Source organism: Perissodus microlepis, chromosome 23 (genome assembly GCF_051167445.1).
Source record: "Perissodus microlepis isolate ML-2025 ecotype Zambia chromosome 23, ASM5116744v1, whole genome shotgun sequence".
NCBI lineage: Eukaryota > Metazoa > Chordata > Actinopteri > Cichliformes > Cichlidae > Perissodus > Perissodus microlepis.
In genome coordinates, this window is record NC_140482.1 from 7,586,506 (window position 1) to 8,163,221 (window position 576,716).

General features: G+C 40.4%; 3 protein-coding genes across 5 annotated transcripts; all 3 read right to left on the reverse strand.

Moving 5' to 3' along the window:
- Nucleotides 1–11,902: 11,902 nt before the first annotated feature.
- LOC146360913 (interleukin-1 receptor accessory protein-like 1-B) lies at nucleotides 11,903–346,773 on the reverse strand. 2 transcript variants are annotated; one of them, XM_084920834.1, is made up of 12 exons: nucleotides 346,221–346,773; nucleotides 322,487–322,585; nucleotides 214,634–214,913; nucleotides 186,104–186,290; nucleotides 181,182–181,335; nucleotides 132,511–132,585; nucleotides 52,106–52,238; nucleotides 36,331–36,476; nucleotides 31,277–31,423; nucleotides 21,499–21,669; nucleotides 18,751–18,795; nucleotides 11,903–13,212 (listed from the first exon to the last, which is right to left on the reverse strand). In XM_084920834.1, exons 2-12 carry the CDS (start codon nucleotides 322,566–322,568, stop codon nucleotides 12,485–12,487), a joined length of 2,148 nt encoding a protein of 715 aa, XP_084776960.1. In that variant the 5' UTR covers nucleotides 322,569–322,585; nucleotides 346,221–346,773; the 3' UTR covers nucleotides 11,903–12,484. The 2 variants fall into 2 exon arrangements, with proteins under 2 accessions (XP_084776960.1, XP_084776961.1); XM_084920835.1 differs by lacking the exon at nucleotides 18,751–18,795.
- A 110,618-nt stretch (nucleotides 346,774–457,391) lies between these two features.
- Nucleotides 457,392–460,636, reverse strand: LOC146360914 (uncharacterized). The gene is made up of 6 exons (XM_084920793.1): nucleotides 460,037–460,636; nucleotides 459,701–459,811; nucleotides 459,400–459,530; nucleotides 459,127–459,288; nucleotides 458,755–458,981; nucleotides 457,392–458,151 (listed from the first exon to the last, which is right to left on the reverse strand). The coding sequence occupies exons 1-6, from the start codon at nucleotides 460,101–460,103 to the stop codon at nucleotides 458,049–458,051; spliced, it is 801 nt and encodes a 266-aa protein (XP_084776919.1). The 5' UTR covers nucleotides 460,104–460,636; the 3' UTR covers nucleotides 457,392–458,048.
- Nucleotides 460,637–462,335: 1,699 nt separating this feature from the next.
- Nucleotides 462,336–559,341, reverse strand: LOC146360915 (FERM and PDZ domain-containing protein 4-like). 2 transcript variants are annotated; one of them, XM_084920792.1, is made up of 16 exons: nucleotides 502,537–503,331; nucleotides 501,346–501,468; nucleotides 492,834–492,985; nucleotides 491,521–491,623; nucleotides 489,703–489,748; nucleotides 481,930–482,034; nucleotides 481,601–481,708; nucleotides 479,334–479,465; nucleotides 477,155–477,274; nucleotides 476,489–476,625; nucleotides 474,118–474,244; nucleotides 471,754–471,843; nucleotides 471,463–471,645; nucleotides 471,183–471,321; nucleotides 468,983–469,957; nucleotides 462,336–467,141 (listed from the first exon to the last, which is right to left on the reverse strand). In XM_084920792.1, exons 1-16 carry the CDS (start codon nucleotides 502,608–502,610, stop codon nucleotides 463,789–463,791), a joined length of 5,967 nt encoding a protein of 1,988 aa, XP_084776918.1. In that variant the 5' UTR covers nucleotides 502,611–503,331; the 3' UTR covers nucleotides 462,336–463,788. The 2 variants fall into 2 exon arrangements, with proteins under 2 accessions (XP_084776918.1, XP_084776917.1); XM_084920791.1 differs by lacking the exon at nucleotides 502,537–503,331 and adding an exon at nucleotides 559,268–559,341 and having other exon boundaries at nucleotides 462,338–467,141.
- Between the last annotated feature and the right edge of the window lie 17,375 nt (nucleotides 559,342–576,716).

Consider the following 576,716-nt stretch of genomic DNA (forward strand, 5'->3'; position numbering starts at 1 on the left):
AGATCCAACAAGAGAGAGAAACAACTAATGACAGCAGACAAACACTGCAAACCTCTGCCACAGCTGACAGTTCACTCCACCTCCAGGTGGTTTTCTGAATTGCTTCCTGTTCCTTGAAAACACCAACATGATGGCTCCCAAATGTTCCTATTCTAATTTCATTTCGGCAAAATCTTCATGCAGATCTGTCAGTATCTTTTTAGAGTAACTGAAAGAGGCAGCCTAATCACATAACTGTTTTTAGAACATATAGCTGCTTCACTCAGACACAAAGTTAAAGCAAAAGGATAGGACCAATATTTCTATCCTCCAAGTCTGGCATGTAGCCCACTGAATTGTGTTAAGTTATTTTCTTGGAATGAAAAAATATATACTGAATATTAGGGCTGTGCGATATGACCAAAATCTCATATCCCGATATAAGACATCTATCGTCCCGATAACGATATAAATCACAAAAATGTAACATTTTCTGTAAATTCTGTGAATCTCGGGCAGCTCGTCTTGCGGGAAGTGTTTCCAGCTGCGTGTCATGTAGCTGGAGTCGAGTGTTTTAACCGATGCATGAAACGATACATTTTTAGACATAAGTTGTAAAGGCCGCCGTTTTCTTTGTGAGTATTTATTACACGGCGTGCTGCGGGGAAAAGCCTGTTCTAACGTTTGAGTCTAAGGTTTATTTTTTAGCACCTGGCGGCTCTTTTTTAATTCTCACCCGTAAATAATCTGCTCTTTCACGTGATTCAGTTTATTTTGAAAAGTCTCAACAGGATCTTGAGCTTTATTGTGAAAGGTTTATGTGGAACATAAACAAGCGGACACAATGCATAAAAACAGGCGCTTTTGTCCGTCGGTAGTGTGGTAATATAAGATAAGAGAAAGAGAGAACTTTAAGAAATTAATATAGCCACTACAGTGACCATCAAAACAATGAAAAAATATTGCCGTAAACAGTTTATTTTGCGACACCACGAAACAAACGATAGCGTAAAATGAAAAGATAGACGTTTTTATATCATCATCCGATATATATCGTTATATCGAACAGCCCTACTGAATATGCTACTATACTAAATGGAAAAAAAAAAAAAAAATTCTAAAAAATACACGACCATCACACCATTTTTTTTAAATGCTCTGTAGCACATTTAAACAACAGAAGTAACCCAAAGTGCTTTTATATTCCAGGTCTCCAAAACACATCCAGTTTCAAAATAAAAGCTGAAATGTGCATTTTATTGTGGAAAGTAAAAATGACAGTGATTTAGTAGTTATTAAAATGTGTTTAGAGTTTGCAATTGATGACGATTCATGTCGTAAACCGTGATCGTCCCTACAAGCTGCATTTATAAGTTAGTAGTATTTGTATCGGCATCAGTAATACTGGCCCTATATTTACTTGGTATCAGACCTATTGCATAATTTACAGTATTGAACAGCACTAATAATCACCCATGACTTTCTGACATAAATATTTCACTATTTAAAGATTGTCTACGTAAACCAAAGTGTATCTATAATTAGAATTACAGAGTAGCTTGATGCAATGTTTTTCCCAAACTCATGAACTCCTATTATCATATCCGAATTCACACATACGCGGCCCATCATCAACAAAAGGTACGGGTGTCAATTAAAACAGCTGTCAGCTTAGAAAGTAACACACCGGTGGTTTGGGCTCCATCTCTCTCCTCCGACAGCTTTGGTAAACACGTCTCCGCTCAGCGAGAAGCCGCTTGATGCCTTGTTTTTATTAATAGGAACCGGTGCCGAGCGGCTTCTCGTCTCCCTCCTGCTCCCAGGTGTCACGGGATGCTGCTACCTGAGAAAAAAACCCAGCTGGAATTAAAGCGCACATAATGATGCTGCAGATTCTCCCTCCTGAGGCACTGCACACTCTGTGTTCATAATGTGAATTAACATTTCCTGTTGAATCATCTCCCCCGGTGTGCACTTAATTCCCATTTTTGCCTCAGCTGGAAGATGAGTTCTGTGTTATTTCAAATCCCAGGACTGGGTGTGATTATGACATGATGGCCTGTATTGAACCAGCCGGCTACCATGTCACATTGTAAAACTGGAGGGGGGGGAAGGTTATCGATCCAACTTGATGTGATAGCTTAAGCTGGCTATGATGCATAGAAGTTTCCTAATGGGCTATTTTTGCAGTTATTTTCATTGTGGATTTATCTCACAGTCAGAGCCACTCGTCACCATATCCAGGGATCAAAGAAAAAAAACAACTTTGATGTTTAGGATGATAACTTGACTGATAGCCGATGCCTGCACATTTTTCTAAAGCTTATTTTTGTTGGCATTTATTCCTAATTTTGTGGCCTATAAACCAAAGCTCTTCATCACAACACTATCAAATCTCAAAGGGCAGATAAATATTGGCCACGGTATTGGTAATCCGCTGATCAGTAAGCCTGATATTGGCTGATAGTGATATATCATTCAACCCCTAGCTGAAAATTCTGTTTTGAGATAAACTTCAGAAAGGGGCTTTTAAAAACTTTTTTTTGGTTAGAGAGCAAGATGTAAAAATATTGGCCTGACCTTGTCCAGGTATAGGCAACTCCAAAAAAAGTAAGAGCCAGGCTCTTGTGGTTAAATGAATACAGTTTGAGTTACACAAGATGCAGACAGTCCTTAGAAAAACAGATCTGTATATCTGCACTTTATGAAACTAAAGAGCCTCTTGAACTACTCCCCCTTATTTTGACCACAGTGATCGTTCGACATTTCAGGGAGTTCATGACTAGAAGCTTTTCCATCTTCAAGGCTGCCGGCTCTGCATTATTAAGAGTCAGGTATCAAAGTCTACAAGCTACCAACTTCACATTTCAGCTCCCACGACAATGAGCGTATGCTGAGCACGCGCTTCTGAGCATGTTCTCCCGGGTCTTTTCTTTCCTTCAGATACATCCTTTCAAGGCAGCAATAGACATTTTAAGCCTGGCCCTGAGTATCAGCACCACATTGTTCCAAGCATTTGCATCAACAGCCTTTTCTCCTCTCAGCTACCGAGTCTAACACCGGCTAAGCTCGCCTGAGATCACTGCCCTCTCCTTTCGATGCACGATCTCACACCAGAAACAACACAGCCTGTGGGCGTCTGCGTTAAGCCTCAGAAAAACAAACCACTGTCACAGATAATAAGCCGATGCATGTGGACTCCACACAGATTAGACTTTCATGACACACATAACTTACAAATCAATGATCTGATCGAGGGAAACTCATTCAAAATTAGTGTGATATTAATCAAATCTACAAATCCATCTCGTGCAACCTATTAAATACAGATGCATATCTTATTGTGGTTTTAGGAGCTTGCTGAGCATCTAAAGAATACATGAATACACAGTGCCAGGGAGTACCCCGCCTCTCATCCTACAGTACGACAGCCGGGGCAAGGAATAAAATACATGGATGGACACTGAATGTGTCCAAGCTGCTGATTATCTAGATTCCAACAGAGGTCCTTCTTCTTAGGCACACCAACGTTTTCAGTGATGAACTACAGTGCGCCCTCAAAAGGAGTACATCAGAGGCACAGCTAAAGTTGAGCAAGCAAGTTAGAGAGGCGAGGCTGTGATGTGTAGCAGAGGAACAAAAGGATGCTGAATGTAGTGAAGGAGGACACGCAGAGGGTTGCAGATGATTCACACAACAGAAGTGCTCCAGAATGCTAGGAGCAGTGTTGAGCTTTTGTTACCTGGTGGCTACACAAGCCAGGAAGTACCAACGACCGGATTTGGTGTGTGGTAATAACAGGTAAATGAACTTTTTTTTTTTTTTTTTTTTTTAATTATTTGAATATATATGAGTGCTTGTGTATAAATACACAAACCATACACATATGCTTTCAATTGTGTAATTTAAGTGATCTAGGTAGCTCTGTTGTGGAAGTTCAGTTAATGCTAGAAATGTGTTTTGGAGTTTGTACGTGCTTTGTCTCTAGGGGCCACCGCATATATTTATATATAAACATATATAAATAAAACCACTGTTTTTTTTTTTTACATTAGTAATTCCTTTTGTGCATAATTTTATATTATTGTTAATAATAAATTAATTAAAGCAACAAAACAACCTGAAGAGCCGGATCTTTTTAGTGAGTCGAGCCGAAAGAGCCGGTTCTCTAAAAAGAGCCGGAAATCCCATCACTAATAACTAAGCTGTGTTAATTCAGTTTATTTGTTTGCCAAAATATGGTTTTGAGTCTGAATAACAGTGCTACGTAAATGCAGAGCAGCCTCTCTGCTCTCTGTTTCCAAACTTCGACTAACTTCAAATAAAAACAAAAAGAGATATTTATTAGCTCAAATACCTGCTGCTATCCGCCATTTGTCAGCAGGAGCGTCAGCTCATAGAAGGCAGCAGCATTGACGCACCTGACGCTCTTCTCCTGATTACGTAAGTTCGTCTTTAACACGCTTAACGGAGTTTAATGCATAATTAGCATAATGGTTGTTAGCTTCTTTCTACCGTGATTTAAATTGAAAACAATAATAAAAAAGTTATACGTTGTTTTTTCTAGTTTTATTTATTTCATATTTATTTATTTTTAGTTTGGTATTTTTTTTCTAAAAATATTTGGTTCATTTTCAGGTGCTTCCCTGTTTAGATTACATTTTCTTAAATCCAATGACCCTCCCTCCGCCCCCCCAAAAACTCTCAAAACTTAATTATTTTTTTTATTTTTTATTTATTTAAATATATGTATGGTCTACTTCCATGCTGTCACATTATCTGATTTTAGCTTTGCTCACAAAGTATCATCTGTCTTAATTCATGCTTTAATTCGGGTAATTTGATGCAGCACAAATAAAGCTGACGCAGCCCATCCTTCGTGATGAATTGACCCGGTGCCGGGTCTGTTATGCGGATCATCCCCATAATAAAAATCATTTCTCGTTTGGGACAAATTAAAAGGGCGTTTTTTTCCCCCCTCGCGTGTAACCGCAGTAGTTTATCTAACAGCAGCGCCTCACAGGGAAATGTGCAGCCCTCCATTCATCACAATTATAGCTTTCAAACGGCGAAAAGATTTCAGCTGGAGCAATTTACTGAAGATGTGTGCGATTTTTATCATGACTCAATGATCTAACCCATCACTCCACTTTTCCCTCATAATGGCTCAAATTGGTTCCTTTGCTCCCGGCATGCCTTGCGAGGATGGGTCTCTGCTAAGGGTGCAGGGCGACAAACGACCAGCAGATGGCAGCGTTTCACTTTGAATGTCCTAAGGTGGCCACTTTACTGCCTGCAGCTGCTAGTTGTGAAACAGATGGATAGAAATTGGCTCAAAATCAGTGTTGCAACGTTTGTATTTATATATATATATTTATGATTCTTATAAGTGGGCATGGTTTCACATACTATTTCTGCTGCCTTCCTTTAAGACATGAAAACAACAGCTTCCTTTGATAAGCCAGCCGCATCCAGAGCTGATCGATACCTAGCACTCACCTCGCAGCGCAGACATCCACACTGCTGCAAAAGTAATAAATAATTAAAGAAAGAGCCACTGTTGCAGGGAACAGCAGTGAGCTGAAGCCATCAGTGATCCATGACTGGCATCCCACACACACACACACACACACACACACACACACACACATGTGCCATCCTGAACCATGGTGAGTTCAGTATGACTCCAAAACTGGGTTAACAGCTGCCTGTATGTACTCTCCCAATGCTTTCAGCTCCGTCTCTCTCTCTCAAACAGACACACGCACACACACACACACACACACACCGCCTCCACCGCCACCTTTCCGCACAGACAATTGGCCCGGTTCTTCGAGTGGAAGGTATGTCACACAGGGCACAGAGCACCAAGCTCGGAGTAACAAGGCCCTGTGGGACACGAGGGGGGGTTGGTATACCTGCCAGAGTGAGTAATACTCTTCACCAGAGTGTGTGTGTGTGTGGAGAGGAGGAAACAAAACATCTGTGCATGAACAGTATGTACATGATCTGCTCTCTATCCCGACCATGTTTTGTTCAGGGATCCTGTTATTGCTGTGACACTGTAACGAAGTGAAAATGATTTCATTTGTGCTTGTGTTTGGGGGGGTGAGGCCCCCCCCATCCCCTTTTTTTCCCACAGACACACACCATATGGCAACATGTCAGCTCGGATAAAAACATCTGGCTCCTTTCGGTGTTCACATATGCACAGATGATTAGAGTGTGGTTCAATGCTATAGACGTGAAGGCCACGGGGAACGTATTATTTCTCTAGTTTGGCACCAGCCCCGTGTGCGTGTGTCTGTGTGAGTGTGTGTCTGTGTGTGTGAGTGCATGACGCAGGATGCAGCTGGCTCCACACGGGGGGAAAAAAGGCACTGACTCATCCAGTCCAGCTACTCTCACCTTCTTCTTCTCCATCTTCTCCAGCTTTTCTTTTCCATTCTGGGAAAAAAAGAAGTTCACACAGCCGATCTGTCAGAGAAAAAGATTAGATTTAACCATCAATCCTGAAAGTGGTTGTGTTTAAGGCTGGAGATTGATGTGTTTCGATGATTTAGGCGCACACTGATGTCATTTCAGTTTTTTTAAATGTTAAGTGATGTTGTGCTTTAGGTTAAAGTCAGACAAAGGTTTCCGCCTCCACACAGAACTGTGGTGGGATTTAGCAGCAGAGCTAAGACGCCTGCGTTTTAGAGACATGGGAGACGGTGAGTGGTGTCAGGAAACAGCACAAGGTGCAGCAGCACCATCTGAAAACATCTGTGGTTCAATTTCGGGCATCTGCTTTAATCACTGAAGTTGATTGGACGAGACATAACCCAACCCTCTAGGTCCCCAGTGTCTGTCATCCTCTCTCTCGCATGTTGAACATAACAGCAGACAGTCTGGTTCCAGTCCTGTGCAAAAGATTTGAACAACCACTTATTTCTTTATATTTTGCTTCCAAGGAGCCGGGCTTTCTTTGTACATTGGCTGCTTTTTCACTTGTTTCACTGCATCATTTTGGAGGGATTTGTTTTAAGTTTTAGTTCTTTGTTAAGTCACTCAACACTGACTGATCAATCATTCAAACACAACAACAACACCTAAGTCGAGGGATGAACCAGTGTTGTCTATACATAACAGATAATTTAGCAAAGAACACTTTGCTTCTAGCAGCTTGTCAAAAACACATTATTTGTTCTAATTTCTTTAGCTGAATTTATGAAAAATATCAAGGATAAAACAGTCTGACAAACATAAAATGGTATTTTTGCACTATTAAGATGAATCCCAAAGAGCTATTAACTGAAAACCTTTCACATCTCTGCAGGGTGTGCAGCGTGTCCTTAAAAAATATGAGGGAGCTTGACAAAAAAAGAAGTGGCAGATGGACAGAAAGTCAAGTCCTTAAGAAATAAAGCACAGGACCTGAGAGATTAATTCTGATTCATCTGCTGTTCATTGAAGTCTCATCAAAAATATTCTCAGTGCAAGGGTCAAAAATCCATTCTTAATGAAGGCAAACAGGGAGAAAAGGCTGAGGTATCCCAGATTATTCCAGAAATTGAGTGAATTTATTAGGTCTGGTGGAGTGATGAACCCTAACGTGGTTCAGGTCAGGATAGAGTGAGTGTCTGCAGCCCTCTGTAACACACGGTGGAGGCTGTGTCATGGTTTGTGGCTGCATTTCAGCCAGTGGTGTTGGAGACCCACAATGCAATTCCACCTGGACAGCACCTCAACAGCTTCATTTTTCAGCATGATTGCAAACGGTACCTGAGTAGAAAAGCACCTAGTGTTACATTATCAGTCATGGATTGGCCTCTGCAGAGCTCAGACCTCAACATTACTGAAGCAGTGTGGGATCATGTTGACAGAGAACAGAAGAAAAGGCAGAGCTTTGAATGTCCTTCAGGAAGTCTGGAGAACTATTCCTGAAACTCCTTAAAGACATGACAAGTGTGACTGTGCTGGAGAATAAATGTCATCATACCAAATATTGACTTTCAGGCTCATTAAATCTGTACAGTTATTTTTATACACTGTATTTCCATATACATTTTCAGATATTTCAATAAATCACTGTTTTCCTAACAAGATATCAAGAAATGTAAATTGCATCAAAGAGCTGGTTGGTTAAATATCCTGTCTGAATGAGCCTGACATTTGCGCCTCCTTCACATAATGCTCTGAGGAGTAAATGCTCCACTTGCGCTATAACAGCTTTAGAGTGCTCCAGAGGTGCTAGCTTCCTACTCCGACAGAAGCTGGAGATATTCCTAATAAATAACAGCTCAACTTCACTATAACATAAGTCTTTCTATTTCATTTGGCTTACAATTGCTCAACCCGAACCAGCTTCTTTTCATTCAAGACGAGTACGCCGGGGCTGAGTAACGCTGTCTGGCAGAATCTTCGTGATTCTCCTCCCGCCCCATGTGCTTTTGGGTTTTTCTCCTTCTCTCCTCCGCTGTTGCTTTGATCACAGCAAACAAGTAAATGGCTGCACTATGGGCACAACGCTCTGAGGCAGAGGAGAGTGGGAGAAGAATAAAATAGTGTCTGCCTGCCTCGAAGCATGCCGAAAGACAAAGCATCCGATTTTCTTAGAGACATTAAATGTGACAGTTTTACTGAGCAAACTTGCTTGTAGTTTCCAGTGGACTAATTCCCACTGAAAAAAAAAAGATCCACTTACATAAATGAAGCTGCACCTTTGAATCGTTCCTACAAACAGCCTGACACAGTGACATATATTATTCTCGCTGCAAAAATCGCAGTTTGAGTCGAAACAAAAATCCTGAGACGTGTTCAAAAGGTGCTTGATAAATGCGTCTTGTACTTGAGCAACAAATCCATTTCCTGCTCTGCGTGTCTGCTGCCAAAAGTGCATTAAGGTCAAACAACAATCAGGCTATGGAGGGGGGTTAAAGTGTTCCTCAATGCATTGACTTGATTTAGTCTTATTCTAAAATGAGGCCGGTTCTGATTCAGTCTCTGAGTGGAATAAAGAGACTTATTGATTGTTGTTTCAAGGTTTTACGGCAGACGCGAGAGTTATGGCGGTCGGGGCCGTTATCGGCTCTCTGCCAAGAAAAGGGATCCGGGCGCCGTCAGCAAACTATGCCGGCGCTCCATAAACAAAGTGAGCTGGGTGGCATTTTTCTCTTTCTTTCTTCTTTCAGCAAACAAAACCCACTCTGCACACACAGCACACACAACAACTGAGAAGTAACATTACCATAAATGTGGTTTTATTAATAATAACAGTATCTCTTTTAATGAACATTGCAGATACATAATAGAAAATAAATCAGAAAACAGGAAAGACGTCGTCTCACGAGTCGTGAAAGTGCCTGGAATAATTCTGTGCTATATATTGTCGTTGTTATTCATCACCGTTTGTCACCGTGTCACTCGTCAAAACCACGCCAGCCACCAGAAAAGCTCCCAATTCGTCGTTGTGAAACAATAGTGCGTATCATCCCCCCCCCCCCGCTAAGAAAAAGTTTGCATTCCCACAGCTTCCCAAAAGCTGGAGCGCTGAGCATCGGACTCCAGTCGAAATCTCTCTTGGATTGGACGCGTAGCATTTCTACTTTGAGAGGCGTTGTGAATAATGACCACCGGTTTTCATGAATATGGCTAGATTGTCTTCATCTTAATCGTGTTATTGTCTTGATTATATTTACACAATGCCACATCAAAGAGCACAATACACTCTAATCCGTGTTACTTTTGGCAGGAGGGACGGGTGGAGTGGATAAAAGCAGGCCTGGCTCTCAATGATTCGTAGGGTGACTGAAAAAAAGAGTCAAAATGCAAAATTCTCAGCTTACAGAAAAAAATCCAACTCTGAAATATAGTTTTTGAAAATAGATTTGGGGGGGGCAGAACACAAATGTAATTTATTGTTTAAAAATTCATAACATTGCATATTTTATGGCACTAAGTTAAACATCTATGAGATGCTGCAGGTATTTTAGTATGAGGTTAGTTTGTGTGCGTGTCTTTTTTAAAGAGATCAAATATTACGGCACAGCTGCAGGAGGAGTAAGTGCACAGGCTGCCTTCATGGGTCTGAGTCACAGGCTGCATATAGAAGATGGACATAGCCTTTGCGTCTCAAACGTAAGTGCCAGTGCAGAAAAGCATTCCTGCTAATGGCCAGGTGGAGACCACTCCTCTGGCTGTGAAAAGAACTCAGAAAAAAATGACCGTACCTGTCGCATGAGCTGCACTCTCAGGAAACCTTTATGGTCTTGATCGCTGTTTCAAGATGATTAAATGGAATGTGGGTGAAAAAGTGCCAAATTACAACAACAGTCACCTCAAGGCGCTTTTTACTGCGAGGTGCAGACCCAAATTTGGGAGAAACCCCCCAGAAAATGGAAAGCTTCCTGTCGCCTCTTGTGAGCAAGCACTCGGCGGTGGTGGGAAGGAAAAACTCCCTTTTAACAGGAAGAAACCTCTGGCAGTGTGAGCGTTCACGTTCCTCAGTTTCAGATCCATCGCTGGCTTGACTTGCAAAGGTTCGCAACATCAAAATACCGACATTTCAAATCTTACTATGACACCGTGCAATGTTACATCGACTACGTGCATCTTTATGATCTGAGTGGATATGCGAGAACAGATCTGAACTGGATGACACTGTACCAGTTTCGTGACTGAGAATGGTAGGCTTTAGCTTGCTTTGGTCTAATGTAGCATCTCTACTGTAGTTATATATAAACTGGGACTGAATTAGCATTTTTTAAAATAAATTCTTGTCACTGTTAAGCATTAATTATATCGTATTTGGAAGGGATTGATTCTAAAAGGCTATTGGTTTTCAGGTGGTTATTGGTCATTAGCTCAAAAAATATAATCCTCTAAATGTTACTTTCATACTAAGAACTACACATCTCATAAGTTAGCACGTTTCTGCACGGTATCTTCATCCTCATTTTGAAATGAAAGGCTTACCGCCGCTGCCCTCTGAGTGAGATGTGCAAGGCCTGTTTTTATTTATCAGAGAGCGCGCCTCAACTCACTTCCACTGACATGGTGGACGGCAAACGAATAACAGAGCTGTCATCTGAGAGCAAATGAATAACTGAGATTAGCCCTGGACAGCCTTGTTTGGTCCTACAGAGGAAAGCAGGTGGACTTAATGCTTCAGGTGACCGTGGATGTCATGGCTTGCCTCCTCCGTCCGCGCTGACATCATCGATAGCTACTTCCACTGTGAAGCGCCGAGATGAGATCGACAGATGTAACGTAACAAGTCTGCCGTGCTGCTGTGAGCGGTGCGTTTGAAATGCCGAAACTCCCCTCTCCCTCCTTTGTAACGACGAAAACACAAACGTCTTTTTTTTAATATAAGGGTAAGACATTTAGTGAACGACCTATTGATTTTCGTGAGCTATGCAGTTCCACGTAAACGTTTTTCTTATTTTTTTTCTTTTACTAGATATTTCCCCAATTCCTTCTATCAGAAACGTCATAACTTCTCTAAGCAAATATCCCTCAGTTACAAAAATAGACTTTTCTTTTTTCATAAAATAATACACATAATTACTTCTCAGTGATATAATCTTTTTGTTAAGGTAAATAGCAAGGCTGTTTTAAAAGTAAATACTGTGAGAGAAACAGAGATGTGAAGCCTAGCACCATATTCCTCAACCACCCCCTCCCTCCCCACAACCACCCCCCCACCCACCTGCACAGGTACGACTCCTCCGAAAGCATTCGATGAATTAGGGGAAACCCACTACCCCCCCACCCACCCCCCATGTGTTTTCTGGACTCCAAGTTTTGCATATTCTGGTTGAGGCCAGATTCTCAACCCTGAAACTCAAATCCAAATCTTACTCGTCTCCCGAAGGCTGTGACTTGTATTCCCAACCCCATTAAAAATAAAAAGAATTAACCCCCCCCCCCAAAAAAAAAACTTTAGAAACTACACCAGCAAAACAAATGAAAAAAATAAAGGTAACAACGGTTTAACCGACACGTCTCACAGGCCTTCACTGCTTCACTTTTTGTACAAACTGAAAGAAAATAATAAAAAAAAGAAAATAATAAAATGAGTCCCAAAGAAAGAAGAAACAAGTCCCAAAACACTGTTGCTACAAAGAATTAGAAAAACGTATGTACAGGACCCTGTATTCCTCGACTCTCGGGGTAAATGATCATAGGTGTTGGCTTGTGTTACGTGAGTGTTTATACAGGCATACAAAAAAAGTTCTCCTTGCTTCTTCTTCTTCTTTTTTTGTTGATGTTCAGTTTCAATAAAAGCTCGTATTGGACAAAAAACTAACAAACAAACAAAAAAGAAAACATTGCCACCACCTTCTCCAGCAGTTTGAAGCCCCTCCCCTCCTTCGGTTGTTTCCTGGTGCAAAATTCAACAGCAGCAAGTAGCTTAGTGCCATTTAGGTTCACCTGGCTCCTTTCAGGGTCTGAGTGCCAGTGGTTAGTCCTCCCTGTGACAGACATCATAAAGATCCACAGTCTACCCCGCCCGGCTCTGTCACCATATAACACTAGATATACTGGTCTCTCTGGGAAGCAGCGGCAGCATGGCGTTGTTGCCGTGGGCCTCCTCCAGGCTCTGCTGCCGGGGTGACTTGGACTGCGGCCGCTGTCCGTTGATGAGCGTCATGGGGATGTTGCAGTAGGTGTGCTGGTTGCCTAGCGAGGACAGCGGCGGGAGCGTGCCGCCTTGTGGCAGGTCGTAGTCGTAGCTACGGTAATAGTGTTTCTGCCTCATCTGGGTGTGGCAAGAGTTGTGAAAGGTCGAGCGTAAGTCCGGGTGCGCCGTCGCCATGGCGGTGGAGGTGGCCGCCGCCATGGAGATGGCCGAGACGGTCTGGAGCTCCCCGAAGGGGCCCTGCTCGCTGACGTCCAGCACCTGCTCGTGGGAGATGCTCAGGGGCTCCATGCGCTTGAAGGGCATTTCATATAGCAGCTGCTTCCAGAACTTGGAGTTGAGCTTGTTGCTGGACGGTCCGCGCCACTTGATGACCGTGAGCATCTTGATGGTGTGTTTGAGAGCCTCCACTTCCTGGTAGTTCATGATGCCGCGCAGCTCGGCACACTCGATCAGGATTACTTTGATCTCGCCGGTCACCAGCATGTTGCGCAGCCGCGTCTCCAGCTCAAAGATGCTCCACCCCCTCCGCACCACATAGCTGGGGGTCATGACGATGATGAGCCGCTTGCTCTGGTCCACGCAGCGTGCTACGTCCTCGATGTAGGCTGGATTCACAGACAGAGAGACAGAAAAGTATATCTTTTGATGAATCGGTACGATCATATATAGATATTATTTGTTTCTGTTAGCCAGAGACTGTATATAAAAGATGAATGTAACCTCCTGCTCTAAAAACTGAAGCCTGTGCACAAGTCATCTGCAAACTCATCAGCTAGTCTAGAGCTTTTGGTTTTTGGTGCTTACAGTGTAGCAGATAATGGCTCATTCTTCTACTTTATGCAACAGGCATAATTTATAAATGCAAGTAAATATAAATGATTTAAAGACCTGAGTTATTTTCAAATTGTAGCCTTTAATTTCTAGATTCCATCTCAACAAAACTGTTCTATTTTCCACACAGACCTCAAATCTTTGCTAAAACATGATTGGTCAATAGAACGCGGCCTGCATGTGGACTACAACTGGAAATGAGGATACTTCTGACACTAAAAATCTCATTCCTTGCCTACAGATTATATACATTCATACACTGTTCAGTTTAAGGAACATTTTGAAATCAAATTAGATCTCAGTCAACCTACAGAGGGCAGAATTCAAAGACAGCTTGAAAATGAAAGGGAAAAAATTATCCCTAAGTCTAGTACATTTTGTTGAAATTTCATTGCAGCAACACAAAATTGTACTCAGTAGTTTGTATGACCCCCATGTGCTTGAATGCATGGCTGACAGCATTGGGGCATGCACCCTAATGAGACCAAACATAGTGTCCTGGGGATCTCCTCTCAGATCTGGACCAGGGCATCACTAAACTCCTCGACAGTCTGAGGTACAAACTAGTAGCGTGGGATGGACCAAAACATAGGCTACGTTCACACTGCAGGCGAAAGCGCATCAAATCCAACTTTTTTGACCCTATGCGACCCATATCCGATCATGGTATGACAGTGTGAACGGCACAAATCCGATATTTTCAAATCCGATCTGGGTCACTTTCGTATGTGGTACTGAATCCGATACATATCCGATGTTTTAGAAAGCGACTGCTGTTTGAAGGGTCATGTCGCATTAAATCCGTCTTTTACGTCACTGACACAAGACAGACGCCAATTATCAGCTCTGGAGAAGCGCCCGAGAAGACATCGTGAACGCTTCCTGGCCATCCAGTGTAGATGTCAGTGAAACTGTTGGGAAGACAACGTTGGAGAAACGTGAACATTTTATTTGTACTGTATAATCTGCAGATTCTGACAGAAATCTGCAACTATCATTTGAAGCACCGCTCCTCTCTAAAACAGCAATAAGGATAATTATTAGGTTATTTACATTATTATGTAAATAACAAAATAACTTAAAGCAAAAATTGGGAAACGTAAAGTCCGAAGTCTTTATATTAAGGGCCATCAGTCAAACACTACTGTTTGCTCTGGGTCTAAACACAGCGCGTTGTGTGTGACGTCTTGTTTTGCGCATGCGGGCCACTTTGAGGGTTCACACTAGAGCGCGTTTGCTGTCGCATTTTATTTGTAGTGTGAACAAGCAGACAAAAAAATCAGATTTGATCAAAAAATCGGAATTGAGCATTAAGACCTGCAGTGTGAACGTAGCCATAATGTCCCAGAGGTTTCGGCTATTGGATGTGAGCATGGAGACCAGTCAATGGAATCAATTCCTTCATACTCCAGGAACTGCCTTATTACTCTTGCCACATGTGTCCGGGCATTGTCATGCACTGGGAGGAACCCAGGGCCCACTGTAAACAGTAAATGAACTGGTTCTTATTTAGCGCTTTTCTACTCTGTACTCAAACCTGCTCTACCACCTGAGCTACAGTCACTCTACCAGCGTAGGGTCTGACAATGGATCCAAAGATTTCATCCCGTTGACTAATGGCAATCAGAGTGCCGTTACCTCACCTGTAGAGGTCAGTGCATGACGCAGTACTGACCCACTACCAAAACAGTCTATCTGGATGATGTTACAGGCAGCATAACATTCTCAAAGGCTTCTGTAGACCCTTTCACGTCTCTCACATCTTCTCAGGGTGAACTTGCTGACATCTGTGAAAAGCACAAATTGCCAATGATGGACCTGCCAATTCTGCTATTCTATGGCAAATACCAGTCAGGTATGATGGTGGGCAGTGAGCACACGGCCCACTAGAAGATGTCAGGCTCTCAGACTGCCCTCATGAAGTCTGTTTCTGATTGTTTGGTCAGACACATTCACACCAGTGGCTCTGGCAGTGCTCATCCTGTACTCCCTTGCACAAAAGAGACGATACCAATCCTGTTGATGGGTTAATGGCCTTCTATGGTCCTGTTCAGCTCTCCTAGAGTAACTTTCCATCTCCTGGAATTTCTTCCAGGAGAAACTGTGTTGGGAGACAAAGCAAACTCTCTGGAAGTGACACGTATTCATGGCCCACCCTGGAGGAGTTGGACTACCTGTGTAACCTCTGTGGGGTCCAGGTATCACCTCATACTACCACCAGTGACACTGACCCTAATCAAATGCAAAGCTAGTGAAAAACACAGTCAGAGAAAGTTAGGAGAGCAAAAAATGTCAGTGACCTCCACCTGTAAAACCCTTCCTGTTTTGGGGGTTGTCTCATTGTTGCTCCTCTAGCGCACTTGTTAATTTCATTAACACCGAAGCAAAGAAACAACCAGGAACAACTATGTTTAACTGACTCGACGCTATACTTTGTTTAAAAAGTGTTCCTTTAATTTTTTTGAACAGTGCATTTATGTAGACCTTTGTTTAACGAGATCAATGCAAAAATGTATTAAACTCATCAATTCAAACAGCCTGCAGGGGGCAGAAGCCTGATTGTTTCGAAGTCGACAAAATACAATAATAAAATAAACATATTTTTATGGTCTCAGGCACTGCTCTTATTTAATTGATTTGATTTGATTGAAATAACAACACAGCGACACCCAAAGCAGTCAACTGCAGCTTTTAAAGCAAGTCTTTGCTATCCAGCAGTGGCTACATCCATCTTTTACACACAGTCCAAATATTAAATCCATTTCTATTTTTAATTGTGCTCATTTATTCAATCGAAACAAACTGTAATTGTACATGAAACTACAGAGAGCTAATATGTGATGAAAATACGCTGAAACACATTACACAGGCTATTTGAAGAACTCTCTTGGCCTCATAGCGGCTTCTTACCCAACAGCTTCCTTTTTATCAAAATTTCAAACAAACAAGTCCAATTACCAGACGAAAAAGTGTGACGTTTAGGGGGAAAAAACAAAAAAGACCGAAAGCTGAGGACGTGAAACAAACATCACACATCTGACAGATTCTAAAATGTATCGCCGCTAAATTATTCCACCATCTGGCGTCAGGATACTGAGGCATAAAATGAAGATAAAATAGATTTGTGATTATAGATCCTCACTTAAATAAACAGCTATAGTCTATGCCGCATTTATAAGAAGATGTACTTGTAGTAACAAGAGGCTTTAGATTTAGAGCTAAGCGAGACACCGCTGTCAGCTTAGACTCATATCTATCATATACAGTAAATACAGTATTGTGTTTAATTAGCTGTTTGTGTTGTGATGAATGGGAAGAAGTGTTTCCACAGACCTGTCCTCTATGTGTGTGTGTGTGTGCAGCTAATGCTTCTTTTTAGCCTTTCTTGGCCGAGACAAAGACCAAGCGTCTCCTCACTGGAAGTTAGACGGGATTAACTGGGCTTTACCTCCCAATCAAAGCCCATGACCCTTGTGTGTGTGTGTGTGTGTGTGTGTGTGTGTGTGGGAGAAGAGAAATTGTGAGAGTATCTCGGCATGTCTGCTGGTCTTTAAGAGACCAGCAGACATGAGAATGAGCTGCTCCTTTCAAGTTGCTCTGCCCGAGGCTTCGCGACGTGAGCGATCTGATTAGAGTAAACTTAGATTTGAAGTCGCTCTTTTCATTGACACAACAAGTTGGTGTTTTTACTGTTTGGTAATTGGTCCTCATGGGCTAATTTGCCACAATGTGTCCCTGAAGCTTAAAGTCTTCACTTTGGGTTTATTCAGTTTAGGTTAAACTAAGTTTTCCCATCTTATCGTGACTAAAACAAACATGAAGGGATAAATAAATGGATACAGTATCATTAGCTAATGAGTAGAAGATTCATTTTAATGTTTTGAATTGATTAAAGTGAAAGTAAATCTGCCCTCTCGAGGGTTGCGGCGTGGTAAAACTTTATAGCTTTATAGATTAAATCCCCCCTTTCAGAGATTTTACAAGCTTTACAATCAAACTGTTGCATGAGCAATAATTGATTCACATCTGCATAAAACCTAAATTACACGGGGCAGGAAATCACAGTGGCTCTGCTCTCGATTGTTTGTCTCTGAAAGAAAACAATAATAATGTTAAAAAAGTCTAAAGTGCAAATAGCCCAGATCAATAAGAACAGCTATGTGGGAAATAAATGTCTTCCTACTTTGAGTGTTTTGCAGCAGATGTCCCTCCCACTGCCCCCTAACCAAAATACACAATTTCTGTAGAAAATTACATCTCAATTTCACTTCTTTTTACTGCAGTCGGATATTTTGAGCTTGAATACAATTTTTGAAAACATTTTGTGACTGACAACCTCAGTCCTGCCCATCTAATTTAAAAAAAACACAATAAAGAAACATGCACAGGAAATGAGCTATGTTTATTCTTATGCATTGGTAACGCTTTATACTAATGGACACAGTTACTTACACTTAGGACGAGTCTGGTAGCTAATACGTTTATCAGCTGTTCCAGAATAAGTACTGATCCAGAACTTAAAAATGAAACAATAAGTAAGAGGGAATAATAAGGATATGAACGGTACCGTTACCGATATTTGATGACTTAGAAATTTGAAACGCTACTATTGGAAGATTTTTTTTTCTCTCTGAGACACATATAACATAAACAGATTATTTATTTTCTCATTCATACCCAACTTGGCTCTGATTAGTTGGCTGCTGTGTTTGTGGTGTTACAAACACACATTAGTTACAGGAAATTTACAGAGCGGTGGACAAACTATGCAATGTCAGCACTCCTGAGAAGGATGAAGGGTGTTTCTAACATCTCCTTTCCTTTTATAATTGTTGCCAGTCGCTATAAATACAGATACTGATAGACTGAAAGATAGCCAATATCAACCAATGATATTGGCCTGTTAATAAATTGGTCAGCTCAACTGATGACGCGCTAACGTGTAGTATTTCTCAGCTCAATGCTTATTATCTATAGTGAAATTGTGGACCATAGTGATTATAAAAACTTTGAAAAATACTAATTAATGATTAACAAGATGTCAGGCTTCTGATTCCTCATGTTTATGTCCTTTATTGTAAAGTGTTACCAAAGACTGTATAAGCTGCACTCAATGGCTACTACATAACTTTTGAATGCTCTCAAAGATCAAAGATTTATCTAAAAACAAACATTTTTTTCAGTCAGAACAATCATGTCAAAACCTTTTAATACAAAGTGCAGCCACAATCACTTTCTACATTACTGATCTGATCAGAAAGTCTTTGTCGGAGTGTGTCGGCACGAGCGTTAAAGATCTGGGGAAGAAGTACCTCTAAGTAGTCTTGTGTCATCCTGGAAATGATCATTGGTGAAACCTAAACATAGATATTTACATTCAAAGGTCGATTAAAAGATTCGCAGAACATTTGTTTACATTAAAAACAATTGTGTGAATGCGGGGACAAGGCTCTGGCATAAACTGTGTTTCTCCACTGATGGGCTGGTAGCGATTGTGAAACGATAAGCGGGCTGATCAGTTTATTCCAGTTTAATATGGGACACGTAGCATAAAAAAGCAAAGGACTTGGACATAGTTCAGCCAAGACTTGTTACTTCTGGTATATGTTAAAAAAATACTCAGTGTGCACTAGATGAGTATGTCAGAAACGTATAACAGTGGTATAATACGTTCACCCAGCATACTGTGGCATTACATGTTACAATCAGCAGCTCAGGAGAAAGATTGTTGACACACGCTGACGTCCCAAATGGCCAAACTGTGTTTATCTATAGCTGTGGATTACACTTTATTATATCAGCTGTTGAGATGCTAATACATTCCCAATGGGAGCTAAATGTTTATACATAGACATGATAAACCAGCAAGCTGTGCCACCGAGCTGCAACTGTGGCAGATGTACTTCAGATTTCTCTCTATCCTTGCATTTTTATGCCATTTTTCCCATATTACAACAGTCCCCCTGTATGGAGCATGTAATCACAGCAAGGGATTTGGTTTACAACCTTTGCACAATTCCACTGAAGAAGAGCATAATTAGTAATGGTGCTATGTGCAGGAAAGACAGGCAGTTGCAAGTATTCAAACGGATGCTAATAACATCATGATACCGAGCTCATCTTTGCGATCAGTTAATCAAAGATAAGCACAGGGCACGGTGAGAGGCTCCATTAGAAATATACTGTGGTAAAACATGCATTAATATCCATGCATAAAGAGATTTTTGATTGTACGGCTGACATCGTTACATAGCAGCATGCAGAGGCACACTTTGTATTGAGCTGGATTAGAAACATGGACCGTAATAACAGGGTTGGCTCCTCCTGATAATTATGTTGCATATGTGATATAGGTTATTATGCCTCCCACAGGCTTAAAAATGGTGCAGATCATGCACTTTAAATGCTAAAGCAGATAAATAATTAACCAGTATGTACAGCCCTTGTCTAGCATTTCAGTGTTTTATGTTGCCTACTTGAAGTTATAATTTATATACTGTACCTTAATCTACTTATTAAATCAAGAATATACATAAAGTAGAAATATGAAGTGGAATAAAATTGAAGCAAAGTACATGTACTTTCATATATCCTGTTGACAACTGGTTGGATACTCACATTAAAAGTGGCTCAAAACAATTTATGTGAGCCAAAAACTCGGGCTTCAGACAACGTTAAACACGTGATTTCAAAGGTTTGGTCCTGCTTTGTTCTGTCGTAACAGACAGGTCTGTATAACAAGGCAGAGCTTACAAGCACTGACTGCGGAAGCCAGTCGAGGGGCAGCCTATCAGAAGACAGCTTGTTTTGGATTGAAATGTGGAATAAATAACGATAAATAAATAAAAGTTGAGATAAATAAGAATTCATTTTTCTGTTTAAATAATCAACAACTGTACAACCAGTTTTTCACTGATCAGTTTTTGTATTGGATTCATTAAAATGTTATGAAAATGTTTAACAGGGGTGGACCCCTCAGGCTAGCCAAGCTAAACTGCAGTCGTTTTTTCAGAGGCACTTGTAACATTGCTGGCAAACTTTAAAAGGTTCACGGAATTGTGCTTAAAAATCCTCATAAGTCGAACCCTCGTTCTAAGGTGCCTTTCCAAGATCACCCCCTAAAATAATCACATCGCATCGTATCAAATATTGCACATCCTTTCATATTGTATCATATATGCAACCCAAAGATACTGCACACAGGATTAATGGATACAATTAAATGCCTTTTTTATTTTTTATAAATAGTGCAAATGGTCCCTGCCTTAGATACAGCTTTTAATACTGGAACACAATTTTCTGACTATGAGCGAAATATTTTGAAGATAACTTAATCCATGGTCCCCTTATAAATAATAAAAAAATAGTATTATTTTAGAATTCTTGTAATAAAATTTTGATCCAGCAGGTTTTTAAAGTGGGTTTGGTTGAGTTTCCCTTCGGGTGGAAGCAGTTAAATAGTCAACCATTTATCCCTTAATTTTCATATGTCACAATCTTGATTCACTATTTTATCCATCTATTCCATTAGCAATCCATTTCATATTCCCATTTTTGGCGCCCTTTTATTGACTACATGTAGTGCTCAGACATTACACGAGGAAGTGGTTTCTTTTAGGAGTATAATACTTAAAGAGGTTGTTCAGAACTGAATTGGTACTAGCATAATTAGTTTCTTGCTTACGTGAGGTTGGGCTAGCTGTGTCCCATGATTTAATACTTAGCCATATATTCTCTCTTATAAATGTTGCCTTTAAGGGAAACTAAAGACTAAAACTGAAATTAAATGAATAAATAACACTAAACAAACTCTAAGCTATAACACTTTTAGCATACTCATCAACTTTTGCTCAGCCTTTGGTTATAAAAGCTAACTTTATAAAGATCATATGAAGCAATGACGGCCTTGCTAGTCTTTGTTATGCCACAACACAAACGCATAACAGAAAATAACAACAAACAAGGCATCACCACTGCAGTGACAACAGCAACACGAGCAACACCAAGCGACAAGAAAACATTCGACACAACGTGACATCGCCGTGAGAGAGAGAGCTTACTTCCTGTGGGGATCAAGTCCCTGTCTGGAATGAAGAGTTTATACCCATAATGCTTCTCCAGCACGTCGGGGAGGATCTCCAGGGCAAAGCGCTCCTCCTCTCGGGTCTCCTGGCTCCACTGGTCCGGGTCCACTTTGGTGTAGGACAAGTAGGCGTCGTAGTCCTTGTTATCTGCAGGTAGAGCAGGGGGTTTGGGGGGGGGGGGGGGGGGGGCAGACACTGACATGGGTGAAACGCGCCGGCTCGTGTTACACCTGGCTATTCAGTGATGCATTCGTTGCCTTCATATCCTTTAAACTAGAACCTTTCATTTAGTTTAATAAAACCTGCAATCAAGCAGAAGCAGAGACAGAAAAATGAAGCCTCGGTCTCAGCACTATGAATACTTGCAATAAAAAGCTCCCAAAACCACTTTGCTTCAATTAAATGTGTATACATTTTATGATTTCAACATAATGTTTCCTACTGTGGTCAGCAAAATTATGCGCTGTTATACCCCCAGATGCTCAAAATCTATTTTCACACTGGTATGCAGGGGAGCTATTCATTCACTGAGAGACTTCACCGAGACAGGACGCCTCCATTACACTGACCTCTGGGCACCTCTGCCCATCTGAGTGCTTTTCATTACTGCTCCGTCCCCACTGACGAATAATGTTGCCTTGATAGCTACTTTGCCCACTGCAGGCAAAACAAATTAGACTCCAGCCTGAGCTAAATGCCCGACGCGGCCTGCTAGGCCGGCACATGGCACGGATCCATCACCTACATGAAAGCTCTGATTGATGACGGATTTGAAAGGACTGAGAAGAGGAAAGACTTAACGTTTAATCTTCTTAAACAGGAGCAGTACTGTACGGTGAGTCAGGAGAATGAAGGACATGTCAGCCACTTTTTTACTCTGAACCTGATCAGTCATTTCAAAAGAGGTCAACAGGTTTTTAACCATTAAGTATGAAAACATAATAGCTTTTTATGTACTTCGCAGTTAGCAAAAACACATGAGCCGGTTTGAGCTGGTGAACTTAATCCCAGCCGAGATACACTGATATTTGCAACTTTGTGGCAATGGTTTGACAATAATCTTTTTTTCTTCCACTCCCACTGTGCTACACGTGGAAATGAAAGCCTGTTTGGTACGGAAGAACTTCAGCGACCCGGGTTTTGTGCAAGACAGACCACGCTCTGTCTCCTTCCCAACATTTTATAATAGTAGACATTTTCACAGTTCAAATGTAGAAATTAAATGTTTTTGTGCAGGTCGGAGTAAAGTCCTTCTCATTTTATCCACAACCTTTGGGGACGAAAATGTAAGAGAAAACATCAGAGAATGCAGTTCCTCTAATGACCACTTGAGGGTGCAAAAATGCACCACTCCTCATAGACTCGAGTATTAAAATGACCAACTTTAGAGCAGAAATAAATGGTGACAAATGACTGTTTGACACAGGGTAAAACTTTAAAGTTGGATTTGGGATATTTGGTTTATTTAAAAGGAACGCCGGCTTTTAAGACGCTAAAATATGCACTGTGCTTTCAATAATATATATGTGGTATTAAAAAACCCCCAAATGTTTTCCTTTTAAGCACATTTTATATAAAAGCGATTTACCAGTAGGCCGCCATTGTTATTTTCTTCTCAATGCACTCTGGGTAGTGACGTCATACGGTTGCATCGCATTGAGTTCACAGTTAGCAACGCACTGGAAATGGCTTCTGTTCAACCTTTCCAGTACTTAGTTTACATGAAGATGAAAACAATCCGTCACACGAGGACGCGAGAGTGGGGGAAAACTACTGGTGTCTATGCGGCTACTGAGAGCTTTTGTTGTAAAGAGCTCAATTTTATGGCAGCAGCTATCCATGGTATCGCATAACCGCATGATAAAACCATTAATAGAATTCAAATTTTTATTATACAGTGAAATTACAATATCGTTATTTTTACAGATTCTCCAAAACAGTGCACCAAAACTTTTAAGCCGTATGTCTTAATCCAGATGTTCTTTGGGCAGCCCTTGTTAGCCTCCATGACCGGTATAGTGCTGGTCTACCAAGTCATAACCAGGTCACTAATAGGCAAGTTAATTAATACGGTTGCTACACTATAGAAAACAAAACGGGTTAGCTGAACAAAAGCGCCTATACTGCCGACAACCAATGCACGTCATCGTCCCAGAATACATTGTGTGCACAAAAACATGGCCGCTCCCACGGCTCCAAAAATGAATTAATGAATAACGGAAACTTCTCAAGTATGTTTTTATGTAGTGGAGATAATTTGTAACATATTTAGAGTAACTTGTCATAATAGTCGGGGTTCCTTTTAACTATTCACAAGGTACCGGTGTCTGAGCACCTATGTGCGCTTCATATTATCCCAACTCCACCTCTCTTAAATCCTCTGGGTATAAAATAGAAACCATCTGTCCTGACCCCCAACAAGTTTTGACTGGTGAACTTTTGTGACCTTTGGTGTTTACTCTGATAAAGATCAGCTCCAGTGCACGCCATATTTTTGGGCTTATGAAAATAAAATAAAAACATTAGATTTTATATGCTTTTTTATTCACTAAAAAGCATCACATCCGCGCCACAATAGGAGGAAAGCACCGTAACTGGGACACTCTGCTCGCGTCTCTAATGAGTTTACCTCAAAGGCTGCGTTCACGCTGCGGCTCAGAGTTTTTGGAACGGCGAGTTCCTGTCTTAATTATGACTCGGCTCCCTCTGCTTTATAGTGGCCACCTGCAGCGTAGCAGCCATGTGGCGATGATGTTTAGTGTGTTGGAGAAGACAGGAGCAGAGAACGAGAGGGTTCAAGAGGAGGCAGTTTGGGATCAATTCTCAGCAGAGCATCACATTTTTTTATCCTTTAATATCCTCTCCATCCCACACTCCTGCTTCTCTCTGGACTGAGAGACTGTCAACAAGATTCACTTGCATCCCAGCGGGTAATCTCGATATTTGGGCTGGCGCGCACAACTCTTAGGTGACACCTCGTAATTAATCCAACTTGGTTTTTTTTGGTTTTTTATAACATGCAATTCATTTTACAGCGTCAGGGACATGTAAAAATAATTGAAATGTAACCTCATAATCACTCAGTATAACTAACTCTGAGGTTTATGTTCTGCTTCACAGAGACATAAATCTGCTTGTTTTTCTCTAGTAGCTTTTAAATGAAAGCTGTGTAGGCAGATCAAGGGCTATTTTAGTGGAGATGATTCATGCATCTGTTGTGAGAAAGAGAAAGCAGGGGAAGGACGAAAGCACGGGGTGAATCTAGGAGGTGCACTGATCCCCTTGCTTGCGTTTCGATAGCTCGCTTATAGGAGGCTAGTGCTGTTCATCTGAGGTGTGCAACATATTTAAAAAAATATATCATCAAACAAACAAACAAAAAAACGCATCAGAGTCTTTGCTTCCTTGTCCCACATGCTGACTAACTTCGGCACGTGTGCTCTCTGTGTGCGTGGAGTCGGGGGGGTGCGTACGGGCACGGGGGCTCACAGTGAACTCTTGAACTCGCCATGGAGAGTGCCAAGAGAGTTGGAGGCGTAATCTCTGGGATATCTTTTGGCTCCATTACATTTAATGGAGAGTAGATTGGAACGTAACACACACACTTAACTCTGTGCTTGAGGAGACACATGGCCTGGACTGCTAATGAGAAGATGACTCTTTGTTTTTAAGTAATGCTTTGTTTTTCATAATTCAGTATTCACTGAAATACTGCAATTCAATTTTTCTCAAAAATATGCCTTTGCCCTTGGTGTTTGGCTTGCATGCATTGCCATATTCTGGGTCTTGATCATCCTCACACATTTTATCATGTAGTCACATAAAAAATAGAGTTTCAATAGACTCTATGGAGTCCTGCTAATCAATGCAGTTGATGAATAGACGTTTTGGTAGTTTGCTGGTTTGGAGTGTGTGGGTGTGGGTGTGTGTTAACACAATGTCACAATCTTCCCAGGAGTGGACGTTCCACAGTGATGAGACCATGTAACCCTAACACACTGCAAAAAAACCCAAGAGCTACATCTCAGACTCTGACGGTCTCGGTTAGCATTTTGTATGTTAAAGTTCACAACAGCATCTGAACAATCTGATCTCCTTTGGACTTAAGAGACCAAAGTGGAGATGTTTGGCCATGATGCACAGCACAATGTTTGATAAAAACCAAATGCAGCACAAACACCTCACACTAACTGTGAAGCACGGTGGTGGTGGGGTGATGATTTGGGCTTGTTTTGCAGTCACAGGACCTGGGCACCTTGCAGTCATTGAGTCGACCCTAAACTCCTCTGAATACCAAAGTATTCTAGAGTCAAATGTGTGGACATCTATCTGACAGCTAAAGTTTGTTCTTTTTGCATCGCTAAGTTTTGGCCAATGAGCAAATGTACAACAGAACGGCTGGAAATAGAATAAAAGAAAAAAATCAAGGCATTGCAATGGGCCAGCTGAAGTCCAGACCTCAACTTAATTAAAATGCTGTGGGGAGACCTTAAGAGAGCTGTGCATAAGAGACTGATACAGTCATTCAGAAAATGATTACCTCAAGTAATTGATGATGAAGCCTCTTCTACAAGGTACTGAATAATGAAATCTTCCCTTTTCTTAAGAGTGTACAGAGTCTGCTCTCATTCAGATAATAAGGTGAGTCAGTACAATATATGTATGTATGTACAACGGTGGACACAAAAAAACAGCCTCTAATCAGAATCAGAGAAACTCTTACATTTGATAATTAACTGTTGGCCATCTGCTGGCATTAACTCTCTCTCTCTGTCAGATGTATTTTTTCTGTTTATTGAATAAAGAAAAATCTGATGTTTTAAGTCAAATCAACAAATTACAACCAACAGCTGTACGTAACTTTACTGCCACAATGGGAACTATGGGTCATTTGAAAATCACAGGAAATTTTTCTATTTGAAAAGAAAAACGTACTGAAAAAAGTCTCATAGTTGGAGATCTAACATTGCAATAATAAATGAATCCATCCATTCTTCCACTTCAGCTCACAGGAGCTACAGTCTTAGCAGAAGCTGTACAGACCTCCTCCTCCCCTGCCACGGCCTCCACCTCTAACCCAGCCAGCTGAGCAATACCCCATTTTATGGGTTTGTGCATCCTTAAATCCTAATTTCACCCCCTTTCCTCATATTTAGTGCCTTCCGTCAGAGTGGAGAAGGGGAGAGGGGTGCAGCCAACTCACCTTCTGACCCACAAAGCATCCTAAACAGATGCCCGAACATCCTAACGGGCTCCTTTTGAATCAGAGGATCAGTATTGACATCTTGAGGGCCAAAGGGGAAATCCTCTTACCGACTGTCCTGTTTGTTCTTAGTTTCTCGCAATTTCCCTCTTTGAGAAGAAGGAAACAATAGTAACTGTTTAAGCATTACAAATTGCCATTTCTTAACACAAACTCCTCATACAAAGAGTATTTATTACAAAGCTCTCTCATTTCTACTTGACTTTGTCATCACAGATGAGCTACTTAATGCTGACCTCTGTTAGACACACTACTTCAAACAGGATGCATTACAGCCCCCTGTGGAAAAAACCCTGATATTCAGTATCGCCAAACTGCGCCGAACGCAGACGGAGACTCATAATTCCGCGGCACGCTGACAACGCTGACATTGGTATTTATGGCAGAGTGTTGATGAGCTCCCACCTCTTTGTCAAGCCCGCTCGGCTGTTGTCATCATGAAGCCTATTATTGATTCCACTGACACCCACACAATGTGACAAGCGAGTGGTCTTTAACTAAATTGCGCCGCTGACAAATAGCCGACGGTCCGTCCTATTGTTGCGTAAAGCTTACAATTTTGCATCTGGCAGAAGAGGGAGGCAGGCGTTCAATTAGTACTTCGAGTGGCCGCCGAGAAACACATACAAGTTCTTGGCAGCGTGTGCAGCTACGCCGGGGGAAACATAAAATAGATATAAAATATAAATATTTATCTGTGCATTGGAGACACTGGCTTAAGCGCTTTATTGATGAAAAGTGCAGCTATATCGCCCTGTCAGTGCAGCAGTTACCATAGTGATGAGATCTCGGTTAACCACCTTCTGACTGTTTTTTCTTCATTTCCAGCCTGTTTAATGCCTTACCCCCTATTTTACGTACGTGCCTTGTTAGATGCAGATGCGATTGAATGCCAAGAGGTGGCGGTGAAGAGATCTAATAGACCGCGGCGTGCTGGGAAGTATCGGGGGTGGGGGGGGGGTCTCCTGAGAGCTCCAGAGGCAGAGTGCTGTGTCTTATTGAACCTGATCCCCTTCTAGTGGAGAGCAAATTGAAAATCTGTTTCTCTCTCCCAGCATTCACTCAGGTGGCGCAATTAAACGAGACAATTGCTGTTTGGCATTAAGTTCAAGGCGCGCCTTTTTTTCCCCTCCCGTCACCCTTTCTTTTTTGTTTTTTGCTTTTTTCTCCCCCCAACACAAACGCCTCTGGGCCATCCATTACGGCAAAGATCCAGGGCCGGAAGCCTGACATAGCCAGAGGTAATGGCTTTCATTGAAACGTCTGATGTAGCAACCATCACAGTTAAGCAGAGCCGGGAGGGTACGAGGAGAGCAGCGGGCTACAGAATCCCTCCTTTTTTTACCTTTACCGCACATAACTCTGTCTCTTGCTGACTCTGTTTCCACCGCGTGCAGTCCCTCAGCCTCTCTGAAGTAATCTCATTCTCCCTGAATTCATTGCAGGGCTGGTACTTCAGAGACTCATTACAGGGGAATCAAATTAAAACTTCCTCCTTGTCTCAGTTTGATGCATTCTCAAGCCAAGACTCATCTACCAGGCCCGATTTTTTTCCTGTTTTTTTCCCTGTGTACTATTGGTAATGGGGCCTCAGAGTTTATGTTTTTGTCTGGCACGCGGGCGATGTGTTTTGATTCGCTTTATGGCGAATGTGCGGCTGAATATATTACCCTTTAGCTCACACGCTTTCTCACATTTGGTTTGCATTCATGAGGAATAGAAATGGACATCAGAAATCACAAGACTCTATTGACTTAGAAATTAAAAAAATGCATGTTGCGCTAATATCATCAAACTGCGGCAACAATTTGCACTTGGGCTGAAAGGCTAACTGACTAAAATGCATTGCATTAAAAAATAAACGTGGCCTAAGTTTATTTTTCCCACTCGGTCATCTACTGAAATAACAAATTGCTGCTGTCGTGAGAATCAGGCTGCAAAATCCTGTTGCGTTTAAGCTGCTGTGTGTCTGATAAACTTTTAGACGGTTAAATAAGACTGTTGTCACCAGGAAATCAAAAGGTATGTCTGCCTTTTCTGTAATGGACTTCTCTATTGTGACTGAAGCTACTGCGGCTGCAGTTAGAGAGGCAGTTGTGATCTTTGTAGTTTCCCTGGGTTTCTATTGTACTCTAACCTTCTGCCTGTGGCTTCCATGTCATCCCTTTGTGAATGTCAGGAAAACAAAACCTAGCTTTTAAATAGATACAGCCACCATGATTTTCGCCACTGGTTTTCAAATTTGGATTTTAGCATTTTGTTCACCCCCATGTCGGGTCTTTACCTTACAATATAAAGCACCTTCAGATAACTGTTGTTATGATTTGACACTTCAATATTAATAAAGTTGAATTGAATTGGATTTCTGGAGCTAGACGGGATGTCATTGGCTAATGCTAATGCTAGGTTAGTAAGCTACTGTTTAGCACTTAACTGAGTTTAAAATGCTCCAAAAGGGAGAAAGGTAATAAAGATGTACGAGAGGTTTAATTCATTGACTTAAATTAGGTGTGACCACCCTCCTAGTAAAGCTCAACTTTGAGGCTTAACATAGTTCACAAAGGTTGGTTCAGTGAACATTTAGCCTGTTTATAGCTAGCTTATAGTTAGCTGTTAAAAAATTTATTAATTTGCTATAGGCGTGTATGTTCTCAGTCATCAGGGTCATGGTATTCTAAGGAGCTTGGGAAGAAAAGCTACTTAACTTCTTAATTGCTATAGAACCAAAACAGTTTCTTTGTTGAGCATTTTAACATGGGCGTCTGTGAGGACTGACTAATTTTAGAGGCGGCCTCAAGTGGCCGCATAAGGAATTGCACTTTTCATTGACTTCATTTTCTGATCTAGAACTGGCCTCTTGCTGCTTTATTTTGACATGTATTTATTTTCTTTGTTTGGCTTGCTGTGGTTTTTACTTTCTGACTTTGTTCTTTCTTCAGCTTCATTATTGTATGATTGTGACATCTCTGTATATATTTATCTGTGTGCTTTCCTTAGACATTGTCAGTTTGTCAGGTTCCTTACTCCATTGCCTTTTCTGACATTTACAAAACCCAATGCAAAGACTTTGAATAGCTCATCATCTACAGATCATAATGTAATTAAATAATTCAGAGAATCTGGACAAATCTTTGTGTGCAAGAGACAAGGCTAAAAATCTGTTTTGGATGCCAGTGATCTTCGAGCCGTCGGAAAGCACATCGTTCTGTCGTGGAAATCACTGCATGGACTCAGGAATCCCATATGAGCATAATCCAGAAATAACAGCATCTTCTCTTAGCTGAAGCTTGTTCAAAATGGAATGAGGCAAAGTGGAAAACTGTTCTTTGATCAGACGATTCATAATTTGAAGGTCTTTGTGATAAACATGGACACCACATTTTTCAGACTAAAGAGGAGAGGAACCATCAACGCTCAGTTTGAAAGCCTGCGTCAGTGGTGGCATAAGAGTAGACTCCAACGATTTAAATGGGCTGTCTGCAGTCCAGACTTTTCACCAACTGAAAACATCTGGAGTGTCACGAAATGAAAATTTCAACCTGAGCTAATATGCTTTATGAAACACAAAAATGTTTACATTTAATGTTTAAATGTTGAAAGTGGGCGCCCAGAGGTTGAGCAGCAACTACTTGTGATTGGTGAAAAAATTCAGTGCAATCAACTGCTGTTTATTCCTCGTGACAAAGTGGTTATTGCCCTATATTTTACTCTTGTGAGCCGCTGAGAACTGTGAATAGATCGATGCCATATAATCCCACAAAACAGCAGCTGCTTCAGTATAACCAAAAAAAAAGTTTACAAGATAAGCAGCTCTGAATAAAGTGACAGTGACACGTTGGGTAACATGGTGAAAGCAGCATATGTGAACTACAAGCGTTCGCATTACTGGGTGAGTGGGTGTTAGTTACCCCATCTGCAACAGAATAATAATGGGACAAAAAATACACACAGTGACTAAATGTCCCCTAAAATAGAAAGTACATCAGCAGCTGCTGCTGCCGCTGCGCTCACAGCGCTTAAGTGATCAAGGCCGCACTGTCCCCTTAAAGCTAAACTGTGCAGCTTTGCCTGTTGGAGGCTCTGAAACGCAACCAGTGAAAACTGTTTGAACAATCCAGTCTCCGTTACCCAGAGGTTGTGCTTTGTTATATAAGGAAACAGCACTCTCAGCGTGAACCTTTTTTTTTTTGTTAACAAAGACGACAAGAAAAGGAGCCACATCAAGGACGGTGATGCTGTTTCGGGGACAGTCTACTGCATATGGATTGAAAAGATTTGTGAATGAGAAACTATCGTTTGCTCCTCTCTGTGTTATTTATACTTAGAAAAGATGCATACATTTACATAAAACCGTGCCACGTGCAGCTTTAAGATATGAAAAATGGCTCCGGTGTTTTCTTAGGTGATATCGGTTCAGGTCTGGAAATTTGATTCACACTGAGGGAAAGGACTCGTCGCCAAATATTATTAAAATGAATAACAACATCTTACCTCCATCTATATCCTCGCTGCCGAAGTGGTTCCTGTAGAAGAGCATGAGCTCGATCCGGTAGCACTTGTACAGCGTCACGAGGCAGATGAGCAGCATCAGGATGGCTCCCAGACCTCCGGCAAGCTCCACAGTGTACATCAGCTCCGCTAGTAAGCCAAAACATAGGGTGGAGTGGGGATGGGGGGTAAAAAACAGAGAGGAGTGAGAGGAAAAAACAAGCAGGATATCCAGTCTTCCAAAAAGTGCCAAAAATCAAACCCTGCAAGCTGAAAAATTTCTCTGATTTCCAGTAAATGTGGATAACACGGGTGCTTCTCATTAGCATTTTTCATGCCTTCCCTCCTTTGCAAATTGATCAGCGGTGCAATCAATTTCCCTTATTTCACCAGAAAGCGACTGCTTAGACCGACTTGTTTCCAACCATCAATTAACCATCCTCCTTCTTTTATAATCCGTGGCTACTTTCAAGCTTTTTGTAATTTTCAGAAAAAAGTTAAACAGGTTTTTAAGATTTGAGGATTTTGTAATCACAATAGTCATTACGAGGTTCTTGTTTTCCTTAAAAAAACAAAAAAATCATTTTACTGCAGACATTTGACTCTGCAAGACTACCTTTATTTTATCACAAATTCTTAGTCCTTTGCTTTTCTAATTCCCTTGTATTTCTTTTCTTTTACACTGTGGTGCACTGGAGCAGGTTTGTATCCAGTAACGGAACAGCAGTAAATAATCAATCAAGAAGTAATGCGTGACGCGGTCACGATGGTTAAAAAAAAGCTATTTATTATTAAAGACTCTGTGAAATGGCTTTGTTGCACCTCCACATTTGTTTGCAAAAAAAGGCTTTATGAGTCTCCCGTGGCTGCATTCATTCAGCGTGTGTTTGTGTCACTTTTTCTCGCTTTTCCTCTCCATCTTTTGTGTGTCGCTTATTGTGGCTGGACCGGATCCAGATGACACATAACTCAAAGCAGAATGAAAGTACAGCCAGTTCTATACCTGTCATTAAACGCCTCCTGGCTTGACTGGATAATAATAATAAAAAAAAGAAAACTCACACTGAGGCAACTAGTGCGACAATAGCATGTGACAGATCTGAGCACCGCGCTTATGAAGATCAGTTACATGAGAGCGGCTGCTGAGAGGTGAAGCTCCTGGCTGTTAGCTGAACTGCCCGGTACACAAACAGATCGAAGCAGCCTGCGCTTCCTGCCATCTGTCATCACTGCAGCCCGCCATTATCTCATGAAAACATGAAGGATCAGCGGACGCTAAATTCTAGGAACTTCACTGGTGATAATTCAGTTTTACGGTGATGTGCAAAAGTCTTGAGTCACCCCTCATTTCTTCATATTTTGCCAAGAAAATGAGAAATATGTGCAGTGATTTACTGTAATGTGAACGAACATGCATGGAAACGCAGGCAAAAACACTTTTTATACAATTCTAACAAGCTTGAAAGTGAATATTTGGTATGACCCCGTTTATTCTTGATCACAGCCAGAACATTCATAGGCAGCTTTCTTGTCATTTCTTTAGTTAATCTTCAGGAATAGTTCCCCAGGCTTGTTAAAGGACATTCAGGGCTCTTCTTTGGATGTTGGCTGCCTTTTCTTCTGTTCTCTGACAAGGTGATCCCACACTGCTTCAGTAATGTTGAGGTTCGAGCTCTGGGGAGGCCAATCCATAATTGGTATTATGGTCATGCTGAAAAATGAAGATGTTACCAATCGGATGATTTCCAGATGGTATTTCATGGTGAACCAAAATCAGACGGTACTTTTCTGAGTTCAGAACTCCATCAGTTTTTATAGAATCTCCAACACCACTGTCTGAAGTGCTCCTCAAACCATGACATAGCCTCCACTGTGTTTCACAGATGACTATGGACACTCACTGTTGTACCTCCTCATAGACTTTTCATTTCATCACTTCATCAGACTTGTTTCCACTGATTTTCAGTCCAGTTCTTGTGCAATATGGCATACCTCACTCTTTTTTCACTGTTTCCATTCCATAAAAATGCCTTCTTCACAGCCACACTTCCATTTTTGAGGCTTCAGCAAACCTGGCTCAACTAAAGGGTCAGATGCATCTCTCATGTCCTGTGTCAGGTCTTTACGGGATTTTTTGTCCTGTTTCTTAAGAACATGACTTGACTCAGACATTGTGTATTTGCTGTAGGTAGTTTTTAAGGCCTGCCACTTTTATCCTCTACTTGTCAAATTTCCTCAAACTTTTTAAGGACACATTGCACACCATGTTGAGATATGGCACGTTTTCTACAAATAACTCTTTCGGAATCACTCTCTTGGTGCAAAAATGCAATTTTATGCCAGTACAAATCAAAAACACTATTTAAAATTGGATCTTTGCAAATTGTCTGTCATGTGTAGACAACACGGCTCATCCCTTGACTTGCGCTTGAATGATTTATATGTCAGTGCTAAGTGGCTCAGCTAACTAAAAATGGTCAGGTACAAGGACTGCACTACAAAGAAAAAAGCAGCTAATGTTCAAAGAAAAACAATGAAAGAGCTTCTGAAAGCCTGGAGAACTACTGCTGAAGTCTGGCTCCTTGGGGGTAAATAAATGAGCCTTAAAACTATTGCACAGAGTGTTTATCTCCTCATGGTATCTTAAAAAAGGTCCATACAATGACATTATTCAGTCAGAGTTTGCCTCGGGCGAATTGAAGGTGATATGTCACACTACTGGACAATGGACTCAACCATTAGGCTGCACGGTCTAGTAAGTTGCCTTGAAATTCAGGTCGTTTGCCTTGTCTTTTCGTGCTCTTGTCTCATTTTCAAGGCTTTTTCTTTGTTACAGTGTTTTCTGTCCATCTTTTGCAGTTTTCTTTTTGGCTACGCCTCACAAAATCTGGGTGGTCAGCCTTCATTGGCTGACTAATGGACAACAGTAAAAAACCTGGATTGACTGCAAAGCTGCGCATACACATAAACACGGACAGAGAGGCCTTGTGTGCATCACCATCCATCACGGACGCACGTTTAACCCCGCTGGACTGCGCGATGCCCGTCCCACTGCAGCGGCCATCAGGCTGACAGCTCGCGTGATGAAGGATGATGTTCTGGAGAGCTAACGAGCACGGCGCGTGTCGCTTCATCACGCCTGTCCCGCGTCGACCTTCAGCCAAACTCACGGACGAACATATGCGCGAACGCAAAAAAAATACTCAAAACAAACGCAGGGAAGCATAAACACAGCTTTACCCCACTGAGCCTCAGACTTTCTCCCTTTGCCTCAGTTTCTGTCACTTTGGCCACCAAGTATCATCCCGACTTAGTTTTCTCTGAGAAAGGTGCCGCAGCTAACAAGCACCACGAGAACCCGGATCCCTCGCTTCTTCTTTACCGTCCTTTCCCCCGCCACCCTCTCACTCTGCCCTCCTGCCGTAGCGCTCACCGCTTCTCCGCTCAGATATCTGGACAGAATAACGAGCCAGCTGCTTCTCAAGCAGCAGAGATTACAGCAGAGGAGGCCAATTCTTCTCTGCCTGGCATCCATATTGTAGCAGCGCTGCAGAGGGACAGATTAAGACAAATTAGCTCCTGACGACTAGAAGGCTGGATTTGATGGAGCCACATGGCATCAGGCAATTCATCATCTCGTTCTCTTGCCCCCATTTCTGCATCTCTCATCATCTAGGGATGTGGATGAAAAGAGGGATGATGAAAAGGCGAAGCACTCATTCAGTAGTAAAATAAAATTTGGAAACCTGAACCTGCTGCTCTTCGCTTTCACAAATGGAGAATCTACACTGAACTTCCAGTGCTGGGAGCAATTTACTGTCAGTGCTGCCGGGGTTGTTAATGCTTGGAGAATTCCAACTTCTCGACAGCAAGAAGAAGAAGTGGAAATAAGGATGCTAAGACTTCATGCTATGCATATTCTGACTGATGTGCCATGATTATCTACAACGAGGGGAAAGAGTAAAGTCATTCCGAGTGCTGTTTTCAGCTCCACGACACAAGTGAGGAGACGCATTTTAGAAAAGCAGTGTTAACACTAACTAGTCCTGCATGGAACCTGCGCTCTACGGACGCAGCACAAAACCCCAAACAACACTGAATTGAGTCAATTTCATGTGGTCTCGCTATCCTGCGAGAGGACAGGGCTAATCTTCCCCTGTTTATTCTGAGATTCGACTTTGCAGCATAAGCCCCTTTAATATAGCAAATGGAGGGGAACTGGGCTGGCATCAAAGCTGGATCCAAAGCAGTAGGCTTAAAAGAGAAGAGAAATATCTTACTATGTTAATGTATTCAATGCTGACAACTTTAAGGATGCAAAGACACCTCCCCCCCTCGCTTCCTCTGGCCTTGCCTAATAAAAAAATATGAAAAAAAAAAAGACTTACATAACCACACTGAAGATGTGCATCTCTCTAAAAAAATCATCATGGAATCAACTTTCAAACAGTCGATCCTCAGTGAGGCGAAATCATAGGGAAATTTAAAAAAAAGTTTGCTTGGATAAAAACCCTGGAAGCGGGGAAGGGGCGGAGGAGACAGTCGCCAGTGATGAAAGATGAGAAAATGAGTGAGAGTTCAGCGATCAAAGGAGGATTTGTGTGTTGGGAGAGGTCACTGCCAGACACTCAAACAGCTTGTCTGGCATCACAACACCGAAGGCTGCCTCTCTCAGTAAGTAATTTCTCTTTCTCTCTCTCCCCCACGCAAACTAATGCTTCCTCAGGCTGAGGTGGATGAATAGGCTTTATGCACTATCCACCAAACTGTCCTATTTTCTTTCCCTGCCCGAGGCAGGAAACAACTGGTCAACTCCCAGGATCCCGCCAGTAGTTCTTCTTATTACTTGGTGAACTGCTGCAGGAGATTCTCTCCACTGTCAGAGTGGAGGCCTGTGGTATTAAATGGTGCTCTTGTCCTGGAAAGCTGTAACATCCTATTATTAAATATAAAGGCTACTCTATTCATCTGCTAGATTTATGTTGAAATGCACTTCCTGATTTAAATACCGATTTTTCTTTTTCCAGCTTGCACGTGAATCTGTGAGCTTGGCTCACCTTTCTTGACGAGTTGGACGTTGGCCTGTCGCCGCCCGTTGCCATTCTCCACGTAGCAGGAGTAGTTGCCCAGGTCGGCCTCCTCCAGAGACTCGATGGTCAGAGAGATCGAAACCTCCTGCTCTCCCAGGTGCTCCCGGATTGTCCTACAGGGGGGAGCAAAGAGCAAATGAACAATAAGCGTGTGCAAGTTGGTGAAAATGAATCTCCTTAGGCTGGTAGCGTGCTTCGCAGTGAGTAACGGAGCAGGGCGGGGGCCGGGTAAACAAATGTTAATATAGTCATTAGTTTAATGACCCAAAAAGCTAGCTAATGGGGACTTCTGCTGAAGACCAGACACTTTATTACCTGAGCAGGACGCTATTTGTTTAATGTTCTTGAATTATTCCCACAAAAAACATCTAAAAGCAGGGTTTGATTATAAAGCAGTCAAAGTAATTGGTTAGTTTATTTAGGTGCTTTATTGAGTAAATGTAGATAACTCCCTGTTTTGGCTTTTATTGGCCATATCTTTAATATTTCGGTTCACTCTCAACACTCTTATCAACTCCACTTTAGTCATTACTTCTGTTCACATTAAAAAAAGCAATAATAAACCCGCTATGCTCTTTTTGGCCTGCAATAAAATGGCATAAAATAGTGTGTTATTGGAGTATTTCGCTGCAGGATGCGGTACAGACCAAAACTAGAACCCAACTAGCAGCATTGCTCTATGCTAGATGCATAAACTGGTATTGCAATGGGGTTATAAGATGTTGCACTGACCCAAGCTGATCAAAAACATCAGTTATTGAAGCTTTAAATGTGGACTGTTTAATTACTTGGTCTCTTGGAGACAATATAACAAGTTAAAAATGCGCTGGGAAAATGTTGGTGAAGAGACGTGCGGATGAAGTATGGCTTCGAGGTTTGTTTTCATCAATTTTATTAATTTGTTGCTGTAACCTCAGCTGTGTAGTTGGCTGGTTCATGGTGGTTCTTTGTATAAGGAGTAAGATTAGCTGTTAAGAGACCTAACCTCAGCATGCTTCATCCAGCAGACAAAGAACAGCTGCAATAATCAACAGCAAAATCCCCATTCACATGCACAACTTCATTAAAAGATTTAAATTGAAATATTCATTCAAATTAAAATAATTCATGATTTTATTAAATATAATTGCATTTTGAATTGGATGACAGCAGCACGTTGAAAAAAAAAGCTGGTAAAATGTTTCTCCATTGTTGTCTGGTAAAGGATTTCAGAGTCATAGTTCAATAATGATTAAGTCCTGTCTTTATTGTTTGTTTGACTCCTACATATTAGCAGGAAAACACTTGACTGCGTAGCTGCCTAATGTTCAAGTGTCCTTAAAAGTCAGCTTCTAACTTGTGTAATTACTGTTTTGAAAACTTTGTCTGTCTAAGGCTAAAAAGAATAAAAAACTTCAAGGCTTACTAACAACTTTTTTACTAGACCAGTGATAAAGCCACTTTGTTATGTACAAAAACTGCTCGTTCATGCAAATATCTAACCAACCAACCAATCAGAGGGCAGCAACTCAGTGCATTTAACCGAGTGGGTATGGTCAAGACGGCCCGTTGAAGTTCAACAAGACCAGATTGCTTCAATAACTCAAATAGCAACTCATTACAACCAATATATGCAGAAGAGCATCTCTGTGCTTTCATGTAGATGGGCTACAGCAGCAGAAGACCACATCTCATTCCCAGTCAACTAAGAACAGGAAACTGAGCCTACAATTTGGAAAAACTTAGCCGGGTCTGATGACGCTTGAATTCTAATGCAGCAGATGGTACAGTCAGACTCCAGCTTTGGCCAAGTGGCAGTGTCATAAATAATTGCCTGATTCCTTCATTTTAAGAAACCGCTACAGAAAGTGTTTGCCTGGTGCGGCGAGGCAGATATTGTAGACTTTTGGAGCTAACTCATTCCAAAGTCTCTCCTCTCTGCTTTGGACCCAAACACATAAGACAGCGTTGGACTTTTGAGGTGCCATCGTGATGATGAAAGGCTGATTTGCTGTTTGAGTCAAAGGCAAGTGTTGAACATGAAATGTCTGATGGTGGACAGATTCTATCAATTAATCAGGAGAGATCGGCTAATGCTTTGCTGTCAAAAGTTTTTGGACTCTTGGTTGGTAAAATGAAGCTAAGATACAGATTGTTTGGTAAAATTTCAGCAACATCATAACTTCAAACACGCTTTCAAGCAGGGATTCTAGCTGCCTCATTACTGACTGTGAGGTGTACATAAAAGTAGCGCCTGAAAGCTTTTAACAAGTTTGTTTGAGACAATGAAACAAAAGGAACAGAAAGAATTCTGACTCAGAACGTGCAGGGCTGAAAGGGTACACGTTTTCTTATTCCAGTGTTTGCAGCTCTGAAAACACAGACTCCAAATACAAACGCTAGATCAGAAAAAAACAAAAACCAAACTAAAGTCAAAAAGTCATAAGAGAGAATATTGACTCTTTAATAAAATATCTTCTTACCAAAAGGTTCACCCCAAGTAAATCTGAATTCTGTCTACAGCGTGCATCTTAAAATCCATAAATCATGACCTTGGAATTACTTCTGTCTGGGAAGAGTGCAATTCTGAGACACTGTCTGAGATAAACTATGCACTTTATACCTATACAGTGTATATCTGCAACTATTTTTCCCGAGTTCTAAGACCAGGCATCTACAATAGACACAACCTCAGCCCAGTTCCAAGTTCTACTTTTTCCTGACATAAAGTATGTGCTAGCAACTTTTTTAGATGGTAGCATTTTAGCGCATCAGTGGAACAAAACTACATGAAGGTAGGAGCTGCCCGCCCGTGACTGCCGATAAGCAAACACCATATGAGTCATGACACATTTCCCCCATGAAAATTACTGCTCTGTTGACTCGCTGAGGCTCTTGACGTTGATTGCTTGTGACACATTGGTATGGGGATAATAGTGTGACTGTCACGATGCACTACAGCACCGACCTATCACACACATTTTGCCAGAAGGTTTAGCGAGATGATGTTTCTGTTACAAAGTACTCCCTTTTCTAGAAATCTATATACTCTCCCACATTACAAACAGCGTGTGCAAAGAGTAGAATCCATTGCTTCGACTATTTGATCACAGTTGGTGTACTGGAGAAACACTCTGATACTTGAAAGCTTATTTTCTTTTTCTCTTGGCAGGATATTGTGTTCATTAGCATAAAATGGATTTTCACAGCCTTCTCTTCATTATCATTGTCTTCCTTGTTTAAGAGAGGAGAAAGAATGGTGTCATACTGTAGCTAAGTGGCTTCAATGAGAGGCACTGACAGGAAGAGTTGACACCAAAACCCTCAAAGTGTCGAGGTATATTCTCATAAATTTGAACAAAGTAAGCACTTTTTCCAACTAAGCTGTTCTGTACAAGAGCCTGGCTCCTATTTAATAATCTCCGGTAAGAGGTAAATCCCTTTTCAGCTTAGAAATCAGACCATGTGGCTTTTCTCAGAAAAATTCAAAGCTTCAGAAAGTGAGAGAAAATAACACTATTAATGCGTGGGTCTATATTTAAGGGTGAAAAATAAAAATAACCTAAAGTTTAACATCAGCCACCAAGAGAAACAGTCTGACATGACGGCCTCATAGGAGACTTCCACGGATCACTAGAGTCATTTCGTAACATCTCACTATCGCACTATGTCAGTGGAAAAAGTCCACCTCCACCATGGACATGGTGCCAGTGTTGGTGAAGAGCGTTTGAACTTTTTGAGGACCAACTCATATTTCAAAAAGTTTGTACGAGCACAGTATGAGATAATAATACCGTCAGATAATCATGGTGGACAAAGGCTAGGCTGCCTCTCCCAGGCACTGGTAAATTCCTTCCTCTCCAATTCCACTAAAGTCAGGTTCCTAGGGAGCCCCACAGGGGACATGGGAGAAAAAAAAAAATTAAGATGGACTTAAGACAAAACTAACTCGGGATCTCGCAAAACTTTTGCGAGATCTCGCAAAACAAACTCGGGATCCCGCAAAACTTTTGCGAGATCTCGCAAAACAAACTCGGGATCCCACAAAACTTTTGCGAGATCTCGCAAAACAAACTCGGGATCTCGCAAAACTAACTCGGGATCTCGCAAAACTTTTGCGAGATCTCCCAAAACTAACTCGGGATCTCGCAAAACAAACTCGGGATCTCGCAAAAGTTTTGCGAGATCTCGCAAAACAAACTCGGGATCTCGCAAAACTTTTGCGAGATCTCGCAAAACAAACTCGGGATCTCGCAAAACTTTTGCGAGATCTCGCAAAACTAACTCGGGATCTCGCAAAACAAACTCGGGATCCCGCAAAACTTTTGCGAGATCTCGCAAAAGTCCGTCTTAATTTTTTTTTCTCCCATGTCCCCTGCGGGGCTCCGTAGGTTCCCACTTTGAGCACCAGCACTTTAATAGTAAATCAGTGCTAAACATTTCTTTGGTGTTAATGCATCAAAATGGTTATAAATGAGGCACTTTGTTGGTGGAGAAGAAATAAAACGAAAGTGAAATGGTAGAAGAAATATCAAAATATCAGGTTTAATTTATTCTTACAGTTCTTCTTAAAGTTTAAGAACTGTTGAATTAAAAAAAAAATTCTACAGCTCATCAGTCATCAAGCATATTTTCAATGTGATAGACATAAAAAAGCAACTGAAAAGCAGTGCGTGTATGTCTGTTCTGTTAATCAATGTCAGTGAACATTTACAAGTTGGATATATTGGGCATAGTAATTTATGGCGACATTACGCCTATGTTACATGTACTGGTATGCTGTTAATATGTTACATGTACGCTATGTCAGTGCTTCCCAACCACTGTGTTGCAGCACATAGGTGTGCCGTGAGAAATGATCAGGTGTGCCATAGAAGATTATCTAGTTTCACCTGATTGGTACTCTAAGCGACCGGCGTGAGAAACAGGCAGAACAATTACATTCTCTTACACTAGAGGGCAGTACCACTTCTTTCTCCAATTAAATGGGTTGCCAACTGCCAGTAAAACAGAAGAAGAAATTACATAGTCATGCTACAAGTGAGACAACGCAGCGCGCAATAGTAACAGGTGAATATTTAAAAAGTAAAAATATTCAGTCTGATCTTGGTCCTAGAATTCTGAGCCAGATGAAGGTCCTAGCATAAGTAGTGGTCAGAGGAAAGAAAAAAAAGGTATACTTGGGACAAGTCGGGCAAATGTCTGGTACACAGGGCTTTTTCTAATGTGAAACATGTGCCGTGGCTCCAAGAGGATGGGAAACACTGCACTATGTGTACGTTATTGTTTGCAAATACATTTTGCCAAACAATTTTTACTGCAGTGACACTTTAGGGTGACTAGAATGTGACACTAATTGTGCCCATAACTGATTACTTTGTCTTACACAATGAATATAAATATAAAGAAAATCAATGTTTTTATTGCCATTTTTTGGTGTTCAGCTATTTCTTACATCTCATCTAACCTTTATCACATCTCACTATATACAGAAGATAAAAAGCAAAACATACACATCTGTGAATCGATATGTCAGCGAAGCAAACAAGTGGCGCAGTCCTGGTAAATAATTTCCATAGTTGTCACTATCCCACTGAGATGCCCCTGTGAGTTCTAAATAACACCCCAGATATTGTCACTAGGTGCCTACATTTTCTTATGTAGTCAAGGCCTTGCATTAACATCCATATTAACAGAATTACGTGTTTAGGAGACCTCAGATTATGTAGCAGCCATGTGAACAGGTGCATCTACAACCGAGCCTGGCTGTAACCAGACAGAGCAGAGACACTGGACCCATTATTTCTGTTCTCCAAGAAGGCACAACCTCAGCTACATGAGGTATGATATGAGGATGTGAGATGGCAGGGGCTAGTGGGTAAAAAGAATGCCTACTGGTAATATGTATGGAAGTGATTACAGATGATAAAAACCATTCAAATGGATTGAGAACATAAAAAATGAGTGTTTTCCATAACAGGACACCTGACCTCCAGTCAGTCCATTTCACAGTTAACCAGAATTAGCATAAAACAGGTACTAAACAAAACGTTGGAAAATAAAGATCAATGTCTACTTATAAAGCCTGTTTCGGAACAACTGTTATAAACGAAAAAACAACAAGAAAACAATGCTCGTTAAAAAAGCAAAATCTGTCCTGCTGTGCTGTTGTGAAAAAACAGGCATGATATACGAGCAGATAATCTTTTTAAGGTTACCAAAATTACAGCTATTTCTAGCCCCTGTTTAATGACGCGTGGGGCTAATAGCACAAAAAGGTGTGAGTGCCACTTGAGCATTTGTCTGCTGCCTGCTGCAGGGTATTTGAATATGAAAACTCATCTAATTCTTGTTGCTCAATGAACAAGCCAAACAAAGCAGACTGGGAAGTGCTGGGAGGATAAAGAATAACTATAATACACCCACTGCTGCCATGGCAATATCTTACATTAGCTTTACAAAGTGCTGCTAATAATTGGTGTCCCACATAGAAATGATCACTCTGCAGTGAAACTTCTTTTATTGACCATGCACAGAGAAGAACTATTAGAGGTAATCATTTTGCAGCTACATGGACATATAGCAGCTTCATAAAACCTAATAATGAAGTTTTACTTTTTAAGCTGGTCTCCAGCAAATATAGCAGGTTAGCTCCTGGGGTAAAGGTTATGTGAGTATATAAGGTAATTCTTTTAGGGTTTTCTCACAGTGCCTGTGAGCTCATCGTTCTCCATTGAGAGGCCAGTCGGGCAGATATGACAGGGGATCACAAGGCTGAGATATAGATCCATGCTGATGGTTTTTTAAAGAGGCGGCACCCATGTGTAACTCGACACAGATTGAAACACTTAAGGTGTTGGCAAAGGAAAAAAATTCATCTTTGTTTACAAAAAACACTCATACCCATCATACTTGTTACTGAAAGTCTTAAGTGGAGGACTAAGTGAGTTCCTGGAAAACAGGAACCGTGAAGTGTGAACACACCCACACATACATCTGCCAGGTCCCTGGCACATATCTCGGGGTCAAAAAAACATCTTGGTGTTTTGTGACTTAATGTTTCAAGGGGTAAATCTACCAAAGACCTGACATCAGTTTCAATGTAAACTGTTTGGAGTAAAAATAAAAACCACAAACTGTTTTCTAACTCAGGTACACTTCGGTAAATTGGGTTCACCTGAAAACAAGGGCAAGGGTCTGTGGCCTATGTGATGGAAAACTACAGCAGAAGTGAAAGCACACGCCACGGTGGCTGGGAGGCAAAATATTGCATCATTATTCATCTCAAATATGAGTAAACATCACATATTAGCCTGAAACACTACATCTGAAAGGTTGATTTGAATTACTGTAGATCAGAGCTGATCTGAAATGTAATATTTTATACAATGACAGATCATCCAATGTGCATACGATTTGTGCTGGCATGCATGTGCAGCGCTGTTGCATCAGTAAGCGGTAGGAGTGCTCCACTTTTCAAACTGTCAGATAATGTTGGCAAAGGACTGTTATTTCTACTCTGCACAGCTGTGAGACTGGATATTCTTATGTACAGAGCAAGATTTGGGAATATATACATTGATGTGCACACTTGAAAATGTACATATGGATGTTTGAAAATTCATTTAACCAAAATCTGAGAACCTTGATACAAATTAGGTTACTTTTTAAGAATATACCCGAAATTGATGGGAAAGGTCTCCCCCAAGAAGAAGCTACTTTGAGTTCAGGAATGGCTCAAGGACTCCAAAAGGTCTCCAAAGTCCCCAGAAGCTGGAAGAAACCTGATCCACCACCACGCAACCTACAGAATACCAAGGATCCAACTACCAATGTACTGGTTTAAGGGCACCTCGATAGCTCAGCTGATAGATTGTGCGAGTTTGAGTCCACCCTTGTGTATTTGTTGCATTTCATCCCTTCTCTGTCAATGTAGCTTTCCCCATCCACATACAATGTGCATAACACTAAAGGACACGCCCACACAAGACCAGATGGTTCAGTTTTAAAGTTGTAACTAAGATTTCTGACGTCGGCATATCTAGTAGAGTTGAAACAACCCAAGCCATGTACCCTAACTGGTATCTGAATAGACTGGAGAGAATATGTCTGCCTGTTTTCTCTTTGAACGCGTGAACATTTCCCAGAGAGGCTTGAGAAGTAATTTCGGATGGAAATCTGGGCTGCTGTACCGATACTGTTGCTTAGTGACAAGCATGGTGAGAATTATTTGTGTTTGTCAAGGTAAAGGTCAACTGGTAGGTGGTAGAAGTGCACAGGTGTTGAAACAGATTTTACAGTAAATCAAGAGACATGTTTAATTCCACGCTTCCTCTCAACATCTGGCAAGGGAACCAAGCATATAATAACTATAATAACTACGATTTTGTTTTTGCCATACTGTTTTATGGGGTATTTTTGGAAGGAATAATTTTATATTGTGCTTAGATGAGAATAATTAATTCTGCACTTGGCTAGCTTATCTCAGGAGAAGTAAACTACCATATGTGTAATTCTTGTCTTTCTGTTAAGCTAAGCTGGTGGTTCCAACCCTAAATTCCCCATTAAACAAGTCAATTAACTACTTGTTAATGCAAATATATCAAATCAGGCATGTGGACATGGTCATAATGACCTACTGAAGTTTAAAAGAAGTATCAGAATGGAGGAGAAAGGTGATTTAGGGGACTTTTAACCTGGCATGGTGGTTGGTGTCAGAGGTTGTTTTACTGGGATTTTCCCACAAAACACAACAATCTCTAAGGTTACAGAGAATGGGCTGGAAAACAGAAAATATCCAGTGAGCAGCAGTTCTCCGGGTGATATTGCTGTGTTGATGCCAGAGGTAAAAGGAGAATGACCAGCCTGCTTTGAGCTGATACTGATGTACTGATAGGTACTGAAAGTACCTCAAAAAAACCACTCTTTAAAACCAGGGTATGAAGAAGAGCATCTCTGAATGCACAACATGCTGAACCTTGTAGCAGAGGGGCTACAGCAGCAGAAGACCACACCAAGTGCCACTCTACATTGTAAATACTCTGACTATACTCACTGATTAACTTAGCAAAGCTAAGACATCTGTTTAGCTTTTGCTAAGCTAACACATCTATACTTTGGGTCTTTCTAAGCAACTAGTTCCACCTTCATATGGAGAATTTAATAATTCTACATATATTAAAGTACTAAATCACATATGCACTGTATACACTTCAACAAAGGTTTGTATTATTAGGCTTTTATTTTCAGACGGTACTGAGCAGTGCTGAGTTTGCAGCACTAATAAGCAGAGACCCTGGACGGTGTAAGTACCCTGATTTCCCATGATATATCCAAGAACGTTAATTATAGTTAGAAAATGAAATGAAATTTTACACTTGAACTGCTACTCAAAAGGGTGCTGTATGCCCTTACACCGGGGGACTGAAACTTCTTCTGGTTTCAAACTTCGGCAGCACGGTCTTTAAGTCTGCAATCTGTGCTGCGTCTTCTCACAGATCCATGAAGTCATGTTCTGCAGCCACAATTTTTTTTTTTTATCAACCCTGAATCTCAGTGGTGAAACATTGTGCCAAAAGCTCCATTTTATGTATTACAGGCGGCCCTTAAGGGAATACTCCTGTGTGATTAATTTCCATTTCAAAGCTAAAAGCTCATGGAATGATGTCAGCGAGTGGGTTTGAAGTGGTGCAAACTCAAATGGGAACAAAAAAAAATGAAATAAATAATAACGCTCAGAGGGAGACAGCATCTCACAGTGGCACACAACAAAAATATGTGTTTTTAAAAACTTGAATGCGTGTATACTCCTCACGTCTGAGCCTGCACACACACACACACCTTCCGGTCACGGTTTTGATTTCTTGCCTTGTTACCTCATTTGACTATCGTATGAAAGCAGGTTTCTAACTGCATGCGGTGAGCCACTCATTATTCCATCTTCTCATCTTTATTATACCACCTACGCAGTGTCGCCACCTGCCAACCCCCCTCCCCCTCCACCTCCACAGTCCCCTTAAATCCTGTAGGCTCTAATTGGCCTGGTGTCCTTCACGACAGAGAGTGGTGCTGAGAGCTGGACGGAGCATGCTAGCAGGCTAATAGAGACATCTCGAAATGCCAGGTCACTGACTGGGCCGCTAACTCTCCTCCCAGCCTTGTCACGCTGCTTATGGTTAACCTTTTCTTTACATAGCATTTGTCGACAGCAAGAATTTTTCTAGTCATACGTGTAGTCCGTGAAAGGGGTGCATCGGGGCAGGATACCAAACACACATGCTATGTGGTTTTTGCAATACAGACACGAGCAAAAACGACAAATATAAGTTTGACAAATAAAAAGAGTGAACTATCTCTTCGCTTTTATTGATTCAAAACCATTAATTTAATTAAATCAATCTATGTTTTTGACACTAGTTTTCAATCTGTAATTGAATTACAGCTAAAGGAATTCAGTGTATTTATACTGTGTCTTCTTGTTACCCTTATCTGAATTCCCCTGTGATGACAGCAAAGCAAAGAAACCCATTCTTAAGGATTAAAAATTTCCTCTTCGCTGCTACAATTACTTCTTGCCTGCAATTTTTTTAACCACACTCGACTGTGACCACAGTCACTGCACAAATACATTATACTCAGCGTGCATTAACTTAGAAGAGCCGTCTCTTCTTCTTTCATTTACTATGTATATTTGATTTTTTTTAAGGTTTTATAATCCTCTTCACAAAATCGGTGTAGTACTGTCTTGAGTAATCCCTCATTTCTTGCTGCAATCACTACTTATTACAATTGTACAAGCTTGAAAGTCAATATTTGGTATGGCCACCTTTATTCTTCATCACAGTCTAAACTCGCTTTCTTTAAGCAGTCTTCAGGAATAGTTCTCCAGGCTTCCTGAAGGACATTCAAAGCATTGGCTGCCTTTTGCTCTGTTCTCTGTTAAGATGATCCCACACTCCATTAATAATGTTTAGGTCTGCGCTCTATGGAGGCCAATACATGACTGATAATGTTCCATTGTTTGTTTTAATGTCAATCAGTTGACACTGATTTTCAGTGAATTTATAGTTTAATGTCCCAGTTTCCCTTCTTAAGAGAAGGGAGAACTTCTTGACAGAAACCTTTCCATTCATACAGTTTCTGATAAGGTTTCAGTGAGCAGTGGATGGATCAAATGCATCTTTCAGATTGTGTGTGAGGTTTCGCTGGATTTTGTTTTTCCCTATTTCTGCAGTTTCCTCATTTTTTTAAGGACACACTGCACACCATACTGAGATATGTCAGGTTTTTAGGTAATAGCTCTTTGGGAATCACCTTGCTGGTGAAACTGCTTCAAACTGTTTTATCTTTGGTACTTTTCATGGGTTCAACTAAAGAAATGGATTGTTTTTAATGTGTTTTTGTGACAGGCTGTTTAGCAAGTACCTAAAGATACAATTGGTTCTGAAGTTGTCTGTTATGTGTAGACAAACCACTGGTTTAGCTCCTGAGTTAGCTGCCTTTGCTAAGCTTGAATGATTCCTAGGTCAAGTTGCAACAAAGAAACAACACAAACATTCCTCTGAAAATGGTCAGGTATAAGGACTGGACTGTAAGTGAGTGGAAAAGCAGCCAGTGTCCAAAGAAAGCCTGGAGAACTATTGCACAAGACCATTTTTTTAAATTACAAGAAAGTCTGGCTCCTTGGAAGCATAATATAAAGAAATAAAGGTTGGCTCATGACTTTTGCACAGCACTGTATATCCCGTGCTCTATCTTTATATTGATCTGAGATGTTTAATTAAACTGTTGCTACGTTCTACTAACTTGATGGTTTCCAGTGTTTCACACGTTATCTTTTAATAGTCTCGGCGGTCGTGTATTGATGATGAGGATTGATTATTCATTTAAGAAGGGTGAGCACTTTGCTCTGGATTTCAATTGACCTTCACCGCTTGAAGATCAGTGCATAATCTTGAACAAAAGTACAGCATTGGTGTAATGGTCTGCCCTTGTTAGTCCATCAAACAAGGAAACTGTGACCTTTTCTCAGGCCTGTGATTAAGCAAAGATCAACCATGCTGCAATTTTGGCAACATCACAGACAATATGAGCCATCTGAGGCTGTAATCCACCCAGCTGACAGTATTTTACATGCCAATTATAAACTGATTTAACTGCACGACATCAACCCACTGGTTAACTGGCCACTTCATTATGTACACTCGTTCAAATGCTCATTAAAGCAAATATCTAATTAGCCAAACATGAGCCACAAACTAAAAATATTTAGGCATGTAGACATGGTCATGAGGGTGTGCTGACTGGTGACTTTGAATGTGACATGTGTTAGTGGCAGACAGGCTGCTTGAGTAGAAACTGCTCATCTGCTAAGACTTTCAAAACCATGTCTAGGTTTTAAAGGGAGAGTGCCAAAAAAGAAAACACCCACTGAGTGAAAATTTAGGAGCAAAATAAATTGCAGATGGGCGAGAGCAGAGAAGCGTGGTCAGACTTGTTTTGAGGTAATAGATCAGTTAAAAAAGTCAACTCTTTACCAGCAAGGTATGACAAAAGAGCATCTTAGTATATCAAACCTAGAAGCAGGATGGATCCATCCTGTCCTGTAGCAATTTAGGCTGCTGGCACAGTAAGCAGTATTTCCAGGCACCCTGTGGGCACCCTTGTACCAGCCGTGAGGCATTAATATGCCAAAGCTTCCTGTGTATCAGTGTTGACCATATCTATCCCCTTTTCAGAAGGATACCATCTCACAAAGCTCATATCGTACACCGATCAGCCATAACATTATGATCACTGGCAATAACACTGATTATCTCTTCATCGTGGCACCTGTTAGTGGGTGGAATAAATCAGGGAGCAAATGAACATTCTGTCCTCAAAGTTGATGTGATTAAGAAATGGGCAAGCGTATCTAAATACGGTCATTTCTAGCTCCAAAAACCCAATACGGTGGTGGCCAAATAGCTTTGAGTTTAAGGGGTTTCCTTAACCTATATGTGATGGTATATTACCTAAATCTATCTTTTATATACAGTCTATAAGTAGAATAGCGGATTTGCATGATGGCAGTGCTGCCCATAAATCTACAGCATTAGGACAGTTATTAAGCTAGAAAAGGGGTTTCTATTCAACAAAAGCAAGGTGTATGTGTATGTGTAGGTATATGTAATAAAGTGACCCTGCAGCTAAAGTAAACAGATCCCATCTTACTGCTGTAATGTTGTAAATGTAGCAGCAAATCTATCAAATTTCCAATCACAGGTGAAAAATAGGCCTAAAGCAGAAGCGATACCATCAGCTACACTTTAGCAATGGCACGAAATGTCTGCTTTGTTTTTTATGGCTGATCCAAAGTGAATCAATAAAAATGATTCTGGACGAGTTCCATATGTCAGTGCCGTCAAGCTAAAACAACACTTTTCACCATGGGTCCAGTTCATCGTTTAAACATGCTGGAAATCCAGCTTCCCCCAGTGAACCTTTCTTTCTCTCCCTGTATAACTGCATTGCTGTCAATCATGGCTGAACATTTATGATTGACAGTATTAGACGCCTACTTATTATAGGCATATAATAAAAAGAAAATCTCATTTTCTGCAAGGTGAAACTTTAAAAGTGCGACAGTTCCTAAAGCTCCATTGTTTACCTCACACGACTTGTCAAAACTAAAGGAAGAAGAGTTTCATTTTTGGATGGTCAACCAGCCTCGGCTGATGCTGATATCAGAGTAAACAGACTTCTGTTTTCATTAATGAGCCAAAAACATGGTGGTCACTCGAATGGAAAAGGAGGCTATTCAGTTGGAGTTTCCATCTGTTGTGCTGCTGCTGCACTTTTGTTTAACTGATGGAGCAGTTCCTGAACTGCGCATATACAGTACATGCTGATAAAGAATGCATAGCTACCTGCATTATTAAACAGCCACATAAGGCATTCATGAATATCAAATGCTCAATATGAATATTTAGATGGTAGCTTGGTAGTGAACGGTTCCCTTCATTGTTTGGTGTGTTGATGGGTGGTCACAGAGTTGTGGCAAATTGAGTTTAAATAGGTGTTTACCAGTTCAGCCGAGGGGTCCTGTGCTGCTTTTGAAGAGATCAGAAGTGACTCATGAATATATTAGTCACTTCTGACTAAGTGATAGGCAGATTATTTCTGCCGCTATAATCGGTTTAACATTGGTCATATGTGCATATTTTTCTTAGATTTGTATCTTTTTTTGACCAATCTGGACACAATTTTTATTATATGCTGTTTGGATTGGAAAGCTCAAATTTCATGAGATCTCACTGTTTTGGGGACGCCTCCGGCTCATGCTTGGTGGTGTGCAATAACCTAACTGTCTTCTGTTTTCCATTTTGCCTTTGCAGAGGTCTCAATATGGCCTGACTGAAAGTAGGCAATGTGAGATCACTAATTGGTTTCCAGACTCTGCATTTTTATACCTTAACATTTTTGTTTTGGCTGCTGTACCACAGGGTAGAGTGGCTGCTTATCAACTAATGCTAGCAGGCTTGGTTAGCAAGCTGCATCCATAAATTGCACTGGTGCCAAGTGCAAACACAGAAACCTGCTATTTAGTGCCAACTACCAAACTAAAACAAAAAACAAAAACTGGAGAACAGAATATTCTGGAGAAGAGAATATTCTAACAAAAGCTGTTTAAAAAAAGAATATTTCAAACAGCTGGCAGCACATCTGGTGGCTAGAATTGTTGCCTCACAGTAAGAAGGTTCTGGTTTGAATCCACCTCTGTGTGGAGTTTGCATGTTCTGCCTTCATGGGTTCTCCCTGGATACTCCCACAGTCCAAAAACATGCACGGAGTTAGGTTAGCTGGTGATTCTAAAGTGACCATAGATGTACATATGAGTGTGAATTATAGTCTCTCTGTGTTAGCCATGCGGCAGACTGGTGAACCCTGCCTCTTGACCTAGCTGGGATAGGCTCCAACCTATGGTGAATTGGATAAGCAGATGAAAATGAATGGATGTTCCAAAAAGGCACAAACACAGTTGAGAGGTCGAGTTCTATGATGGGAATTAACAGAACGGAGGCTGGAGATAGCAAGCAGAGTCTATTAAAGCAGCCACAGCCTTAAATATCAGCTTTAACAGTGTCCAGCCTGGTGAATTATGAAAAACAACCACCCCCATACAACCAGCAAATTAGCTATAGAAACCAAAACTGTTATTCATACAAGACTGCACGCATGCTAATCTAAAGGCTATAGTTGGGCATTTTGACATGAGAGTCTCTGGGAACTGACTCGCTTTTGAAACCAGCCTCGAGTGGCCACAGATGAACTGTCATTTTGGCCACTCTGGCTTCATTTAGCTGCCCTCGAAGTTGTTGCCTGGTCTAGTATGTGAGAGAGTGCAAAACCTCATGGTGTTCACCTGTCGAGAGGGGAGAGAAAAGGTAGGAGGGAGTGTTAAGAAAAATCCCTTACAATAAACTTGTCTTTGGAAATGGCTGCCCCTCCCTGTTCTGGTAGGTTCCTCCTGTTAAAGGAAGTCTTCCCTCCCTACTGTTGCCAAGGTGTCGTCTGATTGTTACTGTCTTTTTATTATTATTGTAGGGTCTTTACCTTACAATATAAAGCCCCTTGAGGCGACTGTTGTTATTTGACAATATATACAAATAAAATGGAAGTGGATATACAGATAATAAGATAATAAATATCTGTATTTTACAGTTTACATTTTCATTTCCCAAAATATTCCCCATTCATAAAATTGAAGCTCTGAAGTTCTTACTTGACTTCACTCTCCTGAATCCTCTCCTCATCCAGGTCCTCGATAAACTTCTCCCCCTTCATCCAGTAGATGAGTGGACTGACGTCTCCGCTGTATCCAAAGAACGCTCTGCACGTCAAGTTAACTGGACTTCCTGTGGAGACAAGAGAAGGAGTCACCTGATAAAAATGTTACAAATGTTAGCCCTGAGATACTGATGACTGTCGAAGGGTCTGCCCTAGACAGTGTCCTCTAAATAAGTAAATAAGTACATAAATAAATAACATCAGAGTGTTCCTTTCCAAATATGGTGGATAGAAATACCCACAAGATATGATATCTGATGCCTGACTTACAGAATCTATTCTCTCTTTTTCACCCTCCGAAACACTCCACGACAGCCTTGCTATCCCATCAGTTCCTAAACTGTTCCTCACTCTCCTGAGGTGCCATCTTAAACCACACTCAACCGTTTTTAAATTCCCCGACACCCTCTTAAACTTATAAACGCGCTCTTGAACCCTCTTTCATGCCAACTTTGTAACACCACTGTACCTTCACAAAAGCTCTTTACCCTCCTCCAAAGCTCCCTTCTCTGTCAGATCCCACTTTTACATTTACATCGCTGTATTTTGCAGGAAGTATTTTGGAAATGTTTAAACACCACAGTGCGGTACGGCTGTTAAGGAGGAGGAGGAGGTGGCTTGTGCTGGTAATGAATGCAAAACTCACAATTCAAACCGCACAGCCTAAGCAGGAGTTCAAATGGCACATTATCGACTCAATTATACTTGTATTGCTGCGATAAGAGGATATGCCCTTATGGGTCTGTGGAAGCAGACTGTGCCTAAGTCAGCCTTCATTCATATTTCATACAACTAACATGCAGCTTTCGGTGTGAATCAGAAAATAAAAGGTGTTTATTCTCTCTGGCAAAAATCCGTGCTACAGCGCAGTGGCTTGATTGCACCCAAATTCCTTTTTAAGTGCTCAGCAGTGCACGGTAATGGTGGTTGTTTCATAACCATTATCACCATTTGGGTGCAAGCAACTTCCAAGAAGTGAAAACTTGTGAATTACTGCCAGACAACTTAACCTATCAAGACTGGAAGAGGTTGGCCCTGTTAGATACCACGGTCAAAAAAGAAAAAACAAACTTGTGCTTTAAAAGATGCCAAAAATCAACTTTGAAAGAGCAAAAGCACCGACTGACAGAGCGAATGTTTGAAGGGGCCTGCACATAAGTTTAGAGATAAAGCTTTACATACAAATAAATGCATGAAGTGGAAGTGGCCTTACTTTTATCACCTACGAACAATAATCTCATTATGAGGGCTGTCAGTGAGCCCGCTGTCATCCCAAGGGCATCAGATGCTTAGTCAAAGCTGCTGGCATCTCAAAGAAACACAGAAGGTGTCCTGTGGTGATGACACTGAAACCTGCCTCACTTCCAGCTCCATATGAATGCTTGGATGAGACACCTTGTCATTACACTGAAACTTGGGTACTCTTAAGCATCTTCTTTCCAGTATGCAATCTTATCGATAACAAGGGTATTTTTGAACTCAAACTATAATTTTTTCCTGAAACTAATCATACATCCAACCTGACCACAGAGGACCACAAGTCAGTTCACTCCTACTGCTGGTTGCAAGATAAATGGAGTAGGGTTGTGTCATGAAGGCCTGGGTTAACGCTGACCACCATTGGTGGTGTTGACTAGCTGGGTGCTGCGCGGGTCATCTTAGGGGGTCATTGTATTGTTGGGGTTTCCTTCTTATTGTTGTAGGGTCTTTTCATTACAATATACTCTTCTTGTGATTTGGCGCTACATTAAAAAACCCTCCTCTACCTTACATGGGCATTCTAACATAACGGCTTAGAGCTTAAGGAGTTAAATATCTTAAAATGCTGACCAACTGGGAAATGAAATAAATCCATATCCATAAGAGCCAAAGCTGTAGAAAGCACAAAAATTGAAGCACATGTAAAAGTTTAACAAGGCTGAAAACAGGAAGTGAAAAAGCTTCCAACACCTCAGGTAATTTTTCTGTACAAACAGGCAGCGTGATATACAGATCGACTTCCTGGGATGATCAGGGTCACGCACAGAAGACTCGTCTTTCACATCAGCAGGAGTTCCTCTCTCTGCATCGCTTCATTTTCTACATCCTCTGTGACTGGAAGCAGATAAACCACTTTAAAACCCGTTTTCTCTTCTCTGCTCGGGATTAGAGACCTCTCACTCTTCTTTCACGCTAATCATATGTATGCCGCAACCGACGGCATATCTGTGAATCAGTGGCCTGTGCTGCGACGGGGTGAGAAAAAAAAGAACCACCTCATCAAAGTCGGAGAATGACTCTAATGCATAAAAAAGTGGCAGATGATCAAGGAGGCTCCACCAGTTGTGTGTCCAGGAAGGCAAAAAGGTGATTCAGCATCTCTCCATTAGCTCTCCGTGCTCATTGGCCTGTGGCGAGGACTCAGAAGTCTGTGAGATGGGAGATAACTGTGGCGTATAATTGGGTACTTGCTAGTTCAAAGATAAAGGGATTTTATTTTACCAAGGCCTGCTCTAATTTGGCCCTCTAGTGCAGTCTAGTGCACTCAGATGATAGCTAAAGCGTTAACAGGGAAAATCTGGCTTGGAGATGCAGAAAAGGCCCTGAATTTGAGGTGTGTGTGTGTGTGCGTGTGTGTGGAGGCTGGAAGGAGGCAGTTTTGCATTTTGTCTCACGGCTCAAAAAAAAAAAAAGAAAAAAAAAAGTTGTCCACAGCTGAAAGATAAGGCTTGTGTGTGCGTGTGTGTGTGTGTGTGTGTGTGTGTGAGAGAGAGAGTGCGAAAATGAAAGAGACAGAGAAAATGAGTTTTGGGGATGGTGGGATCTGTCCTGGACCACACAGACACACACACGCACACACTTTCAGACACATTGCAACGCCTCTCAATTCCACTAGGGGTCTCTGTGGTGTTACAAAGGAGGCGGGCTGGTGTGTGCAGTAGCAGCAAATAAAACAACAACAAAAACAAGAAAAAAAAGACCCTAAACACACCATTTTGACAGGTGCAGAGAACAGTAAAAGGAAACACGGTTCCTCGCTTTCTTTTTTTTTGCCACCTTTGATGTCAAGAGGCTTCACCCATAGATTCGAACAGCATATTGTGTTGTAGCATTGACAGCTAGACTGCTGTGCAGACACCAGTCACAGTGTCATTCTCTAAGACTCACTCCAAGGGAGCTCCTCGTGCATATGGCTGCGTGTTAGTCCCTTAACGATGCCGTGCTAATTTGTGCCGGTGTAGTTGCGAGCAGCTAAAAGCTGCAGAGACAGAAGTAATGTGTTCAGTCTGGGAAATGCACAAACGGCCATGCAGGGATTTAAGCTTACTGATTTTAACATTCAAATCCCAACCTCTGGTCTTGGTCAGGGGGGTAAAGTGAGTCTTAATGCGATTGTCTCTCCTCTCTTATCTCTCTGAGCCTTCAGAGCATCTCTCTCAGTCGCTGTGGCTGCAGGACGGAGATGTCAGCAAAGATTCCCGTGGCAAAGGAGACAGACTTGAAGCTGTGGAAGCGTGAGTCGCCAAAGAAGAATGGAAATACAGGGAAAAGGAGCGGGGATGTATGCATTTCTACATCTCTGACAATAAAGAAAGTGGAAATATGAGGAAAAAAGACAGCTAGAAAAAGTTTGAAAGAGGAATCCCACACATGGGAGAACTGAAAGACTTCCTACACTGAGTGAATAGAGCATTGTACTGCCCTTGTGTGCTGACGATTACACATCACTACATCTGCATGCAGTGCGTGCACCATCCATGTCGACTTAATCTACCAGCGTTTCCCATTCAGATCCTAACAATCAAGCTCTTGAGTAGGGAAGCCTTTGTTTTCTTTATTCCTTCGCTTTTACCAGCCTTGAATAAATTGCAGCTAGCGGTAAAATACTTCAGAGAGGGAAGAGGCTAAGCTTTTCAGTACTCGTGATCTGAACAGCACTGAAGACGCGTACGGCATACAGAAGGTTTAATGTTTGTGGCGAGATGAAAAGCCATTTGGAAGCTTGCAATTTAAGACAACGTTATACATAAACAGCAAATTTTCAAATTACTGCTAATACACGCAAGTTTGCAAAATTGCTTTAATGCAATATTTATGTTAACAGAAATCAGCTGCAGTAGGAAAGACTGATTTGATATGAAGATTTGAAGCTAATTCATGAATTCTGAGTAGCAACAATAACAGTAACTTCTTGCAAAGTGTGCTCAGCAGGTTGATGGTCATAAAGTGGGGCCTTCCTGTGCAGAGTTTACATGTGCCCTCTGTGCCTGAGTGGGCACTCCCACAGTCCAAAGACATGCATGTTAGGCAAACTGCTGACTCTAAACTGGCCATGGATGTGAGTTAGAAAAACGTGCTTGAAGTGAAAACACAAAAGTGCTGCTCGAATGTAAAATATGACTCAGAAGTTAAGTCTAAGACAGACTAGAAAAGCACTAAATGACTGGAAGCACATAACATCACCAACAACATCTTTGCAAAATGTCAGGATGTTATTTTGACTTTAGTGGAAATTTCTTTTCTCCCCGGTTTCTCTGGTTGCTGACTTGTTCTCTCTACTTTGATGAATTCACCTTCAATGCAACTCAACATAAAATAACTTGAAGATTGCCCCGCGGAGGAGAAGGATAGAAGGACAGTTATCTTGACTGAGAAAAAGGCCAGAAATTGAATAAGCTGATAATTGATGGTTTAATGGGGTTTTCCCAGATTCAGCAGGCTGTCTGGGCCCTATGTTCATGAGAATGATCTATCACCGAACTTCCACATTCTAGCATTCCTGGCATCATTTTTTTAAACACACTGGGTACCCGTTATGGTCCAGGCTAATCTGACTTCAATAGAAGCACTGTACCATGACACTGGGTAGGACTTGAGTATGTGGCTACCGAAAAAATGGAGAAGTTTGTTGTGGAGGGGAAACCATGAAAGGGACATAGTGTGTTAAAATTTGGATGCCAAGTGGTCCTGGTCAAACATCCATTTGTGGCCAGTCGGGAGTAGAAGCTCTGAAAACTATAAGCATTGCCTTCATCATCTGCTCGAGTGCTGTGTTCAGGCAGTAAAGGGTTACAGTAGTGACAGAGGCTGGGTACCCACTCACATCAGCGTTGCCAGATGTGGCGGTTTAATTGTCTCTCTGTTCAGCATTCACTTTGCTTTGCTTATTACAGCCTAAGCCTCTCCAATCATGCATTTTAAGGCAGCCATTGACTGTGCTTTATTCAGTAGTCCATTTAGTTATGTTCCCCCTCGCGTATGGTCAATCTCTTGTTATTCATACTTAGCACTGCACCTCATTATCACTAAGCAGGCAAACTGCCGCTGCCGTTTCCACTAATTAATGCAGGTGAAGCAAATATCAAGAGACATAATACAATGTTTGCGCTGTTTTCCTGAACTTTATAAGCATGTTAACATGTGGCAATCGTAATAGGAAATGCTCGGCGATGTGTTGTGAAATTACAATTTTCTCGGATCGGTGTTACTTTTGGCGGGGACGAGCCGTGTCTGGAAATTAAATAAGGTAATATGGCTGAATATTACCGGGGAGTGGGAAACAAACAGGCTGGGGGTTGGGTTAATAACAAGTCCAATTCAAGCCTTGTGGAACACAGCATGACATTTGCAAAGTTCAACACCCACTCTCTGCATTGATGTTCTCATAATACAACGTACTTTAGCACAAAAGCAGCACCTATTATTGCCGCCCAGTCCAGCAGAATCATTACCAACGTTAAACCCTGCGTTGCTTATAATCTTGTGGAGAAGTCACAGTTGAATTCTCTTAATGAAAAGCTCATTAGACATTAATGAAACACTTAAAGGGTACTTCACAAAACATTAGAGAAATGCCATATTGAATGGAGGAAGTGAGGTTTTACAACAATTAGAAAAGCATCAGATGTTGACGGCAGTTGCCATGTCAACTATGAAGCAGATGCTATTTTTGCTAATGGTTATGTGAGGCATTGTGAAGTGTTTTCTTTGAGGCGTAATGGTTTTTCTTTGCTTTGCATCAGTTAGTGCTGTTGTTTCTTTCCTAAACGCCACTTAAGTTTCTGAGTTGGGATGCACCCGCTTTGCTGCTGACTCAAATACATCTCTTTAATCCAAAAGAAAAAAACCAAAACAAACACAGAAACATTAGTTAAAACCCACGTCTTCTTGCCCACCATGATTTTTGGTTGTCAAAATAGATTTTCAAACTCAATACCAACATTTGGGTAAATGCTCAATGTACAATATCATTTTCACAGGAAGAGATTTCTCAAAATTAAGATGACAAAATTACTGGTTGGTGAAAATGTATTCAGCTATACATTTTGTTTATTTCCTTTGTTTCTGGTGACTTGGCGCCATATTTTATCGGTGGTCAAAAAAACTTTTTGTGGACTTTTTTTCAGCTTCATTTTGGGATTTTAAGAGAAAAATAACACTTTTTAAAAACAAATACTTTTGTTTTCCTCCAGCATTACATTTATCATTTTGTAGTTTGCCATAACCAGTAGCCGCTACCTTGAAGACCAGATTACACTTGGACACAACATGAGACCTGAGCTGAGCAGTCATTTCTTATATGTTTCTTTGTTTGCCTTAAGTCCTTGGCGATTAATAGTTATATTAATAGTAATTGCTTCACAATAAAATAAATTATTCACCAATGACTCTTCGCAGTTAGAAACTTAAGCCACCTGTGCCTGAGTGGACCCCAGCGGACTTGCAGACATGAAAAATATAATCCAGGCTTAGTAATAACTCAACAGATGCTAATGTTAACCTGTGTGCTAGCTATGTTAACATTTGTAACTGTTTGATAATACTTCAATAATGTCTGAACGGGAGCTTTCCTAACCCCGTACAATAAATACGAGTGTGTTGGCAACATGGTTGTCCAAGTTTCTTTTAAGGCAGTTGTGGTATTGTTTTGGTGTTCAGCTGCTAGTGAGAGGAGGGGCTGTGTCAGGGGAGAAACAGCACCGTCGTATGAGTGCTGTTGCAAATGAGTAATAGAAATTCTTTGTGTCACTTTGTATCTGAGGATCATTTTTTACCGACAGCCCTACTCAGTGCATTTGTATGATAGCTATCTACTGAAATATCATAGCACTTTAGAATTGATGTTATTGAAACGTAACATAATTGGTTCTGGTGATAATTTGAAGTCCTGAGATTTAAAAACAAAAAACAAAAACGCTTATCTCATGGTGACACAGCAGCGACTGGATAACAACAGGACCTGGATGGTCACTGGGGTTTAGTACAGGGCTACGCAGACTAAAGAGGGACATCTAGAGGAATCCTCAGTGGCTTCATGTATTTATGGCTAAAGAGAGGAATAAAAAAAGTAGAAAGTATGGCTGGGATGGAAGTGAAAGACACAGATACACAATGGAACATAGACTGATAGCACTGAACTGAATGTTCCTCAAGACCTTGTTGGGTCACCTTTCAAGCATGCCCATACCGCAAGCATTCCCATTTCATCAGTGGAGCTCCCCGTGGTTCGATGCTCAGGCTGAATCCACTTTTACCAAAAGCAGTGCTTTCAATGATTTTCTTTTCTTTCCTTAACTATTGTCCCCGGCACCCAGTATGTTCTCTGCCTGCAGTCGGCATGGAGCCTTTCCTGACTGCAAACCAAATCTACTCCTGCTGAAGAGAGGGTCTCTGCTGAAAAAGTCTCAGCCAGCCTCCATCCAGCCTTGCTTATGTACACTTGAATTTGCTTGTTAATAAATGTTATGACTCATGGCAGTTGCATGGCTGACTTTCAGGAGCTGCTGAATCTATCAAATACTATTTCTAGCCCCGGTCTGGCTCATTCCTGACAAATTACAGTGTAGCATGGTGTTACTCACACCTACACACTCTTAAACAAGCCAGTGACACTCCCAGTGAAAGGAGTCTCTCCATGTAAATAAACCTCCAAACTTCAGCTTGCATTCCTTGTGTTGCAGGCGTCTTTAGCACTGCCAATATCATGCTCCTGGGGTGCAATAGGAATAAACAATATCATTCTAGAAATGTCCAGATGATATAAAAATGAGCAGCAGTAATGACAATGTGAAGGATGATTGTTACACTGCTAGAAAGGTTCAACTTGAATCTTAAGCAACAGAGCGTAAGGATAACATTCACAACTATAGTGCAGTTTGAAACGTATTTAGGTTGCCTGTTTTCTTAGTTTTCATGGGCTGTTATTTTATTTTTTAAATTTACAGTGAGTTAACACTAGAGTTACAACATGTTTAGTCCATCCATCCTCATCTGACATTTATAATCTTGGAAATAAAGTTTAAGATCATAGTTACAATTCTGGCTCTTCATGTCACCACAACAGACGTGAAGTGAAACAGAATCAATACGCAACTGAAACACAGAATCTGAGCTTTAATTCAGTGACTGTAATAAAGATATTTTTGCATTAACTACTTATGAATTACAACCATTTTTTCTAACATGATTTTCAAGATACTATGTCAAATAATCTCTAAGGTTGACGTTCAGCAGACAGATCAACAAACTGACTCCAGCAGTAGATACACCAGCCACAATTTTTCTTTGACCAAAAAGGATGGGTATTAACTGCAGTAACAGTGTCCATCTCCTGTGGGGAAGCTTTCAACAAGATTTTGGAACAAGGCTTCAGGGATTTGTTCCCATCCAACCACAAGAGCATTAGTGAGGGAAGGAACTGGTGTTGGGTGATAAGACCTGGTTGGCAGTTGGATTTCTAGTTCATTTAACAGATTTTGGATGAGCTTGTGTAATTCAAAGAATGGTATGTAACTGTGTGCTGGATGAAGATTTTCCTAAATCAAAACCAGGGAAAATTTGCCCTTTTTACTGCATGTTGGGGGTTCACCAAAGCATTTATTGGTTAGACCTTATTGCAGCATAGTCCTTGTCTCCTAAATCATCAGTAAAAAAAAAAAGAAGAATCTAGTCCCTAAATGGTCCAGTGGAGCAAACTCACCAGCAAGATCAAGACAGCTTACTGTGCTCAGTGAGCAGGAGAGAGACTGAGACAGAGAGAGAGAAAGAGTAGTGAGTGGAGAGCAAGGGAGCATAGCTATATCCATACCCTCTCCTGGGTGTCCATGTAATGAGAACAGGACACAGCAGAGTGGTTGGGACTGCAGGTGATTTTCCTAGTGTTACAGGATGAACTGCATTGGATATCTGCAGCACACGTGCGCTGAATGAAAAAGGAAGTCCATGCAGCAACTTAACTAAGGGCCAACGTGAAGCGAAAGAGTGGAACATTTTTAAAAAAGAAAAAAAAAATATCATCAGACGGGGAAGCAGCTGTTAACTTATCGTCCTAAATCAAGCTGCAAAGGTAAGGGGGGGGGGGTTGGAGACAGTGTTGGTGGGTTTGGAAATCATTGCATCACATTTCTCAGGGGAGAGGTGGGAAAAGTAGAGAAGCGGGTTTACACGGTGGGAGTGTTGCGTTAAAGTGGTAGGAATGCATGTACTGAGATGTTCCAGCAAATATACATGTGGAAATGAGATGTCGGCACTGCAGTGCACTTTTCTTCAGTTTTATCACCTATTCTTAGACAAAAGGAGAACATTTTGTTTTCTTTCACGCCAGAAGCCTTAATTTCAAAGGAATATTTTTACAGTTCATTAAAGTGGCGCAAATCATTACTAACAATAATATTTATCAGCCATTGTTTATTAACAATGGCTGATAAATTTATTAATTGGAAATGCATTGCTAATTAAACTTCAGCTACCAGCTATTTCATTGTTAACAATGAAATCGTTATGTCGGCTAATTGTTAGCAATGTTAAAATTTGCAATAATGAAAATAATAGAGTCAACTCGTTAAGTAATTTGATATTGCCCTGTATTTGTACTTAGTAATCTTGCTGAAATCAAACAATATGTCATTAAAGCGCGGACTTTCAGCTTTAATTCAAGGGATCTGAAGAGCTGGATTGGACGACTGACTAAAATAGTCTCACGCCTACGTGACGCCTGTTCCCCTGTTAGCCCATAAAGTTGAGCAGATAAAAGATTTGAGGTTTTTAATTTTATTTTTTTCCTAACCATGTAGTCACCTTTGTCTACTATCTGACCTTTATTCTTTTTCTTGCATCTTGTGGTATGTCTTAGAAATAAGCACATTTCGCTTATGAGTGAAGAATCAGGAGAACAATATGACTGACTGAGGGAGCAGGAAGAACAATCTAATAACCTATGACACAGTTTATAACTCAAAGGTGGCCTTTAATATACTGGCCTGTTATTAAATGCATAAAACAAAATACACAGCAAATAAGCAATAGAAAATGTATTTTCCTAACATACTCTGCAGGAAGAATGTTGAAGGAAAGGTTAAAGCTCTGCTGAGAGCGGGCATCATCTACACAGCATCCTGCTGTTTTCTCCCCGTCCATCATGTTCACAAAAAAAGCACTTTGAGAGAGCTCTGTGCACATTTTGTATTATTTGTATGTTGCTATGTTGCTCTCCTCCCTATTTGCATGAACATATGGAAGGAAACGAATTCATGTTCACCTTGTTCAAAAAGGGCATGTTGGGATTCTGGGCCGCACAGCCACAACTGTCATGCTTGAAACAATGTAAAGCTGATAATGTGTATTAAAAAGCCTCTGCGGATCCATCTGTGTGCATTTCCAAAAGATTGGCGCGAGCATCTGGGGATGACAAAATGTCAGTACGATGGTACAAATGTGCCATGAAAAAAGGCGACAAAAGTTCTCCCTGGGGGCGCTGGTGCGTCTGGTTGAGTGATGCATTTGCAAAATCAAGGATTCTAATGTTTTAAGGTCATGTAGGTCATCTAGCCGTGATTGCTGAATGTCAGATCACCACTGGAATAAAACCAGTCTTGTGAATGAATCGCTCAAACAAATAACCTTTGAGGAGCACTCTCCAATGACCTGGTCTACATGGAAAATAACTTTTAATGCTATTCATACAGAATAGCCTCATACAGTCCATAGTGCTGGTGATTCAGACACACATCTTAGCTCCCACGGTGGATAGTCAAATTGACTTGCTTGTTGTCACCCAGGACTCTTGCTGCTGAATATTTTCTTTATAAAGACATGACCATGCTTTAGCTAGTATTATACTGTAAGGCAGTGGGGCTCAAACATTACCTGTGAGAGTGAGAAACTGTGTCTGTCTGTACTCAATTCAAACTGGATTTCTTTGTTGGTTTTCAGTTTTACTTGTATAAATGCCCACCACCAATAACCATCGGTATGAAAAGGGGGAAAAAAAAAAAAGAACCCTTGGACACTGCTAGCATGGGGCGCCCACACAAACGCAAAGCAGGAGATGAAGCATCGCTGAATATCTTTCCAAACCAACTTCATTCTAAGCCAAAGACTAGAAGATATGGTGAAGCATATCTGCCCTTTGGCTTCACCTGCACAAGTGTGGAGGTAGGTCTCCCCTGCAGTATTGGTTTTCCCTGCGTCGGGAGCAGTGCTGGGCTCTTCAAATCACGGTCAAACAGTATCCCACGTTCTTGATTTTTAGTTCACAAACACTTGTTATAATAACTAACTACTCCTGACATTTTGGAGATGTTAGCTCTTTATACAGTAAAGTTACAGTGGGATACAAATAATATCAGGCTGATCCTGCCACGATTTGTTCCCTTGGTTCAAATCACGGACTAACAGTATCCCACAGTTGTTTATGTTTTTAAACCCATTTTGCACAGAGAGGCATTTTTTGAAATATTTTTCTTCTAAAACAAAGGTCCAAACCTTTTCAGCTTCTCATGAATCTTAAAAGAAATTATAATTGTTAGTTGATGTACTTCAGCTAACCTGGCCATACTAATCATGGCTACTGCAGAGGAAGTCTAGAATACTTGTAGCACTCATTCAGAGTCACTGCTTTGAGAAGTGCACATACGGGTCAGCGCTATGATGTGGACTACAAAAAACCCAGCAAAAAACAGCTAAATGAACTAATTAAAAAAATGTATTTAAAACCAAATATACTCAACAAAATGACCCTAAATTCCCTTTCATTTTACTGCAATGTTGCTTCATAGGACACCGCAGAACATGCGGACAAGTGCTATTTTCTTTGCTGAGAGAAGCAGTGTCGGACGGAGTTTGCTGTGACTCCATTTAATTTAAGTTTCTTCTTTATCAAGGCAAGCATCTCTGTAATCCAAAGCTGTTTCCTCTCTGATCCTCTGTGCCAGACTGGTTCCCGGCTGACTGCTGAAACCATGAATCTGTGGTGTCCCGATGTCTGTGAAGTTTGTATTCACCACTACCCAGGCGTCGCTTTATTATCCACGCTCTTCCCTTCTAAAGGTGACATTTGTCTAACTGTTCAGTCCCTCTAAGACGCAGTTTGGGACCTATTCAGCTTTATAGTCCCGCTTTACAGTAGGTGTGCCCAGAATTTAGAATTCAGATAAGAAATGGCACATCTTGGAACTGCCGGGCACTTAAAGCTTCTTGCCATCCATTTAATTAAAAACAATACAATAAATTACAAGCAACCCTATCAAGATGTGGGAGAGAGAGAAGAGGAAGTTGGTGGAAGCAAGGTAAATTATGACCTTAAGTCGGAAAACATTTTAAAGAGGGATATCATAATGTGTGCATACATTTAAGGGTACGAGTGCTGATCTGCCAGTCATCTGCTCTTTGACCCTCAAATAGATGCATATTTCATGCTGTAAATACCACAGAAATGCAAATATCTGCATGTATGATGGATGAGAAAATCATCTCAACACGTGTGGTCTGGAATAGTGGCGTATTTCACAGTCATAGCATCTGCTGACCCTTTACTTGATGCAGTGACAGTACAGAATAATGACAAAGATGCAGATGTGACAGGAATATTACCCCTGCAGTGCAAAAGATGGCAAAAGCATTTCTGTTTGGCAGTCTTATCCAACACCACAGTTTTGTCATCCACACTTGTCACCAAAAACGCCTTTATCAACGTTTGCAGCCACCAAGTTTCACAAAAAAAAAAATAAAAAATACTGACAAACATCTGCTATAATCTGTAAACAAGCAGGCGCATTTGGGCTTATTCGCCTCATCCACTATCAGACTAGTAGCTTCTCTACTGTAAAGATCTAAGCAGTGCTTGTATAATCCACCGTGTCATCACTGATAATCCACAAAATATCTCAAATACTGTATCAGCAGGATTTCCAATAAAATTAGAAGCAATACAGCACATGACAAGCTCTGCTCAATCCCAAATAATCAGTTCAGATGAGGCATAGAGAGCAAAATAGAAAGAATGTCAGATATTTGTGTTTGAGGAGTGAGTGGTTTTGCTAGTGGGACTGAAGATAACTATTTTATATGTCAAGGTAAATTTAGAAATCATATACATAGATATCACTAACTTCCAGAGTCACTTTTCTGCTGTGGTTATATATAAATATTAAAGACATGAGAATTGGTTTTTGCAGCATTAATCCACAGACGTTGATAAAATCCCAGGATGGGGCTGCACGATTCTGGTAAAGACAATTATTTGTCAGGTTATACGTTAATTTTGAAATTATTGTTTATACTGCACTGTCGTGTAAACAGAATCCTGCTTTCACATCTTTGTTAGGTTCTTTGTTAAACCTGTTTTTTACTAGCAAAAGTTAATATTGCTTTTAGCATTGGAAAGATTGTGCTAACCAAGCTAGCTATCCAACACGTTCTCACTCCCAAAGCGTAACATTTTACGCTAGGTGACAAATCGTCGGTATATTCTGCTTCCGGGCACCCAATACATCCCTGTATTACGAGATCGGAAAGATGAGGAGACATGAGAACCGTTTGGAATGAATCTACACATGTACGTTTATTTGACTTAAATCGCTTTGGAAAACACTAACGTCATTAGAGTGGTGGTTAAGGTTAGGGATAAGGTTATGGTTAGGGCTGGAATACATGATTGGAACGTCTATTACCGCGGGACAGTCGTTCTACTGGATTTCATCCACAACCCGGCGCGTAGCATAGGAACGCGAAAGGTGACCTTCCGCGTTCCCGTGGAACGCCTCGGGACGTGACAAATCGTCGGTATATTACGCCTCGGGAGGGAGAACGGTCTGAGCTATCGCTAAACTAGCATCAGCTGACGGCTCCCCTGGTCTGCCTTCTAATCCAATTATTTTCATGTCTTCAAACACCCAAGATGCCGAGCCAAAATGCCAAACTCAAGGATCCAAAACAGTGGTCTGCAGACCAATGTAGGACATCAAAACGACTCTACCTGTATATTTTCATACAGTTCATTTGTAATGAGATCTGAATAGTTCCCTTTTTGATGTAATAGGCATGGTTTAATTGAGCTTAGGCCTCAGTCACAGAGGCCTAGCCCTTAGCCCTCATGTGGTGCATTTCACTTTCAAATACCTGAATAATGTGCTCAATACACAACTCTTTGAATACACGATGTTTAAATGTTAAATAGGGTTTTACATTTAGACCTAAAACTGGTTAACCGACAAATAAGTAAAGCTATTGTTTTAGAAAAAAGTGAACAGCAACCACTCAGCCTTAAATATGAGTAAAAAGCAAGGGGACACGAGCAAAACTGAGGTTAGTGCACATGCGTGTTTTTGTATGGACTGGAAATGATGAATCTGCGGCACAGTAAGTGTGATGCAGCGTTTACATGACTGCATTAGTCTTATCATCGTCTATCCTGACTGCCATACTTGCGTGCTTATATTCGTCTGTGTGCACGTAGCACGGGTGGGGGTGTATATGAGCAGCATACTGATGAGTTCCCAGCATGGGCAGATCAAATTACACAACCTACTCTCTTTCTTTCTCTTCACTTTCAGTCAATCTTGGCTGCTGCCCCGCCTTTACTCTCTCTGCAGGTAAACAACCAGTTATTCCACAGAGGGATGCGTAGAATTTCTGATGGCCTTAGCGCCGTGCTTTGATGAGAGGATACCTATCAGATGCTCCTGCATATTCCCCTGGCAGACCTTCATTTGCCTAAATACACACTGGAAGTTTTCACCAGGGACTTGAGTTAATCTGACTTTATGAGTCTGGAAACATCAACACAAGTGTAATATTGAATAAAAATGTTACTTATTAAAAATTATAGCGTGTTCAGTTGATAGAGATTTTATGGGAATATTAATTTGAACTAGATGAAACACTGAAGTTAATTTAGGAAACATGGCAGTACATGTTGTTGTTATTAGTTTATTATACCATCTATGAGCACAGAAATACTACGACTAGCAGGGAAGAAGAACTCCCTTTTAACAGGAAGAAACCTCAGGGAGTGCGTGGCTCAGGGAGAGGCAGCCATCTGCTATCTGGTGATGAATATCAAATAATTAAGGCATGATTAAATAATGAATTTATTTGAATAAATCAAAGACAATGTTTTAAATCTAGAGAAAATGTCCTTTTGGTAAAGTTAACAGACGCAGTATATGTTTATGTTGTTGAAAGCGACCCTTCTGTCGCACTGAGTCTGCAAGAGAATATGCTTTATATCCCTGCTGTTAGTGCCACTGGCACAGCTCACTTATATCACTTAGACAAATTGACTCAGAGATAATATATATCAAAACTTTAAGCGAGAGTAGGATAGAGGAAGAAGAAGCAAGAGAGGAAGCAAAAAAGAAAGACTAAGATTCTCTCAGCCACAAATGAATATTGGAGCCAATCCATCTTGTAAATGATGAAATATTTCTCTGGCTAGATAAAAACTTTGACCTGCTGGTGGCAGGAGATGAAAAGTTAGGCGATTGTGGAATTCCATCAAGTAATTTTGGGGATATTTTTTGTTTGAATCAAAGAGACTGAGGGACTGACTTATTGACCGACCAACCTGCAATTCCATCGCTGGGACCAGTGTTGCTAAAATATAGCCTCTGCTCTTTGCTGTAATGTTATTCCAAAATAGAGGTGAAGCACAGAGGGATGGTGCAGGCGAGAGTGAGGTAAAAAAAAATGATCGATAAAGACAGAAGGTGAGAGAAGAAAGAGAATCCATAAAACACAGATTAGGCTTCCTTTACCAAGCTAATACAGAAATCCCACAGAGTCTCTTCCTGCACTGTGACCTGGGATACCAGGAGATTGGTATGGATGCTGGGTACTGACCGGAGAAAATGTTGCCCTGAATGCTGATCGACTTGGTGTGGGGCTGGACACCAGGTCTAGGTCAAATACTTAAAGAGGTGAGGCGCAGCAGGTTTGACTGACCTGCAGTCTGGGGGAAGTGGAGACACAGGTGAGGTGGAGTCAGAGGAGAAAAGTGTGTAGAGCTTTTTTAAGAGGCGTACTGCAGAACTTAGAAACGGAGTAGCATCCAGAGAGATTATGAGTCATGTAGTCTTCAGAGGTTGATAACACTGTGAGCCACAACCATTTTTTTAATCAATAATAAATGTGGGGATACATTTTTTTGGATGAATTACTTTGTCTATAAAGCAGCACAAATGTGTTAAAAAGTCCTAAAATGTGAATTATTTGCCCAAAGCTAACCATGATAACAAAGAAAAGCCAACACCCATCATGTTACTATACCAGCCCTGTATAGTGGCCTCAAGCTAATAAATCACATTGGAAGCACGTTTCCAGAGATCAAAAGGACGATGTATACATATAAGAAATGAAATGAAAGGGCATGAAAGTAGCATAATGTAGCCACGAGCTGCATTGTTATGAAGGCCGGGGATGGGGAGCGGTTGGCTTGGGGTTAATCTGAGCCTGGGTAGTGAGGCAGTAATGCCAAGGCTCATGGGGAATTACTGAGGAGATTTGGAGGAAATCTGCTGGCAGCAATTTCCCTGTCGCTTTTATTAGCCTAGATGTGCAATTTGCCGCTGGCTGTTTTAATATGACAGGCTACGTCTTGCTTGTGTTTTTACCCCCCTCTCTTTATCTCAGCGCTCAGCAGAGTGAGAAAAGAATTTATGTCACTATGCGTTTGTTAGATAATACAATCCGATACTGTACTTGCCCTCATAGAGCAGTTACTCATTTCCCTAGCCTCCTCAAAAAGGGGTCAAGGGTTATGAACAAAGGCTACTGGGGTTAACCGTCTTTCTTAAGAGCACATTACCAGAGTGAAATCTTTAACTTGTTTTGTGTGGTCAAAAGAAAGTCTCCCTTCTTTGTTTCTAGGCTGCCCTGCTGCTGTGTATGTGTGTGTAGTTTCAATCCATATCTGTACCGACAACACCCACATTCTCCCTCATGCTACAGCCACACTAGGGAAAACAGTGGTTAGAGGCCATAGCACAAGCAAAATTATTGCAACTGTGTGCAATTAACTTGTGGTGTCCTTTTATATGGCTGCGTTAAAGGTGAGGACAAGGTCTGTGACCACTCTCCATCAGCTGCTGCCCTAAAAGCAAGGTGATATCAGTCTGCAATCAGTTTGCTATCAATTTGCAATTGAATGAGTTCAAGTTAGTAATGACATGTAATCTGTGTTAATATGGCGATTAACTTTGATAACTCAGATCTGCTACCATTTAATAGAAATTCATCTAAACAGAAACTCAAAATAACTATACCTGCATTCAGAGTCCAGATAGAACTTTACAGATTTGAAACAAAAACTCAGAAACAGAAAATGACGTAGTTGCTTGAGGACAGTGATTTAACTGCAACCTTGCTTTTATACATGCATATAAGCAGAATACAGCCAGGGTCGAGTCTACTGTCCGCTGTCGCAAAGAGATGAGTCATAGATAAGTTGTCCACATTGGTGCCGATTGATTGATTGGAATGTTTTGGCAATCTATAATATTTGCAAATGGTCTCCAACTGGTCTGAGAGCAATTGCAGACAGTCTGAATTGGACCACAATTGCTTGGAGGCAGATTGGCTCCCACCAGGCAACCTGGAAAATCACCTTGATTAAGAGTGGTTACCCAGAGATTGAGGATGTTGCACACTCAAACTCTGGGTAACCAATCACTGGGCAACCACTGTTTTAACCTAGTTGCAAGGATCACCCCATAGCAACAGGCTGCACATACATAAGCACATATTGCGTATCTTGTTCTCACACTATGACTGTGTGAGACTCTGTGACAGATAAAAAGATGACAAACTGAATATGGTCGATGGAGAAGTGGTCCAGCTAATTGCAAAGGACTGTGGTCAAAATGCAGGTAAAGAAAAAAGCATGGAAGACTGGAATCTAGGTATCCCGGTATGAATGTTTCAGAAATTACATTTAGGACCTGCTGATATGTTAAAACAGTACTTGGTAGGGAAGTCAATAATTTCAGATAGAGAACCACGCTGGATCTTAATTACTTACTATTGTGTCTTGCTGAGCACTTGGGTTCAAGTTTGTTTCATTCAAAGCAAATTAGACACAGAGTGCAGTGAATTATTAGTTACGTGCAAAGATTCAAATGCAGGGAGCGCATGTGAGGAGTCTTTGTTCTGACTGCCATCACTGAAGAAAAGGAGCTTTCTCATACATCCTTGAGTCTCATTAGACCAGCAGATAAACAACAACAACGTTTCATTTTCTACAAAAAAAGACACCCCTCGTATTATTACAAAGAGAAACTACACTGTGAGAAGCACTGCAGGGAAACCGAAGGCTCAGCCAGAACTTGAAGGATAATGTGCAGGAGCTGTGCCAAGACAAGTGGGAGTGAAGGTGGGAGGAAGAGGAGCTTATAGCATTGCGGCATTTCAATCAAGAGCAGCTTTGGGTTCTGATCCTCAGCTGGTCTGTGTAAGTAAGTTAAGGGAGAAAAACGATGAGCAATAAGGATGACATTTTTAGGTGAATCGTGTATTTGTATTCTCTCTTCGTGGACGTTCAGGAAGCTACAAAACATGCGCAACTGTTACGATATGAGGCTGTTTTTGGATAATTTGGTCAAATATGTGGTGTGATCAAAAGTTTAGAGAGCTCAGCAAATGAGGTGATTCTACAAATTTGCTGAACAGTTAAACATATAGCAGATTTAAAAACTTACAACAACCACTGAAAGACTGGACTTTAACTCGGCTTTCAACACTGTCAACAAAAACATTTTGCTGAACTACAGATGGATCCGAGGTTTCTCAACAGTCAACGACAATAAATAGCCAATCCTTGTTCTAAACACAGGGGTCCTACAGGGTTGTGTTATATCTCCCATTTTATCTTCTATTTACAGAAATAATATAACCTGTAATATGGACATTATGACACTTCTCAAACATGCAGACTACGTGGTCTTGGTGAGTTTCGGACAAACTCTAACAGCCTGGCATCATATTGTCAGGAAGTAAATTTACTCATCACTCTCATTGGTCAGACCTCCTTAGAGCAGAATGTTTCAAAAACCAAGGAGCTGTGCTGCTATCAGAGAGTAGATCTGGAGATCAAAGGGCAGGTGGAGGAGCAGGTAGATGCCTTTAGGTACTTGGGCCTTGAGACAGACACAACACTATCCTTTTCCTTGCATTGTGACTATGTTACCAAAAAGGCAGCTTCTCTTTCTACTGAGAAAACTTGGACATTTTAATGTAAGCAAAAAGTCTCATTGAATTGGTTCTTACTTAAACAGTCACATCCTGGTACGCCTTTCTTTCTGTCAAAAACAAATCCAAACTGTCACAGGTCATTACACAGGCAAACAAAATAACCAGCGCCACACAGTCGTCACTATCAGATCTTTATATTCAGCCAGTTGGATGTAAAGCTAGCACTATCACTCGTGAATTCCTCAGACCCCTTAACCAACTCATTCAAACTCCTCCCATCAGGCAGGCACTATAGAGTCCCTGCAGTCAGAAATAATATTGTCAAGAAATCACTCATCTCAACTGATGTTAACATGATTAACAATTCATAATGAAGTTTACATGTAAGGATATATGCATGTATGTATGTGTGGATGAGCTTTTATGCTTTTATTCCTGTTGTTTACACTGAGAGCTACTTTTAAGACGCATTTACACTGCTTTGCAATGGACATTAAAGTTTTCTGTTTCTGAAATCATTAAAAAAACATGATTTAAATTTGGTAGCTATTTTTATCTCTAAGTCCTCCAAGTGTAAGTCCTGCTGTGTTTCCTTGTACTCTGTGTCTGTATGATGTCTGCTGGATCGCCTTTATTAATTTCAGAGAGCAATCTACAAACAGCAGCTGCAGTGGAAGCTGTCGGGACACATCTGAGAAGTTGACCTGAATGTGAGATCGTCCAAAGTTAAAATCAGGTAAGGTTGTTGATTTTTAGACAACTTTTTGATCATACGTTGTCTAAAAATGCCCAACAGGCCGGCTACTTCTACTTCTTTACAGCTACACAATAAGACATCTTCAGGAGTTGTTTGTTCAGTTTTTCTTTAAAAAAAATGTCTTTGTTGTCAAACTGTTTTCCACCAAATTAGCATTTCAATTCTGTATTTCACTCATTTATGCTATTTTTTTATTACGTTTAAATGAGCTCTGACTATCATAGCAGTGGATGTGGAACCACAAAACTACTGCTTTTGGAGGAGGCAACATAACAATGCAACAAGCCCAATGTGTGAGTTGGTGATAGAGTCAACTTGAAGTGCCAAAATCATAACTGGCACCCAACATTGGGCCTACAGCTACGGCATTCAGGCCTTAGCGCAGCAGCTCTGGGCTGAGTTCATGCGGACCCTTCCAGCGCCTCGTGATGTGTGTCTGTGGAGCTGCATTCGCATGCATCTCGCCCAAGTCTGGGTTTTTATGAGTCTCTGCTTCTCCCTAGGGTGCCAGATATGTGCAAACCTCACATATTTGGCACTCTGAACAAAACATTCAACAAGCGAGTTGTCTAAATTAGAGGGAACCAATTAAGGGAGCAATGGGGGGTAAACACAATCAAAGGCAAGATGTCAGCTATCTAAAACCATCTTCAAAGCGTCACTGGAAACAATTATTGAACAGCTAGAATATGATTTTCTGTGATCATTTTACTGTGAGAGGAAAGAAAATGGTGACTGCATGAAAAGAAGAAAACAACTGAATGTGAACAGGCTGCAGTTGCTGAGATAATGTTTCCCACTGTGATGCTATTTTTTTGTGTGTTTCACAAACATTTGTTTCTGCACACTGTGAATTATAAGAGAAAGCAAACAGGAATCTAGCAGACTGAAATATGCACAACTGTGTGAGTGAATCCTACTTTTTCCTTTTTCCTTTGCAGACAAGGAATTTGTTAGAATAAAATACATTTTGCTGTTATTTCTGACTCAAGCTATAGATGCAGGGGATAAAATTGCGAGAAAAAAAACAGGAAAGGAAAAAAAAGTCTGTAGTTATATAAAGGAAACATATTTGACTCTCAGTCAAGCGGATCCAGTAGTTCACTCCTCCTAATGGATAGCATTTCTTATTCAGGGCTAAAGTCCCTGAGAGCCATTACACAGAAAACCGTCTGTCTGGCTTTCCATGGTCAAAGTAATGCCACGGAAAATGTAGCGTCAGAGGAAAGATAGAAAATCGCACAAAGGTGGTATACCTTTAGGTACAGAACTAATGAAGCGGGTAATGAATGAAGCCTCTTCCTAAAACATCAGCTAGCACAGCTGGAGCATAATGGACTGCAACAACAAATGAGTCACTTATCAGCTAAGCTGCGTCTAACCCACCGGTGTTGTTGGCGTAAAATACCAGAAACTATTAATGTCCAACTCATTATCAAAGAAGACCAAAGTAACTCTTTGATTAATAGAGGCCTACAGGTTTACAGAGCTTTTCAGGATGCTGCAGTGATGTTCAATGAAAGAGTTGTGCCTCCTTACACTTCATTAAGATCTTATTACCCGCTTGGGTTAATATGTGTTCGCTGACGGTTGACTTCCTCCTCAGCAAGATTTAAGCAGATTTAATTCTTGAGATTTGATGACAATAATGACTGAATACTAATGACTGAATATTTATTTTACATTTTATTTACATTTGGACGGGCGTGTAAGTGGCAGATTTACAGAAGAAGCAGAAGCGGAGTTCTAGACTTATCCTAGGATGGTTGATCCTACACTTTTCATAATTCAACTTAACAGCGACTTTTGTTAAATCTTCATTCCGTATTTTTTAGACTGATTCCGATATTTGGTAAAAATACAAATACGATATATAGGCCGATATGTTTTTGCTTTCAGATTCATGAAACAAACACATCTACAATATTTATAATGTGTACTTTTTATGTGTCCCCTCACTGCCCAATCGGTTGTGATACATGGCGTCCCTCTCCTTCCTGAGCCTGGTCATGCTGGAGGTTTCTTCCTGTTAAAAGGGAGTTTTTCCTTCCCACTGTTGCCAAGTGCTTGCTCATAGGAGTCTGTCTGAATGTTGGGGTTTTCTCTGTACAATTGTAATGTCTTTACCTTACAATACAAAGCCACTGGAGGCAACCGTTAGTGTGATTTGGCACGATATAAAGAACATTTTATTATATATAATTTAGTACCAATGCAGTTTAAAAAAAACTAATGTTTTAATGTCATGTGTATAGCTTGTTTTCGCGTTGCCCATCTCTTTTCCAATCAGCTAGTTGCTGTGTTTGTCGACAAGTAAGCTGTAGCGTGCCCTCTGGTGGACAGACTCTGCAACACCAACATTTATAACATGGTTGAAGGGTGTTTCTAAGGTCTTTGCTTTTTGGCTGCTATACATGTCATTATCGATATATCAGCAAATAGCTAATAACAAATAATAAATTAGCCTCCACAACTCTAGATTCATTAAGATAATAGTTGGATGCATTCACAGATAGTGAGTACTGTGTTCTTCCTACTTTTTTCTACACACTTCATTCAAGCAGCACTACTGGCCAAACCAAAGGGAGTACTTCCAGTTATAAGAACAGATTATGTGAATGAACAACTGCTTCTGACATGGTGAAAACATCCTCTAGATTATCACCAGTGTTGTTTTGTGAGACTTAGAAAAGCCCCTGAAGTGCCACAGAAGACATCATATTATTCATTCTTATGCGCTGGGAAAAAAAAATCACCAGAAAGATGACTAGTGGACACTTTACTTTCCTAAGTAAAGGTTCTGCTTCCTAACAGTTGTCAACAACTGTCAAATTCGAGCTTGGAGTTCCCGACAGAAAGCATAGAAAGTGGAAAAAAAACACACAAAAACAAAAGAAATACAGGCCGATTCATCACGAGTGAAATGGAGTGGCAGGTGGCCCTCCCTACTGGCCCAGTCCCACTGTCCTCTGGTGTCCCGCTGCCCTCCTCCCACCCCGATGTGGCTCACCAGTCTGTTCCCTTCCTAGCCCTTGTTACGCCCCATCAAGCCGGGGAGCCGCAGCCACGAGGCTGGGCCTCGAACACCCCTGCCTGAAGGATATGTGTGTGTGTGTATAGCTTTGGACCTTGAGGGCGTTTCTACCTCTATCAACACAAGCCCTGCTGAGGGTGACACCTGCAAATAACAGTTTAATAGCTGAGTAATGTCTCTGGCCTCCTCCCCAGCTGTGCCAGGGCAGCCTGGTGGGCCATCAGGCAATTGAAAAGCCTTTGCTCTCTTTAGTGTATACATGCAGACACACATGCGCACATAAACTGAATATATTTCTTGCGCCCGCACACACCTACAGCGAAGTGAGCTGATAAAACAGTCAAAAGGCTGTAAAACTGGGGCAGAAGTGCCAGCAGCCGGCCAGCGAACGGACCGATACCTCATATATCTTCATACTCCACCTGCTCCTCATGCTAATGTTTTCCTTCTATTACAGGTATATATGTCTGTTGGGGGAATAGTGCTGCACAGCACAGTGCATTCTCAGACTGTGCAGCTTTATTGTGGCAGCAAACATTCATGTTTGTTTTTTTACCCCCCCCCAAAATTTAATCCATACATTTTGCAGAATAGGAATATTATAGAAAAAGGTTTCTGCTTGCGGCGAGTATTGATTCTGCAATCTCATGAAATACTCCCATTCATAGAGCCTATCAGTGAGAGGATCGAACAGCCCAACTTGACTGTACACAGATTCAAGAGATGCTGAAGAGCATAAATATTTAAAAGTGTAAAATAAAAGGTTTCATTTGGCAACAGTTCTGTTAGGTTTCTTCTTTGCGGGTATGTTGGCCACGTCTCCGTCTCTAACCATCCCAATAAAACTAAATTCACAACCCCTCCCCCCCAAAAAAAACTTTATATCTCATCTCTGTGCACACAGAGTTTAAATTTCCCTTTGTGTCAGCAAGTGTGATTCTGCCGGAGAATTTTCCACCGTGTCCTGACAGACAGAGCAAAACTAAAAAGATATCTGGAACAGCAAACACTCTTTGTAAAAATGGGGCAGAAGTGAAGACGTTGCAGAGAACTTGCCAGGAGGCTGATTGCAAGTAATGAAAAACTAAACTGCAAGTCATGAGATATATAAAACAAGCTTAATAACTGTAACACAAAGATGCAATTTTCATTTCTGCAGAGATAAATGATGTTAAAAAACAATACCCAGGTTTTCCTCCGCCACGTTTCCCTTTTGGGCTTCTGCCTTTAAATAGATATAATGCATTTGCCACCTCCTTACCAGTCAATCTCTTATGTAATATATATTTTATTTGATGGATTCAGTCTCTCTTCTCACATAAATAGATAATATGTGATTTCCCTTCCTTTTCCATTAACTCCAGTGATCCTAAGGTGAAAATTTCCACTTATTTTTAGACTCTGGTCTCATGAACTACGTAGAACTTTCAGCAGAGACCAAATCAAATAAAACTGCAGTGAAGGTGCGCCACTAACAGAAAGCTACCATCCCAAGCACATCATCAAAACATCTGCTTCCATCCAGTGGAGATGAAAATGAAGACAAATAAAGGAGAGACAGAGTCTTTATTTATAATTTGCGCATTAGTCTTTTTCTTTGTGAGGTCCTCGTGGCACAAGTGAAGATAAATGAAGCAATAAGATGCCGTTAAGTGCTGCACAATTTGCTATTGGTCACTGGATTTCACTTCATTTTCCCCAGTCAGGATAGCCTTATTATGAAGTACATGAAGCACAAATATGTCCACTGAATGGGTTACCAATGACGATCCATAAGAGTTTCCAAATGCCTGATTCTTTTGGGAGTCGGAGTGAAGACATTCCTTTATCTATTTTTTGAGTTCTTATGAAGTTAATGTCTAGAAGCAACCCAAGTCCCAACCCTGAGCCAATCAATGACTTTAGGGTAAGGACACCTGGGTGTACTGCAAAGTAAAATTATAGGGTTAGAAAGCCATGTTGAGCACTTCTAACTTCACTAAAACCCACAACTTGATCCAGAGCAGGTTATACTCATTGGTTCAGTTCATGTGCTATGACCAGGGGACAAGTTGCTGCCCCAAGTCAAGGAGTAAATATCTCAGGATCTTGTCTATAAAGCTGGGCATACACTGTGCAATTTTTTCAGTCGCGTTATTCAGCTTCTGCTCAAACTGTACGATTGAATCGCAGGGGTTAGAAGTTTGTAAGTCACAATGCATGTTCTCACACGGCCCGATGCCCTGATGCGACCTGAGTGCTCACACTGTGCGTCCATAACATGAAGCTTATAACACAAAATCTGTCTCTCGCTCTCCCTCTCTGTCTTTCACTCACACAGACACACACACCACTACCATCAACTTTGCTAAATTGCTAAATAAAAACATTGACCAGGCATGTGCATCCAACTCTTTCCACGGTTTTTGTGGTCGTGAAAATTTGTGAGGCCACATTGAAAAGGATGATCTTGTTGGGCCAAGTTGGGCCTCCGTCGCTGCACTGCCAGGTTACTCCGTCCTTTTCACGCCAATTTCTGTGTTTGCGCGTGCGCAGTGTGAGAGGCTGCGTTGATACCCTCACGAGGGGCGACAGGATTTCAGACAGGTTTGATTTTCTTGCGACTATACGATTGATGATCGGGAGCTGGTCATGAGGTGTTAATCGCTTCTTGTTGCCCCATGTATACTACACAATGCACGACACACGATTAAGGAGAAACTCACGCCGATCCCCAAAACGGTTGCACGACTGAAAAATTGTCTCAAAATGGGCCAAATATCGCACAGTGTATGCCCAGCTTAAGAGAGGGGAGATCAACAGATGTATTGGGGCTGAGGCTGCAATGATGAATTATGACGGTGCACCAGTCCATCATGGTGAAGAGAGAACTGGACAATCTACATTCCAATCGTCCCCCTTTGTTCACAAGCTTTGGTTAGTGACTGAAAAACATACAAACATGGTGGAAAAAAGCAGCAGAAATTAGCCTTCTCTGAAGGGCGGCTGGCCTTTTGCTGTGAGAGGAATCTGACTAAGATGCCCCTGGGTTAGGTGTCCTGTGCATATCCTACCAGAAGGAGGCATTGGTGGTATAACCAGGATACGATGGGGACATTATATATACTACACTATAAGGAAGCCGCTGGGGACAGGGAGGTCTGAGTTTGTTTGCTTAGGTTGCTGCCCCCCATGAATGGCTCCAGATAAGTGGAAGAAAATGGATGGATAGATGGATGATCAGTTTAAAATCAGCCGTAACCACACTGACACTAATTCCCCGACAACACGCCTTGACGATGCTAACTATGAGCTGCAGGAGCTGATAAATTCAGACCTGTTGAGCCACACATTAGTAAAGCCATCAAGCGAATCTGTGCAGAAAATCTGCTACTGATTTGCTGAAGTCTGTGTTATTCTGCTGGCATTGAAGCTAAAAGAAGAATATTAGAACATCACAGAGAATATTTTATCATGAAAACTATTTTCTCTTTGATTTGGCCAAAAACTAAAGCGCTTTCCACTCCTCTGTCATCATATCGCAGTGTCAAAGCTGAATGCACTTCTCAAGTATTAAGTGGATCAAGTTTAAAGTTTAAGTTTATGGAGCTGTCACTTATAACAGTGCACTAACCATATTCCCTCACTGGGTTCGGAGCAATCTTAACAGCCCCGTTGCTGTTGCTATTTGCTGTTACATAAATATTTCTCATACTCTTCATATCTCCACGTGACCTGCTCCTCCTGATGGAAGGCGGCAGCGCTTGATTGGTTCATTTTATGTGGAAGGAGGGTGTGACAGTGCAAGTGAATAGTTTCTGACCACGGTTTTAGTTTTTGTTAGTTTTTGCCACCTAACTCAAAGACAGGCTGGGTTTGTCAAACTTTGCTTTGGTTAACAGCCTCCAAAGTTTTTGCCAAAATTCAATCTTGGAACCATCAGTTATTGCCTGACAGTGAGAAGACTTCTCAAATTTGTTCTACACTCGTAAACAGTGACACATGGAATAGGAAATGGATATCTGCTGGCTGTATCAGAAGCCTGAAAATATTGTCCAGCATCACAGAAGGCCAACTCATCAGACTAAAGCTGATGGGTTCCCAGTTTGAGATTGGCTTAATTGAATTGTTTGTGAGGAAATAGCCAATAAAATAATTGATGTTGTAATTATAAAAATGGATTCAACTTCACAGAATACGATCCATTCATTGATCCATCTACCCATTTTCTATAGTTTATAGTTTTATATAGTTATATAGTTCTATAGTTTTAAAAACTATAGATAAACTATAGTTTATCTTGAGCCAGGTGAAGGGGGCGGCAACTTAAGTATAGACTTCCAAGGGAACACAGAGATATAATCTTTCCAGCATGTCCTGAGCTTGCTCCAAGGCATCATTCTGGTAGGACAGAAGGACACATCATTCGGGATTCATCCTAGTCAGGTACCTGAACCACTTTCAACGGTAGGGAGCAGCACCTCTACTCTGATCCCCTCTCGAATTACTGAATTCTTTACCTCACCTCGAAGGAGAGGCCAGCCACCCTTCAATGAAAGCTCATTTCCACTGTTTGCATCTGCAATCTCGCTCTTTCGGTCACTACCCCAGAACTCGTGACCGTAGGCGAGGGTGGGGACGTAAATCAACCGGTAAATCGACAGCTTCGCATTTAGTCTCAGCTCTCTCCACCACGACGTACCGGTGCAGTGTCCGCATCACTGCAGCCGCCGCCCCAATCCATCTGTCATTCTCCCTCTCTGTTCTCTCCCCTTGTAATGCCTACTTTCATATTACACTGAGTGTCTATCATTTGAGTGTGAGGAATGACCCTTGAACTCTCCTGTGTCCTGCCCGTCTCTGCAGCACATATCGATCTATCAGAACTGACCCTGACTTGTGTTACCGTATGCGGGATAATGGACTCTCTGGCATTTGCCTGAGTAATCTGTGCCTTTCCAAACAGCCGAACAAACTTCCACATATGTGAAAGAATCCTGGGTTCACCCATCATTTGCTTAGCACACAAAGGAAAATCTGTCTACCAGCCTAATTATTACTGACAGATGGATGGCAGGGTCACAGCAGATGCACCCACTTAGTACTAAAAACACCGCTGCACCACTTGATCTTGATGTTCTTGTAATGCTAAATCCCTTAGAGAGATGAAATGAGACTGACAGCACTGAATAATATGGCTGAAGGGAGAGGGGAGCAGATAACATTCTGACCGTGCAGACTAATTAGTGAGGAGAGAATGAGTAAACCGTAAACTGAAGACGAGGAACGAAATAGATTTGATAGCTAATCACAAAATTGTGTGATTCCCAGCAAGCGATAATTACCCTCCGCAATTCTGCCAATCCACATGCTCCTTCTGAAGATCACGGTGAAAGAAAAGATGAAGCAGAAGCAGTCAGAGCTCTCCTTTTACATCTCTGACTGTCAGTGAAAGTCGAGTGGCATTCATCCTCCCCTCTACTTTCACTGGCCTGGTCAGTAAATCACCGTGTCTTTCTTTTTTTTGTTGCCTTTCCTGTCTTCTGCTGAGGTCAGCTACAGGCGGGTTCAGACATAAGAAGGAGGCATCCATCACTTTTTTTATACGTCCAAAGCTTCTGCCACTTAATGTAGCCTGAGAAGGAGCAAAAGACAATGCAATCAGCCAGCACAGATTCAATCCTGCCACATTCCCGTGATTCGGCTATTTTGGGACTGAAAAGCGCAGAGAGTTGCAAAAGGGTTGTTTTTTTTTCGAGGGTGAGTGTGGGGATTGATGCAAAGAGGATTGACATTAGGTGTACGCTGCATGAGTTAATACATTTGGGGTAGATGCAGGTTAAGTTGAACACATTTGTCGAGATACACATGATTTCCCGGGAGGCAGCTCTATAAAGGAGAGTGTGATTGGACAACATACGAAGCTGATGTGAGCTCTCATCACGTCAGGTTAAAGAATTCCCCTTGCATCAATCCAGAAGTGGACTAAGATGAATTTGGAAGCTTTTTTCTGCCTCTAGAGATAAATAAGACATTAACAGAGAATTAATGTCCACCTCACTATCCATTTCTTCTTCCTTCATTGTCAAACCAATGATGTCAGTGTAAACTGATTATGCCTACTGGAGACAGTAGTGGATAGCCGTCACACGCCCGAGCTGGAAAGAGGCTATTAAACCTAGGTTTGGCTACCAGATAAACGAGAGATAATCTACTGTTTCAACCTTTTAAAGCCCCTTAAATCCTCAACTGGTTGTTTGCTACCTGACCTCCATTTGGTTGTCCAACACCAGGTTGTGGGGAGCAGTTTCAGGCTGATCCCTCAGATAAGGACAAGATTTGAGAGGATAAACTGGTCCAGGATCTGCTGAAACAAGGCACGCGAGCCAACCCCTCCTCCAAACACTTCCCACAATACCTGGCTATAAAGTTGTTGCCAAGGTATTACCCGGGCTATAAAAGGTTGTTGCCAAGGCAACCTTGCACAGTTTGACTGATGCTTTCCATAAGCCTTGCCATCATCGCCAACGTGAACTACTCCTCAGCTTTAGAGGAAAAAGGCCATCAGGTTTTTTCTTTTAGAATTTAAATATATGTAAGTATAATGTGAATTTGAAATTAATAACTGTACATCTGCCTTAATTTAAAAGCAAATAAGTTCCTATAAACACGACTGTCATATCACTGAAATTAAAAAAAAAAAATATTACAATGTCAAAGATGGAGACTTTACGAAAATAAGACATGCAATGCTTATAATGATATAGTTCCATCTTTACTTTGGATACTTGATTTAGCAGAATTTCAGAAGATTGTTAACATGTCTATTGTAAATAATAATATAGAATTACAAACTAATTTTTCACCCAAAAAGCTAAAACTGCCTTTAGCAGCTTATGAGGTAAAACCCAGGATGAAACACACACTAGTCTGCACTAACATTCTGCTTTTTAACCTCAAGAACTTCCACAAAGTACTTTTTAATGTGTTTACATTCATTTACTCATTCAGCCACACACCAGTGGTGTCAGAGCTGCCTGCCTCCCATCCAGAGGCAACTTAGGGTTCAAGTGTCTTGTCCAAAAACCACTCGGGCATTCCAAACAACTCAAAAGCTTGACCGAACAAGACACAGGCACTCCCCAGGTCAGTCGCCCACATGAGTGACAAGTGGTGATAAGGGGCAGGACCGTGTTAGAATGTTGGAAATTTCTACTTCATTCATCAGTAAATAGATGTGCCAGATCAATGCTTTGCAATTATAATAGATGGACTTAACTACCGTGATGTCACCCAATGGTCTCATTTTGAAGCCTCAAGATGAGCACCTTGGTTGCAACAAGATTTGATGTGATAAGGAGGGGCTGGTCAGTACAGAGCTCTTTGGCTAATGACTTGTGATTGATAGTCACTAGCCAAATGTGTGTCTGGTTTGATAACACAGTATCATAGCTTTTAAACTCAGTAGAAAAGTGTTTACAGAGGTCAAGACTGAAAGCAGTTTTCCTACAGAGTTCAATAGTTGCTGGAAGTCTCCATGGGGCATCAGCAAACCACTTTGCAACCCACCTAAACCCCACCACATCTTTCAATGATGTACCTCATTCAATCACTTAAGCCTTTTCACTTCTTGTGGCGTTCTTGGTGCTTGCTAAAGATCCATCCTGCCAAATATAAATGAGTGCAGACAGAAATAAGAATCATCTTTCGATTATAGTTGCCTTACTGATATGATAACCACACAATTACTGCAGTAATTTTTAGGAAAATCGAACAACAAAAAACAAAAAAACAAAAACCACGCTGCAGTTCTTCCCAGTTATTGTAGACACCTGTTGGTTTGTAGTGGTGGTTGAGGTGTGGTGTGATCTGACACAGTGTCATGGCTGCATGAATCATTTTTTGTTAGTCAGCAATGGTTAGTAAGCAGCATTTTATAAAGTGTTATCCAAGAATAACCTTTCCCGCTGCTCCTCTCGCTGAATCACCATAAATTTACCAGCCCTGGCTTGCGCAGAGTAGGAGTCAAGGAGCATTCGATTTTACATCTATAGCACAAGGATCCAAGTGCATGCATTGAACATCTTATAAGGAAAACTTCATGCTCTCGCTCTCATCTTATAGACCAAACAAAGTTAGGCTCCTTGCAGTTGTTTGTACCAAGCTGCAACGACATATTAAGATTCAAATCATGTCTGCCTCCCATCTTGATAAATGGAAAGAGTCTGCAAAAACTTCCCTAAATGGCCCTCTGGCATGGCTGGGGAATAAATTGAGCTAATCAAGGGTGGCCTCACAATCACTGCATCCACGAAGTAATCAAAGAGTTGAAAAGGAAACACACTGTGCATGTAGATGCAGCAGTGTGTGCGGATGTGTGTCAGCGGCAGTTTCAAGATAACTCCTCTAAAAGCCACTTCGGGGCATTGCGTCCATAATTGGTGCTTTTCCTCCATTCATTGTACGTGTGCATTGTCACGGCGCACGTAAAAGCCTTTCTGTCACAGCCACATGGAAGCAGTAAGCACACCGCCAAGTGTCTACATTAATAACCACCTCATTCGGTTGACAGGCCGCTCAGGGCGACCCCGGAGAAATGTAGATGTACGCACCCTCGGAGAAGACGCATGGTAAACTAAATGTTGACACTCAATAAAAATGAGCTCCTCCACTCAAATGGCTTCTTTATGTCAGGATTCAAACCTCAGTGGATACAAACAAATGACTGAGAGGGGATGACTTTGCAAAGTCATAGTTAGCTTAACCCTCCTCCTCGATCCCCATATGATTTATTCTGTTCAAAATAAAACAAGGCCAAATAACATCTATTCCTCTGGGCCTGATGACCGCGGAATAAATCCTGGGATTTGGGAAAAACAGCGCACCTGGTTTCCTTGCTAATGGGCACCCTCGCACTGCCTCCAAAACGTGTTTCCTGCGGCCAATTTAGTCACTGGCAAGGATATTCTCAGAGGTGGTAATCGTAGCAAACAAACAGTGAGAGTGTGTGTGTGTTTCTCTGACCGTTTCCCCCTGTGGAGATGAAGCTGAAGCATGATGGATAACCACTCTGCCAAGCCGCTGTTCTTTTCTGCAAGCCTGGGTCTGGTCCCTGGGGTTTGGCCACATAAAACTAGGTTGGGAAGGCAAATTCTACACAAATTCAACTTGCTCATTTCATACATTTTCTCACAGGTATGAATGGCGCTTTAGTTCTGAAGACAGATGTTCTGCCTGCCTACAGTTGGCTTTATCTGCAGGGGCAGGCTTACTTTTAACATGGCTTGTGATGGTGTTTAAATGCCATTTTTACCACGGTATCTACTGAAAACATACATTTAGACAATAAAACGCACTAGGAGCAACGGTGCTGATTATGGATGCAAAACAAAGATTTTGCTCTGTTAACGTTCTTGACTGTGTAGAATATTTTTAAGCCTCTATTTTTTATATATATATATAAACCACAACCATTATTTTTTGGTAATTATACTCCAGACTGATATTGCTCAAAACATTTAACTGAGCAAAAGTAGAAAATAATATAGTTAAAATATTTCTTTTCAAAATGCAACATGAGATCACCTTATGGCTCAGTGCTTTTTTTCTCTTCCTGCGGCAGCAAGTACTTGCAACCACATGTTGAGTGTGAACCATCGACCTCTTAATGACCACTTTGATGGCAAGGCGATTGCACAGGTTGCAAGGTGGGAGGCAACCAGACTCGGAGTGACTGCAACCACTCTCAGACAGATTAGCAAAGGTTCACAAATAATTTCTGTCTAATTTCATAAACCTAGAAAGACTATTGCAAAAACATGTTGCACATCATCAGAGTCAGTCCTCACCAATATGGGCATCTGCAACACATCTCTGTGCAACAGGGGGATCAACTCACCTGGTTGCATTCTGGTTATATTCCATATTCCAGAGTGTCCATGTCAGTTTGCAGTTAAATTGCTCTCCTGCAGCAACTATATCACTGTTTTGGGAGAAAGTGCCTACTTTTGCTTTCAAATCTATGAAATTTTTGGCTGGACTCTAAATGCAAGTAATTAACGTGAATTTCTGTGCATCTGGACTGCAGCAGATTTGCAATATTGGTTGCAAATGTGCTGCAAATTATCAAAACAACGAAACAGTGAATAAAATTATTTGCCCTTGGTGTTACAGAAAGTGATGTTATCAATATACATGTTTTTGCAGTAAAAATGCAAAGAGAGGTAGCTTATACTTAAATCACAGATAGTTACTATCGGAGGGAACAGGAAAGAACTTTTAATCCAAGCTGTCTCTTCATAAGCATTCAGAGCTTATGGTGCTTTCAGGGGCCAGCTTGGGTCCAGCATTGTAATTTTGTGCACACGCTCCAAAACATTCCAGTGCCCTTTACTTTACACCATCAAGCATCAACTAAATATGTAAGTCACCTTCTCAACTGTCATCAAAAAACAATCAGTTCCACTAAACCAACAGGCAGTGCTCAGCTGCCGCATAATGAAAATGTGACTTTGAAGTCCGATACAGGAAAAGTCACAGAAATCTGGACCAAATCATATCGTCTAAAAAGAAAGGACAAATGCAAATCGCAAATTTGAAATGGAAAGTATGTTTCACCTACAACCCTCCGCCGACTCAGAGTTTCAATCCCTGAACAAAAGCAAATGTTTAACAGCTTTCTCCTAACCGTTCTTCATCAAATACTTTCAATGTCTCGGCAGGGGACCTTGAGCCTTGTGATTCTGTGCCACCGAAGGGCCCAGATGGATCAAGCTGACATCCTGTGAAACACAAGGACACAAGGCTCTGCAGGTAGCACAAACTCCCCCGTCTTTCTTCTCTCTCATGCTACCCACAGTGGTCTAAGTGCTCTGTCAGTCTGTTGAAAGTGCATGCTGGTGTAATAGCTTGATGATGGGAACATTACTAAGGGGACAGCGAGAGGCTTTTTCAAAAGGCAATGGGCCATAATCCCTCTGTTTGTAACAACAAGAGGGTATATCAAGACTATGTTGGACCTTAAACAACTCTCACGTCCCCTCCCTCTCTCAGTGAAGTGCTCTTGTAAGAGGTTTGCCGAATTGAGGGAAGTGAACCGAGAGGAATAGACTTGCATTTGGAAAGGAATTACACAGATATCCTTTCGGATATCCACTGTTCAGAGGGCAACCAAATCTATGTCGGGATTAAACGCGATGTACCTTTACAAATCTCTTTGAATGTGCAAGTCCTCCAGATACACTTTTTTAAGATAGATGCAGCTGATTAATTTGGAAGGCGTTCACTCTGGATATAACACTATTATGTTTTCAGACTGAAGAGCAATCATCTATGGAACAAAGATTCTTTTTTTTTTTTGCTTAGGCCTGAAAAACGGATGTAGTCTTTGATTTACAATGAACAAACAAGACACCGATCAGCACTGCGCGCACAGAGAAGCTGCACACACCTACAACCCACAGACCGCATTCGATTGTTCGCGTCCCCCGCCTCTCCTCCCCTCTTTTGCTTCATCCTTCCTTCACTGACACTCGGTGCATCTTATCTGTGTCGACCCATGCCTCCCTCGCTCACACACCGCTGCCTCTCCTGTTAAGAGGCGGGACCGCTGCGAGTGAGCAGGCCCTTCCTCTGCGCGGCACTGATAGAGCCTTAATCTGAAGACTGATGCTCAGGAAGAGGCTGATTAAAGGGGAACGATGAGAAAGAGGCAGGGGCTTATCACGCCGAGTGAAAGCATCTCAACTCTCCGGGCTAATTGGCCGGGGAGCGAGTGGCCAGCTGCTGGGCAGAGATTGGGTCACCTGATGGCTTTTCTTTCACACTGTCACCGGGTGTACTTTTACGCACCCTCTCCCACGAGTTTGCTCTCATTTAATGAACTCGACCTTGTGATCCGCCGAGTTCTCTTAAAGCCATCCCACTCAGACCCACGTGAATAGCCCCAGAAGCTTTATGTAATTTTTTTCTTTTTCTAAACCCGCCTCGGAAGGTGGGGTAGCAGTCTCAGAGCTACAACGTTAGGTGAAAGGATTAATCAAAGCTTAACAATAGGGGCTGATGAATCACTCATGGGATCTTTGATACAAATGCCTTGTTTACACAGGAACACTTCCTCGTGACACCCCCTTGATACTTGTGCAAAACTGCTGAGATAATTTCCCTGTAAAACGTGTCCAAACCTTCAGGCCTCATGACGATGCGGGGTTTGGACCAGAACTAGGGCAAGAAATTAATTACTTTTTCTTTTGGTTTCCTCAAAGCTGAGCTATGCGTCCCGCATTCTAGAAGCAAGAAGGCTACGGAGGAGAAAAAACGCATAATCAACTCGGCAGAGAAATAATGATTCATCTTCACAAAAATACAACATTAAAAAGACAAGGATGTCAGAATGCTTCTTTTCCGGTATGCCTGTCATGTAGGCCTCAGAGGAGATTCTGCTTTTGTTCAAAAATCCTGTTTAAATAACATACCTGCCTTGACTAATTTGTTATATTAATTGGTACTTATGGTAATTGGACCCTCCTTTGTACTTAATCTATGTAAATTTCACCAAGATACCAGAGAGAACATTTCTTACAATTTCTTCAACCGCTTGTATGTTACACAGTTAGTCTCTGGCAGCTCGTGCATAATTAGGCCGTAAGAGAAGTGCATTGGACATAAAAGGAAATAGCTTAAAGCTCAAATGACGTGAGGAGCTCTGTTCTACATGCTACCAGTACAAGATGTCTGTTGGACGAATCGCAGTCCCTTGTCACTGCCTTCCCCCATCCCCTCCATCCCTACCCTTCCAAACTGCTTGCATTAGCATAAAACTCTTGTCAGAAAGCGTGGGGGACTCAGCAGAAGTAAGACTGGAGGAAGAGATGGCGAAACACCCCCGCCCCTCCCAAAAGGAAAAAAAAAAAAGTGAAAAGGAAAGAATGCTAGACTAGCATCAGGTCTAGAGAGGAAAAACTCATTTCCACAACCCAGATCTGCACCACAAGCAGAACGGATTCGGAGCCCCTTAAAAGTGCCAAGTTCAAGCTCATTTCAATATTCGCTCTTCAGCAAATCTAATACCTGTGACATTAAAATAAAGCTGCTTTCGCTGGATTTGCGCTCTAGCTTCCCAGATAAGATCAACAGGGCAAGGCAACACTTGAATACTGACAAAGAAAAACTGCCTGTGAGTGCACTTCAAATCCACATGAAAGTGAGACTAGACACCCGGTCCCCTCGAACACACAATTTTGGGCATAAAATCCATGTAAACATCTTGAATAGAAGGACTGATTACTAGGATTTTGTGCTATGAGAGGTAAAATAAAACACTCGCTAGCTTTCCCACAAAGCAATGAGGCACAGGAGTATGAACACAAATGCACAAGTTGACTAACGCAAGAATCATGACTCATCACACAACCGATCCTCTGGGGTACAAAGCCTCACATATTGCATCCAGTAACGGTTAGATCACTCTGTGTCATGCTCAGTGAGAGACTTTTTAATAATCCGCAAGTTTTTGGTGTGTGAATGTTTTACATGATAGCTGCTGAGTTTGAGTATTTTCCTAGTTATTCTGATGATATATTTTAAAGCGAAGCCCAACAATTCCCTGGTCGCAGTTGAAAAGTGCAAATCAGCAGGAAATCCGGAAGAAGATATCAAAGATGTAACTGTCAGATTTCTCCGATTTAACAAGCACGCTGTGGCATGTGTCTTCTCGCTAAACCCGAGTGATAGCTGGTGAATAAAAATAATGAAAGACACAGGGAAGCCCATAGAGGTTTATGTGTCCGTTTTGTATGCACTGAAACACTCGGTGCTCACGTGGAGCCGCATCCTACTGCTTCCACACCACATGGAGAACAGTTTATTTTTACTCACTGTGGCTGCCTGCAAAGCTTCTTTTATGGTGTAGGTAATTGAGTTCATAAAGAGAAATGCATCTGAAAAATAGAACAACATTTCAGTTGATTACCTGCCATGTATTATCCACAAATTCACACACAAGCATCTGTGTTATTTACCCAGAAGTCTGTTGGACGTCTGGGTAAATAACACAGAAGTGTCCTGGTGCAGTTGAACTTCCATCCATGCCTCCATTGCAGCTATCAAAGGGTCAAGAGTCAGGGTACACTATGGATGGGTTTCCTGGTTGATGGGTTCAAACATATTAATTCATAAACCTGGGTTAATTGGAGAATAATAGTACCTTATTCATTTAAAGCCTAGGCTCTAGCTGAAGTGGTGAGAGACACTGGTTAAATATTTCTTTAAACTTGAGATTTCCTGAGGCATACTTAAGCATTATATCAGGAGGGTCATGATGCCAACACATGTAAAAGATTTCTGTTGGATACAACCTTCATATTTTTAAAATGTCACCCTTATCAAGCTTTCAGTAACGAACCCCCCCCCAGCTGATACCAAAGTAGATATAAAATTACTTTGTTAGTTAGATTTAGCTACAATGGAGCAGACAATGCTATAGGGTATGTATGCATTCTCTACCCTTATATTAAATGAACAACAGAGAGCTGAGTGACAACTGATTCAATCACACTGGCTAGTTAGCCTGGCTAGCATCTATGATTCATTGCGATATTAAGGAAAATGCTTCTTTTGACTTGCAAAAATGGGAATTAAAACAAAATTTTTCAACAAAAATTAGAACAGCCAAGATCTTACAGTGTAATTTAGTGCAAATGAACAACAGACTATATAAAAAGATGGACATAGCCACTGTGACGCCACCAACTTGTTTTGCCCCACTTCTGTAGTGTTATGTGCTAATGCTAGCAAAACAAATTAGCAAGACAAGCTCATTTGCTCACGTATGCTAATTTGTACCATATAAAATGCAAGAATTTCACTCACCAAAACAAAAGCTTTTAACCTAAAAGCAATCTATGTTGTGTTCCAGACAATTGCCTTATAATGCCATAGCATAATATAGTATTTACACTACAAGACAAATAAAAAGCTGTGGTTGGATGAGGTCAAGGCTCAGCCCACCTAGTCCAGTCCCCAAGTAGTTGCCATGAACTTAGAAGAGACATGCGAGTCATGTAGATTGATTTGTTTATAAAGAACACTTCAGGTGGCCATTGAAGAAACATTTGGTTACAAAGATAACCTCGGTTCACTGAAAATCAAGCGGTCTTCACTCTTCAGGCCATGAAGTTGTGATCTGGTTTCACATATTAAGCAGGTAAAAGAGATCACAAAAAAAAACATTATTGATAGAAGGATTCATCTATAATTGTATGTACTGAATGCAGCAATGATGGAGCTCTTTTTAATCGACTGAACAGCGGCACCTGCAGCTATAAGCCTGTAACTGTTTATACTAGAGATGGCACGATACCACTTTTTTATGTCCGATACTGATATCATAAATTTGGATATCTGCCGATACCGATATGAATCCGATATAGTGTGTTTTTTAATCAATAAAACTGTTTTTTAAATATCTTGCTGCATTTTGTATAAGTTCATACTCAAGTTTAAATAAACAACAACACTAAAGCTATTCTGTTATACCTGTATGTAAAAAATACACTGCACCCAAAATATTTCAAAGTTCAGCAACACTGATCAATCTAATAAACTTACTCCATCCTTCCTATTCTGGTATTTTAAAGAGTACTTAGAAGAAATATTAAGAAACCTAACTAATAGGGTTCTAAAACTCCCAGCAAAAAAAATAGCGAACCACCCCCCACCCTCCGCCTCATGATGCTTAATCGACGTAATCAACTTTAATTTGATGCAGTGTGAAAAAAATGCACAGAAATAAATTATTTTTCAAGAATAATTAAATAGATTCAACATCTTTCTTCAACAGAATTGCAGACTGCACAGATGGTATCTTCCCAAAGGAAAAAGTAGTATAGCTTACTGGGGTATATTAGACTTAACAGTTACTATATACAGTAATGGACTTCTATATATTTTACATCAGATTAAAACTTTGGGTGTAAGATTCAGATATTTTTTTATTAAAAGCTAGACATTTTAAATGAGAATAAGAAAGAAAAGTATGTCTTTGTGCCCCCCTTTTCCCTGTTAATGCCCTATCGCCCCCCCTGGCTAAACTTTGCTAGATCCGCCCCTGCACAGTTACCAGCCATCAGCTAAGTAGAAAAGGATCCTGGTCTAGAAAGTAATATTAAATAAATTCTAACAACAGCCTATCAAGGTTAAACGTGCTGCTGTTGTTCAGCTGCTGGTTTCCTCTTTCTGGTGCAAAGTGGGCCAAAAACAAAGAAGAGAGACGGACTCGCGACAGAAAAGCCGATCAGCTGATCATTAAGCAGTTTCAGGATTGAAGTAGCAGCAGGAGAGGGAGGGAGAGAGAAGAGGCAGTCGCTCCATATATCGGTTGTTAAGCTTAACGCGGGAATGCTTTACAAACATTCAGAGATGAACTTACACACTTGCTTTACTTCTCTCTGGGATCACTTCCTCGGAGATGAAATGCTGGTTTGGTAGCGAAGCTACAAATACACACAAGTTTTGTGAGGTGCTTTTCTGATATTTAATGGATCGATTACATTTTTTATTTCTCTCTGATATCCGATCCAGTAATTTACGTCAGTATCGGACCGATACCAATACGTAATATCGGATCGGTCCATCTCTCGTTTATACCTAATTTAATTATAATATAACTAACTATAAGCGCTTATGCCTGTTTGCTACTGAAAAATAATATTTTCATTTCTTGTTTAAAGCATTTAAAAATAATTAAAACCACTATTTTTTTAAGTAGTTCATTGTATATGCGTGCTTTCATGGGTGTCGACATGCGTAGTTTTCTCAAATCCAGCAAATTTCTGTTTGTCCTAAAAGATGATAACTTTATTGTTTACACAAGCCTTTGACATCCTGCAGGTTACCAGAGACTCAAACTATTCCCCTTTATTTCAGTGAAAAAAAAACCAAAACGTACAAAGCAAAGTACAATGACATACCAGAGCCTGACACCATAACCAATCACACCGACTGACTGTTAACAAATGACTGAATGACAAGTTGCTGCTTTACTAGGACATTAAATGATGGTTTACGCAGCGGAGAGTGAACCGGGCTCGCTCAAATAAAGGCTTTTCAGCCTTTTCGTTTCAGAAAAGCAAAGCAAAAACAGTGGCAGAGACTAAAAGGGGCAGACGTTAAGAATTAGATGTATACAGAAGCTGAACAAGACAGAAACAGAGAGAAGGGGGGGAGAGACGCTTTGCATGGTGCAAATCACGGTGCATGAAGTATGGTGTCAGGCTTGCCAAACAGCTGTTTGGTATGCAGCGTGGAAAGCCTGTTCTCTATCTGCGCTGACATCCTGGGCAGAGGAATTATGATGAGAGATGATTGTATCATGACTGTAATTGTAAATGTAAATCCTGCTGCGTGGCCATCCTCTTTTTGTGCATAAAGATGAGTTGCCCAAACAAAATTTACTATCCACTTCATATCGTGGGGCGACTGCATTACTTTGACAAACAATAACCACTGACAAATGAATAACATAAAAGGAGATGATTAACTCCAGAAAAGCAATCTGGGCAGATAATTTACACTGTGCTCATGTGCTGGAGCTTCCCAGGGTGGCAATTGTTTTTTTTGTTTTTTTTTCTGTATATGTATGTTTATGGCGATGCCAGGGAGAGCAGGGATTATTTATATTCTGTATAATTAGTGTGCATGGATGCCAACACTGTCACACTTGTTAGAGCACTTCCAGTCTCAAATTAAACAAAACTTTCATCTGCATTATATTGTACGTAGCTGAAAAACTTCTAATGTCTAAGTTCCAGTCCACTTTCATTGCACATGTGGCCATTTCAAAGTGCTATTAATTCCTGTTATTATTGAAACAACAAATATGTGCCACAGTAATTAGTGCACTGTAATCATTGCGCTACGGTGATTAGATACCCAGACAGAGTAGAAGGTATGGCTGATCCCCTCCTGCACAGGACTCCAGAGGCATCCGCCTAGTGCAGGCAGACAAGGAGACTCAACGTTGCATTGATACAACAACCACAATTAGCATACACAAACAGCTGCGTGCTGCTGCTCATTTTTCATTAGCCGCAGAGGTAAAAGAGTTTGCTCAGATTAGCCTAATTAAAGAAGCCAATTGATCCTCGTTTTTTTTGTCTGTGAAGCAACGTATCAAGTTAAGGGTCACATCACTGAAACATGAGATTTGAAACTGTCAAAATCAAGGATTTGTCCTTTTTGGTAGTAAGATTGTCTTTACACAGCCCTTAATGTCAATGAAATAGTGAAGTGTGAATTTTTGATATTTGGAATTCGATTAAAATGCAAAGTTATTCTTGATTAATTGAGTGGAAAAAGCGAGAAAAACATATTCTGGGGTATTTTAATAATTTAATTCAATTTAAACATTAAACAAATGCACCCAAAGTCTCTATGCTATATATTCCATAACAGCTATCAGAACATTTGCAAATCTAAATACAGCTTCAGGCATAACCCACCTGTTTTTGGCTTGATCTACATGGTTACTAGGGTAATCTTTTAATGCTGCAATCAAAAGTGATAAAAAAAAAGAAGGAACTATTCACATTCAGCATCTCCAGACTGGCAGTATCACAGTCAAAGCAAAAAGAGACCCCCATCCATTTCCCCACTTTTTTCCTGTCCACATCCTGTCCTAGTGCAGTGATTGGCAGCTCTTTTTAACTCTCTGACCCAGAGTCCAATTACACGAAAAAGGGTGTGAAGTGTACGAGTCCGATTACGGGCCCATCTTCCCAGAAATAAGGACTCTGTCAGCGGGGAGGCGCGGGCCTCACAGATCCAGCCAAGCATAGCCACAGGCGAGAGCAGTATTCTCTCCTCTGTCGCTTTTCATTGCCGTGAAGTGGCCGCTCCTCGTGTGAGCAAAGCAACCTGCAAAACAGGCAACCTAGCAGAAAATACAAAGACATATACCCCACCATTTACATTCATCAAAACACACAAACACGCACCAACAAATACACAAACATGGGCACCCCCTTTTATTTTTTTAATCCTTTCTTTCTCAAGTGACATACATGATTGCACATGCGTGCATATTTGAAGCGGCCTATTTTTAAACGTTAATAAACTGAATTCCACAGGAGCACAGGCTCACACCCCCGAACACAACATCAAGTGAGCACTAACATTAATAATGCAGATCCCATCACAGTGGTTAGTCTTATCTACTTATAGAAAATGAAGCCCATAGCATACTGCACCAAGAATACTAAAAAGCAATTATTGCTCTCAGCTGTGGTGAGTCCCAAATTAATGAGGGAGAGTTAGACTGTGGAAGTTTGGGCAAGAAAAAAAAATCTGAAGGATAATTTGTTTAGCTTGTTGGGGAAAAACAGTTGTGTGAAAAATATTCCCCTGGTGAAGTTGTTAAGTGCAAAGGTAAGAGTGCTCCCGATAGAAAAGCAGCAAAGGAAATACAGTATATACAGCTCTTTTTAAGTCACAGAAAACATTTGTTCTCCTATAATTTGCATGCTAATGATACTGTTCTAGCAATTTATGCAAAATGTGCCTTGATTTGAGTGATTGCAAAGAGAAAAAAATAACAAGTTTTACTGGAAGCCTAACAACGAGCAAGTTTGCATGTAACGCTGTGGTTTTTGAAAAAACGAAAACAAAACTTCTCTGAATGACATGATAACGATTGCTCGTCCCTTCTTCTTGCTGACACAAGAATCTGCCTCTTGACAGCGAGAGTATCCCTCACACTGGTACGGCTGGGGCCGGAGCAGGTTGACTTTCAAGTAGGGGGCATCGAGTCAGGGCTAAAGCCTGCTCCGAGTCCCCTGGCTCCAAAGCTTAGGGCTGCGCATGCATATCGGTGCGTGAGTGAATGTTTATGTGGGAGGGGTGTGCACCGAAAGGTCAAGATTCAGCCCACATCCTCCCTCAAAAGGAGGAGAGGAGAACAGAGAGCTGGGTGCTGTTTGTGGGTGTGAAACGGTATAAATACAGCAAACAGCATGACAGTATGCCTGCCCTGTTCTCACACTTTAGTTGCAAAGAGCACGTATATGATGTCTTTATTAGCTGTCATAGATTGATGAGTATAAACTGAAACTCCTCGTCCTCCCACTTTCCAAACACGTTGTATTTTAACGAGTGTCACAAGGTGTCAATAACAGCACATGGAAGTCAATACTTACCTTTTATTTCTGATGCAAAATAGACAACAATCATACGTATATGATCTCAAGAGCAATTTAGTAGCTATGTCTAGTGTCTCCGCTTGCACAGCTTTCTACTGCAGATGGAAAATGTCCATTACAAGTGACATTTTTTAAAACCTGACTAAAACGGTCGACAGATAAGTCTTGTGGGGATTCAGTCTTTTCCTTGTCGCGCTCTCACATTCAAAGACCGCAATGAAAAATGCTGAATGTCTTTGTGCTATAAACAAATCAGCAAGTCGCTCTTTTGTGCACTCGGTAGCATAACCCATCATTACAGTGAAAATGTCAAACACGCTGTACTGCTGTTCACAAAAGTCTTAGCTCTAAACAGCTCTGAACATATGTACTCTCCACTTCTGTTTAAGTAAAATTTGCTAGACGCTTCACTGGCAAGCAGAAAATATACCCGTGTGACCTTTTTAAAAAAAATGTATGACAAGCAAGAAAACAGTAAGAAAATAAAGTGTTGGACTTAGTGTTTGAGTCACAATTCTTTAAAAAGCTATCAGGATACAGACCACATCTCATAAGCTGTAATGGAAATATTTCCAAAAACTAAGAAGAAAGACTTCTACAAATAGCTTGAGGTAACAAACTAACTTCAATTCCTGTTACCAAGTTTTCAAGAAATTTGATTTTTATGGTGTGTCTTGGTAACCTAACCTGTCACAGACTGCCTTGGTTCTTGGTTACAGTTAAGACTTTACTGGGAAGTATTTTTTACAATATTTTACTCTGTAATACTATGAAGCTGTCATTCAGAGAACAACCAAACTAACCACCAAACTAAATTCAGCATACATTCACCAGTCAACTGGTTGTCAGAATACATTTCTAATCAATTAATTACATGGCAGGAACTCTAAGGATTCGGGCATGCAGACATGGCCAAGATGACCTGCTGAAGTTCAAACTGAGCATCAGAACAGGGAAGAAAGTGACTCTGAATGTGGCATGGTTGTTGGTATCAGACGTTCTGGTCTAGTTCAGAGTTAACAGAGAATGGATCAAAATAGCGTTGACTAGGAGTTCTTTAGGTGAAAATGCCTTCCTGATAGGAAGGTAATAGTAAGTCAAATAATCATTTATTCTAACTAAGGTATGCAGAAGAGCGTCCCTGATTGCACAGTGTGTTGAAAACTTGCAGCAGATGTGCTACAGCAGCAGAAGAACTATTTTCTTGGCACACCTTGGGTCCCTTAGTACCAATGTTTAAACACCACTTTTAGCATGTTAAAGTATATTTACATGTAAAGACATGTTACATAGTACAACTGCTTTCTCATCTTTCACGGAAAGTGGCCTGGGTGTCATTCAACTATAAAGCCAAAACCCTTTGATGCTGTCAGATTAATGGAAAAGGGTAAATATCAAAGAAGGGGTTAATGACAAGCACAGACTACTCCGAGCTTCACCTTTTTCACAAGTCACAATACACAGATACCACAATCCCAATCCTAAATTTTTATGCCTGTGACTGTCATAAGCTGTCGCTGTAAATTATCTGATGCCACCCAGGTTTTGATTCCAGAGAGATCTACTCGAGTTTAGTGTTCATTAACTATTGTATCGGGGTGATGATAAGGTTGTTAAGAACCTGAACAGTGAGAGTGCAAATAGTAAAATAGTTTTATATTTGTCTGAGTTTAAGATGCCATATTTGCCCTTTTATTTAAGTAGGGTCACTCACATCAGTACTTCCACCTTATAGTAACTGCTGACCTGCTGCTGTGCTTTGCCTCACATCTCCCAGCAAACATTGTCATTACAATGATCAGCTTTCTGATGTGCAACTTTATTTTCTTTGGCTGCGTTTTAATCTCTGTAAACCAGACTCCTATATCAATGCCACCCTGCATTACCCCTAACACTCAACGGTGCTCTGGTAAAACATGAAATATAGACTCATAAAGGTCTTATCAGCCAGACAAGTGGACCTAAGAGTTCCAGACGAGTGCGCTTAAAGGCTCACGGTGAGTTTAAAGGATTTAATGATGTCTGGCTTTAGAACAATTTTAGCTGGATGCATAATACACGACTCTTTGGTAAACAGTTAAACACTTGTCTCGCAGCCCACTTGCCAAGCAACATTTACTGAGTAGTGCGACATGAACATTTGATCATGTTTCAAATGAAGCAACGAGCAGCTGTTAAAATCTCTAGAGTAGGCTTGGACAAAAAAAATGAAAAATTCTAAAAATAAAAAATCATGTTTCCCATTTGCCGTAACGCGTCCATTCAAATCCAAGCATTTCTGACCAAAAGCCTAAGCTGCCATCTCACTTAGCACACGAGACAGCTTTCAGTGGCGTTCACACTGATTAAACAGTGGACGCAGGCCTGCATCCTGCTGTGCAACGGTTTGCTATTTACCCGTCCTCTCAATTCTTGTGGATTTTTCCAATAATCACTAATGTTTGTTTATCCTTTGCCTCACCACCTGCCTCTCCACTCATCAGGCACTATTCATTCAATTCGCCATGGGGCAAATAAAAAAAGAAACACACAATTAGTACTCAACGGGGTGAATTTTTGCTTTGCTGATGGTTACCTTTAATTGTGTATCCGCTCATGGTACTTACAGCAAAAAAAGTCAGGGATATAGAGATTTTCATTTTTCAAATGAAACATAGCTAAAGAGGAATACACTGGCAAAGCACTGGCAATGACATTGAAGTCGCAGGCTGGTATTAAATTGTGAAGAAAATAACAAAAATGCTCTATCATACAGGCTGAGAAGATTATTCAGATTCTCTTCTCTAAAGAGAAAACAAGTCCTGTTATAGCTGTGGCCTAAGCAGCCAATAAACATTCGACTGAAGAACTTGAGGTTGGTATTCAAGACAAAGCATCCCTAAATGAGAACTTGATCAGTTTTTAATGCTGCTGAAATACAGTCAGGCTGAATATGTTCTCATAAAAAACTGATGGACCATGAGTTTGCGGCAATAAATCCAATATTTTCCTACTCAACACACCTCAGTCCTCGCCCCTTAGCAAAGTTAGAAAGATTACCTACTTTATCAAAAACCTAAAATACTCATTTCCAGTCTACTAGAGCAGCTTTGCTTGATTCAACTTTCATTTCCACTGCTGGAATAAGCTGTTTTAACCAAGTTCTCCCTTCCTTTAAGCCAACCTTCATTTGACTGGCTGTACCTTGCAATTAGATGGTTTGAACAGCAGGTGGGTGGAGTGCTCACAAACTGAACTATGTGCCTGAGATGACCATGCTACAGATCTGTGGAGTACAGAGAGAATAAGCTCACTGTACTCAGCCTCCGCTGTGATCATAAATGGATGGACAATTATGTGCAGCAACAATTTTCAGGTAGGCTGTGGCATTTATAAGATGCTGATTTCCATGTGTGAGGTGCCAGAGTAATGAGAGTTACTCTACCATGGCTCAGATTGGTGTGGTGGGTGGGCAGTGGTGGTGTGGTGAGGTGTGGGGGGATAGTGTTTGTTAACAGTTCGAATGGTCCAGCTCTTTGTGAGTCTGGAGGTGAGGGACCTGACTGACTTGAGGCGCTGACCAGGGGGAAGTGGGTCAGCGGGGTGAGCGGGGTGCAAGAAGATGATTGCACTGGTTTTCCTAAGACAGGAGGAGCTGCCAATGGCCTGCAGGGGTGACAGAGAGCAGCCAATGAGTTTTTGGGGTGGTGTTAAGGCACACCCTTCCTGTTCTTAGTTTTGGCCCCTGCGTACCAAACACCCAGGCAGTAGGAGAGCACGCTCTCCACTGAGGAGTAACAGAAGGCCAGCTGCAGCTTCTTATCCAGGTGATTCTTCCTCGGGACACAGAGGAAGTGCAGCCAGGGCTGGGTCTACTTTACCAGGGGGGTTGTGTCGTGGGTCCAGGTGAGATCAGCGGAGATGTGGGTGCCCAGAAACAGATTCCACCCGTTCTCCATTTATAATGAGAGGGAGTGGGCCTGCCAGTACTTATTGAAGACCATTATGAGTTTTTTTGTTTTAAAGATGTTCAGCTTTAGGTTATTTTCTGAGCACCAGTGGGACAAGTTCTCTACCTCCACCCTGTACACTGGTGTCATTGGCATACACTGGGTGAGCAGTCACAGGTGTACAGGGCGTTCAGTAGGGGGCTGAGTATGCAGCCCTCTGGGGATCCGGTGCTGAGTGACAGTGGGGGAGGAGGTGGAAGCCGAGTTGGACTGATTGATGCCGGTTGGTGACGGAGTCTTTGATCCAGGAGCAGGTGGCAGGGGAGATCTGAAGGTGGTGAGTATGTCCAAGGTTATGGTGTTGAAAGCTGAGCGGTAGTCCACATAGCGCATCCCCACTGTATTTTACATAGGTCCTCCTGTTCTCCAGATGGCAGAGGAGTCCTCTATATTATAACGATTGAGTCATGCTGAACTGTAGATGGGGCTCAGAATGTGCCAAGAAACTGTCCTCTACACCGTTACACCACCAGCAGAAGCCCAAACCATTGACATAAGGCAGGACGAATCCATGCTTTCATGGTGTTTAATCTGAATTCCTTCCCTTTGCAGCCTCAATTTCCTGTTCTTAGCTGACAGGAGTTGCACCCGGTGTGGTCGTCTGCTGCTGTAGCTTATCTACTTGAACATTTGATGTGTCCATTCAAAGATGCTCTTCCTTGGTATTAAACAGATGCCGATTTGAGTTTTCCAGCCTTCACGGCTCCAACAACCATTTTCACTTTCCTTCCCATTCTGATGCTCAGTTTGGCCATGCAGACACGGTCTTGACCAGTCCACATGCCTAAATGCACTCAATTGCTGCCATGTGATTGTCTGATTAAATATTTGCATTAACAAGCATTTGAACAGGTGTAGCTAACATCTCGCCGGTGGTATTTAGCAGTACGTTGGAAATGTAGTTTGAATGTAGTCACTAAGGCTATATGAAACTCTTATTTCTTTAACAACATATACACAAGTTTCAGCCACACAATGTTCTAGTTACTGTAAGTTAAGCTAACATGAGCTATCAAACCGCTAAATGCATTCATCTAACTTTGACTTTATTGTACCAATTATGTATTTAAGCCTAAATTTCTTCAAAGCATATTGTCATTAATGATTAATTATTGAAATATAGAGTGTGTAAAATTTTCACCCCAGTAAAATGCAGAGTTCCTACTTAAAATGCGATTAGTCAGAAGGGAGACATCCTTCCCAGCCGATATAGTCAAATATGGTGGGGGAACAAAACTGCAAACCTGCTCCTATATACTTAGAACTGATTTATTATAAGTTTATAAAAATGCATGAATTTGTTGGAAGACATAATTACACACTAATCTAGGTATATTTATGAGTACAATATTCTTTTTTCTAGTAAATAAAAATGACTGAGTGCAGCTTTAAATAAATAAACCTATGATTTTACATATTTCTGTTGCACTTTGCTCTAAAGTATTGCTTCATGTTTATGAGGGTGAAGAATCTTTTATTGTGTATATGTAAAAGTGAAAGAGACCCGTACTTGCACAGAATTATTCCTCGTAAGCAATAAATATCTTTGGATATTTGTTCTCCCGATTCTACTACAGTCTCCCAATTTGGCCATTTTTGCTGATAGTTTACAGTAGTCTGTCATTATGTGTTTACAGCTGAAGTAATGTCCCCAGTGTGTCCTCATATGAGGTTTTCAAACAAACTCCTATCCTCACAAGTGCCTTCTCAAGACTATAGCAACACCTATTTTCTGTTAATTAGAAAAAGCTTTTGTTTGCTCACCATCTCCAAAGAGAGTTATTACAACAAGTGCAGGCTAAATTATTGAACTGGTGGAACTCAGCGAACCCTTTGCACGGCTTTTTTGTTTGAGAAAGCACTCTGTAATCAGCTGCTGTGCAGATACATTCATTTTCTTTTTATCTGCGCCACATAATAAGGACTTTGGTCCAATTCCACTATGCTGCTGCAGCGTTTATGAAGAAGTCAAAAAATGGGGGTATCTGAATAACTAGGTCACTTTGATGTTTCACATTTCTAAAGCACTAACAATCTACTTAGACCATAACTTCACAACATTTCCCCCCAACTACAGTGGTGGATATTAAAGTTTCTCTTTTGCCAGTGCCCGACAGTGAACAGCGTTGGTCAAATGTGCTCGCATCAATATGGATTTTCTTCAAACACTTCATATCTTAAAGTGAGAGAGGAAATCAAAAATGTACAGAGGAGGACCTTCAACCAGGAGACAAAAGTAAAACAAATTCAGGAGCCAAAAGATTCAGTGTGATATTCTATACAATATTTAACAAAGGAACTTGTGGAAACACTGGGCCTTTCATAGTATAGATTTCAGAAATAATAATGGCCCGAAACATCTACTGTATTCACTTAGGACCACAAGCACAGGGTCTTTTAACCGCCTGCCATGTCCCTCAGCTGCTACATTGGAGCTGTTTTCAGTGGCAAACAATGTAGAAGTCTTGTAAAAGTCAGCTCTGAGGTGTGAAAGTGTATCACAATGAATGCGAATCGAGAAGTTGCTAAAGAAAGGACAGGCTCAATGGTCAGGTACAAGCTGGCCTCAAGAATCAATGACACACGTTTGGACTTGCTATTCAAAGGGATATAAGAAATAATAAGAGTACAGAGGAAAAGCTTTCAAAAAGAAACAGTCCCGTCCTTTCTGCTGGTGATACAAGAGACCAGAAAGAACCAGAGTCTTGCCATCGATTTGCCAAACCTGAACAAACACTGGTGAATGAGAAGTTATCAGGTGGAACTGGATAGTTTAAAAATATATTTATTTATTTATTTTTTTGCTTATTGCACTTGTGATGTGATAAGTGTCAAAATGTGACTTTATTTGAAGGAGTCTTTACTTTCACTTCACAAGTAGAGCCCAGAGTGTAAGATCAAATTACACACTATCCAACCTCAGGCATGGCTGCCCCCTTATCATGATGAATTACTGTGTTGTTATACTGTAATGCTGCTCTAAAGTGTAGACAGCATTAGAATGGGAAGCCATGGAGGAAGCATAGCCCCCTGGGCTATAAGATTATAACCCTGCTGCTAAACCCAGGGATAATAGGAGTTTTCTGTCCTTGGGTGTACTACGCCAGATAGAAAAGTCCTTCAAATTCTCTCAGTCTTTACCTGTGGCTACGGATAAGTCAACAGAGTTATCACAGCCCACCATAACTGCTGCCTCTGAACCACACAGAGGCAGCAGTGTTTCTCATGTTGAGGTTTGATGGAAAGAAAGTTCCACTTTCAATGTCCAATTCAAATACGAGGAACAAGAGGAAAATGATTTAAGAGGTTGTTTTTTTTTTGCCACATTCTATAACTGTTGTTAGAACAAAAGGGTATTTAGCATGCTGAACACTGTCACATTTCATTCCTGAGTTGTTGAACAATCAATATTTGACTTTTGTTTGCTAGTTTGACAGTAGTAACAACCTTAGAAATTGTAATTTTCTCACTTTTTGCCTTCCAGCAGCAAAAAATATCGAAGGAAACAAGTATTTCGTCTTGCTAACATATGCACTTTGATGTATGCAAGATTTATAGCAATGAAAATTGATTTGCCTGGAAAATAATGTATTTTGAGCACTATAGATATACAGACATTAGAAGATAATTATTCGAAACTGACCACTGCACTTAACAATGACTGAAAATGATCGCCTAATTGTATCAAATTCAAACAAAACTTTCACAGCCATAAACAATATTCAACAATTTCAATCTTCCTAAGTTACAGGATCTTCTGTCACTGAAATAACTCTCACTGCTCATACTGAGGCTATTGCTTTGAGCTCTGGCTAGCTTAAGCTTTTGCCATATTGATAAATGGCCCTTTAAGTGTATTTGCTTCAACATTACTTGCCATCTGTGTACAGGACTTACTGTATGAGTTAACTGACACTTTTCTCCAACTCTTCAAGGTCTTTGTTGAATGTACCCCTTGTAGTTTAAAATCACTGTTCACCGCTAATCAAACTCCTAAACATATATAACCTCAAAAGAGCACCGAGATCGTCTAGCCAGATGCTCTTAGTACAGCCAAGGTATCAACTAAAGCACAGAGGGGATCGGGCCTTTGCAGTTATTCCAGAGCCCTTAGACTCTGGAATAACTTGCCACTTGATATTCGTACTTCAGAGTCTGTACAGTTTTTTTAATCTCGTCTAAAAACTCACTTCTTTACGTTGGCTTTTAATTTGAGCTCAGTTTGAGTACCATCAGGTTTTTTGTTTTGTGCTTGTCAAGCACTTTGGACAACTTTGTTGCTTTTAAACGTGCTACAGAAATAAAATTGACATTGACACTGACTGACCACCTTCTGCCTTCAGAACTGCATTAGTTTGTTTGTTTGTGACAGACATTAAACAATGGTGTGAAAAAGATATCGGGTTGTGTTGATATGCTAATATCTCGTGGTTGCCCCAGATTCATGATGTCAGTCTCCCATCCAACCACATGCCAAAGGTGCTGGAACTGAGGATCATCTGAGTAAAGTGAGCTTTATGCCACAGTAGGCTATTCGACTGAAAGCATCCATTTAAACGTAGGTTCACAGTGACCATAGCAGACGTAGTTACCAACAATACTCAGGTATTATGTTCAGTTGATGCAAAAAGAGCTCAAAGTGTGCCAAGACAATATCTCTTAAATAGACTGGTTGTCACTATTTATGTTTCACAGCAAGATCATTGCGCTGATCTTTCACTGCCACCAGTTTTGGAGAGCTCGGTGTATCTTAATGAAACAGCCACTGAGTGTTTGTTCTGTACATTATAGCAAGTGAGCCATGACATGTGGCGATGTATAGAGAGGATGAAGTCTGTGCATCGGATGCATCTATGAAAAAACAAACAAACCCCAAAACACACAAAACAAAGAAAGCAAAGAGGACGAAATGGCCTTTGTGTGATGGCATGGAAACATGAGAAAGTTTCTTTCTCCTTTATATAGGAATAGCTAGAGCTATTCATCCCAAGTGGGTGGTTGATTTTCCATTCATACCAGGAACTGACAGCGGAAATCTTGACCTTGCAACATGAAATAGATCCTGCATATGTACCAAGAGGTCCTGGTAAGTTTCATAATAACGCCGATGACCAAATCGATCGGAATCAATACACATAATTAGCCTCCTTAAAGTCCTCTCGTTTATTCACCGCCTTCATTCAACTTCAAAGGAAAACTTTAATCTGGAATTTCCTGTGTTGCCTCTCAATTAATGTGTTACCTCCCCCCCTCCAATCACTGTCTATATCAGTTGCCATTGTGTCCTGTGACGCACGCACCCGCCTGAAACACCTTGAATCGATAACCTTGGCTGTGTTTAAGCTAAAGTCATGGAGGCTGTAATGATGCTTAACAGCCCATTAAGGTGATGGAGACCTCGGGTACGGTGCGGGTGACACGTCAGGGTCAAGCAGTGGCTCCAAACACCTGAGGGAGGCCATGTTCACACATATAAGGCACATCTTTTGCAGCCTGTTATGTAAGTGGGAACACTGCATCTTTGAATAATACCAGAGCGTTAATTAGCTTTAGCCTATTTGTTAAGCAGAACAGAGGATCCTTTTAGTGCTCACACACACACACACACACACACTGGTTAAAATGTACATTTAACTATTCATGAAAGCTCCGTGTGTTTCCCTCGCTGCAGTGCCAAACTACTCCTGGCTAAGTTTCTTTTATCTCCAGCTCTATTGTTTGGTGACCTCGGTTGTATAAGAGGCTTGTTCTCCATTGTTTGCTTCTGCGGTGAAATTGATTAACATTGGGCTATAATTGCGGCAAAGAGTTGAGGACAAACACCGGGCCCCATTATCTTTCACACTGTGTGACAAAATGGAGCTGTAATTACTAGCAACCGTTTTCAGAAGACAACACGTCTAAATGCAGCAAAAAAAAAAAAGACGTGTGGTCCATTAAGTTGTATGCACATGTGCATTTGCACTTAATTGATGATTACCCCTTGCTGATCAAAAGAGACTTAATGTTGCTGCAGATGGCAACAACAAAGGAGGAGGAAGAAAAAGAAGAAGGAGTGTAAGAGTGTGCATGGCCGGATAAAGAGCCAGGGAAAGGGAGCAAATGGAAGGTTAAGTGCAAGCAAGGTCCAAGCTAGAATTCAAGTAAAATAATAAGTTTTGTTCTCCGTGAATGAATGAATTTTATAATTTAAAGGATACAGCTCTCTCGGCTGCTGAAGGATTCTCCTCCTTCACTCGCTGACACTTTCTGAGGAGTACTGCAGCGACGATCCATAAGTCAATCATCCCAATTTAGGTTGCACAGGTGCACGCATGAGCACGCGCATATAGGCACACGCCTACATGTGCATCAACATACACAACGCACAGAGATTACAGAACATGACGCTCAACTGATCCCACATGACTCCAACACATCTGGCAGACAGGCAAATTTCACAGCCTTCAGAATCTTCGGGGTTAAAACTGTGTGGCACAAACCAGAAATTAGACAACTGGGTTCCTGAATTTTCAGCTAATGAAAAAAAAAAGGGGTTGAATGCACGATTACAGCTAAAGTGCACACGCAGTACACTATACGAAGCCAAAGATGCTTGAGCTGCGTACTGTGCTGCTCTTTCCCTTTATGCAGGTTGACACACTCGTTTTGTTGCTTCAGGCGTTGACCGCGTTTCACTACTGGAAAAAAAAGAAAGAATGAAAGAAAGAAAAGGATCTCCATGGCAACAGCTTTTGCAGTTTGTAGGTTCTAATATGTGTGATGACATCATCCAGCACCACTGATCAGAGGTACCCGCTGATGCATATCCCCTTTACCTGTCAGTCAAAATTTCCAGCTTTGAGAAAAAAAGAAAAAAACAAGTCCAGCGGAAAATGAGATATCAGCCCTGTGGAGTTGTACTCGGCACATTTAGAAATTAATATGCTGATAAGGCATTTGATCAAATACATGTAAAAATTCTTTCTTATTAATGTAAGAAAAAAATCTCAGAAATCCATGTTTTAGTCCGAATAACACAGAGAAGCATATCAGACACTTAAACTGAGACATTTTACTGCTACATTTAACTGAATTTGAATTTGATGAAATCCTACGTCGCAAGTTATCGCATTCACGAGATTTTCAGAAAACTCGACCTCTGACCTTGAGGTCAAGGTCACTGAGATTCAAACTTGTCTGGATTTTTAGTAGGTACACCTATGGTATCAATGTGAATATCCTACACCGCTTTGTTCTCGAGCATTCACAAACGTGGGATGTCCATGTTGCCTGTCATCTGGGTTGATGACAAACAGTTGTAAAAAGTTGGGGGCAGCAAAAGTATAGAAAAGTAAACGGTACTAAAGAAACAGCTGAAGGAAAATGTTTGCAAGTAATTTAATTAATTCAAATTAAGGTAATTGACAACAGGTCAGTAACATGACTGCCTCTGTAAGATGTTTTTTTTTTATTATACCCAGAGTTTCTCAGAAGAAAGCTGGGCAGACGTTCTCCAATCTACCAAAAACAAAGTTCAAAGTTTTTGAATAATGTTCCTCAATGTAAAATTGCAACTATTGCAATGACTCTCATCATCTACAGAACCTAACTAAAGAAAATCAAAAGATTCTGAGAATCTGGAGAAATCTCTGTGTGTGGGGAAAACGATTGAAAATGAATACTATATGTCATATATATGCCTGTGACATTTAGGCTTTAGCCTGACCAAAACTTGTGTGCAAGCTGCTGTGTAACCCACCTCCCCCTACAACTCCTTCTTTCAGGCTTTACCTGACTTAATGTCATATCTGCTTTACTGTTGCACCCTCTGCCCTATGCCGGGGTCTGTGCGACTACTCTCTCATCCTCAGGGTTTCCATATAGGCACACAGGGCCTTGTCACCAAATATAAACGAATACAGATGGAAATGTCATTTTTCTTCTGACTAACTATAGATACCGAGTGAAACTAGTTTTAGTTTTCAATTTCACAATGAACAACAATTTACATTTAAGTATTTCACACAAAGCCGACATATTATTCATCTCAAATGTTTAACTAAGTATCAAAAACTTGTGATTTGTTGAAACTATCACATAATATATGAAGTCCAGTCTTGAAGTCACACATATTGTTCACTGTTCAAGCTCCGTGCTTTAGCGCACTCAACCATAACCCCTTAAAAACACATACTGACTTGAAACTGGGGCAATCAATGGCTACCCGAAGTGTTCAATTCATAGAAAGCAGTGAAAGCATATTTTACTCCTTGTAGAGTCTCTCTGCTTTCAGCCTGGTCATGCTCAGTCAGGTGAATTCACGCCTCCATCCGCAATAAGGTTTTTGGTTCTGGCACGAATACATGTTTGCCCCGTAAACTGATCAAATTCTGAGCACACACATGTTCCGACACAGCCCTGCGTTCATCCTGCTGCTTCAGTCAGCCATGAAATCATTAAAAGGTGCCACTGTGCTGGTTCCACTTGCGGGCATACATGCTCAAGCAAGAAGTGCTATGCTTTGGGTTGAGAAGCTGTTGTTTGTCTCTTCACTTTAGTTGCTCTATAATTTCGGTCGATTTTTGCTTAATATGTCAATAGAACACGTTGTTCTCTAACAGCTTCCTCAGGTTGTTTGCGCAGACTGGTAATTGGCCTTGTTATCATTGACGATTTCCTGTCTACTAATCAGAGGGTCGTAGTTCGATCTGCAGCATCTCCAGTCCACTTCTAGCGTGATGATGGTGAAGTTGCTGCATGGGTATTCTAGAAAACACTCTGTGGATGTATGGGTGAAAATAATGACTTGTAGTGTAAAGTGCTCCGAGGGGTCGATAAGGCTCAAAAATGGTCAATCATTGCAAGCCATTTTCTGGGTGTTTGCATGTTGAAGTAAATCGTACTAGGAGGTCTTATATTTGCGTTTCTTGTAAAATACACATGAAGCTGGTTCAAGTAATTGATAGAGCTGTCAAGACGTTAACTACACATAGAAATCCTTTTAACTTGGCAAAAATGACTTACGAGTGCGACAGTGACACCGAAGGGAACTACAGGTCCTTTTGGTGTCAATGAAATGATGGTGAAATGTGACCAAGGGGTAAAATATAAACTATGAATTCCTGTGAGAAAGGAGCCACAAAGCCCTACAATGCTGTGATACAAACACGGGCACGGCAGCTAAAAGAAAGCTACAAAATAGAGGGAGAATGGATAAAATGTTGGGAGAGCCGAGATGAGAGGGAATGAAATATGGCAAGTGAGGGAAGACAAATAGAGAGATGTCACAAGCATGAACAGATGGCTGCGAAGAGACTGGAAAAGAGTGAGATAGTGAGTGAGGCAGATAGAGAGGGAGAGAGGGAGAAGGGGAGGGAAAATCTGGATCAGGCTGAAAAAGGCCTCGAGTTCACTTTGGGGAATGCAGTAAGTAGGACAGGCAAAACTTACATTCCAAAATATGAGACCCAAAAATAGCCCAAAGGAGAATAAACCACTCAGGCCTGGGAGCTATGCTAGATGGTCAGTCGAAACAGCACCATCCACTCTTTAGGAGTCATAATCTACCTGAGGATGGACACAAAGGGCAGCTGAAATCTTAATGGTAATCTATGCAAATTCAGTTATGCAGGGCTGGAAATGGAAAAACAGGGACTTTCCTGATGCAAATCAAGTCTACTAAATGAGGCACTTTCATTAATATGTATGTAAAAAGTGGAGCTATAGCACACACTGTATATAGTGAAAGATTGGAGAAAAGCAGAAATGCCACAAAGTTGCCGTTGTGAGAAACCCTTTTGCCTTCGGAGCTGTGCTCTAACCTCGCCTACCCTACACCTTTATTCATTTAGCCGGTAAAGACAGAGTTCTTTTCTCTGATGCTGGGGGCAACAGCAATATACAGTAAGAGCTGGTCATTAATTCAACAGTTCCCTCATATGTGAGAAGTGCACTTAAAAGTAGGAAATGATGTGTCTCGTTAACGGGGTTGAACCAATACTATTACATTATGCTACGAGACCAACCCCCATGGCTGATATACAATAAATGGAGACCCCGTGCCTCTTCTTGTGGCCTATGTGCGTGCTCTGATTCAATCTCTAACCCAGTTTTCTCATGTGCACACACACGTGCACACATACAAATACAAAGCGCCCCAAGAGGATAACATTCACTGGTACTCTCCACCAGACGTGGGATGAGAGCAGACCAGCTGGCAGATTGACAGCTGTTTGATGATTGTAGATGCACTGCATTATGCTCCCCGGCGAAAAACGACACGGAACTATGAAGACGCCGCAATTACAGAGGGGGGGGGGAACCCCGCAGAACCCTCCGATCCAATCCGATCCAGTGTTTACACTACGTGCCTTTGGGCTCGTATAGCCTCGTATCTCGAGCACGTGCGGGAGCGTTGCCATTGATCTGCATTGATCTCTCCTCGGTTGGTGTTTTACCCGCTAAAAAACTTCACCTCCCTACAGTTGCATGTTAATATTAAGGTAACCTTGATTGTGATGCAACCTGCCTTGAGCTGTGCCCAAAGTCCAGCTTAAAACCGAATCAGCTCAGTCAGTATTAATGAATGGAACTAGCAGTTACCCAAGGCCAAACATTGGAGATCCTGTGCCTGTGTCAAATTTGCATGAGGCTGATGATTCACAGCTACTGAACTGCTGCAGAGATAACTTTTTTCATGCGGTTTTATAGCACTCGCGGATAGGTCTGGCGTTTTAATTTCAAGGATGTGTGTGCAGCGAGCTATTGAGAGTCATGCCTTCACTGCAGCAAAACTTTCCTCCTTTAATGCCAGCCATTTTATTCAGCATGACTGACGTTTAACTGACATTATTACCACCTTTGGAAAATGAGCACTAACACACGCTGGTAAAGGCCAAGTCCAGATGGCAACAATCATGACAAGCCGTCAGAATGTGTCTTGTGGACATCCTGTCTGACAAGAAAAAGTCAATACAGCAAAAGCCATAACCAACTGGCAGGTTCTGTAGAAAGTAGGCTTTTACATATTAGACAGGGTTGCTGCACATTTTTAAAGCAAACTAACACCTTTTTTCTCATTTAATACCAAATGTAGCAATGTCTAAATGCTGTTTTGTTTCTCTCACAGGTGTCTTGACCTTGAGGACTGCATGGATGTTGCTGTTGTATCCTCTTGCACAAGAGATGAGTTGTTTTGTGCCCAATCCAACAAAACCCTCACTGCTGTTATTGTCATGTCCACATTACTAGCAGGTGGCCCAACAGGAGCTGTTGATGTAGCAGCAGCAGACACGCAGGGCTCCATTAGCATTGTTTTTCTGATCTCACATGATTCCTGTTCACAGGTTTGAATAGTTCTTCCCAGTCCCCATCTTAGTAGCTATGTCTTTTTTCTTTTGTCCATTTGCACTTTGTGACACTGCATATAACTCTAAAGTTAAGATAAAAAGCAAAAACTGAATAAGTAAAAAGATTTAAGACCATGTTGATCTTGAGGATAAGGGCTGGCGTCCACGATGGGCTGGAATCAAGTCACTGCCTCCAAGTGGAAGATTCAGGAATCTTGGATTCTCTGAGGACAGATTGACAGATGCTGTACAGGCCTTACATGATGAAGAGAGAGCATGACATGGAAGCTGCTGATTTTCAAGTTGATCTACAATCTGACACTTATATATGGCAATGGGCTGTGGGTTAGCAACCGAGAGAATGAGATACAAGCCAAGGAAATTAGCTTCTCTACAGGGTGTCTGGGCTCTCAGACTCAGATTAGTGCCACTGCTCCTGCACATTGGCTATTTGATAAAGATGCCTCCTGTTTTTGCATCCGTGGTGTGGGGGTTCAGGCATGTCATACTAGGGGGAGGTCCTGCAGAGACCTGGGAGAAACCCTGGAGAGATTGGATATCTTGGCTGGTTTGGGAAAGCCTCAGTGTCCCTCACCAAAAGTCGGAAGTGGCAGCCAAGGTGTCTCTGCTTATACTGATATCCATCTTCTACTGGGTATCCAGGTTTGGGTCTGAGCAAAGAAACCCACACTTCCCTCACCTCCGCCACCTCTTCCAGCTCATCTGTGGGGACACTGAATTGCTCCCAAGCCACCCACGTGATATAATCTCCTCAGCCGGTCCTGGGTCCGAGCAAGAGCCTCCTAGGCATCTAGGAGGCACCCTAGTCAGATGCCCCAGGATAAGTGTCAGAAAATGGATCAATTTTAGAGCTCTGAAGTAAAAGCACAACTTTTCTATCCGGTAACTTCAAGTAGCTTGAAAATGTATCAGTTGAGAAAATCTCAAAAACAGTACAATGTAACAGCGACATTAACTGTCACTGCCACGAGTGATGCATTACTCCCCTGTTCAGGTTCCCTGCCAGTGTATGACACATGCACTCAATTTACAGCTGTGACAGAGGAAATCATGAGTGGCTGCATTAAAAAGGGAGCTTAAGAAGAAGTGTAAGTTTCTGCAAGCGCATCAGATACAGTAGTGAAAGCATTAACACAAACCCCCCATGGTTCACAACCGCTCATTCTTCTTTAAATACACACCACACACACACACACGCTTACAGAAAGCACAGACACACACAGAGTCGAGCAGACATGCTTCTTTCCCTCTGACTCTTTCTCCCTGTTATTAGTTGATGAGTCATAGCGTGGTTCTTCTAAAATGGGACAATCCCCACTCTCAACACACACACAGTCACACACACCTTATACAACAGAGCACCTGAGACACACCTACGCAAACTCATAGAATACTCTCCCAAGTACACACACAGACACACGCACACAGTTGCAATTTGGCAGCACCCCACTCCACAGCCTGGGGACTCTGGAGCTGCCTGGTGTTGATAGGTTAGTGCTGTTTTTCTTTCACACATCCAAAAACATAGTCTGCTGAATATCAGTGCCACCTGCTTCTACCATGAAATGGGCTAATTAAGTTTATCCTGGGAAAACCTCACTTATCTACCCTACCTACAAGTGACTGCAGTCAAATTATCAATTGGGCAAATAGACTCGGCGTTAGAAGTGGTCCTTTCCATTTAAGTATAAATGTCATGCAAAAAAATTAATTTCCCCAGCGGCATCAATACAATCCCAATTTTGCCTGTGATGCTTCTCCTGGAGAATTGATTTATTTATGATAATTTGATGCCACTTTGAAATTATAATATGTTTGTCTGTACAAAAGCGAGACCACAAGAAGACAGCCCGGCCAAGCTGTGTCTCTGCTTGCCAAATAAACTAAACTCAAGATGTTTGTTGGGGAGTTTAGGCGCCAGCTTTCATGCGTTTTTGGTAAAACTGCACTGAACACTTTTGCACTTTGACAGCCCCACACAGCAAACACCGCAATCGTTTTTGGATGGACGGAAAAAAGCTCCCCAAAAAACCCACACACACACAAAATGTCAGGAAGACACAGACTCCTGAAACCTATGTGCGCTTTTTGTGTTTGGCAGCACAGTGAGCCATGGTTTGGACTGAGTTTGATTCCTTTCAGACTGACAGTGGGGTGGAGTTTGTGTCTTGCTTCAGAGTTTTAATCTGTCAAATTGTGGGTGCACAGGGATCGTACTCCACAGCTGAACACGGAGCCAAATACGCAGTTAAAGCAAATATACTTCATCTCTGCTTATGCTGATAAAGACCGGCATATTTTTACCTGAACCAAGAAAAACAAATGTTTCAAGTCAAGAAAAAAACAACAAGCCCCCCCAAAAACCGCACACAGCCACTCAGATAATCAGAGCATACTGACTTGAAAAACAGACTGGATCTCACTGATAATTTCTGAAAAATTGAAGTGTTCTCCTGGTCTTTTATTTGTCTGATTATTGAAAATGAAACAAAAACCAGTAACAGTGAAGAGAGCGGTATCAGTGAGACAGAACGTCTTCCAGTTGTATCTGTTTGGATGCCTATCCTTGGTTATCTCGTTTATCGTGTTATTGCTATTCTGTTTGCATGTGTGCAAGGAAGTGAACCTTCCATAAAAAAGCACAGATCTGATCAGCAAAGTGTGCCAAACAGGGTGCAAGGAATGTAAATGAAGCCTTTACGGCGCAATGTTTAAAGCAGTCAATCATGACGGAGCATTGGCAGCTTTCTCCATGAGGGGGAACAAATACTCAAGCAAATCAAATGGAGCCATTACAATGGAACCGTTGCCACGACAACGACCTTTTTGCCTAACCTTATGCGAGTAGTTTTATTTGCCTAATCTTACCCATACCGCCTTAAGGGGAGCTTAGAAGGCCACATTACTCTCATTGGTTAGTCTTTGTCTTCCTTCTGTACAATTCATGACTTTACAGTAGCTATTAAAAAAAAAAAAAGAAGAAAAACTCCAGATGAGTCCAGTTAGGGACAATTAAGCTCAAAATAAATAAATTAAAAAGAAGATCCTAGAGAATCTTTTGCTGATGCCTTTTCAACTCATTAAACCAGCATCTGGCAACTAATGGACCATGGACCCGATGGAGCACAAGTCTTCTAAAAAACACTTTGTCTAATGACGTGGCTGTCATAATTGAAATCAATATCAATACCATGTCGCTGCATGGAAGGATGCTCAATATCTTCTATCTGCCTTGTGGTCGTCAGGGAGAGTGAATAGTCTGGTGTGTGTATGCCTGCTGAAGAACAGAGACAGGCCCGTGTGCTATGGTTAGCCTGAGTCTCAGAGATTATACCCGAGTGCTGCCAAGGCAGCTGGCACATCGGCTGTGGTTTCTCTCACTAGCATCCAAGAAAAGAAATTGAATCTTTTGACAATAAAACATTTTCTGGGCACTTTGGTTTTATTGTTGTGAACATTTTGGTACATTCCAAAAGCAAGACATTGAACAGCGAAGTAACGATTCTGGATTTTTACACTGGCAGAAGCAGCTCGTGGCTCTCACCCACAGTACTAGGGAAAGTAACTGCCCACTCATAAAGATATGTCCCAAATGTACACTACTGTATGAACTGATCTGGTGAGATTGTGCATTCACAGAGGGGAAAAAAATAACATCAATTGTTGCCAGCTAGGGGATGCCAAAAATGTAAGTGACTTGTAATTTCCAAATTTCTACTGGAAAAATAAAATAATTGCAGTGTTGAACTAAATGGAATATATTTCCTCTGCCTACATGTACTTTTACTTCAAATAAATTTTATATCAGCTGGCCAAAACACAGATTAGTTTATGCAATGGGGAGGTGTCTGTCACTCATTGTTCCACCGGATCCTCCGCTATTAACAAGGATTGCTGCTACTCCTACAGTTTGAGTCAGAAACAATAATTTTCTAATGGTTCTGCACTTAAAGTCAAGATCAAGGCCATATTTCCATTTTCACAAGAATATCTGCTTCTCCTGTTCTACTGGTCAGATCAGACTCCTTCCAGTTTATTGGCAGGCCGATCTAACTAAAAAAAAACTAAAGAAAAGACAGGAGAAACACCCTTTAGCCATGCTGCAAGTGTTGATGTCAGTATGTCCACCAGAGGGCAGTCTGCAACTCCCATGTTGGCAACGCATGCTTGTAGTAACAAACTGATCCAAGAAGAGCTTAAGCAACTAAATAAATAACTACATGTAACAAATGTTAAGCAAATCTGTTCATGTTTTCTGTGCTTAAAAGCCAAAAAATATCAGTCGATGGTTTGGAATATTGGATTAAAAATCACCAAATATTGGTATCGGTGTTAATCGGTTGCCCAGATTTTGTGACTTCAAACGCTCAAACTAAACTTTTTTTTCTGTATATCACAAATTACGCAAAAAAACCCTGACATATCAGCAGTGATGGGAATAACGTTACAAGTAACGGCGTTACTAATGGCGTTACTTTTTTCAGTAACGAGTAATCTAACTAATTACTATTCCTATCGTTACAACGCCGTTACAGTTACTAACAAGAAAATGCGGTCCGTTACTATTTTTCAACAAACAGACGGTTGAAGCTGTGTTCAGCTTACCGCATCTTATATCAGTTGCACGGAAGTAGCTGTAAGTAATCTGGACGCTACAGCTTTAAGCAGCTGCGCGCGCTCCCGCAGACGGTAATCACGATCACTGTCTAGCACAACACCTGGAGCTAAGGGGGCAAAACAATCGCATGAGTGCTGCTGTTTGACTGAGGAAGAATAAAGTAGTCGTGGTAAGACAATCACATGACCACTTAAAGACAAAGCAACAAGGTGATATATACCAGTTTTTAAATTGTGTGTGAGAGAGAGAAAGACAGCAGAAAAAGAGAGAGAGCGAGTTTTGAGATGTGAGAGATTTGTGACGTTTAGCGTGTTTGGAGTGTGTAGTTAATGTGTTGTCTTGTGTAGTTAGTGTGTAGTGTTGTGGATAGTTTTGTGTTCTGTGTCAGAACAATGAGGCGACTGCTGTCTCCAGGTAGAAACAGGAGTGATACACCTGCTGCTGTCAGACCTGCAGGTATCAGGCTGTGATGTTCTCCTTTATAGTGGACAGAAATTATGTTTTTGCAGTGGCACAAATAATTTGTGTGGCATCTTATTGAATGCAGAACAGCTGATTGTTCTGTAAATAGTTTGAAATGGTTATTTAAAAAAATCAAGGTAAAAGGTAAATGGAAGCAAATAACTTTGTTGTTTACAAAACTTGACAATTTATATTTGCATTTAAAGTTATGAAATATGATTCATTAAACATGTTTGTGGTTGAAATAGTAAAAAACATAACTTTTTATACTCAGATTTTATGTTTTTTGTCTGATTTTAGATCAATTGTGTTAATACAGTATGTCAAAATAAAAACATGACTGTAAATTCAGACACGTGAGGTTGTGCTAAAAAGGATGACACCAAACAAGGCAAATAAATAGTTTTTAAAGGTGAAATGTGGAGGGAAAATCAAAAGTAGTTAAAAATGGCCAATTATACCCTGGACCCCAGGGTTTATTTTTTTTAAAGTAATGCAATAGTTACTTTTCAAGTAATTATTTACTTTTAGAATATTGTAACTCAGTTACTAACTCAGTTCCTTTTTTGAAGAAGTAACTAGTAACTATAATTAATTACTTTTTCAAAGTAACTTGCCCAACACTGCATATCAGAAACTGACATATCAACATAACTGAAATATCGACTGAAATATCAACATAAACAGTGTCTTATTTTTTTGTTTTTGAAGTTTTGTCTTTTTTTTTAATGTTACGGTTCTTTTCAAATTCAGCATTAACTATCTAAAGTTTTACTAATAATATACTAAATAGGTAACTAACCATGTAACCAGGTTGGTCACTTACATTAGGGCAATTTTATAGTTTTTTTTATTACAGTATTAGATGTACTTATAAGTTAAGAAATGTGTACCGCAGACCAACTGGTCTGAAATAAGACACAATATGAAATCAAAATGGCAAAAAAAAATATCAAAACTGACCAGTGCATAACACAACAAAACCCAACAAGATTTTACTGGTTGATTTAAAATGATCCTTCCCCCAAAGATCCTTTTTTTAAATTGAATGACAATCAGAGTGGGATTGCAAGGGCAGATGTTTTAAAGGGTAACATCACAGCTGTTTTAACATTTCAACTCAATTTGGGGAAATGCCAACTTTAAACCTACCAGCTCTGATAATGGATGACAACAATGGCAGGCCCGCCACATTTTGCAAATAAAAACAAGTATGTAACTACTCTGTTTCTAAAATTGCTACAAATTAGGATTTTATAGCAAAACACAGCATAACTCATTAGCTAAAGCATCTCTCCCTGTCAGAAAAACCAATTAAAGGCCGTTTTTTCTAATCGCTGTGTATCTATCCTTTATACACTGTTACCAGCTCACTGCTATGACTCATCATAGAGAATAATCTAGTGGAGGATGGGAGGGAAAAAAAGGAAACCACATTAATTTCTACTGAAAAGCTTTAACTAACATTCTAATAAGATGAGAAAATGTATATTGATATAGAAAACAAATGTGGTTAAAAGGTGATAAGGACAGGGTTAAATATAGGAAAAGCATTCCCCACGCTTTTTAAAGGAGAAACACAATACTTGCTAATAAAACAAAGCGCCCAAGAAATGTTGTTATGCTCCATATCGGGAAGCTTTAGACACACTGTGGTAAGAGGACAGTAACTCTCTGTTGTGTAAATTTCTGTTCTATTTTATTCTATTCTATTCTGGTCTGCGCAGAGGTCAGGGGCTATCTGAGCATGTCATAATCCCTCCTACAGCTGAAGAAAAAATATTGTTTCTTTACCCAATGTACAGAAGCAAGGTGTTGCCTGACTCATCGCAGTTATGAGACAAATATCCACAACATTTCATCTGACACATTCTTATTCCCCCAGAGCAGGGCCGCCCACGGCCCAAACAGAGGACCACACTTGTAGATGTAATAGAGCAACACAAAGCAGGCGAATACTGTATGAGAAGGACAAATCTGGCCATATCACATTGCTTAGCACATGCAAATCCCCGGAGGTGACGGCGTGAGACCTTTCCGTGCGTGAGCGTGAATGTGTGCATCATTAGCTCTGAAGAATATTGTGCTTCACCTGCATGTGCGCACGTGCTTCAGAGCAGTTTTGCCATGACATCATATATTGTGCTCGCCAAAGTTTACTGCCATTGCCATCCTGGCCCTGTAGCTCTCTGGCTGGTCACCAGAGGACGCTCTCTCTTTTTCTATCTGTCTCTCACACACACACGCACACAATCAGAAGTTGGCCCAAAAGGCCAATGTGAGACCAAAGAGAGTGCAGCGAGAGCATCGCCCAACCAAGGTCACGCTCCGGGCAGAGAGGAGACGCTGTCATCTCTGTCCAACCTGGACCCACAGCCACATAAATGCAGCCAGAAGGAAACCAATACGGCCACCTGTTTGGCAGGAAATACAGCAAGGCCAATTAGTTCAACCAGGCAACACACACAAATGCACTGCCGAGGCAATGATGATGAGGGAAGAGTTTGCATGGATAGCATTTTGGCTTTGGTTTTCTTTGCTGACAAGGAGGGGGGAAAATAGATCAACAAAAACTGTGGATGAAGTAAAATATTACAGAAAAAATGGCTTCGAACAACCTAAGAAATTTAATGGAAAACGCTTTTCTTCAAGTCACCAAAGAAAATGAATGTCTCCTCCTACTGCTGGCAATTGAAGTTCTTGAATAGCAGAGTACAAGAGAGCAAAGTGAGCTGCCGTGCCAAGGTTAAACTGAGGGCTAATCTAATGGCTGTTAAAAGAAAAAAAAATTGCTGCGCTTAACTGCAACACTAAAAGGTGTGTTTAAATATAAGAAGGGCACCGAGTTGCTGAGCGAGTCTTGCCGCTCGCTGCTGTCGGTAATCCATATGCTGGTGCTTGAATGGGGCTGACTATTGAAGCTAGTGATACATGATAGTACTGGAAGGAGAATGAAGAAGGCAGCAGCAAGGAGGAGGAAGAGGAGGAGGAGAAGCTTTTGAAAATTAAATTCTAGCTTGGATATGAAGAACACAGCTGTTGATGGAACAACAGCTGGGCGGTAACTGTACCGACTGCACTTTGTCAGTCCACGCTCTGTGGAACTGGAAACATGAGTCAGATAAAGACTAACTAAAAACTAAATCCAGGGATAACCCCAAAACAAGATATATGGTATATCCTGCCAGAATAGCAAGACCACAGCTGTTACATGACACTGATAGTTTAATCCAATGACCGCAGTGCTACCTTGCCTATAAACCTGCTGACTAAGTATTTTACCGTCTAAGTCCTTTGTGCAGCTTTTTGCTAAGAAGTGTTCAAAGGATCTTGATCGATGCTACTTCATGAAACAACAACACAAATACAGTTTAAAAAAACCCTGAACATTTTATCCATGGTTTGAGGTTATAAATCATGGTGTTCCTGTAGAAATCATCCTATCTACTCAAAGAAATTGGATGAAGACAATAGAAATATCAATACTTTTATTCACCAATGTAAGGATTTGTGATTAATGTTAATGTGAATGTGCCTATGATGAGATCAAAGGGAAACCACTTGAACTGAAAAATCAAGTGCCAAAAACTGCAGTTCTTCACTGAATTGTGAATTGCTTTGTGTCCGCCAGTTAGAAGACCACATATAATTTCGATGTACGAAAAGAAGGCTTAATTTTTTTTAATTTTGTGTGATCCAAAATTAATGACTGAGCCCATAAACTCAGCGTGAAAGTGTTTACGGAGGTCCCATAGCCAGGAAGTCTTTCTACAACCACAACTATCACCATCTGCTAGCCTTCAGGTAGAATGTAGCTTAAGGTCAGGTCCATGCTAGCTTCATTTTTCCAGCTTGGATGCTACGTCCATGTTTATTCAGTCTGTGGTCCCAACACAGGCAGCTGAAGGTGGTCAGCATTTGCCGGGGCTCACCTCCAATACTTTGAGTTAAAAAAACTGGATCGCTTCACATTATCTGACACCGGTCTTTTTACCCATACCCTTTCATCTTCTCATCAGTGCTAGGTTTGAAAAAAGCTTATATGATGGCAGCCAAAATGCTCTTACTCACACTTCAGGATAGCAGAAACCAATGGCAGAAGTCAGTGTCTACATCCCTCTTTGGTCTATGGGTGAAATCTCAATTTGTCCTAAGGAGCCATGAGTATCAAATCCTACGTATGTTTTGGGAGTGTTGCACATATACTAAATATCAGCACTGACCAGGCACCTCTTATGACCACAGTAGCCTCAAACATAGCAGCAAGTTGCTAGCTAAACTTAACTTCTCTGGCACACATCTGTCCATGGTTTAAGAAATTACCTCCTTCAGGACCTGTACTATCTTCTTCCACCATCAGCTTTATGATGGCATAATCAGTAATGAGATGATATATATAACTAATCATTTCATGCCACTTCTGGCTTGACACCGCATGCAAAAATGTACCATTTGCCATCACACTGTTACATACCTACCAATGAATGACGATGGTATGGTACGGTAGTGGTTGCTTAGGCAATAGGCTAATATTACAGTGACACTAAGGAAAACAGTACTTGGTGACCACATCACAACCAAAATTATTGCAACTGCGTGCAATCTGGTTGTTTCTAAAATGACTCTACTCTTTGAAGTGCGAGTGGTTGTAGACCTGTTCTGCACCTCATTTTAGAGTCAGGCTACTATCAGTTTGTTGGTAAGTAGGGTCAATTATACGCAATCTGTTTGTGATAATATGACAATTAACTGTGCTAAATCAGTGAAAAGGCAAATCTGTTGCCGTCTGTTGCAAATCTCTTGCCAACTACACAAACTACTTATATTCAGAGTCTAGCCAGAACTTCATAGATTTGAAACAGAAATTCCTCCACAACAAAAGTAGTGCTGCAGGATGGCAATTTAACTGCAAAATGACATTGGCGCAAAACAACCTTTCTGACAGCTGGTTGACGAATGGTTGTAGGCTATGCTGGTTATATTCCTAAGTCCCCTACAGCAAAGAAACACATCACAGATCTCAGACTGCAAAGTGTTGGCAATCTGTCTGCATTTATTTCATTAGATAGCAATTATTTGAAGACCTTTATCAACCTGCCTGAGAGTGAGTGCAGTCAATCCAAGTCAGGTTGTGACAGTCTGGAGACAGATTGCCAGTGGTCGCCGCAACTCCTTGCATCTGTCACCTAAACTGAAAAAAATTCAGTATAATCACAGAGCAACCACCAATTTTTCCAGGTCGCATGGATGTTTCTAACTTAAAGACACTTTGTACCAACATGTTGAGAAAAAAAGACCTATTTTTTCATGTATTCAAAGAGTATAACTGAATGCAATCCTTACTATATAGTAAAGAAAGCAATAAAAAAAACCTTTTGGCAGTAGAAATAGAAAATCAGTTGGGATTTGCAGAACCACCAAAACAGCAGCCCAGTTCTGCTCCACCAAATCTTTTCCTAATTCATCTCATCTCGTTCCAGAGTATATTCGTATATTCAATGACTTTTTTCCTCTGATTACAAGTCAGGAAACTCTGCATTTGAAGTCTGTTGATCGATATTACACAGCACTTAAACGTCTCCCCGTGGGTGAAAAATCTTTTCATCTTTAATCAATTTCACATACGTGTGTCGTCATCTACATTTGCTACCTTCATCCATCAGAAGAAAGTCATTAAAACTGTATTTACTGCAGCAACGGTGGCATAAATAAACAAATCAACTGTCGGATTAGTTATAAGTTAAAACAGGACCACATTCTAGTATTCATCAAGACTTTTTGTTCTTACCTGCATTGCTTTACATTGTGTTTTAAAATGTGCTTGAAATGAGAGACCCAGTGATTGTCCCATTGGGTCAGTGCCTCTTATCTGCTGATATAATCAAGCCTGACAAAGGTAGAGGTTTTCTGACCTTCGTGAGTACCTACATGCAGGTGCAATGCAAGAACACTTAAGCCATTAAGCATAAAAATAGAAAACATCATCAAACCAGACTGTCTATAAAATAGATGCCAAAGCTCAATTTATGATTAATAGGTCTACCCAGAGATGGAAAGTATTGCTGGCACAGGCAAGAGGCAGTATATCTTAATACTCAAGTGCTCTGGCCAGTTCGTGATGCTATTTTCTGCTAAGGGGGACAAACGCCTTCAGCCATTTTTCCTGTTTGCTGAGGCAGATATGATGTTGTGGGTGGGAGGAGAAGCAGAGCAGCACATGGTCACTGTGGTAAAATAGATAGTCTTCTAAGGTCAAGCCATGATCTGAAACATGGCTGGTATCAGTGCTGCACTCACTGCTGCTCCGCTGGATCTGTTGACGAAAATTAGCCATCTTTGGTCGATAGAGCCTATCATCTCGTGACTGTCCCTGTCATTACTGTACTTATGTAAAATACTAATGGGAGCATCCCACCGCCAAGTATCCCTACCAATCACCACCAGCGACCCCCACCCCTTTCTAATATGACAGTAAAGATTTATACCTCCACACTGCAGGGCATATTAACCATTTGGGACAGTGTGCCGTTTTGTAACCACTTTCATCTGTAATAACCCAAGGTAAGACACCATCATATTTCATCCCCTCTGTGAATCTTAAATGAACCTGCTCACTTTTCCCCCCCTTCCTCTGATGCTTTGCCCAAACTCCCCCTACCTTCATTTCTCTCTCATTCTCTATCCTCCTCTCTCCCTTTATCTTTATCTCACTCTGTCTTCCTCTCCTCCCGGGCCCTTGACTCATCTGGAGACTTGCCAGGAATGCAGATAGGATCACTCACAGATGTACAATAACTTGAGGGGAATAAATATGCCCTAATTGAGAGAAATGATGTAATATTGATCCCAGGGCCTCTGAACCTTTGGCATCGACGGAGCGTTCTGCCGAGCCCGTGACATTTAGAGGGATGGCTGGTGTGTACGTGAGTGTGAATGTATGTGATATTGGGAATAGGCAGAACTTCCTGCCTCAAATGATAACCCTAGTGTAAGGTAGAAGTGCAAGGATGATGTTTTCCCACCTGAGAATGTACTGAACACAACACTGAGCTGCTCCACTGTATAAAATAATGCTTTTTAAAAAATTCACTCTTAATTCGACCATAATTCACCAAATGAACATCATACTATGATAAATAAAACTTGGAACTAGTTCTTGGAACCATAATCTTGAAGGGAAAATGTTTGCTGAGATGATAGATTAATTGAGAAGGACTAACAGAATTCATGTGTTAGTTTTTGTACGTAATTGGCTAAGCAGACAGACTGGATATCCAGTCTAAGCTTATATGCTTCTCTGCAGTCCTCTAAGACAGCGGTCCCCAACCTTTTTTGCGCCACGGACTGGTTTATGCCCGACAATATTTTCACGGATTGGCCTTTAAGGTGTCGCAGATAAATACAACAAAATAAAACTAGTACCGGTACCGAAAAAAATAAGATTTATTCATAACACATGTGAAAAGACCCAGGAAAACCGAGTTAACGATAAAAACGATAACAAAATAACGCTGAAAACCGATAAAAACCCTGAAAACCATACATTTCACACCTGAGCCTCAACTCTCGCGGCCCGGTATCAAACGACTCACGGACCGGTACGGACCGCTGCTCTAAGAAACCAATGACCCAGCTGTTTTACATGCTGTGACCATAGACAGTATCAAACATGGACTACTATGGGCTCTTCTGACACCGTCCATTGGTTTCTCGAGTCTCTTTTTGAGACCTTGAGACGGGGCGTTTCCGTCCCACTCTTGGTTTAAAAAAAACACGGATGTGACCAGCAAGGGTGGGTCTGGATGTGAAACATCACAGTCATTGCTAAACGACTTGTGATTAGTAAGTCGTTAGCCAATGAGCGTACCAGGGATAGTCCTCATTTTTGAAGCATTGTATGACCAAGATTCATAAATACAGACCCAAGATGAGCAACTGAGACTATAAGCCTGCCAGGAATGTTTTTACAAAGGTCAAGAAAGAAACTCGTTTCCTGGCCTTCAGATAGATTGCTGGTTTAAGGCTGATTCACATAATTGTGACACTGACCCCTGTAGGCTCTGTGTAGGTCCAACAGACACCCATGCCCTTTCCTTTAGGCCATCTTGCTTTTTGATTTTTTTAGAGCATGATAACTTGAATGTCTCCTGGTTGTCATCTTCTGTTCAGCCTTTGGGGAGACCTCAAGCAGAGTCTAGCTACATGTCGTCTTGTTCGGAAGGAATTCTTGCTCATATAAACAAAACTCTTTGTGGACGGATTAAATTCAGAACAGGAATGGTTGTACCTTCCGTAACAGGTCCTTAGCACTTTTTTTGATGTCAGATTTTGGAATAACACATGCATCTTTATTGGAGGCTTCACATTTCCTAAAAGATTAATTTTGCATTCAGAGAACCTGGTCTTAAAAAAAAGTCAATTTCACAGCATAATTTATAGATTTCAAATTGGGGTGAAAAAACCTTCAAGTGATCATTATATCTACCTGACCCTTCAGCATTCACATCCATTCTCCAGGACCTTTGGTATTTACCTTTAAAATGATCTACTACACGTCTCTCTATCTGTTGCATGGTTTACCTTCATTCCACTGTGGACTACCAGTAGAAAACCCAAGACATCAATACTAATCATTAAAATATTGAAAATGGTACCTTAATCAATGGGAGGTGACTCCAACAGCACACCATTAGGATTTCAAATCCATACAACTAAAGGAAGAAACCTGTTTTAGAATAATGGGATGAGGACTCATGATCATAGACTGATCGTCGAGCAACGACTTTACATTTCAAAAGCATCTGCTGTAGCTCCGACTTTCAACCGCATTCTGCCAGCGTGGTGAAAGTTGGCATTTTGTCTGCTGCTAGGTGCAGTTAATCATTTCTTCCTAATGATGCTTTGTTTTGACAGAGGATGCAATAACCCACAAATTCATTATATCTCTCAGTTTAGATTTTAGATTTAATGCGAGGGTAAGTCAGCTTAGAGGAAATGGGAGTCTCACAGCAACCTGACCTGCACAGGAATAACAGCCCAACCTCATCATTACCAAATGATTACAAATTCTAATTTGATGTGGCTACTGACATAAAAGTTAATTCAGGAAAATAATGGTTTTGTTCTGACTGAGGTACCCTCTGTTTATGTCAGTGGACTATGTAACTCCATCCTGTGAGTGACTGAGGACCAATTTCCAGTTGAAGTTGTTATTATGTACGCACCAACGAATAGATTAGAAAGTTCAGCCTCTGAGAGCAGTGCAGACCCGCAGATTGCAATAGAGACTAAAACAAATGGATTTTCACAATCAGTCTTTCTGAGATGATGTGATAAGGTTTTAACTTTTGCAGTGCACACATTAGTGGTTAGAAATCTATTACTCAAAAAAAATGAAAGGAACACTTTTCAATCAGAATATAGCGTCAAGTCAGTTAAACTGCTGGGAAATTGATCTGGTCAGTTAAATAGCAGAGGAGGTTGTTGATCAGTTCCAGTTGCTTTGATGTTAATGAAATTAACAACAGGTGGATCCCCCAAAACAGGAACGGTTTTACATTTTTTTTGACATTTGTTCTCTCATCATCTTTTCTGACTGTTTTGTATTTAGCTATGGTCAGTGTCACTACTGGTAGTGAGGTGATACCTGGGACCCTACAGAGGTTGCACAGGTAGTCCTCCAGGATGGCACATCAATATTGTGGAGACCTCAAGTGTAGCCTAGCTACATATCTTCTGGTTTCTATTAAATTGTTTGCTCATATAAACAAAACTCTTTGTAGAACGATAAAATTCAGAACATGGATGGTTGTACTTGGTGTAACAGGTGATTATCGCTTTCTTTTTGATATCAGATTTCTGAATAATGCATGGATCTTCTAACGTCCTCTGGTGGGCCCTGTGCTCATTGCGCAGCATTATGGAGCCTTACTGGCATTTGCCATAGGACACCAGAAACTGCAGGTCCACCACTGGCACCCTCTGCTTTTCACAAATGGGAGCAGGTTTTCCCTGAACACATGTGACAGATGAGAAAGGGTCTGGAGAAGCTGTGGAGAACGTTATTCTGCCTGTATCCCTGTTCAGCATGGCTGGTTTGGGGGTGGGTCTGAGGAGGCACAGATCTCTAGAGGCTAGCCAACAGGACCTGGATTGCCATTAGTTGGTTAGTTGCCTTAGATCCATTGCCAGACCCTACACTGGTGCAGTGGGCCCCTCCTGGTGCTTGATAATGCCCATTGAGTATGCAGGAAGTTCCTTTAGGATGAAGGAATTGATACCATTGACTGGCCCCACACTGGCCTGACATACATCCAACAGAACACCTCTGGCACATTATGTTTTTGGTCCATCCAAGCCAGTTTGCACCTCTGACTGTCTAGGAGCCCAGTGATGGAGCCCTGGTCTAGATCTGGGAGGAGATCCCCCAGGACACCATCCATTGTCTCATAAGGAGCATGCACTTATGTCAGGCATGCACACAAGAACATGGGGGCCTAGATGTACCATTTTGAGTTGCTGCAATAAAAGTTTTGCAAAAAAAAAAAAAAAAACTAGCCTGCTGCATCATTTTTTGTCTGTGATTTTCAGGGTGTCTGAATTCAGGCCTCTGTAGGTTGATAATTTTCATTTCTGTCGACTGATGTCTGTATCAGTATAGATTTCCAGGACTATTTTTTTCCAGTTGTATATATATTACATCAGAAAAATGCTGGCCAGTACAAACAGGACAAAAAAATACCATAGCATGGGCATGTACCAGCAATAAAAACTTGCAATAGGCTACCACTCACCATCTATACGTATTCTACATCTATAAACACAAAGTGGAATGATGCTACATGACTTGGAAAAGATAAGCACACATGAAGGTTTAATTATACTGGAACCTACGCCTGGCATCGGTACTTCAATTCAATGCTGTGATGTTGGATAAATTGTTTGGTTGCTCATTGTGGGTGTTTTGTGCAGACTCGTCAAGTTCTTCCACAGCAAAGTGAGAAAACATTTCTTTGTAGACCTGGCTTTGTGTACTGTTAATTGGAAGTAAAAGTGTGTTCAGACAGAATGGGAAGCGAATGCTAGATGTGGCATGATGGCTTGTAAGGTCAGTGGAAAAAAACACAAGTGGGCGTGAAAAGATGCAAATTGCTCCTGTTTTGCAAAATGTTAGTTTGAGCAAATGCACATGAATGGTGCCAAACCAAACAATGAAAACACAGTCCAAGACTAAAGCCACTCAATAGTTGCATGGATGGGCGTCTACCTTCCTTTGGCCACAATTTAGTGCAATCAGAGAGTGTAAAAAGATGTCCTGTACACAGAGAGAAAGCCATTCAAAATGTTGCAGACATATCAAGTGGTTTCTGGAGCATCCTAAATGGAGTACAGGGATCAACTTTTACCAGGGTGTATTCTTGACCTTTGACCCTTTCCTGTGTTTACAATTTGTTGTTGCGCTACCCCACATTGTTAACTGAAAACCACAAATTCACTTCCATCTGCCCGGGGACTACCAGAATACACTTTTGGGAAACAAAGAAAATCCAAAACAAAGAAGTTTTGGGAGGAAAAAGCGAACACACCAAAATAATCAATTTAATCACTGAAACAGAAAACAACTCTTGAGATTTGCAAAATATTAGAGACTGATGATGCAGAACAGCTTCTTAAAGTGAAGCACTTGTTTTTAATCTTGAAAGAGTGAATTTAGATAGAATTTGAACAGGAGGCTCAGTTTTTTTTCTCTGCTGCAATTTCAGAAAACTCGCTGTGGAGTGATAATGTCAAGTGTCAGGGGATGAAGTGTGATATCCCGAGGATTGAGGTGAAGGGATTGAAGTTTCAACAGCCAATCAAGATCACAGGGGATCTTTCTGGGTTTTCCCTGAATGAACATCACAGGCGGCGTGCCACAGTGGTCGTAAATTCAATCTAAGCTGAAGTAAAATGTCAGGATAGGTAGGCCGGGAGTGACATGTTAGTTCTGCATAGAAAATAGGATTATAACAAATCAAATCTGGAAGACGCAGCAGCAGAATAAAGGCCCAAAAAAGCTGGTTGGTTAGGGTTCAATCCATGGTTGAGTCCGCTTTACGAACATAGATGAAAAACTGTTTCTTCTGCACGAATTTAGTAAGATTACCAAAAACATATTAATGCATAAAGGAAACGAACCTCCCCCCAACCCTAAATTGTCAAACTGTTTACAAAGCGTACAGATTAGCAGTACAGTAGAAACACTTGTCCTGCAGTAAGTCTGCTTAGCTGTACTCCAGTCGATTATGTGTACAAGACAGAGTGAAAGCAGTGTGCAGTGACATGTCAGACTGAATTACAGAGGCAAACTGTATCTGATCTGTCCCACAGAGAAAGCAGCGGAGAGACATGCCCACTGAGGGCCTGCATGAGAAGAGCATTTACACAACATGTTTTAATCAAGCATTTTAAATTTAATCAGTTATAACTGAGGAAGCACATCCATTAGGAGACAGAGAAGTGGACGGAAAGTGCATGCTGATTAATTGGGACCCCCACTCCACAGATCCCTCTGCTCTCTCCGTTCTTCCCTCGAGTTCCACAGCGAGCGCTTGAAAAGTGTCTCTCCGCATTTGCCTTTTCACATTCTCGTCGCTCTCCCCGTCTCACCTGCCTAATTAACTGTCAGCTGAAGCCATTTGTTCTTCTATATTTTATGGAAGAAAGAATAAAAATAAATAAATAAAATTCCACCCGAGCTGCCATAAACCCTGAAAGGATATGCTGGGTTTGACTGGGCTCTCTGTGGATGATAAAAGCGCACTAGGCCAACACTGAGAAGAAGTGATAGGAGCTTGTACTGGCAGAGAATCAAATAGGTGTTCATATATTATGTACACAGTGCTGCTGACTCTGTGTAGAATATCAAAGGGTGCAGAGGTGGGTGAGGAGCATGAAAAAACCCCTACAGAATTCTGGCTAATCCTTAACCAGTTAAAACCAAAATGCACATTTAAAGGGGATCTTTCATGCTGTTACAGTGGCAGGATTCTCATATGAAACATGGAAAGATTCAAATCATGAAGTCAGAGTATGAATAAGTAATATATATGTGGGGCGATCGTGGCTCAAAGAGTTGGCAGTTCGTCTTGTAACCGGAAGGTTGCCAATGTGGCTACAACTGCCTCCACCAATGTGTGAATGTGAGAGGAATTGTAAAGCGCTTTGAGGGCCCCGAAAAGCGCTATATAAATGCAATCCATTATTCTTATTATTATTATATAAGCCAAAAGCTCAAATTTCATACTGTTTATTCCACTTTTGGCTCTGTATGACATCACTGAGCGCATACATGCCTAATATGGCTATCACAGACACAGAACGGAAGCCACACCCACAAACCGTCTTTTATGAGGGGCAGCCAATCAGAAGAGAGTTAGCTTAAAGGGATAGTTCATGGAGCTTAAAGATGAATTGCTGTACAGATAATAAAAAAGATAGATAATTGTGAATAATGCAATGCTACTTTATTACAGGCATGTGCTCAAAAATGTGCATAATAGGTGCCCTTTAAATGCAGCCTGGTACAATTAGCAGTGAAAATGAAGGGCTCAAAATATTCTTTTGATGAAAAATACAGTAAAAGTACAGTTTAGTAAAAACATATCTTTTCTACCTTTATTGCCTGTTCTCAAAGCTATCAGGTAATGGATTTTGCAAACCATCATTATCCACTAAGAAAACTTAATCAGATGAAGAAAACCAGGGAGACTTTTATCCATCATCAATTTAAGGCTACAATGACTTGCACCTATTTTCCCATTGCCACGTTTTACCTCTGCGAGACCGTTTTGTTCATCGCCCATGACAAATTTACTTCAAAGGAAGCCTCCATCGTGACCCATTTTCTCTTCCACCAACAGCCGAGCTTTTGCCCAATAAGGCACAAAGCGGGAATTTTCCCATGAGCCCCCGTGCATCCAAAGCTGGTAAGGCGAACGAAAGGTACCGAGGCGGCCACATGAGGCGGAATTGGAGGCAATCACTTGGAGTGCTGCTAACATAATACACTGAAGATGACACGAAGAGAGATTATGTACTGACTCATTAAAGATGAACAAACACAAGCTGCATCAGTGTTGCACAAAATAACCAAGATAGATGTGATGAGTGTGAATACAATGAAAAGGCATAGGATTGGAGGAGAAAGAAACACAGCGGACACGGCTTTTATACCAAGTGAATCACTTTCTTTTTCATACACAGATGTGATAAATGACTCATCCTTTTCTATCTTCTATCCTTCCTGATAAAAACTCAAGGTCCATTCACAAAAGGGCAAGGAAAGTAAAAAGACCTAATTGAAATATTGCATATTGAACAGTGCTTGGTAGGGACCTCACCAGAACTGATATTTCCAGTAGCTTTCTATACCACAATTCTGAAAACAAGAGGGCACTTTTCCGATACCATGGGTAATATAGGAGGCAATTATACAGAGTGGGATTTTTACTAAGATAATAATAATTGGTGCTAAAAATTAGATATTCATTTGCAAAGCTGTCTATACCAACAATGACATCTTTCCCTCCTCCTCCTGCAGACACAAACTTCACACAGCAGCTACAGACAGACAGGCACACAGTTCCTCTTATCCCTAGCCCCTCCCACCACTAGCAGCTGAACTCTTGAACAGCAGCAGAACAAACTTGCTAAAGCAACTTAAAGACCGACACCCCTGTCTTTGTGAGAAATTTCTAGGGGCCTGTAAATCTCCTGTTTCAGCAACGACGAAACTGTTATCATTAATATTGACCAAGCTGGTGTTAACATTACCATTTAACTATTAGCTCTGGATAGGGGCTAGCAACTATGGCTAGTGTTAACATTATTGTTGGAGCTAGGCAGTCCTGCCCATCTGAAATGATAACGGACAGCGTTAATTTAACAGGCAGAAATGTGTTATGGTCTGTAAGAGCAACTAGACAAAAACAGTGGCCATCAACAACAAACTTAACAACTATTTTATTAGGGGTGGGGGAAAAAATCGATACTGTGTAGTATCGTGATATTTTGTTTGCTAATAATGTATCAATACAGGGACAGCAGAAATCGATATTTTGTTACAAAAAAGGTTTTTGTGCTCTGACTTCAGAGCATGTTGATCCTTTTTCTGAGCAAGAATCCTGACATTCCTTCACTGTCCAAATGTGTTTAACTTTTTTTTGGCAGCAATAAACATGACAGTTTACTTATTTTAATTAAAGACATGTTTTATTTTAATTAAGTTTAAAACTTTTTTATTTAATGTAAAATTATATTTTGTTTTAATTTAATTTCAAATTCTTCAGTTGCTGAATGGGATGCATAGTTTTCATAAATTGCATAGTTCAGAATAGCTATAATTGTACCAGATGGTTGCATTCAGTTAAGTTGGACTAGACTGTAATACAAACCGTTCAGTTTGTCAACAATAAAACTGACTGAAATGAGAGAAAGACTGAGTGTGAGACTTCGATTTTAGATAAAATGAATATTGATAAAGTTTACCTTTATGTACAGAATCTGAATATCGCAAAATATTTAAAAAAAATTGCAATAATATTGTATCGTGCGTTAAGTATTGTGATAATATCGTATCGTGGGATGTATGGTGATTCCCACCTCTATATTTTATCAGCTATGATCATACTGCCAACTCACCAGGAGCACAGGAAATAATCAAGCCTGCAGGTGAATACACTTGCACCAACGAGTGCTGTTCTAATCTTTATGTATTTATTTTTAATAAAATAAAATGAAATTCTAGCACCATAACAACCCTGCTGCTTGGTTTCTTAAAGTTAAACCTGTGCGACACCAAAACAAAAGGGAAACTTATGATACAGGATTTGAAATCAATATAGTTCAATACCTAAAAAATGGCAATGCTGTTCACGCTATTTAAAGGTGTTGTAGAAATGTGTTGTGACAGATAAAATAAATAAAATGCCACTCAGTTTCGATGTTATGGAGTCCCCACAAAAATCTCAGACAAAGCCACAGAAAGGTGATTAAAACCTTAATGTAGAACATGAAAAAAGCTAATTATATTTAACATTAATTGCCAGATAGATACTGAAGAAAAAAGAACAGAGCAAAAGCAAAGTGGCAATACGTAGAAGTAACTCCTCAATAAAAAATATTGTATCCAAGAGAAACAATGTGGTGTATACTCATAGAGGAAGAGCAGAATATCCCCAGCAACAGCAAGGCAACATTTACCAAGTATTACACGATTACACTACAAATTAAGAAACTACCAATGGGGTTGTTACCTATTAACATCTGACTCTAAAACTTTCATCCTACATGGACAAAATAAGCACATCACTCCAAAAAACCAAAGCTAAAGTAAAGTAGAACAGGACCTACTTTGAAGCGCCAACTGGCTAATCTAGAAATCTGAAGCAATGCCATTGTCTAGCGCAAGCTAGCGCGACACTGTATCCTTATAAAACAAGCGATCACTGTAGGGAATGAAATGAGATTTCTTACCTATTGCCATTTCTATGATGTTCATTTGGCTCTCTGAAGGGAAAAGGATTTTTGGCGGCTTGTCTGTCAGGGGAGCTGTGAAAAGACAAACAGAAAGAAAGAGAGAGCGCATTAAATTCCACATCTTTTCTCCTCGGTGGACTGTGGGAGTATGATTTATTCATTAAAGACCACAATAAAAGCGTCCTTTAAATGGGAGCAAACACATGGAAATATATATATTTAAATAGTGCACAGAAGAAGGAGAAGACAGGATGAATTACCCAGACTTAGAATTACCCAGTCAAAGCTTTAAATATCACTGTGCATGCTTTCAAAGCAGAAGCTACTTCAGTATTAATGCCACTCATTCTTTGAGTAAGTCACGATACGGTGCCAACACGGAATACATTACAAACTGTTTTGTATATACAGGGGCTGTGCAGCTACTCAACCATTTCCAAAAACACAGTGTAATGTCAGGTAGAAAAAAAATAATAAATTTGCAGCTGCAGTGGGCACGGGAAGGTCGAGAGCTGCAGGAAGAGATGCTGTCCTTTCAGCTGTGTACAGCTCATAATGACTGCAACACGGGAGTTTCACAAATGCTTACAGTACAGCAACAGCGGTAATATTAAAATTAACCTAAGAAAAACAAAACCGCCCGAGACCAGCAATGAGATATAAATGATCAATATGTCAGCCACGAGCACGTTGCTGATTTAAAAGCCTATCACATTTGACACGAGAACAGCCTTTGGTCCCAACTCCCTTCGAAATGCACCAACTCCAATTAGACAGCTGCTGAGTAACAAAAGACGTGCACTTAGGGGCTCCTCATTATAATGATTCCCTAATTGGTTCTAGTCTTCAAAGTGGCATCGGAGAGGTTTTCTATCTTTGCACGCTTGGAAATACTCAGAGGGTTGAGGCTTTTTTTTCTTTTTCCTTACAAATGAGTTGCGGTTTGACTGCAGCAGCGATCGTTGAGGTGAACCTGGGAAAAATGAGCCTGGGTTTAGAGAGTCGATCGACAAGATGGAGGCGAGTTTTTTTGAAATTTAAACTGAGCTGAAATCCCACGTAATATAATTCATCACAGCGCGAGATGGTATCATAAAATGTGTTATCCCAACAACCGATCCTTCGTGGGCACTCAGATCTTCATTTGGCCTCCGTGTAGAGCAGCAAATAGCAGCTGGGAGCTTTATGATGCAACTCAAAACCCTTTGAAAATGATTTCTCACTGATGCTGCAGGCAAGATTCTGTCTTGACGAGGCCAGTAAAACACATTATAAAAATTATACTATTTTGGTCGAAGTATTTGGCTCGTTTTTCAAGAAAAGGATAGTTTTACATCACCCATTTTAGCAGGTGATGTAACTGGTACTTATATCACTTGGTACATGGAAGTTTCTTATTAGTATCTATAGCTTTGTAACAAATAGTGCTTACACTTTATTTTAAGGAGCTTGTGGTCAACAGTTGTTGCTAATTAGCATCCACAGTGGTAGCGCATTCCTCCTTTGGCTGTCACTATGAAGTACTTATTTGTAATTTCTGCCTTATTCTGTTATTAAGTAACAGATTTTAATTTTATTAAGGCTTAACGTTAGATTGACCCTGACACAGGGGCTGTAGCTGGCAGCTGTCTGCGTCACTACGTGTTTTTCTGTGTAATCTGACAAATAACATGAATTTTATGTGAACAAACTGACCCTTGAATAAGTCTGCACTCTGGTTTTGGTGAGTGAGATTTAACTACTTAATTTCTATTACTTTGGACTAATTAACAGGTCTGTGTTACGCAGCCTTACTGTATATGCTAACACTCTATCAAATGTCATGGTTTTGACATTTTCTATAACACTCACATCTACTTTCTCCATTTGTTTGTTTTCCCTCTAATTTACTACATGTGTTCAGTTAATGACTATTACTATTACCAGATCATCTATAATCTCCTAATGTTAACCTTTACAGCAATCTCTTGTGGTCCTAGTGATTCTTTTCTCTTCCTAGTTTCCATTTCTTTTCCATTTTTTCTTCATGAAAGACTCTGTCAGTTTTATTTCCTACCACATGCTAACCTAGTTTGGATAGCTTCTGTCTGCATGACCAAAGTCTGGATTTAAAGTTTTAGATTTTGGATTGGTCACTGTGTCCAGCACCTGCACAATGATTGATTTTTTTGTCTCAAACTATTACATCAATAAAAAGGAATTAGGAAGTCATTGACCCCAAACTCTACGTGGCTGTGTAGTGTAGTAGCTTGGTCAAACAGAATAGAATAAGTGGCTTATAATGACCAAAAAAGAGATAATGTTCTGTGATGATTCATGCTATTAAGCCATTATTTCTAATAGTGAACATGTGCACATTAATATAAAATGTCAGCAGACCATATGCAGATTTACAGTTGCAGTGAAAGTTACTAAGGTCACTCAAATAATTACAAAATGTTGCCTCCTGTTCTGCCACATCTATGGATTTGTTTGTTTAGGCCTTACTAACACAGGCCCAGAGACCAGTAAGTGAGCTGCTGGTATCCCGCAGCTGTTACGGAAAAATATGTATTCCCTGACCAGTTGATGAGTGGTTGCTGGATGTTGCAGACAGTGGATGAAAAATATTATGAGATACTGCAAAAATATCTTATTGCTTTGGTCACTAGTAGATTGCCGCTGTCGCCACAGTATGTATAGAAGACTCCAACTTGTCTGCAAACACTGGCCAACTAGTTAGCAAGTGGAAACAGAGACAATTTGCCTTCAAAGCAAAAGTTGCCCTTTTCAGGGTAGGACAACTTTTATTTTTGAAGGAAAACAAAAAGTGTTTGCCGCTCTTTTTTAAATTTCACTACCGCTCAGGTGTCAGAGGCAAGTGTCTCCCATGCAAACTATTATTGATTGTAGCAATCTCCTCATGACCTAAGTAATCATAAAACAGTTTGTGATGCAGCACCATCTTTCACATCGATTTCACGTAACCAATACTAGCAAGCTCCAGTAACCACTTGCCAAAAGGTTGGCAATAAACATTTTCCCCTGGTGACCAGATATTGCAAGTGGGTCACTAACTGATCCTCTAAGCCTGTAGTGACTGACGCCTCACAGAGTTTATCGGGTTAAGGTGGGTTGGTTATGAAATGTCTCCTGTGCTGAAGCCTCATAACTTGTTGCCCTATTCATCCATCCCTGCCTCCTCCCTAAGAGGTTTTTTTAGAAAATAAATACACTACTTAGAAAAGCATTTACAAGGATAGTAGATGTTCTTGCCCAGTAAAGTGTGCACTTTCAACAAAAAAGCAAAAATGACTTGATTGACTCATTTTATTTTTTATATAGTCGATTTAATCTGAAGAGGATGGCTGGACTCTCGGGAGAAAAACATTTTGAAAGCATCATTTTAGAAGGAAAAAAAAGGAATAAGAGTTCCAATGTCACAACAACTGACCGACAAAACCATACTGTGGCCTTAAAAAAAGAAAAGCTCATGCAATGAGTAGCAATATGAAAGCAGGAAAATGCCTCGGAGGTCATTAATTACTGTAAAAAAAGGACCGCAGCAAATTATGCCCGTGCCAGGCATATTTCAATACTGTATAAAAAAAATTAAAAAAAATCTCATTACCTTAATTACCTTTTTCTTGATGAAATATGCTTAGATTATTTTGTTTCATTATGACATGAAAAGAGAAGTGAGTTTTTTCCACTCTGATGGTTTGTCTTCTGTAAGACAATGCTGATTCTGAAGAGAGGAGATGGTGCATAGGAATGTATTTATAGAAACACGAAAAGAGAACTGAGCCGAGGATACAAACATCAAACATGGAGCCACAGCTCACTGCATATGCTGTTACTGTAAGGTGCATTTGTTGTGTAACTTCAGTTGTACACTGTAGTTTGTATATTAAAACCAAAACAATACTTTGTCATAATTACTCAAATCTATAAGATCCAATCTAACCCAAAGACCTGTTCTGTTGCACTGCTGCATGAGCAATTTTGTGTCAAATTAATATTGCAAGCACTTCTTCTTTTCAGCTGCTGGAAATTTCATTGGCCGAGCCTTGCATTATGGAGAAGCAATCCTCGCTACTGCCTCCAGTAACACCTGGAGGTAGGAAACCATGATAGCTACTGAAGTTACACAATCGATTGCCAGGATGCGAAAATTGAAAATGTAGCACAGGGTTGGAGGAATCTGAAAGCTTTAAGAGTCCTGCTGGCACCAGCACCAGGAATACCAAAAATGTTTGCCCTGTGGCGTTCATACAGCTGTACACAGCAAAAAAAAGTGCAAGAATTAATTTCTAATCATTAATTTAAAGTCAAGAAAATGTGCTCTCTACAGCCAATTAGCTTCTGAATATGTTTGTTCAAATATTCTCAAGGTCTACATACTTCTGGAAATATCTGCGTATATACTGACTTGGGGTTTTCTAAGTAGGGACCAAGCTCAAAACTTCATTTTATTTGAAAGATCATATCAGGCATCGAATATTACTGTACAGTATTGTGCACCTTGGCCACCACTCTTTTCTTTACATTTGGTTTCCAAGGAATTCAGATGGTCTCGAGGAAACTTTCTCCTGACTTTTTTTGGACACTTGCTTTTCTTCCTTGCACCTGACCATTTTCAGAGGAATATTGTTGTTTTTTGTTTGGTTTCAAAGTCACTTAACACTGAATCATTCATGAATACAAACAGTACCTAACTCAAGGATAAACCAGCGTGTGTCGACAGATACAACCGCTGCAAAAACACTTAGCTTTTTCCATTTCTTTATCTGAATGTATGAAAAATGCAAAATATAACACATTTTGACAGCATGCAGTATATCCTTAATAAAAAACCCAAAAGGTTAGAGGCCTATAAAATTATCTACAAGAGATGAACAGTGTCTGAAAGTAACATCCTTCAGAAATAAGATCCAGCAAAGACCTGACACAGGACCTGAGAGATACACCTTCATTTGACCTACTGTTCACTGAAGCCTCATCGGAAATGGTTTCAGTGGAAGGGTGGCTGTCAAGAAGCCATTTTTAAGGAAGGGAAACGAGGAGAAAAGACTGAGGTGTGTCAGATTACAGACTTATTAACACTTTCATTTTGTATGTAATTTTACCATTTCACTACTTTTTAGCCGAGGAAGTTTCCTTTGACCTTTGCAGCTTTGAACTTCATGATTACTGGGCAAACAGGATTAGTCCACTCAGTCTCAGTTAAAGGGGCATGACACGTTGTTCACTCACTCAACTTGCACTTAAGTGGTTTGACTTTTTTTCTTTTTTTTAAACGCAGAAAAGTCATGCTTAAATACAAATGTGAAGGCTAGTTTTGATTTGCTGTTTGCACCGAACGAGTTCAAGGTGAAATCCCAAACCTGGAAGGCAATCAAAGTGCCGATGTAATTTTTAACAAGCTCAGAGAACACGGGGTTGATTCTTGGCAAAAGCGGAACCATTTCGAAGCTAAAGTTAACAAAGTAGGAGAAGGCTGTTTAACTGTAGTAGAAATACTGCCCTTCACTGAAATCAAGGGCACGCTGCTACTGATATGCTGTTCGTCAGTGGGATCCCAACATGCTGGAAGGCATGCAAACGCGCATTCACACACAGACACACAAAGTTGAGATGCATTAGTGAAGCTGGCTGGTCTTCAAATACAAAACCATAATTCTGTGGTGGGTTATTATGAGTGGGAGTGGGCAGGCTTTTCACCGGGGGGCTAGAAACACATCCAGGCTGACCTGTTTCCCTGCACACAAACAGATATATTATAAGCACATTACACACAGTCGCACACAGCCATCCGTGCACACATCGACACTAAAAAGCTTGATGCTGGCATTAGGTGAGGAGAAAATGGGTAACCCTTCCTTTTACAGTCTCCTAAATACAAAGACTTATCACGTTCATATAAAGTAAATTATAGTGTTTTGTGGGGTAGAAAAAGCAGGTGAGTACAGAAAAACTACACCTGAAACACCCTTTATGGGAGAATATGGCCACAAACTGCACAAAAATAAGTAATTTATTGGAGCATATTATCCAAATGTCTCACATTACAGCACTATGCAAGTCTTAAGCCAAAGAGGAGACTTCATATTTTAAAAGTGGTCTTGAGCAACAGCTCTCCAGGCATTCTGAAGGTCCAGAGAACCAGAGAAATGTTTTTGTTTGTTTGTTTGTTAAACAACTGTACACTGACTTATGGGTTATTTAAGCATAAAAAAGAAACTTAACTTAAGGAATGAACAACCATCTACACATAACACATCATTTGTTCTTGTTTCTTTAGATGAATCTATGAAAAAAGCCAAAAATAACACAGTTTGACAGACTTAAAATAATATTTTCACACCAACAACTGGATTTCCAAAGAGCTATTACTTGAAAACATGTCTGCATGGCACACAGTGTCCTTGCATAATTAGAGGAAACTGGACAAATGGAGGACAAAAGATGAAATGACAGGACTAAAAATCTCTGTCTGAAGTAAAAAAAAAAATCTTACAAAGAACTGACACGGACCTGAGAGATTTATCTGACCCTCCATCTACTGTTTACCAAAGTCTAATTAGAAATAGTCTGATTAGAAGCGAGGACATCAGGCAGAAAGAGTTCAGGCCAAATTACACAAGCACTGGACTGACAATCAGCAGCAACAGGTCTCATGAATGTTTGGTTAAAATCATGATCAATATGTATAAAGGAGGTCAGGTTGTTATGATTCTGGGCTCCATTTCAGCCAGTGGTGTCAGAGATCCTGTCAAAATTGATTTAATAATAAACCCAGAAAGGTATCAACAGATTGGTATCCACCATGCAAAGTGTATCTTAGGTAAAAACTTTTTCAGCATGACAATGTAGTAAAAACATATGAAAACCACACAGTGAACCCTGTCAGTCATGGATCGGCCTCCCCAGAGCTCAGACCTCAACATTATTGAAGCAGTGCAGGATCAACTTGACGGAGAACAAAAGAAAAGGGAGTCGAACATCTAAAGATCTTTGAATGTCCTTCAAGAATCCTGGAGAACTATTTCTGAAGACTACTTAAAGAAATCACAAGAAAACTTGCCAAAGAGAGTTTAGACTGTGTTGAAGAATAAAGGTGGTCATATCAAATATTGACTTTCAAGCTCCTTAGAATTGCTTCAATAAATCTCTGCACTTATTACTCCTTTACCTAGCAAAATACAAAAAATGAGGGGTAGCACTACACCACAATGTGTCAAACTCCAGGCTCGAGGGCCGGTGTCCTGCAGGTTTTAGATGTGTCCTTGATCCAACACAGCTTATTCAAATGGCTAAATTACCTCCTCAACATATCTTGAAGTTCTCTAGAGGCCTGGCAATGACCTAATCATTTGATTCAGGTGTGTTGACCCGGGGTGATGTCTAAAACCTGCAGGACACCGGCCCTCAAGGCCTGGAAGTTCGACTTTTGCACAGTAGATTCATAAAATAGACCTTAAAGAGGTGATTTTTAAACAAATATGTTTGTTTGGCTCCTCAAGAGTTGTGGAACAAGCCAAATGCCATCAACCTTGGTTAACTACAGTTGCGCTTGATGGATAACAGAACCATCCAGAATTCTTTTTAAAGAATTGGTTGCCTATTTTCCTAGAAAGCACCCAGTACCTACATATTACTTGCTTATTACCACCGGTAATTACCTAATATACTACAAATTATCATGTATTTATAGGGTATGTTGGGTTACCAAAAAGAAAAAAAAATATGCCTCAGAGGCCTTGTGATCTGCTCTCGCTGTGATCACATGATGATGGATGGAGGGATGAAGTAATGAAACAGAAAAAAAGACCTCGTTCTCTCCCATTAACTCCAGCATCACCTTTCTCCCTCCACCCGTCCATGCGTCGCTCGCTCTATGTCTTTGTAGCTCTGTCTGTCTGTGGTAGTCACTCTCAGTGATGAGAGAGAGGGAAGATGAAATAGTGGGAGAGGAGGAGGGAGGAAGGGAGAGGGTTGTGGTCCTCTGTTCACACCTCATTAAAGACCACTTCAGCAGACATAGATTAAGAGGAGAAGCGTGTATGTGTGTGCATCTGTGTGTGTGTTTGTTTGTTAGCTTGAGATCGTTAAAGAAAAGATGCAGCGCGAATTCCACATGAGAAAATAAATGAAAAAGCAACTTGAGAGCAAAACCTTGTTAGTCACACATGTAGAAAAGAAGAAGAAAAAAAGCTTCCCTATCTTGGAGTCTTTATATATCGTAAGCTCGAAGCCTCTCATGCTTCCTCTCAGGTTTCTTCAGATCAGACACAACTAGACTGATGCAAAGATGGTGCATGGAGGCATTTTTAATGTCGATAACAATCGCTGACTTCAAAAGACAGTAGGGTAATGAAATGCTAATGTATTTATGCATTAAGATATTTTAATTATTGTGAATTATGCTGAGTTTTAATAATTATTAAAACCTGCACACATTTTTGGTAATGATAGGAGTTGCTGGACAGTTTTATTTTTAACCCGCCACTTGACAAGCTGCCAACACTATGATGCTACCATGATAAGAGGAAAAGCAGCTGCGTAAATGCTAAATTGGCCATTTGACTACTAAACCAAATTGAAGCACTTTTTATAACTTAATAGATTAATGACATTAAATGATTTAATTACTGCCAAATCGTCGCTATATTAAAAGATGACAGCAGCAGGCTGAGCGTCAAAGTATGTCCTTTTTTTAAACAGAATCTGACATTTCAAAATCAATGTGTGAACCAGCTCAGCTGACACTGATACATTAGCAGATATGTCATTAAAGTGCAGACTGATGGAATTTAAAGTGTTGGATAGGTTGGCAAGAACGTCTTCAAACTGGACTGAAGCCGAAGGGAACTCTGCAGCACTGGGAGGGAGAATAAATTTGTCAGCAGTTGTCAGCGGCTGTTAAAGCTTTGAAAAGGTAACTGACTACCTCAGGGCAGATGGCATGCATGGTGCGAGATTCTAGACAACCATGAGAGAGAACTCTCCCTAAGTCACTTTGTCAAAAATTATTTATGCTAGTAAATAATATCAAACATGAAAACAGTATTTGCTTGTACACTGCTGGACTTAAACAGTACTTATTGCACATTGGCCACCTTGCTAGGTAGAACTGCTCAAAGCAAATATCTAATCAGCCAATCACATGGCAGCAACTCAACGCACTTAGAGATGTAGACTTGGTCACAACAAACTGTAGAAGTTGAGGTGATTGCACAATAATTTTGAATGTCAAAGCAGGTGGGCTACAGCAGCAGAAGGCCACATCAGGTGCCAATCAATTTTATTTATACAGCACCAAATCACAACAACAGTTACCTCAAGGCGCTTTATATTGTAAGGTAGACCCTAGAATAATACATACAGGGAAAACCCCCAAAATCTAATGACGTCCTGTGAGCAAGCCCTTTGGCGACAGTGGGAAGGAAAAATTCCCTTTTAACAGGAAGAAACCTCCGGCAGAACCGGGCTCAGGGAGGGGCGGAGCCATCTGCAGCGACCTTTTGAGGTGAGAGAAGGAAGACAGGATAAAAGACATGCTGTGAAAGAGAGCCAGAGATTAACAGAAAATAAACGCTATAATTCACATGGGCTCACCAAAGTTAGACAATAGAACATTAACTGGTCTGAGGAGTTGATTTCATTTGCGGTGTTAGGAGGGTAGGGTCAGAATTCGGTATAAACAACAAATAAAAACTGTTCCAGTTACTGCTAGTGGTGTAATGGTGTGGAGCACACTTTGGACTCCTTGACACCAAATGAGTATCATTTAAATCCCATAGACTACATAAGTATTGTTGCTGACCATGTCTGTCCCTTTATGACCACCTTCTGATGGCTGCTTCCAGCAAGACAACACACCATGTCACAAAGCTCCAATATTTAACTGGTTTCTTAAGCATAACCAAAACCAACCCAGTACTAACAAGGTGAATCTAATAAAGTGTCCAGCGTGTGGGAATTTCATTGGCTGTCATCAAGTACTTGGTAGGTTTTATTGTGTAGTTTTCATTTTCATGGATGAATAAACAGGTTAATAGACTAGAAAAGGCTACTGTAAATTCTTATTGTGAGCTCAACTGAAGGAAAGGTGTTTTCATCACCACACAAAAGAACTGCTACAATTTTCCTTCATCACAGAGATTTCACGAAAAGCGCTGACGGTACAAAAATGTGACTCGTCAGATATAGTGTACGGTGCTCAGCGGGAGTGAAGACGGTGCGTTGCCTGTGATGTTGTTGTGTGGGAGTCAGATTATATAGTTCAGGCAAAATGATTTTTTATTTTAACGGGAGGACTTAGCAGCTGTTGCCCTGAAACATCTGGCTCAGGGCTGCAGGTTAAATAGAGCAGAGTCAGGATGACGATTATGTTTAACCGCAACAAGAGGAAAACAAGGAACTATGAATAATATATTAGAACAATTGATCTTCACACCCACAATTTGCAACTTTATGAAAAATAAGTGGCATTATTTTATAGAATTACAAAGCTGTGAATTGAGACTTTCTAACAAAAGCTAAAAGATATCTGCTTCTGTCTTCAATCGAAAACTGTAATTTCAATATCGGAGCAGGAACATTTAGATAGACCTGTGCAGCGTGTGCCCCATCACTCAGCCAGTAGCTGCTAGGACACACTGCACACTTATCCAGTTTATCTTATAATGGCCTGAAGTGGATAAGCAGTAAATGGATGAATTTGTAGGTTTAAAATCGTTTTATTTTGTTTACGACGGGCTATTTGACAGATTGATGAGCAAAAGTGGACAATTTCTGAACTACAATACAATGAACTTTATCGCAATCAGCTTTACAAAAAGTGACAAGGACTGACAAGTTGTACAAATCGATCTGGACTGCAAAATTAGAAATGACAAAAAGTATTGCAGGGAGTGGATATATTAGTGAAGACATCTTTGAATAACATGAGTTGGTAGAATTTAAGGAGTCAGTTTTCTACTGAGACCATGATGATGCCAAATTCTACCTCTCTTTTGCAGCTCTCTACAGTAATCATTTAAATGACCACTGTAGTTGTGGGATCGCTACTAATTGGAAAGTAGGTGGCTTGATCCCCAGCTCGCCTAATCCGCAGGTTGAAATGTCCTTGACCAAGACACCCTGAGCCGCCCCAATGTATCCATCCAGATACGGATATCAGCGAATTAGTTATAAGGAACAGACTATTACTTGCCAAAACTGGTTCTTGAATGGGCTTTTAGTATAATTAATGGCATGCTATGCATCAAATAATTGTACAAAGACCACAACCATGACATGGAGGTCCAGTTTGACGAATTAAATTAGTTTCGACTTAGGGTTAGCCTAATCTCTACTGGCCAGGGTCTAGTCTAACTCTAACCCCAAAGCTTAGCAGATAATGACAACCTAAAGCTGTCTGTATAGTTAGTAATGCCCCTTGTAATACAATGGCTAAGCCTCAATAAAAATAGCTAACAGTATCTGTGAGTACCTGAACTGAGGTATCCATTGAGTTGTTGTTAACTGCACCCTTCTGCAAATCTGTTTATTTGTGCTATATATTTGGGAGTTTTAACATAGAAGCCTCTCAGTAATACTGCACTCCTAACATGTGCCTGTAAACAAGGCAGGATGCAGCCATGGTTTTGTTGCTACTCTGTCCAATTACGCATACACCTCAGCACCGTGTTTTCGACTCCTCACCTATCAAATTGTGGCGACGGTGTTCTCACTGTGGCTTCAAATTACTGTTCTTAGCTGACAGGTGTTCCTGTTCTTATCGGCCGATCGATGTTCTTCAGCACATCACTCCCTCGCTGTGCTTTCATGTTTTCACGTCCGGCTTTCGCCTCTGACTTTGTTCATGAATATCACATAGCAAAGTCCTATACGTTTTATTGATGGAAAGCATCACACAGGCAGTCGTTCACCCGCAACTTCCGCCGCCGACAAATCATATCGCGCAGATCAGATGGTGACTCGCTCATTCTTAATATGCAGTTTGAAAAGTAGCTGAACCTCGGCGTTCCTTGTCGAGTTGCAGCCACTTGTTATGATGGATATTTTTGAGGTGCAGAAGATAAATCTCCTATCTGAAAGAAGATGCTGCTTGTTAAAAATAAGCTAGATGCTCCGGGAGAATCCCCGAGCTGAAATGGTGATCTCTGAAAGCAGTGAAAAATAAAATAAACCATTGGAGAGAGAGGGGAGAAAAAAGAGCTCTAAAGAAATGACACTGCCATACTCTCCAAGGGTACTTGTTGAAAAATACCAATATAACAACCCTGCAGGAACAGAATATAATAAGGGTATATTTCCTTATTGAAAAAGGTGTTGTTTTAGAAGATCCATCAAAACAATTGAATATGAGAGGGCTCACAGGATGGGACAATACATTCAGGGGAAATCACATAAATCACATAACTGCAGGCATTGGGAATAGCTGGCGTGAATTCACTCTCCGGTGAACGCTCTGAAAAAGAAGGACACTCCACATAATTACTCACAATGGCCATATATGTTACACACTGAGAGCTTTGCAATAATGAAACCTCTGCTTGAATCTGATGCGGGCTGATGGTAAACATCTGCAATGCCGAAGATGAGAAACTGTGCGCACACAGATCACGTGTGACTGATCACATGCAAACTAAAAGACAGATTTGACTGTTAATTAGCAAGGCCTGTACTCATCGCTCACCTGTTTCCTCAGCAGGGGCCACCAGCTTCAGATATGTGTTATTCATTTGATGATAAGGATAAGAGTGGGAGGTGGGAGAGGAAGGAAGACAGGAGGAGGTGATGCTGCAGGCCGCCTGGCCTAAAATATCCCAGAGGGGAGGAGTTGAGGGTGAGTCAGAAAGGAAGGAGAAGTGGTAGTGGGAAAGCTAGAAAAATCCGAACTAAGCATGCAAAGACGCCTTGCTGTTTTGCCAACGGCGAGGCGTGCGTTTGTGTGCAGAGAGCACTTCGGGTGAAGATGCTTAGCGATGGAGGCTGATGGAGGAAGGCAGGTGGGGTTAACATGTGAACCTGCGTCTCGCTTGCTGACAGCTTCGTAGCTGATCAACCCGCTTTCCTTAAATCTCAAAATGTCTTAGTAGGTTGAGTAGAGATGACAGTTACAGTCAGTTTGATGCAGTTGGCTTGATTCTGCAATATCAAATCCAAACTCTGACAAATATTTGGAGACATTTTATATTTGCAGTGAAAAGTCGTACAAAACACTGATTATTTTTTATTAAAAACCAAACTGATACAGGGAAGCACTGTTCATGAAGCTAGCAGGGCATAAAATAAGATAAATGTGAGGAATCTACAAGATTTCATGCTTTTAAAATGATTTCCTGAAAATAATTCTACAGCACTGGATCAGACAATCTGATGTTCTGTAATAAGACTATAAAGCTATTCAACTGGCACTCCAGAAAGAGCCTCTTCCAATGCTGTTCATTGTGATTTGTCAAGCTAAGCAAGGTAAAAATATTATACAGTATGTCTGGAGCTGTTATGACCAGAGATGGGCAGTAACGCGTTACAAGTAACGCGTTACTGTAATCTGATTACTTTTTTCAGGTAACGAGTAAAGTAAGGGATTACTATTGCAAAAACGGTAATTAGATTACCGTTACTTTCCCGTAGGAACGCTGCGTTACTGCGTTACTAAAACCATGATTTTTTTGCGAGAATGTCTCATGACAGTGACGTAAGCGAGTGTGAAGTTCGTGACAACAGCTGTGTGCAGATCAACAATGAATCATATATCGAGTGCGGGAGAGAGTATGAGCGTGCAGCGTGTAAAGCTTGGAAGTACTGACCTTACTTTGAGTTTGATTCCATAAAAAGTGACAAAAACATTAGCGTCCATTGTGCGTGGGAAGAAAACTTCTTTTTAAAGCGAAAAACCCCCTAAACTTCCAAGCAAGCACCGGGAGTGCGCTACCACGTAATGGGAAACTCACAGAGAAACTCGCGGATTCTTCAACTGACCGCTGCGGCACACCTGCATCAGGGCAAACCTCCGCCTGCCCCACTCCTGCTTTACAGGTGAAAATAGAGCAACAGGACCGCTGAGTCTTTGATGTTATTTATTTTCTGCTGTGTTTCACTTGCATCTATTTGAAAGACTGAGTGTAAACACAAAAAAATATATATATATATATAACTTATGTGCTGGAATGTGCAGAAAATAAGTTTAAATGTTAAACAAATTTCTTCCAGTCAGAGAATGTTGCATATAATTAAATTTTTGCTTGATGCATAAAGTTAAAAGGTTAAAACTAATAAAACAAGTTAAAAAAAAAGAGACTTTTCCATTTGATTACATTTTGTATGATGGATTATGCAGAAAAAGTGGAATTGGGCTGAAAGATCTATCACTTTATCACCTATTCAGGTTGTAAATCGTGTTTTTAAAAAGTAACTAAGTAACTAAGTAATTAATTACTTTTGAAAATAAGTAATCAGTAAAGTAACAGGATTACTTTTTTGGGGAAGTAATCGGTAATTAGTTACTGATTACTTTTTTCAAGTAACTTGACCAACACTGGTTATGACATACATACAGTACTGTGTGAAAGTCTTGAGCCACCTCTTGTTTCTTTACATTCTGTTCAAAAAATTAGAAATACAGAGTTTGTATAATTCTGATGACCTGGAAAGTCAATATATTGGGTATGACCACCTTTATTCTTCAACACAGACTGAACTCTCTTAGCTTTCTTGTCATGTCTTTATGCCGTCTTCAGGAATAGTTCTCCAGGTTTCTTGCAGGACATTCAAAGCTCTTCTTTGGATGTTGTTGCCTTTTGTTCTGTTCTCAAATCAAGATGATCCCACACTGCTTCAATAATGTTGAGGTCCAGTCACCGAGGAGGCCAATCCATGACTATGTTTTTACTGCAGTGGCGGTGTGTTTGGTATCATTGCCGTGCTGAAAAATGAAGCTGCTGCCAATCAGATACCTTCCAGATTATACTGCATGTTGGATCAAAATCTAATATTACTGTCTTGCCTTTTTTTCAATCAATCAATTCATGTGTTTTACAGATGGCTGTAGTAACTCACTGTTGTACCTTTTTCTGACCTCTTCTGCATATACTGAAGAGCCAAAACTTTTAAATTTGGATTCATTACTCCATCACACCTGTTGCCAATGATTTTCAGTGAAGTTCTTGTGTAATCTTTCATACCTCAGCCTTTTCTCCCTGTTTCCCTTCAAGAATGGCTTCTTGACAGCCACCCTTCCACTGAGACCATTTTTGATGAGGCTTCAGTGAACAGTGGATGATCAACTGAACCTCTCAGGTCCTGTGTCAGGTCTTTGGTTGACTTTGTTCATGTTTTTTAAGGACCTGACTTCTCTTTCAGGCCTTGAGCCACACCGCATTTATATTTTGCTTCCAATACTTTGTTATAATTTTGCCACTTGCCAAAAGAAAATGAAATGATCAGGTACAAAAGCTTGACTGAAAATGAGTGGAAAAGCAGCCAAATGAAAAGTTCAGAAATGCAGTTCAGAAAGTTCAGAAAAGTTCTGAATGTAAAACATTCAGAAAGTCTAAAGAACTATTAAAAATGCAAACACAGTCTGGCTTCTTGGAACCAAAATACATATAAATAAGGTGAGGCTCAAGAGTTTTCCACAACACTATATATAGTCAGTCTAAGGGTTATATATAACACACAAACAAGATTATGCAAAGTTTTTGTATTTATAATAGATTTTTGTGCTTAAAATACCCGAAAATGGTAATTGGTTAGTCACTAAAAAGTAATTACATAGAGCTATTAATTATACACTAGCAAAATATATTGCTTAATTAATTATCAGTGTGGAGAAAAAAAACACACTGAGTCAAGTGCTGGTGGCTATACTTGCAGGCATTAAACTACTTTTTTACATCACCATACTGTAACTGATAATGGCTGTGCAGTATAAAAATACCAGGTTTAAATATAATACTGCCAGCTGTTTAGCTGCCATAATCCTCTTACTTAGTGTTCCCACTGTAATCTCCATGAACAGGTTATAACTAACATATACATGCATGAATTCACCCGTGCAACCTGAAACGTCTTTTGTGAATCACACAAAGTCGAGCTTTGTCACTGCATGGTTATGGGAATGCTGCTGTAGAGCTAAATTCAATTCAGCTCAATTTCATTTTATTTATACAGCAGCAAATCACAACAACAGTTGCCTTAAGGCGCTTTATGTTGTAAGGTAGACCTGACAATAATACATCGAGAAACCCTCCCAACAATCAAATGACGCCCTATGAGTGACAGTGGGAAAGAAAAACGCCCTTTTAACAGGAAACAAGTTTTTTACTTCCCACTCAGTACTGGTTCGATTGGATTAGTCTTTATAGAAATCTCAGGTACACTAAAATAATTGCAATAACCATCAAACATCTTCTAAAATGATGATTTTAACTTCACCTTTTACATTCCCATTAGTATCAGCACTATGATTTTATACTTGATCTTGGTCTTTTCATTTGTGTAAAATATTTTACCCAATAATTGTTTCTAAGTATTATTAAAAACTGTTGTGTTGGTGTCTCTTCTACGTCTGCTGTCCCCACGATCAGGACCCAAATAACCCAAATAAGAGGTTACTTGTGCATTTGCATGTGGTGCACATGGCTTTGAATTGTTGCATGGCAACAGATGCTCACGGTTACTCCAAACGTGCCTATGTGTCATACCTGAGTGTCACCGGTTGGGGGTGGTGGGGGGATAGGGAGATAAGAAATTGATTCGGGTCCTTTCAGGGGTCGTCGATCGCATACAATTACACCGCACCTGGCTGAGTGATGCGCTGTACACCGTCAGACGTAAATTGTGAGAACATGTGACTTTTGACTGAGGCGTAAATGCCATCTGGCCTTCGCGGTTGATGACAAGGCCACAGGTGTGATGTTGAACTTTACACGCAGGTTATCAAACATTCCAGATGATTAATGTCTTTTAGATGAAATCCAACATTTCCGCATGACATACATCACATTTGGCCGATAAAGGGGCCGAGTTGCACACGCGTGACACACTGAGAAAAATCCATTTTCACTTTGAAGTGACAAAGAAAGAAAATGTGATTATCAGAATAGTGACACACTGTCCCTAAATCGAAACTTCTCTTTTTGCCATCTCAGCCTTTCAAAGACCCCTAAAGCTCATCTTTAGAGCATTTCTGGTGTGAAACAACGGACTCAAGAGTTAGTCAGCTGAGACTCAGGAGCTTAAACTGCATTAAAGTGCTGGATTCTGCTTTTACACTGCCTCCTGAACGCATTAACCTTTTTTCCTCCCTGCAGGTGAATTGCATTTCTACAAAGTGAAAAAACAAGAAAGAAATACACAGAGAAAGGAAGTGGCTGACGTACAGTAAAGTCAGCATGACACTTGAAAAGAAAAATTTAGGCAAGGCAAAGAAAGAAATAATGGAGTTAAACAACAGGCGGAACGCAGATCTCAGAATGGGTTTAAGAGCCTAATACGGATGACGGCAATTTCCACGAGGCATATTTGAGGAAAAATGTACTATTGATTCATACACTTTCTACCATATACTGCATTCTCAGCAAGCATTGCTCGCTGTTTGTCTTTGCTTTAAATCTAACTACTTGACAGGCAATACCTATGTACTTGCCTGTAATTAAAAAGTGAATTAATCTTGAGCACTGCCTGTCATAAATTCTCCCATTATTTCCCCCAGTCTGCTTTCTGGTTCCCCTCAATAAATATATTCAGAGCGATCAATAAGGGTATTACTATGTATATATCGCAGTGGGAATCAGCTTGGCAGGTTGCCTTTGGCTGTGCTACACTTCTCGCTTTTTTGGCCCATGTTTATCCTCCAAAGCGTCCATCTCCAGTTCTATAGGAGGGCTCGGCTGCTGTTTAGGGGACAGTGGGAGTAACGTATGTGGGCGAGTGTTTGAGCAAAGGGCTGCGTAGCTGGGATTTTATTTAAAAAATGCTGGAGGAAAAACTTGAAGGGAACAAAAGGGCAAAAAATTGACTTCTAGCATCTGCCTGGGCAGGAACACACCAGAGAGAGAAGGGGAAAAGAGAAGAAGCACCGCTAATGTGACAAGTTCTGCTAACTTAAACATTTGAAATGAAGTGAAAGAAACTTGCAATTAGGCAGATGTGTAAACCAGGGCTGTGTGCTGTAATTAATCATGATTGTGTTAATTACACTTTGTTTTTTCCCCATAATGACGACTAAAAAGAGACAAACAGCAGAGGAAAATATCGAAGATGAAGGATCTTATGCCAAATGACACTCTGCAGCCTTGCAGTAGCTATATTGAGATTTCATTGCTGTGGATATTAAAAATGCCAATTCTCTCCCCGCAGCAAATAAGTTCTCTCTCGTTCCAGCTATCCTCGCGTAGTGAATTATTTCTCGGCGCCGTCTGTAAAAATGTGTCTTTTAAGTCCATTATTTCCCTATTTTCCATAAGCAAAGCCATGTCTGATACAATCTTTTAATTAAGATTTTACAAGTTGCTTCCTGCAGCTCAAAAAAATGTTTTTTTCCTTTCTTTTTTTTTCAGTGCTACAGCGCAGTTCCCAAGGACAAATTATAACATCTTTGTTTAGCTTAGCAGATCACTCATCTCGCAGATCTCATCTGCAGGAAGGGCTAAATTTTATTTGTTTAGTGCTGCAGGAAGTTCACATTACACCGACGATAAATTGAGGCGGCCTCAGATACTGGAACATTGCTCCAGTGACGTTTTTACCGGTTTAATCGCACATCTTTGATTAGAGACTCAAGCTTGATTTTCAAATTAACCGAGTATGTCGATACCGATTTGAAACATAATGAACTGTATTCCAAATATCTAAACGCATTACTAATCAACAACTTCCAACTCAAATTTTGCGTTCATTCGCAGCTCAATCAAAGTGATGAGGAGTAATGATAGTTTGATTGTGCTCTTGGAAAAAAAAACTGAGTAATTAGAAGTCACACAAGTTAGTCTTAGTTGGCAGCTCGTGTTCTTCTGGGATGCAATTTTTTTTTAAATATTTTGTTCATTACTGTAATAAGAAACTGGGATAATTGGGATTGTCTTCCCCAGGAAAACGAGTGTCCAACCCTGGTGACCCCAAACTAGATTAGTCCACTGGTGTGTTATTATTAATCAGAAACCAGTAGCCCAATGAGGGAGGAGGAAGCTTTAAATTGGTCACAATTTTCAGCAAAACCAATTATTTCTATTACATTTACCAAGAAATGAAAAAAGAAAGCTATAATACAGTGCAAAAGTCTTCAGCCAGTCCTTTTTAGGGAGCCAAACATTCTTGTGATTGTTTTTGTTTGTTAAGACACTGACTTAAGAATTATCCAGGATTAAAAATCCCGTTCGTGCAACGGCCCAGTGTTGTGTCTACACATTACAGAGAACTTAGCAAAGAACCCCTTTTAGCCACTTTGTTACAAGCAGCCTGGTGCAGAAACACATATCCCTATTCTTTAGTTAAATTGACAAAATACCAATCAAGGCACAGCTGGACAGGATTAAAACAGTATTTTTGCACAAACGAGGTGATTCCCAAAGAGATATGTGCCGTGTGTCCTTAAAAATAAACTGAAGAAACTACACAAGTGGAGGACAAAGTAGTAGCAAGCCTAAAATGTATCTACAGCAGACGAATGCTATCTGAAAGTTGAGTGAAATATTAAAGTTTCTTAGCAAAGCCCTGACACAGGACTGGAGATGCATCTGATCCATCACATGATCAGTCCGCTGTTCACTGAAGCCTTGTCGCGGTCTCAGTGGAAGCCAGAACTACAGTGAAAATCAGCAGCAACAGGGCTAATGGAGTGACGATTCCAAATTTGACAGTTTTGATTCAAATTGTCAATAACATGCACAAGAGGTTCAGGAGAGGTGCAACAGTGAGCATCTACATTTTAACCAGTGGCGTTCATCTTGTCAAAATGGATGGAATTGTATGAATGCAGGGAGATCCCGAAATACCATCTGGAAAGCTTCTGATTGACAATGATCCCAAAGACACTGCGATGCAACATACAATCGATATTTTTTTACCTTGCCTCGACGACAACCTTTTGAAAAGTTTTATAGTCTTGTTAAAGAAGGTCAGATTGTGTGATTGAGACAGTATTGTATCTAAAAAAAAAGTTATAGCACAGTTTAGACTTTGACTGCAGCAAACTATCCACCCCTTGTGTGTCAGTGATCACTGCATAAAATCCATACTGTGCTTCGGGGCATGCTTAACTGTGATGGCAACAGTTTCAGGATGCACATAAATGTTATTGCTCTAATAGCTTGAACAGAGATCTGTAGCAATCTCTGTTTCTCTACAGCCCAGTCTAAGCAAATACCACCAAACTTGACTTGTACAAACATGTTTTCCTCCCAGTGTTCCAGTCAAACAAAATGGGTTGATCAAATATTGGCATTTGACTTTAACCACTGTGGGGCCTGAAATGATTTCAGCCGATGTTTGCGGCGCTATATTCGGCACACAAACATCCTTTGGAATGTACATTGAATATAGCACGTTCCCCATGAATTATTTATCAAAGCTGCCTTCAGCGTACCTTTGGAGAAAGAAGTAATTAAACCAGTAGGCTTATGCACATAAACAAGGATATGAGTGTCTTTAATGTGTTTGATGGGTGCGAAGAGAAATTCTTGGCCAGACAAGCAGTGAAGAAACTTATATTCCAGAGGTGGCATCTACAATGCAATCAGAGCCTCTGTGACTACCTGCTGCACTAACAGATAAAATAAAAGCTTTGTTTTTCAGGCCTGCGTGAGAAGCAAACTGAACCAAAGCTGCTGCACCTTAATCTTCATTGTCAAACAATATGACAAGTAAAAGCGATTGATTCATTTTGAAGTATACAGTGATATTTATACAGATAGTGTCACTACTACTGCTATCCCTTTCTCTAGTTCAGCCCTTCCTTTATGACAAACCTGCACATCTGACCTTCAAGGAGCCCTCTGGCTCAAGACCAACACATGAATCGGGCTGTCACTGACATTTTCTTGCACCATCATGGCAAGTTGGAAATGACACTGTGGCCCATCAGCCACACGGTTATGACAGATGTGCTATAAAGAAGAGGCCTCCCACTTAAAGAACACTTTCTGTAACACCAAAGATGGAGATCCTCCGCAACTGAAGCTGTATCTGCTCATTATCATAGTAAAGGTGTAGTGTATACCTTTCAAAGGCCTTTTACACTGTAAGCCACAGTTCCTCACTTTCATACATCACTATGGTTTAAGCACGTTATCTCTCATGCACACACTCCAATGGATGCATCAGGGCCAATTTGCCACTGAGTATCTTGTCGAAGGACACTTAAACATGTGGACCGGAGGGGGCGGGGATTAAACCACTGACTTCCGATTATCAACGACCCAGCTATCTGAGACATGGCGCTTAAAGGAAGCAGGCATGTCATGAAATATTGTTCTGTAGAAGCTGCAGGGAGACAGGCTTCTTAAAACAACCATGTTTAAGCTTTAATGGAAACAGCAGTTTTGGCTAATTCATATAGGTATGTTCCCCATCTTGTCAGTTCACAGTTACCAAGTTACCACAGTTACCAAGATGGCTGCCATGCAGGGTTTACCTAAAGGAACTTCAGTATGATCAAGAACATCACAAAGTTAGGCTATGACCATGTATAACTAGCACCACCTACTCGGATAGTCCTCTTGTTTTAGGTAAGAAAAGATTAGTTGTAGATTCATGTTAAATGAACAGTGATACCACTCTGGTCGTAGATTTCAAAATCCCTCGTTGCCTTGTTCTTGAGTTATCGCATATTTTGATTCTTAGAAATCTTGACCTCTGACCTTGACCTTGAGGTTCAGGTCGATGAGAGTCAAACTCACCCGAGATACTTTAGTAGATCCACCTGTGGTATGAATTTCAAAGTTATCCTAAGAAGCGACAGAAGAAACACCCTTCAGCCATGTTATGAGTGTTGATGTTGCATAGTTGGCCCACCAGAGGGCACTCTGGAACTTCCCCGTTGGCAACACGCACATTTGGAATGCAACAGTTGCAAAAGCCAGCTGATCCGAGCTGGAGTCGGGAAGGGCTTAAATGAGTAAATGCTTACACATAGCAAATGTTAGGGAAATCTGTTTATGCTTTGTACGTCTGAAAGAAAGAAAAACATGCTTTATTACCGCAGATTGTAGCCTTTAATACTATCTGCATGTGCTGATACATTCTGGTCTGCTAAGAATAAACCGCAGTATCTCTGGCTTTTCTACCACGATGTGACTGCTGAGCATCAAAGCAAAATGCGAGTCTAGAAAGAAGCATTTGCTCTTTTATTCAAACTGACACCACACCTGACATTTAAATATGATACTTTAGATCATCATAGGGAGAAAAAAATATATTAGGCTGTCTTGCTGCAATGCTTTTAAAGACCTGGATATGACATTACATCATAACATTTCCGAACAAAACTTGATCCTGTCAGAATTTAAGCAACTGTGGACATCCATTATAGTGCTCTTTATTGTATTGTTTATCCGCTCAGTGTGCACTCTGGGCTTTCTTAGCTATGGATGGTTAACATTTAACCAAAACATGCATAACTACCAAACACCTCCCTTCCCATCTCCACCCCAACGGTTAAACCCTTGCCACAAGCTGCTAAGTGCTCCCTTTGTGTGAATCAGTAACCTCCCATGCCCCTAACACACAGCCTCAACCCCTCCAAAGCACACAGACTTTTTTTCCTCCCCCTTTTAATGAAAACAAAAAAGTTGGCACGGATGCTTGTCAAGCTATTATTTGTCTTGGTCAACCACTCAATCCATTCGCCAACCAAAGAGAGTGCCCAAACCAGCCGGCCTTCTATCAAATACTGTGCCTATTTGACTTTAACTCAGTTCCAGCCTCCTCCTCCTTAGCTTCTTGCCAGTGGCCTGTTTAATTCGTGCTTGGTGCCATTGCCGCACAGTGGTCCCCTATTGCCGAGCTACGAATCCTTCCTCCCAGCTCCACCGCGATCCCCCCCCACACACATATCCCTTCTTCACACACCTCCCCCTCTTCCTTCCTCTCAACCCCTTTGCCAGTGGCCCTGCAAATCTCCGGAGGCAGGCATTGCCAAACGTTCCAGCTGTTTAAACAGGTCAGCGGTCGGTGCCGGGAGCCAGCAGGGGTAGATTTGCCATTGTGGTGCCCTACATCACTGGCTTGTGCTAACCCCCTCTGAATCCGTTGTCTCCAAGGAAGCCACCGGGGCCAAACTGTACTGGCCCCCGAGCTCAGAGATCCAAGATTACATGCTCTTTTTTTTCCCGTTTCCGTATTGTGGTATTGTTAGGATTTAAAAAAGTTCAAAGATGTGTCACATCGGGATGGAAATGTTACTTTTAAACCAGGCTGATTTTCCCATATACTACAATGGTGTAGATGAAAGCCGTGGACCACTATTGATTTCACCTCTTTGTTCCACAGCAGTAATTTAGCGGAGGTGTGCTGTACATACATGAAGGACAGAGTGACAGAAATTTATGCGAGAATGAAACCTCTGGAAAACTGACATGGATTGTGCAAAGAGTGCTACTCATTGAAAGTAAGCAATTTCTTTTTTATTTCTGTTTTTGTTTGGAAGGCCACATTATTAATCTTTTGAGACGTGTCAGAACAATACGGGTCAGGAGTAGGAGTGACACGTTTCTGCACCTTGTAATTATCTGACTTTCAGTTCCATTTACTTCAGGAGTATAAAAGAAATCTCTCTACAATTTGACAAAACTTTTTTTTTCTTTTGATTTGTGATAAAAAACAAAAACAAATTAAAACTAATTTGATACCCCCACCGAGGTTCTAGACTTAACCCTGTCAGTTTCACCTCATAAATGTGAAAGTAAAGGTCATATATGTTTGGACTGAAAAATTATAGTATTCTTCTATCCATTGTCTTCTGCTTATCCTTATCAGGGTTCAAGAGGGGTTGGAGCCTATCCCAGCTACCATAGGGCGAAGGGCAGGGACAGGTCAACAGTATGACGCAGGGCTAACTCAGCGAGATAGATGACCATTTGCACTCACATTAGTTACCAATTTAAAATTATAAATTAACCTAACCTCACTAATTGCATGTCTTTGGACTGTGGGAGGAAGCATAGAAAAGCTTTTTGCCTGCAGTTCTTGTGCCTCTGCATGCTACTCTGCAAGCCACTTACCCTCTAGCTCCTCCTTTTAATGCTGCGTCTGTCTTGATCATTGCCAGGTTCTCTCTAATGGTTCTCTCTGATGCCTTGGCTGTTCTTGCTCGGGTGTTGTTGCTGGTCTTCCCATGTGACATGTACTTGGAAGGGCAGGGGGATGTCCCGGAGCCTGACTGAAGTGTTTTTAAGATCAGTCCACTGACACGTGCATATATTTCCTCATATTAGAGTAACATTTACTCATTGTGACATTGATGGCCACTGCATTTGACCTTTTTGACCCATTTGTCAAAACAAGCCATCACACTTAGGCAGATTTGTGGAAACAAATTAAAAAAGGCTGCATGATGGTTAAAATACAAATAAAGAATTGCATATTTGTGGCATATAACAGCAGAATATTGTGCAGACAGAGAGAATTCTATTTCTTCACTTCCCTACCCAACGGATAGCCTCTGAGGGAATTCATGAGAGGAGTGTATGTAGGGAATTATGAAACAACTTCTTCAGGCCAATTAGTACATAATAATTTTTATTCATTATGAGGACAAAAGGAAAATCTGTGTTTTGCTCGTAATAACATCACAATAATGGGAGCCTTTCTTGTTATTTTGACACATTTTTCTGATTAGAAGAAGAAGAAATGAAAATCTTTTCTATGCAAGTTTTTTTTTGTCATGTTAAATACCTCAAGAGAATTTCTCACATTCTTTTTGTATTATTTCTACTGCCTCTTTGTTTTTGTTTTTTTAATATGCAGTTGTGTTGAATTAATGTAGCTGTTTACATTTTCTCATTAACAAGAGCTCGTCTGTTGTTATGAAATCTTGGCGCTTGCTGTGTGTTGATAATAACGATAATATAAGTAATCAAATTCATAAGCTACATCAAGAACGAGTCACAGAAATGTATAATGTATGTTAGCAGGACAAATCCGTCAGTGATTTTTCGTGAAGAATGGATGATTCAAGCATCAAAAAGACACAAAACTCAATGGATGAATCACTCGTGTGTCTACACACAGAACAGACTTAGCAAAGAACTAGTAGCCTGCTGCTAAAGCATATAATTTGTCCACATTTCTTTCGTGGAATCCATGAAAAAACCCAAACATAACAGAGTTTGACAGGCATAAAATGTTTGCACCAAGATGGTGATTCCCAAAGATGTAAAATTGGACATTTTTTCACCTTTTTTAAAGTGCATCTTTAAAAAAGTGGCAGTTGATGAACACTATTTTAAAGTCATAGCCTAAAAAAATGGGAAAAGATACCAGACACAGAACCTAGGGAAAACAACTGGCCCTTTAGCCGATCCACTGAAGTCTCATCAAAAATGGTCTCAGTTGCAGAGTGGCTTTGAAGACGCCATTCTTAAGGGGGGGAAACAGGGAGAAAAGGGTGAGGTATGCCAAATTACATAAAAGGTCTGAAAATCAGAGTCATATGGAAAGATGAAACCTAATTAGAATGATAGTGAAAGAAGGGTTGAAAAACAGGGTAGAGGTTGTGTTATGTTTTGCAGATACATTTCAGCCAGTAGTGTTGGAGCTCTTGTCAAAATTGATGGATTTCGAAAGCAGAAAAGTGTAATCAGATTTTTATCCACTATGCAAAACCATCTGAAAAGCTCCTGATTCAGCATGACAGTGATCCCAAACACACTGGCAATACAACACACATAAGAACACGATCATTCATGTAGTTCTCCAGGCTTCTTGAAGGACATTCAAAGCTCTTCTTTGGATGTTTCTGCCTTTTGTTCTGTTCTCTGTCAAGATGATCGCGCACCAGAGTCCGGACCTCAACATTCTTGAAGCAGTGCGCGATCATCCTGACAGAGAACAGAACAAAAGGCAGAAACATCCAAAGAAGAGCTTTGAATGTCCTTCAAGAAGCCTGGAGAACTATTCCTGAAGACTACTTAAAGACAAGACAAGAACGAGAGAACAGGTACGGTACTTCCATGTAGGTTTGCAGATATTTCAATAAATCATTGCCCCCGTTTCCCATTTTCCTAGTAGAATATAATGAAATATACATATATAGAAATGAAGGGTGTTTTAAAACTTAGAGCTTTTAAAAAAAGGGTTGTTTTTTTTAAACTACTTTTGGGTTGTGGAACAAGTTAAAGGATATAAAAGCAAAACAAGCAGCTAAAAGATGTCAAGAAATGCTCAGAGACCAGGAATTCCAGCACCTTCTTGCCAGACTTGTCACTGGGATGGATGGGTGCCATATCAAAGGCCCTCAGCAGATCCACTGTTGATACAAAAACTATGGACTGGGACACCTTTAACCATGCAAATGACTGCTTTTCAAAGAAACCCCAACAACAAAAGAAACAAACTTTCTTCCTTTTTTTGTTGTGCTCTTGTTGACATGATGTTTGCTTGATATAAGGCAGGAATAAAAAGCTGTCAGTTGCCATCATGTCCACTGTGGGTCACTGTAATTGTGCAAAATGGTGGCGCTCCACTCAATGACACCACGAATACACAAACACAAGAAGGCAGACAAATCAAAGCTCTTTCCAAATGCTGCAGAGGAGGGCTCTTAGCTGTGATCACAGGTCTGTCACTGTATGTATGCTAAGAGATAGTTCATTGAAATTACAATGTAATTTAGACATGGTCCAGGTCTGTCACACAGAGAGCTGAGATGTATTAAATCTAGCTCTATAAGCCCACAACTTCATGTGAGCTGAATACGAATTAAGCCTATTTGAAGTATATGAGTGACTCCTAGTTGAATATATGGGGGAGGCTTCTTGCCACCTCTCTCACACGCACTCCTCCTCTCTCATGCTCTCTTTCATATCTCTGCATGTGGCGAACACATTTCGCCCACATACGCAGCTGACCAGCCACCTCTACCCCCCACCCGCCCTGTCGTGGACCTAAGCAGCTCACCCACAGAAATTCCACATCAAAGTTAATTTCCGGACTTGTTCAGATGATCAAGCAGTATGCGAGCGAGGTCTTGGCTCTGCTGACCCGTGTGATGAGGCTTACTGCTGTGCACTGTGGACAGTAACACCAGCACAGGCAATCAGCACGGTGGAGCGTGCGCGAGTGTGCATATGTATATCGTGTTTGCTGCTTGCTCTCAAAATCCGACTTGACACCTTCATCCCCGTTAACCGCGACGGCCCCGCTCCTTCGGGCCAAAGCGCCAAAGATCGTTTTGCAACACCGTAATCAATACTTCGGCCAAAGACTCCGTCCAACCCACACATGTGGTAATGATCACTTGCGGTGGGCGGCGACGGCAGACTTGGCCCCGGCGCTGGATTTTAATTGGCTGCTCTATCCGTCAAGGAGTGCGGGGACCTTTTGATTCGGCCAGACTGTCACGCAGCGAGCCTTAATTGGCCTGCGGACAAAACATGAGGAAAACACATTACTTGAAGTGCTCATGCATGAGCCATCATAATTTATTACAGAGACATTGCCATCTGAAATGCCATTAAACTCAAAATGCCATTAAACTTTAAAATAAATTAGAAACTGATTGTGTTACGAGGCTCTTAAGCGCTCATTTCTGAGGCCTGCGTGTCTTTTGCTTCTAGTATAAAAGACTTTGCTTACTATGAAAGGCGTGCAGGGGGGACGAAGAAAAATAGTGGGATGGCGGCAGAAGTCTGCACAAGTTTGCCCATAGCGAGGAATGGCCAAGTCTCCTCTAATAACACAAACGCACATGTCAGCAAGTCGCACACAACCTCCGCCAAGAGTTACCTGAATGCAACGCGCTGACAGGAAATGACCTCACTGAAGAAGTGCCAGCAGGCTGGAGAGTTAGTCTTTATTATTTCTATTATACTTCAAGTCTAGATGTGGGGGAAGGAAACAAAAAAGTGGAAAAGAAAAAAAAAGAAAATATGGAAAAGTTCTTCCTGTCACAGCTCTCATACTGCAGCCATTACCTGTGTGAGGCCAATAAACTACAGATTTCATCTTGGCTGAAAATTTCCTTCCTCTCTGCATGACAGGTTACTACTGGGATAAATGGCTTGTGTGTGCTATATACTGTTGTGCCTTCGAACTGACACCTGAATGTACAGCAGGTGTCACAAATCAAACCTTTAATTAGATCTTATATGTAAGAGGTGGTTAACCTAGAGCCGTCACCCACCCGCTTACCCGTGATTTTCCTCTCAATCTCTCGCGGAAAAACCCGGGGTCTCGCTGTCTCGAGAACTATTGTGCAGTCTCATAAATAAATAAAATGACTTGCAATGCTGCAAATATGCCCCGAGTCACTGTCACCCCCCACCCAACCACACTCAGCCCTCCCCCTCCTTTTAAACTTCAACATAAGCCTGCTTTAGTGCCATTAAAATAACTTGTCATGACAGTGTAGCCTGGGAGCAGTGCAATCAATTTCCATTACATCAAGGCCCAACTGGGCATCGCCACTGAACTAAGCGCTGGTAAGCAATCTCCCTGACGGAGGGTGGTTTGTGCAGCAGTGTCGGCATGTGTGTGCAAGTGCAGCATTAAGAGCGTGTCTCGCTGCGTGAAAGAGCGAGGATGGGGCGGTAGCAACATGAGAGTATTTAGTTGACTCCACCGACTCATTTTCTTTGCAGGAGTTCCTTCTCTCACCGGCAGAGGGACCAGGAGCGGGGAGATATAAAAAAAAATAAAATAATAAAATCAGTATTCACAGAAACTGTTACATCTTCTAAAAATATTTTGGTCATGTTCCAAGTAAGTAACAAGTCTAATTTTCCATCTTAACATCATGTGAAATTATCAGCAGCTGAACAATCGGGTCTCATCTCAGTGTGGTGAGAGTCTCCCTGAGGTGATTTAGAATGCACCTTTTGTAAAAGACCAATCTGCAACTAATTAACATCGGAGTAATTTATGCCCCAAAATTGATTTTTTGCTCAGTATAAATTATGCAAGAGTGCCATCCGTTGTCCCTTTCCACCTTCTTATCTCTCTGGTTGGAGTCGGTGGATTGACACGTTGCTGAAGTGTCCTTGATGGGTCGTTTCTACAGACTGTCAGTGATGGCGGAGGCAGCAAAAGAGGGAGAGAAGATCTTCGAGAGTTATGTACTCGCGACCTTTAGCGCAGGGCCCGTAAATCTAAAGTCACTCAAAATCAACCCAACACCAGCGCTCATAAAACCCGAGACTTCCACGCGAGTTTCACCAGTTAAGCGAGGCGGATGCGTCTAAAGGTTCTCGAGGAAGGAACTTTTGGTTCCCTGCATCTCCCGCTCTGATCTTTTGCTCCATGCCACTGCGGTGCCGAATCACATTAACACTCGTTTAGCGCTGATTTTCACATCTCAAAAGCTAAAGCACTAAGTGAGCGCTAATTAGCTGAGTGAAGGCATTAATTATGTAACACATCATCTTAATTAGCAATCCCAGATGTATGGTGTGTCAGAGGAGCATTTGTAAGCACAGTTAGCTAATTGATAGATATTGACAAGATGTATGACAGAAGATCGCTGAAAAAGGTGAGGGTCGGTTTGGAGGGGATCCTAAATCAATGGGTACATTTACTGCACACCCTCATGTGTCATTTGTTTAAATATTTGCATAGAAATGTTTATTTGTGACACAAAGATGGATTGAAATGAATACATAGGTGTAGTGGAGAGCAGGTTGGAGCAGCTGGATAATATTTATTATTTTAAACTTACTTGTTCAGTCAAGGTTCATGTAAAGCATCATCATACCTGTCAAAAGATGAAGAATATGTCAAATCGCTTCCCACCATTAGTAATTAGGGGCTATAAGCTCTTGATCCCCCTTTTATGCAGGGGGATTATTGTTCTGTCTTCCTTCTTAAAAAGAACCCAATCAGTGTGCTGCAATAGCAGCACAGGCACAGATCACCTGACCTTTTATGCATTCTTTCGCCATCTGTTCAAATCAGCATCGCATCTGTTGCTCGGGTTCACCTGCTCCGCTTGGGCCTCGTCTCTCGGGCAACAAACTTTCGGCAAACATTCGCTCAAATCAGCTCTGGGTTCAGATTTCAATATAGAGGCTGATTTAATCACACATTAACAAAGAGCAGCACGAGCGAGCTAAGAACACAAACAATAATTTCTGAACAGGTGCACCTGCCATTTAAATTGCCATTTAGGCTGCCCAGCAGCACCAAGTGAAGAAGAGTTGGAGGAGAGTGGAATATAAATAGCTAAGACTGCTCAGCCAGTCAGATGACTGTCTTACTCCCTTTTTAAATCTGCGCTAACTGTTTACGATGGGGGAAAACTGAACAGCTAACTATGTGCTAAAGTAACAAAAGCAGCAGCAGATGAAAATGTCTTCATAAATGGATGTAACATCAAAGGTGCCCCAGTGGTTTTGCTGACATTTAAAAACCAGAAGATGCTACATCATCTCAGAATCCAACATAGTGCTAATTCATATCTGCCAATGGCTAAAGTGGTACTCATGGTACCACATTTGTCTTTGCTTGCCTACACAGAGTGAAGGATTTTGGCTTATGTGTAAACCCAGGGATGGTGCTACGCATAGGTAGAACGGTGGTGTTGACCACAGAGGAAGAAACAGTGGAAGATGACATTTCACCAGCCTCCACTGTAAAGTAGTTCTTTGCACTGCTGTGATTTCTGTCTTCTCCTTGGCAGCAGCTAAGCTACCGAGACAACAACAAAACAAACACAAAGAATAGCTAAAGCCTGGCTGGATTATTGGGGAGGAAGATATTATCAGTCAATATCTGCTGATCCACAAGTATAAACATTTATAATACTTTATAATGCTTATACTGCTATGTAATTTATGAAAAAAACAACAGAAATATTTTATTTCAAAAAACGTCACCAAACATCAGTATTGGTCCTACTGTATATCGTTCAGGTTTGCAACTTTATGTTGTAGAGAATCCCAAACTAGCCAACACACTCAATCCCTAATGTTTGCTCACTTGCAATCTCATGCAGTACATTGCAGTCGATTGTGTGTCTGAAAATGTCAGATTTTTAAATCACCAAATATCTGCATTGGTATCCTTTTTAAAAATCCTACATCAGTTGGGCTCCAAGAATAGCCCAACTGGATACGTTGTTCTGCATGCCATTAAAGCAGCCCCACGGTGACAGCATACAGCTACAACATGAGGAAGTCAGCAGAGCTCTGCCGGTCCCTGAAGCCGTTACCTTTCTATGCCTTCAATCACATTCACAGGGTATATAGTTTGAGCTACTGCTGCATCTGCAAGCAACTCTGCAACCCATTTCCACTGAGGCTACTCTTTTTCATGGTTTGTCTGGCTTCCTGAACGCGAGTTGTCAGTGATGCCTGCTCTGTTTTATATGAGGGGTTCTTGCTACTGTTATCCCTGCCTCAAGCTTTCTACGCATGCAGCTAGAACTGCACAAGGAAAATGCAACCTGTGTGTATGGCTAACAAGGTTTATTCAACATAATGGCAACACTTGATTAATCTTAAGAAATGATAACACGACCTATAACAACAGTGGAAAGAAACGACACTCTCAGATCAAATCTGTTTTTGTCAACAATCCAAAACTCCTTTCTATGAATATACTGCATTTAGCCATGCGTGGTAGTACTATGCGCTGTACGTCACCAAGATATTTAGAAGAAAAATGTATTAAAAACTTCAGTCCACCCTCGGTAACCCTGTGTCTATTGATAAAATGCCAAGAGAGGTAGTCTTTTGTTTGCTTAAAACAGAGCTCATGCCCAGAAAGTGCCACCTCAACAAACAAGGGGACACTGATCAAAGTCATCTCACCTTGTGGAAAGCTTGCCAAGTCAAACTAATTCCTGGAGCTCTCCCTCGCCAGTTTGTTCACGGGGCTCAGATCTGACAGGACGAGCCAAAAACCACAGGCTTCCAGAAAACACGTTGCCAATTACCTGTCAGTGTTTCATAGAATCAAACAATGCAAACAGCAGATCACCTAAGGATATACAGGAATACAAATGCAGCAAGACAGATTTCCCCAAGCTCTGTATCTATGAATGTTTTATCTCTGGGATTCAAAGGATAAAACCACTTTTGCCTGCAAATCCTAAAAGCGACAGGCAGCTACACACTTGCAGTATTTCAGTTAAATTAAAGCCTGTACTCATATACAGTAACCAAGTAACCACTCCACTCTGAGAATGCTCATGAAGCATGCTCTGCACATGCTTCACGCTCTGATATTTTCTCTCCTGTTTCGCCCACATCCTCCCTTGCTGTAAGCTCTGCAATCACATCTCCTGTGTGCTGCTCCTTTGGTGGCACCAGCAGGTGGAAACCCACCGGGATGCTGAGTGCGCACTACAGTATACACACACACACACACACACACACACACACACACACACACACACACACACACAAACACACACACACTGCTGGACTGATCAGAACGCAGGGGTGAGTTGACTTGCTGGGTTGAGTACTGATGGCAGGGGAACGCATAACAAACTGCCTGCCAAACCACAGGGGGATGGGGCATTGCTCAAAACAAGGGAGCTACGGCAAACAGCTGGGCACAGCGGAGAGTCACAGCACCGAGTGGGGGAGGTGCTGCATGTTGTAAATGTACAAAATAGAGCACGAGTACAAAAGAAATAGTTTCCTCTTTAAAGGGACGGTTCATTTCCAAACCAAATACATGTTCTTCCCATGGCCTGTAGTGCTATGTATCCATTTATGCTGTTTTGATGTTGATTATCCATTTAGTTTTTCTTGTCACTAGCATGTGACGAAACATTTATGGCTAAAATCTGAGCATCTTTACATCCTTTTGTACCAACACAGGCTGGAATTCATCTAGATGGCAATTCAAGACCGTCCTTTTTGAACATCCATCTGTTTTCTTCCACTTATCAAATTCAGGGTCACGGTAGGGCCGGAGCCCATCTCAGCTGTCATAAGGCGAGAGGCGGCACAGGGCCCAGAAAAAGAGACACCTATGGAAAACTTCAAATTATGAATAATGTATGCTCGGCAGAAGGACTCAAACCCAGGAACTGCGAGACGCCAGTCCTAACCACTGCACCACTGTGTTGCCTATGAATAAAGTAGCAAAATCATTCATTTACAGATTCTTCTCAACAATAAAGGCCAAATTCAATATACCACATAGAAATTTCTTGTATTGACAATGAACAATACTAAAGTTCTTTAATAACTTGTAATAAAAAATATAAATAAAAAAGGGGAATTTGCCAGGATTATTTTCTACCCCATGCGCTCCCCTATTTAGATATTCTGTAATGTAAGCTAAGCCCCATGGTGCATGGTGCAAGCTAACCCATGTGCATAGTGACATAGTGAGTGGAACAGTGACAAAAAGAAAAGCATTAACATCGAGGTCTGCAAAATTCCATGCAATCACCAGGCAACCATTGTGACATTCAGTGCAACTGACTACACGGTCACGTGGTGAGTGGCAACCTGCCTCCAAACAATTGCAGTCTGACTCAAGCTGACTGCAAATAATTTCTGTGAAATGCATAAACGTAGACTTCCAACAAATCTGTTTGCGTTGGTCCGTAATCAATCCGAGTCCGTCTGCACTGATGAGCGCAACTCAACTCCGACACGTCAGCTGGTTGCCAAGTGGTCGCACAGGATGGTTGAAAAACAGTATATCTAACTCCATATATCTAACTGCCCCTTTAAAAATCAACTTCCTTTAATAGGAATATGACTCAGTGGGGCTACAAGCATTGTACTGAATAGCAATGAAACAAAGTCAGTTAATCAATCTGGCAATTACCAGAAGAATAAAAGACAACCATTATCATAACTGCTACATCATAAGTCATTTGTCAAGCCAAAGATACTAAATGATGACACTCTCATTCAAGCCTCTCAAATGATGTTTTTCTATAGTGGGCCTGCAAGCTCCCCCAGAGAGGACAAAAGCAAACTGAGAAAACAAGCGCAGGAGATGCAACATAACACCTTTGACGCGGATTACGGATACGTTACACTCTATAATATTGCATTATATTATATTTTTGACTGCACCTGCTGTTGCTAATTAATCTCAACCTTACTCTGCCTTTACCTGCTGCCAATACTGCTGGTTAGACAAAATGAAATAAATCACTCGTCTGTTTAGTAACAATCGCAAAAAAGAAAGATATATAGGCCAGTCCATAATAAAATAATCAGTCGCTAAGTATGTTGTTATTATGTGATTATGTTGTAAAAATGATGTTGCATGTGAATTGAGCAAAAAGGCAAAAGTTAATGAACCGCCATGGGAAAGGCAACATTTCACTGATCGCCCTCAAAGCAATTTTGTTAAAGATTTCTCCAGCTGACATGCCTTCTGCAAATTAGAGCTGCACAAGAAAGAAAGAAGAGGAAGACGAAGGGGAAAAAAAAGTATCTCATCAACCTAAATCACAAATAAGGAGCGCAACAGCGAAGATAGCTCACTCTGTGTCACAAATGAGACCCAATTATGTCATGAGCCCAAATTAAATTTTGACATGTGGTATGGTCAGCGGAGGGGCACAGCCAGTAATGAATTGAAGCCAAGCAAAATCTAAAACTTCCTTGTTAATAGTGATGAAGAGGAGTGAGCGTGGAAACAATTTGTTCCTAACCTCCAGCCTTTCCAGTCATTAAGGAATTAAAATGTTGATCGCGAGACTTGGAGGTAATGAATCTGAACATTTTCAAAGGCAACATTTGGTGCCATTTAGGCTCAGTGACGAGCGAAATTTGCCCACAGCGTGTCTCGCCAAGGCTTTTGCCATCTCTTACACTGCTTGTTCCAAATGTTCTTACAAGGTAAAAGTCCTTTTTTATTTATATACCTGACTTCTATGTGTGAGAGGAGGTCAAAATCCAGAGATAGAGACTTTAATGGAAGACTTTAATCCACTATTTAGTCCATAAAACATCACATTTAATGGTTAAAACTGATGATATTTCCATGTTCAAGTTTTAGATTTTCCTCCAAAGCTGCACTGATGTAACTCAGGATTTTGTTTACTGTAGAACCGTAAGATAGACCTCGGGGGGCAAAATGTCACGCTGATTTCTGAATGGCGTTATCGTTACCTGTGTCCTTTTGCAACGTGATGCTCAATTTGGTGCCGCAGTTGACTGCACAATTTAGTGGGTGTCAGTTGAAGAAGAAGATAAAGAAAACTGAAAAAAGCCACTGTCAAAAAAAACAAAAAACAAAACCCCCCCAGACTTTTCCATTACAGGCAGCAAAGAAAAGCCTCTGGTTCTGCCTTTCGCCTCTGATTGATATTTCGGGCTTGACCGGGGGTATGAGATTATGGCAGCAGTGGGACGTGACAAATAGTGGGACAATAGCTGGGGCAGAAAATGAAGGTGATAAAATATATATATATACAGGGAGTGCAGAATTATTAGGCAAATGAGTATTTTGTCCACATCATCCTCTTCATGCATGTTGTCTTACTCCAAGCTGTATAGGCTCGAAAGCCTACTACCAATTAAGCATATTAGGTGATGTGCATCTCTGTAATGAGAAGGGGTGTGGTCTAATGACATCAACACCCTATATCAGGTGTGCATAATTATTAGGCAACGTCCTTTCCTTTGGCAAAATGGGTCAAAAGAAGGACTTGACAGGCTCAGAAAAGTCAAAAATAGTGAGATATCTTGCAGAGGGATGCAGCAGTCTCAAAATTGCAAAGCTTCTGAAGCGTGATCATCGAACAATCAAGCGTTTCATTCAAAATAGTCAACAGGGTCGCAAGAAGCGTGTGGAAAAACCAAGGCGCAAAATAACTGCCCATGAACTGAGAAAAGTCAAGCGTGCAGCTGCCAAGATGCCACTTGCCACCAGTTTGGCCATATTTCAGAGCTGCAACATCACTGGAGTGCCCAAAAGCACAAGGTGTGCAATACTCAGAGACATGGCCAAGGTAAGAAAGGCTGAAAGACGACCACCACTGAACAAGACACACAAGCTGAAACGTCAAGACCGGGCCAAGAAATATCTCAAGACTGGTTTTTCTAAGGTTTTATGGACTGATGAAATGAGAGTGAGTCTTGATGGGCCAGATGGATGGGCCCGTGGCTGGATTGGTAAAGGGCAGAGAGCTCCAGTCCGACTCAGACGCCAGCAAGGTGGAGTACTGGTTTGGGCTGGTATCATCAAAGATGAGCTTGTGGGGCCTTTTCGGGTTGAGGATGGAGTCAAGCTCAACTCCCAGTCCTACTGCCAGTTTCTGGAAGACACCTTCTTCAAGCAGTGGTACAGGAAGAAGTCTGCATCCTTCAAGAAAAACATGATTTTCATGCAGGACAATGCTCCATCACACGCGTCCAAGTACTCCACAGCGTGGCTGGCAAGAAAGGGTATAAAAGAAGAAAAACTAATGACATGGCCTCCTTGTTCACCTGATCTGAACCCCATTGAGAACCTGTGGTCCATCATCAAATGTGAGATTTACAAGGAGGGAAAACAGTACACCTCTCTGAACAGTGTCTGGGAGGCTGTGGTTGCTGCTGCACGCAATGTTGATGGTGAACAGATCAAAACACTGACAGAATCCATGGATGGCAGGCTTTTGAGTGTCCTTGCAAAGAAAGGTGGCTATATTGGTCGCTGATTTGTTTTTGTTTTGTTTTTGAATGTCAGAAATGTATATTTGTGAATGTGGAGATGTTATATTGGTGTCACTGGTAAAAATAAATAATTGAAATGGGTATATATTTGTTTTTTGTTAAGTTGCCTAATAATTATGCACAGTAATAGTCACCTGCACACACAGATATCCCCCTAAAATAGCTAAAACTAAAAACAAACTAAAAACTACTTCCAAAAACATTCAGCTTTGATATTAATGAGTTTTTTGGGTTCATTGAGAACATGGTTGTTGTTCAATAATAAAATTATTCCTCAAAAATACAACTTGCCTAATAATTCTGCACTCCCTGTATATGGTACTGTAAATCATATAATGCTAAACCAATAATAACACAAAAAAGCCTGCCATCTCAGATTTGGTGCTCTGTTCAGAGTTATCCTGCTGTTTGGATACGTCTTTGCGGAGCCTTCTCAGAAATACAAGCATCCTGAAGTTTTTTTGTAACGTCATAAATGTGCATGCGACCCTCCTCCCCCATTCAGATTCTCTGGAGATCCCCTTTTAGTAGTTGGGTTAGGAAAATAACCAGTGGGGCCCATGAAAAAAGATTTCAATTGATAAAAATGACATCCATCATGTTTTAAGAGCTCTTCTCTCCACCTGAAGTGCGTTTCATAACTGCATATGGCTCCCTTCCTGCTCCCAGAGAATCTGCCTAGAGACAACATTAACCACCTAGCCCAACATTTTCCCCATTTCCATCTAGGTCACCCATGTGTCCCTGTATTAATAATTATTTAAATATATGGAACCTTAATGAAACAAGCAAGAATCTTTGTGATATAATAAACAACCCTTTAACGTCATCTTACAGCCCTGTTTTCTGCCTTCTTTTACCCAGACCTGAAAAAATATGTTTCAAATCAAAATATAGCTTTTCTGTCTTGCTAATTACTCTTCTGTATCGTTCGAGACTGTGTCTTTATTACTTTAGAGTTATAAAACTCATTTGTAATGTCTGCATTTCGCTAACAATGAACAAAACAAGCCAAAGATGACCTCATTTTACTGCTGTGCTTACAGGGCGCTTACAGCTGGGTGACCTGCTGTCAGCTAGCAGTATGGCCAGTAAGAATGAAAGGGTTATTTTTGTGAAAATTACTGAGAACAGTTTCACCGCCCACCCTTAATTGGGTCTGCTCGTTCCATACATTTGAAATATTATTAGCCCTTTAAAATGGCTGTAATCGGTCCCATACTGTTATTTCTCCCATACAGCCATCGGACACTTTGTTAGCTACATTGCGATCGTTATCATGCCAGAAGCAGCCATCAGAACACGGTACATTGTCGTTGTAAAGAGATGGACATGGCCATCGACAATACTGGGGTAAGCTGTGACATTTCAACAAAGCTCGGTTGGTACTAAGAGGCCCAGAGTGTGCCAAGAAAATATCCCTCACTCTGTTTCACCAACACCAGCAGCAGCCTGAGCTATTATTACAAGGCAGGATGAATCCATGCTTTTGTGCTGTTTACACCAAATTCTGACCTTACTGTACCTTCTGAATGGCACAGCAGAAATTGAGACTCATCAGACCGGGCAACATTTCTTCTAATCGCCTATTGTCTAATTCTGGTGGAACTCCTAGCCTCCTGTTGCTGGCTGACAGTAGTGCCACCTGTTGTGGTCTTCTGCTGCTCGTCCACCTCAAGGTTTCATGTGTTGCGTGTTCAGAGGTGCTTTTTTGCATATCTCGGTTGCAACAAGTGGTTATGGATGGATGGTTGCCTTCCATCCATCCATCCATTCGCTACCGCTTATCCTTTTCAGGGTCGCGGGGGGTGCTGGAGCCAATGCCAGCTGTCATAGGGCGAGAGGCGGGGTACACCCTGGACAGGTCGCCAGTCTGTCGCAGGGCTAACACACAAGGACAGACAACCATTCACACTCACATTCACTCGCACATTCACACCTAGTGGCAATTTGGATTATCCAATTAACCTATCCCCACAAGCTGCATGTCTTTGGACGGTGGGAGGAAGCCGGAGTACCCAGAGGGAACCCATGCAGACACGGGGAGAACATGCAAACTCCACACAGAATATCTGGATATTGTGGAAATATCCACACTGGATATTTTCTCTTTTTCAGACCATTCTCTGTAAACCCTAGAGATCGCTGTTTCTGAAATAACTAACACCAGCAACCACGCCATCATCTTGATCATGTCTACTTGTTACCGTAATTGATTGTCATTCAGGCCACCTGAATGGAAGTAATAAGCAGTGTGCTGTGTACATGTTATATTAGAAACAGATCCCATGGTTGGAGTCAGATGGAGCCATTACTTTCTTTACCTTCACTTAAGGTTAAGCATCAAAGACACTTGGTTTGGTTTAGGAAAAAAAAGTCATGGGAGGGGGTAGGGGCATTAGGATTTCAAAATGCATCATTTTACCTTGTAAAGGATATGTTATAGCTAGATTAACATATTTACCACAAAGATGCTAAATACACGTCTTCGCACAACCAACACAAGTTTCCAGATAAATAAAAACTATTTATCATTGATTCCGAAAAATAATGAAAGGCTACTGAACCACCTAGAAGGTGGAGGAAAGGGATAATTGGCAATATGAATGACTAACAAAAACTAATAATGGTCATTCAAGGGGCAGGTAACATCCAGATTGTGCACCCATTCACCAGGCTATATTAACTTTCCCCCGAACCCAAGGAAAAGCCAGAAGTTAGGAAAAGGATACATTTTTAGCCCATTTCCACAGCAACCAGATGTTTGAGTGACAATCTTAATTAATCCGCCGCATCCCCACTGTGAAGTGATGTGTGCCGAGAACAGCACACATAAGGACCTGTGCCACTGCTTCAGAGCGGCGTTAGGGTGTGAAGATCATTATTTTCTTGCCAAGGACATGACATAAAAAAGGTAAAAAACCTATAATGAACTAAGTCCTGAGATTCACCATCTGTTTCTATTATTACTATTTTTTTAAACAGGTCTAAAAACTTAAATTTGACTATGCAAGCACAAAAGAACATGACGCACTTTAATTTTGTAACTCAGCATAATGGTGCGTTACAATAAATAACTCACTCTTTAGGCTTCAAAGAGTGTTAACGCACCATCGACCACAGCAGGAGACAATGAATTCATTTCACAGAAGACTCACAAAACAGGGACAAGCTTCATTTGTATTCATAAGTACGTTCTTTAATAAAATGACAAAATATAAAAAGGTAATGACATAAGAAAGATACAACAATTAATAAACCTCATCAAGCACCTGCTGATTACATGGTGTATCCAATTCACCAGAACAAAAGGATTACTTTCTAAATCCACTCAGCTCTGTCTTTTCTTCACTGGCACTTTGACTAAATTTATTATCTTCCATCAATTAAAGGACATATTATATTTCAGCCTTCTTCATATGTTAATGAGTCAACTAAGGGATGGGAGAGATTTGGGTAATAGCACGGGTAGGACAAATGCTCTACTTGGTAGAACAGAAAAGAGGTAGGCGTGTCATACTGGGCTGAGGAGGTAAATAGTTTGAGCGGTTAGAGGCTGTGTTAACATTTTACTGTTCACAAAATTAGTTTAGACTGTAAATGACTGAATGCTGAGTGGATATATGAAGTTACTGCTGCTGCTGTTCTTGTGCCACAAGCTATTTATGTTCCTTTCACCGCCACCACCAAAACAAATGCCACATTTAGTTTTACTCAGATAAAATAAAGTCATCTGGCTCCTCCTGAAGAACAATAGACTGACCGAAGTATTAGAAAGTCAATATGTTTCAGCTGTAGCATTCATCATGGTGACAGAATTGCATATATTATAGGTAATGACATCCAAGATGTGCCGGGCAAGGATGCCCGCCAACCCCCAAAAAAAGAAAGGAAAAAAAAAAGATTTCCCTAAAGCCACAGATGTTTCAGGTGAACGATATAGTTGTGTTACTCTGTGACTCCTTTGCTATATTGTCACTATGGTATTTCATCAGTTTGTTTTATTTAGCTTACCAGAATTCAATTAAACTCTATTTGTTTTATATAGCACCAAATCACAACAACAGTTACCTCAAGGTGCTTTATATTTTAAGCTAAAGACTCTACAGTAATACAGAGAAAACCCCATTAATCACACAACCACCTATCAGCAAGCGCTTAGTGACAGCAGGGAGGAAAAACTCCCTTTTAACAGGAAGAAACCTCCAGTAGCTCATGGAGGAGCAGCCATCTGCGCTGACCGGTTGGGGGTGAGGGGGGGACAGAACAAAAGCAGAACAGTAAGGAGGCAGCCTAATGGCCGTTACACGCCACTGACATCCTGAAATATGTATGAAAGCTGTCATGATACAGCTTCAACTCATGGATCTTTCTTGAGAACTGGATGAACCAGAATCCAGTTTTTCTTGTTTAAGAAGCGATGTGTTTGGTGTGTACATTTGTTACATGACAAGAGAGGAAGAACATTATATATAATATATACATTAGGTGAATGTGCAGTAGTAGCATGTATGCAGCAAGCAGGTGAACTCTGTACAATAAGTGAATTAAATAAGAATAGACAATCTAACATAGACATTCAACATGTTTCATTCACATATATAAGTGCATATAACCTATATGCTTTCTAACTTCTTATGAAAGCACCAGGAGCAATTCAGCAGACTGGAGCAACCAGGGATTGAACTACCAACTAGGGCTGCCACAAACGATTATTTTGATAGTCGACTAGTCACCGATTATTTTTGCGATTAGTCGACTAATCAGATCATCATCCATTGGACGTAAAACGTACAGCTTATTGCACCAGCAGCATCTGCTCTTATATAACTATCATTAGCTTACAGCTTTAAGTGTTTAAGGTATGTGCTAAGTAAAAATAAAGACAAGATGATAGGTTATTAAATTTTAATGAAATCTGCAGATTGTTTCGGTGAAGTTTAATAAACTCCTTGCTATCTAAAATATAACAGGACACCGGAGTATATTCTCGAGCATCTCACACTTCTGATAATCAGCTGTCTGCTTGACGTTTATTCAGCTGTGTAAAAACTATAACTTTAATCTCAGCCAAACCGATTTACTCAGGAACAAATAAAATACTGAAAAAAGCCAAACAATAACATTTTAAAGTTATCTAAGTGACTCATATATCATGTTTAACCTGAGTAGCGAAAGACGGTGGTGGGTTTGAAAACGATTTGCGGGAGTCCGGTGTTCTCACGGCTCTAGTGAGCCTTGCCCCCGGCTAGCTATCGAGCTAGTGGGTAACAGACGTCTCCGAAAACGTCGGAGCGCTTTTGAAAATATGTGGTGTCTTGATAAACTGAGCAGATGTTTGAGGTTTACACAGCTACATTCTCGCCTGAAAATATGTTAAACGTTTATTTTGTGACCCAGAAAGAATAATAAGAGTAATATTAAAACTAACTAGCTGCCGCCATTGTTGACAACTGAGCTGGGCTGCGCTATGAATTCTGGGACAGCTTGCATCTGGCAGCTGGCATCTGCAGCTGGCATCCTTGTACATGCAGTGCTGCCATCTTCTGTTTCAGTCCGTTATTACACTCTTAAATCCTACTACTTATTCCTGCGTCTTTTGTGATCTTACAAAGCTTCAAACGGCGCGTCGACTATTAAATCAGTCGTCGACGATTTTGATAGTCGACGTAATCGTGACTAGTCGACTAATCGTGGCAGCCCTACTACCAACCCTTGTAAATTACCTGCTCCACCTCCTGAGCCACAGCTCCGCCTATAATAAATTTAAAGTAGAAGAAACCAAGAGCTGCTCACAAAGAATAATGTTTGAATAATCCTGTGTTAATTTGATATAAATTCTTAAACAATATGAACGGTCCTCCGAAACACCCAATTCAATCTGAACTTACCCTTTCCAGGTATGAAGCGTTGTTGGACAACCAAATAGATACTCTTGAAGGACCACTACTACGAGAGACAACTAATCTAAGAGTCCCGTACCTATAGGTGGTTTGTGGAAGCTGCCATTATGACCTGTAACTTTGAGAGTGGCAGCCTCTAGAGTTAAGTGCCTAAACAGCAATACCTTATTGGGCAGGCAGGTTGATGTAAAAGGAAGGGGTTGAGTTAGATGACCTTTTACCGTTTGTCTGAGGTCTAATGCTAATCATACAGACAGCTGGAGATGTTGTGGTGTAGTTGGTGTATTGCAGTGTGGGTTCTTTGCAGACGGGGGTGCACAAAAACCAGGCAGGCATGCATCTGTCTGCTTGGACTCTCACTCTCACTGTCTAACGATCACAGAGTGGAATCTAGTGGGCTCGTGGACATGGAAAGTATAATCAAGCCTTAATGCATCACAGATGTAACCTTAACTTAAATGCTATATTTAGGATAAAGGGAAATAAACTTTATTATTATAGACTGATTATTTTTCTGTGCTCAGTGAATGCAAACAAAGGGGAAAAACAATTTAATAAAAACAAAAATTACATATTCGCTGCCTGGAATAACAGTTAGGATTGGAGGGGTTGTGCCATTGCCGAAGATGACTTAGACCTCTGAGGGTTAAAAGAATACAGCCAAACTGCATTTACGGCTGGCTGAGATCTTATCACAGTCCTGCTGTGCCTTTGAATGCATTCAGCTCTGGAATTGTTGGGCAGTTTATCTTGTCCAGATAAGATAAACATTATACAGATAAGATATACACTTATAGAGAGCATGTTGCTACCGTAAAGTCAATGTTTCACATATGCTCAAGAAAACGACAATAGAACTCTAATCATCTGCTGCAATGTCTTTATGATTTCTGAAAATAAATGTTAAACATGAGGAACTTTAGTAAATCTAAAGTATCTCACGGGCGAAAGCAATAAACAGTCATGATCTCCACCTGAAATTCATGTTCTACAGTTATACTGCGCTTGTGTTAGACCTCATAGTCTTCATTTGCAGAAAACAGCCCCCAGCTTATAAATGCATCACAGAGAACACACAAGGAAAGGTTCCCATCACTCAAGAGCAGTGGTCTGGCCCAGGAAACAAAATAATGCCCCTACCCCCTCCCATTTCTAGCCAGTCATGTTGCTATGCAATAATATTCAATAGTAAGCAAGGCCCTGAAATAGCGCGACACTACCCAGCAAGAAAGCATTGTTCACTCAAGAGAAATTGGTTTTGAAAGTGCCAGACTGAAAGACTGTTAAAGAAGTGTTGCATCAAAAATTGCTTTAAGCCACAAAAGCTACCATAGTGTCAGATCTGTCAATTGTCTGTCAATGTTCAGACTTGAAAGACATGTAAAATATGGGGTGAAAGGGATGAGTCGGTGTAAGGAAGAAGGCAGGAACACTTAATGCTGAGAAATATTTTCATGATTGTTTTCAACCTCTCAGGCATTTTGGTTATTTACGGGTGCCGCACACAACCAAATACACTTCATCGCAATGCGGTGCAAAAAGAAGAAGAAAAGCGGGTTAACAGCATCAGTCCCAGCTCATTAGCCACACTGACAGTCTATTTTACACACCAAAGTTGCTGCTCTCCTGTATCTCTGTTTCATCACCGTTTCTTTGTTCTGTGCTGTTTAATCTAAGACATCAAACAGTGCACCTTACAAAGAAGTCATAAAACCACAAATTTCATTTAAAAATGAATGTCGCTTCCAATCACCCGGTGAGGGAGCTCATTATGATTTTAGCTGTGCTCATTATAATCAAATGGAGTCTGACCTTTTGTCCCACTGCACTGCTTTGAGAGCGGCTGTAGGCTGTTGATAAAGAGGGGAGTGACAAGGGTTTTAATAGTGAATTGTAATTTTCTGTCCAAGGTTGAAGATAATATTATATGAAGGTTCATGTATACTTATTCCAGATTAGAAAAGAAAGTATTCAGATGTAAAGTTCAGGTCTGGACAACTATCTAGAGTCCTTGAATCCCTTTTGCAAAGCAGGAATGCAATTAACAGTAAAGACTTGCCATTATCCGATGTTGTTTACCATCTTATACGAAAGTTCCCGGAATTACCCAAGAGCTGCACTTTAGAGGAGCATTATTTGGTCAAGTAGATGTTGCCAACAATGACGACACCCAACACAGCACTAACCCATATTTTACTGCGTCATCTGTATTGATTATCCAGGCTCTCATTAGTATTTTGGGAGAGGACGCCATTTAGAGTGAGTTTGATTGAATGATTGGAAATAAAAGGCCCCGCTAGATTTCTCATGTTTGACAGAAATTGGGGACAAAACGTACTCATGTTGGTGAAGAGCCGAGGAGTCCAGGAGGATATGTGCAAAACACTAAAATTCTACAAATACAGAATTGCAAAGCACACAGCAGCAGCAACAGCGTGATTCTGGACCCCCAACTGACAAAAAAAACAAGTCAAGCAGCTTTGGCAGTAGAAAGAGTCCTTCGTACATTGTAGTGTTACTTGATTTCCTAACCAAACATCACATTTAAAAAAACAGCTATTCCCACTGCTCCCTCTCTGGCGTGTATCCACGATGCTGCAGTTCTTAAAATGCATATAAATGTTTCACATTTTTCTCAAGCCTTCAGGTTGTGTATACAACTCCACACAAACTCCCAACAAAAACAGTAACTCTGAAAGTGACTCAATGATCCAAAAGTCCATGGTTACTAGGTGATTTTTCCAACTTCCTGTGTTGTGATAATTTGACAGCCATGTGGAAAAATGGAAGGACATAGTGATGATTGTAAATAAGCTACTTGCTCAGCCAAATTCACCACAAATCTTGGCACGTCAGCCAGGATTTGTGGTGAAATAGTATGTCTATCAAGAAATATCTTAGATATTTCTGTATCTAACTAAACACTCATTAAGCATATACTCATGCTAGTTAAGTGAAAGGCTCCATGATACAACAGTCATATTGCGAAAAAAACTCTGTTGCTTTTAAAGGCGCTATAGAAATACATTTTTAATTGAATTGAAAATGGTGTTTGGAGACCAACGCGCAACCACAATTACTGTGATTGTGACCAATGGACTTGGTTTCTTCAAAGACGGCGACCAAGTCTGCAACCACTCGCAGTCAAGTCTGCTATCAGTTTGCAACTGCATCAGGTAAAATTAGTAAACTGCAGAATGACATCGACACTTATCAAAGTTGCTTTTATAAAAAACAGATCCAGAATACAAACAGCTGGCAGCCAGATAAGCTGAGTCTCATCTAGTTGTGTTCATTAACAAAGACTCATTCAGACTGATGGCAGCATGTTGGTAATTTATCTGGATTTATAAATGAGACAGCAATTATTTGCAAACCTTCAACAATCTGTCTGAGTCAATGCAGTTGGAGTCAAACTGCAATAGTCTGTAGACAAGTCGCATTCTTTACGATCGAAAGGTGAACATTTAATACCCTCAACTTCTGGGCGACAGTTTGGTCATGGCAAATGGTTGTAATTGATGACTGAAACTGAAAAAATTCAATGCAATCACCAGGCAACCACTCATTCTTGGTTAGTGGTTGCCTGGTGGAGGTGGTCATCCTGTTTTTAATCCAGTGCCACATGGTTAAAAAATGATGTATGAACTGAATTGTAGCCCAAAAATCAAGGCACAGTTAGTTACAAACTCTTATGTCTTCATTTAGAAGAATAGTTTGCGATGCTGTTTTGTTACTTGTAGAATTTCATCCTTTATTTTTCCCATTGGCCTTTTAGATAGAAATACAATGTGGATAAATGGCTGACAATTTCCTAAACAATTGAACTTTAGAACGCTTGTTAACATGATTAATTGAGAAAATTAGACAAACTTGGGTGTTTTTCCCAAACAAACAAACCAAAAAAAAAATTTAATATGAAGCCAGTGGATGCTTTTTTTTAAGCGTTCTTTAGGAATTTTGCAAAGCTTATTTACCGTGATTCCGCCAGAATATGAAAGCTTGTGCAATTGCTGATCTAAAAACCAAGCGCAGGAGCTCTTTCTGAGAACAAAACCCTTTTCCTTAGGACACGATGTGTTTCATGTGTGCAGAAGCACAGACAGCAGACAGAACCAGGAGACACATCAAAACTACAGGCTAGTTAGCATGATCGGTATAGCCACCATGGCAGCGCTGCACAAAAGAAAACCGCTCCGTGCAAAAACTCCAAACTTCTTCAATCAAAACTGGAAAATATATAAATAAATCCAAAACTCTGAGGAAAGCAATTCTGTCTAAAAGGAAAGCAACTGAGCCAAAAGCAGAGTGAACACTGGCGTTGCTTTCCAAAAGATAAAAAGAACTCCAAGTTTCGAGAAATAACAATAGGAACTTGTATTACACTTTTTTGCCTCGAGGCACACAATTGCAACTTAAAACTTACAGCAAAGGTCAGAATGGGTAAAAATTGTTCAGTTTATATCCTAACAGCTCCAGCCAGAGACCTACTGCTGCTGTGGAATTAGACAAAAGTCATTCTAATCACTTCAACAAAAAAGAGACGCATATTCCTCTATTCATCCATTAATTTTCCAGACCATTTAAGGGCTCCAGACCATTGGTGAGAGAACCCAAAAAAAAGTATCCACACCTCTAGCAGACTGCTTGAAGGGTGTATTTCTTTTGAAAAAGTCATAAATGCCTGCTTTACTGCCACGGCCCAATCATCAATCATCTTTTGCTACCTGTTTTGAAATGCTGAATGTCTCTACAGTAGATAGAGAGATTAAGACTGTTGGGATGACATTTTGAGGCTGGTGAGAAAATGATGTATGACTTTGCTCGGCCTTCGCTGGAGTGTCTTAAAAAAAAGAAAAGAAAAGGCACTACAATGTGCAGTCCAGTTTCAGTTAAAAGCCATCGCTCCGTCTGATCGTCACACAACAATGGAGGTGATGATGACGACGGCTGTGCTGAATCCTAACAGTTTCTCCGCCTGTCCCAAACCTCTTCCCTCTGCTCTTCCTCTTTTTCTTCCTGTTTTTTTTTTTTTTTTTTTAATTCTTCCCAGCCGTGCGTCATCTGGCATTTGTTTGTATCCTTGCAGACATGAGCTAGCACAGGGAAGGTGCGCCGAGCCAAATGAGTCACAGAGAGGAGAAGCTGTGGTCGTATGAAGGCAGTCAAAAGAACACGAGCTCCACTTTTACATTAGCATTTTCCACTGGTTCAGATCAGCCATGCAGGGCTGTTTTATATCCAGTAAGCAACCTTATCTCCCTGAAGATTGATTATGTTTAAAGCTTGGTAGTGAGGAAACTTTAGTAGGAGTTCTAGCATAAGATTCAAATAAATAAAGCAGGCAACAATAAAAAAAATTATGACTCTGTTTATTGATCACACACTTTACTCAGGAAAACTCTGTAGCCTGATTCCCTTCACATACTATATGCCTTTAAAAAAAAAAAAAAAGGAAAAAAAGAGAGAGAGAGATAATTAAGCTGTAAATTGTGGGATAGTGCATGGCTTGTCAACCTTGGCTGTGACACTGACAAGAAATCTGTCACCTGCTTTAGGTTCAGACTTAAATATTTCAGCAGCCTTAAGAAAAAAAAGTGCTGAAGTGGCTCTGGGTGAATTCCACTGCTAAGCAATTAAAGCAGCCTGGAAGTCACAGCGATGCTATTGACTGCGACACTTTGGCAAAAGGTGCAGTGATCAGCTTTAAAAAGCTTAATTTTGGGGGTTTTTAAGCGACCCGAAGCAACTGTGGAAAATAATCACCAGGCTCAGAAGCATTGGCAACAAAAAGGATGTTCTGTGGAAGTACATTTGTTTAGAAATTCATTGAATGACAACGGATTTTCCATTGATCTTTCAGCGTGCGGTTCGTGGCACTTATTTTTGCTGGAGTTTCTACTTCACTTCAGTGAAAATCTTTACAAAAGCAGCAGGAGGGAGAAAAATGAGGAAAGGCAGGATACTTCCTTACCTGTGACTGATAGCTCAGTAGTCCTTCGCACCACAAAGTTCCCAAACGGCACTTCACACGTGTAATTCCCAATGTCATCTTCCCGTACTTCCTTGATGGAGAGAATGTCCTTCTTCCTTTCAATGGTTTGTCTCCACTGCTTTGGCTTGCACTCCTGTTTGTTTTTTTTTTCAAAGACAAAACAAGAGGATGGAGATACAACTTGTAAATGCAAAGTATGAACACTGGGGCTACAATAATTTTCACATTTCCAGTATCGACTGGTATGATGACAAACTTGCATTCAAATGTCATATAATCTGTACCCTGGACATCATGAGCCGAACCAATGAAAGACTCCAGTCAGTGTTAAGAACTTTAACTACACATTTAATCCTTCAGATATTTAATATAAGAAAAAGAAGTGCAAAAAGAAGTTTTTTGACACGATAAAGAAATGCTGCTGTAGTAACTGAAAGACATCTGTCAGCACGACTTTTGGCCTTTCAAATCCAAACAAATCCTGAAAACACAGTTAGAAACCAATCGCATATAAGAAATGAATGTGCAAAATGACATATTTGCAAAGTTCTGGTATATCACTGTGCAGACTGTAATTATATTGACAGAATGTCTTATTTTACTTTTTATTCATTATATTTTTGTTTATTGTGAACTCATTGTGGAAAAAAAACACATACAATTCTATAGTAGACAGTAAAAAAACAGGAACTTTCTGTTATTTAATTATTTATTTTGCTGTAGTATAAATGTGGGGAAGTCTTTTGTGGGAGGACAAGCAGCAAAACTTATGAAAATACAGTTAAAAATTCAAAATTTATGCCCATACATTTGTGCTGAGCTGATTTTCTCATTTCTATTGCTCCAAACAACTGAGAACATATAAACTTCACACTAAAATGATTTAGTAACTTTTTCTGCATTCTTAGCTAATTATTAATTATTTTTTATTGAAAGTACTGTGCAAAAGTCTTGAGCCTCCCCTCATTTCCTTATATTTCGTTTATTTCAGAGCCAGACTTTCTTCAGTGATTGCTGTCTAGGCTTTCTGAACGTCTTTGACTGTTTTTCTCTCATTTTCAGGTCAGTGTTTGTACCTGACTATTTTCAGAAGAATGTATTTTTCGTCTGTTTGTTAAGCCACTTAACATTGACCTATGAATAAACTAAACATAAAGAGGTACCTAACGCAAATGATCAACCAGTGTTGTTCTATATATAACAGCAAAGAACCATTTTTTTAATTGTTCGGGCACTTTGTCCTTTTTCATAGATTCAACTAAAGAAATTGAACAAGTTTTTTTTTTTTTTTTTTTTGCTGCAGGCTGCTACTAACAAAGATAAAATAGTTTGACAGGCTAAATAGTATTTTTGCACCAAGAGCTATTAGCTGAAAACAGTGTGTCCTTAATAAATTTAAAGAATTTAGACAAGTAGAGGACAAAAGATGACATATCAGGCCTAAAAATCTATTTGCAGCAGAAGATCAGTATCTGAAAGTCATGTCCTTAAGAAAGAAGAAAAAAATCCAGCAAAAACCTGACACAGGATCTAAGAGATGAATCTGATACTTCAGATAATCCATCTATTGGTCATTGAAGCCTCATCAGAAATGGCATGAGTGGAAGGGTGGTTGTGAAGGAGTCATTCTTAAGGAAAGGAAAAGGCTGCGGTTTGCCAAATTACACAACAACTGGAGTAAAAATCAGAGGCAAAGGACCTGCAGATTGAAGGATCCAAATTTGAAAATTTTTGATTTAAATGATCCCAAAGGTGCACATGTGTGGACATAAACAGATACAATAGTGAGTGTTTACAGCCAAGTGAAGGCTCTGTCATAGTTTGGGGCTGCATCTTGTCAAAACTAATGGAATTATAAATGGAGAAAAGCACCATCAGATTTTGATCCACCATGCAATACATCTGGAAAACGCCTGATTGCCAGTGGCTTTATTATTCAGCATAACAATGATCCCAAAGAAACTGTCAATGCATAAAAACCAGATGGAAAAAACACACAGTGGAACACTATCAGTCATGGATCGGCCTCCCCAGACCCGTACCTCAACATTATTGAATCTGTGTGGGATCATGTTGACAGAGAACAGCATAAAAGGGAAGCTCTGTTTGACTTATTTACTGTATTCCCGTGTATGTTTTCAGCTTTTATATTTCTCATTTTCTTAGCAAAATGAAAAGGAAGTATCAAGATTTTTGCACAGTACTATATATTGCTTGGATTTATTGATCTTTGCCTACTAGATTTGTGGTGTTAAATTTAATACTTGAGATCACAGTTTTATGACCAAATGCTCTCAGTGCTTTTTCTGTATTAATTGTTTTATCTGAATTTACTGTACCTTCACATCGATGCCTGTCAGATTCAGTCTCAGCTTCAAAGTATATCAGATTTTAAAAACAAAACAACTAAATCTGTAGAGAACCTCTATAACTAAACACCGTATCATAAAATACTCCAGCAGCTTTATAGCAGAGAGACCTCATATCATATCACACAGCACACAAACTTTGTTTGATGCCAGATTTCAGACATTAGTTTAGTGAGCTCCTGTTGTCCCGACACAAATACTCTTTTAAACTGTGATGTATGAGACCGGGTGCCTGCGCATTTATCATTCTGAGGCAGGACTGCAGCACCAAATTAAGCTGCACCACCTATTTGTAAAATCATTACTGGGTTTATCTGTAAGTTCCTTCCTAAACTCTTAGTGATTTTAGGATTTACTTCATTGGGTTGCATCATCAGTATTTGCTCGGTTGCTTGGTAACATCTCTGGAGCCAATCAGAGGCAATCAGTGTGAACAGGAAATTATTTCAGCATCAGAAGCTGTAAGAGCCCAAAATAACACACCGAGGCCAAATTATATATTCAATTTATCTGTCAATTGGAAAAAATAAGCACCAGTTTAATAATATATATTAATACACATATAAAAAAATATACATATTTATAGATAAAAATACATATTTTTATCTTGGACTTTACTAGGGTAGCTTTGCATGATTCCAAGTTCAAAATAATTCCTATTTGTTATACACTGTAACAGTCTCTGAAATAAGCTTCTTTTTTTCTTAGCTTCATTTCTTCTTTTATAAGTCAGTTTTCCACTGATTTGCTGCCCCTCGAAATCAGACAATTTGAACAGATGGTGGGTCCCACCCACCCACCTCTATCCAGCATATGAGGGTTCAGTCACACAAGGCTAGAGGCTGGCTGACAAAACCTCCTTGCAGTTGCTTTGATTACTAGCAGACTGTCACAGTCGCCTGTAGTTTGCATGGAAAATTTGTCTGAAAACCATTTACTAACTAACCATGAAACAGTAGTTGAACTTCTAAAAGTGAGATGCAAATTAGAAACAGAGACCAAATTTCCCACGTGTTGGACTAATAAAGGTTATCTTATCTTATCTCATCTCATCTTAAATGTGCTCATTTATATGATAAGAAATAATTTGTACACTGAAGGTAAACAGTCTACATTTCTGGTTAGCATCATGCTCTTCAGAGTTTGCTAGTTGGCAAGTGTTTGCAGCCAAGTTATTATATTATTCTGCAGAAACTATAACAATCTGTTAGCAACCAAAGTAACCACAAGGTCTCCTGGGCAATATGCACTTTTCCGTAGTTACCGGTGGTTATCAGTGGGTCCAGTACAGTCTGTAGGCCTGTGTGTCAGAGAAACCAAGCATTTTATAATATATATTTTGCACAAGACATTTTCATTAAGGTTAATTAAGGTGACTCTGCTACGCAATGTTGGTTCTGGAGTTGAGTTTTAAGCTCTTTTCTCTATACTTTGACCTGCCTCAGTCTTGTGGCGTTTCTTGACTCCTTTGCTCAATTATGAACATCACTGTTGGCACTACTGTGTCATAACATGAGGCTAGGAATCCTTTTTCACTACACACACTTTAAGGAAACCTCCGTTCTCATAGCGACACATGTCAAGAGTTCTAAACATAAGCAAAAAGTGAGGATGACAACATCAGCACGGATAACAAAGTGTACAGAATGTGATAAATGTGAAAATCATTCTGGGTACTGGTTGTTTCCTTTCACATCAAAATCTGGCTCCGTGTGCCCATGTCAAACAAGCAGCAGGGAGCAGATTCCAACAGAGAATGACAGACCTGGCTACTCTATAACTGCACTGGCAAAATACTGTGTATCGTAGGATTGGTTTCTAACTGTGTTTCCAGTATTTGTTTGGATTTGAAAGGACATTTTTCCTATGTGCACATGTGTTAAAAATGGAGTTCAGCTTTTAATGAAGAGACTAGCTTTTAGTTTCAGTCACTGATAATTTACCTGATCAGTTAAAATCTGTGAATAGCTGGTAAACACTACACTGGAGCCAGGTACACACAGAAAACAACCTAAAGTACAACATGAGTCTTATTTTCTATCTCCACAGCCCATGTAGCCACGTAGGTGGCGATCATGAAGTAAGCATGGACTTTTAGAAACAGCCTTTCAACTTTTGGGCCACCTGAGGCAAAAGAAACTAGGGCACTGTGGGAAGCGTCTTGCAGGATTGAATCAGCCCACCAACAAAGTGAGAGCCAATAACTGGAGGCTGTGGATCCCACTGGCATTATCTGCTATTTTAATTTGATTCCGCGGGAAATGGAAGTGGCCACCTAATCAAGCACACTTTCACATTTGATAAATTGGCCCCCGAGCTGCGCCTACGAGCTCTGGCAAAGAGGCCTGTTGGACACAGAAGGCCTGCCAGGTCGGTTCCACTGTGGGCCTCCCAACTCTCCACACAGCAAGCAATATTTTTCTCTTTTTGTTTGACCGCTTGAAAATTTGGTATTTAAAGCTAAGTTTAACCTAAACACGACCCTAACCCTTTGTTGATAGAGTGATAGCTGATGAAAAACTCGAACCGTACCTTGTACCACACGATCTCAGGCTCCATTCCTTGCTGTACATAATCCTCAATGCCTGGGCAGATGATGTCTTTGCTTTTGCTCAGCTCCGCCTTCTCAAAGAACCTCATTTTGGAGTTGTAGCAGAGGTCTGTGTCATTCTCCGCCACCGTGAGGGACATGGACACCTTCATGCAATACGTGGAGTTCCTGCAAAAGATAAAACGTTAACAAATTGGTCAGTGTAACAAATGGACCCGCGTCACTTTTTGAGCTCTTGCCAGCTGATGAGTTTTTGATTGAGCCGCCCAATCAAAAACTCTGCAAGGCTAATTCCTGGGATTGAATGTGAATCATTAAACGCAGCAGAAGGAGATACAGAGAAACCTTGATTTCTTTTAAAGGAAAAGCTGCCTTTAATGCTGAATAACTACTGATTCCAACAATGAACAGCAGTGATGCATAATCAGCTTATCTGTGCATATGAATATATATATTTGTATATATACAGTACATGTGTCCTAATGAAAAACCAATGGGTGTTATTGAAGAGCTAGAGCGCTTACAGTCAACAGCACTCGAAGACTGCCTTTTGTTTTCATGCGTTTCGCAGATACAGTGCGAGCTAGCAGAAAATGACTTGCTACAACTGATGTACTGTAAGTGCTCAGGTCATACACATAAAGAAGAGAATTTATAACGCGAGGGAGAGACGGCGTAAAATGCGAGATTACTCGTGATGTTTGGAGACTCCATGCTCTCCTGGCCTCGCAGATACGGTCGAGTATTTATCCACGCTGGAATAAACATTTCATTTTACTGCTCGGCACTGCGGCGCGCACCTTCAGTGATTTGTGTCTCTAAATGTGAGTCGAGCGCTCGTATGCAGGCACGCACTGCATATGCAGAAGCTCGAGGTATCCTGGATGAGATCTAGGCCTGCCTGAGTGGGTGTCACTTCACGCACAGCCCCGTGAGAAGAAGCGATCCAGCTGCTAAGCACAAGCAGCGATCCTCTTTGTGTCATTAATGTAACAGCGATTTTGAGATCGGATCTGCTGCTCGAGTAATTCTTAACCCAACTTGGGGAATCGATGAAGCCATTGATTCGCTGGGAAAGTTGTGCTATTTAAAGGAGGAGGGGGGTAACAGAAGCAAAGGTCCTTGATGATCAATTTATTCAAATGGGGCACCTTTTCTTTGCCCAAACCGCCTAATAAGACTGTCACAATTGACAAGCACTCTTCAGCCCTACTGCAGCAAATCCCCCTCCTGGTTAAAAGACCAACAAATTGGCAGTGTTTAGGAAAATCTCACAGCTAATTTTCCAACTAAAGCTGGTTACACAAATTGAGCTGAACCAACAAACAATTACAAACATGTTAAATCCTTACATAATTGCGAGGCATTAGCTGCCTCGTGGATTAGCGCGAAAACACACTGGTCTTCACCACAGTGTCTGCAAACAATCCCACGCCCCCCCCCCCTTTCCCACCACCACCCCCCTACACTCGAACTGGACGGCTCCACACGCTCCTCTTACTGTAAAGTGTGCCATTTTTCCTGAAGCCCGGATGCAAATGTGACATGATGTGGAGATTATCCCAGACAACTTCTACCAGATGGACACCTGTGCAAATGAGATCCCACGGGTGCGCTCTCTTCCCTGTTAAATATTCTGGGCAGCGCTGATAAACTCGCAGGCTGGTAGTGAGAGAGAGAGGGAGAGATAGAGAGCGAGAGAGAACTGTGTCATCTGCTCTGCATGAGTGATCGATGGTGCGGGCCAACACTCTGTCCTACGATGTCTTTCCAGCATTTCACATCCATCACTGACGCCTTTTGAGCCTGGAGAAGCTGGACGATCTCTTGACTATCCACTCAGCATGTGTGCAGTCATATTCAAGAAGCTCGCTCAAAGAATAGAGCAGGGAAAATTATCCTCCCGCACCACACTGGAGGACTCGACTGTACGCCATGCAATGTAAACTCCTTGTGGATACAGTGATAACAAGCTAGGTGATACCATGGCATTAATGGGCGCGAGTGCCTGTCAAACGTGTCAGACTGAAGAGGATATGCAATGTCGTGGCAATGATAGATAGCATCCTGCATACATCAACCCGGAGCAGAGTAAGGCTGACAGCTATGGTACACAGCTGGAGGGCAGGCAGAGGACTTGAGATGCAATATGCGGCAAATTCAGTGAAATTATGTGCAATGGTCAGTTCGGAGTTAAGCAGCCTTGAGAAAAGATTATGGCTGTCATACTGGCAAATACTCAGGGGATATGGTAGTGGCTGAAATAAGGGGATAATTAAAAGCTGACTATATACAAACTTTGATACATATATTTTTAATTTCTTTTATTGACTGAGAATAACCACCTGAAGATTAAACCACACTGAACCTGCCCCCTTTTTTTTGCTCAGCAACTCTTCCATCTGATATTAAATAATAGGGCTCGGAATTGATTTGAAAATTCTCCGGAGAATCCGGGGCACCTGTGGGGAAATTAATGAACTAACTTAATGAATCTCTTAATTAAAATAACTCCTCTCCAATATAAATCGCATGATGAAATAATTGACGATTTATTACAGCTGACTTTCGAATAACAATAAGGTTGTTGGGGAATCGTCTGGTGTAAAGCAGACACCGCGAGGCAGAAAAAAGAAAAAAAGTCCAAAGGTTGATTAAAGGTTACCTTGAGACAATATCATTACTGGCAGTGAAATGAACCCACCGCAGGTATTAACCCTAAGAGATTTAATGCAGGCAGCTGATATGCTGTACAGTAACATTAGGGTCTTACCTTAGGCTGCTATTAGCATTTAAATAGAGATGTCTGAGGTTTACCTTGGTACAGGTGTTTTACGTAACAGTTTATGCTGCAATAAAATAACACGCTGCACAAAAATAGTGGGGTTTCTTTTCATATTTTTGCCTCTCAACAACTCTGTGAAACTACTTACAGTCATTTTAAAATGCAATAGCTTGAAAACTGCTGAAAAAAATGAATCTAACAGCAACATCCTATTTAGAAAAATTGTCATTGGAAGTTTTCCAACTATCTCATTAGCATCCAAAGGAAAATTAAATCCAACATCCAGGGTGATGGATGCGCGTCCTTCATCGATGCAGTTTGTATTTCTTTCTTTTAAAATAGTTTTAAAAGGAATTCTTACAGCAACCAGGACAGAGTTTGTCTGTGTGCATTGTACAGAGGGATTGTTACTACTACTAAAAGCGCTATACAAATACAGGCCATTTACCATTTACCATTTACAACCGAGTAAATTCTAATAAAAGTAATTTATTCGAATTTACTTGGGTCCTGATAAATGAGTCCTGATAAATTGATAAAAAAAACCCTAAACAGGAGTCTGAATTGGAAATTGGATGATCAAATCAACACAAAACCATCCTTTTAAAGAGTCCTAATGAGATTGGAGGTTGCGATCTTTCATACAGATGAAAACAGCCTTGAATAGTTTAGCTCCTGTGTGAAAATTAAGCATGAGCAGTCTGAGCAAAAACCAAAACACTGAAGGTCATTTTTGACACGTCTTTTTAGAACCCCATTGTCATATACCAGATTCAGGAACAAGCCTGGCTACATGCTTTGCTTGCCACTTGAAGCTTAAAGTTATGAGAACTCTAGGGTCCATGCTTTTTTTTTTTTTTTTACTTTTTTTTTTGTTATTGGTGAGAGAGGCAAGAAGGCTACGAAGCTAAGGTCTCAGTCACACAGCCATAGACGTTGTTGGCAACTCTGGCTAACTGGGAAAAATGAGAATTCCCACATAGTTTGCAGGTTGTAACTAGATATAATTGGTCCCAAAAAGGGTCCAATCCAACCTTTTTATGTTTCTGTTGGTTGCTAGCAGCCAACCAAACACCATGTAGAAGTGCAACTTGACAAAGTGCAAAACAAACTGAGAATGTCTGATTTCAAAGCAAAGGTTGCGCTTTACTGCTGCAACCGGCTGGCACCTAACAAAAGGTTCAACTTTTACTTTAAAGCCAAGTGGTTTCTTTTACCAGTTTGCATTGCACTTCATTGTTCCACTACCACTTACAGGTGTCTTTCATGCAAACTACTGCCAACCACGGCAATCTGCTAGCAACCATAGCAATTGCAAGGAGAATGTTGTGACAGCGCTACAAACCTCTTTGCAACCTATGTTACCCAATTGTAGCAACCTCTTGTAACCACTTGCCAACTGGACAAGAAATACACACTATTCCCTCACAACCAGTGGTTACTAGTAGTCAAAAGAGTCAAAATGTCACGGTTTTGTGGTTGTGGATTAATTTATATTCCTTAATTATTGTTATTCATGGTTTTGATTCTCATTTTTATGTTTATGTTATATTCTTATGTTATACTATTTGTTCTTAGGCTTTAGGTTCCCGTTTCCTTGCCTTCCCCGTGTTCCACGTTTCTCATCTTGTCTCCTTGTTCCCTCTGTCTCCCCAGTCAGTCGTGTTTCTGTCTCTGTGTCAAATCTCCTTCCCATTATAAAGGAAAGCAGTTCTTTCTTTCTAGTGGCCAACAGGGGTAACTCCTGTGGTTGTAAAAAAGAAGTGGGAAATAAGTCTCTAGAAAAAAAAAAAATCCCTAGGCTCCACTGACCCATGTCCCCAGTCAAACTTTTCTGATGAGTTAATGGGCTCATTTGCTAATTTCACATCTTATTTAATGAAGCATGATGTCACGTTTGCAAGCCAAGAGAGAAATTCTAGATACAAATAGGCTAAAGCAGTGTGGTTACTTTATGACTCAGTGTGTCAGGAACATTTGATTTTTAAAAAGCTAAGATGGTGACAGGTTTATGATTGGCGGCTCATGTTTGGTCACCATAGAGGAGAATCCAGGCTGTGGTTGCATAGGTAACCATCTAATGCATTTACCATGCTTTAATGTAATCAGGTAATAGTGCTCTTTGCCTGAAAGTTATGATACTTTCCCATTCTGTATCCCTAACCATTATTCACCTATCATTGCTACGAGTCACTGAATTTCAGAGACAACCCACAGTCTCACCATAATGTTTAACCTCTCGCCATTAAACATTACAAATTCATGATGTCAGATATATAGACAGAGGTGGAAAGAGTACTAAAATATTTTACTCAAGTAAAAGTACTATTACTTTGCTGAAATTTTACTCAAGTACAAGTAAAATTACCTGTCTAAAAATGTACTCAAGTAAAAGTAAAAAGTAGCTCATTTAAAATGTACTCAGAGTAAAAGTTACATAGTTACTTTTCTGTCAGCAGGAGGACAGCCGCTTATGAGTAGTGCAAAAAAAGACAGTGGGATATAAATCTCAAAGTAGTTCTTTTTTAGTGAAAAGAAAAACTTTACAAATTAAAGTGCAGTGGCAGTTAAACTGCAAGTCTATACATGAAAATGGATAATGGTCACCAAACCAATCAACCAAACTGTCAGGTATCACAGTGTTTTCAATACAAAACCATATCATTCTTTCACATGAGAATGTGTTCTAAACTGTCAAATAAGAGAACAAGTACTGAACTGAACGGCAGCTGCTTTAAAAATGTTTTTTAATTTTTTAAACTTGGCCCTGCCCTACTGTACCTCTAGATTAAAGTTCCTTTGTATCCATCCTAGAGTGTTACTCTCTGAACTTCCTGTTAATTTTGAGGAGCAGTTGATTTTCAAAGTTAGTAGAGTTCATCCTTGCTCACTTTGCAGTGAACAGTAGTCCAGCACAGCTAAAGAGACGCTCGAAGGCAGCTGAGGCAGGCAGGCCAGTGTTAAGTTTGAGAGAAAGTTTTTTGACGTCCCTAATAAGACATCAATGCATTACATAGCTACCGCTGGTAAATTATACCAATATACCTCGTGTTTTTTTTTATTGGACAGTAACAGGCTAGTTAACGGGAGGTTGCAAGTGCTAATTAACAAGTAACAGAAGTCAGCTGTCTTTGACTAATCTAAGGTAAGTGAGCGCTCTGTTATTCTTTTGCCTGCAGTGTGAACATATGTGGGTTAAGTAAGAAAGTAGCCGCTTCTGTCTTTAATTTAACTATTTTTTAAAATAAATTATTATTATTAACAAACAGGAAAAACGTAGGTAAACACATTTTCTTTTGGCAATTTACCAACCCAGTAAAAAAAATGTAAGTTGCGTGGACAACAACGTGCCCGATTACAGCAAGTTGCTAGTACCAACCAACGTTATCTGTGTTCTTCACAGATGTCTTAACGTAATGTGATTAATTTGAACACAGCCTTTTTGCTACCATAACGGTACGAGTTGTATTTAACTTACCTCTACATGCTTGCGCAGGTTTGATGTGGAATTTTTAAAAGCTGCTAACTCGGTCTCTCTGGGCAAACACAGCTTACACTGCATAATAAAGCTGTTGCCTTTCTTGCACTTGAAGCCGAAATGGTCCCTTAAATACGGCCAGGGGTTCACATCCGTTTCTTCGAGTTCAGGGTCAGCAGAATTCGACGGGGCTTCTTTTTTCACTGGATCCGTAACACCGATGTCAGACTCCATCTTTAACGTGACCTTAGCACCAATTTGTTCTACTACCCATCATTCCCTGCAGTATTTCCGAAGCGCAATGTTTTTTTTAATTTTTAATTTACTCAGTAACGGGTGTGATTGAAAACGTAGCGAACTACAATACTTTTTAAAAAATATACTTAAGTAAAAGTAAAATTACAGACTTGAAAAATTACTTTAAAAAGTACAAATACACAAAAAAACTACTCAATTACAGTAACGCAAGTAAATGTAATTCGTTACTTTCCACCTCTGTATATAGAGCAGAAAAAGAAAAAAGCCAACCTCTTTTCAGAGAGCATCTTCTCTCTCTGAACAGTCTATATGCTTATAAGCAGTTATAACAGAGGCGAGGAAGACTATAAGTGACATTGGTAGCAATGGCTTTACAAAAAAAGGCCGATAAACATCAAATAGCGATTCAAAGCAACAGGTACAAAACTGTGAAAAGTAAAGGTCAGAAGATGAACTTGCTACCAAGCAGCACTCAGATGTTGGTATTGTAAATCTGGATATAGGTGTAAACTGTAGCAGGGACACAAAAGTTTCCATGACACACTGTCATCTGTGTCAGCCCCCAGGTGTATTGCACTACCTACCCTGTCCACACCTAGCCAAGATTAACCCAGGCAAAGATGGAGTCGGCCCAGTTACTCTAAATCAGGTTTTTATGGTCTCTGTATTATTTATGGGCAGAGCGAAGGTCACAGTGAGCGGTGGGAAGACTGGGGCTCCTACCTGTAGCGTCTGCTCATAACTCACCTGTCAAATCCAGCACCAAGCCTAGGATGATTAAGCACCGCGGCTACCCAAATCTGACTGTGGGCCAACTTGCTCCTACTTAGCCCCTGTCTAAGAGTGTGGCACTTGTCTGCCATACTGGAACAACAGACTCCTTCCTCAATAACAACCATCCACCTTTTATCTCTCTCTCTCTCTCTCTCTTCCTCTTTCTCTCCTTCCTCTCTGCTTGTGGTTTGTCTCTGTCTCTGCATCCACCCGCCCAGCCGCCCTTTACTCGCCTGTCTTGTAGTACACAATTTCTCAGAGTGGAATGCACACCTCTGCGGATAATTTAGTTTAGCCACGCTGTGAAAAACACACGCCTGCATCCCTCTACACATTTGCATCCACACACACACACACACAAGCATGCACATCCAAAAACACAAAAAACATGGAGCAGCAGTATCTCTGCACTGTGCAATACGCAGTGCTTACAAGACTAACTACAAGGGACCCCACTGAAGTTCAACACAGCTTTAGTCACATTATGTGGCTCATTATGCAGTAGAAATGTGATACCTTATTTTTAATGCCTTTTTTCTTTTTATCTTTAGCAGTAAAGCTGTCCCAACTTGGCTACAGAAAATACATTAAATAATGTAGTGTAAATTTATTGAAAAAAAATGGTCCACTTAGTAAATAAGTAAAGTTTCACGTGAATGTTTTCAGGCAACCTTCTTGGGACTAAGTGATTATTTTGAATTTTAAATTATATTGTTATGTTATATAATTTTGATTATACTGAATTTTGGAAACTGATTGCAAGTAGATTTGCAACATCCACTGAGTTACGTCAGTTGTATTACCGTATTATCACAAATAGATTGTGTGTAATTGTCAACTCTAATCCATTCAATCACAAACTAATTGCAGACTGAAAGCAGACCAAGTCCCACATGATAGACAACACCTGGTTCCTGCCTTCAAGCTGCCATTTCAACTGCAACAAGATTGCAAGTTGATTGCACAAAGTCACTCTAATTTTGGTCGTGCTGTTGTCTCCCTAGTGTGTTTTTTTTTCCTTGCATTTTATGTATTCAATTAAAAATGTAATGGAGCAAAGAGTGTTGTTTACAGTGGAAAAATCCCGACCATTGGAGTGACTTTTTACATTTATTTTTATTTATTTATTTACAAATATTTTGTGATATATTGTAGTTTAATTTTTCACCGTATGGTGACGCTCTTGGTATTGGGCCCTGTAAATCCAGAAAATGTAGAAATTAAAAACAAACAAAAAGAAAAACGCAACTTTTGCTTGAGTTTGTTCAAGTTAATGAAGTGTAAAGTATATATTCAGAATTTAAATATTTTCATTACATGGTATGTGTACTGACTCACTGTGGTTAAATAAAAAAAGCTTTGCTTTCTGAATATCTTTTTGAAAAATCAGTTAATTACACAAAAGCCACGCAGCACTGCAATTCGATTACTTTAGACAAATGTAGCTATACCTTCTGAAACATCGCTATTACTGATAGCTAAATTGGAAAATGACTCATTATTATTGTTTTGCTTTCATTGAGAGTAATGTTCACTCAAAGAAAAAAGAAAAAAATCCTCCACACTAAACAGAGAATCACTCTGCAGCAATGTTTATAACTGTTACCAGTTCAAGTTATCTAAAAATAAAATAATACTTTAATTAACTCAAAAAAGAAGAAAATATCAGAGGAACTGAAGATATTTAATCAAGAAGAATTAATCTGTTCAATTTCATTGTGTATTTGAGCTTCTAGTGTTGGCAATAGATCCTGATAATTTTGGGGAACTGGTTGCTGATTCCTTCCCCTACGTCATGCTCCATCCAATATAACTCATTCTCTAAATATGATAAAAATTTACATGCAAAAACAATCACCTTACCCCAGATACCAACATTCACCAAAGACCTTATTTCTCAACAAGTCGGAGAATTCCTGCAAGCCTTTCCTTAAGTAAGCGTGTCTTAAACTGACAATAGCACTTCTTGTGTGCAAACGCATTACTCAGTCATTTTCTAGTCGATGCCTTTAGGGAGCTCATTTTCTATTCCACAGCACCCTCAACTCATCTTTATGCTAGCAACCTGATTTCATAACAAGCATAAACAATTTGTCTCCGTTGTATTCTTCTTCTAAATCCGTCATGACCTTATTCATTGGTCCCCAGACCCTCTGGGTGCAATGTATGAGCAGCTATACTGCTATGCATATCAAATGCAAACTAACCATCACATACCAGCAATGCTGTTGCCAGAATGGCCTGTTTTACTGAGGGCATGGGTTGTATTGGTGAGAAAATGCAAATTAGTGTTTCCAGGGAGAGGTGTGTACTGTGTAGCTGCTGAATGTCATTACGGTTTTGAACAAACTAGCAGTTTTGTTTGGGAGGTGTAAGCCAGAAATGTTTTCTGCAACTTGCAACAAAGGAAGGCACACGGTGAGACAGCTCTCCAGATGCAACTGGATCTGGAATTTTTTCTGTGCAGTAAAACGGAGGACCAAGTAATTACCTCATTACCTGTAGTTGTACTCATTACCTTAAGCTGGTAATTACATTGCTTTACTAATTATGCAACAGTAGAAGTAATCAACTACATTACGACTTACTTTCCATATGCACATTTCCGTCATATAGTATTGTTTGTTCTTTTTATGCTGTTTGCAAATTAATATATATATTAAAACAGAGGGGAGGGTAGATGTTTAAATGCAAAAAATTGGGCCATTTTAGCTTAGTGAAGGCGTCACGATATATATATATACGATATATATTTGTGGATCTAAATGAGACGTTATTGTGAAATTAAAATCCCAGAATGCTTGTATCAAGTGTTCTAGGTGCATAAACTCTTAGAATGGGTCATGTTGGCCCATTGTAACACCCTCAGCCTTTGGGTGACTTGTTGATTGTTGACACTATCACTTGCAATTGCAATAGTTGGTTACCAGGCAACTATTTTTCATAGTTGCAGGAGGTTTGCACACAGGTACACTTTAGACCCCCAAAGTTTGGTTATTCTAGAAAATGTTCACGGACAAAGAAACAAACACACAGATTCCATGTAGTCAGATTGATTCAATCCTTCAACAAATTTGAAGTTCTTCTACAAATACCACTTTTTGTACAAAAAGCACAACATCCTACATCAATAAATTCGATTTAAAAATGGATTACACATGGCTAGTTAGTCAGCCCGTTAGCTGGTAAATTTAGAACTAATCAAAAGAATATTCAGCAGGAAAGACAAACCAGAAATGTTGGTGTAAAGTTCTTTTACTAGGATTAATGTAGTTTGTGGCTAAGGTCAATGCAGAGTTCATATTCCCTTTGGTGCTATACATGACCTACCAAATTAATACATTTGCTTTTGAAAAATAAATGAATCTTCGACCAAAGGCCAGTTCAACTGCGATACTATCTTGTCAAATGTCTCACAATATGTGGCATAAGTAAAATTCAAATTAGCTCTTTCAGTTTTATGAAATTTTAATGAAGTTTCTGTCCCAGGTCCCAGCCACTTTCCTATTATTCCCTCGCCCTTAGGATTCAGCTGAGCTGTGCGAGTTCTCTTCTATATCACGGTTTGACTGACAGCTGTGGTATTGCAGATGTCTCGCTTGGAGCTCTGCTGTTCACAGTCCGTTGGGGAGGGAGCGAAGGCAGGGAGTGGGGAAGAAAAGTTGGCGGTGGTGCCAAAGCGACTGTGCTTGGGGAATGGTATTTCTGACATTTGTCTGGCAGATAAAAACCACCATCAGATATGAGGAAGAGAAGGTCAGTGTCCCTGCTATCAGATGGCGATGGTTTGGCATGTTGTTTGATGACTTCCTCCTCTCAGTTTGGTCCAGAACAGCCAAGAGGCTGGGCACACGGGGAGACATGCAGACTGGGAGGATGCAACTACATAAAATCCCCCAAAATGTGATGCTTGGGTGCAATTCTGATGTGGAATAAAACTCAACTGCAGTTGAATGAATAAAACATCTAACAGTATGTTGAACACGTTTTGCAGTTCACTATATACATCCTCCTAGATTGCCCTGAACAGTCCTGCGAAGTGTAACAACTGAATGTAGAGCTCTTGTACAACAAATTTACCACAGTGCTTCATTAATCCAGCTGCACTGACCATGCAAAACAACAACCAAAGGGAGACAGCCAGCTCCAGAATGCCCTTTGATTACCAGACTTTCACACAAGGCTTAACACTTCAGACCTCCATTAACCTCGGAATCAGAAAATAACACCAGATGTGACCCCGGCCTTCTTTCTGAATGTAAAACACAGGCTAGCTGTCAGAACAGTGAGGTCTGTACCTGCTGGAGGGGGTCTGAGGGAACCCGTACCTTCCAATAGTAACACAGATTTAAAGCAACATAAAAATATCACCACCTATGTAACTGTAAGACATTCCCATTTTATTTATACGTTTATGCAACTCCTAAATAATTTATATTTATAGGTTATGTCAGGTGCTTCACATGATTTTGACTCCATGTTTGTATTTGAGGCAATAACGTGGCATCCTGGAGGAGAATACCCACCTATCACACTGCTTCTTCTCGACGTCTTTAAAAGTCTGTCACATAAAGCACCATTTGGAATTCCTTTGTAGCCGGAAGGAAAAAAAGGTCTCCTCTGCCCTCCTACTTTGGAACCTCCTCCAACAGAACTCCTTGGCCTAAACTGAACCCATTTACCACCAGACCCAACACTGCAATCACGGCCACTGCTGCATCACCATTACAGTACCACACAAACTTCAACCCTCTCTTAAAAAAATAGACACCCACCAAAGGTGATGTATGCATATTTGAAGCTTGACTGTTTTGCTCATATCTCTATAAATTGTAGCACTTCCTCACGGTGGAATTTTCTCCTAAACTTAGCTCTGGAACTCTCTTTGAGAGTGTATCAATAAGAGATTAACACGCAGGGCGGTAAAGACAATTTTCTCTCACTATATTGCCAGACAAATGGTAGTAGGTTAGATTATGTAATAATTCTGCATAATAATTTCTGAAGCTATTTCAGCACAATTTCCATATAACAGTCAACCTCTCGTTTTGCTCTCTGTAGCCAAGAGCCATTTGAGCTCAGCTTAATCAAATGCAATCGAGTGTGGGACAAATGTCCAATCAGAAGCCGTGTGAAGGGCAGGCAATGAAATGGACTTGAACTGAAATGTTTGCACATGGTGAATTAAACTGATATTCCAATTTTTACAAAAAAACTCAACATACCCAATAAATATATGTAGAGCCAGTTTTTCTTTATTGCTAAGCGAAATAAAGAAAAAAACACTCATCAAGAAAAAAAACGCGGCATCTCAAATCTCCATTTACCAGCCACTCCATCAGGTATTACTATTCAACTGTTAATGCAACTGATAACCCCAAAATGTGGTCAGCCAATCACATGGCAGCAAATCAACTTGGACATGAAGACATGGTCAAGACAACCTGCTGAAGTTCAAACCGAGCATCAGAATGGAGAAGAAAGGTGATTTTAGTGACTTGGCATGGTTGTTGGTGCCAGATGGACTGGTCTGACTATTTCAGAAACTGTTGATCTACTGGGATTTTCCCACACAAATCTAGAGTTTACAGAGAATGGTCTGAAAAAAAGAAAACATCCACTGAGCGCGAGTTCTCTGGGTAAAGATGCCTTGTTGATGTGAGAGGAGAATGACGAGACTACTTCCAGCTGATAGGAAGGCAACAGTAACCTGCTACGAGCAAGGTATGGAGAAGAGCATCTCTGAACACACAACACAGCAGATGGGCCTCACCAGCACATGACCACACCAGGTGCCACTGCTGTCAGTCAAGAACAGGAACCAACGACTACAGTTCACACAGGCTAACCAAAATTGGACAAAAGAAGACTTCGGTCAGTTTCTGCTGCTACATTCATACGGTAGGGTCAGAATTTGGCATAAACCACATGAAAGCATGAATCCATCCTGACTTGTATCAATTGTTCAGGCTGTTGGCAGTGATGTAATGCTGTGGGAGATGTTTTCTTGGCAGATTTTTTGAGTATTGTTGCTGACTATGTCCTATTGGACCACAGGACATTGAGTTCACTGTAACAATCACTAGACATCAATCCAGAGAGAAACTTAGGGATAATGGAGCAAATCTGCGGCAGGCATGCAATGCTATAATGTAAATTATGGACCAATTGTCAATTGAATTCAATCCAATTTTATTTATACAGCACCAAATTACAACAACAGTCACCTCAAGGTGCTTTATATTGTAAGTTAGACCCTACAATAATATATACAGAGAAAAACCCAACAATCATATGACCACCTATGAGCAAGCACTTTGGCGACAGTGGGAAAGAAAAACTCCCTTTTAACAGGAAGAAACCTCCAGCAGAACCAAGTTCAGGGAGGGGCGGCCATCTGCAATTTGTTGGGCTGAGAGAAGGAAGACAGGATAAAAGACATGCTGTGGAAGAGAGTAGTGATGGGATTTCCGGCTCTTTTTAGAGAACCGGCTCTTTCGGCTCCGAACCGGCTCCTCAGGTTGTTTTGTTGCTTTAATTGATTTATTATTTACAAAAATATGAAATTATGCACAAAAGGAATTACTAATGTAAAAAAAGTGGTTTCATTTATATATGTTTATATATAAAGATATGCGGTGGCCCCTAGAGACAAAGCACATGCAAACTCCAAAACACATTTCTAGCGTTAACTGAACTTCCAAAACAGAGCTAAACACTTAAATTACACAATTACACAATTGAAAGCATATGTGTATTGTTTGTGTATTTATACACAAGCACTCATATATATTCAAATAATTAAAAAAAATTTACCTGTTACTACCACACACCAAATCCGGTCGTTGGTACTTCCTGGCTTGTGTAGCCACTACACTGCGCCTAGCATCCTGGAGCACTTCTGTTGTCTTTTGTACGTGTTTTGGAGTTTTTACGCGCTTTGTCTCTAGGGTACCGTAAATATACTTTTATTTATTCACTATTTATGTAATAAATAAATCATATAATACAAAAAACAACTATTTATATTTCAGCTTTTAACTGTTAAATTTTTTAGCTTGTTCCTTTTAAACAAATTTAAAGTGACACAAAACACTACAAACCACAACACAATTAAATATAAATTAAAATATGAAAACAAAAAGAAGTGCACATTCTCTGTCATATGGGCCTGCATGAATAAACTTTCTGAATCCTTTATCATCTGCAACTGAAAATAGTTGTGGATGATTACTATACCTTTCAAATGTGATGTTGTTGTCCCTGGCTCTCTTTCTCTCTCTCTCCCTCCCGCTCTGTTCCTGTGCTACTGAGAGTGTAACTACCGCCCCTCCCCCCTCTTCCCAGCGCAAAGCACAAGGCTCGCATGCAGAGTGAAGCGGAAAAAAAGTGCGAGAAAGAGAGTGAGAGAAAGAAAAAAAACCCCACGGCTCGCGATAAGGGGCCGGCTCGTGTCGTTCACGTCAAAGATCCGGCTCTAAGAGCCGTTTCATTCGCGACCGACACATCACTAGAAGAGACCATGTCCAGTCCATGCGCATTACAATTTACAGACCAGTGAATCTACAAAGATACAAACCCTATGCAGGTACACTATATTGAAAACATAAACAGCAGTTCTGGTTAAAAATTAGAAATATTAATGAATGGTCTACATTGAATTGTTTTCTAGGCCAGTTCTTTTGTCTTGTGTTTGCTGCCCCGATTTAAATACAACCATGCAGTTGCTTTGCTCCAATGGTGGTAAAAGAAAGTGTTAATGGAATTGCTTCACTTTTCTATAGCATGAAACAAACATAAGCATAACCCCAACAAATTACCAAAAACAAGTAATAGCCCAAATGGTTGCTTAACTACTATTACAGTAGAGTAATAAACATGTTTCTCAGCATTCTCTCGAACAAATACATTTGCCAAATGACGATAAGTGGAGGCCTTTTGAGGGGAGTATGTGTGTCAGAGTGTAAAATGATTGAGGTGGAATTTTAAGTTACTAACATTTAAATACATGCAGCAGCAAATAGCCTGATATCTTGAAAAAGTCTAGTCTTACAGAAAGATCTCGAGCCATTGGAGCCATTGGAATCACTGGAGTCAGATAATGTATACATATGAATCAGATTCCTTTTTCTATAGTCTTCCTATGGGTTGATGAAACCATTCGCTGAAAAATTACTAACAAACAATTTCTAAAGCAAGAATCTGAATAGGGATCATTGCAATGAAAAATTATACACCGAAAACTTTTAAACAGTTTTGGGATTTTGAATGCATTTTCTCCATACATGAAAGTCTATTACTAACCAGGCCCTGGCCCCAAAATGGTTTCAAGTGCACACTCCTCTTTGACACTGCCATTGTATCACCAGACAGCCTCAGTGAATACCTGGCAAAGTTCACACAGCCACATCAAGGCTGAATAAAGCACAGTGTGAAAGGTGGCCTGAGCCCAAACAGCAGCCCATACATCATCAGACAATGGCTGTTGGAAAATATCCTCAACTAAACCACATAGAGCCAACTAAAAGGCTGTCCAAGCACTGTCGACAGAGCGGTCTCTCTCTCTCTATACAGGTGTACAAAATAGTGAATATGGGGGAGCATCATCAATAACCCCTGGCTGGTGGATGAAGCAGCTTGGCCAATCCATATCACACAATTAACTAAAACTCCACCTGGGTGCTGAGAATAACTGCTGCCAGAGTTTTGGCGCCAACTCTCTTATAACCTCTCAAAGTTGTAGTTTGGAAGATGCTTTTTTTTTTGTTTGTTTCCATCAGTCACCGCTGTGGTGTGACTGTGCATTTCTTGGATAATTTGTTGATAAAGTTTATCGTAGATCTTGTTCTCATATATTTTTTACTGTGCTAGCAGCTGAAACTGTCTGATGGTTTGCCAAATAGCTCAACTAAAGGTGGGATTTTTATAAAATTCAGTCTTAGAGAAGGAATATGACTTTGGCAATCTTTCATAGAACACCATCTGCAGTTTAGATAAACCTGCAAACCACATTACTTTTCCATAGAGCATTTTGTGTTTTGTGCTATGTTAGCTGTTAGCATTGTAATATTCGCCATCTTCCATTCAAAATACAGATGACAGTGGAAGTCTGTTAACAACCAAAACAATCGCCAACCAGTCTGGGAAGACAACTTTTTTTTTTTCTAACAAGATACAATTACCAGGGAAGATCAATCACTGGTTTCTAGGCCTGTGTGACGAGGTTTTTATCAACTGATTTTAGAGGAACAGCCAGCAACCATTTGCAACTAGTTAGGGAATAATTTTTTTTCCCTAGCAACAGGTGATCACCGGGCAGTTCAGCTTTCATGAATGGACAATGTGTGCTAATTCTACTTTTCTATTTTAGATGGCCAAGAGCAGCAAAACCACGATCAGCTATTAAAAATCAGCTTTGTTATCATGAAAATAACAGCTTTTTCACTACCTTCTCATTTTGACCTACAAATAGCTCCCACTGAATAAAAAAAACCAATGAAGTAAAACCTGTTGTGAAATGAAATCTAGAGCCGTTACACATCTTTTGAAAACTGAATCTAACAACCAGTGGGTGAAGCAGGTATTAATTATCATTAATTATTGTATTTTTTCAGCGTTTGATAACAATTTTAGCAAGATTTAATTGGAACACATATTCATTCGACAGTACGCCATCTCAAATTGAATTCCAAGAATAACGCTTCATCGGGACATCAGTGTTCACGGCTCAGCAAAGATATTCTACAGAGCCAAAGCTAACTGATCGACTCCTGCCAGGTAGGTTATAACACAAACACCATCCTTATATTATACATCACCCATAACCCCTGGCAGTACAAACCGTCCCTGCTGCTTCTTAGTCTAGCGTCTCTCATTGGCTTTGACAGCTGGGCTGGATCAATTGGACAGGCCCTGACTGGGGCTGAATGACAGAGTGTTCCAGACGGCCCATTCTGACTGTCACTTCCCTGAGAGATCACCAGCCACTCCTGCCCACGAATACTAATACAGCCAACATGGCTGCAGCCTGGGACAGTTGGGGAAAGATTTTGAATATGCACAGTGTTGGTAGGTACACAGTTGCTAGGTGTGTGTCTCTCACATGTGCAATTTAGATTTAAACAGGCACATGGAATTATCTTCCCCTCCATTTGCCCTTAGCTGGATACAGCCCAAGACCTGCAGGACATGCAGGAAACCCATTAATAAACCAGACACAGTGGCAGCGTGCCAGAACTGGAGGATAGGGTGAAAGGTGAAACACTGGCCACCTTCTAAAACTGAGCCGAGGCTTTGATGCGGGATAGACTTTATCTCTAAATGAACATAAGTTTAAGTCAGATTGACTTCACTTTGGACACCTTTAAGCCAAGTCCAATTTTAATATAAACTCTGTGACTGAAATGCACCTTCATCCCCTATAACTATTGCATGTGTCCATTTTGACACGTGCAATTCATCATTTTGGATCTTCAAGTCTAATGTGTTGATTTAAAACCAATAAACCTTAATCCTATTTCTTTGACATTGAGGCTGCACCCACACAACCATTTTCCTCGAACTGCCTTCTTTTAAGTATCTGCTGTACCTTAATGTATTTGCTGGCTTATAAACTTGGTAACAAGAAAAGAGTAAATGACACCTGACCCATATCAGTCATGATCATGAAGAATGTATGTGTCTAAATAATGTCTCTAATTATAACTAATTAAATTAATATAATTTTAATTTCTATCATTTAGAATTTATATAATTTACTGACTCTCCATTTTTCATGACTCACTGAAAAGTATTTCCAGTAAACTGATTTGAATAATAAAACATTTAGACTGAGATGTAGGGTTTTACATTCTGTGCCTCACTATATGAAAAACAAACAGAAACAAAACTGCAACTGAATAACTCTACATTAATAAAAAGTATAAAACTTTATATGTGAACAATCACTACCACACATCATTTAAGAAGTTACTTCCTTCTTTGATGTCATGAAAAAGATATGATACCTGAAAGTGAATGAGATAGCATCTTGGGTTATATCCAGTGGTTAAAGTAGGCTGGAACAATCTGGAATTACATGTCAGGACCTTTTCTAGACGAGTAATTAAATCTGATAGGCAGGTAAATACATAAAAGAGTTCATTTTTGTTGTTGTGTGCCTAATCCTCCTGTTCCTTCCAGTCAATGCTGGTGATGCTTGCTCAGTCATAAGATAATGACATCCAATATTCCCGCTTACACCCTTAAAGCGATCCATTTTTCATGTCGTCTCTGTGATGTATTCACGGTGCAAGTGTCAATATTGCATTTACGGTGCTTCAGTGGTAAAGTTTTTCAAGTGACGAGGTAATTTCAAATGCATCTTTTCAAATAGCCTCTTTTCAACACAAGCCTTTATTCTTTCAGGTTTGTTGCACACTGTGTCATGGTACCTAATGCAAAGTTACTGCACTTTCCAGGGAGGAAAATAAATATGTTATTGTGGGTGTAATGACACTCAGAGATGGAGAAAGAAGTAAGAAAGGGAGGACTGGAGATATTCAAAGGCAAGGACTGCACTGTAAAAAAAAAAAAGTAATATAAAAGTATTTTACTGTGTATTTTACAGTTTTGTACTGTTCTTCTAGAATATCATTAAATGTACATAAATAGACTGATTTTACATTTCAAATGTAAATTAACGTAAAATCACTGTAAATGTAATAAAACATAATTTTACTTGTTTTTTAAATGTATTTGTCTGTACATATGCATATTTAGATTGTTAAAATACATTCACAAATGCATCATAATTTCACAAATATTTGTCCGTTATTTGAAAGATTGAACTGTTAAATTCAAATGTAATGCTATGGAAAAATATATAAAATGATTCGTATAAACTTTTTTTTACATCAAATAATTATTATTATTATTGTTATTTAAGAGCGATCGTGGCTCAAGAGTTGGCAGTTCGCCTTGTAATCAGAAGGTTGCCGGTTTGAGCCCCGGCTCGGACACTCTCGGTCGTTGTGTCCTTGGGCAAGACACTTCACCTACCACCTACTGGTGATGGCCAGAGGAGAATTATAAAGTGGAATTGCGCTTTGAGGGTCTCAAAAAGCGCTATATGAATGCAATCCATTGTTATTTAAACCAAATGTTAACTGTATATTTTTGTACATTTAAGTATTATTATTCATATTGCCGCATTCATTGACCTTGTTTATAGGTAATTTCATTGTTTAATCACATTAAAATGTTCCTAATTTAATGTTTAAAAGCACTTGAAAAAGGCAAAATCCCATGTAAAATTAGGGCAACAAACTGTATTGTCATTACTGAAAATAACCGTATTTTCATGAGAAAGTTATTTTCTGTTATTTTATGGTATTATTTTGGCCGGAATATTACTGTTTTTTTTACGGCGTGCCCACCAAGTGAAATTCGACAAACTGGGAATTTACAGCTTACTTTCAATCTCCCAATTAATTTGAGAGTTTTTAAAACAGATATTGGATATATAGCAATGATGAATTGTTTTTTTTGTGAATTATCTTGCAAAACAACTTGACGTAAATGTTTTCTGTTATTAATGGGTTTCCTGAAAAAACTGATGCACTGCAGGATAAGTGGGTTAGTTTGGAGTACTGTGGTGAAGTTCACAGTGCATCACTGAGTTGGACTGTTGCAGAGCAGAGGGTTGTCTTCATGGTCAGTGTGAGGTCAATTTAAATTTCAGGGGATTATGCTGACTAGATTCACTCACCAAATTCTACCTTTAATACTAACTTTATTGTGTCTAGGGTTTGGAAATTACCCATATGACATAACAGCTCTAACATCTGCTTATATCGTGTCAAACTCAGTTAGCTAAATTCAAAAAAGCCCAAATCCACCAAATGCCAAATCCTACTTTAACCACTGATCATACTGGAGAATGACCTATGTATAACTAGAAGAAAAAGAAGAAGAATTTGGAAACTGCAAACATCTCTATTGGACTTTCTTGGCCATTTTCAAGTTGCTTTATTGCTCTTGTTCCTTCTGTTTACACCCTCTTGTATAGCATAAAAAAATACTGTTTCATAACAGGCCAATCCAATACAGTTCAATTCCATTTATATAGTGCCAAATCACAACAGTCACCTCAAGATGCTTTATATTGGGAGGTACCCAGCAGTTAGAGAGAAAACCCCCAACATCTAGACAGCCCCTTATGAGAAAGCACTTGGCGACAGTGAGAAGGAAAAACTCCCTTTTAACAGGAAGAAACGTCCAGCAGAACTAGACTGAGGGAAAAGCAGCCATCTGCCACAGTTGTCTGGGGTCACCAGCCTGCTCTTCTGATGTGTGTCTGAGTGAACAAAAGGCGTTCTTTGGCACTTCTATCTTGGTGCGCTATCATTGGAAAACATATCTATCCAGTGCTGAAATCTAGGTCATAAATGTGATGATCTCACTCGATGCTAAAACACAGAGTAGACATTGGTTCACTAATGATCTCAACCTATGTTTTTCTATCTTCCCGCCATGCTAGCCACAACAGCTTTTACTTTCTCAGCTGTCAGAGCAGCACAAAACAGAAGGAATTAGCAAACTTTGAAATGCTAATAGGCTTAAAGAGACTTGCAGCACTTGCTGGGGAGTCTGTGTCCTTCAAGTTCCCGGACGGCTCATGTGCATGAATTTGTGTGTGCGTGAGTTTGTGTTTTGTGTTATGGTACAGTAAGTAGCACGCCCTGCCGCTGCAGATGTTTTTGCTCTGCACACGACAGAGTTCCTCGGGATGTTACGTCTGAAACAGCTGAGTGCTGACCTCGGTTTCACACACGGCTCCACTCGTCTGCTCCCCTCCACTCCTGCACTGTATGCGTTGTGAGCATGCCTCATCATATTTCCTGTAATGCGTGTAGATATTTGTATGTCCACGCACATAAGTATGAATCCAAGAGAGTGAAAGACACAGGCGTACATGTTTCGAATATATGAGCGAGCACATCTGTTGATGTTGGCCTGCTTTCACATACGCATCGGAGGCATTTTAAGTTCCTGTCAGTGGCAGCTTGTCTCAGGGGAGTGGAGGAGTGACATGTTGTTTTTGTGCGTGGTGTGTGTGTGTGTGTGTGTGCGCGCGCTGGTGTATGATGATGCCCTCTGACACCCTTAAGTGCAGCTGAGCAAATACACAGAAATGTGACGAGCGCAGGCCCGCCGCTAGATGCAGAAAGGCCAGGAATGAGAAGTCACAGGGTATAATATAGCATATGAAATGAGGGTGAAAAGAGCATATATGTAAGAGCGTGTTTGTGCGCCAGCGCACCATAGAGAACGAAAGAAATAAATGATAAATAACTCCAAAATGCCACGAGAACATCCTTCCTACAGGCAATTTTATGTCACATTTAGTCCAATTTTTCAAACAAATGGCAAGTTGTTGTGCTGTGACACTTTGTGGAATTCACACAAGTCTTGAAAGCATGAACAAACAGGAAGATGAAAAACTTCCCAAAACTAGCGAGCAACCTGCCTTTGATTCAAAACGCGATCGAAAGTTGATGATTTGGATTGGAAGTAATTGTGTTTATCTACACCCTGCTAGCACATTTTCTACAGCTGCTTTTCAGACTCAAAACTTCACAAACTGACAAACTTATAAAGATGTTCATGGTTGTTTTTGTTTTTTTTTTTACCCAGTACAGATGTGTCTCTGTCAACGTGTCTATTATGCCACATGGTGTCCAAGCTGCTCGGAAATATATTCCTGCAAGACTTCCCTGGGATTTCTTTCACAGGGGCAATACACTTAGAAGCATCCTTCCTAATATCCTGTGCTCTTAACAGCTGTATTAGCCTTTCACACTCATCTTAGTAGACCAAAGGCACTAAGACATCACCCAATGATTGACTGCCATTTTCACGGTATAGGTTTGTCGCCTTTTAACCAATGCTTTTAGGAGCCAGAAGTAACCTTATTAGAATAAGAGCTAATGCCTCAAAACTTGGCAAGGAAGCTACACTCTTAAACTGTATGAAAATAGAAAAATTCCTGCTAATTAGTACCATGTATGAATAAAATATTAGAATTCACAACTGAGTCATGTATAGAACTGCTTTGACAGTCTTTTTAGTACAATTAACAACACACTAAGTCATAATATTTGGCAAATAATCACATTAAAATGTTCATAAAAAGGTTCTAGCACTACAAACACAACCAAAAGAACCCAGTTTAGTAACTCCAGCTGGCTAACACTACATCCAGCTGGGGAAAACAGTGGCTGGAGACAGAAGAACATTTGGTTCTTGGGTTGTGTTGCCTTTGAACTGGCTACTTCAAAAACGGGGACCAGTTCATAAACTTTGGTGTGTGGAGACAGCGATTTAAACAGCAGTAAGATGGATTCAGTCTAGTGACTGAGGCATAAGTTGAAGTAAGAGTTTTGTAAATGGAGTGGTCCCTATGTAGCGCTTTTCTACTCTGAGCACTCAAAGTGCTTAACATAACTTGCACATTCACCCAAGCACTTTTTTCTACGCTGTTTCTACATTCTTCCTACTCCGATGGATGCATTGGAGGGCAACATGGGGTTAGTATCTTGCCCAAGAATACTTGGCATCAATACTTGGATCAAACCACCAACCTTCCAATTAGTAGGTGACCTGCTCTACCACCTGAGCTACAGCCACCCCCATGGTAGGCGTTGACCTGTAAAAGAAGCCACACAGCTAATAATGCAACTTCAAGTCTATATGCAATTTAAACAGGTGAGAAATGGAAAAAAAATCAGCCTCTATTCAACAATAAAGGCCAAACCTTCGCATTGTAGAAGCCTATAAAAATGCTAACTTCAATTTAAAGCATTTTTAATATAAAACTCAAAAACTTGCTCTCTTAGCTCGCCACAAGTGGGCGTTTAGGCAACTGCACTTTTATCGTTGAATGTTCCTGTTTGCGTTTCTTGTTAACTTTCCAATACATGTAACCCATTTTATTGCCATTCTTTTTTACTAAACTATATGCCATTTCAATTATAGATACTCATAATCAGTCGAACTTTTCATTAATTTTCATGTCAATTAAAAATTTAAACATCTAAAAAAAATCTAAATAAATTAGCAATTTTTAATTTGAAGTAGACTTGACCTCATTAAATCACATTTATTCTCATATAAGAAATAAATTAAATGCAAACATAAGCCCATAAAAAGATTACTTCTGATTCCGTCTACATGAGATCATCTAGAACAATAATGCACATCATTCGTGGACACACTTGTCTCTATCAATACTTGTTCTGAGACAATAACATAGTGAGAGCCCATAGCAGCGGGGATTCAATTGTTGCAATGTGCTCGAGTATGAATTGTATCCAGTGAAAGATGATTTATTGTTATGCTGCGATCCATTCGTTCTACCAGAGTGCTCTAATTCCTTAGGACCCCTCATGCTTCAAACGGTGAGGAACGTCACCTAAAAACACTGCCAAGTGTCTAAACCAAATGTGATATGTTAAACATATGCAAGCGCCGATCATCTATAGGACCCACGCTCCTGACACAAAGCAGAAGCAGATCCCCTGGCTTAGCTGCGGTAATTGGGAACTGAAATTAGTCATACTGACAGAACAGCTCAACAGGCTGTGACGTGGTTCATAAATCTATATCTTTACAACAACAGGAAAAACATGTTTCAGGTATCCTTTAAGGATTCATATATTATAGCTCAGAAACAGAACATTTTGACTTTATGGAAGAGCTGGGAACAACCTCGCTGGTAGCAGGTCTATGACTCCAGCTATATATTTACAAAGGCCAATCACATGACTCTCAAACATGCTTTCAGCATGTCACAATATTAAAATAAAATTATAAAATACCTTTGAACCCTGAAAACACACTATATACATACAATCTCCTAGGCTAATAACAGGAGATGCTCATCTTGACAGCTCCAGAATCAGCTCCAACAAATAATTCCCGCACCTTGTAAATCCCTATAGACATTTCAGGCTCCAGTGATACGAGACATAATATGGCTACGGCTGTTTTTCCCTAATAATTTTGGAGAAATAAGCACAATCTGCATCGAAGCTGCAACATTTACTCTTGAATAATGTATCTCCACTTTAAAGTGTCTCTCCTGGCTTCGGGAATGTGATGCAGTAACGAGGACGTGTTTTTTGGCTATACTGTGGCATCACAGTGTGAACAGCAAGCATCCAACTTTCACTCGATCTGAGGAAAGAAGGGCTGTAATGAAAACATCTGCATCGAATATGCAGTTTTTTTTGCATGTTTTTCTATTTACCCTTTAAAAAAATACACTTTTCCCTCCCAGGACAAAACTATCCACAAATACATAACAATAGACTTAAAGAAGACACTAGATACTTGGTTGAGTTAGTTTACTGCAAGTGCTCTAACTATTTCCTTTTGGCTCGCACATCCATGCACTTTGCAAAATGCTGCATTTCCACTTTGCTGTTGACATCGACTGTATGTCTGCAAATTTTAACATTTCAAACTTTGAGTGGAAAATGATGCGAGTGTGACAAAACCAAGTATGGCTAAAACCTCAGGCTGTTGAGCTCTATGAGTAAACAGCTTAGTCTTTAACAGTTCCTGCTCATGTGTTGTCCCTGTAGAAGCACTTTGAGGTTTCTTTCTTTAATCTCTGACACTAAACGACATGAAGGCAGCACACCGTGTGATATATGTGTGCTGATGAATCACAGTGTTATAACAACTCCTGTGGGCCCTTAGCATGATGCCCCCCTGCCCCGAAGAAATTGACCTGCTGAGACCTGGACTTTAGAAGACCTCTGAAGTTGCCCTGTGGTAACTGGCAGCAAGGAATTAGCAACACAGTCCACAAGTTTCAAGGCCATAGCAATATTGTTGTTGTCAAACTCACTCACATCTGTACAGTTTCCCATTGCTGTTGTATCTAACACAGCAACTATGAGATCCAGCTGATACATGTGCCAGACTTTTATGTGATAATCAACATTATCAGCTTCATCTTTGAGTTGTTATATTAGCTATATTTTCTACCATGTACTGCACAGACAGAAATCTAGTATGAGGAAGCAATGTAAAGCCTCTTCCACAGAATCCACTGCTCCACTATCAGTCCTCTGGGCTTATTATTGCGACTCCAATCACCAGAATTCACAGCATATGCTAACACCACACTATAAATCTTCTTAATTTGATGGTCCCATGTGGTCGATTTTGATGTATTGCTATGTGCCTCAGAACACTGCATGAACCCCAACATGCAAAATACACACACACACACACACACACACACACACACACACACACACACACACACACACAAAGAAGCACACACAGTATCCAATAACATAATCCTCCCAAGCCTTTTTAAAGCAGGCCCTTCCCCCAGTTAAAAGCCACCGTATGTCACTGTATAGAGCTGACTAATGAGCCAGTCAAGAGAAAACGCCCTTTACCTACAAGGTTAATAAGTTATTATTACATAATCAAGCATGTGCAACTCTGCACAGTATTCAGTCTATTCCCTCAATCCGACTGTTTTAAAACTGACAGTAAACACCTTGTGACAAATTACAAGTTGCTCTGTGTATTATATGTTTGGGGAGTTGAATGAAAAGTTATTGATTCATTTCACAAAAGGGAAGCTAACACACTACCATTGATACTGTGACCTCAGAAGAGCGTTCCTAACTTTCTAAGGGAAACATTTTAAGATCATCTTGCCTACAGGGTCAAATAACAGTGAGTTTGTTATGGAAATTATCACCTGGCAAAAAGTCTAATCTCATGTCAAGTTCATGTCATATACGTCATCAGTGGCAGTGAGAAGTCTCCAACTTCATTGGACCACACCAGAATAATTTGGTAAGCAGAGTAAACCAGCCATAACCAACCGCATAAACTTAACTGACCTATATTTAAATGTTGATTATATTCTTTGTTGTGAAGCTCTTTGCAGAGGCATCAGAAAACAAATGCCACATAAAAAGTTATCAGACAGACTAATAATTCATCCTAATCTTTATCTGATGTGGTGATTTGCTACTTTGCTACATCATTGTAAAGTAAACTTCAGTATTTCCTTATTGCAGTTCAGGTCATTACAGTCAAAAGCAGATGTCTCTGACATCTGTAGTAATTTAGATTTGAGGCCAACTTATAAAGGATTTTTAAGAGTAACACCGATATGTGTTGAGTCAAATATCTGATATAGTAATATGTGGCAATATTTTCTGTTTCTTTGAGACACATGAATCAGATTTCCATAACATTAGTTGTCTGTAGTTTATATACTCGCCTACGTTCTGCCTGAATGCTCGGATCAGGCTAGTTGTTGCATTTGTGGCATTTCAAACACGAGTGTTGGCAACAGGGAAGTTGCAGAGTGCCCTCTGGTGGACAAACTATCAAATATCAACCTTCACAACATACTTGAAGGGTGTTTCTCCCTGTAACGTTAATCTATCAATAAATCAAACTTTCAGATTTGCCTTCCAACATTTTCATAATCATACATTGAATGCCAGAGTCAAGGAGAGCGGCAGCAAGACCTAAGCACAGAAATGACAGGTGGAACTGGGTTGCAAAGTGGCTTGGCAATTATGAGGATGTACTTTAAGCATGAATATCACACTTCATATGACATTTAATAATTTGATGTATATAAGGGCATCAGCTAAGCTATCTGCTGATGTGGACTGTCATTAAGATCAGCTGATCTGCTGGGATTTCAGATGACCTCGACAGCCTGCCTGAACTAACGCTGTTCGATTGAAACATAGCTTGCGATCGCAAAAAGCGGTTTAAAAAAATTATTTAATCATGTCTTTACATACAACTAAATCTTATGGGATAGTTGTATTAAGAAACAGTTGTAGTGGGCCAGAGCTAATCAATATTATTTTGAATTCCCCCAACTGGACCTGATCTCAGAGCTGCTTGTAGCACCAAAGCTGGCCTATAAATATTCAATTTCTGTGGCCAAACTTAAAGCTGAAAGTATTACATATTAAAATGAACTGTTTCCCAACTCGACAACAAAACAGTAATAATCCGCAGAAAGCAAAAACGGCCAACAAAAGTCCAAAGAAATGCCCGCCGAGAGAAATCCTCTGTGATGGAAAAGTGCTCGCTATTCAGCACTATTGTTAGTTCTCTCCATGATGGGCAAATAAGTGTTGCCCTTTAATTTGGTTCTGAATGGTGCAGACTGGCGACAAAGCAACAGTACTCGTCCAAATCAAATCTCATGGCTCTACTTTCTGCGTGATTACACAATAACTCAGAGCTGACTGATTGCCTACCTCCTGAAAATGCTGCCAACGTCACTGAATAGAGAATGGCTGGATTGGTGCTGCCCGTTTCTATTCACGGCGGCTGCCACAGCAAAGGGGAGAGTGCTAATGGTGCTGAATAGTAATGGCTAGATACTCTTAGAATTGAGAAACACAAGGAAACCTGTGCTGAATGCAACTGCTCAAGAGCGCATTATCTGTCATTCATAAAATATGAATGTTTCTGTGGATTCGACTAACTTCTAAAAGATTACCCTCCTATCTTTGATATGTTTCAAAGTTTCCCTTGTTCTGTAGGAAAAAAAAGGAAAGAAATGGTTACGGGTGTCTTTCTGACTGACCACCAACAACCTTCATGTTAATGAAAACGTCTAGGAAGCCAGAAATTTTTACCACTTTATGGAACCCATAAATCAAACAGCTGTCTGCCTCCACCATCAGGCATGTGTAAAACGAAGATAGCAAGAGTCCCTTACGTTTCTTTTCTTTTATCTTCACTGCTTTTTCCGCTCGCACTGAATTTCTGTTCGTTCTCCTCGCTCAAAGAAAGACTAGTGAGGGTCGAAGAGTTATGCATTCAACAATTGCCCCTAATAGCTTAAAGTCCCCAAGAGGAGAATAAAGAAACAATTTAACATATAAAGTGAAGCAAAGGGACTTCGTACTGTGAGATGACACTCTGAGGACCAAGGACTAGTGCTCCTTTGGCCAAAGATGATAGACTCCATTAGAAATCAACAGGGGGGGACTTTCACACAGCTTTACTTGTGCCCACAGGGTTCCAGAAAATGTTATTTACCCCATTATTTATTGACACACTGCTGGAAAAATAATCCTGAAATGGAGGGAGGGTTTTCTTTGAATGCCATATTTTGAAGGTTAAAAAAAATAATCCCCAATTTGCTTAAAAAAAACTTACCTTAAGACACAGGAATAGTATCCTACATCGTCCAACTCTGCTGGTCGGAACCATATAGCGTCCTCTTCTTTGCTCATCCTTGTGCCATCGAAACTAATGGGTTCCTCAAAGTCCCCGTGTCCTGCGCTTTTGTACCACATAAGGCTAAGTCCTGTGCTCTGTGCATGGGTGTAGTTGGCCCGAATATATCCATAGAATAAAGCGCATTTAATCCTTACAGGTTCCCCCAGAAGCACTTTGTATTTCAGGTAGTCCACCGACCAGTCTGTGCAGCCTTCCACTGAAAAAGAAGCAAGGAAAAAAAGGGAAATTGAAACATGGATATTTTATGTACCAATTTGCATTATCACCAAGCACAGAAATGGGGATTTGTTCTCGTGGACCATGTGCAAGCAGTCCTCGTATTACAATTAATCATGATGCTTGTTTCCTCCAGGCGGCACAAAATCGTAGCCCCTTTTTTGCCTTTCAAGTACACAGTAATATGAACACAAGTGGATATATATGCATGCCTTTGACACAAGGTGTCCTATATCCTGAAAAAAATGCATTCATGTGCTATTAAAGTGTTTTATTTCCACTGTGCCCCTTTGAATGTTAAAAATAACCCTCAACACAAGTTGTCGGCTCCAATCAGCAGTTCCTACCTTCACCTACGGATATTTCCATATTTATATATTTAACTTGTGTGTCACTAGCGCACATATTGAATTGATTCTACCAGCAATAAACTCTGCATAAACCACCATCAATATATGTTTAAATGGCAGTGATGGCACTAAACTACATTTGACCTGAGAAAATTAGAAGCGGCTGTATGTCTGCATTCATTTCCGAAAGCTATCAGACTTTCCTCTTAATGGAAAAAAGTAACTTGTCTCATATTGTGCCGGATCGCATGCCAGTGCTGAGCAATAGGGGTCTTCCTGTTAAGACATCTAATAAAGCCCACCAACTGTCAGTCAAAAAAAAGTTATGAAGATTAAATAGGAAAAGCATTATTCATGCAGAGCGAGCATTGAGGTGCTTTGGATTCCCAGACTTATTTTCCTTCTTAAGGTGTATATGAGATTCATGAGAAAGTCCAAATATCAAATTGATACTTAATCCTTGCCAAGCTCTTGCATACCAGTGAAAACTCTCTCTCTCTCACACACACACACACACACACACACACACACACACACACACACACACACACACAAACACACACACACATATACAAAAACAGCAGCAGAGTTGCTATTTGAGATTTTAATATGCAGGGAGTTATATAAAAAGACAGAAGTACAGTAAGTACTCATCAGTGTGACAAGCAAGGATTTGGCGAGAAAAATCTCAACACCGATGCTGATGACTTCTCAAAGCCACACCAGTCTTCGAGCTGGGGCTTCATTTTGACACGTGTACTGAATTTCTCATACTTGTTCTGCTACCATGTTGACAACACCGGGTATTTCTATTTGCCTGTTCGCAGACCTGCCAAAGTACTCCCCCAAAAAACTTTGTGGTACTTTGTGCTACAGCTGACATTTAGCATATACAGACTATTAGGTATCTAGTTCAGACATTTGCTCAGAGTTTTCCTGCAAACAAAAAAAAACATGTATATAGTATTTTTTAAAACTTTTTTTAAAAACTGGACTTTAATTTACTTTAGCTGTTTTTGAAAACAGCCAAAAATAGCAATTAAATGACAAAGACTTCAAGCATGCTAACTACATGCTGACCAATCACGATTGCATGCGTGATCACCCCCAAAAGCCTGTTTTAAGCCAGGAAAATCCAAAGACATTTTTTATGTATGTACTTATATATAGAATCACAAATCCATTGCAAATTCAAGAGAACACTGGACAGTTAGTATTGTTGAACTGACAAAAATCAACAGCTATCCAGGTACTCACACAAATACAGACAGACAGGTTTCTCTCTCTGAAAAATAAAAAAGTACCAATTATGCTTTGCAGCTGCATTTTCTGGAGATATGCTCTGTATCACAATGCAAAATTAGGGCAAGGATTGCTAACAAACAGACTTAAAGGCACACTGTGTAAAATCTAACCACTAGATGTCAGTAGATTGTAGTTTTCAGCCAACTAAGTTCTTGATTCAGGTGCATAATCCTAGCTACAGTGGCCACAGTAGGACAAACAACTCTGGCCACTGTTTATCTGTAGTGAGTTTAGGCTGTCAGTCTGCTATTTACCTCTGCTGGTGCCCATATGTATTGGATACCAGCTGAAGAGGCTGTAAAACTTTGTGAAAGAAATCTGATACAACTTGATGAGTCACTGAAGTGGCTGTCTGTCCAGTGACAACGATACTAAGGCGACTTGTTGAGGATATGCTAAACCTTTCACTTGCTAACTGCTTGCCAACAGCTTGCTGCGTTTAGCTGTTGTTAGCTTCTGTTAGCTGTTCAAAGAAAGATTCACTAATATTGGCTATCAGTGTTGGACTCTGACACTTATACGATGTGAGAATGTAAGAAAACTGCTTATCAGAGAGAAAGTGTGATTTTTAAGACACCCGAGCCTAACGTTAGCTGCCATAACAGCTTATAACCAGCTGTTGTTGTTGTAGCCCGTTTGTTGTCAGCTGTCCAAAGACGGGTGGGTCACATGTCTAATCTACTGACAATATGTAATTGTGACAATATCAGGAATAAACAATCATGTTTATATAGTTCCAGTTATATCTGACACAGCAGCTACTCATTATTTTGTTGGTGCATCGGCAAAAAATGCATGTTCATACCAAGACTGCCAATTCCTCTGCAATCTGCTGCAACAAAATGATCAGTTTTCAACTTTCTAAATAAAGCTAAAGCTTTATGAAGACCTATGCTTGTGAGCTACGAACAAACAGTTTTACATGTTTGAAACAAAAAGAGGCCACTCTGATGAAAAACAAGCTTTCACACTACTTCACCTTACCTTCACTATTTTCCCTTCCTGTTCCTGACATTCTCTTTTCTCCTCACTTCACCTTGCAGCAAAGCTCTTTTTTAAAGAAGCAGCTGGTGAGCACAGCTGTCTCATACTCAACAGGCCTCGCTAATTGAGCTTCTACAAATGTTTTATTTACCAAATAAGCAACTCAACCGCCAATCAGCGAGGTGTGCTGTGTGCTGCAGTTATTGGGGGTAAATGTGGGAGGGGTGTTAACAGGGAATTCATTAACCATGCTGATTTATGTTATTGTACTGTACTGTATGGGGCTGGAAGGGTCCTGCTGAGCGTGGAGGAAACAGTGCTTGTGGGTGCTTAATGTGTTGGAGAAAACGAGAAAAAAGGGAAAGAAATTCAAGAGAACAGTACACAAAAAAGATGTCAAGATCGTGGCACACGGAGATGTTCCCAGGATATCAGCAGTGGAACAGCTGAACCTGGCATCCATGTACACCAGGCAGTCACAGTGGTTGGCTGGCAGAATTTCTGAATTTTTCTCTACGACTCACACCCATTGCAGAGTGAGTTTCAGAGTTTTTTCCTTCTAGGCGAAGGTTTCTGAACCTTTTTGTACTATGTGCAAATCCTATGTTAGTAATTGTCTGTTATGGTCATATTGAGAGTTTGCATGTGACGATGAATGACTTGTGACTGCAGTGGGAACAAATAGTAACCTGAATCTGAACCTGTGGAAGTCCATCACAATTACAGAGACTTTGAAGAGGAAGACTTTGCTGTCAGTCTCATGACAGTCTCATGAAATATATACTTTTCCACCTGAAAAAGTGTTGAGTCACCCTTCATTTCTTCATATGTAAATGTACATGGAAATACAGTATATAAGGGGAAAATGGAGTTGGTACAATTCTAACAAGCCTGACAGTAAATATTTGGTATTACCACCTCTATTCTTCAGCACAGCCTGAACTCTCTTAGCTAGCTTTGTCATTACTTTAAGTAGTCTTCAGGAATAGTTCTCCAGAATTCTTGAAGGACATTCAAAACTTTCTTTGGATGTTGGCTGCCTGCTACAATAACTTTGAGGTTTGGGCTCTTGGGAGGCCAATCCATACTGACTGTGTAGCATTGTGTGCTTTTCTGTCAAGGTATACTTTTATACAGTATACAATGGCATTACATTGCAGATCAGAATCTGCCAGTACGTTTCTGTTTTCTATCAGTTTTGATTGATAGAACACTGCTGGTTGAAGTTCAGCCCCAAACCATCACAGCGGTTCCATCATGTTTTACAGATGGTTATAGACGCTCACTGTTGTACCTCTCTCCTCTCACCTTCTCTGCACATATTGACAGCAGAATTTTACCAAAGATTTGAAATTTGGATTGGATGGATGAATCTCTCAGGTCATGTGTCAGGTATTTGCTGGACTTCCTAAGGACATGACTTTCAGATACTGTTGTGGATAGTTTTTAATTTTTCTTTTTTAGTCTGTCATTTTTTCTTTTGTCTTCCACATGTCCAGTTTCCTCATCGTTTTTCAAAGACATACAACACACCATGACAAGATATGCCAAGTTTGATGTTAATAACTCTTTGGGAATGACCTCGTAGGCGATCTTTAATTAAAGACTTCTGCACAGTAATGTAGCATAAGGAACTGTGATAGAAAGACATGGATTTAAGATTCCATCCACACATGTTCAAAGAGACAAAAACATTATATATATATATATATATTTATATATAAAATTTGTGTCATACATGTTTTTCAGTTATTTTTTGTTTTAAATTACATGGTTAGATATTGTTCTGTGTGTTATGACAACATAACTGACAATTTCAGATCAGTCAATTTGCATCTTCACAATTTTTTATTTTCCTACTTTTTTCAAGGATTCAAATCTTTTTCCTTTAATTTGTCTCCTATTTGCACTTATTTTAGCACATCCGATCTATGTGCCTAGGAGTGAGGGGGTGACGCAGGCCCAAATGGTCATTTCTTCCCTGAGCACTTTAGGAATTTAATTTGTCCGTGCTTAATTTGCTTGCATGATAGGTGATTCTTTTCTGTTCGTCACTTAATTGGTATTCAGTTCAGCAATAGTTCACTTCATCTATGTCATACTGAAGTTGTTAGAATAAGACAGGAAACAGGAAATCAGTTAAGCAGATAAAGAAAGAAAGAAAGAAAGCACTTTGTCATAAAACTAACTCTGGAATTCACCTAATCAAAAATGCTCAATTACAACACGCAGCGTTATAGAACTTGGGGCTGAACAATGCCTTTAAATTTCTGTTATTAGTCTTTTATTTTTCACAGTTAGGCAGCTCTGACAGTTCATTTCACCTACAGGCAGCAGCCGTTCCAAATCTGCCTCATCTGACTTGATCATAAATCAGCAACAATAAGTTGCTGCTTTCATTAAACGAGTCTGAGAAGCCCGCATTCAGATGCAACGCTCTGACGCGACCCCCTAAACCTTTCTCTGATTTCCTCAATTAAATGTGTCTCTCTGGTAGCAAGACAATGAAAAATACAACCTAAAATTGTACAAAGAGCATATAACTAGAAACAGAATTAAGCAAATTCAAATGATGGAGAGGGCGGGGTGCGCTCCATGAGCTGCCCAACAGCACAATCCTTTTCCCTGTTATTAAGTCTAACAGTTTCTATGGCAACAACAGGTCTAGCCTCGCTTATCGAGAACTTGCTAATTAGTTTGTGGACGATAATAACTTGAAGGCTTAAGGTAAGACAACCACAGCCAAGATGGTTTCGCTTCTAATCATGTGTCCTAATTGAGACTCTGAAGTGTTTTAATCTCACAACTAATAAAAACATCAGGAGAGTGTAAAAGGTTAGACAAGCAGGCAGCAGCTCCAACAAAGATGAAATACTTTAGCAAAAGCATGCACAAAGTAACAGATTATGTTTCTGATACGTCTCTTAGGTTTTTACTTACATCCACAGATGGTACAGAGATACTGTGAGGCTTCTTCTACTGTTCTTTTCAGGTGTTAGGACCAAAACACAGATATGGATAAACTCACATTCTTACCCAATGAGTCAATGGAAAGTCATTGCAACTCATTGCTCTGGAGACCCTGAACGTCTCCGACAGGAGTCACTCCTACTCATGCAAGACCCGTTCTAACAGTTTAATGACAGATATATGCTCGTCTCCTTTCCAGGATATCAACTTGTGAAGTGCTGCCAGTGTTCCAGTACTCCTGCTAAATTTGGATCTGCTAAATCTGTCTAAGGTGTATAACATTTGTATTAAACTGAGCCAACTTTTATATGGAGGGTGATCATTGCAGATGAGAACTGCATCAAAACACCACCTAGAGCAGGGGTGGGGGAACTCTAGGCCTCAAGGGCCAGTGTCCTGCAAGTCTTAGATGTGTCCTTGATACAACCAGTGTTGGTCAAGTTACTTGAAAAAAGTAATCGTAACTAATTACCGATTACTTCCCCAAAAAACGTAATCCTGTTACTTTACTGATTACTTATTTTCAAAAGTAATTAATTACTTAGTTACTTAGTTACTCAGTTACTTTTTAAAAACACGATTTACAACCTGAATAGGTGATAAAGTGATAGATCTTTCAGCCCAATTCTACTTTTTCTGCATAATCCATCATACAAAATGTAATCAAATGGAAAAGTCTCTTTTTTTTTTTAACTTGTTTTATTAGTTTTAACCTTTTAACTTTATGCATCAAGCAAAAATTTAATTATATGCAACATTCTCTGACTGGAAGAAATTTGTTTAACATTTAAACTTATTTTCTGCACATTCCAGCACATAATTTCTTTTTTTTTGTGTGTTTACACTCACTCTTTCAAATAGATGCAAGTAAAACACAGCAGAAAATAAATAATATCAAAGACTCAGCGGTCCTGTTGCTCTATTTTCACCTGTAAAGCAGGAGTCGGGTAGGCGGAGGTTTGCCCTGGTGCAGCTGTGCCGCAGCGGTCAGTGGAAGAATCCGCGAGTTTCTCTGTGAATTTCCCATTACATGGTAGCGCACTCGGTGCTTGTTTGGAAGTTTAGGGGTTTCTTTCGCTGTAAAAAGACGTTTTCTTCCCACGCACAACGGACACTAATGTTTTTGTCACTTTTTATGGAATCAAACTCAAAACAAGGTCAGTACTTCCACGCTTTAAACGCTGCACGCTCATACTCTCTCCCACACTCGATATATGATCCACTGTTGATCTGCACACAGCTGTTGCCACGAACGTCGCACTCGCTTACGTCACTGTCATGAGACATTCTCGCAAAAAAATCACGGTTTTAGTAACGCAGTAACGCAGCGTTCCTACGGGAAAGTAACGGTAATCTAATTACCGTTTTTGCAATAGTAATCCCTTACTTTACTCGTTACCTGAAAAAAGTAATCAGATTACAGTAACGCATCTCTGGATACAACACAGCTGATTAAAATGGCTAAAATACCTCCTCAACATGTCTTGAAGTCCTCCAGAGGCCAGCTAAAGAACTAATCATTTGACTGAGGTATGTTGACCCAGGGCGATATCTAAAACCTGCAGGACACCAGCCCTTAAGGCCTGAAGTTCCCCACCCCTAGAGACTACACAGCGGTCATCAGTAGAGGAGTTCGTAATGTCTAAATGTAACAGTGGGCTCTGCACAACACAGAACCCTTACATTAACTCTAACAATGCAAGTGGGTCAGAGCAATCTAAAACTGGGCTTTTCAGGAAACCAGGTGATCTCTTGAAGACCACCAGGAGGGGGGATTTTAAAACAGGCATTGTTTTGATTTCTTTGGGATGATTCTCAGAAATTTGTCCAGGAAACCCAGTATATACCCAAGGCAAATTCTAACTATAATGAAATCCTCATGTGGCTTAGTTGCAATTGTTTTGTATACCACGGAAATCAATGCTATTTTTAAATGAAATGGGGAAACTGTATTGTATAGGATCTTTAAGTGAGGGATCTGAACTACTTAGAAATATGAAGGGGAATCTACTACTCTTCTAAGCTCTGCTAACTGACCAATAAATTTGTCTTTCCACCCTCTAACATTTTCTGGCAGCAGAAGAGAAAGAGATAGATTTACTCAGAAGTACTTTTTGGCTGAGCAGACTGGATTTGGTACCAAAAAGAAAAGAAAAGAAAAAAGGCCACAGTAAACGCTTTGCTGTTAAACATCCACCAGCCTGGCTCTGTCACTGCCTTTCCCATCAGGACTGCAAACAAACATTCAGTCCACTCATTTCTTTAAAGCTGCATATTTTCCATTTTATTGAAGAAAAATAATTTCTCTGAGAATGAAAGAGAGGCAGTAGACTAAACTTCTTTAGTTACATAGAAAGAAAAGGTATTTGTAATCAAAGTGACAATTGTCAGACTGAAAAATAATTTTGTACCTATTTGTGGGTGTCTGATAAAAAGGTCCAGTAGTTGAAATACAGCACTAAAGATGTAACACGAGGTCATTTCAACCGTGAAATTACTGTGAGATCAAAGATGTTCTGACCAACCTGGATGGCTTTGAAAATATCTCTAGAAAGAAGAAGTAAAGAGAAAAACATTAATTTCTCTGTAAAGTTGAACTACAGCCCAGCTGTTTAAAGGTCTTGTTGTATTTATCTTCCACCTATCCTCAAATTGTCCGTTTCAGAGTTTTGACAGAGAGTTATCATTCATTTCGGCAAGCCAGGGTAGGGATTCTGCATGATCTGTTGGCAGGAAACAAACATGGTACAAAGCCTAATTGAACTCGATTAACATTTCCCTGCTCACCAGATTTCCGTTCTGCTGGATCACAATTGGTGCGGGAATTGGCCAATCTGCTGAGGGATAATAACTCCGGCAGCACTTCAGCGTCTGGAACACTCGTAATCAATGTCTGCGCCTGTGTCTCATCCTTAAACTCCCATGACGCATACGTTTAAGAAAAGGGGTGGGGGAGTGTTTAGTCTGTCCAAGCTTGCAACGGTCCTGCTTGTCAGCTGGACAAATGGTCACCGCTAAGTGTCAGCTGCCACGTTTTGCCAAATGATCACAGAACAAGTGTTTGAACCTCACTCTGCATCAAAATCAGGATTTTATAGAGCTGCATTCAATGACACATCGAAATAAGGTCTTCCCTTCCTGACTTAACTACACCATTAAGCAAAGACAGGGCCATTTGTCAAGCACACCTTGTTTTTATGTTAGCCATGTTTGTCTCATTTGTCCAACTGTGCAAAAATACACAGGCCTCATTTATAAAAAGGCTACCCTTCATGTTTTATGCTTGTGACAAAACCCAAACCAGGAGGGTGATACAGACCCTCACTGACTACTTTGTTAGGTACATGTGGATGCAAATATCTAATCAGCCAATTATAGGTCAGCAATTCAATGTGGGTTGAGATGACATGTTAAAGAGCAAACCGAGCATCAGGATCAGGAAGAAAGGTGATTTAAGGGATTTTGAACATAGCATGGCATGATCCACCGGGATTTTTCCACATCACCATCTCTGAGGTTTACATGGAATAGTCTGGGGAAATGAGAAAATATCCAGTGAGTTGTCTGGGTAAAAATACCTTTTAGTGGTCAAAGGTCATAGGGGAATGTCCAGATTGCTTTGAACTGCTTTGGAGTGTGCAGAAGAGCATCTCTGAATGCACAACACCTCAAATTTTCAAGCAAACGGGCGACAGTGGCAGAAGACCACACTGACTGCTGCTCCTGTCAGGTAAGAACAGGAAAGTCTGGCTACAGGTCACACAGGCTCACCAAAACACTAGAAGATTGAAAAAATTGAAAAAACTCCACAAAAGGTCTTACGAGTCTCAAATTTCATAGTTCAATAGTTTAACTGTTCAACTCAACAGCCTACCTGAGCATTATTGTTCACCATGTTCTTCCTCACAAAGCACAAATCTTGTCAAACTGGTTTCTTAGCCATGACAGTGACTTCACTGTACTCAAACGACCTCTACAGTCACCAGATCTCCATCCAATAGCGCTCCTTTGGGATGTGGTGGAACACGAGAGTGTTCACTTGTTTCATGGTTGTATAGCCAACAAACTTGCTATCATGTTTGATGCTATCATAATCTCTGAGGAATGTTTCCAGCACCTTTATGAATCTATGCCATGAATAACTAAGGTGGATATTAAGGTGCTCGCTTGAAACCAATTTGATGCTGAAAGTAATCACTTCTACTTGGGTATCTGCAAAGTTTTCAAGGCAAAACAAGAGCATAGTAAAGTTTGAAAGCAAGTTCAAGTCAAAGAAAGACTTCTTTAAAAACTAAAATAAATACACTAAATCGGTGCATGCCACAATTTAAGGAAACACAAATTCTTCTTTTAATTTTACCCACATCTTCAAAACAATCGGGCTGCAAATCAAGCTACAGCTATTTTTCCACTAAACTACTTTTTCTAAATTCCCACTCTTGTGGGAATAGTTTTATAGAAACCAGAAAATGTATTCTAAATGAAATCTCTAAATATTTATGGAAGATCTTGTCCGTAATTGCGTGTTGTAAAGATCTAGCACAGATGTGAAGATGAAACAAGCATTAAAGAACTATGAGCTTGTGTAAAGGGCAACACAATAAAGCTAAACAAATGTCACATGTTCCTTCCACAGTTTTCTGTCACAGGAGAGTGAGAGTGTGCTCCTTCTGGAGATGAGGTGATTGGCTCATAAAGCGGGTTACAGGTCTGCTGAGGGTTAATCGTATGCAGACTGAGTCAGGTCACCACAGAGACTCCTGCGAAGTGTCTGTTCTCTCATAAGCTCTCAAGGAGATGGTTCGGGACTATGTTCCTCCATAAAAGTCCTGGCGTAATTCAATCAGAAAAGTGCGCATATATTAGGCCTGGGCTGATTGAATAAACACACAAGGATCGGCAGTCAAATCTACACGCGCATACAATCTATGAGGTGATGCGACATAAACCTTTACTTGCCCTCGAGAAGTCTGGTGTCTTCGCTGTACTGGCTCCAGGATCCCTGAAGGAACTTATCAACTTCACAGCCACTTTTGCCAAGAGAGGAAGGCGTGGAGGAGAAAGATGTCTTGAAATCTTGACCTGCCATTTTCCACCTTGTGAAAACGCTGTCGCAGCAGAGTGGGTCTCAATTAAGAGGAAAATAGCTCTGATGTGTGGGAAAGGTAACCTCTCGGCTGCCAGTGTGCAGGGGGAGATTACCTGCATGATTGAAGTACCTCCAGCACGTTGAAAAAAAGAGAATGAGTCATCAGCCAATAAAGCAATCAGATCTGCTCCTCTGCATAGAAGAGACCTTTCAGACGTAACCTATATGCATGGACACACCGTAGGATGTCTAGAACAGCGAGCAGGGCTCAGAAATAGTGTATGAAAAGAAGAGAATTCAACAATGCAGAAGGGAAATAAAAGGGTGTCTACTGCAGGTAATGGCACAGCTTCAATGAGGGCCTGCAAAAGCTACAATGACTACAGTTATGGGCCATATGGCAACAATAAGGAGAATCTACAACCACCTGGGTGTGAAGAGGGGTCTGTAAATACACAGAGAGACAGCACAGGGGAGCAAGACAGTTCAAGGAATTGTCTAACATTTTGTCACACAGGAAAACTCAACTTATTCCCAAGAAAAGATTGGTTTTATACATTAACTGAAGCCATAGTTTCTATAGTAATCACACTTTTATGGGCCTTGTTACTGTATTTTTATTTTTCCTTTTTTTCTCATATGAGTCGTTTGGCTCGTCTTTATGCGTTTATTCTGTCCTGTTACTTCCTGTTTTATTTTGAAGGTTATTCCCGCATTTTTTTTTTAAAATTTCCTCCCTTTGTTTTCTTTCCACACTCTGCGTCTGATTGAGGTCAACTGTGCTCATTACAGCTGTCCGTAAGGCTAGAATACACTCCGTTGTGGACAGAAACACAGACAGCTAAAGACCCGATGGCAGAGTAGTCATTCCTGTTATACTTTTTTGAAGGCTGCTGCCTGGGCACATGCATAGTTGACAATTGTAACGTGTAATGTATAATGCTCAAGTAGCGGTAAAAAAAAAATACAGGCAGGCACATGGATGTGGTCACTTCTGTCGGAAAACTAAACAAATAACACAGCAGTGGCCAAAACATTAATGCTGATGGCTTCAAAATGGGGAGTTTAAAACCAGTGAACCTCCATCTTTTATAGAGTATATGTTCTTACCTTGGTTGTTACCAGATATTCGTATTATTGACATTTTATTCCTGATAGCATGTTTCGTCTTCACATCACTAAAATACTTAATTTTTACTATTTTACTACCTAATACCTGCTAATTTAGTCAGTTTCACATTGTGTCCTGTATTTGGGCCCAAAAAACAGAAGATAAACATATGGAGACAGAATTAGGGTGCAATTAGCCTACAGCATAAAGCTGGGTGGTGTTTTTCCAGGAACTTTACCTCAAACGCTGAGCTTAAAATAATTAAGAATCATCTTTAGCAAACAACATGTGGTTTGGCCTCGCAGAACCCCGACCTTAACACCTCTGAGTCAGTCGGGATTACAGAGACAGAAGCAACTGAGGCAGCCTAAATCCCACATCTCTGGTAAGCTTGTCTTACACTGAGGTAACATCAAACCTCCACGACAGTCCAGTGGATTCAAAAGAAAAACCATGCTTCTCTTTTATAAACAGGACCTGAAGATTCCCATGGCACCCACGGAAAGTTAAACAGTTCGTCTGCCTTCAGAATTCAACATAATGTCATTTTGACTTTTTCTAGTAAAATACAAGAAAAATAAGATTTAATCAAGATGAAAAGATTGATTTGCATCGTGACTCCAGCTGGCCAGCTTATTAAATGATTACTGTGACATTTACCTCCCATCCTCCTCCCCCCGTTACTCCCAAGCAGATAAAACCGTTCTCTCTCCCTCCATCTTGCCTGCACTTTACTCTCCTGACACTTCATCTTCATTTGTCTCTCTTCTCAAACCCCTCTCTTCCCTGACAGCCAGCAGGCTGTTATTTATATGCAAATACTCATATGTGATTTTAAAAAAAGAAGCTTTTCTTCCTATCACAAAATAAACATTGCCTACGATCTTGCCTGGCTTTCTCCCTTCTGTATCAGATTCAGTTCTACTGATTGGACATGGCCTCCAGCGAGAGCAGTGCCTGCTATCTCCAATCACGGGTTAAACGCTGATGGGGACAGGAAGCACACAGGGGTAGCTGATGGGAAACGGGACAATGCAGACTTTGCCAGGGCGGACCCTTGCAGTGAAGAGAATAAGGAAAGAGTGCAGGGGAAAATAAACACACACACACACTTATATGTAGGTGAGAAGAGTCTGTTCCTTCTTACTGTTATGGTTTATGCAGCCAGCGTAGCAGGTACAAATCATCCAGGTTCTCATATCTAAAATAAATATGACCTCACCTGTACCATATATAGCTTTGGATCTTATCTTCCAGCATGTCACACTCATGCAACACAACAGAACGTGGGTCCATTCCCAGGTAACAGAAGGACTATGACGTCGTGGCTGAGCTTCATCGGGTTGTGAGCAAGTTAAATAAATAATAGTTTCAGTTTCAAATTGAGATAACGGATACTAAACTCTGAAAAGTTCTGCATATGGGTTGAAGCAGTTAAGGGTGATTTCAATTCAATTCAGTTCAATATCACAAAAGCACTTGGCAACAATGGGAACGAAACGAAAAACTCCTTTTTAACAGGAAGATCTTGGGGTGAGGCATGGGTGGGTTTGGGGGGGGGGGTGCTCTTTCTGCAAAACAATTTATGCAATTTCATTTATCATAGCTGAAGAAGTTAGCACTCCTGAAGGAGCGGTGACCATTACTGTGTAAGCTAACCGTCCAAGTAGAAATGTAAAACATATCAAAATTGGAGTTTCTTAAAGCAGCCTGCTATCAGTCTGAGATTGAATGGGGTCGAGATGTCAATTACAGACAAACTGTTTGTTATAATACACCAATTAACTGTGATACACTGGCAAAAATTGCTTTTGCTGTCTACATATATAGAAATTCACATCAGACAAAAATTCACATCAACTACTTGAATTTAGAGTTTTAACCAGAACCTCATAAATTTGAACCAGAAATTCAAAAATAATGCAAACAGTCACATAGTTGCTGCAGGACAGTGATTATCTAAAAAATGACATAAGCATCCTAGCTAGTATATAGGAGTATAACCAGAATACAAACAGCTGGCAACCAGCCGAGCCGAGTTTCCTGTTCCACAGACATGCTCTTACTGACGAGTTGTGCTCACTGCCAACAAACTGCAATAAATCTGTGTTTATATACAACAATTATTTGCAAACCTTCGCCAACCTATCTGAGAGTGATTGCAGTCTGTTTGAGTCAGGCTGCGGCTGTTTGGAGACAGGTTGCCTCCCACATGGTAAATGGTCTGTATTTGTATAGTGCTTTACTTAGTCCCTATGGACCCCAAAGCGCTTTACACTACATTCAGTCATCCACCCATTCACACACACATTGGTGATGGAAGTTACAGTGCCCTAGGGTGCACTGACAGAGGCAAGGCTGCCGGACACTGGCGCCACCGGGCCCTCTGACCACCACCAGTAGGCAACGGGTGAAGTGTCTTACCCAAGGACACAACGACCGAGACTGTTGGAGCTGGGGCTTGAACCAGCAACCTTCCAATTACAAGACGAACTCCCAACTCTTGAGCCACAATCGCCCCATGGTGACTTTGGATTGAAAGTGGTCGCCCAGAGATTGCAGTTGTTCCGCACTCAACCTCTGGACATCTAGTTGGTCGTAACTACTTGCAAACAGTTGCTGAAGGCAAAAAAATTCAGCACAATCTGTGGACAACCACCGATTTTTCCCTGTCACAAGGAGATTTTTTACTCTACTGTGACTGAACCACTTTAGATCACATTACCATGACTGCAGCTGTCAGGGAAGGAGAAATTAGCAATACAAATCAAAAGCGATTCTCTGTACCAGGCTAAAAACTTGTCAATTTCTGCTTTAAATTGGCCAATTTTAGCATGGGAGTCTATTTGTCTTCACTTTCCAGCCCAAGAGGTTGCTGCTCATTGAATCCCTTAACAGAGTAGCAAGTATCCTCTAAATGTGAAATGACAAAAAAATTGCTTATAAATATTGCACTACTTTTCTTTCATTAAATGCACTTGGAGGATACAGTACACTAACTCCTTAAGAAGTAGAACTGCACTCAGCTGCATAGAAACGGGCACATTACTCTTCAAAGCAGTATGTAAATCAGTCCGTTTCACTCATATATAGGTGATTATGCCTGTTTTGCCTTTCATGCTCAATAGTACACACATCTGTTTATGAGCGAGAGAGAGAGAAAGAGAAACAAAACATCACTGTCCAAAGCTCATCTAGATCTAAATGTGTCCTATCATCCCATCAGATCATCTCAGCACGAGAATCGAAGGTTGACTTTGTCTCTCACAGGGGTGATTATGTCTCCCGTACAGCATTTTGATTCTCTTGGGCGATCGAACTGTGAAAATTGACTTGTATCCATATGTTTACTCCCGGTTTGTGCCTATTTCAGGGGAACATTTGACAAGGAGCAGATGTAAAAGTGATCCTGTAATGGCTGGGGTGTCTGCACTATATAATCAGAAAATCATCCTTCTGCTCCCCATGGCGTCAGTAATCCTCTCATCTAACAAAACAGCCTTGGGAGGTGTTGAGACAACACAATATAAACAATACTGACTCCTGGAAAAAAAAAAAATAATCCTAGTGCTGCATTGCAGACATGACTGCGCACATAGGACAAGAGTGTGGATAAGACTTTTTTTCCCTAAACATTCTCACCCACCCACACAGGTACAAAATACACAGAGTGAACACACACACACACAAATACACAAAGAACGGGCCACACAATCCACACTGCCTCCGCCAGGCAGCCCTGTCAGGCTGTTATTCTATGCTGTATCATGGCAGTGTGGGTGCGCTAAGCCGGTGACTCAGACCCTCGCTGGTCCACTACAGACACCGACACACCATTTGGGCGTTGTGCTCCGGTGCCCCCGTGAAATGAGCGTTGGTGAAAATAGAGCGTGCCCAGATGGATAGAGAGCCTTGTCACATCAGCCTCTTGCGCCAGCCGTCTGTGAAATGATAAGATGGCAAGAATATGTAACAAAAGCAAGCGAGCGGGTACCGTCCTGATGGGCGATGGTGTCAGCTCTCATATGTCAACTCTGACCTTATTTTTTTTTTTGTTAACTACCAGAGCATTATCACTTTCTCTCTTTTTTTATGCCTTTTGTACTCGCTCTCTCCTCCTCTGTCTCGCTGTTTTACTCTTCCTCTATCTCTGAGCTATTCAATTCTTCAACACAAGAGTGGGAGGGTGAGGGGAGGGTTGTGCTGGCAGTTCAAAGAGAAGGGAAGAAAATTATGATTGAGAGATGATTCAAGCTCCAGGACAGTAAGGTTCCCAAAAGCCACGCCAGTAAGGGCATCCGTGCTGCAAATCACTCGGGGCAATCGCCAATAATTCAGCAGCAGAGGACGGTCACTCGATTTCCTGATAGATGTGACTTCAAGGTCGAGTGTATGCCCCCCCAAAAAAGAAAATTGGGAATATTGAGAGGAATTCAGAGGTTAGCACCAAATGAACCATTTGTGCCAGGCGTGCACAACCTGCACATTTTCTAGGCACACAAATATGATAGCACACTTACATTCAGCAAAGAACACACAGACACACACACAAGCACAGGCAGACGGGGATCCAGGGGAACCTAGTGGCCTGGAACAAGAGCAGAGCCAGAGCTTCCCATTAGAGGACATTACTGTCAAATACTGAAACGAAAACTACCTGCTGTACACTGATTACCAACCTACCTCCCGCTACAATTCAATTACAAACTGGATAATATGATGCACTGCAATCATTTGCCTTGACAGCGTTCAGCCGGTGACATAGGGATGTGATGACAGCTGTGGAGATGTTTCCTGAAAATGCAGATGCCTTTCTTTTTCTTTTTTTTCTTTCACATTTCTGTGCTTGATGTGGTATTTTTGGCTCTGTTTAACTGGCACATCCACTATTTTCATTGCACTTTTGTGGGGAAGGACAGCACAATCTCACAGCCCAAGGGGGTGAGTAAATTTATATCATTAGCAGAGCCGGCATTAAAATTTCTCGCTTTTCTTGACATTAAAAGCTGGAATGGGATCAGGTTTTGGCATTAAATGGTACAGTCACTAATAGTTTTACAACCTTTGGACTTTAAAACTCAACTTTTCTGTCCTGTGTTTTATAATTTCAGAGTTATTGAAATTACTGAGACACAGTTTTCCAAAAAAATCAAAAGTGCTAAGGTAACTTTGATGAGTACTTTACTTGAAATCAAGCACGGTTCCCTGCTGATGCTGAATAGTGTAAAAGCATTCTTCAGGCATTTTACTGTGAATTACATTTTTCCTATAAAAGACCAAAAATGACAACATTTAAAAAAAAAAAATGCAAATGAACTACTCATGTAAAGAAAAAAACAGTGGGAAAACAAACAAAAAAATTGAAAAAAAATATATGAATTTTTCATTTTATTTATTACTAGAAATAATCATTTTGGCATTTAAAAAAAATCATTCAAGTCTGTTAAAATAAAACTCCCAAATGTCTTGATGCATGCTCAATCATCCAGGAAAGTAAATCTCCAAAAGTTGATTCTGTTCATCTGGACGTAGCGTTTTGTGGGAGAAACGTTTCGTCACTCATCCAAGTGACTTCTTCAGTCTCAGCTGGCTGCAGGTTTCCCCAATCTTATAAACAGTACATTTGCACAATGACTGAAACCAGCCCAGTGAAGGAACAATGGGCTGGGAGGTCAGTTCCTTAGTCTTAATTATGCAAATTGATCAACAACTGTATAATTAAGATTAAGGAACTGACCAGAATGTCAGGAAAGAATGTCAGGAAAGAGAGGAACACTGTCTCTCCCACTTACACTCAGGCTAAGACTGAGCTACGATTGACAAAGGTGACTAATGAATCTGTAATAACGGAGAATGAAAAAAAACACTAATGGACAGAAAATGCTGGCCATCAGCAGATACTACCACACTGTGTCCATTTCCCGTTTTCTCTCTGGCTTGAACATGACTAACAGTCTCAAACAAGCCTTTTTAAATCAATTTTACCTCTGGGAGGAGATTCTCCTGACATTACAACTCCAATTATAGCGAAGACTGTGGAAGAGAGCAGGTCTGCAAATCACACATTAACTTATTCATACTGTAAATCTTCAAAGGCAAGTGAGTCATTTATTGCACCACTCATGCTGCAAGCCTTCAGATACTGAATTATTAAAAAGCTGGTTTAGGTGTAAGATGCTCCAAAAAATGTCTCCGAAACATTTGACCATCCCAAAGTCCGGCAGTATCGAATAGCTTTAGCGTTTTTTTCCCCCCCCGAAGATAAATAAATACAGAATAATGCAAATTCTACACAAATTGTTTTGAAACGCTGTGAACGGGAAGGAATACTTGTATTTGGGTCACAAATACTTTCAACTGTGAAAGTAATTAAATAAGAGATGAACATAAACCCAATCTGGTCATTTTGAGCTACTTTCTTTTTTAGTTACATAATCATGCAGGCGTACTTTAAGCCACATACAGATGCACAAAAATGGAGCTATACACTGTACTCATTACACACAAGAAACAAGGCTCTCAGCACACAAACTGAAAGTCCCTTATCCCTCAGCTAACCCACTGATAAAAAGCGGTTCATTTTCCTGATTCAAAATAAGCCATCCTGTTTTTCCAATTAGAAGCTGAGTATAGGATTTCCATTACCGCGTGCTACATCTTCGCTTCCACCCACCCTCCAAATGTACCCACGGTTCAGGCAGAGATGGCGGGGAGGGGCACGCAATTGTCTGTGCCGAGCTGCATAACAGTTTAAAAAATGTATGCGTGCACAGTGTCAGCAAATTAGAACCTTAATGCAAATTGAATTTACAATCAATCCACCTGGAGCTGCCACAGAAAGACAGGGAAAAAAGAAAAAAGAAGAAGCAGCACAGGTGGGAAAAAAGCCAAGAAAATGAAAATGGAGATCCTGGCACTATGAGGCCACATTTGCATACACATAATTAATTAAACCGGGCTTCACTGCTGTAGATGGATGACCATTTGAGGGGAAACCAGGAAGCTACTGAAAGCAGAGAAGCTGAAGGAAGGTTAAAGGACAGATTATTCTTATTTAAGGGAAGACAAGAGCTGACTTAATGTATTTTTTATAGATACATACCATATTATGTGGATTTCATGTTAAAAGAAAATGAAAAAAAACAACAATAAATTAAAGGGATGATTGCCAATTAGCACCACCAACTCAGTTAGTATTACAATGGCAAAGAAAAACTCAAAAGTAATATGCATCACCCCCGCGGGAAACGAGTAGGGCTTGTTAGTGAGACGCGGCCTAGCTAACAACGGGTAATCCACTGTAAACAAATTACCTGCAGAGGTGGGTGAGTCGACTAAATTAATGCAATTGTTCCTGGGCTGTTCAGACTGACTCTCTCATTTTATAAGTGCTCCCACTGTAGTTGCTCAACATAGGCACGCTGAGAAGTGAGGCCACTGAAGGTGTCACCGGCTTCCAAAAGAAATAAAATAGGACTATTATTCATACTTCCTTCCAAATGCTGCATACCTTTTTACAGTGTTGTGGATAGGGATTTGTAGTTGACTCTAGGACTCATCCTAGCATGCTACAATACATGTAAAATTCATTATTGCATTTTGCTTTCCAAGCAAATATCAAGACAAGCAACGCAATCTCACCTCAACCTATCATATGCTGATGCTTAGTCAGGACCCCGTCTCGTCACATTTTAATGTACTGAACACTGTTTTCCAGGATAGTGGAAAACAGTTTTGCCAGATGAGTAATTTAAAATCCTCTTCACATGTTCAGTTCAATTCAGTTTTATTTATATCGTGCCAAATCACAGCAACAGTCGCCTCGAGGAGCTTTATATTGCAAACTAAAGACCTTACAATAATACAGCGAAAACCCAGACAATCAGACAACCCGGTCTGAGCAAACACTTTGTGGCAGTGGGAAGAAAAAACTCCCTTTTAAGGAAGAAAGATCCATAAGGTTCAAGGCTCAGGGAGGTGCAGCCATCTGCTCTGACCTGTTGGTGGTGAGGGGAGGGAGACTGGACAAAAGAAACGCTGTGGAGGAGAGCCAGAGATTAAATGCGAAAACAAGGTGAATGAAGAATAAATGCTTAGTGCATCACGGGGAAGCCCTCAGCAGTCTCAACCTACTGCAACAAATCTAAAGGATGATTCAGGGTCATCTGATCCACAGAAGAGGGCCTGAAAGCTGAAGGCTCTGCCTCCCATTCAATTTAGAATATCCTAGAAACTATAAGTAAGAAAGCAGTATAGGTCACTCAACACAATTTGGATTAGACTTCCTATGTATCTGCCATTTTGATAGATAGAATTGCAATGCATCGTCACTTTAGTAATACATCAACCCTAACTGGGTATCCAGTTCACTAAGAGGAGGATTGGAACCGATCCTAGCTATCACGTGGGGAAAGAGCAAGATGAAGAAAACATGCAAACACCACGAAAAGGGGTTGTAGTCGGCCGGTACATTTAAACCAGGAATGCTCTCGCTATCAACTGCCCGACTGTGCCACCCAAAATAATTCCGACCATTTTAAATGTGACATTTAATATCATTTCATTAAAAACAACAACAACAACCTTTACATTAACAACTGTTACACAAACGCAGCATGTATTTATGGCATGACTGTAGACACCTACTGTGATTCATTTCTCAGGCCAAATCTAATGCATTTCAACGCAAGGGAGTAATATAGCGTAGATCCCTGTTGTGCCTGTACATGGTGTCCTTTGGCATGGGTGATTCAAACGTTGCAGTGCTATCTGGCATCGTGAATCAGTCCCATTTTAGAGTCCTATAAAGGCCCGATAGGACTGTTGGAGGGCTGGTGGTGGCAGAAGTTGCAGGTTTGCCAGCCAAGAGTCAATGGTTTGCATCCCTTTTGGAAGGGAGATTTCTACGGTTTCTTTCTGAGATTTCTGGGTTTTATTACCCTGGAGCATGTCTCCAAGCGCAGTATAAAATTTCTTCCAAAACCTGACAGTGAAAATTCCCAATCCTGCAAGTGCTTACTTTACCTAGAACAAGTCCTTCAGCATGTACTCATTCTGTACTAAAAACAACTGTATCCCCCTGTGACCATCTAGACCATGATGGATGATTCTAAAATGTATAATGTTTAATGTTATGTTAAATAAAATGGACCATCAGTACCGAAAGCACTGTTCTTGAAGGTGTTGCATGTGAATTATTTAATATTACAGTAGATCGCCACTGGTGTTCTACTCTGTCAAAATGATGGACTGCCTTCAAATGATTCACAACAAAGAAAAAAAGTCAACATGGACGGCAGGACACAAGGTTTCCCAGCATATCAGTGCCCAAAGCATCACTCTGCTGGTTGCCCTCTACCCATGGTGCACCCTGGTGACAGGTAAGGTAAGTGATGCACACACACCCGGCCATTGACATGGTATAAAAGAAAATATGATTCATCAGACCAGGACACCTTCTTCTATTGCTCCAATACCTATGCTTTCTTCGGTTGACAGTGGTCACCACGGACACCCTGACTGGTCTGCGGCAATGCAGCCCTATAAACAACAATCTGTAATGCAATGTGCATTCTGACACCTTTCTGACAGAGCTAGCATTACATTTTTCTGCAATGTGAGCAATAATTTGAACCATGCAGGAGAACCTTCACTCCCCACATACATCAGTGAACCTTGGCAGCCCATGACCCTCTAAACCAGACACTCTAAACCAAGGCACAATGTACATTCCAAATTCCTTTAATTGTAAATATGTTTATATTGTCTATTCTGTAAAATAGTCAGATGTCTATTCATATTAATGCACAGAATTCACCTGCTTGCTGCTACTACTGCACATTCACCCAATGTATATACTATTTATATATATATATATATATATATATATATATATATATATATATATATATATATATATATATATATATATATATATATATATATATATATATATATATATAATGTTCTTCCTCTACCCCCCCCCCCCCCCATTTTTGCACATGTCGAGGAGCGTGTCCGGCTACATTTCACTGTGTGTTATACTTGTATAACTATGCATGTGACAAATAAAGAACCTTGAACCTTGAACCTTGAACCCTGTCGCTGGTTCACCACTGTTCCTTCCTTGGATCACTTTTGAAAGATACTGACCACGGTAGACCGAGATGATGGAGATTTTGTACTCACTCGTGTGTAGTGTACTTTGCTGTGGTCTGCTGAGGGAGCAACATTGGAGCTGGTTCCACCAACAGACTGTTGGTTAAGTAAGTTACCCAGTAAGTTCAAATATGATCTCAGTGGACAGCTGATATTAATGGGATGAGAGCACAGAATCAATATGAAACAGATACTGCTATTATGATTAAAAATAGCTTTTAAAAATCATTTAAATCACATTTTTTGACCATTGACCACCACCCTTTATCACAAAGCTTGTAATGATTGACGTTTTGGTGTTTAATCACATCTTCCATATTATATACATATATGATTATTCTTTAAAAGACTTTGATGAGTTCTTATTTCAGTCCATGTTTTACAAAACTGCACAATGACATTAAATGTTGAAATGACTATTTGCCACATAGCTGTTTATCTATAAAAAAATAAAATTAAAAAAAGGTTACCTTCAGTCTGCGGGGAGTTTTTCATTCACTTTGAAAAAGGTTACATTTCAAGTCTTCAGGTATTTTTTTTTTCCAGACAGTCTTTTTTCTTTCCTTTCTTCTTTTTGAAGAAATTTCCCACATCTTTGAAACGCTAAAACCGAGCAATGATGACAAGGCTGTTTGGCACTGAAAACCATATACTAGAAGGCTCCGTCGACATCCGACCATCTGACCTCGCTAAACAAAGCAGCATAGCTATCTACAAAAGCAATGTGGGAGTGAAAGAAAAAAAAAAGAAGACACATGTCATCTGCGCCTATTAAAGAAAAATTCTAAACTGCTGCACAGACCTGCCCGGAGCTCTCCCTCCTATTACCTCCCGCCAAACCCGCCCCCTCCAGGCTACTTCAGCAGATACCGGCGGAAAGGTCCAGAAGGTCAGAGTGAAACAACTCCAGCTACAGTGCGTTCTGTGAGGCAGCAGCACTGGATGAAAAGCAGTGGCTCTGATATTGATCAGATCCTAAGACTGGTGCCCTGGAACATCAATCAAACCAAACCAGCTCTGCTGCTCAGCCATCAACAGTATAGCATGCCTGCACGAGTTGCAAATGCACATTTCTTTATTTTTTTGGACTAGAGCTGGAAACATCAAGAGTCTCTTTTTTTTCCTTATTTGAATCAGCTTCTGTCTCATTTATCCTCCCTTGGCTTTCTCATGAAAAGGTAATCAAAGAAGATCAAGGAGGCAGTGCCCTTGGTTGGACTAAAGAGAAAAAAAAACACAATAGAAACTTTGGGTTGTAAAACAGCTATGAAAAAAACAACCAAAAAACCCTTCTAATTCATCCTGAGATGATTAGGTCGTTGTAAAGAAAATGAATTGGATTTTCTTGAACACTAAAACGGTCTAATGTAATGAAAAGAGACAGCCATTGTTTGGTTTTAACGACAAAGTTAGACAAAGAAACCAATCACCTCATAGGCTGCGCTGTGGTTGAGCGTCTGGATAGGGCCTCCATGCCTTAAATACGCCTCGACAAATAAAGCAACCGAGAGAACGATTCTCAGGAACTCTGGGACCTTTAAGGGATAAAAACCTAATCAGGTTTTATGCATGGGCCTGAACTTTAAGTTTACCTCACGTGTCAGTTGCACCCTCATTGTTCCTTCCTCCCGTCAGTTCTGCCCGTCTGAGTTTTAAGTCGGTGCAAATGATACGCGGTAGACAAGTTGTCATTTCCCCTTTTTTCGTTCTGCAGAGAAAATTACAATGTGAAATGCACCACTGGTATTTTAATAGGTACTGACTTCTTCTTCCCTCCACTGTGCCAGACACTTTCAAACCTGCTGTCATACCTGTCTGAAAGTCACCCTTTTCCCGCTGCATAATGCAGAACTGAGCAAAAAAAGAAGAACCCCCCCCCCCCCCCCCCCCCCCCCCACTGTATTTCAACCTAACCATTCCCAGCCTCTGCCTTGCCTGTCCTTGATCAAGATACATAGCTGATGCTCAGGAGTCAACCCTGACCTCTGACCTCTCTAAAAGGAAGGAAGCAAATCAAGAACTTCATTGCTGTGATATATGGAACGGCGATCCATGTCGTGTAAGAGGAAGAGTAAAGCAAATATCAGAGTTTTGCTATTTATCAAAAAAAAAGACCTGCCATTTCTGTCATTCCCCCTCCTCCTCTTCTCCCTCTCTCTCCGTCTCGGGCAGTCTTCCTCAGGCTGCGCATTATCTAATAAAGCAGAAATGCCATAAAAATAACCTTAAAAACCCTTCAGCCTGCCAAATTCTGACACAGGCCCCAATTGAGATGCCATCATAAATTCTGAAGTCTGTGATTCCTTTATAGACAGTATGGGAAGAGGTGAGCTAAATGGATGAGAGGGAGACGGTTGCCAGTAATGTATTAAGGAGGGGAAAGAGAGGTAGAGACGACGGGTGGAGCGTGTGTGTGTGTGTGAGAGAGAGACACAGATGAGTACAAAGGCTCAAAGACAGCCCATCTCCTAAACTACGTGCATATTAATGCAGCACTGCGGAAATCCAGCCAGGCAGCAACCAAGGTCACCAGAGATTACTAGAACCATGACTAAACAGGATGGCCAGTGATTACTGAGACATCCTCCTCTCATCTTCCATCAGCCTAGCCATAGCGTACGATCAGCTACATTCACCCTCACGCTCACCCATGCAACCACCGGCCTCAATCCGACTGGTGATCGCTAACGAAACAAGTTGCCTCTTACTCTGCGAGAGTGGGAGGGCGGGCTGAATGTGTCAATTCTGAACAGCGTGCACAAAACACTCAGGGTTGCGATGATGTAACAAGACAGAGTTTCTTGCCTTTCTCTCTCTTTTCTTGCTCTTCCCAGCAGAGTGGGTGGGGATGACAGAAAGGGAGAAGGGGATTAAAGACACCGCCCCCCACCAAAACACCTCCATTAAACAAGCTGTGTCATTAATGGACTATTTTAGGCCAATACATTACATTAGCATTTGTTGTGCTCGCTCATCAGAGCTAGCAGGTTAGATTGAAGCACATACGGTGTGTGTCGTAAAGCATCCTGGGGACAAACTGCTGGCGACGGGAGGCAGGCAGGCAGAGCTGTTTGTGAGTTTACCAAGAGACTTTGGGAAACACAGTTACAGATGTACTTGGAAGCACCTTGCTCACCAAGCTGATCTACTCACACCCAGATGCAGTGATTGGAGTGCTGCTATAAAAAAGCTGCAGCTACACAATGACTCTGACCCACACACACACCGGCAGAGTTCCTTTAGACATCCCCCGGCACACGACTCCCTTTCGATTAACAACCAAAGTTTCCTGCTGAGTCTGAATATACGGCTCCTCGCTGAGAAACTACTACACAATCGATGCCACACTTTGATGATCTCCTAATGAAGGCAGTAAACATGCAGATTAGAGACTGTCAGTAGGCTTTTTTAAATGGCCTTTCCTCCTCCCACTTTATCTACCATCCACTATTTAAGGAACCACCAGGAATAATAGATCCCCAGATAAATGGCACCATTTATCAAAGAAGCCAAATTGAATTTTTGGCTTATTTATCTTGTTAATATCATGCAGGAAATGACAAAAAACCCACAAAAACCCATGGCAAACTAGTTACACAGTATCGATATATACCTGTATGCTGGCTCAGGAGAACCTTTCCTTTCCTACACAGGGATCCTGCAACAATATTCCAATCAAATGACCATCTGAGAGGATCCATTAATGATATTGATGTGTGACCAGTACCCTGGAGTAGCCTGGAGTTTGACATTGTACTCACACTACACACAGTTGGTTTGTCTCCACTCTTCAAGTCTTCACTCAGGTCTTTTTGCAGAGGCCAGTCAGTCAGGAACCACTGCAGATCCCTGCTGGGTTGCAGGTAGGGATCAGAGTACAATGCCTACTTCCGCCCAATTCCACCTTTTCAAACAGGGAAGCACATTGTGAACAAAGTGGAATTTTGGTGTCAAATGCAAATTATCGGTCGCCATCAGCGATTGCTCCATCTGTAGGTATCATAAGAAACACCTTTCAACTGTGTTATGAGAATTGACGTTGCACATTTTGTCCACAAGTGGTCACTCTAATATTTCCTTGTTGGCAAGGCACATGTTTTGGCAAGTATACTACATTGCCATAACCCAAGTTGCCATGACCCTCCTGTGCTTATAGAAATGTAACTAAACGTCAGTCAATTCAACAACCGCTGTCATTGGCCTGTTTAGTTGACTTCTTCTGTGCATTTCCGGTTATTATTTTTCCATAGTTTTAAAAAAATGTATCAGTGAGAGATTACCTTCTTAATATAATAAATAATAATCACAGCACTACAATGTCAGCTTCACAAATATCAGCCAATTCCTGGAGAGAGATTGCTGAAAGTATCGGGCTTGACATGTGGGAACGTACAATGAAAACTTGCGTACATTACATCGTAGGCTTAAAAAAGATTGACTGCAAAAGTCTAAATCAGGCCTTAGGCCTGTGACAGACAGGTTAGGTCTAGAGAGTACAACCCCAATCTTGGATAGGCTCCAAACTGATGGATGGATTTATGCAAAGCCTGATTGTTTCAAGACCTTGTGATTGGGATGAAGAATAATGACTTTTTGCCAAAACACCATGCAAAGTTGTTGATTTCACTGCTCAGTTGTGTTTATTACAGGTGTTGAGAGCATAACTGGATTATATAGATGAAGAAAGACCATGACCTAACGATCCTTTTCATTTCTTTAAAAAAAAAAAAAAAAACATAAATAAAGCTCCCAACAATCGATTACTTGCTAGAGTTTGGTTCTATATTTTGGAGCAGTGAACATGTTACAGCAGGGGGTAAAGGTTCATTTATTGGCTGAAAGGAAAGGTCTCAGTGACAAGAGAGGTATTTAATCAGCAGTTGTCAAAATTTAAGCCCAGGTGCCTGTGTCGGGTTGACCTTTTTGAGGCTACTAGCAGGCTGCAGGGATCCATTTGTTACATCTGTGCACAGCAGTAGGTGCTTAAATAGAAACCACTGCTATACAACATTACTATCGTACCGCCTACACCTCCCATGGTCAAGATACACATTTTCAGACCAAACTCTGTTGGGGGAGATTTCTAGTGAAACATGATAATTTTATTGAATTTAAATTTAGCACCATACCTTTTTCCCCAAATAAGTTTCCTACAGGGGGGTGATAACTGTAATGAGGTCCTGCAGTACATTTCAATTTAATTTCTTATCCTATGAACCTTGTAAACAGCTTCTCAGATCAACACATTGACAAGTCGAGTCGGCTGTAATGACTTTTCTTTTTTTTATTGGAATTAATCTGTCTCGCAGAATGTTGGAGGAGATAATTAACTAGTTCTTTCATCTTCATTTTAACTGGCATGTTCATTAACGGATTTGCCGTATCCAGTACGAAAAGACACCTAATGTTTCTGTTAATGAAAATAAACAAATAAATTAGTTGGACCAGAGGCAATCGAGCCGAGGCAGGGCTTTGGCAGGGTTGCTGGTTTTCAAGGCACATGGAGGCAGATTCATTAGCTGGAATATGACAATCACGTAAGGATCATGAAGGGAGCACGGCCATAATGACCATGATAATGCAAGCTGATCCGTAATTCAAAGCTATCACCGAGGTATCAAACCTTATTTTTCTTACTTCCTGCAATTATAGTGATAAATTTATGCTTTTCACATTTCACTATAAAAGGATGGATGGATGGTTTTAGGAAAAAGGAGACTGCTTTTGTGCATTGAATATTCCTCAGAGAAGATATGCAATTGCAGAAGCAAACCTTAAAAAAGGGCAAACTGCTCTGTGTCACACCTCCTCAGATGACTTATCTACCTTTGGTTCTTGCCCAAAACTCAATATTGGTTAATGGGGCCCAGCTGTCAGAGACGCTTAATCTTTCTGTCATGAAAGCGGATGTATTCTAAGAAGAGAGAGCATATTTCCCACATCTATCCTCAGAGAAGATTCAATATCTCACTTCAGACAGCGATAATGGTATCTGAAATATCACATTAAAACAATATGGAGACTTGCATAGCAGGACAGAGAAGCTTGAAGACTGGCAAAAATAGAACACAGTCTGGAAATCTTAAGAAGTGGTATTTTTGTACACATTTCTTTTATACTCACACACATTTAAATGTGACAGGATGCTTTTCACTACAATTTACAGCAAACGGGGTTGCAGAGCCTCTGCTCAAATCAAGACTGTGCTTGTGGTTTTTAAAACCTTTGGCTTTTATTAAATTTGTTGCACATTTTTATACTTACTTTTTTTGTTTCCTGTTATGCTGTTAACCCAAAGGGTTTTTTCATAAATGCAATTGTATTTAATTTATTTGTTATCGTCACTTGCCTTTATTCCATTTTGATCCAACAAAATCCAAAACATGGTAACCACAACAAATAAAAATATAATAAAAGAAAAATGTTTTTTTTTTAAATACAAAAACACGATGAGAAATTGAACAAGAGGCAGGAAACTCTGGTTTTCCATAGTTACCATGTGTCTATTGTTATTTTAAAAAAATAATGTTTTGTGGTTCCCATCTTTCCCATGTTGTTCATTTCCTTTGGGAGTACATATGCAATATTGTCACTCTCTATACCTGTACACTGTATACATTTTTTTGCATACTGGCGATGTTAACACATTTGCTTCCATTGGAACATTTTTACATCAGGTATTTCCAGTGCTTTGCTTTGGACATACAGACATATGAAGGATGGGTGTAACATGGAGAAAGCAACTTCTAATCAACCTGATGAAACCTTATAAAAAGAGTCCAAAGAGCTCGTACAAACAAAAGTGGAATGAAGAAGGAAGAAACAGGTGGGACAACAAATGGAGTGAAGACAGAAGGGCCCATTATGTTCGCCACTTTGTTTGTGTCACGAGCCGCCATTTAAACTAACGCTGCGGGCATGCCAGACTTGCTGTTGCATTCTCCAGAAAAAAATCCTAAAAAACTCAGAACAAGTATAAGAAGTATAAAAAGTCAAAAGAAGATGCAATGCAATATCAGTGAGCTTTCACATCTTTTGAAGATGTTGCACAAACTCCCTCTGTGCAATTTGGAAGTCTTTGAGTTCCTTTACTGATGCATCATTCAGAAATGGTGTTAAAAACCGACACAATTCACCTTTGCATCTCTTTGCTACTGCAGTAGCAGGTATAATGGGTCTATGGGGGTCAGACAAGACTATACACGAGGGAATTTTGGTGGAAGTAATGAATGCAGGTAAAACAAACAGGGCAACAAAAGACTGCTAATTAGTGCATTACGTACCAGACTAATAAAACACTAGAATTTTCCTCAACAAAACTGAAGCACAGACTTTTTGATGTTTGGTACCACACATCAAACCATAATACGAGTCACATTATCCTATTAAAAATGCTGCAAAAGCAACCGACAGCACAAAATCAGTGTGTAAGTCCGGTTCAGTGACTCTGATTAGTGCATACGTGACTTATCAGACAATTTATCTCTGCCTTATCAATCAAAGTGGCCACACCCCTAACTCACCTTTACAATCCCATGCGACAGGAAAGGATATTACCGAAACAGCAACAACAAGCGACTTAACATATTTGTCGCACTGTTTAACAGCAATAGCAACTGTTTGCTGTCATGACGCTGTTGTACATTTAATCACTGTTGGACAACAACAGAACTCTGTGGCACAGAGGAATAAGCAGAATACGCAGTAAACGGCAGCAGCGAGGGATTTGAGCATATACAGTAGCACGAAATCCCTCGCCTGGAAACTTCTCTACAGCAGATCTTAAACCTAAACGCTCTAAAGTCAAAGTCTCATACGCCAACTATTCTCAATGCATCATGCGTCACACACTGTTCTTGCTGTGCGTACAATCAGAGTTACATTAAACGCTGTATTTGCATATTACCTTGTTCAACCTGTGAAAGATCTTAAACAAGAAAGAAAGGGGGAGAAAAATGTTTGTGTACTGCTTGGTAGGTTTCTGTGTCACAGTTTTAGCTTTTCATACAAAGGCATGCTGGGATACTGGCTTATCGCCTCCCGTCTCATCCCCTCTCCTCCTCTTCCTCTTTCACTCCCTTCCCCTTCAATCCCTCTCCGCTTTTGACTCCCCGTGCGTGCCTCCCTCCTCTCCTCGCTATAGCGGCACACGGTATTTGCATATCAGTCGCCGAGGAGCTGTTTCTCTGGTGGCAGTGGTTGTCGCCCTAGAGTATTCTTGTCTGGCATCACAACACAACTCCGAGATCAGAGAGCCCGAGCACTGTGCCTCTTAATGGGAAGATCTCCCCCCACAGGCTCCTCTACCCCATGCATTCTCCCCTGCTTTCATTTAATCCTCTCCCCTCTTATTTTTCCCCTCCGACATGCTTTTCCCTTTTCCTTCCGCTCTCTCCTTCTGCAATCCTCCCTGTCTTTTCTTATCCTTCGCTTCTCTAGTGCTCTCCATCTCTCTGAATACTCTCTTAACTTTTATCCCCCCTCCACCCCATTTCTCTCTCTCTCTCTCTTTTTGCTCTCTCCCTCTCGTGTGCTTGTTTTGAACACACCAGAACCAGGACATGGGTCTCTTGGGGTGCAGGGGGCTTCTTATATAACGTAATAAAAAATTCACATTTTGCATGTTCTTATTATGGAGAGAAGAAGAAGAGAGGGATGGGGGCTAGAACCTCAAATTAAAAATAGCTAAAGACTGTGGCAAAAGAGGGGATGGGGGTGGGTTGAGGGGGCAAATACAACTACATGTGCCATGAGCGCACAACAAGCTTGGCGCCTCGCACTCGCCTCTGAAATGTAGTACAGGCGAGACAAAGTGCTTCACAATTCCTTTTCATATCCACCACTACATCTACATAATGTGTACTGCTTTGCGCGGCGCAAACTCATTTCTTCCTGATATTACTTCTCAAATGGAAGTTTCCTCATGAAAAAACAATGCAATTACCATTAAATTGATGCCTGTCATGCCGTGCCCCCATTTCTACATTATCAGTCATCAAAGGAGAGGGGAGGTGGGGTGGATATTGTGGAACTAGGAAAGGATTCGGCTGCCTAATGGTGCACCGCTTACAATATTCCCCTCGTTCGACGGATATGAAAGTCGTCCCGAGCAAATATCATAACAAAGTTGGGCTTCTTATTCATGGGGGCTCTCTTTCCTTTTTTTTCCTTCTTCTTTTTTGTTTGAGTTGAATTGAATTGAAATTGCACCATGATGGACTCATTGGTCATTTTCAGTTTTTTTTTCTGCTGGCGTGTAATGTAGCTGATTTAAAAGCCATAAAAGCCTGTTTACCACTGCTATTCGCAGATCATCTGCAAAGCATGAATTATTAATCCACCAGAGTGTCTCTTTCTCGTTTCGCCCTCTTCCTTTCTAGCTGTAAAAAAACCAAACAAGAAATAAACCACAACCCATAATGCCGTGCGAATGCATTAGTCATTACTCAACTATCTGCTAGGCAATGCAGGGCTGCGAGGTAGAGACGCGCACCGGGATTAGCTGTTGCAAAGATGGTTGGGTCCTAATGAACGCGTGCGAGGTCATGTCACATAAGATGGAAAGAAGAAAAACAGACAACCAATTTTTGCTTATTTTTCCTCCCCTTCTTTGTCCCCATCAAGGCATCAGCGTTTCAATTCAAGCTCAACAAAACCCAAAAACAACATCCTCCACCTCCTCTCAGTATTTGTCTGTCCGTGGTTTTTCTTTTCCTGTCTCTTGGGTAGAGTTAAGGCTTGCTGTTGCTTCAAATGTGGCCCGCCATGATTGTTCGTCAGCAACGGAGCCCCTGAGTCTGCAGTGTTAATGAGGAATTATCAGAAATTAATTAAGATTAAAAAAGGTCCCGAGGTGAAGGACTTGCTTATTGCAGTGTGTATGTAAATCTGCTGTAATCCGCTAGCACGAGCACCAGCCAAACACTGCAGAAACAGTGGAAAAAACAAAAAACACTATAGGGCTACTCAGACTATTATTGTCAGGAAGGCCCGGGACTGTGACGTGTGCAGCGAGAGGCAGGTGTAGACCGATGTGACGAGCCTCCTCCTCCTCCTTCCTCTTCTGCTGCTGAACAGGTGAGGAAAACAGTGGCGGCGGCGGATTACACGGTGTCATGCAGGGCCACAAATCCCGCATTAGTGATCCATCCTGTGCCGTGCACTGATTTGTTGACTAATGGAAAAATGCCAATGACACATTTTCCAGTTGCCTTCCTGCCTGTGTCCTTTCCTGCTTCTGCTGCTGCTCATTTCAACACGCTAAAAAAACCAGCAACACACAAAACAAAAAAAAGGTCACAGCTTAACAGCCAGACTGACGATGTCCTCGTGCAGTGCTTTTTAACTACAGAAACTCACGCTGGGCTTCATGTCAGGGGAAGGGTTTCCATCCAAGGTGGCTTCATCATTACTTAAAGGTGAACAAAGCCCTCTGCGCCGCCCCGACGGGCCAACAGCTCAAGGTTAATCAGTGCACGAGGAAAGAAAAAGTGGTTTTCCCCTTGTAATGAGGGCTGCTCTTGTTTCTTTCCCAAATGGTGGCACATTATGTGGTAGACACCAGTGGGGAGATATGACAGTTTACATCAAACATCTCTGTCTCACCCATCATGCATCGCTGGTGTACAGGCCAAGTCCCGTTGAGATCTGGATGCCCGACATGGAGTCGACAGCAGCTCGCGCTCCAATAGCACAACAGAGACATCCCTCACAGATGCAGGAACACACTGATGCAGCAGTATTTGCCGTAATAAATCGGAAACGAAAGCATGAACCGCTGGCTGGCCGGCCTCTAAAAAGTTTAGCATCAAAGTCATCTGCTTCTGCTTTTTGTCCTCCTTCTCTTTTGGGAGGAAGATGTCTCAGTTAAGCTAGCAACAAGCTACAGTGCAGCAGGAGATCTGAGGCAAGGCAGCGATGCCTAAAAATCTTGTCTTGTCATAAACAGTTCAGATTAAATGTAGCACACCTTTCTTGGATTAAATATGAACATGTGGCCATCAAGATAAATGAAGATAATGTAGAAAGTTTGAAAAACAAGACATTAATCCAGCTGTAGTTCCTGCAGTGGCCACTTGAGGCTGGCTACAATGGTGAGCCATAGTTTTGGACTCTCACGTTAAATGCCCATCATAATGTAACAGCATTAAAAACTAAGTCTGGAACAGAAAAGGTGTGCAACAACTGTATGATGGGCACTTCCACAAATTCAAGCCACTCAAGTGGAAACGTTTATTAGTCTGTTGCTTAGCAACAATTTGTATCTCCAATGGTGTAGTGCAGGCATTCCCAAAGTCATGAATGCTGGGCCCCGCTTAAAAACCAGAAAATCCCATAGAGCCCGGCCAATCTTAAATCTTCACTCTAATCAAAATACAGTGTGATGCATATCCTTTTCATATAAATAAATACATTTATTTGGATATGTAACCATACATACTTGTGAGCAATATCAAACTGAATTTCTGTTATTACTGTGGTCCATCTGCAGTACCTTGGTGGCTCACCAGGGGAAGTCACTAGGGTAGTAGTTATGACATTCATCTAGCAACCAAAGGGCTTCTGCTTGGTTTTGTGGTTCGATTCTGGAAAGGTATTCTGTGTAAAACAAACTGAGGTGGCGAGGGACCTTCCACGGGGAAACTTCTTACTTTGCATCTTAGCGAGTCTGTGTGTTGATCCTGTGCAGTTCCGAATGCAGTTTGCTAATCAAACGTGCAAGCATTAGCTGATAACCTAGCAGTCCAAACATCATCTCTTCTGACTCCAAAATACATTTTGGCAATGACCAAATTGATGAAGTTTACAAACATAAAAATCCCAAAAATAGTGGGTGACATCATAGAGCCCACATTCATCCTTTATGTACAGGCTGCGTTGACTGTAAATAGACTTAAGAGTGTTTTCAGCTGACTAATATCAGTAGTATTATGCTGTGTGTAGTACAAATACTAAATTATCCCACAGTCCATGTGGTTCAGATTTTTTTCACTTCAACATATTTGACCTTCTTGGAGCTCGTTTTAGACTAGATGTCCTGCATAACTTTGTAATGATATCAAAATTTAACAAACAGGAGATTGTGCAACTTCACTGCACTGCAACTCGCGACAAACAGCTTGTGAAAATTTTCCACATACTAACCCGCTACTCTGACGCCCCAACGCCAATAAGGCTCGCATTATGAAGGGGATGCATTCTCTAAGTGGGGAATACCAGAGCGAGGCGTGTTAAGCCTGTTTCTAAAATGGCTGAAAGGATTTTTTTTTCGCTCCTCTTCCCCTCAGTACTGTTTTAGGAAGCAATCAAGTGTTTGGAAATTTGCATTTCTTTGCAGGAGAGACTCATTAATTTGGAATTATTGTGAAAACTGTGCCATTTGTTCCACTCTTGTGACTTTTAATGCACCAGAGAGGCAGGGTTGTCACACAGGGGGATGATAATCAGAAAGCATACTGTAATTCTCTGGTTTGGCCCACAGATTCAACTTACTGCACTCTAACAGATGTAGACATACAATATGCATGAATGCATATCAGGACTAACACTGCTCACTGACGCATTTAAATCATCAATTGTCCATTTATTCTTTATACCAATAATTTCCCTGCTTTTTAAGCTCCTGCTCTGGCACTTGTTTGTAGGAATTAATATTGTAACAGACAAAAAAGGGATGATAACAGGGAAAATTTTTTAAATGACCTACAGCCATGAGCTTTGGACGGTGACCAAAACAATTAGCATGCAAATAAAAGCCAATTGGCACCTCTGCTGCTGAAAGAGCTTAAATGCCCCAAAAAATACAAAAATAAAATGCAATTCCTCCTGTGGCCACTTGAGGTTGGTTTCAAGTGATTGAAATTATTTAAAACTAGGCACTGAAATAATTTAGCGTTTTTATAGCTAATTTGACCCCTTTATAACAACTCTATCCGTTTGGATTTTGTTAAGGAATAAATCTGATTGACAGTCATGCCAAAACTGCCAATGACTGTGAATCCTGCTAAATAAGCTCTCTACAGCCTTAGCTCATAACTTCTGCTGTACCCTCTCGTCCCAATATTTCTGACACCCAGAAAAAATATGGTGTCTGCCAAAATGCTACCAGCAAGGCTTTAAATGGGTAACAAGATTGTGGCTCTGTCCATCTTTTATATACTGTCTATGATACAAGCAGCCAAAATCACCCTTAGAGCTCGGACATCTGGAGCCCGTCCCGGTTGCTATGCTGTGGAGGTTTTTCAGTCTGACTGGTGGGAGACCTCAAGGGGATTTTTTTTAACACTCTTAAATTGAAGTTAATTCAAATAAACAGCAATCCCTTCTTTTTTTGAAATTGGACTAGCATGCCACCAGTACTGTGGTCAAGTGTAATGAAACAGGGAGTTTAAAACATGTGATAGTTTAATAACATTCATATTTGCATAATTAGTCAAGTAATTTCATCATTTTCATCATTAATCAAACTACAAATAAATTAGGTTCATAAAAGGAAGCGGTTTTATTTTCTTTCTAAACCTACCATTACCACAATTGCCTACTGTATTTAATCCTTCTTGACTCCCTTTTTTCATCCTGCCTGCTGTGAAAGTGTGCCCAGGGAATCTGTTTGTCAGCCATTAGCTGCCTGACATTTGTATATAAAACATTTGTAATATAAAAGAGCGATTCTTGCTTACAATAGCAACTTAACTATCTCCTCTGAAAAAACCTTTGTTAGCGTTTGACGTTAACATCATTACTTAGTTACTCACTTAGATCAGTTAAACTGACTACATTAGCTTATGGCCCAGTTGATGTCTGTTTTGGACCGCTAATTATCACATCTCATATATTCTCATATGAGATGCTATTTAAGCTGTTTCAGCCTACATAAGACATGCAAACCTTTCGTCTCTGGACAGCTTAAAAGACAACAAAATCTAATGTTAGGCTCGAGTATCCTAAAAGTCACACTTTCTCTTCCACGAACAGTTTCAAGTGTCAGAGTTCAACAAGGCTACAACAGCTAACAACAACAGCTAACAACAGTTAACAGAGGCTAACAGCAGCTAACAGAGGCTAACAGCAGCGTTTACCAAGAGAAAAGTTCTGTCAGGGTCCTGGGTCTCCTGACCCAGCGTTTTTAGTTCTTTGTGATTTTTGTATTATTGTACTTGTGTGTGATTTATTCTAGGGTTTCTAGTTTTGATCCCTTGCCCTTCATGTCTCTCTGTGTCCCCTCTGTTCTGTGTAAGTCTGTGTCTGCAGGTTTGAGTTTCCCTCTGTGTCTTTTGGTTCATCGAGTCCTCTGCCTTACTGGTTATGTCTCTGTGTTTCTTAGTTGCTGTCTCCACCGTGTCAAGTTCGCGTCTCTGTGTCATACTTCCTGTTTTACTTTGAAGGTCCATGTCTTATGTGAATGTGTTCAGTTTACGCTTCCTTGTTTCGTCAGTTCTTATTTCCCCCGGCTGTGCTCTCCTTCTGTGTCTCATTCCCCTCGTTACTTCCCAGTGTATTTAAACCCTGTGTTTCTCTGAGTCAGTGTCGCGTCGTACCCTCAACAAGCTGTGTGTTTTGCCTCCGTGTTTCCAGTGTTTTGTCTCCAGCTCCAGTTTAGTATTTCTGCTACAGTGTTTTAGTCCACCAGCGTTTTTGTTTGTCTTTTGGTGAGTTTAGTTTAGTAAGAGGTTTTTCCCAGCAATAAAGCTGCGCTTTAAGTTGTACTTCTGTGTCTGAGTCCTGCATTTTGGATCCACCACTCCTGCTTGCCTGCCTGCCACACAGCCAACCATGACAAGTTCAGGATATCCTCAACAACTCATCTTAGTATCGCTGTCATCAAACAGAACTGAGCTTCACAAACTCATCGACTTATATTGAACTCCTTTCACAAAGTTTAACAGCCTCCCCCTCGCTGTTCGAGAATTGCACATATAAGGCACCCACCACACTGTGGAGTCATACCATCAAAATTACATTACAGTAGTTGGGATAAAAATCCTATTTTGACTAAGCGGTCTTGACAGAACTACCAAATCAAACTAGTTTTCACAATAATGCATACAACAAAGCACAACACACTAATTTTCGCATTCTACACAATGTGGTCATTGAGTTGTGTGGCAGTGACATATTTTGTATATTGTATTGTCCCTGTCCTCAAATGTTTATTTACAGCTTCTTCTGTTAGCTCCGAGGCTGTCTTGACACAATCGTCCTAAGAATATGCATCGCTTCCTTTGCATGTGACACAAATATATTGACAAGAACACCACCTTTTGTTACAATCAAACGAAATTACTGAAAGTGACCAGGTTAGTAACTGAAACTTAACATTGCGATTCTTACCTTGCAACTTCAATGCACAAAGACAGGTCCAGTCTCAACAGAGACTTACTGTAGGTTTCCTTTTTTGCACATTCAGGTTTTGAAAAGTACAGAAAAACTAAGTGGGCTATTTTGCCTCATTTTCATTGTTTCATTACGAATTCAATCTGGAACAGATAACCAAAATAATGGCAGCACTGTCCTAACACTTGATTTTTCCTGTGGATAGTGTCTCATAATATGAGCACAAAACCAGAAGAACTTTAGCCAAAAAGCAAAAACAATGTACTGTGTGCACTGCATAGTCCAAAACTGCAGAGCTTTTAATTTGAGCCAACAGAAACCATTTAATCTTAGGTGTCATCAAAGCAAGGCAAGGAAGCGTAGAGGCCACACAGCATCTGTATCAAACCAATTTACACACAATCCTGCCTGAGCTGAAAATAGCCCAGTGAAGCACATTTTGCTGCTTAACTACACAAAATAGAATATTCAACATATCAGGTTTTGATACAGGTGGCAAGCTATCAAATTACCTTGGCAGCCTCACTGTATTTTAAGTCGCTTAATATTATACAGAAAGGCAAATTGAATAATTCAATTCAATTCAATTTTATTTATATAGCGCCAAATCACAACAAAAGTCGCCTCAAGGCGCTTCATAGATACAGAGAAAAACCCAACAATCATATGACCCCCTATGAGCAAGCACTTTGGCGACAGTGGGAAGGAAAAACTCCCTTTTAACAGGAAGAAACCTCCGGCAGAACCAGGCTCAGGGAGGGGCGGGGCCATCTGCTGCGACCGGTTGGGGTGAGAGAAGGAAGACAGGATAAAAGACATGCTGTGGAAGAGAGACAGAGATTAATAACAGATATGATTCAATGCAGAGAGGTCTATTAATACATAGTGAGTGAGAAAGGTGACTGGAAAGGAAAAACTCAATGCATCTTGGGAATCCCCCGGCAGCCTACGTCTATTGCAGCATAACTAAGGGAGGATTCAGGGTCACCTGGTCCAGCCCTAACTATATGCTTTAGCAAAAAGGAAAGTTTTAAGCCTAATCTTAAAAGTAGAGATAGTTTCTGTCTCCCGAATCCAAACTGGAAGCTGGTTCCACAGAAGAGGGGCCTGAAAACTGAAGGCTCTGCCTCCCATTCTACTTTTAAATACTCTAGGAACAACAAGTAGGCCTGCAGAGCGAGAGCGAAGTGCTCTAATAGGGTGATATGGTACTACAAGGTCATTAAGATAAGATGGGGCCTGATTATTTAAGACCTTGTATGTGAGGAGCAGGATTTTGAATTCAATTCTGGATTTAACAGGAAGCCAATGAAGGGAAGCCAAAACAGGAGAAATATGCTCTCTCCTTCTAGTCCCTGTCAGTACTCTTGCTGCAGCATTTTGGATTAGCTGAAGGCTTTTCAGTGAGTTTTTTGGACATCCTGATAATAATGAATTACAGTAGTCCAGCCTGGAAGTAATAAATGCATGAACTAGTTTTTCAGCGTCACTCTGAGACAGGATATTTCTAATTTCAGAGATGTTGCGCAAATGGAAGAAAGCAGTCTTACATATTTGTTTAATATGTGCGTTGAAGGACATGTCCTGGTCAAAAATGACTCCAAGGTTCCTCACAGCGTTACTGGAGGCCAAGGTAATGCCATCCAGAGTAAGAATCTGGTTAGATACCATATTTCTAAGATTTTCAGGGCCGAGTACAATAACCTCAGTTTTATCTGAATTAAGAAGCAGAAAGTTAGGGGCCATCCAGGTCTTTATGTCTTTAAGACATTCCTGCAGTTTAACTAATTGGTGTGTGTTATCTGGCTTCATGGACAGATAGAGCTGGGTGTCATCTGCATAGCAGTGAAAATGTATGCTATGTCTTCTAATGATGCTGCCTAAGGGAAGCATGTATAATGTAAACAGAATTGGTCCTAGCACTGAACCCTGTGGAACTCCATAATTAACCTCAGTGTGTGAAGAGGACTCTCCATTTACATGCACATATAATGTGTCCATTTATATTTTGCTCAAGGGAAGCAAAAGCAATTTATCCACACTGCATAAAAGCAACTCTCTTTGAATACAGTGGATGTTCATGCATTGGGCCTTTTTCTGAAAGCTGTACAACCATCCCAGCCTTCTCCACTACAATAGATGTATATTCTAGGTTAGGCATCCAGCCCCTCGTGCTTGAACACAATGAAGCAATTTCCCTTCAGATATAGCTGGTAGTCACTGAACTACCTTTATTTTGAAACAGATAGCACTCTTTGACACAGTGACTGGAATAAAATGGCCAAAAGCGAGGCTGAAAGCCAGCACAGATGTAAATAAAGAAAAAGCAATGAAGTCAGTCACGAGTCCACGAGCATTCAGTTCTTAAATCTCTGCCCGGTTTCCTCATTCAGTACGTTTAGTATTTCAGCACTTATTTTGGCCCTGATCCATAATTTAACCAAGAGCTGATGCAGAGCACAACTTACTCGGTATAAACTTGCGTTATTGGTACACAGCACAGGGCGGTGGGGTTTTTTCCCCCCTTATTTTTGAAAATGCTGAATAAAGTTCTGCTTGGTCATTAAAATTCTGTTTTGTGGAGTAAACAAAACGACTTAGGTCCATAAACAACCTGCCAGCCATTGCTAGTTGAGAGCTGCTACTAGAGTAAAAAAAAAAAGAGAGAGACTCTGTGGGTGACAGTAAGGAACTGTATATATTCATCACTGTCAAATGTATATAAAACCCCACCAAAGAAATAAAGGGACACATTTAAATGGTAAACAAACGTTTGCACCATCTCGAGATAAAACTGCTGATTCAATACGGCCCTCCTGAATTGTTTTCTGCTAACTCTGCAGGTGTGTGAAAGAGTCGTTTTTTGGGGGGGGGTTTTGCCGGGCCATTTAAATGAATCAGTGTCATGCATGGCCGGCGCCATCAAGACTCGATGAATACTTCTGCACATGAAAAGCAAAGGTGGGGAAGAGGTGGCGGTGAATCCATTAGCCTCGCTATGTCTCACTGACTCCATTGTTTTACTCGGTTTCCCGGCAGCAGAGGATTCACCTCTGCGATGCCGCTGCGCAGAGGAGAGAGGCAGGCGATGAAAAGAGTGAGCCCGGACCACACACAGATTTGAATGCGAGAGCAGTCAACAAAGAAAGGAAATGAGTGCTTGTTGTGATTGTGTGGGCGAGCAGGTTGAGAGGGTCTGGGGGTGGTATGTACTGTAAATTGTAATTCACTATGAAGGACTGAGGTCACTGTGATCCAAAAGTGTGCACAAGACACACTAAAAACGATGTTGCTTCGGGATAACAGAAGCCTCGGTGCCTATCAAAACACAGACATCCTAACATCCTAGCCTATGAGGACTCCGTAATCATTGCTTACAATATTACAATATTGTTCTATACCACGAGTTATTACATAGATCACACCCTTCCCCAACCCTGCCATAATCCTCTGATTTCATGTTTAATCTATTGAAGTTTCATGACGGTAGTTTCATGGTTTGATATTTTATTGGACCAAAATTTGTCTCATGACAGGCGGATTACTAATACCACCTTATTTGCCAGTGACTGCGAGTCATTAGTACATTTTCTTTTGTGGATGTAAGAATAATTTTGAGCCTCATCCTTCAATACAGCTTAAACAAAAAGTATCTAACACAATGGCAACACACAGTCACTTGGAACATCATTCATATTGGATGATTTTGCAGTGGATAATTAAGTGCCAATACCTGACACACTGTGTACTCAGTATAAAACCTAGTGCGAAAGAAGAAAGTCGGGGTGATTAATGGGTATGTCGGTCATTTAATTTAAATAAGGGTAAGCAAGGTTTATGTCCTGTCAAAATAGATCATAGAGCAATAGCTGAAGGATGTCATCATTGCCCTTTTTTCTTGGCTTGTTAACTAAAACCTTCCAAGCAGAGCAAGAGCTCATTACATTTTTGGTGTGGATTCATGTGTTCTTTGAGTGCTCTAGTTTTTAACCTAACCAGAAGCAACTTCTGTCGCACGCTCTGATCGTTCTGCAAACCAATGGCATTGTCAGCAGAGCAAACATGGCACAGCCAACCTTCATGTAATTTCAAAAAATTGGTGGTCACTCTGTAACTGCATCGAATCTGGTGGGAAGCAACCTGTTTCCAAACGATCGTTGTCCAACTTGGACTGACTGTAGTCACTCTGAAACACATTGGGAAAAGTTAATTGTCTAAATAATAAAGGCAGACTTCCAACTTTGCTGATGAGTGCAACGCGTCTGCAATGCGGCTCTTCACAACTTCACCCAACTGGTTGGCAACTGGTTGCATTCTGGTCATAATACTGTATGAAAGCAGGGTTTCTGAGCAAGCACCTATGTCAAGTTGAAGTTAAATCTCCATCCAGCAACAAGTAGAGGAATTTGAATTTTTTTTTGTCAAATCACCGAGGTTCTGCCTGGACTCTGAATATAAGTAGGTAATGTGAATTTTTCTGTTTTATACACAGCAACAGCTTTGCAAGACACAATAACAAATGTTCAGTTTTCTATGATGTAATACAATTAATTACTTTGTAGGGCAGCACGGTGGCATGGTGGTTAGCACTGTTGCCTCACAGCAAGAAGGTCCTGAGTACAATTCCACCATCAGGCCGGGGTCTTTCTGTGTGGAGTTTGCATGTTCTCCCTGTGTTTGCATGGGTTCTCCCCCAGTACTCTGTCTTCCTCCCGCTGTCCAAAGACATGCAGTTTGTGGGGACAGGTTAATTGAAAAATCTAAACTGGTGTGAATGCGGGAGTGAATGTGAGTGCGAATGGTTTCTGTCTTTGTGTGTTAGCCCTGCGACAGACTGGTGACCTGTCCAGGGTGTACCCCGCCTCTCGCCCTATGACAGCTGGGATAGGCTCCAGCGCCCCCCCGCGACCCTGAAAAGGATAAACGGAAGCGAATGGATGGATGATTACTGTATAATCAGAAACTGATTGCAACTTGACCCCATTCAATCGCAGACTGATTTTGTCTCATTGTTCTTTTACTGCCATTTTGATGCACCAAAGTCGCTTTGAAGGTGGCATCTGGCTGTGAGGGGTTGCAAACCCAGTCCAACCACATAAGATCATTTTGGCTGTGCCACCTTCTCCAACCACTGTTTGCCTTAGTGCTACTGTAGGATAATGTGATATTGTAATATGTTTTAAAGAAAGAAAGTGAACATCAAATAATCAGAAAATAGAACCCTGGAACTTCCCAACGCTCATATCGCCAGCGTTTAATTTAAATGGAAACCTGTGAAGGTGTTGGAAGCTCAGTTGTTGTGCTCAACTAAAAGTAAACTGTTTGCAAATCTTTACAGCAGAGGGAGGTGAAAAACAAACCAATTAAAACATAGCAGTATTCCAACTCTACTGAGGTACAGTTCAGGTACAGCTGAGGCTCCACTACATGCTTTAAGTAGACTTACCTTAGGCATATGTTGGATCTAAAGTGTAGCTCCTTTCTATTCCCCAATTTTTCATGGCTTAGTCATGATATCTGATTGACATGCAACCTCCTGAAGACTTCCTGCTCTGTTAACCCAACACTGTTTATGAATCCATATGAATTTACAAAAACCAATAAAAGGTGAAAATGTCATAACACAACAGTTAAAGGTTACAAAATTGCCTTTGGTTGACGTGTGGACTATTTTTCTGGAAAGCCTGGTCAAATGTGGTTGCTCGGTTGAGCTGAGACTACGAACACAAACCAGAAAGCTTGTGGTGCTGAAAACCAGAAGCTTGCCTACAGATTCTGCATATTAATATGCAAATTTCTTCTTATAGGGATTAAGCTATTATTAAATGCAAAATACAATTAAGCAATCACGCTGGGTATAATCAGATACTCACCACTGAGGGACTTGCACTGAGATTTTATTATTCCCGGTTTAAACTAATTTATTTTTGTTCATAGCTGAACATATGCGTCAAACTTTTTTTTTCTGTTTCTAATGCAATGATAGTGCCCACTCACAGGTGTGAAAAGGCCTCCAATCCACCACAGCCACTGTGGCTCTCAGGGTATGTGTTTCTTAATGCTTTCCACACATTTATATCTTACCCTCCATTGGTGATTGCGGTCATTAAGAGCAAATTGCTAAGAAAACTCCAGATTGTGACACTGGGGAGTCTTTGTTCTAGCACCAGCTGAGCTGAGCTTTAAGGGATGCTCTTGACATTTCTGTTCAGCTGAAGCGCTGATTGCAAATAATGGCGTTGGAGCCACACACAGATGAGAGATGGACAAAGTTAATGATAGCAGTGTGGGACAGAGTATGTTAGAGACACATTCAGGACTTCAAAATGTCAGGGTTATCAGGGAACAAAGAGGGTGGTTGATAAATATCTGATAAAAATTCAAAAGAGATGATGAGAAATATTTAAATGAACAGATTTGAACAAAAAAAGGAAACTTGTAATGATTAATTTGATTATGAAGACTATGAAAGACAGGGAGACAAAAGCCATTCGACATTAAAGACTAAATTAATTTAGTTTCTCACGAGCTGTGCAAGGAGCGACGGTGGCGTGTAGCTCTGGATTTGAGCGATGTTCTTCCGCAGCCATTTGCAGTGGACAGGTGTAACAAAATGAAGGCCTGATGGGAATGAACAGGCGAGGAGTGGAACTTGCAGAGTGCGGGAAAGGTCAGGCAGAGTGATAAACTCTTTAGGTCAGATCTCATCAAACAGAGCACTGATCACTCTGCTGTAGGGATCTGTCGAAACAAACCTGTATCTTTGCTTAGTACACCTGTTTGTCTACACAACGTTGCTAAAATCTATAAAAACTAGGGGGGTAGCTTTCCAAAGTAATAAGCTGTTCTATAATGTGTGCACACAAACACACACCCATGTGTGCCGGCCATTGTCCAATCTCAAATGAGGCCTGCGATCTGACACACTAGGTTTTACTGCTAAAGACTACAGCTACAGGATGGGTGTCGCAGTCCTAAATGAGTCCAAGTGTCCAAATGGGAAAACTGTGGTTCCTAAATGAGGCATTACTAAAAGAATTTGGATTCCTCCCACTGCACACAGAGAGGCTAGAAAATAATATTTTATTTAGAGTTTAATTGCAGCTTCTGGCCCCGAGTGCCCCATCAGACAAACCATAATGGAATCTAATATGATCGAAATGGTAACTGTCTTCACTCTGCTTCTCTGCGTGATCCTCGAGCATATGGCACTACACGCATTTGTCCTTTTCTCTTACAGAAAAAAAACAACTTACACGTGTGACACTGAGTGCCGCACTAACAAGACAGATATATTAAGTCTGCCCGATTATCACAGACTGGGAAAAGAAGCAAAGATTAAAATACCAGTTTTATTGCAGTGCAGCTCTAAAGGCTCAAAGAGCCAAAACAAGAACATGATGTCCGTGAAAGTGGAAGTATTCACAGGAATGCAAATTAAAGGGGTAAATGAACATGAAACAGGCTGCTGAGCTTACTCCTGTACAGTTTTAGACCATATTTTCTATATTTGAGGAAAAAACAAAGGCATTAAGTTGTATCTTATAAATAGTCCAACATGATGTAACTGGTTGGGGTTACTTTTAAAAAGTGACAGAGAGACAAATAAAATCCATCCATCCATTCTCTTCCACTTATCCAATTCAGGTTTGTTATATTATTACTGTTGCTGTGAACGGTCTAGTGGTTAAACATATGCTTGGTAAGTAAAATGCTGCTGGTTTGCTTCCAGCTGGAGAAACAAATCTGCGTTGGGGTTGTGTCAGGAAGGGCATCTGGTGTGCAAAACCTCTACCAAATAAAACTTGAGGTGCTACTGTTATAACCCCTCATGGGAGGTAAAAGTAGCATATTGCCACTGTTTTAAAATACACGCACTAGATTGTTCAATGCCGTCCTTTTTGCTTAATGTTCCAAAGTTTGCGGCAGGAATTAGTTCAACTAAAACTCCTTAAAAATTAGCCTTTAGTATGTTAGCAATCGCTATGTTTCTTGTTTGTTTGTTTTTTTAGGTTTGCCTGCTAATGCTAGCTAGATAAACTGTACAGGTGCAACTCCCAAACACACATCAGTGGGATTGACTAATAAAACTAGAATTTCACTCTTTTGCTTCAGTTTTGGTGAGTGAAATTCTAGTATTTTGTTCATCTCTGTTTGTCTGCAAACTGCTAGTGAACCATCAAGAGTTGAGGAACCAAAACTGGCAAACAAGCACATCTTGGTACTTAAAGTTCTTATCTACATCAGATGTTATAATGTTATCATGTTGCCTAGCAAACACCTACGAATGGGCTGAAATAATTTATTTGTAGTGTTTACAGGTGTCTACAACACCTCAAAAAGGCATCAAACATATTTCAAACAATAATATTTCATTTATATTCACAAAATGTAATTATACAAAATATATGCTGACATCATCAGGTTGCCTACCAATCCCCTAACCATGGCCTAAAATCACACAACAAATAATACTGAGGCATAGGAAGTAAATTTTAATGATTGTGGCTAATGTGGCTAATTGTTTGATCTAATAATAATAAGAGGAGGAGTTTCATGAGGAATGAAATATTTCCTGTATCTATCTTTGTGGCACTAGAGCTGAATCAGCCCATATAGAAAAGATATATATAATTCTTATAAAGTTTGTATCTGTCTTGTGTGAAACTTGTATGAAAAGCATATAAGAGTGAAAACAGATATAAGATCCCTTGAAAAATTATATAATGAAACTTGTATGTTTTGGATACTTACTAAAACAATATATGAAAGTAATGAGAAAGTGGCCACTTTCATGAGTAATCACATATAAGTTTTTACTATTTCTTTTCCATATGGGAGGCTACGTCCACACTGCAGGTCTTAATGCTCAATTCCGATTTTTTGATCAAATCCGATTTTTTTTGTCTAGTTGTTCACACTACAAATAAAATGTGACAGCAAACACACTCTAGTGTGAATGGTTCACGGCCCTCAAAGTGGCCCGCATGCGCAAAAGAAGACGTCACACACAACGCGCTCTGTTTACGGAAGTAAAAATGGCGGCTACAGAGCCAGTAGTGTTGTTGCAGCAGTCTATCAATTTCTCCCCATATGCTAATCAAGTCCAAAACCTCAGTTTCTGTCCATTGACTCGCCCCGTCTCCAGTTTCCGCCGCCATGCTTTCTTGTGTGTCTTCTCCGGCGCTGAAAATTGGCGTCTGTCTTGTGTCAGTGACATAAAAGACAGATTTAATGCGACATGACCATTCAAAGAGCGGTCGCTTTCTAAACATCAGATATGTATCGGATTCAGTACCACATACGAAAGTGACCTAGGTCGGATTTGAAAATATTGGACTTGTGCTGTTCAAACTGTCATACCATGATCGGATATGGGTCGCACAGGGTCAAAGAAGTCAGATTTGATGCGCTTTCGCCTGCAGTGTGAACGTAGCCTTACCAGATGTAAGAAGGGTATGTAGTTAATAAGAGTGCCCTTTAAACATACTGCTGTATTTTTAACAGATTCAAAAAGATTGTATGTGGTGAAATGAAAATGAATTTTAAATTGATATGGGGAAAAAAAAACATGCTCTTACAATTTCATTTAATTTCCAAACTGCAGTAAGGTACCATTTGACCATTTGTACTCACATTTGTGTCCCCTGATAATTGGTACAACTGACTGCCTGTGAGAACCATGAGCCTCCGGTGAAGTCTATGCTGCAAATAAATGGGAAAAATTGCTCCGGCACCAGGAAAAACAGGAAAAACCATGTGACTTCTCTGCTCATTATAGCATGCCTCACTGTGAAGCCTCAAGTTTCACCCACAGCCAGGATTTATCATGGAGGCTGGTGTCCGTTTGCTTCACTTCCAGCTGCAGCTGTGATGAATTCCTCACAAGAGTAGCCTTTGACTTCAACCCTTAGTGCAAAAGGAGTCCAGATAAAAAGGATAAAATGGAAAGCACACCCAGCAACGCGGAGGCCCGGCCGGGATCTCAACAAAAGGATAGTGAACTCATCAAAAGGTCAACACTACAAAAGTAACATAAAAAGAGTGTTGTTTTGACATCACTCTTTTTAAAGTCAGTCTCATCCATTTTATTCATAAAGGAGAAGATAACAATACGAGGAGACAAGACCGCCCGAGAAGTGATTGTCAGGAGGAGGGAGGCATGTGGCAAATGATATGACACACTTCCAAAGGCATGCTGGCGGAGACAACAAATCCACCCACATCTTTATCTGTGATCAAAGGAAAGATTTATGATTCTCTGCATTTGTAGTCAACTCTCCTTCCCCCTATCTCCCAGACTTCTCACACATTATCTCTCTGAGTTAGGGCTATCAGAATGAATTTGCCAGCCGACATTTTTGACCCTCCACCAACGCATCGTTGAAATTTCCCCAGAGTGACACTTTCATCAGGCCACTTACTGTCTTGACCTTCTGCAACTTGTGCCCTTACTGTGGTATAAACACAGCTAATGCGCTATGCCTAAGAGTCTTGAGGCTTTCTGTCTCACCCGCTTCTTTGGACTGACAGGTTGCAAGTTGGATGGATGGAAGTAGTGTCTGAGACACTGATGGTTGTACTAGATGGGGAAAACTAGATGGTATATTGAGCTAGATGACTTTGTTAATAGGTCCAAGTTGTCTGACTATAGTGATGGATGAGAGTCTGTGATTGAGCAATTATCAGAAACCCTAAACAGTGTCTAGAAAACACAAATATAAATGTCATATTTTATGAGTCAGTCCCTTAAAGAATACAATGACTAACCTTAAACCCTGTGTCAGGGATGCAATGTGATAATTCAAGCCAAAGGATAGCGTTCGCAAACTTTTTTATTTGGCCATCAGAGGACTTAAAAAAGATGCATCAAAAAAAAAAAAAAGGATATGTGAGCTAAATATTTGCCACATGAATCATCAACTGAGTTATTTCATGAACTCAAAAACAAACTATAAAAAACAATGAGCCTTTATGAAAACCCAGCAAGGGTGATTCATTTCATAGTCTCCATATTCTCTCCTTTAACTTCCCTGTTCCATCTGCCCCAAAAGACATTCGATTCTCAAATTCATACATCATGAAATCTGGACAAACAGTCTCTCCATTAAGACCTACTGAGAACTACTGAGCAGTCCGCAACCTTCTTCATTACCACTATGAGCTTCAGGATGTTAGATTTAACAGATTTAACATCTTTCATAAGTGGCTCTACAGAGGGTTAGGTACATGCTATGTGCTACACAATAGTGCATGCGCCTGTATTCAATTGAATTGAATTGAATTTTATTTATATAGCGCCAAATCACAGCAACAGTCGTTTTATACTGTAAGATAAAGACTCTACAATGATACAAAGAAAACAGAGAAAACCCCCCAAAATCATATGACACCCTATGAGTAGGCGCTTTGGTGACAGTGGTAAGGAAAAACTCCCTTTTAACAGGAAGTTTTACTTCCTGACAAAATTAAGGTTAAAACAGTAAGACTTATACAGCACTAGCAATAAAAGAACTTCAGATTTAGATATTAAAAATAGAAATAACACTGATAATACTTAATTAATGGTAAATGATAAGTAAAGAGGAAGTATTTAGGTATTTTACTCCTGCTAACTGAATAATCAGCTAACGTGGATGAAGTTGTGTGGACTATTTGCCTATGTACAGCATGGCTAAAGGGAGCAACACAATGACCCAAGCTGTGTGCACTAATCTAAAAGTCAGAAAACGTTAAGTGTGTGGATAATACAAGCAATGCTAGCACCAGCAGTCTTGTTTTCCTTTAGGTTAGCATCCCAATGCTTGTGCAGTAAGTGTTTTTACACAGCTTTAGCTGAATAGTTATTTGTCTGTTTATTCTTACACAGTCTATACAACCATTTATTTTCTACATCAAAATACAGCCAAACCGCACTGATTACATGAGATGTCATCTGTCCCACTTTCCACCCTGCTTGTTTACTGCATCCATTATGGCCATTAACACAGGGGGAGTGGGGCTGCCAAGGCTGGTAGTGACCGGTGGCTAGGTAATCTAACAGTGAACCAATATCATGCAGCAGTGATATTAATGACAAACCAGTATTTCTCTCGAGCAAAACACGAATAGCTGTATTAAATGGTTTAGTTGACTACTCCCTTAGCTCCATGGCTTCTCGCACAAGCACCTCAGCTTTTATTTATTTATTTTGTTTTTTGGAATCCTCATGCTTGGTATTAAAGCATGAAAATACAGATATGGCCCAGCCAATAATCAATATTTCAGGATCCATGCACCAGTATTTTTTGTGGGCAATAATCAAAAATATCTAGAACTATGTCTTTATTTTCCATCTGCAGTTGTCTTGATAACTGTTAAATGCTCTCTGTCGAAATCTCTCCTCTCTCAGAAATTATGTTCACACAAAGATTACAAGGACAAGAGTTAAAAACATACATTCATAAGCAGCTCTTTGTCATCGTCGCAGTTCTTTAAACCCATTTCAGCAGATCCTCTCACCAAAAAGTAGACCATATTGTAATAGACCATGTTGTCTGAGAGCTACCCCTTTCATTCATGGAAAGAATAGCTTACCAGCAAGAAATGCATTAGCACAGCTAACTACTCAGACGGAAGAAAATTAGAGTGACAGTGCACTATCATTATGTAAAGTTTATTTGGGCGGGCAGGTTGACTCACAGCACACTTTCATCCACAGTGACAGCCTGGCAGAGTTTCTGCAGAGAGAGGAAGAAGCAAGGCAACATCTCGGGATACACCAATTGTGAAATTCTGGGCTGCTGCCGATACTTTTTTGTTGTTTTGTTTTATTTTTCAAGGTATTTATTCAGCCTGGAGGTATTTATATAATTTTTCCTCACATGAATATACTTTTGCAACTTGAGCCACAACCTTCCTACACAGCCACTTGTGTTAATCATAGGGATGCACCCACATATTGGCTGAATATCCGTATATGGGCAGATATTTCCCTGTTGCCTCAAGTCATCAGATAAGATGGCAGATATTTATATGTTGTGTGATATTAATTTAGTGGAGGCTAAAAACAGGAAGTCTTTAAAAGACTTCACCTACTCCGTATAAAATTCCTTTTATTCTTACAATACTGTTTAAAAACCTTATGCCACACCTCACGTTTTGCTAGGATTATGAAAAATAGGTGCATCGATTTACTGAAACACGTAAACATAATAGGAAATACAATAAGGTAACTATAGCACATATTTTGTATTTGAACACCTTTATTCTTTCACCCAGTCTGAACACAGATTTCTTGTCATTTCTTTAAGTAGACTTGAGGAATAGTTCTCCAGTCTTCTTGAAGGACATTCAAAGTTCTTCTTTGGATGTTGGCTGCCTTTTGTTCTTTTCTGTGTCTCGATGATCCCACATTGCTTTAATAATGTTGAGGTTCAGGCTCTGGGGAGGCCAATCCATGACTGTCTGTGTTCGCTGTGTGTTTTTCTATTCAGATATGCTTTTACGGAATTGGTAGTGTGCTTGGGATCATTGCGATGTTGAAAAGGGAAGCTGCTGCCAATCAGATGGTACTGCATGGTGGATGCCAGTCTGAAAGTACTCTCTCTAATTCATAATTCCATTCATTTTGACAAGATTTCCAAAGCAACTGGCTAAAATGTTCCCCCAAATCATGACAAAGCCTTCACCGTGTTATACAGGAGGCTGCACACACTCACTGTAGTACCTCTTTTTTTTTTATTTTTTTTTTTATCTCTGTTCAAACTGATGACCAAAAATTTGAAATTTGGGTTCTTTACTAAATAAGACCAGTTGTCACTGATTTCCAGTTCAGTTCTTGTGTAATCTGGCACACCTCAGCTTGCTAACTGTTTTTTGCCATAAACAATGTCTTCTTGACAGCCAGCCTTCCACTGAGTCCATTACTGATGAGGCTTCAGTGAACAGAAGGACCAGATGCATCTCTCAGGCCCTGTGTCAGGTCTTTGCTGTATGTTTTCTTATTTTATAAAGACATGACTTTCAGCTACTGATCATCTGCTGGAAATTTCTTTTAGCCTCGATACTTCTTTTATCCTCCACTGTTCAGTTTCCTCAATTTTTTATGGAAACACTGCATAGCATGCCAAGCTGTGTCAAATAGTTGGCTAATAGCTCTTTGGGAATCACCTCTTTGGTGCCAAATATTATTTTCTGCCTGTTACACTGTGTTATCTTTTGAACTTTTCACAGATTTAACTACAGAAATGGGAACAAAGATGTTTCTTTGTGACATGCTGCTAGGAAGTGGCTAAAGAAAAAGTTGGTTCTTTGCTAAGCTATATGTTATGAGTAGACACAATACTGGTTTATCACTTACGTTATGTGCCTTTTTTGTGCTTGAATGATTCATAGGTCAGTGTTAAAAAAAACATTCCTCAGTAAATGGTCAGGTACAAGAACCGGACTGAAAATCACTGGAAAAAGCAGTCAATGTCCAAAGAAACACATTGAAAGACCTTCAGAAAGCCTGGAAACTATTGCTCAAGAGCACTAAAAAATTTTCCACAGTACTGTATTTGCCTGGAATGAGTTAAAACAACAAAATAAAATTGAGGGAAAATAATGTACTAGCATCAGGTAAAGGCCAAACTTATTTTAAACACGGGCATCAACCAAGAATTTCATAATAGGTGTATCCAAGATAACTGCCTCGCCCAAGAGCAGTTAGGATGCATAATTGAACTAAGAAGTAAACATGCTCTATGAGTTGCTTTCAGGTCTCACGTGCAGAATGTCCCTCCCGCTTTGGGGATTTAAAAACTCTTTTAACCACATATAGCCATCCTTTTCCATTAGCTATCACTGCCCTAAAACTTCATATTGGTTTTCTAGCAGACTGGAACCAATCTGCAAAGCAGGAAGTCTTCCCCAAAGCCAGCGCCAGACTATCTCTGTCTCACAAACAGCTCAACAACCCTTTATTTGTGCTTCCATTCCTATACTGCTGTTGCAATAGCGTGTCCTTGCAAGAGAGGAATACACAATGTATATACACAAGGCAAATATGATCATAATACCCTGCTGCAGACATGACTATATATATCTAATCATGAAAATGTAAAAAGTCCATTCAGTTTTGTTAAAAATAACAACTAAGAGTAAAAAGGTTCTTAGAACTGCAAGATGGCCTCAGCTGTTGAATAAAACTGGCCTTTTTACTCTGTTTAGTTTTTCTTTTTGCCCACACTGTAGCTTTTACCTCTGGGTTAAAAACCATTTAAGACATCCATGACAGGTTAAACCTGATTCGAACCTGAGCGGGTTTGTTCAAGAGGAACGCTGGCCTCAATTTTTACAGGATTATTGTCTGAAAATCGAGTAAACCCAGGGTTAATTGTTACCAATGTGAACCAAGGGTTAGGGTTCAAAATGACAACTGAATCACATTTGCATTATTCAGTCAAACCTGCTAAATTAATTTCCTCATTCTGCTTGCTCTTTTTGTAGCACAAGCCATCACAAAGGCCTTGTAGTGAAAGCTTGCCTCCTGTCCTTCAGTTAAGTCATGGTTAATTTGAGTAATTCAGTTTACTTGTTGTCCATTTCCATTACAATTCAGCACAGCCATGACATATACCTTAATAAATCAGTAAGTAATTTGGATGCACTTTAGTTTAGACAATGCTGAAAAGGAAATATAAAAAGGCTAAAAGAAAGGGAGACCAATATAGATGTATGATGCATATGTCAGCAGCTTAGAGACATCTCTCGTATCAAATAACAAAAAACAGAATTTAGGATAACAAGCATAAACGCGACGGAGCCAGATAAGAAACTGTCAAAAACTCGAGAACACAAGATGATGCTATAAAGAACAATCAAATCAAAAAGTGAACAATAACCCCTAAAAACCCCAAAATTAAATAAATAAATAAAATAAGTCTGAAGATGAAAGCGGGAAGGACATTTTTGTGTATATGTGTTTGCAAGATGCTGAGTTAGCTGGATGTGCTGGCTGCGTTGACAAAATGATTCCCCAGCTGAGCTATACTGCACAAATCTCTTGTAGAGAAAGAAGAGTGCGTTACTTTAAATCAGCACTGCAGATTGTCAGCACGCCTGGCGCTCAAAGGATGAACATGCGAACAGAGAGAAACTAAACTTTTTTGACAGATTGGAGTTGAAATTATTTAAGCATTTCTCAGAGGTAGAGTTGGTGGATCAACTGATTTAATTAAAAGCTTGCTGAGGCACAGAAGCAAACTTTAGACAGGTGTTTTCACAATTAATGTTGTAGGTTTCTGTGGCGGGTTTAAATTCTTTGTTGCAGTATTGCAAACAAAAAAGGTGATGTTGCCATTTCTACCTAAAATGCTCATCCGGTGAGAAAAGAAGCAGCAAATTAGTTGAGATTTACCACTAAAAACAAAAGTTACTCAGGCGATAAAATGAAGGAAAGAGAGGTTACTAACAGACAACATATTTCCGCTTCCCATGCCTTTATTGTGATTTAATGTGACAACCTTGCACAGCTGACTTCCTGTGACATCTTCATGTAGCATATTTATGAAACTGCAACTCGAGACACACACACACGAGCTGAAGTATGGAAATGTACATCATCAGGCTTAGCATTAGTTCAGTCAGGCTAGCTCAACCACAATCAGTTCATCTCAGTCCATATAGCAGCTGATGGTTCAATTGATTCCGATTCAGCCTGGGCAGGTTGTCGATCTAATACACAGAGACCGACAACCATTCACATGTTTACATTCACACCTACAGCCAACTGAGAATCACCAGTTAACCTATCTCTGCGCATTTACACCATTTAATGTTTACTGTGGCCCTACAGTGTAGTTGTTAGCACGTTAGCAAGAGCAAACATAAATTTGTGGGACTGTTACATCAGGAAGGTGTAAAAAAAAAAAAAGAATCTGCCATCTTAAACAGGTGTATCCATCTGCTCTACTGACCCCTTGTGAATAAGTGAGCAGTTGAAAGAACCCTTTGTTTACCCTGTCCAGAGCATCACTGCAAGCCGCTTTGCAACCCTCCTCTACTCCTGGTGTTTCTTAATTATTTAGTCCCAGAATGCCTGCTCTGTTATATAGGGCTGTCCTTCAAACAGCAATAGGATTACTTGATATTTTTTGGGTGTGTGTAAATGTTGCATGCACAACAAAAACCCCTAAAGGTATGGATTACAACATCAGAGATTTCATTAGAGGCTGCAGATATGCTTGACCAGAGTACAAATAAAGTCAGTCAGCATAAAAACAGACCTTTGCATACCGCATTAGCCTGTCAGGCTGCGTTGACTGGTTTGTAAAAACACCTTAAGTAAGTAAATATAAAGTATTACACTATTCCCAGAAGAAAACAGCAGCAAACACAAACACGTCAATAGCTTTCACTCTGGAATTGCCAAATAAATGTTGAGCCTGTGAGAGCAGCTGGAGTCTGGGGTTACACGTATGTTTTTGTGACAAATTTCAGTTTCTCCTGATGTTAATCAAACTTCTTTTTGGGAATTGGAGGTTAAAGAAATATGTGTGTGTACAAGGTGTGTGATAAAAAGGTTAGCCTGACTAAGAGAAGTGGGTTAGTTGTGGTTTAAACACAGTGTGGTTGTGTAAAGTGGCCTATAGAGACTTAAGTGCAGACGCGTAGTTCAAGCATATCAGGCCTAGATGGGTAAGTGAGACTGTCAGCGGCGTGACTGCGCATGTTCTGTCTGTGCGCATGGATGCATCAGTGTTATTCTGAATGCGTTAAGCGTGTGACTGTCACAGCAAAGTGAATGTGTGACTGTCATTTGGACAGCTGAGACCTGCCGCGTCCTGATGTTTGCACAGCCGCCCACTCCAATATGTCTGCAGAGCCATGAGAAAGCTCAAAGCAAAGAGAAAAATATTCAAGCAAAATGTTTTCCACAGGCAATGATCCCTGTCTGTTTGATAGCTCAAAAGCTTAGAGAGACACACACTTATAAATAACTACAAATATGTGCTTTTAGAAGGACATGTAGATGTACAAACAGATATATCTATTGGCACACGAGTACCAAGCACCAACACAAATTGGCACACAAGTACAGATAGATATACGTACTCAGAAAACAGCAATTGAAAACAAGAGAGCCTTACCTCACCTATCTATGATTTTGAATCAATTGTGGCCAGTTTTGGAGAGGTTATACTTTTCGTCCATGATGCTCCAAGCAAAACAAGCCTGTGTTTTCTCTACTCTGGTCTTATCTGACATCTATACACTTTATTATCTGACACCTGCAGCTGTACGCTGCCGTTAAGAAAGTGAGATGTTCAAGAAAATGAACATTTCTGACTTAAGGCCATTTTGGAAGCAATCACAGCAAGGATAAATGAGCCACTGACCCCTTTGGCTTAATCCAAAGAGGTTAATGCTTTAAAGATGGAAGACTTCCAAGCAATAAAACTGGAGAATATTCGGTTGAAGTTTCACTTAACATTTAAATGCACAACCCTTAACACCTGAACACTCATACTGACATTTAAATACAACTGCTGCCATAATCATGTGAAAACTTTCAATTAAAATGAGCTTTTAATGGCTCCTATAACACAAAACGTGCATCTACACATTATATTATATGCAATATAACATTGCATATAATATAATGTGTGAATGTTATATGACATTTACCTTTCAGACTTGGGGAAAAAAACATTACCTTCATCAGTCAGCCTCGTGTTGGGACAATGAACAGCTATCTCAGTCAGGCCAAGTTGCCAATAAGAACTTTGTAGAAAGCTGTCATATCTAAAAACATCCACTATTATGGAAGCCCGTTTCTGCCACTAAATAAAAACAAAAAAGCTAGTATCCATAACTCGAAATTTCGAGTTATTTTCTCGAAATTTTGACTTATTAACTCGAAATTTCGAGAACAGTAACTCGAAATTTCGAGAAATATAACTCAAAATTTCGAGTTACTTTTCTCAAAATTTCGAGTTAGCTCTGCCAATCAAAAATATACGTGAATGAGGTCGCTTTCTTGTTACCCGGAAGCATATGGCGCAGAGGAACGCGCACTCAAAAACGGATCCCAACAAATTGGCGCTTTCGCGAGTACGTTTGCTGATAGTAACACCATGTGATTCAGCTAATAACACAGGGATTTCATCATTTGTGAAGCCAGGCTGAAAACAATCAGCAATCTGTGCATTCACGACTGGATGTAATACCGGTAGCTTACCTGTAGCATTTGTAGCTGAGGGCTTCAGCTTCCGGGTAACAAGGAAATGACGTCATTCACGTAGATTACTGATTGGCAGCGCTAACTCGAAATTCCGAGTTATGGATCCTTTTTGTTTTTTTAGTGGCGGAAACGGGCTTCCATACACTATGGCCAACTTTCTTTTAAAAAAAAAATTCTGTTGAAAAACATGATTAACCCCTCCAACTACTCCCAGAGGAGCCAAAAACACCATACTACTGTCACCATGCCATTTGCTACCAGTTGGTTTTACCGACACATAACAAAACTCTAATTGTTCCTTTTTTCTTAATGGAGTTCAAGAGACATGGGCATTAAGGGGCTTGATAATTATATATTCGACCAGTTCTAAATGGAGTTGATTTAATAAACTTCAGGGTCATCTCCTTGGACAGTGATGGAAGGCAGTGCAGTAAATGTATGTTTCCTTCACGCTCCTCCACACCCAGAGCACTTGTTCTGGAGCAGTTGGCACCACGTGCAGTGGATCACCTCCATTGCATTTAGACAATGACCCTTCAGGAAGAGTCAGGAAGAGGACTGTCAGGAACCAGGCAGTATGTGTGAATAGTACATTTTGGATTCCAATTAAACAAAATTGACAAAATTTACCACAAAACCCAAAATAGCATAAAGGAATTGAGAAAAGTAGCTACTAAACTGGACCCAAGTCAAAATGAGGCAAACTAACCTAACAGATAAGACCATATAAAGATAGCCCATCCTACGAGACACATAAAAGGGGGACACACTAACACAAATACTAACAATAAATAATGTAATACAGCAAGTCACCAACTAAGTTTTGCAAACCAAAATTAAATGATCACTCCATGTATGATCACATTTCAAAAAAGCTAAATTATGTAAATTTCCCTATTCTATGTGTCCTACCATTGGATTCTTCCATTTCCTGTTTGTTTTGTACAATAAGACCTCTCACCCTGCTCCCACTTCTTCACACAAAATGTAAGTATTAGTACCAAATAAAAGAAACATTAGAAAACAATGATCCAACATAGAGGTGGTGTTTGAAAGTATTAGATTTAGACGGGAAATCTACATCCTAACTTACGACATAACTGGAAACCCCTCTTAACACTACAGGGAGTGCAGAATTATTAGGCAAGTTGTATTTTTGAGGAATAATTTTATTATTGAACAACAACCATGTTCTCAATGAACGCAAAAAACTAAAAAAAGTAGTTTTTAGTTTGTTTTTAGTTTTAGCTATTTTAGGGGGATATCTGTGTGTGCAGGTGACTATTACTGTGCATAATTATTAGGCAACTTAACAAAAAACAAATATATACCCATTTCAATTATTTATTTTTACCAGTGAAACCAATATAACATCTCCACATTCACAAATATACATTTCTGACATTCAAAAACAAAACAAAAACAAATCAGCGACCAATATAGCCACCTTTCTTTGCAAGGACACTCAAAAGCCTGCCATCCATGGATTCTGTCAGTGTTTTGATCTGTTCACCATCAACATTGCGTGCAGCAGCAACCACAGCCTCCCAGACACTGTTCAGAGAGGTGTACTGTTTTCCCTCCTTGTAAATCTCACATTTGATGATGGACCACAGGTTCTCAATGGGGTTCAGATCAGGTGAACAAGGTGGCCATGTCATTAGTTTTTCTTCTTTTATACCCTTTCTTGCCAGCCACGCTGTGGAGTACTTGGACGCGTGTGATGGAGCATTGTCCTGCATGAAAATCATGTTTTTCTTGAAGGATGCAGACTTCTTCCTGTACCACTGCTTGAAGAAGGTGTCTTCCAGAAACTGGCAGTAGGACTGGGAGTTGAGCTTGACTCCATCCTCAACCCGAAAAGGCCCCACTAGCTCATCTTTGATGATACCAGCCCAAACCAGTACTCCACCTCCACCTTGCTGGCGTCTGAGTCGGACTGGAGCTCTCTGCCCTTTACCAATCCAGCCACGGGCCCATCCATCTGGCCCATCAAGACTCACTCTCATTTCATCAGTCCATAAAACCTTAGAAAAACCAGTCTTGAGATATTTCTTGGCCCAGTCTTGACGTTTCAGCTTGTGTGTCTTGTTCAGTGGTGGTCGTCTTTCAGCCTTTCTTACCTTGGCCATGTCTCTGAGTATTGCACACCTTGTGCTTTTGGGCACTCCAGTGATGTTGCAGCTCTGAAATATGGCCAAACTGGTGGCAAGTGGCATCTTGGCAGCTGCACGCTTGACTTTTCTCAGTTCATGCGCAGTTATTTTGCGCCTTGGTTTTTCCACACGCTTCTTGCGACCCTGTTGACTATTTTGAATGAAACGCTTGATTGTTCGATGATCACGCTTCAGAAGCTTTGCAATTTTGAGACTGCTGCATCCCTCTGCAAGATATCTCACTATTTTTGACTTTTCTGAGCCTGTCAAGTCCTTCTTTTGACCCATTTTGCCAAAGGAAAGGACGTTGCCTAATAATTATGCACACCTGATATAGGGTGTTGATGTCATTAGACCACACCCCTTCTCATTACAGAGATGCACATCACCTAATATGCTTAATTGGTAGTAGGCTTTCGAGCCTATACAGCTTGGAGTAAGACAACATGCATGAAGAGGATGATGTGGACAAAATACTCATTTGCCTAATAATTCTGCACTCCCTGTACACCACAAGCTTCCACAGCATTCAAGTTGTTACAGGCTGTGTCAACCTGACGAGTGAGGTATACGCAGGGGCGGATCTAGAGAAATTTTCTTGGGGTGGCATAGAAATCAGATGGGGTGGCAAAAATCAACATTATGCAATATTTTCAATTTTAGAATTTATATTCAGTGTTAATTGTGGCTAGGCTCAAAGTGTTAATGCTAGGTTATTTTAATAAATACTGTCATATGCAAATCTAGGGTGGCCCTAGGGGTAGCAAGAGATTATTCTAGGCTGGCATATGCCACTACTGTAGATCCGCCCCTGGGTATATGTTAGGTTGCATGGAAGATTAAGGCGTACTATTGAAAGGGGTTTCTAGCCATGTTATAAGCTGCGAGTTAGTTTTAAGTGGGATTCATGCTTAAGCGGGAAATCTATGTGCAAAGTTAGAAATATCAACACTGAAAGCTGGATGACTGGTTGCGTGGCGATGTCCTTGTGATAACGAGCAGATAAGTGGTAGGGAAAGGCGTGATCGTCGATGCAAATTTCAAGTCTGTTTGAAAGATAAGTTGGTGTTTGACCACTGCAATTGCAAACGATCAGATTGGATATTCCAACAAGCGGATGTTGGCCCAGGATTTCCTTGACTTTTCATAAGTATGATTAAAAATGAACTCTTAACCTGTTGCCATTCACCATATAATCACTACCCTTGGGGTAGGGTTACTTTAGGATCATTTAAATAAAATTTTTGCCTATTATATTACACACGGAAAAGCTCACGACAAAAATGCAAGGTAGAGATGGATATATGAGACTTCATTTTAAAAATTTACTGCTTTTATAATTGCTTGTTTAGCATGTAGCTAGATCACAATTTAGTTGGTGACCTGGTGGATCTTAACAAGGTTACATAAAAACTGAAACATCGATGTTGTGTTTCAGAAGCAATTATATATTTCAGATTCAAAGAACTAAACAAACCAACACTGATGCGGTGGTCATCTCGTGCAGATAAAAAGAACAAAAAGAGAGGTTCAAAACAAAATAGAATAAAAAAAAAAAAAAGAACAGTTGTTGACAGCCTGCAAGTCGACAACCCTACTTCATTTTCTGACATATCGAGAGCACATTCACAGTGAGTTTAAGCCTCCATCCACAGTGGGCCTTGGAAGCCCACTCAAGAAACATTTCCATTACTGGAGAGACCAGCGGGGCACACTTGAGGGGAATCGCTGAAGCAGGAATGAATATTGAATCAAAAGAGGTCTGCACAGTGCAGCAATGCCAAACATACAGTAGAGCTCTGCAGGATGTACAACAGGCAGCAAGCACATGACCGCAGTGGTCTCTAATGTTTAAGCTGTAGGAACACGGGAGAGATGAAGGACGTAGTCAGACGGAAAAGCACGAGCGAGAGTAAGAACCGGGTCACTGACAAGTCCAGATGGCGCAAGCTGGACAAGAAGCATATGTGTGGAACCCAAAAGATATACAGGACAGAGCAGAAACCGGGGAGGCAAAGGATGATGCCTGGCTGCGATTGGTTTAGAAATGAACAAACGTGTGCCCTGTCCTTGGGATCTGTGTGGCTCTGGTGACAGGAGCATCCATGCCAGCAGCAACAGATGAGGGAGCAGGGGGTGCTAGAGTTGTCAGGCACCCCGACACCCACACATACAGCTCTTTGTGTGGTTGGGAAAGGCCTATTTGTCGCCGCAACAAGCGGTTTTAAATTTTACAAACTACACACAGAAAGCACTATATTAGAGCTCTGAAAAGGGTTTCTTTTTTAAAGCAAAGCTTTTTCCTTTCAATCTAGTGTTTATTTTACTGGCAGATGTCAAGGAGATATTGCCCTCTTTGTCTCCAGATTCACTGGCGTTTCTTTATGGGAAAAATGTCAAATATTATCTTTCACCGTGAGGGGATTATTTGAGTTGTGCGTGCAATGAGTCACATCGATGCACAGTGTTATGCTTACATAATTTAGGGTATTCAAATATTCGGTTTATTGACAACAATCCTTACAAGTTTATATCCATATTCTGAAAGACCCAAATATGATGAGCTGTGCTATGCTGATTTTAGCAAAAATGTTGAGGCATGTCATCACATTTTCTACTGATCCTGCAGCTGAAGCATATCTGTTTTTTTCTGCATTTCAAATATTTTTTTTTGTCTATCTTTAGCACACAGTTGACACGGTGAGATATCAGTTATGTAACACATTCTACCATTGGCTCAGAACTTACGTTTTCCAACTTCACCTGCATCTACCGCTAACTTTCCCTTATGATGACGCTGGCCTACACCTAGAGATTTGGTTTTAATCTCTGGTGTTCGGCTGTGGGTTATACTTAAAGCGTGGGTGGACAAAGCAGCAGCGGTAGAAAAAAGTGGAGGAGGTTTTTTTTTTTTTTTTTTTTATCTGCAGAAGAAGAGGTTAGAGCCAGCTATGCTGTATTCTCTGCTTTCTGAGACGGCTGTTGGTAAAGAAATTGGTATCTTTGCCACTGAATGATGGCTGAATGTTGGTGCAAAATGTTGAGAAGAAAGAAGCGTCTGCACTCCAATTCGACGCTGGAAGCTTTTGTGCCGCTGCTATTGTAACTGTGGTGGAAACGTCTGGATATAATATTGGGTTTTATGTTTGGGAACTTATACACCTGAAGAAATATACACAAACCAAAAAAATACAAAATAACTGGAAACACAACGAACGAACTGCGCATCACTAACAGCTACTTGGTTACAGTAGAGCTATTTGGCTCTCTTGTTCACTGAATTAAATCGTTTCATCAAAACTTTGAAGAACTTACAGTAGCTCCTCAAAATTTCATGCAATCAATCCAGCCACCACGTCTTCTTACAATTCATTATTCCACAACTTATGGCCAAAAACCCCCACAAAGCAATATTATTAATCTTGAGGAGGAGGGTAATTTATTTTCTCTGGCATGTAAAGATAATTAAACATGGGGGTGGACAGGATTTTGAACGCGCTCACTTATTGGTTGCTTCACGTCTTGGCATCTTTCCCAACACTTTAAGTCAACAAACATGTGCTCAACCAATAAAACACCTTCTGCTTATGTGGGAAGACCTAATTAGCATTTTTTGCAGTGTCACGGCTAAAAAGCGTTTAAATGAGCACAGCATGTATAGTTGTGTGTAGCGCGTGCCTTACACACAAATTGTCTCCTGTTTTGGTCTACAGTATATTGAGTTTTCCTATGAATCTGTCTGTCCGTGCTAAGCTTTCCTTTAATTCCACTTCAGCTGATTCAGTTACCTTTAAATTTTCTTTGAAGTTGTTGAAATACCCTTTTACAGAAAAAAACCCAAGAAAAATCGAACCTGTTCCTTCAACAATCCAAGCTAGCCACACAGACTGAAAAAGAGGGCGCTCTCAAAAAGTTTGCCATAATGGGATCAATGTGATTTAGGTCAACTAGTTGAGCACCAGAGTGCCCTGACAAATAGCTGCATAACTGGAGAATTTTAAACATTTGACAAGCTGGTACATTTTCTCCCTGTGAGGCGTGAAAAATGAAATGGTACCTATTGCAATGATAAGTAGCAATAAACAGTAGGGTATAACTGGACTGAGGGAAACTCTTCTTTGATGGCAAGTTGATATTTTGCATTTTTATTTGCCAGAAATTAGTCAGATATCAGTTAATTTTTTTCCTATTTGTGCACATTAGACGGGACCTATTATGCTAATTTCCAACACCATGTTTTGAAACCGGCACGCTGTAGTTACAGTAACTGTCTATTATTCACACTTCACTACCACTGGGTAATGATAGATCTGATCTGCTGACTGGTCAATATCAACTCTGTTGACTGATCTATTGGTAAATAAGATGACATTTACAGGTGAGTGATGTTTATCTGCTGTTTCAGATAAATATCAGCTGGTTAAATTAGCAATTTTTTGCTGGGAAAATCTTCAAAGCTAACCTTGAGAAGAGCTAAAAACGTAATTTAATTAACTATCTAATTTTATTATTATGAAGATTTTTTTTTTCTCAGGTACTAAACGGGAACAACCAACAAACCCATGAGCCATATTCATGCTTTAAGCATCAGTACTGGCCTAGAATTTCTAAATCAGCCGATTTCTTTGCAGCGCTTTGCAGTTCACTTAAATAATAGCAGAGAAAACATACTGGGACAATATTTTGTCCCAGTATGTTTTTTTTATAGCAATACCAGGATAAATCATAGCATGACAAATAAATGAATGTGACATGTGTTTTACTGCAATTCCAAATCCAGCTAGTTGATGATGTATTCTATGAACGATGGCAAGACTGTGGATGACCTTTGCTGACGAATGTAAAATAATGGTCTTATTCTGCATTAATATGCAATCATAGTAAAGAATAGAAAGTATATTGTCTTTAACTTCTAAGCTACATAATGAAAATCACTGGGTCTATAGCAGGTATCACAACAAGAGAATAGGTTGCAGCCAGGTGCTGCTAATCAAACACATCTTAATCCAAGCAGGATATGAAAGTCGCATATCTTTGTTTTCACATTATTAACTCCAGTTTCTGGTCCCTTAATGCCCAATTTTATACATTTCAGTTTAATACTGCTCAGCTAACCTAGATTGACACAAGTTATTATTTGCTTATTACTTGGATATTACTTTGGTAATAACTAAGCTGACATTTATAGTGCAACCTCTACGGTAGGAAATAAGGATTGGACAACCAAGCAAGTTCACTCCAAGGTCACATTGCACAATGCTCAAAGAAGCAGAAAAAAACCCCAAGAGCTACATGTCAGACTCTACAGGCCTCAGTTAGTGCGTTAATTGTTAAAGTTAATGTCAGTACAATTAAAAAAAAAACCAATACTGTCGACCACCATTGCTACCCCTCAGTCTCCTAGTAGATGCAGATATATTGTAGGTAGTATACCACACATACATCTGTGGTAATCTGAAAATCCTTCCTCATCACATTCACAATATTTTTAGAAAACTTGATCTCTGACCTTGAAGTTGAGATCACTTAGATTAGAATTTGTCCGAGATTTTCTCAGTACCCGTGGTATCAGTTTGAAAGTCTTACATTAAGGACCAGATCATTTTTTATGACATTTGGGTGTGGGTGTGCCTTCTTTTACCACTGACAAAACAAATGTTCTTTATACAAAGTTTAACCTAAAAAGAAAAAGAATCCCTGGATTTTTTTTTTTTTTACTACAAGTTACAAATGCTTCATGCATCCTTGCTTTGATTTTAGCCTGAGAAATAAGATTCCCATGAGAAAACATGGACTAATTTTTTTCTCAATATAGACAGTGAGTGGGCAAGTAAACACAGCACAGCACAGTTCAATATGATCTGATTATAGTGTCTGCTGAGAAAACACCGCCAACATATCCTTCACAACAGCTTTAAGGTTTCCATTGTGCCTTTGTTTTTCCATACTGCGGTATCACAGGGTTCCTATCACCGTCAGTGGACATGCTGGCAGAATGTCGGGCGCACTGTGGTCTGCCTGGGGGGACAGTGACTTCCCCACAGCCGTTCCCTGTCACAGTAGCCCATAATTGGCCCCCTGCTTCTCACTAGAGAGTGCACTCGTGTGTGTGTGTGTGTGTCAGTGCGCGAACGTGTGGGCGCCTGCACACTTGCCTGTCAAACTATCGGATGACGCACAGATCCATGGGTACCGAGGAGCCCTGAACTGCTATGAAGACATTCTGTCAGCTTAGACATGCTGGGAACTGCTGAGATAGTTCAATCTGCAAGCTTTTTCACAAGGTTAAAGTTGGGGATTTTCGGGAAGGCTGCGCCATATCTGATCGCAGTGCAGAAATAATAGATGTATGCTGTGAAAATGCACTGCAGGGAGTGAGATTTGGCCACAATGGTAGAAATGTGATACAGAAGAACAATTCCTTGTTATCAGTTAGGGACGTGGGCTGTAATGCTGAATGAAGCAGTTCACACCAAAGTCGTGACTTTAATTTGTGGCACCTTTTAGAGCGGAATATCGCGGGGATATGAACAGAGAGAGATTTGCTTCCATGTAAACAGGGTTGTATGAGAGCTTGTACCAAACACAGGAGATAAGAAACGGCAGCGAGCGAAAGTCAGGCTGGATTCGAGAATGTGTTTTCTGGGCACAAAATACAAACAGCCCATTAAGCTCCAACCAAGGAAAACACTCTGGCACATTAAGTCTCCGAAGAGGCTGAGAAAGTCTGCAATAAATCCACAGAACGACACAAGTACACAACACTAACCAAGCTACACTTGGACAACGGGGGTGGAATCAGAGGGCACCTCACCATATGATGTTTATGGCTACAAGTTGCCCAAATTATCTTTGGCATTAGCATACAGTTGATTCTGCACTGTATTGCATTGGACACTGTAAACAGATAATGACAGATGTAAACTAATTTTAAAGGATTACAAGTTTATTTTTGAAACACTGTACGAGAAGCTATCACCAGAGCTAGTTTGCTAGTTCACCAAAGCCAACCGCTATAAGCCTCAAAATGAAAAACGCTGGGATATAACCAGTGAAAATAGGAACAGTGCAAAAAAAAAAAAAGTAAGTAAAAAGTAGGTCAATTAAAATGTAATCATAGAAAAACAATTTTTTTTTTAAAAGGGTACTGGGAGAGAGCCTCTAAATGGGATATATTAATAATGTCCTATGATGAAAATAAAAAAAGGATACCTTTACGAAATAAACCGCATTCAAATGTGAGTACATATTTGCAGACCTTCATCACTACAGCTACACGGAGCCTAAAACAACAGTAAATCTCTTCTCAGTTGACAAGCCTTTTGTTGCCTGTGTAAACTACTGATTATCATATATGAATACATAACTGCTGTCGTTAGTGGAGCCTTCCAAGTATTAATCATAGAAAAGCACAAAACCAACACAACCGCAGCCACATAGTGTGTAATACGGGGTACTATTATGCTGCAAAAAACAGCAACTCTTATAGAAGAAAGTGCAGAAAAACAGGATAGGGAATGCTGTTTTTGAACTTCTCTGGACAGTGAAGTAACACAATCTGTTGTTCTCATCTCATTTAATATCATTTGTTAGTTATTAAGTCATTCAAATATTTATTTCCCTCTTAGTCTCAAAGAGTACACTTTTCATAGGTCATAGGTTAAATAAATCCTACGTAAAGCTACCATTAACTGTGCCAGGAGCCTTCTAGTCCAGTATGCGTACACAAGATACTCCATGAGGCAACATCAGCAAAGCTACTGGCTGACTGGCGAACCTATTACCATAGATGCATTCAGGCTTCAGTGGCTATAGTTAATTAATGACCCTGCACGTGTGTGTGTAGGTTGAATAGTGAGTTTTTGCCAGTTTTGTCAGTGCCTATCTACACAGGCCAACACTGCATGAAGAATTAATTCTTTAAATCAAGCCATAGTTTATATTCATGATCAACATTAGCATCAGCTAAAAGTGTGTATCTTTTTTGTTTTAATTTTATGATTGTACAGGAGATTTCATCGTAGTATGGCAGATACCTACATTTCACTTTAGAGGCAGTCCTGCCTTTATTCATGCTGGTTAAACAAGGTGGATTCCAGGGGCTCTTAACAGAACTGAGTCATCATTAACTGCACCATGCAACCTTAAAGGCCTCTAAGTCCAGTCAAGTTTATTTATAGCACATTTAAGCACAACAGAATCTGACTAAAGTAGCAGCACCACAAGCATTAAAAAAAGAAACAGGAAAACAACATTACAAAATAGTGAAAGAATATAATTAAATATATTAAAATATAGTATCCCATATGTCTGTGAAGGTTCTCAGTCATCCAGGTCATCGTAGTCAAAGGAGCTTGCAAAGAAAAGCGTCTGGACTTCTTTAAGTTTACTTGAAGACGTTTCACCTCTCATCCGAGAAGCTTCTTCAGTTCTAAGGTCAAATGGTGGAGAGTCCCAGATATAAACCTAGTGGGAGTATCCCCCCACAGAGGGACAAAAGGACCCCCTGATGATCTTCTAATCGCCTGAGCCAAGGTGTGAAACTGGGTGTGGGTCCCAATCAGCCAGAGTTTCGGGTCAAAAAAACCTGGGTCAAAATCAAGACACAAGAAGTGGAATCCTTCACTGCGCACATTAACGCTGTGGATAAAAACATCAAGTTCACCAGGGAAGACACAAAGGACAACTGTTTGCCTTTCCTGGACTGCGCTGTGCACATTGAAGAGAACGGCAAACTCAACATCGAAGTTTACCGGAAGCCCACACACACGGACCAGTACCTCCTCTTTGACTCCCATCACCCTTTGGAACACAAACTTGGAGTAATTAGGACCCTACACCACCGGGCAGAACATGTTCCCTCTAAGCCTGAAGGAAAAAAGAAGGAACACACACATGTAAAGGAAGCACTCAAAACGTGCAGCTATCCTAAATGGGCGTTCTTAAAGTCAGCAAAGAGGCACAGAAAAGAAGACCAGACACCAACGAGGGAGGATAAGAAGGACAGACGCAACAACATTGTCATCCCCTATGTAGCCGGTGTATCAGAAAAACTTAGGAGAGTTTTCTCCAAGCATGACATCCCGGTGCATTTCAGACCCAGCAACACGCTCAGACAAAAACTGGTTCACCCGAAAGACAAAACGCCAAAACACAGACTTAACAATGTGGTGTATGCTGTACAGTGCAGCGAGGAATGCCCAGACCTCTACATTGGAGAGACCAAACAGCCACTTCACAAGCGCATGGCACAACACAGAAGAGCCACCTCCACAGGACAAGACTCAGCTGTCCATCTGCATCTTAAGGATAAAGGACACTCTTTCGAGGATGCCAATGTTCACATTTTGGACAGAGAGGACAGATGGTTTGAAAGAGGAGTGAAAGAAGCCATCTATGTCCACTGTGAGCGACCATCTTTGAACAGAGGCGGGGGTTTACGACACCAACTCTCTACCATCTATAATCCAGTTTTGAGATCCCTTCCCAGACGCCTTAACGCCCACTCACATCCTGGGCCATCTGACCTCAGGAATTCGCATGATAAGGTGGGGCCAGGTTTCACAATGAACACACCCGAAACTCTGGCTAATTGGGACCCACACCCAGTTTCACACCTTGGCTCAGGCGATTAGAAGATCATCAGGGGGTCCTTTTGTCCCTCTGTGGGGGGATACTCCCACTAGGTTTATATCTGGGACTCTCCACCATTTGACCTTAGAACTGAAGAAGCTTCTCGGATGAGAGGTGAAACGTCTTCAAGTAAACTTAAAGAAGTCCAGACGCTTTTCTTTGCAAGCTCCTTTGAATAGTATCCCATAATTTAAATAAAATATGAATTACTGCAATCGTCATGACAGCAAGCAACCCAATCCAGTGTACAAAGAATTGCTTGGAGTGCTTATTAAAAACAATCATAAAGCTAGTTTGACAACTAAAAATATAATTTCAGAGCAGAGTCGAAAAAACTGCACCAGTGTTCTTTACACGACGGTTACAGAATGAACACAATGAGTCAAAATCATTTATGAATTGAGCTGCCTGAGCTGAGTGACATTAAATATAAGGATTTCAGTTTAATTCTAATTGTGAGTGAGGACAGCTTGCAAAAGCTAAGTTTTAATTTTAACAAAGCAGTATTTTAAGGAGCTGACTGAGGAGTCGGTGGCTGGGTTCAAGCGTAGCTATATTTGAGTGTTATTAGCATGTAACAAGCAATATTTAATTTTTAATTTATACCCAAGAGGCAGCATATATAGTGAAAATAGGAAGGGGCCCAAACTACACCCCTTTGGGTACCTCACAGATCAAAGTGGCCGCTTGAGAAAATATCCACCAATACCTGAACCAAGTTTGTGCAGGGCCACGGTTACCGATGTACTAATGAAGCCCTGTTAAATCTCTGAGCTTGAGCTGGCTTTGAATGAGCAAATGACCTGCTAGCTAGCTGAAATTTTAGAAAAACAAACTATAAATAATACAAACTTGATTTAGTTTTTTTAGAGCTTACAGATACAAACGTGACTGTCAATTTGAGTTTCCTTCAAGCAGTTAAACTTAGCCTGCTAATTAATTTGCTAGCTAACTTGCTACATAAAAACGTTTTAGAAAAGCATTCTGTCCTTTGCCTATTATAATTTAATTCAATTAATGAATAGTCATGCCTTTGCAGCAGCTATTATACATACTAAAATGCTAACCTATTAAATATACCACCTATAGTATGAGTGATAGTAACTTTTTTTAAGTATAGCATGACACTTTTGATAAAAAGGATCATCAAAATAAACGGTATAAAAGTTTCTACTTAAAATTTTTTCCCTTTCACCACGTGTCTATCCACACTTATCAGAGTAATGTGTTTGCCTTCTCCTCTTCCTGCTCCTCTGAGGTCAAACATTGGAGGTGCTGTTTCTGTTGACAAGTGAGCCCCAGGGGAGTCGGTGGTAGCGGGGTGGGGTGGGGAGGGGGGAGACGACGACTCTTGTTGGAGACACCTGTGATGTGTCCATCCTCTCGAGAGGCGAGACTGACAGTGAGAAGACCTATAAGCGAAGGTGCTGTCAGATTATGCACTTGCCCTGAGGAGGAGGGCTCTAAAAAGAGCTTGCCTGTATGTATTCTGTGATAGCTGCTCAGTAACAAAAGAGATCTCATAGGTCATATGGATCATTGGTTCCTTCCTAACATGTAAAAAGGGAATGCTTTGAGGTAAAAATGATATTTGCTTTTAAAAAGGACACTTCTGATTCCAGCAATGAATACACAAAGTTGAACCTCACCCATTTATTTCAAAAGCATGCTAACATTTCAGTCTAGTGGCCTTCATTTGAGCTTCTTTGGAATAAACTGAAGGAGCTGGGATCAGCCAGCCTTTCCTCTTTTACATTTATGATGTGGCACCATTAACTAATATAGCGGAAAAGCACTTTCTTTAAAGATCTAATTAGAAAGTCTTTAGGTAGTAAAGTTCACAACAAGACTGTCCGCGCGCACGCACACACACACACACACACACGGGTGTTTAACAAGGACACATAAGGACAACAGGAAACCTGGAGAAGGTACGAGGGAGAGAAAGGTAGAAGCAGGATAAAAACAGAGTGAGTCATCACAACACAAAAATTTTACAATACCTCAATCTGTACTGGTAAGTGCACCGGGCAATAATTTTAACGGGACTGTCAGCACGGTGGCACCAGTTCAGTGAGGTCGATACAAAATTTAATTAAGAAGTGTGTCACAGTTAGGAAGAGCAAGGCTCCGTTTAGTGTCAAAGGGCTGCAAAATGTGAACTGTAATCTGTTTTGATAGACGCGATTCACATTATGATAATGCTCAGAGACAGGCAGTGACAACACAACAGGGGCACAGGATTGCTTTTCTCAGTTAAAGATGTTAGCAGGAATGATAGCTTTCAGTTACTGAACATGACTCTCTATATACTGTAAAGCCTATAATAAAGTACTAGCTTAAAAAAAGGGTAAAGAATTTGCAGTTATATAAACGTCAGCAGCACCATGACCTGGGGCGCACAGTAGCTGCGCTTGCTTTAGTGATTCATTTGAAATTTGCAGCATGAACACAAACTGCCATTAAACAATCGCTTTTGTGAACCAACAAACTGTAGCACTTTGATGCAGAAATAATTAATGCAAACAATATTCAGAACCACTAATTCCAAGACAAATTATCAATAATTCACTGATCACTCATTCCCATTCCTGAGCTTCAAAGTTTTTGGATCCCGCTGCTGACCTTATTTGGATGCCTGGCACTTTTCAGTGTGTGTGTGTGTGTGTGTGTGGGGGGGTGGGGGGTGGGGGGATTTCTAAAGGGATGAAAAGTTTTATTGATGTGTTTTTATGTTTTATCAGCAGCAGCCATAGCCATTGCCTGCTGGTACTAGCCAGTGGGTGGCTCCTTAGGGTTCACAGGCTAATCTCGCTTATCCAAAAGTGCCACTGCAGCGCCAAAGCTGTCGCTGAGAACTCCTGCACCACTCCAATCACGCAGTATGGAGACATGGTGTTCGGTGAAAGCAAACCACACCTGATTACTTTTATGATTAAACCTGAAACTCTTCTTGCGAAAGCAAAATTAGAAAGCTTTCTAATTAGCTAATGCAAGCTCGGAGGAATGATTCACGTTTTTGTGGAATGCGCCGTCAATCATTGGCGATAGCGTTAGGGGTGCGCGGAAGGAGACAGACGGAAATGTACGAGACGCGAGTGGTGGTGGTGGGGGGGTGAGTCGTCGGCCAGAGGGGACAGGAGCAACTTGGGAACAGACAGAGCAGTGCATAAAAATAAGATGAGAAACGACAAAGAGTGGTAGGTAGAGATGTCAGAAAGAGAGGCGCTCTGTGAGGCCAAACGGAGAGTGGAAGCGAAGGGACGAGCGGGGGACGGGGACAGAGAAGACACAGCAGAGATTACAGATTTGCACGCAACCCTTCTTTTCAGCTGACACAGGAGAAAAAGCTACACTGTAGACTCACATATCGAGACCACTGGACCATCATTAAAATCCAGGGCCAGCAAGACAAACCAAGCCTGCACCTGACTGTTGGCTGCTGTTGCACCCCAGAGAAAAGCGCCTTGTTGAACCTGCTCCTCTTCTGTCAGCACTTTCATAAATAATTCACCGAGCACTCTAGGGCAAGAGAGCCAAAGAGTGTACAGTTATTCTCCCCCGTCTTTCTCTGCATTATTTTATTGCCCCGCTATTTGCATCATAGAAACGAGATGCGCTCGTTTGCATAAGAGGGCACCTCGGGGTGCCGGTCAACAGAGGCGCCCATTACGTGGGGGAATATAAACAGTGCCCTGTTTTTAGGGGGGGCACATTGTTGTGTGCTGCAGGAAGTTGATGACAGCTTATTTTCACGGGTATTTACTGCAGTAATGCAAATGCAGAGCTTCTAAAATTCCCCGAATATTTTTAAGAGAGGAAAAAAATGAATAACTGAGCAGAAAGGTGAACATAGGCACCAGAGCAATGGAGCAAATGGTTGAATATATTCCCATTATTCAATTAGAGGAGGCAAACTTCCACTTTTTGTCTTTTTTTTAAAATAAGTGTATCATTATTAGGGATGGGTATCGTTTAGGTTTTATCTGATACCAGTACCAAACCGGTACTTTTGAAACGGTGCCGGTGCTTAAACGGTGCTCGAACCGGTGCTTAAAGAATGGAGAACACAAAATTGGTCCAAAAACCTCTCATGTTCAGCTGTTTTTTTGTAAAAAGGTAACAATGTTAGCCTTTCCTGCAGCTATAGGGGATTTATGGTATCACTCTTGGCTGGAAGCAGTGCTTAAACAATGGAAAAACTTTGTCCAAAAACCTCTCATGTTTAGCTGTTTCCCACTTTTTCTTTGGTCATTTTAGCCTTTTTGGCCAGGGTGAAGGGAGCAAGAAGACAGCTGCATGTAACTACGACGGTGTTTGCTAGTTCACCTTACATGCATTAATGTAATAACGTGGTTAGCCTACTCAACGAAAATTACACACAAACAACATTAAGCTATTGACCCAGAGAAGAACGGCTGCTGCTGCCATCATCATCCGTCACCCTGCTACACTGGCAGGGCTAGGGGCCAGGACTCTACTCTTCGGGTTTTTGGGGGATGTTGCTAACTCTGTGTCCGATAACAGGCAACCCACCCGCAGTAGATGTGCACGGTGTGAGGTCTCGCAGCAAGCTATCAAATACGGTGCATTTCTCGGCTTTTAACAAAATGCTATACGTCGCCAGGTGTTTCATCAGATTCGAGGAGTTACCTCCTTTGCACAGTATCACCTTAAAACACTTGTTGCAGGCTGCTGAGTTTGCATCTTTTGCTGTGAAGTACAGCCAGACTTTGACCGCCTCGCCTTGGGCATTTTTAATCTGTAGCTCTGCTCTAAAAGAACCTACGTACCTGGGCCCGCCTACTGTCCTTGGAAACGTAAAATGATTGGCTAGAATCTAAAGTGTATCACATCTCAGGAAAAAAAAGCACTGAAATAAAGCACCAAAATGTGCGCTGATTTTCGGTCTGGTTACTACCGTTTATGTCAGAACCGATACCGGTACCCATCCCTAATCATTATACAGTCCCTACCATCAGGTGATCACATTTAAGCAAAGTACAGTAGCCCTGAGGCACAAAACACAACAACACAAAAACACTATCACTTATGGAAATGTAAAGTTAACATCTTCAAGAACATGGCTGTGCCAACCCTGCATGGTATAATTTAGGGCTGTGCGATATGACCAAAATCTCATATCCCGATATAAAACATCTATCGTCCGATAACGACATAAATCACAAAAATTTAACATTTTCTGTAAATTCTGTGAATCTCGGGCAGCTGAAGTGTTTCCAGCTGGGCGTCGTGTATCTGGAGTCGAGTGTTTTACCGATGCATGAAACTACACATTTTTAGACATAGGTTGTAACGGCCGCCGTTTTCTTTGTGCTGCAGGGAAAAGCCTGTTCTAACGTTTGAGTCTAAGGTTTATTTATTAACACGCTCTTTTTTGCTTCTCATCGGTAAACACTGCATACTATTTCACGCGATTCAGTTTATTTTGAAAAGTCTCAACAGGATCTTGAGCTTTATTGTGAAAGGTTTATGTGGAAAATAAACAAGCGGACACGTGATGGTTTTACCATCGTTGTTGCTAACCACAACGCATAAAAACAGCCGCTTGTCCGTCCATAGTGTGGTTATATTAAATATAAGAGAAAAAGAGAACTTTAAGAAATTAATTTAGCCACTACAGTGACCATCAAAACGATGAAAAAATATTGCCGTAAACAGTTTATTTTGCGGCACCACAAAACAAACGATAGCGTAAAATGAAACGATAGACGTTTTTATATCGTCATCCGATATATATTGTTATATCGAACAGACCTAGTATAATTTGTTGCGTTCTTAGAAGCTGTTAGGATTTGCACCATAATACCACGGTCAAGCAACCGGCATCAGTGATTTTTTCCCCATCAAAGTTTAGCAATAAGTCGTTTTTAAAAAACACGTATTCTCTGGCTCCCCTTTCAGCTGGTTTAGTCAGACCTGTCGCTGATCATTTGCCACATCAGGCTTTAGCTGTCAGTGGCATCCTGACAATCTACCCTGGAGTCTGACTGTTTACAAAGGTGAGAATTACACCATTTAGCTTAACTGTGATCACTGATTAAAAATAGAACAAAGGGAAAGGTACGCTAGCTTGTGTTAAATGAACCTGCTTGACTCATTGACTCCAGCTAAGGTTTACACGAGCTAAAAGGAGAATATGGAATTCAGTGGGATATAAAATCAGTGGGAGCTCTCTTAAGTGTAATGTAATAAGAGGGCTTAAAAACTCTCACTCAGACAATTGACACTACAGAATTACACAATCATTTAAAATCTTCATTTGACTTCACACAGGATGGCGGTGCAGTAGTTACCACTGTTGCCTAATTGGCTCACTGCTGTGAGAGGACTGTTGTCTGTTTCACTCTGTTCTGGCTAAATCACACTAGAGTGAAAACAGGATGGCAGCCTTCTTGTGACGAGGAAAGATTGGTGGTTGCCCATTAAATCCTCTAAAATTGTTCATATATGGCAACTGATTGCAAGTAGTTGCGGTGACCAAATGGTCATCCTGAAGTTAAACAACAGCGTCAGTCACGTTAACCACTTTCCACTGCACGGGTCTGTAGGAGGCAACCTGTCTCCAAACAATCGCAGACTGATTGCAGACAGATTGTTAACATGTTACAATCAATTGGAGTCTATCTGTGAAAGAGCACTTGTGTGCAACATGTCTGTTTATGACAGGATATTTGACTCAACTAGATGCAAACTGGTTATATTCTAGATATATTTCTATATAAAGGCAATGTTGTCAAGTACCTATGTTTGCAGTTAAATTACCATCCTGCAGAAATACAAGTTCAATGTACACGATTACAATAAGTGCTGTTATGGTCTCCAACTACTATTTGCCCTAGTGTGACTACACTGTACCATTAGTCCTTGTCCAGTTCAGACCTTCCCTCCCATCTAATGTCAGCTGCCAGAGGCTGATAACCAGTTAAGAAAAGAGATGGATGGGTTATTAATTGGAAATTTACAGGAAATCAATCTCACCTGCCGTCACACACACTTCTATATGTCCAACTCGCAAATCTCATTTATTGCACGCTATTTAAGCTGTCTACTTTTGCTGCACAACTACAAGCTGCTTTGCAACCCGCCTGCTCCGCAGCTCCTCCTTTCAGTCTGTGTCTGACATAATCAGTTTCATATGCGTTATCATTAATGTCTCCTCTGGTCGATGTAGGGTCTTGTTGCTGCTCTCCATTGCTTCAACTTTTGATGGATGCATACATAAGAGAGGCGAAAGGTCTCGGAGAAAAGGGCGCTGAATATAAATTCCTGCAAATGGAAATGACAATTTTCTTTTGACTATAGGGGTCCTAGTTGCCTTGCATTTTTTTAGTCTGTGGTAGACTGCCAGACCCACTTCCACTTCCCAAGTTTGTGCTCTAATTTTAAAAATTGAACCAGGTACTCATTTGGGAGAAGGTCTTGTTAGAAAAAAATAATCACCAACAGTAGGTCTGAAACACCCATGAGTACTCCTCACCATTACCCATCTCCTCGCAGACTGCACAGAGGTCCCTGCTCACTGCCTTATCTACATAATCAGCCCTTAACACTGGCATCAGACACTTGCTAAAGTGACACTGAAGCAGTTTCGACAACCTTCCTGCTTTCAGTTACATGGAGCCCTTGTTAAATGAAAAGAACTTGGTATTAACAACACTAATGATACATTTTTATCCGTTCTAGAACTCGTGACATTTTAAAAAGCTGATTAAAATTATAGGTCACTATGATAAATTTACAGAGTAAACAGTTTAGGCCCATTATACACTCATTTTTGTGCCATGACAAGACAACATAAAGTCATCATGATGCTTTTTGTAATTTATTGTCTTGCAACTTGTGATGCATCAGTCTAGACACGCAGAGGTGGAAAGCATGACTGAAAACTCCACAAAGGAAAACCCGCCTAATTCTGAGGGAATTTTTGTTTTTTTATTTCACTGAAAGTTAAAGAATACGTTTTTGTTTTTTTTAGTTTTTTTTAACCACCTCTGTCTTGCATGCATTGTTTTGCAACCCCTCTCTGTTTTGAAGCCAGTTGGAAGGTCCCCCATACCGCTGCTGTTTAAATGCCAAAAAGATTAAATGGCGTTTCTATACTGGGCTGATGGGAACAGCAACCAGCGATTGTTTGCATCTGAATGAATCTTGAATGAGGCTTGTCTTTTACAGCCAACAGTGGCTATTGTAAGTAACTGCACACAAATATAGTCATTCATGGACCAGTCCAGATGGCTTTTGGGGACAGCACTAAGCATAGAACAGAAAACAAAACTGGAAATACATTCACAAAATTAATAAACATTTTTAGATTTCTGAGGATTTTTTTTGTGGATGTTAAAAGAACCCAGTAAATATAACTTGAATATTTCTTAGTACCTAATTTTTCTGTTACAGATGGTTCATATGCGTTTGCCTTGATATCCATAGACCATGAAGGCAATAGTTCCAATATCTTCAGTCACCAGACATACAGTTCCTCCTGATTTGTCATACAATGCTAACTTAGAATAATTGAATTAGTGAAAAGAAAGCCTTGAGGTAATTGAAAGACGTACACTTAATAAGTGTACATTTTCACTGTACAGTAAAAACTGATTTCATGAGAGAAAAATAAACAGTGTGCATAATTAATCAAGACCGAGGTTTGCCAAGCAACACAGCACACAACACACTCTTTCACTTTATATAGCACTCTAACATCACTAATTCCTGCTGAGCCTGATGCCCGTGTTATTGTCGCATTACAAATATGAAACATTCATGGATGTGTTAAGAGTAAAAACAGGGAATTTTCTCGCCAGGCATCGGCATCTGCTGTGTTATCCATCGCCACAGGTCTGGTTGTGTTTACCTGAATGCTTGTACCGCAAAAGGAAAAAAACAAAACAAACAACACCAAAATACTACACCAATCATCAGTTTAATATGTTTGCAACCATTTAACCGGCACATTTTAGACTTTAGAAAGAACACATCAGGTTTATTTTTATTGCTGCTTCATTGGAACTGGGTCATACGGATGAGAAAGTTACTGAACCGCCCTAATCGCACTGTCCTTTTCCCAACCAGAATGTACCCATCCCCCCTACCGCCGACCTTCCCGCCCCAGTCTCTGTGCATATCCCTCAATCTCTCCTCCTTGTTGACCTACTACCATCCCTCTTTCTCCTTATCTTCTCCTTCGCCTTCTCCATCACTTGTCCTCCATTGGTATTCTGCAGGGTTTGGGAAAATATCACAGGGAAACTTAGTAAGTTATACCTTAAATGTCACTTTGGTGTAGCGAGTTGGAGCCATAGATGATGATGATGTCACAGTGTTTAAGTCCCATTTTGATCAGTCAAAAAAGGCATTCCTAGCTATTCTTATTGTTACATGCAATAAATTTACGGACCATAACAGTCAGCGTGGTTTCTTTGAGCCAAAAGTCACCATACTTGGCCAAGAAGCTGGAGTTTTCTACTAATGTTAGCAAGCATGGTTAACCAGTTGAATCCACCTGCTCATCAGTGGTAAACCGCACTAGTTGGATTGTTAATTAGTACCATTAAGCACAGAGCTAGCCATGTTATTCGTCAAATAACTGTATTTGACACTTTATATCACATAATGGCCACATGCACCGCATCAACATCTATTCTTGAGGAAAATTTTTGAAAGGAGTTTGATACGAGTTGTGAGTCAGTAAAGCTCACTTCTAACCAATAACAGTGATGCTGAGGTGATTTAATGAGGACATCCTGTGCTTTTCTGATGGTGACCACTGCTACTTTTGCCAGAGTTACTTTCTTTGAAGTAATTCTAACCTTATCGATTTATCAATTAGTGAACAACTCTCATGTGAAAAGGTAATCAAACTACTTTTTAGCAATAAAGTGGGACTTTTAGACCACTCCAGCCTAACGTTAGCTGGCGTAACATTAGCTTATAACCAGCTCTTGTAGTTTAGCCGCCTCACTGTCAGCTACCCACAGATGTGAGGATCCCATATCTAATCTGCTGACAATAACTAACTGCCACAACATCGGGAATAAATAAGTATTTTCTTATATTAGACCATTGACTTTAGTACAGGAAATGAGACTTCAGGTGCTAGCTAAGGTGACTAGTAGTAGAACAGTTAGCACCTATCCTTTACGTGTAGTGGCCCTACACTTAACGCACAACTTCAGGTTTGAATGAATTAAAGAAAAACCACTTACTGCAAAGTTGTCACAAAGTAATCAAACTTATTTCTTCAATCTATAGAGGCTGACTGCCTTATGAAACAAACCTCAAGTGGCCATTTTAGCAACTGCAGGTTCACTTCTATGTTAGCTTCATTTTTCGAACTTGCTGAAAAGTTGACTGCAACTAAGAGGCCTTGCTCAAAATATGAAAAAACATCCACAGACCTGATGTTCATTTTCTGTACTGTAGGTCTAAGGAAGCCTTACACATCACAAGTTTATGTGTGTGTGCCAAAACTAAAGCAAGAACTCGTCTAAGTGTCCTCGGACTCATCATTCAAATGATTTAACTGTACAAACGTGTTAAATGACTTTCTGTGTCGACTAATATCTAGAATAATGGAAGGTCCATTAAGAACAGTGCACAGATTTGACTAATTTAATCACAGTACACGATGAAATGAGAAACCATTTAAGACAGTGGAGGAGGAAATTACAGGCATTTACATCTATCCCAGCTGGAGAATCAAATTTACCCAATCTTTTGCTACTTTTTCAGTTTATTTAAAAAAAGAAACAAAAATCCCTTGGTGTAATCAAAAACTAATCACTCTTACTTGTGAGAAAGTTTGTTTGTTCTCTAATCACTATGAGTAAAGCGAGTACTGATCTCTAAGCACTGAAATTTACATATTCTGCCTCTTTTTGATAATCATTTATCAAACTGATGAATGGCTGTCATGCGACTTATACAGACGCTTCGCAAATGCCTGCTTCTTTACAGCAGCGGCTGCTCAATGAGAAGAAGGGAGTAAAAGCAGGCCATATTGGTGACTGAAAGGTAATTAGTATCTTGGTGTTCTGTGTATTACAAGTACAAAATATGCTTCAGCTGCTAATGATGAGCCGCTGAGTAAAGAAGACACAGTTCCTCTGCTGAGCTGTTAATAAGCAGGAACAAAGACAAGAATTAAACCAAAAAGTAAAAAATTAGGAATTTGCCACTGGTGCCTCTTGCCAGCGTGGCCACCCCGGAGAGCAATTCAGGAACTTAATACTAACAAGGTCAACAGGCAGATACACAGCACCGCTTCCCCTCCCAGGTTTTATTACAGTAATGCGTTTAGACAACTAGCCTCGTTTCTCCAATATGAGCTCATATATCCGCGTACTCGAAGCCCCGGGGAGCAGTTGCAGTTTACCATGCAGTGTTTAATTCCTTCAAAGAACCACACATTGTCTTCTTGCATCAGCATCCCATTTTTCCATACTAGTACACAAGTTTTCTGTGTGCAAAAAGAACCATGCTGTTTGTTATTAGGTCAGAGGTACTTCTGTAAGCAGCCAAAACAGCAACTGGGATTTGGTCGAATTTCACGGTAGAGCAGAGGTGACTGACAACTTGCGAGATCCATCCCTGGTGCATCCTAATGGAGACTTGGAATGTGGCAAAGAAATGAATTAGGTCTCATAGGGATGGTGTTTTTTTTTTGTTTGTTTGTTTTTTTGGGCGAATTGCTTTGAACTATTCTTAAAAGAAAATCCCTCAAGTCATGCTGTGAATATTTGCAGTGGCATCAATGGTTTTACTCAAGTGCTGGGTAAGAATGTTCTCATATGCCTATTTTGATGTGCTTCTTGACTTTGGAAAGAAATGCCCCAGAAATTAGAAAGAAATTTGCAATTAGTATTAGTACTTTTTGAGTGTATGTGCTTTGCCTTAAAAAGAGCAATCAACAAATGGCCGACTTTTGATCAACTGAGTCATCTTGCACTTGAGGTTGTAGATGCAATAAAGACTGATATTTAAAGAGTGATATTTCATGATTATTCTACTAATTCCATTACATTTTAGCACAGTCTCCTCACAGCTTGAAAGTTCAGAGTGAGTGCCTCCTGGTTAGCTGGGGTCTTTCTATGTTCTTCCTGTTCCTGCATGCATTTCATCCAGACTCTGATGTTAGCATGTGTTTGTCTCTCTACATTACCTCTGTGATGGACTAGACATCTGTCCAGACTGCAGCCCTATGCTAGATGAAAGAATGGATAGATGTGGTGTCAAGAACTGTCAGATTCAGGCGTATTTTGTTTGTCAGATATCACCATAAGAGGACATGGGAGACAATGCGGTTGGCATGTCAGGGGTGCAAAATGACATCCCAACTGCAAAAAAAATCCACTGTAATACCAGGCAGGGGGCCTTAGAAACAACTAGTGTGTTGTCGATTTGCTATTTTATTAGCCTGAATCTCGGTAGACCTTTTTAGCAATACCCAGATCATGTAAAAGCACTTGAATTCGCATTTTACTCTGGCAGCTTTTCAAAAATTTACCTGAAAAAAATCCAATACTGAATGTAAACATTTTGACAGGACCACTAGTCAGCATGTCTCTTTTGCGATGGAACCTTTTCAGATGTCATTATAGATAAGCCCTCCAGTTCACCCGTTGCCACTGCTCTTAAAACAAGCACTATTATTCCATTAGTTCAGTAGGTAAAGAACAAAAAAACAACAACTACTTCAGGGCAGCTTCAAACTTAAGACTATTTCTTGACAACTGGACTGTTTTTGCCCAAGGGGTGGAAAATCCTTCAGGCGAATCCCTGATCCTCCTTATCTCTTCTCTTAGCCTCTCCAACCAGGTCTTATCTCCTCCTGGACAGTAATTAACAGGAATTACACAGAGCCCCTATCTGCTGAGCCCACGTCGTTATACCACAAGAGTCCTTTCCCCATTTAGGGCCTGTCTGCTGGGAGATTACCACAGGAGAAGAGCTCCTCGATCAGGATGTGCCACACAACTCTTGTGCTTTTGTGCCAAAGTCGGCCACAGCTTTGCTAACTTGTGCAGATAAACAACAAGGTTGGGTGTCTGGATGAATTCCAGTGCCTTGCAGTTTGTATAGAAGGACAAAGAAAAAAGTTAGTTAACATTTTTGTTTGTCAAAAATTAAAATAAAAAATATCTAATGGAATGTATATCCAAATATAATTGATGTGACCATTCAATATTCAACACTGCAGAAATACTCTTTCAGGATCCAGATATAAACTATAAAGTACAGGCACATTCACCTAACATGCAAAAGAGCCCTGGTTTGAGACCAGGAGGTGACTTGCAACCGCAAGAGTGTCCAGCATAAAAATATGCAGATCCATCTGCTGTGGAAGATGCTTTTACTTTGGAAACCCCTGATACAAAGGAGAAGGGCATACAAGCTACAGTGGTTGTGGTCATACACCTCTGAAGTTTATAATTCTGATGACAAGAGAACACGTTGAGCTTCTGCACTATCAATAATAAGCCAAGCTGTCCTTGAGGCCCTTTGCAGACAGCACCAAACAGAAGAAGGCCGGGGCATTGTGTTCCTAAAAAGGCTGCGCTGTGTCTAACCCTTTCAGGCTGCCCTAAAACAGCGAGACCTGCACATCGCTTCTATTTTAAATGTTAATGCATTAATGGCAGCATTAGCAAATGCCTTTAGGTAAACAGCAGGCTTTTGAACTGCATAATTTTAATCGCTTAAAAACAGGCAGAAAAACAAAACTCCAGATGGAAAGACGGACAACTGTCCACGACACGTCTCTTCCGCTCCCTTTCTTCTCTCTCCTCCTCTCTCCCTCTGAGCTCTGCACACTCTAAATGTTTAACAGGATCCTTGAGAAAAGCCTCTCCACTTCTGTTTCCGTGGCAACTGGCATGCATTGGAATTGATGACATCTCCTGATCGCCCACTTACATTGCACTAAAAATGCTCTCGCCAGTGAACTTCGCCTGTGCCGCTTCCCTTGCAGAAAGATGACGGCACTTTTCCCACAGTGGAGCGGACATGCTACACACGTGTATTCTGTCGAAAGCTGAGGACATTACCAGCGACCAGGTCTTTGAATACTGTGTAAAGGGAAAGAAGGGAAATGAAATCGGGCTTGTGTTCAACACAACTAGTTGCCCTCACTGAGCCTGTTTCAGCTGAGGGTCCCCTCCTGGTAAAGGGGATTCTTTCTCCCTAACTCCAAGTGTTTGCTCACAGGAGATTGTTGAATCAAAGGGGTCTTTAGCTTACAATATAAAAAATGAAAAAAACTGAATTAAACTGACCAAAGGTCTCGGTAATTCATGGTCTGCTGATTTTCCTGGGGTGTGATTTGTATACCTCTCTTATCTATATGATTTAATGCACCACCATTCTTTTAGTTCTGCCTTTAGGCTACAAACCTGCTTTAAAGAGAGAGAGTGAAACACTGCCTTATTCCGGCTATCTAGTAAAACGTTTTTGTCTAACACTGTCCCCACACCTCACACTTTCATTCTCCCCCCCTGTAATTAACATAGACGGCCAGCCAGACAGCTCCGGAGGCCAGAACCCATCGCAAGACCACTCGCTGTCACCTTGTTACCACTGTAATAGGTTCAGACGAGGTCCTCCCCTCCCCTGACACGGGAGAGAGGGGAAATGAATTCATGAAGCCCGGCCTCGTGTGTTTTCCACTTTGCTCCTTCCTCCCTTTTGCCCTTCCTCCTTTTCCTCCACCTACGAGGCCTCGTTTGAACTGTCGGCACCACACGACTGAGAGGACCTATTCAGCGCACGCACCGGCAACCTGATGCGCAATTCATTCAGCTTCATTAAAAGCGCACGCACGCGGTCTGACAGAAAATTAGCAAACACATTCCTAGAGTGTCCATTAAAGTCTATTCCTTAACTCGGAGCCGCATTTCATCCACTGTTGGTTTTGTTTGTAAGTGTTTACAGCTCAACAATAAAAATGCAAACACTCAAAAAGCGTTCGGGGGGAGTCAACAGCATTGCATTGTCTGTGGTGGCTTGTTTAAACATTTGCTCAAGAGCTAGCACCTTTAACAGCCAAAAGGACTGCGGAGGCACGCCGCTCTGTCAGAGATGTCATGTGTGTGAGCAAGAGGCATGGCACTGCGCTGTCAACCCAATTAGGCTACTCAGGCACACACTGACTCCATTCTGCGGGGCCTGAAGGAGGTCAAGGAACATATAAATCACACACCCTGGTAACACTTGGATTCATTGATAGAAATAAAGTCAAGAATAAAGTCAAGACTTTAGCATAAAGGGTATTCTTGACAACAATACCCTTTATGCTACAGTCATTGTGCATAGATGTGCATCCAGAATCTCTTGCTTTTAAGTTGACACAAGAAAAAAAACAAAACATAAAAAGTCCCGAAAGCCACTCAAGGTCATCACTGGAGCATTTAATTTAATTTAAATTAGCTTTAAAACCTCAGAACAGTCCTCGAGTAGCACAAACAAGTCCAGCAAGTGTTTTGGCTGCTTCATCATTTTGATTATACATTCAGCACACTAATTTGTTTGTTTAATCCAATTATTTGGCAACTCTCTATTCTGTAGATTTCTCTATTTTCTTTATCCAACAGTCAATAATCCTTAACCCCCCTCTGAGCCAGTCAAAAACTCTGTGAGTGGCCACTGGGTTGTCAGCCCGGAGCAAATGCACTCTGATCAATTGTACAAGGCCGGCACGGACGTTTGATTGGATAATCTGCACCTCACTGTCTCAGCATGTGTGTGTGTGTGCGCGCGCGCACAGAGTCGATATGCCAAACAACAGCGGCCTATGCATCTTGGATGCTGATTTAATAAGTGTGGTGAGCTGTCGATCTAAATTAAATATACTCTGCTTCAGAGTAGACAAACAGTTGATTTTATTTTAGAATCCGGTCGTTAAGTGATGACGTGACGAATCCTACTTCCGGACCTAAAGTAGTCTGTGTTTAATATGGCTTTTGTGTTGTTAACATGTTTAATGTTTTGTATTTTCTTCTATTTAATCTCAAAAAGCTCCTAAAACAGTCAGTGATCACTGTTGACCTCCCTCTGCTTTTATTACCGCTAATCATTTATTTAAGCTCAGTTTTTAAAACCTTAGGATGTAACTACAGCCCAGCCCATGCAGCAGTATATGAATGACTAACCTCGTATTGTGGATGGATTATCTCAGTTGTTCTCCTGGCTGAAGTTTGGTCCTTTTACAGCATCCTGCCATGCGATTACATTTGTTCCTGACCACCGAGAACACTCACGTTAACTTTTATCGAGTGGAAAAAAAGTTAGCTTGTTTATATTATGCTAACATAGCTGTGTCGCTAGCGGTCACGTAGCACATCATTATATACCAGCTAGCCAAACTTCAGTAACCCTACAAACGGCACTGCTTAGTTTTCTGTCCTCATTTATGTTGGAAATGATAACAGAGCTGTACGTTTTAATTTGTCTCCAAAACGAATAGTTATGTCTATAACTTCTGTTCCCTGAAGGAGAGGAACGAGGTACAACACATAAGTATGGGATATCGCGCCCTCGCGTGTCCTGGCTGAAGAAACCTTTAATCACGCCTTTAAGGCAGATGACGTGTGATGACACGCGCACGGCCCCGCCTGCACATATAGCCGCTGTCATCACAGTCATCCCTCAGTTCGATAGCCGCTCTTCACCGAGCCAAACTGCTCAGTGGGGCCACCTTGTGTTGTACCTCGTTCCTCTCCTTCAGGGAACAGAAGTTATAGACATAACTATTCGTTCCCTTTCAGTCGATTCACTCGGTACAACACATAAGTATGGGACATATATACACGCCCCACAGAGCAGCCACCGAACCGGAATCGGACCACCACATCCTTAGTGAGTGGTAGACCCAGCAGAAAGGACAGCATGAGCCACCGAAGGGGCTGTAACGTCCAACCGATAAAACCGCACAAAAGTGTGCGATGATGCCCAACTAGCTGCCGCACAAATATCAGCTACAGGCACCCCTTTAAAAAGAGCCCATGAGGTTGCCATCCCCCTGGTGGAATGAGCTCTCACCCCGTGGGGCAAAGCAAGACCACTGGTGCCATATGCCAGTGAGATAGCTTCTATAATCCAGTGGGACAGCCTCTGTTTGGACAGAGTTCTACCTCTATTTGGATTAGCGAAGCAGACAAACAGCTGGTCACATAAACGCACATTCTGAGTGCGCTCAATGTAGGTGCGTAGCACACGCACTGGACAAAGAGAATGCATCCTCCTCTGCTCCTCAGATGCAAAAGGAGGGGAGCAAAAACTCAGCAACTCAAACTCCATTGAGCTAGAAGATGCAGGCATGATCTTGGGAAAATAGGCAGCATTTGGACGCAATACGACCTTGTGGCCATCAGAAGAGAACTGTGTGCAGGAGGGATGCACAGAGAGCGCATGAAGGTCACCCACTCGCTTTGCCGAAGCCAAAGCGAGAAGTAATGCAGGCTTATATGAAAGAAATTTCATATCCACAGACTCAATGGGTTCAAACGGGGGGCTACAAAGGGCCTCCAGCACCAAAGACAAGTCCCAAGCAGGGACACTGGACTTCAGCACGGGCCTCAGCCGGCGAACTCCTTTCAGAAAACATATGGCGAGGGGATGTGCACCTAGTGTCACCCCGTCAAAGCCAATATGACAAGCAGATATAGCTGCCAAATAAACCTTAATTGTCGAAAATGAAAGGCCCTTATCCAGCAGCTCCTGCAGGAATGTCAAAACATCCACAATAGAGCACTGAAATGGGAGAGTGTGGCGGTCCTGGCACCATTGCTCGAAGGCTCGCCATTTGTAAGCGTACAAGCCTCTAGTAGATGAGGCCCTAGCGCTCTGAATTGTCGCTATCACACTAGGTGGCAAACCCTTAGCAATCAAGTTTAACCTCTCAGCAGGTAAGCATAAAGGCGCCACAGATCTGGGCGCGGATGAAACACTTCTCCTCCCGCCTGAGAGAGGAGATCCCTGCGGAGAGGAAGCTGCCAAGGACTCGCTGCTAGCAGGCTGATTATCTCTGCATACCACGACCTTGTGGGCCACCAAGGGGCCACTAGAATCAGAGAGAGGGGGAATGCCGACGCACTCTCTCTAGAACTGGAGATATCATTTCCACTGGGGGAAATGCATACAGGAGCACGTCTGGCCATTGGTGCGCTAGCGCATCCAAGCCCAAGGGTGCATCGTGGTCGATTATGGAAAGAACAGGGGGAAGTGAGTATTTACCCTGGAAGCAAAAAAGATCTATTTGCGCCTTGCCAAATAGATCCCAAATCTGAGCCACTATTAAAGGGTGTAACCTCCATTCTCTCACCAGAGGACCCCCCCTGGAGAGAAGGTCCGGCCCCAGGTTCAGGTGGCCCGGGACATGGGTGGCTCTTAGAGACAGAAAATGAACACTGCACCATAACAGCAGAGAGCGTCTCATTTTTAACAGTCCAAGTGGCACTACGGCGATCATAGATGCCATCATGCCCAACAAGCTTAATATCGTCTGGAAACGCAGTCTGCGTCCCAACTGAAACTGAGCGAGGCAGCGATGAAACGCGGCCACTCTGTGCTCCGACAAACGTGCGCGGCTGGAAAGCGAGCATATTTCCAAACCGAGAAAAGTAATCTGCTGACTCGGGATTAGCGAGCTCTTTTGAAAGTTCACAGAGAACCCCAGTGTCTGAATGTGTGACAGAACCAGCGACAGCTGTGTCTCCACCTGCTCTCTGGAGCAAGCTACGAGAGCCCAGTCGTCTAGGTAGGCTAAGATGCGGATTCCTCTCTCTCTGAGGGGCGCTAGCGCTGTCTCGGCACATTTCGTAAAGGTGCGAGGAGCGAGCGACAGCCCGAACGGCAGCACTAGGTATTCATAGGCTACGCCCCCGAATGCAAACCTCAGAAACTGCCTGTGTTTCGGGTGTATAGCCACATGAAAATAAGCATCTGTTAGATCGATTTGTTGCAAACCAATCTCCTGGGCCGACCGCATTCAAGAGCTGTCTGAGTGTTAGCATCTTGAACCTGTACATTCGTAGATACCTGTTCAAGACTCGCAGGTCGAGGATGGGACGAAGCCCTCCCCCTTTTTTCGGAACAACAAAATAACGGCTGTACCAACCTTTGTCTGTCTCCGAAGCGGGGACCACTCGTATTGCCCTTTTCTGCAATAACGTCTTTATTTCCTCTCTGGGTATCATGGCCGCCTCGGTGTTGACAGTCGTGTTTACGACTCTTTGGAAACGAGGCGGCTTGACCCGGAACTGCAACCGGTAACCCATGGCAACGGTTCGCAGCACCCACGGAGAGGGGGCGCAAGCGCGCCACTGAGGGAAGTCAGCAGCCAGCCGGCTGACCTGCAGCACCGTCGGCGGGGCGTTGTCGCCCCCCAGTGTGTCTGCAGGGGACTGCATCACCTGCCTGACCTGGCTTATTCTGCCTGCAGGCTGAGCATTTGTGATTGTTTGAGAATAAACAACACTCTTTATTGATTGTAACATGGAAACATGTACATTCATACATTTTGTTGGAGGCACCTTTTCTGGGGCACAACAATGAAAAACAGTGGGAACACTCGATGTGGTCACCTGAACATTTAACACACCTGAACAGGGAGTTACCTGAGGCATTTTGTGTGCAGGGGTTTTGTGCTTGGGAGACAGTGTTAGGAAAGTGCAGCGCCTTCTGGGGCTGACAACCTGAACAGAACTTAAGCGGCACCTCTTGTGTGGCAACAGAGGGTAAAAACAGCGTCTCCCTGCTGCTGGACCCCCTCTCCACTCGAAACCACAGCTAGGAGGGCTGAGGCTTCTTCCTCCTGGGCGTTGGGTCCCGCCGGGGGCCCGAGGGTGGGCCTTTGCTCCAGGCCGACTGGCGTGGAGCTCGGGCCGGAGGATGTGCTCTCGCTGGCGGCACACCCACTTCAGCAGTGGGCGCCGGTCTCTTGCCAGTCGGCGGAGGAGCAGTGGGCCTGTGAGAGCTAGCTGCGGGCTTGGGCTTGGGCTGACGTCTGGGGATGATGTCGCGCAGAGCTTCCGTCTGCTTCTTCCTCAGATCGAATCTAGCCTGAATGGCTTCAAGTGAATGTCCGAATAACCCAGCCGCAGACACTGGTGCGTCCAGATATACAGCCCTGTCCCTATCCGGGACGTCAGAGAGGGTCAGCCACAGGTGCCTCTGTGCCACTACTGTCGAAGCCATCCCTCTGCCCAGGGAGAGCGCTGCACAGCGAGACACACGGAGGATGTAATCTGTGGCGACTCTGATCTCGTTAAGAAGAGGTGCCAGTGGGCTGTCATCAGGAACCAGCGATCCGAGCTCCGCCAGGCACATTGCCTGGCACGTCTGGAGCACGGTGACAGAGCTCATGGCGCGAGCAGTGTCGGCCTGAGCTCGATAAATCTTCTCCAGCTGCGAAGCAGAGAATCTGCAGTGCTGGGACGGCAGAGTTGCGGGGCCGCTGACACCATGGTTATGGGACGGTGCCAGATAAGCAGCCAGAGACGGCTCCATAGGGGATGGGTTAGCTAAGCCTGCCCCCTCGGCGCCGTCCAATTCCATGTACTGTCCATAGCCGGGCACAGTGACGCGGGTAGACAGAGGTTTGTCCCATGATGCTGTTAGCTCGCAGAGAAAGTCTGGGAACATGGGAAGGCAGTTTTTGGCCGTTGCGGGCTTCGGTGGGAGGAAAAACCCCGCGAACCACGACGGCTTCTGAGCTGGCGGAGGAGAGGGCCAGTGCACCTGCAGCTTCTCAGTAGCACGGCGAAACAGGGAGAAAAGAGAGGTGTCACCGTGGCCGACCGGCGCAGTAGCGGCGGTACATTGGGCCGATAATGAGCTGTCCTGCTCATCCTCCGACAAACCATGGATGTCCAGGCCGATGTCCAGCACGTCATCATCGTCCTGGGGAGCGCTGGCGGACTTCAACCCAGGCTGAAGCCCGTCAGCGCTCCTGCATGGTTCCGGCTCGTCATCGGCTAACCCGTCAAAATATTCCATGTGGTCAGCCCAGCTAATTGCGGGGACATCGACCGGAAAATCCTCGTCTTCGGACTTGGACGAAGCCGGGGCTCCAGACTCGGAAAGGAGAGGGTCATGCCGTGCGACAGCCGAGCGTCCCACCACTTTTTCCACAAACGTCACCCGTCTTTCCAGGGTTGAGCGCCGGAGCTGGCGACAAAACGCACAGGCTTCGGGCTCTGTCAACGCTCTCCTAGCATGGACGATCCTCAGGCAGACAGGGCAGGCATCGTGCTGGTCGCTGTCGTGCAAAGAGAAACCGCATCCCTGAGGACAGGGGTGAACAGAAGATTTCTGCTTTGCTCGCTTCGGTTTGGAGTACATTCCAAAACACAAAGCAAAAAGCTGCACGGGAAAACATGAAATTAGCGCTCCGTGGGCAGCCTACACACCAACTGCACGGTGGAGGCTAACACCAACAGGGGCAGTTAAGCTAAGTTCAAGTCGGCAGACAACGGAGCTAACTAGCTAGCCTAACTCAGCAGAGGTGTTCTCAGCGAGGTGAAGAGCGTAAGAACTGAGGGATGACTGTGATGACAGCGGCTATATGTGCAGGCGGGGCCGTGCGCGTGTCATCACACGTCATCTGCCTTAAAGGCGTGATTAAAGGTTTCTTCAGCCAGGACACGCGAGGGCGTGATATCCCATACTTATGTGTTGTACCGAGTGAATCGACTGAAAGGGAACCCCGCAGTCAGGACATGCTATATTGTATTTAGATAGAAGCTAGCGAGCTAACTTCCTGCTAACTTCTAACTCCGTTAAATGTCATAAATTCCATTTTCATGGATGCCTGGATGTTAAACTCAATTGTTACACCTGGTAGAGCAGAACGCTGATCATTTTATTAAAGATGAAAGACTTTAGACAGTTTTTCAACTCTCAGTAATGCCATAGTGATCGTTTGATATATGGACCTGCAGCGGAGTTTAGGCCCAGACACGGCTAGTGACGTCAGACTTAACGACCGGATAGGCTCTGTGTATGTTAGCATGTAGTGTGCAAAAATTTAGAGGCAAAACTAATTTCCTTGTATTTCTCTAGAAAAATGGGAAACAGGTGCAGCAGTTTATTAAAGCATTGGCACTAAGGCAAAAACAGATCTAATGAGCTTGAAAGTGAATATTTGGTATGACCAATTTTTGTCTCCAACACAGCCTGAACACTCTTGGGTTACCTCCTGGTAATTTCTTTAAGCAGTCTTCAGGAATAGGCGAAGGTGTCAAGAATGGGATATTAAGAAAGAGGCATATCCTGTGTCAGGTCTCTGAAAGATTGTTTCCCGTTTCTTAATGACATGACTTTCTGATGCTGTTCATAAGCTGCAGATAGTTTAGACATGCCACTGCCAGGTTCCTCAATTTTTTTAAGGACACACTGCACACCATCCTGAGAAATCCCAAGTTTCCAGCTAATCTCTCTTTGGGAATCACCTTGTTGTTACAAACATACTATTGTGCTTGTGTAAATGTGTCTGGATCCTTGGAAGCAAAATATTTTTAAAAAAATGAGTGGTGATTCATGGGTTTACAGCGTTTAGGGTCACTTAGCTACAGTAAGAGAGGCTGAGAATCAGCTATTTGTACTTGTTTTCAGTGGATCCATCATTATTAAGCCCGCAGTGCGATTTTAAAGGGTTAAATGTTCTGATGCCTATGCAACTGCAAGGGTAGCCCATACGTAAAAATTAGGTCATTTAAATCACTCAATTATAGATGTTGACATTGCACACGCATTGTATAGCTCTAATGCCGGGATCACAATTCCATGATATGAAATGTTTCCTAATCCTTCCTCCTCCCCTCTGCAGTGGAGATCAAAAGAAATGCTAGAATTGCTTCCCATGGCACATTTGAAATGCTTTTCTGACAGTGTAATACCAAAGTCATTTACCCGGCTGCATTCGGCTTTCGCTATGAATTGCAGAAATGTCGGGTTTTTTCTTATTTTGTTTGATGTGCCAGAGCCATGCTGAGAGTCGTCATTTAAATTATACCATGTGGCTGAAATGAAACACTGACACATGCCTTTGACTTAAATTAGTATTCCTGAGTCATGTTATTGAAGCCTGGAATTTTGCCCCGCACGTAGCAGCTTTATGCTATCCATAACTGCGCTCCTTCACTGTCACAGCAAAGCTCTCTGAATGCTGTTTCCTGGTGGAATGGTTCAGTCTGATCTTGACAAGAGGGGAAAAAAAAACTAGAAAAAAAAAGGTGGTTAGTATCACCCCCTGGTAGAAATAACTCCTATGCCAAACAGTTTCCTTTCAAAGCTAATCTTTTATTTGCATATTAAAGGCAATGAGAGACGCATGCAGAAACATAATCCTTAGCTGTCCTTGTGTTTTTTCAAGACCAGGCACTCTGTGCACAATAAAAAAACAAACAAAAAAAAGCGACAGAGCCTCAGAGAGCGATGCAAACAGCGAAAAAGGGGCTCTTTTCATGCCTATATCACATGCTTTTAAAACCGCTGAGGGTGGCATCCACATTAAACATTATAATCAGACCATATTTGAATTTCAGTGTGGTGCAAGTGAAAGGTGTTTGAATTGGGTTGGGATACTTTTATTTTGAAGTGCAGAGCATCGGAGCTGCAACTGGGACAGATGACTTGTCAAAAATCACAAAAATCCCAGCTGTTTTTTTGTTTAATTTACATTTTCATTACACGACAGGTTGGGAGCAAATTTGACGCTTGAGTGGTTGCCTAAAAATGACCAACGCCGTCCCTTTAAGTGAATTGTTTTTGCAGGTGTGGAGAAATCGGAAAGATCTTGCAAATAAAAAAAATTAATACATGTTTAAAAGGAGGGGGTGTTAATCATCCAGCAAGCTATTTCATCCATTCCCCTGTCCTCATCTGTTTTGCTGATGGGAAACAACAGCGTCTCTGGTACTTATGTGAATGAACCCCCTCCCCCCCAAAACCCCCCTCTTTTGTCTAACAGCAGCTAGCAGCCTTCACAGTTAAGCTACGGGCCTCATTACACACGCTCAGAGGGTAACACTTCAAGAATCAAACTTAATTGGCTTCCTCAACATTGTGTTTTTCTACAGCAATTTATTTTAAGTGTTTTTGATGTCAAATGATATACAGGGGGAAACTTGCATCTGAGGCTGAATGAAGCGGGAACAGTTTTATTACCCTGCGGCAAGATCACATGCATGAAACAGGCAGAGAGCTGAGGAGAATCTCTTTTTAATCTTGTTGTCGGAGAGCGAGACCGAGTGCGAGGATTTGCTGAGAGCGCAGCAACACTCGGGACTGTGAGGTCACGGCGTGCCGTGTTGCTTGGCTACTGCCAGGATGGAGATGCAACGCCCACTAACATCTGTAGTAATTCTCGGTTAGCAGACAACGCTAATAGAGATCTTTGGATACTGCGGGCTGTGTGCTGTGACAATAAAGGCTAAATCTTTGGCACAGCAACTGTTTCCAACCAGAAGTCTCGTATTGTTTTTGGCTTAAGAGGCTCCCTCGACGCGTCTTTCGTCTCTTTGACTTCTCAGTTCAGGGATTAGGAGCAAATTGTGTGCATTCCCACAACTGAAATTTCCCATGTTCCCTTTTTATTTGTGTTTCACACATTAATGGAGTCTAATCGTTTCGGGAGGCCGCTGGGGCTGTAAAAGCATTTCATGGTTTTCTGATCCACAGCTGAGATCTTCTCACATTTACAGAGCTACCCCTTTCTGTCACATAAAAGGATTTAAACGAAAAACACTTCTTGTAAATTATAGACGGTGATGCCTGCCGCCACCTTTCCGATGCAGCACCTCTGTACGCATGTTTGTTTCATGAGCACATGGGGGAGGCTGTGCGGCGCCCCCGCTTTGCTGCGATTGGCTGACAAGAGAGTGGAGAGGCTTATCCCTGAGAGAAGCCTTGGAAATGACAGTGGAACTTAATTAATATGTAGAATTTATTGATCACTGCACTACGGGGAAATCATCTTCTACCATTTTTCGGGGCCCCGGAGGATCATAAATAAAAAGCTTTTAATATTTCGAGCATGTGCCACGTCAAACATGAGCAGTAAACACGACAGGAAAATCTGCGACTGAACTTCTCTGTAAATCGTGCCAAATGAAATTACAAGGCATGTTTACGGGCAAGAGTTGAGCTCAATTTTTTTTAACAGAGTGGATTTTTTTGAAAGCAAATTTGCTACATCTTAATTCGAGTCGCAGAAACAATAGGTGTGGGATTAAATGACATCCTTTCCTATGGGCGGAATACCAGGTAATTCCCTGCTAATTAGAATAAAAATGCTATGCAGTAGGAAATGAATGGGACCTGCTTGTATCTTCAGAGTAAAGAACAGTAGTGAGAAAAGCAGCCAAGGCCTGGAGAATAGAGTCAGCCTGGTTTGTTTCCAAAACTCCTGCAGTGCGTCAGTCTCCTGCAACCAACAAAGGCATGCTCCTCGGCGAGTGAGCTTGCATCCTTTCTCCTTTCTATATAAAGGGGGGAAACTGAAAGCCCCACACTTGGCAGGACTCCCTTGAGACCTGTAAGGATTCACTGTGCCTCTGCTTGTTGCAGAAATGGGTTGATTGTGCTTTGACCAATCCTAGTTTGACTAAAAAAAGACTGCAGGGAAAAAAAAGAGAGAACGTGTACAAAGAGAACAAGAGAGTAGTGTTTTTGTTCTTAGCTGTCACAGCTAAAGGTAGACTGAGCGGGGACTGAACGCAGTGAGAGAGGATGTGTTGAAACTTTGCAATAAAGAATCATTGAAAAAGGGCCACACGCTGAGTGCCTGGCTGACGCGAGGGAGCTTGACAGCCTCATCAAATGCAACGTTGTTGGGAGACTTCCTGCATTCACAAAACATCACCTCTCGAGCGACCGCGGCCTCATTGTGCAGGCGAGGGCTAATTAAAAATCGCAATTCATGCAGTTTCTTCCACAATGGAGAGACACTGAAGGCAGGAAAAGGCCACAAACTTCCCATCGTGTGACATTATCCTCCGTCTGAATTTTTTAAGGATAGTCCTAACAAGGAAATAATTGGTTTACAAGGTCAAAGGGGAACAGAAAATCAGTCACGCCCTCGTACAGAGACAGGCAGTCTTTCTGCTTATCCCAGGTTTTTACTCAAAAATTAAGCTAAATTTAGTAACGGTACTTCGGCTTCCTTCCAAAGTCCAAAGACATGCAGTTAGTGGGGTTAGGTTAACTAGGTTAACTAGTGATTCTAAATCGTCCATAGGTGTGAATGTGAATGTTTTATCCCAGCGGTCAATGGATGGATGGATGCTAACAATGTATAGAAACTGTTTGAATATATCATTATTTAAAATATGGTCTTCAAAATATATTGCCCACAGGGAAGCTGCAAAAGCCCTCTGGTGGACAAACATAGTTGAAGGGTGTTTCTCACATTTTTTTTCTTTATCCTTCATTCAAATTTTTATTAACTGTCCATAATAAATGCTGATACCAATAGATTGGCAAATTGCTTATGATCAGCTAAACCTATTGGCTTGCTATTAAACTGTCTGGCTGTATTAAGCCTCAAGTATTGATATTTAAATTTTTTTAATTGAGAAAAGTCAACACCCAGTACAGCTATCACAATGTGGGAATCTCTTCTAGAGATCAGAAGAGTTTTTGTAAGTAAGGAATTTTTTAAGATAACCTTGCCCTGTATTAGCTCAAATTCTTTTAGCCTCAGAGATTGACCCATGGTCTTGATATACTATCTGAGTAATGCAAGTTATCCTCACAAGGAAAATAGAGCCAGCACACTTAATTGCATAATAAAGGCATGAGCACTTCCAAGAGTAATTCCATTTACTGATTGTGGAAACAAATACCTATTACTCTGCTGAACAGTGGTCTATAATCCAACGTCTCAGTGAGTGTATGGGAAAGCTTTAGTCCCCCACACCATAAATCTTTCACTTGATTTACTTGTCTTTCATCCCATTTCTTTAACAAAACCAAGTATTTCCCGAGAATGCCAACAGAAAGATACTGCAAAAAGTAATGCATTCTATACATATAAAGGAAGAATATTAAGCAGATGATATCTGTAGGCATATGTGGTTTCTTCTATAATAAAACATCAAATCAATGTTTAAATCTCTACAACAACTGTACAAAATGTTAAAACAGCAGGTAAAGTTTGATGCTGGAAAATGAAAAGAGACAGTGTTGCCATGCAAATCAGTGAACTCCCCTCAGAAGTGACTTAAGCGAGTTGCATCAGTCCAAAACAAATTTAGCGCTATAATCAATAGATGCACTCCAAGTGTCGCAACACTGAATTAAAGACGGTGGAAGGAAAAAGCACTGAGTGCCTCGAAGATTGCGAGGGTTGCGACAAGTGGATGCCAAAGTAGTAGTTTGTCAGATTTGCCTAAAAATCTGACAAACCCATTCGATTTTTTTTTTTTTTTTTAACCAGGGGGGTGGTCCCACTCACTTCTGAAACCAATACAGCAGACGTGTAATTTAAAGGTGAAGCACTGAATTTTGTCCCTGGTAGGAGGCACTGCTTTCCAATTAGACCTTCAAAAAGAAATCAGAGATGCTGCTGCTGCAGTAAGATAATCTTGCATGAGTAAAACAGGTCAGCCTTTCGTATTTGGGCTGAAGCAGTTAACAAACTATAATGATGATTGCAGGATTACACACCAGCGTATTGGTTTAATTGTAATGTGACTCCCCGGTGATGCAGTCTGGCAAGATAGTCGCCAATCAAATGCAGCAACAGTCATTACTTTGTAGAGGTTGGCGAGACATGGCAGAAGGTGGCTTTGCAAAATAATGGCACGGTGGTTGAAGTGAAAGCAGCACAGCTGATGTGAAGGAGAGAAACTAAAGAACTGCTTTTAATTGTGACCACCTATAAGCACAAACATGAAAAAAAGAAAATGAAATTCTGTTAAGATTACCGGATAGAGAGACAGAAAAGGACTGACGCCAAGTGAGGGGGAGTACCTACATGGATTAATCATGCAGAGCAGCCCCAGGTTAAACGTGTGATATTTTTGGGCACCATCCCATCGCCGCCTTCGGGGCATTTGCATAAGAGACTACAGCTTCATTTCCCCCCGTGGCACAGCTTTGTGTGAGCCAAGCAGTCAAGGGGAATTAATATAATTTCCGGGACCATTGCTGTTTGTCCAAATTGCCTTAACCTGATTACAAACTATATTTTATTTACTTTTTATTTTCACTGTTTTCTTTTTCTTCTTTGGGGAGTTTTATTTCTCTAAAGTCTTCTCTCCTAAACCAGGAAGCCAGATTTTCTTACATTAAGTAGTGGCCAGCCTTCTCCATGTTTAAATCCTCTTTTGGACTAAAGCTCATTATCATCCACACATATAATCTCTCAAATTGGTACCAAACGCCCCAGCTGTTAAAGTGGGCTGCATAATTTGCTAAGGGAGCCTGAAATGAATGTATTATCTTTCAGAGAGAAATATTAAAATGAAGATAATGCATTATATTGTATTTAATGTCAAATGCCTGCAGACAGTTGAGGTTCCAAGTCAGTGAACAGAGACAGGAAAGTACAACACAAAGGTGGGAAGAAAAATGAAAGCGTTAAACACGGAAATTGTATATTTGAAAATTTTAATCCCTCACTTTTAACCTCACCATTTCATTTGCTCATTTGAGGATTTCCAAACCAATCATTTAGACAGCTTTCTGATTGCATGTACCTAATTTACTTCATGACTCACAGGTTCGGATTTTGTTAAGACTTAAAAGTTATGAGTGGAGTCATGATTGACAGGTGTGCAGACACGCACAGTTGTTGCCTTACCTTCCCTAATAATTGAACAATGAACTGGACTTCCCAACTTTATCAGTTTTTTATTTTAATGGAAATATCCATTATGGTTTTCTCTGAGTTAAATCCCACTCAGAGATGGCAATGCTCCAGTTTTAGTAAATTTCTTTCTTTTAATTGCTTCTTTCTTTTGCTCCCTTACTGTTAGCTATACTAGTGTGAAATGTGTGGCCCAGATGGAGTCCCAGGGCAACCCACTGTGGGTCCCAGTACCAGAGTGAAATATAGGTCACATTAGGGTGAGGCATGCTGCGGGCCCATATTTCAAACCAGCACCAGGGCCACTTGGGTCTGCACAGTGTGGCCCCACATGGTTACAAAGGGTATGCTGGGATATGGATGCAGTTTTCTAACCAAGGGTGTTAGCCATAGGTGGCAAATCACATCTCACCCAAATATGGTTACTTTTGATCTAAAACCCTGTATGGCAGCAGCTAGCAGACCAAGTTTGAGACTTAAAATCCCCCCCCAAAAAAACACAACCCCAAAACAAAGCCAGTTGGTGATGACATAGTTTCAAATACCCATCATTTATTCACAGTCTATAACTTAGACACTTTTTGCAGTATTATAACGTTTGTTTGTTTTTTTTACATAGGAACTATCTGAACTCTAGCAAACTATATCTGCCAACCAAGGAGCTTGCTATCATTACAGCTCAGCAGAGCGGGAGACTATTTGTCTTTACATCCAGTCACATTGCCATGAGCATGAGGCTGAGCAGGGGCAGATATGTGATTCTATCTGTACAGATGGCAGGTTTGTTTGGCAGGAAGAAAATAGCAACGACATGAACCTGCTCAGGATGCAGTTTGCTGATTTATTTATGTACCTATTTATTTTGGAGTGACTGGGTTCTAGTTTATGAAAGAGACACTGATGCTAACTTTTTCAAATGTATTTTCTTAGTGCTGCACAAGGTGAGTGACATTTACTTCCATTACATTCTGAAGAGAGGCTGACATCTACAATCCCAAACTGGGCAACTCACAGCAAAGGAAACTAGATGGATAAAAAAAAAAAAGTGCCACAGTTTAGAGGAAAAGTGTGAATTTTCTCTGCTTGACTGACAGGTGTCTCACTGTATTAGCTCTACCTACACTTCCGCCCCATTTCCCAAAGCTGGCTTTCGGTAAACCCGAATCCAATCACACCAGAGGCTTCATCAAATAAATCTGATACATCTTTGATCCACACACATCAGCTTTAAGTAATTCAACCTACAGCCACACATCATCACCAAGCTACAGCAGGCTACACCCTTCTCTGGCTTTTTTTCCCCTGCTGTGATGTTGTAACAGGTCAGAAAACAGGCCATGGACACACTATTCCTCCTACAAATCAGCTGACTGATTCTCATCCATCTCACAGGGAAGGCTGTGGCATGTGTTTCCAAAGCAAACCCCCCCAAAACTGGAACATATCCATAGTAACCCCACCTGTCAAGAGGCCTATATCTGTCACACTTGTTGAGTAGTGTCGGTCTCTAGGCAGCGGGGGAGGGAAAACAACTCCATGTGGCAAACCAGTTTATTTCTAATAGCATGTGTGCGATCAATCTCCTCGTTATGAACGGGCGCTGCAGTGGAGGGAGTCATTCAGCATTTGTGACAGGTGTGCAGTATTGACCGAAGGGAAGATGAACGGCATGCGCGCGTGCGAATCTGTACGTGCGCCTACGACAGAGAGACAAAGAGGCTCACAGCCTGAATTCTGACTTCCAGTTTTCAATCTTGGCTAAAACTTCCTTTCATGAAGCCGGTCGTATTGCTTTCCCGCCAATTATCACAGTGGGCACAGACGGCAAAGGTCACTTCACCTGTGCCCCTCAAAACTCTTGCTGGCACCTTCTTTCCATATTTAACATCCCGCAGTATGAATTACAAAGTCGAGGCGCCCGCCATGATTGAATTTGCACTGTGCGCCAACATCCCCTGTTAGGAATCACTGTCTTGTCCAATTAAGAGAGGCCTTGTTATTGGCCAAATTGTGAGTAGCCCCATTAACGTAGGGTGGGGGAGTCTATCCTTTAACTGCTTTAACTGACATATTAATGTTGACGTCCTCTCAGAGTTGCATGGCGCGTGGCGTGAAGACTGTAAATTTAATTGACTGTCAGGGTGTCCTTGATTCTTCCTGCTCCAAGCGTGGAACCAAAAAGCGAACAAAGTGAGAGAAAAATGCGTGCCATGGACTTGTATTTATCTGCCGCCATAAACAGCAAGGGGAGAGACAGATTATGAGCGGCCGCCATCTAATGGGAACCAAGGCCTTGTTGAGGTGCTGAGTTTTATTTACAGATACTCTTCAGACTGACACGCTGGACTCGACTATCCTTAATAATAATAAAAAAATAGAAAGCAGAAGTGGAGGAGCGTGTCAGTATTCAATTTCCAAATGCGAACGCATGTCGGAGGCCGTCTTTTTACATATGCACGACGCATTACATGATACATTCGCAGTGAGCCAAGCGTTATGGGTAATATATTACTGGAATTGCTGGGAGGCGGTGGAAAGGTAAGCATCATTCGTCAGGGGACTCATCAATGTCTGGCGAAAAAATGGGGACTAATGACTGTGCAGCAGGGGGAAGGAGAGAGGCTAACTTTATCTCAATCAATGTCAACAAATATCATGGTGACTGTACAGCTGTCACCAGCGTCCATTGGGGGGGGGGGGGGGGGGGGGGGGGGACGCTTTTTTGTCAAGGTGGCGACTTCTGTAAACTAGAATGTGAAATCGAAATATTTCCAGCACTGCAACAAGTAAACTTTAATAGATGACACCACCAATCAGCAGCGAGAAAAACAGGTTGGAAAATGACAGTGACAGTGTTAATCTCCTGCCTCATAAGATATAAATCACAAACAATAAAAAGTCTGACAGTCTGTTTTTAAAATGCTTCCCAACAGGTTGTGCATCAATAGCGCACTTGAGCTTTATGCCCCGTCAAGACGGCGTATGAAAGACAAAAAAACTGAGGTAAATATACGGCATTTTTTTCCTTTATTTGTTTTGTAATGGCAAGATGTGTGTGACTCCTCTGGTGGTAAAGGGTAATCTGACTATATAGAAGTCTATGAAAAAAATACCCCTGCATCTCACTTGATTCATGACTTAAGCATTTCCCTAATGATGTTATGGTCTGCCATGCTAGTTTTAGGTCTTCTTTCATACAGCATGATGTCCATTTTGTAAATTATGGTCCCAGTTAGAATAAAATAGATGACAAAGCAGGAGATCTACCTGGTTACCTAGCTACCTGTATGAAAGTCTTCAGCCATACTTTATTTCTCTATTTTCTGCTAGGAGAAACACGTACAAACATAAAGGGAAATTCCGTGTAAAGTCAATATTTGGTATGATCACCTATATTCTTCATCACAGCCTGAACTCTGTTAGGCAGCTTTCTTGTCATGTCTTTAAGTAGTCTTCAGGAATAGTTCTCGAGGCTTCTTGAAAGACATTCAAAGCTCTTCTTTGAATGTTTCTGCCTTTTGTTCTGTTCTCTGTCAAGATGATCTCACACTGCTTCAATAATGTTGACGTCTGTGCTCTGGGGAGGACAATCCATGAACATTTGTTGGGTGTTTTTCTACCCAGACATTGGCAATGTCAATGACAATGATACTAAAACATGTTAGTATCATTGTCATGATGAAAAATGAAGCTGTTGCCAATTTTTTTTCTTTCCAGAAGGTGCTGCATGGCGGATCCAAATCTAACCATACTTTCCTGCATTAATAATTTTAACAATTTCAACAAGATCTCCAATGACACTGACTGAAATACAGCCCCAAACCATGACCAAGCCTACACACTATTTTATAGATGGTAGATACTCACTGTTGACCTCTCCGGACCTCCTCTGTAATGATGAATATTTGAACCAAAAATTTCAAATTTGGATTCATCACTCTCTAAAACCCGTTACCACATTTTTCAGTCCAGTTCTTGTGTAATTTGGCATACCTCAGCCTTTTCTCCAAGTTTTCCTTCTTTAAGAAAGGCTTCTTGACAGCCACCCTTCAGAGATCATTTCTGATGAGGCTTCAGTAAAAAGTAAAGCATCTCTCAGGTTCTCTGTCAAGCATTCACTGGATTTTTTCCTATTTCTTTAGGACATGATTTTCATCTGATGTTGATGTTGTTTTTAGGCCTGACACTTTCTCTTTCGCCTTCTCCTTTTCCAGTTTTAGTGATTTAAACAACCAAACAAGAAAAACATTCTTCTTAATATGATGAGATACATGGACTGGACTGAAAAGGAGTGGAAAAGCTGACAATTTCCATAGAAAAACTCTGAAAGACGTTCAAAAGGATTGGAAGGACTATTGCTCTAGACCACTTTTAATAATTACATGACAGTCTGGCTCCGTAGAAGTAAATTCAGTTAAATGAGGGGTCGCTCAAGACTGCAGGATTTGGGCTATTGTTAATTGAAGTCACTAAATATCACTTTCTGAGGTCTTTGATTGCCACAGCATCGCAAATTGTCCCTGTTTTGATGCTTTGGTTGCATTAAAAGCTACTTTAATGGGTTGACTGTTCATTTTTTCCAGTGATGATTTTTTAAGCCATTTTTTTTTTTATTAGCCAAAACTAGAACCTCAGTTGGTAACAAATCAGTAGTTAACAGTGTGTTGGTTAAGCCTGTCTTTTCCATATAATATGGGTTTTTTTCCCTTCAAAAATAAAAGACAGCTCATGCAAGACTGTATTTGTTGGCCTGATTGCAGGTCCAGTTCACAAAGCAGCCAGTGTTTTATTTGCAGACATGTTAAACAGCTGAGATGCATTGCAGTAAATATCTCAAACAGATACACAAGCAAATAGTCCAACAGAAAGATAAAAGGACCCAGCAAAAGCCAGAGTGTAACACAGTAGTGGTGTTGCCAGTGAAACATTTTAGAAATCTCTTACTGTATTTAGGATGCATTCAAGTTGTTTAGCTCCATTTGCAGTGCCCAGGTGCATGCTCTTTTATTCTGCTCTGCATTCAAGACCTCTGAAGCTCCTTCTCACTCTGATTGTAATCCATGTTCAGAGGTGAGAAGAAGAATAAATGCATAGTTATTACCTCAGAGAGGCTAAAGAGAGACCTTATGTGATCTCTCAAGTTTCTATTTCGTATCAAATCAAAAACGGCTGTGCGCTGCATCGAAAGAGGACTCTTCTCCATTCAGCTCACTGACGAGTAACAAAACCTGCACTTTCAGGGATTCATCACACAGCTCTGCTGAGCAGCTATTGTATAGTACAGCAAAAGTGGCCAACAAGGGAGCTGATTGTGCATTTAAAACAATAACAGCAACAAAACCCATTATTAGAAGGCACTTTTTTTAATGACCAAGCACAGATCAGAAACTTTGATTACACAAATTGTCCAAAAATGACTTTCCAACTCATAATTTTGCTGTCTGTGCCAAATATTTACCAAAAGGCCTCCTAAATCATTTGTTTCTGCATTTTTCCTCCTTTAAATGTCAGCAGTTGCTCTCAGAGCTAGAGTAATAAATGAAGACTTCTGGGTATAGTTCATTATTTAATGAGAAATGAATGAAAAATTCTCAAATAAGTGATTTCCACCTGTAAGTGCCGGTGTCCGTACACACAAGAAACAACCGTACAAGATGTTTCAAGTTAAAGAAACCTGACTCCAAAAAATACCTTCAATGTTTACACCATGGATTGAACATCATCTACTGAAAATACCGAACAGTGGAAGTGCATCCAGGAGTTGAGAGGGTTGGGGGTTTACTCCAACATCTATCTTGATATGCTGTATTAAGCAAAAATACACATAATTATTCTGTTCGCCCAACCATTCAAGCCATATCAGCATTCTAACAAAGAGGAACCACAGCAGAGGACAAACGCATACATTGTGCTACCTATGCATGCTGAGGATTAGTATGGCAGATATGCGGTGCATGTTTTTGCACCGTTCCACTCCGAGTACAAATGCAGACAAAGCATTACTCAGAGATGAGTGTTTGGAATTTAATAATGTACAGATGATAGCAGTGCACGTGTGCAGCGCTCTGCAGGTTTTGTGTGATTGTGTGACCTGGCGAAACAGAAGGCAAGTGCAACATCACGGAGTCTTCGTGCCTAAGGAAGTCAGTCAGGTTGTTGAATTTCACTTAATGGGCTGATACAGTTTTCACAGTATACAGTGAAGCCCCATGCATTTGTTAACATTTGACTTATTGATTTTTCCTTTTTCCTTTAACTGTTCTGGTTTACACTAAATGTGGTGGTGGTGGTCAGAGGGCCCGGTGGCGCCAGTGTCCGGCAGCCTCGCCTCTGTCAGTGCGTCCCAGGGTGGCTGTGGCTACAATGTAGCTTGCCATCACCAGTGTGTGAATGTGTGTGTGAATAGGTGGATGACTGAATGTGTAAAGCACTTTGGGGTCCTTAGGGACTAGTAAAGCGCTATACAAATACAGGCCATTTAAATTGATGTATTTCCACATTTGAGCCAAAGCGTTTGGCAAGTAAAAGCTTTGCAGCTGTAAAAGCCAACCAAAACTTGAATTGTTTGCAGGATTTTGACAGTATATAACATGTCCTCCACACGCCAGGATTTCTATCAAAGAAAAGCCATGCTGTGATTCAAGTTTTGGCTCTTGAATGAGAACATAAACCCAGATGCTTTATGCAATAAACATGCAACATAAAAAAGCAAACAAAAAAATGAAAAAACAAACCCTCCACTAGATTTGTCTGAAACAAAAGAAACACCGATTTGAAAAAACCAAAAACAAAACACCTGCATCACTGGGATACTCACCTGCCCACTCCCGCTGCTTCTTTCTGTTCCATAAAAATGAAAGCAATGCAATTTCAAACTGGCTTTCATTGCCCAGAATCCCATTTTTACAATGGAGCTTTAACTTGCAACCAGTGTGGCTTCTAATAAAGCTGTGCAATCTAAAAGAAAAGGAACAAAAGCCAGAGGTCTGGCTCGAACGGGGTGTTCATTTATCAGTGGACACGTTTCAAATCCTTGCCCCAGGCAATGGCTCATGAAGCATCCGAAGAGATGGCCCGTGGGGACTTCTGCTGGAAAAGCAGAAAGCCCTTTGATGAACCTTGGGCCATCCCCGCACCTGCGTCCAATATGCATTGGTAAAAAGATATTAGATGCAAGCAGCTGTTGCAAAAAAAAAAAAGAAAAGAAAAGACTGGCAGTAAACTGGCTTATATATGCCAGTGTTGATATTTCTAGCTTGCATCTACATTTTTAATTACTCTTGAGACGGAGACATGAGACGCTCATGTAAACATCTGATTTTCTACAAAGGCCACAACTCCATGATTAGTCCATCAGGAAAAAAATACTCACCAATCATTGTTTCACTCACTATTAAACTGGCTTGTTTTAAGTGTGAGAATGCTAATATGTGGGACTTTCAGGCATGTACTTCTTTTCATTAATATTATTAATATAACATTTTTCCTGTCTCCCTGGTGTGTATATAGCCCACATTGTTTGCCTTAGTTTTTTTGGTTTATTTGCTTTGTTCATGTTATTTTCCAAACTGCCATCAAACATGCTGGCAGTCATTTAGCCAACATAAAAACTCTGTAACCAGCATGCCACCTGATGCATGATGCATCGCTTGATTTTGTCACCGTCCTGGGTTTGTCTGGAATGTTAACTGTTATCACTTTAACAGGCTCGATGCAGCAATAGTGCATTTCCCATACCTAGAAAAAGAAAGAATCAAGAACATTGGGTGTCTTCCTCTCACCAGCACATACAATTGAACTAAGCAGTGTTCATTGCATTGACTGGCTGTGCAAAAGAAGTACACACTGAAAGCAAACTGAAGCCTGCAGTGTTAAAAAGGGGATTTGATGTAAAGATTTTAGGTTAGATTATTACAAACAAAACAGAGGGATCATAAAGACAGCTTTGAGCAAAAGAAGATTAAAGGTTATTTAGTATTTAGAGAAAAAAGGAGACCCCTTGGCTCCACTACTTCTGGCTTTTCCTGACTATATAACTCATGGATTGCACCACACCCATCTTTGAAGTTCACCTTTACTGAACCCAATACACATGTGTGAATGAATAATTGCACTGGCTGAATCTGTCTACAAAGTACAGATATATAAACACCCCCTACATCTCAAAAGCAGCCTAGGTGGTATTTCCTGTTACAATATGTGCTTCCAGAAGCACACTGTGCCATGCTGACAGTAGGGCTGTGCCGTATTACATCAGCCACAATATTATCCTAATAATACTGGTATACATTTTTATGTGATATAAGAATGTTGTTGTTGTAACATTGCTACAGTGCATTTACATTCTCTATTGCACACAACAACGAGACAAGCCCAAGCATGTCTGAGAGCAAGAGCCATGCGTTAGCCTCCAATGATGATTTACTACCTATAAAAGGAGCTACCTCAACAATCTCCAACATAGCTGTTCCCACCAAAGGTGAAAACAACAAACTTGTTTCACCATTTGAGGAAAAACATACACAGAGTACAACCAGGCTACAAGGGCATAGACAGTAAGTAGCTGGTAATTTGAGACACAAATGCAAAACTAGCACTGGCTAGTTGGGCTCCATATGACAGGAAGAGCAAATGGTGGATGGAAATTACTGATGTGGTTGCAGCAGGTAAAAGCAGGGCTTTAAGCAAGTTAAGTTACAACATCCCAGGTAGAAAACCTTTTTCAGTTTTATTATGTGAAAATACTCCTTAAGAGTTGAAAGGCTATGTTAACTTCAATGATTCTTAAACAAAATTAAGTAGTTATGTTACACTTTTACTAACTAGGCTACTTTTGTGCCTACATTTGGTTTATGCTGTGGCTGGATATAATCCTGTGTCACTACTATTGCAGTGTAATGCAACTGCTGCCTGCACCGTGTTTCAGTAGATTCCAATTAGGTAGTCTTAGATCAGTGACAGTCACACATCGGAAAAGAGGGATGGAAAATGCCCCTCATTTATTTACTTATAAATGCTGCTGTTTGCAGCCTGCAAGGATCGATAAAACGTTCAGTATTTTGTTTTTCCTGTAATGACTTCTTGAAATACCATGATATATTTTTGAAGCTATATTGCTCACTTCTAATTGAGACGTACAAACACACACAGCTAGCCATACCACATGTTTGCAGCTGGTAACAGAGTATGATGACTACTCTCCAAATGCCATAGTGTGAGACCACGTGATTTCGCTCTATTACAGCAAACACTGAGCCTTGATGAAGTTTTGGTAGGTTCAAGGAAATATCTGCCAATTAATGTGGTTGTTGTAGGTACTGTTGGATATGGAGTAATGTTAAAACTATTTACATATGCAGCATTGTGCAAAAGTCTTGAGCCAATATCATTTCTTTATATTTTACTAGCAAAACGTGAATTAGGTATAGTGACTTTTTGAAACGTGCAAGCATAAATGGAAATACAACACATAAGGCAAAATCAGAGTTTGGAGAATTCCAATGAGCAATCCAAATTCAAATCATAGTTGATATTTGGTATGACCGCTTTTATTCTTCAGCACAACTCTCATAGGCAGCATTCCAGTCGTTTCTTAAAGCAGTTCTCCAGGCTTCTTGAAGGACATTCAAAACTCTTTAGATTTCAGCTGCCTTTTGCTCTGTTTTCTGATGTTCAAGATGATCTTCCACTACTGTTGAGGTCCAGGCTCTGCGGAGGACAATCCACCCACAACACCACTGGCTTTCTGAAGACCCAAACCATGACAGTGCCTCCACCGTGTTTTCCAGATGGCTGTCTCTCTTTCCTGACCTCCTCTGTACACATTGAAATTTCTGGTTTAAACCGTTGTCAAATTTGGATTTCATGAGATCTGTTGACTCTGATTTTAAGTCCAGTTCTTGTGTAATTTGCCATAAATCAACCTTTTCTCCCAGTTTCCCTTCCTTAAGAATGGCTTCTTGACACCCTTCCACTGAGACCATTTCTGATGAGACTTCTGCAAAAGTACAGGACCTCTCCGGCCCTATACCAGGCTTTGCTGAATAAAAAGACTATTTTATGTCTGCCATACTGTTACTGTATGTTTGGCATTTAGCAGAGATTCAGGTAAAGAAACTGGGAAACATTATACGTTTTGTGACAGGCAGATAGTGACAAAGTGCCCAACACTGCAATTTATGTGTAGAAACAGTGCTGTATTCCTGTGAAAATGGTCAGGACTAAACAATTAGTGACTAAACTTTACAATTAGTGTAAAAGCAGCCAACATCCAAAGAACAACTTTGAAAGACCTTCAGAAAGCTCAAACTATTGTTCAAGGCCACTTTTTCAAAATTACAAGCCTGGGTCCTTGGAAGCAAAATATAAAGAAGCGTGAGGTGGCTCACGACCTTTGCACAATACTCCGTACAGAGATGAGACTTACCTGAGCCTCTCTTCGACACAACTTTCAGGCAGTGGACCACAACAGCATGAAGCAGGATCAGAAGAGGGATGGGAGCTTTCATTTTTTTTTTTATCAGTCCTACAAAGAAAGAAAAGCATGTGTTATAATTACATACTGAGGCAAGCTGTGAACGTGCTGAAACCATCCAAGAAAAATAAAAGACAATGATTTTGGCAGAAGAAAAAAAGAAAAAAAAAAAGAGGTCCTGAGCCAATAATTACAGAGTTTCTATCAGCCTTAAGGTCAGTTGGAGAAAAATCAGCATCTCTATGTGCAAATTTTGTTTATCTGCTTCTGCTTTATTTATATTAGCACCTCTTCAGGGACTTATTGTATAATCAGGGCAATGCTGTTAATGAAATGTCAAGACGCATCTCTATCAAGCCAAACCAGGCTTTTCTGCTTTGTCAACTACCTTCAACACTCATCCCCCTTTACTTGCAACCAAAATAACACAATCAGGTGCCTGCTCAGATCTGGGTATCTCTGTGTGAGCACAAATGTTCGGAAACGCTCTGTGAGAAGTGGATAACAGTGAATCTGGCTTAATATATTGAAAACTCCTTAAATTGTAGCTTGTAGTGACACTAATTGCGGTGATAATGGGGATAAGATGGCATTTCAATCGATGCCAGTCAAACGCAGTAGGTTTAAAGCTATTACACTCCAATTACGAATTCCTGCCTGAATCCATGTGTGTGCTAGAATGATGAACTTAAACACTCAATTAACTGTCATTATGATGTATGTATTATGGGATATTTTAATGTAATATGCAAGACAGGTCTGTTTCCTAATAAAGAAAAGAAATGTATCTTTGCATTAAAGACAACGACTGCCCCAAACCATCTCAAAAGCGACACTGCGCTTACTTGGGTCCCCTGCAATACACAGGAGTATGCTGAAAATGATGGATTGACGAACACACAGGGATTCTTTGATTTATTAGTGAGATGATAAAGTACACCTTCAAGCCAATTTAATCTAAGATAAAACAGATGGGCCCAAAGTTCACTGCAGTTAATAGTGTTTATTCAGACTTTGCCAGCAGCTACAAACATTCCTCAGCAATACACTTGGTTCTGAAATTCCTCCATAGGCTACAAGGGTCCTTCAAATGGCATTTCAGTCAGGACAAAGATGCTTCACATTGAAGCCTGAAAAGCTGTATCAGAAAGCCTTTTTGGAGAAACTCTGAACAGTCACAATAACCCTTGAGAAATTCGGAGGCATGCGAAACTGGGCAGCAGCCAAATATGGCGACATTGCTGCGTTCCCTCTTGTCAAAGGCTTATTGTCATCGGCTCTTGCTTTCTACAACCAATGCCACCTCAGAAAAGCTACACGTCACTACAGAAAAATCTTATCTTTTTAATTAGTTTTCCATGGTGGGTGCAAGTCTGCAACATTAGCACAAAACCTGTGGCCCCTTTCTTTGGTTTGAACACAGAGGAAGTAACTGAATCACCAGTTCTGTTCTGTGTCCCTGCGGCTAACAGTGATATCCAAGACTGTAAAAAATCAAAGAGAACACCACTGAAAAGGTTAAGAAAGTGCACTCGTGATGTGCTGTAATTAATTTTGTTGGTACTGACTATACTGATGAGGAAAATACAGTAATGCTCTTATTCTCTTGGGGTGTAAATATAGCTTTGCCAAGATAGGAACAAATGATGGGTTTAAATATACAGAAGAATCAGGTAGTGGGAGGAAATTGGCTCCATAATTCAAGTTTCACAAAGCTGTTGTTGAAGATACTGGTCTATTTTTTCATAGGAACTTGAGAAATATATGATCCAAGTGTACAGACATGCAACAGTATGGTATCGTGGTATGATATTACAAAAATGGATAAAAGCGAAGAGACAAAATAGGATATGCATAAATTCAGCACTGCATTCAGTGTTTTATCATTAAAATATATTTTAAAACTAGTTTATTTTTTTAGGGTGTGATGTGGACTATATAGAGCAAAGTTAGTTTGGATTATTGACATTTGAGCCTTTATTGATGGTGAACTTCAAGGGGTGTTGAAAAGTCTTACAGTCTGAGAGAAGAAGCTGCCCCGCGGTCAGCAGACTCTTGTATCTCCTGCCAGAAGAGCAGCAGGGTAAACAGACTCAGTCTGGACCAAATGATGTCCTTAGCAGTTCTGTGGGCTCTGTGTATGCAGTGAGTCTTCCCAGTGCTGAACATAGATGCAACACCAGTGTTTTGTAAGGAATCCTCCATACAGTGCTGATAAAACTTTGCTTATGTTGTTCCAAGTCAAAGTTTTTGAATTGTGAAAAAACCTTGTGCACACTGTACTAACAGTTTGGGCCATACATTTAGGATAATGGCAGATCCTTTGTAATTTTCCTTTTGTATACTACCACAGTGAATTTTAAGTCAGAAAATCAAGATGTGATTAAAGCACAGACTTTCAGCTCTATTTCCAGGGGTTTAACAAAAGTATTAAAATAGAAATTTAGATATTACATCCATTTTTATACACAGTGTGTCCAGTTACTGATTAGCCCCTGAAAATAGGAAGACTAACATAAATTTAAATATAGGAATATAAGGCACTTTTCTTAAACCCTCTGGAATCAGTGACTCCTTGAACTCTAGAAGCCATGGAGTAACTACTGTGTTTCCTCCCTTGAGATGCTCTGTGGGGCCTTTAATGGAGCCACCGTAAGTTGGTACACATTTGTGACTTTCTGCCTTCAGTTTTGTCTTCAGAGTAAGCGTGCTCTATTGGGTTCAGATTAAGGACATCGAAGAATGTCCCATTTCTTTGTCTTGAAAAACTCTTTGGTTGCTTTTGCACTATGCTTTGGCTTATTATCCATCCAGAGTACAGCCCTGTAGACTTCAGAATATATCCTGCTACTTCAATCAGCATTCACATCATCAATAAACACTAGTGATCCAGTTTCACAGGCCCATGCTGTAACATTGTCTCCACCATGTTTAACAGATGATGCGATATGATTTATGAGCTCTTTCTATACTTTTCTCTGCCCATCTGTCTGGTACAAATTAGTCTTGGTCTCTCCAAAGTATACTTTTCACAGCTGTGCAGGCTCTTTCAGATGTTTTCTGGCAAACTCTTATTTGTCATTCTTGTTCGTGAGTGTAGTCAATGGTTTGCACCTTGTTGTAAACCCTTTGTAGCTACATTCATGAAGATATCTCTTGATTGCAGACACTGAATTTGCCTTGGTGTTTCTTGACTTACTTTGATGTGGTGAAGAAGATTTTCTTAACCAAGGAAAGAATTTGTGATCACCCACTTTAGTTTTCATTCGTTGGACCACATGTTGTCAGTTTAAAAAAATAAAAATAAAAATCCAAGCCCATAAAACTGCATGTCAATCAATTTTCTGGTTACTGCTGAAACCCCTTGAATTGAAGCTGAAGGTCTGCACTTCAATCACATCAATGATTTCAGCTCCACTGTGATGTTATACAGAGGAATAATTACAAATGCTGTGCCACTGTCCAAAAACACATGGACCTGACTGTATGAGCCTGTGGCTGTCAATCCCATCAATCTTCGGTGTGGTTGTCCTGAATTCAACTGCAGAAGGCAGCCCTTAGTTGAGCTTGTAAAAAAATGTTTGCGGAGTAAGTGGTTGCTATTTTGTGCCAACATGAAAAAAAGAATTCCGTTCACTTCGGGCATATTTGAGCATCAGGTGAAACTTTTGAGCTTTTTGTGAACAATTGTGAAACGTCATGCAAAAAGCACAAAATATATTCATTCGGCGTACAAGCTGATGCATTCATCTGGCAGCCAGGTTTTCTTGTGTTTGCAATCCATCATTTCTCACTGAGGTTGGTGTTTGAAGCTTTTTTTATGGCTGCAGTCGACTTTGAACAGCTTGCTTTTTTTGTTTAACAAGATATCTCTCTAACCCTAAATATCCTATCATCTTCCTCCTCCCAGCATGATCGGTTAATTATAACAACACTCTGTGGTTACTCCTTTTTTATCGGTCTGTCCAATAGAAAGCATAGATTTGCCACAGTTCAAGCAGTCCATAGTTTCAAAATTGATTGCACTGATTACTCGAGTATTGAGTAGACTGGCATGAAAGCCAATGAAAGTGATCTGATTGCTGGTGGCAGACAGGGCTTTTAGCCAGCAGGAATGTTTGACTGCACTCATACCCGACAAGTCCAAGAAAAAATATAAATAAGTTAGACTTGTGTTGTCTAACTTTCATGTTCTGGGTCTGATGTTGCTGGAGTATGTTTAAGAAGATGGCCACATACTCAAGGGCTTATTGAGGTCAAACACCCAAGTTGTTATCAGTAATCATGAAACGCGTGTCGATGTATTATTGTTGCTATCGTCTTACTTCTTGGCACATGGTTATGAGCCATTGAGAAGGGAAAGATTCAGTGCAGCTGTCGAACTGTCAGAAATATGATCAGGAACACAATAGAGTGGAAAGAAGAGATATCCCCCTTCAAGAAATGAATGGATACTAGATGTCCAAGAAAAATATGAAATTGTTTTTTGGGGTTTTTTAAATCCTCCCTAAAAAATCCCCCTGTGAAAGCTTGTCCTGTCAAACATTTCACAGTGTATCATCCTTTAAAGAGAAGCTCATCCAAAAGGTGCTGTCACCTGCCTCTCATTCCTTGATTGTTTTTTTCCTCAAGCCTCCACTCTTTACCCTGACAGTGCTTCCTTCTCAGTGGATTCATCCAAAATTCAATTATTTTTGAGAAGGGTTCAGGAAGAGAGATGGGGCACTCTCTCAACACTCTCGGGGTTCAGAGTTAGCCCCAAGGAATGCATCTCAGAGTCACGCGCAAACAGTTTCGCAAATCTATGACCGAGACTTTAACGCTTTAGTACAGCTCGCCAGATGGACTTTGAGATGATGATTTATACGGATCTCTAATTTTATATCTCTGTTGCTCTGTCACACACTTTTGGAAGTTCACATTGAGGGTCCCCTTTCCTTCTTCCTCAGCCATATCTGATGTTTCTTGATGACGTTCGTTTCTCTGTTACCCGGGAAACCAATGGGAACTAACAGGAAGAAGCAATTACGGACAAATTCGGATGACATAAATTCTTGTCCCGGTTATTAGGTAAAGATTTCAGATCTGTGGGCTGGAACTTTGATTGAACTGAAGTGTAAAACTTGGACATTTTGTCTGTGTTTGTTCATCCATTGCTGAGCGTTTTATCCTGGATTCAAACCTTTGCTCAGTCCGACTGCCATGTGTGTCAAAATTATACAATAATTACTCTTTTTCACAGGAATGCTGACTGGCAATTTTAAAGTGAAAGTCTGTCTGGTAGTTTATGTAAAACTGCCAAAGTGAAAGTCATGAAATGTGGTGCAGATTTAGACCACAGGCAAAGACATACTTCGTTATAACTTGGTGTGCATTCTTCCTTTTAAAATGACAAAATTTGTAAACTGGTCATTTTAAGCATGGAGTTGCCAGGCAGGAGGAAAAGGGGAATACCTCTAGACATAGGGTGAGATGGAGACAGATGATCCGCTTTGGTGACCTCTACAGGGACAAGTCAAAAGAAGCAGAAAATAAGGCACTGGTCTTGGCAGAGGATGTGCTCTCCGAGTCTCCTTGTAGTTCTCAAATTTTTTTTTACAAATAATACAGTCATTTAAAGGTAAAAAAAAAATGCAGGATCTAATTTTAACTTTGTTCTTACCAAGGTCACTACGGGTGATTTGATTCTCATAATGCCAAAAAGAAAAAAAATTCCCAAACATAACATGTGCTTACTCATTATGGACATACAGCCTCACTGCCTCTAGCCGTTACCCCTCTGTCCCCTACCTCCACTCGATAAATTGATATCTACTCTGCTTGGTGAGTTATTAACATTTCTATTTGTGAAAAACACTTTTCAGGCCCTTACACCCTTGGCTGACGCACACACACCCACAATCTCCCACCCACAGTCTGTGCTCTCTTCACTGAATTTTTCCATTTTAGATTATCTAATAACCTTGCCTTGCAAGCCTCCATGTTCCTGAAATGTACTCAGGAAGTGAAAGAGAAAGAAGCGGTTGTTTTTCAAATTCACAAGTTTAATACCATAAACGTCATTGTTTGGTGCAGGAACCAGAAGAAAATGGCTTTTAATGATCAAGAGCACACATGTGAATAAATAACAAGCAGCAAAAAGTGGTTGAGTAGCAAAATGTATGCAACGGTATTCATTAGCTGCCATTTATGGAAAGAATAAAGCAGTTTTAAAACTGCATATTTGAATGGATGCTAAGTGACACATTGAGGCTACTTTGGGAAATGGAAATTTCTTATTAGTTAACCATCTAGCTACAATATGATGCCAAAACTCATTTTATTTTCATGAGGGTGCCATGCTGCGAGAATTTTAAAAATGCTGAGGTCACTGAGTTAGACAAAACCACAGCAACATATTTAAAGAACTTGGCACATACCCAGTCCCCAAGAGATTTTGGACAAGTCTGTCACATATTCATTCATTTCACCTCTCTGCACGATTCATTGAAGTATTAATACGTTTTATGCAAATGTTTAACTCGCTACAGGATTGTTCACATGTTGTTTCAACACCCCTTTGACAATTTTAGGAACATCATTTTGCTTAAAATTATATCAAAATGACTCCAAAAAGCGTGAGAACTACTGCCTGCATGTTAAAGTAGAAAACGACAGACTACATTTCCAGAAATATTACTGAGGATGGGAATAATTTGCTTTTATGATTCCTGGAACACATTGTAATTATCACTTTTTCAACCTCATGATTTTGCCACAGAGCAATAAGCATTTTATAAGTATTGCATTCCCCGACCAACTGGTGATTGGTCAGGAAATACACAAAATCTTCATTGTGATTGCTTTGATTGCTAGCAAATTGCAGTGGTCATCCATAGTTTACGTGGAAGACACTGACTTGTCAGCAAACAATCACTATTAATCATTGAGCTGTAGGGAAACCTGCAAAAATGCAATGCAAACAGCAAAATGTTCACCTTCAAATTAAAGGTTTTGCCTTACAGCTTCAAATATCAAGAGGTGCAACTATTATTTTGAAGGCAAATACTATAGTCCATATTTACAGTTTGCATTGTACTTTTAACAGTGTCATTGCTTGTTGCAATCAATTTTGCGCTTTCAATCTCCAGCAACCCCTTGTCAATTTCTTACATATCACATATTTGTTCCTAGCCACTGGTGGTTGCCAAGAGGTTCACTGATCAGATTATAGGCCTGCATGAGTAGGGTCCTAGCATAGACAGTATATGTAGCTTCCAGGTCAGAAAAGTGAAAGTTCAAGTGCCTTAAAACGGCATTACATCTAAAGGGTATAAGATGGGAATAGCTGTGGTTGCAAAATGGGTCAAATATGACTGATGCACTATACAGTTTTTGGTCTTAGGAGTTTTTAGTGAACCATCAGGTAGAAAAACACTTGCAAGGGAATCTAAGGACACTCACAAACATGCACACACAGGCACACATACAAACTGTCTTTGCAGTCATGTCCAAGTCTTAGTCCTAGTCCCTGAGCTGACTGCTAACTAGATTCTTTATCCCGCCTGGCTGTCAGGGAAATAACTATGACATTAAATGAATGAAACTCTCTTTGGATATTCCAGGGCAAGGCTAAAGCGAGATCCTTCGGGAGCTACCAAGAAGAAGACCTGAAAGCAGAGGAGAGGTTGAGGGTTCTTGGAAGGCGACCATGAGAGGCGTCATGAGATGGTGCCAAGCAGTAAACAGAGATGTTAATGGCAGGTAACACTGGCTTTATATTTAGAATATCCCTAGTTTATGAAAGCAATTAACATCAGTCTAACTGAGTTATCTCAATAACTCTCTATACAACATATCACCACTAAATTTTACAGCGTTAATAGACGTTGATTTATCAAAACAGAGACACCTGTCCAGACTGTCAAAGAGTTGTTTGTTGCTGCTTTTCAAGCTGTCTAAAAGTTTTAAATGAACTCTGATGGATATTGATTTATAACAAAATATTACAGTGATGATTCACAGACTGGTAAATTAATACTGATGATGCTTCTCTTTTGCTACATTGCAGATCATTAAGCACTCTTTGAAACAACGCTACCACCCTCAAAGCAGACTTTTCTTGTAAACGTGTTGTAGGGACTCCCAGATGTTACCACGGTACATTGCTTAAGGTAAAGTGCCCCCTTTATACTATTAGAACAATTGCCAGTTAGCATCTGGCTCATTCTTTATTCTTAATGAGCATCCCCCCAGGAAGAGAAGGATGCGGTGACAGACCATGGAATGGCAATTAAATCAAGTCACTTGTAACGACAACTGGCAACATGAAGTGGGCTGCTCCTAAGTTTACCCAACTCTGAGGTGGGCGACTATAAGTGGGAAGGATACCGCTGATTGATATAGAACAGTGTATGTGAGAGGGTTATTTAAACTAGAACTTGGCATGACCAACTAGAATTGTCATCCTCTGATATTAATCAAAACCAAATGTTACAGCTGGACCTGTATCAGCACAAACAGTGTCATCTTCACCTCCTCCAACTTACACATAACTTCATACAGTACTGCTACAGAGAGGCAGGGTCACAGCCAATTCAATTCAATTTTATTTATATGGAGCCAAGTCACAGTAATAGTCACCTCAAGGCACTTTATATTGCAAGAAAAAGACTCTATAACAATACAAAGAAAACCCCAACAATCAGACAACCCTCCTATGAGCAAGCACTTGGTGACAGTGGGAAGAAAAAAACTCCTTTTTACCTCCAGCAGAACCAGGCTGAGAGGGTATCCGGTGTAACGTCTGCGTCAAACCAAACATGTGACGACCCCTTGGGAAATAAGGGAGCAACTGAAACTACTTTCCAAAAGCCGCTTTAGCCATTTGTTATCATTAACTGAGCCCCTAGCGACGAAGGCTAAAAATTAAACCGTAATATGAATGTGAGAGCTAGGCAGCAAGACAATTAGTCCTGCCCATCTGTGATGTTAATAGACAGTGTTAATTTAACAGGATAGCACAATAGTTTTGTCTAGAGTTGGTTATGCTTATTTTAAAGTCTGAAAAAATCGACTAGCAACTAGAGACAAACAGTGGCAGCCTATTTTACTGAGGATGTTCACTGATAGAGATATCAAGTTCAAAATTCAAAGTATTTTGACAGCCCTACAAACAATTACCAACTACAAAGTAATGAGCAACAACCAAATAACTTGTACTCATCACTTGATAAGGCTTCACAACCGAGCCACGAAAGAAGCTGAAGGACCTTCAGTTAAAATATAAAACTATCCATGCTAGCTTCAATAGTTTTATATATGCAGCTACTCAAGCTAGCATGAGTTTGGGTAGCTTCATATAAAACAAGGTAATTATTCACTTCTCAGCTTCTCCATTTTGATGTCATGATAAGGAACATTACCCACCTCATCACCAGTGTTGGTCAAGTTACTTGAAAAAAGTAATCAGTAACTAATTACTGATTACTTCCCCAAAAAAGTAATCCCGTTACTTTACTGATTACTTTTTTCAAAAGTAATTAATTACTTAGTTACTTAGTTACTTTTTTAAAACACGATTTACAACCTGAATAGGTGATAAAGCGATAGATCTTTCAGCCCAATTCCACTTTTTCTGCATAATCCATCATACAAAATGTAATCAAATGGAAAAGTCTCTTTTTTTAACTTGTTTTATCAGTTTTAATCTTTTAACTTTATGCATCAAGTAAAAATTTAATTATATGCACCATTCTCTGACTTGAAGAAATTAGTTTAACATTTAAACTTATTTTCTGCACATTCCAGCACATAAAATAAAATATTTTTTGTGTTTACACTCAGTCTTTCAAATAGATGCAAGTAAAACACAGCAGAAAATAAATCAAGTCAAAGACTAGCAGTCCTTTTGCTCTATTTTCACCTGTAAAGCAGGAGTGGAGTAGACGGAGGTTTACCCTGGTGCAGGTGTGCCGCAGCGGTCAGTGGAAGAATCCGCGAGTTTCTCTGTGAATTTCCCATTACTTCGTAGCGCACTCGGTGCTTGTTTAGGGGGGTTTTTTTGCTGAAAAAAGAAGTTTTCTTCCCACGCACAACGGACACTAATGTTTTTGTCACTTTTAATGGAATCAAACTCAAAGTAAGGTCAGTACTTCCACGTTTTAAACGCTGCATGCTCATACTCGCTCCCGTACTGATATATTATCCATTGTTGATCTGCACACAGCTGTTGTCACGAACGTCGCACTCGCTTACGTCACTGTTTTTCCTTCTTTGGCTCTCGGAGGAGGCGGACGCACTTTTTCTCCTCTCCCTTATCTTCCCTGCTTATGTCCTTGTCTAGTCTCGTGGTTTTTTTTGTATTTTCCCTGGAATATTCTCTCACAGTCTGTTCTCTAAAACCTAAAAGAGGAATTATGGATTGGATCAACTGGTCCCTAAATGCAATTGACACCCCTTTCTCAACGAGAAGTTTGGGCTTGGGTGAGCCTGAGTGCTGAAGATATCTACCTATTCGGAAACATGGTAACAGGGTTCTGGCTGATCGGAGCTGGCTTGGCCCTGACTTATCGAAGAATTAAGAAAGCGGAACCGGCTGTTCAAACCCCCACAAGGCTGCCCGCTGGGATTGGAACGATGGGAGAGGCGTGAGTTTCTCAAAATGGGCTCATTGAGTCAGCACGGATAAGATCTTGGAGAGGCTACGGCTGCTGTGAATACTCAGAATAAGATCTCTGACTGCAGACTGGATACATCTTGGAAGGGCTAGCTCGGAATAACATCTCTGGGCGCAAAATTGGATGACATCTCGGGGAGGCACACTGCCGTGAGTTCTCAGAAATTGGCTCCTTGAGCACAAGAAATGACAACATCACAGAACGCAAGTATGGCGAAGCTCGCGGCTCTCCAACGGGAGAGTGAGAGACCAGTGTTGGACTGTAGAACTGCTTTGAAATTCATATGAGCTGTTCGCACTAAAGTAAAAAATACCATCACTTCATGCGGATACCCTCTCGGCGCCAGCTGCAAGGCCGGAGCTGAACAAAACACCCTGATAACGACTGTGTTTAGTCTGTTCCTTCCCATTCCATGCAAGGCCACCTGGGTTGGCTGGAAGACTGTTTACTTAGCCTGGCGGGGCGAAGGACACTGTCTCAGCTGAACTATGGACACGCACACACATACATATACTGATACTGATAAGCACTCACCGACGCATCACCCTCCCTACCCCGGATCCAACGCCACCTCCAACGCTTACCTCCCCTCTGATGTGGACATCGGGTCAGTTGGAGGCGCAGTCGAAAGATTGCAGCAGTCCTAGATCAGATGTACACACTAGAACTCTTTCCCATGTTGCTTGTCTGTGTTTATTGTGCTATGGTGTGTTGATATCTGTGCATTCCTGTATTATCCTTTTGTGTTACACATTTCAATGTTTTTTTCCTCGCTACCTAGCCTGACCTGTCTCCCCAATGTGATGTTTGTGTATTGTATGTACGGTCGGCAAGATCTGTCATCTCGGTTGTGGGCAAAAGACCTGCAACTGACAAATAAAGGCTATCTCATCTCTCATCATCATGAGACATTCTCGCAAAAAAAATCACGGTTTTAGTAACACAGTAACGCAGCGTTCCTACGGGAAAGTAACGGTAATCTAATTACCGTTTTTGCGATAGTAATCCCTTACTTTACTCGTTACTTAAAAAAAGTAATCAGATTACAGTAACGCGTTACAAGTAACGCGTTACTGCCCATCTCTGCTCATCACAAAGAGTGCACAGCAAAGCAACGGATCCGCAATTCAGTCTGGCAATGCTTGACAAACTGCCTTTCAAACTGAATGAGAAATGAGAGCAGCGAAGCCTAGAACATACAAGCGAGTCCAGCCTTAGAGCAGCTATGTGAGATTCTCTCTTTCAATTGACTTGGATTAGCTCGTTGCCAGAATTACGTGTAATAAAATCCAGTTATAAATTTGAGATTCGCCTCAAAGGGCAGATTGCGACAGTCGCTTCTTCCGAACGACCCGCAAAAACCTTATGCTGCGGGGTTATCTGAAGTTTAACTTTAGCCATGTCTAACTATAGAAACACGTGTACTTCAGAGAAATGCTAAATAACGTGAAAATTCCTCAAGCTTAGGTGGAAACTTCCCATAGCAGCGATTAGATATTCGCAGGCTGAAACGCTTCCTTCTTTATCTCCCTCACACACAACCTTGAACACACATTTTTACTCAGCACCTAAATTTAAATCTGTGACACTGAGACTGATCTGCTGCTGAACCGATGAGTCTCTAGCTAACTCTACAGTATGTTAATGCTATTCATTGGAAAGCATCAAAGTCTAAGTTCTTCAAGCTGCCCTGACTTTAAGCTAAAAGGAAAAAAAGAAAACGTACTGCACATTTTACATCATGAAAAAGATGCCACTACATAGTTCTACTACAGCACATCTTTGGAGCAGAGTTTTACAGATTAAAGAGAAATATTAATAGCAATCAATGAGATGCCTAACGTAAGTGTTCTTAACCAATACATATGTAAAAAAGAAGAACTAAAATGGCAACTAATGCCTCGGCAGATTCTGTAGTTTGCCAAATCACTTCAGTGGAATTGTCTCGTCTAAGCAGCAGAACCATAGGCTTATTTAAAGGGGAATGAAAGAGGATTGTCAGATTATTAACACAAGTTAATAAATGCCTACCCTACAGCAACTATAATCATTAAGGCTGCTAAACATTTATCTTTCTGCTTTTTTAAATCAAATCAGTCAGTCGGAAGAATCAACTTGAGCCAAAAGCAGAGCACAATCCAGCCAACAGCAAGAAAACAAAACAAAGCCTTTGAACAAATAATCAAAGTCTTTCTTCTAGCAAAGAATGTGTTTCAAATTGTTCAGCCAATTGATCTGACTGTGTATAGAGGCTGTGTACTGCTTGAAAGTACTTTGACTTTCATCGTTGACGGATGCACCGTGCAAAGGATAATAATTGATGTGAAGATACACCGCACGTGGCTTTGAAATTATTTGATTAGAATAGTCAGTATACAGTATGTCTGCTTTAATGGTTAAATGTATAGCAATGCAGACACCTTAGGGGACTGGTGCTCAGCAAATGTTTATTTTCATATATGTTCGTATCATATATAACCACAGGTAGTCACACACAAACCCAAACGTGAAAGCAATTTGTCTTGAGTGCACCTTTCTCTAAAAATGTCCCTCTCCCATCTGAAACAAACAGCCCCGAGAGCAAAAATAAACTTAAGAGCTAAGGCGAGCAGACATGCTGTAGCTACCACTGAGAGCTGAGCGGCACAATGCAAATAAGCTTTCACACCATAACAGACGACCCACATCTCCATGCTAGGCAGCCGAGATTCAATATCGGAGGACAAGGAGTGCTGCGTCCCCAGGCCCTTCTTGCAAAGTGGCCCATAAATCAAGAACCCTGTTGAGAGCTGGTCTCTGTGGGTCTTGTCCAGGATTCGGGAAAAAGAGCACAGCTCTGGCTCCAGTAATCCACCCCCCCCAAACAGCTTTAATGCAACAGATGCCTTTGCAGCATAAAATTATGACTATCATTAGCCAACCTGGGGACCAGATTATTACTGCAATTGTTTTGTTCAGATATATAGATGATGCTGCCCAGCCACGGATACAACTGGATTGGGTTTAACTGTAAATACCAAGTAATGATTGTTTTTAAATTTCAGACCTCACATAATACAGTAGTACATGCAAGAACACTGAGAAAATCATAAGAGGTAACTTGAAAATTAGCTTAGTATACATTCCTTGCACCAACTATTATTTAAGCCTTGCTGACATCAACATTTAGAGGAGAAAGTGCTGAGCTGTGCAACATTGCAGCTTCGCTCGGCTCATCTTTTGCCAGAAAGTACTACATGTATTGGAGGTATGTTATTGTGTCATGAACATGTGTAATATTTGCATAGCAATCAAACTGAGGATAGTACGATTGCTATTTCATGCAAAGTGGTCAATACTAATACATATTTTATCAATGTCACAAAATGCTGAGAAACATTTTAAAAACAGACGTCGTAACATAGAGCAAAATCCCAAATCAGTTTTTATTTGTTGCCCTATGACAGACTGGCGACCTGACCGGTCCAGGGTGTACCCTGCCTCTCACGCCAAGACAGCTGGGATAGGCTCCAGCGCCCCCCGACCCTGAAAAAGGATAAGTGGAAGCGAATAGATGGATGGATCAAACTTGTTGTTCTTGTCCATTAATTTTGTAGCACCAATAGTGAAGGGCATTTGGCAGAACTTTCAATTATTATGCATGCTGTGTGACTTGGTTTAATCACAGTTCTATAACTTTTGTTCAATTAAAAAAGTGAAAAAAAAAAAAACCACAACATTTCAACTGACTTAATTAGCACTTTAACTTTCATTAAGTGCTACATATTGTGTGCAATAAAAATATTTTAATTCTAAGGAGATAAGGTCATTACCTTAAATTAAGGTAATCAGAATTCTGCCAGTTTTATACAATCAGATTCATAAGTTTTTGGACAATGATGGGTTTTTTTTTTCCTTTTTAATGTTACCTCTAGGGCCTGTCACAGTGAATTTTAAAATCATGCATTCAATACGCAATTTCAGTAAAGACTTCAAACTTTCATTCAAGAGGTTTAACAAAACTATAGCATTGACTAGGAATTGGCACCATTTCTATACACAGTCCACTGTTTTGAGAAGCTCAAAATTAACTGAACAACTGACTGATGAGTTTCATCTCCCGGTGAGGCCTGGATGTGGAGTTCGTTTCAAGTGTTGAACTGTTAGATGTTCCCTTGAGCAATCAGTATGAGGTAAAAAGTGATGCAACCATCTGTTGCATTCATAGAAATAAGGCAGGACCAAAAGACCTGAAAGACCCTGGAAGATTGCAGAATTCTTTCACTGGTTAAGAAAAAAACCCCTCAAAACATCCAACCAAAACCAAGAAGCACAATATTTTAAAAATACAATAAGTCTCACTGCATATAATAACTCACGTGGAGGTATTCTGAGATTGGCCATCAAACTTCATATGGCTTTGAATAGTTTGTTGTAGGAAAACAAAAGAAACTGTCCCTACTATGATTGGTGACACTCTAAGGTTACACTGTGGACACAACAAGAACAAGATTCTCTGGACAGCTCTGAAACTCCCTTTTCACAGATGTATGTGACACATTTTGTCAGTATTTACATATGAATGTGCGATATGGGAGGTTACTATAACCTTATCATTTAATAGTGGTCAGTGGCTAAGTTCATCCTTGGATTCATGGGGACATTCATGCCAAATGTTAAGAAATTCCCCCAAAGTATTCATGAGAATGGAAACTGAGAACCTGGACACATAACACTATGGAGGCCAAAAAATAGAAGCTACAATAGAGTTGAATAACTCTTTCATTTGTTACAAAGCACTTTATACTGTAAGGCATGTGATAAGCCTTCAGCCTCAAATAATACTAAACCTGGATTTCATGGATTGAGTTTCATCTTCTTACCTGTATGTGTAAGACACACACACACGCGCACACACGCGCACACACACGCGCGCACGCACACGCGCGCACGCGCGCTGCAGTTTTTGACTCAACATTAACTCTGGCTGTGTGTGAAATTACCCTTTCAGCAGGGGTTACATTGGGATTTGTGAGAAAGGGGAACCCTAGTCTAGTGGGCTTGATGCTCAAGGACCTACTACACACAGTGAAAGTGGGGGCTAATTCTTTAAAAGAAAGTAGGTCCACCAAAAATTACACACATTGTGTTCTGTGGATGTGCATTGTCCAGAATAACAAAGACGCCGTTTCAGACACAGTCTCTAAACACCAATTTACAAGTTACAAAGAAACAAATTCCACGGTGTTAAAATCTCAGAGTCAGACGTGCCAAATTATCAGATGATAATATATTTTATTTGAGTCTAAGTGTATTCTTAATTAATTTTAAGGAAAAAGGCCAACCTACATAAACCAATCATTTCTACTCATTTACATTTTGTGATTTGCTTTATTTGTCGTATTTTTTAATTAACATCTGCATACAATTGATGGTTTGGGAAACACTGATAATACTGTCATACATAAGTAGAAGAAAACGAATCTTTGCACTGACCCAACAAAGAATCAGTGCAGCAAATTATGGGTTCAGTGTAATTAATTGTGTTTTCATTATTAGACAGATTTTCTGTAGCTTTATTTTTTTATTCACTTCAGTGATTAGATGAGTTCTGTGCTCGCAGTAATGAAAGTACTGCAAATATTGCATTTAAGCAGCATAACAGGAAAACTCCCTGTAATAACCCACTTAATATACCAGAAAAAAAGGAAGGAGAAAAATACAGCCCTGCTGGTGCAGGATTCGTCGTCAGCATGACTGCTTTGTTCCCAGTGTTTTCACTGAAAACATGAATTTCTAACAGCTCAGTTGTTTGCTGTGTAGAACGTCATCGAGACAGATAAAATTCTGTAAGATCCCAACACAAAGTCCGATGATTTAAATAATCAGTCTGAAGTACAGTAACGTACGAGAGTCTTGAGTCATCCCCGATTTCTTTATATTTTGCTTCCAAGAAGCCAAACTGTCTTGTCTTTTTTGGTGGCCTTAAAAATGTTTTTCCAGGCTTTCTGAAGGTCTATCAAAGTTTTTCTTTGGCTATTAGCTGTTTTTCTACTCAGTCTTTGTGCCTGATCATATTCAGAGGAATGTTTGTTGTTTGTTAAGCCACTTAACCTAGATCTATGATTCATTCAAGCATAAAACAGACACTTAACTCAATGAATCATTGATATGTCTACACATGACAGATAACTTAGCACAGAATTAAATTTAAATATCATCTTTATGCACTTTGTTATTAGTTGCCTGTTGCAAAAACACATCTTATGTTCCCATTTACTTCAGTTGAATCTATGAACGATGCAAAAGACGATAACACGGATTGACAGCGTCAGGACAAAAATCCAGCAAAGACCTGAGACAGCACCAAGGACATGCATCTAGCCCTTCAGTTGATCCATTTACTGCTCACAGTACATGGGTCCTTATGAAAATTCAAAAGCATTTCTGAAACATGGGAAACGGGACAGGTTGAGGTATTGCAAATTACACAAGAACTGGACTGAAACCCAAAAACTATTCCTGAAGACTACTTAAAGAAATGACAAGAAAGCTTCTTTCAGTTCAACCTGTGTTAAGGAATAAAACGCTGATTCCTATTTTCCTAGCAAAATACAAAGAAATGAAGACTTTTGCACAGCACTGGATTGATAATCGCACACATCTGAGTAACTAGAGGTGTTTTAAAAAAGAAATCCCCCCCGAAAATCGGGTGACATTCTGTATTTGTTTGTTGCGGTACGAGTGGCATTGTAATGGTAAAATAATGAAGGAAACAGAGCTGATCTCTGGCATGTCAGGAACTCAGCTCCAGTGGGTTTGACCCAGTTTAACCCCATCCTTTAATTACTTTTATATAACAAACACTCAGTGGTTTAATTAATAGTATGAATGCCACGTTGTGAGCTCAGCAGCAGGTGTAATATCACATCATGATGTTTAATGTAACAACATTGTAGCGCTGGAATTTTACACTTAAAAATGAATAACCTCAACACCAAGCTAAAAACACCCGAATCGATCCGAAGAAAGTTCACAGCGCACGTGTTGCCCTCAGCTTGAGATATCGGTTTAAAATTAGCTGTAAATACAATGTTGCCCCGGGTCTCATGTGAAGTGGCTAATGAAGAACTGCTAATGAAGCGCTCCTTGATTTCACTCACTGTTAATCCCTAGACGTAGCTGTTCTATTTAAGCTCCCGCCTGGCTCAGAGGGGAGAATTTGGCGCAAACACTCTCAGCGTTCCTACCGAGGGGTAGCCATGTGTGCATTTATACGGAGTATGCAAATAGGCCACGGCTCCCACTTGAGTAGCTGCTGTATATTATAGCATGAGTATTTTCTTTCGTTGCTGCTGTTGCTGAGACCGTCCTAAATTGGTTTGTAAAAATGCTCTGAATATCTCGACACCAGCCACTTAGAGTGCAGGTCAAAATGTGAATACAGATTGCTAGTTGTGATAGTGTTTTGATAACATTAAAGAGCCATTTCTCTTCTGGTATTCATTTATCCTGCAAAATAATGCAGCCTGGCTTCCTTTTTTTCTCCTCCCAACTGGCATCCTGTACGACTTTTTTGTTTTTATCGCCACACCAATGTATAGAGTGTCACAACAAAGCCTTCATGAATGAGTAAGCACAGATCCTATGAAGAGACGAAGGGAAATGGGAGGAAAAATTGCTCATTTTGCTTCCCTTGGCATGCAATTTCCATCCTCTATCCACATCTCTCTAAAAGCTATCTAAAACACATCAACTTCATCTTTCTAGGCTGGATGGGTCTCAGAGGATCACCTCCAGACATGGCGCGATGACAGTGGGGCTGAAAAGAAAGGATGAAAATAATAATTCTGTCCTCTTGCTTATAGCAATAGGCTTCTCATTCTAGTGCTGATTAAAAAGTGGGGGGAAAAACATTCATTTTCGACGTCAGTTGCCTCTAGCAAAGAAAAATACCGTATATTGAGGTAACTGATCACGCCTCGGATGGCCGTTTCATCAGAGAAAGTGCAACACGACTATTCCGCTGCCTCCTTTCCATTTTACCCATGTAACAATTGACCAGCACAACATTTTAGCTCGGGGGCATGCTACACTGTGGCTGACCCCAAGTTCTTTTATTTTCTGCTGTAACAAATGGGGAAATAAATACTTTCAGATTTCATTTGATTCGGGTCAGCTTTATTCTTTGATTCCGCCCCCACCACCATTGATAGAAGCACACAAATGCGGACAGCTTCATGTGTATGTGTGTGGGGTTTTTTTTAAGAGCAATGCAAAGAGACAGCTAGAGATGATGCCATTACCATCCTTTTATTGAGGCATTTTTCTGTTCGAAATGCAGAAAGTAAATAAAGCTAGCATGACAGAGGAAGACACTCAGCTCAATTCACATCCACACATGAAGGCATTCAGATAAAGGTCTAAAAAAGAAAAAAAATGGGTGGCCATGAAAATGATTTGCAAGCAAGTCCATTGTTTATGACACCTCTCTGCTGAGTAACAGCAGGAAAGGGCGCGCCCAGGGCTCAACTGCCATGAAGTGAATGCGGGACCCAATTCTGAAGACCATTTATTTTTCCATACAGCCTGGTCTGCCATCCTCATGCGACTGTGGACTCAAAGGGTGATTTTCTTTGCATGGAAACTATTTGGAGACAAAAACGAGAGCACTGCACGCTACTTCTGTCAAACTCTTTGATCTGGCCTCGCGTAACCTACATGATGACAGCTACTCAACCGTATAAAATGATGCCAACCGTGGACTGCTGTGCTCCAGAACAGATGTAGCAGAACTGCGATCCACCAGCCAGGTGATGACAAATATTATGTCATAGGACAGTGTTTTGTTTTTGTTTTTAATTACAGTAAGTAGTAAACAGTTACTCTGTAAAATTTCACAAATCAAAAGATTTGGATTTGCAGATATCAAGTATAACACCAAGAAGTTCTGCTCACTGATTTTCCAGCGTCAACTATTATGATCCAAACCAAGGGCATCAAACTACAACACTACATAATAAGCTGGAACCCATCAAAACCTGTTATCCTCATTTTCAGCTCATTATTTTTCATTCTTGGGTTGCACTCAAGCAGGTCTGCATGAATAATATTTAAAAGTATTAGATCTTTCTCTAGTACTGGGCCTTGATGCCGCCCCTCAGTTCTGTCTATAGCAGGCCTTTGTAGCTCCCACTCCTCACCACTTATAGGGACCATTTTAATGGTGGTTGCACAGCCATGCTGCCATTTATAGTGGCGCTGAGCGCGTGCTCACTGCAGTATTCTGCCAAACGATAGGTGTCAGTCACCGTTTAGACAAAACCGCCGCATCGGTACAAGAGTAGAAGACATCAAAACTGGAAGAAAAGAAATTGAAGAGGTTTTTTTGTTGTGGAGGTTTTTGCCAGAAAGTCTCCTTTTGAGTTGAATTTAAGATTCTGCGCTGATACATCATTGCAGTGGCGATAAAAACTGACACAACTATACACATGATGTTACAAAGGTTGAATCTACGTAAGAGCAGCTAAAACGACATCTTAGCTGGACTTCACCACCGGATGTAACACCGCTTTCGGTGCGCACTGCCATCCACCAGGGCAAAAACGGTCCCTAGGGTTTAAACAGCCCAAATTGTGCGCCTGAGATTAGTATATTAGGTAGATGCACTCTCTCTGACATCATACAGAGCCAAGAGTATTAAAAACTGTCTTAAAATGAGCATTTAGAGCAGTCTTAAATCTGATCCTCTGGCTGAGATTACAGAAGTTAAGGAAACCGATAATATGCCCCCTTTAATGAACTTCCCATTTACAAAAGTAGTAAAACATGTTAAAAAAAAGTTTTTTTCCTCAACCAGTCACTCTGCTGTTATTCTAAGAAACATGTTTATTTGATTGAAGCCCACCCACAAGTAGAACCGAGCAATGAACAAATCTTAAGGCTTCCAGTGACTGTATTTATCAAGCACAGACACAATCAAAATCACAACTATTTGGGCTATAAAAAGGTCCAAAAAGGCAATATAAGGTCAATGGGAGTTCTGATGATGCCGCAGTCCATCTCCAAGCTGCTATGACCTCATTCGCACCGCAAACCTTCATCGCTGAGAACCGGTGACTGTCACTGCATGCTCTAATTATATCTCTGTTAAACGAATATACTAATTAATTAACATATTAATCAAGCCATTGTGCATGAAACCAATATATTTGGCCTCGATACTGCAATAAAATTACAGATACTAGCTCTCGTGGCTGATTTCTTTCTAAGCACATTAGTTGAATTAATCTGCAAAAAGCTCCATGGTTTCAGAAAAAATTTCCAAACAAGGAAATCAAGTATCTCCAAATAATTTCCATTATGGAAAAAGGAGACATTATATAGAGTTATTATATTATATAGAGATACTTTAAGGCCTTTACATGTAAAGTAGATACTACCAGTTTTTACTGTCCCTCAGGTTCACAGACCAAATTAGCCACATCTAACTGCTTCAAAGGCAGATTTTCTCTTGTAGTCACAAGTCATGATTCTTCTTGAAATGGGCGAAGCACCATGCCCAGACACTCTGTTATCTACCTGATCTACCATACTTGTCAATTCATGACGTGACGGCGGCAACAAAAATAAATAGCTCTGAATCAGATCGATGCCCAATGATTGCGACGGAAAATGGAACAAGGCGCGGGGAAAGAGGAATCTCATCTCGAGGGGAATTGGATTTTGAGAAAGATTTAACCGAGGGCTCGTCTGTTATGCATGTAGCCCACATCTTCTTGGATTCCACAGCAGCTAATAACTTTAGCAGGAATGGAAGGTTGTTCGAGCTCCAGCTGTGATATTTGAACGTATGCACGCGGTCACACACGGGCATAAATACGCAAGCTGGATCGCCTCTCAGTATTTCCATTTCCCCTCGAGTCCTATTAATGTCATTTAGCAGCCATGATTGAGGTGGCTCGCTCTCAGCTTCCACACCAGCATTCCTGCTCACAAATCCTCATCAATTGCTCCAATCAGTCTTACCACAGAGCCAATACTCTACAGTGAGACAACTCTTATTTCCCACCGCATTAATGAACTCTTTCATTTGAAAGCCTTTGACTGTCTGCCTCTTGATTGCAAAGCCAAGGCCAATAGGCCTCGGTGACAGCTCCTTGAAAATTAAAAGTATCAATCAAGACGGGAAGGGGAGGGGGAAAAAAGTTGTAATGGTTTCAGATTCTCCTGTCGAGCAGAGAGAGAAGGGGAAGCTAAATGGGATCAGGTGGCATTTCAAAATGCATGTTGGGGCTCGTTTTACCTCGTTTTATTGCTAGATCGGTGGTACTTGCAGGATAAGGGTTAAAAATGTTAGATAAGATAATTAAACATGTTAAAGGTTCATTTTTATGAATCAGTGGGATGTAAATACAATTATTTGTACTGAAAAACTCATGTTCGCTGTTGTCTGTGCACCTTGAATCGGTTGACCTGGTCATTCAGCCCTGATGAAGGATTCCAAGTAATGAAAACAACATCTTCAATCACTTCATTACCATATCCTTTAAAGCTACACTTGATTCGTCAGAAGAGGAGTTCAGTGCTGCTGGGTAAACTTGACCAGCATTTAAAAAAAAAAAAAAGGAGAAACAAAGTGCTAACGCTGGATGACATAATCTCTGTCTAAATCAATTTCGGTGTGAAAGCACTTGACTCAGCTCAATATGTAGCTGCAGGGCTTCTGTTAAGTGGCTGCTGCCACTTACCTATTAATTCATGTGCTACTGGTTGCGCTCGTGGTCAAGATTAACCCCATATGTCGGGATTTAAAAACAATAATAATAAAATAATACCACAAGGCAAAGGAAGACATGAGCCGGAGCGTTTAGGAGAAACTGAAGGGGAAAGATTATGAACAAATCATGATGCAAGGAGGTTTTGGAGCAAGCAATGATACTGTTAACAGAATTAGAAAATGCCTTTGCAAGACTGAGGAGCTGTCTGGAAGTAAGGATTACACTGCCTGTGGGCTATGGCGTGCTATGGTTTTGCAAAAAAGAAAAAAGAAAAAAAAAGCATGGCTGCAGCAGTTGTTACTTGATGAAAAAAAAAAATGGTGACATACAGCTTGTAAGGCTACAGAGCCTTCTGTCACTCATGTGTAGGGAGTGATGAGGGAGTATGGATTTTATGCATTTCTTTTTTTAAGCCAGCATCTGTTCTAACTTTTACATCAGTATCACTTTCCTGATTCTCAAATATGTTCAGTGGGTAAAAGCCAAACCACCACGACCAGCTCCACTCTGGTCAGAGCCAGACTGGAGCTTCAGACATTCATCTGGACAACCATAAACCATCATCCATCCACCCAGAGGAGGGAAGCAGGCAAAAGGAGGAGAAGCACAGAGAGAGCTGACTTGCCAAGCAACCACTCAGCAGAAATAATGTGAAATATAACTACGGCTGGGTTCTTCTCCCATCCCTCCTCACTCTGGCACACGTTATTTCCCCCCTCCACCAACACACGATCGTGCTCTCTTACTTTCACAGGCGCACGTACACAAAACACGCACGCATGCTGACGCACCGGAGAGATGTGCAAATGCGCACAGTGTTACACAATTAACGTCGAGAAGGAGGAGGGGAAAAGAGAGAGAAGAAGAATGCGTAAAAAGAACAGTTGGTGTGCGCTGACGGACTAATCCGCTCGGATAGTTACGTTTTGAATGAAGGATACAGAAGAAGACTTTCAGCGGTCCACTTCTACTGCCGTACTGCAGCCGTGAACAGCTCCACACAACAGAGGAGGCTCTAAAGATTAAAAAAAAAAAGGAGCCTCTGGGATTTACGCGTAACAGCGGGACAAATGCGTTCTATCCAAAAATGCGCATTTAAGCGCTGCGTGTTGGGATTCCGTTTATTAAAGGTGGTGGATAGGCAAGAGGATCGTGTGCGCGCACAGAACATGAAAATATCAGTGACAAAAACGAATCGTGGGTTTAAACAGATCCACGGGGGGCAGCATGGTCCAACTTTGGCCAAAGAAACAATTGCATTTAACTTACCAACAAGCAGTTTCCAAATGATGGCGTACACTTTGTGGTTAGTTCTAATAGCCCCACACCATCACGGTGTATCCGAATCTGCTCCGGTCGACAGAGTAAAGCAGAAAGGGTTTAAAAAAAATAGAATACAATAAGGAATTCCAGGAGAGAGATAGTCCACTTCTCCAAAAAGAAAAAAAAGAAAAACGCAGTGTCTGTCCCCAAATTACATATTGCCAGTCCTCGCTGGCGCAAATTGGAGCGCAAAAATAAAACCAAAAAAAGAAAAGAAAAGAAAAAACAAAACACCTGCAGCCGGTCACTTTCAAACAGCAGGAAAGAAGAAAATCATGACAGTGATTGGAGGAATGTTCGACGGAAATCAATCAAGGGCAAGATCGGGAGAGGCAATTAGTCTGGTTATCCTGTTAAATCAGCTGCACGGCGGCTCACGGCCACGGAAGCCCGGCAGGTGAGCTTTCAGCTTTAAGCACGACTGCGCGAGAGCGAATTTCCAAAGTGATGTGCAGAAAAAAAGGCACACCAGAAGCCTCCTCTCTCTCTCTCTCTCTCTCAGTGCCGCTGTACCGACACCAGATGCGTCAAGTGAGGATAATTGAACCCAAGCAGCACAGGACACGACGAGATTTCCCTTCAACATAAAAGTCGAGCGCGCACTGGCGGTTAAAAAAACAGAAGAAGGAGGGCTGGCTGAATTACCCACGTGGGTCTAAGTAAGAATTGTGGGGTGTCGCTAAAAGCTCCATACACTGTGTCACAGTGTATTTGCATTAATAAGAAGTAGCACAGATCCAGTGGAACTGCACCCTCTGCCCATTTCTTCCCCTCTTTCCTCGTTATTGTGATAAAGAGCAAGTTCGACACTCTTTCCCTTTCCCCAGAGTTGCTTTTATTTTGAAGAACAACTCTTATTTTCTCTTATTTTGTCTGCCTTGACATTTTCTTTCTCTCAGACCTGCGGTCCTCTGGAGTCCTCATCCTCCACATGGCGCACTGGCAGAAGCTCACCAAAATATGCACGGGAGGATAATCATCCTCATTATGCGCCTGCTTCGACAAATAAACACAAATGTGGAGAGAGTACTTTTTTCGCCGGCTTATGCTGTGAGTAGAGTGCGCAGGCAGACGGGTAATGCAGTGAAGCTCAAGTTTGAGGATAGACGCACTGCCGCCCAATGGAAATAACAGAAAAGCTCTGAAATGCGCTACAAAAATGCTGTTTTTAGCAAGTCACTGAAGGGCAAATGTGTAATATTAGTGTCTAATATTGGTCATTGGTAGCTGATTAAATGACCACCATCATATGGGGAAAATCAGTGAATATTATTTCCACATGAATATTTAAGAAAAAATGCAAAAAGAATATTAGCACAGCTCATTTCTCTGCAACCTAAAATGAGAGTATATTTCCTGTGAATTTAGAGAAAGCATTTTCTTGAACATGTCAGAAAATCAGAGCCTGTCATGAGGAAATGATTTCAAACTTTGAAAAGTAGATTTTGACTTTACCGTTTTTGCAAAAGGATGAAGAAGTAAAAGTCCTCTGCTTCTTTTTTTCCTTTTTAGGAAATTTATATCCATGACTGTAAGACTGGTAATGCAGGATAATTTAAAACGGTTAAAGACAGAAATCTTTGCCGAAATCTTTGTTAATTATGCAGAGTAGCTACACATGACCTAACACAAACCATATCTTCATTTTCAGCAGAAGGTGCTATACATGCTGTGCCTATTACCACCAAGCCAGTTATTTTTTCCTTGTCTGCTTCTGGTAGACTTCTGTAGGCAATCATGTTTCCAGTTTTCATTACACTGACTATTAAAAACACACTTTTAAATACAACAAAATATACAAAGAGGTGTCTCAGTTTTTATCACAATGTGATATATCTACATCTGACATCAGTATTCATTCCACTGTATCAATATTTATCACCATCTTTCTGCTGCTCAATATTAACAGTAAACTGAGATGAATGTGACAAGTCTGCTGAAAAGCCTGAAAGGATTTCCATCTGTGCAGTTCAGGTATTACTGGTATTTATGAATAACCAAGGATTCACTCCAATCCAAACGGGTAACAGACAAAACCCTGAATCACTAAAGATGATGGATAGACAGTAGAGCTACCCCGCCATCCTTCCAGAACTGCCAGGGTGGGATTCAGATTAAGGACTTGTAGGTAAGTAGGCCTCCCTGTCGGCCAGGCAGTCAGAAAAAAAGGGACTCGTTTGATTTCCCCCTCACTGGGCTACCCCTGTCAAGACTTTGGCCTCTGGCACTGCACTTCTGTGAGGCGAATTTCGATGAGGGGAGGGCTTTGAGGAGGAGAAAAACCACCCTTCTCGGACTGAAAGTGTGCACTTGTGAGCTTTCTTTGTCATATCCAGATCCTGATGTGAATAGAGGCTCCTTAATGAGCGAAGAAGTGGACAAACACTGCATTGATTCAACCAACTTCTATTCGAGGTTTGCGTCCGCAAATGCCCTCAACTCAACCGGTTAGTGTGCAACTTTGAGGACTTAGTGTCTAGAGAGGGTTGATTGTTTGCTGCCAATGTGAGGATTTGGGTGAGAGCCTGGAATATCAGTGGACTGGTGATACAATAATTTCGCAGATAAACGAAAGACTCAATGGACATGTTTTTCATCTCTCTTATGAGTCGTAATGTAGAGTCGTTAAACTTCTCCTTACTACGTTTGGGATGTTCAGTTTTGCTCATCTACAGGTTAAATAGCTTTAAGGATAATGATCAAATCCCAGTTCACAAACTCAAAAACTTCACAGAGCACAAAGCAGAGCTGGTTTCCAAGTCTCTCAAAATACAGTTCCTCTTGATAGCGTCGGTATGAAGCTTTACACTGCTCCAATTAAAAATGACACATCTACTGATGGAAATACTTGTCACGTGTTTGTGTTAAATGATAAGCTACATGAAAATACAACTCTGTTTATAAAACTTTTATTTCAAAAACATGGAATCAGAAACCGCTGCGAAACTTTGAGAGACTTGTTTAAACTCAAAATCTGAAGGTTTTTTTGTGCATTTTTGAACAAAATTCTTCATTAAAAAAACTCTCAGACTAGTGAATCCTTTCAACGAAGTAAAATGTTTCCAGTAAATAAAAAGCAGTAAAATCTCAATCATATCTTGAAGCGGAATACTTTAAAAGGAGTATGTTCAGTTTCTTCTTATAGGATCACATGTACAATCTTTAATGAGCTTTATAGGAATTGGTCCAAAAATGAGAAAATATCCAGTGGGGTCAAACGGTCAAACTGCTTGGAGCTGATAGGAGTGCAACAGTAACTTAAATAGCCACTCATTACAAACAAGGTTTGCAGAAGAGCATCTCTGAGTGTATAACTGTCTCCTGTATTCCTGGTGTCTTGTCTCTAGTGAAGGTTTGGTTTTCCCGTTCTCCTCACTTAGTGTTGTGTGCTTGGTTCTGAGCCTGTCATGTTTCCACGTCTCGTGTCAAGTCTGCTTATGTCTCATGCTTCCTGTTTTATTTTGATACTCCTTATCCTACGTAAACGCATCTAATTTTGCTTCCTCCTGTCTCTTTATGTCTGTTTAGTCCCAGCTGTGTTTCCACCTGTTCGCCATCCTCTCATACTGCCCGTGTATTTTAGTCCTCAGTCTTCCATGCTAGTTGTCATGTCGTACCTCCTTTAGTGCTGTGTGTTTCCTCCGTGTTCCTAGTTTCCATAGCTCCTAGTTTATAGTTTCCTTAGACCTTAGTTTGCTAGCTTCTAGTTATTATGCTTTGTTTCTTGTTTCCTGTATTCGAGTTTTTCACAGCACAAGCTGCCTCCTTTAGTTCATCCCTCTGTGTCCTGAGAGTCCTGCATTTGGGTCCAATCTCCTGCCTGCTACATAGCAAACATGACAATAACATATTGAACCTTGAAGCAGATGGGCTTCAGCAGCAGAAATCCACACCGGCCACAGCTAAGAACAGGAAACTAAGGTTACCATTCACAGAGGCAACTAGAAGATTCAACAAACATTGTCTCGTCTGACAAGTCTTGAACATATCATTGAGACTGGTCAGGTTAGCATTTACCAGATCTCAGTCCAGTAGCATACATTTGGGATGTGGTGGAATGTGCGGGATTATGGCCATGCCACCCTGAGAATCTCTGTCTGATGTAGAGTTGGGCTGTGTTAATACTTAGCTGGGAGACTAATTGGGAATACCAGGTGCTGTATTTGGGTGGCTATGGCTCTATACAGCCAGTTGTCTATCAATCAGAAGGTTGGGGATCGATTGCTAACTTCTCCAGTCCATGTGCTGAAGTGTCCTTGAGCAAGATACTGAACTCTGGTGCCCTTGATGTATCTAGTGGTGCGTGTGTGATAGATTAAGTGAATAAGACTTGTATTCACCCAATCTGGAGCAACTGTGTGATTCTATCATATCAGTATAGGCTAAAATATCTGAAAAACGTTTTCAGCACCTTACTGAATCTATGCTATGCTAGAATTACAGCAGCTTTTATGGGTTTCTGAAGGGGTCCAACCTGTGCATGTATCAATTGCTTGTGATGATTGCCTTCCATTGTTCATAAGAGCAGTGATTTCTGTAGTTCCTATTCCCAGGTAAGAGTTGTTGGAAATTCTGGACGATCTCCCTTTGTGCAGACCCCCCGTTGACACAGTCTAAAGCACAGATTACCCATGTAGGATCAATCAGTAATCAGATAGACATCTGAAGTCCCTAAACAACTGAAAGAGTTGCCATGAGACTGTAGCCGAACATTCTCTGCTGCTATCACTTCAGTAACAACTGAAATGTAGAAGTATGGAAGCTTGCTTCCGGCACTGAAAAAAAAAAAAAATACCATCCATAACTCAAAATTTCTAGTTAGCTCTACCATCCAGGAAGCTCTGCAAAAGACGTGCTTTCCTTGAATCATAAATTGCGTTCATGTTGAACTGTTGGACAGCTGATGCCTTCTGCTTCCAGGTAACAAGGAAATTATGTACTTTCACAGAGCTTCCTGACTGGCAGAGAAAATTTCAACTGTTAACTCAAAATTTTTAGACGCCCTACACTGGCCATTAGCCACCTGCCCTTTTAGCCTTGAGATATGAATGGTAACTTTTTTTTCAGTGCTGGAAACAAGCTTCCGTAGATAAGTCTACTGTTGATGAGAGGAAAAAGCTTTCTAAAAGAGAAAAGGGTTTATTTTAACTGAGAGCATCATCATTTCTCTCACTGTGTAGCTTGAGACTTGCTCAAACTCCAGCTAAAAGCTCAGTCAAAAACAAAAGTAAAAGGATGGTCTATAAATATTGTTTCTCTGCACAATCTCTTGTCTTCTGGGAAGGTGATTCTTGGAAGAGGATTTACGGGAAATGATTCTGAGAAGATGCTATCCTGGAATTCTACCTGGCATATTCGAAAAATGACAACGTGTACCCAGTGCATTAACAGTCGCAGCGATGAAAAGTGGTCCCAAGTGAGTACTGAGTGTTGGAAATTTCTATAAAACTCAAAATTACTCGGATGCGTTTGATTACAGTCATAAGAAAATAAGGTGAAAACTGTTTAAAAAAAATGAAGACGGAATCATTCCCCCTTCCACTCATTACAAGTATTAAATAGTGTATTTCTTTACTGTAAATACAGATCCCAGTCAGTATTTTTCATCAGGTTTAGAGTTATATGACAAATTTAGCTAGTTTGTTAGATGACAAACACACTGGTAGCAATGGCCCTGACCGGCATTTCCAACATACAGGTCTGAAGAATAACGCTGGAAGAACTTTGAAGCAACACTTCTAGATGAACAATGATGACGTTCCAAACAACCTAAACTCATTTTTATTTCAAATGTGAGAAGAATATCCTTCTAAATGAGCAGAAAAAAAGGAAGAACCTCACTGCAAGAAAATGTAAAAAAGCCCGACCATATGTCCCAGCCCTGCTTCCTCAGCTGCTTCAACCTCATTTGGACTGGGAGTGATAATCTTTGCGAGATGGACTGTTTTCAGAGAAGGCTACAGATTTAATTGGGGTAATGAGGTCACTGGAGGAAGCCTCGAAGCCCTTCTCCAATTACTGCCTACCAAACGGAGAGTGCTAAAAAGGACCGAGCGGAGAACATCTCAACATGACAAAGTTATTATAACCTACTACGCAGATTAACAAAGCATGACCCCTCCCATTGAACAAATAGTGCCCGTTTTTATTTGTTCCCATGCTTGAGTAATGACACAGACCGCTCGTTTCATGTGCAACTTTCACAAAGAGCAAGTTGCATTCTTCCCTTTCTCCAGCTGCAGAGTTTGCAGCAAAAAAAGGACATAACCTCTCTCATCTCATGCAGAGATGATGCATGGGCATGTGTTTTTGGAGATGATGTCACCATGCAGCCGATGCATAATTCACCGCTCATCTCCAATTCAGTCCAGCTCCCCAGAGGAGATTTAATGGGATACGACTTGACGTTAAGTTTGAATGTGATAAACAGAATCCACAGCGCTCCTGCTTTCAAGGGAGCAGTTACATTAATTTTCTATACCAAAATGTTTAAAGAAATTATTTTTAGGCTTTATTTTTTGGTAAAGCACAATGCACATTAATATAAGATGCTTTTTCTTTTTTTCCCCCCAAGGCCACCAGCCAAATATGGGTGAGTGATTCCTACAAGTCGACAGAGTTCTCGGATGTGACAGCAGCTTGGCTCCCTCGCAGTCTGTTGAACACAGATCAGCTTGAAGTATTGTTTAGGCACAAAGAGGCAAGAGTACGTCTCTTTCAGCACGCGAGGGAAAGCAACACATCGGGTGTTGCAAAGTCACAATGAACCCCCGTTGAACTAAACAAAGAGGGACCAGACAATTTGTGCACCACGCACGTTGATTTCTCTGACAGTCAAATCTCCATGTCATGTCAGCCCCAGGAGTCCATTTTTTCCAAACTGCATGGCACCGTTCGACTGTTCGGGCTTGTGTAACACTGGCTCGCTAACAGAAGTGTTGAGCCGTATTTGCAAAACGTCTTAAAAATAGCATTAAAAGACACATTTTTAGTGACCTATAGCACAGTACCACTTGGACCTGGCTCCTGTAACGGATTTCTTTCCAGCCTTATGCGAGTAAGAAAAAAAAAGTAACTGAACCCAGGTTCTAAAAATAAATAGTTGCGTTAAGTCTGGTTTGCAGGTATTTTTATCGTCCTCCTGGCCTACATCTGACAGCTCAAAATGGTAATTCTTTTCAGGGAGCCACTGTTTACTCGTGATGCATGTGTACTATAAAGCTCGTCTGAATGGCCTCGTGTCACGTGGCCGAGCAAACCGAACAAAAGCAGTGAATTGATCTGTGACAGTGAAACAACGAAGAGGAGTTTAAGGAAGAGAAACTGTTGCAGTGCAAAAAGAAATGGATGACTTGTGTAATTCTCGTCTTTGGCCATTTCTTCAAAGGTTTGTCACAGAAATGGACTGGACACTTAAAACAAATTTGCTTTACACTTAACGCTCCAAAGCTGTTACGCAAACGGCGATGCAACTTTAGTTTATAGGCGGTGGTAAACTTATAATTAGCCTCACAAATCTAATGAAACCAATTACAGAAATGAGTACAAATAAGTCTCTGGCATCGCAGATCAAACCAAAGAAAACAAACTGCACCATTGGCAGACCCCCGCTGGGCCCCCAAACACTACCCATATCCCACCCACCTCAACCCCAGTCACTGCATGATCGCATGAAAGGTCTACAAGCAGTCGAGAGAAAGTGCTGCGCTTGGCTGGGAAATGATGAAAGAATTTTCTTTGACTGGAAGTGTTTGAAGCTCGCTACAGTTTTTTTATGCTTCCAAACAATGTGTACTAGCTTAAGAGTGAAGGAATGAGGTAAAGAGGACGAGGAGGGTGAGACAAATGCTAACCTTTAAGAAGACTACAGGGGAAAGCGGTGCCTTTGCCATCTGCATTCCTAGATGTTGTTTCACCCTTTTAACAAATAATAGTGTTTTTTCATTGGTTGATTTTTATTACCTCGTGTAAATAAAATCATATTGAATGTCAGTATGTGTTGAGAAGAACAGTCATGCAGCATTACAGTATTGATGAATTACAACCTTCCAAAACAGACAGAAAGAGGCTGCATGTAAACAGAATTCATAGACGTCTGAGGGCCTCTGTGGGCCAATCATATTTTGATGATGATGCCGCTCAAGAAGAAAATTAGGCCCTGCATATGTATCCACTGGGGAAGTGGGAATGAGAAGCATGATATCTGAGGCAAGTAGTGATGTGAGCTTAACAGCCTTATTCAAAGAGTTTGTGCAGCTTGACATAATGTTTAATCCTCTACAGATGTAGCCAGGAGAGAAGCTCAAATTCCTGTGCTGCATTCTTCAAATCAAAAACAGGTTAAGTATATATACACGAGACTGCACTCCATAATCAAATCCAATCCAAATTCTGCCATTTAAATATGCACAATTTTATGGTTCGTGAATAAACGCTGGTGTGAAAAATTAAATAGATGATGACTGAGTCACTGCCGTTGTGCGTAATGGCTCAAAGACCTACATCTACATGTTGTTGCTGTACACTGTCAAAAATATGTAGGACAACTGGTAATGTGGCCTACTTGTTTGTGTTTGCGCTCTCGGTCATTGAAGTTTAGTCTAGAGAAGACAGGTCATAATATAAAAAGAAGTTCTCTTAGTGAATGAAACAGCATTAAAAAGAAAAACAATCTGTCCAGTACAACCAGAGTTGCTTTTTATCCATGTTTTTTTCATCTTTGATGCCATTCTTTAATGGTTCTTCCTCTTCAGGAAGCAGTCCACTGTAGTGCCTGATGGCTTTATCAGCGGGCTGACATTATTGGCCGATTCCAATTATCTGCATTCATAATAACTCATAAATACAAATTTGAAAAGCAAAGGAGAGGCACGAGAAACATCTTTCGATCATGTTATGAGTGTTGATGTTGCATACTTCCTCCAACAGAGGCTAATCTGTAACACCATAAACACAACAACCAGCTGATAAATACACATAACAAATGTTAGAAAAATCTGTTTATGTTTTATGTTTCCTAAAGAAGAAAAAAACCTGATTGGCTGATATTCTGAAATATCGGATTTTTAAAATGACCAAATATCGGTATTGATATCAGTCTTAAAAGTCCTTTGTCGGTCTGGTTCTAGTCTACCGTGCATCCATACTTTATATACTTTATGTATCAAAATATATTATGATATTAATTATTATGCAAAAAAATAACCTATTCATACTCCTAGCAACATAATCTGAGCAGCAACTATTTACTGAGCAAAAGCAGTGATGCTACTATTTTCTATTGTTACCAGGGCAGAGCCACAAATGGCCCCCATTCATCAATGTTGAAGAGCATTAAGGATCTTATGCTCAAAAAAATAACTCTTTGAATAAACATAAAAGAATTATGGAATGTTCAACAAAGGATAAAGTGTGGTTAATATAAAATTTAAATGCATTTCTAACAACTTCCAATCTATCATCTTATCTTTACCAGGGTTGCAGGGGCCTATCCCAGATGTGATAGGGTGAGAGGTGGGGTACCCTGGACAGGTCGCCAGTTTATCGCAGAGAGACAGACAACCATTTGCACTCACAGTCACACTTATGGGTAAATTTTATGCAGATCCTACATGATTTAATTACGTTCAAATTACAAGTTTGAGCCTTGTAAACGTAACAACCACCCAATTTCATTTTTTGAGTGTACATACTCAGAATTGGAGTTACATCTAGTACATATATATATTTACGCTTATATTATAAGCTTTGTCAACAACTAAGAAAGGACTACTTGTAACTGTTCTGAAGACTACATTGCTACTTATTTGATGCAATTTATGTGTCCGTGTCTAATTTTCAGAGAAGCAAATGATAGCAGTGACAGACCAACAAAACAGACCCCAAGTTCAGTAACGGCCTCAGTCTGGTCACGTCTACAAACTGAGTTACGATAAGAATTCTGCTCACTTTTACTCACGTTAATTTGATTATTGACTTGTTTGTAGGTAATGATCTAATTTTGAAAGAACTCTTTGTTTCTTTTACTCTAGGAACAATACCAAGAGTATATAAATTACTCTTCAGAGATGTCTCTCTAAGCTAAAATGAAAAAAGACTTTAGTTATTCTTCCAGTCCATCAACTTTTGCTGTACAGCTTTGCATTCTGAATTGCAGCTCATCAAGCATCGTCTATCTCTGCATTAAAATTCAGGATGTGTGTGATATGGATGCTTGGGGAGAAAGTACAGTGCTGGTTATTATGCACTGAGCCTTGACATTATGCCACATTATTTTAATAAGAGTCACTGTGTTCATAGAAAACGAAACCAAGAAAAGCACAGAAACATACAATTTTAAGACCGAATGGGGCTAAAAGGATTTGACAAAGGACGCACACGTTATTGCTTCTGTTAGATGGATCATGCTGTTCAAAGCCAGCCTATTCTGGCATCTATGTGTTCAATGGAATGTGAATGCACCAGGTCTGATCTACTCACCATGTCCTACATGTTTCCCTGAAATCTTGTTTAGAACGTAATTGAGTGAATGAATAATAAGTAATTCCCAATGAGCTCTGTTTGGCTTTGTAGTGATAACCAGGCGAATCAGGCCTTGCACTTTGATTTATGAATGATGCATCACGAGCACTAATCAAGATATTCAGCACCGTGAAACAAAAAGCCCCCTTGCCTTCACACGGATATTTCCCTTCTCTTAATTAATGGAAATAGACCCAAGTGGTCCACACGTGCCTGATGTCAAACCTTAGATCATATTTAAAATCTGCACCTCAATCTGCTGAAGTTGATGTCTTTAATCCGCTTCAAAGTAAAATTTGGGGGCACTATAGCCAGGGAACATCTCCAATAATAGCCCTACTAGAATAGAAGTGGAATCATGTGAGCATCTCATGTAACTAATAAATGACCATTCAGCTGCTGTTTCCTATAAAACACTTCATGCCTCCCACACAGCTGGCAGGAGAGCTTGGTTTTTATCACACAACTTGCTACTGCTCAGCAGGACTCAATATGGGGGAGTCCCGTGCTCTCATCCGAAGACTGTGACGTATGAGATTATCCAATTTAAGATATTATGCGAGGCAAATATGGCCCCGCTGAGACTGTCAGAGATGAGTAAGAGCCGCTGGTTTGAGTTGGCAAAGTGGGAAGGTTGGAGCATTTACTTTGTCTACCCTGTTTTGCTGTGAATATTTTCCATGATGTTAGATTCCTGTCCCATTGTTTGTTTTCAAAGACAATAATCTGCTAATACCTGCACCAAAGTGCTGTTAACACATACCAGTAATTTTAATGATGATTAAAGAGAGAGCAGCCGGCCTATAAGGATGTTGTTAGTGAACTTTCTGGGATTGTGAGGAAAGCCCTAAAGTGAGGCACTTGTTTGGCTTTAATTATCTTTGACTTACTGTACCAACAGTCTTCTAAATGGATGTGTCACCAGTCCAACACCAGTTCAACAAAGTATGCAGTGCTTAACACATTTATTAGAAATTCATTTTTCATAAAAACGAGAAAACATCAATATTTTTAAAGAGTCAGAAATTAATCGAGGATAATATTAAACTCCTAAAACTCATTTTTCTGTTCAGGAATGTAAGTAAATAACTGTTATTTGTCATCTTCAGTGCTTCAGTATTGTTGTTTATTGTAAAACAGTCAATTTGAAAATTCACAGATAACAAGAAGAATTATATTTTAGTTTCTAAACATGGGTCAACCATTACAGAAAATGATTTTTGGTGGTATAATAAATTTGTTATGCTGTATCCACGAAAAAAGGCAAAGAACAGGAGGACGTAACCTGTGGTCATAACCCGAGCTTCAAATTTAAACTCAGTTTTATTTCTATATCACTCACCTCAAGGCACTTTATATTGTAACGTAAGATAAAGACCGCACATTAATAAAGAAAAAATCTCAGCTTTGGCGGAAACCTGCTATGTTATGAATACAACACAAGTGCAAAAAGTTGAGACCTTGCAGAGTAGACAAACAAATCCATGCTGAAAAAAAGCCTTTTCCAAAATGTCAAGAGTATCCATTATTTAATTTTATGCTACACATGGTTTGTTTTCCACAGAATAGCTCGTCACACTAAAGGTTTCCTTGCTGAGGAACAGGAGAAGCACAGCCTGTTCCCTGAACTTGTCAACCAGCAGCTCACTGCAGCTGCTGCCTTTACCATCACTTGTTAGAATTTCTAATACTGCTCAGCTGTTAAAAATTAAACACAATTAAATTATTATTATTTAAATTATTTAATTGTGTGGAATTTTTTTTTTGGAAGAAGTAATATATCAATCCATGTATTTTAGTCCCAATCTCTGGCAATTATCAATGTCATCTATTAAAATCCCTATTATAATCAACACCCAACTTCCAGGAGAAATAAACACATAAAGCTGTAAGTCATCAGCATAGTTGATAATAGAAATGACATGTATTCTTTTTATGTCACCAAAGGGGAACAATTACTGAGAAGTAAAAGGCTTTAAAATCAGTCCCTGGAAAATTACCTACAGGTATTTTTGAATACCTGATAAAATGAACACTTACGACCATGTTTGAAATTTTCTGGCTCAAAATATAACTTAAGTATTAGCTTACTCGATAGTAGTCTATACAGCTTTTTAACATTTCCGCCCTTTTCATAAACAAAATTGTATTTTAAGCTAAGGAAAATTTAACCTCACTTTTAGAAAATTGGTTACAAAGATATTTAAAACAATCATCTTTCCTTTTCTTTGGAGGAAGGATTAAATATCTTTGGGAACTTCAGACTGAATTTATTCATAATTGTTTCCTATAACAATGAAGTAAAAAGGAAACCCAATTTAACCCCACTGCTGTCACCTCACAATTAGATTTTCTCCCCTTGCACATGTAATATTAATCAGCTAAGCAAAGAGACACAATAGAATTTAAAAGTGGAGATTATATAATTCGCTGTTTGCAGCTGTTTTTCGGGCTGCAATGTAAAAAAAAATAAAATTAAAAAAGCATTTAAACAATCATCGGACACATTCACTCGAGTGTTTCATGTTAGCAATGCGCAAACACCATTTATTTAACACTTTGTCCTATACACAACAAGTACACTCACATCCTGCGACTTGTATTCATTAATTATAGCTTACATAATGCACCACGAGGTTAAATATTATTCTAAAATTATTCTGCAAGGATGAGCACAAAACATTGTCTCCTCTGAACTGCGGGGCAGTTTTTGTTCTCCCTTTAATGCAGCTCTCGGTTCATTTGGATTTTAAACTCATGCATTTCTAATGGCAGCGTTTTATGTTTCTAGCAACATCTCAGCCAAATCAGAAAAGACCCACACAGGCAAAGGCTGTTGAAAAGTTATCCAAACTACTGATGTGTCTTTGAGGGGAAACGATACATCCTGAATGCCATTATTTGGAGTCGTTACATTTTTCTGTCTCCATTAACTGTTCATCAGCACGAATGAGTAAAATCTGTTAAAAACTAAAGTGATAAATGATCAAATGATTTTTTTTCCCCTCTAAACTGTCAAAAAAATATGTCAGAAGGTGCAATTTGAGGGAGCTGCCTCTTAAAGGAAATGGAACCCTTTCCTACGCAACACTATCATTTTAAACAGCTGCCCTTGAAAAAGAAAGATCGAGTCTTGTATGGTGGAAGAAAGCTTTTTAACACAATTCCCAAGGCTATGATTAAGGATAAGACTTCCCTCAGGCAATTCCAAGTGAAGGGCAGATGAGAAATAGAAGCCTTGCATGTGGTCCAACTACAGGACAACTAATTGGTTATAAAACCTGATCCAAGAAGGCTTCTCTGTATATATGAAGCCAGATTCATATACAAACAGACCAAAAGATTGACAGATAAAGATTGTGTTTATTTTACATATTATCATGTCTTGGCAGCTCTTGGCAGAAAATGGTGATCAGTCTCTGATGGCATGTAGCACAGCTTTGGAGAGCCATCGCGCTAAAGGCCAGGTTTGTTTGAAGTTCGCTTTGCAATGCATCAGTGGCGATGACCTAGATTTCCTATCTCTCGCTCCTCTAAGAGTGCAGAGAGAGACAGGCTCATTTCAGCCCTCTCCATCTTCTAACTATGTCAGCTCGCCTGTAAACATTTGGCACAGAGTCACATCACTGCGTCTTCCCGTCTCTCTGCAGACGACTCCCCTTTCCTGGTGTCGACTCTTGACTCCCTACGTTTGTCCCCCAAGATAGAGGTGCAAGGCTAAGCAGAAGAGCGATTGCCAAGCTAAACGTGTACGGAACAGAATGAAAAAATAAAAGAGATAAATCAGAGTTTAGATGTGTCCCTCCTAAAAGTATGCAAGTTTTCATCCTTTTTTCCTGAGAAAATTCTTTCATAGACTTGAATGTTTCACAAGATTGTACAAAGAAAGACAAAAGGATCTGGATCAATGACTGGACTTCCATGTTTACTTCTTTTCTGCTGCACCTGCCTATTACTGGAACAACAAAGCAGTCAGTTGAAACTAACTTCAGTTCTAGTATTGTTCTCCAAATGTTAATGGTGACCTAGAGGTTGTCCACAAGTGAATGAGTGGGGAAAAATAGGCACCATACACTCTCAGAATTAGGGGTACAACAAAAGTACATTTTTGTAGATACAATAATGACCAAAGGGTAATTTCTAAACATTGTGTTAACTACATGTACATTTTCAAAAGCAAAACAGGCTCCTCAATACTAAAAAGGTACACAGTTGAACAATTTCCTTCAATGAAAAAAGGTTCTTTTAAGGTGCAATATCAGTCAGAATTTGACTGAATACAAGAAGTACTTATTTAATTTACTCTTATATTACTAGACTAGAAAAGTGCTAAGTCAGTCCATTTCCAAGTCTATCAATGAAAAAGAAAACAAACATAAAATAAATGAGTGGGCATCCGCTGAACCCAGTTTTGCTGAGGTTTCTTTTCAGAGCTTTAGTTAAGCTAATTATGATAAGATTATGGAAAACATATCAACTGTTTAAAATGGCACATTTCACATTAATGAAAAATATTAACAAAGTTAGAATTTTGGTTCGCGTCTTGAAAAAGTTGCGAGGACAAATAAGCAAAAACAGTCATGGGAACACTAACTAACATGAGGTGTGTCAACAACAATTTCAAAATAATGTTCCTCAACGCAAAATTGTAAAAACTTTGAATATCTCATCACTTACATTACACAATCTCATCAAAATATTCTGGGAATATTAATCAAGGCTGAAAATTAGGGTTCAATGATCAGGTAGACGCAGTTAATGTGTCATCAGCAAATAAAAGTTAAAGCTCTATCATGTAAAGAACTCCTGGATGAACATGACTTTTGGATCGATTTGACTCACTGCCTTCCAGGTTTTAGAGCAACATATGCACCCTTTCAGACAACACCTTTAATAGGGAATATTGTACATAACTAGACACTGCATCTGTTACAACAGCATGGCCTTGTTGGAAGAGAGTCCAAGACTTTTTACCAACTGAATGAAAAATTCTTCTGAGATTTGCATTTACATTTTACAATGCATCCCAGTTTTTTTCTGTAAGGTCGATGGCATTATCTCAGCCGCAGCAGAAATGAAGAAGGATTTAACAAGTGCGCCGAGCATGATGTCATTCTGCAGACTAATTTAACATTTTAGATAAAGAACAATCTCAGGAAGGTAAACCCCAAGACTTGGAGATGAAATTGCTAGTTTGAGTCACATAAGACTCCTAAACCTGCCAAAAGTTACTGAAGGATCACAATTAAGCTCTTTTTAGGAAAATCAAAAGTTGGAGATGAGATATTGTTTTTGTTTTTTGGCTACAACTGACAGTTATCATCAAATTCCCAGTTCTGACCGATAAAACAAACATCAGGTTGAACAACAGGTGCTTCCAGTGCTGAGTGGCACGGCCCATGTTTACTTTGCATTTCTTCCTACTCTATTATCCTGCTGCTTTTTTGGGATGGATTTGACTCACTGCCTACCAACAAAAACAAAACAAAAAAAAATGTAAAAAAAACCCCAAAAAAAACCCTGAGCAAATTACGAAAAGAAAATAACACCACTGGAAGGAAGCCTTGTGCCTCTGAGGTACCGTGTTTATTTTGATTGTATCTAAAATCAGCCACTAAAACGGGAACAAGCATTAAGCCAGCCATCTACTTGTTCATCCCCTCCTCTTTCCCACACGTCCACAGGGGACAGTCGTCAGTGCAGAGTACACTACACTGAAGGCACGAGAACAACATTAAAAACTGCTTCAGCTCAACAGCAGACTCAACAAGCCAGGAGTGTGTGCCACATTTTTAATTATGCATGCTGCACAGCATTACACAGCCCTGTCAGTCAGGGAAATTGCACCTTCTTCACCATTTCTCCTCAAGTCTTTTGTCGGTTTCCTAGGTGACCATGTAATGTGACATCATTAGACAAGTACAGTATGCTAGCCAAAGATGCAAGTGGCTCAGTCCTGCCTGATCCTGTCACATCAGCTGCCGCCGCTGCTGCATCTCAATGGGCCCAGGCTTTTATCAAAAAACGGTTTGAACAGCTCAAAGCAAATTAACGTTTCAGGAAAAATCAACAGCACATTATAACCGCGTGTGAACGCTCACATTTTTCCTCGAGTCTTGTCCATTTAGCTCTTTCTGCTCTACTTTTTAATATATGCCATGTGCAACAAAAGGAGAAAATGTAAAAGAACTCCAGAAAATGATAGAGTGCTCACCTTATTCCTCATGACAAACGAAGACGCACTAATAAAAAAAAGCACAACACTTAAGTCTGGCTCTGTCTGTGAGGAAGAGTGATTGACTTCTCTAACATCTGATTTTGTACTTTATAAGTGTGCAACATGCAGTAATATAAATACTGAACTTCAAATACACCTTGCTGTCAGTTTGTCATTTAAAGAAATCACTGTAGGTGTACGTCTTCACTTGCTTTCCATTTTATTGTAGGCAACCACAGAGGTTACCTACAATAAAATGGATCCTTCAAACGTCCATATGTAAATTCTCACTGGTCATAATTTTGCTTATAAAAGTTGTACCTTTAAATGAAATGAATCCTGTGGAATGTACACCGTGTACAAAGCGCCCAAGACTGTGTCAGTCCATTTCCTGCTGCCAAAAGAGCTCTGACATTTTGCAGCATGGAAACAGGGCTTTTGTGGGTGCCTTTTCCCTTGGGTTGCCAAGGGAATAGGATGTTGGCAGTCGATGCTTTGGGGTGGGGTCTCCATGGATCAGGTTTGTTCCAGCGCATCCCACGGATGCTTTGTCGCTCTGTGACCTGGTGAATTTACAGGCCGGCTTTTTGTCACATTCTGTCCTGAGCAGTTTTTGTTTGGAGGCGCACTGATGTTCTGATGAGAGTGTTGTTTCAATAGCAATGTGAAGCTGAGCGGTACTTGTCAAAGTGACATCCATGTAAATGCCAGGACCCAAAGTTTTCCCAGGTTATTTATTTAATTTAGCGCTTGTTTTCGTACCGTCATCTCAGCAAAGACTCTTTAGCATAGACCTTTATAGTTTAAGCGGTACAAAAATCAGGGTATTTGTAGGAAGATTAGGTAACAGAACTGCGATAACCTGTGGATCTTGTAAATCAGCACATACAGTACATACAGGTCAGTATTCACAGTTCACCATCAATGCTGAACCTTTTCCAGATGAATGGTTTTCTTGTTTCAGCTGTTATTAGTCATTGGAAGTTGATGATTTCTGACATATTTTAAGTATGCACTGTGTAATTATCTCGTATTTCCACGACTGTCACAGCAATAGTTTCTCTGTCTGAACTTTCTTTTGAGCAATGTGGGCAGGAAATTCAGCGGGGGACATTAGGTTCCTCTAATTTTAATTCTCCAATTACTTGCCACAATTATGGAAACAAGAGCACTGTCAAAGAGCGAAGGGATGGACAAAGAATAAAGAATAAAATGATAGAATTTTTTTATATTAGTGGTGTATTTATGAGCCCTGTTTAAGTAATTAACATTTCTTTTGAATTAAGTTAGACTTTAAACGTAATTTACTTAGATGTACTTATTTGCATTTATTTATCAAGGGGGTGATGTTAATTGTTTAATTGCCAGTCCATTTGATACTAATAGGGAGCGGGGGGGGCTCAGACTATGAGGACGTGACAAAACGAAGTCATCACTGCTGCATTGTTGCATGTTTCCAAGTTTCCATATATCTTGGCATTGTGATCACTGAAAACGCATTATTGTGTCGGGTAGGAAAATATAAGGGCATCTCTAATGAGATCGGCCACAACCATTATCTCTGCACGATGTAATCTGGAGCGTTTCATTAACGTCCCATCATTCAGCGTTTAGAGAATATTTCTTCTACCTCTTTGTCTTTGTCCCATTTTCTCCACTGTTTTAAGCCTCTTAAAAGTCCTAACACTTTCACACCTTAGGTGCAGTCTTAAGGGATGAGAAGCTTTCTAAACAAGTTGGTGCTTTTTCGGTATTTAGCCTGAACTCTAAATGGAAATTTTTAGAAACAGTCATAGCAGCAAGTATTTTGCCACTAGGAGCTACTTGTGTAGCTTGTAAGTGTTATTAATAATACGTCCAGAGAATTTTATCCACAGTTTTTGTAATGTAACACTGGTTGAAACATATGTCAAACTGTAAATTTAGCACAAACTGTGCTAAATTTAGTTATTACATTACAGTCATATTTGCGCTACAACCAACTAATTTCAGTTTGTACTTTATGTGGAAAGAGGAAGAGGACTGGATATATGCACTTTACTTCTATCTTTCTTACACGTAAGAACAAGAGCGTAATGGTGAAACCATTAGGCTGCTGACACAACTTTGGCTCTTTGCATTAGCATTACTGTCTGTGCAGAAAGTTGCAAAGCTAGCAAAAAAAATCCCGACTGATCTTAAAGCTGTGTGTATGCCAACTCCAGCCCAGCAGCCAGAGCCTGAACTTCAACAGGTAACAAAGGCAGTGATGAGCAGTCAGGCTTGTAGCCTTCATCTCTACCAGCTCAGGTTCTAACAGTAGAATCACTGTGGCGATTGCTCTGAAGTCTCTTTGGTCTGGTTTTCAACTTTGCTTTTCGTTGTCAATTTTGTGTTCATACATAAAAATTAAAAGAAAGATTGCATGTGTGTTTGCATGAAGATAGGGTTTTGTGTTGGTCTGTGGAACTCTAGTCCAAGGTTTATGTTGTTGACTGGTAATTATGTGACAGTGTGTTTCAGGTCGTTTTACATAAAGTCACGTGAAAGTAATTTAACATGCAGTCTGACAAATCACTTTCTCTGGTAAGTAACATACTGTATTTAGAAAAGTAAGAAGTAAGGTGTAACACATTACTAATGCTGACAGGTTTACATTTTTCATCAGTGTGGGTCGGAAATCATGTTTTTCACTGATCTGGTGTTACAAGATTAAGAGTTAATTTTAACTAGGTTAGCCATTTCATCAGTCGCTGTCTTCATCTCGGTGTAACGCAGAAAGTATCCTATTGAGGTGATTCTTGGCTCACTAGCTAAATCAACATTGGCTAAAAGTTAGTGTTCAGATAATAGTCCAGTTTTAGAGACCTATAATATCTGAGTTATGAGTTTGGAGAGGTTGCTGTAGCTTAAGTCACAGGTTCAAACCCCATTTGGACTTTTACTTTGTTCACTTTGTTGTTTCACCACTTGGGTTTAGAATAAGTTTGATCCCATCATAAAAAATTATCAGTTGGGAACATAAGACCATGATCAGTAGCACCCACTTAAACATTGTTGGAGATAAAGCAATGACTCAAATCGATTGTAGTCTTTGGTAGTGGTAGCCTCTCCCTGCACTACATCATGAAAACTAAAAAAGCTCAAAAAACGAATCCTCAGCTCCCAGTCACCTGAACAAGCTCAAGCCATAGAGACACCCACTTACAAACCCACATAACACAAATTATCTGCTGCCAACAAAGGTTAATTTGTTGATAAAACGTAAATATGGATCGTTGTTAGTGCTTGAATGTGCAAACAATGCAATTGTTCTGGTGTAGAAAATGTCAACATAATGGAACAAGTGCTTCAATTAAAATTGCCTCACACTGTGTTGAGATGAGCACTTCCAGGCTCCTAGCCCACTCAGCAATGTGACCTGATTTAGAGGTCTACAACACATTCAGAAATAATCTAATCTCTGATTACAGGTTACATAAAACGTCTATGTCACGTTCTAAAAACATGACAAAGACTCACCCTTTAATTTTTAACATGACAGCGTGATGGAATCACACCTGACAGAAGCTTCGGTTGGTATCATCATAAAAGCCAGCACAATTCTGACCTTTCGCTTCCAAAGATGATTGTCTGGCCGAGGGACAGATGAAACACTGCGAATGGTTTGAAGTGTTTACTGTGGTTGTGTTGTGTCTGTTTGAAGAAGCAGACTTTCAGCATTTGTGGGACCAGCCTTTGATTAAAAAATAAATAAATTAAAAAAGCACATAGAAAAACAAAAGGATGAAACAGTCGATAGATGAAAATGTTTTTCTGAATCACTCATTTACATTTTAAGGGACACAAACAATTTATTTACTTCATTTTACAGCAAAGTAAAACTTAGATTAGTTTTCTTTGAACAAATACATCATTACATCATTTTTTTATTTATTTTTTTTTCTTCTTTGGCTCTCGGAGGAGGCGGACGCACTTTTTCTCCTCTCCCTTATCTTCCCTGCTTATGTCCCTGTCTAGTCTTGTGTTTTTTTTTGTATTACTTTCCCTGGAACACACTCTCACAGTCTGTTTCTAAAACCTAAAGAGAATTATGGATTTGATCAACTGGTCTCTGAATGCTATTGACAACGAGAAGTCTGGGCTCGGGAGAGCCCGAGTGCCCTGGAGGGACTTTCCCTGCCGGATACACGATGGACGGGTGGCAGAAATGGAAGGTCGTGTGCCTGGCGGGACTGTCGATCGAGGACGCTGAAGATATCTACCTATTCGGAACCATGATAACAGGGTTCTTGCTGATCGGAGCTGGCTTGGCCCTGGCTTATCAGAGAATTAAGACAGCGGAACCAGCTGTTCAAACCCCCCCAAGGCTGCCCGCTGGGGGGGGTTGATGGGACGAGGCGCGACTTCTCAGAACGGGCTCGAAAGCAGAATCGTTAAGACCTTGGAGACGCTTACAGCTGCCGTGAATACTCAGAATAACACCTCTGAACGTATATTGGGATACATCAAGGAGAGGCCTGCTCAAAATAACACCCTTGAGCGAAAGTTGGATTACATCGTAGAACAGCTCACTGCAGTTGTGAGTTCTCAGAATCGGCTGTTTGGGCAAAAAAATGAAAACACCAGCTAGTTTGATACCATCATCGGGAAGCTCGCGGTTCTCCAACAGGAGATTGAGAGACCAGTGTCGGAGTGTTAAAGAACAGCTTTGAAATTCTCATGAGTTGTCGCAAAAAAAATTACCATCATAATCCGGCTACCCCTTCGGCGCCAGCTGTGGGCTCAAGGCTGGAGCCGAACAAAAACTCCCTGATAATGACTGTGTTGAGTGTGTTCCTTCCCATTCCATGCAAGGCCACCTGGGTTGGCTGGAAGACTGTTTACTTAGCCTGGCAGGGCGAAGGACACTGTCTCAGCTGAACTATGGACACGCACACACATACATATACTGATACTGATAAGCACTCACTGACGCATCACCCTCACTACCCCGGATCCAACGCCACCTCCAACGCTTACCTCCCCTCTGATGTGGACATCGGGTCAGTTGGAGGCGCAGTCGAAAGATTGCAGCGGTCCCAGATCAGATGTACACACTGGAACTCTTTCCCATGTTGCTGTCTGTGTTTATTGTGCTATGGTGTGTTGATATCTGTGCATTCCTGTATTATCCTTTTGTGTTACACATTTCAATGTTTTTTTCCTCGCTACCTAGCCTGACCTGTCTCCCCAATGTGATGTTTGTGTATTGTATGTACGGTCGGCAAGGTCTGTCATCTCGGTTGTGGGCAAAAGACCTGCAACTGACAAATAAAGGCTATCTCATCTCATCATCTCTCATTCATCTCTATATGATTTCCCATTAACTACAGCAATGAGACCCTGAGCGTAAAATTAAATGTAATGTTTTTGTGCTGAGTTTTTCTTAAATATACTTCTACTCTATTATTAATGGAAACCACCGTTTGTCGGTCACTCAGCTGTAATTACAAACACCAAATCCTCACATTTCAAGCATCTCAGTTTTAATAGATAAAAAAATCTAAGGGCTACCATATAGAAGATCAGGGAGGGAAATGGCACATTTTATCTGGTCCTGATCACAACATATTTTCTGCTGAAAGATACAGCTTGCACTGCATGAATATCATCTGACTCTGGCACTACATGCACAAACTTAGATGAAATATTTAACTGGATGTCTCTACAGAGTTTCTTACCCGACTTAACAAGCTACATCGCCACACAGAAGTCCTTTTCACTTGCACAGTTTGTACTAACCATGTCAAAAGGGGCAACACTTTGCAAAATATGCTGGCTTGCAATTATTTTTCTTTATCTTAAAAAGAAACTCCCTTTTTTCATAAGCATTGACATTTTGACAGTTGTGGAATATTAGATACAAAGTATATCAGCAATGCAGAATATGCAGCTGGGCAGACCTTTAGGCCTCTACCCTCTTGTATTATCCATCCTTTGAAACAACAGCACTGGTGCATCAGTGGTGGAGTCACTGCAGTGAAGAACACTTAAATTTGATTGTCTGTATAATAGTTCCTTTAATCTTCTCCGTACCAAAAAGAGAAAAAAAATGCATGTTTTCATGATCTACAGTATTGTGCAAAAGTCTGGAGTCACCACTCGTTTCTTTATATTTCAATAGGAAAATGGGAAATTATTGGTTTTGATTCATTAAAACATGCAAGCATGCATGGAAACTCAATACTAGAGTTTGTACACTTCTAGCGAGCTTGAAAGTCAACGTTTGGTATGACCACCTTTATTCTTCAGCACAGTTTGAACTCTCTTAGGCAGCTTTCTAGTCATTTCTTTAAGTACTAATAGTTCTCCAGGCTTCTTGAAGGACACTCAACACTCTTCTTTAGATGTTGGCTCTCTGTCAACATGATCCCACACTGCTTCAATAATGTTGAAATCTGGGCTCTTGGGAGTCCATGACTGATAATGTTCCATTGTGTGTTTTTCTATCCAGGTACGCTTTTGCTGCCTTGGCAGTGTGTTTGGGATCATTGTCATGCTGAAAAATTTTCCAGGTGGTATTGGATGGTGGATCAAAATCTGATGGTACATTGCATTCACATTTCCATCAACTTTGCTCTGTTTTGTACAGACAGACAGGTAACTATGCTTTCCCAGAACAGAGCCATGCTCGTTTATCTTCTCCTTTTAGCTTCCCCCTTTAGGGGTCGCCACAGTGGATCATCTACCTCCATCTCACCCAATCCCTAGGATGTCCTCCTTCACTACATCCATTAAACTTCTGAGGTCTTCGCATTTCCCTCACGCCTGGCAGCTCCATCTTCATCATCTTTTGTCCAGTATATTCACCATCCCTCCTCTGCCTCTGTCCAAACCATCTCACCCTTGCCTCTTTAACTTTGTCTCCAAACCACTCAACCTGAGCTGTCCCCTCTATTAATTTATAATCTTGTCCCTTCTGGTCTCGCCAAGTGAAAATTTTAGCATCGTCAACACTGTCACCTCCAGCTTAGCCTCTTGTCTTTTTATTAGTGACACTGTCTCCAACTATACATCACAGCAGGTCACACTACCATCTTGTAAACCTTCTTTCTAGTCTTGCTGCTATCCTTCTGTCACAAATCACCCCTGACATTCAGCTCCACCCACACCACCCTTCCTGCACTCTCTTCTTCACCTCTCTTATGCACTTTCTGTTGCTTTGGATGGTTGACCCCAGGTATTTAAACTCATCCATCTTCACCACCTCTACTTCTTGCATTTTCATTGCTACTCCTGTCAGGAAAACTTCACGGTGTGAGTAACTAGTAAAACTTTCTCTGGCCTGCCTGGGTGGCACACCCTTACAAACCAAGAAAAAAAACAAAGTGGTGCTTGTACGTCAAAAACACAAAACAAAAAAAAACTTCCAGTCAAAACTTTATTTTTATGGTAAACCTGACTGTCACAAGAAAAAGCTAAATTTCTGTCCATGTACACAAATAGATCACACACAAGTATTTCATGTTTTATCACACATGTAGTTTTCACTAACACCTCAGCCACTTGCTAACAACCAGTTGATGGGGGAAAAAAGAGTGTTCCCCAGCTGGTTGCTGAAGGTTGCAAGCAATTGCTGTGCAATTGACTGCTAAATCCCAGGTCCCAGAGTCATTATTTCCCTGGTAACCAGCGGTTGCTAGGGAGAAATGATATTCCCCTGCTAGTTCGTGAGTGGTTGTGGTAGATTGCTTACTGTTGCTAGGCAAAACTGGTTGCAAAGAGGTATATGATGCTACAATGAAAACTACCTTGCATTTGCTTGGTCACTTGCAGATTGCTGTGGTTGCCTATAGTTTATATGAAAAACGTTGACTTGTCTCGCCAACTACTTGCTGAACAGCAGTGAAATCTGAAAAAGAGCCACAAAAAATAGAAAACCTTTGTCCTCAAAGTAAAAATTATGCATTTTGAAATGTGTTGGTTCGGTGGCAAGTCACAACTTTTACTTTGGAGGCAAACGTTCACTGTTTTAGTATCACTTAGTGGCTTAGCAAGTAGTTGGTGAGTGGTTGCAAACAAATGGGCATCTTGCATACAAACTACAGGCAATTTACTGGTGACAAAAGGAACCAGAAAGAGGTTTTTGGTGAAGCACCATCTCTGTGACTGATAACACTTGACTAATTGCCCACTGGTCAGGGAATGTAGATTTTTTTTCCCCTAGAGAACAGAAGTGGCCAACAGGTCAGTGACTGGCCTTTAAACCTGAGTGAGTGAAGTCCGAGTGGAAAATGTCATGAATGTCAGAAGTCTACCTAAAACTTGAAATGATGAGTCTGATGTGAACTTTGTTCCCCACTTGATTGCTTGTATATAGTTTGATTCAACCCCTACCATCACCAGCTCTCTTTCGCCCAATCGACAGGGGACAAACTGTGCATTCTGCGTATAACACCCAAATCAAAGAAGCTGATCTGTATGTTCCATAAATAAACCATTTTCTTCAACCATCCTTAAAATAAAAGTGCTTCTTGTAAATGTTGCTGCCTGTCTACTGATTACCCATTCCAAACAGCTTAAAGTAATGACTAAATCGTTCTGGCCAAACTCAGAGGGGTATCCCACATTATTCAAAAACAGTTTTGTGTCATATTCTTGTGTAACCGTATCCACAGAAATTATGTCTGAATAGGCACACAGCGCTGACTTTTAAAGTGACTAAACCCGTCATCTGATTTGACAAATGTGTTTAAGGCCATTGTACCTCCAGCAGCTCTTTTTAACCTTTGAGAAAAGCTTTTAGTTGGCAATCCATCAAAAGTGATGTTCTATTGGTGAAACCAGACACATGTAAATGCCTTGTGCTTTTTAAAGCACAGCAGAATAATTACTTCTGCTAAAGCATTGGTTAAATAACAGGCGACAATCACAAAATGCTTCAGGCTGCACAAGAACAAACAAAAAAACAAAATTAAATTAAAGAAAAAAAAATCACATGATCCTGTTTTTTTTATATGTTAACATTTCAGTTACTACATGTTCATGGCACACACAAACACATATATGTATATAAAGACTTTTTTCAAAAAGTGCCTCATAATAGCCTTAAATCTTTGGCACTGACTCCAATCTTTAATGTAACATGGGCAGTGCAGCACAGAAAGAGAAGTGAATAAGTCTCTTGAGTTGACAGTTCAGTAATGTGATGAGTAAAAAATAGCCTTGTAAAAATTTTTGCAAGGAGGACACTTTTAAGCTATTAATATGACTTCTAATTAGCTTTCTTTCTCAAAATAACATCTTAAATGTTATTAGGTTCAGTGAAGATTGATCAAATGCAAATGATTCCACATTCCTTGGAAGCCTTTAGAGAATCGCAGTTTTGGTACGAGGCCAAGTTCGGCCCACTGATTTTACTTTCAGCAGATTCTTGGACAGAGCTTTCTGAAGCTTTTGTTATCTTTATTGTCATTTTGCTGACACAATTCCCAACTCAGCACAGGTACACAGATATCGTCCCGGATTTGCGGATAACAAAGATTCCTTACATAGCAATACCAGCCAGGGAGTTCACAGGGGGACGGCTCTCTAATGATTTATCATTTGAAACTTTTCTAACCTATTTCCACTTTCAAAATAAACTTAATTTATCCATGTCAGGCAAGACATACAATATAGAACCATAAGTAATATTATTTTATACCTCTGTACCCACTCATTCTAAAGAAGATCAAGAATATTGCTTCCTTCAACATCTGTCACCTTCACCTTCTTTCTCTCTCTCACACACACTCGTTTTCATATCTTAGTGAGGACATCTAATTGACATAATGCTTTCCCTAGCCGCTCAGCCTAAAGCTAACCATAACCTAATTGTTACCCTGACGCTAAAACCAAAAAAATGCCATCAAGCTCACAGGGACCGGTGTTTCATCCCCATAAGTGACTGCTGGTCCCCACAAGTATAGTAGTATTCTAATTTTTGGTCCTCACAAAGATGTCTAAATATGCACACGCACACGCACACACACACACACACACACACACACACACGTGCGGAAACATATTAACCCTATATTCATATCTTTGTGGGGACATCTAATTGACATAATGCTTTCCCTAGCCCCTTACCCTAACCATTTCATTTCATTTATTTATTTATTTCACACTTGGTACAACAGTTCAAACAAACCAACCACACTTTCTATCAATAAAGCACTACAACCATGTGTGAAAAGGAGCAGGAAGAAGAAAATATTCTTATTAAACCCTGCCCCCTATCTACAATCCAACTTATATCACAAGTGGGCACCAAAAATCAGGGAACAAACTAACATTAACATTTATCTCCGGTCCTAACTCAAACCAAACAACAAATTTACAATCAGAATATACCACTCCACATAGTAACAAGGAGAAAAATAAAATTAAAATAAATAAAACAAAAAATTATAATGGATCCTTTTTCAATGAACTCCAATTTCATTCACATTCTTCATATTGAGTTATCGTTTTAAGCATGTAACACTTTTTAAAACAATGTAAATGTATACAATTCTTTAAATTATAATGAAGAGAGTTCCACAGTCGTATACCCCTAACCGTTGGACTCATTAATCTTTGTGTAGTCCTAGCTAACTGATGCTTAAAATAAAATTTCCTTCTGCTATCTTCTCCCCCTGAACACAATAAAAATACTCTTTGTAACTTAAAGGGCAAAATATTATTTTTAGCCTTAAACATAATTAAACCATCTAAAATGAAAGCCTAATCCTAACCCTTAGCCCTTAGGGTGGGGGAACTCCAAACTTCAAGAACCGGTGTCCTGCAGGTTTTAGATGTATCCTTGATTCAACACAGCTGATTTAAATGGCTAAATGACCTCCTCAACATGTTCTAACATTTTCCAGAGGCCTGGTAATGAACTAATCATTTGATTCAGGTGTTTTGACCCAGGGTGATATCTAAAACCTGAAGGACACCAGCCTTTGAGGCCTGGAGTTCCCCACCCCTGGCCTAAACCTAACCGTAACCTAATTGTAACCCTGACACTAAAACCACATTTTGAGTCTGAAAAATGCCTTCAAACTCGTGGGGACCAGGATTTTGTCCGCATAAGGGCTGTTGGTCCCCACAAGCATAGTAAATTAAGAGAACACTTAATCATCATCATTGGTTAAACTGTCTGTCCAGTTGAATCCATTTCACCTGCTGTGGGTAAGCAGGTGAAATCCTTCTCTTTTTTTGGGGTTGTCTTATGGCTGCTTCTCAAGTTCACCTGTTGTCACCATCATTTGCACCAAAGTGTTTAAATGCTTCAGAAGTGGATAGATTGATTTCCCTGAGGCTTAGAAGTGTATTTTTGCGAACTCCAAAAGCCTACTGACTTTCTGAACTGCTGTCTTTGCATTCGTTGTGCGCTCATGTATCTGCAGAAAAACAATTAAATATTCATGTCAAATGCAAAGTGAAAGAAAATGTGTTTCCATTGGCATGCAAGTATGTCAAACATGTCTGTAAAGGATACAATTTTAGATACTGGATGTTTTCTGGTTTTCATTTGTAGCCCGCTTTTAGTCCAAATTCTCTTTGCCAAGCACATTTGAGAAGACTTTGGTTCCCTAGAGGTAAACAGTCCCTATGGGAAGCAGAAGATGGAAGTCATTTGCCAAAATGCATCCTATACCCATCAGCTTCTGTGCAGCCCTGTGAAAAACTAAGAAAACGTTCTTCTTATATACAGTGCTGTGAGAAAGTATTGCATTTCCATCTTTCATTTGCATATTTTTCACATTTATATTTTAGATCATTTAAAAAAAATTCAATATTCGATACAGATAACCTGACTAAAAATAAAATGTTTTTTTTTTTTTGTTTTTTTTTTTAAAGATGACTTAATTTGTAAAAGGAAAAAAGAACTACCTAAACCTTTCTCATGGTCTCATGTGAAAACGTAATTATAAAACAGTTGACTGAAAAAGCAGGAAAAAAATCTTTCAGTTTTGTATTTTCAGTGGATATTGAGAAAAGAGATTACATCTCATTGTATGGATCATTTTCTCTATACTTATTTGCTCAGGTGCAGGAGAGTAAGCCAAAAATAATAAATTTTGAAGAGACTGAAATGAAGGAGACAGTGGCTCCAGTCTGAGTGGGATGATTTAGTGGACAGTGCCATGGTTCTTTGTGACAGACCATGTATTAGATGTCAGTTGAATGTGCGATTCTGCTTCCAATTAGTTTTGTCTTAGATTGAGACTGAAAGAGGTTAGTTACCAAGATTATTTGAAAAATAAACATAATAGATCAACTGTTTTGGAAAGATTGGCGATTACATTTCCATTCACCTGGGATCATCAGACAAATCAGACGAAAAACCTGAACCCCTTGGTTCCTACAATTACTTGATACTATTGTGACCTTGTTCTGCTGTGTTGGGCATTTTGCTGGGGTGGCTTGGGAACACTTGTCCACCTAAAAGGAAAAAGTCACTGAAAATCAATACAATTTTGCTTTGAGTGAACACCTTAATCCTATGATGAAACATTTCAGTCCTGATGGTAGTGTCCTTCTCTATGAAACTCCCGTCCACAGGGCACGAAAGGTCATTGAAGTGCGGGGTTTCTGTAGTGTTGATTCCAAGACGGTGGCACCCTTTGAACCACAGCTGCTCTAACAGAAACAAAGACACTACTCCACCTGCAAAAATGTCAAAACTTAATGATCACTGAACTGAGCAAAGGTTTTAAATAACAACCTATGCTGTCTAATCTGATGGAAGAAAGTCAATTTATGACCCATGTTACATCGAAGCTAATTCATGGACTAGAACAAATACAGTAATTGATAACCTGGGACCACAGACAAGAAGGATTTAATCATAAATGGACTGGATACCACACATCAATGAGATGCTCATCCTGACAGAGAATGTAGGAGCACTGAATTACAAACCTACTATATTATACCTCTAAAACACAGCATACACAATGCAGGGAGAGTGACCACTTTATAAGTCCACCTTTATAATTTAAGGCCAATCCTGAGCCCATGTTAAAACCAATTTCTTTTCAAACAAAATCCAAGTACAAAGTGGTGAAAGAATATGTTCGCTCTTTGATGTTATACAACACCAGTGAAGCCAAATAATCACACTGATCCCCAGAAATGAGCTCTTGTAACAATGAGGACTGCTACCTAAAGACAGATAAAATGGATTAAATAGCAGATATCTCCGGTTATACCCACGGCTTTGTGTAGATTTACACACGATCCTTTAGACTGGTAGCATCTGCACTACCTACAAGTCTTGTCTCCTTACCATATTTTTATTCATGTCCCTTCATATAAAAGATTCACAATTTTGAAATTTAGATGTAAATAATTGTTAATACAGAACTAAAATTCCAAAAGCTGATTGGAAGAAATTTCTACATTGTTGTTATTGAAGCAAACATCTGCAGTCTTTCTCAATCCTTGGTAACTCATGCATGGGTGACACTCGGCAACAGGTGGGAACACTTTGATGCTGACTTCAAAGTGTGAGGCATGAGGATTTTTTTTTTTTTTTACCTTGCTCGCATAGCACTTGTCATCTTTACAGACAACCTCAACACATTTAGCCATGATCAACATCTGATGTCCCCTGTGATGCAAGATGAGAGCCAACATGAAACCTGGCAGATAAAACAAGGCATGAGTGTGTGTTAGAATATTAGGGAGAATCTGCTGTGCACTTTGCAAGTTATTGCTGTAATTATTTGGAGTTTTCCCTTTTAATTTAAGGGCAGAAGCTTGACTGTAGCTATGATAAATGAAGAGAATTAAATACTAACTCTATCAAAAAAATACCGTGAACCCAGACTTGTAATTTTTTCTATGTATATGTGTTTGTTTTAAGAAAAAAAAAAAAAAACACCCTTTTTTTCCATGCAGTTTAATTTGACACACGTATCTGGCAGGTGACACCATCTAGGTTGTTATTGGGGATATATAGGGATGGGTATCGAAAACCGGTTCTTGTTGAGAACCGGTTCCCACTGTTTCAATTCCTTGGAATTGTTTGCCATTTTTGCAAACGATTCCCTTATCGATTCTAGTCGCCCCGAATGACGTCACCACGTTGCGGAGCGTCATTTACCTGGCAGGAAACATGGCGGCTCAAACGCTCAAAAGTTTGATTATACTTTAGAAGAACGGATGACAACAGGGCAACTTGCAATACTTGCAAAGTAGATATTTCATTTAAGGGAGGAAACCCTACGAATATGCAAAAGCCATTTGCTCACAAAACACGCGATAACCTTAAATGAATGTCATGTTTTTAATTCCGCTCCGGACTCGTGAATCTCAACCCAGCAGCAGCGGTAACGTTTGCACGTCCTCTCCCGTTAATGCGGCAGGTAAATAATCAACTAACAGTGCATATTATGTTAGCGCGATCTGCCTTATTACAAAACCTGCCATTACTGTGCATTTAGGTGACCATGATGAGAGAGACAGAGTCTGGCTGGCTCAGATGCTGGCAGTTCTCGCTGCAGTCTACCGGTAGCGTCTCCTTTCAGGCCAGGGTAGACGAATGTCACCGAGCAGTGACTAAGTTTGTGGTAAAAGGCTTGCACCCATTTGCCAAAGCAGATGCACCGGATTTTCGGTAAGTGAATGTGTTTAATTGTAGGCAGGGACATTACTGGATATTCTTGTGTAATTGCTACAGAATAATTTATGTTATACTTTGTTATTGCTACAAAAGAATATTTATTTTATTATTTTACATTTACAATTTTTTTTCCTGGGGACCCTGTGACACCTCATTGAAGAGCCGTAGGCTGGATCGCTTAAGATCACAAAAATTGTATTAAAGCAAAGTTTTTATAAATATAAAGTTATTATAGGCCTACAGACCAGTTAGCAACAACCCCTTGCAACAACCCGTCATCAGGGAAGAATTAGTATTCGCCAACTGGTTCTAGGTCATTGGTCTACCAGTCTAGGTCACCGGTTCTAGTCACTAGCAGATTGTATCGTGGCCCCTAGAGACAAAGCACGTACAAACTCCAAACACATGCAAACTCCAAAACACGTACAAAATCTAAAACACGTACAAAACTCCAAAACACTTACAAACTCTAAAACACAAACAAATTCCAAAGTGCGTGCAAACTCTAAAACACGTGCAAACTCCAAAACACAACGGAAGTGCTCCAGGACGCTAGGGGCAGTGTTGAGCTTTTGTTACCTAGTGGCTACACAAGCCAGGAAGTACCAACGACTGGATTTGGTTTGTGGTAGTAACAGGTAAATTAACATCTTTTTTTTAAATTATTTGATTATATGAGTGTGGTTGTTCTATCCTTGCAGGTGTTTTCCGCCGGTATCCAACTCCATGTGTTTGCAACAAACTTGCCGTTTATTTTGCAAATCGAGCTCAACACTGCCCCTAGCGTCCTGGAGCACTTCCGTTGTGTTTTGGAGCTTGTACGTGCTTTGGAATTTGTACGTGCTTTGCAGTTTGCACGTGTTTTGCAGTTTGCACGTGTTTTGCAGTTTGCACGTGTTTTGGAGTTTGTAAGTGTTTTGGAGTTTGTACGTGCTTTGTCTCTAGGGGCCACCGTAATATTGTCATGATCAGCTACAATGTGCATGGAAGAATTCAACGATGTTGTCTGCAAACATTCCTCTACGCCAAAAGGTGCTGAAACTGCGGAAAGTGTGTCTGTGGTCCAGATCCAGCACTCCTTTGCAGTAGGTCAAGTTTCTACTTAGAAGAGATTTTTGGTTTTCAAGTGGCTCTTTTGCATCCTTGGGACTATGGTGGGATTAACCAAATTCTCAAAACACATGACGCACTCAAGCTGGGGGCTGTTCCACCTGAGCCACATCTGACATTTTCCCCCATCTTCCCTTCTTCTCTTTAGGGTAGGGGATCAAGTAAAGTTTTACAGTTTGCCCTATACCAAAGAAAGTGATTAGTTTTCCCCCTTTCTTGTTGTTGATTGGGGTATCTATCTAATGTGCCAAGCTCCTAAATCCCAATATTTTGATAGAGCAGAGGGTGTATGAAAAAAAGCTGCCTTTCGAATCCTATATTTGGGTCCTACTCATACAGCCATTTACTGACAGCATGCTAAACTAGGTTTGTGCTAAGATTTGGTGTTTCAGTATACCTTAAGTGAGCTACACACATAAACAAGCTGCCATTTCTCATGCAAAATGTAAGCAAATACAAATGAAATAAGCATACCAGTAGGAAACAGCATTTAGGAGTTCTTTGAAGTTTGGAGAGTTCAATATAATACCATGAATGTGTCCAAATGCATTCCATCTGCTTATGCAATGATGTATGAGCGCGCTTAACTTCTTTATTTTATCATCACATTCATTTTTCTGACACAATTGATTGTGACAAGCTGCAAAAGAGCAATCAAGTGTGAGCGTACTGTGTATGAAATACAGCAAGAGGTTTTTTTCTTTTTCTTTTTCTTCCCTCTTTTAATAGATTTTTCTCATCCCAGCAACCTCCGTGAAGGGCGGGTATTTTTTCCAATCCCCTTTTCCCCCTGCTATCATCCAGACAATGTCTTTGTTAGAAGTGTCCAAGGGCAAAGTGGAAATATGTGACCCTCTCTCCTCGTCTTCAATGGAGGGTTGAGCTCCGGCACTGCTGTCAGTGTCAGATGCCAACACTGATAATGCCAGGGGCGAGATGGCAACTGTCCACCCTGGAGCCTGCATTTTAAAACTGCTCCTGCCTGCAGCTTTCAGATGGGCACTGACTGCATAGAAGAGCTGTGTCACAGTAAGCCGTTAAGTCTTCTGTTCAGTGTTATTTTGGAAAGGTTCTTAATTAATTAACACAGTTATTCAATTCAATTCAATTCAATTTTATTTATATAGCGCCAAATCACAACAAAAGTCGCCTCAAGGCGCTTCATAGATACAGAGAAAAACCCAACAATCATATGACCCCCTATGAGCAAGCACTTTGGCGACAGTGGGAAGGAAAAACTCCCTTTTAACAGGAAGAAACCTCCGGCAGAACCAGGCTCAGGGAGGGGCGGCCATCTGCTGCGACCGGTTGGGGTGAGAGAAGGAAGACAGGATAAAAGACATGCTGTGGAAGAGAGACAGAGGTTAATAACAGATATGATTCAATGCAGAGAGGTCTATTAATACATAGTGAGTGAGAAAGGTGACTGGAAAGGAAAAACTCAATGCATCATGGGAATCCCCCGGCAGCCTACGTCTATTGCAGCATAACTAAGGGAGGATTCAGGGTCACCTGGTCCAGCCCTAACTATATGCTTTAGCAAAAAGGAAAGTTTTAAGCCTAATCTTAAAAGTAGAGATAGTTTCTGTCTCCCGAATCCAAACTGGAAGCTGGTTCCACAGAAGAGGGGCCTGAAAACTGAAGGCTCTGCCTCCCATTCTACTTTTAAATACTCTAGGAACAACAAGTAGGCCTGCAGAGCGAGAGCGAAGTGCTCTAATAGGGTGATATGGTACTACAAGGTCATTAAGATAAGATGGGGCCTGATTATTTAAGACCTTGTATGTGAGGAGCAGGATTTTGAATTCAATTCTGGACTTAACAGGAAGCCAATGAAGGGAAGCCAAAACAGGAGAAATATGCTCTCTCCTTCTAGTCCCTGTCAGTACTCTTGCTGCAGCATTTTGGATTAGCTGAAGGCTTTTCAGTGAGTTTTTTGGACATCCTGATAATAATGAATTACAGTAGTCCAGCCTGGAAGTAATAAATGCATGAACTAGTTTTTCAGCGTCACTCTGAGACAGGATATTTCTAATTTTAGAGATGTTGCGCAAATGGAAGTTATCAAGATGGTAGAAAAATACTGGTGCAGCACTAAATATCATTCATAACTGAGTTGTATTACTGAGTGGTTCACATATGAAGCACTCAGTAAACACCCTGAACTCTCCCTGCAGCCATGTTTCATGGTGTCCTCCAATCTGAAGATTGCAGATTTCTTATCTGCAAGAAAACACCTGGAAACTGCTTTTGACAGACTGCATCAGTGGCATTAGGCACTACTTGAGAGTTTTGTCACTGGACTACTTTACATGTAATTTAGTGGCCAAGATAATTAGAAAAAAATACAACCGGGAAAAAACCATTACCTTAAAATGTCCAGTGGGAAAACTGAAAGAGAACCAGACGCGGCTTCCAAACATGTAAAGCTATAATTAATATACAGGCGCTGTAACTGAAACAGTTTATCAGTATTGCCATCCAACAAGAATGATACGGCAAACAATAAAGAACTCAGTGCCTTGTTGAAGCTCAAATATTCTCTTCAAGCCATTGGTACTGACCGTAGAAATGTACAACCTGCATGTAAATAGTTTCTTCTCCCAGTTTGATGATTTGATAAAGTCAAAGTGAAACTTCTGTTTGGCAGTGTGCCATCTGCTTCTGACACAGCAGCTGAAATTAAGCTGAACTTGCCTTAAACGTTTAAAAGCTGTAACAAATTTCTGTTTTGAGCAGAGAGCTACAGAGTCATCTGACACCGTTTTCATTTCAAGGTTCGTCTTGGTTTAAAGGTGGCACTGACTCTTTCATAGAAATCTGATCTTTTAGTACAGTGAACTAAGGCTAGCAAGCAATGTGATCTCAGGCATTTAAAAAAAAAGTAAAGGCTGAAAATCAATATTGCATGTTTGCGACCTTCAGACCATCACCCGGCACTTAACTGAAAACAGGCATGTTTCTGTCATGGAAATCAATGCATTGTGCATGGAACACCTCCAGAAATGGAAATCACTGTCTCTGAGTTCACTGTGCCATCCACAAATTCGGGGTTAAAGCTCCGGCATGCAAAGAAGAAGTCGTATTCCAGCAACACAATGCTAAACTCAAACTGCATCTATTACAACAGCATGGCTTCATAGTAGAAGTCTGGGTGGTGAACTGGCTCAACTTGACACCAAGCTGATGAGTGACTATCAAGTAAAGCCTAATTCACAATCATTTACCCCTGTGCTATTACCGAGAGTGCCTCTTTACAGAGTAAGGGTGGAGTGGTTTATGAGCAGTAATTCATGAAAAACTCTATGAAATTTAAATTTGCCTTCTGTTTATGGAAATATGGTTCTGCTGGGGAGTGTCTCATAACTCTTAATCTCCAAGTATATATGTGATATGTGTGTGTGCGCGTTTGTGCGGGTAGGAACAGTATCGCCTCTTTTCTGAACTCTTCAAAATGACGGCCAGCCAGAGCTGTAATCGATAATTTTTCTGCCATGAGACCAGTGCACACACACCTGTGTAGATTATGTGTTTGTCTGTGTGTGTTTGTTTGTATATTCATTTGATTTGGGGGAGATTAATTTGAGATTTAGATCTTGAGAGTGAGGATATTTGAAGAAATGTCTGATTCTGAATCGGTGAGGTTAGTTAGCTTCAGGTTAAGTCAATGAATACCTTCACATAGACAGAAGCTTGTAAAGCCATTTTTATTCTAATAAGAAGCAAACTAATTTAAACTAATGACTTAATTGTAGCGGGCCAACATCAGCAGCTGGTTAGTGAAGTCCCAATTTGGATGTCATTGTATTGTCTAAACTGATGCACTTATTTTTACTCTACATATGACAATAAACATCTTCTTGAACCTTCAGGTTGTAGACAGATTTAAAACCAAATGTGAAAAGTGAAGGATGAATGTCACCCAAAAACAAAGGCTACAGCATAGAGTACATAATTGTCAATCACAATGTAAAAAATGAAAACTGCTCCATGCTCTGTGAGATGCTTTGGTTTGTGCAGCATCTATGAACGCAGGAGATTCCCAGAATACTGAGAGGGAAGCTTCATAGGACCACAGGAAGTCTCCACCTAATGGGGAGCAAGAATTTACAAAATTAAGGCTCTGTTGTAATATATTAAGATAACAGCTAACAGCTGAGAGCACTGACTCATCAGGAAAGCAATTGAAGCTATATATCAAGTGAGATTAAAGATCATTTTCCATACTTTTATACTGTCTGACTTTTTGCAACCAGGAGTCGCCAACTGCTTATTCAGTGGAAACAATGCAGCTTCAAAGCTTTTCATCTTTGGCTTTACGTTTCAGACCCATTGGCATTTTTTATGTTTTATATACAGCAGGATTTCATTATATTGTACCATTGCTTCTCTGTTTCAAGCAAACACCCTTTTAAAAGACCCAACCCCATCTGTCTCCTATAATCAGTTAAAAAAAAAAAAAAAGTACTCTGCAAAAGTTTAAGGCATTAAAAGTTGTTTTTTTTTTTGTTGGTTTTTTTTCCTTCCTTCTGGGGGAGGACTAAGTAAAACAAAGACATTAAAAGTTAACCCTGGATGATTTCATTGATGAGATTGAAAGTCCACATTGTTTTCTAAAGGAGTGCTTTTAGTACTTGCGGATGGAAAATGTATATCAAAGCATCTAAGGCCTCAGTCACACAGGCCAACAGACCTGCTGGTGGCCATCTGGCAACCAAGTGTCACAATGGAAAAATAAAAAATGCGTGTTCTCTGAGAAATTTGCAATTGACTACTGGTGGTTGCTTAGAGTTGCTGAGAAATTGCTAAAGCACCATTCATGAGGTCATAAAGACCAGTTAGTGACCGTTTGACAACCACTGATCACTAGGGAAAAGTGTGCATTCTGAAACCATTTGGCAAAGTAGTTGGTAGTCGCTAAAGTAAGGTGCAGCACCAGATACCTCTTCATATATTGTAAAGAGGTATATGGTGCTGCACTGAAAATCTCTTAGTGATTGTTTTGGTCACTAGCAGGTTGCAAAAGTTGGTGGTAGTTTACATTGAAAAGATGCTGACTTTTCTGCAGCTTTATATTTTGAACGGTGGTCTGATGAGGGAGGAGGGGCTAGCAGGTCTAGCAAGTGTGCAGCCTGGAAGTTAACCGAAGGCTAGTCAGGTAGGTGGAGCACTAGGCCTTTATTTGGCATAACAACAAGGCCATACAAGCCAGGTCTCAACAACTCTACACTCTCTGGTCATTCATGTCCTGGTGCCGGGTAGATATCTGCATCAACATGTTACAATGATAAAGTCTCCCTCAGAAGGTGATGAGAAAATACAACTCAAAGACAGCCAGCGACCTCCAGAAGCCACTCCAACAAGTCGGAGAATACATTTTTCCATAGCAACCAGAAGTTACCAGGGGGTTGCTGACCTGGTAAAGTCATAGCAAAGTCGACATCTATGGATTTACAGCATAGCCTGTGAAAACACTTGTGTAGGGATTAGTGGTTCTATCCATCCAACGGATGTGCTCAATAATTTTCTCTGCCTGTAGAACAGGCAGGTGTTGCATGTCAAGGTTACACATTATCATTGTTGTTCACAATCTGATAAATAGGCTGTCAGCAGAAGAACGGAACACCATTGAAGCAGAAATTGAATGATCTGAACTATGAGCGAAGTATTAAAATGAGGGTAGAAAGGAAGCTTTTGAAGCTATAGCTTCACTGCTCCCTCAACTTATTATATCCAAATTCTTGACAAAAGTGATGAAGGGTGTCCATATGCTCTCAAAGGTCTGCTGTTTAGCCTTTAAAATGTAGTTTATTCGGTCTAATGATAATGCTAGCAACACCTGTTTCATCCATTGATTAGTGCTGCACGATTATTGGCTTTAGTAACAATGCAGTGCATTTTTCTACAAATGCACTGCATTGTGTCCAGTGTGTCCTTGATCCAACACAGCTGATTCAAATGGCTTAATTACCTCCTCAACATGTCTTAAAGTTCTCCAGTGGCCTGGCAATGAACTAGCCATTTTGACTGAGGTGTGTTGACCCAGGGTGATATCTAAAACCTACAGGACACCAGCCCTTCAGGCCTGGAGTTCCCCACCCCTGATCCACCCTGTCAATGACAGTAAAATGGTGGACTTCAGCTACTGAAACTATGATGTACTCCAAGATATTAATGCTCAAATCTGGTGATTGGAAAGAAAAAAAAAAAAGCTTAACAAGTTTGTTATTGCATTTAGATTGTGATGCATACTGGAGGTGTAGAATTGATTAGGATGTGGTTTAATATATTTTACAGTTCTCTAAATTTACTGCAGTGCTTGTACTTAAGTTATAATGGCTCACAAACTTTAAGGGAAAGGTAAAATTCTCCATGGCTTCATTAAGAACACTAAAGTTATATATCCAAATCAGCTGATTCGAAGGCACTTGGGTGTAAACCTCTCAAATTTGACTGATTTAATATGGAATAAGTCAGTCCTGTGTTTTACTACTACAGGACATATACCGTAATTGTCGGGCTATAAGCCGCTACTTTTTGCACAAGCTTTGAACCCTGCGGCTTTTAGTCAGGTGCGGCTTTTCTATGGATTGTCCATGATTTTTGTGATATCGTAAGAGGATTTGTTTTGTTTGTTCCGCTGTTGCACGGCACTACGTTGCCAGGCGGAAGGGCAGGTGATCAGACACACAGTATCGGGGTTCAAGAGTGGTATGTTGGTCACATGTCCGTCCGCCAGGCAACGTAGTGCCGTATGAAGTAGCGCGAAAAACAAACTTCAAAGTAGCGCTACGCATTCAGTGGGAGGCGTGGATGACGTGCGGCGATAAACTTGCGAAAAGCAAGTTATGCCCAACTCCACCAGTGGATTCTGACAGCGTGGAAAAGTGTGAAAACATCCACGATCACCAACGGATTTCGAAGGGCTGGACTGCTGCATGATGGAGAGGAGGACACCGCCACGGCCCTTCTGAGGGTGTTCAACTCCGACACTGACAACGAGGATTTCTTTGGTTTTGAAAGTGACAACAAAGGAGAGAAGCTGAGAGTGGATGACGAAGCCATCCTGAGCGTGTTCGTTTCCAACACTGGAGAAGAGGACTTTGGTGGTTTTAGTGCGCAGGAAGAAGAGAAAGATGGTGGTGAATGACTGACTTTTCTTCTTGTTAAAGCCGTGTCACTGCACCTGAGCCTAAAAGGTAGTCCGAATCTATTTTTCTGGTGTGCTGTAGGTTATTGTTATGTACTACATTTGTTACTCATTTATGAAGCACAGTACATGTTTCGTACTTGTAATTACTGCTACTTGTACATATACCTAAAAAGTTATGCAAATATGTACCCCTAACTTGTTTTTCAAAATATTAATAAAAGGGATGTGTCTCCAAACAGCCATCTCTTTCCTGACAATTCGCTTTGTGCATATTCTCTTACATATGATAAGTCAACATTGAAACACCTGCGGCTTTTAGTCAGGTGCGGCTAATGTATGTACAAAACAGGATTTTCCCCTGATTTTAGCTTGTGCGGCTAATATTCAGGTGCGCTTTGCAGTCCGGAAAATACGGTAGTTTAAAAGATAAACCCATTAAACCGGCAGAGAGAAGAACTAAGAAAAAATGCTACTGAGTTGCAATATATATGTATAGTGTATAATAAAAGCCAGCATTGATGAAGAATGAAGAGTAGGTGATTCTCCCAGAAGGTATGCATGCTATTTTGCAAAAAGATGTTTTGGGGGTAAAATTTAAACTGTATAAAAGCTGTTTGAGATATGAACTCCTCTACATTATGCCTGAATGTGTGCAACCTTTCAACTTTTCCATCAAAGATGCAACAGCAGACTTTCCAAGTTGGACCTTTCAACAAATTACTGGTTAGTCTGTAGATAGTTTATTCATTAAAGTGCATTAAATGATCTTTTTTTTATGCAGTTTTAGTTTTCTGTGTTCGAGCTGCCCAAGCATAAATTCCCATTCACACTCGGCTTTGAGTATTCACCAGGGCAGTGAAAGGTGTGACAATTTACACAGATTAGTTCCAACTACAACATATATTGTTTAATATAATTTGTCCCCCATAATTTTGTTGTCCATGTGTTTGAGTGTCTTTTGTCTATTTTCTCTTATCTCGAACTTGCAGATTTAATTACCCGTGCAAGTCCATGTGGAGCGCCCAACACAGAGAGGTGGCACATTACTTGTGCTGGTAATTATTTTGTACTTCACGGAGCTTGTAGACAGCCCACTGAAAATGTAAGCAGCATCCATGATGACAAAGGATCAGCAACGGGCTGTTCTGGGCTGATTACACAGTCTTAATCTATAAAATGGAATAAGCAGAGAGGAGGAACAGTAGCAGTTTTGACTGAAAGGTCAACCCTTATTGTCTTTCAGCTCACTGTAGGCGAGCTTTAAGGAATGCCATCAATTGCATTTGATTTGCATAAAGAATAACTTGAGCAGTACTAATACTGTCATTTGCATTCATGAAATGTAAACTTACAGCAGTGCATAAAGGGGTTTGTGTTTGTACTGTAATTGAAAAGAATTACCATCATTTACTCACTAAAATTTTGCGCTTTGTTATAGAGAAAAGTATTTTTTGCCATTTTCTAAGCAACTACAATCAGCAGTTTTGCAAGTCAAATAAAAGATTTGTGTCATGCCGCTAAAAATAATGAAAAAAAAAGTATACAGTGCTGTGAAAAGAGTATATATATATAAATATTTCTTTTATATTAGTTACTTATGTTTCAGATCAGCAAGCAAATGTTAATAAACCTGGCCTTCCGTGAAAAAGCTAAATCGTGAATTAACTGTAATTAACCTCATTATTCGGAAAGCTGAGTTCCATTTAAGATCAATTAAGATCAGACTTAGTGATTCAACAATAAGAAAGAGAGCGGGCAAAAATGGCATCCATGAGAGAGTTAAAGGAATAAAAAATACTGCTGGAAAAAAAAAAAAAAAAAAAAAAAAAAAAAAGAATACAAAGGCTTGTTTCACATTTACAAAAAAAATTCTTGATGATCCCCAAGGACTTTTAGTAAAATATTCCGTGGACTAAACAAAACGTAAGGCCTGTTACATCTGCGGTAAACTAATACAGCATTTCCTTTAAAAAAACAAACAAAAAACATCATACCAACAGTCAAACAAGGTGGCGGTAGTGTGATGTCTGGGGCTACTTTGCTGCTACAGAAGACTTGCTGTAAGTGATGGAACTGAATTCTGCTCTCTACCAGAAAATCCTCCTACAGCAGAAAGTCCTTAAAAAGAATATTAATGTTCAAAATCCATCCAGTGTGGCTGAACGAAAACAATTCTGCAAAGAAGAGTGGACAAAAATTCCTCATTGTCAGTTATTATAAATGGTTGATTGCAGTTTTTCTTGTCAAGGGTGGCACAATCAATCATTTGGTTTAGGGGGCAGTTGCTTTTTCCACACAGGGGCATGTAGGTTTGTGCTTTTTTTGATTAATAAATGAAATCGTTTAAAAACCGCATCTTGTACTTAGGTTAACTTTGTCTAATATTCATTTTTTTAAATGATCTGCAACATTCAAGTATGACAAAAATGAAAAAAAGAAATCAGGCATTGTATGTAAATTATTTAAATAATCTTATTTCTGTTCAAAGAAGTCAATCTATATATATAAACAACCTTGATATGAACATATATTATTTAATGTATTATGCTTATGTATTTATATGTAACCGTCCGGTAAACTGATAATGATATTTTCCACTTTAGTTAAATAAATATCTGTTTAAGGTGAAAGAAGAGGTCTTAAAATGTTGGTTTCTTTGTGTGTATGTTCTTTGTTTGTATGTATGTTAAGACAACAAAGGGAATAGCAAAAGCAATAAAATTAAATTACGCCATAACATTGTTACCTGCATGTCATGTGCACTTAAATATGTTCATTTTATTGGTTTGTGTAGTTGCACAATTTGGTCACCAGGGGGCAGTGCTTAAGAATTAACTGCAGTTTTCCCAAAATTTAGCAAAAATGCATTTTTGGACTTCCTGTTTTTTATGCTTCAATGTGGAACCTGATTGTCGCGAAGAGGTGATATTGTTGGCAAGAAATCGGACCTGCATGCGCAGGGCAGCAGTTTTCTGAGTGTAGGGGGTAAGTTGTAAGATCATCTGTGTGCTCCAGTGTCCCGGGTGAGCTGAGATATTGCTGTGGAATTCAGAGGCCACTGCCATATTGCATTTTTTTAATCTCTTATTCTTTTAATTTGCCACATTTCCTCTCATGCTGTCAAAGTTCTGTAAAAGTCCAAATGTTTGCTGTTGGACAAAAGTAAAGAGGACAAAAAGACATTTGTGTCTAATTTATTGGTTATTAACTACAAATTAACAACGGAGGAAATCTATCAAATTAAAACACTAGTAAAATATCCAAATGCTTATTAATGGTGTGAACGCGCACTGTGACACTGCTTTTTTTGAAAGACAGAAAAACAACAGTTTTTGTTGGCTGATGCTGCTCTCAGAAGTTGAGCAAGAATTCAATAGAACAATCATTCCATCTGCTGTCATAACAAATATTGAAATTTGCTAAGCTTGCTGTCCAATTTCATTGGCATACCACTTTGTAGTACCTCTGTAGCGGTGCATGAATTCTCAAGGAAGTATTGATTTAATCAAAATAACTTTCACAGCACCTTCAAGAAGCATTATGGAACTGTACAAACCTGTAACAGAATACAAAAGCGTATCTAAATGTGTGTTCAAATCACAAATCAACATTCTGTCTACACAGTAGTGGGTGTCCTGCAGAGACCAAACTAAGATCTAAATACGTAATCCTGAAAGGTGGATGCTCCACACTATGTCAAATTTGCGATGTGTTTAGAGGAAAAAAGGACACTACATACTAATACTAAAACTGCATGGAAGAGTAGTGGAGGAAGCACCATAGTTTGCAACTCCTATAATCATCTTTCCAACTCCCAAACCATGCAACAACTTGCCAGAGTTTGTCAATATGCAGGGTAGTCTGTGAGAACATATTTAAATGTCTTCTTCAGGTGATTAAAGTTAACCAAATCCTCTAAATGGTCTCAAAAGACTCAAACTCATATTCTGGAAAGGCATTGTGTGATCGTGCCATCCATCATCCAACTTGCTTTCTAATCTTGGGTGAGACAGTGGCGCAGTAGTTAGCATTGTTACATCAAAGCAAAATTATATCAGTTCTATTCAATGTTATTTTTATTGTGCCCAATCACAACAACAGCCACCTCAAGGTGCTGCATACTGTAAGATATACCCTACAATAATCTCTGGTTCAAAACCCTTGTGGACTAGTCCACAGTTTTGGTGCTAGAATGCGGGCAACTGCCTGGTAAATACCGGTCGCTAGGAAAAATGAGTGTCAACTCAATTGACTGCAAGTGGTTGCTAGCAGTTGCCCGAGTTACACAGGCTTAGAGCCCAGTTGGCGACCTTTTGGTAACCACTGGTTACTATGGAAAACTCCATATTAAAGGCGGTATACAGTGCTTCACCAAAAGCCTACTTGCAATTCCTTTAGTTGCCACACCTGCCTTTAGTTTCCATAGATGACGCCTACTTGTCTGCACATACTTGCCAATGTTAAACAAAAAAGTGTAACACAAATGCAAACGATGGCTGTTCACAGTCTAAGTAAAATTGTGCCTCGGTGCTGAAATTAACATGCTTCAAAAGGGGCAACTTTTACTTTGATAGTAACATTATTCCCAGTTCAAGTTTCATCACTGCTCAGTGGTTAGTTGTTGAATGTTTGTCGACAAGTCGACATCTTCCATGGAAATCAGAGACAACCACTGCAGTCTGCTAGCAACCAAAGCAATCACAAGGAACCTTCTGATGCAGCACCATCTTTGGAACCAATCTCACCAATAGCCACGAGCCTCCAGCAGCCACTCATTAACTGGTTGAAGAATACATATTTTTTCCCAGTGTCTGGAGTTACACAGACCTTGGTATAAACTGGCAACAGGGTTGAAACACCCTGTTGCCAGTTTATACCAAGGTCTGTGTAACTGCTGAGTTTAGTTTCTTACTTCAAAGCTGAGTTATAGCTCAATGTTTTCATATTATTTTTAAACTCTTTTAGAGCATTTTCAGCTGTGACTATATTTTTTGAGTATGTTTTGCAAATGCTTGATCTCTTGTGCTCATAATCCGCATTCCTCATAATGAGATGCTTTACCTAGGAGGAGGTCTTTGAACTGGCTGGTCATGCTGAGCTAAGCGCGCCAGCCAGGTGTCACCACCTCACAGCCGTGTTCAGAGACAAGACCCCCTAACTGTCACCACCTGTTTTTATGCATTTTCTCCCAACTGCTGTTGAGGACCATTTCAGCAAAATGTCGCCAAAAATTAAGAATGTTTTTTTTTCCAGGTTTGGACAAACTAGAATGGTAATAGCTTTTCCAAACACAATGGTAAAATAAACAATAGTCCTGACCTTGAACACGGTGTAAGCTTTTTAAAGTTGCTCAGACTCCAACCTTCACCAAAACCTTATACAATTAATAATTACAAGCTGTCACCAGCTATGTTCGTGGGGTGGTGAAATTGGGTAATGAGGTATTGTCAAAAGCAAGGATGCTGGAGAAAATAATGTGCTGCTGTTGACAAATGATTATGATAATTGAATGAAACTACACCAGATTCATTTTTAAGAGAAATTTAGCACTGCTGCTGATTAAAGCTCAACGTTTAATGAGTTATTGTGCTTTTATTACAGTGAGCAAACTCAATGAAATAGCACACATTATATAATATATATATATATATATATATATATATATATATATATATATATATATATATATATATATATATATATATATATATATATTTTTTAATCTTTTTAAGACCTACTCATTATTTCTTAAGATGTGTTACCTGCTGAATCTCTTCCTCTCTTCCCACAGAATGAGGGCTGGTAATTTAGTCTAAAGATCTGTCTGATCTCTCAGACTGTGGGTGTGCAGTAATTACAAGATGTACGCATCACAGTGGACAGGGATAATCAAGGACATGTAAATGCAGTAGAAGCACTTAGATTAGCTAAACAGCAGCTGTCATTGTTCCTGCACCATACCTGGCAACCCAGAACCTCTCGCCATAAGAACAGTTTCTTCCCCTCTGCTGTTGGACACATGAACAATAACCATATGACTGTTCCCACCACTAACACATGACCCTACGCTGTGTTCACTGCATCATTCCATGTTTGGCACTGATCACCACCTGCACTCATGTATATATCATGTATATATCTATCTACTTAGCACTTTTAATTCTTATTCTTATTTTTTATTTTATTTTTTTTTTTTATTTTTTATTTTTTCTCATGTCTATTTAAGCGTTATTTATGACAGTATGTTTGCACTAAGCACCGCAGCAATTTCCTAATGTTGTAAACCTGCTCAACATTTGGCAATAAAACCCTTTCTGATTCTGATTCTGATTCTGATTCTGAGAGTCCAGAGCTAAGAGTCAAACTGAGAGACTGTGCTTCTTACATTCGTTACTCTTGTGTTGCACCCAAGCCAAACATTCTGTATTTCATAGATAATGATCTAAGCACATGTCAGCTACAAGGTGCATTTAGTCAGAATTCAATGATCATATAGGATGTAAAATTAAGTCTGCAGATAACTCAAAAAATATCACAGATCTTTGTGATATTTGCACAGTCTGGATGTGATTGATCAATAGATCCAGCTTGTACTCCTCTCAGTCTATCATCTCTTCTTTTGGCTTTGTGGTTTTGGAATTATGCCTGGTGGCATTTCAGTGCCAGTGTGCAATCATCAAACTATAACCCTGACCAATGATTAACTTTCAGGCTTGTTAAATACTAGGTTTCTAATCAGTGTTACCAGCTGGTCTAACACTAATATGCCTCGTGGGAAGTGAAGATATGAATCAAGGTGAAATAGGTGAGTTAAAAGGCATGTTTTGTTTTTTTTATTCAATTTGTTTAAATTCATTTAAATTTTATTTTAACTCACCTATTTGGGCATTTTTAAGCATTAAAATAAGAGGTATAATAATAATATGGTCTGCTGTGAAATACAAGAAGTCCATGACGTTTGTGCTCTAGTTTTGCTAACTGAAATTCTAGTCATACGCTACAGTCACATTAGAGAAAGCAGTGGCTGTTATCAAAAATTAAACATTTTTACTCATATCATCTTTGTTGCAAAATTTCACCCAACCCACTGAATTATGTCTTCATTTCGTGTCTCTCTTTTCTCTTTTTGTTGAACTTTTGTGCACAGACTGAAAGTGACTTACCTCAGAAACAGTGGCTCAGTGTAATCATAATAACAAGCCCCACTCAGTAAAAAAAATTAATGACGTATATGTGAACATTAAATTTCTTCCAGTAACAACAGTAACTTCATAGACGTGAAACAGAAATTCCTCCACAAATAGTGACATAGTTGCTGCAGGACAGCGATTTAGCTGCAAAATGACATGGGCCAGCGGTCCCCAACCTTTTTTGCGCCACTGACCGGTTTATGTCCGACAATATTTTCACGGACGGGCCTTTAAGGTGTCACAGATAAATACAGCAAAATAAAACCAGTACTGGTACCAAAAGAAAGAAGATTTATTCATAACACATGGGAAAAGACCCAGGGAAACTGAGTTAACAATAAAAACGATAAAAAAATAAAAAAATAAATAATGATAAAAACCAATTAAAAGCCTGAAAACCATCAATTTCACACCCAAGCCTCAACTCTCGTGGCCCGGTACCAAACGACGCATGGACCGGCACCAGTGCGTGGCCCGGGGGTTGGGGACCACTGACATAGGCTATTGCCCTTATATAGAAAAATAACCAAAATTCAACCAGTTGAGTCAAGCCCCCTATTGCAAAGATTGCAGATGAGTTCCACTCATTGGCACAGACTGACTCAGACTGGATTTGACTGAAATGTGCTATCAATCTGTCTGCATTTCTAAATTACATGGCAGTTATTTGCAAATCTTCACTAACCTATATGAATGTGATTAATAGTGGTTGCACTGCAATTGGAGACAGGTTGCATCTTACCATGTGTGCATTTGCAAGTGGTTGCTGCACTGAAACTACTTCTAATAGGTTGCCAAAAGCAAAAAGATTCAATGCAGGCAAACAGCCATTTTTCCTAGTCACAAGGAGGTTGCTGTCCTCGTTTTACTCAAGTGTTTGTTAATTAGTCTATTAATTAGTACCAAAGTAGTATCTGTTATTACAGTATGTACAACAAGCTTGTGAATGATGGATTGACCTGGTGATGAATAGATGGCGGTTCACTCTTTTGACAGAGGTAGGAGAATTATATACCTGAAGAAATAAGGCTGATGCCACCCTTTACAGCCCAGCTGATATTCTAAATCACAGAGAGAAAGGGAAAAAAATGAGTCCATTCCTCTTTGGGAGAATCATGTTTTTTCATTGATTTTGCCATCATTTCATTTCCTTTAATACGGTTAAACAAGATGTTGTACCTGAGTCCAGAATTTGATTTGGGGAATTATAATCCAGTGTGGGAATAGAACAAATTTCTCTTTAGCATATGACTCAAAAGATTAACATTAGCATAAACATTTTGCCTATGTAAATCTCTAAATTCGACATTATAACTCAAACGTGATTCCTTTAGCGACAGCGATTCCCCCCTCTACATCTTTATGTCTCCATGTCTTGGTATTCATTTATAAACCTGGTGTTAAAATTTATTCGAGTATTAAAAGACATCCCAGTGGGGTGTTTGAATTCAATTTGTAAAAGATGCTGAGCATGAAAAAAAAAAAAACTTGCTTAAGCAAGTTCTAAGAATCCCATTTATAACTTGCACAGCTCATCTATACATCTCAAATAAACTTTAATTGACAGCACCTGTCATGCAATTTCCCCTTAGGCCATATATTTTCTGTGCAAATGAGCGTTAAGTCAGAAATGGCCAGAGATCAAAAGTGAAAAGAAAAGTTTTCTGTGATAAGATTGTCATGGAGATCTTTAGTAGATGAGATTTCCTTCATGCTGAAATTCCATCCAAAGCAGTAACATTTATCACATTCTTAGCAAGGAGACAAAATATCAAATAGATGTATAGGCTGAAATCTCCAACAAATTGCATTTTTATACCAGATTTTTTCTCTTTCTGGTGAGGTGAAAACAACTCTTTTGCTTTAATTATAAAGAGCAGAACTAGTTACCCTCCTATGTCCCAATCCAACATTCCTGACAGGTCTGCACAGACAAGAATTTGCGACAGCTGAGTTGAGAATCCATAGTGTCCACAAGGGTTACGCATTGGACCTTTTTTGTTTAATAAACACACTGTCACTAAATAGAAAAACATTGAAACCTAGATTATCATGCAAAAAACATGATAATCGACCTATACGATCGTATAGGTTGATCAATGATAAAGCAGAAGACCAAATGCTCCCGTCCCACTGTCCTCTGTGTGCAATGCAGAATTCACAGCCACTGAGTAAATAGAGCATTAAGCCACATTAAGTTACTTCAGAGCTTTGTTTTAGGGTTAGGGCATGGACTCCTTTTGTTGCAGCTGGATAGTGTAGTGGTGAGACCACACACCCTCAGAGCTGAAGTTGCAAGTTCGATTCCCTCCCAGTATCCAGTAAGTACTAGGCCCCTTGTGCCAAAACACCAAGCCCTGGAATGGCACGGCTATGTCCGCAGCTCGGACACAACACATTTCACTGTATGTTGTACTCTGCATGATTATGTATGTGACCAATAAAGCTTGTTTTGTCCGTTCGTTTTAGTAAATTACATTGTGATTAAGGAATAAATAAACCTGGACACCAGAAATCTATCAATGAATGAGCATTTTGCTATTGGTAAGTGTGTTAGCTAACCATAATTTGGTGCTGTGATATTAATTTTAGCTCTGGTATCTGCCAGATATTTAGTCCAGGTGGTAGCAGTGTCTTCATACTCAGTGCTGGCTGGAAAAAAGTACAGTTAACAAACATCTGAGTCCTCACTCTGAACCACAGGACTGTCACTCAGGGACATCAGTACATTACACTTTGACACAAGATCAGAGTCATCCTCAGTGCCTCCATGCTGGCTTACCCATGTTTGTATACAGACTCTCTAACTCAGTAACTCACGGCAACCTCTCTCCCCTCTCCTACCTCCATATTTGCACAAAACACTCTCTGAAACTCTGTGTTTTAAATGGTTATTTTAGGGCTGAAATGGTGATTTATACTGGCTTTTGCTGTGCAATACATTGTTATCTGTATATAGATACTGTATATTATATTTATATTTTATCTTAAGTTCTTTATTATATTTTTTGTATTGTATTAGTCCAATTGGGGGGGTCAGTGCATCAAAATTTTGCTCTAACTCGGGTATGTTCCGTATGACAATGAAGTAGCTACTCTATTCTATTCTTCTCACTGCTGTACCTCTCTCATGACCTCCTCCATAAATATTGACAATGATCTGAGCCATAATTTTCATATTCACTCCATAAGACCTACTGCCAGTGATTCAGTCCAGTCCTTGAATAATTTGGCATAGTTCAGCCTGTTCTCTCTTTTTTCCTACCTTCAAAATGACTTCTTGACAGCCACCCTTCCACTGAGACCATTTCTGATGAGGCTTCAGTGAACAGTAGATGGAGCAGCTGAAATGTCAGATACATCTCTCAGGTCCTGGGTCAGGTCTTTGTTGGATTTTTCTAATTTCTTACAGACATGACTTTGAGGTACCGTTAAACTGCTGTAGATGTTTTTGTTTATTTGTTTGTTTTATCCCCATATGCCACATGTTCTTTTGTCTTTCACTTTTTCAGTTTCCTCAAAGTTTTTAAGGACACACTGCACATCCTGTTGAGATGTGTCACGTTTTCAGCTAATTGACTATGTGCACGTTAGCATATGCTACTTCCGGTGCGGAAACTCCTGTGGGGAGCTTTGTTTCCGGTGTCCTATTCGCGCCTGGTTTACGGTCCAAAACAAGTTAAGCAAATGAATGAATCAAGCGGCGATTTACATTTCTATAGATGTCTTGGGCATTTACCCAATATATCTGTAAATGATGTTCATCGACTTGTTGATATTTTTTCCCCGCACCTCAGGGCAAAAGAGAAAAGGGATTCAAATGTTATATTTCTCAGCTGTCCCTCGTTTATCGCGGGTGTTATGTTCTAAAAATAACCAGCGATAGGTGAAATCAAGTAGCCAATTTTATTTTTTGACGGTGCAAAACGTTTCGTGGACATCGTGGACATACAGTACTGCACTTCAGAGTCACACTGCTAGCGATCGATGCAGCGATTCTGTACTGTACAGGAGAGACGTCACGGAGGAGATCGTCTGCAGCGATCAGGACGCAGGACACAATGTGACGTAAAAAAAAAAATAAGCATGCAAACTTGCACTAAAAAATCCGCGAAACAGCGAGGTGAAAGGTGAACCGCGTTATAGCGAGGGACCGCTGTAATTTTTAAGGTAAGTCACAATATACCCTTCGTAAATACTAATGTATAGAAACCCTTACCAGCAATCATTCATTTTTTGTGTGGCTTTTTTCACGGTTTGTTAACATGCTGTGTAGGTGTGTACTTGACTAGCTGATCTCGACATAATGGGGGAAACATCTAGTTTGACTATTCTTCACCTGTAGTTTGAATGCTGAACATTTGTCTGTTTAAATCAGCGGTCCAACCCCCGGGCCTCGGACCGGTACCGGTCCGTGAGTTGTTTGGTACCGGGCCGCGAGAGTTGAGGCTCAGGTGTGAAATGTATAGTTTTCAGGGTTTTTATCGGTTTTCAGCGTTATTTTGTTATCGTTTTTATCGTTTACTCGGTTTTCCTGGGTCTTTTCACGTGTGTTATGAATAAATTTTCTTTTTTTCGGTACCGGTACTAGTTTTATTTTGTTGTATTTATCCGCGACACCTTAAAGGCCGGTCCATGAAAATATTGTCGGGCATAAACCGGTCCGTGGCGCAAAAAAGGTTGGGGACCGCTGGTTTAAATCATAAGACCAGTCACTATACAGAGATGTGCTTCTGAATGTGGACGATGTGTCTTCTGCTGCAGTGATGCAGTTCTGCTTGTGTTGAGTGATGTAAACAACAACTGATCGATCTAAACTCTTTAAACGTCAAAATTGATCATTAGATTTTTTATGACACAACAGTGGTGAGTGTTCCCACCTTCTGCTCTTTGTAACTTAACGCGATCTTTCCGTTTTCGAGTTTTGGACATGATTTTGGAGTATATCTTCGCAGTAGCGCTTGACCGCAAAGTAAAGCTACCGGAAATGTACAACCCCACATCCGGTCTCAAACCAGGAAGTTAGCATTTTCTCGTGCACAGGGTCAATAGCTCTTTGAAAATCACCTTGCTGGTGCTAAATGGTATTTCATGCCTGCCAAACTGTGTTTGATATTTTTCATACAGGCAACTAAAGAAATGGGAACAAATGATATTTCTTTGTGACAGGATGCTAGTAAAAAGTGACTAAAGATTTAATTTCAGTTTGGTTCTTTGCTAAGTTCTCTGTTCTGTGTAGACACAGCATTGGTTCATAACCTTGAGTTTAATGCCTTTTTTTTATCCATTAATGAGTCATAGGTTATCGTTCAGTGGCTAAACAAACAAAATAATATAGTATATAGTTTATATACTAGAAATGGTTTATCTGAAAATGAATGAAAAAGCAGCCCATGTCCAAAGAAAATCTTTAAAAAACATGAAAACTTCTGAATCTGAGTGCTAACCAACTAGACCACTGTGCCACCCCAGGGTTTTGTCACATCCGTCTCAAAATGCGATACCCCTGCATAACTAGCTGAAAGGTGTCTTTGAGAATGGCTCATTTTAGTGCCAAAATGACTCTCCCTTCCTCTGATCTCTGGAAGATTTTCATTTAGCAGATGCACATTCCACATCCATCACGCTAGCAACACATTGGCTCTTTTAGGCTGCTCTTAACTTTTGGTTTGATCTGCTCATCTGTGAGAGCTCCTGCACATCGTTTTCCTACACTTTGTCACCCATGAAAATAATTGATTCCCTGAAGACAAGGAGCCAGCAATCAGCAGCGACTGTCCACTCTAACTTTGGAGCTGAGCAGTAACTTAATCAGATGTCCAGTGGGAGGACTGTTTTAAAATTCAACCTTTTGAATGTGAGGTGCTTGAAGCCTTAAACCTAGTTAGTCAAATGTAAGACTAATGATCATAACAGTTAAGCTGGTTGAAGCGCTGAGTCTCATGTAATGAAGAGTGGAGGAAAAAAAGTCTTTCTAGTTCTTCTACCACCTATATTCAAGTCTATCTATGTGAGTCTGAACTGCTGCAGTGCAGAGCTCACACCTCAATGCGTGTGTGTGTGTGTGTGTGAGTGAGAGTGAGAGAGAGAGAGAGAGAGCGCGCTATCCGTGGGCAGCTTCCTATGCCGAGAAGATACGAAATTCAGCTTTCTCAGAATTGAAAATTATAATACATTTGATATGTCTGCTTTTGCCTTTAGCACATTCTGCACAATTGATGTAAACTACTCAGAAAGGTGTGTGGGCAGCACACGTTTTACTCAAGTGTTACAATAATTTGTCAAGAAAATGTTGAAATGCCATTTACATGACTCCCATGGTTTGTGTTCACCTTGATAAGGGAAGGTTATTATGCTTCAGTTGATTGTTTATAAAGCAAACCTTATTTCAGCATTTTAATTATATATAAACTATTCCTTAAATAAGCAGTAATTACAACACCTCAATGCAACACTTTAACTCACCATTTATCAGTGATTAAAAAAAAAACTTTTCCAAAATGAAACACCCTCCTCTTTGGTTTTAATTCTATTGTTCAAACGCTGTGCTATTTCTGTCTCCAAGCACACCTCTAACATGGCTTTCGCTTAATAACAGGGACTTCAATGAATATGAATTTTCCCTCTGCTCTAATACTTTTATTGTGACTCCAACTTGGCTACTAAAAATATTCATCTCATGATTAAAGGTAGAAAGGTGGCACTATGGCTTTCAGTGCCACTTCCTTTTTTGCTGCTCCGGCTGTGGAGGAAAATTCATTTGATTATTTACCTCTTCTACCAGGAGAAGCTGCATATTAAAACTCCTGATCCTGATCAGGCTGATGCAACAGGCAAGTGCACTCTTGAATGGATTGGCGTAGGGGGAAAAAGAACTATGAGCCCTCATAAATAACAACTGCGGGATCTCTCGGGAAGGACAACCACGCAATAAAATGTTAGTGATAGGGGTTTGATCAAAGGTAGAGGGTGAAATGGTTTTCTGGCACAATCTAGCCATCTAAAGTGGACAGAAAATCCTGCGGGAACGGAGATTATATTTGTTTTACTGAGGCATCATAGTTTTGAAAAGACAAACATGTATACTGCTGAGCAAAAACATTATGCCCACACTGTATCTAATGCAGTGTGTCATCTTTGTGATGTCAAAAAAAAATGTTTACTACCCCAGACACGGATGCTGGAAAAGTGTAAAAGCTGCTCCCTGTTTTATGGTTAGTGTGCCCTAAGACCACTCTCAGTAGGTTTTCACCTATGCTGACCATTACAATAGTATAAAGCTTGCTGTTTTTGAAGGCTCATAGGTTTCTGCACATAACAGATATTTGCAGTTTGCCTCTGAACACCATGACAGTTACATTTTAAATCAAATGTGGTTGAAATGCAAACTGTACTTTAAGCTTTAAATTAAGCACTTTATAATAATAATAATAATAATAAAAAAGTATAATAATTGCATTACTTTTGAACAATTTTAGATGGTCAAAAATAAATGGACATCTGACTCCCAGATAGCTTTAGGGCACAGTGAGGCCTGATCCCTTGTTATTCTATGACAGTTTAAGAAGATAAAAAAAATCTGGAGTTGCTTCCAAGTATTGAACTGGCACGTGGCACATATATTGAGAGTTTCATTGAATGAGGTCCAAAGAAAGTTTAAGTGAAGGAGGCTGTCAATAGGCTGAAAACCAAAATAAACCTACCAGAGAGGAAGGAAACACTTTACTAATTGTTTATTTGGACAACAGCCAGCTCAGCAATATCAGATGGCCTGAAAGAACAAAGGCAACATCTGAAGTGGATGATCGCAGAATTCTTTCCTTTGGTAAGACCAAATTATTATTTTTTATTTGTTTGCTGTACCATGGAGTTGAGCAGTAGTTTCTGGAAGTTAGCAATGTATGCTAGCAGCACCACAGAGAAAAACTACCAAAAAAGTTTGCATTTGTAAAAGTTAAAATCTTTTTTTGTTTTGCTTTTTAAAACAAAAGTATATGTTGACAAGACAGACAAATCAAATTTAACTTGTATATTAAACATTTTGGTTGATTGTCCTCCAACAAATTAGTAGATTTTTGACGTTAATTAGTGCCATATTAAGGTAGCAAGAACATACTCTTAAACTTATTTAATCTATTGTAAAACCAAACACTATACATCCCAGTGCTCTGTGCTTGTAAGAAAAAAAAAAGTTCAAATGTAGGACTTGAATGTGATTTATTTACATATTTGTTACTGTTTTAATCCAGAGCTAATATTATTCTTTCTAATCAAACCAAGCATTTATCTGCTCTTGGTGTCACTGGGATAACTGTACATGTATACACTTACTATCTCTGAGTGACTGGAGCATCCCAATGTAGTAAGACACCCAAAAGCAGAGACTATATGCAAGGATAACAGCAAGGAAAAGACACAAAAACTATGTGGCATGCTATTAATTTTTCCTGGTTTATTAGAGATTTACATAATGAATTCACTGTGATAAGTAAATGCAAGGCAAAAGATAAAGCACAAGTAAATCAAATCTGTTTATATTTGAAAAAACATGTTAAACACTTACATAAGCATTAATACCATTAAACTGTCATAACAAAAACACACCTGGTGAGAAATGATACACAGTATGGTTTTAACCTGAACCCTGTTAATGTGTTCTAATTTAATCACAGACGTCTCACACACAAAAAAATGGACAATAATAGTTAAAACAAGAAATGTTGAATAGTTCTTGTTTTAACTATGAAGTGAGCAAACACACTTTGATTTCACTGATAGTTAACTCTGAGTCTCATTCTGTGGAAAGTGTTAATATTCAGATTACTTACTTAAGATAAATACACACTTCACTATAAAAACTATTGAAGATCAATGCATTTATTGGCTAATTAATGAAAACAGAGCTCTGTCTTTTTACGGTTCATATATTTCAAATTGCCTGAAATGTACTTAATGTAATCTGAACCCCCACTGAGGGCTTCTTCTAGTTAACACATCCCTTCATATTATCTAAGTCAAGAACACTCCAGAGGAGTTAACAAATCATTGTTAAAGAAAGATCATGCATGAATGTATTTACAAAGGATTTAAAGAAAGGTGCAAACCACTGGTTACACTCCAGAACAAGATGGCTTTTGCAGAGCTTTCCAGAAAACATCCAAAAGAGCCCGCACAGTTCTGGAGAACATTCTCTGAACGGATGACACCAAAATGAAATAGTAACGGATCTGAACCATAGCACACAATCATTATTCAAACATGACAGAAGCAATGTTAGGGGATGGGCATAAATGGCCGCTGGTTAAACTGGGCCACTAGGGTTTATTGATGGTGTGACTGCTGATAGAAAGAACAGGATGAATACTGAACTATGCAGGGTTATAGCCAAATGCCCCAAACATGATCAGACGAACCAACAGCCCTTCATTAGTGCAAATGCATTCAGTGCAAATGCATAATCATCCAAAGCATACTGCAAAGAGCCAAGAGTTTCTCAAGGCAAAGAAGTGGCAGACTTTTCAATAGTGATGGTAAATTTGATTCTTTTTACTGAATCGAGTGTTAATGAGTCACTCACCAAAGTGAATCGGGTTTTTTGAGTCATTTGATTCACTGAGTCAGTTGACCAGAGAGTGCAAAAATTTTACATTTTCACTCAAACTTAATTTGTTTCCCCAAAAAAAACCAAAAACAACAACAACTATTTTATAGAGAAAAAAAAGAGCAAAAACATTTCTAAAATTAAGCAATTTCCTATCAAAATTGCTTAATAAACATTTATTTTGTTTATTTGTATTTTATTAGTATTTTCCTTAAGTGTGTCAAATATATATTTTCTCATCTAAATGTCCACTGTGCTGTGAGCCAGGGGGCGGTAATGCGCCTTAACATTTGTTGCCAACCAAGAAGAAAAAGAAGCTGTGAGTCAGGAGGGAGGGGGTGAGTGAGTTATTGTTCGCTCGCTGTATGATTCAGCACAGGAGGGAGGGGGTGACCGAGTCCTGAGTGATTCGCTTACGCTTACGATTCAGCACAGGAGGGAGGGGGTTAGTGAGTCCTGAGTGATTCGTTCGCTCTTTGATTCAGCACAGGAGGGAGGGGGTTAGTGAGTCCTGAGTGATTCGTTCGCTCTATGATTCAGCACAGGAGGGAGGGGGTGAGCGAGTCCTGAGTGATTCGCTTATGCTTACGATTCAGCACAGGAAGGGAGGGGGTGAGTAGCTCAAATGTGTTGTTAGCATGTTAGCAGCGCGATGCTACTCTGAACCGAGGAGCTATTTTCTTGATGTGAGCTTCTACTCAGGGTTTTTTCTTCCAGTTCAGAGCAGAAATGCTTTTGTTACGAAACTGGCTGTTGTTTTTTCCCCCCACAATTTTAATTATAAGCTAGATATATTTCTACTAATGGAATAAGTTTGCTAACAGCAACAGGGATGAGTCAGTGAGTCAGTTGGGCTTGTGAATCATGATTCACGAGTCAGTAAAGTGATTCTCGAGTATTGAACGATTCGTTCACGAATCGAACATCACTACTTTTCAATGGCCAAGCCAGTCAGTCATCTTTATCCAACAGAGCATGCTTTTCAGTTACTGAAGAAAAAACTTTTACTTTTTTTAACCATCAGCCTGGATGGTGGACCCATTATACAAGTGCCATTTCAATGACCGGAACTCAGTTACAGTTTGTGGTAGAGACAAATTTTAAATGGTTTTAAAGAGAAGAAGAGCTTTACTGGGTTAGTTGGTGTACATTGCCACAAACCAAACACAGTAAAATCAGCTCTGCTAGATGTTACCATGTCTCCTTCACATTACCGTAACTCCTAAACCATTCTGGGCAAGAGTGAAAATTCAATTGGTTCCCAAAAGATTTCATTTGTAAGTTAAAAGCCAAAATTACAAAATAACTCCAGGTGGTCTGTATGATACTTGGGTGACAAAGATTAAAAGTAGTAAGTATATTAAAAATTATGGTAGTTTGTGCAGTTACTTTTGAGCTACTGCAATGGGGGAACGGTGTATAAAACTGGCTCTAAGGTATTTCAGTCAGTTAACACTTCATGCAATACTTTGAAAGTCTTGATTGTTTGGTTTAAAAGATTTTTGTGGCAAAACCACAAAAATGATGTGATCATCCAAACACTTATCGACCCAGCTGTAGTTGTTGAGGTTTGCTTTTTGACGTCAGACTCACCTGTTCAGATTCTCAGAATTAGTCACCTGAACACAACAGCGCAATTCCAAAAAGGCATTTTGGGGTTATTGTTATGGACTGCAGATCCTTTAAAAACATTTAAAATATATGGTTTAACAACTGATTAAAAGTTAAAGCTGATACACTTTGTTGTCTTTTCAGAGAGAAAAAAAAAGCTCACTTTGAAATAATTCCAGAGCCAAGTTGCAAACAAGTCGGAGGATTGATGTTCACCGCCATGTTGCATCACCACTTTTACCAACACTGAGCATGAAGACGAGACCCGCTGCTGAAGTGTAAAAAGTTTTCTCATTTTTGGTTGGCAAGAATTTCATCTGCTTAACAGCTTTGAGCTTACTTTGTCGTATTTCTTTTTAATTCACAATGTGCCAAATATTTTTACTCTTTGGGATTCTCTTCTTTATATCCAATCATGTTTCTGACTAATCTAACTAATTGTAAGCTGTTCTACCAGATGTTCCTTTGAGCACTACCCAACCTTTTAAATCTTGTGTTGCCCTTGTCCTCTCTTTCATTTCTTTTTTCTTTTTGGAAACTGTTGCATACACAAGTTTATTTTAATGCTCGGTATGGAAAATTTTTCTTTTACACTTCTGCAGCACTATTTGCCAGGCCAGTTTTATAAAGTTCCAAAAGGTCACACTACAAGATTTCTGTGCTCATTTAATTTTTCCATGCACTTTGGAGCCACCGGTTTACTTTCTCTGTATGGCTTTTACTGTTGGAGATACTTTTTTGTACATGACAACAACAACAACAACAACAACAACAACAACAACAGCAGCAGCAGATCCCTGAAGAGCTGTGTGAGTGCTTTAGCGCTCCACTGAAGTGTTTTTCTTTCCAATCTCTTACTACACTTCTTCATTACTTTGTAAAAAATGTCCTTATCAGCATAACTATAACTGCTTTAAACATACGTTTCTACTTCTTTCTATTCTTATAAACTTTAATTGTGCCACCAACCTACTTTTCACTTTAAGAAAACAATCAAATTAATATGATTTAAATCTTGTACAGTGTGCATAAGTCTTGAGCCATTTCTTTATTTTTTGCTTTCAGGGAGCCAGACTCTTGAGCAACTGTTTTACAGGCTTTCTGAAACATCTTCAAAACTTTTCTTTGGACATTGGCTGCTTTTTCACTCATTTTGAGTTCAGCGACTTCTCCCATTTCCTTAGTTGATTCAACAATCCCAAAGATAAAATAGCATTTTTCTTAATAATACAGCAAGATTACATAACACCCAAACATACAATTTGATTGACATACTGTAATGTAACATAAATTGAAAAATATAACGCATACATTGTCATAGTGTGTTGAAACTTTACTTTGGCCATAACAAATATGGATGGAAGAGGCCAAAGTTGTTGGAAAACTCCATGTTTGCAGAAGGGGTGTGTTGGAGATGAGCATAAGATGTTCAAATGCAAACTAGGGCTGGAGTCCAATAGCACGTTTTTAAAACAAAAATCTAAAAAAGCCACTGGTATCTTTTCTCAGATGCAGGTTTGAATGCATGCATATAAATTTTAGATAGCTCATCTAAAAGTCTGATATGCAACCATCTTTTGACAAGCGACAAACTTTTCCCGAAGCCAAAATGAGATAAAAACAAAAAAACCAACAACATTCACTACACATGATACAATATTAAAGCTGCATTTGACACATTTTTAGCCTAAACACTCAAGTCAGGACTGAAATTCAGCCAGACTGTTTCTGCTGTTAAAAAATTAAATGTCTGAGTACTTTACACTTTAAATGAACTGTGAATCATTCAAAGTTACCCAAGTGGAGTCCAAGCAAAGAGGGAAAAAAAGGTGGAAATGAGCACTATAGCTCTACTGTAAAACTGAATTTAAATTCCCCTTTACCTTTAGCCTGGAAACTTACTAATGCATACATACTGCAGTTTGTTATTAGATTCTAATATGATGTCTGCTGTCGTACAAGGCTGGACTTACAGTGATGGGAATCTGCAGTGAAGGCTTCCTGCCTTTAAAACATCCTGGCATGACTTGGACAAGACTCAGGTGTGTGCTTCACACATCACGAGGCCATCAAATGATATCATCGTGCTGTGTTGCAGTGTCGGTACGAGACTGTATTTCACAATCCTTTCCCACTGCGGCCTGTCGGACCCTCCTGGCTGACTAATGCCTAGTTATGCATTTAAAAGATTAAAAACAAGGGTCACAAAATGAAGCACTGACTGCCACACTATGAAAAAAAAAAAAAAAAAAAAAAAAAAAAAAAAAAGGATATCTGAAACTATCATGCACACCGCGAATTCCCGCACTCCACGGGAGATAATTTTGATGCTTTTATTCTGCTCGCTTTTCTCCTCTCGACCGTTATTAATCCATTTTAGAGAGAGGACATCATGACAGATGGGATACTTCTTTTGCTCATGTCCTCCCACTCTGATTGCAGCGACCCATCCATACCGCCCAGGGGGCCATATGTGCTATACTCCTCCTTGAAGGAGTGCAGGGAAGGGGCATGGAGACGTGCCAGATCGCAGTAGCCTTGTTTCCAATGCAACACCAAATATGGACGTTGTCTGTAATGAAGTCGATTAACCTACAATTTGGGTTTTCTGTGTGTGTGTGTCCTTTGCTTTTTTATAAAGTAGTTTTTACTTGTGCGTTAGGCAGTTCCAGATTAGATTTGTCAAAAGATAAGCCAAAATTGAAGATGGCATTTTGTAACCCATCCAGATCGCGTATCATTTTAGAGTTCTGCTTTTACTAAAGCGGAGTGTATTGACCTCGTCTGTGACAGGCACCACGGGGAAGCGCTATGAAAGAAAAAAACGTCTGTTGGCAAGAATGGAGGGCTACCCTGTCATGTCAGAAAGAGCTTTCATGGACCATTTCCAGCAACATGTGCCATTTCTATTGACCTTAGTAGTCACCCTCACTCGTCAAAGCTACCCCGGGGTGCCGCTATCGAAGGGACAGCTGCCCTGGTTGGCTGTTATCACTAATGTACGATATCTTACTGTGAAGTGGAAATAGTGGAAGAGTTTGAGCATCAGTCCAGCAGGTCCCCGCTCAGCATGCAGCCTTAGTTTCTTCGAACAGGCAAAGAGGATTCGAAGAAAGTAAGGAGAGATGTCAAAGCACTGACATTAAGTCACCTGTAAGTACAAACTGCACCTCTGTCTGCTTGCTTTGACAAATCGGGTTGAAATATACATCCTACTGAAATTCTGCAGTCGGTACTGAAACCAACTGTGGCCTCTTCAATCTCAACTCAGCACATGAAAGAAAGAAGTAAAAAAGATTGCTTCCAAATACTAAAACCCCCCCTTCCAAAAGCAAACTAACATAAATGACCACCAGTGGCTTTTCAGTCTCGCTTCATCAAAAACTGATATGGACTAACCGATCCAGTCAGCTGGGTCCATTGTGTTAGATGCTGTTCCAGTTCCCTCAAATGTAGCATGCACTGCCCATGGCATTTGGAATCCATTCACCTTTCACAACAGATGAATCATACTGTAACAATATCAAAGACAATATGCGTGCCATTATTGTGGCTTGCCATAATGATTCTGTTTTTCTTAAAAAACAATATAAATGCAATTGCCCGATCGAATAAATTAGAAACTCATAGAGAAACAGCGAGTGAGGAATTTGTGGCTTTTTTCCTCCTTCTTTCCTGGACAGAGAAGGTGACAGTTATGTAAATGCAGCGTCCTAATCTGTCAGTAACACTCTGGCAGGATGGATATTTTGACAGCATGACAGACTTGAGCCTTCTATTTTGGGGAGAGAGATTCAACTGTCAGAAACACTGAACTGTCTTGCAGCTGAAGATTACGTTTTAGAGCATATTTTTATTTAAGCTTGGAGAGTTTGATAGAAAAGGCTTCTTATTTAGTGGTTTCAGGGTGGAAGAGGTTATTATTCTTATCATTCATTCATTTGTCGATTAATTCCTCACATTTAATCTAAACATGAGCAAGATTTATAGGTAACATCTTAGATCTGCTTTTTCCAGTCAAAAAAATCTGTTGGTTTGTGGAAGAGCATTTTGGTGCCAGCTATCTTGGTTTAGTTAGAGCCAAAAAATGACAATTTTTGCACAAGAGGGTAGAGTGCAAAGCTGTTCTCTGGGTAATTTTAACTCTAGTTAGCTTTGTTAGGACCTAGCAATCAGTTGGCAACTCCTTGACAGAAATGAGTTAGTGATTGGTTCTTGGAGTGTGCTGGTTGTCACGAGGTGAAGCTTTCACAATGAGGGTGCTGCACCAAAGGTCTTCTTGCGATTGCTTTCGTCAGAGCAGATTGGCTTGGTTGCCTACAGTTTGCATGGGAGACACCAACTTGTCAAATACTTGGCAAGTGTTTGCAGACAAGTGGGAGAATGCTTTTCTTTTGCATCACACTTTCACTACCTCTTAATGAGCAGTTGGTGGACACTTCCAAAACTGCCAGTTTCTTGTAACTACAAAGAATTGTAATAGAGTGATACACGCACTACCGGCAACTGACTTCAAAGAAGTATAACAGGAATAAGTACTCAGCTGTCATGCCTTAAACTGTCTGCGTCCACAAAAGAGTGTAATTAGTAACTATAGGCAAAAATGGAAATGCTAGCAGGGCTCTAGAGTGTGACCAATTTGGTCGCAAATGTGACCAAATTTTTCAGTGGTGCGACTAAAAAAAAAAAATTTGGTCGCACCTGTGCGACCAACTGTTCGGGTAACAAAAAAAAAAAAAAAAAATCTCTGCAAACAACAGACACACATTATGCCCCTATCATGGACTAAACCAATCAGAGATAGTAACTGCAAGGACGTCTTTACGAGCGGTTTTACCAAGAAACTGCCAGGAGCCACAGCCTCCTGCTTGCCAAATAGTAGAGGAGGACAATTGTTTTTCCCAAGTGACCAGTGGTTGCCAGCCAGATCACTGACTGGTCTTTACGTTTCCATTAGTAGGACTTTAGCAACCAACTTCACAGGCACCCAGGAACTACAGGTTATTGGTAGGCTGCTGTACAATAATCACACAAGAAGGGCAACCACCCACAAATAAGGTAGAGAGATCCACTTCAGTGACTTGAATAAATAGCGTTCTCTGGGCAGCACAGTGGTCCAGTGGTTAGCTTAAAACGGTCCTGGATTTGAATCCACCAACCTTTTTGTATTCTCCTCATGTCTACCTGAGTTATCGCCAGGTACTCTGACTTCCTCCCACAGTCCAAAGACATATCTGTTTCAGACTTGTGATAGACAACATCCTGTCCAGTGTCTCCGATGGAAGCGGAAGATAATAGAAAAACTGGGTTAATGTTTTGACTTTATCTCCTATGATCTGTGAGAAACAAGCATGAAATGGCATTGGTGCATACATATTGGTCTGACACTGGGATGTTTTTATGAGTGTAACGTAAGTGTTTGTATTTTATTATTTGTTATGAACATCTTAAATCTCACTCTTCAAAATATCACCCATATTATTAGCTATCAAAGCAGTGAAAGTAATTAAAAGTTAGAAACTAAGCATTTTTAATCCACACAAACTAAATGAAAACAAAAATAAGCAAACCCTGTCTGGAAACTAAAACCAAACTGAAGTGAAAAGAAAATTCAAAAAATAAATGAAACCTGGAATAGCTCTTGTTGCTATGTGATGTAATATCACTGCACTGCAGTAATTTCCGAGCCAGCTTTATCTTTCCTTTTTTTTCTTCAAAAAGTAGAATGACGGGTAATATAAATGACCTCATTTCCAGGTGCACAACCCCCCTGCAAGTTTAACAATTAATGCAATGCTTTTGACAAACTACCCTCTCAATGAACTCCTGGCAGAGGTGGGCTAAAAGGCAAAAAAACCCCAAAAAACCCAAATTGGCAATTCAATACATTGGGAGCACTGTCAGAAGCAACTTACAGAGCCGTAAAAAACCCCAGTTATCACCGATAATTACTGACTTAATATCAGTATGAAAGATTTAGTCTGCTTTGTGTTTCTCATACCCTCTATATGTTGTATACATCCATTGAACCTGGTGTTCACGTGTGCTCTCCCTGGCTAAATGCATCCAACCCAGGGATGGCCCTTATTCTCCCTAACAGATGCAGAGAGCGCAATTACTGCTCACGCAATTACTACTCCTCGCGGTGCACAGCGGGCGTGTTCAGAGTCTAACATGTCTCTCAAAAAAAGAAGGCAAAAAAAAGTGCTGCTGAAATGAAGGGATTCTCTTTGGGGCCATTTTAAGCTGTCAAAATGAAAAATAACGTCCGTGAACTTTGATCCTAGATGAGCCAACGTGGAGATTTTGGTCTATGACTGACAGGTACGTGCTTGTGGATCTATTTTAGAGTCAGTGTAAAACAGAGTTTGTTGATGTGTTATTATCCAAGAGCAAACACTAGATTTCTGCAGCAGTTTTTGCTTTAATAAGTATAAATTCTCTTCTCATTGAGCTTTGGAGAGTTCGGGGCTATTTTGGGCCTTTTATGGCTGGGTTCTCAGGTAGAAAATACTCTGAAGGAATGATGGTTTTTTCCCTCATATTATTAATCAAACCAACAATGCATCCAAAGAAGCCAATGGCACAGAATGTACTTTTTTTTTTTTTTTGCCCCTCAACGACACTCCGCTGACCAATTTCCCATCAGTTGCTCTGACTCACCCCATTTTGAAGAAGCAGCACACTGACTTTATTACCGCGGCACTGGCAGACAGGGACTCATAAAGCTGACGGGTGTGATAACTCGTCCCCTACCTTGTCATGGCTCGAAGAAGAGGATGGAACAAAGGTGTGATGGAGAAGGGCATGAAGCCATCATCCCGCAGCGTGCTCAATGGGTTTTTCCTGTGACACCCTGTCGCTCCAGATTTAAAGACTGAAGGGAAGGCCCAGACAGTGATGGGTGATGGAGTGCCGCAGATGCAAACAGGGCCGATGTACCTTGGTGTTTACGTCTCAGAAGAGCAGTTTGTTCTCTTGACTGAGGCACTTTTAAGGGCCTGGGGTGAGAAGGGCATTGGCGCTTTCAGACTTTCTTTAAAGCCTTTTCCCCCCTCATTCAGAGATGGATTGTAAAGTGCAGACATTTTCAGATTTCAGGCAAAGCCTATTCATTTTTAATGCAATTAATATTAAATCATGTCCTAAAGGTTATGATTATTTAACGAGGGCACCTATCTTCACCTGCTGAGTTAGATAAACAGAATCTACCCTGCACCTCTACTCAGGCTGGACCTCAAGTCTCCTCTCAGAGAATCTAAAACCTTAAATACCCTGTCTAAATGATGAAAGAGCCGCCTTTGTTCTGCTAATGCAAAGCAGCATATTTATTCATAAAATTAGTATACAAAAGAGTGTGGTATTTCACACTTATGTACACTTTAAAAATGTCAGTATGTTACTAGTATTTCCTTTTAGTGTCACCTTCACTGATGGACTTTTTTCTTTACAGTCCACAAATCCGGAAATAATGATTATGTAATGAGTGCTTTGATCTAATCAATAAGTTGCCATTACCTTCAACAATGACACACTTTCGCTCTGTTTTTTATTTCAGTGTTAGTCATACAATCTAGTCAGATTGTGGGGTTACCAGTTCAGTTGGATAGTCTTTACCTTAAAACATTAAATCTGTTTTCAGACCGATCACACCAATGTTAAATTGTAAGGCCAGATTTACTAACAAGTTCTACCAGTGCAAACTGATTTATGTCAACTAATTTCATTTTTCATTTTTTAAAGTACTGTCAGTGTTTACATGAGATAATAATGACAAATTGTGTGTAAGAGGTGACCCTGCTGTTTATTTATGGGAGTCCCTTTCCGAAGTCATTTACAAACATTTGCTAATTGGATTCATATTTAATGGCAAAAAACTGTATACTTTATATTTTTGTGCTTGATATTGAAAAAAACCTGTGTCTGTGTTTAAAAAAAAAACCTTTCTAAAACTAACCCTTTGGAGTTGTTGTGCCATTTTGCCCTGTTTAGCGAATCTGGCCCAGAGTAACTAAACTACTTCTAAGAGTTCAAGAAAGCGTAGGCATCAGAAAAAGTGTCGATTATAAATGCACCAATCGCCAGAACTGGACGACTTCCAGCATCCTTGGTGACTTTGTCTTCACTCATAAGCAAAGTTACCAAGTTCACCAAAATAAACTGCAGTGGAAGCACAGCAGAAACGTTCATAACAAAAAACTAATCTGAAAACCAAAACACCACCACCCAGCTGAACTTTCTAAAGAAATGTTAAGTAGCAAAGCACTTTTTAAAAAGTTGTTTAAGCGTGAGCCAAGTGCCAAGAAAATTGCACTCAGTGCATCACTAGTGTTGATCGCTGTATAGAGACCAAATACTCCAACCTCCAGGGCTGGAAGCATAGCTAATGATAAAGTGCCAAAAAACCAAGTTCCTTAAACTAGAGTTGTACTCTAAAAGTGAGTCTGCATTTAGACTGCAAATAAAACAGTTTTAGTCTTGAAACCCAATATCCCGTTTTATGATCATTTATAGGAGGTACAGTTTTACAATTGATTGCTTTAAATTGTATTAAGGCTATTGCAAAGGCTGCCTGCTAGGTTTCACCTCTGCTAAATCAAGTCACTGAGCTGGACCTGTGAAGTGTTTAATCGCTGTGCTTTCTAGAGTATTTAAATGGAATTATCTGATAAATAAAACAGATGATGCTGAGTGAAATTCTAGTACCGTATTTATAAGCTACTTAGCACTGATTAGCAAGTATGATTGTAAGTTTCTTCCTCACAGTCTATGGCTACGTCTCGCTAACTAAGCCTCCTAGTGATGGCTCATAACTTTGCACGCCGCACTTATCCAAATATATAACTCCCGGCTATAAAACAAACAGAATAGCAACAGTCAAACTGATAAATCAGAGTCCACAACCTATCAGGTAGACATTGCAGGGGCTTGGCCAATACAGATGATTGGGCTTGTGGCCTCGGAGAGAACAGTCATTATTCAAGCAAGCACAACAGGTCACTATCCTTGGAAACATAAAATTTAAGTGCAGGAGTGATCAATGACCACAATGTTGTGAATAAAACAAGAACTGCAGAGTTTACAATCCAGCAAACTTAATCTGATAAAAAATTACAGCGGATATTTGTGAACGTAGCATTTTCCTCTTGACCCTAGAAGCAGAAAGGATGCTGTCACATAAAAGTTCATCCATTCCCCCTTGGCTTTGCAGACTATAGATATCGATCCAGACGAGTAGAATATTCTACCCACATGAATATCAATAAACTTGTGTGATTTTGGTTAAAGCTTTGACTTTCTGGTTACAGAATTCTGAATCGCTGCACAGTTTAAGAGGTCATCGTTGGTGGGTGGCTCTCATCTCCTATTCACGGCTCTGTAAGTTTGCTCGGGGGTATTGTCGACCTCTGCGCTGACACAAACTTATTGCTGGTGTAAATCACGCTCTCGCCACACACACACACACACCACTCCTGCGCTCTCTCCATGAATATTTAAACAAGTGTACATACCACACTGCTATACATTTGTCTGCAATATCATTGCTTGCCTGCAGTTGTATCTGAATTATGCCTTTTTGTCTAAAGACGTGCAACGCTGGACAACTTTTATTTATATTTTCTCTACATTCCAGGCACATTTTTGCCCCCCGCGTACTGACAATATAGAGCATAACCAAAAGACACACCTGCATGTGCACTTAATGCCATTTTCTCTGTGAGGTTACTGGGGACACAGAAGTGACGGGGTGTATCCACACTAATGCATCTCTGCTCGCAGACAGATGACACACCTCCAGACCTATCTGTTCATTTACCTCCACAATCAAGATTCACGGCTCTATTTTCCGCTGCCCTGTTTGCCAGGGGTGCTCTGTTTTCTTCAATGTTAAATGAATTAAATGGGCGGGCTGCCAAAAGTGCTGCTCATTTCACATACCTGATATAGCAGCATGTCTGGGTCTTGGGTATGTATAGAAAGAAATTCGGAGGGCGCTTTTGCCTGCGGCGGGTTCCAGGTGATGGATTTTGGTCTCACAGCTGCGCACTGTGACCTCTATTTTTAAAGGTCAAGCTGTGGTAATGTCATGATAATAAGAAAAATTATTAATACCAGCTTTAAGTTATAATTACCAAAAGGATTACCTTTAAATGCCAGCGCAGATTCCACACTTGAGTGCACAGAAAAAGTTGCTAAAGAATGTCACTGCGATGAGCACAGTTGCTCTCACAAATGAGCTGCACTAAGCCTCGTGTCTGAGAAACAGCGAGCGGCAGACAGCCGAGCCTCTGCTCTGCATGACTGGCTCTGTCAACGGCAGCATACGGAGACCTGGCGCAGGCCAGGTGGCTCTTACATCTGGCCCATTAGCTCTCGACCACTGCAATGACTCTCCACGCCATTGAGGGCCTGTTGAAATAATGTCATCAGGACCTGTAAGTGCTGAAGGCCGCCTTGCCCATTGCCTGCTCAGAATAGCAAGCCATAGGCACACTATGAATCTGTCCTGTCAGCTCTAAGACTGAATCCACTCATGAGAATATGGCAAAACTATTTGAGACATGCACTGCAAAACTTAACTCTGGTTTTTTTTTTATTTTTACAAATGCCTTTTAACTGTGTTACCATTTGTGCTAGAGATGAAATTCTAATGGTTTTTTCGAGCAGAAGAGAAGACAAGCTTTAAGGGGATATTCAATGTATCATGGTGCCATAAAGCCTTCACAAGGTACTGCTGTCTGAACACAGATAGAGGTGGGCAGATCGATCCAAATTGACAGTACTGATACTGACACTGGTGTTGTAATAGTAGCTCAATAGGATCAACACCTTAGTTATTTCTATCCTCCAAGTTCAGTATGTTGCTCCTGTAAAAGTGTTATTGATCTATGACTCACAGACTGAATATGTACTATATTCAGTATATATTATAGATTATATATAGACATTAAAATAAAAATATTCAGAACACTGAATTGTTGTTAGTAACATGAAAAAATATACCAGAAACATGAATGATGAAAAATGCTTTGTGTTGACTGTCAGGTTTATTTAATGACCCAAAGTGCTTTAGAGACAAACACATTAACACATTAACGCTCCAGGTCTCTAAAAAAAAAAAAAGAAAAAAAGAAAGAAAATCTGTTTCAAATACCGTATTTTCTGCTCTATAATTTTCTCCTTTAATGTTCTCAAAAATCAACAGTGCACCTTATAATCCAGTGCGCCCTATTTATTAATTCTGGTTGTGCTTACTGACCTCCAACCGATTTTATTTGGTACACAAAAATCTGTCAAAATGTTTTAGTAAGACTTTGGTAAGCTACAAAGCCGGATTGTCGGAGCATTATGGCTACCGTAGTCAGGAGCATTGTGGAGTAATACGTACTGTGCTTCAACATAATATTATGGGTGTGTATAAGGACCCCAAAAATGGCACCTGTTAAGAGACATGCTTACGAAGCGGATTTCAAACTCAAGGCTATCAGTAGAACATGGGAATAGAGCAGCTGCGAGAGAATTCAACATTAATGAATCAATGGTACGGAAGTGGAGGAAGCAAGAAGATGACCTGCGAAGTTATTGTGAATGAGTTGAATAAAGTTTGACTTATCTGTTTTGTTTGGCTTTATGTGCCTTATAATCCAAAAAATACGGTATATGAAAAGCTGAAACCTGCGTTTTCTCATGTTAACTAATTATTATTGAAAGTACAAATCAATCACAATAAAATTCAGTGATTTAGTAGTTATTAAAATGTGTTGAGAATTTGCAAACTGACGAAGATTCATCTCATAAATCTCTCCCCTATATAACCTGCCTTTATAAGTTATGAGTATCAGCACTGGTTTTCATATCGGTGATGCTGGCTATATTATATGCTTGGTATGGGATCAATGGAAATTTGCAGTATTGCACACCACTATCGCCTACATTTTACCATGTGAACTTCACATTGTGAAAAAGCGGTTAACATCAATGTGACTTTACACTACAGATTTACACTGATCAATGCACCATTTGTAGCTTGGTCCACAGAACGTGAAATGAATTTGATTGTTTACTTTTATTCAAACAGAAATGACAGTTTCAGCTTCTTGTGTGAGAAGATAAGCAGTTTCTGAGAAACAGAACCAAATGTCTTTAAACTGAACCCTGATTTTCTTGGAAAAGTTTTTAGCTTTACAACATATATGAATTAATATAAATAGGTAACCTTTATTTTTTTTTTCTAAATTTCAGCATTAATATAACCTACATCACATCATTCATACACTAGCCCTAAAGCCCTACTCTTGTAATTTAAATCACTAACAACACAACTTTGAAATGCACACTGTTGGTGTCCTCTTGAGACTGCACTGTAAGAAATGTACGTAAAAATTACCCTAAATAACTGTAAAATGGCAACGGTAAATTACCATTAAATCAAAAAGAGTAACTGATTGTAATATCTATATTAAATTTCTGTATATTGACAAACTGTGATTTGCTTTTATTTTTACACTGCTCATATGTTGAAAATATATTAATTTACAGTAATATGGCACATTGTCGTTGAAAACAACAGGAAAAATCTGTAACATTATCTACAATTAATCACTCTAAAATGTACATAATAATTCTGTATGAATGACCTGCTTTTTTCATTTGAATTTACAATTTACAACTGTATATTAATTACTCAAAACATACCGTTCTTTTAATTTTAACAAAATGTTAGAATTATTGTGAAAATTACAGTGAATTTTTTTTTTAATATTAACAAGCTCAGACTGTTTGATAAAACAGTATATCTTAACAGTAAATACAAGCAATTACTAAAAATAAAAAATATGCTTATTTCTTTAAGTTCTACAGTCTCACCAAGTATATAAGACAGCTATTTACAATGAAAAAATATTTTGCGGCATAATTAATGGAAAAAGGCCATTTTCTATTGGAGAACCAATTACCCTAAAATCTTAACCTTCCGTATCATTGTAAAAAAATTACATTCAAATTTAGAATCTCAGGGATTCATCAGTTAACTTGGTTTGATCATTAAACATAATTTTTCATATTAGTTAATTACTTACTCCTCTCCTTGAACTTCCACCATTCATGTCTATCCGTTTATGACCACTGTGTACCCATCTTCTGATGACTACTTCCAGAAGGATGATGCACCATATCACGAAACTGTGATCATGTTAAACATCACAATGACTTAACTTAACTCCATCAACCTCCACATTCACCAGATCCCGAACCAAGGGCACCTTTGGGATGTGGTGGAACAGGAGATTTAAATCATGGATTTACCACTGTTCAATCTGTTTGAGTGTGATACCACCTGCTGAAATTAAAATTAATTGATAAAAATGAAATACCCCCAAAAATAATGAAATATTGTTAATAGAATAATTGGTGTAGCTTGCAAGGTCAGCTTGCAGTCAAAGAATGTATTATGTAACAATCAGTTTCTTTAAAAAGTCTCATTTATATGCACGTTTTGGAGAGATTGCATCACGTGTCTAAACCGTTACCTCTATATTACAAAAAACAAAACAAAACAAAACAAAACAAAACAAAACAAACAAACAAAACTTAGACGTGAGAGATAGCAGTCTGACTGTGAGGTACTGCAAGAGGGCAGAGGGCACCAATACTCCTTGGTGGCGTGTAGTCCGCCAAACCAACGAAGAAGAAGATAGCGCCACTTCTAGTGGTGTGCGATACTGCATATTTCATGTTTCTAGCAAATTATAACAAAAAGTCATAGAATGTAAATTTTATGCCAATCGGCCCTATTATGTTTATTGCCTCATTTGTTGGAGCTTAATTTTTTAGACGACATTCTGGCTAAAACAGCTGCCAATAATTGACTGTAAATATGAACTTTTGAATAAAAAAACCATGTTTTGTATTATACAGCTCTTCTGTGCTTTGTCAATAGGAGACGATAATCAAGCTTATTAAAAATGTATTTTAACAGGTTTACATTATGTTAGTTTTTTATTTCAATGTAACTTATGTGCAAAAACCAAAGTTTACTGTGAATTTTACATCTCTCAACAAGTATACCGTTATGTTTTCTGCATTATCACTATATTTTCCACGGTGAAATTCTGGCAGCCACAGCTGCCAGTATTTTACCGTAATATTGAACTTTTTAATATTTTATACAGTTTCACTGTATCTAACAATGCAGAACTGTAATCAGGTTAATGGAATGTTTGTTGTTTTTACATGAATTACCATGAACAGGTTTATGATTCTTTATTGTGAATTTTACATTTATCAACATAGCATACCGTTATATATTCTACATTATCACTGTATTTTCCACGGTGAAATTCTGGCAACCACAGCTGCCAGTAATTTACCGTAATATTCAACTTTTTACTATGATACCGTATTATTTTATACAGTTTCACTATATTTAACAAAGTAAGACTGTAATCAGGTTAACAGAATGTCTGTTGTTTTCACATGAATTACCCATAAACAATTTTACAATTTATTTTTAAATTCATAGTAATTTACTGTAAAAAAATATATATATATATATTATTTACTGTAAAATTTATGGTTACCAAAATAGTATACCGTTTTGTGTTCTACATTTACAGTTTATTTTTCACGGCAACCACAGCTGCCAGATTCACCGTAAATTCTACAACTTTTTTTTTTTAAACAGTGTGGTTTAGTTCTTTACAGATGATGTAGACTTCTACGGTGAATGTCTGTAAAGCTTATCATGCCTCTGCCAGCATTCCTGCTTATATGCACTGCCTTACAGTATGCGTTAATTACCACGTTGTCGTGTCCAGGTGCGTATGTGGTGCCAGCTTTGATAGAAACAGATAAAATGACGAGCCTTTTTTCCCCTCCTTGTTCTCATTTTATTACCACAAATCCATTCTAATAGTTTCAGCAATCTCCCTCCAGGACTATTGCTAACATCTGTGAGTCCGTAAATTGAGGCTAACGTTGTTATTCTCTTACTGATTCATTTAAAAACTGATATGGAAAAAGTAGATGGAAATGCACAGGATGACTTTACTCTTCTGAAGAGGCCAATTATTTACCTCTTGGGAGGTGTACATCAGGTACAAAGCATACCCATATGGAAAAGAAATAGAAAAAAAACTTATAAAAGACTTGCATCAGATGTGGCCTACTTCATATAGTGAATCATATAAGGCTTATATGATACTCATGAAAGTGGCCACTTTCATATATTGTTTTAGTAAGTATCCAAAACATAAAAGTTTCATTTATATAATTTTTCCAGGGATCTTATATCTGTTTTTACTCTTGTATGCTTTTCATACAAGTTTCACACAAGACAGATACAAACTTTATAAGATTTATATACATCTTTTCCATATGGGTAGGCTTTCAGGAGGATTTGCAACACACCTATAGCATAGATTTAAATCCCATGTCGCCAGGGCTTCTTTCTCACCTGGTGTAATCTTTAGAGATGGTTATGTAATCTTTTCCAGCTTGATGAACATCAACAACTCTCGTCTCAGGACCTCAAGTGTCCCTTTTTTCACGCACTGATTCACTTCATCAAATGTGAAGTGAAAAGAGGGGTATCACTCACCACTCATGTACATATTTTTTCCTTAACTACACTATCCAGTGTCAGAGCAGCTTGTGGTATAGTCCCGACCTTTAGTCTATTAAATTGTGTGATCACGAATTTCCTATTTCTTTATGTTCCCCTACACGAAAAAAAGAGATGAAGAAAAATCTAGGAAAGGACAGGAAATGAAGGAGAGATTATTAATATCGTAATACCGTGTAGTTTAGTGCTACAGTGGTTAGTCTGCAGTACTGTGATGAAGTTTACAGTGATGCACTGTGTTGGACTAGTGCAGACTGGCTGTGGTGCTCATAGTTCAATGCTAGGTTAAGTCAAGGATAGCAGACAGCTTGAATTCACCAACAACAGATATTTAGGCTGGACACATTCATTAGAATGAGAATTTAAACTTGTATTCCCTTGTAATAACGCTATTTTATTATTACATTGTTAACATTGCATGGGGATCAGTTTCCTTTGCATAAAAATAGCAGGTAGAAATGTCTTCCAAAGAGCTACATTTTAACTTTATACTCTGAGGAGTGCCTGTACTTTTTCCACTCTTACTTGAGTAAAGAACTTGGATTAGTACTTTTACCTCTGCTGCTCTCATGCGTAGTCTACTCATTAAAAGCAAAAAAGGTTGCACTTGTAGGATGAAGAGATCGTGGAGGAGTAACTCGTCTTGACTTTCATCTCAGAGACCCACTTCGAGTCAAATGCATCAATCCTATAGCAAGTAAATACGATGAGATGAATAATCACCAATTTGCAAATTCTGAGCACTTTTATTCTAACGACTACTAAATCACTGATTTTTACTCATGTGATTTATTTATTATAATTAGTTAATACAACAAAAACACCTTTAAGTGTTTCATGCATTTTTAAACCATTCTTAGAAAAGTATTCACCCTACTGTTCTAGTATCGATACAATATTATTACTTCCACCCCACCTCTTCTTCAGATATTAAAAATGACTGACTCAGCTTTATAAAATATAGGATTTTGTTTAAAATACAGCAATTGTCACATCTTTTAAAACTTTTGTTTGTACGTCTGAAACAAGATGTTTCCTGTTTAATTGCATTCCTTGCAATGGCTAAGTGACAAATTTTTCGTATTTCATGAACTGTCATGAGACGTGGCTGACCTACACAATGCAATAATGGGTAATTTTCCTACTGGATAATTAAACATGTGTTATCCTTGTGTACTTTTTGGCAGATTTCTGTGAAAACCTGATATTTTAGGTCATATTTGTGCAGAAACATTAAAAGAAAAAAAAAAAAACAAAACAAAAAAAAAACCCAAGCTGGTCACACACCATCAAACACGCCATTGTAGTTCATGTAATATGCTAATGGTTTAATATGGCCCCTTAAATCTCTCAAATAAACCCCATAAAAACAGCACCTGTGCAGACAAAAAAAATAAAGATTTTAAATTTCACAACTGAACTGCTGAAGCTTAGCATAAACACTTTACCATCAATCAGCCACAAAGCGAAGGCCTCATCTCTGGTCCTTGCATTTTCCACTGGGACCTCATTCGAGATAATCTACAAACATGTGCAGATTCAGTTGTGCGAGTTGTGTGCCCCTGTCAAGTCATGGTAGTTAACGCGACCAAAGCGGCCAGGTCTTTGGCCTTTGCTTTCCCGTCTCCGGTCTCCTGACTCTCAGGGACAAACTCTGCCCCCCTCCACCTTCAAAAGCTTGCCTCTTGCCCTGAGCAATGCACTAGGTGACACATTCTATCCATCAACTGCTGTGCCGCAACATACGAGGCAAAAAAGTGCAGGGATGGCAAATTTTTCATGCATATGATATTCGGGCTACAGCGCATCCACCCACGATAACCCAGGAGAGTGAGAGAGGAGGGGGGAGAAGCTTTGAAGATGGATTACCAGATCACGTCATAAGAGAAGCTGCTACGAGCGAGCAGCAATTTCACAAGAAAGCACTCAGAGTGAGTGGAGAGTGTGGGGAGAGGAATACGGATACTCATTTGCTGCGAAGAGTTTATTTTCATGTCAACAGAAGAATACCGTGTATCAGCGCTGTCAGACACTTTAGCTCGCAGCTAACGGTGCTCTCCCTTCTCCCGAAGACTAAAAATAAAGGCTACTCCTTTAAATCTGAAGTTGTAAAGGCACTCACATATTCACAGATAAGTGGCGATAACGCAGATGAATTTTTGCTTTCCTGTATTTGGTTTTGGCAATCAATTTTCTTGCAGCTGGGCTGCATTTGGCATGTTAAAAATCTTCACTTCAGCACTGTGTTTTATGACTGTAATTCTATTGAGCGAAAAATTAAATGCATAATTCAGGGCTGAACGGGCTGCCCAATTCATTTTACAAACGGGGACACAAGCCAAAGGAAGAAGGGGGGGAAAAAGCAATTGGTGGACTGTTTCTTAATATATCATGACTGAAACCACAGTGACGAAGACGGCAGACTTCAGATGTTGCTCAGTTTATCTCCTGCTGGCAACTAGTCTTTAAAAAGCAAATAAAATTTAAGAGGGAAAAAAATGCTTTTGTGCCCTTAAATGACAAGGCTATGCTGATGAAGTTGCTACTAAATAAAGAGGGACCAATATAATGAATGCACAGGTCTCCATCTTGCCAAAAACTGCATTACAGTGCTCCTAATGCTTTACCCTTGTCTGAATCCAACTATGTGCAGACGTGCTCTGAGCAAGAGCGATTTTAACTCCCATTGAGGAATTGTGGGAGGGAACTGGAGAAGGGGAGGGAAAAAAAGTCCAAGATACATGGCCCCATTCACAAACCATGGGCAGGGGCATTAATTATTATAAGCTCTCTGAAATGAATGACAGTCCATCAAATCCAAGGTCAGCAGCGCTCACTCAGCAGTGCTTTTTTCATCGCAAGGACATCATGTGCTTAGATGGTTGTAACACCAGTACTATTATGCAACTTCATAATTTCACTACAGCTGATGCTTCACCTTCATGTCCTTTCAAACTGCATAAATTAAACACATAAATAGGGGGATACAGAAACACGTCACCATAACAGGCAGTTTCTAAGAAAAACAAACAAACAAGTGTGTTATACGTCCATGTGTCGTGGGCACAAATAATCCCGACTATTAATGCGAGTGAAAATTACATCACTTAAACCTTAATATTGCATAAATTAAAATTCAGTTATTCTTATCTAATACAGGCACAGATGAGGTTGAAGCCAGATAGTGACTAAAACACATTGATTCAACATATTAACAGCCACAGGGCCTTTAGAGAGTAGGATGACCAACAACTAATGCTGGTTTTCTGGGCAGCCGAAAGTGAATTTCAGCAGTTGGGAGTTGCATAACTAACATCCACACAAACCATATGGAAATATGCTTTTGTTATCAATTAATGTGAATTCCATTTTTTTTTTTTAATAAACCTGCTTTAAACAAGCCTTTTATGGCACACACACACACACAAAGGCACAAAAATCCACCTGCAGCGGACTCTCTTAAGCATAAAGTATTGTTATGTTCTATTAGGAGTTGGCAGAACGCCGGTTTTCCACTGGAGTTTTGCATTAACAGACAAGTGGATGAAGAAGAAAAAGCTGAATTCAGTTTCACAAGCTACTGGTTTGGCGAGAAACTTCGCTAAATTTGAGGAAACACTGAGATTGTCCCTCAAGAGGACACAAAAGTATTAGTTCAGGCAGGCCACAAACTCATGATCAGCCTGCACTCCCATCACATCAGCTAAACACTGCTGATATCTATGCCAGCCCAAATCAGCTGACCTTCCTACCAGTTTGTATATAGGATGCATTTTTAAGCTGCTTTAACCTGCCTACATTTAAGGATGCTTCTTAAAGCTGCTTTGCAACCCACGTCCACATGCTACTTTCACTGATGCCTGCTCTGCTCTGTATACTGGGGAAGGTTACTTACTGTAGAGTGGTCAGGTTATCTGCTCAATCCAGATCCCAACGGTTCTCATTGGTTTAGTTTGTATTAGAATTAAGCTAAGACATGTAATGACCTCTTATCATGTTGTAGTGCTGAGCAGGGGCAGGAAAGTTGTCAGGTTTTATATTGAGACCCCTCAAGAATTTCTGACCTTAAACTGTTACCTAATGCCTCCAGTTTGAAGTGCTAATACTCATTTTTAACATCAACTAACATTCTAATTTAAAGAGTCCAATGTTTAGTTGTTTTCATTTGGGATTTAGTGTAAATATACTCAAGCCACTAAAGCCAGAGATTTAACTCAGAATGTTTTAGAAATATATACAGTCATGGTAAAAAGAAAGTGCCCCCACTTTCAGTTCCAAGCTTCTTAGGACTTAATAAAAGTCATTTGATCCTTAGTAGCTCTAGAAATGAGGGAAATACAACCTCAGATGTACTATAAGAAAATAAATAATGCAGTGTGTCTAGGGCTGCCACAAACGATTATTTTGATAGTCGACTAGTCACCGATTAATTTTGCGATTAGTCGACTAATCAGATCATGCATCCATTGGACGTAAAACGTACAGCTTATTGCACCAGCATGCATCTGCTCTTATATAACTATCATTAGCTTACAGCTTTAAGTGTTTAAGGTATGTGCTAACTAAAAATAAAGACAAGATGGTAGTTTATAAAATTTTAATGAAATTTGCAGAATGTTTCGGTGAAGTTTAATAAACTCCTTGCTATCTAAAATATAACGGGACACCGGAGTATATTCTCGAGCACAGTTTACACAGCTACATTCTCGCCTGAACATATGTTAAACGTTTATTTTGTGACACAGAAAGAATAATAAGAGTAATATTAAAACTAACTAGCTGCCGCCATTGTTGGAAAGTGAGCTGGGCTGCGCTATGAATTCTGGGACAGAGCTACTTCTTCTTCTTCGGGGTTTAACGGCAGCTGGCATCCTTGTACATGCAGTGCTGCCATCTTCTGTTTCAGTCCGTTATTACAGTCTTAAATCCTACTACTTATTCCTGCGTCTTTTGTGATCTTACAAAGCTTCAAACGACGCGTCGACTATTAAATCAGTCGTCGACGATTTTGATAGTTGACGTAATTGTGACTAGTCGATTAATCGTGGCAGCCCTAAGTGTGTCATTATTCAAGAAAACCTAAGCCAAAATACAGAAGCAATGTGTTTAAGTACACACTGTCATACACATCAGCATAGTTATCAGCAATAACTTGAAATAATTGTTTTCTGTATGACTTTATCAATCTGTCACTTCATTGCAGTGGAATGTTGGTCCATTCTTTGCAGATTTGTGGGTATCAGTTTATGCACATTTCAATTTGGTTGAGGTCTGGACTTTGTCTAGGCCATTACAAAACCTCGATTCTTTTCTTTTTTTCAGCCATTCTTTTTAAAGACTGGCTGCGGTGCTTTGGATCTTTGTCCTTTTGCGTGACCTAATTCTATCCAGGCTTCAGCTGTCAAAAACAAGGGCTCACATTTTACCCTAGCATACTTTGGTTGACTCAGTGACTGTGAGGTAGCCAGATTCTGAGGCTCCAAAACAAGAACCAAGTCGTCATCCCTACAACACAGCTGTTAACAGGTGGTATGAGGCCGTGTTTGCTTTTCACCAGCATGGCGCCGTGAATTCTGGTCAAACATTTCCATTTTCATTATTGGAAGGACATTGTTCAGATCTGACTTGCAAACCAAAGCTATGCTGCCGTGTAACTTTTAGAGAGAAAAGGCTTTGTCCTGACAGGCCACATTTGATTGTCTTTTTCTAATTGTACTGTCATGAATTTAAACATTTAACATGCTGACTGAGGCTGTAGCTCCTGGGGGGGGGTTATTTTACAGTTTCTCTTAGCATTGCTCAATCTAATCTTGGGGTGAATTTACTGGGAATGTCTACTCCCGGGAAGACTGGCAACTGTCTTGAATGTTTTCCACTTCTGAATAATATTTCTAACTTTTGGCAGTTTGGAGATTGTAAGACCTTTTCCAAACAATTTAGACTTTAGGCTCAATCAACCTTTGACTCATCACTATTTGATTTGCAGCAGATTGTTGCTACTTACCCTGTTAATTTATATGGAAGCAGTAAAGATATCCTTAGTTTTCCTCACACTGATTGTTCATTTTGGCTCAGTTTTTGTTAAATAAATAATTAAACAGTGGTGATATGTCACGGTTATTGTTTATCTTAGGTTGTGTTTACGTAATTTTAAGAACCGCTAAGGACCAGAATATTTTTATTATGAACCAATACATAAAAGGGTGCACTTTTTCTTTTACCATGACTTTAAAGTATGCATTTATTGCTAACATTAGAAGTCGCTTTCCTGAGAACTACTAAGCTCTTCAATATATGACCCAAGATCAGGCGGCAGACTGTCTGGGACACTGACCTCACAACTTATTTTCAAGCAGGGCTCGAGCTGTATAAAGGAAGGATCAGTTTAAATGTGTGGGCTCATTTTAAATTGGGCGATATGAGAGATTTTTATATGTATATAACCTTGTGTGGCCTTGGTGTTGCTTTCTGGCTGCCTCTGGTTCTATCGTCATTCATGCTTCTCTGTCCTTTTTCCTATTGTGTGATAACAATGTGCCTGACATTTACATTTTGCCCCGCTGATGGAGCCTGGATATAGCCCACACTTCATTGCCGCCACTTTATTAAAGTTAAACTTCAATATAGCTCTTCCTCTCTGTTTCAAACATCAGCTTTTACAATTTTTGCATTTTTTTCAGGATGACATTGTATGAGCCGTCTGATGCCAAAGATGAGAGTGGATGCCACAGAGCAATGACATCAAGGGAGATTTAACCTGACGAGTGGGAAGAGTTGGTAGAAGAAGACAATGTATTTGAAGGCCACCTCTGCCAGAGCCCAGCGGTTTGTCATTTGAGTTAGACAACCGCTGCAAGCTCAGCAAGTCAAGTCAAACCCCGCAGCTCATTATGGCACACCAGACCACTGTAGTTTGTCCACTGACTCAGACTGCTGTAACTCATTGTTTAAAATTGGCCTATTGTTTTAAAAAAAAATGTCACCTGAAAATACACTTGAGTCAATAAGGAGATCCAGAGAACTGAACATGCCTTTCTTTTGGGTCCTTTGGGAGTTTGATCACTCATACCCCATCTCCCACGTTCTACATCCATTTCATTAGATTACCTCTATATACCCATCTGACTAATATAGCCCCATGGGAGCTTCAAGTGAGTTTGGGACTCACTGGCTACACATCGTTCCCTCAGGTGAAATGCTGAAACAGCAGAGGTGGAGAGAGTCTTCCTTCCTTGCCTGCACCATCATCATTTCTATTTCCTGAGATGGACAAGAAGAGTATAATTAATGCTATGCTTGTCTTAATGCCTTTTCTTCATATTTTCTGAACAGCTCCATTAAAAATACCACAGGACATATATTGTAGTTCATGCTTCCATTTAAAAATCTTGCCTTTTAGATACCGGACTGCTTGAACAGCCAAAAATGTAACCATCTACACACACATACACATTTAACCCATATTCTGATTATTATAGCCTAACCCATTAATAGAGGTCTGCACACGGCAGGCTGGCTTTTCCCCTCCATCAGACCAGCAACAGATGTTGGTAAAAATCTGTGTAATGTGATCCGCAAAAGCATCCAAATGCCATTTGTAAATGCCTCGCCGACAAACACAGCTCATAGTATTCACAAAGTACACTTTTAACATTTATTTTAGACTTACAGTTGATGTTTGCAAGTATTTATAACAGTTAGCTTGAGAGACAGAATAAAACGTTAAAAGACTGCTTACCTGATCATCAGGTAAGCTTACAGCTGGCAACATGAGCGCGGGATCAGACAGGCAGTTGTAGACAAACGAGAAGGCAGATGCACCATCGGAAATAAGCTGGTAAACAGCCCTTCAAGGTAAAAGAGGTGGTTCCGCTGTCTGATAAGAGTTCTGTAGAGCTCTCCATCTACTAGTGAAGCTAAAGAGCAAATGAGGAACAGCTGTGGAGGCAGGTGTCATTCATGATGTGCAAATATAAAGTCAATGAGGGCACACAGTGGACAGGTGACATAATATTTACTGAAATTAAAGATGCGGACCCCCCGATATTCATTTGTTTCACCTGTTGGAAACACTTCTCCGGACGACATCAACGTGCATTCATCTTTGGCAAACCTGCCAGGATCGGACAATTTAAGCTCGTCACAAAATTGTCTGGAACAAGTTGTTTTCCAGCAGTCTATTAAACTGGAATATATCAAAACCCCTGCTTGTGTGCAGGGCGTTTTCATAAATAGCTCCAGTCTTTCTCAGGGCCAAGGATTTAGTCATTATCTGAGCAATTCTTCAGCTATGGGTCATACAATCCAGCATTTAGAAGATCATCTAACACACAATTAGAGATATTGATAGAAATAATTGTTTTATTTCTCCATCTTGTGTACACATCTTGTGTAGCACTCCCCAATTGCGTCTTTCATGAAATGAATGAAATAATATACAATTATTGACATTTTATTCTAACATTCAGAGGATAATCATTTCCATCACACCACAAAGTGGTGATTTTTTTATTAAACACTGAAGTGGAGAGAAGTCTACCAACAACTAGACAGAAACAGTAACAGCGTACATTACCAACTCAAACTGATCAGTAAAAAAATTATGAGGAAGCACAAGAAGCACAGCACCACCTCAGGCAACCTAAAAAAATCTGTTGTCTTTTTTATTTTTTTGCCATATCCAAGAAAATTTTAAAACATTTGTCATATAGTTGGGTTTTTTACACTACTTCTGATGTATAAAACAGTGTTGCCATTGACATTTATGGTTGTGTATAACAAATCTGTATATGAAAAACATAATTTCTCTTTATTTTTGGTTTTTTTCCTTGTGGTATCGAAAATAGTGTTTAGCATGTTCCTGGTATTGTTGGATGTGCTATTTAACAAGCAATCGGAGCACAGCAGTTTAACTCGGGATTTAATCAATTGTATTTATACAGCTTGAAATTAATAACAAACACACTGAAATCTAACATTTCAGTGTGTTTGAAATTAAATTTTATTGCCTTGAGTGCTAGTTATAAAAGAAGGGAGGGTGTAACTCTTAACTCTTGTAATAGAAAATTCTGAGTTCACTGGATATAAATTAAATATGATATAAGTTAGGTGACAAAGTAATGTGTTAAGTTTTTATCCCTTTTTTTTACCAGCCATAGAAAAAGTCCACAAGAAAATTGGAAATTTTTCAGTTTAACATGCTGTATTGCAACTTTTTGGAGTATTTTAACTTCCTGTGCATTAATACAACCTTTATAGCCCAAATTTTATTAATATGTATGTAATCAGGCTGATCCGATTGGATAGCATGTTCTGGGACACGTTGATTGCATGATAAGTAAGTATAACTCCTCCGATTTTCTATACAAAAAGAGTTATTGCTCTATCTTTGCTTGGTTGGAATTCTACTGCCATTTAAAAATAGATATGCAAATGGAAGTGTGGGCGCTCCCGTCGATCATAAACAGTTAATTTATTATACAATATTTTCAGTCATATGAGTGAAAAGCATTTACAACACTGGCACTGTCATTTCCATCACAGTATGTCATTTCCTTTAAAACTGATGGAAAATGTCGTGACACATTAGCCTGCTAATGCTCCTTTTAGAGTTAGCATTAAATATATACAAAATAAACAGTACAAAATGTTTTTTTCTTCTTACTTGTACATTCAAAGAAAATATGAGCTCTTTGGAAATAACATCCAATAAACATATTCCTGATTTTTTTTTTAATGTACCTTAATTTGTTTTTATTTCAGTTACTTTAGTGGAAGTAACTCTGTCCTCCAGCTATGTGTTCTAAGCTAACATTGTGTCTCTGTCTCAGAGATGGACACAGATACCTGTTTATATTGAGGCTAAAATGAAAATAAAATACTGTAATTTCACTTGCCAAATAAACTGGGGCAGTGACTTTGGTTCATTACTAAAATTAACTCTACAGCAAATAATGAATTTTTACCGAAAAGTAAACATAAACGTGGCCTTGCAGCCTTAGCCTCGTTCATCGGCACAGACCTATCACTTAAGGCAGCCACATCCATAATCATTTATAAAGTTAATTCTTAAATTACATAAAACTTAAACCATTGTCCACACAAATTAGCATTAGAGACTGAAATAGTTTCAGTGCCAGTCTTCAAATTACTTTATTTCAACTCTAAAGTTGTGCATTTTAATGTTGGAATAGGGACTGGCTCCCTTTTACAGCCAGGTGGCTTTGCTTTTTAGCTCTTCAGCATGTACGAGCTTATAGCTGCAGTACAAAAACTGAAAACTTACATGTAGATTATAACTATAACAAACACTTTTGCAATTAATTATGAAAAACCAACCCCCTTGTTGAGCTTTATGCAAAATTTAAAATGAGGTGCCTCAATTCATCCCAAACCAGTCTACAGCTAGCCTTAATAACATTTAGAGAAGAATCCAATCTAGTCTGATTACAGTTTTTCTGAAGGCTGAAACTGGCAACAGAAAAAAACAATGTACAGTTGACAATAACTATTGTGAAACAACTCTTGAATATATATAGACTATATATGTGTAAATGTCTTATCTAGCACGTGTCACAGGCCTAAACATGGCAACGTAAACTACTGTGTGGAAAGTTTCATTAACAAATGTATTTTTCCTGCAGATTATAGGTCTATAGGTCTACCCATAGTAAATTCAGATCTTCTAAAATTAATGGTACACATAAATAAACTCTTTTGGGTTTAATAATAGTAGTAGAGTAGTCCAGCTTGTACCTTTCTCCTATAATAACTGTAATAATAAAAACACCTGGGGGAAAAATCTTTCACTTTGAGTACTAATTTTATCAGTTTCTCTGTTTTATGCCGCAGCAGATTCCACCACATTCGACGAAGGCAGATGTCAGAGTAATCATTAAATGTGGCGTGTACTCAAAACACAGCCTAATTTGGAGAGGATCTTTACTGTTATGCAATTCTCAGTGATCTAGTGTCATAATCAGACACCCCGAAAAAGCAGCGTGACGCTGGTATATCTAGCTCCCAACAGAACATATCTAATCAAGTTTGCGCTGTCTGTTTGTCTCTGCATTGTTTTGCCAAAACAATAGAGCAGCGGGGCGTCATGGTGATTAAGAAGTGGTGGATGCTGTGCTCAGGCCCTCATGTTGGCAAGCATCTGTCCCACTTTTGTGCTCGCGCGTGTGTCTGAACGACACGGCGAACACCCCCCCTCCCCAGCAAGCTCAAGGAGAGGTCTGTTGTCGTTACCACCTGGGGAGAATTTCCATCAGAGTCTCGCTAACTTTGAGGAAATGAGCTGGAATGTAGATTATGTGCAGCATTTTCTGTAAACACCATGCAGGAAAATCTCAATATATGCAGACTAGTCAGGGGGTTGTACCATATGCTAAATATGTCACCAACAAATAAACTTTTATTGTGTGACATTTGGTGACTAATTAGCCCCAATTTTCTTTCTGCTATCATCACGTGAAACTGCACCAGCATCGTCACGCCCAAATGATCCACCTGAGGCCGCTTGGCCTGCAAAATTAGACGCTTACTTTAAATGAAATGAAATCATAAAAAGAGATGGAAAAAAATCAGGCTGATTTGACAAGCAAAAGAGTGATGGTGGCTTGTTAATTCATAATCACCCTGAATTAATGATTGAGTGAGACTGAGAGGCGCGGGGCATATGGAAAAGAGAGGGCTGCAGATGCTCCCTGGCGCCTGGGGGAGCTTCGAGGAATGGGAGCAACTCAGTGCCGCGTCACACACAAACGCGCCTGTGTGCATGCCCATAAGCACAAACACACATGGACTAGCTCAACATGCAAACATCTCTGATATTGTTGCAGTTTTAGTCTGCATTCAGAGCACATCAGACATCTTTTTTTTAGTTTAAATCTTAGTGATTTGGATGCTGATAGCCTGAGGGAACTTGAATGATGAAAGAGAGATATTTACTCATCCCTGGACAGTAAATTGCAGAGGGAATGTTTGACACAGGGTTGCTTTCCTTTTCCGTTCATCAATTAAACTAATTAAAAGAGAAGAAAGTTCATCCTTGAATATCATTTCCGCAGATTTACCTCAAGTGCCTTCTCTACTTGAGCTCCCCAGCCGTTCATCGCATATCTGTAAACTGGATCGCGGCGCGGTAAACAGACGCCACGAGTATAGGCCACAATTGAAATGAAAACCGCCTCCTTCGTGAATCCCCCTCTACCCACACGCCTCGAGCGAAAAGCAGAAGGTTTCTTTTTCTTTGACCAAAAGGATTATCTGGACAAGCCACAAAAAAAATCTCGGTGGATTCATTTCTTGGTCTGAGAATATTGCACATCCTATCTTCTGACGTACAATATAGCCAAGGGATGCTGGAATAAGTGTCCAGACTGTGGCACTGTGAGCAGCATCTAACTGTCTGCTATCAATATGTACAGCTGGCGTTAAAAAAGGCAGAAGAAAACCCTTCATCCCTCGACAATAAAGCAGGGGATGGATGCCGTGCTGGTATTTTGTAAAAATGAAAGATTGCAACCCAGAAGAAGCTGCCAGCTTTTTTTTATGTTCATAAAATCAGCTATGCATAGGGATATAGGAATGACTGCTAGCTAGTTTTACTTCTTTTATTTCCAACTTGTTCTCCAGCATCAAAGAGTGGCCATATCATTAGAGCTCATCTAAAAAAGAAAGAAAGAAAAGATGAATGGGATTCATAGCTTCCCACTTGAATGGAGGAGCTTATTTTAAAAGTATATTAAAGTTACCAATACATATCTTACAGAAATGCTAGCTTAAAATCTCAATTTTACAGAGCATGTAAAGGAATAGTAGAAAGCTACTAAAGAACTGTGATGTTATTTTCAGTTGTTTTAATGCAGGTTTCATTTATTTAAGAATAACAGACATTTGTTTAAGAACTTAAATGAAAAAAAATACATAGATTTCTGCCAAACATCTAGTTTTAAACAGAGTTGGGTATAAAACGTTACAGTACTAAATTTAGTCATCAAACGATCACACTTTTTGCCTTCCTGTACACTTGCGCTGCAGTCTGCTGATTTCAGTTTATGTGCAAGAGGAGGAAAATGTTGTACTGGTCTACAGCTTTTTATGAACATCAACATACTTTGAAAAAAATGCAGAAAAGGACAAAAGCACAATGGTAGGGCACAAACTGCTTCCAAGACTGAAACTACCGCATTCAGGGGTAGGCAACTCCAGGCCTCGAGTGCCAGTGTCCTGCAGGTTTTAGATATGTCCTTGATCCAACACAGCTTATTCAAATGGATACATTACCTCCTTAACATATCTTGAAGTTCTCCAGAGGCCTGGTAATGAACTAATCATATGATTCAGGTGTGTTGACCCAGGGTGATATCTAAAACTTGCAGGATACCGGCACTAGAGGCCTGGAGTAGCACACCCCTGACTGCATTATACGGCTGAGACACTGCTTGCACTTTGCAAGCATCTGCATAGACAGCATGTTAACAGAAAGCAACCCAAGAACCCAAAATGATGATAAAGCTGAGTGTATGCTGATCCCAGTCCAGCAGCCAGAGCCTGAACTTCAACAGGTAACGAAGGCAGTGATGAGCAGTCAGGCTTACATCTGTTCATGTTTCGACAGTAGAATCACTGTGGCAATCTCTTTGAAACCTCTTTGTACTGGTTTTCATCCTTGCTTTGTGTTGTCACCTTGTGCACATATGTAAATACTCACTAGGATGGTGATATGTGTTGGTGTGTTGGTGTGTTTTTCTTTAAGAAATAACCTAAAGCACTAAACTAAAAATACAGAGGGGCTAAAAAGGAAACAAATTTCTATAAAAAAAACAAAACAAAAAACCCCCAAAAGACCCACCATGATCATTAGTTATTTATATATGCATATATACACATATACTGTAGTGGGACTGTAGCCCCAGGTTTATGTTGTTAACTTGTAATTATGTAGTAATAATTATAATAATAATGTGTTTCAGATCATTTTACGGAGTAACAAGAAAGCAATGTAACGAGTAGTGTAGCAAATTATATTCTTTGGCAAGTAATTAAGTAACATACTGTATTACTTTTTAAAGACTCGAACACTGGTGTTGAGAATATGAAAATACACCAAAACACAGCATAACTCAAAGATGTCAACAAGTTTTATGTTTATTAATTTTTTTTTTTTATATGTGGGTCCTTATTTGTCACTTACATCATACACAGTCCTTTAAAGGGTTATAAACAGTCCTCTTATACAATGAATGGCTTTTTCCTCTGCTAATGAGGCGGAGGAAAAAGCCATTCAATTTTGTTTTGGGGACATACTGTATCTGGCATGAATTCACAATATCTCCAAACTGCAAGTACAAAAAAATCAGGCATTACTATGGTAGCCCGGAGAGGTCAAATACACTGCAACTTAACAAACACAAGCAAACAGGAAAATGCTCCAAAAGCACACAAAGCTAACCACCAGCAAAGCAAGCAAAAGAAAGTTGAATGAAACAATAAAAATAGAAACAATATCAGATCAGCTCACAAAATAACTCCTTTTCACACCTTGACTCGTGTAATTAGGCAGAGGAACAATAGGGGGACCACAACCCTCTTAGTGACACTCCCAATAGGGCTTAAAAATCTGGGACTCCACCAATTGCTCTTAGAAATGAAGAAGCTTTTTGGATGAGAGGTGAAACATCAAAAAACCTAAAGAAGTCCTGATGCTTTTCTTTCCAAGCTCCTTAGACAGCAAAATAACTCCAAACAAAACCGTAAAAATCACAAAAAAAGTGTTTAATGGAAGACAATAACGTGACAGACTAGCTAGCTGTGACAAACTAACAGTAAAAGGCTACTTTTAGCTTTTATAACATGAAACATGCGATTAAAACACTCCTTACCTTACATCATTTTTTCCATCATAACACAGATGGATCCTACGCTTCTTCTGAGTGTGTCTCAGTGAAATCCTTAGCACGGAAACAAGTAACCATGCTAAATCCTTAGCACGGTTACTTGTTTCCGTACATTATCTTCTCTCCAAAAAAATGTCAGTTGCGTTTTGTGAAATTTTGTTTTATTTTTTCTTCTGTTGGTTTTATTTAACATCTATTGCGTTTTCTGTGCTTTTGCAGCATTTTTCTATTTGTTGGTGTTTTCTTAAGTCACAGCTTGTTTGACCTATCAGGGCCACCATACGCTAAGACAGGATAGGTCCCATAAAAATCCGACCGGAGAAACTAAAACTGAGAAACTAAAACTGGACTAATGAACAGAATGTTACCTGACAAGAAAATAAAAGACCGGACTAAAAACACAGTGAAAACTAAATGCCTAACAGGACATAGGTGGAAACGGACAGGAAAAAGACAAAGACAGGAAGTAAAGAAACAACAAAAACAGTACAATGAAAACAATTACCAAAATAAAACACAAAAAGCATAGCTAGATATACAGAGGGAGAAACAAACGAGGAAACACAGGAGACACGAAGGAAACAATCCTACCAAATGAAACTTTTGACAAAAATTGCTAAATTTACAAAAACCCTGACACACTCCTTCTTTTCACCACGTTCAGAAACCCATATTCTGACTTTTTTCCACTTGCACAGGAGCAGAGAGACGGTGGAGAGTTTGTTAATTCTACATCTCTGACTCGGACTTGCTGCTGTGCAGATATTAGGATCACGCTTTAAATAACTTTGACTTTTTTCTGGGCTAGGTCATGCTGATTAAAATAGGATGGCCTTCATCTTAATAGAATAAAGTCTCAGATGTTGCCTTAGACTATTAGCTACTGCCTGTGCTGCTCTAGTCTTGTAGGAAATGTCCCCCACCCTCAAACCTTTCCGTTTGATGATGACTTCTCTTACCATATTGCAATGTATATATTTGCAAAAATCTCTGCTCACCAGTGTGGACAGGGCTTCTTTTTATTTTTAGCTGGTTACTTTTTTACTTTCTAGTTGCACTCTTAAGTTATAATGAAATCAGTCAGTTACAATATTCTTTTACATGGTCTTTTCTGTGATGTAAATGCAATAAAGTATAAATCACATTATGCACAGCTAAGTCTTGGTTCAGTCTTCGTGTTGATTTAATATTAACAGCAATGGGAAGTCATATGTAGAGCATAAGAAACAGAAAAAAGTCTGGGCCTTTGTCATTTTGCCTCAGATGTCATAAAACAATTGTTTCAGGTTAAGGTATATTACATTTTGCACTAAAACTCGCCTTTAAAAAAAAATTCTATTGCTCCATTTCATATGAAGCAACCCATATAAAAACCTGATAAATACTGTCTAAAAAGGCCAAGAATAAAGCATAAATATTGACTTGTAATTTTAGAGTAGGTAGCAGCTCGCGCTATTTCTTTTATTATTTCTTCTTTGTTTTTGCTTTGGGGAGGCAATAACACTCCAGGTCCAATACAGTAATAATAGGTGGTTCTATAATTCATATTATATTACAAACAAACACCCACATCACTGGATAAGCACCATTTTTCATGAGCCAACTCCATCTCCAGCTTGGTCTTAGGCAGAAAAGCCACTTAACCCAAAACAGGCTGTGGGAATAACAGATAGGGCTCTGTCAATCTGGGAGGTATTTGTATTTGGATTCATTCACGGATCCCTTTGTATTACTGGAGGGATTTTATTACGTTTGCTTAAAGACCAGTTTTACTGCACTACCTATCTCTTGATACACACCGCAAGATGGAGCGTGGGGCACTCTGTCAGTCGAACTTGCATTAGACCAAAGTGTTTTATAAGATTAAAAGGACGGTCTGGAGTTTTAGCAGAAGTGTCTTCAGACATCAGAAGCTTGAGATTCCCTAATGCAGCATGTACACAGGCTGAGGTAAAGCTACTGGATCTTGAAAGCACAAGAGTAATTGCTATAGTTACGCCAGATAATGGAAATATGTACAAATTTGTAACACTGTGTCAGAGATAGATGCAGAGAAAACCTGCCATTCCCAACAGCAGAATTGAGATTTTTACAATAGTGGGTGGATTCTTGAGGGTTTGCCCACTCGGACTTTGTAAAACAAATTACATGGCACTACATATAAGTGGAATGTATACTTTCTGGTGCCAGGGATGATGACATGAGGATATATTCTGTTCTTCCACCATTATACTCAAAGTCAGTTTTCAGGTTTAAATACACTTTTACAATGTTGAACACATGTCAGACCATTCAATTCTCACATATGTCTTTTGCAATGATGTTGTTCCACTACTAGTGCCCAATTCTGAAGTGCTTTCCCCTGGAAGTCTTTTGAGAACCAGCCTACATTCAGGCAAATTTGAGAACTCAAAGTTACATCCATATGTAGACAGATATAGATATGCATATGTAGAGTTACTAGAGTTAGCAAAGGTTGGGGCCATTTGCTCTCAAAGCTGCAGCTATAAATTATCCATAACTTTTGGAAGGCAGCTCCATCCATAAACACTAACATAAGTGGTCTAATTCTTAGGATCAGTAAGTTGGTATAATTGCATATTGGAAGTCGTTCTTGGCACCAGCATCATTATTTTCCTATTTTTTTTTTTAATGAAAAATGAATTAAACCAGCTGTACACTGGGCACCAGCAAACATGAGGTTTCCTGTGTGCCAAGTTTTGCCAGTTCTTAAGGTAACAACGCCACTGTAAATTTCAAGATTTGAACTTATTCACACAGTTGTTAGAGGTTCAGTCATTTTGATATAAAAGCTCATGAGGCTATTTTCTGGGCAATGTCTGTCTTCAGTAATATATATGTTTATCCAGTAGCAGCTGCAGTTTTACTGGCTTTTCAATGAGTCAATGACTGATTTTTTATTTATTTTATTGATTAAATATACACTTTCCAAACCGGCTCTACGACCGCAGTTGCTGTCATTGGTCTCGAGTTCTCAACAGCTGAGCGAGTGCGCTCATCCCAGCTCATTATTACAGGAGTATGCTTTCCGTCCTCTGCTGAAGGGGTAAATATCAAACTGCTCGTTGGCGTTCCTTCGGAGAGGTAAACCCACAAGAGGTATGAGACCAAAGCTGCACCTCAGTGGTCATTTGGCTTGTTTTTTCACTGCCATTCCTGTTTGCTTCTGAACACAGATGGAGATTCATCTGTTGCCTGTTCCCTCTTGACTCGTTTTCCTTTTCTGTTCCCATCTTCTCCCCAGCCCCCAGTCCCCCCCCCTCTCTCTCAAGAGCCCGCCTGCCAGCAGAAGCCCTGTACCTCACCGTGCGCTTATCAGACAGTTTATCCTTTTCCTGTGGGCGCCGTCCTCCATCTGTGGCTGTGACAGCCAATCGCCACACCGAGGGTCCATTCCAAACCGTGATTTAGACACTCAGCCTTGCCAGCACTGCTCTATCAACCCACCCCCCACCCCCCCGCTCTCTCATGTGAATTTTTCACACGCAAGGCACTCTGTCTTTACAATCCTCCATTGCCTGACTTGCACAAAGTTTACCAAATGCGCGAAAACAGACAATTAGCAGCCCTTCCTGTGTTTCCATACCTGTACACAGATAGGTGGTTACAGCATGTACGTCTACAACATCTTTTCACAGAGAGGAAACACGGATATACCGTATTAAATTCAAAGTGGAGGAATGATAGAAAGGGCCTAATGAATAGGCCCTGTGTTTACATCCCTCCAAGCTTAGGCTCTCACTCCCTTAATAGCCTAGCAACAGTTGTACCGCTCAGCACTTGCAAACATCCTCAAGAGGTATCTTCGTTAATATTTTACTCAGTAGAGATAGTAAATAACAAGCAAGGCACTTCCAGAGAGCGCGAGCAAACAGGACATGTCGAGAGAGGGAGAGAGAGCAAGCGAGGAAGAGACAGAGAGAGGGAGAGAGAGGATGGCTGTCTCCAGGGTGTCAGCCACAATTGCTTTCTCATTTTTAACTTGTCAGGAAGGCTTTATCTGTTTTATCGCCAGTGGAACTCCAAATGCACCAAAAGGCTAAGGCAGCTTGACAGAGCAAATATGGCTATTACAAATTTCAATGGGATGGAGGAAGGGGGCGGGGGCACCAAACAACAGTTCTTTCAAAGAAATACAGTAAAATTCAAAACAGACACTAAACAAAGGACAGGTTGCTGTCTGCAATGTTTCATAATGTTTCATAGTGTCTCTCAGAAAAGTGTGTAAAATAAAAAGTATCATCGAACGTTCCCAAGATGCTGCAAAGCAAATTTAAAAGTGAGAGCTCCCTGTGACGAGCAAACAGAACTATATAAATAAAGTAAAACTCGAGCCAAGGTTGAAGTGCACCACCAATCCCCGCACAGCAGGTGAGTGAGAGAGAAACATTTGTGCAAAGTCGGCCGGGTCTAGTCAAGCGGCTGCTACTCCTGGTTCATTTGCAGTTGCCAGCGAAGTGTTAAATGGCCATCTGTGACGGGGTGAGAGCCCCTGTAATGACTTCCTGTCTGGGAAGGAAGACTGGCGTGTAGGGGGGGCTGAAAAACACAGTCCGTTTGAAAACATGAAAGGTGTGGTTGGAAGTGGCAAAACAGTGAATGTTCATGCTTTTTTAGGTGGTAAAAGTCCCGTCACTGTGGCTGTTTGAAGTAAAAATGGACAGATTTGTCAGAGTGAGCTGCTGAAAGTTTGAAAAGGGGAGGATGCTGATAAAAGGAATGAGTTATCGCCGGGACAATACAGCCAAAATGTTTCACATTATACTCCTAATGGACAAACAATGTTAAAGTAATTCTGTAGCTAAATGCTGGCTGCTGCTAATGTAAAATATGCAAGCATAGCAATGCTGAAACCCCCCACAATTATAGCACATTTTAATTATGATTAGTCTGTGTTTGCCAAGTACATCTTGATCAAAATATTATACACATTTCTCATCCAAGTATATAATATGTAATAAAAATTGTACACCGCCTACAATTAAATGAGAGTGCCACCGCTCATGTTGAAGCTATATAGAGAATTTATTTTCCAGATTTCTTCGTTTTTTGTATATTTGTCACACTTAAATGTTTCTGATCACCAACCAAACTTTAACATTACACAAAGATAACCCATAAGAATACAAAATGCAGTTTTCAAATGATGATTTCATTTATTAAGAGGCAAAAACACCATGTAAACCTACTTGGCCCTTTGTGAAAAAGCAACTGCCCCCCTTGTTAAATCATGAATTAACTGTGATCAAGCACATTTTGATAAAGTGCAGTAAGATTAAAAAAAAAATCTCGAAAAGCATCACGCGATGATCTAAAGAAAGTCACTGACATTTATCAGTCTGGAAAGACTCACAAAGCCATTTTTAAGAATTTAAGACTCCAGTGAACCACAGTGAGAGCACTCTAGGAGAACACAAAGGCTCGTCGCACTTGGGTAAAAAAACATCTTGATGATCCCCAAGACGTTTGGGAATATATGCTGTGGAATGACGAGACAAAAGTTGAACTTTTTGGAAGGTTTGAGTCCTGTTACATCTGATGTAAAACTAACAACATTTTATAAAAAGATCATCATAGCAACAGGCAAACATGGTGGTGGTAGTGTGATGCTCTCGGGCTGTGTTGCTGCTGTGATTGATGGAACCATGAATTCTGCTCTCTACTGCAAAATCCTGAAGGAGAATGTACGACCATCAGTTCATGTTGTGAAGCTCAAGAGCGCTTTTAATTATGATGAAACAGATCCAAAACACAGCAGCTAGTCCACCTCTGATTAGAACGAACATAAAGGTGGATAGAGAAGGAGGAGCCAAGATGGTAAGTGTAGAAGGTTTATTTAATGCTGGTGATGAAATTTGGGTTCAGACTGAGGTATAACGTCAGGGAGAGCCAAGGCCAACATAACAAACAAAACATCCCTGATGTAGAAACAAAAGAAACTTACCTAACTCCAAAGAAACAAAATATACAACCTATAACCATAACCTACCTAACAACACATAAACAGGAGAAAACAGGGTGTCAAAGCAAAAGGCAGCTCTCCCCTACAAGCAGTCTGAACATGAAAACAACAATGCGCATACAAGTTACAAAGGCATGCAAGCCTGCACAGGTATGGCAATCAAAATGGCCAGAAGGCACAGAAGCACAGCTCCACAGGCCTTAAGTAGTGCTCTGCTGATTACCAATTAGCCGGACTCTGCGCAGCATCCAATCAGGACAGAGGAGGTGGAGCCTAGACAAAACAAAGGGTTAGTAGGGAGCAGTGTTGGGTAAGTTACTTTAAATTAGTAACTTAGTTACATTACTAATTACTTCCATCAAAAGTAACTCAGTTACTTCAAGTTACTTGTTACTTTCAAAGTAACTAGTTACTAGGGAAAGTAACTTTGGTTTTACTCAGACTTCTCTTGTTAATGTGTTGCTAACTGGATACCCAGCAAGAGTGCCAGTCTTCTAGCTTGCTTATTTGCCACAAGTGCACTGTGCCACCTACCAAAGGAAAAAATAATGTGCATATTTCCACGAGAGAAATCCCACGCCTGGACCGTCGTTGACCACCGCCATGATTCTAGCCTACGTTACAGCGTCATGTGCGCTTTTTACATCCAACACAAAAACTGCAGTCGTGGTGCTTTTGATTGTACTCAGAACTCGGAAATTCTGCCTTCTGAATAGGAAGATGTAGGTAACACCAGACTGCAGATGAGCTGCATACAGGGCTGGACTGGGACAAAAAATCAGCCCGGGCATTTTGACTAGAGACCGGCCCACCATTATAGCAAAAATCATAAAGCCTTTGAATGAAAACAAACACTGTTGTGACAGTGATGTACACTGTCTTGATGGTATATATGTATCAATCTATCAATCGTTTGTTGTAAGACTCAGATAATTATTTATTAAAAGCTAGACATTTTAAATGAGAATAAGAAAGTATTTCTTTGTGCCCCCCTTTCCCTGTTAATGCCCTACCTGCCCCCCTGGCAAAACTTTGCTAGACCCGCCCCTGCACAGTTACCAGCTGTCAGCTACATAAAAAAGGATCCTGGTGTTATTTATCTCTCAGACACAGTTCATAACTTCCCTTCAACTCATTCATGTCAACTAAAAGGTAAACCTGTTTCTCCATCACCTGTTCAGCTCTGATGATTCAGTAAGGACATCTCCTGGTTTCATCTTCATGTTTCCCACTCACCACATATCCAAACCGACATCATGACCAGCAGCTTTACAGCTGTGGCTCCAGCAAACATCAGCTGATACTAGAAAGTAATATTAAATAAATTCTAACAACAGCTGATCAAACGTGCTGCTGTTGTTTAACGTGACATCCGGTGGTTTCCTCTTTCTGGCGCAAAGCGGACGATAAATAAACAAGAGGGAAAAGCCGATCAGCTGATCATTGATCAGTTTCATGATTAAAGTAGCAACAGGAGAGAGAGGGGAGAGAATGAGAAAAGAAGAGGCAGCTCTGCAGCAAAGACACAGAATAACTCCAGCTTTGTGTCTTTTTCATTGTAGCTGAAGTCCAGGACAAACTGTTCCTTTTCACCTAAATACGAAATGCGTAATAATTTCTCTGAATACGAGACGATTCTGTTTTTAGGGGACGGTTGGCAACTCTAATAATTAACCGTATGAACAAAATAAAGTTCAACATCAGTAACATAGCTCCCACCCAGCTGTATAGAAACCCCGTCATGCTAGCTAGCACGCAGCACGAAAAAGTCAGCACAACGAAAATAAACTCCAACTAAACTTGGTTTATATCTGACCCAGATAGACTGCAGGTCATAACTTCTTACCTGAAGTTCAGTTCACCTGACACTCGGACGGGTGTCAGGTGAACTGACTTCGGGTCTCTCCTCCTGCCTCCCCTTTCTCTCATCCACTTGCTAATGTTACAGGTACCGGGTGGCAGCACCTGTAGACAGCTATATATGTGTCCTGTAAACAGGAAAGAAATGATCAGACAGGGAGACGTGGCTTGCCGTTTCCTGAATACTCCGCCATTACTTATTCAAATTCACAATTATGCACTCCTTTTATTACTTTTACAGTATTACAACTGTGTATTTACTTATTCTTAACATAGCTCACACATTCTCCATATGTGTTACTAACTGTTACCAACTAGACTACAGGGAATTAACACATTCCAATGTTATAAACATGACCAATTTTCTTGTAAGACTTGGTTCAAAATGAATTCCAACAAGACAAATCTATAAATCTCAAATAGCTTGAAAGAATGGTGTAATCAGCACCATCTTGACATGTGCACTGAATTCACGGAAACACTTTATGGCAGAAAACAAGATACTGAAACAATACAGAATAACGGTGGAGCCGACCACTAACATCACAGAGCATAGGAGGTGTGCGACCCAAACTAACATGCTAACCATAGCATGCTGCTAAAGCCGTAAACAAATACTTACAAAAGTGTAATTTACTGTACTACACAATGTTGTACGCTTTCACTTTCCAACCGTAATGGTTAATCTATGCTATATAATGGATGTGATTGCTATTATATTCTATTTCGGGCACGATAGGAACCTGTAAACAGGAAAGAAATGATCAGACAGCGAGACGTGGCTTGCCGTTTCCTGAATACTCCGCCATTATGAGAAAACAGCGCGGAGCATGCGCTTCAGGCTGCTAACAACAGGCCAAACCATGGTCTCACACTGCCACCTACTGGTACAAAAATGGAGCGCCCGCTACAAATATCCCAGGGTAGTTACCAAGTTTCCTGTTACAATTACTGTAGTTATTTAGGGAATTCCCAAATGGGAATATCACTTACATTGAAAGTGAAATTATTTAAATTAATTCACATAAATGTGATCACACATTAGTGGGTATCACACTAATGTTACTGAATCTGTGGAAGCTCCGCCATAGCCACCACACGAAGTAACGAATAACGAGCCTATCTAAATCCCAGTAACGAGTAACGCGTTCCTGATTTTGGCAAAATAACTAGTTACCGTGCTCGTTACCACAATAATAACGTAGTTACTGTAACGCGTTACTTAATAACGCGTTAGTCCCAACACTGGTAGGGAGAAGAGACATCCTCCTGGGGGATGTAACAATAACAAAGAAATCAAGAAAGGAACTTTCCTGAACACATTTTCATGAAACTGTATATGATAATACAGCTAACAAAACTAGCAACAAACAAAGATATAACACTTGTCCAGGATATAACCCTGTCCTTCATCCCTTTTTATTGTGTACTGATTTCATTTGTTCATTTTTGGCCTTTTTTCTTTACATATCTATGAAAAATTTCCAGTTGATTACTAACATAAAAGCTATTTTTGTACAATGATATGAGGTAGGATTTTAATGAAGGATACCAGGATAGCACATATATCCAAGTGAAGTTTGGTAAACGAGTAAATAAATAACTACCTACAGATTAATCTTTGTTCATAATTTTTCCTGATATAATAAAGTGATCAACATGATGCATTCATATATAACCACTCTGCTAGCACCCAAATGAAAATATTTAATTAGTCCATTTTAAGCTTAATGCCCTCAGTGAGCAACTGACATGCAATTGCATTCACACATGAGGCCGCACAGTTGTCATGAACAAACACAGCAGATGCTCAGCTGTATTGCTGTTTGTATGTCCATCCCATCCAACCTTTAAATGCGGAAGGTCTCCCCTTGGAGGGCATTTGCGGCTGCATAATTGCCCATAATCATCTTTTCACCCAGCTTGCTGTGTAATTTTATAGCTTGACAGCTCTCTACTTTTGTGTTCCACTTTCAGCACCATCAACACTTCTGTGTTCAGGTTCTGTGGCAGTAATTTAGCTTTCACTCCAGATCTTGCACGCCTATCAGCGTGACTCATGATCTAAATTTAAATAGTATCGTCGCTACGACTGAGAAAAGACGGACAGCAGATGTAAACTCCATCTCCGATTGTGCTCTTTATTTACAAATCGGTTCAGCCATCTTCAGCCTTTGTGCTGCTGATGTACAGTAGCTCTAGGCTACCAGTGCACAATTTGCTTAGATATGTTGAACGAACTCTAATAGGAGCAGATTAATGTAAACACTGATTGTTTTTATGCCTGAAAATTAAATTACCGCTGCCAGTTTTCCACACAACAACATGAAATTGTCAAAATAAGGTAAATGCACTCGTAATATGCATCTGGCAGTGCAGCTGAGGGAGTGGGAGGAATCTTCTGCTTGCCTGACACTGCCTGCGTGGAGCTTATTCCCTTGGAAAGAGGCAAAGTGAGGACAGGCGATGGCCGCGAGCGCTTTCCACTCAGCCATGAAAACAGCATCGCCGTCCCCGCTGCTTGGCTGTCCCGTAGTCTGCCACCAATTCAGACTGAGCTAATGACACATGACCCCAGGATGGGACCCCTCGGGGTTGATCAGCAGCTCGTCTCTGTCATTTTAAGACCCCACCACCCACCATTATACTTTCCATCGCAGTTGCCTCTCCCTCACTCTGTCACACACACAGCATTACCTCGGTGAACCCAGGTGCTCACCTGTCTAGCTGCCGCTATTAGAGCACTGCTCTGGATAACGTGTTGTCAGAGTTTTTAGGATTTTTGATGGGTTTTCTGATTTCGCTCTTTAATCATGCCTACAGTTTCTCTGAAAAGTAGGCGGAGTTCAAACTTTTGTCATTTATCGCACACCAAAAATTTGATTTGACTTCATTTAAAAGTGCAATTAGATGGTAACCGCTGCAGCTGAATTTTAACAACCTCCGTGTTATGCGTGTTCAAAATGGGGACCCAGATGCAGGACACAAAGTAGGAGTTGGGTTCAGCTTTAATATAACGCTGATTAAACTTTGAAACACAAGGCGAGTTTAGGCATGAGGAACACGAGGAGAATGGATGAGTAAACCGACAGACTAGAAATACACAAGCAACAGAGCTGAAATCAAGAGACTGGGTCCTGTAATCCCAAACAGTGGAAACATATAGTCTGCATATAAGGCATAACATACATTTATGCTCATTTTTCACTCGTATTTACAAAATAACCATCTTGTTATATTTAATGTGGTTTACAACTAATGGCTGAGACCATCACCTACAAAGGTCATAAGTGACAAACACTTGAACTTCAACACAACAAACTGGCTTCACTATTCAGACCTGGAGGCTATCCATCCATCTTTTATATGCAATCAACAGACAAAGATAAGGAAAAACAAAGTGAAACAGGAAATTATTATTAGGGAGACAAACATGGAAAGTCAGGAGCCACTGAGAAAAGGTAAGGCTGAATAGTTTTCAGCCAATAAAAAACAAAAAAACACAAAATAAAGACAAACCCAATGGGAGATGCTACACCTGAATTCGTGTAATTTAGTAATGGAAGCTCTGATTCATTCCAAACCAGGTGAGACAGAGGACAGTGGACTCCTCCACATGTCTGAAAAAACAGAATGTCACTATCTTGATGTATTGAGGAATTACAGCTCTACAAACACACATGTACAACAGGCTAACATTTCAAATACTACGAGAATAAGTGATGAATTGGTTCATATACTTTTGACAGTTTTTGCTGAGATTTTCCCAGAAGCACCAACCTAGATTTGCTGGAAAGGTCTGACCGTGTTGAATCAAGCACCACATGATATGTGACTGTAACAGATGTGGTTGATTTTTTACATTAAAAAGACTGAAAAAGAAGAAAGAAGTGCATGTATCCAGTGAGCCATTTAATGTACCCATTTAATCATTAGTTATTATTCATCCACAGCTGTCTTCCGTAGTGTCTTTTGTCCTGTCTCCCTCCTGTTGCCCCTAATCAGTCGCAGTAGATGGCTGCCCGTCACTGAGCTTGATTGTGGTGGAGGTTTCTTCCTGTTAAAAGGGAGTTTTTCTTTTCCACTGTTGCCATGTGCTCATGGGCCATGTTCCCTTTAAGCTGCGCACATGCGCAATTGCGCAATGTTAGCACGGTCTGCGCAGAGAAAATCTGCATTGCGCACACAAAAAAAATCTAACCTGAATTGAAATTAAAGTAAATATGTGCCGACACCAGTGATTTAGCTAGCAAAGCGGCGTGGCTGATGTGGAGTGAAGCCACGTTAATGACAACGTGTACAACCATTGGAGATGTGAGCAGGACAGACAGAACAATTGACGGAAAAAATGTGGACTTTATACCAGTTTTTAAATTGTGTTGATAGGCCACGTAAAACCAGAGTTATGATAAAAATATTTGCAATGTTTGGTTTTCCTCCTGAATACTATTGTTGTTCATATTTACCACGGGAAGAAACGGTAATAACAAAGCACTCTCCGCCTGTGAGCAAAGACGAAAAAAAAAAAAAAAAAAGCACCACACTTTCCCATTGGTCGAAAAAATGTACCATGTCGACCAATCAAAACATGGCATTTAGTTGTTTAAGAAACGGGAGGAAGTTTTATGAGTGACGGCGGTGTTTTGAGATGTGAGAGATTGGCAACGTTTAGCGCAAATCTTGTGTAGTTAGTGTGTAGTGTAGTCAATAGTTTTGTTGTGTGTGTCAGAACAATGAGGCGACTGCTGAGTGTTACAGGTGGGATACATCTCCTGTTGTCAGGCCTGCAGGTATCAGGCTGGTGTTCTCCTTTATCTCATAGTGGACAAATTATTTTTTTGGAGTGGCACAAATAATTTGTGTGGCATCAAATTTGATGCAGAACAGCTGATTGTTCTATAAATAGTTTGAAATGTTTGTTTAAAAAAACACCTTTGTTGCATTTTTAGGTAAAGAGCTGCAAAAAACTTTGTTGTTTGCAAAACTCAGTAACTTTTTTGAAGAAGTAACTATATAATTAATTGCCCAACATTGGTCATTATATTCTGTATTTTGCAGACAGAGCGTTACAGGACTCTCTCTCAGACCAGAGATTCATAATACAAATCAGTTTTATTAAAAAAAAAAAAAAAAAAAAGTTGTGTTTTCAAAATTGGAGTTCAAGTTATTTTTACTTCCAATAGTGTTAACATACTACACAGGTCATGAACAAGATTTAAAAATTTTTTATTGTAAGTGGGCTAAAGCAGTTAATTAAAAGTAGTCTAACATAAATGTAAATGCTGTAATTTTATTATTTTAATAAACCATGTAACTTCGTCAGACGTGTGACCACAGTGCACACGTCTGATGTCGCTCACAGTGGTCCACGAGAGTTTGTCCACAGGGAGTTTGTGTGTTTGCTCAGACACATGAAAAATTAGAAGGAACATTGCTCATGGGAGTGTCTGATTGTTGGGTCTTTGCCTTATAATTGAAAGTACCACGAGGTGACTGTTATTGTGATTTGGTGCTATATAAGTAAAACTGAATTTAACTGAATTTTCCTTCAGTGCGCCAGTTCTGGCCTCCAGGCCTTATGTTCGACACTTCTGATTTAAAATATTCCAAAAGCAACAACATCAATCTAAATGCTATTATCAGGATATTTTCTATGGAAATGAAATCAGCATCATGGTGTGTTGTGTTTTGTGCTCATGTCTTACATTAATTCTTCATCTGCACACACATACAAGCTCAGTCGTTACAATTATTCAGTATTATCATTACAGCCACATCTAACGCAACTTAGGACGGCAACCCAGCCTCAGCCTTAGTCAACTATAGCTGACCACACGATCAAATGTTAGACAGACTTCGAATAGTTCAGAAAGTTCTTTGTCTTTCTGGCCGCATCTCTATCTCTGCTGTCACACCACCTTCAAATCCCAGTGTCCTGCCTTCTTCTGTTCCACTGGTATAGTTACATGTTCTCCCCCCTCTTTTGACGCCTTTTTATCTTTCAAAATTAACATATAGGCAAGAGATTTTAAAAAAGCAAGGTGTAGCTTTTAAGGTGGAATGTCTTCTTTTGTTTTACTCAGTGCAGGAGTTGGGGTTGTTAATCAATCAAAACACCTTAAAAATCATCAGCTTTGATCATTCCATTTAGTTGTTGTGGTGGTGAATGAATTTAAACCACATTAAGCTTTTATTGAGTGAATATTCCATTTCTTGAGAAAAAAATGGTGGAGCATTTTTGTAGTGCGCTACAGCAACACTACACCAATGATTAGCATTATTGTCATCCTTCATTGAAAGTGAGCATTGACTCTTTAGGTCAGTATTGATAATTGTGACTGAGACATGCAGCAAAATATACTCACTCATCCAGTAAATCATGGACATAAATGTCGGCAAAACAGAGGAAATGCGAGAAACTTTGTTCAATGTCTTAAACAAAGGTCAGTAAAAAAAACCCTGACAATCCTTGGTGCAGCTGTTTTGAATGTGTCGTGGTGCATTTGCATCCTCATCTTATCATTTTAGCTTCAGGCACTAAACAAATGCTCCTCACTGACCGGCGCTGCATAAAACAGGAATAAGCTAAAACAGATTTTACAAAAATAATCACAGTTTGTGCCAAAGGAAAACTCTGAGTGCCACTTTAGCACTGGGACATTGCATCTTTGTAGACCTGACAGCAGGCTGTAACCAGCTTCAAAAAGAAAAGGTGAGGGAGGAAGACAAGCCACACAAAAGGCACAAGAAGAAGAACTGTATTGACAGCCGTGCCCGACTGGCCCAGGTGAAACTACAGAGACGCCTTGTAAAAATATCAGGCTTCTAATTAATAACTTCACGCATATTTAACATCCTCTTTATTCATGAGCACCTGCTTCCTTTGACCTGAGGGCTGCACAGAATCAACCTGCATTTTAAACATTTGCAGTCGAGAGACTAGATGCGGGAGCCAAACATTTTAGAGATCTAAAACAGCTTGACATGATTCGTTTTGACAGTGCCATTACGTGGTCATTTATTCTCTCTGAAACACATCCTGCCAAATGATGCTCACTCTTTGTCAGTAGTCAAAGACATTTTAATATGCTTAGTGTTCGAGTCACGTAACCATCCGAGTCTTACATATAAGCCAAGTAAGCCTGAGCCTGAGCTTTACTACAAACAAGACTTTTGACCTTTGTTACATTCTTCATCCTCCTTTTTTTTGGTCTGCTTCTCTCTGCTGTGCAGACTCTTTAAAAGAAGAAATGTCAGAAAAACAATGTAAAACACAGCAGCAGATCTCTTTGTGAAGCTACATATTATTGCACATTCTTTTATTCCAAGTAGACTCATTTCTCTTGACCTTTTGCCACAAAAAAATTCTTCTCTAAAAAAATCAAATCACATAAATACTGGGTTTACTATCTGGAAATAAAATAAACTGAATGCTTTTTACATGTAAGAAGAAAAAAAAGAACAAAAAATTTGACACCAAACACTTCAATAACAATAAAATCAAAATTGGCGTATTGATTAAAAAAAGAGTGATTCAAGTGCTCCATTGTGCTTTGAAGTGCAGTTGACAGAGAGGCTGCTGATTACATTTGCATGTTAATCTCAATGTTTGGACACCAAACTGCAGTACCATTGGAAAAGATAAAAAAAATGATGATATCTTTTTTTTTAAACGTGAAGTCATGATATTGTCATTCTATGGTAATTCTGACTTGATTAAAGAGGGAGTTTCATTCATTTTAAAGAAAATGCTTGTTCACTCTCCTGTCATGAGTTAAACGAGGAGACTGATTCCACTATTATGTGTGTGTTTAGCCAGACACAAAGCTGGTTAGCTTATCTTAGCAAGGACGTGTAAATAAAGGGACTGTCTTGTGTAGCGACCTTAACGCATTCAGTGTTTCCCTAGTTTACGTGAGCTTGATTAATTTAATCACAGTTTGAAAGTCATCGTTTGCAGATGCTAACTGATCTGAAATGACTGCAACCTGGGGGGCAGGGAAGTCAGTCCTGGCAAGAGTACTAGAAACTCTGAAAATCGACCTCTTTGATGCCATAATACACACCGTGTTTGGAGGTCAAAAGGCACTGCCTGTCACTCCAAAAGCACCACACCAACAACAGCTGTATTTCAGCATATGGCACTTCCTTCATATAATTAGAGCAAGGATGAATGGACAAATGTACAAAGACATTCTTGTTAAAGCTGCTTCCATCAACTAGGATGATGAAGATGAAATGAGAGTGGACGTTTCAGCGAGAAGACGATCCCGAACACAGCCAAGGAAACTCTCAACTAGTTAAAAATAAAGCTGGCCGGGCCAATCATCTGACCAGAATCCAGCTGACGAGCTACAGAAGGAACTAAAGCTCAGAGTTCATAGAAGGGACCAATGAAAGACTGTTTGTGTGGAAGAACACCTGAACAATGCATTCAGCAATAAATGAATCTCAGTAAGCGTGTTCTATACTATTTCCCTTATAGACATTTACGGTTTAATTTTTTTTTTTCATGTGTGGATTGGATGGGCTGTTACCAACGTTGCCTTTAAAATATATATTTACTTAGAAATTTGGTGACGTGTTCAATACTTTTTTTTACCTGCTGTAACTACACATTGCATCAACACAGCTCACACCAAGCTGACTGATTCTTCTGACTCCATGTTTCTAATTGACTGGAAGAGAATTAATTAACTCAAACAGAGAAAATCTACCAACAACTAGTGTTTTGGCAACAAAATTAATGAACAACAGAGGCGCACATCGTGTGAATGCTGGCAACAGTGTCAGCCACTTGTGTGAAGGCTCTACTTAGACACATCTCGTAATGATAAATTCAGCTTTATATCATAATCCAGGGCATGAGAGCACACATGCTAAAAGACATCCTATATGTAAATGTGCCTTGTCAGTTGGTTTGACTATGTGGTGCTCATTTATGCCCCAGGGTTGAGCATGGTGCGGGATAATGGAATCCGAAGGGGTGTTATAGTGGGAGATTGATCCGGTATGTTGTAAAGAAGTGACTCATTAAGTCTGATCTCAGCTACCCGTAAAGTTTCATGACTGTATCCTTAACCGTTGCTATACTCTCAGACTGAAGTTACACCTAGTAGAAAGCTTTGCGACAGCAATGCTCCGTCTAGCATCAAAAAAGGTTGCTGTTGACAGCAATGGCAATAGGTCAGCAATCAAGGATGTTGTTTTCTTCAAACGATTATTGATCATATTATTAGGCTATTTATGAAAACTGAGATAAAGCTGAGGGTAAGGTACATCAGAGATTGTCAGTTTGGAAGGATATTTTATAAACATTACGAGATGTCTAAAAATGGACAATCGCCCAAGAGATATTCACTGCCTAAATCTCTGATAGCTACAAACATGTGCCGAAGAACTCCACCAACAACCACCTCTGATGTACTTCCCCTACAGTAGGTGTGCTCAGTTTTTGCTATGCTCACACATATACACGCACACACACACAGCAGTGTATGAAACTGCTTAAGTCTGCAAGAAAATTCTTCACCTGTCAGACTTGATGTTTCTCTTAGACCAGAAAGCGCATGTTTTTACTATTAGGTTAGTTTTTGATGCACTTGTATGTAGTTTAATTCTAAGCTACTTACCACCAAAGCACAGACACACACAAACTGACAAGGTAAGAAAATCAATACAAGCTTGACTCCAAAGGTAGCAAAACCTACTGGCAACTGTAATAAGCTCACTAATTCTCATACAGAATTTCATTTTTTTATTTTGTGTGCACACACAGACATCATGTACCACTGGCAGATAAAAGAAGTGGGTGATATTGAAAAATCCTACTAGTGGCTTGGCAAAGCTGGACTGAAAGCCAGAACAAAGGCCCCAAACATGGCAGCAAAGGAACAAGGTCCAAACACAAGTTCGATAGACACAGGGTCTAGATCTCAGGTGCAGGCTGTGCAAAGATCCCTCTGAGACAGTCCGGACATAACAACAGGGTGCAAGATGCTAGCAGGCAGGGAACGCCATAACCAAGTAGCTGGCGTAGTGTACAGGAACATTTGTACCGAGTATGGCCTGGAAGTTAAGATCCTGTGGGACTTCGAGATACAGACGGACAAACTGGTGATGGCTAACCAACCAGATACATTAGGAAGTAGGAACATGAGAAGCTTTAGAGATACCAAGGGTTGAGAGAGGAGCTAGAGAAGATGTATAGGCTGGAGGCAACAATGGTAAGTAGAGTACTCAGGGCTCCTAAGCTGGGCGAGTGGCTCCAGCAGATTCCAGGAACAACATCCAAGATCTCTGTCCAGAAGAGCTGTCCTAGAAACAGCTAAGATACTTCACAGGACCCTCCACGGGCCTCTTGTGGAGGAGCCAAGGTTAAAGACTACAGATATTTTTAATATATGTCAGAACCCCATTTAGAATTATGTGTTATGCAACACAACAATATGTCATATGAAATCAGAGTAACACAGCAGGCATTGTCTTAAAAAAGACTTGACATTGCTGGAAAAGCACAATTAGCTTCCTGGGTAACTTCAATGGAATGAAACCCTGTTGTTGTTACCTGCACGTTCTCCTGCTGTGACATGTCAAAATATTTGCTGGGAGAAAGGTTTATCAGATAATTTAGACCAAAGATGAAAAAAAAAATGTTTCAGGTGTCAGGATTCAGAGTTCACGCCATTTATAGAAAACGGTTTCGCTTTATTTTTGTTCTATTTCAAACACCTTTGCCTGTGAGTGCTGCAGCCTCAGCGCTTTAAATCTTATCAGACAGAAATGATTAGCTTCAAATCCAAATCAACATTCAGCAAGAATTTCATTAAAATTCCGACAATCAATAACATTCCGCTGCAAACAGTAATTAGCGGCGATCTGTATTATACAATGCCAGATGACTTTTTAAATAGTTAAAGCAACAACTCATAGTTTCAAAAAAACTAAGAGAAAGAATTGACTGCTCCTGCCGGTCATGATAAAACCTTGATCTTGCATGTTTTGAGGTAGCCCATGGAAGATTCCTGGCTCATTGGATCATTATCACAATGTGATCCTTCCAAAATTTTGCTGGTATTTAATTGAATCTATCCTTCTCTCTACCATTGCCACAGGCTGCAACTCAAGCCAGCAGCCCGACTGATTCAACCCCATGCTTAAACCTGGGAAAGATAATCTTTTCGTGACATTTGGCACCATTTGCTTTGAAATTTTCATAGCTTGGTCTTTCCTTATACTGATTGTTAACAAACCATAGCCCTAACAGGCTAATTAGGGTCTGAAAACTTATCTAAAAGCTCGACTCTCATAGGGTTCTCAAAATTGTACATGGTGTTCGTTCCTTTTTTTCTTTTTTACCCATTGAGTTATTAACTTTTATCCCTTTCAGAGATTACTAGCAACAGGAAAAACTAGCTCATAGCTCTGCTAGCACGAAGAGAAAAAAAAAGGCAATGTTTATTGTTTTGAAGGAGACTACACTTACACAGCATTATTAAAGTTGAACGGTGTAAGACTGTAAAGGGCATCTCCAGGACTGAGGCAGTTTTGTCCTTGCTTTTCTTATCACCGTCCTTGGTACCTGCTCAGGTCTTTGAAGCCATGTAGCTGGAATTATAATGATAAATCCAAAGTGCTCTTTCTTCCCCCCTTTCAGCTCTATTTGCCCAAGCTGAAGTGACAGATGTTTGAATGTGAGTGCAGATGTCTATGAGGGAATTTAGCTATGTTAGGACTATTGAAGTCATGTGCAAACACTCTGTCACTGTGTTCGCTCATTCTGAGCCCCTTCTGTAACTCCTTGGGACTCACGGGTGTTGGTTTTCCATCCTCACAGCTAGTTAATTACTGTTAATTACACTCACCTGGCATCCCAGGTGTAAATCAGTCCCATATTAGACGGCTAGAGAGGAATGAAAAGAAGCTCTGCAAGAAGATAAAACCCACCAATGCAAACCTGACATTCTAGCAGCGGGAATTAGTCATTCCTTGTGTGCACAATCCATCTGTGATGTCCAGGGCATTGCAGGAGCTATTTTAGGATGAAGTGTTGTAGCTTTTTTTTCTTTTGGTACATTCAGTTTTCTTTATCCTGCGTATTTATTTTATGCTGCATTTCTTTTTATGGTTTACAAATTTGCTACTTGTTTTTCTAATTCAGGCGCTACATATAACAAAAAGGTGTTAATCCTTAAGCTAATGAATGGTCCGTATTTAAAGGTCAGTTCAGGTAAATGTTGCTATCTAAAAATTTAAATAGCATATGAGTATCTTATTTCCAGATTGGCTACAAGTATGTGCTAGTATAAACAACAAGCCTTCCAATTTAAATAACAAATTGTGCTAGTACCTGCCATCCAGGATAACACGTTTATGCCACTCGGAGACCTGGAGCCTCACAGCTTTGGTTTGAATGTGCAGGTGGAAAGAACAAAAGTAGCAGCAATACTGGAGGAACTGCCTCTTCCATCTCATAAGCAGACACACTGTTTATTATGGCTCTATTATGTTTGAGCAGGTACTGTAAGAATTTTCTCTGTTAAATTACAACAACATCTTTTTACTGTTAAAACAGTTACAGTACTCTGTTGTACAATACTGTTAGCTGTTTGTTAGCGGTGCTACTCCTACTTTAGCGTTGCTACTATAGCCTCCATAAACGTTTTTTTATTGTAAAATATAACTGCACATCTTAACTCCTGTTACCTGATGGCCTGTACACACATACATGGGTATTTTTGTTAGCTTAGCTTTTCTGTGTGTTTTACACCTTTAACCCACATGGAAACATTTCTGTACAGTTAGGGATAAAAGACTTTTCTTTGTCAAGTTCTTGACATCATTATGGATGAAGATGGGTTTTTTTAAAGGAAAACTTCCTGTTTAAAAGACACCCGTGCATGTGTAGAAATAAATTTATACACCAATTTGTGCTTCTTTTAAGACAGATATTTCAATATTTCACTGTTTTGTTTTAGCTTTATTATCTTTTGTAAGATGAGACACCAGAACCATGAAGACTAGGTACAGATAGTGTTTCAGGGTGGATGTTTCCTTTACTGTGGAAAACAAAATACTCTGCATTTCCAATTTGATATAAGAGACACACTGGACACAGTTCAACATAAACATAAAAATCTTAGCTCCGTAGAGTAATGCGGCTCCTTAAGCCCGAATTCGAAGGCAATAATTGAAAATGTGAAATATTCTTTCATTCCCTCTCGGACTAGCCTCGAGTGACAGAATCTATTGGGGATATAAGCGGGCACTGTTTGGGGTGTTTATAGCGTGGAGATAAAATACAGAATTTACTGCTATGCAGAGAGGCAAGCAAACAGGGAGGTCTTTCTTTGTAGCTCAAACCTCTGTGATGCTGGCACTGTAGTGAAGACAACCTCAAAAACACATCCAAGGCACAGGGGAGCTGTAATGCACTGATAGTTGTTTTTGTGTGTGTGTACACTGCATCGGTGTGGACTTCTTTAAACAATATTTCCTCTACAAGATCACAGAATATTACACACATTCAACATTGTGCATTTGATTCCAAGTTTCTGATCTCGCTAAGGATTTCATGGTGGCTTCTCCAGAGATCCTTTGAGAACCATTTGCTTGTAGTGCTAGTGAAAGGTGAGAAACCCATCATGCCTTTAGTGTATTTGTGAAAAAGCTCAACGCTTACAGATTGAACAAAATGCACAACATGAAATTTCTGTATTGCTGCTAAGCTTTTCTTTTTTCTATCAGTGCAGTCTCTGAAAGCTAAATTGTTGGGATGGCACTGTTCTCTTCTTTGGTATTATTTGTTCTGTAGGTTGGAGGTCTGTATGTGGGCTATGTTAACAGAACCAGGACTATCGTGAGCCTAGCCATTTCACTTCCAGCCTACGGATAATAAATTAACACCAAAGTTACGTGAGTGGGTTAGCCACATTTGCATGAGTTGCCATAGGCAGTAATATTAATAGGTTCCACTCTGCAACACCATGGAGACAAATAATTGTATTAATCTTGGATTTTGTGATATCCTCTTACAAAAGCTGAAGATATAACAGGAGATCCAACTCTCCAAACAGAAATAACGTTGCTGCAGCAGGAAGTCTGCTTGTCATCCAGCAGCCTCTCACCCTATCATCCGCCCATTCATTATCTCGAACCCTAAATAGCATTTAAAATTATTTAATATTCACTTTACAGAGTGCCATGGCAACAGCTGTTTCTCCAGTGGCATTAATATTGCCTCTCCTCTGAAGTCACAAGCCTGACTCTGGAAACACAAACACCTGTGGAGAATCGTGCTACATGGGCTCCACCTAGTGGTACAAAATGGGAACTCAAAGAGCACGACAACTCTGCCAAGACAGACTTACGATCAACTTATTGGTCAATTAATCCTATAATCTGCTGTAATGGCCCATCTTTGAGAAACTGTTTCCAATCAAGTAACTTTACAAACTGAACAATACAAATCAACTCTCGGAGCCTACAAGCCACAGCCTACGATCTACTTCAGATAAAACTGTGGGCATAGAAACAGAGAGGTTGGAAATACCATTAGTCTATTGGCAGTTTTCCTAAAAGTAAAACAAACAAACAAACAAAAAAAACAAAACACAACTTCAGAGTTACTACATGAAAACAGCACTGTCCTCAGATCGTCTAGGTTCACAGTGCTTGGCATGCATGCAAAGCACTCACACAAAACAAAGACACATGAGTGCAGTTTAAAGAACGTCTTTAATTAAATTAGGAGTCTTATCAAAATTGTTCAAGTTTTCAGGACAAACAACAGTGCAATCATTGACAGATGAGTATCTGTACACACAAGATACACAAGACATTACTATAGTCTAAGACAAAGGCCACAGCTTCAAGTAATGTAAACAGTAACAAGAACATATATACACAACCCTGCAAAAACAACAAGCGGGGGAAATTTCATACTTTTTATATTTCAGCCGTCGACACAGATGAAACTATATGAAGTCTAAAAGTATACAAACATTTTAACAGTGAGCACCAAGTGGATGTTTTTCGGAATGTAAATGCTCCTCCATTTTCATATAGGCTGGTAATGTATGAACAAAATGTTACATTAATTAATACTCTGCCATTGTGCAGTGCAACAACTCTTAAAATAACACTTTCCACATGCTGTTAAAATGCCATTTTCAGCCATTTAGGAAGTGTTATTTATTACCCTTTGAAACCTGCATTATTCATTTTGTTCATTTTGCACTTGCCACCGTGCCCTTTGGAAGAATATTGTAGTGGTTTTTACACAAACACTAATGTGTTCAATGTTTCTGGCCCATCACCACACATAAAACACTTTTTTTTTTGGTCATCCACAGTTCGCACTCTTTTGCCGGTTTCTCCTTTCATTTTGTATCCATGGACGAGTCATCGAGACATTCCATTATCCTCTGCAATTCCTGTATGCAGGGAACAATTGACTGGCTATACAGCTGAGCCATCTTCAGTCTAGAGACAAAAAGATTAGAGCCATCTGTTAGTTAGGGTTGATCGAAAAACATCTAGTCACACTTGCACTAATAACTCCCTGTTATATATTATTTTTTGCTCTAAAAATAATCTTAAATCTATAAATAAAAGCTTCTTGGCTGCCAAGTTTATTTAGAGTCTACACAGTGCCAACAGAACATTAGCAAATGTTAGCAACAACCTCAGAACACAAAGTGAAGCTCAACTCACTTTAGCTGCTAAAATGACTGACAGGCGTATGGAAGAAAGTGGAGAGGCAAACACATTCGTGATCTGTGAATCGGTGTTGAAAGGTGTGTAAACTTGCACTCAACAGGTGGCAGACTTCAGTAGGATGTCCATGATGCTTTGCTTAAACTTGATATTCAAGTCAATAGTTTGTTGCCAGCCCATCAGCAGAGAGGTTGCGGAAAGCCGTTGGTGTATATAAACACCACCCACATGCATGTACAAGTATTATGTACTAACCAAACTGAGGTGTTTATAGTGCAATCCTCTGGTGTAGCGCTGCCTAAACCTCACTACAAGGAAGGGGGCGGGTGGGTGCCGTGGCATCCCGCATCAGAGCAAAATGAGTGTTACCTTCTGAGCAGCTCGCGTCCTCTGTTGGGTTCGGGGGAATAGTGCTGGAGAGCGGTGAGGCTGTGAGCCACCAGGATGCTGTAACACTGCTCTCGAAGGGCGTTGTGGCTCGCAGTGTCCCACTGCGGCAGCTCGCTGGTGTAACGCCACGCCATCAGTGAGTGCTCCAACACGGCGTCCCAATCTTTGTTCCTCAGCAGAACTTGGCCCCACTCCTGACACGAAACCTGAGGTGGAAGACGAGGAGGTGTTTAATGTGACATAAATGTACTTAAGAATAGCAAAAGGAGATCTCCACTGGACACAAATAGCAGCCTTAAAGAACCTACTTTTAAAAGCCTAAAAACACAATTGTGCATGACAAAGACTCACTTTGAATGCCACCAGGTGAGGGTATGCCTTTCTGTAGCAGTGAGCGTCCCTGTTGGATCCAAACCGTGAGTAAGGTATGGACCTGTAAACATTGGCCTTCTTTAGCTGCAGGTCTTCCTGTAGATACTTCAGGTCTGATGCCATGACCCTGGGCTCTTGGCTCTAGGGTACAACAGGAATGCACGCCTTGTTAAGTTATGTCAATCGCAGCGTTTCTTCAAAAACACTGCCGCATTAGCTTTACTATAAGTTCAATTGTCCGCTGATGAATACCTGTTCGACCAAGATGAGGGATCTAATGAGCTGCACAAGCTGCTGTTTGGAGAGCGGTGTGTGGTGCTCATCCATCTTCTCACACTGCTCCTCTAGCCTTCCTCTCCACGCCCCACCAACTGCCAAGTCCACTGTAAAACCAGGGAACACAAAGCCAAGTTAGCCCTTAACTCCCTTTCCATTATCAAGCGCGTTTTGTTTTTTGCCATGTAGCTTTCTATAATGTCAGATCACAAAATCAACCGCATATCAGCTCAGCAAGTATAGCTACAATTAATTTAAAGTTAACAGCGTAACTTACATGACTGCATAGGCTTTGTGCTTGCGGCTGTGTTTCTTCCTCTTGGAAGTGGGGACGGGGTCGGGACCATACGTGAACTTAATATTTCCAAGTAGGACCTCCTCATTCGAGCTGTAAAGAATTTAATATTTTTAAAAGTTGCATTGTTAAAATATTTAACATAATTTTACACTCACAACGTGATACGAAACTACCAGGAATACTTTTAATTGTTTTTTTCAAATTTGGCGCTGTTATCAACACGTAGTGGGCGCGAGCGCCTCGATAGCTCGAGCAGGGTGGCGCCTCTCTCCAAACAACACGTTACACATGTTAAATGAAAAGTTAAAAACTCACCGGCAATTTTGGGCTGTGGAGCAGGTATTTCCACCAAGGCCCGTCGTGGCTGGCACACAGCTGCCATTGCGACTTAACTTAAGGTTTATAACACTCGGGGCTTACAACCTGCTTCGGCCTGGGGCGCTTCTGTTAGCCGAAATTTAAACCCCACGGAGTGGCGAACAATAACTTCTCCACGCTGGTAGCAGTTTAAACTCGGCAGCCACGAGCTTGTTCCGAAGACGTCCTCGCAGTTCTTTGAGCTCTGCCTGAGTTTAACTTGCTACACAAAAAGTCCTCCTGTCAGGTAAACCTGCTGAAACGGTGACAAAAAGACGCTTGTAACTTTTGGTTCTTTCACTTGCACACTAGTACAATGCTGATTGTGAAGCGCGCGACACGAGTTACCGCGCGGGCGTGGTTTGTGGGATTCGCTGACCTGATTGGTTAGACGTCACGACATGCTCAGAACAGGCGCCCAGTATGCAAATTAAACATACTTTTCCGTCCTGCACGTACTCTTCTCTACTTCTCTTTGGCTCTTGGGGAAAACATCACGTGAACGAACAGCCAGCTGTGGCTGAACCCAGAGCCCTATAGGTAGTAAACTGCATGGCTTGAGACCCGCGTGCATGATACATCTCTGCCATGGACGGAGAGAGGAAGTGCAGTACATATAGCATATGTGAGGCAATGCTTACTTGTAGGCCTGTAAGAATCTTGCAGATTTGAACATTTGATATGGGGATAGTTTTGCATGGCGACCCCGAACTTCCATTTGGTTATTATTATTATTGGTATTTTTAAATGTCATATCTCTTCTCTTACACACAGACATAGGGTTACAGAGACTATAGTCCAAACAAAACAGGATTTTTAAGGCTGACATCAATGCCGATATTTGGTGATTTAAAAATTGGATACTCCCATATATTGGCCGATTTTCTTTTTCTTTCCAACACACAAAACAGAAGTAGATTTCCCGACTGTTCTTTATCTGTAGTTATTTACATACTGATCGCCTGGTTGTTGTTTTTGTAGTATACAAACTTGTATTAGCAACTAGGAAGTTGCAGAGTGACCTCTGGTGGACAAATTATGCAACAATTGGGGTCAACGCTCACCATATGTTTGACGAGTGTTTCTCCTGTCTCTTCTTTACTTTTTAATTTCCATTTATGGGTCAGTACCGATAACACCAGCTGCTGCTATGGGGTTCTAATAGAGACACTTCGTTAGCAGAGATCTCTTCATTTAGGACTGTGTATGATTGTCAGAAGTAGTTAGATACTTAATTTCTTACCTTACAGTTACAGTTACAAATCACCAGATTTGTAGTTTTAAAACTAGCTAAACTATACTTGGATATCTTTTCATTTTAATGCTACTAGGCTGCTTTTGACCAAAGTCAAAGTGGACTAGAAGGATACTGCAGGCACATTAACCTGGGTTCTCTGCTGGAAGGTCCGTCTGTCTCAGTAGGATGAAACTATCTCTCCTCTTCTCCAAAAGTTGATTCTGTTCATCTGGATGTAGTGTTTTCAGTGGGAGAAACGTTTCGTCACTCATCCAAGTGAGTTCTTCAGTCTCAGCTGGCTGACTACAGGTTTCCCCAATCTTATAAACAGTACATTTGCATAATGACTGAAACTAGTACCACTGAAGGAACAATGGGCTGGGAGGTCAGTTCCTTCATCATAATTATGCAAATTCTCATGACCATTGATCAACAACCACTGATCAAAGCCCACTGATCAATGGCCATGAATACCATTCACAGAGAGTTGGGGAATGGCTGCAATCACAGCATTGTAAGATGGCACAAGATGTACCCTTAGGCCCCCTTCTCGATTCAGAGATGGTCTTTCCCTTTTCACGTAAATGGCCTCCTTGACTCCCTGCTCAAACCAGCGTTCCTTCCTGGAACAGAATCAACTTTTGGAGATTTACTTACCTGGATGATTGAGCATGCATCAAGATATCACTCCTCTTCTTCTTCTTTTGGCTCCTCCCCTTAAGGGTAAACACAGCAAACCATCTGCATCCATTCACCCTATCCCTAGCATTCTCTCCTGTCTGTACCAGTAGATTGTTGATGCATGTATGTCAAATTACCTGTAATATATAGCAATGCGCTTTAACACCAAATCCATAGCTCTTCAATTGATATAAAGACTGAAATATTACTGTGAAAAGACAACTTAAAATTTCCACTGTGTGACAGAAATATCAGGAACATGAGTAGTTTTACACTAGACATTAGTTTAAATAGATTCACATTTCGCTGTCAGTTTAAAAAGGTGGGTATTTTAATATATCCCCCAATATATAACATGTAAACTGACAGACAGTACCTTTTATGAAACAGACATTAAAATAAATGGCTGTTGATTTTAGGATGGCAAACTTTACAAAACAAATCACAGCATGATTGCATGGTGTAGTAACTCATTCAAACCAAAGATGCATGGAATAAGACAAGTTTTTCTGCAAAATATCTTTTAATAGGTTGGTGGGTTGCTGAAAAAAAGCAGTGATTTCTTCTTTGTTGAGAGACATAACCACATCTTGATACAGAGCGTGGTTTAGTAAATCATTCACGCACAAAACTCATTCCAAAAGCGATGGTAATAAAAAACAAACTAAAAAAGTAATCGGATATAATCCACACAGTGTGTTCAATCTGAAATATGCCTTTAAACTTTGCTAAGTTATATATATATATATATATATATAACTTAGCAAAGTTTATATTTGATGTTGGGGGAAATTATATATTTCTATTTTTAAATATATATATAACAAAATAATCTAAGTGGTAGAATACAAAGCGGTTGTGTGAATGAAGTGCAATGTTTAGTGTAACCTGTATGTTCAACACTTTTACTGAATTTTCCAGTCATCTTGTAAAATAAACAAAAACCAAAGAAAGAAAAACAAGCATCATAATGTAATCGGTTAAAATCAGCTCACTGTTACACAGTCATTTTAGAGCATTTAAATATAACTATACCGCTTCCTCACTGGACTGACAATGAAACTTGTTTTTTTACTTACATGTCTAGAGGTACATTTTCTTTTAAAATAAATACAGTTATTGTAAAACTGCCACTCGTGAACTGATTGAACTGAAAGTGAAGTCACCCCTAGCCCTGCACAGTATCAAAGCAAATTAACCCTCTTCAGGCAGGCGTTGCCGATTTCAAACAGTTAAAAACTAACAACCTGATTAGCCCACATACATATTTTATGAGTTTTTTTACTCAGATGTACCACTGCAGGACTTGGTTGTGCATTAGCAACAAAAAGTTTAATCTGAGCCTGAGAGGGTTAAACTGAATACTCGATGGCTTCTTGAAACTGCTACAGTAAATTTGATAATTAATTATGTACATTATATACACATTTTCTAAATAACTTACATAATGCACACTTAAAAGGGTATAATTTCTATTAGGTACATATCATATTACAAAGGTCTGTGACAGTATGGCTTTGTAAATATGCATTACAATATTGTCATCAGAAAAAAAGCAAGTGCAGTCAGAGGACTCTTTAAGCATCTTATACATCCATTCATTGTGAATGTTATGTAACTTTAATGTTTAGTCTAACTCCTGCCTTTTGCTTTTTAAACTTTGATATGGAGACAGCTCTAAACCTTTATGAAAAATACATGACTCTTACAGCTGACTCAAAGACGACAAGACGCTTAAAGACATACTCCCGCTGACAGCAGAGGCCACACTATAAATTATAAGGAGTAGCCTCTACTTGCTAAGCAGCGTTTTAAGGGAGCGGGTGAGTGCGTTAGCAATGGCTGACATGGTACTAGAGTGGCGGACCAGGGCTTTCATGCTGTGCTCCCCTGGCGCTCCAACAGTGGCAGCCTCAGCTGCTTTGAGCAAACAGATATAGTTCATAACAACCTCGTCAACCTTTGCCACGACTTCTCTCTGTTGGTGTGAGGCTGAGGCTCCGAGTCCCCTAACCAGACACATGCAAGCTTCGCAGAGACAACAAAGCACCTGAAAGCTACAAGTCACGGCAAGCAGCATTTCCTCTGGACTGCTGTGGGCCTGTGCCATCCTCCGGCACGCCCGGCCTAATTCTTTTGACTCAACGGAGAGGAGCTGTTTATACTGTGATACATCCTGGTTAGGCATCTGGATGCCGCGCTCACAGCGACCTATGCTTGATCTCACTAATGCGATGAGCTCGCTGGCATCACGGCGGGCATCAGTGAAGCCGGAAGGGAAACCGTACATGTGGTCTTTGAGGGCGTTGATTCGTGCCAGTCGGTCACTGAAGCTCATGTTATTAAGGACCTCGCCATACAGCTGCTCGCCAGCAGCGTCCAGTGCGGAACCGCAGGGGAATATGGCTGAAGCAGCACCGTTATCCTCGAAATCAGGTCCACTGCGACTTCGTCTGGGCCTCTCCCATTCGATCTCATCCTCTTCGCCCTCACTCTTACGTTTAAAGAAACAGTAGCTAAAGGGCCCATTACATCTCCAGGGACTTGTGTCCAGTTTTTGAGAGCCCTTCATTTGTTTTGCATCTTTCTGCAATGGAAAAGCCACAGATGCCCTTCTACTGTCTACCCTACTGCCTGTGGACCAGCACGTGGTGTGGGAAGACACAGAGCCTTGGGAGTAGCTCTTGGAGAGCCTCTTCCTAGTTGGTCTCCGCTGGACTTTGGTGTCACCTTGCGGGGGCAGAGACAGTGACAGGGGCTGCTGGCTCCGGCTTCGGGTGGGCTTCTCAAATAGAGCTTCAACACTACCAGAACTTGCAGTTACATTGCTAGAGCTCCGTTTAAGCTCCCGGCCCCGTTGCAGGCTACTGAAGGGATCTGTGTGTGGTAGCGTCGGGGTGACAGCCTGAATGTGGTTCTGACTCTGCCGGGACTGGACAGAATGATTGGGGTCCTGTGTGCATCCTGAGTTGCTGGAACTAGTGTTGACTTGAACAGGCTGGGAAAAAGAAGGAGGTGGTGGGGGAGGTGGTGGGGGAGGTGGATTCTGAGGATTGGGTGTTGGAGATGTAATGCAAGCTCTTGGACCAGCTGATGCCTGCCTGACAAAAGCAGAAGGGTGGTCTCCCCTTCCTAGTGAGATAGTGTTGAGGTCTGCTCTTTGACCACCGGGGGCAGCAGAGAAACAAAGAGAATCGTTAGGGCGGGACTGACGAACTGCATGCTTTGACTTCAGGTCTGATCTGAACCATTCCTCTGTGCTGCTAGCTTGGCTTCTTGATCGAGGTGGATGACGGCTAGTGGTACCTCCCCCCTCACGGTTTCCGCCTGTAGCAAGTCCTCCGTCGCGGCTGTTACAGCCCTCTCTCTTATAGAGGGACAGAAAGTGCTCTGGGTCCAGACCACTCCTCTCTAGCTCACTTTCTAGGCCAGAAAAGGAGCTCCTCCTCTCAGAAGTAGCTTTCCTGAAATCTAAAGTCTCATTCCTTCTCTGAGCATGCATATCAGGACTTCTCTTGAGTTTGGTAGGAAGTGTTGCAGAATAGTATGACCGTGCATTTTTGTTTGCTGCCTGTATGGCAGCAGCATTAGGGTTAACTACATTTGGGCTGAGGAATGGAGATGATATGGATGAAGGCATACACGGGCAGCGAGCAATGGTGTTTCCCCTATTTTTAACCATTTCAACAAGCTGGGGGTTGCTAGTAATAAAACGCCTTGTGTCCTTTTTAACTCCTCCTCCCATGCCCGCACTCTGCAACTTCCCTCCCTGATGCATCTGGCTGACTGTTAGATAGTTAATCAATTGCCTGTAGGCCTCGCTGCCTTCCTTCTGGTTCAGCCCTTTCAGACAGGCCTGTTGTTTAGCATGCTGATCATTCTGGAGTCGCTTGTTTCCTAAAGGGTCTTTATGCTTAGATGGTGTGGCTGAGGACGGCCGGCCCGGTTCTGACCCAGGGGAAGGTTGGTGAATATTGGGCAGCATTTTCCGAAGGAGGGCAGGATCTGCATGAGGGTGGAGGTCTTTTCCCTGAGTACTCTGGGCAGGGGTGCCAAAGGGGGTTCCGGGTTTGTTATCTTCATAGTTTAACACCCTGAGTAACGAGGAGGAGGAACTAGAAAGCGGGTGCCTTTGCAGATGGTGGTGTTTTGATTCAATGGCACCAGGGCCAAGGGGTGAATCATTTGGGGTAGCACAAACGCTACTGTTCGTGCTGCCACCAGCATCCAGTGATGAGCACAGAGAGCCCTGCAGTGAACTGTGTGCTTCTCCTTGCAGATTTGAAATCCTTTTTGCTAGATGGTATTCACACAGCCGGGCCACACTCTGTTGTCTCGAAATGGGCTGATGGTCACTCTGTAGGTCTGATCCCTGGTCTGATCCCCCTGATCTAGATTTTTTGGTTGGGGATAGCAACGATGCTACAACTAGATGTTCATCTTGCTCAGCAGCTGAAGCTCCATTATCTGCATCACAGCCCCCCAAGTTGACAACATCTGAGAAGCGGTCAGAGATAACGGAGGAAGGGCGGGGACTTCTATGATGATCACGAGGGAGGCTGTTGACACCATGGCTCTCGGCTACAGAGTTTTCTGCTAAAAAAGAATCCTCCCTTCTTTGGCTGTCTTCTCGTTCGCAGAATGAGGTGCGCTGGTCCAAGTCAAGATGGCTGCGGCTCCCAATGCTCTCTCCTCGATATCCTTCCCTTGTGCTGAAGGTGTTATACTTTCCGCTGGAGTCTGCTGATTTTTTATGGTGCTTGCCTCCTGGTGTGGTGGAGCTTGGGCGCTGAAGAGTGGCTGAGAGATTAGTCTGGGGCCTTACTTCTGAGCTGTCCGGCCGTGATGATGTGGTGCTTAACTGAGGGCTCCGTCTTGGAGGAACTGCTGGAGGCTGAAGGTGTCGTGTTGGACTGCGTGGTTTCTTTTGTATTGTTCCTCCGGTACTGGGGGAGACAGGAAATTCAGTTTTTTCTTCAAGTAAAGGTTGGTATCCTTCCCTTGTGGCCACCAGAAGACGCATGTGGCTCTCGCTCAGTCGGTGAGTAGCAGCTAGTTCAGAGATCTCAGTCATCTCTGAGGAGTTGGTCTCATTACCAGAGTCTGAGGATGACTCTGGACTAAAGCCATGAGATATATAAACACCTAGGTGATAAGAGATACAAAGTTAAATGTAGATCATTCAATCTCAATTTGTCTGCTGCTGAAAGCTTTGACTGTTAGAACTCTGAACATGTTTGGGTTTTTTTCCATAGCTTATAGTGAATCCCAAATTAACTTGTGAATCTACACCAAAACAATTTTGTGCATAAGTAGCAGTTAATATGAAATCTTAGACAGTAGTGACAGAGAACCAAGCTAAACATATTGTTAATTCTATTTAGCAGCCACAATGCACAACACATGTACCAGATATGGCTAACAGCTAACTCTGCTCCATAGACCCTTAAACAGAGGCCCTGACTGGCAGGTAGCATTAAAAGTTAGCAATTAATTGTCGTAAATCTAAATATGAAAGGAAAAAAAGCAAGCAAATGGTCAAACATTTAAAATAGTTTGCACTGATATATGATGTAAATAGATACATAGTGGTCAAAAAGTAAGGAAAATGGTTGAAGTTTGATGTAGTAGCTAAAAGTATGGTTAAAAAAAATAAAATGCAAGCTAAATATACTAGAAATTGACATAGATGTCTGAAAATAGGAATATGATTGATTTTTAATTTTTAAGCAAAGGTATGGCTAACTGTCGAAATACCTAGCTAAATGTCTTGAGAGCTTGAAAAAGAAGGCAACTGTACTTCTACAAGATGTTTCACCTCTCATCCAAGAACCTTTCTGAGTTCTATAAAATGGTGTAGAGTCTCAGGTATTTAACCCCTAGTGGGAGTTGTCCCCTTTGGAAGTAGTGCTGAGCACTGTAGATCATATGAGTCATCACATGAGCTGAGGTATGAAAAAGGGCATGAGTATCATCACATGGGGTTATGGGTGAAACCACTGCAAGACCTTGCCCCAATCCATCATGTGGCCTATGGAGGTCACTGAGGCAACATATTGGGGTCACGGAAGGTTGACACTCCATCATTTTTAAGAACTAATGAAACTGTCCAGTTGTCTTCTTTTTCAAGCTCTCAAGACTACTATGCCCTAGATGACTGGGAACCTAGACAGACATAACTAGATATTTGTTTTTGCCAACTGGTTAGGGAATATGCATTTTTCCTTAGTGACAGGTGGATGCCAAGAGGTCATTGATCAGTCTTTAGGCTTGTGTGACTAGGACTTCAGCAATAATTTTCTCAGAGACTGCCATTAACTTCCAGCAGCTCCTTGTGACCAGTTGAGAATATAAATTTTTTCCTCATAATCGGTGGTTTTCAGAGGGTTGGACCAGTCTTTAGACCTTTGCGACTGGGGTCTTACATGCTTGATCCCACAGTGTCATCATGGTTGTCACACATCCAAATGGTGGGCAAGTTAATGTCACGTGGTCACTAGTCTGCAAAACCCTAATTAGCTAAATGTGTAGCCAGCAGTTGAAACTGAGCTAAAACGGAAGATGAACATATGAAACTTTTAGCAACAAGTAATAGTTACACGTTTGAAAGTATCAGTAAACTTAATTAACAGCTTAAATGGATGTTGAAGGTTAGGGTGGAACTGTAACTAAAACTAGTGGATTAATGTTTGAATTACTCCACTAGTTGCTACTCAATGTTGACCAAGCTAGTAGTTATGGATAATGATTGAGGCAGTTTACAGACCATAACTGCTAAATATGTAATTGTTAAGACTAAATTGTAAGCTGAAAGCAATTCAGATCTAGTTTAAAATGAGTTTAAAGTCCATTTGACAGAGCTAGGGAGGGAGAATTTAAGACGAAGAAAAGTTGGTAACCACTGGCTCAGTCTAAGTAAAAGTGCTGTAAAATCAGTGCTAAATAAAGGCATCAACATTACTTTGCTGCATTAGTATTCAACAGACCTGGATTGTTACCGCTGGGTGGTGGCGGCGGTGGAGGCTTCTGTTCAGAGACCGAGAGAGCTTGCAGCGCTTGCAGTGTATTCATAACCGCATTTTCCAGTCCTCTCTCCCCTCCCCTGCTCCCTTCCCCCTCCCCATGCGTTGGAATGGCATCGATTAGTGAAACCGGAATATCGTCATTTTCACGTGTGCTTAGAGGCCTTCCCTCGGGTGCAACGTCCTCATCCAAACTGTCGCGAAAGCCTGGTGGTGGTGCTGCGATCGCAAGGTTGAGCGTCTGCAGCAGGGTGTCGTCTTCATCATTGTCAACACCATCATCGCCCTCGGGAGGAGGCAGCGACGTCAGGTCGATAATGTCGTCCGTAGAACCGGAAAGTGTGAGAAAGGTAGCTTTGCCGGCTGCTGTGGGTAGGCCCTCCCCTTGGATACCATCATGTGTCTCATCACCCACTGGCGTCCCCCCAGTGGAATCTTCTTCACAAGAATCCTCGTCTGGATCACTTGTATTGCCACGATAAACTAGTTCCCTTAGCTCCTCACTACTTTCCTCGCTTATGATGTTACTATAGACGTGCTGAAATGGCTCTCTGTCCTGTTGCTGAAAGTATGTGTTGTTGTGCAAGTAGGGCGGTCCGTAGTTGGGTACCTCCGGGCTCTCTAACAGTCTTTCATAGCGTAAGTTCTTAAATTTATTGAGGGGTGGGTTCCCCTCAAAAATAAATGACACTTTGGCGCTCCGAGGTGAGTCTTGAGTTTTGTGTCTGGTAGCCGGAGGCAGAGGAGGGGGCAACGGACTCCTTTGGTTCTCAAGGTCTCTGTCAGGGTTTGGTGGTTCGTGGAAGTAAGGAGAAATGCTGTTTTCCCTTTGCCCATTGTCTGAGTACTCAGAGTCTCTGCTGTAGATCTCTACTTGACCAGGCTCCTCATTGTCCCCAAAAGATGTGCTGTAAGGCCACTCCAGGACACGTTCCTGACCTGCAACGAACACAAGATTTTATCACTTTACCTGTTTTGTATTTGATTTTGATTCAACCTGTTTCAGTTAAGCACTCTATTTCAAAGCAGGTTTTATGCAGCACTGTAAAATGTAAATTTTTAAATGTGTGACCTCGCAACAAGTTTTCATAGTTTCATGTGGAGTATTTTTCCAGAGCATCAACATCTACTACTCAAGTGCAACTTTAGATATCCACCAATTTGTCCTAAACAGATGGCTTGTAATCCATATTATGTCACATACACACAGACAGGGCTGGGCCATATCATACCATACCATATCATATTCACGGTAATACCGGTATAATGTTAGGCGATAAGAAAATGAAATATCGCAATGGAATATGGGTAAAACGCGCATGCGCAGTGCCTTTGTTTTCATACGCACATGGCAGAAAAAGCATGGCGGCGACGGAGAATGGGAAGGGCGGAAGCGGTTCGTTGAATGACAGATGAACCAGGATTGGTTTGTTAAAATGGTGCAACTTCAGTGGTGTGGAACTGGTTTGGTTTTCGTCTGTCAGATACACACCAAAGCAAAATTTTTGGTAGAGCATGCAAGCGGGCCGTTGTTATTACCGTATTTTTCGGAAAATAAGTTGCTCTTAAAATCCTTTGATTTTCTGAAAAAATCGACAGTGCCCCTTATAATTCTTCTGTATGAATTCTGGTTGTGCTTACTGACCTCGAACCGATTTGTGGTACACGGCGCTCAAAAATCTGTAAAAAAATGTTTTAGTACGACTTTGCTAAGCTACGAAGCCGCACCGCTTGATGGATTGTCGGAGCATTACAGCTATCGTAGTCGGGAACCTTGCGGAGTGATACGTACTGTGCTTCAACATAATATTACCGTATTGTGTGTGTATAACCTCTTTTTAAGTTTTGTGGATATTATACATGGTTATGCTGAGAATACGTCGGCCAATTTCCACTGGAAATGCCTTTTGGTTAAACTGCCAGCAAGGAATTTGCATTTTCACTGTTAAATTTTTATGTAGCTTTAATGCACATTAAAAAACAGCTGCTTGTTTTTTTGTTGTTGTTTTTTTTGCACTAATAAAGTTGCAGAGTTGCAAAGTATTGTGTCTAGTGTCAATTATATCGTCAGTTATAACGTTATCGCAAATTTTCAAATATATATCGTGATAAATATTTTTGGCCATATTGCCCTGCCCTACACACAGACATGGATCATACTTACTAAGGTCATCCACTCCTGTGCTATTGCAGTGGGCCATGCTGAAAATAGATCTCCTCGAGTCCACTAGGAGGCGATAGTATCCTGCTGTTAGACAAGCCAGGTTCATTGCATCACTTGACTCCATGATCAGTGTGATGGGCTGTGAAAACAAAAAAGGGAGGATGTGCAGAAAAAAAATAGTTAAGGAAAACAACAGATGCTAAAATTAATGCAAGGCATTTTTTTTGGGGGGGGGGGGGAGAGAGACTTGTTTTCAAAGACAGCTGTGCTCTGCTCTCACCCTGACATCCAGAACATGCAGCTCCAGCCGGACATTGGTCTCATCCTCAGTGAGGATCTCAATACGATTCACATGGCTGAAGTCAGCCAATAGGGCCACCAGGTTTGTGCGGGCATTGATGACGTGGCTGATGCCGTAACGTGGGCCCACTAACAGCGTCACCTCTGTCTGTTTCTCACCTTGCTGCGGATTTCAAAACAAACAAACAAATTAAAATCAGCGAAAAGCTCAAGAAGAACTCACATTTACTCTCAAACTTTTCACAAGGCTTCCTGGATCAAATGGGCTTACCAACAGTATTGATTTGAACTCCCTCCCTCCAAAGAGTCTGAGTTCACTGAGGTACCTCAGGTAATGCACCTTGGCCTGCAAAGCGGTCAACTGTGCAGAGAGGAGCAAGGACATTAGTAAGAATCTGAAAAGGAAATAGCTTTCACCACAAGCAAATGCAATTTGTCTTCTAATGTCAGGATGTAAAGCACTCTCAAAACTATTTTGATCTGGCCCGCTGATTTTCCATTATATCCCATCATGTCATTTATATCTGATAAGGTTCCAAAGAGCTGCTCCACAGCAGTGCCACTCTTTACACCCTGCTTTTGTGGAGTTGTGCCTCTCCTGCAGCTGAGGGTGAGTGTGATTTAAACTCGAGATGCCAAACATTACAGCTGCTTTCATTTTACTCCAGTGTTCATTCATTCATGACCTGAGGTTTTATCCCTTCACTCTTAATTCCAAAGTGTAGTCCAGCAATATTTTACTGTGCAGTCAGCCTCACATAGAAAATGCTAATGGGAACGTCTGATCTCTGTGAATACATTTGATTAGCTAGTGCCAATCGAGCCGCTTGGCCTTATGCACATGGGCTGAAGCTTTGGTGTGTTTCAACTGATATACATTCATCACCTACAACATAAAGCTGCATTACTTTGATTAAACTGGACAATTAAACTGGAGTAATATCAGTTTGCCTGCTGATAATTGATGTCGCCAGCATTCAGGTTCTTTGCCCACTTCTGCTTTAGAGTGGCTCTTTGTATATTATGATGTACAGACGTGTAACAAATCAAAGAAGCACAGGCACTGTGCCTGGCTTGGTGCTTTTTGAGACCCAGCCCATGTTTCAACATGCTTGGGAAGTTGTACATGAGCTTATGATGTGTTCTGGAGTGGAGAATGGGGGTCATTTGAAAAAAAAAAATCATGGTGGACATAGCCTTTGCACCTTACTGTTGGTTCTTCAGGTCTCTGATGGATTAGATCAAGGGTGGTAAACATATGACCCAGGGGCTAAAATCAGCCCAGCAAAGACTCCAATCCAGGCCACTGGATAGCTTTAGGAAAATTTTTGTATTTGCTTAATTGAAGTTTTAAAGCATTTCCTGCTGATAAAGGTGGCCCACATCACCATTCATATTACAACAAAGTACCAGGACCTTTTCAACAATTTTACACATTTAGTTCTTGCACTTTAAGCCAAATAACAGAAATGAATGATCAAGAGCTCGGCTGCAATATGAGACTTGTTTTGTGGGGTCGTAAAATGGTATGAAATATGTGTATCCTCGAGGAGAAACTTGTGCATACATAATATTCAGTCGGAATGAATACATGTTTGGTGCTCCAGTGAGCATTTGTGGAGACTCGACTATGCATGTGAGATCAGCTGTGAGCATTAGGAATATATGTTCATCGCAATAAATGAAAATTTCCATCAGTGCAATGCTGTGGTTCATCCATGTGTTTTTAATTGAATACATTTAGCTTTTGTTATTTATAGAAATGAGCTACAGCATGGCCTATTTCAGTGTAACTTAAATGCTGCACACTATGTGAGATTTGTCCATTCTATGTGTAGAAGAGAAGCCATAACCTGATATGGGTTAGTATCGAAATCAGCTGATCTGCTGGGATTGTGGCTGAACTTGAGCTGGTGGTCTGTCTGAACTTAATCCATGTTCAATTTGCTGTTTCACAGCATTGTTTTGGAGCTTTTTTAGAATTTAAGAAATAATATCTACTTCCTACATCATGCATCAAATACAACATGTCCAGAGTTGATTTACGTAGCGAGGCTCAGAAATGTGAGCCCATGGCCTGTCCCATGACTCTATGGGACATTAAAGTCTGCAAGAACTCACAAACAAGTGCCGATGGCTTACCATGAAGACACTCTATCTAACTCTGATTCACTAACAGAATTTGCATGACAGCTGATTGTAAATCACTGGGTGCCGCTGAAACTCTTGCAAGGGTCGGCTGCTGATTTGCACTTGTCAAAGTTAATATGGGTGCTGGAGAATGAGAAGACTGGCAGCTGCTTGCATCACTAAAACAGTTTTTTTTGTTTTTTTTAAAAAAGCTAAAAAGTTCAGCCCAAGTTAGATTAGCTGCCCCTGACTGGGCAATTTAAATATCTTATTATGCATAAAGTTTGACAATCCATTGTTATTCACATTAGCATTCAAGGTCTAGCTTGACAAAGGGTCTTAGGTTGACATGGGTGAGAACCTTTACAAGGTTGAGTATGGCAGCGATGCTATTTTAGGATATTGCGTTAGAAAACGGAGAGGCAGTGTGTTTGCGTGCATGTGTGTGTGTCAGAGTGTGTCAGCTTATTAACAAGGGCAAGGAAAGACAAAGAGAGCTGGTTACTTTTTTCCCTGGAGGCACGAGGTTCTGGTTGGTTTTGAGGATGTGTGTCAGAGCCTTCTTGATGTTTTTCTCCTTCATGCTGGACAGCACAGCAGGAGGCAGAAACAGTGACAAACCCCACTCTTTTCTGTTGAGAGAAGATTGATTTCAGCATAAAGCAGCCCTTAGAAAAAAAAAATCCTTCCACAGTGGTTAAAAAACAGCTACAAATTGGGAGACAAGCTGTTAGTAACAGAACAAAAGGATGAATTGACTTTCAGGTGGACAGCTTTGTCAAAGGGGAAAGTGTTTCCTCAACAGGGCCTTAAAATGTGAGAGAGCTATCTGCGCTGAGACCCTAATATTTACAGTGCTTTACTCAGTGCTGGAGGACAAGTTAAATAAGGGCAGCCAGGCGGATTCCCTTACTTACACTGGGACTGCACAGGAACAGATGTGTCAACATTATATTGCCATATAAAAGTACAATAACAGCATTTTCTTGTAACTCTCAATTGATTAAAAAACAAACAAACATCTGGACTGTTTGCCAAAGTCATGCTTCTTCTAAAGGAGACCGGTCATGCTCATTTACAACTCTATTTTTTTGTACTTAGACTCTACAAGGGTAGCTTTGCATATTTCATAATTCGAAGTACTCTTCATTTTTCTCATACTGAGCCACTGTCTCCTGTTTTAGCTCCTCTCCCTTTAATAATAATAATAATAATAATAATGGATTGGATTTATATGGCGCTTTTCAAGGCACCCAAAGCGCTTTACAATGCCACTATTCATTCACTCTCACATTCACACACTGGTGGCCTTTAAGGCCACCCTGCCTCTAACCCAGGTTTCTCTTAATTGGCTTCCTAATTGATGGGTGGGGCTTCCTTAAAACATTCATATTAGGGATATCCACACTGAATGACATTAAATAAAGTGTGAAACAGAGTGAAAAAGGGCATATAAAATCAAGCCGCAACCTGACTTCAGCCCATTTGGGCAATATGATGATGTTATTATTTAATCCTTTGGCCATCTTTAATATGAGCATCCACCACTGAAAATAACTGTTTAACTGTTGTCAAAAAACAGGAAATTTACCATTTAAAAAGGTGTCTTTAGTGTTAAAATTAGTCTACGTGGGTAGTAGTTACAGTAGTTACTCCATGTAACCCCGCCTCTTCGAGTACTGAGCACTGATTTCTTTTACCTTTGCTTGTGTTGGGTGACTAAACTTTATTCTATTGTGGTTCCTTTGGCACTCCTTACCTGTGCCTCTGGGTGCATCATCATCCTACTATAACAATGTATGTATGTCTGTATACTCGTTCCCAGACCTCCCAGAACTGGTTCAATCTTGATTAAACTTGGCCTATAAACTAGTTTGGGTACCAAGATTCATAACATCATAACATGTATTTATTTCACATAAAAAGTAACTGTTTCTGTTTATCTGTATTTGGATATAGAAGTTGCATGATTAAGGCAGGTTCAAGAATCTATGCCATTTTCAGGCATGCATTTAGCAGTAATTTAGTAGTAATTAAGCTCTTAAGGTTTTATGGGTAGATCATGCAACAGAAAAGATATCTATAACAATCAACATAAATAGCTGACAATGACTACTATTAGGTTACATATTCCTATTGTATTTCTAATGGGTCCAAATTGTTGGTAATTGAATAGACTTTGATTACAATTCTCAACTGTAACTGTATCAAGTTTTTACAAGAGAACTTTTTTAGAGCAAAACTTGCATCAATGGTGATTATTAATGCTGATCACTTAATCGCTGATGACGATTTAGAGGTGGGTTAATATCTCAACACTGAACTGCAAAATACTGAAAAAAAACATAATTTAAGAAACTAGAAAATATTACCTTTTAAATTCAAGTCTCTTCAGTATAGACGAACATTTTCTAACCCTACACAGTGTGCTCACTGCTAGTCATATATTCATGTGCAAAGATTATTCGAAAATATTTTTGTATTATTTGGAGTTTTATTTTACCTGTATCATATTCAAACTAATAATCAGCCATGAGTTTTGATGTAAGGACATCTGAGAATGCCATAAATTTTCTTAAGTTGCCATTAACAACAGTCTGACAGTGTCAGCAAACTATTCAAGGAAACATTTCTTCCTGTTATGTGATTTTTTTGTTTAGCCAGAAAGATGCATTCATCCAAGAAGGGAACAAGGGCAACGAATTCTATTATGCCAGATAAACTTTTGCAAAACCATCAGAAAACTTTTAGAAAAAAACTCTGTTATTTATTATTAATGATGAGCTGCAGCCTGTACAAGAGTTTTACATTTACAGACATGTTAAGAGTGTCAAAAACACACTCGTACCCACAGCTGCATTTACATGCACACTTACTGGATGTATTTGAGGGAGACCTTCTGACTCTGTCTGGTTGTCATGGTGAGGATGTACATCTGCAATGCAGCCAATCGCAGCGCAGCATCATACTTGAGCTCCTGGCCAAACCGCTCTAAGACCACATCGTTACAACTCTGCAGCAAAGGAGAAAGTTACGTAAGAGTCCTTAAGTTTTTTGGGGCTTGTGAAGCGCATTTCATCTCTACAAAGAGCTATTCGAGCACCAGCGCATCCCCACTGAGCTGTAACAAGTTGTTCACAACCTCTGTGGCTAGAGATCCCTTCAAAGGGATGCGCTGTAGCTTCCAGTCCCAGATGAAGGACTCGGAAACACAAAATGGTGAACTCTGACAGAAAGAAAAAAAAAGATGATTAACTTGCCTTCTCTCAGGCTATTTCACTTGACTAATTATCAAAGGAATCCTCAGGAAGCAATTTATTATTTCAGAGGGAAGTAGTTCATACAACAGTTGATATAAAGACTTTATTTGCAAATGAGGATTTTTGTCTGGAAAGGATTAATTCTCCACAAAACTAAGTAAGTCTGTAGATCATGAAAAATAATTTCCAAACCATCTGGCAGCAGAGGATTTGGATGTATTTATATTTAACAGTCGACAAGTCTCACCTCGTGCTCATGCTGCTACTGTTGCCATCGCTCACCTGAACATAGAGGTATTCAAACGCAACAGCGTCTCTCCGCAGCAGCTCCACTGGATCCCTGGGAACAAAGCTGATTCTAAAGAAACACTTCATCTTGTCACAGCCGGGTCTCTGAGTCACCTGGGGTTGAAAAGCACAGACAAAGAAAAGCGTGAACATGTGAAAATACAGTAAACAAGCTATGTGTAAATATATGCAGAAACTCAAGTTGTTCAAAAGTTCATGTTGGATCATTACGAGCGTTGAGAGTCATCGTACCAATCACTATCAGAGGTAATGTGGGGTTTTTCAGTAAGTGCAACACCCTAAATCATGTCCCGTTTTATTGCCTTTTTTTTTTCTTTTACATGGGACAAAGATGAACATCATCATTTAATTTAAAAAAAGACTTGAAGCTAGTTTGATTTAATAAGACTGGCTTCAAGTCTTATTAAATAAGATCATAAACCCAAGAAGAAAAGTCTTATTGTTGTATTCATTCAAGTGAGAAGAAGGGTCATTTTTAAAAGGAGATTCAAAGGGTCAGTCACTGGTTTCTAGGCCTGTGTGACTGGGGCCTAAGGTGCTCAAATATTCTTTCAATTTCAAAGAGAAGTAGTGAAAAAGTAGGATGACACTCCAATTAAGTTTACTTCCCGGATTTTGGAAATGCACGGACGTCCTGTTATGTTAGCCTGTGTTTGTATATGTATGTAGGTATGGGTGGACCAATCTGAAGCAAGCCTTTCACAGACATCATCCCACATACACTATTAACATCTCTATGTTCTTAAAAAAGAGTTATCGTAAATCTCAGTTCTTTTGATTTTCCTCTATATTTAGTTTATTTCATCATCATAACTGAACGAATGTTATGTTACTTTCCATATGATTCAAATGTCCTACTTATGTCACCCGTTCAAAACTTCACATTTACTAAAATTTGTATTTGCGATTAAATTTTGTTCGAGTCACCACTAAATACAGAACGTAAAAAAATGGCATTATTTCAATTTTTCATTTCTGATTTTGTGTCTATATAAAAAACTAACTCAAACTAATTCAAAGAAATTAAGTTAATAAATAGTTATATGAGAAAATAAGTTAATAATTAATAATGACTGCATGTCAGCTTAAAAGCTCAGGTTCATTTTGTGACAACCTATAGGGTAGTTAACTGGTTTTTACCAGGCTTACCATCATCATCGTTGTATTTTAAAAACTAATTAAACTAAATAAACTCTGAAAAATAACCACTTATTATGGGTGTCAAACCAGTGCAAAATCAAACTGCCAAAAAATGTGAATCTTCAAGTAAAAGTCTTAAATTTATGAATACATTTATGACCAGTGGTGAACATATATAGCATTGGCTGCAGAAACATTAGTAATGGTACAAAAGCAACGACAGCAGCAGCAGCACTGTTTTGTTTTGTATATTCATAGCCATATTAGTTGTATTTAGACCGCTTTGCAATCTAAAGACATGCTTGTGCAATCCAGCAGCAATAACCTAGAAAAACCTCACTTTGCTTTCTGTGGTGGTTCATGCATTTGCTTCCATCCTCTATTCAAGACAAAACCACAAGACTGGCATCGTCTTTTAAATATTGATCATATTTTGTAAATTATTTAATATTGCGTCGTGTAGAAAGGGCAAGAGGTTTTTTTTTTGATTTTTGTTTTTTTTTAATCTATACACTTCAAGAGTTACCAGCTTTCTCAAACACACCTGTCCTCAGTATTGACACTCGGGTGTATTACAGTATAGAGAATGGTTTTCAGACTCTCAAAGAGTCTTCAGCTATTGTGTGTGCCACGTGCAGAGCTCTTCACATCTGAACTGTGTGGCATGAATATTAATATTGTCCTCCTGTGATGAACCCTATTAGAATATACTGGGCACTGTGTGTGTGTGTGTGTGTGTGTGTGTGTGTGTGTGTGTGTGTGTGTGTAATGTGAGCTGTCGCCACTGCTGTGCAAGTGCTGATAAATGACACTGGGGTCTAAATGCTGCTTGAATACTGAGCAGGAATGTGTGTGTGTGTGTGTGTGTGTGTGTGCGTGTGTGTGTGTGTGTGTGTGTGTGTGTGTGTGTGTGTGTGTGTGTGTGCGTGTGTGTGTGTGTGTGCCAGTTGTTGTGTTTGAAAGACAGAAAAGAAGGCAAAGAAAGTGAAAAGAACAAGGCAACATCTCCGACCTGAGTAAGCATCTCCTGTTCGTGCAGGAGGAGCAGTTTACTCTCAGAGCCTTCGGTCCTCTGTTCCAACACCAGGGAGAAGTGCTCGATGCATTTGATTGACAGCTTCTCTTGCAGGGTCAGGATTACTTCCTGAAAGAATAATAGAAAACTCACAATAACAGATTTTAACTGTTCTTGAAAACCTTCCTCAGGATACCTTTAAAATAAAAAAGACTTTTAAGTACACTTAAAAGGGACCTATTACGGTTATTTCCAACTTAATATTTTAAGTCTAAGGTTCTACTGAAGCTTTTTATTCTTTATTGACTATCAAAAAAACCTACTAATCTTATACTGGGACTCTCATGGCTTCACCCATGACAGTCAAACATAAGGCATGAGGGCCATAATTGGCCAGACAAAGACAGCAGTCCAACCCACTGGATTGTATTACAAAATATGACAAAGGTGATCAAAGGTGTTCATAAATGTTGGACTTTTAATTGTGTTTTCATATGTTTTACACATACTATTGAATTTGCACTTCTTTTTCTTATATTATATTTCAGAATTTAAATGTGTTGTTAAACTTCTTCACACTGACAGAAAGAGGGGTTTCACTAATTTGGCAAGTCTGAAATATGTCTTTTTTTTATATCCTTCCCTTTAGGGCAACTATCTTCAGATTTCCTGCCTGTTTGTGAGAGTCAGCCAATCAGACAATTTAAAGCACAAGTGGGTGAGGGTTCCACTCACACCCAAAACTATGTCTTATTGAGATTACCATATTGGAATATCTGCTTTCTATGACATCATACGTAGCCAAAAGAAGAAAAACAGTCTTAAACTGAGTGATGAAGAAAAGTCTGTAGAAAACTCTTCAACCTTCAGTAATTCTGTTGTAGATTTATTGCCTTGCCTGGGTTTATTGTCCTGTTGCATGACCCAATTTGGCCAAGCTTTAGCTTTTGAACAGATACATATTTGACTCTAAAATACTTTGGTATACAGAGACGTTCATGGCTGACTCAGTGACTGCAAGATACCCAGGTCCTGTAGTTCCAAAACAAGCCCAAATCATCACCACTCCACCACCGTGCTTGATTGTTGAAATGAGGTGTTTGTGCTGATGTGTTATGTTTGATTTTCACCAGACATGATGCTGTGCATTATGGTAAACATCTCCATTTTGGTCTCATCTGTCCGAAGGAAATTGCTGTCGAAGTCTTGTGCATGGTGAACCATTGCAAGGCCTGACTCTGGAGTGAATATATAGAAGTGCTCATACTTGGTGATGATTAGCATCTGATCAGCAACACTTGGCTGCTAATTACCCTCTTAATTCCTTAACATATTCTGCACTGGATTACAATATAAGCATATCTAAGTGTTTAAGTAGGTCATGACTACAGTTCCATGCGGGGAAGATATGATGGCATTATGCCTGAATTTTATGCAAAACTGTTATTTTTCCTGTGTTTGTAACACAAACTAAATGACAGAAGGAACAAAGTTGTGTGGAGTGCAGGATAACTTATTCAGGTGGTAACTTTATATAAAAAGGTCAAAGCATGTTTTAGTAAGTAAGGTGTCTTGCTTCCAGCAGGCCTGTCACTCATCTGATTGCTGCTTGCTTTTGGAGCTTTGGTAGTAACACATTTGCATAAGGTGTACCTCAACAGCAGCAGTTCAAACAGTAGCAGTGTGCAGCGATCAAATAGGTGAGCTCAGGTTAAAAACAAATGTAGCAGCTGTGACTGAGTTAATCAAAGAATCGTCCACTTTGACCAGGTGCAGCACCTCATTCTGATCCCGAAAATCTCATCTTTAGTCAGTAAATGCTGTCTCCTATTCACTGTATACCCCAACTTGACCATTTGGCATCACCTGGCAGCTTTATTCTACTGGTCATTTCTGTCCCACCCACTGGAGAGCGGTGAGTAAGAAAGATAAAAGGCAATTTCTGTCCAGGTTAGGATGACATCCTTTGCTGTGAGGTTGAGAAAAAAGAAAGTCATTATGCCTCTTGCTTTCTGAATTCGCTCTGGGAGTTTCAGAGGATCATAGCTGAATAAGAATTAACAAGTCAAAAAATGAGAATACTCTCTTTGTCGCCTTGACTGAATAACTAAAGAGCTCAAACAAATGGAAGTGAATTTCACGGTCCGCACGTGTGTTAAGACTCACTAATTTGGACTCTTGATAACATCCCCCTACTGTAATTACAAATGCAGCAGAAGCTGCTTATTTCATTACGTAAGCCTTAAGTTGTTGCACACGCATACCTTGATGGAGGTACTACTGTCAAAGCGAAAGGACTTTGTCTGCCCGTTCTCCAGGTAGACCTTTAGGACATTTGGCATGAACAGAAGAGAGTTGTCCTTCATCGGGTTCTGCAAAGGAGGCACAGGATTAGTCTTTTCATTCTGTGCACGTGCCGTGGGTTCAATACATGGAAGGAATTCATAAAAGTGCCATGTCGTAACTCATTTATGTGACTGTCTTACATCCATTGAAATCGCTGTCTAAAGTGGAAACCAGCTGGCATTGCCTATATAGGTCATACAAGCTTGTGTGTATGCGCGAGTGCGTGTGTTTGTGTGGTAGAACTGACCGGAACCTGGCCGTTTATAATGACCTCCTCAGCAAAGCGTACTTTGACCGGATTGGACTTGAGCATGGCTTTTTTGGCTGCACTGATGAACGCTGATTTAGGGGACTAGGAGGCAAGCGTCCAAAGAGTGATAGAGAGAAAGCAAGCAAGAGAGGAGAGGAAGGGAAGAAAGAGACAAACAGATGGAGAGAAAGAGATAAACAGGAAAATCGATGTTCAAACAAACAAACAAAAAAAAAACTGTTTTCAGTCCCAGTTTATGGACTATAAGAGCTATGTTTGACTCCCCCCCCCCCCCCCCCCCCCCCCCCCAAAAAAAAAAATCAATCAAAAACAGCGCTTTTACAGCAGACTCTTCACACTTTATTTAGCAGAAATGCAACCCAGGAGGAAATTCTGAAGTGGTAGGAAATACAGGATCATCACTTCCACTCCTTTAAACGATTAAACTTAAACTCCTTTGTTCGTGATGGTAACAAATGCCATGAAAACACTGACATCATAACCTTTCTGTTGCATTCCACCTAGAGCACATTTCCTCCAGTGGAAGGAGGAGGACATGTTTTCTTTAAAGATAAAGAAATGGTGCAGCTGTTAGGAGCTATTTTCAGGGGGGGATTGATACACAGAACACTGACTTTGTGGAGTGACTCAACATAAAACAGTCTTTACAGAGGCTTTGTTATTAACCTTGGAAAAAACAGAGAACTAATAGCTGATGGTGTTGTTATTCAAATGCCCTTGTTAACCAGAGTATTTACAGAACTTTTTCTCTATAATGGCTGAAAGCTGAAGTTTATTTTTGCCATTAGTTAGTGGAATTAAAAAACTATGGGCCAGATTTACTGTTTTAAAAAAGTTGCACTATTTTCTAAACCCAGGTGCAGTCCCAGCACACCAAAAAGAAAAAAGACAAGCCTTTTCCCCCCACGTTAAATAGCAGTAAATTATTCTCTAAATGATTTAGATCTTGAGAAAGAAACTTCCAGAAATACACATAGAACAGGGTAAGTCGCAAAAATCTCTCACAAAAATTTGATTTTCTTCCACAAGTCTCACTTTTATTTCCTCTTGGAAGACTCCTGAACTTTATAGGCCTACTTAACTGCTAGCTTGTAAGCTGTTAGCTAGCAGAGCGACTCCTCTTCTCTACTTGGTTATAAAATACTACCATTTTGTCAATGCTAGTGACACTTTAGACAACTAAAAACACATCTTTTTAGAATTGCATTTTGTTAACTTTTGTCTGTTTTTGTTTTATACTCTGTCATCCCTGTGTGAAGCATTTTGTGATCTTTTTATCTAGAAAGGTGCTATATAAATAACATTTTACTTACTTACATTTTTCAATTAAAACTCCTAGAAATACATGCGCAACAGGGTGAGTCGCAAAAATCTCCCACCTTTTACACACAACTTTGTCACTGTGCTCTCTTTGTAAATACCAGCAACATTTTTTAATGCCAAAGCCCAGTTTGTGCTGGTGCAAGACATTTGTAAATGTGGCCCTAAGCAATCACAGACAAATGGGATGACTCCATTTTCTGATTATGCTGAGGTAATACACTGGAAACCTCTACTGTTAAAGGCAAGGTTTGACTGACCTGGGGCCAGAAGAAAAAAGCACATCAGGCTAGTTCGCTTGTCATTCCTGTTTGAGTCAGTGATGCTGTTTCTACCAATGACAATTAAAATAAATTGCTTTAAAGGGAACAAAGCCCTTCTGGAAAAAGTCTAGAAGGCGGTAGTCAGCCATGCTAATTTCTTTCAGACTAAAGTGGTCAATAGTTCTCCAGGCTTTCTCAAAGTCTATCAAAGTTTGTCTTTGGACATTTTCAGAGGAATGTTTTTCTTGATTTGCTTTTAAGCTACGTAACACTGACCTATGAATCACTGAAGAAACACTTAACTCAAAGTATGAAGAAATGCTGTGTCTACATGTAACAGACAACTTGCCAGAAACTTATATCTTATAAACTTATATAGCATATCTGGGTGTCCTAAAAGAATTCAGGGTGTGTTAAAGAATAAAGTTGCTCATACCAAATAGTGACTTTGTAACTCGTTGGAAAAAAACTACTTGCATTCATGACAGCACATGTTTGAATAAACTGGTGCAGGATCATTCAGTCTCAAAACAGCCAATTTTTAGATCCTTTCCTGCTCAAATCCAATTTGCATAAAAATTTTATGGTACAAAGTTTGATGATATATAATGTATGCTGTGAACTTTTAGCTTCATATATCAGATAGTTTCCATGATATATATTTTTTGGAAAAAATGGTCAGAATCTGTGATGGTAGAATCTTTTGTTTTTGTAATGCAACTTGTTATATTTGCTCAATTCATGAACTCCAAGCATGAAAGTTGAACGACGGATTTTTTTCTTTCATATTTTAACCAGCTGATGCGTAAACATTTTTATCTATCTGTTTCAATTTACATTTTCTGACTCATTTTGTTGGTAAGAAAGAAAGAATTTTCAGGCTTTTATGTTTTATATTCACTGCTTATATTCATATTTAAGCAGTGCCTCAGATTTCAATGTGCAAAAAAGAAGAAAAAGTCCTGAAAGCGTGTTACCGGACCATTCTTCAAAAATATCTTAAAAAGTATAAAGATTTTCTACCATGAAATTTGTATGCACATTAGAGACAGAAGGTTTGGTTGATTGGAGACAGAATGACCCTGCATCAAAAGAAATGACGGGTGGCTCGAGACTTTTGCACAGTATTGCCCATTTTAGGCATGCATTCATTCCTATTAATTGAAGACTATCTTCTGAGCACTCTCTTCTATGCCCTTGGCTGAATTGTAGCCAATTTTGGTAAAATTGGATGAATAAGAAATAGAATGGCTCTCTTAATTTGGCTCTGCACACACACAGTGGGCAGCAGAGAGACCTTCATGGGGAAAAGAGCCAATAACAGCCAATCTTCTCTCCCGGTACCATCCAACATTGCGTTGTTTTGCATAGCAACAACACATCTGAATCAGGAACACACTAAAGTAGCACTTAAATTACTCATAATTACACTGTAATGGGTGTTTTGTGGAGGTATGTAATAATGACAGGAGAGGTCTCAGTGTCTCACTCCAACTTTATTAACTGACTCTCAGAACCTCACATATATTAAGCGCCAAAATCTCCACCCCAGCACTTCCCTTCAACTTGGGTGTGAGTGGACCCACCTGGTGGTCAGCCACACATACCCCCCCCGAACACACAGTTAGGTCTCTATTCAGTCCAGGACCCTGGGCCTAAGCAAACGACCCGAACGACTGAACCTGGGAGGGAGAGAACAGGCAGAGGAAGGTCCATCCTGTGAACGAGGCTGGTGAAGGCGAGCAGGAAAGGCAGGAGGAGGCTCAAACGCCGGTGGTCCGGGGGTAGTCCTGGGGGGAAAACCAGAGTCTGTCAACCCCATCGAAGGAGGGCGGCCACGGCGAGGGGCCTGGGCCGGCACTACATTACTGTCCGGAAGAACATGTGCAGGTTTAAGTCTGTCAACACACACAGTCTCCCTTCGACCCCCAAAATCCAAAACAAAATGTTTCTGGCCCGGTTCGATAACTCTGAATGGGCCGTCATACAGCGGCCGCAGCGGTGTCCTGTGGGCATCGTGCCTGACAAAAACAAACTTAGCAGTCTCTAAAGTCTTTGGAACAAAAGTGTCAGGCACGCAATGGTGCACCGGACCAGGAACCCGAAGCGAGTGCAAAAGCGGGTTGAGAGATAGCACCGATGGATCGAAGCAGGGAGGAGGATTTTTGGGCAAGAATTCTCCAGGCACGCGGAGGGGCTGACCAAATACTAGCTCAGCTGGGGAAGCGCCGAGATCCTCCTTAACCGCAGAGCGCAGCCCAAGCAAAACCCATGGGAGGCGGTCAACCCAATTGCCATCCTTTAAGGAGGCGCGAAAAGCAGCCTTAAGCGACCGGTGGAACCGTTCACACATCCCATTAGCTTGCGGGTTGTATGCGGTTGTGCGGTGGACTTTAGCCCCCAGTCCATCAGCCATGGCCGACCAAAGCTCAGAAATGAACTGGGGGCCTCTGTCTGACGTAATGTCCGCGGGTGGGCCGAAACGCGAGACCCAGGTTGACAAAAACGCCTTGGCCACCACTGCTGCGGTAGTGGACGCCAGGGGGACCGCCTCCGGCCACCTGGTGGTCCGGTCAACAACAGTCAAAAGGTGCGTAAAACCTTGTGACTGCGGCAGAGGACCCACCAGATCGACATGCACATAATCGAAACGTTTGCCGGGTATGAAGAACGGCTCCAGGGGCGCTTTGGTGTGTTTATGAACCTTCGCACGCTGGCAGGGAATGCACGCCGACGCCCATTCCTTAACAGATTTGCGAAGGCCTGGCCAAACAAATTTAGAGCTGACCAGTTTAACAGAGGCCCGGACCCCCGGATGAGAGAGAGCATGTACCGAGTCAAAAACTTGACGACGCCAGGAAACGGGAACCACTGGGCGAGGGCGGCCAGTGGAAACGTCACAGACGAGGAGGGGACCACCGTCCTGCACGGGTCTGTCCTCCAATATGAGGCCCGTCTGGGTGGATTTAAGCGCGAGGATGTCCGGGTCACCGCTCTGATCGGCAGCCATGGCGGAGTAGTCTATGCCGAGAAAGACGGGAGAAACCAGCGCACGGGACAAACAGTCAGCCACATGATTGGATTTACCAGCCACGTGCCGAATGTCCGTGGTAAACTCAGAAATGGCTGCCAACTGGCGCTGCTGGCGTGCACTCCATGGATCAGAAACCTTGGACATGGCAAACGTCAAGGGTTTGTGGTCCACGTATGCGGTAAAGTGACGACCCTCGAGAAAAAAACGGAAATGACGAGTCGCCAGGTGGAGTGCCAGTAGCTCCCTGTCAAAAACGCTGTAATTGCGTTCGCTGTCACGCAGCGTATGGCTGAAAAAGGCGAGCGGTTGCCAGACACCCGAGATTCGCTGTTCCAGCACCGCACCCACCGCTATGTCCGACGCATCGGTGGTCAACGCAATCGGCGCTGAGGGGGATGGGTGGGCCAGAAGGGCAGCATTAGCTAACGCTGACTTAGCATCAGAAAACGCTTGGATGCTTTCCGGAAACCAGTCAACGGAGTCATTAGCTTTCTTACCTTTTAATGCCCCATAAAGGGACTTCAGCAGATGTGCCGCTCTGGGGAGAAAACGGTTGTAAAAATTCACCATCCCCAAAAATTCCTGCAGTGCCTTAACATCCGTGGGACACGGAAATTCCGAAACAGCTCGGACTTTGTCAGGCAACGGAACCGCGCCCTCGGCGGAAATACGGTGCCCAAGGAAATCGAGAACCGGCAACCCAAACTGGCATTTAGACGGATTAATAATCAGTCCATGCTCCGCCAAACGCTGAAAAACCTGACGCAGATGGAACATGTGCTGCTCCTTCGAGCTGCTGGCCACCAGTATATCATCAAGATATACAAAAACAAAGGGCAGCCCGCGCAAGACCGAGTCCATCAACCGCTGGAAGGTTTGGGCGGCACCTTTCAGGCCAAACGGCATGCGCAGAAACTCGAAAAGGCCGAAAGGTGTAATCACGGCAGTTTTGGGGACATCCTCCGCGCGCACGGGAACCTGGTGATATCCCCGTACCAAATCGATCTTCGAAAAAACCGAGGTCCCCGCAAGATGGGCGGAAAAATCTTGGATGTGGGGAATGGGATAACGATCGTTCTCTGTGACATTATTAAGACGGCGGAAATCCCCACAAGGTCGCCACTGACCATCAGATTTAGGCACCATGTGTAACGGGGAAGCCCAGGCACTATTCGAATGCTGCACAATGCCCAGACGCTCCATGGTGGCAAATTCTTCCTGAGCGATAGCCAGTTTGGCAGGGTCGATGCGGCGCGTGCGCGCGAACACCAGGGGCCCTACTGTAGTTATGTAATGCTCCACCCCATGCTTCGTCACTGTGCTCGAGAAAGTGGGGACAGTGAGTGAGGGAAACTCAGAAAGCAAACACTGAAAAACGTCACCCGAATCTACTGAGTTAGCATGCACCACGGGCTGAGCACCCCGAGTCAAACAGGGTAATGAGGAAAATGACACAGCATCAATTAAACGTCTGTTAGCAACATCAACCAGCAGTCCGTGAGCACAAAGAAAATCAGTGCCTATTATAGGCACAGAGCTAGCAGCAACAACAAAGTTCCACTGAAAGTCACGGTCATGAAAGCAAACAGTCACCAACCTTTCACCGAAGGTTTTGATGGGAGAGCCATTAGCCGCTGTTAGCAATGGCCCGCAGCCCTCAGCTAGCATGTCCGAGCCAGCCGGGGGAAGAAGGCTCTTCTGTGAGCCGGAGTCCACCAGGAAACGCCTCCCCGAGCGTGAGTCCTCTAAGAAAAGCAGCCTTTCCTTGTTGCCAGCGGTCGCGGCTGCTACAGAGCGCTGACATGCCCGTTTCCCTGGGTCTGGAAACTGCAAGGCGGGAGACAGCGCCGTGCCTTCGCTCCAAAACGCTGGTGATAAAAGCAAAGCCCTTTCCCGCGGTGCCGCCGTGCAGCAATTCTGGCCACGAGTCGGAGGGCCCCTGGAGCATCGGTGAGGGGGCGGGGGAAAACGCTGGTGAGTCCTGAACAATCGCCTGGACGCCGAAACTCCTGGTAGCCAGGAGGATGCGATCCGCCTCTTCCGCAAGGGAGCGGTAATCCTTCGTGGCCAATAGCGGGGAGTTGGCAAGGCCAGCGCGCACTGGAGCCGGCAGCTGTCGGAGAAAGAGGTGGGTGAATAGAAATCCTCCGTCATCCGCGCCCAGCAAGGACAGCATGCTCTCCATGAGCTCGAGAGCGGTGCCGTCGCCCAGGCCCGCGAGGGAAAGGAGTTTCTCGGCCCGCTCAGCATCAGAGAGAGAGTAACGCCGCAGCAGCAGCGCCTTGAGGGCGGCGTACTTGCCTTGGGCTGGGGGGTCCCGGAGGAGAGTCATCACGCGGCGGGTTGACAGCGGGTCAAGTGAGGCTACCACATGGTGGTATTTAGTATCGTCGGCTGAAACTCCACGAAGAGCAAACTGAGCTTCTACGTGCACGAACCATGAAGGAGGATCGTGAAGCCAAAAATCCGGCAATTTAAGCGCCACAGCAAACGCAGCCATCGGCGGAGGTGAAAGTCCGGCGGCAGCCGATGCTTCCAGGCCGGAGCTGGCTTCGTCGTCGAGCCTTAGCATGTTCGCTTTCGGGGTCACCAATGTGGAGGTATGTAATAATGACAGGAGAGGTCTCAGTGTCTCACTCCAACTTTATTAACTGACTCTCAGAACCTCACATATATTAAGCGCCAAAATCTCCACCCCAGCACTTCCCTTCAACTTGGGTGTGAGTGGACCCACCTGGTGGTCCGCCACAGTTTATAATTATATACAGGAGCTGGTTTCACTGTGTTGTCTTTTCACTGTTGATTTTGGTCTCTTTATGTAATTTGTTTTCAGCAATAAAAATATTGTATATCACTATCGCCTTATTGTTTAAACGCAGGTGAGTTTTAGAAGCCTTCAGAAGGGTGTCTTGTGTGATTTTAAATGATTTTTTTTTTGGTTGAACATCTTATAATTACATGAAAACATCAATAAATTTAACACATGATAAAGTAACACATTTTTAAAATACGAATGGATGGAAAAAGTGGTTTGTGTATGTGTCACCAAAAAAAAGAACATTTTTCTAGATTTATAAATCATCCCAACACATTTTGACAAATGTATCTGTATATATTGTGAGATCTACTCACGGGATAAGGTTGGACAACAGTCAACATGATGGATTCTTTGCAGCTCCTGGAACAAGAAGACAGAAAACCTTAAAGTCAGCAAAATCATGAAAAAAGAAAAAAACAACAACAAAAACCCAATGATTCCACTCAACAACAACGGCAAATAAACAACAGGAGCTTGATTAGCCTGGGTGAAATGGAATTGAACGCCTCGGGCAAACACTGCTTACAACACACAACACAGTTAAAACCAAAAGCACACAGACACTCATTACTTTCCCCATTTAATTACAAAAAAAGGGGTTGTACTTCCTGTGAAGTGAAACATAATTTGTTTCGTCACGCACTGTTTTCATTGAAAGAGCAAAAAGAGTCTCATTTTTCTTGTTATTTATTCAGAATATGTTGGGGTGACAAGCAGAACTGAGTTAACTAACTACTGAGCAGGCGAGTGGAAAGCATCGCTAACACTTGGAAAGAAACTTCATAATTTTAAAAGCAAATGAATGATAATGACTTTCGTTTCACCAATGTTGTTGTGTTTTTGTAATTAACTTTTTAGTTTTTTCAACCTGCCATTTAAAGGGACCCTAAACACTTTACCTGGAGCTTAGTTATCTTTTTGTTTCAATTACTTTTTTTGGGCAATCTAGTGCAGAGATTGTTGCTTAATGTGACATTATGTTACGCTACTCTGTGTGACTCTGTCAGATGTCTGCAGTATAAATTCTCCCATACTGTACTCACTTTATCCAACAATGTGATCTATCTATCTGTCTATGTACATATTGACATAAAACTGCACATTTGTTGACTGCACATCCATACCTCCATCTATACACTGGATTGAGATCTGGTGACTGTGGAAACCATTTGAGTTTAATGAACTCGTTATCATCTTCAAGATACCAATTTGAGATGATCTGACTTTTGTGACATGGTGCATTATCCAGCTGGAAGCAGATGGGTGGTCATAACACAATGGACATGGTGAGCAACAGGAAATTTGTGGTCCTCAAATGGTACTAAGATACCCAAAGTTTGCCGAGAAAATAATCCCCACACCATTAAACTACCAGCAGCAGCCTGAATATTTAACACAAACCCACATGGATCCATGCTTTCATGTTGTTTATGCTGAATTCTGACACTACAACCTGAATGTCACAGAAATTGAGATTTATTTTCCAATTTTGGTGATCTTGTACAGATTTCAGTTTCCTATTCTTAGCTGACACTGACTGGGGCCCGATGTGGTCTTCTGCTGCTGTAGCCCATCTACTTCAAGGTTCAACATGTTTTTTGTTCAGAGACGCTCTTCTTAGAGCTGGAGTTACTGTTGCCTTCCTGTCAGCTCAAAGCAGCCTGGCCGTATCCAGTGAGCTACAGAACTGTGGCTCACTGGATATTTAATCTTTTTTGGAGCTATTTTCTGTACAAAGTGGCTGGTGAGACTATATACACTGTTACCCTGGTTGATGCTCATATAAATTATTCAAAAAACATGAGCAATTTTTCAAACAGCAAGGCCCACATCGCAACAAGTCATCGCAGTCTACTCTAAACACTGGTTTCAGACAGTATTTTCTACTTGTGTATCTGTGTGATGTCAAATAGAGGTAATATCATAATGAAGTCATCCAATGAAAAGCGCTCTAGCTTTGGGCTCAACAGCCCCACCCACTGGCTGTTTAGACTTGTCATTTAAGAGGGGCGGCCAATCAGAAGAAAGTTCCCATAAAAGGGAAAGGCAAGGGAAAGCAGCAGTGGATAAAGTGTCAGGGGGGAAAGTGTTCTCTAAATGTTATTTTTCACCAATCTGGATTTTGTATCTACCTGACGAGATCGATGACTCGTTCTCTAGGAGCCGAACTGACGGGTTCGTCGTTTATCATGATGATCTCATCACCCGGCAGCAGCTTCCCCTCCGATGGACCACCTACCAACATACAAACACATGCAAACAAGCAACAGCTGATCAAAGCGCTCCATGAAAGCAGCAGGCAGACAGATGTAGTCTAGCCAGCCAAAGATTACCTGCAAATAAAATCAAGAGTAATTACAGCTAAATTGACAAGGCGAATGAGTGTGTGTGTGATTTTTGCAGATGCGAAATGTGCAGCTAATTTGCAAATACTTTGTTGTTTGTGCTCGTCTAGACACGTGTAATAGGTGTAAGCATTAATCTACTCTCTGCAAGCACATGCGTTTCCTTCCTTGGCCAACCATTGTAAATAGAATATTCATCAGTTCAATTGTCTGCTTAGGATTCAGCACTGATTGATTATTGAGATGCCTAATCACTGTCTGCGTCCGTGCAGCCAATGGAGCTGACACTTAATAAGGGTTTGTGAACTGTTTGTTTGGCAGCAATGTGGCAACCTGCCAGTCAAACCAAAGTTTGAGAGGAAAATAGACTTCCAAACATGAATTTGTGTCCATGCTTTTTCTTGCCTGTGGCTGCTTACTTGAGGCAAACACAGCCCAACAGAGCGCACGGTTTCCTTCAGCAGCAGCTATTTGATGTGCTGATCAGAACCAATCAGATGGGGAGAAAGAACTAACAAAATAAGTCAATCTGCACACTCTCAGACGACTACACTAGCTTAGCTGGAGGGCTCATTTTCCTACTTTGTTTCTAAGTTATATTATTGGCTTTCTTATCAAATCTTAGCAGAGGCAGATTTGCTTTCAGTAAGTAGTGACTCTGAGGACTACTCTCCTGGCTTTCCATCACTGGACTTCTGGCTTTGCACTGGGAATGAAGTTTTTGTTGCTCTAAATGCTTTATTGTGATTTTATTTTTATATTCTTATTTATTATAATATTAAATCAATTATTTAGACCACTTTAAGCTGAGACAAGTGGTAAAATCCAATCAAAACTGACTCAAATATTCCAAAATAAAAAGACATATCGTATTGTCTTTGATTATTTGACAGGCATGCCGAAAAAGTGAGAGAGAGCCAAAACTCCCACACGGAATAAAGCTGTACTTGTATAGTAGAGGTGTATCACTGACTACTGTGTTAGGGGTAGGCAAGTGTACAGTTAGTTTGCAACTAAATAAAATTATAACAGTTGCCCAAATGAATAAATAAAAGTATTCATTTTAAAGATTGTTAGTTTAAGCCAATCATGACACCCACCTGGTGTAACAGAGCGGACTACCACCGGTTTCTCACTGCCTGCCACAAAGCCGAAGCCCAGGACAGGGTCCCGTCTCATCTCCACCAGACGGGGGGCAGGAGGGACCCCATCTAGGTGGACCTCCTCCAGGGAGTTGCTCTGCGATACTTGGCTAGAAAATACAGAACAGAAGGAAATTCAAGTAAAATTCCAACACTAATAAACAGTTTTCTGATTGATGTATAGTACTGTGCAAGTGATCTTGAGCAATAGTTCTCCAGGCTTTCTGAAGGTCTTTCAGAGTTTTTCTTTGGACTTTCCAACTCACTATTCCCATTTCCTAATTCATTCCCATTTCTTCAGTTTAATCTATAAACATGTCAAAAACAACACAGTTTGACAGACACAAAATACTATTTTTATATCTACAAAAGTATTTTCAAAGAGCTATTTACTAAAACTTGGTATATGTTTGCATGTTGCAAAAGTTAAAAAGCGCCCTAGAAACTGAAATTTTATCTTAAAGGAAGACGCTATGGTCTGATTGTTGGAGTTTTCTCTCTCTTACCTTACCATTTAAAGCACCTTGAGGTGACAGTTGTTGTGATTTGGTGCTATATACAGTAAATAAAAGTGAACTGAATTATAGCAGACATACAGCTGCTGGCTGGTTTTCAGCCTGATTTAAAGGCTGAGAAGCAAAAAATTCAATTGAGTCAAGGCTCATGACTCCAAGGTTCCTCACAGCGTTACTGGAGGCCAAGGTAATGCCATCCAGAGTATGAATCTGGTTAGATACCATATTTCTAAGATTTTCAGGGCCGAGTACAATAACCTCAGTTTTATCTGGATTAAGAAGCAGAAAGTTAGCGGCCATCCAGGTCTTTATGTCTTTAAGACATTCCTGCAGTTTAACTAATTGGTGTATGTTATCTGGCTTCATGGACAGATAGAGCTGGGTGTCATCTGCATAGCAGTGAAAATGTATGCTATGTCTTCTAATGATGCTGCCTAAGGGAAGCATGTATAATGTAAACAGAATTGGTCCTAGCACTGAACCCTGTGGAACTCCATAATTAACCTCAGTGTGTGAAGAGGACTCTCCATTTACATGCACAAATTGGAGTCTATTAGATAGATATGATACAAACCACTGCAGTGCAGTACCTGTAATACCTACAGCATGTTCTAATCGCTCTAATAGGATATTATGGTCAACAGTATCGAACGCTGCACTGAGGTCTAGCAGGACAAGCACAGAGATGAGTCCACTGTCAGAGGCCATAAGAAGATCATTTGTAACCTTCACTAAAGCTGTTTCTGTGCTGTGATGAGCTCTGAAACCTGACTGAAACTCTTCAAATAAACCATTCCTCTGCAGATGATCTGTTAGCTGTTTGACAACTACTCTTTCAAGGATTTTTGATATGAAAGGAAGGTTGGAGATTGGCCTATAATTAGCTAAGACTGCTGGGTCTAGAGATGGCTTTTTGAGTAAAGGTTTAACTACAGCCAGCTTGAAGGCCTGTGGTACATAGCCGATTATTAGAGATAGGTTGATCATATTTAAGATCGAAGAATTAATTAATGGCAGGACTTCTTTGAGCAGTTTTGTAGGAATGGGGTCTAAAAGACACGTTGATGGTTTGGAGGAAGTAATTATTGAAGTTAACTCAGAAAGATCATGGGTACTGTATTTTAGTACTAAGTGCTATTATGACATAATAAACATTACTTCTAAATTTTCTAACAGTTAGAAGCCATGGTCAGTGCCAGGGGTGCCACCAAGGTGGGGCTGGGGCACTGGCCATCCCCCAAAATTTGTTATTTGATCCGTATCAGGTTGCAGAAAAGCTTGTTTGTTCTTAACATTAACTCCATTCTCACAGAGTGAATCTTTGGCTTCTTCTGGTCAGCTCTGCTGAGAATCATTAAAGCATGGTTGGGACCTTCAATCACTCAATCACTCAATCAATCAATCAATCAATCAATCAATCAATCAATCAATCAGAATAGATTATTATGGGTTTCAAAATCTTATTTGGTTTTCATATGTACTTTTTCAACAGTGTGTGAATGTGTGTGTGAATGGGTGGATGACTGAGTGTGTAAAGCGCTTTGGGGTCCTTAGGGACTAGTAAAGCGCTATACAAATACAGGCCATTTACCATTTACCATTTTCTCAGTGATATAAATTTATATTAATAGCAGGAAATCGACCAGGCATATATTTTTTTCTTTCTCTCTTTCTTGACATATTTTTCAAGTAACCTATATTTGACAACAGCATAATAAAACTGGAAATTCTGTTTTTGGTGTGCCACCCCAATATTTTTAGTGGCCTACATCCAGGCACCCTATGGAAAAATTCTAGAGCTGCCCCTGGTCATTGCACGAGATAATAGAATAGAGCATTTATTCAAGAGACTCCAGTTAATTCTATGTTCAGCATTATTAGAAATTCCATGTGAAAAAAAAGCGATGGGGAAATTGTTCTGCTACCCACGAAGCTGCCTGCGTTGCAATTATATTGAGTAAATAAAGGAAGGTTACTGTTTGTTGTTTGGGTGTAAAAAGATTGGATGGGATTATGTAAATCTACCCCACAAAAAACACAAGCTTAGAAATATCATTTTGTATAATATAATTTTCAATATCTCAAATTTAATTACACTATTTAAAAAGGCAAAAAAAAATAAAGGACGCCTTTCCTTTAACTTTGGCTTTAATTCACTTTCAGTTCAGACAATTTGCTGACCTACTTACGAAGAGTGACATAAAATAAGTTGCTAAATACTTTCTCTTCTCGATGACATAATGGGCACAATGACTATTACAGGGATCAAATCTGTCCCGCAGGATAAAGGTTTTCTAGGAGAATATGACTAAATGCACATTAGAATTCAATCATTAAATTTCAGTTGTACAGAAGAAATCATTTTAGCTGAGACAGAGATCCTTAAACTTGGAATGAATGATATGAGCTGTGCAGTCAGCTGGTCATAAATCAGTGCTCTGGCTCAGGTTTCAAACATTTTATGCTTAAAAGCCATTTATAGAAGATAGTACAGGTCTTCTGTTTACTTAATCGCTCAGATTTGCAGTCTGGAGGCAATTTGTCTTTTGAAGCTGTATAAAAGTCTGCAGGCTGTTCAGGATAAGAACAGTTGGCAGATCTCTTTCATAGATGACCTAAGCCTTCCTGAATCCTTCTGAGGAGCGGGAAACACCAGTTCCAAACTAACATAAGCAACAGGGACACACGGATACAGCTCAAGAGATAACTGAGGTGGAAAACTGTTTGGAACAGGGACAAAGTAAGGAAATATAAGTGTTGCAAAGAAGGGATCAAATGTATCTTTCTTTGTTTTATTTTGAAGCAACGATAACTAATGTGGTTAGTAGATGGTTGTGACCACACATACACAGACTAGCATTACAAAAACACACTTTTAAGCTATTTATATTTTTTGTAAATGTAAATTTCATCTGTTGCGTGACTTTTATAATTATAGCATCTGTAAGTGATGCTAGCGTCACAAACTCAAAATGCTTTTGTTTAAAGATAAAAGTCATTAGCTCAGGAAGATAAGTGGTGGACCCAAAAGTTTGAAGTTTTGACTCTGATTTTCATTTCTTCTCATTCTTTTTAATCAGGAAATGTTTTATTTGATTTTATTTCAATCAGTAATGAGATAGCATAAAACAGTTCTTTAACACAGTGCATGTTAGCTTTCTATTGCTAACAATGACATCCAGGAGATATTAAAGGAGCAACTTGAACCGATGTCAGTTCAGCTTTTATTTTGGGATCTTTCAACTGTGCCAAGACATCTAGAAAAGGCAGCGGGCCAATGGGTATTTAACATCAAAACATTTGCTAGGAAGATAATAAAATACTAGCTTTTACTCACCAAAACTAGCATACAAACTTCTTAGACTGTCTGCTCCACATATAAAGCATATTTTTCATTGGATAATTCTATTAAAAATGCTCTTAAAACATGCCAACAACACAATCTCAATGGAGCGGTCCAGTTCAATGAGTTAATTAGGCAGAAACACCCTGGATTTTAAGCCATAAGAAAATCACAACAAATGAGTTATACAAAAATGTGGCCATTAGGTTTAGTTTTTCAGTACTGGAAGTGAGTACTTAGTCATACCCTTACTCCTTTCTGGGAAACAACCAGAAAAAAAAGAAAAATTATTAAAAAACTTGCCCTGTGTGTTTAGCAGCAGTCAGCAGCCATGTGCCCCCCAGGACCAACACTACTTCTAAGGAGGGCTTTAGTGCATGTTTTGGCGCTTGGAGAGGAATCCAGTGGAAGCACGAGAAAATGCAAATAGAAACACCCTGCATCAGCCAGATCTTCTTGCTGTGAATAAATAATTCTCTGCTGTTGGCGGCTATATGTGGTCACCTCTATTAAATATAGGTTAATATTAAATTTTTCACATCGCCATTTTCTTTGTCTTATTGCAAGTCATTGCACTCGGGGTGAAAGCACCACTAAAATGTAAATGTACTGTATTAAATTACTTCTTGCCCGCTGAACCTCAGACGTCTGTCTCAGCTGAGACACTGAGAATGCAGACTGCCTGTTAATTAAGAGCTGATATACACTTTCAGTGGGGTTAACTCATTCTTTCTGTCTCTATCCCAGCTTCCTTTCTCTTTTGCAGCTTAAAAGGCTCCCTTGGCAGCTGCTGCTTCCTGTCTGCACATAAAGTCCAGTACAGGGTGTCTATTGTTGCCTGGCCAGCATCCATCCCATTGTTCAGTGCCTACAATCCATACAGTAGATCATATGAAATTTCTGCCTCGTGCATACTGACATTTATGTGCAACTATATGAATACTCACAAAAATAATTTCTTTTACTGTCTCAGGTGGTTTGAGACTTTTATTTAGGAACCAGTGAAATATATCTATTTATTGTAGTATATCTACAGCTTTGCCTAAATCTGCTCAGATGATGAAACACGTTCCAAGCATCCACAGTATACCTTCATCTCTGACCAATCAATCTGAATCTCTGCCCCACTTCTTTTATGCCATTTATTCCACATTCTCATTCCCTAGCCCATTATCACATTGATCTCTATTGTCCATTCGGCACAGAAATCTCAGAGTAAATCTGTCTGTGACAGAGCATGTTCCAATCTGCAATGCCGGTTCATATTCCCCGTTAGGATCGGTGGGATTTAATCCCGCAGAAGGAAAGACGAGGGCATCACGGGGTCAAGGGAAAGCTGGAAACAAAAGGTCAGATCCTGGTAATGTTTCTGAAATTCCAGGTTCTTGCCTTACTGGAGCGGTAGCCATTACTGAGGTTTCTACCACTAGGCCTCAGCCTAGTGTGACACATGGTAATAGATGCTAGAGAAATAACTGAACGATTGAGCAAAATAATAATAATAATAATTTACGAAGTTTATTATTAAACAAAACACGATTCCTGGAAGTAATGGTTGGCTCTCTTCCTTTCAAGCGCAGATTTAAGTGAGTGCATTTAAAGAGTCATCTTTCATCAGATAATTTCAATAGATACCCAACAACTGGGCAAAAAAATGTAATACAGTCAAGAACAAAGCAGAGCATATTAGAGTTATATAACAGGCTTAACAGACCCAGCTAACCTAGTATTGACTATCAGGTACCACACAGTTTAAAGGTGTATGCTGCTATAAAGACATGTGAAATTATTGATTCAGTTTTTCTGTTCTGTTTAAATGATTGGGATCGAGTCATTGGACATATGACTTATTGATTACTAAAAAAAAAGAAACCTCTTGTCCAAAGAAAGCAGATTAATAGTGGAAGTTAATAGAAAATGCTATGGTTTGTAAAATACACACTATCGCAAAACCAGTTCAAAAATATGGCAAGTATATACTGGCTAATAGAGACAAACTCATTTGTTATTTGGATTTTTGACATTATTTATAAATGTTTTGGGGAAACGCAAAGGAAAGGACAGCAGGGATGGGTGAGTGATGGGTATATCTGCAACTTGGCAGCTCATCTCAGAGCAAGCCATGGCTCTTCTCTTCTCTTGACAGGCTGCGCTTCATGAAAGCAAAGTTTGTGGCGAGCTTTTGACTTACTTCCAATTTACTTCCAATGCCTCATACTATAAATGAATCAAGGAAAGGGCAAAAGGCTAGTGTGATGGGCAAGATTTGATTAAAAACAGTATAATCACTGAAATGTAATTAAGAAATAGTTTAGCTTGCTATTTATATATTATAGTATTTAATGGTTCTTGGGCAACAACTGTAATAATCTAAGTTTTCAAAATCCTGAAAACTAAAGCCCTCGTAACACAGGCCTGGAGACCAGTCAGTGATCCCACTATCAGTTCAAATCAATTCATTTTTATTTATATAGTGTCAAATCACAGCAGTCAACAGCAGTCATCTCGAGGCACTTTATGCTGGAAAGTAAAGACCCAAAAATAATACAGAGAAAACCCCAAAAATCAAACAACCCCCTTTGATCAATAACTTGGTGACAGTGGGAAGGAAGAACTCCCTTTTAACAGGAAGGAACCTCTGATAGAACCAGGCTCAGGTCTGCTGTCTGGGGTGATGGGAAGATGACAGTATATAAGACACACTGCAGAAGAGAGCCAAAGATTCATAATAACCAATGATTAAATTGATTGTTAAACTAGAACTACAGGTTGCTAGGGAAAAATGTATTGCCACGGTTGCCTGTGAAGTCGCCAAGTTATCTGCAAACACTTGCCAATTGCTAGCTCACCGGTGGTAAATTTGTGAAGGGTATGATGCAAACGACAAACAGAGACTGTTCACCTTCAAAGTAAAAGCTGGGCCTTTTGAAATGTGTTGGCAGCAGTAATAAGGCACAGTTTTACTGTGATAAAGACTTGTGTTTTCTGTTTCTGCTTTGCTTCACACTTTTTAATTTTTTAACTATCATTCACTGAATAGTTGACAAGTATTTGCAGACAACATCTTCTACACACGCACCGTTTTACCACCGATTTTAGCCAGCGACAGGCACCAACCTCCAGCAACCAGTCCCTAGCCAGTTGGGAAAATATACATTCTTCCCTAGTGAATGGAGGTTAAAAAATGGTTACAGAGACCGGTCTCTAGGTCTGTGAGACCTAAGGGACTCGTCTCATGTTAATAGAGAAATCAGAAATCTTCACAGAATCCCACAGACTCTACACGCAGCTGAGCATGTGCCTAGTGTTCTTTATGCCAGCACCTCGCTGCCAGTGAGTTGAGCATGTCCTTATGGCAGGAGGTGTCTTCCTGCATGACAAATTTGCAGAGACAACAGCCTGCATATGCACTGATGGAATGCAAATTACCTCAAACAATGGCTACTTTTGTAAGCCGCTGAAACAATGCCCACCCCACTGCTTTGGGACTGTTACACTGCTTCATTTCCACTGTTGTTTATATTCCTTTTTGACAGCTATTTAAATATATAACTGTTCATATATATATTAGTGCTGCCAGTGTTAATCTCGTTAAAATGACGTTAACGCCATAACCGCATTAACGCGGCAAATTTCCATTAATGAGTTAACGCTAATGGTTTATATATACAGGATGGGCCATTTATATGGATACACCATAATAAAATGGGAATGGTTGGTGATATTGAAGTCCTGTTTGTGGCACATTAGTATATGTGAGGGGGCAAACTCCTCAAGTTTGTTTTTCTTGTGACATTACCAATAAGTTTGATGTGTCACATGGCCCTCTTCCTATTGAAAAAACAAAAGTTGTATCCAAGATGGCCGACTTCTAAATGGCCACCATGGTCACCACCCATCTTGAGGAGTTTGCCCCCTCACATATACTAATGTGCTACAAACAGGACTTTAATATCACCAACCATTCCCATTTTATTACGGTGTATCCATATAAATGGCCCACCCTGTATAAATTCCACATACTAGTCTTTTTTTCTCACAATTGGGATGTTTTTTTATATTAATGATTCTGTTCACAACTCTTGGTAAACTACTCTAAAACTGTTACATTGTGATGTTGTATATCAGCACTACCAAACTAGCCTACTACTAGTTTGGGCTCCATCACAAAGGCTGCTAGTTTCATGTATTATTCCCATTTCACAACATTCTAGGCCTATCCATCCATTTCCACTTACTCAATTAAACCTATCCCAACTGCCATAGGGCGAGAGGCAGGGTACACCCAGGACAGGTCAGATTCACATTCACACCTATGGCCAACATAGAATCATCTGTTAACCTAACCATATTAACCACATTGTAAGTCATCAAAGCAATTAGCCATATAAAGATAATTGCACTGCAAAAACCTTAAACATTTAGACTTCACTGAACATGACTTTTTTCACACTTATGGTTCATATACTGTAGTTTTTCCATGATGCATCCACATGTGATGCACTCATGCAATGATTTATGCACAATTATTGCATGAGTGCATAACTGTGCATAAACAGAATGACACCACACATTTAAATACATGCATGCCAGTGCTTATCATCATACATACTTGGTGAGGCATTCCCGTCCCTCCCTGGCGCTGTTCATGCTGTCCCAACTGTATGGGGGCCCCTGCAGTCCTCCCCAGGAGCCTGGGCCAGGAGGCGGCCAGCCTGATGTTTTGTTCTTATGGCTAAAGAAATGGAGCAAAGGAAAAGCAAGCACATTTTAAGAGACAATTAAAGCAAATAATGTATTCCAGACTAAAAGTAACTGCTCGATTAAGTATCGATTGGCTTTTGTTTTGGGTAATAAAGACAAACAGCGACCGTCATCTTTAATCGAGACAGTGAAAACCTGGTAAGATGGATAGCATTACTGGATTTCAAGACTACAGTGTAACAGTTTTACCCAGATTTTACTCCATTTGGAAAATGCAATCATCATACAGCATTTAAATGAAACTAGTATATTCAAAATAAACTCTCAGAGACACTTTGTGCACCTCTAGTTTGATTTTTGCTCATTCCAATTAGTAAGACTTCTTGTCTCCCAGTGTGAGATCGCACTGCTTAGTGCAATCGACCGCAGTCAAATAACAGCTCATCGACTCCGCAGATAGGCAATCGATGGCTGCACGCACGAGTGGCTCCGCGGTGGTCGCTCAGCAGAACGGTACGCACACGGTGAGGGAACACACCGATGTGACAGCTGATTCTCTTATTGCAGATTAAGCTAACAATGCCATTATGGGTTCCAGGAGGGTGGGTGTCCACGGAGTCAAAGGGGAAGAGATGGGAGAAGAGCCACTGTGGCACCTCAGTGGGAATTATACCAGAAAAGAAAATGATGAGAACTGGATGTATCATCCTAGTGACTCATAAAAATTTACAGTAAGTCTCACATGCTACAGTGACTAATCGCGCACAGATCATTAAGCACCCATCCCCTAACTCTCCACGGAAATAATGTGCAGCATCTGCATGTGCTCATCTTTACTGTTTGATTTATTTTCTTTAGACTACTCCCTCTGCCACAAACCAGGAGAAGTTTATGCCTGCCGGAGCAAGTCAATGCATAGCTACGGTAAGAATTAGTCTTAGCGGCATTTCAGTGGCAAAATGCAGACTCGTATTTGATCGAACAGCTGATTCTCCAGTGCTTTCTGCACATTTAATGCTTTGCTTTTCTCAAAAGTGACTGAGGCAAGCTGTTCAGTCACCATCTGACACACATTTTTAAAGCAGGTGAAATTGCATACTAGATGAGGACGTCATCGCCGTACGAATCCAGCCAATCCATTCCCATTTTGTGCTCTTGATGGGTTGAATACATCAGTCAGTCATATCATAGCGTGCTGTATATGAAACAGAAAACTGTCCTTTGACTCAAAGTGTATGATGGCCTTAAATAAAGTCTAAAAGGGATGTTTCAGCTGTCTCCAGACAAATATTTTGCATTTTGCAGAGCTTAAAACGATGGACAGCTGATTTTGGAGTTATCCTTAGAAGCAACAGATCCATTTCAATACTTTCCGGCTTTCGAGTTCCACTCCTCTCTATTCAGTTTCCTTCCACGGATTACGCTTAGATGCTTCTGTTTCTGCTGATCTTCAGTCATCTGGAAGAAAAACATATCCACTCTCCACTTTAGAATCCCAATAAGAAGCTCTTGCACCCAGAAGACACACTGGCCGTGGCGTTAACGGCTGTGCAGATCTCCAGTGTGCAGCCAGACATTCATCTATTTGTCATTGTGCTGCTGCTGGTGCTGCTGCTGCTGAGAGCAGCTTTGGTCCAACCTGAACTAAACTGCTGTGGCCTCGTCTCCTTTATCCCATAATCCCTCTCATCACAGAGAAAACAAATCCACGCTGTGTGTGTCTGCGAGTGTGAGCATGAGTGTTTCTGTGTGTGAGCGTGTTCAGCTGTGTATAACTATGTGAGGATGTGTGTGTGTGTGTGGAGGGGAGGGGGGGAGTAAGAGGATTTTGGGAGACCAGCACCGCGTGTATGGAAACGCCGCTCCAGCTGAGAGCTGGAGTCACACGGCAGGAAGCAGGAAGAGGAAACTGAAAGTTCACCTGGATGCCATTGCTGCTTTACTTGCCACTTTTGGTCTTTTTGCAGAAAAGGGGAAAAAAAACAAGATCTTTCCCTAAGTAGACAGGAATGTCGTACAATAAAACTAAAAAGATGAGCGAGTTATAAAATAAATGCTAGTGTTAGCATAACAAGCTAGATGTGTTTAGAGTGACAGTGCAAGCATGCTACTCCCCAAAATATAATACTTTTTTTTTTGCAGAAAAGAGAAGAAAAAACAACAGTTCTTGGCCTAATGAGACAGAAATGTTTAACAATAAAACTAAAAAGATGAGCGAGTTAGAAAATAAATGCTAGTGTTAGCATAAGAAGTTAAATGTGCTTAGAATGACAATGCTAGCATGCAACCCCTCAAAAGATAATGATTTAGCAATTGTGATTTGATTACTTAGTGTCAAACCTCTGGTAATACACAGTGGCCAAAGTACAGCCAAGACTTAAGGGGGTGCATGAGGAGTTTTAATGGCTCGAAAGCAGCATTAGCTTTACTAAAAGTGAAATGTGTAAAAAAACCCACTACTATCATTTCTGTATTATCTGTCCTGTTGTATTAAACATGTCAAACATACATACTGTGAATGAGTACTTGCCCCATTTCTTATTCCTTGTAGTTTTGATATGTCATATCAAACATATTTTTAATATTTGTCAAAGATAACCCGAGTAGATACAAAATGCAGTTTCTTAATGCTGATTTCATTCATTTAATCCAAGCCTACCCGGGCCTGTGTGAAAAAGTAATTGCTCTCTAAACGTAATAACTGGTTCTGCCGCGCTTGGCAGGAGGAACTGCAATCAGGTGTTTGCTCTAACTGGCAATGAGTCTTTTACATCACCGTGGAGGAATTTTGGCTCCCTTTTCTTTGAAGTATTGTTTTAATTCAACCACACTGGAGCTTTTTTTTTTAAAAAAAAAATCACGAACAGCCTGTTTGAAGTCATGCTAAAGCGTCTCATTGAGATTTAAGTCTGTAATTTGATAGTCCACTCCAAAACCTTTATTTTATTGTTTGTTTACTTTTCATAAACCTTTCCAGACTGATCGATGTCAGTGACTTTGTTTCTCAGCTGTTTCTTTAGATAGTCGCTTGATGTGTTGCTTTTTGAGATCCTTTAGCTTATTTCTCTTTCATTCAACAGGGCCTGAGTGTAGCTGGTGAAATTGAACTTTGCTTCCCCAAAAAATTTGATTAATCACAAAGGGGACAACTGCTTTTTTATACAGGGTTAGGTGGGTTTGGATAGCTTTTGTCCCTTCTACTCCTCCTAATATTGAAATTTTGTCAACACTAGTGATACCTTTTCAGTCACTGTTACAGTAACTTACATTTTACACTGTTACTTTACATCTAACTTTGTACGTATGGACAACATGGACAGTTATAAATGACCCTTGGGTATTTGGGTATTTTTTAACACATATTCTTGATGCCATGAAAGGGAAACTCTAACCCAAATGAACCGTTGTATAGCTAACCAAGCAGTTCTTAGCACCTACAATTAACCTGGGGGTAAAAATGAAAATAAAACAATCACTAAGGAGGCGTCCGAGTGGGATTATACGTACTGTCAACTGCTGCTAAATGAGTCTTTCAGATCCTTCAAAGATGAAAAATGTCAACTTGCTGGGAAAGGAAAAGCCAGAGTTACTGAAATTAAGGACCATATATCTGTATAATATAAAAAACTTCATAGTTACTGTATATCAGACAGTTTTGTAGACATTTAGGTTTATAACCAAACTCTAACATGGAAAATAAAGCCAGCAATCTTATTCAGTCCAGCCTGGGTAACACCTGGACCATTACTGCTTTGTATCAAAATCTGTCAAAATAATTTTTCAAAATAGAAAATTATAACCCTTTAATTCAATGTTCAATCAATACATTACCATTCGTAACTTTGTTCGGCATCACAAGTTTTACAGCAGCATGTTTAAGATAACATTTTTATTATTAACCGCACTGAAATGTTTTCTGTCCCTACAGATGATTCAGGCTTCTTTATTGCTTCTCTCAATAATTCCTAATATTTCCAAAATGGAAGGTATTTCTTACTAAATAACGTCTGTGGCGAAACTTACAAACTTACATAAAAATGGACCCTGAAACCACACCGTACCTCTGTCTAATTGAAGTGGTAAAGCTTAGTTTGTGTACACAAGCCCCCACTCATCCCTGTTTTCTCCTTTGAAGAGTTTTACTTCAACCTGTGATCAATCCAATATGCATTCAAAAGAGACAGCAGGGTCCTTTGTTCATAGGTTTGCCTTTGCTGAAAAGGACAGTGTATTGACTTCAAAAAGGTGTCTTTTCTTTTAAATTGATCAACTCGTGTTTCTCTCCAAAACTTTATCCAAGGGATTGATTTCTCTCAGTCATTCACACCACTCCTCAAAGTCGTTTTACAAATTCCATCAAAGTCTTTCTCAGTCTTTCAAAAATGTGTACAGGCAAAAACTGTATTTAGCGAAAGAGCGTTAGCCACAACTGAGTGAAAAGATAACTTTCAGACTTTATCATGATAAGACCATTAAGCATGGATTAAAATTGTATTAAACTGTAACAATACTGTATTGATTAAATCATTTTAGGTTGAGTAAAATGTTTATAAATGGACCACCTTTATGCTAGGCTAGAGCTAAATGCTACAATTAGCATGTTTTCTAGATATTCCATTTGAGAATCTCTTCAGAAATGTATCACTTTCTAAATTTTGTATTTACACCAAAATGGAAAAAAATATTAGCTGTCTGAATGCATTTAGCTTTTCTGATAACCATGAGCTTTTTTTTTTTTTTTTTTAAGTTTTGACTTTTTCAACACCCAATGAAAAATGTTACCTACAACGGTTTTTGAAATCCATCATGTGGGAGATTATGAATATCACATTTGACAAATGTAACCAATTTATCTTAAATAAATATTTTACCAAAAAGGTTAACCCACTTTTGATGCTAAAAATAACAACTTTTTTTTTACATATTAAGCTCCTGAATTTTATAACATCGGTAAAGTTTAAGGCAAATTATAAAGTTAGTTGCCTGTTAAACAAAATCACACTAGAAAGACAAAACCTACAGATTTTAACAGAGGCAAACAATATTTTTCATCTGCTGCCTAACGTTTAGATGACTGTGAGTTTTAACTTACATCAGTTTTATCTCAAGGTAATCTGTTAAAAACTAACATGAACAACCCATGATAACACATGAAGTGTTGCTAGCTAGATAACATGAATGCCATATTTAGCAGGAGTTCTACTGTATAGAATTACAGCTACCTTTTACTCTACTGATAACATATTTTACTATTAGAAAAAAAAAAGAATATATTTACATTTAAAATGACACTGAAAATGAAAATAAAACTGTGTTTTTTATGTATTAAAAACATCAGCCTACATATTGATATATATTAATATATCATTCAGTTTCAATTTTAACACTCTTGCTAAAATGAACATTGTATTTTTGTTCTAATAACTTATGCTGTTAGTAAATATATATGTTACTTTTATCAAAAGATGACTAATATAGTTCAAGTCATCTGTGAGTTACGAAAAAATAAAAAAATATTAAAAGTGCCCCCACTCTTCTGCACTTAAAAGGACTTTACATAGAATATTTCTTAATTAGTTGTTTGTAATTTGGCATTAAGTAATCGACACATGATTATGGTGGTATTTTTGAGTGCATTAGAATCCCCTTGCTTTCTTCCTGTAGTTAATCTCTGCTGCCAGTGATTTGTTATGGCCGGTCTTTCATTGACTCTAATTAAAGATATCGATCCTCTCAGTCTTTACATTAGCCTGTTTTAAACACTAAGAACAAAGAGTGATTTATTAGACTCAGTCTATATCCTCGTACATATACAAAGTCACAGTATCAGTTCGTGGGATCTTATTACACCTGTATATATTTGCACACATGGTGAATAAATACACATGGTGCTTGCAAAGTAACAAAGACTGCGGTTGGTCAGATTGCTTTTTGCTGTATCATATGTCAAACCCCCACGGAAAACGATCGAGCCAGCTGGCACGGACTTTGCTCCTCGTCCACATGCTCCAGTCAGCAATAACGCACAGCCCCAAACACTGTGCTCAACAAATGTTTCATTTCTTATGTCCTGCAGCGATGATTTGGGCTGTTACTGTCCAGTAAAATAATCCTTAAGGGTCAGGCAGCACGTATGCCTTATATACAGTAGTCTATCAGATTGGATTAAAATGCTTCTTTTTTTTCTCCAGTACGATTGTTGAAAAGTTCGTATAATATCGTGCAAATCAAAAATCACTAGAAAATAGCTTGAATGATTATTGACTATTGGAATCTGTGGTAACCTAAAACTGAAGGCTTTGGCTTGGGGTTAGAGTTGGGCTAGTCTAAGAAATTTATGACATTCAATATTGTGTCAAAGTTTTAGGTGCTTCAAAGGTTTTGATTCTTATCCATCAAGCAATGCTATGACAGAGCTCTCTGGTCAGCATCAAATTCATCCAGCATCATGACAGCAACCCCAAACAATCAGTCATAAAAAAACATTTCAGCGACAAAAAGGACAAGAAATTCTACAACAGATGGTATGGCCCCCACACAGCTCTGATCTTAACATCCCGAAGGCAGTCTGGGATTATATGAAGAGAAACAGCTAAGACCAGCTAAATCCACAGAATCGTAAGACATTTAAAGGCATTACTTTAAGATCAGAGATCAGCCATACTGTGATTTTCTTTTCGTTTTTGTTCTCTTCGATTCTCAATTACGTTACGCTTATGTGCCGTGTCTAAGCGGGTTCTCTGTTATTCGCTCTTACCTTATATGTCTGCTTTGAACCACTAAACCCTGACATTATTGGTCTCTATGTGACACTCTTTGAAGGAAAATGGGGTACAAAGAAGGGTCTGAGTCACTGAGCCATTTCTGCATTGGCCTTTACTGACACACAGTTTCAGCTCTGACTTTGAATCAGCAGAATTATGATTCAAACAAGATGCTGTAACATTTCAATGATCCAGCCTCAAGAATGAGGCTATTTGAAGGACCGTCTCTGCCAGTGGCCTGTCTACTTATTACTGCATGGAGTGAAAATAATTTTGTTTGACCTCCCTTTTTTGAATAGACTATAGACACACAACACGCACAACCACAAGGGGAGATATTACATTTTCAAATCCCCTCAAGATCTTTAGGCAGACTGAGTGAAACTGCACAAAGGCAAAGCTCTCCCAAGATGCTTTAGCCTACATTATAACAATACTTACTACAGTCAGTAGGGTAAAATCCACCTCCCCCATCTTGAGTGGCCTTGCCAATTCCCACCACTTTACACTCTACAGAACAACTAGGGTAATTTCAGATCAAGCACACTTCTGTGGGAGACTTATTTTCTTTCTTTTACAAGCTGAGCAGGATGCATCTCAGAATACAAGGATGTGTAGGTGAAGTGGTTGGGAGGAGCTTTGTGAGTTCCCTTCATCTTCAGTTCCCTCACGTTATAACATGCCAGTCGAGTCTTCAATAAAAATTGTTCGTCACAATCTATCTTTCATAGACAGAGAATTATTAAAGTGATTTAGGAAAAAATCTGATCGTAGGTATTTCACCTGAATGGACTTGAGATGGTATGCAAAGAGAATGTATTTTTACTTGCTGTGATTTCGCACTACCAAACACGCAAAGGCTCCTTTGCAAAAACTTCACAATTAGCCTGAAGTAACGGTGTGCGTGTTTTTTAACTCAGCAGGAGGCTCCATTAACAACACCCTGGCTCTGGTTTAGAGGTCCCGCAGAAAAACACGGGATGAAGGCTGGCTGTCTTTCTTCTGGTTTAAAGTTTCAGAAATAAAGAGGAGTGCGGGAAGCAGACTTAAATCCCATACAGACTGTGATAACAGCTTGTGGGTTCGTTGCATTTTACACTGTGCAAGCGAGCACCGTGTAATAAAATCTTGGTCACAATCTGTGCCGTGTTGTGCTATAAATTTTGGAGCGTGTCAGATTGTGTGATGGATACCTGGGAAATCGGAGCTTGACAGCATCACTTAGAAAAATTGCAAACAGAGACGTATCATAATATCATCATCTTAAATCATCCTTTGGCTCAGTAAAGTCTATCAAAAGGCAACTTTTAACCATCGCAGCTACATTACTATATGTATTCACATACAGTGGCTTGCAAAAGTATACACGTGAGAAGTGGAACGACAATCATACATGATTCCAAACATTTTTTTACAAATAAATAACTGCAAAGTGGGGTGTTGGTAATTATTCAGCCCCCTTTGATCTGAGTGCAGTCAGTTGCCCATAGACATTGCCTGATGAGTGCTAATGACTAAATAGAGTGCACCTGTGTGCATCTAATGTCGGTACAAATACAGCTGCTCTGTGATGGCCTCAGAGGTTGTCTAACAGAATATTGGGAGCAACAACACCAGGAAGTCCAAAGAACACACCAGACAGGTCAGGGATAAAGTTATTGAGAAATTTAAAGCAGGCTTAGGCTACAAAAAGTTTTCCCAAGCCTTGAACATCCCACGGAGCACTGTTCAAGTGATCATTCAGAAATGGAAGGAGTATGGCACAACTGTAAACCTACCAAGACAAGGCCGTCCACCTAAACTCACAGGCCGAACAAGGAGAGCGCTGATCAGCCAAGAGGCCCATGGTGACTCTGGACGAGCTGCAGAGATCTACAGCTCAGGTGGGGGAATCTGTCCATAGGACAACTATTAGTCGTGCACTGCACAACGTTGGCCTTTATGGAAGAGTGGCAAGAAGAAAGCCATTGGTAACAGAAAACCATAAGAAATCCCATTTGCAGTTTGCCACAAGCCATGTGGGGGACACAGCAAACATGTGGAAGAAGGTGCTCTGGTCAGATGAGACCAAAATGGAACTTTTTGGCCAAAATGCAAAACGGTATGTGTGGTGGAAAACTAACACTGCACATCACTCTGAACACACCATCCCCACTGTCAAATATGGTGGTGGCAGCATCATGCTCTGGGGGTGCTTCTCTTCAGCAGGGACAGGGAAGCTGGTCAGAGTTGATGGGAAGATGGATGGAGCCAAATACAGGAAGAAAACCTCTTGGAGTCTGCAAAAGACTTGAGACTGGGGCAGAGGTTCACCTTCCAGCAGGACAACGACCCTAAACATAAAGCCAGGGCAACAATGGAATGGTTTAAAACAAAACATATCCATGTGTTAGAATGGCCCAGTCAAAGTCCAGATCTAAATCCAATCGAGAATCTGTGGCAAGATCTGAAAACTGCTGTTCACAAACGCTGCCCATCTAATCTGACTGAGCTGGAGCTGTTCTGCAAAAAAAAAAATGGGCAAGGATTTCAGTCTCTAGATGTGCAAAGCTGGTAGAGACATACCCTAAAAGACTGGCAGCTGTAATTGCAGCAAAAGGTAGTTCTGACTCAGGGGGCTGAATAATTACACACACCCCACTTTGCAGTTATTTATTTGTAAAAAATGTTTGGAATCATGTATGATTTTCGTTCCACTTCTCACGTGTACACCACTTTGTGTTGGTCTTTCACCTGGAATTCCAATAAAATTGATTCATGTTTGTGGCTGTAATGTGACAAAATGTGGAAAAGTTCAAGGGGGCCGAATACTTTTGCAAGCCACTGTATAAGCTGTGTATCGGTGCTCATTTTGGTTGATCTGTCTGTTTTTAATGTCAATCAGCATTAATCAAACTGTTCAACTGTTAATGAACAGCAACTCAAACAAACACTCGTCACAACCAGTGTATGCAGAAGAGCATCTCTAAATGTATAACATGTCAAGCATTGAAGCAGATGGGCTTACAGCAGCGGAAGAGCACACAGCCAGAAGTGACCATATTTGGATAAGATGGTGGCGTGCCAAGTTATCAGTTAATGTTAGCAAGCTAGGTTAGTATGGTGAATCAATACAGTGTATGATTACATCTCAGAGACATAGATACCTGCTAATTAGTACTAAGCAACATACTATACCAATAAAATGGTAGAATTTCTCTCACTTCTTGGATGGTCTGTTTGTAGAATTAGCAGGCATAAACACAGAAAAAGGTCCAGGTCAGTGACTTGAATTAGCTGTGAGTAATCACTCCCTGTTTCTGCTCCCACTTGTTGTTCCATTAGTTAGGCCTACTTTAGAGCCTTAAACCATTTAAATGAGGTAGTTGTCATGAAATTCACCCCCATACTTTTGTTCTAAACAGATGAAATAGCTACAGAGATGGCAATCAGGCAGTAACCATGTAACTTGAATTTAGAAAGTGTGTATTTCAACATAGGAGCATATGAGGATTGAGTGGCTTTTGAAGGCAGCCTCAAGTGGCCATTTGAGGAACCACAGGTAACATTTTATCCCCGATAGCTGTACCCTCGTTCATTGCATTAGGTCATATCTACCGTCACGTAAATGTGTTTTTGTAACTGCAATACACTACAGGAAGTTATGGGGGCAGTAATGCCTATATGGTCTACCAAGACTGCACTCTCGCTACACTCTGCTACTAACGAAGCAGAGTGTAGCGAGAATGGCAAAACAGAAGAATGGAAAAATATGGAAATGAAGATTTGAAAAACTGTTAAAAGCATTTCTCACAAAACAAACAAAGTTAAATGCAAACTGTGTAAGGCAAAGCTTTCCTTCCACGACAGCACTACTGCAGTGCATGAGTATTTAAATGCCAGCACCCTGGAGCTGTGACGTCCATTACAACCATTAAAGAGGAGTAGCTACACTGCTTCCTAGGTGTTTTTTTCCTTGCATTAATATTAGTGTTTATTCTGAATAGTAAACCTCTGCCACATAACATTAGGTAGTTGATTAGTAACAGTCTTTTCTAATTTGGTTTTGTTCTGTGTTACTAGTATTAACAATGGGCGTATAGATGAGTTTGACCTGCTCATGAACCTCTCAAATGGCTGAAGTCATGACAGAGAGTATCTTTACCATGGCTACCAGCTGCTGGGAACATCATCCAAAAAATAAGAGCAAGCCTCACTCCAGAGCATGTCCACTGCAATCTTGGATTCGTGAACTGAACCGTATTACCTAATATTTTGACTTGTTTCATTTTTATCCTGACAGTCCCATTGAATAAAGTTAAAAGTGCATTTGATTATTTTCAAATTCCCGGGTTATTATTTTCATTTGCTGTGGGATGAGGTAACAGGGTGATATTCACAGGTGGGCAGGCTGGAGCCTAGAACAGGAAGTTTGCCCACAGGAAGTGGAGATGAGAGTTATTGAAATAATAGTTGACCAATCGACTAATCGAAGAAAAATTAGGCAGATTAGATGACTATCAAAATAATCGTTAGCTGCAGTCATGCTTTGCACACTGCAGTCAAGTTAACATCTCATCTAAATTAACTGGATTTGCACTACTGTCAGTAAAACAGGAGCGTCCATTGATCTGGCATCGATCTGTCACTTGAAATTCCTTAATTGGCTTGCTAATATGGCTTCTCCCTCTTCCTGATTGTACTCATTAAAACTCTGAGTTTGCACAGTCTCGGGTCCTAACCAGATAACTCCAGCTCCTGAATGTCCTCCCGCGCCGTCCTCACCCCCCTCTCCTCTCTCATTCCATTTGCTGCCTTTCTCCCCCATCTCTCCTACTTATTCGGTCTTCCGGCTGTTCATAAATGAAACATTGATGAACGCTGTTAAAAGTTGCCCTAGAAGTGCTCTCACTTTATACAGCTTTACTATCTGAACACGACATGCTTCAGCTCTCAGCGCATTTTCCACACACGTGCGCACACAAACGCCTTCTTTTTGTGTGAGCCGTTGAATATTAAATCTCCATTCAGAAAGCTCCCCCAGTATCTTTCAGAGTTTGTTTAAACAAGCATAACAGATTTTTTTTTTTAAAAATACAAAGCACACAGACACACAAAACACTGCAAGAGTTTCACAGTTGCTAATTTGCAACAAAGGCTTTGGAAACTCATAGAAGTTACACATATGCAAATTCAGTGAATGCAGGAAGAAGTATTTTATTGACTCATCAACTCCACGGTTAAGGAGTTGATGAGTTAACTCCTTAACCGATGATCCCTGCTTACCTTCCAACCAACAACCAGCAACTTTAAAACCATCCAGCATCACAACCTCCCAATCAGGCCTATCATCTATCCCCAGATAAACTGTAGCCTGACCATGTTTTTGTGCATCTCGCTTAAAACAGCCCAACCTGGCCTAGACCTGTCACCTTTACATGTTGGTTGCTACTACCTTTCATACCAGTGTCTGGAACAGGAAGCTGCTGTCACAATTTGCAGTTACAAAAACAAATAAGCTATAATATGACTGTTTTGCTGTTTGTGAGCAACAACACCAGAGCTACATAAATCACCGAAAAATAATCTGCAGCAATTTTCAGTGGACTGGAAGAGGCTGGTGTTAAAGCCATTTATCAAAATGTTTTTTTTCTCTAACAATAAGGTGATTTATTTCGTTTTGACCATGTCCTCTCAGGCTGCCATGACTCTAAACGACCAGATACAATAATTTGTATTTCCCCGTCAGCCAACCAAGCTACTCGGTCTGTAGCCTAGCGGCACTAACTGCCGAAGCAGTGAGTCACTGCTCTTCTGCTGTTTTATGGTTGCGGGTGACCATTGCATTTCGGGCGTCATGCCGTGCCGCAGTGGTTCACAATAAAGCCATCCCTCTGCAAACAAATTGTCCCCGCCGATCATAATAAATGCTGAACTTTACTTGCAGTTATCAGTTTGATTCGCATCGTTCTGTCCTTCGGAGATGAAACCGGGCTCATTACAAACCCTCATTAGTCTCACTGATGTGGAAACATGCCAACAGCCTGTGATGATGGAATCAATTAATAGCTCGCCATAAAAATGCTACTCCTTACAAAGACATCAAAGCACGCAGGCGGGGGAGCTGCTCCTATTCAGGCTTGCCACTCAGACAACTTCAGGACCAGGGACAGCTCCCGTCTTATTCCACGGCGCCTACAGAATGTGAATGCTTGCCGTTCAAGTCGATGCACATACGCGTTGTATAAGCAGACAGAGATGTCAGGGTTATGTCAATATGTACACAGTCAGCTGCATCAATCACAGCTGTCCGGCCCGGTGAAACCTCGGGGCACTGTAGCCTCATTTAACACACTGAAGCTTGTGCTGGAAAGCAGGCCACGGGTATCACCTCAGACAGCGTGACAGCAGCCTCAACAAATGCCACATTGGGTAAACTCTTTTTAAGGGCTTCACGGCTATTTGTTTGCTCATTCTTTATCTTTTCTGCGTCTTTGCAGCTTTAGTCAAAGCGAGGACGCCCCGTACTCTCCCTGTGTAAAGATTAACTGCAATAAAAAACACGCATTTATACACAGATCTCTGCTCGGGGACTGCCTTTAACTGCACTGCCAAATGTCATTTTACAGCATTTGGCAAGCGTCAGTTTGTGGAAATGTCACATTTCTACAAGGGAGTGTCCAGTTATAAGACATGAGGAGATCACTGATGAAAGCTCAAGATCCCAGTGAGGGAGTTAAGATGGAAAGCATATGGTGGGTGAACACCCATGTGCACTTTTTAGTTACTCATATCTAGGAGGACGCCTTACTAGCGTCCTCCTAGATATGAGTATCAAACATAAGGCCCAAGGTCCTTAAACGACCTGGCAAAGTCTGGCCCACTGGACAGTTTTCGAAAATGTGAAGGAGGGCATAGATTTTTTAGACTTTTAACTATATTTTCACAAGTTTTGCAGATTTTCCTGCTGATAAAGACCTCTCTCATTATCATATATCTATACCAAAGTAGTTGATGATGAATAAACAAGGAAGGCGGAGTTCTGCTGGTTGTTCAGCCCACTTAAGATCAAAGTGGGCTGTATGTGGCCCATGCTGTAAAATGGGTTTGTCATCCTGCCCTAACAGTTCTCTGATGACAGAGTCACACTCAGGACAACAGTGGTTGAAGACCACAGCATGATCACAGTAATTATTGAAATTGAAACATTGTTGCCAGTGAGATGATTGCTTTGAAAAATGGGGACCAAGTCTGCAACCACTCACAGTCAGTTGCCATCTTCAACTGTTGGTTGAAGATGACAGTTGGTGTGCCAACTGTAGTGATAAAATGAGAACAACTCAGAGCCATCAGTCTGCTGTCAGTTGGCAATCTGTGATAATACAGCAATGAGCTATAATGAATACTTGAGAATCACAAGTCAGTTGCTGTCTTATTAAACAGAAGTAAGATAAGACAGGACATGAAGCTTTAGAATCCATATAAAGTTTCTAAAAAGGGGTCTGAAAGCTCACCTGGGCTTTTCTTTACGTTTTAACAAAACATGCCCTATAATGTTCCCCCTCAGGGTCCCATGAGAATTTATATATTTTTGTGTTGTGTTAATGATTCTTTTATTGGATTTTAATGCGTCTACTCCATGTACAACACGTACACAGGAAGTGCTGTAAATAAAACATGAACTTTGCTTGGTTTTAACATGCCAACCCCATACCTGTGTAAATATACATTTTGAATTCTTGCGATGTAATATCAATTTTAAAACGGGAGCTGCACTATGGGCTCTGTGTAAGCCAAAGCTTGATTAGCTGACAGGGTCATCTTAGTGTGTTGAAAATGGGAGCTGAAACAAAGATCAATAGGCAGCATGACTCCTACAGCTCAACAGGAGGTCATGCCTGTTTAGCAACAAGTATAGCTTTAGATGATATATTACCTCAAACGTTCCAATATAGATGGTCCCCTTTATTCATTAACCACTCATTCTGGACCAAATAAAGTCAGTAGTCAATAAGTAAACCTGTGATTAGGAAAGACTTATTACTGTTCTTCAGTAATAAGTCTGAAGTACAAAAACAGAGCAACTACAAGGACAACAGAGAATAAGAGTAATGCCTTAAGTTGTATCTGGACAACATAACGGAGATGCTTGTTCTTGTGTCTACACTGTGTCAAAGCGTGGCATGCAGATAGCTTCCTCTGTATCAGCAGCAGACCCAAAACATTTTACAGCGTCGCTTTTCAACCTTTGCGGCACAGCGGTGCGTCTCTGTTGGACAACAGAGTCCACAACACAACACCTCATTGATTCTCTGTAAATGTCACGTAGAGCTCAGTGGAATCAAGGGGCAGAAAATACAAAAGGGTAGCAGAGCAAGTTAGAAATGATAGTTTTTAACATGATATTTTTGCAGTTGGTGGATCAATGATTTCTGCATTTGGCCGAAACACCCTCTAGAGTATCATTTGAACTCACCGAGGGCAAAACTAGGATGATTACAGAGATTTTATTCCACATCACAAAGCGCCGGTGTTGTCTGAAGTTAGAATAATTGCCAAAGCCTTAATTTAACTTTAATTGTTTTAACTTTACTGTATGTGTTGAGCTAGAAGAGAAAACCAAAACCTGTAATGAGATTCATCATTTTGATGGCAGTTTGCACCCTTATGGCTGTCCATTAACCGAACCAAGAGTAAGAAGATGCTTAAACACTGAGAGCCCCAGAGGTAATTATACTCAGTCACCAGTCAGCTTATTTTCACACTTTGTGACGACCAGAGCCCTTGAAATGTTTTATAAGCCTTAGTATATCAATGTTATTCGGTTTTTGAGACTTCTAGATCGCCAGTCTGATTCCTCCCAGATTGGACAATACATTTTTAAGCAAAAAATTAGTAAATATGATACAATTTAAAACTCATATATATAAATACATTTTTAATGTTTATTTTTACTATGTCAGAAGGTTCAAGAAATACTCCACATTTAAAACAATTGAATATTCTGGAAATTAAAAGTCAAGTGAAGCTGGTTTGCTCTTAGATACTCAGGAAACCACACGCATGAAATAATTATGTACGTTTCTGTAATTGTAATAACTGCATCATTTCTGTAAGTATGCATTTCCTAAAATTGGTTTTAATCATTTGTATTTGTTCTAGATCTTCTTAAAATCCATTCCGCCCTGTGTCAGAGCTCTTTATGCTCTTAACTGAGGCCATGCCTGTGGGGAGTTTCACTATCACTATGTTTCTGGTTGGTTGGCGGCACTCGCGTGATGCAACGCCGACCAAAGCCTCGACTACTCTCCTTCTGTTTGGTTCAAGTCAATTGGAAAGGTTAGAGGGAGAGCGAGCGAGGGAGCGTGTGTGAAAAGAATCCATAGCTGCAGAATGTGCAAATGTACGGCGCTAAATACGATCGAGCAAAGCCGTTCGTCACCGGGTGCATTCAGTCCACGTCAAAACACACACGGGCTGCAAAACATTATATCTGACTAGAACATCTGCACCCAACAATGAAGCATAATTCTACAGGCTAAAAATACCCCCGAACGCTTCCTAAATAAGATTACTCGGGAGAATGGGGATCATTAGGATGAATAAGGAACACTTATGTTCATGTCTCGCTTCTTGAATCATAATTTCCGAAAGAAAATCTCTCTCCACTCTCGGATTGTGTTTACACAAAAAAAATGGCACAAAAAAACGACAGAGACAGAAAATAAAAACTGCAATCAAGTAGGTTATGCCGTTGATAATAACGTAACGGATGAATCCCATCACAGTGGTGAAGCCACAAGTGGTCCCATCAAAAATCTTTTCTTAACAAAAATTGCAAAAATTCAACAAGTTTATACAGACAAAAGAGTTGCTCCCCTATATTTATGATCTAATGCTAAACTATGTTGAAAGAATTCTAACTCCACATATTGAGAATCTGCTGTGAAATGAGGTGCTGTGAGCTTTCATTCTTCTGTTAAATCCAGATGCTGTTGGAGTGTTACATGCTTTTCTGGTCAACTGGGAACACAATGCCCAGAAAACCATGCGCTTATTATTGTGCCAGGTAAATCTGTGGAACAAAGGACCTGGAGAACATGACTGTCTGATGAAACGGCAACTTATATATTTCACACATGACGACATGTCAAGTTACAAATGACGATAAAGGTACTCGATCTCTGTTTAACTCATTTCCAGTCTCCTGCGTGTACCTGACTACAGGGAGTGCAGAATTATTAGGCAAGTTGTATTTTTGAGGAATAATTTTATTATTGAACAACAACCATGGTCTCAATGAACCCAAAAAAACTCATTAATATCAAAGCTGAATGTTTTTGGAAGTAGTTTTTAGTTTGTTTTTAGTTTTAGCTATTTTAGGGGGATATCTGTGTGTGCAGGTGACTATTACTGTGCATAATTATTAGGCAACTTAACAAAAAACAAATATATACCCATTTCAATTATTTATTTTTACCAGTGACACCAATATAACATCTCCACATTCACAAATATACATTTCTGACATTCAAAAACAAAACAAAAACAAATCAGCGACCAATATAGCCACCTTTCTTTGCAAGGACACTCAAAAGCCTGCCATCCATGGATTCTGTCAGTGTTTTGATCTGTTCACCATCAACATTGCGTGCAGCAGCAACCACAGCCTCCCAGACACTGTTCAGAGAGGTGTACTGTTTTCCCTCCTTGTAAATCTCACATTTGATGATGGACCACAGGTTCTCAATGGGGTTCAGATCAGGTGAACAAGGTGGCCATGTCATTAGTTTTTCTTCTTTTATACCCTTTCTTGCCAGCCACGCTGTGGAGTACTTGGACGCGTGTGATGGAGCATTGTCCTGCATGAAAATCATGTTTTTCTTGAAGGATGCAGACTTCTTCCTGTACCACTGCTTGAAGAAGGTGTCTTCCAGAAACTGGCAGTAGGACTGGGAGTTGAGCTTGACTCCATCCTCAACCCGAAAAGGCCCCACAAGCTCATCTTTGATGATACCAGCCCAAACCAGTACTCCACCTCCACCTTGCTGGCGTCTGAGTCGGACTGGAGCTCTCTGCCATCCATCATCCATCTGGCCCATCAAGACTCACTCTCATTTCATCAGTCTATAAAACCTTAGAAAAACCAGTCTTGAGATATTTCTTGGCCCAGTCTTGACGTTTCAGCTTGTGTGTCTTGTTCAGTGGTGGTCGTCTTTCAGCCTTTCTTACCTTGGCCATGTCTCTGAGTATTGCACACCTTTTGCTTTTGGGCACTCCAGTGATGTTGCAGCTCTGAAATATGGCCAAACTGGTGGCAAGTGGCATCTTGGCAGCTGCACGCTTGACTTTTCTCAGTTCATGGGCAGTTATTTTGCGCCTTGGTTTTTCCACACGCTTCTTGCGACCCTGTTGACTATTTTGAATGAAACGCTTGATTGTTCGATGATCACGCTTCAGAAGCTTTGCAATTTTGAGACTGCTGCATCCCTCTGCAAGATATCTCACTATTTTTGACTTTTCTGAGCCTGTCAAGTCCTTCTTTTGACCCATTTTGCCAAAGGAAAGGACGTTGCCTAATAATTATGCACACCTGATATAGGGTGTTGATGTCATTAGACCACACCCCTTCTCATTACAGAGATGCACATCACCTAATATGCTTAATTGGTAGTAGGCTTTCGAGCCTATACAGCTTGGAGTAAGACAACATGCATGAAGACGATGATGTGGACAAAATACTCATTTGCCTAATAATTCTGCACTCCCTGTATTTTCAGTAGACTGTTTTTTCTTTGTAATGCCTGACCTACCAATCACTCAAGCATAAAAAGCCACCTAACTCAAGGGATGAACCAGTGTTGTCGTTACACACAGCAGACGACTTAGCAATGAACCAATTTTAAATTGTATCTTTAGGCACTTTGTTATTATCAGCCTGTCACAAAACAGATGTTTCCCCATTTCTAGTTGAGTCTACAAAAAATGCCAAAGACAGCCTAGTTTGACAGGTGAGTCCCAGAGAGCTACTAGCTGAAAACTTGGCATATCTCGGCACTGTGTGCAGTGTGCCCTTAAATAAATTTGAGGGCACTGAACAAATGAGAGACAAACGAAGAAGTGACAGGCCTAAAAGCTTTCTACAGCAGATGAGCAGTACCTGAAAGTCCTGTCCTTAAGAAATAGGAAATAATCCAGCAAAGATTTGACACAGGATCTGTGTCACATGTGACCTTTCAGTTGATCCATCTACTGTTTATACTTCATCAGTAATGTCTCAGTGGAAGGGTGGCTGTCATGAAGCCATTCTTAAGGAAGGAAACACATTTTGGGGCTGCATTTCAGCCAGTAGTGCTTGGGATCTTATGAAAATGGATGGAATAATGAACACAGAAAAGTACCATCAGATATTGATCCAGCATCCAGCAATTTTTCTGCCTGAAAAGGATCTTAAAATGTATTAAAGCATACCTGGATAGAAAAAAACACTATCAGTCATGGATTGGGCAAGAGCTTGGGCGTCAACATTGTTGCAGCGGTGTGGAATCATCTTGAGAGAGAACGCCAGCCAGAAAGAAAGAGCTTTAAATGTCCTTCAAGAAGCCTGGACAGCTATTTCTGATGACTACAGAAGCTGTGTGCGTATTTTATAATGTATATGCAGAAGTCATAGAAGTGTAAGCAACAAAAAATACAATAATCTCAGTAATATCAGTTTGCGCCTCGAGGCAACTGTTGTTGTGACTTGGTTTCTATATAAATAAAACTGAATTGAAGCACCAGTCTGGTCTTATGTGGAATCATTTTTCATAACAGTTGCCATTTGTGGTAGTTGACCCATAAAAAGGGGTAAAAGAGGGTCTGTAATACCTTATAACACCACAGATTTTGATTGAGTGCCTTGCAAGGAGTTTGCTTTGCGGTTTGTTTCGGGTTTCACGTGTCAGCTGTTCTGAACCCAACATTATGGAATTTTCCTCGTCTTCCAGTTTGTTGCAGGGACACGTGAAAAAATTAAATTCCACAGTAACTTTGATACATTTTCAACCAGACTCGCACTGACACGATTAAAATGTTTGGTTCGGTTTTTCAATTTACCTGAAATTCAATTAGTCAATTCATTTAAAGCTAATTAGGGGAAATAATAGCGGTGCTCAGTCAGTAGGGAAAGGACTGTGTGTTTATACCATCACACGAGGCTGTGTGATGTGAGGGCTCATGTGTGCGAACTGTACGGCAGGCTTACAGTACATTTAGTGCGTGTGTGTGTGTGTGTGTGTGTGAGACCATGCTGCTCTGAGAGTACACATTGGCACTTATGTATTATGTGTCAGTATTTGGAGCAGAACTAATTCTTCCACTAGCCTCTTTTTTTGAAAACACACGTATTAGCAAACAAACAACTGGCTGAACTCAGGGTTTGGTTTATCTTTAGCTTCTGTTTTACTCACTGACTGTAACAGGATTTTTTAAAATTCCATTTAACCTTCACTGAATCGGATTCTTTGACTAAATGAATTAGCAGATGAACGAATTGAGTCAAATTACAGTATGTGACACTGACGTAGGAAACCCCTCATCATAATAGGAAACGACACGCTCAATGCAAGTGCATAACAAGTTTATGTAACTTCATGAAAACATTTCCCCACTTGTACATTTGACGTTAAAGATAAACGACAAGTGCTCGTCAAGTGCACATTTTGCTGTCATGTTTGATTTATTTGTTTCCCGGTGCTTGACTGAGACAGGAATTTGAAAATATGCAACTTACAAGATGTTTTGCACTTTACTTTTCCTGCTAGGGCCTCAGAATCGCTCAGTGCACGTAAAACCAAGCCAAAGTGATGAATTATTAACCGTCCGCTCGGAAAAAAAGGATGTTGTTCTACTTTTTAAAAATGTATTTGCAAAAAGAGAATTTATGGAAAAAGAACAGAAAGATAAGTTATTAAGATTGTGAAAACTGTGTGGTGTGCTGGTGTATATCTGTGCGTCTGAGGTGGGATTATTTGTTGTTTTGAGTTGACGTATCTGCCTGAGCGAAGCGGCGTGGAGAGAAATCAGCTGCCAGGACGGAGATCAGGTGGGAGATTGTCCTTTAGAGCTGACGAGAGCTATGTGTACGGCCTGTAAACATATCAGGGCGGTAGCTTATAGATAACTTTGTTCTGTCTTTCCAGTTGAGTAATATGTTTTGGGGTTTGTTTTTTTTCCCCTCGGCCACTGCTGAAGCTGAAGTTGAAGATCTGTAGATGCTGTGGGATTGTAAATGAGGAAATATTGACTGAAAGGAAGACTGAAGGTGAGAGGGGAATACTAAGCATGTGCAGAGCCAGAATGCATGGAAGCAGTAGTAGCAGTAGTCCACTGCAGTGGAACATTCTGTACAAGTGCTGTGGTCTATGATGCTCAGAAGCTTACAACTCACAACATGACTCATGACTGCTTTAGTTTCTGGTTGTCAGAGAGGAGTGAAGCAAAAATATAATAGTCAAAGTTTTTGTTGTATATATAGCTTAAAATAGATTTTTATAGAGGAACAATATCTGTATTTACGTGATGCAAGCAGTCATTCCTGTTGCTCTCATGGACATGCAAGGACACACACGCCATTATCAAGTTGGCGTGGGGCACTGATGGTCACAATGTGCATACACTGTTTTTTTGTGTGTGTAGGTTCAAAGGCCACAGGCTTAAGAATAGAGTAAATGCTCAGAAGCTCAGAAGCTCAGAAGCTATTTTTAAGGTGTACAAGTGAGTTCATTTGTGTTTGGTAAAGGTCAGAAGGAGCTGCTCTGTGTCTTTGTGGATCTAGAGAACGCATATGATGGGGTGCCAGGAGATGAACTGCGGTGCTGTACAAGGAAGTCGGGTGGATGAGTTTTGGGAGTAATTTGTGACAGAAGGATAGCAGCAGGGATGGTTTAAAAGATCGTAGTGAGACCCACTGTGGTGGATAGGTTGGATTTACACTGACAAAAAGACAGGAAGCTGAGCTGGAGGTGGCAGAGTTGAAGACACTAAGATTTTCATTGGGAGTGAGCAGGATGGACAAAATTAGAAACCAGTACATCAGAGAGACAGCTCGGGTTGAGTTGTTTTGGAGACAAAGCTAAAGAGGATGGTTTAGTTTCCAGTGGTTTACAGATGTGCAAACGAAGGCTATATTGGACAAAGGAGCTCCCAGGAAGAAGGAAAAGAGCAAGACCACAGAGAAGATTCATGGATGTAGTGAAGGAGCACATGGCTGAGGGATTCAAGAGATGGGGTGAGATGGAGGCAGATGATTCAGGTGACCATGAAAGGAAGCTGCTGAGAAAAGAAGAAAAAGAAGAAGAAACAAAGAACCAGTATGGCCACTGAGTAAACCCAATCAGCTTGAAGATTGAGAACTATTCACAGAATATATCTGGGTTTATTATAAGGGTTAAAATGACTTGCTGAGAAGTGTATTTAAAAAACACATTTTCTTCTTAAAATAGTAGATCTAAAAGTGACAATATTGGGCTATGCTGTATGCATGCTTAAGTAAGGTCAAAGGTCACGACAGAGCTAGCACTGGAAAGGGGGCCTATCATGGTCACCCCCCTCCATTTCCATGCAGTGACGTTAATGAGCTCTTTATTGATTTTAAACACAGAGTATAAGTAGAAGGCCATACTTTCAGGTTAAGTATGCAATTTGCTTCCAGCAGGCAGTGAAGGGTGTGTTTATAGTGTAAATCTGAAGCAGCTGTGGGAGTTAATTGATTAATACAGAAATGCATTATGCTGAATGGGGAGACACTTGCAGATGGTGTGTTCAATGTCAATCCAAGGAGTAATAGAGATGTTTGTCCAGTGGGAAATGTAGTGCATTGGTGAACAGGAAAGTAGTAAAAATTCAGTGCCATACTGTTTTAGAGTGTAGTTATTTTAATCGTAGATTGTTTGTCTTTTCAATGCAGTTTATGTCCTGGTGGATTAACAAAAGGTGGAGTCAGTTTAAAGGGAGTGACGGTAAAGTAAGCTGAGTTAAACTGAGTTTAAATTTTTACTTTTGGTCATGTTAAAATATAGATTCTGAGATAAATAAATGGATTGGGTTGTATGGTTATTGTTATGATTAGGTAATGAAGTATACAAATGGTCGACTTGCTATATATAACAAGGTATCATTGGCATATAGGCTGATTTCAAGGTAATGTGGAGTGGTTTTATGCTAAATGTTTTTCATAGCTACACTTAAAATAATGCCAAGATGTGTAATCATTGGGCACATTTCTGTTTCAACTGTGATGACCAATGTTTGCATATTTCTAACTAATGTTTAACTATGGTTAAGAGTTTATTATTCACCTAACACACCTCACTTATCACCTGAGTATTGCAAACTGGCGTTAGGGAAATGAGAAGGTGGTCTCAGCAAATAGGCTGGCAAAAAGGCCGTTATCCACTGATACAGCAGAGACCTATGTGACCATGTGTTATTAAATAACACACCAAGCATCCTTATCAAGGCTTCCATGCAGAACACATAATACATGAAAGAGCTAAAAGAGAAACAGATGCTTCTGCATCACATCTGCAAAATGCATGACGCACATCTCTGGGCGAAACTAAATGAAAACGTCACTTTTTGCGTCACTGATGCGCGCTGCATGTTATTTTTCAGTTTCAATGTGATTTGAAAATAAAAGTGTAACTGCTTGCTCTGAAAACCATTTGTTTTTGTGAGGCAGAGACGGGGGAAATTACAATCTGAAAAAAAAGAGAGAGAGTTAAACTTCATTTGCATAACAGATCAAATTTGGGGGCTCACGTCAAAGAGGAGCGGAAGCTGACGCGCATCACTACAGCCATTCAGTATTATCTGCTGTGAGAAATGAATGGAATTATGGGAAAGAAAATGTGGTAATCACGGCATAAGAGAACATTAGTGTTCACCAGGAAATGAATCCCTGCAGAAGACACTGTTCGGAATGCAGGACTGATTAAAGCATTTCATTTCAGAGCTTGTATCTTTTATCAAATAAGCACTGACAGATAACTAATGTGTAATAGACCGGGATGAAATTAAATTTCTGAAATAGGGAAAAAAAGAAAAACACAACATCACATGTTAAGATAAACAAAAGACATCTTAAAGTAGATGTCAACACGCTGATAAACTCAGAAACAACCTCACTTTCAATTTGAAAGGTGCAGCTCACCTGCGAAGCGGACCTGTGCCTGGTTTAAATTACAAGCTGGTAAAGTACACGGATAAGTGGATGGATGGGCTGCGATATGAAGCAGACAGAGAGGTAAGAGAAAGAGAGAGATATGTAGCACAGCCCCTCACCACCCCCACCCACCCCACGCAGTGATCACCGACCAAATCCCTTAGGAGGATTATCCAGACTCAAATCAAGAAAAACGTGCAACTTTAAGGGTTATAGGCAGAGAGTGAGAAAGGGAGAAATTGAGTGGGGGTGGTTGCCCTGTAGTTTGATGTTATTTTTCCTTCTCCAGTATTTGATTTTTTTGTGTGAGATACTGTACAGTATGTGCTCTGTGCCACCCAACAAACACCTCTGAATTTTAGGAAGCAAACACTGTAAGCTTTGTGCCTCAATCACACAGAAGTAAAAATAAGACAACAGCCTCCTCCTCCAGTTTTTTGCATTCTGCGACTAAGACGGCATAACAATCTTCGGCTGGAACTCAGACACAGAAAAACTGATGAGTATTTTAACCTGCTTTGTAAATCCACTTTAGATTCATCTGCACCTTTTAAGCCAAGGACTAGACATGGTACTCAGCCGTTACCTCGAATTAATAAGACAATGCTGGAGGGCAGGAAGGAGGTGGAAGAAAACAAATGATTAAAAACTGAAAGCGGTAATGCTTTCAATGAACAGGTTAAAGAGGAAAGGACCAACTAATTTTCTCAACTTGAATTCATTCTGATAAGCACAGCCACAAGCTCACAGTGGATTTTCTTCTAAATCCTGTATGTTAAAATCAGAATATGGCAGCAAGTGGGAAATGCCTTCACTTTCTATACTTTTTTTAAGGACAATGACATAAAATCCAAATCAATAATCTCTTACTCCATGATATTTTATCTTTTTTCTCTCTATGGATTAGCTTTTTAAGTGCTGCACAAATAAACTTTATTATTATCATTATTTTATGATTAATATATAGCCATAAGTCTTTTTGCAACCACAGGACTCGCGCCCTTCTGGTCAACAGAAACAGTTCAGGGCTGGTGTGCATTGGCTTTTTATAGCTCCAGCATGACTGCTCTCCAGTCCACAAAACAAGCTTTACCAGAAGAGTTGAAGTGGTTAAGTTCATATGTGAGCTTAGGTAGACAAGCAAATAATTTTGGCAATATAGTGGATGTTTGAAAATATGTCAGCCCACACTGTCATGAACTAAGTCGTGCTACCAGTTTCTAGTCTTTATGCTAAACTAAGCTTTATTTTCATGATTTTAGTTTATTTTTTGCCACAATATCTCTCAGAAAAGAAATGTTGCATATATGTTATACATATAATAAACATTTCATTTTTTTTCCCAATTTATATGTGCTTGGAGTCTGAAACACACTGCTTCAGTAATGCTGACAGTCGGGCTCTGGGGAGGCCAATCGAGGACTAATAGTGCCCCACTGTGTGTTTTTCTATCCAGTTATACTTTTACCTCATAGGCAGTGTTTTGGAATTGTTGTCATACTGAAAACCATCGATCTCCGCCCAAGCCACACACTTTCCATTTGTTATTACATAGTGGATCAAAATCTAATTGTACTTTTCAGCAAGAAAAAGTCTGGCCTCTTGGAAGCTAAACATAAAGAGATGAGGCATGGCTCAAGACCTTTGCACAGTACCATACGAAAGGGATAAGGCTGATACTAAATAAGACAATATTTCATATGCAGACAACTATGTGTGGGTGAATGAGTGGAATTATAAACAGAAATTCCAAAGATGCAATCGAGATTGTTAATAGTTAAAGGATTATGGGTCATTTTATGTAATGAAGCCCTTGAATTACTGAAAAATGAATAAACTATTAGGGTGCCATGACTGGTCAGATGGCTCTCTGTACAATGGAACTATGCCCTCTGAAGAAGCAGCATGTACTGGCATAAAGCAGACGGCAATTTGGCACGGATAAGTGTAATCTGATATTCAGAGCACAAACAAGCACTGCTGGCTAGTTTCACTGCCAAATTCCAACACACTAAAGCCAAGATTTTCCCACCCTACAACCACTGATAAAGGTCCTGTGTTTGTCTTCACAATGCATGCATTGGATTAGATAAGACAGACTGGGTTAATGTTCCTGAGATAGAGCCAGATGTGTGACGACAAAACTCTCATTAGTTCCTAATTAGAATGAAGACAACAAACAGAAACAGAAAGACCTCCGATCCCCTCACCTGCTGCAGCTGTTTTACTGCCTGTCTTACAATGAATGATTTATAACAAGCATTCAAAGGTGATGAAAGATCCACGACTCATTAAAGTTTATGGAGCAAATTTAGCTTGTGCGCCATCTGCAAACAGAACGGTCTGACACTGTATTGTGGCAGCTCATGGATACACACCAGCCATCTGGGTATACGCAAAGTGCAGCACTCTCTTGATGCCTGTTAGTGTTATGCTTTTATTAATTTCTTGCTATTTTACCTTCTGTCTACAATATATGAGCCCAATGTGTAAAAATAGACGTGCCGTACATTGCAACTGGCTGACAAAACAGTCGAACATAAGGAGTTGTGCAATTGGCTGCTCTGGTGAAAAACATGGGGAGGGGAAATTGAAGCTATTTATTTAAATTAGACACCATATTAGGATGAAAATGCAATCGCGTGCAAAACATGCACTCTGTAGACAATTGCTTCTGCATTGCATCCATCCATATAAATGCGCCAAATATATGTTTTTCATTTTATTTATAATAAGCACATTTTGAATGTGTTGAGCTCTCAGGATTTACAAGGATAGTTTAACACTGTGTTTTGGAAAAGTCTGCAGGAGCATGGTGCCTTCACTTAAAGGGTACATCTTTCACCATCTTACAATGCTGTGATTGCAGCCATTCCCCAACTCTCTGTGAATGGTACTCATGGCCATTGATCAGTGTTCTTTGATCAGTGGCCATTGATCAGTGTTCAATTTGCATATAAATGATCAGGGAACTGACCTCACAGCCCATTGCTCATTAAGTGTGCTAGTTTCAGTTATTGCGCAAATGTACTGTTTATAAGATTGGGGAAACCTGCAGTCAGCTGAGACTGAAGAAGTCACTTGGATGAGTGATGAAACATTTATCCCACCGAAAACGCTACGTCCAGATGAACAGAATCAACCTTTTGGGGTCCCAAAGATTGAATTGGTTGCTAGTAAATTGCCGCTGTCTCCCATAGTTTGTATGGAAGACACAGATTTTTCTGCAAACACTTGCCAACTATATAGTGTAACAAGTGAGTTGCAGTGGCCCTGAGATGTCAAACGCACTGCAACTTAAGAAAAATTCTGCAAAAGCACACAAAACACAGCAGCTCATGAAAAAAAGACGTAAAAGACAACAGAAGTGTTTTTGGAGAAACAATAACATGATGGACCAGCTGCAGAAGGGACGAGCTAACGGTAAACGTATTAAACATTTTATTACAGCATTTTATGAATCATGTAATTAAAACACCAGTTACCGTGATGTAAACAGGGAACGGCAGCCGTTCAGTGTCAAAAGGAAAAGCTGTACCTTTTAAAATGTGTTAAAACATTTGTACAAGATGTCAAAACACTACAGGCAACCACATCTACTGAAGCAATTGTGACCAGAGTTTGCCACAGGGTTGCTGACCAGTCTCTACACCTGTGTGATTGAAGCCTTAGATTTTAAACTTTTGGTATATTTCTTGTACAAAGTGTCAAAGATTTAATGTTACCTTGCAATGCTTTAGAACAGTTGCTAGCAGTGTGTAGTATTTCCTTTCAGACACTTGCTAAAGTAGACTTAGCAAGTATCTTAGCAAGTGTTTGTTTACCAAATGACTTAGCAGCATATTTATTTTTTAAAAAACAACGACTTATCCTTAAATTTATACTCCAGCTTCTCTAGATGTAAGATCTTTTCCATCATTCATGCACTTCTGATGCTAAACACAGAAAACTTAGCGTGTCTTTGCATATTAGTTGAAAAGACTGGTCATAAGCCACATTTGGTGGACTTAGTGATGTGACGACACATGAATCAAGGATCATGTGTATCAGTGAGTGTGAGCAACGGACACACAGTGAGTCACATTAAGCAAGGAGTTGGCTTTCTTATGTTTCCTACATTAGCTCAATTCAAACAGCTTGATACCTGCAGATACTCAGTTCAAATATCACTGACATCAAAGACCAAAGACATATTTGCCTTAAGGTGGAACTTTTAAAACAACTTAATGCTTTTTTTCTTTTTTCTTTTTTTTTTTTTTTTAATTGATAAAAGTCATTGCATTTGCAGACACTGCAAATTCATCCTCCTGTTAGTAAGTTCAAAATGTGAGGCTGCATGAGACCTTTTTCCAAACAGATTTCCCATATGAGGTCTGACTCTTCTACCTGTGAACTCCCAAATACCTGCAGCAAGTATGCACATTTAAGGGGATCCAAAACCCGTGCTTCTTTTTTAAGTACTTGCCAGTCTCGTTTCAGCTCTTTCTTTGCCTCACACACCTGGCTCACCACCCTTCCTTTTTAGTAAGTGTCTGTCCTCTCTTGCTTATCTCTTCCCTAATCCTTTCAAACATCCGGTGACTCCTTGTACTGTAGTCTGTGATCCTATTCCTGCTCTCATTTTCCACATTTCCCCAAACCTTTTTTTTTTTTTTATCACTGAATATTAAAACGAGTCAGAGGCTACCTTGGAGAGTCCCAAATAAGGATTGCTTAGTCACTCAAACTCAAATAATAGAAGAACAGAAGAAGGAGAAAAAAAGACCTCTCTCAAAGACACAGCAACCTCCATTAGTTATCCCCTCTTGTTTTTAGCTTTGATACCAAGCTGTACTTCACTGTAAAGGTCCAGAAAGTTTTTTTTAAACAAACCAAAAATTGAATGCAAGGCTGATTTTTTTAGGTGCAAACTTGAATAAGAACGGAGACATGCTTTTTTGAAGAAGTCCATCTTTCACAAAATTTGAAAAAAGGCTATTTGTATGATAACCTGCAGCCATGTGAAAGCAAACGTGTGAATTCCAGGTGTAAAACTCCAAACGCGCACTCACCCAGACAGCTTTGGCATCTTGGAGAAACCAAACATGTCCCAGAAGGTTTACGTCCCAAAGCTCAGGTGCTCCACATCAGTATTCTAATCCACACCCAATTCCCCTCACAGTTAAAACCAGGACAATCCAGCGTCAACCTGGATCCATGTCCGGAGTCGGCAAAAGTCTGTTGAATACCTCGCAGTTACAGGAAACAAGCAGCAGCAAGTATCACCCTTGCTGAATGCCCCATCCGGGGTAGAGAGTCTTAAGTGACTGCAGAGACAGCAAGGGTCACCCTGCACCTCTCTCCTGCTCTCTTTAGGACGAGTCAGTCCGTTCTGCAGCTTTCCACCTGGATCGGTTGGGCTGCAATGAGCCCTCTGTGTGTGCTTCCCATCTCTGCGCACGCAGAAGTGCAGTGATCGTATCCGCGGCGAGGGAGGGAGAGAGAACAGGAGAGGGAGATGAGAGGGAGGGAGAGAGCAAATGGATGATGGAGCCTCTCTGGTTCTGGTTTTGCCCCCCCGTTCATCGGGGCTGTGCGTCTCTTCTCCAGGCAAAGGAGAGGACGCATGGGGGGGTACAAGAGGAGGAAAACAAGATGAGAGATGGAGGCGGGACAGAAAGGAGAGTTAAAGTGCATTGGTTGTAAAGAGAAAACAAGTGATGGAGACAGAAGAAGGGGGGCTAGAGTGGTGACGGGCAGAGGAAAGCTGACTCTGCAGAACAGGACGCTGATGGGAGCGGGACCCCATCGCTCACGGTTTGCCTGTTAGGTTTCACAATGTGAGTTAATGCATGGGCACTCTCATCCGGAGCGCCATCACCATGACGCAGAACACAGACGGCTTCCTGGTTACTCATCAGATTAAACATTTGGCTTTCCATCGATTTTAAGGCGTGTCGCAAAAATGTTTTTCAATTTAGCCTTTTTTATTAAAAGAATGCAAATTATGTGGAAAAGTTAGTCGATCATTGATTGTCTCTGACAGGAACAATAAAAGGCTCTTGTTACGTTACATCCCATCATGTAATGAAAACCTGAAATGAAAATCAAGTCAGGTCTAACAAGTGTGTGTGTGTGTGTGTTAAACAGACACAGATGGCTCAGTTTTAATAAGATGCTCGACCTGATGGCCCCACGTCACAAGAGGTGAAAGAACAAACAAGTGAGATAGTGACGAATGAGCTGAATGCAAACAAGTGCGGGGGGGGAGACTTTTTAGCATCATATGCAGTATAACATCCATGTTTTTTGTTTAGTTGAAGATGATAAGGAAACGGTTCTTTCAGACCATTGTTTCTCTCTGTGCCGACTGTAGCAAGACTTGCAAAGATAAGGCGGAAGTCACTACGTCAGCTGGTGACCAACTTCTCATTTCTTTTTCCTTTCTTCTGCTCTTCTTCATCCTCTTCTATTTGGGTGCTAGTCTTTTCTTTTAATTGGTTCTTTGAATTAACTACTGTAGAAATGTTTAGCTTATTTTAGAGTTTAGAAATGTGTTAACATAGAATGTAGAATTATTGTAGAGACACTGACACTGCCCTCAATGTAATAAAGGCCTGACTGTGTCATGAACTTAGGAGTAGATTGTAGAAGACCCCTCCCCCAGTTGAACTGTGAAAGGTCTCAACATTTGTAACTGGACAACTGTGGTCTGGAAGGGAGATGGGTTTTATGACCTCTAGGGAGTCACCTACACCCACAGTGTTTTAACTGTCACGCACACTCACACACGAGCACTCACAAAGACACAGACACAGAGTTTGCAGCACACCGTGGGGGGTTTTATGATGGGGTCGCCTCTATAAAGCTGGCTGTAACTAACAAAGGGGTGAAGATTTTGCAGAGGGACACGCCGGCCTCGTCTTCCCTTCTAGAAGTGCATGCTTAAATGAAGAACAATAAAGATGAATAAAGGTTTTGTGAAATAACTACTGAGTTCCGGTGCCGTCTCTGGATGCCTCGACGAATAAAAGAACCGGGGTAAAACTGATTTCGCAACACTACTCAGCTTCGAGGCTCAAGTAGTTCACAAGTACCATCCTGAAAAGCGCAAGAAGTGTGAAAAGGTGCTTGCTGCCTTCCTGATTTCCTATGTCTTTGTGTTTGTCATGCTTGTTTTGTGTTTCAGATCATTACATAAATTTAAATACAGAGATGGGCAGTAACGCGTTACTGTAATCTGATTACTTTTTTCAGGTAACGAGTAAAGTAAGGGATTACTATTGCAAAAACGGTAATTAGATTACCGTTACTTTCCCGTAGGAACGCTGCGTTACTGCGTTACTAAAACCATGATTTTTTTTGCGAGAATGTCTCATGACAGTGACGTAAGCGAGTGCGACATTCGTGACAACAGCTGTGTGCAGATCAACAATGGATCATATATCGAGTGCGGGAGAGAGTATGAGCATGCAGCGTTTAAAGCGTGGAAGTACTGACCTTACTTTGAGTTTGATTCCATAAAAAGTGACAAAAACATTAGTGTCCGTTGTGTGTGGGAAGAAAACTTCTTTTTACAGCGAAAAAAACCCCCTAAACTTCCAAGCAAGCACCGAGTGCGCTACCACGTAATGGGAAACTCACAGAGAAACTCGCGGATTCTTCCACTGACCGCTGCGGCACACCTGCACCAGGGCAAACCTCTGCCTACGCCACTCCTGCTTTACAGGTGAAAATAGAGCAACAGGACTGCTGAGTCTTTGATATTATTTATTTTCTGCTGTGTTTTACTTGCATCTATTTGAAAGACTGAGTGTAAACACCAAATATATATATATATTTTATGTGCTGGAATGTGCAGAAAATAAGTTTAAATGTTAAACAAATTTCTTCCAGTCAGAGAATGTTGCATATAATTAAATTTTTGCTTGATGCATAAAGTTAAAAGATTAAAACTAATAAAACAAGTTAAAAAAAAGAGACTTTTCCATTTGATTACATTTTGTATGATGGATTATGTAGAAAAAGTAGAATTGGGCTGAAAGATCTATCGCTTTATCACCTATTCAGGTTGTAAATCGTGTTTTTAAAAAGTAACTAAGTAACTAAGTAACTAATTACTTTTGAAAATAAGTAATCAGTAAAGTAACGGGATTACTTTTTTGGGGAAGTAATCAGTAATTAGTTGCTGATTACTTTTTTCAAGTAACTTGACCAACACTGTTTAAATATTACACAAAGATAACACAAGTAAACACAAAATGCAGTTTTTAAATCAAGGTGTTTATTATTAAGGGCAGAAAAAAAAATCAAAGCCTACATGGCCCTTTGTGAAAAAGTGATTGTCCCCTAAACCTAGTAAGTGGTTGGGCCACTCTTAGCAGTTACTGCCAGGCATTGCAAACACTTGCTTGCAGTTGTGAGTCTTCTACAGCACTATGGAGGAATTTTGGCCCACTTATCTTTGCAGAATTGCTGTAATTCAGCCACATTGGAGAGTTTGACCATGAACCACCTTTTGAAGGTCATGCCACAGCATCTCAATCAGATTCAGATCAGGACTTTGACTGGGCCACTCTAAAGTATTCATTTTGTTTTTCCTTCAGCCATTCAGAGGTGAATTTAAAACTGCTGGCTAAGGGTAAACGTAAATTCAGTAAAATCATAATTCACGTCGGCAGTAATGACACCCGGTTACACCAATCGGAGGTCACTAAAATCAATATTGAATTGGTGTGCAACTTTGCCAAAACAATGTCGGACTCTGTAGTTTTCTCTGGTCACCTCCCCAATCAGACCAGGAGTGACATGTTTAGTGGTGTCCCAGAAACGATGTGGGCTTCATAGATAATTGGCAAACCTTCTGGAGGAAACCTGGTCTTGTTAGGAGAGACGGCATCCATCCCACTTTGGATGGAGCAGCTCTCATTTCTAGAAATATGGACAAATTTATTAAACCCCCCAAAATATGACTATCCAGAGTTGGGACCAGGAAGCAGAGTTGCAGTCTTACACCCCTCTCTGCAGCTTCTTTCCTCCTGCTACCCCCCAAAAAACCCATCTCCATAGAGACTGTGTCAGCTCCCAAACAGACAAAAAACAAACTAAAAACCAGCAATAAACAACTTAAACATAAAAAATCACAAAGAAAGAACAATACAGTATCCACATCTGAACCAAAGAGTAAAACAGTGAAATGTGGATTATTAAATATCAGGTCTCTCTCCTCCAAGTCTCTGTTAGTACATGACTTATAATAATAATAATAATAATTGATCAGCAAATTGATTTACTCTGCCTTAAAGAAACCTGGTTGCAGCCGGATGATTATTAATGATTATTATCCGATACTGTTGACCATAATATCCTATTAGAGCGATTAGAACATGCTGTAGGTATTACAGGTACTGCGCTGCAGTGGTTTGTATCATATCTGTCTAACAGACTCCAATTTGTACATGTAAATGGAGAGTCCTCTTCACACACTGAGGTTAATTATGGAGTTCCACAGGGTTCCATGCTAGGACCAATTCTGTTTACATTATACATGCTTCCCCTAGGCAGCATCATTAGAAGACATAGCATAAATTTTCACTGCTATGCAGATGACACACAGCTCTATATATCCATGAAGCCAGATAACACACACCAATTCAGGGCTCGCAAAATTTCAAAATCCCTGGTAGCCCTTCGGGCAGGGACTCTTCAGTTTTTGGTAGCCCAAAATAAATTTAAGTAGCCCAAATAAAAAAGAGAGCAATTTTTTGATTGATGTTTTGTTTCCTGTTTTGTTTCCTTTACAATATTATACATTAAAGTATAATATTGTAAAGGAAACAAAACATTAATCAAAAAATTGTTGAAAAACAAATTACAACATTGTATAAAAATTACAATCATCAACTCAAATACTTGGTTCTAATTGAAAAGAAATTTCTATGAACTTGTAAGAACTGTGTAGGACATGAATCAGTCTGTGTCAGATCCTGAATTTGAAATTTCCACTGAAGTCACAGGTAAGAAGTAAGTGGAACCAAGATCGAGGCCATTTGCTTTTTGAAGTTTGCAAAGACTGCTAAATTTTGCCAGTGGTAGTTCACTCTTTGCAACATAGTACGCTGTTTTAAACTGATTTTCAGGTTTATTTTTAGTATGTTATTTGCAATTGGTGTTTGTTCTGGGAAAGATATTGCAGACTGAGCAATAATGCATTTCTTGCATTTCTCATGGGTTCTAATGGGGGGTCCCAGTAACAAAGGCGCTTGTCGACTCAGAAATCGAGGGAAAACCAACAACACACCCGGCAGAACATTATGTTATTTACATGGGTGCACGTAAGTGGTCCGCATGTGCGCATTCGCTGTCAAAATAAAAGACGCGCACCAGATAAGAAGTTGCAACGTGCGTTTGCGTCCATATAAAAGGCAGGCAGTGTTTTTGTCCACTAGAGTGGGATTTTCACGGCACATTCCGCACCACATCTCTGTGCGTTCATCATTTGTTTGAAGCCAGCTCACCTCCTGCAACCACTTTTCCGAGAATACGCGCTTCTTTTGTGGTTCGGACTCCTTCTGACATTTCTTTGGAGGTGGAGGAAAACCAAAGTAATTGCTTAAAGGAGCTTCTTCGACATCTTTAAGAGTTCTAAACAAATGTCTGTCCTCCTCCAGAAAATCTTATGTACGCAAACACGCGTTGCAACTTCTTATCTTGTGCGCGTTTTTTATTTTGACAGCGAATGCGCACCTGCGGACCACTTATGTGCACCCCTGGTTATTTAGCTTGTCATATTGCAGCCACAGAAATTCTTTTGTCCATGAAACCATAAAGCTGCACTTTCTTTTTGCCTTATAGTCTGATTTGTCATAACTTTTCCGTTTTGTGGTAAGCTTTTCTTTGGCTGTCCCTTCTTCACCCTGACCTGTCTTATTTGGCTCAGCAGAACTAAAATATATATCCTGCTGCTTTTACACAGACACTCACATAACGCTCAGCGATTCTCTGCGCGATCAACCTCTCACATGCAGGGCTCTAGACTAACTTTTTGCCATGGGCGTACCGGTACGCCTAACTTTAAAAAGTTAGGCGTACCGGCACAAAAGTTAGGCGCACACAAATTTTATAATAATTTATATAATATAATGTGTTTTTCTGGATACACTGTGCTTTTTCAGCATTCAAAGATTGATGACACCATGTCAGAGCACTGGCTATGAATTTCAGAAGGATCAGGCCTTAACTTAACAGAAAAGTTAGCAATAGTTCTTTTCCTATTACAGCTACATCCACTTCTGTCGTGCCTAGGCTGCTCACTAGGGCTGGGTATCATCACTGATTTCTATAAGCCGTTCGATTCCGGTTTTCAAAGTCCCGATTCGATTCAACTTAGCCTCAGACAGTCAGAAATATTATAATTCTGATCATTTATCAGTACTGACTTCATCAGAATTGTGAACATCACAGCAGATGCCTTTGTGTGAAAGTAACTGAGAATAAAACACAGAAAAACATGAAGGAGATTTTCCTGGTCTGGCTTTTTATAGCAGATAACCTTAAAAATATTCTACAATGTTCTGCATATAAAGTTTAAATTTCTACAGTATTGAACAACAGAAAAATAGGCTTTCTTGTCCAAGGTCATTTAAGTGAAAAAAAGAAAAAGAAAAGAAAAAGACAGCAGCCGACAGCGCTGTAAACAACGGTAGACTGGTGGGTAATAAGCGAATGAATAATACAGAAAACAGAGATCGGAGACGGGAAACTGTTCTTGAAGTACAGAGAGAGATAGAGAGAGAGCTAGCTGTGCATGAAGTGTGATTTTAATAGTCGTGGAAGCAAAACAGCAAAATTCATGACGACATTGATCAAATGTGAAGCGCAGTTTGCTGCTTCTTTTGCTGCTGGCTCGGTGAATTTTGGTTGGAGAGAGACAAAACCTGCAGCTCAGAATCAGCGCAAAAAGATGTAATCACAGCGCGGACCGGACGCATCAGAATCGCTAAGCTCCGACAGCGTGTCCGTCTACGGGCCGTCGGGTGAGAAAGCAGAGAAAGACAAAGTTGATTCTGATGCGTCGGTTCCGCTCCGTGTTTACGTCTTTGTGTGGAATCCGTGTACCTGCTCTCATTTGCTGTTTGGTTGTTGTTGAAATGGTTTTGTGAGCTTTAATCTGAGAATCTGGCGTTTCTGGCAAAACACAGTTATATTTAAAAGTCGATTCAGGATTTAATGAATTGATATCGCTTTATTCAAGCTACTCACCTCCCACTTCCACCTGCACTTTCAACTGGACCACGGCCAATCAGAGAGGTCCCGTCCCTGACTATCTCTGATTGGTTTAGTCCACGATAGGGGCATAATGTGTGTCTGTTGTTGACCACAGGGAAGGTTGCAGATTTTTTTTTTTTTTTTTTGCTACCGAACCGTTGGTCGCACAGGTGCAATCAAATATTTTTTTTTAGTCGCACCACTGAAAAATTTTGTCGCATTTGCGACCAAATTGGTCGCACTCTAGAGCCCTGACATGTTTAAGCTTGCTGCGGGAGATTTCACTTGTCATGTTTGCATAGTAAGCTAACGATTGATAAGACGATGTCAGAGGAATTGGTGCGCAAATTATCGTCACTCACCAATCAGTACTGTCGCTCTCTATACACAGTTCGCGCGATTGCAAAGTGAAAGCAAAAAACAAGCGCAAATTCAAACGCGATTTCAATATGTCACATATTGACAGTGGCTCACCGATGCCAATGACATAATTACCCAGCTACATTTCCGAAAGAATGCAAAAGCATTGACATATATTTTTTCTTCCTACGATAGCCCGACGGGCAGGGCAGAGATAGATTTTGGTAGCCCGACTGGAAAAATCGCTAGCCCCGGGACGTCGGGCTAGCGATTTTGCGAGCCCTGCAATTAGTTAAACTGCAGGAATGTCTTAAAGACATAAAGACCTGGATGGCTGCTAACTTTCTGCTTCTTAATTCAGATAAAACTGAGGTTATTGTACTTGGCCCTGAAAATCTTAGAAATATGGTATCTAACCAGACTCTTACTCTGGATGGCATTACCTTGGCCTCCAGTAACACTGTGAGGAACCTTGGAGTCATTTTTGACCAGGACATGTCCTTCAACGCCCATATTAACCCTTTAAGACCTACCATAGAACCAAGTCCGCCAGAGCTTATATTATATTTCAAGTTGCTATACATCAATACAACCATTATAGCCCAAACTTTAATAATATGTCTGCATTAGGTGCATAGTAATTACATAAATTGCAAAAAAGTGCAATAAACTACAAAAAAATTGAAAATCGTTTTTGTTTTTTTAACATATATTTCTAGTTAGAGAAATTTAAGAGGCTTATCCCTCAAAACTGTAAATACAAAAAAGTTGCACAAACTAGTTTCCCACCACAGGAAATTTATTTTAAGTGTCTTCATAGTTTTATTTTTGAAATACACCAATTTTCATATACTGCAGGAAAAACGAAAATAAATATTATAATGCAAATTTGCAAAATAACAGCATATGCATCAAAATAAACTATTTCCAGCAGTGCAATATGAGTCCTAAGCATCCCAGAAACGACACAGAAAGTCATAAACTCAAACATAACTTTTAAAAACACAAGTATAGGCTCATAAGGCCCCGATCGTAAAAAACTACATTTCCGCAAAATGACACCACTTCCGGTTTCGAGCAGCTCATGGCGGACATGCGACAGTTCACGCTGATGGACGTAGGAAGTGTTACAAACAGCTGATGGATCGGCGAAGCGTGTTTCTGGAATATTATGTTTTTGTTGCTGCAAGTGCTTTTTATGCAGTTTTTGCAAAGCTATATGTGGAAGGAAACTGTGACCTAGGACAAGCTGATGGCATAAGATGTAAGTACAACTCCTCCGGTTTCATATGCAAAAAAATTTATTGCGCTAGCTTACGTGGTTGCAGAGCTACCGGGATTTAAAAATAGTTATGCAAAACAGAGCGTGCCCGCTCCGACCGGCTCTAAAGGGTTAAACAAATATGTAAGACTGCTTTCTTCCATTTGCGCAACATCTCTACAGTTAGAAATATCCTGTCTCAGAGTGACGCTGAAAAACTAGTTCATGCATTTATTACTTCCAGGCTGGACTACTGCAATTCATTATTATCAGGATGTCCAAAAAACTAGCTGAAAAGCCTTCAGTTAATCCAAAATGCTGCAGCAAGAGTCCTGACAGGGACTAGAAAGAGAGAGCATATTTATCCTGTTTTGGCTTCCCTTCATTGGCTTCCTGTTAAATCCAGAATTGAATTCAAAATCCTGCTCTTCACATACAAGGTCTTAAATAATCAGGCCCCATCTTATCTTAATGACCTTGTAGTACCATATCACCCTATTAGAGCACTTTGCACTACAGGCTTACTTGTTGTTCCTAGAGTTTTTAAAAGTAGAATGGGAGGCAGAGCCTTCAGTTTTCAGGCCCCTCTTCTGTGGAACCAGCTTCCAGTTTGGATTCGGGAGACAGACACTATCTCTACTTTCAAGATTAGGCTTAAAACTTTCCTTTTTGCTAAAGCATATAGTTAGGGCTGGACCAGGTGACCCTGAATCCTCCCTTAGTTATGCTGCAATAGACGTAGGCTGCCGGGGGATTCCCATGATGCATTGAGTTTTTCCTTTCCAGTCACCTTTCTCACTCACTATGTGTTAATAGACCTCTCTGCATTGAATCATATCTGTTATTAACCCCAGTCTCTCTTCCACAGCATGTCTTTATCCTGTCTTCCTTCTCTCACCCCAACCGGTCACAGCAGATGGCCCCGTCCCTCCCTGAGCCTGGTTCTGCTGGAGGTTTCTTCCTGTTAAAAGGGAGTTTTTCCTTCCCACTGTCGCCAAAGTGCTTGCTCATAGGGGGTCATACGTTTGTTGGGTTTTTCTCTCTGTACCTATGAAGCGCCTTGAGGCGACTTTTGTTGTGATTTGGTGCTATATAAATAAAATTGAATTGAATTGAAAAAAAATGAATTGAATTGAATTGAATATTGCTGGTTTGTTTTGGATCATTGTCCTGCTGCTCAACCCAAGTGTGCTTCAGCTTGAGGTCATGAACTGATGGCTGGACATTCTCCTTCAGACCATCACTCGATCATCATTTACTGTTAGCATGATGTTCCTTCTCTGAAATGCTCTGTTACTTTTACGTGTGATGTAATGGGACTCAAAAAATCTAAAAAAAAAAGTATTTTCTCAAAAGTCTTAGAGATTATCAAGATATTTTCTGGAAAAACTGAGGCAAGCCTTCATGTTCCTTTTGCTCAGTAGTGGTCTTGCCTTTGAATTCTGCCATGGATGCCATTTTTGCTCAGTCTGTTTCATATGGTGGAGTCATGAACACTGACCTTGATGCAAGTGAGACCAGCAGTTCTGTTTTTCTGGGGGTCTTTTGTGACCTACTGGATGAGTCATCGATGCCCTCTTGGAGGATTTTGGTTGGCCTGTCACTCCAGGGAAGGTTCACCACTTTTCCGTGTTTTCCTCATTTGTGGATAACGGCTCTCACTGTGGTTCGCTGGGGCTACTCTACTCCACTTTCAGGCCGGTCGTATTTAAGTGATTTCTTAACCCTTTAAGACCTACCATAGAACCAAGTCCGCCAGAGCTTATCTTTATATTCTTACATGCTGTAGTGCCATTTTTGGGAGCATTTCAAGTTGCTATACATCAATACAACCGTTATAGCCCAAATTTTAATAATATGTCTGCATTAAGTCCAAACAAACTACATAAATTGCAAAAAAGTGCACTAAACCAGCGGTCCCCAACCCCCGGGCCTCGGACCGGTACCGGTCCGTGAGTCATTTGGTACCGGGCCGCGAGAGTAGAGAATCAGGTGTGAAATTTATGGTTTTCAGGGTTTTTATCGGTTTTCAGCATTATTTTGTCATCGTTTTTATCGTTAACTCGGTTTTCCTGGGTCTTTTCACGTGTGTTATGAATAAATCTTCTTTTTTTCGGTACCGGTACTAGTTTTATTTTGTTGTATTTATCCGCGACACCTTAAAGGCCGGTCCGTGAAAATATTGTCGGGCATAAACCAGTCCGTGGCGCAAAAAAGGTTGGGGACCGTTGCACTAAACTACAAAAAAATTGAAAATCATTTTGTTTTGTATTTTACATATATTTCTAGTTAGAGAAATTTAAGGGGTTGATTGCTCAAAACTGTAAATACAAAAAAGTTGCACAAAATAGTTTCCAATCACAGGAAATGTATTTTGTGTCTTCATAGTTTTAATTTTGAGATACACCAATATTTTATATACTGTAGGAAAAACGAAAATAAATATTATAATGCAAATTTGCAAAAAAAAAAAACAGCATGTGCATCAAAATAAACTATTTCCAGCAGTGCAATTTGAGTTCTAAGCATAACAGAAACTATTCAGAAAAGAATAAAGCCAAATATGACTTTTAAAAACACCAGTATAGGCTTATAAGGTCCTGAAGGTAAAAAAAAAACAACTACATTTTCCGCGAAAATGACATCACTTCCGGTTTCGGCCAGGTAATGGTGGACATACGATAGTTCGCGCTGACGTCTATTCCAATGTAGGAAGTGTTGCAAACAGCTGATCGGATTGGCAAAGCGTGTTTCTGGAATATAAGTTATTTTGCTGCAAACGCTTTTTAAGCAATTTTTGCAAAGCTTTATGTGGAAGGAAACCGTGACCTAGGACAAGCTAATGGCATAACATGTAAGTACAACTCTTCCGGTTTAATATGCAAAAAAAAATTTTGCGCTACCTTACGTGGTTCCAGTTCTACAGAGATTTAAAAATAGTTACGCAAAACGGAGCGTGCCCGCTCTGACCGGTTTTAAAGGGTTAATTGAGAACAGGTGTGGCAGTACTCAGACCTGGGTGTGGCTAGAGAAATTGAACTCAGCTTTCCAAACATGTGATACCTTACAGTTAATTTATGTTATAACAGGACGGGCAGTGTACACAGGGCCCTGTCGGTTTGTTTTTTTCCCCTCTAAATCATAAACACCTTCATTCAGAAACTGCATTTTGTGTTTTCTTGTGTTATCTTTGTCTAATATTTGAGTTTGTTTGATGATCTGAAACATTTAAGTGTGACACAAAAACAGGAAATCAGGAAGGGGGCAAACACTTTTAAACACCACTGTATTCTCAGGTGGGCTGTGGTACTTTTACATTTATATAACTGTTAATAGAAATCTATCCAGAGCAATGAAAGAAAAGTCAGCAGCTCACCAAAATTACTCCTGGGATATTTGTAAATACTTATCATATCAAATATCAATGGGAGTCTCTATAGCTGACAGAGAAAGGACACGGATAACGATACACTTGATGGCATCTTTTGGAAGGCAAATATTCATTCAACTTCAACTTCCACAAGGCTTTTATAACAATGCCAACATTCTTGCACAATGCAAACACATACATTTTTATGTTAAAATGAACTTCTACCCTTTATCAATGTGCTGTTCACTGGTGTGTCTGTGAATTAGAGGCATCATATGCAGCAAAGACATAAAGCAGGCTTTTTTCATCAAGCAGCTTTGATGCAAAGACTCTTTGATAGCCTTCTCTGTCCCTTAGGCACACACTGAAGCACATGCATGCATACACATCAAACATACTTTTATGGGTGGCAAGATACAAACAGTTTTTTTTACCCTCTCATAATTTCATACTGGTTTAGGCACAAACCCATCTTGGGCCAGGAACGACACAAATGAAAACCCTCTTTATCTGTTGGTAGATTCTATTTCCTGGCTGAATTTTATTAAAAACTAGAAGCTATTTTGAGAGGTATTTGGTGTTGTGTATCTCTAGGTACTTTCAGATAACAATTTCAGAAATCAATCATACTAGTTTTGAAATAATGGGACTTTTTTTTGTGAATAAGCAACCCAAGTGGGTTGCTGTCTTTCTAACGGTGATGGAAGTGGTGATGTGTGATTTGCCCCAATGAGACAAAAGAACAACCACTAGAGCAGGGCACATGTTCTTAATAGGGCTTCTTTGCTTTTAACAGCATGACAGATACCAGAATCTGTTGTTATCTTGCAATATAATGATAAGTCTCTTAGGACTTCTATAGCAGTAGACAAAGTTTCTGTCCATGCAAAGCCATCCAATGAAGACAAGGCATTGCAGATAATGGAGTTCAGATGTTGTTGTATGAGGTGCTGGTTGGGTGTTCTTGTCAGTTTTAGAAGTTGGAAAAAAACATACTTTACAAGAAAAGCTAATTGGATTGAAACTTGCAGAAGCTTGTGACAAACAATTGGTTCTTGAGTGGATAAGCAAGACAAGTGGTACCTTTAGGCTTAAAAGATTGGTTGAAGTAATTGATGAGGGAGCTGCCTAACTTTAAATTGACAGGATTATAAAAGACGAAGGGATTCAAGAGAATGGAAAGGAGCCAAGAGGTTCAAGGACTGAGAGAGAAGGAATGACTAAGGAAGTTTGGGAAAGTGATACAACGTTGCCAAGTTCTTCAAATTTCTATTTTATCATTTTGACTTGTTCTTAGGAGATGTTGTTTTTTTTCACTAACTTCTATTAATAAAAAAGTGTGGCACTGCCTGCCATAAAAAAAGAAAATCTTACAAAGGTAACCCTCATGAAGTTTGAAAAGGTTTAGAATACAGGGAAATTCAATTTATTCAGCAAACTTAATTTAGAGCCAAAATGATTTTGATTTTGTGCATCATCCTAAAAGGAAAAAAAGAACAATTCAGTTCACCAAAGCTCACACTCTGGAGCAGAAACAGGTTATAAATATGTAAAAGGATGAAAAGATGGTTTATTAAATAAGTCTGCATTCTTAACTTTTTGAGTGGGGTTGTTTGAGGGTCATGCAAGATGTTTTACATCCAAACTTGTAATTTGCTTCCGCACTTCACTGATTTCACCTCCAGTGGCTTGCAGAGCCATACAACTTTCAAAGCTGTTCCATCTCAGAGGGACTCTGAGCGCAAACTTTGATAAGAGCTATATGAAAAGTAAGCTTTCTTACCTCAAGAGACAAAACAAAAGAAAACTCAGTGTTTTCTTTCTGCCTGTCTTGTAAACCAGTTATTGTATCTTGACATCTTGTACAGTAATCAGTGTTATAAGTCTGATTATTAAGCATTTAAAAAAGTAACTCAAGGGTGCCAGTTCAGCTCAGTGGGCGAGCAGGCAACCACATGCCACATGGCCAGAAATCAGCGGCCTGGATTCGAGTCTGACCCGCAGCCCTTTGCTGCATGTCTTCCCCACTCTCTCTCTCTGCTTTCCTATCTTCACTATCCAATAAAGGCAAAGTGACAAAAAATAATATTTAAAAAAAACATAATCAAAAAGGCTTCTAACACATCTTCAGTATACCGATGCAACACTTCTCTCGATCTGTTTTGATAACAGCTAATCATGTTCACATGAACAAGGGTGTATTTAATATTGCAGACAGAAAAGCTCTTAGGATCACGAAAACAATGGAGGGTAAAGTATGTGTACGTGTAATGTTTTTTTTATTTTTGAGAAACATACCGTGTGCAAGTCTTTGAAACATATGGATTTAGTATATAGAGCAAAAACAGACTCGATACAATTCTAACAAACTCCAAAGTCAATATTTGGTATGACCGTGGCTTAAAGTGAGCCAAAAAAATCCTCAGTGATGCTTCGAAACATTCGGATAATGAGCAATCAAATATAGCTAGGTATTACTGTCTATTACAGGGTTATTACTGTTGAATGGGTTAATCATTCACGCCCTGAAGCCTTGTGTTGCTTCCAGTGACGGCATTCAAATACTACATGGAGATAATGTCACTCATGGTCCTCTTTTCTTCACAAAGACAAATATATGACACTGCAAAAGTTGTCATTTTGGTCACAAATTTCTTTACATGAACTTAAAGTTTTGCAGTGTAAAGTCTTTTAGTGACATAGACTTCTTAGCATTTAACAAGACTATCAAACTACTGAACAGATGCTTTTTGAATGGGCCCTGACTTTGTCCCACCTCTGGTCCCAACATGATTATCGGCTCTGATATCCGTTTGTAACTCTGCAAACAATCGTTTTGAAAAGCAGCAGACAATAATCCATGGATGCTATATCAGACCAAATGCTGATATGAACTATAAAAAGCCAGTTTTTGTATGTATGTCAAATATTTTGTGTTTCCCTCGCAGTCTGAACAGAAAAGAAAATTAATTAAAAAGAGTTCAAAAATTAATTGTAATGTGACACCTGACAGACAGGATAGCGGGACTTTCGCTCGAGGCAAACGTGTAATCTCGGCTGATTTAAAACAGCGATGCTTATTACAGTGAAGACAGATAGCAAAGCCACTGGCATCCCACTGCTGGTTTGTGTCCCATAGAGATAAGAGAAGGAAAGACAGTCTGCCCGCCTCTGTCAACCAATGAATAACAATATAGCCCAAGGTCACCATTCCACTGTGAGCGACTATGAGTGTGTGAGCGAAAACTGGAAAAGGCAAAATGTGTGTGCTGCATTATTAACGCCACGCCGGCGTTCAGCACACCTTCAGTTTCGAGTTAATCATTAATCCGTGTCTGTTTGTGCGCATTTATATCTAGATATATCTTTTGTCTCCTGTAAAATAGCAGAGCACATCACATCAAACAAAATAAGCTTTATAACAGTACAGCGTGATGAGATTTTCACTAGAAGTTGCTTCAGGAACAAAAAAGTCACAGAGACGAAATGCTTTGTGCCGAAGCATATCCATCATGCTGTAAATCCAGTGATGATAGATAATGAAAGTTATGTCTCATCTTCAAGCACACTCTGGACCTTGACGACTTTGACGCTTCCTTGAGTCTGAGCGGCGGTGTTCGTCCATTAATCACTGTCACCTTACTGTTCTCTGTTCTGCAGAACACTGACAAATCCACACAGAGCTTATCATATCTGCTGAAAAGATGATTATCTACTACCTGTTTTGCTTCTTCAGTTGCATTTTGATGGTAATACTTTCTGGTTGCACTGTATTGTTTCCGTTCTCCTCTTGGGAAAATTACTTCACCACTCCTGGTGGATAGGAGTGGTCTTTTATGGAGATAGCTGCCCCTCCCTGAGCCTGGTTCTGCCAGAGGTTTCTTCCTGTTAAAAGTGAATTTTTCCTACCCAATGTTGCCAAAGTGTTTGCTCATAGGGGGTCATATGATGGTTGGGTTTTTCTCTGTATGTATTACGATGATGACTTATATTGTATGTCTACTGCATAATAGTGATGGGATTTCCGGCTCTTTTTAGAGAACCGGCTCTTTCGGCTCGGCTCACTAAAAAGAGCCGGCTCTTTCGGCTCCGAACCGGCTCTTCAGGTTGTTTTGTTGCTTTCATTAATTTATTATTAACAATAATATAAAATTACGCACAAAAGGAATTACTAATGTAAAAAAAAAAAAGGTTTTATTTATATATGTTTATATATAAATATATGTGGTGGCCCCTAGAGACAAAACACGTACAAACTCCAAAAAGCACGTACAAATTCCAAAACACATTTCTAGCATGAACTGTGCTCCCCCCTCTGCCCAGCGCAAAGCACAAGGATCACATGCCGAGTGAAGCGGGAAAAAAAGAGAGAGAGAGGGTGAGAAAAGGAAAAAAAAACCCACGGCTCGCGATAAGGAGCCGGCTCGCGTCATTCACGTCAAAGATCCGGCTCTAAGAGCCATTTCGTTCGCGACCGACACATCACTACTGCATAAGCAATGTCAAATTTTCAAAGCAAAATAGCTTCAAACCAATGGGTCACAGAGGTTCCGTCCATAATTTAGGTACAGGTTATGACTGCTGCTTGCTACATTTAACTGTAGTTCTTGTATTCCTTCTGTGTTTTTTAAATATATATAAATACTAGGGGTGCAACGATACACAAAATTCACGGTTCGGTTCGGTTCGATACTTTGGTGTCACGGTTCGATATTTTTTCGATACAAAAAAATGTTAATGCTTTTTTAATTTGTCATTTGTTAAAATTATAAATATATATTTTAACTCAAAAGCACAGTTTTTAAATTTAATGTTGCTGAAACAACAAAGTAATAAAAAAATAAATCTATCTGATCGAGAAATCACTCATCTTTGGAAAAAGAGAGTTTATTACAGAGAAATGGCTCTTTCCAAAATAAAAGCTATACTATACGCTTCTTCTGGGGTATATTCTCAGCAGCATATTAAACATATCAGGTCCCCATAAGGAGAATCATGTGCTAACGGCTGTCTAAATGACTCGGGTAAAGTTTGTAGCATGCGTGCTTGTTGTTTTTGTCTGCTTCCACTTGTCTTTGCACTAGGATGATGTCAGCGTAAATGTGCAGTCATATTCGTTGTGTTCCCACTAGTGCTGTCAGCGTTAATCTCTTTGAAATGACGTTAACGCCACAACATGGCAAATCTCCGTTAATGAGCTACCGCGGATTGCCCCGTGCATGCGGCTGGACGGCATCAACACATTAACAAGCAAACTGCGCTAACACACTAGTTCCCACCAATGTAATTGAGTGGCACATCCGACATAGTGTTTTACTTTTGTCCATGACGCGCTTACCTTCAGGGTCATACTTCACATGAAGACCAAAATAGTTCCAAAGGCCAGATCTGAATGAGGGTGGGGGAGGTTCAATTTGTCATGTTGCAACGAGCTTAGCTTCTGTCTCACTAGCTTGTGCTGCGCTCAGTGGATCTGCGCTCGACAGTGCGGCCTAGGCGGATAAGTCGAACGCAGATCCACTGAGCTCTCAACACAGACAGCATCGTCAGAAGAAAAGTTGATAAAATAAATTTAAAAATTTGTATTGTTCGATACATATGCGTACCGAACCGAAAGCACTGTATCGAACGGTTCAATATCGATACGAGTATCGTTGCACCCCTAATAAATACTTTTTTATATTTCAGAGTTACCTCTCTGTATCTGATGTATTGAATTCTTTTTTCAGTAAAAGTGCACCAGTGCTAACTAATCTGAATAACTTGACAGTATGAGCCTTAAAAAAATAAAACCTTTTTCATCACTTTTTCGCTCTTTAGGATCTAAACTGATTTCATATGTGGTCTCTCTGCAATCCAATAGATCGAAATCCGTTGCAGCGACAGAGAACTGTAATCCATGTGTGTGCTTCACTTTTATAAGCATTGTTTTCTTTCAAATAGATTGTCATGTCATACGGTGGTTTATGAGGTCACAGCACGGCGTGAGCCATTCAGTCCTAACATTGTAACGTTCTTCACTTTAACTATTTTGTTTGAATGTATAGTGTAATACACAGGGACACACAGTGGTTTAACATGCTGTGACAACTACACGACATCCTAGTGATAGATGAATACAATAATACTACAAAAAAGTCAAATCATCATTTGTTAAACCGTTTTTCTTTTGACCTACTAAACACAGGCAAGATTTCCCAGCATTCAACACTGCAGAGCCAGGCGTTCCTGGCCAGCTCCCTGTCATTACAAGGGATAAAGCAGACTCCACGCTTTGCATGCACACACATACACCAACTTTATGGGACTCGTCTAAACAATGAGATCATAGAATTTCATTCCCGTACCCCTTTAATCCAGCCAGCAATCTCACTGTTTCTCTCTTTTTCTTATGACACAGGCCTAATCTGATAGCGCAGACAACCCGAAAGAGAGGGAAGGGAGGGACAGTTCGAGGGAGGAGAAATGGACTAACATTATAAAACAAAGTGGGAACCAGGGAGCGTGTGACAGGCAGTGAGAGAGAAAGGTCAGGAGGATAAATGATGGATACTGGGAGAAAGGTTGTAAGACAAAGGTGTGATGCTGGAGTTGAAGATGGATTGAATGAGAAGGAGACGATCAAAAGAGAAAGGATAGGGTCAAGTAGGGGCAAATGGGAGAAGGGATTATAAGTGAAGGTGATGAGAGAGAAGAAAAGATGAGGAGAGAAAAAAAGGCTCATACTTTTAATACACATAATGTAATGCAGGTCAAGATCCAGTGGGGACGTTTATTTAGAGATTTAGTGACAAGGCATGAAAGAGGGTCAACAAGCAAAGCCGGTATTTTATGCAAAGAACATCCAAAATAAATTTGTTTCAGCCACAGTATGTGAAATCAGTCCTTGTGGACTTGGAAGTTTCATTAGATCTTGCTAGATAGGCCAGCCTTAGTTTCCAGCAGGAGAGCGTCAACGGGTTTGAGTCAGCAGTTTGATCTACATTTAAATGAAGTAAGTGCTGGTTGCTGCTATTGGTTGTTTACAGATTAATCTGTCAATTATTTTCTTGGGTAATCAATAAACTGTTTGGTTTGTAAATCATTAAAGTCACAAATTACATCTGGTACCAGAAACATCTGGTTTTATCCAGTTAAAAAAAAATGACACATTTATTATCGTGTAGAATGAATGATAAATGATAAAATAATCAAGCATTGCATTATTTCAGGCACATGACTGGTTGATCGGGGGATCTCAGTACCAATGAGATCACCTGATCAGCATCAGCTGCTTATATGATACTATATACTGTTTAAAAATAATCTTGCATTTTGCCATAACAAGTCATGGCTGATGCTCCATTTCTACTTCAGTGAGAAATCCATATCATAAATTACAACCAAACCAGGAACCCCTGTTAACCTTATGCAGTAACCTTCCACGTAACCTGACATGAAGTGGCATTACATATAGGTCGATGCAGCCTGATATGACTGAATGACTTGGAAGGTTACGGCGTAAGGATCAAAGGGGTTTCTGGTTAGGGCGTAATTTATGATGTAGATCTAATTTACCGGTGTACGCTCTACCTGACTCTGCTTGGATTATCTGGTTGTTGCGCTCATAACATTCCAAACACGTGAATTACCGACAGTGAAGTTTGCAGAGCACCCTCTGGTGGACAAACTATACAACATCAACAGAAAAAAGGGTGTTTCTCCTGTTTCCTCTTTTAATTTTTCAAGTATCAGTCATTATAAGTGCGTGCAGCAATACATCAGCAAATTTCAGCTATCAGCTGATATATTGGTCGTGCTCTAGTACTGCAATTGTATCTTTACTTATCTGGGACCTGCGATGAGAATTAAGCCTTTCCTCACACCTTGTTTGCAATGACTTGCCAATGAATTTATATCCGAAAATATATTAATATAAAAATGCAAAGTAATAAAAGAACAAGAAATTGATTGCAAAATAAGGATGACATTGGATGAAATCTCATTGGACGCTTTCACTATCTGCATTACTGACTGTTGATCCAAAGGCTAAATCAGCAGATTAGCTGCTGAGGTTTTCTAAACTGGATGAAGTGTTTAAACCAGACGACATGATTAATGAGCTTGTCAGCCTTAAGTGCCAGTACTTCCCAACAAAGATGGACAATTTAAACTAAAGATAAACTAAACTGCACACTGACAAAGTATTAATGACATTAAAAATAAAACATCTACAGAAAGAAACATACCTACCATTAACACCTGCTGTAGATTTTTTTCTTAGGCATGTGAGGACTCTGTGCTGTATATTAAAGTTTGAGTCCAGCATTTTCCCAAAGAGACAGAGTTTTTCATCCACCTGGCACATCTTACGTACCTGGAAGCCAATAGAACCTTTCTGGCGCATTACATAGGGAGCACTGATTGCTCCATGTGGGTTTAGACAAATAAAACATTTGGCTCAAGTATGCTTTCTTCCTTCTACCTCTCCATCTTCCCCCTCTTTCCCCACAACTCCTGCTGTCAGCTTACTAAACATCCCTCTTCAATAATTGGGCTTGTCATAGACATTTAGGAGATAAGGAAAACTGGGAACAGCAGAAGCCATTTGTCACCTCTCAGCATATTAGCAAGCTGCCGACTGCGCCTGAGCTTTTAGTAGGGGTTGCTTCCACATAGGCCTGCATCGGCTGCAAAGCCCATAGAAAAAAAACCCATCTTCCTCTGGAAGGTACATTGATACCATGCACATATTCCCATAATGCCTGGTGTGCAGGCACATAAATGGACACCCATAGTTAAGTAGACTGAAAAAATTGATTAAATGCTATTAGCTATTCTCCAAGCCTACCCTGACATTTAATTACACACACACTGACTGAGTATGAATGCTGACGAGCGATGTACTGTTTTTTTTTTTTTTTTTGGAGCAACATCTCTTGAGGCAGCCAGCAAAGCTAATTGTCTGAATGCCAAACACAGTCACACACACACACACACACACACACACTGTATACAGGCTTGTATTTTTAGGGAGATCGTTAGAACACAATATTTTTTAATCAGCTATATATAGTAACACCATAGAAAATTGCGACAGGAAAGAAAAGCCCATGACAACACAAAACAAAGCAAAGCAGTTCAGTTAAAAGGAAACTAAATCATTGATTTCAGTCATTTTCAACTGGGGACGACTCATTTATTAGTTAAGAACTACTGCTTGGTGAATGTAGGGACTAAAAGTGTGCTTTCCAGGCCAAGGACCAATAATTGATGATGAGAAAAGGACTCAAGGGGTTTTTTATGTGTGTTTTCTTTCTTTTTTTGACATGGGCAATAATCCCAGTATTGCTAAACATAACTGGGCAATGCTCCCAGTGAAGAGATGGAAAAAAAAGTGCCACTGTAAAGTTTTGGGCAGAAGAGGACATAATAAATAACAGCTTTTCCTAGAACAGAAGTCGAGAGGGCACATTGCAAAAAGAAAAATACAGCAATTTTTAAAGCAATTTTGCATGTTCAAACAAATTAGGAGTGTTAACGTGGAGAGCTACGTTGTGACAGCACACATGACGGAACTAAAAATAAAGATTAATTAAACATCATCGTAGCCAAGAAATTAAAAATTCTCTTTCAGAGACTACTCGCTCACTAGTCTTTATGCTGTTTAAAAATAAATAGCAGTCTCTAACACACAGAAATATGCAGTTTTGGCAGAAAAACATCTCAGGTTTGCAAAGTTGCATCTGAACAAACTACAGGACTTCTGGAACAAGCGCTTTTGCACAGAAGAGACCAAAGTTCAGATGTCTGGCTATAAAGCAAACCACCTTTTTTGAGAAAAACCAAACACCTCTTGCTAACTGTGAAGCACGGTGGTGGAGGGGTAATGATTTGGGCTTGTTTTGCAGCCACACACCTGGGTGCCGTGCACTCGTTCGGTCAACTATGAACTCCTCTGTATACCATGCTTTGTATTCTAGAGTCAAATGTGAGGCCTTCTGCCTGACAGCTAATGGTGCTTTTATATTTGCCATTCACCACGTCGCATGGTGCCGTGCAATGACACTGGTGTAATTTCTCAATTTTTGTAACTCTAAGCATTCTGCTGTTGCCGCCTGAACTAGGTGAAGACATGAGTGTGAAATTTTCCACAGTCCTGATGTGGTGGTATTTTCTGAGTGGCGACACCTAGAGTTCGGGAGAATACTGCAGCGGCTACTTGCGTCTTAATGATGAGCATAAATAGAAGTGGCAATGACATTACAGCAGCACAAGCTACAACCAATGCAGTGGCTGTAGTGGGGCCTTAAAACTTGGCCAAAATTAGGTCATGCAGCAGGGCAATGATCCCAAACAGAGCAACAAATCCACAATAGAACGGCTGAGAAAGAAAAAAAAAATCCAGATCCAAAGGACAGACCTCTGAAGCAGAACTGAAACTGAAGCACAGTTTTAAAGAAGAACTGGATTCGGCCACAACTATGTGAGAGTCTGTCAGAAAACAGTTACTTTAAGCTGTTGCTGCTAAAGGTGGTTCTACAGGCTACTTAATCACAGGCTGTGATTAGTTTTAATACTGCACACTGCAATGACTGTTAAGTGAAGACATAGCAGGCGATAACATGACTCTGTGTAGGTCTTTCTTTTTGACATGGCTGTCAGACACCTTAAATGTTTAATAGGCAGACAATGCAAAAGCAAAAGAAAATAGAGAGCCGACAGACTTACCCAGGAAGTTTATGTGCGCTAAAAATGAGTAGATGCTGACTTTTGCTTTCATGAAGGGTTATAACACAGTTTTCCCAGTTGAAAGTCCTTTACTTAATCATTTAAGTAATTAGTTTTTTTGTTTTTTTAAGTGTGTACACATGTGTGGGAGTTGGGTTCCCTTTCAGACCGCTTGAATTACAGCATCATAAAAGGTTATTATTCATCTTTTGTCCAGTGGCAGCAAAACACATGTTGCCTACGTCAGCTTTAAAAACTATTGCTGCTGGTTGCTACTGGTTCAGGGACATGCTAATAAAAACTAATTGAAACTTCAGCCTGCAATCCATTTTAAAGTGCAACTTCACTTCAGAAAAACAAGTTGGGTTTTTTTTGCCCTCAACTATTTAGGCATCAAGCATCAGAGAGTGTAATCTAATAAACAATTAAGGGGAATTAAAAAAACCTGATGATCCAAATCTCATCCATCTGATAAAACTTCGTTTAACAGGCGCAGCTCAAAGCATATGCAACTGTGGCATATGGGTTCTAACTGTTCCTCCACATGTAGAGACAGAAATCCTGTGACGAATATAAATGTTCCTTAACTGGTTGAGTCGCTGCCATGTCTGCATTAAGTCATTAAGGGATTTGTGGCTTTATACATTAAGTCATTTGATATTTGGGAATGATATCTCACTGTTTGGAAACAGACGACGGATTTACGGCACAAATCCCCAGTTAGCGCACGGCTGGTCCGACACCACACATCCAGGTTTATATTACAAATGCTGTTCTCAGTAATATCGCATTTCTTTGCTTCTCTGGAGCAAAACCAAGACCAACAAATAACCTCAAAATTTGCATATTAACTATGGTTAAACATTAAATGATCTTCTTAATACATACTTACATTAGAATATCCATCACAAGTTCAGCCAATTTAGGATGCAAAATTTGGCAGCAGGTACTTTCCAAGATATTACCTATAAGATGAAAGCTAGAAACTGACACCCAGTTTCTGCTGGTAGTCTGATTTGCAGCCCTGTAGAGTGCATTTCAGGAACTGCAATACATGAAACTCACTTTTGTGTGTATGTTTTATTCCACACATGCTGAGGGTTTGGAATAATAGAAGCCAGGGCTTCGACTGTGTGTTTCACGATGCCTTCCAAAACCATAGCTCCGTTTCCTTTTTCCAGCCAACAGAAATTTACATGAATTTTCCATCTGACAGGCGGAAGAAGAGTTGGAAGAGGACTAGACATTGAGCACCTGCCAGCAAACTAATCGGCCTATGACCGATTTGGCCTCGAGGCCCGTCCTGCCTGACCCAACCTATTCGAGCACAAACACCCTGCAGTGCGGCGGGAGGCGCAGGCCGAGCGGCCATGTTTTAAAATCAGGGGAAGAACAGCTCACAACTTTTCTTCCTGTGTTTGAGAATGGGAGAATTAGATTTGGCTTTCAGCAAAACAGCTGAAGTGTCTTGTTTCACTCAGATGGAAAAACTATGGTGTCGACAGGAAACCACTGAATTTCATCACATTCAAATCGCATTATAGAAAGTTTGTAATACCTCAGGATCTAATTTCCTTGTTATGTACAAGTCCAATGAGATTGAAATTGCGGAACAAATGGAAAAAAGAGATCACCCAAGGGATTTTCAGGAAACGTAGGTGCACTTTCAACCTCAGATGAATAATCACAGTCAAGAAATGAACAATGCCTCTCATTTCCAATGCTTATATCCTAGTTATGCGCCTTTATAGAATTACAGGTTAAAGCTGCAGTCTTAAATGTAATCTGTTTGGGAGTATTCCACTAAATATGCACTCTCTTGCTTTTGCATATGAACTAACAGCAGCAAAGGAAAGGGAAACTGTTATCTAATTACCTGTTATATCGGGTTTAAGATTTCCCTTCCAAATGCACAGTGTCAGGCTCAGTTCTATGAGGGTGCAAAGGCACCGATTACAGCCTTGGTTTAATATATTAGAACCTCTGCTGAAATATGAATAGCAAATGTGCCGCAAAGACATGCCATTAATTATACCAAGGACGTGGTCTTTTGTGAAGTATAACATAAAATAATTGCAACCTAATAAGCAATGGTCAACCTCTGGTGATGAAAAATTAGGCCAATGCAGAAGAGGCAAAAAAACTGCAGTTCCACTAATGACCACAAGGTGACAAAAAGGGAATCAATCTCCATAGAGTCCCAGATTTACACCATTTAAAAGCATATTTATATCCTGGTATAAAATACCGTTTTGGCCTCTATATAAAGTTTCACCCTTCACAATAACTCTTAGTTCTTTATAACTCATCAACGTTCATCCACTGTTGGTTGGTAGCTGTCCCAACACAATCATTTGGATCAGTTCACTCTGTATGTGCAGCCTGTTCCATTTGGAGCATTTCAAGGGGCTTATCTGCGTAATATTATGGCTTGCTTTTCTAAATAGCACATCCTAGACCTTTGTGCTTAATTTTTGATCAGTATAATTCTGATATTTTATTAAATGATTAGGCCATTTACTGCTACTACTAGGCAACTTAGCATTGCGCCGTACAGTTTGAATGTATCTTGCTAGCCAAGCTTGATAACACTGGCTAATGAATTAGAACTCCACTCTGCATTTCATATAAGCTAATTTCGAGCTACAAAACAAACAAAAGGAAAAAAAACCCCAATATGGCGGCACTCAAAGTGCTAACCTGACGTTTTAAAATCGTTGATGTCATGGTGGCTGTTTATTATGGCAATAGCTCTGCTTTGTGGTTGCAATGCAACGTTTTTCATCCAGATGTATTTTTATTACTTTGGCAGAAGAGAAAAAGTGCGACTTTCAGAGAAAGGGATTGGTAGTAAATACAGAGGGAGAAAGAGAGTATTGAGTACAAAAGGGTGGGCAGAAAAATCAACAGTATAAATATTACATGGAAGACGAAGAGACAAGAAAAGAGAGAGCCTCTGGAATGTTCTGGAAAGCACAGAAACAAAAAGGGATGCTAAGAAAGCGCACATATGAAACCACAGTTTTAACCTCCAAATTCATATTCAAAAAATAATTTTTAAAAAAGGCATTATATTTTAGAGCTTGCCACATGGATGAACATAAAGTTTCTGTATTTGCGTTTTTAATCTAGATAAAAGCAGCTGTAGATGGCTATAAACTAGGTGATAATCTGTTTTTGGCAGGCCGCGATCACTTTTAGGTGTCTGCCCTTTTGCACCACAATAATTTCACACGCACCTTAACTGATTTTAGGTTTGAAACTGGGCCTGTAGAACCTAGCCAGACATCCGAGGAAAACCCTTTATACTGCAGTAAGGGGGTAGTGGAGAAAAAGCACAGCAGATTCCCTTGGCTTTACTTGTCTCACTCTTTCTGCAGCTGCTGAGTCAACATTCAAATATTTGCAATATCGGTGGTCAGAAAACCACGAACAGCAGGTGGAGAGATTGAAAGAAAATCAGTTCATGCATGTCTGTCTGCCTGACACAGCAGAGCCAAGTCTGAATCAAATTTCATTTGTCTGCTTTCTGGGCCACATGTTTCCAAGCCAATGACCTATCACCTTGTTGCTGTAATCCTTCAACAATGATGCTGCGATCTGGTGCTTCCTCAATCCTACAGTCCACTGCTGACCAGCAGCTGCATGGGTTTATCTTTATGTAGGAAAAAAAAATTACACAGACCCTGCAAACTCACCTCTTCTCTTCTTTTAGCTTTTCTCACAGCTGTTGTAGCTTAAAGATCAATAAATAAATAACAGTGTTATGAAATCAAAAAATATCACTCAAATTGATTTGGCTCATATTCAAATGTGTTCATTTTATTTACCTGGATGTTATTTAACACAACTTACCATATATTAGGTTTAATATAGCAATAACTGTGTCTACCATAGGTCGCCGGTTTCTTACTAGCTTCATACTAACTTCACTATTATTTTTATTTCACTATTAACTAACCTAGTTAGCCATTGCTAGTAAAAATTTCAGCTATTTATACACTAATTTGAACTATTTTGGCTATATACCCTTTACTTTTCATAAAATAATACTTCTAAAATATTAACATAATAAATTTTTTTTTTAAATCAGCCATTAAACTCTAATTTTCATCTACTTCAGTTAAGCTTTTATTAATATTAATCCTTTAATGTTTACATTTTCAGCCAATCTATCTATCATTGTGGTCGATTTTAACCATGCTAGCCCCATGTTTAGCTATTTAGCTACTAACTTTAACTAACAGTTTCAAACATTTACCCATTATTGTTGTCCATTTCATAATAGCTGCTAAAAATTGTAACCATTTAGCATTTCTTTCACATAAATTTATTTAGTTACAGAAAGTTACAGCTTTTAGTTACATTTTAACCCTTTTTTTTTTTTAGCTTTTAGATAATTTAACCTTGTAGCCTAACAGTTTTAACCATTTGATTGCTAGCCTTAGCTAACAAGTTAAACGATTTACCCAGTACATTTGACTTCTTTTAACCACAGAGCCTTACTTTTAGCTAATTTAACCATTTAGCCAATAGATTAAGATTTGTTTGACCAGTCGTTACTTAAGCTTGTTCATACATAGCTATTTATTTTCACCATTTTGACTCTGCTCGATTGCTAATTAATTCCCATGCACCTAGTATTCAGCGTTACAACTGACAAAATTAAAAAAATTTTCATACTAGCTGACCTACCAGATAATATTTTAATGTGAACCTTGGCAACAAAAGTGCCTTGAGGTGTACAAATCTAGCAGGTGAATATCACATCGTATTACATATTCATGGAAGGATCAGAAGCAAATTTGTCCAATAAAATTTGTTATCAGTCCAAGTAAAAACTTAACCAGGCTATTGAATAGACAACATTAAAACAACCTCCTCCTGAGCTTTTTTTACTCTCTACAGTAACTACATAAAACTCCTGAACTAGTATACAGTATTCATACAGTCTGCATGACCATACCATAAATGCATATTCAAGGCAAGCAACTTGTGTTCAAAATGTATGTGCAAAACCACATTTTAAGTGACCACAACCCACAAATACATGCACACACGCACACACACTTCCCAGCAACCATCTTGCTAAACCCTTCAATCCATGATGTAATCTCTAAGTGTGTTCAGTAATTACAAGGTCTCGGGTGCTTGGAGCCACCTCAGCCTTATGTAACTTAAGATTCACGTGCCGTTAATTCAGCGAGCGAGATTACAATATGGTTGTTCTAAAGCCTGCTGTGGGACGGTCCAGTATTGCATCCAGCTCCTTGCTAGTCAGCAGATGATGAAGAAAGCTAAAAACATGTATAAACTCTCATTCATAAGAGAAATCAAAAGAAACTTTGAGATTGTTTGGCTAGGGATGCAAAATGGCACACTGAGCAAACTTTAAAACAATATGCATCTATGTCAAGCACGTATTTAAGCTAAAGTCGTGTAGGCAGATTTTTGATGCCTCATAATTATAACAGCTATAGCCAGAATGTGATCCCTGCTTTGATCGACGTCTCTTCTTTAAAACATTTCACTGGATTAGATGTACAGATAATAGTCACCTCTGCATAAGCAGGATCAACACAGAGGTGACTTTGGCATGCAAAACAGATATAAACTTTATTCGCAGTGCACTTAATGCTCATATGCTTCAGATAAAAACACATAGCGATGAGATGCCATCAAAAGCTCAAAGATTGAAAACGGGTCTTGAAAAATTGCAGGAGTATTCATTAAAAGTCAGTGGCCCTGAGCCAGAGGCCCATAACTGGCTTCACTACCAGCCACAATCTCTATGAAAACCTCCCCCAGAGCTTCATCAACAAAGCCTTCACTGAAGAGCTTTAACACGCTGAAGGCTGAAAAAGGATTACTTCAAATCAAAGAACAACAAAAGCATGTACGGTACAAGTGGCGTCTAGGGGCACCAGAACTTACTGGAAAGCTGCTAACATTCCCAGTTCGTCGTCATCATCACACGGCTCCATCCTGTCAGCTGGACAGATGAAGGAAAGATCGGGTGGAGTGAGCGGAATGGATGCCCCAGCCCCACCACCACCACCACCTCCACCACCAACAGGCTTAGAAAAAAAAGAGCTCCTATCTCGCTCCCTGAGTCCAAGTCCTCCTCTAAAAAAAATCTACTTCCTCTGAATCTCTTTAGAAAAAAATCCCCAAACTCAATTTTCTGTGTGTGTGTGTGTGTGTGTGTGTGTACGTGTGTTTGCATATGTGTATATCTTTGTGTGTTCCTGTGTTTTTTTTCCTCATTCCTAGCTTGGTGCCAAATGTTCCAGCTTAGTGCTGCTGTGCAGCACCGCTGGTGATGGATTTAGCCGGGGCATCTGGGCCAGGGATAAACTCCATTCTCACACACACACACACAAATGCACGGACACCCGCACACAAATCGCATGCATATGAGTGTCATGCGGCATAGCAGCGGACAATGTTGAGACCCCCCCTCACAAAACCTCAACAGTAAGATCACAAGATGTGAGCTTTACAGTAAAGACACACACACACACAGACCCACACACTACTTTTGCACTCGCAGAGCATCCGCACAGAGCCGCTGGATCAATGCATGAACAGATGTGTGCCAACTTCAGAGCTGCCACTAAGCGCAGACATCAGCAGCTGTACTTACACATGTGCATGTGTGCGTATCTCTTAAACCTTGCTGCTCCTGGGGAAAAATGCGTGGGACATATAGTAGGCACCTCACTACATTTATGTGTTTGTGTGAGAATCAGTGGCCATGATACAATCCTCTGTGGTCAGAGCAGACGGAGGTCAGCTGTGCCTGTGGGCATGCAGCAGACAGTGTGCGATTAACACAACAATGATGTATACAATAAGGACAAAACATAATAGCAAGCTCGTCCTTGCTGGCTCGCTACAGAGGAGAAGCAGGGCCTGATGATAATAAAACCTGATCGTGTAAAGTGAGAGACAAGATTATTTCGGGGCACCATCAAGTGCTGTTTCTTCTTTTTCTCTTTGAGGCAGATGTGTATAAAATCTCCTGTAAAGTTAACACAGGCTGATCTTCAGCATATGTGTGTGAGTCTCTGATGTTTTTTTAACAGGGCAAACTTTCTGTTTTATAATTACAGGCCAGTCCATCATTTTACACTTTATATTTCTAATACTAACATATCTCAGGGATTAAGTGTGCTGCTAAACTTCTTTATACTAATAGAAAAGGGAGTGTCACTGGAGGCCCACTTAAATTAAAAGTGTATTTGGCCACAGCTGAGGGAGTTTGACACCCCTGCTGCAGATCCTACAGATAATCCTCTATTTTGTAAATCTTGGTCAATCAGTGTTTCAGAATAGACTTAATTTTTTATTCAGTAAGATCAGAAATAAGCAATTGAGCCCTTAAACTCAGCGCTAACAACCAAAATACGTTTTCCCATAGACTTTTATAGGACAGGAAGTCATAGTCCTAAACAGAAGCCCCAGGTACACCACCAACCCGTTCATGTGTCTAACCGTTTTTCCCCACTCGGTGACACACCCGCCGGGGGTCAAACTCTGGTAATTGGTGATTCTGTTCTCAGACATGTGAAGCTAGAGACACCGGCAACCATAGTCAATTGTCTTCCAGGGGCCAGAGCAGACGACATTGAAGGAAATTTAAAACTGCTGGCTAAGGGTAAACGTAAATTCAGTAAAATCATAATTCACGTCGGCAGTAATGACACCCGGTTACGCCAATCGGAGGTCACTAAAATCAATATTGAATCGATGTGCAACTTTGCTAAAACAATGTCGGACTCTGTAGTTTTCTCTGGTCCCCTCCCCAATCAGACCAGGAGTGACATGTTTAGCCGCATGTTCTCCTTAAATTGCTGGCTGTCTGAGTGGTGTCCCAGAAACGATGTGGGCTTCATAGATAATTGGCAAACCTTCTGGAGGAAACCTGGTCTTGTTAGGAGAGACGGCATCCATCCCACTTTGGATGGAGCAGCTCTCATTTCTAGAAATATGGACAAATTTATTAAACCCCCCAAAATATGACTATCCAGAGTTGGGACCAGGAAGCAGAGTTGCAGTCTTACACGCCTCTCTGCAGCTTCTCTCCTCCTGCTACCCCCCCAAAAACCCATCTCCATAGAGACTGTGTCAGCTTCCAAAAAGACAAAAAACAAACTAAAAACCAGCAACAAACAACTTAAACATAAACAATCAAAAAGAAAGAACAATACAGTATCCACATCTGAACCAAAGAGTAAAACAGTGAAATGTGGATTATTAAATATTAGGTCTCTCTCCTCCAAGTCTCTGTTAGTACATGACTTAATAATTGATCAACAAATTGATTTACTCTGCCTTACAGAAACCTGGTTGCAGCAGGATGATTATGTTAGTTTAAATGAATCAACACCCCCGAGTCATTCTAACTACCAGAAACCTCGAAGCACAGGCCGAGGGGGCGGTGTGGCAGCAATTTTTCACACCAGCCTATTAATTAATGAAAGACCAAGACAGACTTTTAATTCATTTGAAAGCCTGATGCTTAACATTGTCCACCCCAGCTGTGAAACTCAGAAACCAGTCTTACTTGTTATCATCTATCGTCCACCTGGGCCTTACACAGAGTTTCTGTCTGATTTCTCAGACTTTATATCTAATTTAGTTCTGAGCTCAAATAAAATAATTATTGTGGGTGATTTTAACATCCATGTAGATGCTAAAAATGACAGCCTCAACATGGCATTTAGTCTGTTATTAGACTCAATTGGCTTCTCTCAAAATGTAAAAGAACCCACCCACCACTTTAATCACACTCTAGATCTTGTTTTAACATATGGCATAGAAACTGAACATTTAACAGTGTTTCCTGAAAACCCTCTCCTGTCTGATCATTTCCTGATAACATTTACATTTACAATAATTGATTACACAGCGGTGGAGAGGAGACTTTATCAAAGTAGATGTCTTTCTGAAAGCGCTGTAACTAAGTTTAAGAATATAATCCACCCACTGTTATCATCTTCAATGCCCTGTACCAACACAGAGCAGAGCAGCTATCTGAACGCTACCCCAACAGAGGTCGATTATCTTGTTAATAATTTCACCTCCTCACTACGTACGACTCTGGACACTGTAGCTCCAGTGAAAACTAAGGTCTCTAATCAGAAGTACCTGACTCCGTGGTATAATTCTCAAACACGTACCCTAAAGCAGATGACTCGTAATCTGGAGAGGAAATGGCGTGTCACAAATTTAGAGGATCATCATTTAGCCTGGAGAAATAGTTTGCTGCTTTATAAGAAAGCCCTCCGCAAAGCCAGAACATCTTACTATTCATCACTGATTGAAGAAAATAAGAACAACCCCAGGTTTCTCTTCAGCACTGTAGCCAGGCTGACAAAGAGTCAGAGCTCTGTTGAGCCAACCATCCCTTTAACGTTAACTAGTAATGACTTCATGAACTTCTTCACAAATAAAATTTTTATCATTAGAGAAAAAATTACCAGTAATCATCCCACAGATGTAATATTATCTACAGCTACTCTTAGTACCATTGATGTTAAGTTAGACTCTTTTTCTCCAATTGATCTTTCTGAGTTAACTTCAATAATTACTTCCTCCAAACCATCAACGTGTCTTTTAGACCCCATTCCTACAAAACTGCTCAAAGAAGTCCTGCCATTGATTAATTCTTCGATCTTAAATATGATCAACCTATCTCTAATAATCGGCTATGTACCACAGGCCTTCAAGCTGGCTGTGGTTAAACCTTTACTCAAAAAGCCATCTCTAGACCCAGCAGTCTTAGCTAATTATAGGCCAATCTCCAACCTTCCTTTCATATCAAAAATCCTTGAAAGAGTAGTTGTCAAACAGCTAACAGATCATCTGCAGAGGAATGGTTTATTTGAAGAGTTTCAGTCAGGTTTCAGAGCTCATCACAGCACAGAAACAGCTTTAGTGAAGGTTACAAATGATCTTCTCATGGCCTCTGACAGTGGACTCATCTCTGTGCTTGTCCTGCTAGACCTCAGTGCAGCGTTCGATACTGTCGACCATAATATCCTATTAGAGCGATTAGAACATGCTGTAGGTATTACAGGTACTGCACTGCAGTGGTTTGTATCATATCTATCTAATAGACTCCAATTTGTGCATGTAAATGGAGAGTCCTCTTCACACACTGAGGTTAATTATGGAGTTCCACAGGGTTCAGTGCTAGGACCAATTCTGTTTACATTATACATGCTTCCCTTAGGCAGCATCATTAGAAGACATAGCATACATTTTCACTGCTATGCAGATGACACCCAGCTCTATCTGTCCATGAAGCCAGATAACACACACCAATTAGTTAAACTGCAGGAATGTCTTAAAGACATAAAGACCTGGATGGCCGCTAACTTTCTGCTTCTTAATTCAGATAAAACTGAGGTTATTGTACTCGGCCCTGAAAATCTTAGAAATATGGTATCTAACCAGATTCATACTCTGGATGGCATTACCTTGGCCTCCAGTAACGCTGTGAGGAACCTTGGAGTCATTTTTGACCAGGACATGTCCTTCAACGCACATATTAAACAAATATGTAAGACTGCTTTCTTCCATTTGCGCAACATCTCTAAAATTAGAAATATCCTGTCTCAGAGTGATGCTGAAAAACTAGTTCATGCATTTATTACTTCCAGGCTGGACTACTGTAATTCATTATTATCAGGATGTCCAAAAAACTCACTGAAAAGCCTTCAGCTAATCCAAAATGCTGCAGCAAGAGTACTGACAGGGACTAGAAGGAGAGAGCATATTTCTCCTGTTTTGGCTTCCCTTCATTGGCTTCCTGTTAAATCCAGAATTGAATTCAAAATCCTGCTCCTCACATACAAGGTCTTAAATAATCAGGCCCCATCTTATCTTAATGACCTTGTAGTACCATATCACCCTATTAGAGCACTTCGCTCTCGCTCTGCAGGCCTACTTGTTGTTCCTAGAGTATTTAAAAGTAGAATGGGAGGCAGAGCCTTCAGTTTTCAGGCCCCTCTTCTGTGGAACCAGCTTCCAGTTTGGATTCGGGAGACAGAAACTATCTCTACTTTTAAGATTAGGCTTAAAACTTTCCTTTTTGCTAAAGCATATAGTTAGGGCTGGACCAGGTGACCCTGAATCCTCCCTTAGTTATGCTGCAATAGACGTAGGCTGCCGGGGGATTCCCATGATGCATTGAGTTTTTCCTTTCCAGTCACCTTTCTCACTCACTATGTATTAATAGACCTCTCTGCATTGAATCATATCTGTTATTAACCTCTGTCTCTCTTCCACAGCATGTCTTTTATCCTGTCTTCCTTCTCTCACCCCAACCGGTCGCAGCAGATGGCCGCCCCTCCCTGAGCCTGGTTCTGCCGGAGGTTTCTTCCTGTTAAAAGGGAGTTTTTCCTTCCCACTGTCGCCAAAGTGCTTGCTCATAGGGGGTCATATGATTGTTGGGTTTTTCTCTGTATCTATGAAGCGCCTTGAGGCGACTTTTGTTGTGATTTGGCGCTATATAAATAAAATTGAATTGAATTGAATTGAATTTTGCAACCAGAGCTATCGCCATCTGGTGGTCTTCAGATGGAATGCAGGTTCAAGGAACTAATGCACTTTTTTTTGTTCACTACTTCCATGTTTTAGGCTGTCTATGATGTTGACAGCCACCAAATACTAGGTGTCCTGTGAGCTGAAAAGCATTATATAAGTACCAGTCCATTCAAACTTCTGAGATGTTATACTTTGTAGGCTATGTTGTAAACTGCAATTTTAGCTTTCAGTTTATTTAAACATAAAGTATTCATTATACAGCATTATTGCAGAATACTATCAAATAAGAAGTGCATAAGTCCTCTCTCACCAGATTGGTGTAGAATGATGTAGTGGTCAGGATAAAATCACATTTAATGGGAAACTGGAGTCGAAAACATCATTGTCATTGGACATTGACTATATTACAATGCAGTGACTTCACATGAGCCGCAGGTGGCAGACTTCAAAAAAGTATAGAGGAATGACTACCTGGTCATCATGTCTCCAACTGTTTGTGAATTTAAAGAGGATAATCAAGGCACAAGTTGTTCCAGGACTTTGCCACGGTGCTACCTTTGGGCATCCTTACACACTGGTAAACAGTACTGGCTTTTCAAAAAGTGTATAGCGCCCAAGACACAGGCTCTAGGAGAAACAACTGGTGGCTTTATATGTCAAAACCTGTTATAACAAGCACTACCTTGATAACCTAAGTGATAAATAGGAACTACAGTCTTCTACTTTATGACATCTAACAGCCTCTTTGAAGTGTTACCAGTCTGATAATCCTGTAGATTTATAATCGCATGTCGTGATGTCCTCTGCAGTCACACTTTGTGGCTGAGTAAATCATTCGTTTAACAGCTGAATTTAGCTTCAGAACACTGCAACATCAGTTTCTGTGTATCGCAATATGCAAATAACTGTTAAACAAATTGGCAGTGACAGAAAATCATCGATATGTCATTATCAAAGGACAATGAAGTCAGCTTAAGCTGCCTTTTAAGGATGTGGCAGGACAGTTTTGGCACTGTGATGACTGTTCTGCACATTATTCCAAGATATGATGCCATCTCTGCACATTCCAGTCCAGTGAAGACCAGCTCCGTTTGCTGCCTCTTGAGATGCCACCTGCTCCTGACTCTTGGCCAAGGATATCTATAGCCAACACTACAGGGATGTGACTACTGATTTGTATGCAGCCATGACCCTGTTGGTCTAATTTTACACCTAACATAAATATCTGCTTATGCGGTGTATTGCATTGATATGAAATATGAAATATCAGCCAGCTAGCATTTTTCACTACAGATATGGCAGGATCCTTTAATTAGTAAATGAAAGTAACCCTAAACACACATACAGGTGTGTATGTGTGTACAAATTATACTGGAAGCATCTCCTGGTTGAAAGACCTCAGCCTTGTCCATCTGGAGGCTTTGTAGACTTTATGTAACCCTGCCTGTTTACTGAGAAAAGCGTCCCCTGAGTAAAGGCACTTTACTTTTTTATCCACTCACTGTCATGAGCTCTGTTTTATGCAATATTATGTGGATTGTCATGGGAGAGCAGATGATGGGGGAAGGTAGTGCAGCGGGAGACGCAAAGAGGACAAAATTAGGGGAAGAAGGAAGGAAGAAGGGAGATATGCGGAAGGAGAAGCGATTCAGAGATGACTCATAAAGCAAATTACAGGATGAGTGATCTCATTTCGTCTTCAAGGGAGTAATAATTGGAAAAAATACAATAATGGCAATCCCAATTCAGAATCAAAAGTAATAAGCTGTCATCAGTTCTCTTCATTCACATCTCATTCATGGTGTCATAGAAGAGTTGACGTGACACAGAGCTCAGTCCTGGGTGCCATATTACGTTTTCATTTTAAAAAGAATTTAATCACGCCCTCTCCAATCAGTCATAAAACACCACTAACTAACAAACACATCAATCTGGGACAAAAAAAACACCTTTTAAAACTACATGATTGGCATTTATCTTGCGTTTTATACCAAAGAAAAATTTTTTTTGACATAACTCTCAAATTCGTATGCAACTCACATCCAGTCGTGCTTACAAATTCATCTGCTGCTCCAGTGAGGGCACTAAATCAAAGGTCAGAATTTTAAACTCGAATGTTATGCACTGTTGGAGTGATTTGGACATCTCAGCGCTGTGATCTTGTGTTCAAAAAGTACCAAACCAGCCAGATGGAGGCAGGATGCATTTGAATTTTAAATCGGCCTCGCATCTTTCTGCTGTATTTTTTAGTCAGTTTCATTAGATGTCTCCTTTGTATTATGGCAGGACTCAGTCTGATCAATTCTGTATTTGAAAACCCGCTTAGATTTAAATCCATCAGTCCTTGCCACAGCCCGATTAAAGGAGGAAATTGAAACTTGTAAAAAGAGTAAATTTATAATGAATCTCTGCATCACATTACCCTGAATCCCCATTTTCTCTCTTCACATTTCCTTTGTATTAAGGCTGGACCGCAGTCTGGTCCCCTACTTGTTTACATTTTGGGTTGACTCATGGTGCTACGGCAACCATAGCCAACTTTTTATGGGGAAAGAGAAGCCTTTAAAGCAAGAGTCCACAAAAAAATCAGGTTCACACACAAGTCCTCTGGTATATAGTGATATTTATCCATCCAGATTGTTTTGGTGTCAGTTCCTCAGTTTTAAATATATATCGCCCAGAGAAATGTCAGCATTGTCGTAAATGTAACGGAACCAGATGGTACTTAGGTTGTGATGCTCAAAGCAACAAAAAAGAAAAGAAAAGAAAATGACATTTGAAAATCTCCACAAAGCCGCAAACCTCGCTGAGGGCAGTTTCACATAGGAACTATTTTCTCTCTGCTCACTACATCCAGTACTGGATACATACTGGATAAGTACAAACATCTGTGCCAGGAATGACTGTATGAACTGTTTGGGACATATTTTCTTTTGTTCTTGCTTAGATTTTGTATCCGTTAAAATATGTTGTTTTAGATGGGTAGGTATATTAAACTAAACTTCAGCCGAGTTCTTTTCAGCCCCAAGTACAAACAAATTCAGATAGAAAATACTGCTGAACATTTGTACATGAATGGTAAATGGCCTGTATTTGTATAGCGCTTTACTTAGTCCCTAAGGACCCCAAAGCACTTTACACTACATTCAGTCATTCACCCATTCACACACTGGTGATGGCAAGTTACATTGTAGCCACAGCTGCCCTGGGGCGCACTGACAGAGGCAAGGCTGCCGGACACTGGCGCCACTGGGCCCTCTGACCACCACCAGCAGGCAACGGGTGAAGTGTCTTGCCCAAGGACACAACGACCGAGACTGTCTGAGCCAGGGCTCAAACCGGCAACCTTCCGATTACAAGACAAACTGCCAACTCTTGAGCTATGAATGCAATTAACTCTCCTCATAACCCTGATCTTCTAATGGAAATGTCTTATTCATTTAGACAGCATGTGCCTAACATGGAGTTTAATTGGCGAGGTCGGGGTCAACAAGGACAGCAGAGTTGTGAGCTGTAATACTAAAACAATGAGCTGAAAGCTGATAAAATGGTGTTTAAAGAGTATGATCACAATATTGTGTGGGCTTGTTACTTTGAGTGATACCTTTCATGTTAGAAATAACCAAGTCACAGTCAACAGCCACTTTATGAGGTACACCAGTTCAACTGCTTATTAACACAAATATTTAACTAGCCAATCACATGGCAGCAACTCAGTGCAACTTGTCTTGTAAACATGGTCAACTGTCTGAAGTTCAAGCTGAGCATCAGAATGGGAAAGAAAGTTAAGTTAGATTAGAACATGGCATGGCTGCTGGCACCAGACTGGCTGCTCTGAGTATTTCAGAAACTGCTGATTTACACAGTCGTCTATGGGGTTTACAGAGATTGGGCTAAAAAAAGAGAAAATATCCAGCAAGCTGCAGATCTCTGGGCAGAAATGCCTTGTTGATGTCAGAGGAGAATGGCCAGACTGCTTCGAGCTGACAGGAAGACAACTACAACTTGAATAACCCCTCATTACAACCAAGTTATGCAGAAAAGCATCTATGAATGCACAACACGCTGAACCCTGAAGCAGATCACCGCAACAGGTGCCATTCCTGCCAGCTAAGAACAGGGAACTGAAGGCAGAATTTGCACAGGCTCGCCAATACTGAACAACAGAGGATTAGAAAATTCATACTTGGTCTGATGCGTCTTGATTTCTGCTGTGAAATTTGAATGGTAGGGTTAGAATTTGGTGTAAACAACATGAATCCTTGTATTAACAGGTGGATGGTGGTTCATGGTATGGGGGATATTTTCTTGGCACACTTTAGGCTCCTTAGTACCAACTGAGCATTGTTGAAGCACCACAGCCTTGTTGTTAGCCATGTCCATCCCATTATGACCAAACTGTACCCATTGTCTGATGGTTGCTTTCAGCAGGATAACACACTAAGCTATATGGTTTATAGAACAACTCAGCTGGCCTACCCTGTCATCAGATCTCAGTCCAACAGAGAGAGCACCTTTGGGATGTGGTGGAACAGGAGATTATGCAGCCAACAAATCTGCAGAAACTGTGCAACACTATCATATCGGTATAGCCCAAAGGAATGTTTCCAGCATTTTGCTGAATCTACGCCACAAAGAATCAGGATGGCTCAGAAGGCAAAACACGATTCACAATCCAGTACCAGTACTGTGTTCGTAATGGAGGTGGAAGGTGACTATTTCTATAAAAACACTGGGTTAGGGTTATGGGCAGCTAGAGGATTATCAGTGGTTTGTAGCTTGCCTCCACCAGTGTGTGAATGTGAGAGAAAATAAATAGTGGAATTGTAAAGCGCTTTGAGTGTCTAGAAAAGCGCTATATAAATGCAATCCATTATTATTATTATTATTATTGTTATTGTTTGTAAGTTTGGTTTTGAATTGCATTGGGACAGACATTATTATAGTTTTGACCTGCTAGCAGGTCTGCTTACTGCCACGTTAAATGCTTAATTATCCATTTACTTGGATAATTTACATGAAACATACATTGCATATGTTCATATTTCCCTATTTTTAACACATATAGGTAAGCCTGCCACCATCCTACAAAGCAAAGCACAGCCTCACACTAAAGTCAGACTCGCATTTTATGTCAAAAAACCACAGAGCTTGAAAGGAGTAGAAAATGCAGTTGCTACAGTAAGATAAGGAGGAGGGCTCCAATCAGAGTGTCTCCACCCAACTGTGAAAATGTCTGTCTGCCACACACTGCGCTTGCCTGGAGAGATAGAAACAACTTTCTTCAAAATTCTCCAGCTTCTGCTCAGATGAAATGAGGTGCAAAGTGCATGGGGACACGGAAACACACTGCGATATTTGAATATCTGTGCTGTGCCATACGTGGCTAAAATAGAAATACTTTACCCATCACAAGCACCGCAGGTTCACCGCATTCCACCTCTTAAAAATATATATGGTAGACATAAAAAGGATGAAATGGCACTAAACACTATATCATATCTTACCTCATGGCTTAATGTGCCATCTTTTTTGCAGCTCTCTGCCCGACTGTCTCCTAATCCTCGGGCTGCCACCCAGCAGGTTCCAGCAAAAACAATAACCTGAACTGCAGCAAAATTACTTTATGTTCAGGGTCAGTGGGGGTGGTGTGGAAAAGAAAAACAAGATGTTCAAAGTTGAGGAGCAGATGGGATGCAAGGAAGTGAAGGAGAAAAGTGAGCTGAGAAGAAACAGACGTGATTAGGATTGGAGGAAGCTGGGAGTCGAGGGCAGAGGGTCCAGAAGAGTGCTGATGGAGTCAGGTGATTCAACGGCAAGTGGAAAATCTCTTTATCTGCTTTCTTTCCTTACATCTCTGAAGCTCTCTCCGTCTCTGCTATGATTATCATCAGGCTGCCTCTCCTTTTCCCCCCTCACCCTCCCTCTCTCTCTTGCTCTCGCTAAACATCTGGGGATGTGATTATTACTTTTGCTCGGAAAAAAATCCGAACGAGGGCAAAGACATTAACACAGAAACAGTTGCTTATGTTTAGAAAAGGTAATCATATTCTTATATTTATGTTATATTAATACTATTGTGAGGGTAATAATGTGCATTAGAAAGTCTCACCTTAATTGTTTTCAGCAATTGTCATTACTGTCACTTCCAACCACTTCCTCCCCTCAACCCCAACCGGTCACGGCAGATGGCGCCCCTCCCTGAGCCTGCTTCTGCTGGAGGTTTCTTCCTGTTAAAAGGGAGTTTTTCATTCCCACTGTCACCAAAGCTCTTGGGATCATCTAATTTTGGGGTTTTTCTCTGTATTATTATAGGATCTTCACCTTACATTAAAAAAATGCCAATGACATTTTTGGGGTAACTTTTTAAATGCTAAAATACCACTGATTCAATGTGAATAAGTAGCTTTACCTAAAGGAATGATTGCTGTGGAGCTGCTGAGAAGAGGCAAATGGCTTGGCTTAGCAAAAAGATTGATCTTTCTTCAGCAATATGAAACAAAAAATTTAAAAGAAGGTGTAAAACTATGGCAAGAGGAAAATACCAGGAGTAGAACTGCACTGCAAAGGCTTAAAGCTACAGGGACACATTAACAATGAATCAGTAACATATCTTAGCAATTTCTTAAAGGTTTTGCAACACTACAACGCAAAGACTCATGGGAATTTAATGTTCATATTTAAATAGCAGAATGTGTCAATGTCTACTTTTCTCTTCCTCCTAAGAGTCGACATTTTATCACATTTTCATGAGAAACAGGGATCATGGGAGCTCGTTGGACCGTTTTCCAGGACCAGATCAAATGTGTATATCTAACCTTACTGCACGTGGAGATTACTTCTGACTGGATCACTTCCAATTTCGTCCAGCCTTTCTGCACAACTTAATTAATTCTGATTGGATCTTGTCTCTCCAGAATATTTCCCTCTCAATTTTATTCGCTGACAAAAGTCTCCATCATCACTTTTGTCCTTGTGCATTAGTTTATATGTAGTTATCATCTTGTTTTTGTCAGAAAAAAAAATGAAGAAGAGTAAATGAAGAAAAATATGATGAAATTATCATTATTATTAGTCAATGAAATTTAAATTGTCCGACAGTGGACTCCTCTTTGTGATTATCCTGCTAAACCTCAATACTGCTGACCATAATATTTTATTACAGAGATTAGAGCATGCCGTTAGTATTAAACATACTGTACTGCACTAGTTTGAATCATGCATGTCTATAGACTTCAATTTGTTCATGTAAATGGGGTCTTCTTTACACCATAAGGAGTTCCACAGGGTTTTGTGCTGGGACAAAGTCTTTATGTTATACATGCTTTCCTTAAATACATCCATTTCCCTGCTATGCCATATACCCAGCTTTATCAATCCATAAATCAGATGACAAGCTGGGTCTGCCAGAAGTTTCCTTCTTTTCAAAGGGATTTTTAATTCCCACTGTCCATACTACTATATAAATAAAATTAAACTGAACTAAACTGAATCAATATGTTCAGCTAGCAATGGGCCAATGTGATTGACAGTTTACATTTGTTGTAAAATCTGTTATTATACAAAATATGTGTACAACCATACGAAAAGGAAATTTTTTCACAGGTCTTTATGCAGTCCTTTTAAAAAAACTAGGTACACCCCATAATTCAATACGTTGTAGAGCAGGGGTGGGGGAACTCCAGGCCTCAGGGGCCTTTGTCCTGCAGGTTTTAGATGTGTCCTTGATCCAACACAGCTGATTTGAATGGCTAAATGACCTCCTCAGCATGTCTTGAACCTGGTAATGAACTAATCATTTGATTCAGGTGTGTTGGTCCAGGGTGATATCTGAAACCCTAGGACACGGCTCCATTGAGGCCTGGAGTTCCCCACCCCTGTTGTAGAGCCTCCTTTGGCAGCGATAACTTAAAGTAAGGATAAGAGTTTTTGGTATGACTTTATCAATCCCTCACATCATGAATGAGGTTTGCAGGCATTTGTTCATGCAGAACTCTTTTAAGGTCCCACAACAGCATTTAAATAAGGTTGAAAAAATAAGGTTTTTTTCTTTTTCAGTCATTTCAGTCGTTTTCTATTTGATGTTGTTCTTGGGCTCATTGTCCTGTTTCAAGACACAATTTGGGCCCGGCCTTTGCTGTCATACATATGGCCTCACATTTGTTACACTTTGGTATAGGGAGGAGTTCATAGTCAACTCACTGCAAGGTGCCCAGGTCTTGTGGCTACAAAACAAAAGCCCAAATCATCACCCTTCCACCACTGTGCTTAACAGTGGGCGTAAGGCGTTAGTGCTGATATGCTGTGCTTGGTTTTCACCAAATGTGGTGCTGTGCATTATGGGTAAGCATCTCCACTTTGGTCCATCCAGAGGACATAGTTGCATAAGTCTTGTGAATTGTTCAGATACAACTTTACAAACCTAATCCATGCTACCATGTTCTTTTAGACGGAAAAGACTTTCATCAAACAAGCAGTACTTGTTTAGTTTTTTTCATTAACTTTAACATCATGCTTGTAGAATCTGAGATATAGCTCTTGGGGTTTTTGCCATTTTTTTGTGCACAGTCTGACCTTGGGGTGAATCAGCTTGGATGGAAGACTTTGGTAAAAATAGAGGTTTTGGGAGTGTGTTGGTCTAGAGCATTCAGGTTTAATAACACAAGCATCAGCAGCTGGTTGCTACTTACCTCTTAATTCCTGTGGATTCACATAATGTTGCATCTTTGATATCTATACTGAACGCCATCTCAGTGAAGGCTGGAAAATTATAAGTGGGCTCTCTTCTAGCAGCCGTCGTAGCTTGTTAGGAGACTCACACGCTGATTAGCAGGAATTCAGAACCATGCTGCCTGAATGATTTGAGTTCATAAATATTTTTTGTTCAGTCAATGTCTTGATTGAAAACGCCTTCAGGTCATACCACAGCATTTCCATAGGAGTGGAGTGAGGTGGGCTGACAATGCCTTATAAAATATCTCAACACAATTAACTTTTGCCTTAACAATTACAAGGACAAGAGGTTGCAAAACAGACCCAAATCATGATTCTCTCCCTACCATGATAATTGGTGTGAAATGCCTTTATTCTCTCATAGTGTTGTGTATTTTGGCCAAAGAGGTTCAGCCTTTGTCTCATCCATCCATCATTATCCCAGAGGTGATACCAAATGTTAACATTTGTAGTCAACCTTTATGACGCCCTTCCCGTGCCTACCACTTTCCAAACTGGACTGTGTCCTGTTGCTTTGATATTAGCAGAACACCCACTTACTGTGTATGTATGCACTGATAAGCACCTATTTCTTTAGAAACAGTTTGCAGCTTTGTGCCATTCTTTGTGCAATGCTTCTTTACAACCCAAACTTCTATTAATTCCAACCTTTGTCTCGACATAGATCCTGGGATGGTCATTGTTTGTCAGGCACAGGCATTCATAAACTCCTTTTCTGGAATGTGTGTATACTATTAGTTTAATCAGATGACATTTTTTTCTATAATTGCAAGTAATCAATGAATAAATCCTGGTAATTCCAGACGGCTGCCTTACTATATGCTCAAGAACAGCGGGGCATTTCAAAGAGCTACTGTTGTCAACAAGATTTACAGTCCAATTTGGATTTCTTCCCACCTGACTGTGAAAAATATAAAGTCAAGTAGACATTTGCCATTCCTGCTCAGCTACCCGATTTGAAAGATGAAAAACAAGCTGCTGACAAAGACAGCAAAAGCGTGAATGCATTTACATTCGTCAGCTGGCTCAGAAACACTCCTAAAGCCAAAGTTTAATCAGTCTTCATGCAAAGATACTGAACACTCTGCGGGGAGTTTGGGGTGATTTAAAGACACGGCGAGAGTGTCAGCCAGTGAATAAGTTCAGACATTTGTCTGCATGTGGAAGGCTAATTATATATACCAGGGCATGGCGGAGTGATGGAGAGTGGAAAGAAGGAAGTGAAACAAGAAAGGAATAAGAAAAGCAACACTTGATGCACAACACCCTGGTTTTTCTTACTTGCCAGAGACTCTCAGTAGAATTCAAGGAGAAGAGGTGATTTATGGTTTCTATCCGAAGTAATGCAGGGTTTGTTTTATCTGCTCTCGCAGTCCTGCTACTGGGAATCAGACTCCCATTATAGAACCGCTCGTGATTAAAGCCAGATGAAACAGCTCATGATTGCCACTGTGGGCTGAAAGCGAAGACTCTCACACACACACACACACTTGTGACCGTGTGCTATTGGTCTGAGCCTCTTCTCTCCTGCGTCGTTGCTGTTATTTGGCCCTTGCCTTACCAAAGAAAACCTCTTTTTTTTAAACATTCAATCAACTGGTGCAATGGTTTTATGAAAATGTCAATGAAATCCCATCCCAAGCTGAAAAAAATACACAACCACGTATTGATATTGCTGGCCTCGAGGAAAAAACATTGATTAGACCTTGTGGTTTTAATCAAAGTTGTCATACGTAAGAGTATAATTTATTTCAGTCTAATAAATAGACATTGCAAAATCACTGGATGGAATAAAATGTGATGACGTATCTCAGAGTGATGGCCTGAAATGGTACAACGGTTTACGACTCAAGGTTGACGACTTTGGTCTGGTGTGACATTTCTAAAACAAAGCCGTGGGTTCTAACCTTGGTCATCATCGTGTCTTTCCATTACAGTCTACAGCTATATAAATGCAGATGAAACATGCTAAAATCACATATTAGCATACTGATATTGTCATAAAGCAAAGTTACTAACATTTTTCAGCCCTACATCATGTCCCATATTTAAAAACGTGACAAATCACTCCACTAGTTATGGTACAATATATCTCCTTATATTAGCACTACTTTCCTTAATCAAAGACAAATACAGTGAAATAGTTCAAATTGGCTCTTCTAGCTTTAACATGAAATTGCTTCTCAGTCATTTTTAACTGTTGCCTGACTAAACTGCCTGATCCATTAACTGCAGTCAAGTACTTACTCGTCGTTTCCAAGAAAAGACGTCTCTCTCCACGCCACAGTTCGCACTTTAGACAAGGCCGTGACTGAAGAAGACTTCTTTGGAAGTGAGTCCTCGAAGGGTTTGAAGCCGCTCTCACCTGTTACTGGAGTCAAGATTTGGTCAGAGCTCAGTGATGTCATGTCACTGCTAATGTCAAATGATGTCCAAGAGGATACGGTGGACAAAGAGGGGCTGATGTCCACCGTCTCCCCTCTCAATGCGTGCCTTAGATCCATGACACTAGAATGAAGATGGAAAGCGGTGGATGGAGAGAAGCAAGAAAGAAGAGAATGAAGAGGAAAACTGGAAGACTTTGATAACGGCTGGCGAGAAGATGTATGCATCATGTATGATGTCTCAATAAGACAAAGGTTTGGAATGGATGAAAAGTGGAAATGTGGTGGAAAGCACTCCTAAATTAGATAAGAGAATAGAAAGAGATAATTCCGCGAACTCCTATTGGCCAAAAGCGTCTCACTGTCCTCTCTCTGGCTGCAGTTAAGTACTGAAGTCAATGAAAAGATGAGCAGAAAGTCAAAAGACTGGTCAAAGCGAACATTAGACAAACGAGATGAGGATACAGATGTGAAGTGAAGAAAAGAAAAGAAACTTGGGGACATAAGAAGGAGTGAGATAGAGAGATAGGAGAGTGGGATGGAAAAGCAGAGGCTGGCTTTTACAAATGGAAAAAGGGAAAAGAAAAAAGAAGCACATTCAGGTGAAAGGTGCCGGCAGCAGCACTTACAAGGTGATAGCTCACATCTCATTAAGCCCCATTTCCTCCGCTAACAATTGAATCATGTGGTAAGCTGATAGAGACAACGAT

Coding starts and splice junctions, on each gene's coding strand:
- LOC146360913 (XM_084920834.1), bottom strand. CDS start 322,568: ATGAAAGCTCCCATCCCTCTTCTGATCCTGCTTCATGCTGTTGTGGTC. Junction 186,291..214,633: donor TACTATTCCTGTGTCTTAAG/GTAAGTTTTTTT, acceptor TATCTTTTGCAG/GAACTCCACGTATTGCATGA. Junction 52,239..132,510: donor CATCATAGAAATGGCAATAG/GTAAGAAATCTC, acceptor TTGTCTCCACAG/GAAGTCCAGTTAACTTGACG.
- LOC146360914 (XM_084920793.1), bottom strand. CDS start 460,103: ATGGCAGCTGTGTGCCAGCCACGACGGGCCTTGGTGGAAATACCTGCT. Junction 459,289..459,399: donor CCCTCATCTTGGTCGAACAG/GTATTCATCAGC, acceptor GTTGTACCCTAG/AGCCAAGAGCCCAGGGTCAT. Junction 458,982..459,126: donor CTCACCTGGTGGCATTCAAA/GTGAGTCTTTGT, acceptor CTTCCACCTCAG/GTTTCGTGTCAGGAGTGGGG.
- LOC146360915 (XM_084920792.1), bottom strand. CDS start 502,610: ATGTATTCAACCCATCAAGAGCACAAAATGGGAATGGATTGGCTGGAT. Junction 476,626..477,154: donor TTGAATACCTCTATGTTCAG/GTGAGCGATGGC, acceptor CCTTTGCTGCAG/AGTTGTAACGATGTGGTCTT. Junction 474,245..476,488: donor GTCTCCCTCAAATACATCCA/GTAAGTGTGCAT, acceptor TTCTCTCAACAG/AAAAGAGTGGGGTTTGTCAC.